The sequence below is a fragment of the Poecile atricapillus genome, chromosome 1, assembly GCF_030490865.1.
Source record: "Poecile atricapillus isolate bPoeAtr1 chromosome 1, bPoeAtr1.hap1, whole genome shotgun sequence".
Taxonomy (NCBI): Eukaryota; Metazoa; Chordata; class Aves; order Passeriformes; family Paridae; genus Poecile; species Poecile atricapillus.
In genome coordinates, this window is record NC_081249.1 from 93389909 (window position 1) to 93936756 (window position 546848).

At 40.3% G+C, this 546848-nt stretch overlaps 2 protein-coding genes across 27 annotated transcripts; both read left to right on the plus strand.

Moving 5' to 3' along the window:
- Nucleotides 1-6163: 6163 nt before the first annotated feature.
- Nucleotides 6164-480159, plus strand: ZBTB20 (zinc finger and BTB domain containing 20). Of its 26 annotated transcripts, XM_058829850.1 has the most exons (13): nucleotides 34734-34842; nucleotides 34939-34983; nucleotides 92961-93020; nucleotides 93121-93207; nucleotides 127154-127275; nucleotides 167955-168030; nucleotides 249938-250001; nucleotides 318465-318561; nucleotides 363947-364002; nucleotides 445436-445532; nucleotides 452988-453175; nucleotides 471918-473528; nucleotides 478655-480159. In XM_058829850.1, exons 12-13 carry the CDS (start codon nucleotides 471938-471940, stop codon nucleotides 479071-479073), a joined length of 2010 nt encoding a protein of 669 aa, XP_058685833.1. In that variant the 5' UTR covers nucleotides 34734-34842; nucleotides 34939-34983; nucleotides 92961-93020; nucleotides 93121-93207; nucleotides 127154-127275; nucleotides 167955-168030; nucleotides 249938-250001; nucleotides 318465-318561; nucleotides 363947-364002; nucleotides 445436-445532; nucleotides 452988-453175; nucleotides 471918-471937; the 3' UTR covers nucleotides 479074-480159. The 26 variants fall into 26 exon arrangements, with proteins under 26 accessions (XP_058685835.1, XP_058685824.1, XP_058685844.1 ...); XM_058829852.1 differs by lacking the exons at nucleotides 34734-34842; nucleotides 34939-34983 and adding an exon at nucleotides 6164-6248; XM_058829839.1 differs by lacking the exon at nucleotides 93121-93207.
- Nucleotides 480160-524866: 44707 nt separating this feature from the next.
- Nucleotides 524867-538989, plus strand: DRD3 (dopamine receptor D3). Its single transcript, XM_058829392.1, has 7 exons — nucleotides 524867-524968; nucleotides 527246-527537; nucleotides 532502-532614; nucleotides 533814-533956; nucleotides 534995-535191; nucleotides 536051-536381; nucleotides 537219-538989. The coding sequence occupies exons 2-7, from the start codon at nucleotides 527256-527258 to the stop codon at nucleotides 537413-537415; spliced, it is 1263 nt and encodes a 420-aa protein (XP_058685375.1). The 5' UTR covers nucleotides 524867-524968; nucleotides 527246-527255; the 3' UTR covers nucleotides 537416-538989.
- Nucleotides 538990-546848: the final 7859 nt, after the last annotated feature.

Sequence of the window (546848 nt, forward strand, 5' to 3'; positions counted from 1 at the left end):
GAACTAAAGCACAGCAGCCCTGAAAGGCAAGGTCTGAAAGTCTTTTCTAGATGGAAAGTGAGGCAGCAAAGGTGGGCTGTGCACAGTTCATTATTAGGTAGAAGTATATTTGGCAAGGGGTGAGATTTTTATCTTCTTGTTTTAACAGTGCTCTCTGCTGTGCCAGCAGTTGTAATGGTACAAAGGTATGTTATAGTGGTAAGATTTGCCCGATATGAGCATATTATTCTGATAAAGGTACGCAAATGCCAATATAGTCATGTTAATACTAAAGTTTGTATAGCTTTACTGAACTAAAGTTGAAGTGGTACAACCTTGGTATATAGATAAGGACTAAGTATCTTATCCAAATATATGGAGCAAGTAAATGACTGATCTGGGAATAGTTCACAACAGTCATTCTTCCCAAACTGCTTTTCAGACTGCCCAAAACTATTCTGTTCACATTTCTTCTCACCCAAGGGTAACATAAAGCATCATTGTTTGTCAAAATGTCATGATTTAAAAAGAGATGCCACCCTCTTATTTATAAAACCAAGTGAAACAAAACATTGGAAAGTATTTGTCTCCTGTCTGTCCTTCTTTCAGTGACACCTGTAATTTTTGTATGTGCTTCTAGAGGAGTCAGTTTAGTCGGGCTTGGCAAAATACAGATGTTTCTGTGGAATCACTTATAGTGATATTTTGGGTTGTTTGGGTTTTTTTTTTTAATGTATATTTACCAATGTAAATTTATGCAGAGACCAGCATACCCATCTGTCAAGTGAAAGTATGACAGTGGCTTAACAGTATATATATAACTACTTGTAATATGCTCATTATTGGAAATGGCTCTGAGAAATGGTCCCTGAGGAATTTCATGAAGCCTTGGATCTCAGGTTTCCTCTTCATGGAGGTGTGGGACTCAGCACACAGAGCCCTGCAATGGAGACAGCCGTAATAAGGAGGAATATGGTCTCCAAAGGGAGAAGGAAGCAAGGGCACATGGAACAAGGAAAGGCTTGGCAGAGCTACTGAATATGGTCATCCAAAAGTATAATGGGATGTGCAGTAAGACCAAATGAAAACGAAATGACCCTTTGGGGGAAGCAGTAGGGCAAATTCATCACTGCACCCCATGTGAAGGTTATGCTTTTGTTGTGCTGTTCTCCATTCGAGTTCCTTTATTTTCATGGCTCTGCATCCCTGTCTGAGCCACCACATACCTCACTTTTGTAGAAGTTCAGACAATGGACATTCCTGTTATCCTCTTCTGATCAGCCTTTGCAAGTTGTCTTCCCTGCATGTTATACCAAAACTTGTCTTCCTCGCTCCCCATGGAAAAGCTGTATGGGCAAGGTGGAATGGCCATGGAGCTATTCTATCCAAGGAGTATCATGAAGGAAGACCACAGAGCACTGGTCATGTGAGAGTCACTAGCGGCAGCTGGAACAGGCACAGATGGCTCTTCAGCTAACCCAGACCGAAAAATTTCAAGACAGTCATCAAACTCAAATTTCTTAAGCTCAGAATATTTTTTTTTTTCTTTCTGAACTTCATTTTTCTGTGGAAAAGCTCTGTTAATTCAGTATTTTGGGACAAAAATTAATTTTGAATTATCTGGATTTCCCTCGGGAAGGAAATTCTGCTTTTCTATGAGCTGGAAGTGATGTATCTTAAAATTCCCAGGCAACAATCTTATATTGGTATTTTTAATTCTGAAGACCATTCCCATGAGTTTCTAGTGTTTTTAAAGTAGGTCAAATTTTGAACACAAAAAAACCTTAAGAGTTATGCCCCTTTCATCTTTTCTTAGGAGCAATAAGCCTTTTTGGTATTATTGCTGGCTTAAATATTAAACAGGAAGCAAATTACATTTCCAGTCATTAAAGTACAATAGAACAGCTCTATTGTCTGAATCAGTGCAATATTAGGTCAGATTGTCACAAAATGCTCGAAAATGAAGTCATATTGAAAGAACGTAATAAATTAGACTTTTTATGCTTTCACTGTGAGTCCTGCCTGATGAGCGACTATTTCTTCATTCCTGCCAATTAAGGTAAGGCATTGATCCCCCAAAACTTGAATTCTGTAAACATCTATATGGAATTTGATATTCACATGTATGTAGCTACCACAAAAGTGCAACTTGAGTGTTGCTGTTTACAAGAGTCCAATCTTACTTCACCAATAAAGGCATTTTCTTGCAATTCTGTTGGTGTGAAAGGAATTGTTCCCTGTGTAATTTGAGCTCAGGCAGCACAAAGACGTGGATCTACAGAGTGGCCTTTTGTTATGGTGCTCTTCTAGTCAAACTCCTGCACACAAGAATGTAATGCTAGGACAGACCTGAAAGGTCTTGCAGGGACAAGCACAGACAACACTGGACAGGATCTGACACCTAGTGCCTGGTAGCCTCGCAGAGTGTTGTCCTGACTGTATTTGTAATCTTGGGTTTGCCATGAAACCCAACAACAAAGCTAAGCAGAAGCTGGCACATGCTGCTGCTTAGAGAGGTTGCTACCATGGAGCTGATTGGTGCTATCATGTCTTCAGGAGGAGCAGGAGCTTCTGGCTGTTGCTGAAAGCCCTGGGGAAGTTTGGGTTGTTTCTTGCAGATATTCTGTTCCCAGTGTTACAGTTCCCAGCCTGTCCCAGCAAGGCAGCATGCCACTTGGGATCTTCCTGCTTTGCTGCCTTGGTCAACTGTCCAGAGGGCAGTTGATCCCAATCTGTTGTGATTTTAAAAACCTCCACCATCAGGGATCTTATGGGCTCCAAAGACTAATACAGTGCTGAACCCACAGAAGTTTATTGCCAGAACTTTGTACTGTTCTCCTCATTCATTCTTCCCTTTTCTAGATGAAACAAATCTAGTTCCTTTGTTCTTCTTTGGTAGGCCATGTTTTCTAAGACCCTTTCCATTGCCACTTCAAAGATTTTAGTCTCTGATCTTTATAACCTCTTTTAAATGCAGTGTATGAAACCAAACACAGTATTTCAGCTGAGGCCTCCTTGGCACTGGGTACAGAAGAACTATTTCTCCCTGGGATTACTTCTGGTATGACTCTTGTGTTTGGATACCCTAGCATGAGACTTGCCTTCTTTTCCTTTGCTTTTTATTTCACTTGTGATTTAGCCTGACCTCTCTAGTCGTCTTAGGTCATCTTTTTGCCTCCTTAAGGAGGAAATTTGTTAACTATAGTTCTTCTATAATTGATTTATATTTCTGTATCATGCTAAGCAATTCTATTAAATAACAGGTGGCTGTTTGGATTGCTTTCTGAAACACAATTGGTTCTCATCACAGCTTCTGAGAGCTCTGTAATATATTTGAGCATGATTTCTAACCATAAATTTTAAAAGCGTGCTCGCTATCCTACAATTGTCAATGATGACATCAAAAAGAAGCAGACCCACATCACCACTGGAAATGCTGTTCCCTCTTGTGTGAGGCAATCACCGCTAACTTGCTGGGCATCACTGATACAACTGCAATTCCCACCAGAAACATGGTCTTACAAATCATGGTGGACAACAAATGATGTTCAAGGAGAAGAACCTCTTCTTCTGCATCTCTTTAAAATCAGTGCCTTGTCCCTCCATGGCATGCATCATAAATGTACATCTGAGTATTAAATCACTGCCACCTCCACGCGGTGTTACCTGGAGATACTAGCTGGGAGGTATCTGCTCTCTGATGGTCACATCATTTCTCACTCAGTGGAATAGCTCAGCTACAGGAGCCTTCAGCTCATTCTTGATACGTAGTTACAGACTGTGAAAGATTTATGTATATGAAGTGTGCTCAGTTTTACTGTCATGCGACATTGTTTTGACAGCCCAGATGAAGTTCCAGGTATGACATTATCAAACAGAATATGCCCTAGAGAAATTATTTTTCTGAGCATTTTATTTCACACTCTGTCTCATGTTAAAAATGCAGAACAGGCCAAAAGAAATGAGAAGGAAATTAAAGCTTTGATTCGGCACAGAACCTCAGCATACGCTTATGTTGAAGCAGCTATGCAGTCAAAATATGCCCGGGGTTAAAATCCTAGCGCTTCACTACAATGCTGACCTGAGTCTGATGGGGGTTTTTACCTTCTCCTAGTACCAGATTTAATTTGCTTACTCTCATTATATATATATTAAAAAAAAGTCCCTCCAATGCACAAACAGCTACATAGACTAAAAAAACAAAAACAAACAAACAAACAGTATCTTCTAATTGTTCTAATCAAGCAAAAGAGATGTAACCCATGTAAGTGGAATAAAAATATAAAGGTAATGCCTTATTCAGGGAGGTAATGGGGGAGGAAGAAAGATGGCCTTATCCACCAGTTCTGAAAGTGAATGTGCGAAGGGAGTGAGGGCTACTTCAAGAGAAACCCCTGAGAATGATGAAAGAAGCCAGGCCCTGTCCTCGTAAGGACCTCCCACAAACCCCAACTCAGAAACAGAAGTTTCTGAGGACAGGAGAGGACAGAAGAGCTTTCTCCAGACAGGTAGTGGAATCACCCACGATCACAGCAATGGGACACGTGGTTGTGCAGGAAGGACCATGACAAGGGATGCTTCCTGGAACACTGCTGACAAACTTTGACAGGGAAGATGGAGAAACCATCTGGAATGGGAGTGCTTCCCTGCATGGCTCCAAGGGACACATATAAACACTTGTGATAGGAAAGTGGGAAGAAACTAGGGAAAGGGAGGTAACTTTACATTGGGTGGTCCATGCAAACAGAAGAAAAGCAAACATAACCAATCTCTAGGATGAGGGAATTACAGAACTGTTATGCTGGATCACACAGGTATAGGCTGGCAGGAAAAAAGGCAAGTAGGAACCTCAGTGTTCTTCAAAGGAATGATAACCACTAAATCTCAACTAACCTAGAACACAGGAAGGAAGGATAGTAAGCGATTAATTTAGATAAAGCGTGAGTTTAATTTGACCAGAAACAGGAAGGAAGCACGCTGAAAGGGGAAGGTAGGTGAGATGGGCAGAGTTCCGAAAGAACAGCGTAAGCATCAAGGACTACAATCACAAACACCAGCAAAACCCAAAAAACCCTCAGAGATGTTGAGAACAGTTAAAAGCTCTGTAAATAGTGTAACGGTATAACAACAAAGGAAGGCCTGGGCCTTCTCTTTAATGGGAAAGGAGGGAGACTGACACGGCCCACTGCCCTCCGGTTCCCCCTGGAGGAACCAGCGCTCTTGGGGCTCAGAGAACGCTCATGGTGCCCCTCGCTCTGGCCCTGGCTGCAAACCCAACACCTACAAAGGACGCCTCTTCTGGAAGAACACCTGTCTGCTCTGCCTGAGCGGCTCTCTGCCCCACCCCTACGGGCAGAGGTCCCACAGCGCCCAGACGAGGGATCCCTGGGCCAGAGCAGGGATGAGAGAAGCGCTCCTGGGAAAACGCATTCCGCTCGCTGCCCGGGGTGGGCGCCTCACACAGGCTGCCCGGGGCGGGCGCGCTGCCGCGGCTCCTGCGTGCGAGGAAGGAAGCGATTCCGCGTCCCTTCCTCCCACCCCCGGGACACCCGTCCGCCCCCCCGTTCCCTGTTCTCTGGCCCCGGCCCCTCGGGACCCGCCGCCGGCTCCGGGCGGGGGCGGGGGCGCCGCCCCATTGGCCGAGCGCGGCCCCTCTGCCGCGCTCCCGTTGGCCCGCGCCGCAGCCGGCCCCGCCCCGCTGCCGCTCTCCCATTGGCCGCCCGCGCCGGCGGGGCCCCGCCCCGGCCCCGCCCCTCCGGGGTCATTTAAGTTTATGGAGGAAAATAAATAAATAAAGCGGGAAATAGAAATGCGTAGAAGGCGGGGGGGGGCGGGGCGGGGGGGAGCGCAACCTAACCTGCTGCCTGGCCCGCGGCTGCCAATCGGTACCCGAGAGCCGGCAGGACTGACACCTCCTCCCAGCCAGTCAGCGCTCCCGAGCGGCGAAGGCGGCCCCTAGCGTTCTAAAATTCGGCCAATGAGAGACGCCCACCCTTTGACCGACGTTTGCGCCTTCCAATAGAAGGGGCGCGTAGCGGACCGGCTTCGCCTATCCACAACTAGCCGTGAGTCGCGAGGAGGGGGGCTGGCTCCAACGGCGGCGGGAGGCGGGGCCGGACCCTGAGTGGCGGCGCTGCGAGCCAATGGGTGCAGGCCAGCGGGGCGGGGGGGCCGGGGGCCAATGAGGGGCCCGGGGAGGCGGCGGCGGCCGCCTCTGAAAGTGCCGCGAGCCGGCGGCGCCCAGCGCGGGGCAGGGGAAGATGAGAGAGGTACCGGCGCTTCCGGGGTCAGCGCGCGGCCGGGGGCGGAGCCTGGGTCTGCTCCGCCCACCGGGGGCGGGGCGGGCGGGTGAGGGGCGGTGGGGGGGGGCGAGGGGCTCCCGCGTCCCGGCGGGAATGGAGCGTTCGTATTCCGGGAGGGAGCGGAGCCGGGTTAGTCCTGGAGGGGTAACGGCTGAGTAGCCGCCGCCTCCCGCAGTTTTTTCATGGTCCCGAAAAAGTTCGGGAGCCGGCGGGGCCACTCCCCTGAGGTTGCGTGCGGCCGGAGAGGGAGACTTGGCACCGACATTCCCCCCGCTTGTCCCCCCCCCGCTCCGCTCCTCCTCCAGCCGCGCCGCTGGGAAAAGTTGGCGGCGCTTGTTTGTGAGCGAGGGTCGGGGAGGGAAGAGGTGCCCAAGAACCGTCTGGACACCATCCCCTGCGGTGTGTTCTGGGATGACCCCGCTCGAGCAGAGGTTGGAGCGGCTGACCCAGTGTGGGCCCTCCCAACCTTGCCTAGCCTGTGATTCAGTGGTTCTGAGAGGGCAGGTCGGGGTTATCCCCCGGGAGAAAGGCAGTGCCGGTGCCCGGGATACCCCGGGGGATGCGGGGTGAGAGCCGGCCTGGGGAGGAGCCGCTCGTCCTCTCGCATCGAAATGTTCAACAGCTGCCCGGGGCTTTTTTGGGGTTGGTTGGTTTTTGGTGCCGTCCCCGAGGGCTCACGAAGCAAATCAGTTCCGTGGTTCCCCGTTTTCCCTGCTTTCCCTGCTGAGGCTCTGGCAGCCTGGTCCCAGCCGAGCGCACCGCGCGTCCCACAGCGCTTCCAGAGCCATGGGTGCCTCGTCCTTCCCCTCAGCGCCGGGCTGTGCCCGGGGAACACGGTCGTGTGCCCAGCGTTCTGTGTCCCTGCCCCGGGGAGGGGGCTCGGCGTTTGTCAGTCGGAGCGCAGGAAAGAAATGGATTTGTGGGTTGAGAAGGAAGCGGGCTGCCGCTCTGCCCGTCGTGTTCCCGGACTTTGCCTCCTTTTGTAGCCGAGCAAGTCGGTGTTTCTCAGGTTAAAAGCCCTCCTGACAGCCTCGGAGACGTCTGTGCTCAATGGCAAATAGGAAATTGTGAGGAAGTAAGACTCACTGTCGAGTAAAGCAAACTAAAGTGCAAAGTCTGACGCACGGCTCTCTGAGCAGAGTAATTATTTAGGAGCAAAAAGTATCTCCGTAAAAGCTGTTATTGTCTACAGCTACTGGATCACTGTCCTGAAATCAGAGAGCCTTCCTGGGTCTTTCTGAATGCCTGGGATGTGCTCTCATATAGAAATGATGTCTTTGGAATTTACGGGGCTGAGATTGTAGAAATGCAGAACCATTTCTCATCTGTGAGTCTCGGGGTCTTGCTTTGCAAGAAAGGGTAACTCAAGACAGAAATAAATCCGTGATAGGAAAGTACTGTACCCTTCTCTTGCATACACAAAAACCCCTCAGAGGAAAGAGTTCTGCTCCGAGGATGCAATGAGGACACAGTATTAGAGCTGGCTGGGAGGATCCTTCCCTCCCCAGTGGAAAATGTGGTATTTGTGAAGTTGCAGTTTTCTGCAAGAAAGTTCCAGTTTTACTGAGGAAAAAAAAACTTACATTATTCTGACCGGAAAATTAAAGTGATGGTTCATGGCTACCTGCCTTGCAGACTTCTGTCAATTCTACTTTCTGCTTACAGGGAGAAAGCACAGTTAACAAAATCTTCCCCTTAGAGATTTCCACCTTTTTTTTTTTAATTTTTTCTTTGCCATTTTCCCCCCTTTAAATGAATTGCTTGGAATATTTATTCCACAAAGGACATGAAAGCTTTACTTCTTTCTCTGAAACACAACTAAATTTTTTTTTTTTTCATAGCACAAAAATTCCAGTATTTGGCCAGCCCAATTCAAAACTTCTGGAAACTTGGGACCAGATCTTTGGCTTGTACAAACTGGCTAGTTCCATTGTGTTTAGTCCACAGAGGATTTGGCCCTAGTTAATTAATGGTTCACCCGAGGTCATGCAGCGAGTTGATTTTTAAAGCTGGAGACTGAATTCAGAGCTGTTATTATTCAATCCTGTCATATATCTTGAAGTTTACTGCACAACATTATATTTTTCTTAGACAAGCTGGATTAATAAGAGGCAGAATCCACGAGGCTCTGATTGCAACTTTTCTTAAAAATCATGTTCTTAAAAAAATCTATTCAATCGTGATCTTACTAGAAAAGCGAGTAAATATGTTGTAATTAGTGCATAGGTGACACTGACTACCGAGGGAGAGAGAGGCCTGAAAAACTGCTTTTGTTATTTAAACCTTTCTTTCAAAGTACAAAAGCATTTGATTGGCACTTCACTGATTTAATAGTCCATTTGTAATGCAGGAAGAACATTACAGAAAATTTTAGCATTATTTTAAATGTCATCATTTAATCTGTAGGTGTTTTTTAAAAATCCTCATTTCTAGGAGAAGAAAACTTTCTGATAGCATGTGGAATCTGTGACTAGTCAGTTGTTAAAGATATGAATGCCTCGGGTCTTCCAAAACGAAATGGTTTATGAGTCTTAAAATGTATCCTGTTTGTTGTGTTAGCACAAAAGTAAAATACAAGAAAAATCCTTCTGGCTGAGGATTTAATGTTTGGTCTTACTGTGATGTAACATTAGGAACGGAACCTCAGCCCTCTGGTTTAAAATCAGGGTTACCAGCATTCATATTAAAAGGAAGAACTGTTCAGATCCTGTGCAGCAGCAGTGCCAGATGTATGAAATACCAGCTAGTCCATTTGAGCATCTGACTTTACAGAGGTGATCTTTCACCTGTACTTGCATAAAGATGCTTTGTGAAGGTCGACTTTTTTCTGTTTTACACGTGGAGAAGATACAAAGGCCAGAAATCCAAACAGACTGGCTGCACACACCCATTTCCCCCACTGTTGCTGATTTTTCAGGGGAAAATAAGATTTCATAAAGTTCATAAAGGCTTGTCTCTGCCTTCCAAATGTTTGAGGAGTGGCTTTGTTGCTAAAATTTTACATGCTGGAAAGACTCTGAATTAAACAGCACTGAAATGACTTCCCAATGTCAAAGAGCAGTCAGTGACAGAGTTTGAACAGACCTTCTGCCTCCCAGGCCACAGCTGCACCTATTGGCTTCATTGTCCCATCCCTCCTACGCACATGCATGCCTGGCATTGTTTTGGAAATACAGCAGAAACTTGATAATTCAAACTGATGACTCGTAGAGCCACTTGTGGAATTAATTTATTGGGTAAATTAATTACTAGATATGCAGGCAGATTTAAAAAAGAAAAAAAAAAAGTGTGTCATAGTGTATGGTATGTTCTGTTACCTCAGTGTGATTTATTGTTCACTGCATGAATTGAGTATCCTGGAAAATATTTTGTTAGAAATTTTGTAAGTAAAGTCTTAAATCTCAGCATGGTTCTGTTCTTGTTATGTAAATCTGTGAGGGGAATTGGGTTTTCAGCTCTTCAATGACGAGTTATAATTTGGGATTAGAAATTAATCCATAGCACCTATTTTGTGGCACAGGATTTATAGCATGCCTCAGAGGTTAAACCACAGCCTTAGTATACTGATCTGTGCTGCAGGCTTATTTGATTTCGGCAGGGCTGCCTGCCTAAGACAAATAGGATTTGATCCTTGCTGGGTAACCTTGGTCAAATTCCAGGCGGCCCTCAAGACTTACTATTTCCATCTTGGTATTAGAAAATAAGTGTGTTCTTTCTGTTTATTTTTCACAGGGCCTCGGTATTGTTCGGTATAGTTTGTCATGTGAGGCTGTAAATCCCTTCAAGCGAGGTGGAATTTTAGATTTGCAAACTGTTCCCAAATGATTGCATGTGTATCATGAAGGAAAAGGCAGTCCTCTAGCCAAGAATGGACAGAACTTACCGAGTTTAGCTCATTAAGATTCCAGAGTGACTGCAGATATTAATGTAGAAGATGCTATGGGGAAAAATAATTATTTTTAATTTGCTCAAAGTACCAAATTAATGTTAAGTAAGCAGAATTCATCTGTAATTGCCCAAGAAATCTTTCCAGCAGTTTAAGCTCTCTGAAGAGGTATTGCAGAGAGTGTGCACAAATCATTACATTATTGATAAACAAACAAAAAAATACAGTCTCAAATTGGCAGCTATTAGTAAATTTTGCTTGTTTGCCCTTACATAGGCATGCTGACCCTTGATCTTGGGTATCAAAGCAACCCAAGCAAGTCAAAATTCAGTTCTTTAATTTTCTTGAGCAGTATATTCACTGAGAAGAATCATTGAGCCTATCTGAAACAGAAGAAAATAGTTTCCATTGACCAGTTTTCACAACCAGAGATGGTTTTGGAAGGTCTGGTTTGCTTTGGGGAGTCCCGTGTGTGTGGCCTGAGTAGGGTGAACAGGAAAAAAACCAAAAAGATATTGGTGTGTAGATCATTTTGTGCTTACTGATATCAATGGGTCTCAGATCATACTCTAATTTTCCAAGATATTCATGAAATATGCCTCAAGGAATACCAGAATAAGACGTTTTGTTATCAAATTTTCGTGTAAGAGACAGTTCTGATTTTGACTCTTTAACAGCTTATTGAAAGAAATAATTATTCCTTCATCTTTCCTTATTCTTTTAATCCAATATGGGGTCTAACCCAGTTATTGCTTCTTATATTTTCTTGAGAGCATATTGAAAACTGAGTACTTCTTTACTGGTCTGGGTTCCTGGCATAAGACTCATGAAGCTCTCTGCCACAAATGGTATATTTGACTTCAGGGAAAAATTGCTCAGTCTTTGTTTCTTATCTGTACAACAGGAATAATACCATGTGCTGTCATCACAAATATTTGCAAAGGTATGTATGCGGAGAATTCCAAAATGCAGCCATCAGGGTTATAAATAATATCTAAAGTAATAATTTCAGATGGTAGGTGCCAATTTTTCCATTGGCTGTTTGGTTTGACAATAAATGCCAGTGTTAGTAGTTTTATAAACTTTGGTGTAGTTATTCTGGGTTTGCATCAGAAAACAGAAGGTGGCTTAGACATGAATTTCCTCTTTGAAATAACTGAAGTGACATCAGTGGAATTATACAGGAATGATTTTGGCATTGATACTGCTGAAAGACATAGTGCTCTCTGAGTGCTTTGGCCTCATACAAAGTGAGCTGTATTAGTACAGCAGTTCAAAGCTTCTTTGGAATTGTAGTCTCCTCTTTACCATCTGAAGTTTTCAAGTACTGCAGCTAGCAAGAACTGTTTCTGGAAGAATTTCTAGGATTCAAAACTGTGTGTCTTCCACCCAATAGTAATTGTGCACACGAATTACTTAATTTCCCATATGACTTTTAGCATATCCATTTGACTAAATCTTAAGAAAGAAGTTTTAAAACATTTTTGTAACAAACTCCAGTCAGGCATCTAGGCTGCTTTTCTTATACATAACACTTTCTATTTCCAGACACTGTAAATATTGGCCTTCAGAATAGCTTTGTGCAGTGTTTACTCACATCACTTTATGGAAGATGAAGAAAGCAGAAAATACCCACTGTTTCCAAAACTGGAGATAATTTTTAACTGCTTGTATTTTTGTATGCATCTTTTGAGACCCTGAGGCTTTATTTCCACCACCACTGGTTCTGTACGCTTCCCTCTCCCACCAGTGCTAGTTGTAAGTTGCAGTCATTAAGCACAACTACCTCAAGGTAGATATTGAACACTGTCAAACCTCATGTAGAAGTTACAGCTTTTAGGTGCAGCGAAACCAGGGCAAAGTTCTAGGGAACAGGGTAGAAGTGCCTGAAGTTTGGGCCTCTAGAAAAGCTGTCATTCTTCTCTATTTTTAAATGTACCAGAATGAAATTAGGGATTGGAATGGCAGGTGCTGCTGTTCTTCTGTTATAAGCAGCAATATCTGTTTTGTTAAGCAGTTTTCTGTTTCATAACTGTAAAGTAAATAAATAAAATCTTTGTGCTGTTTAGGTGGAGTTTAAATGTGGGGTCCAGATTGTCTCCAAAACAATTTGTAGGACTTCTCCCCCATTGTAGTGTATGAATAACACCCACTGAACTCAATGTGAGGGTTTTTTTATCGTGTGGCTGAAAAGAAGAGTCCCTATTTATAGCATTCAAACGTTGGCAGGTGCAAGACTGGTGAGAAATGTTAGTCTCACACATACAAACTAGTTGTTTAGGAGAGACTTGTACGTGGTGGGAGCTGCTCCTCGCTGGGCCGCTAGAATCAACAGCGTTGCTCAGTGGCTGTCTTCTTGTTGAGATCAATCAGCTTGCATTTCCAGGAGGGTGTGTAACGAAGAAGGGCCTGATGGTGCTGATTGCAGTAATATACTTAGCTATGGCAGCCTTAGCTATTATTTATAGAAGTGCTAATTATATCAATAGAAATAGCAATATTAATACTGTTAAGTGTCAGAATCCACGCTTGACAGCATGAACTAAACACAGCTACTGTGAAACAAAGCAGCCAGCTTGTCTCCCTTGTCAAACCACCAATATGCATTTCAGGAAGAGTACACACCCACCTTAATTGCTTGGGGTCTCACCATTTTTGCTCATCTTGTTATATCACTATCATTTCAAGCTGAAAAACTCACAAGACCGGCTGTTCCCATAAAGTGTAGACTGTATTCAAAGTCAGTCTGGAAAATTCAAACTGTGACTAAAAGTGTTACAGTGGATTCCAGTTTAAAGCTGTCATCCTACAATGCTGGAGACTGCAAGTGTCTTGAAGTTCAGAATCTGACCCAAACTTTTTTTTCTTTTTTTTTAGTCTGTATCCTACCACTACTTGTTTACAACATAGTTGGTGAGGACACACGTAGATTTCAGTACCCACAGTTACCTTCAGACTACGTTATAACCAGCCTTAATTGGCATCTTTTAAAGGGCAGAAATCATATTACCAAAAAATAAACAAAACTAAAAGAAAACAAGAGCATATTGAGACTTATTGTCTGGCTGCTTTTTTAACATTTAAAATATGCTTGATTTCCTGTCACAGCTCTTGTTACATCTGCCTACCTCTTGTGACAGTGTTTTAGACTGACTTCCCACAGGAGCTTACAAATCAAGCAGGTTAATGTCTTCATTAAAACTGAATAACAGTTTACTTTGGGAAAAAAACATATTAAATATTTCAGGATATTGAACACCAAACTACTATTAAGCTTTAACTAATGCATTTACTTTGCTGACACTTGCTCTCCGATGGGACATGTAGCTCAAGTTAATGTCACTCGAAGTGATGTTTAAGACTCCATGAGAAAGTGTTTCCAACCCCTTCTAGATGATTTTACTCTAATTCTATCACTCTGTACTTGAGAAAAAGTTTTAAATAAGTTATTTCAGCAACTTGCCATCCTTATTTTGGAAGTGTACTGGGTATAAATGTCTCCTTTAGAGTTTTAAATAATCCTTTCTGTGTCCTAGATACATGTGGTGCATTGTGTGGAGACAGTGAGCAGGCTGTTGGCCTCTGGACATATAAAGAATGTCCTTAGCTTGCTTTGCCTTTGGGAGGAAAATACAAGGATTGCTGCAAACAGAAAAGGTTTGGGTTTTGTCACCCATGACTGCGATCTACCTTAAGGCATGACTGATTTAGTGGATCAGGGAGATAGAAATGGAGGCACATGGCCAGTAGGTCAAGGTTTCTCAGCTGGCAAGTGGAGATACTCTGCGTGGGCTGCTGTTACTGCAGAGCTGTGGGCTTGTGTTGTTCTCACTCTCTGCAGAATCCAATGGCAGTGATGCCATGTGGGACACAGGAACATCCCATCAGTAATAGGAATGGGGTTTGTTTGGGTTTCTTTTGTTCATGTTGCACTGCAAATTCTGTTGGTGTAATTTGCTTTATCAGCTCTTTTGTTCTTGTTGGGATTTTTTTGACCTCTTCATTTGGCAATCCTACAGTTTACTTATCTATTATCAGAGCTATGTCAGACAGTGATGCGTCATTCTTTCTGGATCCGACTACAGCAGCATCCCAGTACATGATGCAATCAAACAACATTCCTCCATTGGCAGATTTAGACCAATCCTTTTCAAGTTTGTTAATGTATCCAGAATGAAAGCTGCTGTCAGTTTTACGCTGTAAGAATACTGATACTTTGTTGTAACCCTTCCCATCGTTGGTCTGTAATAATCCTGGAACTCTTCTGACATCCCTTTAAGCTCTGCAAACAGGTGATCTGTGAGTAAATCTCCCTGAGGAGTTACAAACTTTCTTGAATTATTTACATCTACTGTAGGAATTCTGTCTTGCATTGCATACTGGGCTGATTGCATAGATGATACAAACTGAGTGATGCAGAAAGAAATGGAGGATGTGCCTGGAACATAAAGATATGCCTTAGACTCATGAATATATTACATAAAAAACAATTCCTACTATAATGCTGCTGGCTTTTGCTGCATTAACTTCAGGGGAAAAAAAGGTCCACAAAACTTAGGATCTTGGTTATAGCCATAAAGAAATTGTTGAGAAAGATGAATGGCTTAGAGAATAATTTATGCAATAGGACAAAAATAAAGAGCCTGGTTTAACTACTAGTGGGTATCTGAAAGACGTCATTGCTCAGTGGTGATGTTCTGGAATATAATGAGCACTAGCCTCATCTCATTTGGCAAACATGGTAATTCCTGGTAGGACAGGAGATAATTAACAAGTGCACATGGAAAATGAATTGGGGTTTTTTGTGGTTTTTGTTTTTTTTTTTTTAATTTTAACTCATGGTCACAATGCATCTAAGTTCAGTAGAGTAGAAAAAAATAATTATTAGTTTTAGTAGAATAATTTTGCGGGGCACTCCACTTTTTGAATAAACAAATACAGATCAATATTTTCTTGAATTTACTGGTCATGCACATTTATTCAGTATATTGTCATTCACTCCCTTTAAGTAATTCCACATGTCACATTTTTGGGAATTTTACATATGTGGTTTGAAAGCAAAAATTGTTGTGCCTAATCCTGCCTTGCAAGATAAATAAGACAGGCCTGCTTTCGTTACCACAGTGGCTGAGTACTTCTCTCTTGTGGTACAAATACAAACTCAGGTTCATGATTTGCTTTCTGAAAGGCCTCGTGGACATTTATTAAGGCTTTGCATTTTATTCCAGTAAAACATAACATTTTGGTCAAAGGGTGTTTACTTAAATGGAACAATTCCAAAAAACCAAGGACTTGAGACGAGGAGGGTCAATAATTTCCCTTTTTCAGTGGTGGCTCATCTTGGTGCTGCTGGGAGACATTCACCCAGCCTTGCTGTCTGGCTCCAGTTCTGTTGCTATTCACTTGGGCTGATAATGTGTTGCTTTTTACCTAAGCATCACTGCTCCTGGACAGCACAGTAACCTGGACCTTATCTGATAAGCATGATAACTCCAGATTCCCAATTAGTATTGATGTTATTTGCATGTGTACATTCTAACAGGAACTGGGGAGTCCCAGAGGAGATCAGTGTCCCATCCACTGCTGCTGGGTGTTCTACATGCTGTAAAAGAGGTGCTGCCTCAGGAAGCTTTTAGTTCATTAAGCAAGTCAGGAGAGAGGTGAGGGGAACAAAATGTTAGAATTTCCACTGTTGTGGTTGCAGACCAAGACACAGAGAAAAATTAGATGATTATATTGGGATAATCCAGGGAAAGGAAATAAAGGTTTTCAGAGGCAACTAACTTCCACTAAAGCAAGTATGGGAGTGATGTGCCAACCTGCCATTTGTGCCTTTGAAAATTTCCCCAGGGAGTCTATTGTAGAGCCAAGCATTGAACTCTGATCTTCAGTCCCCCAGATTGTCTTCAGACAATCATTCCTTTCTGCTTTAAGTGTTTTTAATTGAAAAATACCATCTGAACAGTGTCTGTAAAGAATTACTTTTCCTCAGAACCTCCAAAAGAAAAGCAAAATGATGCGCTGCAGCAATAAATTAACCAGGGATCAAAATAAAAACCACAGTCTTGTTATGAAAACCAGAACTGGTGGGTAAATACTGTGAATTTATGACACCACTGGAAAAATAAATCCACTCTGGTAAATGTTAATACTTTTAGAACTAAAGATTTTTGGTTTAATTATTAAACTATTCAAAAATCTTCTAAGCAGACTTCACATGCAAAAGCTACAGAATGTTTAAAAAAACATACAGAAGTTCATCCCTTGCTTTTCTGCAGGCACTATTTATATCTATGTCGGTGTTCGTTTCAGAGAAGAGAATAAAACTGAAGTCCACATGACTCTGTTACTCTCCCCAAATAGCAGTTACACTTTCCCTTTTATATAGGGTTGTACATATATTCACTCACACTTTCTCATCACTTTGTTAGGGGGTAGACTCTTTTCCCGTTTTGCAGGTTGGGAAACACTGGCAGAACTCAAGGTTACACAAATACAGAGAAATCGTGAGAGTCAGATTACGCTGCTGGAGTGACCCATGTTCAGGCCACTCCAACACGTCCCCTAATAATATTTTACAAGCCTGAGCCATCTGTGTGTGATGAGATCAGAAGTAAGGAAGTCTGTAGTTGCCAAGAGAATTTTAGCAAGCAGAACTGTACAACTACAAAGAAATCCTACAGCATCAACCAAGGAAGCTCAGAGAAATATTCACACTGAGCTCTTTTTGACTCTTTTAATTGGAGACTGTTCTTGTTAAATTTTAAGGATTGGATCTTCCTGTTGTACACCTAATTGTTATTGACCATATTGTAAGCTTTGCATACATTATTAGGAGTCTCCAAAATGGCTAATCCCATATTTTGGAGAAGCAAAAAGCTACTGCTGCATCTCTCTGTGCACATGGAGCAGTAGTCAACCCCTACAGCTTGGCTGCATCCCAGTGGTTTAGTTTCCTTTCCCTCACAAAGACACACTCATACACAAGCTCAGAAGTATCCCAAAGAAGAGACACCCCCCAGGAATTCCCTGTATAATTCTGATCCATGGACTTCTTGCCATTTGTGGGCTTGACATCAGTGAGATGGGCTATTACTTATGTCTTCCTTCCTTTACTTTGTGTAAGATGAACTTTACAGAAACAAATAAATACAAAGTATAGGCCTTTCAAAAGCTCTCCGCATCAGTTTCACTCTTCTCCCTTTGAACACAACCGGGACTTGACTGGAAGTGGAATTAAGCCCACATTGAACATTTTCAACACTTGCAGTCACAGAAGAATTTATAATCCCTATGAAAGGGATTCTGAAGTTCTTCAAAGGATATCAATCTCAAGCTCTCAAGAATGGTTCTGATTCTGGAACAGAAAGTCCCTTGAGCTGCTTTCTTGGTTACCAAGGGTTAAGTTCAAATAGGCTTTCTCCCAGTTTGTTTTATTAGAAAATGGTATTTATTTGACTGTGGTATGCTACCTAAAATTGTTATAATTTGTTTCTTTATTTCCATAAACATTTCTCTGTTTGTTTTGGAAGAGTGGTTACTTAAGGAAAAAAAAAAAAACAAAACCAACAAAGTAAGCTTAAAAATATACTGCTTGTCTTCCATATCAAATTTTCTCTTGTAATCAGTGTATATAATTTTCCTATAGCACCAATCTAAACAAAAAAAGACAAACAAAAGAAAAGAGAGGGAAGAGAGACATTAAATTCTATTTTCAGGATGGCATATCAGACCACACGCACTTACAGGGTAGAATAGATTTATTATTTTGGGCAGTACAGTGGAACTTATGAGAAGCTTTCTTTTTTTATACAAAGTTAGTTCAGAGTAGATTAAAGTTTATTTCAAACTCAGCATATTTGACCTCAAGCATCATAAGAGTCATGTAGAATTGGCTCATGCTATTAAATTCCTACAGCGAACTCCATAATAATGATTAATTTCTTTCATAAACTCTCTTCATAATTAATACAGGTTTCATTGTGGGCACTGCTATTCTCATATTGATTATCTCTACAATTTAGATTGGACTCGTAAAATGATGTCTTTGTTTACTCTGATGGCCAGACATTTATTTTACTTGGATAACTCTCATCATTTGCAAACTGGACTGGGGATATTGCTATCATAGAAATTACAAATATTTCAGACCTATCCATGCAAGAGCAGGGATAATTTTTTGGCACCTGAGATTAGTAATACTTTGGTGTTTTTTGATGCTTCTCATCTGAGAATCTGAGTTCTTTATGAACAATTAATTAAGCTTTAAGACACCCTTCTGAAATAGGAAAGCATTAATAGCCTCCTGCATTGGATAAACTCATATTTAGAGATGTTGACTGACTTAGTTCAAGACACCTGTCAAGTTGTCTACATTCAAGTTGGATATAACCCCTATTTGCTGATTACCTGTCTTATCCTCCAGTTCTGAGTTTTTCTCACCTGGCATGACAATTTTTGATGTGGCATAGTTCCTTTTGGCACAACACACATTTTGAAAAATTATCATAGCTGGGTATGCTTTAGCTACTTGTACAAGTGTAGACCTTTCTTGTTGCTTGTTTCTTTTCAAAAATAATTTAATTTTATTTCTTAGAGTCTTTCATAGACTACAGTAAAATCAGTAGACTTCTAAAGACTCTAATAATCCCTTGTAAAAAAAGCCCTCAAAACATGACTTTCACATTTCAGACAGACTTCAGGAAAAGAAGCTTTAGGTGGAAAAGCAGAAAATAGTCAATGATGTTATGGAAAAGGTAAAGAGCCACAAACCAGATTTTGGAATATTACCCTTTGCACTCCATGCAATGTTGTGCAACAGGTGAGCCTTTCTCTTGGTCAGTCTTGTGTATGTTAACAATGTAAATCCACTTTATTTCAATATTAAAGGAAACCCTTCTCTTATAATTGAGAGATCTCAAGGATGGGACCAGTACATTTTGTTCAGTTCTGTTGTCCAGACTCTGGAGGGTCCCGAGCCCCATGGGAGCTGCTGAGCTCTCTTTGTTTTGTTAACTTCAGAGGGTGCTGGGGGGGAAGTTGCAGTGACTGGCAGAAGTTAGTCTTTGTAAAGCCTTGGAAACAAACAGGAATTCCATTTTTTGAGTTGAAGTCAGCCATCCTGCTGTTGCCAAACCTACAAGCAGAAGGAAATGTGGATGTAAAAAGCAGCACGTATATACATATTAATGCTTCCAGTACAACATCCCCCATGCCTGAGGACAGTAAGTGCAACTGAGGACATAGTGAGGTTTACAAGAGTACCTCACATGTTGAGATGCTTTATAGTCCCCCCTGTGAATAGCCTAGCGAAAACCATATGTGAAATATAAATATACTGGGACTTAAAAATGGAGCTGCATTCCAGCCTTTTAAGTTAATTTTGTAACATGCTGCATCTGAGGGCTTAATGTGTGTTGTATCCAATGCTAGCTGAATACTGCAGGGCTTAATAAATGCAGTGTGTACTGGAGACACCAGAGGGTCTGATGGAAGACGTGAGAGGAAGAGAAGATGGTGGCGGAAATAGCACATTTTAGTGAAAGAACAAATCCGGTTTGAACTAACTGCGTGCTTGCTTCCTTCAGTCCAAAGGCAACAATGAACTCCCGTTGTCATGCTGAGTCAGTTGGCAGTGACTCACTTTATCAGTCTCAAAACTGTCCAGCATTTCATCAGAACTGGATTACACAATGGGTTTTTCCTTTTCCCCCTTTTTTTTTCCCAATACACTTTTAGTATTAATAGGCCTGTAAATCATCTGATGTTAACATGTTTCCTCATTAACTTCTACTTTTTTAATTATAAGACTAATAATCATAGAACTTCCCAAAGAGGGAAGTACAGTAATCCCAACTTGACTTGAAATTCTCAAGGAAAAGCTTTCATAGTTATGTGATTCTCTCGGTTAAAAATAAGTTAAAGCCTTTTGTTGCTTTCCACAGGATATTGGCATAGCTAACATATGCTCACAATTGTTCAGCTGAGGTATGTGTTCTCTGTTGGGTGTGGAGAGAAAACTTGTATGTGGAAACAGCAGCCAATGTATCAAAGTTGAATTTTTCTCTCCAGAATTACTTTTTTTGGGTTTTTTTCTGCTAAAGCCTATTGGAGGAAACACTCAAATGCAGTATAGTATCCACTGAAACAGTGCACACAAATGGTGTGATGTATTTTATGGGTGCATTTATCCCTTGAACACAAAAAGACACATTACCTAAAATGCAAAGTGTGTGATTCTGCACTTAAAATCAAGAACATCTTCACAGTCTCTGTAGTTTGTGAAAAAAATTAGCTCTATGAGGCTTTATATCTAACTCTGCTTATTGTTGCTCTTCATTGGATTCTTTGATTTTAACACCTATGCTGTTACACAGTTTCAATGAAAGCAATATGAATAAACTAAAAATGTGTAAAAAGTGATGCTGAGTTGGCTGGACAGCAATGCATCTGCTCTACAATCCAGCATTTCTAAGTTCAGCCATCTTGTCTGCCCTAATTTAACATCTGTATTTTCCACCTGCATGATTAAATTAGCTGTATTCAATCAAATCCATTTTTTAATCACATATTGAAAGCAAAATATGTATCTTCAGTTTTTAATCTTAGAATGTTTGAGAATCCTGGAATATGTTCAATGCCTGTCCCAATGTTGACGTCTTATCCTGGGTTTAATCCCTTCCGTCTGTGTTTCGAATCCATCCTGGTGGCTATGAAATGGAAAGCTTCCAAGAGTCTTTGAATAATTTTTTAATTTTGTTCTTCAGTGGTTCTAGTTCTTTGTTGTTAATTAGATCAAACCACATTTCCACTGAGGCTGTAATGGTAGTGTCATCAGCCTGTAATCTGTCAAGTCCCTCTGAAACCTCCTTCAACTGCTTTTGTAAATTTAGTACCTCTCTGTAAAGTTCCTTGCAGAGAAAAATGTGTGCTATTTTTTGATCAAAGTCCTTCTTCTCAGTGCAAATTTCAAGACACTTGTTGATGCAAACACAGAATCACGTGCTCCTGAGAGGAACACTGAGTGTCTCTGGGAACCAGGGGCACTTTGTCTCTCAGGTTACCCTTTTTCACTCAAGTTATCCAGCCTGCTGGTGATAGCAGATTTGTCTTTGGGCTCTATAGGTACAGGTTTGGAAAAGTTTGGCTGTTCCTTTTTCACTTAGTGTGGCTGAAATACAGCACTGAGCAGCCATATATCAGAAGCAGAAGAAAGATTTTTAAACATTCTTGTTTCAAATTTTTTTTTTCTGTCTAACCAAATAGTAAAATCAGCTTTCGCATGCATTTCTTATTGCTGGATGGTATCTTTGGTAACTGCACCAATGCCTGTGGTTTCCATTTTTTAATATCAGCATACAAAGGCATACATTTCATTGTAAACTTGTGGTCATTAGGAGATCATTTGTCATGGTCAGATAGCCAACCTGCACTAATGCTGTTACTTTTTCTTTTATTATCTTCCTGTTTTTTCTGTTGGAGATTCTTGTAGTGGACAGCTGAATTTAAAAGTCTCTAAAATAAATGTTTCAATCATTGCTATCAAGTGCTCCTTTTGTATTCCGTTGAAGGCAATATCATTAAGACGAAATAAGGTTGCATCTTGTTAAGCAGAGCTTTTCTTTACAGCATAATCAACTGGTAAGCTTGTTTCTGGGTCTTCAAGACACAAAGGTGTCTAATGTTTAAGAGCATCTAGGAGGCTTGGAACACAGATTTAAATCATCATTACAGCTACATTTAATAATGATAATGACAGCATTAAAACATCTCACTTTCAGAATCATCAAACTCATCAGAGTCCTGCTTCAGTAGTTTCACTTAAAAGAACATCTCATCTTGAAGAGTCCACAAAAATGAATTATGTGCATTTTTTGAGTTGGATATGAAGTCATCCTAACTTTTTGAACAATTTTGACAATGCCTACACTATACTGTTAAGGAATTATGTTGAGATTTGTTACTTTGGTACATGCATATACTTATTGCTTTCTCCAACTTCTCTTGAAGTCAGATAAATGAATATTTTTATGTGTCTTAACCATTAAGCTTCAGTTTGTAATATTGGTATCTTTAATATTAACAGTAGAGCAAGAAGCCTGCAGTCTGGATTTAACAGTTAGGATGGAAAACCTGTGTGAGAGCCCTGGCTTTTGTTAGACTTGTTATAGACTACTCAGATTACTCAGTGGAAGTTACTTAATACAAGTATTGTATGTTCATGTTCAAAACTTGATTAGTTTATTACTTTCTTTTTAGCATCATTTGGAAAATTATTCCATCGACATCGAGCAGCATCTCTCTCACCAAGCCCTTAAAGTGCTTGACTTGAAAGAGTTTATGTTTTTTGCTGTCTTTTAAGAGAGACAGAACTCCTTTACTCGTGCCACTTTCCTGTTGAGTCTTAAAATGTTTAAATTTCTCATTTGCAGATAGAAAATAGAACCTGATTTTTTTCAAGGATCTCTTCTTCCTATTCTTTGTTATTTTCATGTAAACATTTCTAAGTGTCAGATCCTGAATAGTCAGCACTGGATTGTTTCTGTATCTGACATTGTAAATATAGGTAACATGACTCATGGACTCTTCGTCAAGCTATGTATAAGCAACCCCTACAGCAAAATGTAATAACATCTTCCCTAGGTCTATTGTGAGGGGCTGAGCAGGCCATCTTTGGTCAAATGTATTTCTGCTTTTGAAACACCTCTAGTTTTGTCTGTCAGGACTCTGTCTCAGCAATCACATCTGTGTGAGTTTTGGTTTGGTGTTTACATGGGCGAGCATGGGGAGCACCCCTCTAAAAGCCAGTGCAACTCAGACACTTTCAGTTGCAGAGAAAAGAAAAATATGCTAATTTACCAGTACCATACAATTTGTGCTGCTTTTGTTCATATTTATCATATTTAGTGGTTCTCAAAGGTTCATTGCCTTTTTTTTTGCCTCTGGGGATTTTTTTGTTTGTTTTTTCAGTCTCTCTCAGAGCTGCAAAGCAGTGTGCATCCGTGTGTCAGTAGTGTGCAAGGCCTGGTTGGGTGAGGTTTTGAACAACCTGGTCTAGTGACAGATGTCCCTGCCCAAGGCACGGGGGTAGAACTGGATGATCTTTAAGGCCCCTTCCAACCCAAACCATTCTATGATGCTATGATTACCCTTTCTGTGCAATCTTAGGTGTATTTTAAACGAAAATATGGCTTACAAGTAACTATTTGAACTGTTTATTGATGTTTTCTCAAAGATGGAAATGCATATACTGCTTTAAGAGTGAGAAGGACATATCGGGTACTGCAGGAAATTCCAAGAAGCTTACTGTGGGTTTAAAGTGTGACCACAGTGGGAGAAATGTGTGGAGTGGTAACTGTGTGGGATGATTGGCTCTTTATCCACCAAGTCCTTCCTTGTCCCCACAGGGATTGTCCTAGGCCCAGAGCTGTGCTTAGAAATTCCCAGGACTTGATCTAATCTTGAGTGCACGTGAGACAAGCGAGGACTGAAAGGCTGAGTTGGCAGGGAGGAGTTGGAAAATGAAGGTGCTAAGAGGAGCAGGGAAAAGGCTGCAACCTAGCCAAGGTATTTTACTTTTTTATGTAAAAAATATGGGGGTTTTATGTTACTTTGCATGTACTTTTTTAATTACATGCTGCAATCCACTACCCTTCCCACATGTGTGCAGATTTCCATGATAAGCCTAAAGACTGCTCTAGGAAATACTTTTTTAGCCCAAGTAGTATTGCCTAGGAATTTTTTTTTGAGCAGAAGGATTTCAGTTCAAAGTAAAACCTGTGATGTTAGGGGTGGTTATGGCTATTCCTAAAACACTTAAGTAATTTCTGGCCATTTAATTGTGACAATTGAGTAATTCATGGTACAATGTTTTACTTCCAGCTTTATGGTCTGCCTTTTTTCAAACTGCCACAGTTTTCAATCTGCTTCCTAGTCTTTAACCTAACTTCTTTTTAGCTGTTCGAAAACAAACCGGAAACATCTTCTTTTACTCTAGTAAGAAGGGGTTTTTTTTACTCCTTGAGGAGACTGAGATAACTTTATGCACTTTTCCCTTATTTTATTCCCCATTTTGCCTGTCTCGTTCCTTGATGGCTTTCATTCTTTGATCAATTCCACCAATTTTAATTGGAATTTTTTTCCTGTCTTCTCTTGTGATAAAAAGATATTTTCAAGTAATCTCTTTCTTTAGGCCCAGTGGTAAAAGGGCTGTCTTTGGGAATTTGGACATCTATTTTCCATTAAAATGGGTGGAATGATGTGTTAGTGTCTGGCAGGGATTTGAACACCTTTGAGCTATTGTGAAGCAAGTATTCTCATTCCTCTGAAAGTGAAGTCTTGTTGTAGATAGGGATGGTTAATCTTAAGCTTTGAGACCTGTGGATGGTGTTGTAACATGAATGTGGATAGAACCTGTAAGTCAGATTTTTGGGCTCCGTTTGTCTTGCACATAACTTTTCTCAGAGGAGTAGTCTGTAGTTATCCCAAAGAACTTCCAGCATCATTAAGTACCTAACACTAAAAATTCATAGCAATTGTTATATCCTGTTTGCTCCAGAAAATGGTGTAATTTATCACTTATCTTCATATTTTGAAACAGGGGTCAGACTGAGTTGACTTTTAGCAGTATGGGGAGCTGGTGCTTTTGTTCCCTGGTGGTTGACTTCTTGTGCTCCAAAATTACAGCTTTAATTTAGGATGTAAAAAGCTTGTAGCTTGCTTGACTGTGAGGTTCTAATTAAAGATTGCATTAGATGTGAGCTGACACTTGTTTGTTTCCAGTCAGTCTCCTAATACAAGAATTCTTGGCTGTGTCAAGCAGTGTTGACTCTGAAGACTATTGTCAGTCATTTAAATGTAGAAACTATTTACTGCTTTACTGTTTTTTTCTCAAGAAATAAAGCAGGAAAAAGAAGAGATAATCCTGTTATGTAGACCTTCAGCATTGTCACATTTTGATATTTGGAGCCCAGAGTACTGTTTATATTGAAACAGGAATTTGGGAGAGTAATGCCCCATAAATTATCTTCATTATAACCCTGTGGCTACCTCTCTCATACCTGTTTTAAAGATGCTTACATGAGCTGCACATGGCACCTACACAGGCAATCCCAGCTCTCGTGACTGAGAATAACTGTGCTGCACTAGGTAGCCATTAACAGCTTGCTCACAGTTTGCCCCCATAATCCCATATCTGAGAATCCCCAATGAATTTTTATGGTACATTGCAGCTTTACTCTGGGAATCCCTAGGAATTTCAGGCTGAAACTCATTTGCTTACTCAGTTGGATGGATCTGTGATGTATAGCTTGATATTTATGTGGGATTTCTATTAGACATGATTTTCTTCCCTTGCTTGGTGCCTGGCCCTCAGATGGTTTCCTGAAGCTGGTGAGAATAGCTCCTGAAGCTATTCCATTTAGCTGTAGTGGTAGTGCCATTGTTTTTGAAACAAAAAGTGTAAAGGTATACTCGCATTTATGGTTCTAATATCTGTGATGTTATCACAGTGTGCTAAAAAAAATGTTGATGGATTCTGAGACTGCAACAGAGACTACTTAAAGTCATATTTATATCCTGATTCTTACCAATATTTTGTTGGCTTCAGGACAACTCAACAAATGGAACACTAGGACAGCAAAGTACCAGTTAATATAAAGTTATCTTTATTCCAAATTCTGTTTATTTTGCTGAGTTTTTTTGTTGCATATTATCAAATGGTTTCACAATGTGACCTCTGACTTTGTAACAAAACAAATTAAATGTTAGTTAGTACTGATTAGTGCAATGTTAACATTGATTCTTTATTTACTCAAAAATCAGGAAATTAACGTTCCTCTGACAAACTTAATTATGCCTAATTGCACAGATATTACAAAGGGGATCTCTCATTATATAATCATAGATAATCCTGGTAGCAATACAAAATCTTACAGTTCTAGCTAATATTTGCAAAGAAAGTTATAGAAAAGGAGCCCTTTGACCATAAAATAGTACCTGACTTGGGCTCATTACAAAACCTGACTGAACAGTAGCATTGAAGTTGGTACACTTTGTTTCTATTATATCATTTTGAAAATATTATGTCACCTTGTTCTGTATGTTCTAGTTCTGTAATGAAAGGCCCTTTTGTTCAAACACAGGCAAAATAAAAGAGTTGTTTGTCTATAGGATACCAAAGCTCATTTCTGTCTGACTTACACCACCACTAACCTTGCTAGATCTTCCAATTTTTGACAGGTTTGATTGAGAGAAAGGTTCTTATCTCTGTTCTTGTGTAAAATAAGACCTGAGGCTTAATTTTCAGTCATTACAACTTTTTGCTTTTAATTTCTTTGGCTTTAAATAATAAACTCTCTCATCTATTCCTTTCAAAATGAACTTCAATTAATACTTCAGGAAAAGAAATGTACCTCTAAAAGTGTCCTTTAAAATAGCTGAGCAAACTGTGTTCACTTTATCAAAAAATATTCTCCTTTAGGCTAAAACTAAAGGACTAATTGGACCCAGTCTTGTTTTCCTAATAGAACTTAGCTTATATAAAGTTAAAGGAAAAAAAAAAAAAAAGAGACCAGAGCATTTCTTTTCTTTATTACATCTAGTGCATCTTGGTTCTTTATTCTTCAGAAACATCTTTGATTAAATGTTTCAAAGGTGAGGAATCCTGCCCACATACACACAAAAATAATCCTGAGGTGGTCTACACATAATCAAGGTTTGTGAACATGAAACTTTTATACCTAATGTTGGTGGCACTGCTGTTAGTAAAAAGGTTACATCCTTACTAGTGTTTCCTGTGTGTTTGATACAAGGCTCAGCAGTTAAGCTTGTTGTTGGAGTGGGCTTCTGAGGCTATCAAAGATAAATCCTTGCTTGATGTTTTACTCATTTCCATTGCTTTACTGAATGGTCTCACAATATTTAGTTAGCCCTTAAAGAGAATCAGGCACTTTTTTATAGTCACAGGTCAGAGCCACTTGGCCTAAATGTCCCCAAGTCCCTGGGCTTTATGTTTTCTGTTAACTGGCAGTGGGATTTTAGGGGCACATATCCAGAAACACTAAGCACAGGGACTGTGCGGGAATTTGGGCCAGCTGAAAACAGGTCATATGGTGAGATTTTGGGCTGAAATGCTTCTAAGTGAGAAACAAGCCTAAGAGGTTTTAGCAAAAGTCCAGCTTTTTCAGTAACTTAAAAATTCAGTTTGCCTGGTAAATGGATTAGTTTACCCTTGCCTAGAATACATGGAGAAAAATCTCATAGAGGAACTTTCTCACAAGGACTGAGTTTGAGGAAAATCCTGCATCCACTGAAGGGATGTCATGGTGAAGTATTAGACGAATAATAGCACATAGTCTTACTTCTTTCAAATAGTACAGCATTATTGTACATACTATGACTTTTTTTTGGTCATATATCCCTAGCTTTAAGAAAATACATAAAGAAATTTCTAGTTTTAAAAACTGCATTAAAAAGATTTTAAAATATTTCTTACCATATTTTAAGATACATAAGATTATTAATATTAAGATTAATATTCTTACAATATTTTAAGATAATTGCATAACTTTTAGAGCCTAGTGAAGAGTTTTTAGATGTCTGAAGTTTCAACACTGTTTGCCTCTATTTTGTAGAGGGGTTTTGTCCACCTCATGTATAGTCAATAAAAGAGTAAAAAATTCCATCATTATACATCTGATACACTTAAATTGCATTTTTGTTTTTATTTTTCCAGAAATGGCTATTCATTTGGGGGGCAGTATTCTCAGATGTGATATTCTAAACTAGGAGATAATTACCTCTTGAATGAGTAGCATCTTTGAAAATGCTGACATAAATATTTTCCAGGTAGAATGGATTCATGCTGATAGGCTTATGAAAATATTCAGTTGCACCCAGAGGGTAAAATAAAAGATTCCAAAATATAGCTAGTGATGTGTCTCACTTTTTTCCCCCAGCTAGATCAGATCTTCATTCATGATAAACTTAGTGCATCTCAACTGCTACAACAATCACTAGAGTCACAGAAGTTTGTGTTGCTTTGTTGGCTGTTTTCCCACTATATTCTACTATTTAAACAAGGTAAAAGTAGAAATGGTGGCCACCTTGAGCTACAAAATTTTCACTGTGGTTCATGTCTGAAATCATTATGACAGCAATCAATAGTCTGCATGCTCCTTAACTTTCTGTGGCAAAAATAGAAATATTTGATAGTCATCCTGGTTATCTGGTAGAAAAGAGTGATGACTGTGCCTCCTGATTTGTTTGTTACCAAAGCTCCTTTCATGTGATAAACCTACTTTTTACTATTTGTTGTTCAGTTTGGGATGGATTCAATGTGGATTTTCATAAGTAATTCATCAAATTTCTAGTCCTTAAGTGTTGGCTGAATTGCAACATGTCTCTATAATGGAATCAGAGGTTACCTTTGGGAACTGTATAGTTATATAATAGAGGGTGCACCATACAATGCAGTGGGCTTTGTAACAAGATCTGACTTCGTTGTAACTCCACAGCTTGCATGAGGGCCTAGCACCTTAGCTCAACAGCTAAATTGGTCACTAATGGCCTGCCCAGGCAAATAAAGGTAATATCCCAGCACCCCTGTAAGTGGAGAAGATGAACATATATGTACAGCCAAGGCTACACATAATGGCACCTTGTTAGTGGTTAAATAATTGCAACACAATCTACACATCCAGGACAGAAAGACAAAAACACATGGACATCCCAAGTTCATGTGCATGTATGTCTCAGGGATTTTTGTACAGTTTTGGTTTTTGAATTAGAAAGTTATATGTTGATTATGATACTGTCTTGTGGAGTTGATCAGGAGTCAGTCCCTGTAGGTGGTGATTAATATACACCACTGTTAATGAGTATAAAAGCAAGGGATTGGCCTTGCTGGGACAAAATTTGTTCTGTTGTGAGATCTCTCTCTAACCATTTACTGATGTAGCAGTAGCATTTACCCAACACAGTACTAGAGAAATGTATGACATGGGAGGATTGAGGATTATGCAACAGAAACACCATTTTGCAGCCTTAATGCAAGGTGGACCGGGGAACAGTCATTGTGCAAAGTGTTCCTCCACTGAAGTACAGGTAGTGTCATAACAAAGGAAAGTGGGTACTTGGTACACACTACTTGCACACAGATTTACACAAACCTGTTTAAACTGTTGGAGACATGTCAGATTTTCATCTTGTTTATTATTCAAGACATTCTGAGATTAAAAAAAACAAAAAAACAAAAAAAGAGAAAACAGTAGAGAAGCCAGTTCTGGTTCAGTAAGTGCATCCCAGTTGTGCCAATCAGCTGGACTGTCTGAGAGACAGTCATCCATAGACTCAGCATAGCCTGAACTTCTGATCAGGAAAAGCTAACATCCCAGTCTCACTTTCTGCTCTCCAACAGGGTGATTAACTTTTTCCTTTTATTTTTTTCCTCTATCTGTAAAATGAGAATGACAGTAGTTTTGTTGCCAAAGGAAGTAGTGAGATTTGATTTGCTTATGATTATGTGCACCTGAAATATGGTATGGTGGACCAAAGTTGCTCTATTAAAGGGAAGTATTACTTATCTGGAGGTCTGGCAGTAAGTACTGACTGCTGAGATGGAAGAACAATTGAGATTCTCTGCATATTGAAAGGCACCAGAAGTGCAATGTATTTCCCCTTTCCTGTCCTCAGCATCATCACCAGTAAATCTGCAGGAATAAAGAGCTTTGTGAGGTCTTTCTATGCTTTTCGTTGGCCCCTGCTGATGTAAATCAAACATACTGTCCTCCTGTTATCTTCAGGTTTAAAAAAACCTATTTTTAATCACTTCATACAGGTATCTAATTTGAATCAGCCTGCAACACTGCAGGACTCTTGAGCTTTTTTAATTGGCGTCTCTCTCATTACATTTGCACAAAGTTGCAGGGACACTGCAGGACACCAGTAGAGACATGTGAATCACCAATCCTGTTGGGCTGGCAACAAGATGGTGTGATACACCAGGGGAGCCTCAGAGACCCGTGTATGTGGTTAAGAGGACTGAGTGGAAGCAATCAAGTTCAGACATGTTGCTGTGACTGTTTCTAGGTCCTGCCTATACCATCGGAAACAGAATTGTGATGGAAACTTGCCTGGGATTTTTAACAGCAGTATGATGTTAAACCAGCCTGGTTTCTAGGAACAGTTCCTGGGATTCTGGTAATGCAGAGCTCCCTGAAGGTACTAATGGAAATGTCATAGGGCAAATACATGAAGTACATCAAAACCAGTCTTTTAGCCCATCACATGGATATGCAAGGTACCCAACCAGTTCATGGAGTCAGTCTCACTTAAATTCCTTAAGCATTTGAAAATCAACCCTTAGGTATCTGCTAAGAGTCTAATATTTTTTTTTCTGAAGGAAGTAACTCTTATCCTCAGACATGTTTATATGATGCCGTGACTCCTTTTCCAGTTTTGGCTGCCAACAAGATATGTCTAAACTTAGCATGTTGGTGCGCCTGGAGACATAAAATGGAGAGACTAGAGCAGTCTAGAATATGTTATTTGGCACTGAAGTATCTTCATTCCCTCTCCGTCCGTCATCCAGAATCTTGTCATTTGCAACAAAGTATTTCACGCTTCTGGTGGGTACTTTGGTCTTCTCTATTTTCCCAGTACTATTGACAACAGGGCTATGCAGGGCTATGTGGCAGAACTGGAGATGGGTGCTCTGGCTGCACCAAACACGACAATTTTTGACATACTGTCTTTCTGGTGCTAGTATATTTTTTATTCTTTTGGAGGCTTTGCTAGAGGAATTAGAGCTCTTTTGCATCCCTAATGACAATTGCTAGAAACCAACTCTGAACTAAGAAGACAAGTTTGTAGAAAAAAACAGGAGCATCATCTACAGGGTAGACCAGCATTGCTTGTCCTTGAATTCAGGATGGATAGTGCAGCCTTTTACTAAGCCAGCCGGGAGCCCTCTGTTCCAGCCTCTTTCTTGTGGGGTGACACCATGCATGGCCTAACCAAAGTTTGGTGTCTCTGCCATGAGAGATGTACGATCCTGACACATGACAAGGGCTTGCTTGTCTGTTCTCCTGCATAGCCAGGCACAGGCCAGCCTTGTGACTGCCATGCAGGCCCTCACTGTCACACAGCAGGTCTGTGTCCAGTCCTGTGACAGAGCTGAAAGCTGCCAGCAGCCACACATCTTCCTTCCTCTTCTTGCAAATCATCCCACTGCATTACCATTGACCTCCTCATATAATGGAGAGGAGGAATTGCAGACCCACAGGAGTGTGGTGTGGTGGTGAGCAGGCTTTCATTGAGCATTTTGAATCAAGCAAATGGGCAGTTTTATGTTGGCAAAACATTAAATCAGTATTCTCCATTCAAATTGCACCACTCAGGATTTTTTTAAAAATGGTTTAGATGGATTAAATGATTAATAAGACAACCCAGAATCGAGCCATTGATGGTTAGGATCTAAGTCTAAGAAAGACTCCCAGGCAAGGAACCAGTTGTACAAATCACATCTTGTGGGGTTTTTTTTTCATTCAGGTCAAACATGTATTTGGATTTTATAAAGATTATGGTTAATTTGATTAATTTCTCATTGAGGGCCAAAACTAGCTTAAGTTGGAATCTACTCCATATTTTCCTTCCAACAATCTTGAGGTTTGAAAGTGTTTGGTTTAGTTCTATAGTTCTGTGAGTACACAAACCCCATGTGACTTTGGAAGGGGTGGCTTTGTGTTCCAGTTCGGGTCTGGCCCTAAGCTTTGTTGTAAGTGAATGGAACTGGGCTCAGTTCTAGTGTTGTTACTGGGATTCAGACTTGCTCAAAACATGAGGAATTTTGGCCTGTTATCCTGGTTCAGATGCATATATGACATATCTAGAAAGTTAGAGAAAAGTTAAGGATCTAGGTGCCTCCCAACTTAGAAGGTTTTGGATCTGGATCAATTACAAATCTGAACATTTTTCAAACTTTAGTGTTTCTGACTCAGTGCTCAGATTTCAACCTGAATGTCTTACATTTGAAGGGTTCAAGTCTGTTTTTTTATCCAAAGTTGGTACATTTTAAATATCTCTTCAGATTTGTATGTGTAAGATTGGTAGGACAAAGGAATTAATATCAGTTTGGGATCAAATATTCCAGGCTGCTAAGAACTTCTCACATCTGATATCCTCATTTTGGTGTAGACCTGATTTTTAAATTTTAAATTCAGAGACTATTCCTATTATTTGAACTGAATATAAGGATATGAAAACTTGTGATTTTCATCCGCTGGCTTTGATACAAGTCCCCTTGACAAAGTATTTATATTTTTCCCATAATATTTGCCATCATAAAACTCTGAGAGATGCCAGGCTGAGATGGGAAGACTCTTCACATATTTACAGTACCATCTACTCATGGAACTACAGTTGAGTCTGTTTTACAGATGGAAAAACTGAGGCAGTGACTGCTCAATTGGTACTTACACAGCCAGATCAAGTTACCACAGTTAGAGGCAAAGTCTACAAATGCCCCTTCTGCTTTCCTGACCTTACATACCCTTCAATAAGGTGATTATGGTCATAAAGTCCAGAGAAGAAAATATGTAATATATATTTGGAGTAACTTGGAGAGCTGCCTCTACATGTGCTAGGTGTGTACGTAGCTAAATATTACAGGAGTTGAACTAAGTAGTCTATTAGAGCTTTTTACTCTTCATATTTTACTGTAAGGTAAGAGAGGCTGCATTTTGATGAAAAAACTAATGAAAATTAACCTTTTGAAATAAATTACTTAATCCTTCAGTATTTACTGTACATCTGGGTACAGTATATACAGTATACACCAGAATGTTTATAAGCGAAACACAAAAATGTGTACCATCTACCAGTGAAAAAAACTAATCAAATTCACCAGTCACCAGGTTAATATTATAAAGAATGTGTGAATCATGAATTTCCAGCCAGCCTGAGGGTACAAATCCATGAATCTAGGGAGTTTACCTGTCTGTTTTTGTCAGCAGGCTATCCCTTTTCCATCACTGCAATTTAGGCATATATTGCCTAATAATAAATGTGATAATAAAAATGTATTTTGGGAAGCAGGATGTTGTAATAGAGCTTTAGATCAAAAGTGAGATTCATTTTACTTAATTTAGCCAACTACAAGCTAGCTGCTTAGCCTAATCTAGTTGTGTAGGTTCCCTCTTTAGTGAGGAGACAGAGAAAGCTGGGATGAATTGCTTTTGGGAGGCGCCTGTCTCTCCACTGACAATAGAGGGAGCCTACACAACTGGCTTAGACAGGACACTTAACTTTTAGGTGGGTATGAGTAACTCCAGGAAAAGTCTGTTTTGCTTGAGGAGGACCTTAGAGTTCTCATCTGTTTTTCTACTGATTTACAGCATAACCCTGGGAATATCACAAAACTTTTTTTTTTTTTTTTTTTTTTTTTTTTTTTAGCTAGTATCTCCATCTAAAAAAATACCCTAGAAAGTTCATGGAGAACCCTTGCCAAGGATGAAATATAGGTGCAAAATGCTTTTCCCCTGGTCTTCCTACTTTGACGTGTCTGTAGTTGTCATTAAAATAAACAGAATTTTTGTGAAATAAACAACATAAGTTTACATGTGATGAGAAGCAGGGCTGAGTGAAAATTATTTTAGAAGAAGCATACATCTTCTTCAGATGTGACAGAATATTGTAAAAATAAAAATATAGTAACTGGTTACACGTATTGTTTCTCCTATCTTTGCTTCTCCTTCGCACCTTCTACCACGAGTCCATTCCCTCTCCCCCCCCCCCCCCCCCCGCAAAAATATATAAAGAGTGGGGAGAACATTCTTCAGATTAGACCTGTATTTTAAATAACCTTGGCCTGTTTGCAACTGGGAAAATGTTTTTTTTTACTTGAGAGATTTATTTCTGTCCTTGTAACACCATGTACTATATGCATTGCACCTGTTCAGACATAAGCACAGCGCATTATTATAGCTGTAGGGGTAGAAGCTTCCCAATATATATTTTTTGAAAGGAGGGAATGCTGGGGAGAATAGCCCTCTCTTTTCAATTGTTTACCGAGCAGTCTCTTAGGAAGACTTCTTCCTCATCAAGATCAATTTTCCCTGCTCCCCTATTGTCTGGGGAAACCTATCTTCAGGAGCGTCTTTCTTGAAAGATCTCATGACTTTAAAATCATCAGTGGGCTTTGTGTAGTCTGCCTGTCAAAAGAGATATGTTTACACCTTCCCTGCATGTGTTAGAGCTATAAGGTTACGGAGCAGAATGGCTGATACGTTTCGGCTCTTCATGCTAATATGCACCAAAAAATGTATTTATGATAATCATATGGACTGTCTGAAACAATGCATTCCAACATCCTGTAACATAAATAAGAAAGGTGGAGCCAGGCGGCACCGAAGTGTTTATTTGCCCGCAATCGTGCTCAGCCCCGTATACCTTTGCTAGGCTGCCTCAGCCTGGCAGTATTGAACCTGTTGCTGCATTAGCCGAGTTGTATTTTGCTAGCTCGGGGAAGGAGGGTTGTCTGCTGTCTGGTAGGAGGGCTTTGTCTGTGTGCGCCTTTCTCTCTCTCCCTCTCTCGCTCTCCCTGGCTCTCGCACTCTCGCTCGCTCTCGCTCGCTCTCTCTCGCTCGCTCTCCCTTTCCCGTCTCTGTGGTTTGTAAGGTAGGTTGCAGTGTGTGTATATACACAACATCAAGAGCAGGAAAATGGACTCATTAGGGAGGCAGGCAGTCATTACCACTCACACTGTACTTCCAGGGAGACAGCGACTATGAGGAGACAAACTGAGGACTGGGGAACAAGGTAGGCCAGTTAACTTTTATAAAACATAAAAGAATAAATCCTCTACTCTCCTTAAACCACCAGCAGTTCTTTATTCCTCCCCCCCCCCCCGCCGCCCCCCCTCTATTTTTAATTTAGAGATGTAAGTTTGCCAGACCTATTTGCTAGCTTAAAATTCGGAACATCTATAGAAGGCCTTACCCTCTACAAATGTATCCCCCCCCACCCCCGACTTATTTAAGGGTGTGCCCCCTTATGATTCACTTTAATTACTTTTTTTTTTTAATCATGAAGGAAACAAATACGTTTGTTTTCCAACACTAGTTCCAAGTAAATCAATATCTTTCACTCTTTTAAAACAGCTCTCCCCGTATGTTTGTGGGTCTCTCTGCTTTTTCTTTTCTGTTTATGCAGTTCCATCTGTCCGTCCATATATCATGTTCTCCTTATTTACTGCTAAATGGGGGTTTATTAGTATTTGCCAATGACTTTTAACTGTAATGCCGGTGACCAGGGTTAACGGTGACTCTCGTTCTTTGTTTTCTATATATATGCACACTGTAAGTTTAAAGTCCAGGCTTGGCATACAGTAAATAAAAGCAAAAAAAAGAGAAAGCAGGTTCCACTCTTCCTGACAGGATTTTTATTCAGAGATTTTGCTGTTTATCTGTTTCGGTGTGGGGGCAGAGGGGGTTAATTTTGGTTATTGTACATGTACTTTTTCCTCCTCGATATTTTTAACATCTATTTTTCATTATTAGTGTTTTTGCAGTTTCCTTTGCTAGGAAGAAAGGAGACGTATATTCTAACTTTTATGTTGCTGATCTAATGTAACATTATGGAGGCATCACTGGGTTAATAAGAATTCAAACTTTCTAAGAGGGAGTTTGTATCCTTGGCTGCCCCCCACCCTCCCACTTTATGCATGGTTATGCTTGTGTTTCCGTGTGTACTGACGGGGAAGGGAGGGGGGAAGGGAATAGATATTTTTTACAGTGGTGGCAAATTATGAAATCTATCGAGCCATTTTGTCCAGAAATAGTAACTATTTATTTACCATTTTTCATTCCACAAATATGCTGCTTATTTTTATTTTCAAACATTGAAGCTCTTCTCTGAATTGATTTTTTTTTTAAACTTCTTTTTTTTTTTCTTTTTTTTTTTTTTTTCTGGGGAGGGATTTGTGATGCATTTCATAGCCCATTTAGCATTGTCGAGTTTTTGGAGCCCAGATTTATTATGGGTTCTAAAGACTGCTTAAACTGATCCATTTGAAACGGTCTTTTTATCTGAGCTGTTGTCATTTCTGTTGGAGAGTAAAACTGCTACTCTGCTGGTAACAAAAAAAAAAAGAAAAAAGAAAAGGGATAGTGGAAGTGAGTTACATAAAATGTTCTGGAGAATCCTAAGTAATTATATAAAATGGACGCTGATCAGTGGAGATCTCTGAACAGTAACAATCACCTTTTTTAATAGAAAATTATTTATTTAATAGCAAGAGGCGGACTTCTTAAAAACATGCATTAGGCCTTCCTTTTAGCACAAAGAAGTCCATAATGCAATATTTCTAACCCACCTGAGACTGCCTAGGAGATTCTCCAAAACCTTCAAATCCTTTGAAATGTTTCTTAAAAATCCATTATTTTGCAGCCAGAAAGAACTTTTGCTGCCAACAGGTTTTTTTGCTGTTGTTTGGTGATTTTTTTTTTTAGCTGTCCTTTAACTTACGAGTCCCCATTTCTACAGAAGTGCCTCCTCACTGAACAAACTAAGTTAATTGAAATCCAAAGCAGCAGATCTATTCACTGGCACTACAACTACAGAAACCACTTGCTCCATTTTATTAGCAGCTTTTCCAGAACATGAGTGAAACTTTTCAAGGTTTTATATATCAGTGTGCCAAAATTTGGTGGCTCGTCTCTTAGCTGGGGAGTGACATTTATTGCTTACTAATTTTTTTTCCCCTCTCTATTTTTATTCAAACTTCTAAATTAATATTTTGTTGATAGACTTTAAATGTGTTTGTTGCTCTAAATGACCTGTTAACAGTAGCAAGGTATTTCCTCTTCTCCTAAAGTTTGAATGTCAGGCTTTGAAACTCAGATTGGTTAGAGAGGGAATGCTGAAGTTATGCCAAAAAAATGTAGGGCTCTCAGAGGTGGATCTGCTGATGCCTCTAGGTGGTGGTCAGCCTGGACTGAGGCAGCAGGAGAGCTCACAGCCATCCTCCTTGTGCACAGTGAGGGGTTTTCAGGTGCCTGTCATTTTCTCCTGCACCAGTGCAGGTGTATGTTCCTCAACAGCCCAGGTTTTTTGGACCTGTCCTCAGGTCCATGCATGTACTTTTAGCAAAAGCTCAGACTCATCTGAACATTTTTAAAAAACTTTAAAAATTACTCCAAGATACCTCTTGATTTTATGAAAACTCCAAGCAGAAGAATTCAAGCAGAGAAAGAGAGTCAGAGTAAGAGAAACCCTTTTCATTACTCGGTAAGATTTCTTTCTAATAGTAAAACTTTCTTCAGTAGGAGGATGTAATTTTCCTTGAACCCCAACTATATTCTATAGAAAAAAAATAAATAATAATAATAATAATAATCAAAAAACCCTTAGCTCTTTCAATAGCACAAAGTCCATTTGCAATCTGGATGCAGCAGCAAAGGGTAAAGTATGCCTAAGTAAACTTAAATCCAGCGTATGGTGATGTAGCTGGAACTCGGGGAATGCCAAAGCTGTTGGCCAGGGGCGTACGCTGGGTTTGGTGGCGCGGGGTGCTCCGGGTCCCCTGCCCGCAGCCTGGGCAGCTGTGCGGGGCAGGGCTGGCGCTGCTCCTTGGGTCACACTGTGCTTTATTTTAGTGTTGGAGCAGACAGTTATCTAACACACCCACATGAGGAAGTGCTCTGGAGCACTTATTTCATGCCTTGCCATGCCCTGTAGCTAGAGCAATTTTGGGCTGAATGGCGTGTGTATGTGCCGCTCTCACTCCTGGGAGACGAGAAGCAATGCTGTTGGGGTTTCTGTGTGTATGTTTCTGTGCTGGGGTTTTGTTGTTGTTGTTTTTTGGTTTGTTTTTTTTAAACAGGACCAAAAATGGGGATATAAGATAGTTAAATCCGAATACCAAACAAATACCAAGTCAAATTATTTTTAATAGTGGAGAATTTTACTTTTCTCTTAAAGGAGGAAAAAATATCTATCTTGTTTATTTTGATAAAGTCAGTTGTAGCAATTTCCTGAGTTGAATATATCATTATTATAAATATTACTCACAGTTTTCCTATTTTCACATTTTCTTCATAGGCTCAGCTTATTCATAAGGGAAAACAGCTGCAGAATATTAAAAAAAATTGTAATATTATTTTTATAAAACTTTGATGTAAATGGGGAATAGTGTCCCCTGCTAGAGAATTCTGTGGGATAGCTTACAAATCCCGTACAAGTGAGATTACTTAGATAAATTGTTATTTAAATCGTTTCAAGAAAACCTTGCTCATTTTTGCAGACCATATGAGGTTTTAAGCAGAATAATTTGAATATAAGTTCTGTTTAGAAATTGATGGCACGCTGTAGCCTTGTAGATTTCAGCTGGTTCCACTCCAGTCTGTTTTTATAGGACTTCTTTAAACTGTGATCTGTATGGTAAAGAGCTTTTGCTGAAAGAGATTCATAAAGGTTAATGGGAATTTAAAAACTGAAATTTAACTTCAAGTTACTTAGATTTTTATTTTTAACAAAACTTCTAGAAAATCCAAATCCTTTTATAAAAGTCTTTTTTCTTCTTTATTTTTTTCCTTTTTTTTTTTTTTTTTTTTTGTCCCCCTGAAACAATGCACTGGAAATTGTTACTGTTAAAGAATAACTTGTCCCCTCTGAAGGGTCTGACATTCTCACTGTGATGTAGAGGGAAAATGATGGCAAATCACGGTGAAATGGACTTCACTGTTCTTGTTAGTTTGGTCCAAGAAAATTTTAGAAAGCAAACAAACAGTATCAACTGTGAAAAATAACTTGGCTTTTTAATAATCTCTCTATGCCAGTTTTCTCTCGGTGAAAAGTAGTGTTTGACCATACACCAAATTTTGAGGTACTTTTGTAAGATCTGGACCGTTTTAACTTGAAGAGATTTTCATAGATGTATTAAACTCTCAGTGAGGAGTAAATAAAGGCAAATGCTTTTGTCTAGGTGGTTTTTCCTTTGATAGTGTTGATCATATTCTTGGTTAGTATTCATTATAAAAGTTAATATTTAGTTCTAACGGCACTGATCCAGTTCTCCTCTAATAGGAGCATTTCAGAATGACTACTGCTTATGTCTGTCATATTTTTTTATACTTTTGTACTTAATCCTCCAGCACCATGGTGTGCTCTGGCGGCATTTGGACTGCCCGGAACTGGCGGGGTTTCCGTTTGCAGTTGGGTTTTGTAAAATGGTCACCAGAGGCACAGGACCATGTGCCACCTCCTCTTCCATAGCTGCTGGGGCAGCCAGGGCTGCTGGTGCCACGTGGCAGGTTGCTACACATCCCTGAGGTTTACAAGAAGAAAGAAATTCAGCCTTTGCCATGTGCGGGGAAGAAAGGAAGACTGTGTCTTGAAGTAGATAGAATACAGGAATGGGAAATTGGTCTACTGGGATAAAGCTGTCCTTAAAGAAAAAGAAAACCACTGTTCTTCTGACTGCTGGCTGTTGGCTTTGGTGAACTGAGTGTGGAGGGTCCCAGGCTGTTTAAGGGGGCAGATGTTCACCTCCCAGAGAAGCGAGCCACTGGCTGAGTTGGCACTAGATGGCACTATGGAAGGAAAGGCCATGGACCATTCCAGAACAGCGGCTGAATTCCTTTCATGCCAAGAATGGCCTCATCCCGTCAGTGACAACCTGCCCCACCAGCCCCATGGAGGGTGGATTTGAAGCTTGTGCTGTACTTGCTGTTTTCAGTACTGCTCCTCAAGACAGTTCATGGCAGATAGCAACTAACACAAACTAGTCCTACCTAATCAAACACTGGCAGTGGCTGTAGGACTTCCTTCTTCAGTACCTCGTGGCATAGTTCTCTCCTTGTGCTTTCCTGCAGTGGGTGGACACAGATCACTAGGCAACATTTTATGTCCAGTTTCCACAAGTGTAAATGATGGTACCAAAGGTGAACCAGAACCCGTGGGGTCTTCCTGGATCTTTGACCTACTGTCAAACCAGGGGTTATGAAAGTCTGAATTAAAACCAGTTGGTAACAATAGCAAAGAAGAAAGGAAACCTCAACAGACAGTGCTTCCAACCCTCTGCAGAGCACCTGTGGGAAATCCTTCGCAGGACAAACATGGTGCCATTCTGTAAGTTAGTCCTGTAGATGACCTGTTAATGTTACACTTTCAGAGTGAATTTATCTTCAGGTTATGGTAGAGCTAAAAATGCAAGCAAGTACAGTGTGTCATTTGTTTTGGAGGTAAATACAGCATAGGAATTACTGATTTTCCTTTTTTTTTTTTTTTTTTTTCCTTCTCAACTGAAAAACAAGCTTTCTACTATCTTACTTCTAAGATCATCAATAGCTGTGTGATGAATCCCTTGAGGATACAAAAGTAGGACTAGGAAAGTTGTGTTGTGGACTTCAGAGTTGTCCTTTCAGCTGACTGAAAGTTAATTATTGATTTCTATTTCCTCCCTAGAGATCCATATGCCTTTCTTTCTGACTAGAAAGTTAGTGGTCACAGTGCAGGAATGTGAAAGTAATTGTCATGTGGCAGTACAAGGTTTCATGGGCAGGATGTCAGGAATGTGTAAGATGGAGGTTGACATGGGGAGAAAGTGAAGAAAGACAACTAGGTAAAAGCTTGTGTCCACTGTCATTTTATGTGGGTTGGATGAGGAGCCTGATATTCTCCATGGCTCTGGCTCTTAAACTCCCAGCAGTCTGAGAGCTAAGTGAGTCACAGGCATTAGTGACAGAGGAATGCTGAGAATAAAAACAAAACAACAACAAAAAACCCAACCAAAAAATCTCATTGTTTAGGCACAAACACAAGAAAACCATGTTTAATTGCTGATGTGCTCCCTCTGCTGGTTCTCTAAAACTAACAAATGCTATTCCCAGGAGACCGGGCCACACCCTCTGGGACACTGCCTGACAAAAATTATGCCAAATGAATGGCTTTGAGCTCTCTTGCAATGAGCCGTAGTAACAGGAAAAGAAGTCTTCTGATGAAGGGTGTTAAAGCCTTGGAGGCCAGGCATGACTGCTGAGAGGTCATGAAATGTTCAATCTGTAAATCAGCCTTTTTCCCCCCAGTCTTACATTTGATAGGTGTTCCTTTTCTTATGCTTTCCCAGAGTTTGTATTTTTTGTTTTGCTGTGGCTGCTTCTAGGATTTTTGCCATCTGAAGGGGTTTTATCAAATGTTCTCATTGATGCTTTTAGTCTCAATTTTAGTGTATGTAGTATCTGAAGAAGCCCTAATGTAGCTTAGGCTTTGGCAGCTTCCAATTCTTTCTGTCACTGTCAGTTAAATCTGCTTGTCAGCTTTATACTGTTGTGCCCACTTCATCCTGTCCTTTGGCTTGAATACCGGCTGTTTTTTCAGGATACTCTTGAACATCCTTCCTCGTTGTGATGAATCTGTATTTCTTTTCCAAACATAGACTGAATTGTTTAATATGTTCCCTACACAGCATATTTGCCCAGTAGATAAGTTTTTAAAATCCAGCATTTTGTGCTTTTATGCTATGAAAAAATGTCTTGAGTCCTGGGTAAGATTGAGTACTGGAGAGAAAAAAAAACCTGAAAAAAGCTGTATTAATTTCCACAGAAGATTTGGTACATGTGAAAGATTTCTGACATAGTAATTATTCAATAGAAGATTGACCCGTGTTTCCCATATTTTCCACCTATGTGGACTGTCATGAAAAAGAGCTTCATCTTGCAGCCATTGACACACCAGTGGGAATCAGCTGTGCAGAGCTGTTGCAGGACTGGGCTCAAGTTTTCTGTGTAGAGTAATGAAAAGTTTCCTTTCTTCAAGGCTCACGTTTCCCATCTAGGTGACTGCTTATTAAATCTTTATCCAGCAGGGACAATAAACCAAACAGCCTGGTGGGTAGCTAATTGTCTGGAGTGACTCAAGCCACGTATAAATCTCATTTGTACTCAGTACGTTGACTCTCTCTGGCCTCATCGCTCTCTCAAGAATTCATTCATTTTGAGACATCTAGAATGTAATGCAAAGAAAAGAATCCCTGGTCCTTCTATCTCAGTTTCTCGGAGGCTACTTGTAGACTGATGCTACCTTTAGTTCCCTTTCACAGGCCCTGCAGTTTGGGATCCCATCCTTTTGAAACATAAGTGCAGGGTACTGGCCCTTGTGTGGGCAGTCACAGCACTGAGACCTCATCACCCTCCTCTCACCAGGTCCCTGGATGGGAGGAATTGTGGCAGGGCTTGGCATCTCTGTGATAGCCTGCCATCCTGCTGTACCTGCTCTGGGGATAAATAGAGAGTACAGCGCCTGGGGCTACCAATCTGGCACCTTTTGCTGGTGCTAAACTAATACAAGTGATTAGGAGTGACATGAGTTCCCGGCGAAGGCCCAGCCTGCCCTGGCAGACCGTTTGAAGTCCCAGCCCTGTTTTGTAATTTCCAGCATTTCATGAAAATGCTGCTTTTATTTTCCTCTCCAAGCCATGGCCAAGTTTGGAAAGCTTCAAAGCTTGCTCTGATTGGATAGAAAAAGTGTTTTTAAGATGGTGACATATCCTAAATGAGCTGGTTCCGTCTGAGCTATACCAACCTTAAATCATTTATCCAGCAAGTCAGTCAGGCTCGTCTTGAAACATTTCACTGCTGTGAGAGGAGCTGCTCCTGAATGAGATTAAAAGCCAGTTCTGCTTTTGCAGTACAGTCAGCTATGCACAACTTTCTGTCGGACAAGAGAAAACTCAGTAATTTTTCCCTAGTGCTGGGCATTTCTGGGTTATCAAATTAAATTGCTTTTTATGCTAGTGTCTAGGTCCCTTTTCACAGGGGACTAGATCCCACTCCAAGCCTTTCTTAATACTTTGGTAGACAAACTTTTTTGTCCCCAGTATGTTTACAGGGATCTGAAATATTTTTGTCAGCACAAAGTCATCGTGCAGTATCAGAAATTTTAATCAGATTGCAGTGCAGTCACTACTGTATGCAAGGTACTGGTGAGGATACGCTGTGCATTAGGGAAGCAGGATCCACAGTTTGTTTCTAGTTTTCTCTGTTATTTTCAACCAGTCACTTTATTTCCTAGTGTCTCAGTTACCTGTCTTCAGGATAGAGATAGTGACCTTTATCAGTTTCTGAAAGCAGATAGGAGGGTGTTAGTTATAGCTGTACTAGCAAGTTTTATCCTTCCCTCTTGAGTTTGTGCCTTGTTATCACCCTGATTACTCTAATGGCTTTCCTTTAGCCTTCCCTTGAAGTTCTTGAATACTTGCGGTCTTTCTCTGGCATGTCAGGCTTGAACTGACACCTGAAGTCTGGGTTTGGCTTTTTATTGGGTTTTTGTTTTGTTTTTGGAAAGGTTTGTACCACATGGAGGTTAAGAGCTAATGTTTACTTAGGTAGCTTGGATGACAGCAAAACTGTTCTGCCCTGCTCATGCAGGCTGTATTATGTTGGATCTCACGTGAATTCAGCATGTGTTTTGAGCCATGTAATTTAGAGCATTCAGCCCAAGGTTGTCTTGACCAAACTCCTATTAATAATTGAGCTATCTCAGTTAAAACTGTCTCCATGCTGGAGTGAGAACCCTCTTGTCTAGATCACATCCATATCCAGCCCTGTAATAATTTATTCTGCTAGCAGAATTTATTTAATTTTCATTCCCTATCTTTTACAGGTAAAAAATGGTTGAAAGCAAAAAGGAAGTGAGCTAAAATGAGCTTTTCTGGAGTTTCTTGGTTGAAGTCTCCTTGTGCAGGAACCATGATTTAATAGACTGTAGGCTGTTTTAAAGAATTATTAGAATCTGGAGTAATGTTACTATGGAACATTGGCTTCAGTGTGGTAGAAGGATACAAATGGAGCATTTAGGAAGGAGGTTTGTGAAGAATGTGAGCAGCTAGAAGAAATAAAAGCTGAGACACAGGCAGGGGGCAGAGCTGTTCAAAGAAAACGAGGACAAAAAGCCTGAACTTCATGCAAAAAGAGGGGTTAACTTAGTCCCACTGGCAAGAGAGGGAGAAAATTTTAGCAGCAGAGTTCTGTATGAGTAGGACCAGAGAAGGGTGGGATGAGGCCACAGCCCTTTCCTTTTTCCTTATGAGCAGTGAGCTGGAATAATCATCATACAATAATCATCTTCAGAGGACTGTGCTTTTGGGATAAGTGGTTCCACGTGAAATTTAATGTCTGTGTATCTGTTAAAGTGTTTATGGGTCATATTTTGCCCTATGTTACATTCATATAAAAGTGGACCAATTCCATGAAATTTAGAAGACCCAACCTTGAACCAAGAGCTGAATTTAGCTTTGTATTTCTTCCTACTGGCTGCAGCTGGCATATGTCTGAAGCAGTAAAGATGATGCATGGTACTCCACAAGTGATTTGTGACCAGGAGATGGTTTTCTTTAGGACAATGCTGCTGCATTTGACCTCATTTCTGCTGGGTTAGATACTGTCTCCCTTGTGGCAGCATACATAGGTGTATTAATAAGATTCTTCACAGATCTCTCCTTGAAATCTCAGCTTATGGAGTGGATGAAAAGCCTTGCTTTTACGAGGTGTTGGTGATTATTCTCATAATGCTTAGGCAAAGGCAGCAAAGAATTTAGCATCCAAAATGATGCCTTTTTTTTCTCATCCGCAAAGGTTTAATTCTGAGACCCTGTGTGATTTCTTTTTGTTGTTGTTGTTGTTGTTTTGCTTTGCTTTGTTCTCATTAACCAAAAAAGTGAGGTGCCAGTTCTAACTAAGTCTTTCCCAGGCTTTTTTAGATAAAGGAGTTACACATGTCCTCCAAAACAAAGAATGGTTATCAGCTGAGTTCAGCAGGAGGAGGGAATGCTCACAAAAGGTTCTAGGACAGTTTAGTCATAGATAGCTGCTGATACGGATAAATAGCACTTTGCATTTCTGAAGAAACTTATTCAAATATCTTACAGTGTTTAATGAAAGTAGCTAATTTAGTTTTGCCTAATTTCAGTAGCTGAATCAACATTATTATTTCCATTTTTTAATCAGAAACAATCGAGGCACAGAGAGAAGAAGGAAGTGAGGCCTTTCTTTCTTCCTTCCTCAGTGTATTGTACATGCAGATGGGAGTTGGAAAAGTAAAGACCATGTTCCATGGACAAAGGAAGCTCAGATGATTCTTGGCTATGTTAAAGACTGTTAGGCTTCTTTTTGGTTGTTTTTGGCCTTTTTTTTTTTTTACACTACTGTGGTATCATAACACATATGCGACTTCTTTGCCATTAGAGTCTTATTTTTGCTTCCAAAATGAGATACAAAGAGTCTACAGTAACTGGATATTGAGGCCAAATAAATTTAATATACCAACATGTCAACAGAGTCTTTAACAGCAGAATTTTTAAAGAAAAAAACCTTTATGATCTTTTGTTTGCTTATTTTTTTATAATTACTCTCTTAATTGAATCAAAGTAACTTCATTTTTTTTTTTGTTTTCTCATGGGTGGACTTCTCTTTGCTGGATATATCCTGATAAGCTCCAGTGTTAGTTTTGTCCAAGAAGTAAATGTTCAAAAACTGGACCTCTCTGTCACGTCTTTTTGTACAGTAATAATCAAAGGGCAAAGTTATATCTGGCTGAAATACATACTGGTGTTGCTTGATCCATTAAATAGTCATCAAGAGAAGACAGGAGCTCCCTATCACATATAAAGACAAACGTGCCTTCAAACAGTTACGCTGTTCTGAACTTCTTGTGTGTGTGTCTGCTCTATGTGCAGTGGCTGTTAACGTCTGAGAACTGCAATGTGGAGAGAAGAAAACAGCCCCTAAGGGTTCTTAGGACACAGGCATTTAAAGAGGATTGTTACTTGTCTGTTTAAACTTGTCAGTGGGGACAAAGCCTATGGGAGCCTGCAAGTGCTGGATCTGGGCAGAGCACAGGTGTGTTGTTGCTGAGGCATCTCTCAGAGAATGAACAGTGGAAGGAACTGAGTTGTTTGTATACTCAACCTGAAAACTGTACAAGGAATAGCTGCATTTAACGTTTTGTTACTCGAGAATGAGATTCTCAAGATCTTGAGATCTCAGTTCTTGAAAACTTGCAAACAAGTTTTGGGTTTGTACCACTCTCTGATATTTTCTTCACTTCCCAAGAGCCAGTTTTAATGTCTGTTGATGCTTAGAAGACCAGATTGGAAGGACAGCAACAGAAAGTTTTATTAGCCAACACAATTAATACTTTCTCCCTTGAGAGCCAAATTCATCTAGTGTAGCATGTTTACAAAAGAAAAAGCTAGAATGCACAATAAGGTTTTGCCTTTATCAAAGATTTATGGACTCACCATCACTGGATGTATTTGTGAGACTATAACAAAGAACACTCCTCAGGCATGTCTCACATTTCAGGGGTTGAAGGGCAAATTGGATGAATGTCCCTCCTAAAAACTGGATGAACCAGCTTTTTCATATGCAATTTCCAATTTCGATAATCCCCAAGAAGCTTATAAGAGCCAGGATGGAGTCAGTAAAACCTTGTCTTATTAACCTCCAAAAGGACACAAAGGGGTTTGGATCTTGAGGCTGGTCGGGATGCCAAGTGCACCTCTTAAGTACTCTCATACTGTCTCAGCCTGCTGGAACTTTTGGCAGACGCAACACAGTAAGGTTCACAAAGTAGATGAATAGAGTTGATGGAGACCAGGTTTACTGGGATAATTCCCACCTCAAAAAGGCAAGTCAAGCTTCTTTGTACAGGAAAGGCAGCAAATATCTTTTCCCCCTACATCCCTAAGTAGAGGTAGGTCTTTCCCCTGTTCCCCTTTCACACATACATGACCTGTTTTTTAGATTGAATGGTCTCTCAGATTTATTCTGCTGATAAGCACTGGTCCTTTGAGAGATGCTCAAGTCAATTTTATTTGAGTCCTCTTAGTCTTTAGGATACTTGTGTCCACTTTACATGCAAAATTCAGACACAGGCATATTCTACAAAGGTTCCCTAGTGCACAGTTGCCTCTACATGCTGTTGTGGTAATAAAAACTGGCAGCTTTTCTCTGTCATTAAGCACCTCCAGTGTTATGCATTTACTTTAATGAATCAGTTTCTGGATTTGGTTTTTAACTTACTGGGGTACAACGTTTACCATATTTAATTATGATGTAGGTAGTCTTCAAAATGCCAAAGCAGTGCTTTATAGGACACACCATTTTTCCTTCTGAGTGCCATGAACCCTTATGTATCTTTATGAGTTTGGGGGAAAGATGAGTTAAAGAGTCAACGACTCTGCAGACATTAAGTCAGCAAATCTAGAGGGTACTTACTTCTTTGAACTCACATCTTTGTGTGGCCCTTCCTTGGTTTTTGATGGGGATCACTGATGTGTTTAGGGGGAAATTCTGCTTGGCTGTCCTTTTTTCCTAAGTTTCAATGTCCCTAAAGTTCACTGAGGTGGGAACACAGCAGAGAGTTTGGAATCTGAAATAATGACAGGCCATAGATTTCTCCAGACTTTCTAGGAAGCCTGAGAAAATGAGCTGAACTTCTGGGGGAATCTGTCTTACCCAGAACTGTTGAGGCTCCTTGCTTTGTCAGAGAGAATCTTGCTTCCTCTCAGAGGAAGTAATTCTGCATGATTTGAGAAAGGCTTTAATGGTCTATACTCTATTTTTTAGGAAATATGCAGGAAAAAGCCTACTTTGGCATAAAACTGTAAAGCTTCAAATCTTTATCGCTCTTTGTTTGTTTCATAAAGCTTTTACTTTCCTATATCCTTATTCTGAATGCCTGTATATTTAACCTCAACAAAAGCAGCGCAGTAAGCCGAGCAAATGGAGTGGCGTTCAATTTGCTTCCTTATTTTCTGCCTCAGCAGGTCAGGAACCCGCTCCTTGTGGCAGAAGGGGCCATATGCCATGGTTCCTGCTCTGCAGTGTGATCAGATCTGCTGTGTATGCAGTAAAACCGAGCTGGGCAGAATTTGGGCAAGGTGCACCAAAGCTCACCACTTTGTGTGCAAGACAGCTGTAATAATGCCCATGCTCAGGAGCTCCAGAGCTTCCTGAAATCACTGGATTTACTGAGAATGCATCATAATGGATTTGGATGTTTGGAGTGCACCCAGTATATCCCAAACATGCTTGACTGAATTCATGATAGTTTTCTCAGCAGCTATGCTGAGTTTGTATGGGAGTAGGTTCTTCTGGATAAGCAGCTTTAGGAGAAGGTCATGAGTGAGATAAGTACAAATCAAGGATCCTGAGTACAGTCTTAAGATACTGAATTTATTTATTTTTTTAATTCACTATTTTTAATGAGCTTAGTTATGGCATGTGCAAGAAGAGAAGATATGAAAAATGTAAATACTAGGATGTTTTGTGTCTGCTGTAGACTTTCATACTGATCTGAGCACTTCACCTCTGCTCTTCTGTTCCTTAGTGAACTAGAGTGATGAGAGAACCTTCTGCGTGCCTTGAAGTTTCATGAACAGCTTGTGAAATGCTCTGAAACCTTTAGGTAAAAAGGCTGGGGGTAACATAGTAATTATTGCCACATTTAACTTCTTTTGATCTGAGAGGAGTGAGCAGAAAATGCAAACACATATGTTACCATGAGAAATTAAGATATGTTCATTTAAAAAAACATTCCCAATAAAGAAACCATCTTGGTTTCAATAATTGCCTTCCTTATAGTGTTTTGCCTGATGATGTCATCAGTGAAAGAATATGCAAGTGGAAGAAAGGGTAGTAGGGCTGAAAGGCAAATCTTGACACTTCTAAACCTTGTGCCCTACTGATGTTAATGAAAGTTTTAATTTTAGTTCAGGGTTGCAGTTCTTTTCAGAGTTGCAGAAGATGAGCATAGATGGGTATTTGGGTAGAGGGGAAAATGACCAGCAAGTGTCCACCTGGGTTCTGCAAAGGACCCAGTTGAGAGGCTGATTCCCCAGTGATGGATAAACATGGCTTTGGCACGATGAGCGGTGCTGATGTTGTTTGTATCTTAACCCCTGGCAGAGAGAAGGGTTTAGGAGAATGAGATTTAGAAGTAGAATAGAGGTGAATCTAAATTAGATGGAAACAAAGGGTGAGGAAGAAGAGGAAGGTGCAATTCCATAGTGGTGCTTAGATTCCTGTGATTGTTCTGGAGTTTGTTGTGGAGCAGAGTATCACCAGTAGCACCACTGCATTTAGTGTGCTCAGTGTGAATAGAATCCTTAAACAGTTTTGTAAAGTGTCAGGGTTTTGCTTGCAAAGTCACTCTTATGGTGGCTCTTGCCTCTGCCATTTCTTTCCTTACCTTGTTGATGGGCTGAAGTTACTATTGCTTAGCCCAAATTCACATGTATGAATATGCTTTGTTTATCTGTCTCTGTCTGTCTCTCTGTGCGCCTGCTGCTTGTCTGCCTGCCAGTTTTTTCTTTGTCTCTATCACTTCATCACTGAACCCATCTGTGTAGAAAATGGGATATTTGGCTGTCTCCTATTTTTTTTTTCTTTTTTTTTTATTATTTTTGTCATTTTGTTCCCTCAGACTTACGAGGATGAAACTTGCACTCCTGGGGGTGCCAGGCATTTTCGATCTTGCATTTAGGAGGAGCCGTGATGCTTTTTGCGTCTGTTTGTCTGTCCATCTGTCTGCTGGTCTATAATAAGCTGTGCAGTGAGACAGCAGCTTACTATCTGTGTGTGTGAAATTAGCTAATTGGTGTTAGCAGCAATATTTTCACATGTTTTATAAGCAAAGTGCAGCAAGGTATATAAATGTAGATATGATCCAGAGACACACACACATACACACACGCGCGCGCGCGCACGCAAGCCTGTCGCTGCTCATGCATAGACGCTCAGAAGTAATTAATGTTAATAAGATTTTAATGTGCTTGTGAGATCATAATGAGGAGAAATGAATGCTCTGATTAGAAAAAGGTAACTGTGTGTGTGTTTTGGCTTAGAACAAGATTTCCCCTCTTTTTTATAAATCACAATTTCAGAACTTGTTTGTGATTGCATCAATCGGTTTTTATTTTCAAATTAGAGGTCTGTTTAGCCATTTGAATGATTATCCAAATCAATGGGTAAACCCCTGATCATAAGGAATCGTGTAGATTTTTTCTTCCCCTTAGAAAGCAAAGCTACTACATTACAGGGCTGGGCAGCCTCATCTTTCTAGCATTACATTTTTTCATGCTGCTTTTAAAGCCTCATCAGCAACTGCTCTCAGAGACAGTGCTCGTTTTTTACAAATAGAGATGTTTATCTATAGGTGTCTGCAGTGCATAATCAACCACTGAAACTATTGTGCCAAGGCACATTCCTGTTCATCAGTAATGATGAATCCTCAGAGTCCAGGTGATCACATGATACCTTGATTATATTTTGAAATAATTAGTTTAGGAAAGCAGAACTGTATTTATATATATTTTTTTTTATTATTATTATTATTTTTTCCCCTCTCATCAGTCTAAATAAGAGGGATGGGAAAGTGTTTGCATGAAATATTTTACAAGCTAGGATGTTTTTTCATCCTGGATGCTGTGTAGTCGCCAGACCCCAGGCTGGCTAAAATCCAGCTGGACACTAGGGGTCCTTCTCTCCAGCAAATCAATGAAAACATTGTCCAGAGGGCTTCACTTCCATTTGCATTCTTATTTTTGTTATTAATCCCTTTGGAATTGGGATTTTTTTTTTTTTTTAATTAACACTGAGAGGTTAGATACTTTGTTTTAAAAACATCTAGAATTGAAAATGCAGATTTGAACAGTCCATGTTCCAGTGCATCCCATGTTGCCTACTACCGACTGGACTCTGGTGGTGCCTGGTTTGAGTGGTATTTTAACGTGTTAGATCTATGATTGAATCCATGGAATATGGTTCATTTCCAGAAAGTGCTGGAGTACCGCAACAGCAGTTGTGATGAGAAATGTTAGAGCATGGTGATAAGATTGCAGTTTCCAAATTGTGCTGAACAAAAACCAGTGTCAGTAAATACAGCTTTGACAGGATTTGAAGTCTCTAAAGATGATGATGTTCGTTTATAATGAATGAATTTATTTTGGGGAAAGGAAACGGCAGGCATTACGTACATTTGTTTATTCCTCTGAACACTTCTTTCAGCTAGCTGCTGCACAGCCAGGCCTCTAACACTAGTTCATCATTCTGATAGCTCAGCCAGTGAACTTTTATGAGGTACCTTGGGATATTGTCTGCACAAGTGTGTGCACAAGTGTGCTGTGTGGGTCAAAGCAGCACTGAAACCTGCACATCCATGCAGTAAGGCCAAAACAAAGTATTCCCCAACTACTGCCACCATCCAGGTAAATTTTAATGACCCTGGATGGAAGAAGGACATCTTTATTTCTCCTAAGGGCTTGTAGTCTGAGAAGTGCTTTACATTTTGACCTAAATAAAATGGCAGTCTGAGTTCTCACAGTAAGGAAGCAACTAATTTGTTTTAAAACTAATCAATCCTTTCTATAGGTAATTTTATTAGAATATTTTGAGAAATATCAACCCCAGTGTAGGATTAGTAACAAACTGGATTAGTACTGAATTAATGGGATATGATTCATTTCCAGAGAGTGCTGAGGTGCCACAGCAGTGGTTGTGATGAGAAACAGTAGAACATGGTGACACGATTGCCATTTCCAAATCATGAGGAACAAAACCAGTATCAGTAGATTATGGCTTCAACACAATTTGAAGCCTCTGAAGAAGATGATGTGAGAGTTCAAATCCCACTTTGGAATTAGTGTCTGCCTGCATTATTTTCATTGCCTGTTTCTTTTTCTTTTTTGTGTATGTGTGAACATGCCAGTTTCCAAGAACTGACTTCCACAAAGTTGAAGACTGAGAGTAGAGGAGCAAGGTAATTATAAACTCCAAATCCAGTGAATTGTCACGTTGGAGTAGGAAGCAGCTGAGCAGTGCAAGGAAAATGTAAATTTGTGTTAAATTCCCTTTAAATTTGTGTGAGTTTTTCCTGTGTTCTAGAAGTAAAATGTTGAGGAAAACACTCAGTTTGGTGTTCCCAGCATTGGAGATGAAGTAGCCAAGCTCCCCTCAGCTGTGGGCTGAAAACTCCATAAGGCTTGGGGAACTCAGGAAAAGCTGAAGCAAATTGGTTAAGTGCATGAAGTTAGTATGCAAAAATGAGTTGTGCTGAGTCCTTGGGGGACTGCTTTAATTCAGGAGTAAATTAGTCTTAGACCAATCTAGTTTAACTGAATAAGGAGCTACAGGGAGCTTTGCTGTTGAATTAGAGCATCTACTCACAGCTTCAAGACAATTAAATGTGTGCACATTGGTGTCAAACCTTTAGTTGATTCACCTTAACATTCTCAATGTCCCCATGAAGGCTTGGTTTAGGAGATAGATAAACTGTCCCAAGCAATTAATTCTGTACTGGGGATCAAAAAACCCACCAGATTTTGATAGCTTGTTTGCTTTGAGGGAAATATCATAATGCCAAATATTGCACTGTTGTTGACAGAGAGGAACTGATTGCCCTCCTCTCCTTGGACACCATTGTTTTCCTGTGCAGTTCTTGAAGGGTCCACAGATAGTGAGGATGGCTTTGTTACAGTCAGTTTGTACGTAAAAAAATCCAATATAAAACATACAAAAGTTAAGAGATACTGTGTATTTGCAGTGAATTCTAGAATTATTACAAGAAAAGCAAGCGTATTCACAAGTTCTGTTTCTGCTTTACTTATATTTGAGTACTCCAGTGTAGTCCAAAGATGAGAAAGAGGGCTTTGGGATAGGTTTGTTTGGTTGTGATGGCAGAAAAGGGTATGGTGGGAGCATAGTAATGACAAGCTGCTTGGGAGAAACTCATTCTCTCTCAAAGAGGCCTATGCACAGTGTGAAAATAGGAGCTCATAATTGTATGTTGAGATTGTGCTCTGAAGAGTCTTTTAGAGTACATTTGCCAACCTTACTTGTATTACAGCTGTTTAATTTGACTTTGTTCCTAAGTACACATATAAGGTTAAAGCACTGTTAATTCATAAATTTCATTATTAGTGAATAATTGTGAGTTAGTTGATAAAATCTCCATGCTAAACAACATTGGATTCTCACAGTGAAAACCCTCTGCATAAGGATGGATTTTGAAAATATCTGTAGGTTCTAGTTCGATCAGGCTCGAACAGAAAATAAGTAATCAGCTTGAAAGCTTCATTGGAGGTAGTCCCCTGCTAGCATCAAAGACGGGGTGTTTGTTCAAGTATGCTAACTGCTCTGAGTTTTTTTCATATGAAAACATACGTCCTAAAACTGTCAAGACTTAAGCTCTGAAAGAACTAATTATCTCATTCTCCTTGCCCAATTCCATGTTTATGTTTCTAAATAAGTAGCCGCTTTTCTACCAAAGTTCTTAATGCCCAAAAGCACCTGCTGAAGCTTCTGGATGAAAAGAACTTCTACTGGTATATGCATTTAGAAGAGCAATTTTAGGTAATAGTTGTCCAGAAGGCTCTTTGGTCTAGTGAGCTTAGAAATTCCAGATAAATGGCATGACATTTCTGTCAAAAATGATGTTTTAAAAACTGTGTAATTACAAAGTGTGATATTTACATGGAAGTAACAAATATGGCTATTCTGTAGGAAGGCAGGATCTGTTAAATCAAGTTGTGTGCATGCTTTGGTCGCCTCAGCTTCTGAAAGTACCAAACACTTTTGAGGTAGGTAAGGAAAACATTCTCATGAACATGTCTGGAAAAGCTAGCCATGGAGGAAGTTCCTACCTTAGTCTGTCATGGCAAATTTGGCCAAGTCTTTGAACAATGTAGGTTTTCAACCAGTTTGAGTTCTGTTTGACTTAGTAATGGATATTCATACTTAGCCATATGAAAGAGATTTTTTTGTTTGTTTATGTTTAATAAGCTCTTCATCTCACTGTTAATTCACAGTAGATATTACGCAATCTACAGGTTTATTCACACATGAGAGGAAATGTCTTCATTCTTCTGAAGTTTTTTATGTGGATATTGGGAAAGCAGTTTGGATATTTGAGGTTTCAAGTAATGTAGAAGCAGACAGCACTGAGCAACTAGACAAAGTCAGAAATACGAATCATTATGATGTGGGTGTGCTTCCTGGTATTTCAGTTTTGTTATATTGTGGACGTGTGTCTTGTCATTAGCAGAATTTCAGTGGCTTTCAGTTTATATGTGTGCTTACTCCTACACTTATGCCTGTGTTTACTAGTAGTGCATTTGGAAAAAGTCTGAATGTATAAGAAGTATTTGAATAATGAGTTTGGATAATGGTTCCATTTCTTCAAAAAATGTTAAAACTTAATCTTGTTCTCATTCTCCAAACTGTTGTGCCACCACATTAGTAGGAACAGGCCTTTATGCCTATGCCTGTATTTGTTATTCAGAAAGAATTGGAAACTTCCTGTGTTCCCTGAGGCAATAGATACTATGTATTTACGTCTCTTTAAGACATGATTGTTACTTTATAGCTCCCTGTCAAGTTGTTGGACTTTAATAGATGAGGAGAGCCCGATTTGTGTTCTTTTATGTGAAGGCCTCTCAGATCTGCAGGGCACTGTGAGTTTTGGGACTAGCCCATAGGGTCACTCTCTGCATGACACTTCTCAGCCATGCTGTGTGCAGTCCATGGGTTGGCAAAAGCAGCACAGCAGCATCTCTTCTGCTCTGGTCTCCGTATTTGAGATGCATCAGACCACCCTGCTGGCCAGCTGTGTCTTCTGTGTGTGATCCTGGGAATCAGATACCATGGTGCTTAGCAGTATCTGCAGGGTTTTATGCCTCCAAGTGAAGGCCTGAGCTCAGGGAGATCTGTCTGCCAGCAGGCATTTTGTCTGGAGTGACAGCCCAGGTAACACGAGCTGCTGTGTGAAGTCTTACGCATTGGGACAGCTGAGATGCCTGTCTTCAAGGCAGGCAAAAAGCTATGAAGTCTGACTTGGGAAATCATTTCTCTGCAGTGTTGTTTCACGACATTTGCCACACACTGGAGCAATCCATTGAAACATTTGAGCCACTCAAACAGAAGATCCCAGCCCTGCTGCCAAAATTCTTATCTGACCACATGATAAACATTTTTCCTCAGGTATTTGCCCCGAACATCTGAAAAGTGCTTCAGGCAAGTAATGTGGCAGGTGGTAACTTGGTTCTCTTGGTGGTGGTAACCCAGCCTGCTCCGCCCCAGCAGCTGCTGCCAAAACACTGACCCTGGCAGGATCTGCACCTTCTCCTCAAGACAGGGGAGGAGACCCAAGGCAGTGGGGCAGGGGTCATGGGGAACAGCAGGGAGTGGGATAGGGGTAAGAGGAGGTTTAGAGGGGGTGAGGAAGGCAGGGAGGGAACGAAGCAGGGATCAGTGTCCTGGGATTAGCCATGGCAGAAGGGTGTGGACAGTGATTTGTGTACATAGCTGGTGTAAGTAGAATCTGCATTAGAAGGATGAGGAGGTGACAGGGTGAAGAGGTCTGTTCTGAAGGGAAAGAAGGAACAGTACAGACGTATCTCCACCTGGGCACATTTGGGGTTCATCACAGAATTGGGAGATCTCATTGCCAATGTGTCGGTATCAAGCAACTGCATTGTTTTTGGAAGAGTTTGAAAACATTGAAAGTGAATGGAGTTGAGGCCACTTACTGGATTTTCCACTCTCTCAATACAGTAGTACAGTCTTGATGAATCTGTTAACAAATTTGTCAAGTTTTTGTTAAAACACCAAAATACTCTGCCCTGGTGCAATTGATTTCCAGCACTCTACCTTTGCTGCTGCTTTCAAGGAGTTTCATACCTTTTGTTCATTTTTCTTTGCCTGATAGTGAGCAGATGACCAATTTTTTTTAATCTTTTGCTGCTACTTTGGTGAGACTTGTTGCTGGCATAAGGCTAGTGGAAAGGTCTAGCACATACTGGGTTCTGTTCCAAAGACTTTCTGTTAGTCTCTAGCACAGGGGTTTTTTGGTGGATGCTTCACATCTACTTTGAAAGCACAACCCATAATTTGTCTTCCTACATCCTGAAACTTGCTCAAATTGAATAGAGCTGAAATATTACTTCCTCTGTCCTTGGAGCTACATATCTCTATTTACAAACCATAAAAAAGATGATTGGCTCCTTGTTTGTCAAATATTGCTAATGTATATCAAGCTTATAATTCACAGGAACTCCAGATCCTTTTCTGAAAAACTTCAGCCTGCTCAGTTATTACCATTCTGTATTAGTGTCATTAATAATTTCTGCCCAGGTACATTACCTGTAGTCCTGTTGAATCTCATCCAGTGCCTCTTGAGGTTTCTTTTATTTGCCAAGGTAATTTTGAATTTTATTCAGCCACTCATTGCCCTCCTAGGTTCATTTTTCTACAGATCTAATAAAAATGTTTTCCATCATCTAGGTTATTAATAAAAACGTCAAATAAAACAAAACTTAGGGCAGAAACTCAGCTGATGCATTCTTGTATTTTGATAATTACTGCGTGGATTCTCTTATCCAAAATAGATCTGCTTCTGAGTGATACCATGGATATGCTTGTTTTGCTCCTAACTTGCATATAAAAATATATAAGATGTCAAAGGCCAAAATAAAGTCAAGGTACGTGACATTTGCTTTCTATGATATTTCTTTTCCTGTTGAGAAGGAAATTAGGCTGTTTTGGCATAATTTGTTCTTAAATCAGTGTTGAGTGTTACTCATCTTTTATACTTAGGTGCTTAAAAGCTGGTTTGATTCATTGTTCAGTAGTTTTTTCTGGGAATTAAGCTTAAATTCTGTGGTCTGGAATTTCCCCATTCTCCTTCTTTTTTCCTCCTCTCTTTGCATGGTAGGTACTAGATTTATTCTTTGAGTCTTTTGTTGTCTTCTACTAAGTCACAAAATCTCCTTCAGACAATTCTTTAAGGAGACCAGGATGAATTAATATAAAAATGCTTTGAAAAATATTTAACTTAGCATAGTACTCCCTAATTTGTTTGCCATTTCTTCTAGAGTAAGACCATACCCCTCTTCCCATGTATTAAGTTAGAGAAGACTTATCTGTATCTCTCTACTTTAAATTTTGAATGAATGGTGGTAAAAAAAGGTGTTAAGCGCTTCAGCCTACTCACATCATCTGTCAGTTGAACTTCCTCTACATTGATTAGCACAGCCACATTTTTCCTCATCTACCTAAATGTGCTAATAGAATGGTTTCTTGCTATTCTTGACATTCCTTGTTAATTTTGTGCTTTGAACCATTATGATTTTGTCTCTACATGTTTGTGTAATTTTAATACTTATATATTCTGATACCCTGTTTGCTTCAGGATTTTTTTCCTGTCTTGGTAGCAGTAAAGAGCTCATACTTCAGTGATGTTAAAACCCTGCTATTCTATTTCTTTCCTCTTTATTACGATAGCCTGTACTTTTATTATTACTATATTACAGTATTATTATTATTGTTGTTGTTATGTTTCATTATAAATTGTTGTTTATACTTAGCTGTTAGATTTTTTTCCCCACCTGCACCTTTTAGTCCCTGTTAAAAGATCTTCCAGTAGGTTGCAAAGTTAGTGCCCAGGAATCTTTTGTGAGAGGTGAGCATCCTCCTGTCTTTAACCACATTTCCCATGGTCAGATGAGTAAAAATCTCTCATTAGAGGTGCCAGTTGAATCCATGTGTGATGCAGTTATCTCTAGTCTTTGTGTCCTTGTCTGATCCCTGCCTCTGCTGTGAGACAATGAGAAACACTGATTCCTTCAGCCTTGCTTCTAGAAAATGGTAGTCACTTCTGAGCCTTGATATCCTTCAGGTGTTTTTTTGTAGATTTTTTTTTTTTCTTATTTTTCCTTATGGTCTCTTTGTTGTATCTTCTTCCTGTGTTGCCTCTCTGAATTGGAATGTACAGGAGAGTACCCTGAGCTCACTTAAAAGCCACTTAATTCCTTTGTAATCTGAATTTCCTGACCTAAAAGTGGTTTCTATTATCAATGTATTATATTTCTTTTCTTATATTTCTGATTTCCATTTTCTTTTTAACCTCCATTCTTTTCTTCTTTCAAATTATTTCCTTTCTCTTAGCTTGCACATTCCTTGTGGTAAGTGTTTGTGTCTTCTCATGTCAGCTATCTCTTAAGAGACTCACTCTTCTTCTCTCACTTTTCCTCAGACATAATTTTCTGAAAGTTTTTGGAAGTTTTGCAGATCAGTGCCATTGCAACCATATGGTTTCCTATAATTGTCCTCTAAAACTAAACTTTTTTGCCCGATGTCTGTCCCAGCTTTTTGTGAGTCTTCTCTATTGAGTAACTTTGTTCATGCTCATTTTCTGTTTCAGCCTGTTGTGAGCCAGATGAAAGTTGAATGCTCTTTCCCAGACTTTAGTCACTTAATAGCCACTTCAGAGCATTTGACCCCTACCTCTAAAGGCAGTGGCAGATTTCTGTCATCCTGAACCTGTCATGTTGCTACAAACATTCAGAGGCTTGTATGGAAGGAAATCTTCCATGCAAGCAGATATTCAGTAGTCCTTGATTTAGACCTTGGAAAGTTGGGAGGACATATGAATATGAGTCTGTAAGTTTTTCCTTTTTCTTCTTCTTCTTTTCTTTTTTTTTTTTTTTTTTTTTTTTTAATTGGTTAGTTGGTTCCTTGTTTTTTAATACCAAATAACTGGAAAATTACAGAGAAGATAATATTTAAAATGACTGCACAATCTGATTGCTTACTTTAATTCCTTTAGAGACCAGCTGTTATAAAGGATGTTTGGGTACAGGTTACTTAACTTTAGTCATCTTCAAGGAAAATGCAGTCGAGACAGCTATTTAGTCTCCTTCTGTTATCAGTGGAGAGGAGGAGAAATACCTCTAGAGAGCTATTCATCCTAAATATATTACAGTTTTAGGATGGGATTAATGGCTCTCTGGAGATGATTATGGTGGCTTTAGTAAGATATCTAACTTTTAGGAAGATAATACTTAGATTATATGCATCTTGGTCCCATGCCTGTTCAGATTTACCTGAAGAATATTTCTACAGTCCCAATATACAACACAGAAAGCTACCATGTTCTTTCTTATTTTGTGGATATTTTGTAAGCTTTGATTTTCCAGAGTTTGGAAGAGTTGTATTTACTTTAAAATATTTCCTTTTTAAAATGTTGCTTCGTCTCCTTACCTCTTTGATTTGTTAGTTTGATTTGTGGTGAAGAAACTGTTTGGAATCTTTGTTTCTTTGTCATCTCTTTTCTGTGGGTCCTATCTTTTGAGACTTCCCTTCAGCAATTTGCTCTTGAGTATTGCAGGTAAATACTGTTCCATGTCACCTTCCTCACAGATAACATGAAGATCAATTAAACACAGGTTTGATTACACTAAACTCTTGTCTCCAAGTTAATATTTTTAGGTGGATATTTGTATTTCAGAGTATTTCATGATGCAGCCACTAAAAATAAGTGATCCTGAACAACAGATTAGACATATTTGTTGATTTTTGGGGAAGAGCTAATGTCATTTTGGTGTTGCACAAGTTTCCCTCTTCATCTCTGTACAGCCGTAAGGTGTCCATGACACTATTATTCTGGCCACTCTGTTGCCAAAAACTTGTCAAGAATTCAGTGGAGAATTCAGAGAAGAGCAACAGAAGTTAAGAGGCTGAAGAGATTGAAATATGAGCAAAGATTACAAGATTTTAATATGTACAGTTTGGACTAAATGATGACTAAGACATATGATAACAATCTACAAGTATTTGAAGGGTGTAAAATATTAAGACAAAAAAGGAATTATTTTAAGATGTTCAAAGGGGTAAAACACTGCAAGGAAAAATTTCAGCATGAATCATGAAAAACTTCCTGAGACTTGCATGAGCTGAAGTCCTGGAGTGTGTTCTGCACAAAGGTGGTAAAAAGCCTTCAGTCTCACATAGATAGCCCAGAGATCACACACAAGAGCACACAAAAGCTCTCCAGTCTGGTGCCACCCATTTCCCAGAGCTGCCAAGACCAGGTGATGTTTCAGTGGTGGCTGTTGGACTCTGGGCAGGCAGGTTCACATGTATCCCAAGCTGGGCTATCCCAAGGGCTCCTGCAGGATCAGCTGCAGTGTGGAGGGTTCATTCTGGTGGCAGCAAGCTGCCCTCAGCTGCTGTCCGTATGGAAAGCCCTGTTTCCATCGTATGGCTGTACATGCACCCATCCATTTGATAAGCGTAGGCAGAATCAAGCTGTCACTAACAGAATATATGCAGAAGACTCAAGGAAATGTAATGAAGAATAGCATTTTGGAATATCCAGGCAAAGGATTAACATGACATGTTAGGTGTTTTCTTTTTCCTTTTATCCTCTTCTTTCATCTCTGTAAGTTGGTGCAATCACATTAAAAACTGTTTTTTCATAACTCAAGAGTCATCAACACATACTTATTCATTTTGATAAAGGGTGCAAATTTAGACTGTATGTTTAGGAGGTTTTAGTTAGGAGGTTCTAGTAAATTGTAGTGGACTAATTTAAGTCTAAAAATATTAAACTGTCATGACCACTGTATAATTGGGATGGCATTTTTGCTAAATAGGGACTTCTTTACTGTTTACAGCTGGTTTTGCACTTGTAACAGATACAGACAGAAGGAGCGAAGACTACAGTTCTTGCTCTCCCCTCTGCCCTCTGTTCCTCATTTTTATTTTCCTGTGTGCAAAACCATCCTGCGTGCCAGCTTGGGAAGCTGGCATCCCTCCTGTTAAGACCAAACTTGCTCCCTGTTGCAGTATAAATAGTGCTTGCTTCCAACTTCAGAGCAGTACCCAGCATTGCATGCATACTGTAGCTCACTGGGAAGCAATAGCTCTGTTAAAGGGTTTTCTGTGCATAGAATGGGTTTGTGTTTGTGGCTTTGAATTCACTGGACAACTGTGAGCAAACATCTGGGTACAGGCCCTTAAGCTTGTGTGATACTAGGTTACTGTAATATTTCGCTTCTGGAGTGGCTGAATAAAAGAAGGTCCTACTTCACAGGTATGTACAGAGAAAGCAAACCAAATGCCATTCTTTATAGTACTCCAGATAGCAATCTGGGAGCACGCCCAATTTCAGTAATTTTTAAACTTTAAGCTGCTGGAAGTGGAGGGGGGAATTGAACCAGGTGAACCAGATATGTTTTGAAATTTCCTCTAGTTTGCTAAACCGGGGATTTTGATTTCATAAAAGCACATTGTTCTGCTTTGCAGAAGTACCTGGGAAAAACAGGAGACTGTTTGGTAAGACAGAGGCCACAAGGGAAAGCTGTTGAGGAAAGGCTGAAGGGATGGGCCATTTTCAATTACAGAAGAGAATTGTTCCGGGAAACCACTACAGTCTTTGCTGACAGCACGTGAGGTTTCGCTGTGACCTATTTAGTCCTCCTGCTATTGAAAAATGTCTTCAAAAAAGTTACATGATAGAAAGCAATTGCTGTTTTCCTTAGGATCACTAGAACTGGTATCTTCCCTACTGAAAATGCTGGGCTGTCTGCTCTGGCCATATTCTAGGGAAGAGCCTCTCCATCCTTAGCTGTCTGGCACTTGTGACCACCTACAGTCTTAAACCTCAGGAATAAGAATTATTTTATCCTTTTGTCAGTTGTTTCATTTTCTGAGTGCGGATGATCTGCTTCTGCACCATCAGCCGTTGTTTAGCTTCAGCCTGGATGCACCAGAGCAACTGTTGCCGAGAGGGATGCTGAGTTTTGGGGTTATGCTGTGTTGCTACAGATCATGTCACCTCAGTGGGTAAACAGTCCAAAAATAAAACCAGCAAATGATACAAAAAGGAATCCAGTTATATTTTTATATCTCATTAAGTTTCGCTCCTCCTTCTCATTTTATTGGCAGAGATCAGGGGAGGGTACATCTCCATCGGAGAAGAGGTGAAAAGATTTGCAGTAGCTGTGTGGGTGAACACCTTTTATTTTTTTTCCTATGGGGATTAAGTAGGAAGGGATTTAGGATCTCCCACACCAGTCTCATTTGAGGAAATCCTTATTTTATCATGTTTAGAAAATAACTTCTGATTTAAGATTTGTTATTAGTAGCCTGCCTGAGGGTTCTTTATTTAGTTACTCGGCTCAAAGAGCTGCTGTCCCAAGCTGTCATTTAACAGAGGGGATTGCTTAATATTGCTGAGAGCCAAAGGTATAGGTGAGTGAGCTGTCTTTTGAACCCTGAACTTGCCCTGTGTGGTAGTGACAGATGAGCAGGGGTTGAAAAAAGGTGAGATTCCACCGGCAGGGGCTTTGGGGTTAACACGTGGTCTGTCCCCAGAGCTCTGCATGACCTTAATTTACATCTGCAGAATTTTAGCTACAAGAGCCTCTTCTCTTCTGTCCTCATGTTTCAGTGTTAGATTAATAACTAATCAATTAATAACTACTCAATAATATTATTTTTGAGGTGTCCCTGACTGCCTACTTTTCCATTCCAGGGGATAGATAGCTCAGATGTTGGCTGGATAATTTTGTAGGGACTCAACCTGCATATTCTATCCAAACACTTAGTGCACCTTAAGTCAAGAAAGGCAGTAGGAAAAAATACTGCATACCTTTGGGTTTAGTACACCTGGGCCCACTGAGCATTTTCTTACTTACCATGGGGGATTTGTTGTTGTTTTTCCCTAGCTTTGTGCTTCAGCATGCTCAGCACCTTTGTGGCTAATGGTTTTTCTGGAAGTGAATTATGTCTGTCAGGATAGCTAAGGCCCTATCTTGGATATGTTTCCGCATCATGTTTAGAGTTCTTTCTCAGATTATGGTCCAGCTAGCTTTTGGTGCTTTTAAGTTGGAATGGAGAACCTTTGCCTTAGGTTCATCTGTAGTAAATGTTTACCTCGGTGAGATTTTGATCTTGAAAACACTTTTTTTTCAGATAGTAACTATGGGTTTGATAGGAGTTATTATGACTCTCTTTATAACCATAATCCCGTGCTGTAAGAATTCTGTTTGTCTCATGTCCCCTACTTAGGATTCTTATGTAGTTATTTATACCATGCCTACTGGATCTGGGATGCATGTGGAAGGGCCATGACTCCACAGTCTGCATGGATCTGCAAACATGATGGTGCAGGGAAAATTGTATTTCATGAACTTTTTCATATATTCAGTATTAAGACATTGCTGAGATAACAAGCCTTGACAAGTAGAAGCATCAGCTTTTTTGTCTCATTTTCTTTAATACTCAAAGCACTGAACTTAAGCCCACTTGAACTCAGTAGCTAGAAGAAAACATGCAATTTCCCTAAAGTAATTTCTGTAAGTTGATATTGTAAGATGGCTGTGCAAAGGCCAAAAAATGAGGTATTCCCAGTGAAAGAGTTAATAAAACCCCCATAATTACAAAAATCCTTTGGTATGTAGAAGTTGTGACTATTTTTTCTCTGAAAACACCACTGTTTCTGTCACTTCACTACAGGTTTCTTTGTACAGTAGACAAAGAAACATAAGGAAAATAAAACACATTGCATCTGGGATTTAAAAAAAAAACTAGTATTTTCTTTGTTCCAGCTAATCTTTACTGTTAATTCTAAAAGTTAAATAGAATATTTTTCTAAAAGCTTAGTATGCAGTTCATGCATTTTCATGGAATGAAACTTAACTATTCACTGACTCACTCCCTGTTCATTTATAGCTAATATATGGCACTTTTATTGTGGTTTCTAAAGCATGGAGGTTATGTGAGTCAGATGCAATTTAGAATAGAGATTATCGTTAAATAATCAAAAACATCATCCAGTGTTCTCAAAATATGAAGTGCTTTCTAAAAAGACTTTTTTTTCAATAAATAAGGGAGAAGAAATGTTATGTAAACCTAAGTGTTTGGCAGACATCTGTTTACTTCCTCCACGGAGACAAGGAGTTTTAAGATTTTCTGAGCTCATGAGAAAGGCACATCCTTGAGTTCTTGCACCAAGGACATGATGGAAGTATTTTTCCTTGAAAATTTTCAATAAGAAGACATAAGGTTAGAGCTGGCATGAATGATAACTTTCTTGAAGAATTTAATCAAGGACATTATGGAGAATGTGGGCGTTTGGATCTCTCCTTCAAAAAGGGGGGAAAAATAAACAACCAAATACCCCTCTGCCTACCTTTTTTTTAAAAAAAAAAAAATTCTTTTTCCTTCTTAAGCTGATTCTTGTTCTTGCGAAGTTTTTCATTAATGATACAGTGTTAGTAAGGGCAATTGTTAGTTTTTTTGCTGTGACTTTGAAGTTCCTTTGTTGTGACAGCTGCTAGGCTGGCATTTCCTGGACATCAGTGGGACATGATGATAGCTTGCCTGCTTCCCTTCTTTCTGATGGATTTTCTCAGAAAGGATAGCAAACTGGCAGACTCAGATTCCTGTATGTTAAAAAGCAGACGTTGGATCGTAGTAGGCAAGAGTTGAGAGAAATACGGCGATGCAAAGAATTCTCTTCTGTTTTGTAACATAATCAGCAGTTTGATCTACAGGCAGAATCAAAAAGATCTCAGATTTAGGAAAACATTCATCCTCCTGCTTACATCCCCCCTCCTCCCCTCCCATCCCCAACCCCCTTGCTTTCTTTTTTAAGAGTTTAGTGCAGCAACAAGTGGTGCTGGCCTGTCAACCTGATGCCAGCCTAAGTAGAAGCCACGTTATAATAAATGCATATTTTCACTATCAAAAGATACCACACTGTTGGCTTAAAAAAATTCCAAACAGCCTTGCACAGAAGGCTTTTCAACAATATATTAAGCCTCATATTTTTCAATTACAACAGGGCTTTTTTTTTCCTCTGCTGATCTTTTTTTAATAACCCAAGGAGCAAATATGTCTTGGTTTTGAGCTTTAATCTGGAGCTTTGTGTACTCTGATGACCTCCTAATCACACTCTCCATGACATGTCAATCTGCTGCAATGGAAAGTGGGTGATTTGGGCTGTCATGAAAGTGTTGATATGCTCATATATCCTGTGCACTTAGGACAGAGGAGTTCAAACAAATGCATTAACCAAAGGAATGAAATGTTATGAGAACCCATAATTCAAATATTGTGTGTCCCTTTCCCAGTTCATGAGTGGTTCTGTATCTGTGTTGTGACTTTAAATGTGAACACCAGGTGTGAAGATTCCTGTGTATTTTTACTTAAGCAAAACCAAACACAAAATATTTCAGAGCTGATGCAGATGATGAAATGTAAAGATGTGTGATGTGTTTAGTAAATAGTCAGGGTGCATATGTCTAAACAAGGAAGGAGTTTGTAGAATGTGGTTTTAGTTTACAATGCTCTCCTTTCATAACTATATAACCATCTGCCTCTGGCATGTTCCTGAAAATCTGGTGAGCCTACATTTCAGTCTGTAACCTTCACTGCTACACTGGTGTTTCCTTTGCTGAGCTAGTGGGATCATCGGTATCTCACAAGCTGTCAACATCTGCAGTATTATTCTTCATAAAAACTAAAAGGTAGGAGTGACCTTTGTTGTCAAATGGAAACTGGTCTGGTGTGCAATTCGAGAGGCACGATGTGAATGTGAGTCTGAGGGTGAGGGTCTACTACCTTGTGTGCTGACAGGACTTCCCCTGTGGTCTGAGGTGTATTACCCAACTGTTCTGCCTGGGATTTCCCATCTGTAGTATGTAATATGTAATATGTAATATGTAGTATGTAATGTAGTATGTATGTAGTATGTAATGACACTTGCCTTCCTGGTGGAGGTTGTGTGTCACCATTAAACTGAAGACTGCCTAAGGGATCACTTTCACCTTCATAATCCAGGACCTTTTATGCTATTGTTTAGTGAGTAAGGCATAGATTTATGACTCTGTGGTATTACTGTTGTTTGAGGAAGGCATGGTCCAACATCTGAAATACACGTTTCTGGTCTTCCCTGAGAAACAGCATCATCATTTAAAACATTACTGAATCTTTCCTCTGAAATGTTTTACTCAGGTTTGTAATCAGCTGTTCCATTTCAGCAAGAGATTAAGAAATGTAGATTTCTGGGTCTGCATCTCAATTCATCCCTGGCTTGCTAGAAATCCTGAGCGAGTTAATTTGGCTGCCATGAACTGAATCTTGACAGATCTCCTTAGATCTGTCTATTGAATACTGTGGTGAAGAAAGCGGAAAACTTGCCCATGGATACAAACTTGAGGCCTTAAAATTGCTGTTCCACTTTTCCTGTCCATAAATTGGTTACAAGGGCGAAAAGAGAATAATGGTCTATATAGTGTTCTAATCATTTGCACACCTCAGTGAATATATAATGTGGCTTTAAGAATTATGAATGTTTATTTTTAATGCATGGTCTTGGACAAGGGGTTAAAAGATCAGAAAGGCTGAACCCAGGTTAGTGGTTCTTGTGGTTTTGTGGGCTTTTTGTTGCTGAGACTTTTTTTATTTTGTTGTGGGTTTGGGGTTATTGTGTTTGGTTTTGGTGGTGGGTTTTGTGAGTTTTTCTTTTTTTTTTTTTTTTAATTTTTTATTTTAGATGCTTTTTGAAGAAAAGAAACTTGAAGCTCCTTGTCTAGGCTGTTCTTGAGTTGTGGTGTAGATGCTTTGAGGGTATAAACCACAGAGGAAGTTGGGATAAAATAGCTACTTAAAAACAGATTAAGGGATTTACTTCAGTGCCTCTATGGGTTGTGATTTAAAGGGAGAAGGACCTAATTTTTCATATTACAGCTGGTTTTATTAGCTACAGGTTTTAACTTTTTGGAAAGATTCTCACATCTTTTTATCAGCCAATTTTGGGAGTTAATCCAGACCAGTCAACAGAACTGTATGTTGCACTTGATTTCTTGGTGATTTTGAAAGCTTTTCAGTGTCTAATCTGTCCAGTAAAACTCCCTAGTCTTTTGCCACAGATGGTATTGATCAGCAAGAATAACAGATAACTATACTTAAACTCCATTTTCCAGAGTAAAAAAAAAACCAACTTTGAAATTGGGGTGTGTAGGGAAGAAGGCATTACATAAACCAGTAAAAAACACAGAATGATGACTACAGATCAAAAGACTTGAAACTTCTACTTGTGGTTAGTTAATATTTTCTTTTTCCTGCAGAGTTATATTTGGGACAGGAGCTGAACTTTGTCTTCCAACTTGCTTTGCCAGTGTTGATCACAGCTTTGTCAGTCTTTGAGTTTGCTGGCACCCTTAGAATTTTACGACCACAGTACTCAATGAAGTATTTTTGTAGAGGTTCTTTACTGGAAACTGGTTTCTATGTGAGAGATAAATTGAGGATGGCATGACATTGGTCAGTTGAGATGGAAAGCTCAGTACTATTATCACTTTAGTAAGTGGAGGATTTTTCAGTAGTCCCAAAAGAACAAAATTATATGCTAGGCAGTTGATGTTTGCATTTGAAAGAGTTTTCTCATTGGTTCCTGTTCACTTATATCTGCCTATCCTGTATGAAAACCACCTTGAACCTCCTTAAATTTTCTTTCACAAAAGCTTTACTCTAGGAATTGGTCTCCATTTGTACACATTTATTTTGTCTTTTTCAAATGTCAGCTCGGTATTTCAATAGTAGATTCAATCATGCCTGAAGTTCTTACAATCCATTTTCAGTGGTGGATCATCCATTAGAAAAAAAATCCCTCTACATTTTTTTTTTCAAGCTTGATTTGTCTTGGGATCCAAAATACCCAAAGTCTCTTTCAAAAATGAGTTGTAATTGAAGTGTGAGGTTTCTGTGCTGGCCCATATGCATCCCTCCTGTTCATCTGTGTTTGGGCTACTTGTGCCTGGGAAAGAGAAAAGATAATTTGATTGATCCTGTGAGCACAGTTACTTTCTTTCCTCTTTGACATACTGCTATTTCTTAGACTAGCTGGAATGTTCTTTAGTGGGTTCCTGTGGAAGTCATTCAGTGGTAAAAATGTTTTCTTTCTTGGGAAATGTTTAATAAACATGAACAGAAATCCAACACAATCCAACCCCCAGTGGTTTCTCTCATAAAAGTTTTCCTTATTTCTTACATTTCATTGTACTTGCTTTTAACCAAAACCAGCTAGTTTTAAGTCTAAATTAAGGCCACATTAAGGTCTAACTTCAAATTTTGGTCTAGATTTGGAAATAGGAATGTCTGATGTTTAGAGAAATATATAATTTTTTGTGTGTGTGTAAATTAAATCCCACTTGATGGATTAAGTGGGGTTTTTTTAAGGTAAATGGGATAGTAATGGTGCTGGAAAACAAGTGGAAAGGACAAAAGCTTTGAATTCAGGCTGTAGTTCAGAAGCCTTAAAGTTTCTTTCTCACTTTAAACTTCTGGAAAGTTTTGGTTGAATATGAGACCTCAAAGTGCAAATAAGAAAATAAATGAAGAAATTTTTCAGGTTAAATCTTTTCAATCTGTTTTTCTCCATACTGCCTTCCAGCATCCTGTGTTTTCTCTTTGCATTCCATTCCCTAAAAGCTTCTTCTAGTTTCAGAAACTGTTTAAAAGCCCATTTTATAACTAGCATAATATTCAAAGGTCTCACAACTTTTGTGGCACTGAAACTATAGTATTCCCTTCACTGCATTTCTCCAAAAGTGAGGGAAAGGCACAGATGAGAAAAGTAGCTTCTGTGCATGTATCCTGTAGCTTTTGTCCAATACACCATAAATTTAATCCTAACCCACCCTTGGCTTTCAGCATGGGAAGGCTAGGCTGAAAACAAATAATTTCAGTCTTCAGTAATAGGGAGTGATATCCCTCTTACCCTCATATTTACTAACACAACTTTAACATGGTCGGTTTTACAATGCTGATGGAGAGGCAGAGCTGTTATTTTCATTTCTTAGATGAAGAATTGATGCATGGTGAGGTTGCCACTCGCCACAGCATTTGTGCAGAGCCTCTGGGTGAACCTGATGCTCCACAGCCTATGGCTGGTGCTCTGGAACATTGATCATCCTTTTATGACAAACTATTAGTACATACAACGTGTGCCAAGCCATTGTGGAGAGATCTATCACAGCCACTTAGGAAATCTTTTATACAGTTCTCTCACTCCTAGGGAAGAAAAAAGCATCTTAAGTCTCGTCTGCTTTGAAGTGAGGTTTCTGTGTTTATATGTTAAAACACAACCTGTTTGTGTTGTGCAACTTCAGAAAAGTTCCAATCTCAAAAAAGATTTTAACTTCAGAGGTCTGTTTGGCATCTTTACAGAATCCCTTTCAAGCATACACCTTCTTGAGTGAAAATACACCATGAACTCACTGTAAAAGGGAACAGACTGAGATTGAGAACAGTAATTTCCTCCCCAGGTGACACCTAGAGGGCAAGTTTGGGATATGGACAGGCATTGTTATTGGAAGCGCCTTATGTCTATGAAAGAAGAGGGGAAACTGAAACTTATCCTCTTACTATCTTTTATGAAATAACAATACTGGAAATCAGAAAGATTTTGCCAGCTGTGAGTGCAAAAGTCACAGCAGGATGCGTTTTACTGGAGGTCCATGGTCCTTGCATTGTCATTATCCTTCAAGGTGTGAGACAAACCAGGAATGTAAAGTGTGCGTGCTTGATTTTCTCCACCTACCCTTTGCATCCCAAGGCTTTTATTTTCAAGAAGTCAAAAAGAAATTGAGATTTCAACTGTATTGTTTAAAGACTAAATCAGAAACCTTGATCTCTGATTTGTTCTGCTATATCCCTCCGAAATGAATGTATGGTGAAAAAATTAGATCTGGTGGAAGTCTACTTGTGCAGTCGTCGTAAATTGGTGAAGGGTTGGCACTGCAACTTTGGAGCTTGAAGCGGGGCCTCATTCCAGCTCTCACTGCAGAAGTGAAAACTTCTAAATTGGCTTTAGTAGCATAGTGCCCAGTATAAACCTTTATGGTACTTCTGAGATGCCTAAAAGTTCTGGTGATGATTTGTTATGGCAGCTGGACCCCAACTGCTCCTACCATGTTACCTCTGCTTCAATCTCCCTGTGTTTACAAGGGTGCTAAAGAAATCTGGGCCAAGCCTGAGGTCTTCTGGGCCACCTGAAGGTCTGTTTGGATCTCTGTCCTCCATTGAGGTACCTTTCTTGTTTTAAAGAAAAGTATACTTACTTCCCTTCAAGTTTCATTAATTTTCCAGAGAAGCTCGGTAGCCAGAAAAAGGACTTGCAAGCAACTGTGTGCAAATACACTTTGAAAAAGTGATCTCCTCAGACAAACTGATACTTAATGATAATATATGGTAGTATTGCTGTTAGTGGAGCTTGAATTTGGTTTCAGTGGGGTTTTTACTGCTTGGGGTTTTTTTCCCAGTGTTTTTCCAGATCTTATTAATGATTCCCTGGGACCTATAGTATTCATAAACATACAAACAAAAAACACAAAGCAAACAAGCAAAAAAGAACCAAAACAAGCCCAAGAATAGTCAGCTGCCTTATGATCAAGTCTCACGTTACATGAGATGGGGACCAACCATTGTACAAGTTCTCATTTTATATAAGACAGCAAAGTCTCTTGAAACAAGGGAAGATTTCTGCTCTGGTCTAGAAAATGCTGAAGCAATGCTTTCAGTATTAAAGGAAAGCCAAGTTTCATAAAATGACTGTATTTTAAAACAAGATAGAGAATCACAGCTTCTACTATGCTGTCCATGAGTAGCAGAGTCAACATTCTTTAAAAAGCAAGATTGTAGTGAATAAGGACTTTTGTTTCCTCCAACACTAAGTTAGAAAGGCCTACTAAAAGAGAGAGCAAATAACTAAGCCCTTGAGCTAACACACTCTCCTTGAAGGGAGTCTATAGAGAACTGCAGTGAATTCAGCAGAGTGCAAGGTGTGAGGAGACAGAGCTGCTCACAAGACTGGGACCTCCTGACTTCATGGACAAGCTGTGAATCTTCTTATTACACAAGCTCTGAAGTGCTCATGCACTCAAAATTGAATAATGATTTCTCCTACTAGCATCTTTCAATTCTGTAACTTTTAACCATACTAGGTATAAAAACTTGCAGAGACATTTTTATTTTCCCAAGTGAAAGACCTTCTTTTACAAAATGTTTTCAATTATTTTAATCATCTACTTCTTAAATACCATTCTGCTTGTTAACATTCCTTGGGCTGAGAAAGTGGCAGTGCTGTTCTCTGATAGGGAATTTTCCCCAGTTCAGTATCTGTAGTGTACATCCACTGTCCTTCTGTCCTACCTGAAGTACACAGTAAGATTGTACTTCTTGTTGGATTTTTTGGTTTTGTTTGTGGCGATGGTCTTAGAGAAAGGTCTGTCAAGTAAGGTCCTTGAATGAAGCTGAAAGGCTGAGAAGTATTAATGAGTAATGATGGACATTTTCATGCTTCTGAACAGATCTGACTCTTACTCAATTTTCTTTTCATAATGACTACAAGCAAAGGCACAGTTAGACTTCTTCAGTGACATTTATTTGATCCTGCTTAAGTAGGGATTTTAAGAATTGTTCTTGAAGTCACTGTCTGTGCCAGAAGGGCATGAATTTAGACAGAGCAGTGAAATAATACAAAAATGTCCCCTGATCTTCGCGAAGTAGAATATAACCTGTCTGGGCACTGTTTGCTGATAATTGTCTTTTTAAAGTGTGTTCATAATCCATTCAAAAATACAGTTGAAAAGTTACTAGAATTGCACAGAGAAGTATTTAGACTTCAGGCAGTGGTAAAGTCAAGACTGGACATTTCATTGACAAGGGGAGACTTGCAGCTTAAAATCATCACTTTTCCTCCTCGCTGTTGTTAATTATGTGTAGTGCTTTTAAAGCTGAGTGCTGAAGAAAAGAATGTGTTACGTATGTTTGGTAGACCTTCAGGAGAGGCAGTCTGCCTCCTTGTTTTATGTATTTTACATCGTACATTGATGTCTCACACAGCAGTAGAAGAAAGAAAAAGCAATAAGAAAAGTGGTAAAATATTGATTGTTGAAGGAAAAAGTAAAGACATGCTCATAAAACTCTGAACATTCATAGAGCATCTCAGGAGGAGCATTAAAACCAAACCTCTGTCTAGCTAATTTCATAAAAAAGGAATAGATTTCACATGGGTGGTACATCAAATGGCTTTATGCCATGACTTATGTTGATGCTGCAGTGGCATGCACAATATCTTGTAATAGTGGAGGAGCGTATATTAGACTTACTATTTTCTGCACCTGCTAGATTTTTTTTTCATAGGTATTTGGCTTACCTTGGCTGACCCACACTTTTAAAAAAAGTTAACACCTTTGCATTCTCTCTCTTGGAAACAAAGTGGCATTTTTAATGAAAATACATTTATCTGCAACTAGCATTTTTTAGATTCAGAAAAAGGAAACCTTGAATTAAATATAAAATGCAGTGTAAATGGTCTACTGGTAAACTTTCTGCATCATGATTCAAAGTCTTTTAGCAGCTTTTTGAGGATTTGTTCCTTAGTTGTACCTGGTTATTCACATAGTTTTTGGTTACACTTCAGTATTTCATCAGTCTACAAAGCATCCATAGCAAGGGCAGAATTGTAGAAAGCCCTACAACATCTACCTTTGTGGGCATGGAGCATCTTGTGAGAAAACCAGGATGTGGGTGAGAAAGAGAAAAAATGCTGCTGCATATTCACTTTTGTTTGGGATTGAGATGCTCTTCTGAGTGGTTTCTTAGGAACTGTAATGAAGTCCTGGGATCTGTGCCCCTCATTCTAGCTCATATCTCTGTGGCCTGGGAAAATCTGGCCTCCCCATTCTAACACTGGCCTTTGGGAGCAAGCCAGCAGGAAGAAGAGCATTCAGCAAAAAGCTGCTGATTCAGCCTCCGAGACTGAGGTACCCAGCCCTGTGTGTGATGCATCCTCTCGCACATCACCTAACCAAAGAAAGGCAGGTGTGGGTCCTGTTTTGTTGAATCCCACAACCTAAGAGTTGCTGTGGCCATCATGAGCCAGGGCCCAGCCCTGCCTGCAGTGTCAGAGGGTCCTCCCTGGTGCTCAGCTCCCTTTCTCTGAGTGCTGGTGGAGGCATATCTTGTGTGTGCTTTGCCTCTGCAGGGCAGTCCTTCAGACAGCTTTCCTTTCCTAGCTGCCACCTCTGCTCGTTTCACCACTACCCCAAAGGCAAAGCCTTAGTTTAGTTACTTTTACTGAGTGGGTAGTTTATTATTACCTAGATTTTCTTTGTCTGAAGGTCTGCTATTCATTCTGGGTGGAGGTGTTTGGCTCCAGTCACATTTATCTGTCTGTGTCCACATTTCAAGGATTTCCATGGTATTGACATTTCCATTACAGGAATTTGAAGAATGTTCAATTATATACAGGCCATGAAACATATTTACTTTTTTTTCACTTTTTTTTTTTTTTCTAATGTCTGCCAACTGTTCTCTGCCAAACTTTAAACTAGGCTGCCATGGCTCTCAAGATTTTTTTTTTTTCATTTTTTTTTTAACGTATTTGCTATATTGTTGTATACACGTAGCGCACGCACAAATAAAAGCTCATACCATAGTATTAGAAGACAGGACCAGATTTTATCTGGAGGATTATTGTAGGCCTGTTTCTAATTTATATAATGTTTTTGTTAATAGCAATACCTCTTTTAAATGCCCAATAAAATACTGTAGCATTAATTTAAATAGAAATTTCAGTAATTTTAGATATCCCCCCATTATAACAGGTCAGGCTTTTAACAGATGTCTCAATAACTTTGCTATTAGCAGGAATATTTCATGAATTAAAATCAGGCCTCTTTGTCTCTGTCACTCGTTGAAATGACCTACATATTTGGCAGATGGAGAGGACTTGCTTGTGCATTAGTACTGCTGGGGTAGGGTTTTTTCAGCTGTGTATTTTTGGAGAAGAGAGGAGGATTTAACATAAGTTAACATAGTTTATTTTTTATTAATACCATACTTCAGTTGCTCTTTACAGAAAAATCATGTTAGGCACATCTTGCCTTTTAAGCATAGAAAACATCTAGGATATTTCTCCTGGGCACCAGACTCCTGTCTTAATGTAAACCTTTCAGGGAAGCAGTGGACAACTTTTTGCAAGCGTGTGGACTAATGGGGCTGGAGCAGAAGATGCAATAACTCAGCTGCTGCAGAGGTCCTAGAAGAAATCTCCTCTGGAGACCTGGGCACTTTCCAAGCCTTTCTGGGGTGTTGATTTTTGTGATTAAGTATTTTCATTCTCCTTCCTGGCATAGAGTGAGTTTTTAAGCAGTATGTGGAGGGTTTTGCCTAAAATGGCTCTCTGACATGTTGTTGTGCTGGCACATGATGCTGTTTCCTTTGAAGAATCAAAAAGGACCTCTTGAGCTGAGTGATGGCAGGAGAGCCTGAGTCCTGCTGTGAAGAGGCAAACTCTAGAGAGAGATTTAGTTGTAGATGTGGCCTGTTTATCTCCTGCAAAATCACTCTCTGGCGTCCTGTGCATTAGTGCAGGTAGAAATGATTTCTTATTATTTTTGCTGCAAGTTTGATTGAAATGTTACTAATTACATGAGCAAGTAGAAGAGCTGCACACATGAATGTGCTGCCAGAGCAGGCAATATATCCCACGGTCATTAATCAAGAGCTAAAAAACACATGGGATCAAGTGAAGTTACTTAAGGGATACATTTGACCCCCAATTTAGTTTATTCTAAAGGCCCAAGTCAAGGAATAATCCTAAATTTCTACAATTTTCATTGACATCAGAGAGAGCTGCAAGCTTTTACTATTTTTCAAATTAGAATATTTGCTGTCAAGTATATCAGTACTGTCTGATCCAATTTAAGGGCATTTAGCCAGCAAGTTCAGAAAACAGCAAAATTAGTGTTTAGAGCCATTAAAATGGTATTCTATTGCCAAGGAATCTCCCTGTTTGCAAGGAAATTTAACTTTTCCTGCCCAGTGAGAACAGCCTACAGGCCAGTTGGCAACCAGAAGTGCTTTACCAGTCATCTCTCAAACCTTAGGAATATTCCAGGAACTGAAGAGGCAAATCAGGAAAGGTGTTATGTTATCATAAACCTGTCATAACACAGTACCATTCCCCTGGCCTGGACTCCCTAGGACTCCAAGCTGGAATATCAGTGGAATTGGTTATCTGCTTACCATGGTGGTGATGATGATAGCAATGAACACCACCACAGTTTTTAGCTCTTAACTCAACTAGTTGCTTAGGAGAATATGAATAAATTCATACAAGGGACCTGGTTCCCCTTCTTGGAATTTTAGGTCTTTTTCTTACTTATTTGAGTAGAATCTTAGGTATTATCTGGAGTGAGATGGCCTCATACATTTAAACTCAAGTTGTACTGCTTTAAGGGGTTTCCAGGGCTATAGGAGCTGCCTTAATTCCACCTGGGCTGCTCTGTTACATGGTTTGCACCTGGGTGCTATCAGAAGAAAGTGGCTGAAAAGAAAGCATGCAGCTTTTCAAAGGTAACATCAATTCTTGAGGTGAAAACGGTAAATCACTGGGTTAATAATTATCTAGCTGGCTATTGTGCTGTCTCTGAAATGGGAAAGGAGGTTTCTGATTTATTAGAGGTTTTCCTGTAACAGAGTTGGAAACACAGCCCCACAGAATATCACTAGATGTTTATTATTTGTGTGTCTAAGCGTTGTCTTTTAACTCTTTTCCCATCTTGTATAAAGAATGGCTGTAAGGAGTGTGAAAAATACTTAGAGAGACAACAGGGGAAAGGATGTGGTACATCCTGCGCCCGTTAAAACTGTCAATTAGCACCATTTATCTTGAAATTTATCCAGCTTGGAACACAAAGAATGTACATCAGGGTTTGGGCCAGAGAGAAACATAGAAAATGATGGTATTTGTGGAGACACCAGCCAATGTGGGGGAAAGAGCAAAGGCACACAGGAATTCTAGGAAGAGCTGCATTTTGTGTGTGTGTGTGAAAATTTGATTATAAGATTATTCTTTCAACATAAACACAATTCTCTAAAGACTTATTAATGCTTCTGTAGCATAATGGAAAGACTCTAGTGCAGTCCTCTTTAATAGCTTTCTGGCTTGAACCCCAATACATAATGTTCTAGTAATAGTTTATGGGTGACTGCAATAAATTGGTAGCAAGTGTTTTCCATTTTTTGGCTCTTCTTATCTGTTCTGCTGGTGGAACATTTTGTTTTGAGATTATCGCAAAGGCAATTGATCTGCTTTGGATACGCGCTCTAGAATTTCGCGTCTTTTAAAATGTATGTATATATGAGCTTTTTCTCCCTGTCCTGAGATGTACTGTGTAAAGCTGGGGGCCACTTAAATGTTACAGGGGATCTGAGCTGTTGGTTAGACCCAGCAGGACTCCACCTACCCTAACTAATGTGCTGCAAGTACTGCCAAAAAGGCAGAGCTTTGCTCCCCCCTCCCGCTTCCCTTCCCGATACTTTCATTGTTCTAGTCTTTTCACGCAGCAGTGGAAAATTTGTTCCTGTCCATACAGGAATAAAGATCTTTCACACAGGTTCACTTTAGACCCAGGTGGCTTTTTGAAATAGAAAGAAACATGGAATATTTTACACTTAGTGGTTAGGGAAAAGAGCCACTTTTGATTAGAGATGGGCCTTATATGGTCACCTTTGATTTCTATTGGATTGGAGCTGAACTTAACTGTAATTACAGAGTGAAATTCCATGGCCTCTATTATGTAGGAGCTGTCCCTCTTGGTCTTCAAATCAATTAATTCGCAGCTCCAGATCATCTCTATAGCCAGGCTAATTGAAACAGCCTGCTTTCATCTCCATTCCCAAGACTAGAAGAAGAGTTGGGTAGCTGAACCCGGATTGGAAATGTCTAGCTGCTTTCTGTGTGTAAGAGGCCAGACAAAACCCACCAGCCTGATTGCCTCTGGATTCCAGTCCTCTGGATATAGTAAATAAAGTCAGAAGTACCAAGAGAGTAAACAAACATTATCCAGTGGATTTTGCCACTGAACATCCTGTGCTTGTTCCTGGCTCCATTTTATTTCTTTAAGCCTCTCTCATGCTGACTCTTTGTACAATCATCCAACATAGTTTGCAGATCAGGTTCAAAATGAAAATAGATACATTTCTCCAAGATAACATTAAACACATGTAAAATTAAAGGACAGCTGAGTGCTTCCTTCATTCCTTTAATCTTCTGCATGTACTGGAACATTTGTTTTATATAAAGGTTATATTGTAAAAATACTGGACTTGGGGCAAAAATCAGATCTTAAAGAATGTAAACTAAAGTCTGGAGATCACTAAGGCTTGGAGTGAATAGATACTCAAGAAATATTTAAAGTAACTGAATGTGGACTTTGCCCAGTTAAAGTATCCCAAATGACAGCAGGGGAGTCAGTTTGTCATGCAAAGCTGCAGACAGAGAGCTGGAGATGAACAGAAAGTACTGAAAATCTGGCCTTGAGACAATAAATGAAAGTGTTAAGTGGATGAGAGAGAGCATTGACAAAGGAAGTTAGAAATGGAGAAGTGCAAAATGAGGGTTGTCATACCAGAACCACTTCTAATGGTGTTTACATTGTCATAAGCCTAATAAATGTGGATATTTCTTCTCTGATGCATACTAGCAATATTATAAAAGCGTGTTATGGACTCACAGGAAGAGAAGAGCATCTGAATAAAAGGGTATGCAAGTTGGACTCTGACCACAGAGCCTTAGTGCTACTTCTGAGCAGTTCCCATCCTGCAGCTCTGCGCTGCTTTCACTGCCTGTTGTGAACATGGATCTCTTTTTCTTGTTGCTTACTTATTTAACCAAGTTATTAAGATAATGCTATCAATTACTTGGGAATGCTGCCTTAAATAATCTGATTTTCTCATTTTCCCAGGGAAAAAAACCCAGAGCCGTGTTCAGATACAACTCTGGGAATCTGTTGCATATTTCATTCATGTAGGATCTACAGTTTTCCATCTTTCATCTTTTGTAACAGAGGACAGCTTACAAGCACTGCTGCTAATGATGCCTAGGCTGGATCTTTATCTCCACAAACTGAAATCTGTCCCATTTCAACCTAAGAATTCTGGGCAGGGTTGTCCAGTAGGTAATTTCCCATTGTAAACATGGGAAACATGGTAACTGCAGTTACCATTTCAGAGCACTGAACTTCCTTTTCTTTTCTTAAACTTTTCTTAAAGTGTCTTTTATTAGTGCATCACAGAAATCATGCAAGAAGCAGTCAGATGTGTTATTAATTGTTATTGTTATTAATTTCCAGTTAATTTCCAATATTATTAATATGTGCAAAAGCAAATATACTACATGAAAAATTCAGAAACTAGATTTCTTGTATTTTCAATCATTTATATTATTAATACACCCTTAAAACAGATATGCAAGAACAGTCATGCAACTTGAAGACCTTGGATTACCCTCTTTTCTTGAAGAAAAGAAAGGTAATCCAAGAATAGTTAAACCCCATTTCCACAAAAAATCCTGGTTTTTTGTGCTTCTTTTTTTAATTAAGCAGATTGTTTATTTTTATTGAGGATCAGGTTTGCAAGTATATATTTAAAAAGCTACTCACATTACAGACAATCAGTAAGGTCTAGTCTAATAGATATTTAAATTAGCATAATATTTAAATTAGCAAAATTCAGAAATGTGATGATGTCGAGAATGAGCAATAACTAGCCCTGCAAGAAGACTCAGTGAGGTTTGGTTCAAATTATCTGCTCTGGCTTATAGAGAGCAACAATTTTCTTGATTTTGGGGTTTTTTTTTGTGATAGGTCAGAAACAGAGAACTTGGAGGAGAATGTTCTTTTCTTGATGTGTGTTCCTTTTACATTTAACTGTATTTCTCCACTGCATAAAGTGGACTACTTACAATGCCATGATGTGTTTGGAATAAACAGTAGAGTGCTATATTTCACTGTAAGTTCTGTCTATAGAAAGTGCAGGCTCTCAGATCAGCTGTTTACATTTTTCTGAAAAAGCTTCCATCTGTTACGTCAAACTTGTTAATATAGGTCCTCAGGATACAATAACATTAATGCTTTAAGTATCCAAATGAAATGTCAGGGTCCAGTTGCAGATACCAATTTCAAATGTGTCAGTGTCCTGAATCCACCTCTCTTTACTAACAGGCCATTTAATAATCCGTGTAAGTATCTATGGATGTCTAAGTATTCTGAGGTCTGTGGGGGTCCAGATGTACAAATGCAGTAACAGCAGCAAATCCTCACGAAAGCTTTTCCACCACGCTAGCATGACCACATAAAATTTGGCCTAATTTTATTTTTTTTTTTTTTTTTGGCTTTGCAGCTACAACCGTCAAGACCTATTTAGAGTAAAAATAGGCTTGGTAAGGGAAGTCTCCGAGCTTCATGTTGTTCCCAGTGAAGTCAACAGCAAAGTGATTGCATAAATATGGATATACCTTACTTGAATGTATATTTTGCCCCTTATTTTAAAAAAAAATGAAACCCCATAGACTTTACAATTTGTTTTGTTTCTTTCTTTTTGTTGTGGTTTGCATTCCTTCAATTTAAAACATAACCGAGTCCTTCATATTTTATTTCTTGTATGAGCTACTGTAATTTATTATTATAGTGGCCATTTGACTAGAATGAAGATGTGTGCCCTTCTTTTGATCCTTGTAAAGATGAAGGGTGAAATTTAAGTTTGTTATATTACCTTTCTTGTTTCTACTCTTTTGTATCCATGGTTTTTTAATTTACATTGCATTGTGAATGAAAACCCTTATCTTCTGTAATGTTTTTTTCCTGCCACTCAAATTTTGCATCAACACAAAGGGTTTGTTCTTCAGTTTGTGTTCAGTATTTGGTCACATTCATTATGAGGTGTATCTAGAATACACTGATCACATTCAGAAAATAACATTTCACACTGTGTTTTCCTTGATATCTTATTATTAAGGGCTGTTTTTTAGTGGATAGAAATCCATTCTATGCATAAAACTGCATTCAAATGAGGTTTACACATCTAATCATACCTGTTTTTATTCTGAAATGCTCAGTGATCAACAGTAATTTCAAGTACAATGGTTATAGATCATTAGAGTCATAAACACAACGGCATTGGTAAAACAGGACCATGCAGAGGGTTAATAGTACAATAATAATTAAAATAATCCTCTTCAGTTCTGTAATAACTTTGGCCATGTGCCTTCATCCAACCCCCAACACCACCCTCATGTACTCTTTAAAAAAATATTCACATTACAGCAATCTTGTGTAACAGATTAACATAACATATCTGGAACATTACTCAGATTTTTGGGCAATGGCAATCTGAACATGTTCATAAGTTTAGCTTTTTCTCTATAGCATCCTGCTGTTAACTCTTGACTTTTTCTAATTGAGCATGACTCTACGTAACTGGGAAGCACTGCCTGTGGTGTCACAGGGAGGGTTGTTGAAGTCTGAGCATTGGAGGGACTCTGCTGAACAGAAATGCTCCATGTTTTAAGGGGCTCATACAGGTAAACAATATTGTAAGGACTGAAATTTTACACTCATGTAGATTTGAATGGCCATGATACCTACCTGATGGATTATTTTAGTTGTGATACTGGATTACGCAGGTATGGATGCAAAGGTGGATATACAAGAGAGATGTTAAAAGGCAGGATTTTTTTTTTTTCTTTAAAACATAAGATGATGTAATGTCTCTGGGTTAGAAATAGAAATTTAATAATTTCTCACAAAAGACTGGAAGTTAGGAAACCTTTTATTTTCTTCTGTTCTTTATCTCACCCTGACTTGTTTTTCTGATAGCTTTTGCTCTCTTGTAAAGTAGGAATCCTGCCAGCGAGATTTGTGGTGGAAAGTGTTTGGGGCACCAGTTATTATTGTTGAAGTATGATACAGCCTTCAATTTAATGTCTCAATTTTTTTTTCTGTGACCAGACCTAAAAACAAAATAACTCTCTGCTATGAATGGGATTTAAAGTACAAGTCCCATTTATTCTTTGTAACAGATTTCATCTTGCCCATTGGCAAAATAATTGGCCTCTGTAAAGAATCAGTAAGTAAACAGCCAAGCAATTTTTGCTGGTACATATTGTAATTCCCATTTTAAAAATTACTTAATAAAGATTGTCTTTTAAATAAAAGCTATTTTGGTATATCAGAGGCATGTTGTACTAAACGAAAGGAGGAAAAAAAATACCTCTGTCATTTGAAAGAGACCATTTAGCCTCTGAACATATTTGCTCCATGCTAAATAATAGATGTTATTCTCAGAGAAATAGAAGATGTTCTATATAGTTCTATGGAAACTGTTTTGTTTTTTCTGGATCCTTCACCCACTCCATCCGCCTGCCCCCAAAACAACAAACAGATTTGGCTAGTATGTGTTGTAGGTAAATTTTAGGTGTGTCATATAAATTACTAATTTAATAAAGTTAATATTTAATTAAATTTTTAATCATTAACAAAAGGGGAAAGTTCAGAGTTGAGATATTCTTCTTCCTCCCCATAAAAATAAACATTAACAGTCAGTCTAATTCCTATGCATAATGGTGATTTGGAAAGTTAACTGTAGTAGATAGATGTGAAGATAATACTCTGAAAAGTCTTAAAATTACTTTCATACCCTTAAAAAAATTGTCCAAAAGTGTTATTGATAGGGTAGTACCTTCAGGAAGAATTATTAGTGTTAGCATTATCAGTATATGGATATAGGCATCATATCATCACTGAGAGCTCTTCCATTTGTTTTTTCGTCCTGTTACCTGGAGAAAGACTCACTGCTGATTCTCGGTAGGTATTTTTTGTTTAGCACAGCTCTGTTTGTAATGGGCAGGTCTAATGAATGCATTTTGCATGTATGGAAGAGGGTGGTAAGCTCTGCCATATAAGTTTATTCCTAGGAAAGGGCATTCCACTACTCTTGCTCTGGAAGATCCTTCTGCTCTGACAAATGAGCTAATCAAGTGCTGCTGTGCTTCCCAGTGGCAGGATCTGCAGCTCCTTCGCATCCCTCTGCCTCCTCTCCCCTAAGCTGGAAACACTGGGAGTTGATCTTTAGCTGCTGCTTTAAATGCTGATTATGCTCTGCTGATAAGAGATAACCATGGCTGTTAGCACCTTGCTTTCATTTTGAGCAGAGGAACCTGCTGAGGCTGGGAGGCAGGAGCATGGCACTGGTGTTCCCAGCACTGACTCCCTGGGAACTGCTCTGCTTGGGATGAGCCTGTAGGATTCAGGTCCATTCACCACACAGCACTACTTGTTTAAAAGCAAGACTTTAGTGCTTTTCCATGTACCTGACTCGGTGCTTTTTGCCAGGAACTGAAGAAAGAGAAGCTTGAATTTGCAAAGTCTGATTCTCATTCCCTTTAGAACTTTGAAAGTGACTGAGTGAAAGTGCTGGTATTTTTTCATGCGACTCCATTGGTACCCTGTGATTTCTTTAGAGAACTTCTTCCCAGGCTTTACTTGGCAAAAACACAGAAATACATTACTTAGCTTTCTATGCATAGAATGGAAGCTGTTAGTCAAAGTCATTCTTTTGTGGGAGAGGCAAGACAACGAATTTTTCGTTCCCAGTGTCTGTTTTAATGTTGGAGGAGGTATCACTCTAATTTTGTGTTAACCAGTTTTCATTTTGAGAGCTATTTGAAATGCTACTTCACAGTTACTTCAGAGCTTTAAGGTCCTATCATGCAGTGTAGTGCCAGATTTTTCTGATGTGTGCAGATCTGCAATAGAAAAGTCAAACGTTTTTGGATGCCTAAATCTGATCTTTCAGTTGACAGAGAAATCTATGCAGTTATTCCTAGTTTTTAAAAGTAGTTTCAGCCACATACAGATTAATTTTCACTGAGATTCAGAGGTATTTCCTTTTCTGAATAATAGGACTTGTGATCAAAGTTTGATAGCAGACTTTTATCACCTTTCTTATTAAAAAAAAAAAAATTAATTTTGACTCTCATGAGTTTCATTTGTTAGCATTATTTATAATGTGACAGCATCATGGATATTCCTTCTGGGCTTGCACTCTGGGCTTAGAGCAGCACAAATCTGAGCTAGATCTAGAGACTTCCAGCCATTTGTTTGGTTGCCAGTACCTCTGGAAATGTCTGAATCCCTGGCCACTAAGAAGCAGTGAGTTCTGTTTGTGTAATTTGTCAATACCCTCACAGGTCTGGCAGTGTGCACCTAGTGTTCCCCATGGGTGTGCTCACTAGTCAGCACATACAGACCTTGGCCCCTCACTGGCTTTTTGTTTCACAGGAAAAAGGGAAGAGAATAGGGAAGAGTAGTTTGTGATGGAATAGAGATCTGTAGCTCACTCAGCTAAATATGAGGCATTTAGTCTCTTTAGGCTAGGTGGAAGGAATAGGCAGAAGAGAGGGTGGCATTTCATTGGTGATTGACTTAGCTGGGTATCTGAGAAGAGAAGGAATTGCACTCTCAAGTTGCTCACCTTGTTCCAGTGGTGAAGGGAGCAGCCTAGGTCACAGTGTCTTTTAGATGGCCAAAGTTAGATGAGATGACTTTGCCCTAATGCCTTTATGTTTTTGTTTCACTACTTGCACAGCGAGGATAACCTAGTTCTATTTGGTTTTGCTTTAAAGTGCTTTGAGATGGTTGATGCTGGAGTTCTTCAAATCTGAACTAGCATGATGTTTGGAATTGCTCAGTTAATGGGGTAGATGTAATTCTGGGATTTTTTTGCTTTATATAAGTAATAGAGAGGAAGGAAGGCTTTGTTGTTAAAGCAGTGGAGTGTAACCTGAGATAAAAGTTCAACACTGTATTTTGTCACAGATTTCCTAAACAGCTCCAAACTGTGTGTCTCAACTCATCTGAAAAAGTTGTTCCTGCTCTTTCACCCTTTGGCTGGCTTGTCTGAAAAATTTTTTTCTAGTGACAACTGTGTTCCAGTCTGTGTCACTGGAGTGCCTAATACATCAATCTTGCTGTAATGTCCAAACTCTACTGCAATATAAAGTGTTTATTATCAGAAAGCATACTTTTGTATTATATGACCTGTTTCAGAATCTTTGTTTACTCTCCTTTAACGTAACAGCACAAAACCTTGAATAATCCATTGACCAGTATTAAATGAAAGAATGGTGCAAGTTTGAGAAAAATACAGATAGAAGTCATATATGTAGGTCCTATTTAAAAAATATCAAGTGGATTTCATGTTTTGAGGGGTATCACTTCAAGAAACAGATTTTACTATGGAAAATATTTGTACTAAAGCTTTCTTGATTTAAAAGCTCTGCTGTGTAATAAGCAGTGAGTTAAATGAATCTTAATGATTTTGGTAAGTTTGATCCACAACTATCCCTTCAGTTTTGCTGGTGAATTTTCAGCTAAAAGAGGAGATCCTTTTGGGCTGTTTTTTCAAATCCTAATCTGTACAAACTCTGTATTTGTCCTATAAGATATGATGCATTCTTGTAATGGAGATATCTGCTAGCTTACAATATAGCTCCCAACACAGTTTTAATTCAAATACTATATATTGACATTATCTCAGCTAAGGCTTTTACTAAATCAACTGTCCTCATGTCCTTAAAGCAGAATGAATGTTAGAACTAAAAATGTGCCACTGATCTGAACATCTCAGTCTTCATATTGATTAATATAATAGTTATTTTTGTAATATTATTAATTTTTAATTAGGCCCATTCTTGTTACTTGATTTCTATATACTGATTTTTATACATTAATCTTTATAAAAAATAAATATCTGTAATGAATGGTAGGAATGACTTGGAAAAAATAAGGGGAAGAATGATGTCAGGATCAAAGATGTTTTGTGGGTGTTATGTTTAGTACTGTTTCAAGTGTGTATTTTTGTTCTAATTCCCTCTATGTTTAGACTAGACAAACCTATTGCAGCATGAAGGAACTGTTTTGTGTCCAGAAGTCATTGCAAAGTGGCAAATATTGAATTTTTAATGTTCCCCACTGAATATAACTGGGGAAAGACACATTTTCTAAGAGGTTTTGTAGATTGTTTTGTTTTGTGGGTTTTTTTCCTAGAGGAAATGTGAATTAAATTTCTCTACTGTGAGGCATTTTAGGTATGCCATGTAAGTCTTACACATGTATTGGAGTAATATTGAAAAATCCAGTAAAGTACAAGAATAAAAAGAATGGAAAATAGGCTCAATTTTGTTTTGTTTTTGTTTTTAAAAATAAAAATGTTTTGAATGTCACTTGACAAACATCAACTGATGATAGTGGGAAAAGCTTTGGAACTGATATTTTGTCAGGGATTGTAATAAACAGTAAGAGTCCTTTGTAATAATACTGAAAATACTTTACCAGCAGAAAAAAAAAAAATGCTTTTGCTGTGATCATCTGTTTTTACACAAAAGAAATTTGATATTTACTGAAGTCTTAGCATCTGTCTTAGCAACCTCATTATGGAACGATTGATAGATATATTGACAAATTATGCAGCAGAAGAAATACAAAAAGCTAAAACTGATTACAAATAAGTTTTCTTGCTTTTTGATGACCTTTTGCTGCTTAGCTGGGGTATTGTGAGCTTCAGAGTCAACTGGAGACCACTTGTCTTGGGAGGTTATCATCCTTTCTTCACTCTGTTATATTCACCTGTCCATTGATAACAAAAAAATGTATTTCTGATAAATGTGAATGCTTCACTAGTTAGAGATCAAAAGCAAATGTAAGAATTGTACCAGGACTGCTTATGGGTTTTGTTATTATGTTTTGACATAGGACTGATTCATATCAGGCTAAAGGATTCTATGATTTTCCCTCTTCTGGCCTATAAAGATGCCTGAGCTTTGATTCACTTTGCAAATAGGAGTGCAAAAACCAGTATACTTTTCCTCCTCACTGAGGACTAAAGTCAAAATCTCCTTTTCAGTGGTGAAAAGGAGATTTTCTGAACTTCTGAACACTAATATAACCAAAACAGCTATAGCTATATAGCCAGATAACTGGAATCCCTGCTCAGATCTGCTCTTGAGCTCTGCAAGGAAAACTTGGATCTGCTTTGGCTGAGCAATTCTCCTTTGGTACCACCTGCTGCTCATATGCACTGGGCATCCTTCCCAGGGGCTTCCAGCTAGCATTGTGTAAGTACACACTGGAAAAGCTGCATAATTCATGAGGACATAGCTAACTTATCTGCCTCTTGAAAAATGTCCTGAAAGCACTTCCAAACTCAGAGAAAGATCCTACTTTGTCTTCTGGGTCTAGTAAAATACAAAAGGTTTTGGGAGGATTTGCTGTTTGTTTTGTTGCAATTGTTTCCATTGTGAGACTTCAGCAATTTTGAATGAAAGTCCTTTTACTTCAGCTGAGGAAGATTTGCAATCAAAAGTTAAAGAAGGGATGCTTCAAGGGCATTATGTGTATATCACTAATGCTGCATCTTTTGTCTACTGAAGTATTTGTAAGCTGGCCTTTAAGTCCATCAAAGATATATTTAAGTGTTTTCTCTGCATGCCTTCTACTTATCCTTATTTTCTGTAGCATTAGGTATACTCAGAAATACATGTATTACTTATACACTCTTCTCTATGTGTCAAACAGAATTTGTAAGTCGTTTATGTGAGCAGTACACAGTAAACCATTCTCATACAGTGTACTAAATATTAAATATACAGCATAATGTGCTAATAAAATGTTGCTAACATAAGTAGGCCACCTAAATTAGAGACTAAGCCAACTCTGTGATTAACTGTCTCATCTCCTGAATTGCATCCTTTGAAGGCTTTGGTAGGCAGAAAAAAAAAAAAAAAGAAAAAAAAAAAGAAAGTATAGTACATAAATATTGACAAAATTGTTAAGATCTAAAACCAGGGAAAAAAAGAACAAACTATGTTTGACCATTATAGCAATTAAGAGTAGATTAATAAATACGTTATCAGATATCACATTGTAAATATTTGTGTCAGTGCTGGGGGAATGTTAGTATGTGAGTTGGCATTGGAACAGGCTTGCCAGGAAACTGGTCACAGCATCAAGCCTGACAGAGTTCAAGAAAGATTTGGACAATGCTCTTGGGGACATGGTGTGACTTTTGGGGTGTATTGTGCAGGGCCAGGAGTTGGACTTCAATGTCCCTGTGTGTCCCTTCCAATGCAGCACATTCTGTGATTTTGTGAACATCATTAATCCAGGGCTTCAAAAGCAATATTACAGAATAATTTCTATGAAATGCTAGTTAAGAAAAGTTGTCTGAGATTTACAACCATGTTGCTGCCATGGTGATGATGATGATATTACCGTTCAGACAAAAAGTTGTGACTGTGTGATGGCCTGAGGTTAGTGAGGAGGAGATGGGTGTTGTTTTACACTACTGAATGCTGGGGACTTCAAAGGGTCTGTGCTAACTTCAGCAGGTAAAGAAATGTCACTTGTTTTATCCAGCAAGGAACTTTGAACTTCCCACATTTTCAGCATATCACCTGGGAAGGCTGTGTCACATCAGCACTGCGTTAGTCAGAACAATGTGTCAGGAGGGAGAACATAAAGATGGGCCCAGCTGGAGGTTCCACCCAGAACAGCATCTTGTCAGAACCTCAGGGGCCAGTGGTGATGACCTTTTTTCTTTTGTTTGTGGCACAGATGAGGTTGCTTCAGCTGGGCAGCTTTATTCAGTAAAGAAAAAGTGATTGTACTGAGGCTATTTTATTCTTTGTTGTAGAACTTCTGTCTGGAATTTTCACCAGGTTTTCCCTCTGAATCTGCCATCTTCCTAGCAGATGTACAGAAGCTGAGGAAGGTGTATATGCCTCACAGGAATCTTATTTTTGCTCAGCTGCAGTTCAGAAACAGCCATCCTATTCACTAGCAAACACGTGAATACAGGATCTTTACACTAAAACTCTTATTTCTGTATTATAAATTCCAGCATGGTTTGGTGAGAGGAAGTTTGGGGGTTAATAAGAAATGAATATTCTTCAAAACAACCCCACCTCCAAAAAAAAAAAAGTCCACAGCCTTATAAAATACCTGGTTTGTGTCCTAAAATAAAGCATGTATTTCATGCTCTAAAAGTCTGAGGTTTGTAGCTGAAAAAGATTAAGTAAATAATTCAGAATTTGTTATGTTTACTTGTTAATAATTAAGCAGGTTAGTCTGTGTACTTTTTATAGGCATTGAACTTTATTTATTTATTTTTATTTACTTGGCTCATGTTCTGATTTTTAAATTTGAAGAAGTTTCTGCCAAGGAAGAGATCATGAGAGAAAAGGCATCAAGGAGTTAAGTACTGCACAGAAAACAAAATCTGCAGGGACACATAATCTCTAGAGAGAATGGAGAATTGTCATCTCTCACTTCCCTTCTTCATTCCTCCAGAATAATCTCTAGTGTTTTGAGGGAATTAAATCTTAAAGGTGATAATGATTTTTCAAACAAAAGCAGCACCTTTGATTCCTACTTTGTGTTTTCAGTGACCAGAGACAGAGAGGTCTCTGTTACGAGGTGACATTTGGTTCATCTCAGTAGAAGGAAAGTTCCAGCCTTGTTCTGTTTCAGAAATAGCACAGAAATTTGAAGGGGAAGATCAGTAACAGACACATCATGTGTCCGCTTTCAGTTGTTTGAGTGAGTTACGGTCTGGGGAGATGCTGTGAACTGACAGATGTAAAGTCTGAAATCCTTGTCTTCTGAGGAGACCACAGGTGCTCTGTTGTTGCTGTCTGTGCTCTCCCAGCCACATTTGGAGCCATCCACTGAGAGACTGCATCCTCTGGCAGGCGATAGTTTATTCCAAGTGGCTCAGTCTGGGCACCTCTGCTTTCAGTGGTAATGAACAGGCTAATGGCTTCTCAGGCTCCTCTTGAATCTCAGTATCTGTCACTTGAGAAGAGAATGTGATGAGAAGCAAAATAATTCTGTGTTTTCTGTCCAGTAATTTTTGCTTGTTGTTTCACATAGTCTAGCCCTGAGCATAGATTGAAATAGAGAAAGAGAACAGGTTTGGATTTGGGTTTGGTTCCCCCCTCCTCCCCTGCCCACTGCTAATCACATTCCCTTCCTGCCTTAAGTAAGGCCACTGCCTAATATTTTTGAACGTTTGAACTGTTCCTTTGGTCTTGGCAGAATAAGATATCATTTGATATTTTCACTCACATTTTCCAAAGGGGAGACAAAGCACAGGCTAGTGTGAAAAGTCAGTTGAAGTGATCGGCATTAAAAGACAAAAGCTGCTGAAATGTGAGAGTGATCTTTGGACTGTATATTAAAAATCAAAGATTTTAAAAGACTGTTTATGTGAAAATTAATAGCCTGATTTTGTTGACAGTTGAAGTCTTCATCTGTTACCATGGCATGTTTTAATTCCCTGTCTGCGCTGGTATTTCCTTCTGAAGAAATGCACAGGCTCATTGCTAGTACCTCTGATATTAAAAATGCCATTTGCTGCTCATGTTCCAGGTGATGATTTCTGTTTAAGTAAACTTATGGTACATGAAGTGAAAGCATATCAACCTCGCAGACAGCATTACAGATGCTCCCTTTTCTCCATCATGTGACTGTTGCCTTCAAAGATCATTTTGTCCTGAGCCTAGACATTTAATCCAAGTCTTCCACAGAGATAAATATGGGCAAGCAATATTTTTCAAATAGGTTTGAGTAGTGCACAGGGAACTTAAATTGTTTCCTGAAAGAAAATTGTTTCATGTGTGAAGGATGTAACTGTAACAAGGTCGCTTCTGTAAACTTTTTCTCTACATGTATGAAGCTTCCTTTCCCACAAAAATGCCAAATCATGTCCAGTTCATTATCTTATACTTGCAGACCAGATCAGTAGTCAGCTTTGGGCAGGTTCTTTCAGAAATTCTTCAGACAATGTCTTTATCATGGAATTTAATGCTAGTCACTTGATGTGTTCTTTTTTTTATTCCCAGACAGACAAGCTTGACTCTTAAGAAAAGTTAACAGATATCTCAACCCTAGTTCTCAGTGGACCAAAGTCCATATCACAAAAACACATTACTGCAGTCAGTAAGATTTGCTCTATGGTTGTAAGTCCAGTGAAGGGTTGAACCAGCCACATAACCTGACCATTCAGCATGGTCCCTCAGCTCAAAGCTGAGAGGTAGTGGTGAGCCTGTGTGAGGCAATCTCTTCTCCTGCTAGAAATGCTGCCCTGAAAATGAGGGGATTTCAAGCTTTAAGTGTGGCAGATAAGACTTTTCCACAAACATTAAGTTCTCACACTTTTTTTTTTTATTTATTTTTTTTTAGAGCATTGTTGTGATGTGCTGTCCATTTTGCACAAGTTTCATGCCAGGTTGAATCTCAAAAGAGACCAAGAGATTTACGAGTATTCTCACAGTGAATCATGTCTGAGATTCTTTTTGGCTCCTATATTCTTAGCATTAGTAAACAGTGATTTCTTTCATTCACTTGCTGCTGGACTTAAGTTTGTATGTGTGATGACTGTGTTTGGAAGGAATTGAACTGGAGCAATGCTAATATAATTTATCTTACTCTTTGAATTGTGTTCATAAATGTAGGATCTTAAAAAGAGAAAATTTACCATCCTACAGTATTGCCTCCCCTTCCCCCCCCCCATAACCTTGAGAGAAAATGTAAATAAAAGTGACGCATTCTTTACATTTTCTTGAATGGAATGTATTTATTTCAGTTTCACTTAATCTGATGATAGGTCACTGAACAGTGTTTTTTTCATTAGTAGCAAATGTCAGAAGGTCATGCAGCTTATAAGGCATCAAGATAAGGAAATGAAAAAGTCTGTATAGTTCCTCTTGTTTGTATTTTCAGCAGTACAGGATGCTCTTGTTACTGTACAAGCAATTAGCATAATGGAAGAGGCATTTTTAATTTAGAAATGTTTAAGTTGTCCATTTCTGTATTTCTTAATTTTGTGGTAGATCTCATTCTGATTAGATATTTGAAAAGCAGAGTTAATAATTTTTTTTCATTTACTTTTCATTTTCATTCATTTACTTCATCCTGAAAAGCACATTTTTCTAGGAAATCACTGTGGCCTACCTCAAGCCTCTCAGAGGACTGAAAGACTTTTAGCTTTGAGCCCAGTAAGCCTCCAGTGAGCCTATGCTGTGCAGTATTCACCTCTGCTTAGTTCATGGAGTTAACTTTCATGTAAAAGTGAAAAAAACAAAGCGGTTTCCTGAATTGCATGCGGAGTTTTTCACTCCATTGATGTCATACAGATGCATCAGATTTTGAGGGCATTATTTTATATGATATAATTTGAATCACCAATAAGCTGTTGATCTAAATTAAACCACAAGGTTTAAACACAGAGGTTGGAATGGAAAACAAAGTGTATGGCCTGGAAACAGCTGTCTTGGTCCAACAAATTACCATCTCAAGTATAAGGCTTGATGAATTTAAACCATGTCTAAAAAACAGTTATAAAAACTGTGGCAGAAATGTTGCCTCTAATTAAATTCAGGCATTCAAATGTTTAGAAAGGATCAATTAATGATTGTGAAAATAAAGTAACTGTAAGAGTTATACAGACTTCTACAGCAGTTTCTGGCAAAAATTACAGCTGACAAGAGGGTAGCTTGTCATCATGAGTAGTTGTACAAATTTTCAAATTGCCAGTAGGCCAGAGAAGAGAAACAGACTTTTGACTTGGATTTAATCCTTTGCAGAGCATGAGGAGTCTAAGCACTGCTGGAGGTCTGACAGATCGATGGGTTTTAAAATAGAAAATTTTCTCTCACACCTTGTGATCATACTTTCCCATGCTCTTTCCATGCTTTTCAGCTGTTCCAGGTTCCCCAGTACCACCTTCTCTTACCGGACTCACTCAGCAGAGCCGTCTCTCTCTAGTGTGCCAGCAAGCACAGAGTGGTGCAGCTGGTAGATGAGGTAGACTTTAGGCAAACAGTACAATTTTGTACCCAATAGTGTCGCTTGAATCAAACATAACCTTGTGCAATCCATCCAGCAGCATTTAAAGGTCAAAACCCAACCCTCATTACTCAATATCTAGGCCTTCTGCTTTGCTTTATTCATTGTCTGTGCAGATGTGACAGACTGTTCCAGACCATCCTTGTGTAATGCTGGAAAGAGCTAACAGCCACTGTCCAGAGAGCCTCTCTCTATTCAGGCAACTGCAGGCTTTAGGAAAGCTGAAGCATTTGTTGCACAGCCTTAGATCAAGCAAAATAAAACTTCTTCCCTGAAAACAGTGGAAGCTCCCATCCAGCAGATGATGCTGAGTACACTCAGGACTGACCCACACAGCCTGGGGGATTATAATAGGAAAATTTCTTCAAATGCTGATGGATGCATCATTTGATTGTAATGACCACAGGTAGAAAGTACCCAGAAAACAAAAGGAGAATTACAAGATCTGAAAAGAAATTTTGAGCATGTTTCAGAGAAAGAAGCAGAACCATCCCTGTAGTAGCCGGGAGCCAGTGGAAAGTCAGGCTTGGAAACAATGAGCCTGAAAGCCTACTGGTGTTATATCTCCTTTACCTGGGAAAGCAACACGTTGTGTGCTTTCTTTCTAAATAAGTAAAGGTTCTCCACTTCTGAACATTTTAGTAGTTAACAGTATATGATACTAGGTCTGCTTTTGCTTCTTGGTTTCTGCAATGGACAGGTTTTCTGAACATTTTAGTCATTAAAGCCATTTATAAAATGCATTTGAATGACAAACAGAAGTGGCAAAACTTTGTTTGTTACACACGTTTGTTTTTATCCCTAAGAGGAATTAAACTACACTTAATGGGGAAAAAAAATATATTTACTTTTTTGAAGTATCGCTACATAATTATTTTGTGTCCAGCTGTATAACTTTCCTCTCTAAAGTATGTGCATAGCATGACATTTGAAATGCTAGTACAATTAGTTTGTTTGTCACCTGTGCACTACATGTGAATGTGTAGGACTTTGTTTTGTCTTCCTTCAGATAGCTGTATTTATATATATATGGCATTCCACCCACTTCCCCCACTGAATACCAGCTATTTGACTGTTATGGAAACTCAAGGTTTTTTGTGTGCAAATCCCTAAACATACTTACTTATTTTCTTTACAGCAGCATAAGAAAGAAGTGTTGAGAACTGCTCTTAACCCTTTTGGAGGCCGAAGTCAAAAGGTAAAACAAAATGCTAATGTTTCTGCTTCTGAAGGTGTTGTTATCATAATTGTTTGGAAATGCTGTTTCCTTATCACATCTGAACTGAGATTTCCCACAGGAGAAAAGCAGGGATACAGTAAGAGGAATCAAAACATTATTAGACCTCTTTAAGAGCCACCAGCATATCTGGGCATAAATTATACAGGTAAGTTTCAACTGGTAAACTGCAATTATCTGTTTTACTTAATATGAAAACATTGGTGTTGAGTGTCAATGGGAATTTCAGTAGGATTTAATATTGCTAAGGATTTAATGATTTTTGTCTCACTATTACTTGATAGTTTTTTATGATATATAAAGTTTTTTCAAATTACAGTAAAACAAATCCTGTAGCTCTTTTCTCAGGCAAGAGTCCCTCAATGGGAGTTTTGCCTGAGTGAGAACTGAATGAGGTCTAAATAATTAGCAATTAAAATATTCAGTTATTGTGCTATTGTATATAACAAAGCACTGGAGGTATTAAAAATTGCTAATCTCCTTCTTATTAAAATGTTAACTGCTAAACATAATACAGTTTTGCATTTCTATCATTCATTTTTGCAGTTCATTAGTAGAGGTGAAATGTTTGTGACAAATAGTCATTTGAACTTTTAAGGGATTGACTTTGTTTTCCTGGCATTTTAGTTAATATTTCCAACTGAGTTAATTTATAAGCAGAAGTTTTTGCGTGAGCCGTGGATTTTAGTAAAAAATCTGATCATGAGTAACTTCTCATATGCCATTCATGAGTATGTGCAGAAGAAAGCCAGTGGTAGGCTACTCCTCAGGAGGCAGGTTTGGGCAGCTTGGGTATCCCAATTTATATACATTTTGATCAGCAGCTCCTTGTAATGAACTCTCGTGATAGGTTAAGGGTTGTCCGTAGGGTTACCAGGCAATTGTCAGTGAGACACTGGCATGTGAACAGTTCAGCAACAGGCTGAGGAGCAAAGTTGTGCACCCCAGGCCTGTTAATTAGCACATCAGCCTATTATTACTGTGCTAGTTAATGTAAGGGCCAGACTGTGCTCTCACCCTGCTTCGCAGTGCAAAAGAATGAGTAAGATGCATCTCCTGTCTCCTCCTTCCCGTGGCAGCTGGGGAAGTGTGGGAAGGGAGAGTCATATTTGGTGATAGAGAAAAGAGTGGTAAGTGAAGGTGGTAACTGGTAGAGGAAGAAGATGAATTTATGAAAGGATTTGGTGACAGGTGAATTTCCCAGGGGAAAGCGACACCCTCAGTGCTATTTCTCCCATAGTCACTCCTTGAAGTAAATTTTGTTACATATTATGCCTAAAGTTGTTTTTTTTTCTGATCTTTTTGTAGAGACATTTATACCTAGGCATTTAATTGTGCCATATAACTGTTGGCAATTCAGGCTATGATTCTGCAAGGATTTACACATGTATTTCGCTTACATCATTATGAGTAATCCTGTTGAAATACGTGAGATTAATTGCAAGACATAAAGTTAGGCATGCATATTTGTCTTTGTAGTAAAAGAGGTGTAGTTTATTTATTTACTTTCAGGGTGGGAAATTATTTTTAAAAATACATAAATACATAATTCTGTAGCAATAAAAGAGGAGGTGGATGGTAGCAAAATAAGCTTTCTGTTTGTTCGCCAAAATCACATTTTTGTCAGGTTCTTAGCTGTAAAGTATGGGTAAGAATAGGCTGCTATCATTTTCCTTTTTACATGCACAGTTAAACCTACAGCTAGAATGAGATGATCATATGATTTATTATAGAGGAGTGAACAGGACAGAAATCAAACAGGAAGGCATGTGTACTTGTGTGGACTCTTGTTTATAATTTCATCAGATTGGTGCGCACCTCAGACATTTTATATAGTGATAAGATATGCAAATTATTCTGGAGCCAGCAGCGATATCTTCACCTGAATGTCAAAACTGGCAAAGATTTTTAAACCTAACCTCAATAACAACCTGTATTTTAAAGCAACTATTCCGAAGATATAGCTACCAACTACAGACAAGTAAGTGCAGAATTGTTTCCTGCTTTCCTTCATACCATTTCCCTTCCTCTTTTGTTTACCTCCATGGAGGAGCAAGGCTGCAGGCTTACCTGTAAATACTGGGTGTAACTATGGGCAACAGTGCAGAGGAGCTATAAAGCTGTGTGGAAGTTTGTGCAAAGCACAGGAATGCAGTTAGAAAATGGGGACTCCTATGGAATGAGACGTACCAGAGGAGATAGCTTATTTTTCTCCAGGTGCCTGTGTCACATCTTTGTATCTATGAAGGGATGAGTAGCACAAACTCTTCATTTTAGCAGCTTCCTCTGTCTTTGGTTGTAGTTTTCTTGCAGTTATGTACTTAAATCAGAATGTGGTGTAGTAGAAGCCTGTGGGTACAGTGGAACGTTTGGATGGTAGCTTTGCCATGAGATTGAGAACTGAAATTCCTCAAAGCTGTAGGTGTTCAGCTGCCGGGGTTTTGGTTTTGAGTGTAGATACAGTCATGAGAGAAAGGGTGTCACTGAATATGCAGCCTGGAATTTAAATGTTAGATGTGTTTATTTTTTGAATCCTTCTTCAAGTCAGTGTGCACTGACTGTAAAGTGATAATCCTGTGTATTTTCCCTAGAATCCTCCTCTTCTCTCTGTGGATGTGTGCACATAACTATGTCCAAAAGCTTCCATCTGAAGTTTTCCTAGGACTTTCTTGGCTTGTTTTCTTCTTGTTTTTAGTGTGTGTACCTAATTAACCAGAAAGCTGTCTGGACTGAGAACATCCAACAAAGGGTAACAACTGAAGTTCCTGATTAGAAAGATATGACCTATCCATAAAATGTAAGTCCTGTAATACATTCTCATGGATCTGGGTACTCTTTATGAAAAGGCCAAAATACCCAGATTTGTGCAGATTTGGGCCACTGCAGCAGAACATTTTGTTTACAACAACCAATTCTGGCACCTACTTTGGTGTTGTGGATACTTAACTCCTACCCACTCAAACGGAAGCACTTCAAAATAATTAAAGTAAATGAATTATCCACACACAGAACAAACCCTTTCAGAGAGAAAGGGAGTTTGTGTAGAGCAAGAATCTGGGGGTTTTTGTGCGATTTTTTCTAAAGCATTTATTTCAAGGTCTTCTTAAAGAAGAAGCCAATGCTTTTGTTGAAAAATAAAAAATAAACCTGAATTTTTGATAGTTATTTCTACCATGGCTGATGAAATTAAATCACTGAAAACTAGAAAAAAAGCAGATGAAATTTGTCTTTTCAAGCTGAAGTTCAGGCAGTAGTGTGTTGCCTCTCTGCAAAATGCTTACCAAGGTAGCACTGGAAGAAACACAGTGGGTGTTGTGGTATGTTCACTTTCAATGCACTGCTGTAAAAGACTGAAAGATTTAGAAGTATTTGAGGGAATTCCCTGATAGGCTGTAGGAGTTCTCCTGGTTTAGTCTTTCACCTGAATGGATGCACTTTAACCTTCTGCTGCAGTACCAGTGCCATGGTTGCAGCTACCAACATTGACACTTTGCCAGTTGACACAAGAATTGATCACTTACTGCTGTATAGGGAATAATTACCTAGGTCTGATACCAATAACCTTGTTAATCCTACCAAAACCTATGCATTCATATCTGATAACTGTTGATACTGGAATCTGTCGTGTTCTTTCAACATCAAGCTTCACAGGAAATCTCTGCTTCCATGCAGAAGTCCTCCTTACTTGTGGCTCCAGGAGGTAAAATTCAGCTTCTTTCTTATATTGACACTACATTTGCTAGGTTTTTTCACTGCTGAATTTAATTACAGGCATTCACCAACATTCCAGGGGTAAAGGGGACCAGCATTGCAGCCTGCACTGCTGTTTCTCTGCTTGTGATGAATGGTAGCCCACTGGGCTAGTTAACCATTACACTGACATTTTCCTGTTCCTTCATAGTTGGTTTATGCCCAGGAGACATGGGTTACCAGAGCCTAGCTGCAAACCCAAAGTTCAGTATTGTGTGTGCACGTGTGTTCATGTTTACCTGCATGCACATCTGTTGTGTTATCCAGCAGATATTCTAGTAAAATTAATAATGCCAGGCCAGTCTGCCTGGTTTTTCTATATAAAAGTTATAAGTCAGAGGTAATGTTTTACTCTCCCTCCTTTACTGTTTTTAATAATGAATGTGAAAGGATTGGCCTCTTAATTCACTGGTTTCCTCATTCAGTGCTGTAAGCATGGAGTTTCAGGATGCTAAAATTCTCTTTCTTAGAGCACATTTGAATCATGTGGCCTGTGATTCATGTTGATTTGCCAGGGGCCATGACCTGATACCTCCTCTATGAAAAAGATAACATCCTTCTTCACAGAGAGTGAAAAAGTTTTGGCAAGAAGTGTAAGTCAGGGAAGTTTTTTGAGATTCAGAACAAGACATTTAACCACCATGGCTTTTGATAAGATGTATGCCAGGGTCAAAACCAATAAGAAATTTTCAGTCATTCTCATTTTCTTCTTCATCTGAGCTGTAGATTATCTGGTAGTATCTGGATGATGTGACACAGGTGACACTTGCCACTTTTGCCACATGGGGCATAATTTGACTTTAAATTCTTTGTTCTGTACCAGTGACTCAGTTTACGTTCCTTGGAAAGAATAAATAGCAATTTTGCTGTCCAGATGTCACATTCAGGTGTCTGGACAGATTAAAGTAGTGATCTTTAATATCTCCAGTGTTTGTCTTGGGAAAGTTAATTTTCTTCAGTGGATTGCTTAGGACAGTGACATTTTTGCTTCTTCTCCTGGCCGATTTCTATTCCATTGTCTTTAAAACCCAAAAGAGACTTGGCTTCCCTGTTTTTCTGTAAAAGTAGAACACGGCATGACAAGGAACTAATTGTAAAAGAGAGGGCTAAATCCTCCATCTGGTGGTTCAAGATTTTTAACTTCAAATGTTATTGTGTCCTGCAAAGTTCAGGAGATACATCTTTCACTGAGTAATATGGTGAAATAATTTCTTCCTTTTCTTCTTCCCTCCCTCCCTCTCTCCTTCCTTCTCTTTATTTCTTTTCCTTTCTCTGTTTCTTTCTCTCCCCTCTCTGTGTTAATATCTCTCTCTTTCTCTACCTGTCCCCTCTTTGATTAGATGGACATCTGTTTTCCTTAGACCTGTATCAGACATTTGTGGGGGAACATTGTGATACTGCTGCTGAACGCCTTCCATGTGCCTTGTTCATTTTGTAAACCTTCCAGCCAAAGCCAACTTAAAGTTACATCATAGTTTGCTGAGCAGAGTTGCATTCCTACATAAGTTCCTGCATAATTAGGTGCTCTCAGCAATGTGGGTCATTAAAAGACCAACCCCTATCCGTCCTGTACCACCAATGAAATGGCAGACAACACAATGAGAGACAGCAAGAAGTCAGCAGCAGTAGGAGCTGGACCCCTGCTGTAGCAGCAGCACATTTTAGTGCCAAAAAGATGAGGCAGACCATTTTGACTCTGAAAAACAGCTTTGAGGCCATTTTGAGTCATTCCCTTTGGTTCTTTGGAATCAAACTTGTATCATTCTTACTGATATTAATAGGACTTGGGGGATTATACAAGTCTCTATGCCTTCCAAAGGCATATCTTTAGAATGGCAGAGAGAATTCATGAAAGTAGGCAGAGGCTCTTCTGAGAGAAAGGTTACTGAGAACTTGTATTTTTTCTGGTGAGAAGTCAATATTGAGAAAAGAAAAAAAAAAAAAAGGAAGCAAGAAATGTTGCTCCTTAGTCACTTACAGAGCATTTTAATCACGTAAGTTTTTATAAATCTCAATTGTGGCCATTTGCTGCAGAACTTTGATCTGAAACTTTTTGCTGCAGAACTTTGATCTGAAACTTTTTCCTTCCTCTGAATTAAAATATCTTTACAATTATGTTTATAGGCACATTTAGTTGTTTGGGGTTACTTTATGAGATGGGACTGCCCCAAGATCTCAGTACCTCTGTCTAAGTGTTCTCTTGTAAGTTATGTTTTAACAGTTTGATTGGTACATGACTAAAACACAATGTTCCAATCCCACCTGCCTGGCTGGGCTACAAACATGAGGTGCACTCTTTCCATATAAGCTTTAAGCTTCCTTGAGATTCCAGGGGCCACCAGACTGAATCAATCTTAGGTTATCTCCTCCATCAAGACTGGAGACTCTTATTACTTCAGAGGTCATCAAAAGAAATTGTCTTTCTCTTTGCCAAGGCAGCAGAGATTCATTCATTTAAGGGTTGCTGAACCTCTCCAGGTCTTGGGAAAAATATTTTTACCTAAGCAAACTCTTTATGTTTGAGAAACAGCTTTTCTTTGGTTATTTTGCAATTAGTTTAAAAATCTTCATCCTCCTACTATTCTTCATTATAACTGATGACTGAGCAGAGAGATACGTGAAGGAAACATTGCAGTGTGAAAAACCTAGTTATTACCCATACTGATCCAAATAAGCAAGCCTACCATCCTCTCAGGCTCTTCAGAAAAGTGTGGAACTTTTTTCCCAAGCACTTGTCTGGGGAGGAGAGCTGCACAGATTTTTGTAAAATTCTCACATCCATCTATCTCTCAGGGAGATCTGCTTCCTATAGCTTGGAGAGCTGCCTGTAGATTTTTGAGGAGACAGTTGCTCATGGATGTCCACTGAATATCTGTGGCCTGCAGGTGATCCTGTCATCTCTAACCCTAGGACCGTGCTTCAGTAAAATCAATTAACTTTCAGTTGCCCAAGCTTTGTTTATGTCACTACTGAAAGGCAGCAGCAGGTGAGAAGTAACTTGAATATGCCATCTCTTGGTGTTGACCAGTATTGAGTGCTGTTTTCATTCTCCAGTTAGAGTTTCTGTAATCTAGCCTTGAAATGATGAGTTCTTTAAATTTTACAGATCCTCAAAATCATTCTGTATTTTTTTAAGTCATTAAATTAAGCTAGATGCTGGACTCCATTTTCAAGAAGTGACATGACCTCTTCTGCTCTCTTCTTGGATACAAAATCTCATCAATTTTCTGAAGAATATATGTGCCTATAAATAATCTCTATCTCATAATGAAATCCATGTTTATCTGAATATTGATGTCTCCAATGGCAAAAGGAAGAATATATTGTCACTTTGAAAACAGGTATCTTTTCTTTCTTCTTATGTAGCTATTAACAGTTCTACATAGTAGTTAAACTTGTATTTATATTTTCCAATCACATTTTTGGGAACGTGGTGTTTAGAGGGAAAAACATCTGTTAGAAAATCACACTTCTCCTTTAGAAACCTTTTTCTTAACATCCAGTAATATGGGAGTTAGTTTGGCATATTATAAGAAAAATACATATAAGCCTCGAGTTTAAATTTTGAAACCTGTACAGTCAAAACTATGTACAGTTGATCTGGATATAGCTTGCAGAATTAGAGTTTAGCCTTTAAGTAAAATCTTACTTTACTTCTAGTTTGACAATCAAGTAATTGTAAAATGGGTGGGTTTTTTAAAAACGAAAAGCATGATTTAGCAGAAATTTTTCTTGCTTTTTTGATCAATTTTCTAACCAGAAATCTAACCAGATTTTTTCTTGAAGTCTTGCCAATGGCAAAAATGAGGGGGAATGTGTGGACTCATGGAGAGTACTCACTAGGGCAAAAAAAAAAAGAAAAAAAAAGAAGAAGAAAACCCCTAAGATATGTCTGAGGAAATGTCACATTTCTCTGATGTGAATGAAATGCAGAACTCGCTTCTTACTGCTTTGAAAAAATCAAATGAAGTAACCTCTCCATTTACAGAACAATTTTCTCTCTGTGTTTCACTTCCTTTTCTTATTGGAAATCAAACAGCTTTGTTTTTCAGCACTTCTGCAAACTTGGTCCCTTGTGCACACACACAAAACCCCCTAAATCTATGCATCCTTGGGAATCAAAGATTTTGGAAGGTACATTTTTCATAGGTACTTATAAATATGTATTAAAAAATTCCCATCGCATGAGTTCCTTAAGGGGATAATGCATGAAATCACAAAGGAAAATGTTATGGCAAAAAGTACTGAAGTAAACTCAAATTTAGATCTTCACATTAGGAGGACTGACTAAAATAACAGTATTGCATGGATGCTAAAAACAGCTGTTGAAGTAGAAATGGGTTTCAATCTGAGGCTTTGCTTTTGACCTCTTGTTAGTATGGAGTTCTATGACAACGCTGGTGTTATCTTCAGTTGCCTCTAGCATCTCTTCAGTTGTGGAGGATAATCTACTCATGAAATACATCTAGAACTCTTCATTCATTGGTACAACTTCAGGGCATTAATTCTTAACACAGCTTTCAGTAAGGTAAAAGATCACAGTAACTCCTACAGGAAATATTCAAGTGGATGATCCCTGAAAACCAGGAACAAATATTTTATTTTATTTTATTTTATTTTATTTTATTTTATTTTATTTTATTTTATTTTATTTTATTTTATTTTATTTTATTTTATTTTATTTTATTTTATTTTATTTTGTTTCATTTTATTTTGTTTCGTTTTGTTTTGTTTCGCTTTGTTTCGTTTTGTTTTATTTTATTTCATTTCATTTCATTATTTTATTTTATTTTAATTATTTTATTTTATTATTAAATTTTTATTTTATTATTTTACTTTATTTTCTTTTTTATTATTTTATTTTTAATTTAATTTTTATTTTATTATTTTACTTTATTTTCAGTTTTTATTAATTTATATTATTTTATTTTATTTTACTTTATTTTTTAAGAGGAGGGCTTTGAGGAATTATCTGTGGGCTTTTGGGGGGGTTTCAGCTTCTTTTCTAGTGCACTGCATCCACTAAATATGAGCTGGTAGAACTTTTTCTTTACACAAAGCTGTCATTGTTTTAAGGCCATTCTGCTCCCTCTGAATGAGTATTGTAACAGGTGCCTCACTTGCTTGGCTCTCCTGGAGAAGTTTTACAGATTAAAGCACCACAAGTACCCTGCACAGTGGCACTATTAACAGTGTGGAATGAGGTTGGGAGAAAAACTCATATAGAAGCTACACACCTAGGTGCAGTTAGTAAACAGAGATAGTTCCCCTCATTAAGCATAATTAAACCTAATATTGACTGTAAACTGTTACTTACCTTAAACTTCTCTGCAGACATTGTGGGAAAGGGATTAACTTAGCGGATAGGTACACTAATTACTACTTTCTTCACATTAAAGTTACCATCAGCAAGGCCTATATTCATAAATAAAACATAGTAGGGGATGAGAGACTGAGAAATATGTAAATTCATTTGCAGAAAAAAAAAGACCAAATTAAAAAAAGAAAGTTGAGTGATGCTACTGGAAGCAAAATGGCACTCTAGCTAATTACCATGAAAAGTATGATAAATCATGGACGTGTATCCATGACTTCTGACTGATAGAGCCTGCAGAGTGCAATCTCTCATGCGTAGCTGCCTCTGACTGATTTAAACCCCTACCACTATCAGGTTTGATGGGAAAGCACAGAAGTCTGTTATTTTTTTTTTTCCTTGGGTATTGTTGCTACCTCTTTCTCCTAGAAATGACTTGCAATTATTGTAAAAATACATTCTGATTTTTTGGCTGCAGAAGAATTGTTGTTTGATGCAATTGACAAACAAAGGCTCCAAAGATGGTCTACTTATGGTTTAATAGCTGCATTTTCAAATGCAATTGATCTGGTATATTGAGACGACTATAGAAATATAATAAAATGTCAAGGTAAGGGTTGCTTTCCCTTTGTTATTCTCATGGGAGACATCTTGAGTCCCACAGACAAGATTAAAAGTCAGAATCAGTTTAATTTATGAATTTCTATTTGTTTTCTGTAGAATTTTAGGTGAGTCACGTTGCTGCTCTGTGTTTCAGCTTTTTGATCTGTTTCCTCACAAAATTCATAGTTTTCTGCACTTAACAATTGCTGCAAGGGACTGCACACATTTAGGATTATTCAGATGAGAGGCTTGCAGGATGAGGCCATACTATGTGTTATTGTGTCAGTGCTGTTACTGCTTAATCCTGTAAATACGTTAAATTTGAATACATAATGATGATGTGATTGTTGTTTGTGGGGTATTTTCTATTTTTCTTGTATATCTGTCTGGAGTACTTTTTTTGGTTGAGCCATACCAGAATAAAAGTCCCTTAGTTGGACTAGCTCGCACCAGAATAATCTGAGGAGAGATTTTATCCTGAGTTTCCTAAGCACGGCATTGCCCAAGCCACAGGCATAGAAGAAGCTTGAGCACGCTAGTATTTAATGTGCAAGGTGGAAATCTACCATCACAGTGGTGTTCTTATTATGTGGATATTTTAACACAAAATTGTTATTGGCTTCTACTGAGTATTAGCCTTTAACTTTTTATAAAATGGACTTCAGTCTTTGTAATGCTCAAAGTACTGCATTTTGCCGAAAGAAGGGGAGGGAAATGTGAAGTTGTTAGGTGAACATCTGCAGATAGGTTCTAAGCAGTGAGTACCTTGTTTGTTTGTTAATTTGTTTAATTAATCTTTTTGGTTTCTCTTTTCTTCTAGAGATATTTACCCCTGAGATACTGATATGATGTATAGGTAGGAATGTGTAGTTCCCAGGTATGGGTATGATGCTTTAAGAAACAATGCTTAGTAATTAACACTGCTTTCCTTCTCTGGTAACCCTTACTCTTTGCAGCTTTCTGTGCAGTCAGCTGCAGTGTTTGTAGATGTTATCTTCATATGCTTTTTGCAGTTTCATTGAATTTTGACAGCACAGAATTTGAAGAAATATTTCAAAATTGTTTCAGAGCTGCAAATTGCTTTCAAAATTTATGTGGCTAAATTCTGCAGTGACATACACATCATAACAGGTAGTTAGCAAAGCAAAGAGATGTCCTCTGAGCAACAGTCCAAAATCATTGCTAGCTAGCGAAATCACAGGTTAAAGTAAGAACAATTTACTGGAGTAAATACAAATTTAAAGGCTAGTTTGTTCCAGCATTAGAAAGAAAAATACTTGCATGGCTTCTCTTGTTTAAGACTACACAACTGCAGCAAGGAGCTTTACCTGGGATTCAATTTGAGGAGCTATTTGTTGTGGCTGCTTCTTGAGAGAGATTTAGAGCAGCTCTGTCATGGGCTTGTTTTTTCTTGGTTCCCTTTCTTTTCAAAGGGAGGAAAAACGGGTCAATGTATAGAAAACAGAGAATTCGACTTGAGTCATGAGGCTGCACAGCCTGTAAATTTCTGTTTATGATCAAGGTGCTTGGCCAGACTTCTCCAGACTTACCAGCTAAATGTCATGAGGAGTCTGAATCACATTGTGTCTGTAACAGTGGACAGCCTAAATCCTGGGCAAGCATTCCAGCATTTGGCTATTAGTAACTTCTGCATGGTTTTTCTGATTAGAAATTGGAATTGGGTATATCAGCTTTATGGGGAAACATTGCAAACAAGTATTTTTGATAAACAATAAACATTAAGAAAACTCCATTACATAAGAAATGAGAATATTAACTCCAAGCACATTTATTGGGAGGAAATAAATTTTTCTACTTTGTATGTTAGTATTCTAAAACGAAACTGTGTTAATTCCTGTTTTTTGCCCAGCCAGCTGGTGTCCACTGGACACTTGAAGTCCAGTGGGCACAATACTCATTGATCTCTTTGATCTCTCATTCCCTCCAGTTCTTCTAAGAGCTCTTAAGCTTCTAGCAAAACAATTATCTAAGTAATAACAAATTTGAAACCCAGTCAACTTTGCAAAGCTTAGGCCAAACCCTGTGAATTCATACTGAGGCAAAATTTACACTGAAGTCAAAATTAGGAGCTTTGTCACTTGCAGGATTTCTATCAGGCATAAATTCGTACTTTCTTCCCCAGTGGTAAGGATGACTGAAAACCCTTACAGATTGTTATAAAATTTAGACACAGAAAGTCCTTTTTTGTTTTTTTTAATTAGGGCATATATTTTTATGAGCATTCTTTTGTGAAGGGAGTGTCTCATTTAAGTAATAATATTTCTTAGACAATAGTTGAATGAAGTATTTGAAGATTATCATTTTCATTTTCATCAGTAGCGGGACTATAGGATTCCATGACTGACTTAAGACAAAATGACTGAATATGGATATATTTCTGCCAAGTACAATATAGAAATGGAGGCCAAACTTTAAAAGATGGATGATGCTTTTCATATGAATTTAAGTCATATTCTTAATCAACTGGTTTAAATTTATTTGAGTTAGGGAAAATGTATCTGTTTTAAAAACTCTTCCATTTTCTACTGGGTATGTAATAGGTTTCAAGCCTTTATTCAGATACACTCAGGTCTGAGAGAAAGTCCATGATTTTTCTATCTGAAGTTGTTCCCAGTGGAATGCTTTCTAGAATGACAGTAGTAGAGCTTATGTCATTGTCCTCATATTGGAACCTAACAGCAAAAGTGTGTGTTGCTGAGGACACTTCACCAGCAGCTTGGCATTCTCCTAGTAGATACCAGTAGATTCAGTTACTTCTTTCAGCATGTTAAATACTAGTGTGTTTTGAAACCTGCAGTTCCTTGCCTTCTCCTGTTTCCTATTATTTTTCCTGTTTATTCTTATCCTTCCCCCATAAATTGTATTCTCTAATATCTCTTTCTCTATTTCTGTTTTTCAGTAGCTCTGCTCTTTTGTGGCTAAAGCCCTGAATTTAATTGTCCTTAGGCAAGTAGAACACCTCTTGAGGACAGCCGTGGGTTTATCTTCCCATGCTTTGGCCTTTGCTTGTTGTTGGGTAATTACATTACATCCATAGCAAACCCTCTGTATTTTGGGACATAGGCTTCAGCCAACCTAAGGCTGTTGATTATACATTTACCTTTAGAATGAATCTGCTCACTTCCAATCCCCGGTTTGGAAGCTTTTTAGGAATGTGCATGCTGCTTTAACATGCAAATTGTAATAAGTAGGTGGAGAATAAGATTTTTGTCTGATAGGTTAGTACCCATTTAAAGACAAAGATGGCAATATGCATGGTTAATGTTCAGTAAGATCTCAGTGTTGAGTGTCCAGGGGCTATGAAGTGCTTAAAAGAAAATAACTTGGGAGCTGAGGAGATAATTATATATTAGAAGAAATACTGGGAAGGGCAAAGAATGCAAATGAAGGCAGGCCAAGATAGATTCAATGCCACAGACTAACTCCCCATTTACTCCTCCCTCAAATACACAGACAATAACCCTCAATAACCTATGTGGGTTAGTGAACATTTTACTGCATCTAAAATGTTGATGCAAGTGATCATTGCTTCTACTGGATATCCAAGTGTTTGAGCCCACCCTGGTCCTTTGGAGTCCCAGCTTACACTTTTTTTTGTGTTGGGTAGAAAGCAATCAGAGAGGAAGGATTTCATTTGGGTGTTGCAATTTTCTGTTAAGGTTATTTCCTACTGCAGTGAAATGGCACATACGGACCTTTTACACAAGAGGTATAAACTATGAATGTCGGTCAGGTCATTGTAAGAGATAGTCCAAACTAGATGCAGTTGTCCATAATTAGTCCTGTGCTTCATTTCTCCCTTTTCCAAAACCAAAATACCCTGACCACCTTCTGTCTTACCAAACTGGAGACTTTCTGTGTCTGCATCTCTGATGTGTTGTTAGGCTGTAGCAGAATGCTTACAGATGAAAGTGTTCTTATCCCTCCTTCCCTTAGCATCTACTACTGGCAGTGGGACTTGGGTTGCTCAGTCAAATGATTTTTTGTCTGCTCCAGTTGACTGTTCTTCTGCATGTCAGATCCATTACATTTTTGATGCAGTGGATTATGGTGCTTTAAGGACACAGAGTAGTACTACATGCCCGTGAGTTAACAAAATTTAAGTATTTAAGTGACATGGGAAAATGAAAGGAGGCTTTTCCTGTGTTTGGAATTGCTAGTAGCTTTGCACCCATCAAACTGAGCATGGAATGACCAATTGACCCTTCCACTCTGTATGTTGACTGGTGACTATAAATGAGAAGTCTTTCCACCCCTGCCATGAGGTTATGAGACATGACTATGTAGTAATTAATGCCACCGTATCATTTTTTAACTGCTACAGAAATATAATATCAGATGCTCAGATGGCATCAATTGGCTTAGCTCCACTGAAGGCAACAAAATACGATGCCAACTTATACCAGCTGAGGATCTGGCCCACAGTTAAAAGGAAAAAAAGGACAGGCTGCCAATATGGCAGGGAACATATTGAGATGTATGGTAGTGACTTAATCAGTAAAAAGTTCTGCTTGAAGTGGTTGTCTCTTTTCACATTCACATTAGTCACTTAAGCTGGAGATATTTGAAGCTCTAGCACAGCCTCTGCGGGCACATTTGTGCTCTTGCACTCTGTTCCACCACCCTCTGTGCTCTTAAATATCTGAGAGCATCCCACATCACTCCTGTTCTAGCTGGCAATCTCTCTTCAGAGGTCTACACAGATTCTGGGCTGTATATATTTTTCAACATAATTTTAATTTGGATGACTGTGTTTTTTCCCTTTTGCCTATATTTATGGTGTTGCTTTCTTAATCACACCTAAAAATGGAAGGAATTTCATTGTAATTCTTATCTAGCTGTCCTGTTTGCGATCAAGTATTATGCTAATCTCGATAAGAATAAAAAAATCCAGCTTGCTGCCTTTGTATTCAACTATGTATGTCATTTTTTTACTTGGAGATAAGGTGACTGTACCTAATGTAATACCTGTAAATTTTTATCTGCTATAAATATGATTGAATAACTTGAAGGATAGAAATTCTGTTCTCTGTATTACAAAGTTAGTGAATGAATTACTTATTAAAGATGAAATGGCTGTAGAATCTCCTCAACTTTTTTCTCCCTTAGTAATACAACTATTGTAGCATTTGGTTTATAATGAGTGCTGTCTGTAAACCTGTGAGCCATCCCCAGTTCTGATATCTTGCTTGAGATTGTTGACAATGTTCAGAGAATATAACCTTAACAATGTCCAGAGAGGACAATCTTTTGGGCCTGGCAGTTTCCATGCTTGGTCCCATCTGTAATGTAGGTTATTCAAGAAACTCTGTGATCCAGTCTTGTAGTAAAAAATTGAGGAAGCACTTCTCTTCTGCACTGAAAGACCTGCCTTAAAAATGTAACAAACTGACTGGCAACTTGGAATTGGACCTACAATATTATTTATATTATTTGTATTATCCCAGCCACTTTGGGATCACACCCTACAAATACATATTTAAGCAGGATAAACTTTCAGAAGTAGAGGTATTTGGGTATCTAAAGCCTGCAAAGTTTGTTGAGTTTTAAACATGTAATGAATTTTCTATCCTGTGCTCTAAAAGTACAGAAAAATGAACTAATCATTAAAACCTCTCCAGATATAAAGCTCAGTTTTTAAAGCAGTTTCAAAGGATGCTTTGAATGACACTTACTCTTTTACGACAATATACTTTCCTGCACTTCAAAGAGTGAGTCTTGGTGGCATCTGTATCATGTAGGTGCTGAAAGGAGTGCTGGGGAGGCAGGACAAATGTTAACCTCTTTTTCTTTTAGCTTGCTGATTAATGTGGGTTTCAAGGAATCTAGTGTTACCTCAGCTGGAGGATTGTTGCCTGTCTTAGGAAAAAAATCCAGGACCCAGTCCATCACTTACTGAGGTCCTTGAAAATACTTGTATTTCAACCAACAGTTGGAAGTTTCAACTTAAAGCATGTAGTATCTTCAAATCCCATATGCTGATAATTGTAAACAGTACACATAAACTCTTGAGAATATTGTAAAGTACTTTTATAGGAAAGGTATGGGTTGTATTAAAATATTGCAACAAATGTTTAAAGCAATATTTATTCTTCTATTCTCAGTGGAGTTTTTTAGAAATTGCATGTGCTTTACAAGTTTCCAAATTATATGCATTTTTAAAAGAATCTTGTAGTGGTTTTACAAAGTATCATTGTCCAGATTTGATAGATGGGGAAACTGAAACATGGAACAGTTAAGTAATTTTCTCAAGGTTGTAGGATAATACATGACTAAAATAGGGATGGATTCTTTCTTGGCATTGAGTGTTTAATGCACTATTCTGCTGCTTCTCTGTGTTAAAGAATGCTACAGTACCTTTATGATACATTTTAAAAAGAAATGCAACTCGTGGTCTCATGTTTACAAATCTCTTTTAAAACCCTTTTCTTTAGCTAAACATCTTCATCTTCTATCCTGACCTCTCATCAAAATTAAATTTTCATACAGAAACCCCACAATAGAGCAGAAGACTGAATGTCATCTTTGACTTGCCCGGGATTAGAGTCAAAACCAGAGGGCAGAATCTAGCTAAGAAATACTGAGTTTAAATTCTTATAAATGTACTTTAATGCTTCAAGAATTGTTTCCTGTATATTGGACCAGAACAGAAGGTTAGTAGGAGATAGATGTCCCCAGTTATAAATAATTGTGACAACAACTAACAGTACAGTGCACTTGAAAGAACAGTTAAGTCTTGCTGCAAAATTCATCCTAACTACAAAAATGACAGCCTGCATGGTGCTGTGGATGGAGGGCAGCTTGTACTGCTATTCAGAATAATAATACTAGCTTGTATCTGCTGCGAATATCCCAGAGTTTTGTAAATATCTCCTAGAAAGTAATTCAATGTTTCTTGTTCTGGTATTATGTAAGAGTGCAAGAAGACATGGTTTGTGAGAAATTTGAAGTCAAGTTATAGTACTTCTGGGGCACAATGTATAATTTATATACTTTTAAAATTACAATAGCTTTTACCTTACAAGAACAGTGTTGATGCTACACTTTGTGGTCTGGCTGGCACCAGTGAAGGCTGTGGTTAATCCAGTTTCTTATTTTACAGAAGTCACTGCAGGAAAGGATACATTCTTTTTTCAGGCTTCTCAAAGCTTTGCTGAGGTGCACACACTTGATGTAATTTGAAGCAAAGTTTAACTTTACAGAAAGCATAGCGTAATCCTACAGTCGTGGCCAAGATAGTGAATCCTGGCCTGTTCCATAATGCCAAGGATCCTTACTTAGAGTTTAAAGAGATTTTATTGAATCACTGTTGCCATTAAACTTATTGCACACTTCTGTAGGGTGCTTTCTGTTCTTGCACAACCTAAGAAATGTCTTCACCTGCTACTAAGCCATTAGAAACAAATCTGAGCTGCATTTACATTTGTGTCCTTCCTAAATGCTCTCATCATTTTCATGCCAATGTTAACCTTAGGGAAGACACTCTCCAGTGAATGGAAGGACACAGTTTCCCCTGCCTCTGGAGGCTGTGTTATTATATACAGTGACAAGTAGCGTTATGTACATATATTCCTAGGGTTACACCTGTGGCCCTCCCAGCTGAATAGATCTGCATGTGGAACAATGGAATGAATAGGTGGTGTCGTTTCAGATTTTTCTCTTTTAGATGGGATATGTTCCTGTTGTAACCACCTCTTTATCAGAGGGTCATGTTTATCTGCCAAGTACTGGGATGTGCATTGAGTATTGTTAGTATGATTCCTGTCCCGTGTTCCAATAGGAACTTCTTACTTCCACATGGTGGAAGGTGCATAAAGGGGAGGTGCATAAAGGGGAATCCAAAGCTTGTCAGTATCTGTCAGCTGCAGATCTGGAAAACCTAAGAAATGCATCATCTCAGGCACAGCGAGGGAAAGATTTACCCTGCACTTAACACGGAGAAACATGAAGTAACTTGTATTGCTGTCTAAATACTTTGGAACTATTCAGATGAATAAAGCTGAAGTGGTAGCCAGTAAAATGCATTCTTGGACCTTCATTACTGTATAAACTGTCTGAAGTCTGTGCAGGTAGATATAGGTAAAAATAGGTTAAAAGCTTTATTAACACTGACTCTTTTTTTCCTGAAATAGTCTATCAACTCTAGAAGACAGTAGTTTTAGAAAAGCTGAGAAATTAGTCTGTGTTGAAAATTTCTGTAGTATTTATAGCCTTCTACTCTCCAGCCTCTTGCCTTTACTAGAATTATTCATAGTTTATCTCACTGAAAATAAACTTAAACCTTAGTTCATGAACTAGTCTTCTAGTAGAGCTAGAAGAACCTCCTACTCTCACTGTTGAGAACAGCTGTGCCAGTAGATAAGCAAACCTCAACCACATAGGCCTTTTTCTGCTGGGGGATGTTCAGCAGCAAATTAAAATTATTTGGGTTATTTAATGCCTTTCCCCCTACAGCCCCAAAACCATGTAGGATACTGTAACTGTTCTTCACTGGAGTAACTCTGATGATTAAGATACTTTATTCTTCACCACTAGGAGTTTCTGGGTCAGAAGAGCTAAGGTATGTGGTGTAAGCTAAGAAACTCGTTAAGGGGTAACGCTTCTGTCTCCTGGTTGTACAGATGTCATTGGATCACCAAACAACAGAAGCGTCACGACGAGTAATTCCAATTCAGGTTTAGATGACTACATTGAACTCTGTAATACTGGATGAGACACCTCTAGAATTTACAATATTCAGCTAGTACCTAGCCCATGGCAATACTATCCACAATAATTATATGCTACCGCCAGCTATCTGGAGGATCAGTTTAGGAAGAGAGCAGTTGCTTTGCCCAGGGAAATTTAGATTAGATGTAAAATTGGATTTTTCATAAGGCCTTGTTTTTACCTAGCTATGAATGTTTCCTTAGCACAAGTGAAAACTTTACACATTTTAGCTCAAACTGTACTCTACTAAGCCTCCCACATTTATACCCATCTTCTTGGCAGTCATCCCAAAATATGTTTGGGTTGAAGCATTACACATTACATTTGGTGAAGCTTTAGCATTCCCTGTTGCTCACATCAATCCTTATTTCTGTTTGCTCTTGTAATTTACAGTTAATGAAAATTCTAAGTTTACCTTTGTTTTTGTTGGCGTCTGTACAAGAGAACCCTTTAGCCTTTTCAGCCTCACATCCAAGCGAAAAGCTGGATCCAAAGGGGAAGGTAAAACCTATCTGAATGCTTTCAGTTTAGGCAGAAGCCCTTAGCATGCATGTCAGCATTGTAACATCACATTTCTGAAGGAACAGCAGAAGAGCCTTGCTCAAGGCTTGACCTGTGCCTGGGCTTGTGAGTGGGCTTGTAAGCAGCAGGTAGAGCAGCTCATCCTGCCATGAGAACGCCAGATCTCAGTGGCCATCTGGTTAATGGCCTTAACCAGTTCCTGCTCCCTTCCAATTCAGACAAGATTCTGCCTGAAATTAACAGGAGTTTTCCTGATTACCAGTGTGGGAACTGGCTAATAACAAACTCGTACTGATGACCTTAACACAGCGTAGGCAATATTGACAAAACAAAGCATTCTGGAGTTAGTGCCGTCGTTTCTAACGAGCCTGTTAAAAGTTGACTCACAGATTTTCAGTTCAGGAGATACAATTTCTGTTTACCTACGGTACCACCTATGCACTGAGCTGTGTATGTACAAGGTTATAATGTTAAGCAATGAGCTGTAGACAGATGGTACATGTAGAATTTCTGTACATACACACAATTAAATAATGTACGTGATTTGTATTATGCTTTTTAAGACACTTAATTTGAAAGACAGTTTTGTGCATTAAAAAATCCTATGCAGCTATCAAATTATTATAAAAATAAGCTTTAAAATACACCCTTTTCCATTTATTTTTGGTGCTCATTACGCATTCTGAATCATTGCTTGTTCAGAAATGTTACCTCTTAAATTAACAAAATATTTTGCAGGTGGGAAACACTGACAAATTTTTAAAAATGTGTAACCAGAATTATAATACGGTTGCATATTTCTGGGAAAAGCAGGTTTTATGAAGGCAAGCCTGACCAAACCTTCCTGCTTCTGTTTATAGTGCTATGTATAGCCTGTTTTTCACAGGTCATCAAAGTGTTGCATTATCAGTAGGAAGGAACTCTGATCGCATTTTGGAAGTTCATTTCCTGCTTTCTGGTTCTTTTTGTGTTGCTGTTGCAGAGGCTGTGCAGTCTGACATGGGAGAAAAGCACTGTTTGCACCTGTTTAAAATCTCCAGTGCTTTGTGTGGTTCCTGGGCAACAGGCAGGAATCCTGAAAAGCTAGGCTGCACTTGCTGAATTGTTGCTGGCAGCTGTGACTTTGAGAGAGCACATAGCAGCTCGTTAGCAGGTTGCTTGTGTTATGTGACATGCACCAAGCATGTCAAACTCTGAGCTGAGCTCCTGCCTTTGCTGCCTGCAGTCGAGGCTGGGTTGCCTGGGGTTGCAGACTTGGCCAAGGAAAGCATTAGAGGGATGTAAGGTGAGTTCCTCGTTGGTAAAGGGGCAGGGAGGTGAGGCAAGGAGGTGTGAATCGATGCTTTCTGATTAGAAAAGGTGAACGCTGGCACACAGGTTCTCTGCTCCAATGGGTGCTATTTTCCTCCAGCAATTTTGTTCTTTTGGAGTGTATTTGCAGTGGTGGAACATAGAAGTGCAGGGGATAAGATGAATTTGAGCGTGAAAGTGTACACGCAGACACATGCATACATTATGTGTGCATTACAGGGGGGAAATACAAGACGACTTCGTTGGATAATTTTAAATTTTATTATCAGCTTTGATTTCTGGGTCTTGTTTACTTTGAGGGATCAGGATCAAATCAATCCTTACAACCTTGATCTTGGCCTATTTAGGCAGCATCCAAGCAGCAGATGCAGTCAAACTGTTTGACTGGCAAATTCAGACCATTTCATCTTCATATCTACTCAGTTTGTGCCTCTTGGCTCAATAAAGCATCTCTTTGCTCTTGTAAAAGGAGTTAGTATGCGATAAATCTAGTTAAACCACAAAGCTACAGCATCCTTACAATCTGTTGAAATCTACATCATGAGATGGGAACAGATCTGCCATTGTCTTGGGATCTGTTTACATTCTATGCAGTTTTAACCAAGAAGGAGTGATCTATATACTGATCTCATTTCTGCAGCTCCAGAAAATCTCCTTTAGACACACAGTGCTAATATTGACAATGGAAGTCATTATCCCAAGATGAAGAAATAGCAGAAGGAAGTCTGGCTACTAAGGAAATTAGATACACTCAAGGAAAAAAAAAAGCTTATCAAGGACCACTTAATGAAAAGATTATGTAACAAAAATACATACATATATGCATGTATGACATATATAACCACTTGCTCAGAAAATGCATGGCCAGTAGTTTGCCAGCAGCTGGAAAGATTTAGTGCAAGGCAGCAAGACTTCTCATTTGTCCTGCTCACAGGTGCAGTGAATAAATGCCCTGGCTAGAGTCAGGGAAATGTTCTTCAGCCTGTCTGCTGATCTGCAAAGGGATGTGATGTGGACATGGTAGGTTTTCATTTGAACCATGCTCCTAATACATGCCTCAGTGCTTATCTGTTGTTGTTGTCTTCTTTATCTGAATATAGAAAGCATTAGTTGTCAGGTACTGAAGGTAAATGTGATAAAATTAATAGAAACTAGTGTATTACATAATCATGTACATTCAACATGAGTCCCTTGATTTATTTTGTGATCAGAGCTTTTTGTTTCCTCATCTAGAAAATTGTGATAATTGGTGTTTATCTCATATTGCTGTACTAAAGCAGTTATGTTGTAAACTTTCTTTTCATGGTCGTCCATGTGTTCTTCTGTTGTCATTTCCTTTTCTGCCTTAAACTTGGGTTATAACCTGTCTCTCCATAAATTCATCTTCTGACGTTCGTTTGGCTATCAAATCATCGAAGGGAATAAACTGAGACGTGTGTAGGTCTGTGTGCTGTTTTTGCTGTCTTCTGTCATGCAGGCAGGACTAAAAAAACTTGAAAGTTGACATCCCTTTAGCAGGAACTCTCAGTTTTCATTCAAGAGCAATATATCAGAGTATTATTCTTTAGGAAAGTATTTGTGGTCCCTTTGGTTGGCCTTGTTTAGCACTGTTCTTGATACCATCTCATCACTGCAGTGAGAAAATTGCAGGTTTCCTCCTTCTCTGCAGATAGTTTGGAAAATTCCTTTTAATATGGCTCCACTGTTTCTAAAATTAAAAAAAAAAATGAGATCTGTAGGACTCATTCTGTCAGTTTAGAACATGTTGTTAGCTGGCAATAACAACTGTGCTACACAGCACACACAAGTCAGGGGCTGGATGTTTATGAAGAACATGAGAATAGGTGTTGCATTTTCTTATCTACTGCTTCATTTTACATAAACTGTATAGTGCCAAAATCAACCACTCCAAAATAAAGTGCAGTAGAAAAATAGCATTCAAATGTTAAGGATATGACTTAAAGCTCTTGCAACCAAGTGCAATAAAGTTGAGAGACTTGTTCAGTTTATAAATCATACTGTTGTCTCAGGTATTCGAGCTGATGCAGTGGAAAGGACAGACCCCAAAAAAGATGATTATGTGAGATGCTACATGTAGGTGCAGTAAGATGAACACAGTAGCCTGAAATTCTAGTGGAAATACGTCTGAGAAGATTCTCTCTTTAATTTCTAACCTGTGACCACCATGTTTTAATTCATTCTATAAATTCCACCTGTGATTTAACATCCCTGGATTCTAACAGTCTGCAAAATAAAATGTCCCCTGTCTCTGAATGGCATCCTTGCTTTGTTGCTATAGATGATATCTGCATTCATATGCCATGACACATCTTTCACTGCTTCCTCATGAATAGAATTGTAGCAAGATGATGTGCTTCACTGGGAGCCTTGCTACGCAAGAACAGCGTGGATTGTTCAGGAAATACCAGACAATCTCCTCTTCCATAGGCTCCCTGGTGAGACTTTGGGGCTAGCAGATACATCTTGAACCAGTCAGGGTGGCAATAGACAAGTTGGAAGTGGCTGCATTGTAAGCTGAAGACAGAGGAGTTACAGTGACTTACTTCAGTCGCATCCGAATACAATTTTAAAGAGTGGAAGGGAAAGAAAGAAGTCTGTCTCTAGAGTTGTGAGCACAGGCAGAACCTCTCCTTTGACCCTGTAGTCTCTCATCTTGCTGAGTTTTGTTGTTGTTAGTGGTGGGTTTTTTGTTGTTTGTTTTGGAAGGGGAGCAAGGGAGAGCTTGTTTCCAACACTTCATTTTCCACATGTCTAGACACTGATACGTAAGTACACCTAAAAGGATAGTGTTCCTTCTTCTCTGGGGTTCCACCATTGCAGCAGGTAGTGAGTGATACCTGTTGTCATATTTGTGGTCCTCCAGTTTACTCAGAGCCTAGAAAAAGTCCACCTTGCTGCTTGGATACAATGCTAGCCATCTTTGACTTTTACCTTCTGGCATGTCAAGTGGAAGAAGAGGAAAAGGAAGAGAGGCCATAGAAACAGGAATGTAGAATCATTTAATAAAGCAACATCAATACATGATATAAAACTAAAAAATTAATTAGAAGATGAACTTTGCTTCCAAACTACACAGTCTTCTCATCCTGGGCTTCCCAAGTAGCCACCCTGTTCCATCACTGGGTTTCCTTGTCAGTGTTTCAGAGGACGTGCAGCACTAGATAGCATTGTTACCCCACTCTTCTTTGTGTATAGTTCACAGCTTGGCTATTCTGCCTGGTCACTGGTGGGTCATGTCTTCAAATAGTCCATCAGACATGCTTTAAAAGATAAAATAGTCTATTTCTCGGCACTGAAATTTCACTTCAGTTACAGAATGTGATTCTGTTACAGTGATACTGTCTGGGCTAAATTTACTGGTGTTTGCTGTGTTATCATTCTCCTGCTCCCTTTTGCCCCGCTACTGATCTGCATTGAAACTTCGTAACAAAAAGTTCTCTTAAGAAACCAGACCCTCAGAAAACAGATTTGCATGGGGTAATTCTCTTCTTCATTAGCTGAAGGTCACCTTGCCCAGTCTGTTTGTGGCTTCAGTTTGCTTTTTTTTCTCCAAGCTCAACTAAATTGACAATTATTTGGAGACAGTGAAGCTAATTGTCCTAATTAGTACAAGTGGACCTGGTTGGGGATAGAACTTGAGACCAGTCAGGTGTCATGGATAAAAAAACCTCCTCCATATGAGAGTAAGGTATTGAAATAGAGAAGTTGTGAGTACCTAAGGTAGTGATATTCCTGTGGTAACTCTTTAGGGGTTTTTTAGTTTGCTTTTAATTTCTGCTTGGATTGCTGTGTATTATGTTGAATGTATGGATTTTTGGATATGAGAGGCCACATCTGAGAGAGGGAGGTTGCCGTAAAGAAAAAGCTTCCTTTCAGATAAAGAGCAATGAGTGGTTACTCCAGCCTTGTAGCTTTTGTTGATCCTGAAATAGTGGTGCATTTCATGCTGTGTCAGAATGTGCGAGGTTCATCCAGCTGCTCTAGATGTATGGATTAGCCACCAAGTGAAGAAGTACAAGGGAGAGTGCAGGATGTTGTCGTGTTTCTGCTATGTTTTAATTCTGAAATGACAACTATGACAATGCTAACAAGGTGCATGAAGAGGTGTCTTTTTTAACAGGAGTTTTTCATAGAAATGGTTAAAAACCTTGGAAATCTTTGAAGGTGTAGTTTTTGTGTAAGGAGACGGCAGAATATTATGCTCATCTAACAAGCATCTATCATTTCATTGCTATTTACTCTGCTCCTTGATCATCCCTCTCCATTTCTCAGCTACCTTTATGTCGGTAGCTGTCACTGAAGACTTCCACTTGCTCCCTTGCATCTGACAAAGATTCTAAGCAGGGCAGATTCTGGTTGTTGACTTTGAGAATAGATTTTAGCCCAATTTACATAGATAAGATTTGGCGTGCTGTCCTATCCCAAGTGTCTGTTCAGTGAAAAACATGCAGCTATCTGTGCCTCTATCGTTTTGTTTGCCAGCAACCTGGCAAGAAAAACTCTTTTCAAGTCCTGACCTGGCTGATGGCTATTTGATGGCATAGAAAAAGAGGAAATAAATAGCAGTTGAAGTAATCCAAAACACATTAATTAGGTAAGGATTTAGACTAACATCCTGCATTTCCCTGTCATCTTCAAGAATGCCATTGAACTGTACTTCTAACCACCACACCTTTTCTGTACCTGTGGGCTAAAGGCTTTGCCCATGGGGAAAAGGACTTTCCCAACCCTGGCAATAACACAGTTAAAGGTATGGGAATAAGTCAGCCAGTGTTTGTTATGGTCCTGTAGCCACAAGACAATCCATCTTCCCCTTCATAAAAATCTGGCTGCTGTATTATTGTGCGTAACCCATGCTGATTCTAAAAGCAGTATGAATTGTATACATCTTGCACATCAGTTTCAGTGTCTTAAAAAATGAAGAGTTTTTTTCCTTTTTCCTCTTCCTTTGAAGTTTTAAAGCAGAACTTGCTGGTGACCCACTTTTGCTAACAGTTCTCTTAACTAACCCCTGTACTCACTTATACATTTTTTTTCTCTTCCACCCACTGTCTGTCTAGCCTGGTTTAAAATTTTTATATATGTACTTTTAAAAAATTGATTAGTTGGAGAGCTGCCCGTTCTTCTGCGCTGTATAATAAGGATTTAAAAACTGCACACTGAATTCTGTATAGTGTAATTAAAACTGACCCAGATTTGGACCTGAGAACACCAGGACTTAGCCAAACTTGCCATGAGCTGAGTTCTGATGGCAGATGGAAGCTAATGAGGACACACTACACTCCAGAATTTCCCAGCTGCTTGGCCCCTTTTTGTACAAACAAGGTTTGGAGTAAAGTCCCAATCCCAAGAGCATGTTCAAGCAAATGTACTGCACCCAGTGTTGTGGGAAACAAGGCAGTGCTGTCGGACTGCTTCGGGAAAATTTTGAGGCATTATTTCTAATGGGCTTTTACTGTGTATCCCAGTGTTATGAATATGCTATATTCCATCTTGTCCTAGTCTGAGTGTGATCATATGGTTCAGACCCTATATCAATACCCTCCTCCCATTTCAGTTGGGAGGCCTTCCACTTTAAATTAATGGAGTGTTAAGATCCCAAAGTACTGTGTCTCCCTTCTACCTGTGGTTCCCTTCAGTGGATTCAATGTCCTGGGACTATTCAGGCAGATGTAATTGAATCAGTTTGAAGCAGCTGTAGCTGGCATGTGGTCTCTCAGATTGCTAGCACCTGCTTGGTTGGGTTTTTTTGTTGTTTGTTACTCACTAGAGTGAAAATAGTGCCAAAACCAGCATTGGTCTTGGAGCTGATAAAGCACTCCAGCTCCTATATCCCTTTCCTCTTCTAGCCCAGCCACCTCATTACTGGTGCCTGCAATAATGTTGTTGGTAGTGAGCAGAAACAGGTTTATGCTTCTCCTCCAACAGCCTCCCTCCCCTTCAAGCCAGTGCACTGCCAACACTGACTCTCTTCTTCATAAGCAGCAAGACTTAATCGTGCTCAGGTGTGCAGAGCGTCTGTGCCCTCCTTAGAATTGGGCAGCCCATGGTTTGCTGTGTCTGGTGCAGGAAGCACCAAATTTATCTGCTGCTCTAACAGTCTCACTGCTGGCACGGTAAAGTTGCTGTTCTTTGTGTGTAGCAAATGACCAAGGAGTCCTGGGAGGTTCTGTTCAATACTTCTGCTCCCTTCCTCTGGTGTAGTACATAGATTTTGGTTACTGTGTTCCTACTACAGTCAAACTTTTAATATGGTAAGATTTCAGAAGGGACCGTGAGTCACTTGGTTCCCTCTCTGTATCGTGTGATTTATTGTAATCAAAGTTCAAATTAAACATGGTAGTGCGCTTGGCCAAATACAGTAACAACACACAGTGTGGTTTTCAATGTAGTATTACAAGATGGCATATTGCAATGTTAATTTTTCTAATATATCCCTCTGCTGACTTCCCTGTACTTCATGCCTAAAGTGCCTCCCTTTTTTTTTGTCCCTTCATGCCCCAGAGATAAAGGATGTGTCTGGATTTTTTTATTCCAGCCATTTTCATCTTTGGTATTAGTCCCACAATTCACTACTTGCTCTTCTGCTCTCTCTCTCACTCTCCCCCTTTTTTGGGTATTACCAACTTATTTCTAGGGTTGAGAGGGTCTTGTCCTCAGCTGATGTATGGGACTTGATTGGCTCCTGAAATAGCTTTAAAAATTTCTGTTTGAGGAAATTGGAAGTCAGTTCTACAGTGTTCCAGGTTCTGAAGCTGTTTCTTTCTCTTTTTTTTCTCTCCTTTTAATCTATATCTTGCATTTATACCACAATGTGAAATGTTTTGATTTGTCTATAGGTATTTGGGAGGTAGGCAAAGTCTCTCCTTCCATGGAATATTCCACCTCTGCTCCAGTACATGTGTTAATCCACAGCTCTCTGTGGTTTGTTGAGCTCAGGCATTTGAAGGGTATTACTGAAAGCAACTTCTCTGGGGTTCAAAATACAATTTCAATTCAGTGGAAGTTAAATGCCATTTTAAACATACAGAATTAATTTGGTTTGGGTTTTTTACAGTTTACAGGAGATATTTCTCTTTATTTATTAGTTTTTACAGTACAAAATACTCCTGGTTTTACCTTTTAATTTACACTGTGGGCTTAGATACCCTGATAAACTACCTTGTATAACTTGTAACTGTGAAAGTGGTACAGCTAAACATTTTAATAGTCGTCTGATGGCACTGCAAAAGAAAAAAGAAAAATGGCATTCCAATCAAGACAGAATTGTTTTTACTAATCCAGTAAGATTATGTCACTGCTTGATTTTTCTCTTGTCCTGTTGTGATTTGTAGTGTTTTGTTTGTTTGTGGACTTACTTTGTTTTCTTCCAGTCTACACTCTGTCTTTCCTACTCCCTTTTGGTTAGTCTCAAAATGTCTACCAATAAAAACATCCATTTGTAATGATGCCTTTTACTACTCCTTGTAGTCTGGAAGCATTGCAGCTGCAGATATCATCTACTGAATAAAATGTCAGCCACCAGTTCTAAGAGGCTACTAAGGCTTAAGAAATAGCCAAGGGCTGTGGCTCTCAGTTTTTAGAGATACTATTTTAAAACATTTTCGCTATAAGCCACACTTTCTGTGAATTAAATAAGGGAGAGTAAATATGGAATATTTTATCTTTTTCAGAGGTTTTGAGTACTTAGCATCCTTTGATGAGATCAGTAGGATTATGGAAGGGAAACTATTCTTGAGACCACACTGAATATAGCACCCATGGATATCTAAATAAATAGCAATAGCAAATTAGAAAATGTTGTTTGCATGCAAAAATACTTGGGGTGGGTGGGGGGGGGAAACAAGAAAAGAGTAAGTATGCAGGTGTCTATCTTAGGATTTCTTAGTGCCATTTGTAGCCATCCAGAACAAGAAAGCATCTGCCACTCTTATGGTTGTCTTGAAAATAAATATAGTTTTAGGTCAGCAGCAAGTGCTAGCTGATATATTTTATTTCTAGAATGCTTTTTTCCCATGTACTAAAGTTTACTTTAGAAATGCAGGCACTAAATAATTGTGAATTCTACACTAAGTACAAGAGGTAGTAGAGAACCAGCAGGATTTATGTTCTCAAGAAGTCTATCTGGCGTAAGCGCAAAGAAAAATATATGGATGTTCTTTTCAGTCTGCTAACATCCTGACGAGGAGCTGCAAATGAAGTGATGTTTATTGTGCTGAACCATGCTTTTTGTACATTTAATTTGAGACTGTACATCCCTTACTTGGATACAGATAACTGATCGATTTTATGTGAAGCATGCTAGCATTTTGTGCCTGTGGAGTACAGTGCTTTTCAAACTAAGATATATTAGCACAGGAGGGTGACAGAAAGGACAACAAAGGAACTTAATAAATTGATAATGAAGTGGGATTATAGAGGATTGAGCATGGATATTAGAACCATTTCAAACATACTTTTTAATCACTACCACTCTACTCTGATTCTGTCTAGTGGCACCACCCTGAAATGTATTGTTGAGTATTTGGTAAAAGACTACTTGACTTGACACTTCCTGGCAAGCATATCCACATCCTTGACAGGGGTCAAGAGGTTAAATGAGTGACAGGCAAGATTCTTCTGTTTGCCATGCAGTCAGCCTCTCTAGAAGAGCCATTACTTATTTAAGTTGACAAAAATATTTGGAAAACTTGCAGTACGGTGTCTCATCTACAAACAAATCTTTTACTGTCCAGCTTTGCCTTCCATCACTGCATCCTAAACATAAGATGTTAAGAAATCAGTGGCCAGTTTAACATTAAAGTGAACATCAAACAATACTGTATTGTACTTCTAACAAATAAAACCGTGTGAGTAAATCAAACTAATGTGAAGTACAGAGGAGGAGATGCTAACAAAAATGAAATGGGTTCTAAATCTGAGAGCATTTTCAAGAAGAAATCTCAACCCAATTCTTTCATGACGTTGACCAGGCAGTTTCTTGAAAGAAATGTATGAGCTGTCACATACATACTTAGAACATGTAACTCTTGTCCACTTCCCAAAGCTTCAGTTTTTGCTTTTCCCAAAATTCCACGCTTGACAACTGGACAGAAGGCTATGCTGAATTAAATTTTATTGTTCTGGTGTTCTCCATCCATTTGCAATGCACATAATCAGGAATTCAGCTATGTCCCAAGAAACCCGTTTAACCTAATGAGAGCAAATGGCAATGGGTGTTCCTTACCCGAGACAGCAGTGCCAACGTTTCTGCTTAATTGGGACATATTTGGCTGGTTTCAGTGCTTGAAGTGCTTTTTAAACAGGTGTTTAATGGGTGTGGGATTCTGAACTCTGCCCTTTTGATACAGCAGTTGCCAAATAAAGATTAACAGAAATAAAAAGATCTAATACAGAATAATAATTTTTGTCTTTGTATATTTATTCAGCATAATTTTTACTTTAAGTTGCAGGCGGGTGGGGAGGTGTTTCTTCTCATAATTGAGAAAGTCCATTAAATAGAACAACAGGATGTCTAGCAGGGTGTCCTAATTAAAATTACCCTGTAATTTGAACAAAACATTCATTTGTATGTAGCTAAGGTCGACCTAAACCCCATCTAAATCAGGAAAAATTATTATACTTTTTTTTTTTTCTGCTGAAAATGAAACTTAGCATTCTGCCAGCGAACAGCATGGTTCTGTTATTATACAGTATTCAAGAGTAAGGATTTTCTCTTCAGTGTTCAAAAAATAATGTTTTGAGTTAATTTAAAAGAGGTTTCTCTCCTACCTCTACCCTTTGATGGTATTCATTCATGGTTGCATTTCTGTGGTATTTGAAAGCAGAGACTATTTTGTTCTGTGCGTACTGTAAGCCCATCTGAAGCCTTTGGTTGTGGCCAGTGTACTGGTGAACTAATAAGCAACTGAGATAGCAGCTGCTTAGCAGGGCTGATTGGCTCGGGCTTGACTTTGCTCTCTGCGACTCCACAGTTTCTAACTGGCTTGGAGTGCAAGCTGGGTAATTTTGTTATCTCGGGGAGTGTGGGCCTGCATACATAATCCAGGCTGTCTACACAACTGAGGAGATGCTACGCGCCATGTAAAAATGACCTACTCGTGCTCTAGCTGTCATGCTTTAAAATGCTGCTGAGGCAAATTGTATTTAATACAACTTATCAAATCAAAGGGAACGCTTGAAAGAACTAACTTTAGAAATATTGGTTGCATTTAAAAAGAAACTTGCGGCATCTTTAACTTGACAGAGCTGCACAAACTGCAGCTTGTGGATGTTGCTTCCAGGACACAAGGTGCTGGAAGTTTAGTTATTTATTTATGCTCACTTTCTGGGCAGGTTAGGAATGGGGAGGGTTTTCAAAAATTCTCAAAACTGATCTGAATATGCTGCTGATGGATTCAAGCTGGACTTCTTCACCGTGGTTTGAGTGGAAAACACCCTTGTTCCTTTGGATAATACCACCCATATGTTCCAAAAGTGGAACTTGATAAATGCCAATACTTAATTTGGTACAATAGGAGTTCCCTTCCACTGAATTATTCTTCTGCTTAAACCACCTTTTACATTTTCATGTCTCAGTTTCAGTGGAGTATATAACAACAAAAGAAAGGAAAGGGAAAAATCTGATGAACGATTTGCTTAACCTACTTTAAGCTCCAAGAAGAATTGTTAAAAAGAAGATGAAATTTGAGGCTGGTGTTGTGGTAATACACTTTTCAACTGATCAAGAGCACTTGAATAGAAAGTATTCAAATGTTGGCATTATTTAAAATTTTAGATTCCTGTCGTTGTTTTAAAGACAGTCAAAACTGATGTGGGCATCTGTTGTAATGTGAAAAGAGTAAAATTAATTCAATCAAGCAGCTATTGGGCTAGGTATTTTATATGCATGTCTGCACATATATGTTATCATGTGGATATTTAAGTATGCATGCTTTCCAAAGGGCAGTTATTGTGCAGAGAAACTTACTCAGTGACACCACAGGAAGAATATATGCACAAATGGGTTGTTCTGGTAACTGTACCTTAAAGGCAGTTGAAGGAAAATGGGAATCTCCTGTTGGGAAACCACCCAAGCCTCTTGTCTAGGGGTTATGCAACTTGAACATGTATAGGTTTGTGTAACAACCTGCACAGCTGCCTTGGGTAGACAGAATAACTGCAACCATCTTGAGAGTGTATAGAAGACTGGAATGAAAAACAGTAGTAGTGTGGATGCCATTGGTTCAGACTCACATATGCTGGAAAGCATTGTTTCGTTATTGTTGAACAAAAAAAGTCACCAGTTCTTATCCCTGGTCTGCTGTCCTGCCCTTGAGGCCTGGTTGTAACTTGGCAATACAAATTCTAAGTGAGCACTGAAATGGTGGGTATGGGTTGTTGAGCTGATGAAAGCAGATGGAGACAGTTGTCTGCACTGATTCTTTTACTCAGTTAGTTTAATTTCCAAAGATGCTGAATCACCTGTGGGTGCTCACCAGCTAGTGAAGCTCTTCCTTAGTGACTTCTGAAGATATTGCGGGTGGTGGTGTCAGGTAATTCCTTACTACCAAAGGATCTCTCTTGTAGTATATAAAATATTCCAACTCCCTGGAGCAGGGAAGCAAAAGGAAAGGAACTTAAGTGTCTTCTGTATTTAGCTGAAATCCCATCCTGCACAACTGTTTGGACAGAGTGGCTTTAGAACTACTGAGGGGGTTACAAAGTTAGTTTCTAGTCAGGTCAGAATTGATGTTTCTTCTTTGGAAAGCAGCGAAAGAGACATGTAGTATGGTTGGTAACTGTAGAAATGTAAAGGAAAACTCCTGCTCTTTATCTCCAGGTGTATTTTCTGAAGTCCTTGAAATATTTTTCAGGAGCTTCACCATGTTCTGGTAGCAGTGGTTCTTAATCACAGGCTTTATCATTTGCCTTTGGCAAGAATGCTCAATTCTTTCCATTTGAATGTGGGACCTTGCCTTATTGCCTCAGGGAAGTGTTACTGTAGTGCACATCACTTGAGGCTAATTCAACCTGCCACTTGGAAAATGCCCTTGGTGCAGATTGTAGCAGTGCACCATTATCTCAAGCTAGTTTTCATCAGAGGCAGACTGCATCTGTTCTGTATGATCTGTGTTGCCCAACAGTTTAATTTAGGTTAGCATGAGGTGGGGTCTTTTTTTACCTATAAAGCTGTAATTGGTTTGGCTTCCAGCTGTGTGATAGGAGTCTTTCTCTTGTGTCATACCAAAGCAGCCCTAGACATCACAAGGTATAGGTCCACAGCAGCTTAAACTAATCTGTGTTGACGCTGCTCTGTTGCTGTTCCTCCACTTGAACAGTTCTGCTGCCTTCCTGGCTCTAAGCCCCAAGTTTCCTGCCTGGATCTTGAGCTGCAACGAGGGTTTGATGTGGCTAAAACCACCTGGGAAAGAACCCTTCATTCAGCTGAAAGCTCCCTGAACCAGGCACTTACACACTCCTGGCTCTAGGATGGACTTGGGGACGTGTGACAAGGAGAGGAAGGAGATGAGGGAAGGGTGGGATTGTGACAGCTCCAATTAAAATCAACTTACATCATAACACAGCCATGCTTCTGAGGTTCTGAAAATGATAACCAGTGGTTTCAGCAAGATACAGCTGTGAACATAGGATATGATAATCACGGGAGCTGTGGCTTTGGAATTTCCTTCCTCCACTGTTTTCTAATACATCACTTTGGTACACATTAGAAATGCTGAAGATCACACACCTCAACCTTTCCACCCTTAAAAAGGGAAAATGATATGAAGGCTTGATTAATTTCTTTTATGAGGTTTGGTTGCTGTATGTCGCTAGAAGCAGATCAGGCAGAGGGGGAAAAAAAGAAAACATTTTTGTAAGCAGTAGGGAATTTTCCCCTTTGAAAAAGAGCTAAAACTTCATTAACATTTCAGCCAGTTTTAAATTAAAATATGCATCTGAAAATAATCTATAATGTGTTTTGAGTGCCAGTGAGTCACATCAGGGCAGTATCAGCACAAGTTTCTTGTGTATACAGTTTGTGATGTGGCTCCTGTACCATCAGTCAGAGTGCTGCTGTGCCACTCATGCTGGTGTGAGAGTGCTCATGGAATTAACCCTTGGCCTGGCGCTGATCACATAAAGCCAGTGTGCCCCAGGCCACATGGCTGGCTGGGGCAAACTGAATGGAGCAGATGACTGCTGGGTCCTGAATTCTACATCTGTTTTGTGTGCAGGCTAACTTGGGCTAGTGCTTTTTACCAAGACTGGTCTTATTCCATTCCGCTGCAATAGGTCTGTTTACACCAGAAGGATTATTCTGATGTAAACAGACCGCATTATTTCTGTAGGACAGGACCTTTGAACATGCCACCAGAGTGATTGGGTCATCTTTCACCCATCCCTGCACCACTGAATGGTGATTACTTTTTCTACTGATACTTTAATCAGTAGATACGGATGATACTTTCTAATTTTTCTACCCCACTGAGCACAGGTCATTGAGTTTGATGTCAGGAAGAGCAGAGGTCAGGAGTGAAGCTAACAGCTTCGCTGTGCAGAGAGGTCTGCTCTGTATCCCTAGTTTTGCACATGTGAGAGGATATGTGCATCTGCAGCATTCAGCCTGAAATGTTTTCTTACTGCAAGGTTTTTATGTCAAATCTACATGGATTGGATTTGTAGCCGTCCTGAGCAGTTGGTACCCCAACTGCAGAGTCTTTGGAGAAAAATGCTTTGCTGAATGTATCATGCTTTTGGTAGGAATGTGTTGGAATTCCTAACAACTGTTTCTAAAAGGTTTTCCTTCATGCAAGGTCTTAAAAGATAATTTTCTCCTCTTTTTTTCCCCCTTTCTCCTCAGGGAAATAGAGGGCTTGACGCATTCTTTACATCCTGCATTTACTCTGACCACAGTCCCTCCCTGTTCTCACAAGCGGAGCTCAGCCCTGCTTCCCTTCCTGTTGATTCCCAGTCAGCTACATGGTAAGTTTTCATTATCTCTAGACTTGTTGCCACGAGGTAAAACCCTGGCAGACTCTCTCTAAAATCCATTAGCACTGGGCATTGAGGGCAGAGCACTTCATACCCATCAGAGATCGTTCAGTTGTATTCCAGGCTGACTGCAAGGAAGGGAAGATAGTATTGAATTAGCATTGGAGCTGAACTTCAGCATAGATTGTTATAGGAATAAAATATGAAGTAAAATATGTGACAGAATTAAATCCATCAGTTCTAATAAAAGAAACAGAAGAAAGCAAAGAAATATTGGACCCTTAAATCCCATTAACCAGGCCAGAGAGAGAATGCGTTAAAAGGAAGCTGCACTGTATCTTTTTTCATTGTTTGATGAAATAATCTTTTTCACCCTTTAAGTAGTGTGTTTAAAACTCCTAGTATTTCTGAAACAAAGAGAATATACAGCCACCGAGCTAGCTGGTTTTATACCTTCCTTTCTGAGTATTGTCCTTCAGTGCAATACAGAGCCATTTCTTTGTTCTCACAAGCTAGCAGTTAAATTGTATGTAAATGTATGCAAATTAGATGCTGTCTAATAAAGAGAGTCATTAGATGGAAGAAATATTTAGTTTAGGGGGAAAAAAGAGAAGAAAGCAGGTGTATTTTGCAATAGAAAAATGTAAGATTGCAAAAGCCCCTCAAACTTTGGGTGAAGGCTTTTTATAAAGCCATTAAAATATTTTCTAAAAGGCTTGCCCTCCTCTTGGTCCTATTTTCTCTGTGTTTTTTTTATGTATGTGCACTTCTGTATTCCTAAAACTCACTGGCTGTGCTATACATACAGACATGTAAGTATTGTATTCATAAGTATTTTATTTCTTTAAATCATGTAGCTACGAATTTACGCACATGTACCTTGTACTAGGGTGTGTTTTCTGCTTACTGAGTAGATAGAGGTGGAATTCATGTGGTAAATTTTATTTTCATAGATTGATTTATTCATCATATGCCCTGACTAGATACCTTTCCTCACTAAATCATCTTCCTCCATTTTATCAACCCTCTCTTCAACAATTTCAAAGCTTTATTTTTTTTTTTCCCCCATTTTATTTATTCGCCAGATCTCAGTGCCAGATGCATTTCCATTCTTTCACTTGCATTTTCTGCCAAGTTATCCCTTTTGAGGTATGGACCTGATTTAAGCCTCAAGCCACAGTGACCTTTCTAAACACAAAGTTGCAGCTTTACTGTCAGGTGTCATAACACTAAAATGCTCAAATGTGAAGCTTTGTGTCATCTGAAACTGCAGATTCCACACCTGTGGATGGAGCACTTGTATCCATCTAGGTTCTGAAAGATTTAAAATAGATGAACCTTATTTTCTTGCCACTTCTAAGGAGATTAAATTTGAGACCTTTCTCTCTCCACCTTTTGAATTTCTACTCCAGCTCTTTCATCACTTCTGTTTGAGTGGACCAGTATACAAAGGTGACGTGGCTTAATTATCTTGAAGTCTTTGTTGTATTTTGTTTCTGATGGTCAGTTAGCATGGTTTCAGGCAGAGACAATAACTGTATGTCAGCTTGCCTATTTTTTCTGTTGCAGTTTTGCAAGTCTGGAAGTCTAAAGATATATATGTACATGTGTATAAAATATATGTATATAAAAATAATGTTGTTTAAATATTTACATATAAAGCCAAAGGATTGGCTTCCTTCCCAGAATTACTGGAACTACCTTCCCCAGGAACATTTGGACTTGAGAAATCTCTACAGCAACACTTTTTTACTGAAACTAAACAACTTGTGAAGTGAGTAACTAGCTCTGCACCCTTTTTTGTTCATATGGGTTCTTTAGTTTAGGATGATGGAGAGATCGTTCTGCATGGGTGGTTTATTTCCAGCTAATTATGATAAGATAATCTCCTATTGCCATTTGCACCCCTCAGTTTCTCTTGGGCTTACTTTATGAGGGAGATCTTCGGAGTGAAACCTGGACAGAGTGGGAGTATTTTTGCCACAGTTGTAGGACAGGTCCATGCACTGTGCTGTATCTGAGCAGTGTGTGCAGCCTGGGCACTGCATCCCTTTCTGGAGAGCTAAAGAGCAGTCAGGCTGGTTACTCAGAACAAGCTGACCCACAGCTGCCCAGTGTCCCAGCCATCCTGGCTGAGCTGTCTGCAGAACAGCCATAACGTGTCTGCTACCCAGTGGGAAATGTAGGCAGGGTGATTGTAAGGACATGGTAGAGGTTTGGCAGTTTCAGGTACTCTGGAAGGCATAATAGAATGTGGTAAGGTGAAGATTGTGAGGATTGCAAAGGAAATCTGAGCTGTAATATAAGGATGCTAGAGAGAGGTGAGGTTGAAGTGTGGAGTAACATGGGTTATACTGATGGCTAGGAGGGATGAGGCCATGTTAGCAAGCAGAAAATGTTGATTTACTGACTCATTTGGAGCACCACTCTTCTAGGCCTTCTGGCCTTGAATTTCCAGGAGAATTGAGTCAATAATGATGCAGGCATTTAAAGTGGATGTTTACACAGTGTTTGCAATGTAGGTAGGTGTAGTTATGCACATTATTCAGATTTTGGGAGGTGGTGGTTAATCCTGAAACCCTAATTGGAAGATTTACACTGGACATGGGGACAGGCTGGCAAACAAAGTACCTTCTGTTTCTCACATTCTTGGTCAGGTTGCAGAAAATACATGTAGATGAGTGATATTCAAATGGGGAAGAATGATGTAGGCTTAGGGGCAGGGATTTGATTAATTCCATATTCCTTCCCATGCTTCCCGTGGTCTGGAATAGTTGTTCAGGGCAGGAGAGAATCCTTCTCTCTCTTTCTACTTTTTTTTGAGGATATGCATCTTGCTACCTTATCCATCTCAACAATAACAATAATACAGCTTTCCTACTCTTGAAGTACATTGCAAGCATATATATGCATTAAAAGATGTGAGACTTCTGTATTCTGTGATGATTAATCCAATAGCAGTACTGTGGACAGATATGGGAACCAAACCCCTGGTGCATCAGATCAGGCATCCATCCTGTTAATGTCTTCGGCTTCAGCAGCGGGAGGCACAAGAAACCCCAAGTTTTAATAGTCGATCAACTAATTTTTTTCACTAGTGATCTTGATAGTAAATGAGAATTTTTAAAGCTGTACTTCTCAGAAGCTTGTGCATCTTTAAAGAAATAGTTTTAAGAAATAAAATATGCCACACTAAACTAATCCTAGAGCTAACGAACAGGCATTGGGACTAGCAGCTTTTGCTATTACCTACTGCTTATTATTGTTATTATTATTATTTCTTTTTAATTATGCAAAGTGCTAATCAGTTTGATTATGCACAGTGCTAATCAGGTTAATTATGCAAAGTGCTAATCAGTTATTCTCAAAGCACACGAGGAGAGCAGAGGTGCTGGCAGTGAATGGTGGTTCTAGATGGGGGTAGTCACGGCAGTCATTCCTTATTAAAAGAGGAGTAGGTGAGATGATAGGGGTTTTTGTTTCCATTAAAAAGTAAATAAAAAAATAAAAAATAAGTAAAACCGTGAGGGGGATAGTTCTGGTGGGGTAATTCTTCTTTCACAGCAAGGCAGACTTTTTCCAAGTCAGCTCATGCTGTTGGATAATTTCTGTAGGAGTTTGAGTGCACTGATTTGGGCAAATTTATTGCAGGGGAGCCTTTTAATAGCAAGGGTACAAGGTGCACCCACTTAATAGGTCGGGGTGCATAACTAGAAAAATCACGAATTAAAGGAGTTTGGTCAATCTATCAGAGTCACCTTTTAAGCACTGGTAAGTGGGATAGTGGTAATGTAACATGGATGGCAGTTGTTCATGTGTTATTATGGCTGAAGATCCTGTATGCGCATACAAAATGTGCTTCTTTCAGTGTAGTGCCTTTAAAAGCTGTAGGAATGTAGGGTGCCTTATCAGTGGAACATATGTTAGGCTGTGTTTCTTCTTCTCCTTTAGCACTAAATTAAAAACTAGAATTTTGTATTCCCATGAAACAAGATCTGTTTTCACTAAGCTATGTTCTCCCGACAATTACAGGAGATTCAGTGTGTCTCTCTTACTATGCAGTGTCTAATATCTAACCAGTATTCCTTATTTGATTATGTTTCAGTATTGGTGTGGGATGCATAAGCATTACTTTTTTCAGTTAGTAATGGAGATGACATTCCCAGAGCAGAAAGCTGCTTGCTCATAAAAGTCCTGGGTAAAGGATCTTAAGAGAATTTTGAAGTCATTAAAACAAAAGACTGCTTCATATAAGGTCATCAGTACTAGAAGGTTACTGCACCAGCAATGCAAGAGAAATCTTCCTTGAAAAATTAAGCATTGAAGGTACTAACTTATGGGGAGTTATGATAAATTTTAAAGTGTATTTAGGGTAGGAAGTAAAGCAAAACATCACTAATATATGGCTTAAACCAGAGCCTGAAAATGAATAATATTATCTTCTTGGCTTTGTGACTACTCCACAAGACACTAATCCTTAAAACAAGTTTACTACCAAATATGTGGTCACAGATGTTCATCTATTGTTATAAAATCTTTCTGGTGTTAGAAATCTAGATAAATCAATGGTCCAGCATCAAGGCTAGTGCCTTAGATCTGGAGGAGGGGAGTATGTGATGCAAATAAACTTAAGTGAGAGGGGGAGACACCAGACACCAGTGTCCTGAGACTCTGCATGCTTTGCTGTTCGAGCATTCACATCTTTTAAAGTGGAAGTCAAATCCTGAGAAAACTCAGAAGTTTTCATTTTCCATTGGATATTTCCCTATAGTATCTAAAAGCTTCTGTAGAGTCAGAGAACTCTTGAAAGGCCAATATCATAAACTCCACACCGTAGTATTTGCATCTTCAAAACATACATCTACCTGAGACATAATCATAGCTTCTTTTGAATTTCACTATTTCAGATGGCTGTCCTTCTGAACTGGGGAACTAGAAAGGCAAAACTCACATTCTGCTCCTAATCCTACTGCTGTCTTTGTAACCCTGCTAAATTGCATTACCTTGCTCTGCCTTAGTTTATCTTGGTGGCAAAGTACGCTTAATGACACAGACCTAACACAGTGGAGGTGGTTTGTGAAGCAAGTATTGTTTGCAAAGTACTTTGATGTCTCTGAGCTAAAGAGATTATAGAAGTTATGTGTACTATGGGGACTTGTATTATTAAGAAGCATCACCAAATCTTGTGATGTTGTGTAAATTAGTGCAAGATGGCACCAAAATAGTTTGTATATTCCTGAAGAGTGAATAAATGGATGGAGAAAACTCAGTTGCCTTGACATGAAGCTAATGGGTGAGCAGCAAATGAGGAGACCCCAACAAGGAAATCTGTGCCTCCTGTGCTTGAAGAAGTGTGCCCTGAGTGAGCAGGGAAGTAATTTGCTTGTATGGCAGAAGGTCATTGCTTCGAAACTCCTTTTGCATTTTCTTGAGGACCTGGTGTTCAGAGGTGCAGGCTAACTGCTACTCAGCCCAGTAGGAGCTGAGTCTGCTCATTGGCATTCACACAACTGGAAGCTGGTGGAGAATTAATAATTACAAGATTTTAGATTTTCAGCTTGACCTTTTAAAGTTACTGACCTGCATTCAGGTTACAAATACACAGCAATTTTCTCTTGAGCTGCAAAGACTCTAAATGTTAAATCAGTAACTAAATCAGACTAGCAGCCCTTCTCCTCTGTGTTCTCTCGTGCCCATCTGCCATGAGAGGAGTAAAGGAACAAGAAAACTATCTAAACATATCCATATCTTACTGTGACACCAGTACTTGGAAGAAGCCTCACTGACATAAACTAACACAAAGTGACACATTGTTTAAAACGTTGTTTTGAATGTCTTCTGCCATTGATCTTCTTTAGGGGAGATAAATAAACACTGTGTGTGGCACAGCCAGACTGAGTATTTTTGCTCTTACAAATGTTTATACATTCTCTGGTGGTTGTTTGTAATGCTGTTTGTTGACTGTAAATTCCAGACCTGTATGTTTGTAATGTATACATTTACAGAAGCAGGGCAGTTTGGGGAGTGCAGTCAAGGTAGTGCATCTTATGAACACTATCAGGTTTGTTTTTATCCTCCTTCCAAAGTAGTGAATTTGTCTTTGTGCTGCCAGTGAAAGAGAGGGCTGTGGTGGCAGAATTTTAGTACAGCAGGACCTTCAGGTCCATGAGGAAAACCATATAGGATTTGTCTGGTAGGATGAAGTTACTTTAGCTTTTCATCTAATTAACCAATAACTCTATTGCGCTGTCAGTTCATTCAGTGGTGATAAGGATAATGTGTGTTTTCTCTCATGAAGAAGTGGCTGAGGTAGTTATAGATGACAAAATTTCTGTTGGCTGAGAACCCTCCTGCCCCTCTGTTCCTGTTTCACAGTCCTCTCCCCTGTCTGGGAAAAAAAAAATCTTCCCTTTCTCACTTATTGTTATTATCAGAATCTTAATTCCCTGGGCAGTGGGATTGTGTAGAAGATTTGTGGAATGATGCAGGCACTTTCTTCCATTAATCTGAATGAGCATAGCTGCCTGAACATAATGTACATGTAGGAAGAGTTCAGCTTAATCAGTCACCATTTCTCCTATTAGGAAGAATTTCCCTTGAACCCATGCTTCTGTTGTGTTTGTGTAAGTTAAAATTACATGTTTTGGATGTTCCAGCTTGCCTTGCACTTTCCTTTCTGCTCTCTCATGCACCTTATCTACATTTATTAGACACAGGTTTCTCTGCCTTGCAGTTACCATCACAGAAACCACTCTCATTTGAGTATAAGCTTTATTGACATGTAACAAATTTTAATTAGTTTTAGTAGATTTAAACAGAAGTTTTGTGAGAGCTGCTTCTGCCTCAGGTGGGCTGTTCATAAATCTGCCACTAGAAGAAAACATTTGCTTTTGCCCATGCTAAAATATTCTCATAACATCTAAGAGTTCTTGTGTCTTCATGGTTGGAATGAAATCAACTGAATGACCTTTGTGGCAGGGAAGTATTTTTTTATTCTACTCTATGCTTGTGCACCTCACCAGTCTGACAGTAGCTGTTCCATGAAAATAAGAAGGACTTACTGCAATTATGAGCTTCTTAATGAAGCCTCTCAAAAGGCAGAGGTCTGGTGGTCCTGCAGGTTGCCATACTGTTGATGGCCACAAAGTACTGATATGTTGGTATGTAGCAGATGCTCTTTTTGGCTGTTTGGAAATTCAGGGGATTAAATGCATAGGAAAAAAAAAAAAAAAGGAAATAATATTTCATTTACTTAGTCAAACCCGTGAACACTAGAAGTGAAGCTGACAGAACAACCTTAATTCAACTTCCTTGTGCTCTTCTAGTTTTTTTGTGATCTCATGCTGGTTTTGGTGGGAACCAGTCTACTCATGAAACACCTGTTGGGCTTGGTCTGTGGTGGAATAGAGATTCTTTGGTAAGAGGCTGTTTTCTTTAGTGCCAGTTGCCTTACTTACTGCAAACACTGGAAATTGTTTAGTATATGAGGCAGAACATAGCACAAAACAAAAGGGTGCTTTTGTTCTCAAGATTACGGTGAGAGCATGCATGTGCTTAAAGCAAAAAATGTGCTTGAATTGAGTTGCTTGTAAAACCAGACATCTTTAGGTGGGCTGCAAAACAAGCTAGTATTTCAGCTTTCTCTTACCAATTCACTTACTCCTCACTATTTCCGCCTTTTAAAACATTCTGTTTGCTTTCCTTTAAAGAAAAAAAATAAAGTCAATACCAGTAGTAACAGCCTACCTTGGTCTTGCATCCCTTTGCTGGTATGCGAAAGACTTTTTTTTTTCTTCTTACTCTCCCTATGAAATTGCAATTTCAAGAACTTTGACTTGCAGCTGGTAAGAAATACACTATGTTCCACATTTGTTCACTGACAAAAGTGCACACAACTCTTCCTGACACTTTGACAGTTTAGTGGGAGATGCTGCTCTGAGTAAAATGTGTCTGTCTGTAGCCAGGTCCGTTTTCTAAGCACTGGGAATTCAGCTGTTTTCTTGCGAATTCTTTTTTTCATATTTTATTACTACAGAGAGAATACAGAGAGTGCCTGTTTCTTTCTTTCTTTCTTTCTTTTTTTTTTCCTCCAGTTGACACAATCAGTATTATTTGAAGAAAAAAAATTGCACACAGAATGGGAAATAGGGTGGGAAAATGTAATAGGAACTGCAAATCTTTTCTGTCTTGTCTGAGTAAATGAGAGCTGATGAGAGATGCAGCACAATGAGGTCTAGGGAATGCTTGCTGAACTGGTACATAAAGATTGTTTCATTTTGGTTCATTTCATTTTACTGTATTGAATTTGAAAGGGAAAATTGCAGCGGACATGAAAGTTTGCTGTGGAAACACCTTCGGTTGCAGTACCCTTGACGTGACCCTGGGCAAACATGAAAAGGAACGTTAAATAAAGTAGTGTATGAATTGTTTAGGTGTGCTTCAGAAGCTACTTTTTGAAGAGTGCTCTTTCACAAAGAGCGTCCCTGCCTCTCAGGTTATTCTGCTTCTTCTGTTTTTAATCTCTTAAGGTGTCATTCTGGGTCGTCTTTTGGGTTTTTTGTAAGTTGGTAGTGGGGGGGAGAGTGAGTCAAAACCATAGTGATTTGTTAGACTATGTGGTAACATCATTTTTGAATGCCAGTTTTCAAGACTGGAAGGAGGTTATTTCTTCCCCCTTTTATGCCCACCCTAAAGGTTCTTCTCTCTTTTTTAAATGAGTATAACTTAGGGGAACTTGGTTCCAGGTGGGACACGTCTACAGCAATGCGCTCCTCAGCAGGCAATTCTACTTTTACCTTGTGTGTTACAAGCTGCAGCGCTTCTGTCCAGCAGCACTGACTGCACATTGTTTGCTGGAAGGAGCAGGTGTGACTCAGGTTAATCTGAAAATTGTTTTTCTTGCGCTGCCTTAGGCATTGTTAATTCTCAAAAAATGGGGAACACGGGATTTTTTATGCCTAGGTCAAAGTCAGTTGTGTGTATCTGTTGTGTGCATCATGAACAGCAAACACTGCTGTGTAAAAGCTCTGACAATGCAGACTGTAAGATTTGACACTCCTGCCAGAGCCATTACCCTTGGGAGAGATCTTTGATGATAAACATCCAAAAATTAAACTTTTTTTTTCTAACCTAAATATGTAAATTGTAATGTTCAGAAGTAAGATTCAGCATCCTTGTCATCAGAGTCCAGCTGGTGTGTTCTCATGGCAGGTTCGTGTCATGAGCAAATTTAAGGTTCTTCTGGAAAAGTTTTTACCTTCTGGAAACTTCTGTGAGGTAGGCATGCTTGGCAAACCTTTGCCTGGAAAGTATTATGCTTTGTACACACCTTCCCTAATCAAAGTCCCAGAGAGTGAAGAGGTGGGAGTAGCATTGGTGGGCACTGGAAGAGAAACTAAGGGGGGTGGTTTTACTTTTCTCCAAGCAAAGGGGTGATTTAATGGCATTGTGTAACATAGCTCTCCTGCTACTCTGAGGGTTAGGGAACGATTGGGTAGGTTATTTAATTCCTCCCCCCTCCGCCCCTGCCATTACCACTGCCTCTAAATGGAGACCTGCAAGTACAAGGGTACCCATAGGGATGTCAGTGTCTCTGGATGTGATTCATTCCAAGGAGCATCATTCAGTTCAGTATCTAAAATCTGGGTGTTGCTAAGTGCCATGGATTCATGATCCTAGTTCAAGCACAATCCACTTTTTTTTTCCATGGGTGTGGTTTTGGAAGTGAAAGGGTTCCTTGTTTGGTTTTTTGTTTGTTTGTTTGTTTTTTTCCTGATAAATATTCTCAGACAGGGAAATCTTGGATAACAGAAGAAGTGACAAAACCAAAATTCTTCTCGACCTAGGAGTGGATAGCTCATGGAAAAGGGAGAAGGTGTTCCCAGTGTCATGGGTACATGCCTACAGAGCATTAAGAAAAGGTCTAAGAATTTAAAAGCTGATTGAAATGCAGAGCATGTTGGGATATTTGGGGGATGGGGTAATGCAGACACTCTCTTCTGTAAATTTTTCTAGTCTTAGTCTTTATGCTGTGCAGTCTGACTAGCTATGCTATTTCATATACAATAGTAATTCAAGAAATACTCTTTTTAGCAGAATAAACAAATTTTTGCTGCTTGACATGTGAAATGTGTTGTGCTAGTAAATTCCACAGACAGCCTCTTTCCCCCCCCAGTATTGTTTTGTCTGATTATACAATCTTGAAAATTTAGAATTGACTGGTTTACAGTAAGAAGCATTAAGTAAATGCAATTTCCCTATTTTTAATAACAGAAGCTCAAATTTCATGTGAGATCACACCAGTACTCCTGTGTAATTAAGTTTATGGTTTTCTTATGCACTTCAAATGCCTGTGATGTGCAGTTAATAGTATTTTTCAGACAAGTATTAGGACACCTCAGCAGAGATGCCAATGTGGGATGGTGTCTAACAGCAGTGCAGACACCACAGAACAAAGGAAATTGCAAGACCCTGTTATAATTTGTCTAAAAATATGCATGACAGCAGAGCTCTTTTTTACCTGAGTTTAGAGAGTGATAAGGCTTTGAATTAGAGTGAAGCTTCATAAATGAATCAGGCATGAAACAAGATTTTCAAGCTTGGCTTTAAGTCCAGTGTCTATTGAGAGTGAAATATGGCTGGATATTAGATCTTCTGCAACTTGGATTTTGTGTAATGGCTGTACCCCAAGTCTATTTTCTGCTATACAGATTTTTACCATAAGCTGATATAAGACTACATAGGAAATTCTGAAGAAAAGCTTTGGATGAACTTCTCATCTGTGTACATATATACAGATACGTTTTTTGTTTGTTTGTTTGTTTGCTTGCTTGCTTGCTTAAAGGAATCATGATTTTTCAACACAAGAGCATTCTTTTTCTATTTCTAAGGAAAGAAAATAATACTGAAGATGACTAAGAATTCCAGAGAAGTGGGCTGGAATAAGTAAAACAAAATATTTCATTTAATTTAAACTGGTGGAGATTTTTTGTTTACTTCAAAGAAGTTTTGATTTTCAAATGTTTTGAAGATGAAGGCCAAAATTTTCATCTCATGAGGAGGAAGAATGTTTCTGACTTGGCTCCATCTGACATGCTTATTGAACACTGAAACTTAAAATTGTACTTAGGCTAGGATATAGAGCTGGATCTGTACATACAGTGTGTGTGACAACTCTGTAAATTAGAATAAGAACTTATTATTCCGGTATCTTGGACTGTCTGGGCCCAAGTCTGCAGCATCAAGATTTTGTGATTCTTGAGATTCAGCTTGGTTGTGAATAGAAGTGTTGGAAATGAGCCCCTGATTCCTTTCTGAAACAATTTCCTCTGAGACAATAGGACTGTCAGGCTTGCTGACAGTAATGGCAAAGTTCTCACATGTCAGTAAAGCCTCTCCTCCCTTGGAAAGCTGAGGAACAGCTTGCTTTATGTAAGTACTTAGGGACACAGCAAAGACCAGTAGGTGACATGTGGGCCATGTTCTCCGTCACCTTTCCAGCTCCTGAGCTAACTCCTTTGCAGTGTTGAGCTGTGGTGTGGGGACAGCAGATCTGGGAAGCCCCTGGCAGGTAGCCATAGAATAGCCCTTCCCTTATTTTATTAAAACAGCACATGTAAATGCTAACCAACTGTTTTGTTTTGCTCATGCAGATTTTTACCCATGCACATTTAGACTGCTGGTTTCCTTCATTATGCATAAAGAGGTTAGAATGTCCTTTTGAGCAGGAAATAATAGCAAGGATAGCTTAGCAGCATCACTCTTCATTCTGTTGGCTCCTTAATCAGACGAGAACCACGCAGACTTCAGCATGACTGGTGTGGCAGTGAGGACTACAGGGTTTGGCCCTACAGGTATTAACTTGTGTCAATGCTGTGGGGAGCTTTCTTTGTCTGATATCCACCTTTTAGGGGGACTGTTGGGGGCAGGAAGCAGCACAGTTGGGACAGGCAGTGGGAGTACCTGCTGTGGCTTCAACTGTCCACTGCTGGCTGGAAAATGCTAATTGACATTTGAGAACGTACTTTATATGAGAAAGTGATGAGTGAATGGAAATTAAAACAAAAGGGTTGAAAATAGAGCTGTAATCAATCTAGCCCTGTATCTCAATAAGCCAGGGGCAGTATTATTTCATAGTGAATTTGGGGCAGATATTGCAGCAAGTGACACAATAGCAGGGGGTCTTCCCCCCTACTCCCTCCTCCCCTTCCATTAAATCTACATTTGGAAGGTGGATGGTGCTGACTCATAAATTAAATTGGGGTAATACATACAGTGTATATATATTTCTGTCACTTTGTCTCAAATTAAACACGAACCTTCTCCCCTGACAAGATGATAGAAAAGTTAATTGCTCGCCCTGGCTTTAAATTGGAATTTGAATTTGCAAAATGCTAAAGGTTTATGAGATCTAAATCATGAGGAGCTTAAATTACATTCCTGTGATAAAATATTAATAAATCAATTAAAACATAAGCCGAGTATAATATTACTTTTTTTGTAGGAACCTTGAACACAATAATTCATTAGAGTGTGCAGTAACAATTATTGTATCTTTTTTAATTTTCTTTTTTATTAGTTTCTCTTTTTTTAAACTGGGGAAAAGGCAACATCAGATGGGAAAACACCACACAATGGTGGAATATTATCCTGGTACCAAATCTAGTCATCTCCTAGTAACGCTGCATGTACATACAAAAGCATCTGAACACCCTGAGCTCCACACATTGCACCATGGCTCCACTATAACAAGATTCACTCACTGAAAGCTGGGGGCTGTTTTTCCCCTTTTCACCACAGGGAACAAGGGCAGTAGCATGGGAAGAAGGGAAAAAACCTTACAGCTCCTGTTTTGTATTTTTTCTTCCCCAGCCTCTTTCCATGCCATTCTAGCATTTTTTTTTTTCCCTTCTCCCTTCTCTTTACTGGTACAAGATTGGTATGATTTCAGTGTTAAAACTATCAAAAAATTAGCAGATCTTTCTGTAAAATTGGCCTGAGTTTTGTGTTGGGGAAACTCAGGTTAGAATTGGATTTCATTGCTAGATTTTCAGTTATGTTTTGAACAACTCTCACAGCTCTAATCTTTACATAACCCATTTCTGTGTACTATATAAAGAGCACTTCAGGCACAGTGTGGAACTTAGTTATTATTTGAGGAAGGAGGTGTTATGCTAGCTCAGCATGCATTTCTTATATGCAAACATTAATACGCAAGGAATGCAATTATTACATATACCTGCACACCTCTAGTGCCTGTGAAGGTGCAGGTTCCTTTGTCAAGTGCTTTTTACCTTCTGTGAAATGACTGGACTGCATGTCTGATACAGCTATGCTTAGTAAAGGGTCTAATTGCTATTATTACATTATTTGTGTTTGAATTCTTGAAAGGTTATTTAGTACAAATTATGTGTTAGTGCCAGATTGGCAGCTCTGGTGGCTGAAGTCTGCTGTACACATCCATAGGTTAGGTCCCGTGGCTGAGTGTGCTCTGCCCACCCTTCCCTGCACCTCAGACTCATGCACAGCTGTTGCTCCTGGTGGCCTTGGAGGGTCTCCTTCAGACTCCCCTGGTTTTGCAATTTTGCAGCTCAGACCGTGGCTAGTGCAGATCGCCTGTGCCACAGCCAAGGGTTTTTGACTAAACTAGAGCATCTGAATAGAAGCCCCAGCCTGGTCCCCCTCTCTGGGGACGAGAGGGCTGTGTGGGAGGTGGCAGGGAAGGGGTGCGCAGCTGCTGCTCCTGCCTCTGCTGCGAGCAGCCTGCAGCCATCTCCCTCCAGCAGCACGGGGCAGCTGCCTTGGCCAGCTGAAAGCAGCCAGGGCCAGAGTCAGCTGGGCAAAACAGCAACAAGAGATCCAGGAGCAGGTGGTGGCTTGTGCTTCTAACCACCTGTCTGAGTAATGCTTTCCTGTGCTGCCCAGGAACTATGGCAGGCTCCAGTTTTCCCTGGATACGGGATCTCTCATGATGCTCGTGGCCCTCCTCATGGTGAGACCATAATGAGTTCATTGAAGGATGCAGCTTTACCATGCTCCTGGCTGTCCTAACCTGGGAGTGACCTCAACTTGAAATTAACCCTTGGTTTTCACAGGCATTTGGTGTCCCTCTGCCGATGAGACCAGGCAGGGTCTGTTGTAGTGATGCAGAATAAAATCAAACTTTGTGTTTCTAAGCACACGAACCATGTCAGTACTGCTAAGCTCCTCATCAATATTAAAGAGTCAGTTCTTAGTCTTTACATGCATTGTTTTTCATTTTCCCCATTTCATGAAGGGGGGGATGTGAGAAAAGTCACTTTCCACCAGGTCTCAGTGTCATGTAGCAAACCAGTGATGGCCACTCAAGTGACTGCATGTCTCCCAGCTGCCCTCCCTTGCACTGAACCTCACCAAAACTGGAGAAATGCCTATTCATCAGGAAGTAAATGATCATTGAGCTTGTTTTGTGCAGACTGAGAAGCAGCCATCAGATGCAATTAGCTTCTTGTGGCTACCAAAATGAGGTAGCATTTAAACAAACAAGCTAAAGCTGAAGGTTTCATATCACCAACATGGTCTGATCTTCCTTTGTTATGATTGCAATAGATTGTTAAGGATTGACCCAGTATTATTTATTCATGGCGCTTGATAATTACATTTACTCAATAGATTCCATACTTCACAATATCTGTTATAGAGTGTGACTGAATCTTTGTGCATTCCTGTAAATTTTTTAAATTGGATCAGTTGAAATTCATGTGTGTGTAGGGAGGTGTTCCAGAATTTTCTGTGTACAGGATAACTTCCAGCACAAGTGAAGAAAACTTTTAATACCAAATTATTTGTCAGTGTTGCCTTTTGTTGAATCATGGGAGTTACACTGGTGAAGGCATAGAATCATAGAATGGTAAGGGGTTGGAACGGACCTTAAAGATGGTCTAGTCCCAGACCCTTGCCTGCCATGGGCAGGGATACCTCCCATTAGACCAGGTTGCTCAAGGCCTTGTGCAACCTGACATTGAACCCTGACAGAGTTGGGCAATCCACAACCTCCCTGGGAACCTGTTCCAGTGCTTTCTCTGTGGCACACTGTCCTTGCTGGGAGTTGAAGTAGAATGTATGCACAAGAGCATTGTTGACTCATACCCAGCGTGAAGATGGAAGATTTTTTTTTAGTCATGGGTGACATCAGGTGCTTGAGGTGGTGAGCTGAGGCTACGTATGGGCTCATAAAAATGGAGAGGAGGACATGGACTGGCCAGTGCCAGTACAGGGAGTACTCTACCGCTTTGAGGACCATCCTGTCAAAATCTTTTCTTCCCTGTCCCACATGAGGACTGCCATCTCTTCTTCACTCTGCCCCAGGGGGTCAGCCAGAGGATGGATGGACGGACAGACGCTGCTGTAAGTGCCTGGTGGGGGCCCCGAGTTTTTCGCCGATGATGGTAAACACGATTTGGCTCCCATGCTCCTGTAATCAGGCTTACTCTCGCTGAAACAGGGATTGCTCTATTGCAGTGCCAGGCCTGTAGCAATACCAACTGTTAAATAATAAACAGGCCCTGGTTGTTGGCAGCAGCTCCCAGCCCCCCGCCCCCACCAACACGGAGTACCCGTTCCGTGGGTTTACCTGCCCGTCTGTGCGCTGGAGCGCGGAGCAGCGCCGTGGTCGGCGGAGGTGGAAGCAGCGCGGAGACATCAGTCTCTGTCTAATCTGCTTAGTTTATTATTCTCCAGGGACCTGGGGTGATACAGCGAGCATGCAGTGCTTTGGCAGCACTAACAATGGCTGGGCTGTCGTTCTAGATAATATTACAGACTTTTGCCTGATGCATGGGGTATTTTAGTCCTCTGCTCAGCTGCCCATTTCTTTACCTTTATTTCTTTTTTTTCTTGGAGGGGTGTGGTAGGTGGTGGGAGGGATGAGTTTCAAGTGAATTAAAAAATAAAGTAATGGGCTTAACTAGCTTGTTCTCCTGCTGCCAGAATGGTATTTATTGTTTTATTGCATTAATAAGTATTATCAAGCACTTTTCCAGTATTTTATTGTTAGAATGGATGCTGAAATGAAGAGCAATTTTTTAGTGAATGAAGGGACTTTATTATGGAAGTCGCTTCACCAATGGGGAAAAAATACAACAACAAATAAGCCTTCACTCTGATCTCCATTTTGGCCACTTCTGTAGTTTTAATTTGACTTTCGTATTACTGTGTACACTGTATGCATATGGAAAACAGTATATCCTGGTTTATGTAGAAGTAAAGCTCGAGTCTGGAGATCAGTTAGGAAAAATATTGTGATATTGTGAAGAAGAAGAGATTATACTGCAGAGTTAAAATGTAACTGCATGAATAGATGCAAGCGTACATATTAATTTCCCTTTCGTTCTCCAAACCTTGAGTGGAACACAAGCCAGAATTTTCACTTGGTGGGATAATGATTTTATCTTTTAAAACCCATATATGCAGTGAATTGTAAGCAAAGATTTTTTCCATTACATGCTGCTACAGAGTTCTCTTTTGGAGTCAGCTAAACTTTGCACAGTTTAGACCATTTTGGTCATCTGTGAGGGAAATCACTGAGCTGTGGGTTAGCCATGACATGGATGACACAAAAGATCTTTGTATTTTTAACAAGTGTTGTGCTGTAAAACACATGGTGTCTTCCAATGTTCTGGAGGGAATTCTGTCATAAAATTCCCTTTCAACTCTACTTGAAACTCCACCCTTTATCATAATTATGGCAGGTGCAAGTATAAGGAAGCAAATGTAATTAGTAATCAGACCTGTGAGTACTGCCCTGTCGCCAGCTTATTATTTCCTCTATGTAGCTTTGCTATTACAGATCCGAGAACCCTGTAAAGCCCTTGCATAATTAATGTTCAGTTTTTAAACCAAGAAACCCCAGATGGTGAGGTCTGGGGCTCACTGATGCTGTTTCCTCTAAAAATAGAGGGCGTTAATGTGAGTGTATCCATCCATTTTCAATAGGTGAGTCAAGTTAAATACTCCAGAACAAGGTGGGAAAACTTGAGTTTGTCTAAATCCTTGGGACAAATCTCATCACGTGGGGTTTCAGATCATCTAGATGATGTTAGGAGACATGAGCAGTCTTTGCTTCCCATGCCATTTGTTTTCCTAGCATACTTGAGCACTTCTGAAAATTCTTGTGTGTTTTTTTAATCATCCCTGAAGGCTTTGGCCTGAACAAGCATCTGGCATTTGACGCAGTCTGTGTTAAGATTGCAGTAATGACTTCTTCCCGTTTGTCATTTACTTGAGTAGATCTCTACAGACGGTCTTTTGATTTATTCTCAGTGGGAGCAAGTTGGAGTTCAGTGCTGCTGGGTGTCTTCAAAATATGGGAGAAGTACAGACAATGAACTTGTTGGTTAACATGTTCTTTCTGAAAGTTATAGAACTGACGTAGTTTTATACTTTTTTTTAACTTTATTTCATAAGAATGTTGAAGCGATGCCAACAGATAATTTTCAGGAGTCTCGAGCAGGGCAGCTACAGGTATGCAGGGAGAGGCAGTGCACTCAGGAGATTAATGAAGTGCCTTTGCAGCTGCTATTGTAGAAGCTGGAAACCTTGTTTCATTAAGCAGAAAAATAAACTACAGAAACAGAAGACTCCCTCTCCTTCTTTCTAAAAATGTTTCCTTTCTTAAAATGCACATTTTTAATCCAGTGGGAAGAGTCTTTTCTTACTGCTGACATACTCCTTAAATCATATTGTTTTCAGGCAGTAGGTAGAGTGTGTAGATGAGTGACATTTGCTTGTAACTGTAACTAAAACATAGTTTTAGTGACATCAAAAAAATGATTGCATTTATAAGCTGAACCATTTACAGCAGGTAGAAGGAAAATTCAAAGCTAGAGTTAGGAATGGAAAACATCTCTTATCATTTTGAGTGCTTGTAGCTGTGCCATCTTGGGGTGTGATTTATTTAGAGTTGGTGGTCAGTTCTTGGTCAAGAGAGTCACCAGGAATAACTGGAGGGACCCTTGGGAGCGATTCAGTAGGTGGTGCTGTTCCCTTGAAGCCAGCTCTGATGCTGTGCCCAGAAGGATATTTAGGTTGTTGTTTATTTCTTTGGCTCTAACTCTCAGGTAGGACTTCAAAATTAGCTATTTGCTGCCATAAAAAAAAATCTCATTAATCACCCCCCCCCCCCCCCTTTTTTTTTTCAGCTGTAGCAGTATTCTTAGACTATATGTGAACTTTCAGTAGCATGGGTGGTGGGAAATATTAGTAGAGGTTAAAAGATAATGGTTTCAGAGTCATCTCATTTATTCTTGAAACCTGAAGCTTGAAGCAAATTTCAGGATCTGTGAATTCCAGGAGTCATAACTGGAAAAACAACCCTATGGGAGCAAATGGGGGCATGGGATAATGGCTTTAAACTGAAAGAGGGCAGTTTTAGATTAGATACAAGGAAAAAAACTCTTCTGTGAGGGTGGTGAGGCACTGGAACAGGCTGTCCAGAGAAGCTGTGGATGTCCCATCCCTGGAAGTGTTCATGCCCTGGCTGTCTGGGGCTTGGAGCAACCTTCTCTAGTGGAAGGTGTCCCTGCCAATGGCAGGGAGCTGGAACTACATGATTTTTAAGGTCCCTTTCAATTTGGTTCTGTGATTCTGTGATTTCTTCTTAATGTACTGTGTGGGTAGCAGACCTGACTTGGCTTCCAGCACAAGGTGAAGTTGAATCCAGAAGCAGACCTAGACAGGACTCCAAACATTCCAGCTCTGGGAGTTGCTTGAATGTGAGCTCTCAGTGATGGCCTTCCACTGAGCTGTATTCTGGTAAAATACACTCAACTGGCTAACAAAGCAACACATATTTTTCAGAGGATATGAGCAGTGTCTTTCCAGGCTGTCTCCAGAAATCAGAATTCTTCTCAGAAATCTTCAGAAGCAGTGAAACCTTTCCACTGAGCTGGATTCATCTTTTGTGGGAGGACTGCTTGTTATGGTCACTCAGAAGGAAGAATGTTCTTTTTGACTCTGAAGGTCTTATGAAATATTATGTCAGAAATTTCTTTTTGTACAGTTTGAGGTCAGAAGGGTCATTCATATTTTGAACCCAGTTTTGCACAAACAGACTCTCTCCATCTTGAACCCATCAGGAGGTTAAAGCTCCTCCCTTCCATTGATAGTTTTGTTCCACTGGTCAATTCCCTTGCTGTTTAAAAATGTGAGATTTGTGTCTGCTTCAATTTGACTTTTCTTTCTTTCATTCTTGGCTTCACGTTCCAGACTTTGGTTCTTGTTACGCCTTTCTTCACCCAACTGAAGATCCCTTTAGAAAACAATGCAATAGAGAAAAGTTAAAATGCCTTTCCAAGCCTACCCACTACCTCCTGTTCATGCCTCCAGAGATTGCTTTGGCCTTCTTTGCCACATTGCACTGCTTGTTCATGTTCAGTTGTTTATTTGTTGTAATTTTTTTCAGAATCTCTGTTTTTCAGGGTGCAGCAGACCCCACCTGCAGCCATATCCCATCCTGTAATACATCACGCATTCCTTTTTCTTGAAGGCTTGCTCTACTAAAAAGTTTTATTTGAAAGAACAGAAGTTTTGAAAAACTTGATTCTCCCCATCCATTAATATCCTGTTCTCCTGATACTTCATCGGTCTTTGCATCACCTGGGAATTTTTATCAGCAGTGATTTTATAAGTCATTGATCAATATGTTGAACAATGTTGTTGCCATTACTACTTTTACCTGTATCTTCTCCAACCCACCTGTCTGAAGACCATTTAGCTTTCTGAGGATATTCCATTATTTAGCAGTTCAACACATGCTTTCATTGATGGAACTAGAATGTTCTGCAGTAGTCCCAAGTCAAATGCCTATAAAATTGTAAGAGTCTTAGCTCTAAGGCTTATAAAATACATATCCTTACCAAAGAATGAAATCTAGTTTGTTTGACAAGGTATTTTTTCCATAAAACTGTGTAAACTGGCATTAATCACTTTCCTACCTTTCAGTTCTTTATCAATAATTTCAGTCAGCATACATCAGTGCAGTTTTACTGGTGTCAATAGATTTGTACATTTTGCTCACTTACAGTGCTCCTAATGAGCGTGTATTACTAAATAAAGCAAAAAACAGATCAAAAGTCAGTGATAAGGATACTGCAATGTACTTGGGCACTTTTTTATTTGGTGAAGCAGTCTGTAACTTCGCTGTGTGGTTGTGGATAAAATGCACTGGTAAGTCCCAGCAGTCCCCATAGGCAGAGTGGACACTGGGGAAGGTCCCTAACTGGAATTTTAATCCATCAAAATGTTTATGGGATTTCTTACAAAAATTAGAAATGGATCTGAAATCTTCTATTATCTTGCATCCAGCATATGTATGTGCTTTGTGGGCAGTGAGACACTACTCCCAGAGTATTTTCTTGTTAATACTGAAGCTTTGGGTAAAACTTGGTTTTCCTGAACTTCACTAAGGGGATCTAGTGGGGAAATTCTCCAAACAGCACAGAGTTGTAGGTACTGCTGAGATGGCTGTGAAGCAGCTGTGTTGGTGTGGAAGCAGGAGGCTGATAACTCCTGGAAACAGATGGGTCTTCCTCTCCGATAGCTTGAGACATGATTTTCTTCCCTATTGGGTCTTGAGATGCTTTGTGCTTTAAACACCCTATTGTGTCTAATAAGCCTGAAATATTTACCATTTACATTGGCCTCCAGATGAAAAATGTTGAAAGTCTGTGCAATCAAGATTCCTGGACTACTGCATTTGACTGTCTAGTGTATACAAATCTTAAATATGTGGGTGAGAGTTTTATATAACAGTATTTGAATTTTGTGTAAAAGAAATCTGTGGATTTTATTTTTTTCTCGAGGGTGTGGAGACTTGGCCAAAATTGGGCTGGCATGGATGGCAAAAAAAAAAAAAAAAAAAGAATTTGAGTATACCAGAATGACCTACTTAAAAAAATTAAATTGGAAAAAAGAGTAATGGCTTGTAGCTATGGGATAATGGAATTTGGGACACTTCATCGTAATCTTGCTTTTAATTGACAACAGACATGTTTGTGCTTTATTGTGGAAGGACTTTGTGATCAGCATAACATTTCTGCATGAAACACTCCACTTTTTATGATACTAGTCAGAGAAAACAATCCAGGATTCCAATCTCCAGGTCCAGGATTTTCATTTAAATCCATTTTCATTGTATTCTGAGGGAGATTCACTCTGATTATTGAAAAACAAACCCCACCCAGTCTCCTTCTCCTTCAAAAAATCCTCACTTTTTTTTCTGAACATTGAAACTTCTTCCTGCTCAAAGGATGGCAAAGGATGGCTGGTGTTTCTGGAGAGCACTGTGTTAAAAATATTTAGTAGGGAATCCCTATTTCTGAATGGTACAAGGGATTGTTGTTTCTGATCTGACTCTGGGCATTACTGTGATAGAAATATTTTAATTGCCATGATGTATGGATTGTAGAAGTTGAAATGGAATGTAACTGATTTCTGTGTTCTAATGATAGATAAAATTCATAAGTCTCAAACCTACTCTTTTAGAGTAGACTTATTTTACTTAGTAGCCATATTCTGAAGCTTCATAAAAGCATTCTGCTTTCAAGCCTTTACAAGGAAGATCTAAGTGATAAACCAATTGAAATAGCATGTTTAACTCACTTTTTAACTGAGTTTTCTTACCCACAAATTTATTATCATTTTCTCATTCTTCTTGATGAAAAAGGCATTTTATGTCTTAGTTTATCTATACATTCAGTCCATAAACCCTTTCCTTAAAAGTTCTCAGTAGATATGGTGAGATACTATATGCCTTGGGGAGCCTGAATGATTTATTAAAATCCCACCCTTCATCCCCTTCCAAATATGACAGTCAGAATTCAAAGTGAGAATAATTACAGCTGTGCAGTTACAGCAGTTCTGAAAGACAGGGTAATATGAAGACTCCAGAGGAAATGTTAACAATTCTAATAGTTTTTCGTAAAAGACAGAGAGACACTGTCAAACCAGAGGTTTAAACAAAGAATAGGTTAAAATAAAAAAAAATTAAAAAAAATACTTAAAGGCCATCAAGAACTAGTCTAGCTGCGGAACAGATGATAAGCAAGCAAAAGCTTGTTGTCCAAAATACTGATATCTTGCTGGCAAAAAGAGACATGTCTGTTACTTGCCCAACTAGATAAGTCACAGGGGGACACAAGAATGAAATGAATCTCTTTCAATACCTCTCTCTGAAATACTAAATTAAGGTTAGTGGCTACATTTGACAAAGAAAAAGTGTTTCATCTGTGCTTCACAGAGTGAACTATTAGTATGACTGCAGCATTTAGACAAATTGAATGCCATGCTATTGTCCATCATTTTTTTATTCTCCTTTTTTATCCTAATTTTGAATAATTCATAGGAAAAATTATAACTTCGTAATGCCACAAACTCACAGCAGGCAAAACTAATTTTACATGATATGAAAACAGATTTTATTTATTTAAGAGTAATATTTAAAGAAAACAACAACTTTTTTGACACCAGCTGCTGGGAAATAAATAGAATATTTTATGACAGAAAAAAAAAACCCAAATGCGTTAAAAGCTGTTCCTGAGAGATGGATTAAAAAGTAAAACATAGACGTTGGGCAGATAAATTTAAACTTGGTGGTCACTGATGTAATTCTGTTCCTTTGGGGAGTGAAGGAGAGTTTCCTGGAGAAAAAGAAACTTCAAAGGAGTGTGGAGTGCTTAAGAACTTGTCTGAATAGCTGATCTCTGTTTCTGGGGGGGGGGGGGGGGGGGGGGGGGGGGGGGGGGGGGGGGGGGGGGGGGGGGGGGGGGGGGGGGGGGGGGGGGATGGGGGGGGGGGGGGGGGGGGGGGGGGGGGGGGGGGGGGGGGGGGGGGGGGGGGGGGGGGGGGGGACTGGGGGCAACTTGGGTAACAACTCTAAAGATCTTTTACATCCTCTAGACCAGATGGGGTTTTTTTCCCTCATGTCTGTTGCGTGAGAAGCAAGCCTCTTTTTTCTTATTTTTTTTTTCCCCCCTAGTTTTTCCGTATCTGACCTCAGCTCTTTAGCAGGAGGAAACTTTGAACCTACAGCTTTTTTGCTGCTGGTTTTTTGGTGTTTTATTTTTTGTTTTTAATTTCCCTCCTTCTTGGAGTGGCTTGATGAGTGCAGCAAGAAGGCAATCTGGAGGGATATTTATTTTATTTTTTTTATGAGGCCCTGCCCAAGAGTAGAAGGAGTGAGGGGGTCGATACCCAGTTCTGGTGTCTCAGGATAGGGAGGAGGAGGTGGAGAGCAGGAGGAAAGTTGCACAGTGTTTTAGCACAAGAGCAGTTGGAACAAATGCCATCAGTAATATAAATGTTGTGTACTGCATTTTCATGTAAAATTGTTTAACTTAAAAACTCTTAGTGACAGAGGGAATGTAAATCTGAGGCTGAGAGCCTGGGTCCCTAGCAGAAGTTTATTATTATGCCTGATAACAGCTGAATTCCAGCCTTTTCGCGTGCTATAAAATGGGGCAGTTTTGTCTATTATTGGCGCCGTGTGCACCACGCAGTGAAGGGTTTGTCGGCAGTTCAGCTGTAAGCCCCCATTTTCACGGGTTTATAACTCTACTGTTAAAAATTCACTCCAGGCTGGAACTTGGCACACGAGATGGAGTCTCTGCAAGTTACGCTGAAACTTAGGCTGTCCTCAGGCAGCTTCCTGACAGTGTTAAAAGACACAAGGGGTGTGTATGGCTCCTTTCAAAAGACAAGAGAGAGCAAGGACAAGTCCCACCATTTTGTGCCTTTGATTAAAAAATGTGGTTTTGGATTCTGCCTTGCTTAGAAGGGGCACCCTGATGCCCCTTGGCATTCTTGAACGTCTTAAATTTGGAAAGAATTTTATTCAAATTTTTATTTAATGTATCTGTTCTCTTCCACATTATTTTTACATGGAGAAAAATTGATCAAAGGCTTTGTATACATTTCCTTTAATGGGATTTAAATGCAGTGTTGTTTTGCTGTGCTTTAAGGTTTAAACATTGACTATTTCATTTTAACTAGCTGTCACTAGTTAGTATTTCTATAGAGCTTGGGTGATTTTAACAAGCCCTATGTATATGAAATATATTTTATTTAATGCTTCCAGTAATATTTTCCAAGAGATTAATTTCCAGACTATAATGCAGTTGTAACTGCTAAGTAGTTATAATGATGCAACGTTTGCTTTGACTCAGTCACCTGGTACAAGGCATGCTGTGACCTTGTGAAGAGAGCATAGTTTGGTGTATTTGTATACTCTCATTTATCAAGGTATGAGGGTCAACTCTTTTTTTTTTTGAAGGGGCTTTCACTTTTCAAAGTGGTCAGGTGCTTTCATGGTGTTGTCATCTTGAAAGCAATGCTAGTGGGATACTTTTGGTTTTGTGGCTGGTCATGGTGATCAGGGAGCACCTTCAGTGCTGCAGACCAGCAAGAACCCTTTAAGGAGAGGAAGCGAATGGAGGGAACTCTTCATGAGACTGTACAGATCTGTAAGTAGATAGGTCCAGCTGTGAAATCTGAAGCTGATCTTAGAAAATTAACCTTTTTGTACATCACAATCAAAAGTATGGGCAAAAAGTTCCAAGAGCAAAGATCTATTTGAACTGTACCAAGAGGCAAAGGGTAAAAAAAACAAAACGGTGGGCTAGAATTCAGTGTCTGACATATGGAAAGATGGTGCTTGCCTCGTTGTTCACTAATAAATATAAAATATGTATCTAAAAAAACCTGTCCATTCTTTGCAGATACAATTTTGTTTAGATTTTTTTCAGCATTTGATCCATTAAGTATCAAATTCTTGGCTTAGATCCATTGATTAAAGAAGAAGACTAAGAATTATATTGGCTCAGTGAAACAAATTCTCTTCTCTTACGCAGTCATAAACAAGAAATAATCCTGGATTCTTTTTGTACAAGTGACAGTATTCTGGATTTACTCTAGCTTATATCTAAAATCAAAAATTGGCCAGTTATCGAAAATTTGGGAGTTTCAGTTTGTGTTGTGAAATAGGAGTTGGTTGGCATTGACCTCCTCTAGCTGAGGTCATCTGGTCTGTCCGCCAAAATCCACGCTGCAAAAACATTTCCATGGTATTATCCATAATATGCACCATTCCTGAAGGATGACTCTTGTGCCTAACCTTGATTATCTCTGGAGAAAATAGTTAAATAGAGTCTTCTGGGATTTGCTACCAAATATTTAAACTTCTTATTGCATTGGAAATAGAAAATCCATGTAATGAATTGTAACTGGGAATGAATCTGAGAGGCATCTTCTGGAAGTAACTTTTTGCTAAACTTTATCTGTATTCGGACACTGTTTGCAGAGCAGGTGAAAGGTCTTGAGGTCAAGGGGGTGCATAAGTGATAGAGTTCTGTGGGATCAGTCTTGGAGGTCTCAGTCTAAAAAGCATCATTAACTCAGTGTTACCTTTCAGTGCCTTTCTAAAATCTTCATTTTAGACGAGAGGCCTGCGTGCAGAATTTAAGAGGCTTATTTTCTTATACAGAAATAATGCTGCTAAGCTGCTAGAAATCTCAGCAGCTTAATATAAATGTTCAAATAAAAAAGTTAGTATTTTAACTGTATAACCTTCAAATATAATTAATAATGAAATCCTAAGCAGGAGCCTAGGGGAAAGCATTAGGATTCTTTCTATTTGTGGAATAGGTGCAGGTCTCTAGTGTGCAGTTGAAAATAGGGACTAAATATGAGCTGATGATTTGGAAATCACTCATGTGTGCTGCTGAATGCAGTCACAGTTGGGATGTAAAGTAGAGCACAGGAGAAAATGAAAACAGAGGGACTTGAGCCACCAACTTCACTCTCAGATAAAATACCGAACTTGTGTACTAGATGGGGATATTCAGAAACATTTTTTTTTATTTCATTTGGCCTGAGGATTAAATTAATGTTATCCTGCTAGTGCAGGTGGTAGTATATTATTTTTTTTCTTCTTCATTCTTTTACCAGTCCTACACAATTATTATGGAGCTTAATTATGGGAAACAAAAATCACGGTAAGAGGGTGAGAGGGTGTGTCATGACTACCTGTGGGATGAGCCTGTTAAGATCTGTAGTACAGCAAGATGGTTTTCAGAAACACTGATTCCCAGAAAAAGATGTTGTCAAGTGTTAATCCACAGGTGTTGGTCATGTTCTAACTCAGGAAAGATGAAAAGAAGCTGTTCAGAAAATGAAGGGTGTTTGTTCTCCAGCGTGGTTGGAGTACATTGCTCTGTCTGTGCTTACACTTTTCAGAACCCATGCACCACTTCCATGCATGAAAGTTGCAGGGAAGGCCAGCAGTTTCCTCCGATGAAGTGCTTAAACTCTGCAGTATTGGGTGGAAACAAGAGATATGGGATTATGTGCCAGAATATTGGTCTCAGTAATGAAATTAGCAGAGAGGAAAACTGTCTGCAGGTACTTCAGTCACAAGGGATGACCACACAGTACTCTTGCAGAGTGCAAGTGGAAAAGGCAGAAGCCCTGAAAAGGACTGGTTGTTTCTTTTTCATTTCTACGTCTTTAGGCATCTTGAAGCACATGGTGTAGGTTTGATTAAGGTATAAATGTATTGTCAGGTTGGGGGTTGCTGCATTACAGTCCTTTGAGTCACATGATTAGGAAGGAAAAGGAAAGAAATACGGAAGTGGAAAATGAAGTTTGGTGTACACAGCAGTCAGCATTCACACATCGCTGTCACACTGTGTGACCTGAGGTATTGCAGTTATTTCCTATGTAGGTATCAGTTGCCATTTCACTGACAGCTTCTGGAAAAGTGATGGTATTGGCTAATGGAGCAATCATACTGCTTGTCAGAGAAGAAAAATTATTTTTAGACTTGTCTTTTATAACAACACCCTGAAATGGTTGATGATGCCTAAAAGAGGCAACACAGAAGTCAAACTGTTATTTCACATAGCCTGTTTTTCCAACAGAAATAAGCAAAAAAATCTCATAAAATGTGGAAAGGACACTACAGATTCATTCCCTGTCTACTGTTTTAGACCCCCACGCAAAACTTGGTAGCTTCCAGGGCTGCATTTCAATCCTGGGGCACCTCCTCTCCTGCTGACCATGTTGTATTCTACCCTGTGCATTCTCTTACAGTGGCTGCATCATTCGTCCTCCACTGCTTAGCAGCAGTTGCTCTTTGATGCAGGAGCTGTAGCCTAGATTTTTGTGACCATCTGTGATCTTTGCTAGAGAATCTCTCATCTATGCTGCCTTTTCCATGGGAAAAAATTGTTTATATTTATTATATAAATAATATATATAATAAATAATTATTTATATCCAGCCCATTGCTAAGCAATTCATTAATGCTTTCAGATTATGGTGAATCCTTCTCCCACCTCAAGGAACTGAAGTTTGTACTAACGAATGGCTGTTCAGCAACTTCAGATTGTTTATGTAGTCCTGAAGTCACTTATTTAACATTTCCCTTGCGATGGTCACATCTGAATGTGCCTTGCACTATTGATGCAGTTACATGATTTCTGAAGCCAGAAGCGGACTGATTTGAATTTCCAGGAAGAGAAATAATGTAGAAATTAATTTTTCCCCCTTACTTTGGAATCAGAAGGAAATTCTGGACATCTTAAGACACTAGTGGGTAAAGTTACTAGGTAGCCAAAAATATTAGGAGATTACTCTAATAACATATTTTTTATGCATAATGATGTTTCTTGGTGATATATGATCTTGGTTCTACCTCACAAAGGTAATGAGAAGACTGCTTCTCATAGGGTTCATTTTTATCAGGACTGTAGTAGTAGAGGTTGAAGTAGAGAAGAATACACTTCCAGTAATTTTCTAGAAACAGTTAGTTAGTTAGTTAGCACTGGAATTTAGATTTTCTATGGATTAGTGTTATGGTTGATTTACTTCTTGGCTAAGAAGGTGTGACCTCTCACTGAAGTATTTCCTGGGTTCTGAGGTGTTTATAATTCCAGTTCTGCGGTGCTTAAGGTATGAACCTGTACTGTTGGTTCTGTGGGGGAGGAAATTAATAGTGTCTCTCTCTACTCCTGCTTATTTCCTTATTTTTTTCAAATTTTATAAAGTTTATAGGAATCAGCCTTTTTATTCAGGCTGATAACCCTCTAGCAAATCTGGTTGAAATTGGTAAATTAAGAGTATTATTGAGAGGATGTGTTCGGGCAGCACAGTTCTAGCCTTATGGAAACCAACAGAAAAAACTGGTGTCCAGAGACGGGATATCTTTAGTTATTCCAGGCTCAACCAATGATTTGCTCTATGACCTTTGGCAAACCACTTGTCTCTTTATGCAGTAAGAAAATACTGATTGATTGAATTGATCTCTGCATGGGATGAGGGTAATTTTCAGATTTCTGACTGAGGATCTCAGGCTTCTTTATTGCCAAATACTGAGAAGGTAGAAGGTAGTGGTAAACAGGCTGTCAATATTATCTGAAGATATGCTGTCATTCACCTTGATAATGATTCATACTAAAAGATTTAGGCAGGTTCTGCTGTTTGAATAATGCAGGTGAAAATGTTTTTCTGATTCAAGGACAGTTTGGGTATGGACTGTGCAGCTTCAGGAAAGGAGATCCAAGATTATTTGTGGGATTGAAAGGTTTACTTGAACACTACCTTCCCATTAATAAAATATGCAAAAAATTAGGAAATATTTGTTTGACTCTTCCTGTACTATCTGTGACTTACTGAAACTTGCCATAAGAGAAACAGATTCCTTAAGTTTAAGTTGCTTGGTGGTTTTTTTCGGTCGTACACTGGCAAATCAGTGAAAAGTAAAGCATGAAGGCTTTTTTCATTCCTGTCACCTGTCTGTAATGTATGCTGGAGCCAGTCCCTCTCTTGTTTTCTTTTTGATTATGGGATGCAACCTGAGAGCCATGCAGTAAGAAGCTGGGTGTTGGCATCAGTTACAGCAAACAAGTATTTAGAAGACTGGTGGTAAGTCAAGCCAGTTTAAGGCTTAAAAGCAAACCTTTACTGGACTGGCATTCATTACCAATACATATAGCAAATAGTTCTTAATCATTATTAGCTATTACACTGCATATTCAAACACTTGGTTCTTAACAATCCCGTATTTATCCAAGCGTTGCTTAAGAACTTGCATCTAGAAAATTAACAAACAATATTTTAACCAGCTGGAAGAATAAAAATCACTCTTAACATCTTCAAGTTTAATGTTAGATATAATCATCCAGTGTTCTGCACCCACCAAACCAGAAGCTGTCCACAATACATTCCAATAAATAGCATTCAAACTGCATTGGGACTGGCTAAGAGAAAAGAAAAATAAGGGATTCCTTAAAATAAAATAATAGTTAAGGAAACTATGACAGCACTGTACTTGTAACCTGAACTGTGTGAATTTTAAGTTTTCTTTTATAAGGTATCTGATAAAATGAAAACATGAAATTTACATAAAACATTACAAAATTTGGGATTGCTACAAATCTTGTCCCTCAATCTACATCTTGTCCCTCAGAGATGCCTACAATGCTATGAGAAGAAAAGAACACCTGCATTTCTTTTATATGTGTATCTATCTATATGTGCATTAAAAAAAAAGCTTCCAAAGCAAAAGTGCAGAAGTTTCTTTACAATCTTCTTCTTCGCCCATCCTTACTTTACTTAGTCCTTTCAGACTCTTTTTTTAGAGAAAACAAAAAAAGGCACAGATTTCAATTTTTTGGGTTGCAAACTGTCTTTAAAGATCTTTTCCACTTCAATATTTCTGGTTTCTGGCTTTCAAACAATTGCCATTTTACCTGAAAGGGCAGCATGTTTACAGATTGTATGAGAACTTTCAAGAGTAACGCGTTTCCTGAACGTTTCTACTTTTAGCACAGTGATAGCTCAAAGCTAAGAACCCTTCCTAAATGAAACTGTACTTTTAGGAACTTAAAGATAGTGTCCTTTATTTTTTCCTGATATGGACACATCTTATTGTGAGACTCAGTTCTCCTCTTATTTGTAGATGTGAGGCTTCTCTCCCCTTCAGATTAGCTTGTGTAGTTTTCTATTCAGGAACTGACTGGTGTTGCTTCGGGTGCAAAGTTAAATCCTGAATGTGCTTTTAGCTGGTTTTGCAGGGCATTTGTTGTTTTGTATTTGTGGGGCATGGGGTGGTGCTGGTGAAGTTGTTTTCAGATGAAGTTCAGGAACTGGAAATAAGGTGGGCCAGTGCAGTTAGTGCACTGTCTCTTAGTGCAGTGACTAATTAGAGCTTTCTGCAGGCCATCAGCAAGAGTGTCACCAATGGAATGTGGACTGTCATCCTGCTTTCAGGGAAATGGTGGTAATGCACAACTTGTCAGAAGTCCTACAAATAGCCGTCTGGAACATTTCATTAGGATTTTAAGAACAACAAGGGCATGCAGATTTAATTGGCTAATATGTTTTTAAGTGGCTTTGGTACCATTTTATGTAAGCTGGAATTTTCTGCAGCCTTCAGAGCTAGGAAATAATTCTGTACACATTTATTGTGTAGTAGTTCCTTCTTTTGGACTTAATGTGGCTTAGAACTAAGAAAAATACAACTTTTCTCCTGTAATTCACATTAGAGATGTATTTATTTGTTTCTCTGAACATCAGTGCTATTCTGTACTGGTTACTGATTGCAGTATATTTAATGCAGACTTCCAGTCAATGAGGACAGAAAGGAGATCACTGACTACATAAAACCCTAGGCTGGTTTCAGTTATGGCTCAGGAAATGGAAGTTGCTTTCTTGCCCAAATATGAGGCCCAGTCAGTCAGAAAATATAGAGACATGAATGTCATAGGGCATTGTTAAAGAGTAAAAACTTCAGCTAAAAGAAAGAAATGCATGAGGGAGAGTTTTGTGTCAGATGGCTACAGCAGAAGATCTGGCAGCTGGACTTCAGTGTTCTGCTCCAGCATCTCCAGATCTGCTGGGGGAATAATGTATCTGTTGTTGGCATCACTGAATCTCTTAATGGAAAAGAATGCGTGTTGCTAAAGAATTTTGAGGAAAGGCTGAATTTGCTTGGAATTTTTAGCCCTGTTATTGTACCAACTGATCATAGGGACAGTTGACCAAACCTCCATTCACTTGACATTAAATAATATGGTATTTTATATAATGGTCCCTATTAGTACACACAGATGCATACGGAGAATTTATAGGTGACTCCTAGAATGTTGTTCTTTTTATTGTGAACTATTGCCCTAAATTTTGGCTTCTTATCGTATTTCATTCTTTTGCTTGCTCACATTTGAATAAACAGCCATCAGTCTTTAAAAAGGTAGCACAGAGTGGAATAGCAGTTGGTGTTTTGTATCCTGGCAGGCTTCATGTACTTCACAAGTGCTTTTACTGTGGAAGGTATGGGTTCAAATTTTGTTCCTTATGCATTGTTTAATGGGCCAGGGGGGGCAGCGCAGCATGAGATGGTGCTGGCCTGCATTAATTCAGAGAGTTCCTCAGCACATGCAGAGAAACGAAGCAGTTCCTCCCTAATCGACCCACTTCCTTTTTATAGTCATTAGTAGAGAAAATGCTTGAAGAGTGCTGAGTTCTTTCTGTGGGAGGTGCAGAGGAGGGAAAAAGAAGAGTTTTAGCTCTTCCATTCAAATTACAGGTGGGTTCATCTTTGGTAAATGTGGTAAATGAAGATGCATCTCAGTTATGACAACAAAGGTTCTGAAGGATCTGTCCTTTTAATTCTTTCAAGGTATATTTAAAAATTAAAATAATTAGTTGTATAATATGTAAATGATCCTTTTTTATTTATGAATATTATTTTCACTGTCTCAGCAATTGGGCCTGAAATATTTTTCTGGGCTTCATTGCAACATAAAGGCATTAGATCAAAAATGTTCCAAAATTCAGATTGGCTGGTATTTGCTTATATCACCATGACTGAATGTTACCAGTTTTAAAATGCTTTTTTTGTTGTTCAGGAAATTTTAAAACAGCTTTGATTTCAAACATGAAACTTGGCAAGTGACTGGTCCATAATGTGTTCTAATCACTTCTGGTATTTTGGAAAAGACTTGAAAAAGATTGAAATTGTTATTTTATTAGAAATTTAGTTACCATTTGCATATCTGAATTTCTCGTCTTCTTTACCTGAAATGCAATTAGCATATGGTTTTGTACACTTTGCCCAGTGTTAGTGTTAACACAATGGAACTTAATTTTGTGTTTTTTCTGTACATGGTTTTTTGTTAGAATTTTTTTGCTGCTAAAAAATTAGTTTTTTAATAACACTTAATTAACAGTTTTAATTCTGTAGTTTGGTTGACCACCAGGAGGATACATTTGATCTCATCTGTCTAAATATAGATTATGGAACAAGTTAAATACTCAACCTTTTTTTCCAGATAATAACATTCTGTTGTATGTTAGGTGTGTTTTGATTTTTTGTATGGCAAATGGAGCCCGAGTGAATTTTAGTCTTGGCACTTAGAGCAATTCTGTTGTTCCAGAAACCCTACAAACCTGAGCTCATACCATGTACTCCTCATCCTAAGTATCTGAATCAAACATAAATATTACCTAGATTTAAGTGTGTGCACTCCATATCTCAAGGTCCCTGGAATAGCTACAAATATAATTTGTATTGGACCAGGCCAACGGGATGCTGAGGTCTCTGAATCCAGTTCTGCAATGTATTTAGATATACTTTGTCTTCAGAAAATAGTAGCCATTCTTTTTAAAAAATCCATTTTAAACTTATCTAGTTATTATGCTGTTGCTTTATTACCTAGATTTTGCAGGATGTGGCTAACAGTATAAAAATCTTTTTAATGTTTTTACTAATATTGAAAGTAAATGGAAGATTGTTTTCTCCTTTTTTCTTCCAGATATTATTTCCTGTCCTGACACAGTGATCAGTTCAAATCATTGCTGATAAATTCTCTTTTTATTTTTCTGCATTGTTTCTGGGGAAAAAATTACAATAGAGCTTTGCCAAATCACAGTGCAGGAACTGAACTTCCCTGAACTTTTATATAGTTCCAGCTGGGTTTGAATTTCTCTTCTTGTAGGATGATGTCTAATTAAACAAGAATTACATATATGGACTTTATTGGGAGATATTTGAGAGCTTGCATCAATGTTACATTAAAAGTTTAAGCAGCAGATTTGCAGTACAGTCCAAAGGTCTCAAAGTTCTCTGGTATTAAATTTGAAAAGATTTCTGAGATGAATGAAATTGCAGGAGGTTGGTAGCATTGTCCCTGTAATATTGAATCTCAATAGCCTGTACAATAAGATATTGTTCAGTATCCTCCTTGGGCCTTGAGCTTAATATGGCAGTTACATAAACTCAAATAATATGAAACTTCTGGGCATGGTTTGTGCATGACATTGTGCAAGATGGAGCTGGTTTTGGGCTTCAGGTTAATGGCCTCCTGGCAAAAACATAAATAATGTGCTGAAGTAAAAGACTGCATTGATCTGTGCTTCTGCATATGGTGGAATGAAATCTGCGTAATCTGGAAGAGTCCTGATACCACTTGTGGCGCACCTGCTTGTATGAAATCCAAGCTTAGCCAGTAGTCGTGACTACGCTTTTTATTAATTTTATTTACTCTTAAAAGGTAGCATTCCTCTTCTTAAACATCAGAATCCCAAGTTCCTCCCAAGATAGACCTGTGGAGATAAGGCTTCTGCTTAGGATAGCATAACAGTGATGGACCTACTGTACATCTAAAGTCTGTTGGAGCCACAGGAGCCACACTTGAACTTGCTGCTCCAGAGACCTGAAGTGGATATTGCCACCTCTGATTCTTTCCCCTTCTCTGACATAAGACCCACAAAGTCATGCTTCTCTGCTAATACACTTCCCTCACTCTCTTTTGCTTGTGAAAGTAGTGTTGCACCATCATTCTATTCCCTTCTCTTGCCTGCAGCAAGGGGAAATGGAAGCTTTGCAGTGTGAACAAAGATTCTCACAGCGAAGACGGAGGGAAGCAGGTGCTGGTCAGGGAGAGGAGATGGGCTTAGGCTGCTGTGTGAGAGTAGAAGAAATACTGGAGATCTTGGGAGAAGATCAAAGCTCTCGAAACCATAGATAATGGATTTGATAGGCGATTGAGACATCAGGTACAGTCCCCTGATGTCACATGTCAAGACAATGACCATGGGCAATAACTCAAGAAGAAGAGTTGTGACAGCTTTCCTAAATTTTTTGCAGTTGAAAACCTGTAGCTTTCACTCACTTGCTCAGCTTTGCTGTCTCAAGAAAGAGGCATTAAAAGTTTTTTTGGCCTTATTCTTGAAGTGGGACAAGTAAGCAGAGCCTGTGGTGCTGGAGGTGCATTCTCCACACAAGGAAAGAGGAAGAAGCAGGTTATAGTGAAGGCTTCCTACCCTACATCCCAACATCCTGCTGATGTTGATGATTTTATCCTGGAAATAGTCAACTGCTACGTTTATTTGTTCAGCACTTAGGGATATCTAGACTTGCAAACAAAGGTTTATCACTTTGACCTTCTCTGCCATATGTCCCGTGAGATTTATGTGCATTGCCCCAGGGTTTTTCATTTCACCTAAGCTCATTACCTTTCATCCAGGATCTTGCCCTTTCACAGGTAAGGGTCAGACTGATTTTTTTTTGGGGCAGATCTGTGAAGGGAGAGGTAGTACCCATTAAACTTTTGAGGGTACAGTGTTTCTGTGGAGACAGCTCAATGTCATCTCCTGTACCAGGAATCAGCAACAAAATGGCTTTAGCTGTGCAGGGCAGTGGAAATTCAGGAACTACAACTAAAACAATACCCTATTTCCAAAGAAGAATTTAAGGGTGTCATATGTGATTACTCTAAAATTTTAATCATTAGTAATGATATTCTAAGAAAATAGGCCAGATGATTGTCTCTTACCACAGTGACTGAAATATATTACTTTATTTTGCTTTCCAAGGGAGCCAGTTTCACAACCGGACTGTACCAGTGCATAGCAACATGATGAAGTCAAGCAAACACAGTGAAAACCTTCTATTTCTGAGTTTGAAACAAAATTCTGTATTGGTTTTTGGTAACTTTTTTACATTTTAAGATATATGAAATACCATATTGTTCTGGCCTGTGCACATCTCCTTTATTTGGATTTTACAATTTGGATACGTTTCATATTTGATAAATTTCTTTTTTCTGAATTATCTGTTTTGGATGTTGTCAATATTTACATTCTTTTTCTCATCTTTAATGAATCTTTGTAGTGATGATAATCCTAGCACCTACTGCTCAGCATCAGAGGAGATTCTTCTTTCTATTCTTCTGTAATACCATTGATTAATAACTCATTGCTTCCTATCTGTCAGACAGTTTTTATCCACCTTATTGTAATAGTACTCAGACCATAATTCTCTAGTGCCTCTATGAGCTTCCTGTGTGGTACTGTGTCAAAGGCCTTGCTTAAATCCAAACAAATTATATCCACCACATTTCCTTTATCCGCCCAGTTTGTCACTGCACTGAAATACCCATCACAATGAAACATTTATTGATGTAAGTTTCTCTGTTAAACCAGAATAAATGTGAAGGTTCTGCTGTGATTATATGATAGAGCCTGCTTCTTAACAGGTATTATCATTTTATGCACTAAAGATAATATGAGCCATGGGAGATGATACCATTCAGCAGGAGTAGTGAGGCTGTGAAGATCAAAGCATTATGAACCTTGAAAAGAAGTGGGAGAAGCTTATTTGCTACAATACCATGTAAAGGGCATAAGTAAAGTCTTCAAGCTGTATTCCAATGATGCTCAGCAAATATCAGCTTCAGAGCTGCTTCACAGAAAAACTGTATCTTTAGAGAAAGAATTGTTTGGGCAAGGCCTCGTGAAAGCTGCATGCTGTCACTGTTCCTGTTCCTTGGGAACATAAACAGGATCTAGGGACAGCTTGTGCAAGAAAACAGTTGGAATAAGGAATATCATGGTTTTCAGCAGCCAACTTGATTACCATCATCGCCCCTGCGTAGGAGGAAAGCTTCAAGAGGTATTTAGAAGGATGCTGGGTCCCACCTAAGTATTACAGAACTACCCATTAAATTCTTAAACAGTAGAAGTCCAGGTCAGATCCTAAGTGTAGTTATAGAGACCAACTCTTCTGTGTGTTGAGAAGTTCAGCTTCTCATGTGCTTTCACAGCTGGGCTTCTCAAGTGCTTGTTACTTACTCTGTTAGCAATAGGGATAAATGAGGGGAGTGGACTGTGCTGTTAAGGGATCCAACACTTTAACAGGTTTGAGGGCCCTTGTGGTGAAATTGCATCCAGTACCTGTTTCCAGGTGACCATTAGAGTGGATTATGCACTGCAGCTTTTATACAGTTGATTGTGTCTAACTTTCTGAAACTGAGATTTCAAGGAGTCTTAGTCTTAGCCCAAAGTGAAGTTCTATCATACCTGAACAGAAATAGTTCAAATACTGTTGGGTAATGTGGGGTGTGTGTGAATTGTAGCCAAAAATACACCTTCTTCCTTATTAAAATGCTTTTTCAGCTGAAACAGCCATGGTTTGGAAATTAAAATTTGTAATGGATGTCATCTTCGCTGGGAAAGTAAACACAAATGATGAATGTCATGAGGAAGACAAAATCTCTGGGTGCTCATCTTTGCAGTGAACCAATAACAGATGGAGATTTACCATTTTGACAAAGAAACCTTCAATCTCCTGTTGTCCTGCAGTGGGAGGAACCCTTGATCTCAGCACAGTGCTATGGATTGTCCTCTGCTCCCATTCTGCCAAATTACAAAGCCCCCCAGGTTTCTGCCATCAGCAGCCCTGTGACTCTGGTTTGAGTCACAAATGGCTATGAGTTTGAAGGCAGAACTGGAAATAACCTAAATTCCTGCATATTTTTGAAAGTCTGGTAAGAGTTCCAATTCAAACATTTTGGGAGGATTTTTCAAGCACTAGCATTACTTTTTGCTTTATTTTTCTTTCTTTTTAATTCTGTCCAGTCAGGACAAGGGACTGGTGAAAAAAATAAAGCTGTTTATAGAGAACTAATACCAACTAAAGTGATTTCACCTAAAAAAAGCAGTAAAATAATGCTGTATCTATGTAATAAGATTTGCTCTTTTTTTTTTGTTACCCATTAACCTGAACAGAGCAGTGTACTGGTCTGTCTATACTGGTTCCAATTTCAGAGTTTGTGTATTTGTTGTTAGATGAGAAGCCTGTACAATTGACTTTCCTTTTTCATTTCTGTGACACAATTATTCTGGGCTATATCCTAAATAATTATTTAGATTCTGAAGTTAGATTGAGGTCTCTTATCTGGCCCATAAGTATTTTCGAATATTCTCTTGAAGGTAAAGGGCTTTGGTTTTTGTTTGTGTGTGTCCATTTCTCATCCAGTGCCCTCCCTCTCCCTCATTCTCTGGTTGTTGAAGACGAGCTCCTTAATATTATCAAGGAAGTTTTTTTTCTTAAGTAAGGACATCAGTATTTTACCTTCTTTGAATAGTTACTTGTGGCAGTGGCTTCAGTGTTGCTTTCCAGTTCAAGAAGTGAACTTGAAAAAGATCAATTGACTGAGGTTGTAATTTTTATATCTAAAAATTTCTAAAGATATCAAAAAGTGTATTACTGTATTCTCCTCTAGTCTTCCTTCTCCTTGTAACTAATCAGCTGTATATGACTCTAACTGACCTGCTCCAGCTTACTTAAGGTACTCAAGGAAAATCAAAGCCTTACAGATATGGAACTCCTTTATTGCTATGAGTTTGCAGAAGGCTGACTTCTTCTGAAATGTTTCTTGATAACAAATTACACTTTTTTTCCTTCTCTTTAATTTTTAGATTTAATTAATCTGATTCTTATCAAAGTGGTGAATTAGACCATAAACATGGGTCAGGCAAAATAGAGCCAGGGGTTCATGCCAGTTGTGGAATATTGCTAATGAACTTCAGTCATTGTAGAGTTGGTAGCTTTCCTCTCAAAGTTTCAGACTCTGCATAAGCTTGATGGCCAGAAGGACTTGTAAGAAATCATAGTGAAGCCTGTTTACCTTCTGATATTTTTTTTTTACAGCCTTTACTAAGAGGTAACACTTGCTCTGTTGTTAACACTTTACTCCCGTGCCTCATTCCTGACCTGCCATACTCCTCATTCTTGCGATTCCAGCTCTTGGGCTTCTCTCAAGCAGAAGTTCATTGACTCTTCTTGAGCCATGTCTCTTTCTTTCCACGAGGGGATTAGGGTGCCCCTTTCACTCAACAATCATGATCTCCTGCCCCACAAGCCTTGAGCATCCTCTCCTGTGCACAGGAAGGCAAGCTCTCACAGAGAGCTTTTTCCGATGCTCCGTTTCTTGTATTAGAAGAATCACAGCATGTGCTAATTATGTCTGCCTTGAGGAGAGGGACCACTTGATCTGCAGGCACTCTGCCCTCAGGCTAACTTACAGACTAATGCCAAATATTGTGTTCCCACCTTTCCCTTTCCAGTCAGAAGAACGTGGGCAAAGCACAAAAGACTTCAGGTTAAAACTTCTAGGAAGACACACTGAAGAGAAGTTGTCAGGATTGTGCCCAGCATGAGAAGGAGATGCTATGCCTTAGTGCTTTCACAGGAAAGGGCTATGTATTTCCTCATTCTCTACAAGAAAACAGGGATTTTGGACAAAATTTGCTGTGGTGAAGTCCATGCACCAATTTATTCCTATTTAGGTCATCGGAATAGGGCTTCAGTGGTGCAGTCTCTGTGCTGGCTCTCTACACAGGGATACATTTCACCCTCAGTGAATGCTCTTTGTTTTCTCAGTTGAGGTCAGTTTTTCCCTGCATTCATTAGAAGAAATAGCTTTGGATTTTAAATACTGCTGCCCCTCTCCTTCCCTGCCAGTAAGCCAGTGTTACAGTCCTGAAGATGTCAGAAACGGGGTAAATTTGCAAGGGGAAGAAAGTGAAAGAAATTGAAGTTCAGAGGCCGAAACTGTTATCACTAACGTGGCAGTTGTGTTGTTGCCTGCTGCTGATGGACTTACCAATTTTTTGCCTGGATTTCTTCACTGTTTGTCTACCTTATTAGATGTCAATCAGGAGAAAGAAGGAAAGTTGTTTGATATAAGGTTGTCTAAAGGAAGAGGAACACGTGTGTCAGATGGTTCCTTGAGGAAAAATTTCATCCAAGCCTGTAAAGGTTATCTTGTGGCAGCATCATCCTAGTGCCTCTATCAGGGGGCTCTTGTTCATTCAAATGCTCAAGAATTGTTTCTGATTCTTCCTGTGCTATCCCCTTCCATGCTTTCTGCTTTGCCTCCTGCTCTTCGATACCTCTGATCTTGACAGAGTGGAAAACTTAAATCTACAAATAAGTTTGTGAGCTCATTTTTGTTTGTGGCATTGGTGTGTGTATGAACATATTTGTGTGACACTGTATTGTCTGACACGGTGTGTTTTATTTTAAACATCCATGAGGATGGATTGAGAAGCCTCATATAACACTGACATCTGAGGAATTGGATTTTTACTTATGGAGAACAAAGTAAAATTAGACTTAGGAATTGCTCCCAGCCCGTGGTACATTTAAAAACAGTATTAGATTTGCATCCGGGATTTATTTGACCGTCTCTGTGAGTGTGCTGCTGGTGAGGAGAAATAGCTGTGACTTTGAATGGGGTAAATTAGGCAAGTTCTGCTGTCACCTTTTAAAAATAAAATTTAATGAAGTTTTGATTTGTTCCTTTAATGAGTCATTGGTACATTGTATGTCTGTGTATATTGCTGTATGGTTTGTTATTACGAGGCCAAATCCTGACAACTTATTGCAAAATTGTTTTAATTTATTATTAATATTTTTTTGTTTTTCTCATTTCTCCTGGTTTTGGAGCCTTTATAATTAGATATAATTAAAACCACAGGTTTTAAACTCCAGTCTAACATTTAAACTCATATTTATGGTACAACCCCTGGAGTTTTATTGTCATTCCAACTATTTCAATTGCATTTTGAAAAAAAAAATTATTTTTTTTGCATCTGTTCAAATGCTGTGTCTGCAGCCATCACTTCTTAATCATCTGTTTTGCACAGTAATGTGACATTTATTTTACATGATAAGAAACCGTGCAGTTTTATAGATGAGCTATTTCATATCCCTTAACAAAAGGTTGCAAGGGACCTTTTGCCTTGTACACTTCAAAAACGGCTTTCCTCTTTTTGAACTTGTCTTTCTCTGCTCCTCCATGCAACAGTCTGAAAGTGCTGCATGCTGTAGAACGAATTTGTAAAAAATGTTGTTGGCTGGCATTATGTAAAACCATATTTTCCCTTTTGGTGCGTATGTTCTGGTCCTAGTAATGTCCTTGTTTTGCTGAAATTAACATTTTTATCCTCATAGTCTTTGGTATGTGGTGGTGTTTTTCTGTCTTTTTTAATTGTGGGCTTTTTTTTTAATTAGTATAAGGTTGATTGTTAAAATTAAGTGGCAGAAGGCTTCTTTCCAAATTATTCAGAGATCTTTTGCTGAAGAAATATATTTTGCTACTCTCAATTGCCTTTTTCCCTTTTTCTTTCATTGCAAACTACTCTGGGAAGAGCTTCTTTTAACAAAAAAAAAAAGGCTACGCTTGACTGATAATGCATTGCTTTGGATGGTGAAACATTATGAAAGTTTAATTTTTAATTAAATCTGAAATACCAATTATAACTGAAAGAGATTTTAACCTGTTTCTTTTCAGACTGCCTGAAGTTACATTGTAGATGCTGAAATCACTGCACCTTAAAAACAAAAAGATTAAGCCACACTGCATTCCTGTAAGTAAAAGCTTTTCCGGTACCTTTTGTCCGTATTTTTCCTCTATATGCATCCAAAGTGTTAGCACAGTAGCTGGTCTTGGATAAAGGTCAGAGTCCCCTTGAATGGGATTTAGAAGTTCAAAGGGTGTTTTATTTAAAAATTAAAAAGGAACTTACATCTTGCAGATCTTTAATTTCAGAGCACTTAATAGATCATTCTTTCCTGCTTTGTTTTGAATAGTATTAGGAATACTGTGCATCTCTGTTTGTTGATTTACAGTTGCTGTCGCTTTGTCAGTGAGGATTTCTGCACGTTGGTGCAGAGATAACAGAAAGTAGCAGAAGATTCCTTATAGCACAAAACTCAGTTTATTCTCTTCTCATGATGTCGTAACAAATTCTTCTCCTTCGTATGAGAAAAAAACAAACAACTTTCTGATGACATCACAGGGGACTTCAGCTGCTTTAGGGTGCAGATGAAGGCAGAAATGCCCAATTCATCTCTGCTGTGACACAACAAAACAGTCAAAATAACATCTACATCTCAGCAAGAAAGGAATCTTTTTCTAAGAGCATAGTTACCATAAATGCAAGTTAGATTGCACATCACTCTGATCCACCCTTATTTAGAATCTGTTTATTGAATGCATTTGGGTTAATAATTAAGATTTGGAACTTCAGTGACTGAACAACAGGCATGCAAAAGAAGATTGGAAAATATAGCAGATTCAGATACTCTTAATCAAATGAAATAATATATGAAAAAAAATCCAGAAGCTTGTAGAAAGAAGGAAAAAGATCAATTTCAGTTGAACAGTGCAAAGCTGCGGAATATTACAAAGCAAAGTCAGTTTGTTTTCTTGTTTAAGATCAAAATGTGCATTCTGTAATGAAATCCAGAGACTTCTTCCAAAGTGGTACTTTTGTGCTTCAGTTTTAAAATATTTTAACTATTAGAGGGGATTTATCATGCCTTTACCACCACCCCCTTTTTTTAATATATTTTAATGTTTCATTGTAAACGAGCTGGAGGGTACAGTTTCACTGTGGGCAGCTGAAGCCTGCCCCTCCAGCGCACAGCGCCAAGCATGACTCAGACAGGCAGATTGTGCCATTCTGGCTCTACTCCACTGTGTTTTTACATTACTGGCAAGGGCCATGCCATTGTGTTGTTTAAATATTGTGTGTTAACTGCAGGCTGTGGCCAGTGAATGGTATTTAACATTTTCTGCTCTTCATTGCTGAATGTGAGCAGCTTCCTTGGCCACCAGAGGTTAACCTTTCAATTACACTGGTGAGCCAAGTTGAAAACTCTCATGGATTTGCTGGGTCCAGCAGCAATTTAAAGGGAGGTGTTCAGGGAAAAATAGGGGAGCTCTTCTGAATGTCTGAGTACCAAATTTCATGCTTGTCTTGCAATTTAGTGTGAACAACCAAAAAAATTTTTGTTGGAAAGCAGGAGTAATTCTCTTTCCAAAATGCAGCAGCAGTGTAAGAGGCAAGTTCTTTGAATCCTTAGGATCCAGATGGTCACTAAGTCCTGCATGGACAGCCCAAGACAAAATAAGAGTAGCAATTGGTGCTGGCTGGGATGAGCTTTTTTCCATTATATGAGACTCTAGATTTTAAAGAGGAAATAAATATACAAGTGTAAACCTCATGTTTAGGAAATATTTTTCGTTTCCTTTTTTTATCAAAAGTGTCAAGTGCATCCACACAGAGATGTTGAGCAGCTTTCTCAAGGTCCAAGAAAATCAGTGGTCAGACTGGGAATGGAGTGTGGGATCATGACTCCTAAGACTGTTCTGCCAAGGTCTTCTTTCCATACTGTGAAGGGCCACATTTTTAATCCTTGAGTTTCTTGTGCTAATAGCTTAAAAAACCACAAACAAACCAAAAAACTACAACAACAACAAAAAAAACACAAACCCTTCCACTTTTAAACTTGTAGCTGCTTCTAAGTTCTGTAGCCTTGGCATAGCCTGTCTCTGGAATACAAAAGAACAAGGTGAGGAAAGTTTTACATAAGCACATATATCCTGTAAAGTGAGGATGTTAGGATATGGTTCTTGCTATACCTTGTGTCCATGTAAATAGTTGCATGACACAATAAAAGTAGTGGCACTTTTTATAAAGGAAGGTATGCTTTAAGAATTTGTTTCCTGTATGTTTGCTGTAATCAGGTGTTTCTAATTGTGAGATCCTTAAAAAGGTGAACTTGCCATTTGGGCTTTCCTGTGTTAACCCAAAAACAGCAAAGAGAAAAGGAGAGCCATATCCTGGTAGTTTTGTAATTTATGTATTTAATTAAAGAGTGGAAACCTTGCTTAAGTGTAGGGGTGTCCCTAAAGTGAGTGATTAATATAAGATAAGCCAAATTCTGTCTAATAAAAAATTATTGGTACATGGCATTAGACATCACCTGAACATCTCTCAGACAGTTGCATGAGAAGTTCCACTTGCTGAATGTGGCACTGATATTCTCCTAATGCAAAAGGTCTGTGGGCTAGATTCTTGCTATGTTGGGTTCTCTGAACTAAAGTCATGTGGGTTGAAAGGCAAATAGATCTATTGAGTCAATGGGACTACTCAAATGCTTAACTTCAAGGAAAGTTAAAAGTTAGTACTTTGCCGTTTGCAACTAACCCCAAATAGGATTAAGTCAAAGATGAGGAGGTACCTCTACTCACACTCAGTGTCTGCATGAGTTTGGAATGAGACAATGACAGCACACATATTGTGTGTGGAAGAAAAAGATGTGCTTTCAAAGCAATAGTTTTAGCTACTTTTTCATGGCCTGAGGGCAATAAGTAGTATATGACATGTTATTTTTGTTAAAAAAGAGGTAGGTTTGTCAAACTTTCAGTTTTACAAGGCCTGATCTTATCAGTGACCAAGAGACCTGGTGTTCTAATCTTTATGGATACTGGATCAATGAGTGGCATTGGACAAGTCATTTAACCTCATTGTGCCTTGTTCAGCAGATCATTCTTTCAATCTTGTTCAAACTGATACAGCTCTGTAAACATTATTGCATTTGTGAATTTGTGTTTGCAGAGCTCTTAGGGGATAAATAGTAACCACTGTTATTATTAATAAGTATGTTGTGTAGACAAAACATGAGGGATGGCGATACAGCCACTCTTGGGGGTGATCTTTCACAACTTCCTTGTACCTTTGTTCAATCCCATCACTCAAAAGTAGCATGGCCAACTCCAATTTAGAGCAGTATTTCTCATGTCACTCTCCCCACTTTCGAGTGTTTTATTGTTCATGTTCTCTCTCTGTTTCTTTGCTACTTCCCTCCATGCTGAGTTAACCTTGCATACCAAACTTTATTCCTTTTTTTTTTTCCTTTTGCATTATACAGCAGAGGCATTTGTGTAACCTCCAAATTACAGAGAGCAAATTCATTTTGTCTAGTGATTGTTTGCTGATGATGCATGAAACAGACAGAAGACAGTTTGAATTTTCATAAGTTCAATTGAGCTTGCAGGCATAAGGAAAGGAAGAGGCAGAACCCAAGCCAATGTGACACAGTAAGCTGGCATCCCAAAGTGCAGGCTGCATGTGTAGCGTCAGGATGTCAGGGCTGGGAAGGCCTTCGTCCATCACAGCACTGCTTTTAGATGAAGGAATAGTTTTGAAGCAACAAACAAGCACTACATGCACTACCATGTTCTTTACAGTGCAAGAATCCTCACAATTCTTGATGGATTTGGGACCAGTCCTTTCCTCCTATAACTTGCTGTTTTAGCTAGAATTTCAGGTCTAAGGTGGGCTTTGAGTCCATTCCCAGTTGCTGGTCCTCTGACAAAATGTAGACTCTCATGAGTTAAAGTCCTTTTTTTTAATACAGATATTGGCTTGTAGAAGCTGTGTTGCAAATGTGAAGTGAGTATAGAAGTTCTTGCTTTGAACAAAGATCAATGTCTTGGGGCCAGCTATCCCTGAGGAATAGTGTTAGCACTAACCAAGAGAATTAATTTTGCCTTTTCCCCTTCCTTTTCCAAGGCATTAATCCAGAAACTCAGGGGGATAAATTCTGCCCTGATTTCTACCTGTGGAACCCCAGTGGAAATGTGGAGAGGTCAAAAATGTTTATCAAGGAAGAATTTGTCCTAGAGTTAGAATTGCAGAGAAAACAGAAACTGGTTGATTGTTATCTGGCCCAGGGGCAAGAGGATATGTAGGAGCCCTACCTGGCATTATATGCTTCTGAAAGTGCTGCTTTTTTTGTACCTTAAGGAGAATATATTAAAAAAAAAAAAATCTAGTGAGTGAAAATTTATAATCAAGAGCACAGTGATTAATTGTTCTTCATGTCCACTGGGAGAAAGACCTAAAGAAATCAGTTCAATGAGCAGTGAAAATTACCAAGTTAGATAATAGGAGCCATGTTGTGACTGTATGCATTGTAAAGTGCTGGAGCACACAACCTATAGGTACTATGGAAGCAGGGGAGATTTCTTTTTTAAGGAATGGCTTGAAAAACCACCTCCCAAAGTGTGCTGGAACTTCCCATAAGACAGATGACCAAGCTGGATGGGTTCTGTTACTCCCTGGCATCTCTCTGATTCAGTGTACCGTTTGGGAATGTTGGTATGTGGCGAGTACATTCCTGATTAATAAAGCCTAATGTTCCCAAAAGATCTCCAGGGTTCTCATTTTTCCATCCTCTCATAACTGAAAGCACACTGTGTCTTCAAAGATTTCACTGGGCTGCCAGCATTTTTCTTTGACCCTTCTTTTTTTAGAGAAGAACAGAGGAGGGAGTCGTATAGACGCAGAAAGACATTTTCAGTTGTGGTGAGTCTGCAGGGGTTTCTTTCCAGTCAGTGCACAAATACTGATTTGTTTCAGTTACTGGTTTTTAAAATTTGGATTAATGGAGACACTCCAGGTATTGCCTGATACAAGCTCCTCTGATAAAGAACATAGAGACAGTTGAAAGTTGCAAATAGGACTGATGATCAGAGCAAATATGTAATGAGGCTGGAGTAAAGCCTGCTACAAAAAGGTAAATGTCTCAGGAGATTAAGAGCTTTGTAATTGTCTCTCTTTTCTTATGATTGCCTCTGTTTTCTGAATTTTCATGCAAACATCCTAGAAAGATGCTTTCACTTAATGAAACTGCAAATCTCAAAATGCAGTTGGCCAAGAACTAAGAAAATTTTCTTAGTTCTCAGGTTGGTTTTAATCAATCTCATTCACAACTTAGCACAGAAAAGGAGTTGGGAATTATTTTTTATTAATTCTTTCGTGGGCTTGTCTTGTTTTTGTTTCTTACAAATGTTTAACGTTTTTTTGGGGGAGGTGGAGGAGTTTTGTAGGGCTTTGTTTGTTCGTATGTTATAGGTCTGGAGGTTAAGGATATCAGCCGTAGTGCACAAATAGGTAAAATCATGACTTTTTTCATAGATGACAGCTCTTGTTTTTGCAGAATAGTGGCCACAATAGATGGGGATCGGAAAATGGCTCTCTGGTGTGTGGTTGTTGCAGTATATAAAGGAGTATGGGCTGTGATTCACTCCTGTTAAAAAGGGATGGGAATACAAGCATTGATTCCCTGCATAGCACTGCTGTAGCAAGTTGTAGTAAAACACTTCAGCATTTCAGCACCTGAAGATGTTATGGTGAAAGTTTTTCACTCCATTTATCAAAGCATTTGCTACTCTGCTTCAAGATAAAATAAAGATTAAATATTATTGAGTGAGGAAGGTTATCTCAGACCAGAGATGTCATTAGATAAACTATGAAAGGAAAAAAAGTAACACGGACCTGGCCTTTTCCAAAGTTCTATTTTGTTCTATCTGAAATGAAATTGTTCAGCTAAACCAGTGTGTAATGGGAGGGACTCCAGAGAAAGGCATTGTGGTTACTCTATATTTACATCAGTGTCCCTGAGGACACTCTCGCTGAATCATTTCAGATTCCAGAATCTGATGTAGGGAAGTCTGATGAATGTGAGTTACCCAAATTTTCTGGTCTGTTTTCTTCACTAGGCTAAATTGTCTAGCTCTGAATTTTACTATAGAGGATCTCATTCTCTCTGCCTTCTTTCCTGTCATTGCCCCTGAAGTATATAGATAATAGATTAGGAAGAGATTTTAATCTGTTGTGCCAAAACTGGTCTGTTGTTTTTAACAGTTTCCACTGGCATGAAAGAGATCAGAATATTTGATTTATTTGTTTATTTTTAAATAATAACCAAAGAGAAGTATTTGTGCAAAATGTTTTGGTGTCAGCAATAACTGAAAGCATCTCTGAGTCAAAACCTGCATTAACAATTTTTTGAACCTGTTGCTTTCTTTGGCAGATTTTTTTTTCATCGTATTTCCTTAGAAATTTCATTCTAGTTCATGCAGTGTTCTTATTGAAATTTTGAATAGTTAAAATCTTTTGTAGAATGGAAGAGTGTTATCTCATTTCTTCCAAGATTTGCAGCAAGTAATCGAGAATCCTGTGACTCTTACCAGCAGAACCTTTTAGAGAAATAAGATGTATCTTTCTCAACAGCATTGATAGCAGTTGTGCACCAGATCACTGCATGTCCTCTCTGAATACAAACCAGATTAGATCATGATCATGCAGCCCCAGTCCGTTTAGGTGGGGTACAGTGGCACAGTTCCTATGTATAGATATTGTAAGATCAGACCATCAGTGGAAAAATGGGTGAATTCTCATCTCTTCCCAGTTCCTTTTTCCATTCATTAGGGTTTCAAGTGGAGAGGATAATCTGTTTTGTCATGTCTGTTGCCCTGTTTTAATACACGACTAACCTTCTTATGTCTGAGTGGCTGTCAGTTCCCCAGAACAAGTGATACTGAATTCCTGAAGCAAACAGCTCTAAAATGATCATCCTTTGGGGCGAATTTAGTGCCTTACTGACAGCTTTAGCCTGCATGTTGTTAGCAACCAGAGGGAAATTCCAGTGGTCAGGGCATCACAAAAGCCTGAGGAATGCAGAGAGGATGCTGAGGAACCCAGGAACAAGGTGACCAATAAGCTACAGAATTAAATTAGTCTACCAACTCAACTGGAAGTGTAGCATGATTAGAAGTGAAAAATCCCTGAGCCAATAGGAAAGGTTGCTATAGGTAGTGATGCTCATGGATGGCACCTGAACATAAAAGTTTTGATTCCTCATAACTGTTTCAATCCTGCAGGAAAGAATGGATAATGCTTTTTACATTTGTCAGGGCTTCAGTGCTGTTTAATTCGTCTTAGTGCCTCTTGGCCATGTGACTTCACTCCAGATCCCATTTGCAGTTTCTTCCTGTGTCAGAAATAGGTGTATTACTACTTCTCAGCTTCTTTGTGTGTGTGTGACTTAGAAAATACTGCTCTTTTACAGCTACATCTGCCCTTCCTCTGATCGTGCTTGCCGTTTAAAAACACATTTATCATGGCAAGCTCTTGTTCACTTTAGCAGTCTTTATTATGCACTGGTGTTCTTGTGCCTACGTGCTGATACTCATGGCTCCAGAACAGCACTGAAAAGAACATTCAGATGTTAGTGCAGCTCTAAATGTCTAGCAAATACTTAGTTTCCTCAGGATACCAGTCATGGTCACCTCAAGTGTTTTCCTGTCCTGTCCAGGGAATTGTCCTTTGGCAAGAGTTCAGGAAAATTCTTAGTGTAGGAAGGTAATGCCAGCTAATAGTTATGATTATAATCTATAACAAATATAAATACATACATTTTTGGACCGGTACTGAACCAAAGCTTTGCATTCAGATAGTCCCTGAACTTCTGTGATGCTCAAAGCATCATCCTCTTTTCATATGTAAATCTCAGACTATTGCAAAGATACGGAAATAGGTGGTGAGAGGACATGATGCTAGCAGGTCCAAAGCTGGATGCAGTAACATTTAGGTGCAGGACTCCAAGTGGAATTCAAACCCCAGAGTTAGGGGCTTTGTCCAGTACTTGGGATGTATTAAGGGCAAAGGGAAGCAACTGGTTGGATGGTGTTCAGCCTAGAGGCAACCAGAAGGAAGCTCTAGAGGCTAAAGACTTGGAGATTCTTCCAAGGATTTCTTACCAGCAAGATATTTTTCCTTACTGCAATCCATTCATGTCCTAGAGAATTCCAAATGTGCTAGGTACATTTTACCTTTTTATGAATGCATTTTCTCTCCCCTTATAGGATTTGCCTTTCATCAATATGAGATAGGCAGAAATTTCCTGTGCACTAGAATGGTGGAAAACAATTCTGATGTCCCTGCATTGTCAGACTGTCAGTGGCACAGTTTTCTATGTGATTGTCTTCATTATCACTTAATTATATTTAAAAGCATTTAATTTCTAAAAATCTCTTACACTATCTCTGTCATAATGTTTAGAATGTATCTATACCATATAGTAGATATTCTTTAAGCTCCTTATGCTTCTATTTCTTGTAAAAGAAATATACTGCATAACAAAATAGAATTTCTTTATTTAATGCTGAACTAATTCTCAAAGCTGTGTTGTGATTAATCCTGGGTGCACTGGTGGAAATTTAGAAAGGGTAGTAGGCTTTCCTCCCTGCTTTTTCTTTGTTGACATGGTAGGAAACCTGAATATCCATGTTATGAAACACGTCTCACTTCTGCTGCTGCCAGTACTTGATCCCACTGTCTGCATGGGATAGGACTTTGTGATTCCCCTCTGCTGCTTCCTAGAGCTGGCAACTCAGGCTTGTGGATATGGGAGAAATTCAGGGCTGAAGGTAAGCAATGTGACAAAGCCAGTGTTCTTTGTAGTGCCCAGAGAGGTTATGCAAACATAATTATCACCTGTGATCCCTGCCAGATCTCTGCACACCATTTCTGGATGAAGTGCCACCATTTCCTGATCACTTCTTTTACAGATAAAGAGGGAAATCTTGGCCCCAAAAAAGTCCCTGGGATTCTTCCACATTCCTTTCAGTGGAGACAGGAATCATTGCAAATATATATGCTTGAGCTGGGCCTTTATGTGGGTTGGGTTATGGTATGTCTGATGCATTTATGTATTCATCTTTTTCCTCCCCTCCAAAAGTCCTGCCCTAGGTGAGGGGCAGACACCAACTGCTCTGGCTGATGTCCTGCTGGTAATGCAGGACTCTCCTTAAGTGATGGAGAGGAAAAGGTTTTACCTTTTGGTAAAAGAAATACATCCTGCTGTCTTTAGAGAGCCTTTTTTTTTTTTATTCTTTTTTCTTGAAACAACAAGATTTATCCTGTTTTAATACCAAAGTGACAAAAATTTGTCACATGTGTGTTTGTGCCCAGTAGTGGTTAAATGAAGGTTTATTTTGGATTTATTCCTATTTTCAGATTTGGAGTTCTTTTGAGTAAGGCTATAAGACTATATTAGTTAAAAATTATTCCCTTCTCCAATTTTACCTAGCCCAGTTTTAATACTAAACAATTCTTCAGTTCGTGAAGTTGATGAGGAACTGGCAAATTTCATATACAGTTCAGACAAACCAGTTCTTCGCTGAACTGGAGCTGCCCAGTTGCTGCACTTGCTTGCCCTGAATCCAGGTGTAAAAGTCCCAGTCTCTGTCCCAGTTTGGCCTTTTTATTCCTCTGCATCACTAATACACAAGTGGAAACTCCTGCCCCGATCTTTCTCAGTGTTGAGAGCTTTCAGAACCCAGTCTCCATTTGTCCTGTGTTTCTTTAAATATAGTAAGAGATAATAGAGCCTGTTCTGCACTTTTAAAATCTCAATCTTCTTAATTTAAAGCTAGGTCAAATATTCTGTGTATTTGCAAGTGTAGCACAAATTCATGTAGCTAAATGGATAGCAGTGGGGGTGGTACTGCTGCCCTTTAAATAGGGACTCCGTTTACTTTAGTGGGATTTTCACCAGTTTCAGTGCTCAGAAAGTCAGGTTTTGTTTCCTTTCACCATTTTGTCAATGTATCACTATTGCTATAATTCCTCCTCTGTTCATTCTTAATGGCCACACCATTAGGACTCTTAGGTTCCAGTAAGACATTATTGGTGTGGAGGGCAAGAAATAGTAAGAAGCTTAAGAAGAAATCCTAGTGCAAATCTTACCAAACACAAATTATAGAAACAGGAATCATGGCATATAGTGGCTGCTCAGCGTACCAGTCCAAATTAAAATGTGCTCTCCTCTGTCCAATAGATCTAGACCAGGAGAGATGAAAAGAAAGTGTGTCCCCTCTTCTCCCAGCTCTCTCCAGTTTATAACTACAATCCCAATTATCTTGTCAAAGTGAAGTTTTTATGGGAAAAAGATAACATATCACCACAATAACTTCTGAACATAGCCCATGCCTCAGGACGTCGTGTAGCACAGAAGGTCTTATTTCACCTCTAGGTCCTTTACAAATAGAAATGCCTTGAACAATGAGCCAGTAAAATGTGAAATTAAACAGGGGCAAATGTACATTTATTTTATGTATAGTCACATTAATCAGACATATCATTTTTCTTTGGAAATGACTGTTTCAACAAAAGCAAAATTATAGCAATTAAAAGTGTAAGGAGGAAAAATAATAGTATTGATTTTGTTTTGTGTGGTTTTGTTATTCTTTGCTTAATTTTGTGATAAGTAAGTAGTAATGCATATCTTATTGCACGTCAATCTGTTTGTTAGACTGCAAAGATTTCAGAAAGGTGAAGGTTCAGTAAGAACTAAGCTAATGCCTGGTGACTTTTTTCTTTGCACGAAACACTGCTAGTTTTTCTACAGTGATGTGCAATAATGCAAATACAGAAATAGCAAAAAATGAAAGGGCTTACTTGGAAATTCTAATACACAGAACTTTCAAAACAAATTTATTTTTGGCTTTTTAATTATGTGGAAAGGTTCAGTATCACTTCTTTTTGAATCCTGACTTCAAAAGGAAATGAAAAGTCAAATTTTCTCCCTTTACTTATAGCTTTAAAATGCCTCAAAAGGCCTAGTAGCTCACTAGCAAAAATATCATAGAATCATTGACTGTCCTGCATTGGAAGGGACCCACAAGGATCATCATGTTCAACTCCTGACCCTGCACAGGACACCCCAAGAGTCATACCATGTGCCTGAGAGCATTGTTTAAATGCCTCTTGAGCTCTGCCAAGCTTGGTGTTGTGACCACTTCCCTGGAGAGCCTGTCCCAGGGCCCAGCCACCCTCTGGGTGAAGAACTTTCTCCTAATAATCCAACCTAAACCTCCCCTGACACAGCTTCAGGCCATTCCCTCAGGTCCTGTCACAGGTCAGCACGGAGAAGAGATCAGTACCTGTGCCTCCTCTTCCTCTCACAAGGAAGCTGTAACTGCAGTGGGGTCTGCCCTGAGCCTCCTCTTCTCCAAGCTGGACAGACCCAGTGACCTCAGTCTTCTCATACAGTTTTCCCTCAGGGCCCTGCACCATCTTCACACAGCCCTTCTTTGCACATTCTCAAATAGATTTATATTTTCCTTACATTGTGGCACCCAAAGCTGCCCCCAGCACTCGAGGTGAGGCTGCCCCAGCTCAGAGCAGAGCAGGACAATCCCCTCCCCTGCCCTGCTGTGATGCTGTGCCTGATGCCCCCAGGACAGGGTTGGCCCTCCTGGCTCCAGGGTGCTGCTGACTCAGATTCAACTTTCCATAAATCAGGAACCTCCCCTGAGACACAAGAAAAAAAGATCTGGGATCTGGAGCTTTTTGAAATTCTTGAGGGATGTTGTTCAGGGAAGTTGTGGATGCCCCATCCCTGGAAGTGTTTAAGACCAGGCTGGACAGGGCTTTGAGCAGCCTGCTTTAGTGGAAGGTAAACTTTCCACTCCTTCTCCTGGCAGGGGGGACAAGGTGGAACAATATAATCCTGAGGGTCACTTCCAACTGAAAACATTTCATAGGTTTGAAATTTCATTTCTGTGATTTATTAACTTCTGATGTTCTTTGTGATGCTACAAAGGGCATCTCTCTCTCCAATTTTCCACCATCATTCTTGTGTCTACGTACATCTAATTCTTTCTAATAGAAGAATTAGGGTGTCAACCTCTGTTTTTGCTGACAAAGGCTACTGTAATAGATAGTTGAGTATTTCTTGTCGATGCCAGGAGGAATGACTATTTTGTGGACAGATATTGTAGTAGACAGAAGTATTGATTGGATTTCATTGTAATAAACACTGCCAGATGTTATCTCAGTGTGTACTGTTTGCATTAGTAAATAAATAAATTCTCCAGAGCACAATTATTCCCTATAATGTTTTCTCAAAAGCTCACTTTTGTCTTACTATTGAGCTTCCTCTGCTTTCTGTGCAGCTTGAGAAACTAATTGGAACATGTGAAGCTAATTGTAAAATTCAAATCTTGCTGTAGGTTCACATACCATGTCAAGGCCAAATCTGGCATGTATAAGGCCATCTTCACTTGAGGTAATCTTTCTTCATCTGAGACTTTTTCCATCGAAAATAACTGGACAGGTTTTATTTACTGTTGGGTTATTCTCCATTCTGGTGAACATGTCATGGGGATGTCACAGTAAAGGTCTGTCTCCTCTGACTCTTGGTAAAGGCTCTCAGCTTGCAGGTGACTTGGAGAAGGTGATGGTCTGGTTCCAGCCCATGCGCTGCCACTGAAGGCGTTGGTTAAATTCCAGTGTTTGAAGCCCAACATGTCATCTATGAAGTTAAACCAGCTCTGAGTAAGAATCTGACCTTTCACAGAGACCAAGAATTCTAAGAGTCCAGATTGACAGATCAAAAGGATCAATCACATAAAATCAGTTTGAAAAGCACACCAGTGCACGGCACATCATCACAGTGCTCAGCATATCAGTGTGGGCCTTTGTGCAGCTCCTGCACCTGAGCTTGCCTAGTGCTACCTTTTTCCTCACAATAGACAAGGCACATTGAAGCACACTTAGATCTGAGTTCTCTCTGATTCCTGGTGCTTTCAGCTTTCCTGAAAACACTGAGCAAGTCTACAAGTGCTTTCCTGAAGTGTAGTCCATAAAACTCAGGTTAAATGAGAGCTGAAGTTGTCTAGTGCATATTCTGAAAATTATTTCATTTTATTTTCAATGAAGCCATACCTGTTCCCTGAAATAGTGGTTTCTTGCTTTGCTGGACTAATGCACCTCGTAATTTATGATTTTGAGTCATGCACTGACTTTCACTCAGACACAGGTTCCCTTGACAAGCTGGCTCATTCCGGAGCCTCCCCAAAACATACTCAAAACAGTTTAAAAGGTTTAGGAAGATGCAATGTGTATTTGAATTCTTTGCCCATGATTCAGCATTATTAACCTTACGACTCCTAAATTAAATCAACATTCTCTGTGTCACATCCTAAGTTTAAATTAATATAAAAGATGTGATTTTTTCCCCAAATTCTTAATAGTTTTGCTATTGTTTGTCTGCTTCTTCCAGTTTAGCAGCTGAATTTTTAACTGTATAAAGTCTGTCTGCTTAGGTGTATTTAGAATTTTTATACATTTTACTGGAACTTTATATAATAGAAGCTACTCCATGACACATGTGTATGTATTTACAGCTCTACTTTACAATCTGTAAGGCTACTCCTTCTCAAACATTTTATTTTGGACAAGGATCATCAAATCAGTACCTACTCTCTTTTTTTTTTTTTTCCTTTTTTTTTTTCTCATTTGTCAGTGTCTTACCTTTTCTTCTTGCCAAAAAAGGCATAGAAAAAAAAAATAATGAAGAACAAGGGAAGGAGAAAATGGGAGACCTTTCCACCAACTTTTCTTGACGTGTACATGAATACTTTCAGTAATGTCTGTGAAGACTTTGAGAATAACTACTTGCTCCCAAAATTCCCCATGTAAAATTAGCAATATTTGGCCATTTAAAAGGCAAGTAAAGCTCTTTTTCTCATTTCACGTCCCTTTGAATAGTCAAGTGCATGTCCAAGCTACAGCCACTGAAGAACAATTCCAAGTTGCATGCAAGCATGGTGTGTCAGCTGTGTATTTTTCCTGTTTCTAAGGAATAAAGATCACAAATATGGAATGAAACATAACAGAGAGGCACATGAGTGCAGATCCAAAGGTAGAATCTGCACTAGCTCCATTTCAGCACAGACAGTGGGAAAACTTAAATCTACTTGTGAGTCCTGAGATCTTTACCTCTCTCAGGTTTGCAAATGTATCTAAGGGAAGAAGCAGGAATAGCTCAGTCCCAAGTGATTTTAATGATTCATGCTCCCTAAAAGAAGGAGCCATGGGAAATATGCCTGAGCATCACTATTTTGTTTTATGCTATAGGATGTTTGTTTAGTGAAATGGCTTTGCTAATAGATTTGTTAATCAGTCTTGTCCCAAATAAAATAAAAAGTGCAACCTCCTTAGGTTCGGTCTTCTGCAAAATTAAATGCCTCATTTGTGTCTCTTATCTAGGCAGGAAAAATGGACCAGATAATGACCAAAGCCTCCAGTAGCTCTGAGGGTCTTTTGATTTTGAGGTATAAGGACTGCATGAGTTTGCTGCTTCTTCTTCAGGGCTTAGGATAAAAAACCTTTGCTGTATTCTCTCCTCCTGCCCTCCCTGTCTCTCAGCTCTCAAGTGATACAGGGACACAACATAAGACACCTCAGGTAAATGTTGCAACAACCAGCTGATGTGACTACAAGGGGGTATTTTCTGTCTGGTAGGTAGATATTCCTACAAATATCTATGTGGAGCGAAGTTTCCTTCACTCCACGTTTGTGTGGAACAAAATACCCTGCTTTTTGATGATTTTTTCCTAGGATAAGGTTGGAAGTTTGTCCCCAAACCCAGTTTGGTTTTTGGCATCTCCCTCATTACTGTGTGCAGTGATGCCACTTAATGCTCATTCAGGCAGCGGATTTGCGATTCTGGTTCTTGGCCTAAAGTGGATTGAGATTCATAAAAAATAATCTCAAATCACAAAGCCACCATGGGAGGCTTATAGCTTCTGTGACTATCTCACTTGGGCTAGATTTGAATCAGCAATCAGGAGGTGAATGGTTTTGTTCTTATCCCACTGCCAATTTCCTGAACTAACATAATCTGAGTGTGTGTCACAAAACTTTATTTTCCAATTGAATGCCTCCATCCTTTAAAAACAGGTTAAAAAATAAGAGACAAAATGTAAAGAAAATTTAACATCCAAAAAATACAGAACATTGCTCAGGACTTTAAAATATATGTAAACATCAGTTCCTGCCAAGTTAGTCATTACTAAGAGTTGTTAACACGGGGGATTGATTGAGAGAATGATTGTTGCTGTAGAATGATGATTTAATAAGAGAAAAATCTGATAGATTTGACATGCTACATAAAATGTGCAGAATGGTTATTCTTTGGTAAATTGCAACTTTCAGTTGTACCCTGTACAGATGTATTTGTTCTATGCCTTGCCACGTTCCCCTTTTTTTTTCCTGTTATTCTCTTTAATTGCTAGAAAGCATTGGTATTCACCATTGTTACACGTCACCCAGAAAAACAAACACACACCCCATTTTCCTTCCTCTTGTTGCCTTCTCTCACCCCTTTGCCTGGCCTGTACTCACCTCCTCTGGTGTTCAGTAGAGCACTGCAAAATGTCCTGCTCTCCATCTTTAGAAGGTATCTACCAGGAACTCGGCTTTATTTGCTCTTTGCTAGCACTGCCTTCACATGCACTGTTCTGGCTGATGATTATTTATCTGCTACTTAGTCCTAACAAAATGCTTAGTGCTTTATAAGCCAGAAAATGAAGGCTGTCTCAGCTTAAGGAAGTTGTACAGGACTAGAAGATGAAACAGCCCTTTTATTATTCCCATCTTTACTGACAGGCTGTACTCGGTCCTTCCATATTTCAGCAATAATTTATGAGAGGTTTGTTTGGTTTTTTGTTTGTTTTTAAATCTGAAATGACCAGTGCCTCTGTGAAAATCCTATTACTAGGGCTGTTGGTGTCTTTGGTCTTCTATAAAGCCTAGTGGTTCATGCAGGCCATGCCGAAATAATAGTGGTGATCACCTTAATCTGAGATGCTGCTGGGCCTTTTTTCTGCAGATAGGGGAGGCTGGTGTCAGAGGCTGGCCACAAATGGCCTTTGGCTTGCCTTGAGAAAATGCAGGGCTAGCCCTGGTGCTTGCACTCTGTGAATACGAATAATAATAATAATAATAATAATAAGGAATCCTAGAGTCTGATTCCAACAAATAAATTCCAGAACACCCTCTGCACTATATTGGTTGTGCCAAAGAGCGTAACGTAAAATGACTGAGAACAGCAGCAATTCAAAACAGCAGCACACAGTGGTGTAATTGGACCCTAAGCACATAAAAATAATGGTTTAAAGAAAGGAAAAAAAGGCAAAAATGGGACCATGGAGTGGTATCAGGGACAGTGTCATGAAACTGTGGTGAGATGCATGAGCCTAGTAGAAAGAAAAAGAAGGGGTGGGGGGTGAGTTACTTATGAATCAGTACAACTGTGCTTTGTTCTGCATGAGTGTTTTAATAGAGCAAGTGTAATATAAGGATCAGGTGGGCTCGTGGGAATGGAACAAAAGGTTTTGTAAAATTAAAGCAAAATAATTATAGCTCTAGGTGTAGAGTGAGCACACTCCAGCAGTTGATAGCAGGAACCTGCTCAGAATGGAGAAGGAAGGAGGGAGGAAGATGCAGTTGGCAAGGGTTTTCAGTTTGCTATTTTTTTTAATCCATGTATATGCATGCACATGTGCATACATACATACATGTGCACATATAGTGCAGATTCAAACATGTATGGTAACAAAGACTTGAAATCAGTGACAGTTTTATGCAGCTTTAGAAGTCACTGATAGACCCCCACAAAAAAATGCATTAAAATGAAAATTTAAGGAATAGTCTCAAATGAATTAATTAACAAAAAAAAAGGAGAAATACCAGCAGAACATTGCTTTCTGAAGGAATAAAGGACTAAAATCTAAAACAGAGACTGTCATACGACATGGGAGATGTTCTTGCTGTAAAAGCCCAGTGAGGTTTTTACAGTGAGTATGTGCAGAGTGCCCAGTATTCTAATAAAGCCAACTCAAACTCCCATAGTGAATGTGATCATGGGGGGTTCACAAGAAAGCTGTCAGCAATGCTTTGTATTACAGAAACTCCCATATTTGGGCAGAGCATTCTGCTGTGCTCTCCTGCAGAAAAAGCTGCTTCCCACCTGAATTTCAGAGTAGTTTGCAAGCAAGGTGAGAGCTTGGTTGATCACCAGGTGGCCTCCCTGTGTCTGTCTAGTTGTGTGTTTTTTCTTTACTGTGTGCCTGTACATATACCAAAGTGTACATGGATTCTGTATAAAAGTAGAAGACAAACCAAAAACCTGAAAGAGTCCTGAACCCATCATGCACTTTCTCTCTAAGTTGCTGATTGTCCTCAAAATGTAATTAAAGTGAAGATGTCCAGGATCCAGGAATGGAGAAAGCCTGTACTCATGTGTGCATTCTTCTCCTTCTGTCACATTTGTCTCACAGTGTTCAGAATGTGCTCCTATTCTTGGCAGTGACCTTCAAATAAATAAATTCTTTTTATTTGTAGATGGGCTGAAAGAGAAAGAAGTAGTGAATTTTAACACCAGCCCCACTGACTCCCCACTGCACCTCTGGGTTGGGATGAGTTTCCTTCCACTTATGAACTGCTGCATGGAATGTTATAAGAAATATGAGCAACCACCAGTGATAAAATGAACATAAAGTGAGAAACTGGTTTTGTTACAGCACTCAAATCACTTCCCATCCATGGTGGAAGGTGTCTGATGGGCAAGACCATTGCACCTCATTGTGGTGCAGTTTGTGGAAAGGAGGTTCCGTGTAGCCCACAAAGCTGTAGTTGCAGGCACAGCTAGTACAGATGGCTGGCGTGCAAGATAAGGTCTTGGCAAGGGAGGGGGACAATTAGCCTGCCTCCCACCACATTTCCCCTTATTCTGTAGTCAGATTTCCCTTATTCAGAGTTTGTTCAGGGTAATTGTTCACAGACAATATATTTTTGTGCTCACGGTGCAATCAGAGGCTGTTCTCACTTGAAGCAGAGCACATCTCTTAGGTAGCACTTTCTGCCAGAATGTGGAGGCTGAGATCAGAGTGAAGCTTTATGAGCTCCATTTGGTGCTTTTTACTTCCGTCTTGTTTCTCTCTCTGCAGGGGATGTGAAACTAGATTTGTCCTGTTTCCACAGCAGGGTTTTGGTTTATTTTGTTTTTCCAAAGCATTTCATTCGGTGGCGCAAATCCAGAGGAGAGTGTGTTGCCGAGATGGATTTGAATGTCAGACAGAAAGAGTTGTGTTTAATAAACTCTTTGTTGTAAACTATAGAAACTTGAGAGCAGGAGGCCCCTGTTTAATACAAACATTCTGTGCCTAAATTATCACTCTGAGTATTTGCTCTGAAATTTAAAGAGCTGTGAGACAAGGTAACTTTGCTAAAATGGATGTTTATGAGGTCTGAAGCTCCAATTTGAAATTCTTTGGTTCTGATTCTCCTCTCAAACTCTTTCCACCTTCTATCTGCATTTGTCTTTTTGACTTGGCTGCCTAATAGAAGTGAGTGGAATATAGGACTAGTTAAAATGAAATTAAAAAAAAAAAAAAAAACCCACCAAAAACAACATTAAAAGAAAAATAAACAGCAAAGTTTTATAGGCTTTTAGAGAAAAAAAAAAAAAAAGAGAAGAAGAAAAAAGTTGCTTTAATAATATGATGCAGTACTTGAAGATGATAGCTCCACATGCAAACAGCTGAACATGTAGTTCCCATTATGTATGCCACTACTGCTTATCTCCTCTTCTCCCCTGCCTTTGAAAACTCTTTTCTGTATCACAGCACAGGCTACCTATCTGTGTTGATCTCATTTTCAAGTGTTTTGTCAACATGAGCCTATTATGAAATTAAAGGTCAGTAAAAGGCCAGGCATTCATTGGGGTAAGCACTGCACACTGGCAAGGGAGGGGTCAAGAATGCCTCATCACATCCCAAGCTTTCAGATGTGCCTCGTGTACGTATTCCTGTTTGGGAACAGAGACACTGTAAAGCTTCAGTCGACCCCTCATTCACAGCAAGACACAATATGCCAGTATCTGTCACATTCCAAGTCCTTGAAATACTATTGAAGTCAGAGAATTCAAAGTCCCAGATTCTTGGCTTCTTTTGAGATCGCCTCATTTTCTTCCTTGCCATTCTAGTAAATCCGACATACATACATGCACATGCATACTTGTATAGACATACTGACATCTTTCCAGAGCATGAAATTCAAAAAAGGGAACAAAAGCATAGGTTTCTCCCCTTGTCCTGTCACTTTCTGACAAAAAAAAAACCAAAAAAACACCAAACTTCATAAGTTGTTTATATTCCAGCTTTATTTTCTTCCATTCACTCTTTGCCGGGAGCAAAGCATAAAGGATTAAGACAAGAGCAGCCCTGTGTATTTGTATATTATATTTACATATAATATACATTATTTAGGTAATAAAACCTGTTCTAAATTGTACTGAAAAAAAGGGTAGTGTTTCCACTTCTCAGAAAGAACTGATGCAGTGCTGCTCCCATTTCCCTGCTTTTCCTCCATCTATTTTGGAATTTGATGAGCAATAGCATATAGGCATCAGTAAAGTCTGCAATCCCTCCCTTTGCTCTTTTGTCTGATTATCCTTTTCCCAGTCTGTAGGAGAAAGAGTCTAATCTGGCTGGAGAATTTGCACCCTGATTTTCTCATACGGCACATGAAGTTTTTTAGATAACAGTAGGGACAATTTCTGGTCTTATTGAAGTTGTTGGCAGTTCTCCAGATGATTTGTTATAAGATTTGGCCTTGAAAAAAAGGATCAGTCACACTCATCTCCTTTTAATTCTGAACTAGAATGACCCATATCACTGCCCACTGATGGCTGCCTAGGATACTAGCAGTGAAATTTTGGAAAACGATCAAAAGTTCAAATATATGCAAGAATGCATGAAACCCACTGTCTAAGAGACCAGAGAGAATACAGTCTGCCACAGCAAAAAATGGGTTTAAAACGAAAAATAGAACCAAATAAAATGGGAAGCTTGATATGAAAGAGGTCTATGTCCATTTTATTATTTTTCTATATAATATCAATTTAGGATGAGGTCTGGAACAGTTCTCTCAACTTTTTTATGTGTTTTTCTGTTTTTTCTAAAATCTTTTCATTGCAGAGCACTAAAAATGCTGCAAAACAAAGTCTCTTTTCCAAGTTCCCTACAGTGAGCAACTTAAGAGCATTTAGTTTTAGCATGTATTAGGACTTCATGTCCTCAAAGAACAGATTCTGCCCCTTTGATCTCTAGATATAAAAATCACTGTTTCCCGGTGGTTACAGAAGATCACTGGGGCCCCAGAAAAATGCCATGAAGATGCAGAATGGGGACCTCACAGCTCCAGTCCATTTCCAACATTGCTATTGCTTCTTGTATATTTTCAAAAAAAATATTAGTGATCTCCAGTAATCCTCACTTCTGAAATTAATTTAAAACTACTTATATAACTTAGCAACATGCATTAGGGAAGGGAAAAAATATTTTTAAAGAAATAGTCATACTCTCTAACTTTATCATAATTTCTTTTATGTGCTTATGTGCAGGTAGTCTGCAAAATAAATTTGCAGGCATATAATTCTGTATGTCTGTATCCTATGCAGTGGCCCTTCCTGTGGGAAAGGACTTGAACTAAACCAATATTGAAATCCAACAGTTTTCCCTGTCTTTTGGAGGGAAGGAGAGATAGGGAGTCAAAATATAAGATTTCATTACAATACAGTTCTGTCTGCAGCTGAAGGCATTTCTCTAGCATGTTGCAATCTGGAGTTTTCCCTTTCAAAATTTCTTGTAGGAGGTGAATTTTCCGGTTGGTTTGACTCTGCTGTTAAAAAAGCCAAGATGAATTTTTTTATTTTTTTAATATTAAGTGAATAAAATATTAAGGGTATTTAAGCAAAGGAGAGTTTTAAATCTCATTGATTTTTTTTTTTTTTCTCAGTTCCTAACCTGGTAAACAAAGTGCTTGGATCCATCTTTGCAGAGAAAATTTAAAACCCTTATGCTGAAAGTGTAGTGTAAAAACACCAGTTTTCACTTCAGAGACAAAAACACTCTGATGACCTTCAAACCTCGTGTGTTAAACTTGCAAGGAAAAATCATGTTTTTCATTATTTCTGTTACCTCAAGGTTACTTCAGGGCTAAGGTTTCCTGTGAAGATCAAAAAAGAGTTTTTTTTCCTGTCTTGCACATCCTTACGTATGCCCAGATTATGCCCTCTGTGAAAAGACTAAACCGCAGACGCTGTGGCCTTGAAGCTGGAGGGAGGATTGCTTGGTGTTATTAAGGCTCTGATCAGCAGACCAGACCAAGATCCGGCTGCTCCTGTCTGGCTCAATAACCTTGGAAAAGTCAATAATGTACTTGTGCCTACATTCCCCAGCTGTAAAAAGGAAGGGGATGCTCTTTCCCTGCTGTAGAGGTACTTTAGAGGTAAAGCTGCTCTCTGAAACTGACGGTGAGTATGGAAAATGCGCGTGTGTTCCCAGCTCGCACCACAGTGACACGTTTTCTGGACAGCACATGGTCCTGCCGATCCCCCAGAACATAATCCATGCTTCCAGCAGGCCTCTCCACTCCTTCCCGAGCACACCTTGTCACCAGCTGCTTTGGGAAATGTCCACATCTCCTTCTCTATTGCCTGGGGCTCTTGGCACACAGGAGATTCTGCGTGCTCCTCTCACGCCGGGTGCTCCGCTCACCCTTGCAGGACAGTGAGCTTGCCCAGGCTGGCTCAGTTGGAGTTTCTGATAACCTTTGCAGAGTGAAAGTGGCTGTTTCAGAGCAGCACTGTGGAGCTGCTTCTGTGATATATCATCTGCAAACGCTAATGTCCCTGATACATTTCTTTTTAAATGTTTTGCTGTAACCTTGTTCGTGCAGGCTGATCATATGTGCCCCAGATACACACAGGAAGACAAAGTTTCCAGTTCCATCTGCTGCAGTCTAGAACGATTTTATCCACCATTCACTGGGGGAAAGCCATTCTGATTTAAATGGCACATAAGCTGTGCATTATTAGTCTGATAGGATAAAGTATTACAGGTTTTTTCCTCATGGGTTTTGTATTTGAACTGGATATAACTGTGCTGCATGAACTGTCAGTGGAGATGTATAAAACAAAACAAAAACCCAACCTGTGAAATAGCCAAGGCTGGAACTTTACATCAGTGATGTCTGCTTGTTAAATCTCCCCAGAATGATTCTTTCACTAAAATACCTGACCAACTCTTCTCCAGCAACTTTCAGCAGAGGTAGGCAGGAAAACCCATTACAAAAAAAAAAAAAAAAAAAATTAAAAAAAATAAAACATAAAAAAAAAAAAAAATGCAACTTCCTTGGAGCCACCACTGGAAATGAACAGTTAACAAATGCAACCTTTTCACTGATGCCCTAAATTCCTTTGTCACTTAGTAACAGCCTCTACAAACTACATCTCCACGCCTGACCTAAGTTACATCATATTGCCATGTTGTGGAATAATCTATTGTTGAATGTGTAAAGAAAATTGGTTATAAGATCCGTGATATTATAATGAATAATTGTAATTTTTTTTCTGAATAGACGACAAGGTTTATTTAGTGAAAATATCATGTCAGCGGAGAGAGCAAAATGAAAAATAAGTTCACGTGCTGTGCTTGCATTGAGAGACATGTCACTACGTACCTTCTTAGCTTCCTAACACTGCTAATGGGAATAGTGATAACCTTTATCTCCCCACTCAACTGCGGGAGACCTTGGTGTCTGTCAGGAGACAGCTTTCCACTGGAAAGCTTTCCACAGCGAGCTGCTTCTTACTAATCATCTTGTCAGTCCTCCCTAAGGCACCGCCGCCTTGGGGCAGGTTTGGGGCATGATCACGGCTTCCTAAATCGGCGGGATTTTAGTAGAAGTAGCTCAGGTTTGTATCATTGTTACTGTCCAGAAGCTTGTCTGTGGATTTCACTAGGAATTTACCTGGGAAAAAATGTATCATTGAGAAGCTGAATTTTAACTGTTCAGGACCAGCTGAACCCTTTACGGTACCAGGTTAGCATACCTAAATGTAGGCTTCATTTGCTTTTCTCTTTTCCTCAAAATTAATGATTTCTTGAAGTTTTTTTGTTTGGAGTTCTGCTTGCTTCATTTCTAAGTAGGTAAAGACGTTCATTTTTGTCTAACGTTGTGGTACACATTACATAGATAATTCTGAGACTTAATCCAGTGTGGAGGTGGGATGGAGATGGTAGCCAGGGAGCCTTTGTGACACAGAAACAAAAGCACTAAGTTGTTTCGAGAGAGATTTTCCCTGCTAGAAAAAGCACTGCAGAACGCCTGTCCAGCTTTGGGTAATAAAAGTACCTCTGAAAGTGAAAGCAAAAAGGTGCTGCAAGCAGGGGGGAAACAAACGCGAGGTTCCGACGGCAGAGTGGCCACGCAGTCGGGTTTGTGTCACCGGGGTTTGGGAGGGATTCCTGCCCGAAGAGGCGCCTTAGGACCGGGCCGCGCTCAGCCCTGCCGGGGCTCCGGGACACACCGGAGCGCCCGCTCCCGCTCCCGGGCCCGCTCCTGGGCGAGCGGCGAGCGCTGGGCTGGGCCGGGCCGGGCTGGGCTGGGCCGGGCCGGGCTGAACTGGGCCGAGCCGAGCAGGGCTGAGCTGAACTGGGCTGAGCTGGGCCGGGCTGGGCTGGGCCGAGCTGAGCGGAGCTGGGCTATCCTGCGCTGGGCTGGGCTGGCAGCCTCGGGGGAGCAGCGTGAAGGAAGGAAGGAAGGAAGCGGATCACAGGGTATGAAGTCTGAGAAGTGACAGCGTTTTGCACTGGAGGCAGCTGTGTGAGGTTACCTGAGGACAGTGTCTGGCTCTACTGGCTGATTGCTCAGAGCATTAAAAAAAAAAAAAAAAAAAAAAAAATCCAATTAAAGGGGGCACCTCCTAAACAAACCAGATATCCCTTTCACCATGCAGTCCCTGTTGAGAAGAGTATAATTTTACATTAACTGCACTGGATAAGTAAGAATTTGTTATGTTCTGACTTTATCCAGGAAATTCCCTTTTAACCCAATTGTCCCTATTAAGTGTGTCAGCTCTTCTTTCAAATGCTCTGCTCTGCAAAGGCAAATTAGTATATTAATGTGGAAGCACGTAATTTTAAGACAACAAAAAACTGGAAGCCCTTATCCGTTTTTTCAGAAAGAGTTATTTATTACAAAATATTACAACAAACGGCTTACTTACAGTTATTTATAAAAATTAAATTTATTTTTGTTCATGTTTATTTTTTACTTTCAAACCTTAACAGAAGAATTATACTTGCCACTTTCATTTTCTTTAATGCATTTTAATTTGGTTTGAGGTGATTTAAAGTTTCATTTTCAGATTCTCATCTAAATATTGAAAATCTAACCTGAAAGTACCTCCTAAGACCAATCTACTCTTCTTTGCCCTCTTCTTAAATTATGCATAATGTAAACTTGACAATAGCCAGGTTTAATTCTGAAACGCTTTATTTATGTCACTGTAATTCAAAGCCTAAGGGAAAACAGCTAATCTTATGTACAATTAGCATGTAGCTCTGCTTAGCTGAAGTTCAGTGTATTTCCCTCACAAGTGAGCATCAGGGAACAGGTCCACTGCTGTCTTCGTGAGACCTGTGTGAACTGTTGGCTGCTTCGAAGCACCCAGGATGAGCCCTGCCCAGGCTCTTGGAAATTCTCTTGATTCCAAGGCACTTGTGTAGGTAGGTATATTAGCCATGGGATATATCATTTATGCACTATTTTTGGAGCTGTCAGAGCAAAATCAGTTTTAGGGAAGAAGGGAGCAGTGCTCTTGAAGTGGCTTTTTCACCTTTTACATGCCGTTTGTTTCCCCATCTTATTTTGGATTTTGAGAGTGCTGTCTTTTATGGAGGAGATGATTAGTGCCCCAGAAAAAGGACCCTATGAGTCCTGCTGTTTGGTTGCTGTTTGACTGAGGTGTTTGGGGAGAAAAGTTTAATAGTTTTTAACATCAACTCACAATTGGTTTGGGCATATGGCACTGTAGGAGAGTGTGTACAATGTGTGTGCGTACACAGATGATTGAGTGGTTTCAGTATGTTTCTAACTTGTCTGCTTCTTAGCAGTAGATATGTAGGATATACATGACATAAATGCATTTTATTAGGGGTTGTTTGATGCCTCTGATGTAGTTTTATGCTCTGAACATGTTGTTTTGAAACGCTTATTTGTATGTGAGGAATTGTTAACACATTTTATCATACTATGGTGTGGATCTGTGGGAATTCCATGGTTTTCTACAGTATCACTGCATCGTATGAAATGCACACAGTCCTAAATGCAGTGAAGCTTTTATGGTGTGATGTTAATCTTCAGTTTGGGGCCCAAAAGTTGTTTTCACTCATGTAAGAAGTAGCCAGGCCCAAGGTGATTTGATTTTAACAGATGATGTATTTCTATCCTAAAATGGATTCAAGGGGATTCTTTATCATACTGCTCAATCCCAGGTGTGTAATTTTTTTCTTCTGCTCCCAATATGGGTGTTGCTGTTTTGTATTTCAGAACCTAGATTTTCATTTAGCAATTAATGTGCGTGATTCAAGTCACTCCTTCTGTATTTTATGAATTTTTTCCAAATATAGTGTTTCTCTGCCTACTGTTGATTGAGCAGAATGGGACTTGCCTACACAAAATTTCTTAGGAAATACGATTTGCACATCCAGATTTCTGACTACACCCACTCTCCCCATCATTGCAAGGTGTTAATCTAGTTGTATGATGGTGCTTGCACAGATGCATACATACATACCCTCTTTAAAAATAGGCTGTATGCCTAAATCCTTATGGGAGAGCTAGGTCTGTATGCTCACTGAATATTTAGCCCTTGTGGTTACTGCAACAGAGTTTTTGTGAAGACTCTCCCATATTTTTAGAAGATGCTTTTAGTAAGCAGTTTAATCTAAGTAACAACTGAGTTTTTTGCAGCAAACTTTAATTTAAAACTAATTTTAAAATTACACATATCCTTTTTAACAGAACTTTAGATTTGAGCAGTTCCTTTCCAGAAACCTACCCTGGAGAAAATGTTTTTAATCAGGTTAAAATGGAGGCAAGATAGAAAAAAAAATGTTTGCTGTGGCGTGACTGGAGCAGTGCTAATGAGCTCTGCTCTAATACATGAAGGAACATATGGCCCCCATCTGAATACAAACTGGACACAAAGCAGTAATTCAGCTGAGATGTCCTGAATATTGTAAACTGGGTGAATGTGGTTGAAGGTGTTTATAAATGGTGGCTGAATCCCACACACTGACTCACTGCCTTCTAATGTCCGGGGCTCAAGGTGCTATTTGTAAGAGTATAGAAAATGACCAGTAGAGGGAATTCTTAATTAATGCTAACAAAATAGCAAACTGAAGTGTTTTGCTATGAAGAAAAGACTTCTTGTGCTCATGACGCAGCAAGAGACGGATTATGGAGAGGGCGAGTTAGGAGAAGAAAAATCACAGGACAAGCAAATTGAGTATTTACTGGCAAATAATTGCTCTCTTAAGCTGTGGCTCTCTTCCTAAATTCTTGGCATTCCTGAGCACTAGAACCGTTTTCAAAAAATGCATCGTTACAGAGTAGATGTAAAAAAACTTCTCAAAGGCTGAGGGTGCAGACTCGTACAGGTAAGGATGTGTGCATTGCTGCCTATATTTCTTCTAAAGCTTTAGATTGCCGTCGTTTACAGGACTGCTACTTTTCTCTGTCTCCGATAGAACTGCTGTTTTGGTTTCACAGCTGTATTTCATCTGAAAGTTGGGGAAGTGAGGATAGTCTTTTAGGCAGGCTGCAGTGTTTGCTTTTCTGTCAGCACAGAGGTATCACCGGACAAGGAAACAGAACAAGCTGGGGAAAAGTATATGGCCTGGTTTTGTTTTGTTTCAATGGGTGCTGGCTTGCCTCTAAGTGAATGACTACACATCGGTTTGATGTGGGGTAGGAACTTACTGCCTGTATGTGCTTGTATTGCCACGCTGATTTCACTGGAGGAAGGCTTGTGAGATGCTACAGGGAAGGAACTTTTTGTAAGGGGCTCTTAGAGACTGCCTGAATCCCCAGGGCTTCCCTAGATGTGGCTCCCCAGGGAAATGAGGTGTTTGGGAACCCGCTGTTTCCTCCTGTCTACGGTTTGCCTACCTGTTTCCTACTCCTTTCCCTTCCAAATTTCACTGTTTTTAGCTAAGTTTAATGGGTGAGTTTCCAATATACCTGAGTTTCCACATTTTTTTTGTTTAAGTAGACAGCTGTTTAAAGGGAAAAAGTTCTTTTGAACCCAAAATTATACATCAGATACAAAACTCGTGACAGAAATCCATAACACTGGAGGCTCATTTGACTCTTCAGGAGCTGGCTCAAATTTATGGAGGATTTTATTTTTGTTTATTCTACATGCAAACTTTATTTTCTAATACTGAAAAAGGGCATGGAATATATAAGTGGTTAGGAATACTTTGTCTTTAAATATGACTCTTACTCACATTTTAATCATCAAATAAAACTGCAGCACTGCCATTTTTTATCAAACCTACAGAATGCTGTCCCTCATTTCTTCTCCCCACTTCATCATATGCATTAAAAGTAGTGGCTAAAACAATCTCACTTCTCATAAGTTAATGAGAATAGCACATATTCCTGAAGAGCAGACATGTTCCTTTGATTTTACAGGTTTACTGTGATTATACTGACCATGTTCAGCAGTGGTGAGCAAGCTGAACACTTGATTGATGGGGGCATATATGTGTTGGAGACACAGCTCTGGAAGTCCACAGAGAAAGCGTCACAGAACCCAGTATCAGATCCTTCAGGAAAAAATTGCCAAGTTCCCCGTAAAGAATAATGGTGCTTTAACTTTTAATACAGGGGTAATTTTTCATTAATTAAAATCGACTTATGTCTTTAAACACGGGCAGTTTTCAGTCCTCATAGTTTATTGTGCCATAATTGTGGATATTCTGTTTATTCAGTATTATGCTATCTATTATATTTATTATTAGTTATTATTAATAGTTATCTTCATTATTATAAAGGCCTTTCTTATTATTATTGCAATATTTAGTCCTTTTAAAACTGATAAAATGTTGATCCATCTGGGCTTTTGGGTACAGAGTACTGCAAGTTTATTACATAGCATGTGAATTAAAAGTAAAAGTCCTTTTATTGATTTTACTGTTCTGCCTTTTAGTGACTGTCCCCTCTTGTCTTGGGACATCAGATTAATCAGATTTACTTATTCTGTGTAGTTATATCACTTCCACTACATTCAGTCTTCTTTGTTTTCTTTGTCATTTTGACACTTTTTCATAGAAAAAGCTCTTGAGGGTTCTAATGAGTCTTTTGCTCTCTGAACCCTTTTTGTTTCTCCTCTGTCCTATTTGAGACGGGGTGATCAGCACTGACTGCAAAACCCAAAGTGATGGCATGACAGCAACTTATATAACCACATTATGGAAGTGTCAGATGTATTTCCTTTGGACACCCAGTTGTTCAGTGTGAGACCCTGAACAGCCCCACTAAATCCCTCCATTTCCTTTCCTGTGTTGGCTTCTGTGAACTCATCGAGCTATGGGGGATGGAAGCAGTGCAAATCATTTCTTTATTTCTGCTAATGGAAAGGCTAGCTACAGAATCCTATAGAGAGTGGGGATTTTTGAAGTCAGAAGAGGTATCTGTGGAGAAGTATCCTTGTACCTTGTGTGCAGCAAACTGGAAGGATTCCATAAGATAGCGATGGGCTGACATGGAAAGGAAGCACAGCTTGTTCTGTGGCTTCTAGACCATCTGCAAGTGACTTGCAAGAGATGAGAGGGTGCCAAATAAAAGCACAATTGTGATATAATGGAGGTATGAATCAGTCATTGGTCTGCTCATACTGGAAAAAGCATGCAAAGCCCGGGACTGTTCTCGAGTGGTACTAGGATACTTCATTCCATTGAAACCTGTTTCAAACCCTAACTCCAGACCAGCACTCACTTAAAAATGTCTGGGAAAAAAGCTTTTTTCACTTTAGATTGTCTAATCTTATCTTTTTATTTCTGCAGATATATAAAGGCATGTTATAGAAATATGTAATACAAAGTCCCTGGGTCACAGTAGAGCATATCAAGTCGACTTTTGCTGGAAGCAAGTGATTTTCATTCCTGTTCCTCTCCTCTCAGTTTACCCCCCGTCACTCCTTTAGCTCCTCTTCTTGCCTGTCCCTGCCTTCCACCAGAAATTTTCTTCTTTTTTCCTTAGTCAAAATTCTACCTGGCACAATATATTTTTCTAGTGTAAATGATCACTTTCAGCATTGAGGTGATAACACATACTTTATGCCTTCTTTGTTGCCCAAGAGAGAACAAATAGATTTTGAAAAGCAGATGGTTGACTAGAGAGCCCTAAGGTATCACAGAGCTAACAGGTGCAGCTCCCTATTCAGACTCTGAAAAGTGAAAAAATACTGTTTCCCAGACAAACCAGAAAAAAGAACAGGAAAAACAGCAAAAAGATGGACTTTAGAGTCCAAATACATATATATATATTTAATCATGTTTATGGTAGGTTGGGCAGGGACAGTGTTTGTTTGCTGGAAGAAACCATCCCTTGTGAAGAACAAGGCAAACTTCATGGCTAAAGCAGAGTGCTGCACTGAATTCCATCATGGCCATGGATGAGCTGAGTGATTTTCAAAACTCTTTTCATGTCTGTTTTCCACACAAAAACAGGACAGTAGCAGAGGCATAACTAATGTATCCTTCCACAGATCGTTGTGAACCCTGTATGGGAAAGGCTAAGGAAGGAAACGTGTATTGCAGTGTTGAAACATTAGATACTACATCAACTCAGCGTGGGTTTCCTGAAATACAGAGAATAAATTGTTGAATACCTTAAGCAAAACAACACATGTAGGTCATTAACAAAGAAAGAAAAATCATACCATCACTATTACCTGTTTCTAGTCACATCTGTGCTATTTTACACATTTTATATGGAGTAGACAACATTCCTGGTAAGCCTTCCAGTGGTGAAGGAGCTATGCCTGCACTTTTTCACTTCTGCAGCTATTGATAACTTCAGATGTAATTTATACTGGGTTTTGCTCACACTGCCATAAATCCTAATTCAGAATGAGAATGAGAATATCAATGCTTCATTATTAATAACATCATTAGGCCCTAATTTTGTGATCTTAAGCTTGAGCCATCCAACTGAAAATCCCTGGGGTGTGCTTACTGAATCTGTGCTGGGAGCACTTCATTGTTGTAGGTGCTCTTAAGCACATTTGGTCTTGGTATAACAGAGGACTGTGAAGTGGTGTCTAGAAGTCTGAGGAGTTATCCTTGCAAGAGCAAGTAACTTATACCAGTCGACAGAATAAGTTTTTTTTGCGTTGCCAGAGGTGGAAAAAACAGAGATGCTAACTTCTTGCCTTTTAATTTGAGTACTGGAGTACAGGTCTTCTATTTCAGAGCAAAATAAAGGAAAAGGAAATCAGGAGGATAAATAACCAGAATTTTAGCTAGATGCAAGAAACAAGGAAAGGGCATATAATGAGCATGGGTATTTTTGCCCAAGCATTAAATATTAACGTCTTTAAAATCTAGATTGCAAGGAAAGTGTTTCAGTGCGTTTAGTCCAATTAGAAAACAGATTCATAACCATAATCATATTTTAAAATTAATGAATATAGGAATAAGAAAGTAATATAGATCAATAATCTTATGTAAAAGTTTTTCTGGGAGTTATGGAATCTGGTGCATCATGCTCTCAATTTTTCCGTACAAACATTTTTCCGTTAGTCATCAGGTTGGAGCAAAGTTTATAAAAATTGGAAAAACAAGTCATGAGAGCTAAAACACATTTTGAAAAGTTAAAATGAAAAGATGAATAGGATGGAAAACTTCTTGAGGAGTTGGGAGAAAAGAAGGTAATAGGGAGATTTTTTTTTTTTTTTTTTGCTTTTGTTTAAAAGATGGGCTCATGCTGGAGAATTAAGTTGTAAGAATTCTGTAGCCAACTGTGAATATCTGTGATACTGTTAGAGGAAAGATTGCTTTCCTGCTCCTGGATTCAGGCAAATTGCCGTAGTTGTCCTGGTCCTTTTGTTCCACATAATTATCAGCTGAGTTGAAGGAGATCTCCCTACAGCTGTGAGTAGTAATGAGGCTTTAGCATTTCTTTGCACATCACTACTAGGATATGACCTCTCTCCCTAGAAGGCTCACCTTTTCATTATAAAGGTGTTACTTCTTTTCTGCGTGTTTAAAGCATCACTCAGGTGATACAATCCCTTCTCTCTGCAGATGTAGAAAATGCAAACAAACAGAAGTTCCAGAGAGCTTCTTTAACCTTGTATGTGAAAGGTGGTTAGGGATGGAGGTTTCAGATTATTGGGGCAGGAGTTTTGAAGGAGAGCAAAAGAATGGATACATTTAGGATTGTACTTAGCATATTGCATAAATGATGAGGAAATGCAGAGAAATGCCACAAACATCACATAGGGACATGTCAGATGTAGAATGACAGCTGCCATTCAAAACTCTGATGACATCTGAAACATAAATAAATGTAAGGCAGTGATGGCATCCTTTTGTGAAGGTATTTCCATGATGATGATCTTCCCCCTCACACCAGTTCACCTACTCTCCTGTGATGAATTGATGTGACATCATGAAATTCCAGGAAGAATAGAAATCAGACAAAATGGATGCTTCTAGAAAGGGCAGATTATCTTGTCATTTTAGAAATAAAGGAAGTTGTGGTGTGAGTCAGTCCTTAGAAAATGATGTTTGAAGTGAGATGTATAAAAGGTGCAGGGGTACAGAAGTAATGTGGAGAGGTGATACTGCATGGCAGATATACCTGGGATTTATGTGCTGGCAGGAGGACAGGTGTTGAGGGTAGGAAGGATTTTTAGATCAAGCTGAGTATCTCAAAGCAGCACTGGTTTTATGTGTGCAAATGATAGACAGTAGTGAAACAGAGTACAGCAGAATCCTAAGGCATGGGATGGTGAGTGGGAAAATCATAACGGGGATTTATGCTCTATTCAGCTATGGCTCAGATGATTTGGCTTTGCTTTTTCTTTTTCTCACACTTTTCCCAATTTATTTTGTATTATGTATCATGCCTGTAATTGTTTTCTCTTGTTGTTTCTCTCCTGACATGTTTAGTCCCACAACACAGTCTAGTCTTGATGTTTTCCTTCTCCTTCAAAGAGTCCCGAGAGAGAAGCGAGGAAGGTAGATGTATTTGACTTTGGAAAATGATTTGATGCCACTTGCAAAGGAAATAAAATATATCACAGGGGTCTGCTGCGGGGCGTGGAGTGAAAATATTACTTGTTTGTGACAAAGGATTGCCTTGAAGACTGCTTTGGCTTGATCAGTCTGAAACCCATGTTGCACTGTTTTTGTTACAAGGACTCTAATGTTCCTGTTTCTATTGTAAAAGGACTTAATCTGTTTTGAAATAAATCCAAGGCTCCCCAAATGTACTGTTTGCTTTCAGACCCAGCACATGAGCACTGTGCATCAGGGTCACATTGCAAAGGGCTCAGGAGAATATGCTTTCTCTGGATCGTGAGCCAGGTTAGCCAAGGAGTCTGCATCGGACAAGCCCCATGGCAGCAGAGGACTGCAAGGACTTGGAATGTGGGGAATCTTTGGGCAGCAGGGCTGTCCTGCAGTGCATGGCCATGGCTCCTCCCCAGCTCAGGGGCACCAGGGATCCTGCACACGTGGTGCTGTGCTGCACTGGGGATCTGCAGGGCTGTGGTAGGATGAGGAGATCCCAGTGTGACCGAGTGAAACCCAGTAGATCTGTATTTCCCATGGGACTCATCTGGTTTGCATGTTGAAGTCAGAGTAATATTTCTTTGATGCCCTCTTGCTTTCAGATCTGTAAGTCAGTGCTAATCATTCCTTCAGTGGATCTCAGACTGGGTATGTTCACTGGAGTTGATCATTACAGAGGCTTAGTACATTAATTCAATTCATTCTCAGCACACAGTGGCTCAAAATCCTCCCCAAACTCCCAGTGGCTTCCTATCCTGAAGGCATAGCTTTCTGACATACTTTTTTTTTCTTTCCCTAATCCTGAGATATCCCTAATATTTTCCATCTTCAATTCCCATTTTTCTAGTTTGCAGCAGAGAACTATTTCAGTGCATACCTGTGGAGCTCATTCCCAAGTTATCATTTTTATATTACTAGTTTTACCTAGTGTTAAAATACTGCTATGGTTCTAATGTGTAGAGTGAAAGAAAGTAAATTTACCCTCTGAAAGGGACAATACAGCCTCTAAATTTGTGGTAGGCATCTATGATGGTGTATCCCTGGTGATATGAAGTTCAAGGCTTTTATTTTTGTTTTTCTTTCTTTAGTGTGTTTCTCTATTTGCATCAACTGCTGATGCTTTTGCATTAGATTTTTTGTTCAGAAATCTTAATATTTTTTGTTGTTTTTTAGTTTCTATTCTTCTAATTCAGCTTTTAAAAGAAATTCTAAAAAAATTCTCATGTAAGATGAGCTCAAGCAAGCTGCTGCCAGCTGGTAATTTCTTTGTACTTTAAGTGGGCTTTGTATTTCTCATGGGCTAGCCATTGTGGCCTGAAAAACTTGATACACCAATCCATGAATCCAGAAGAATACAAGTAAAGATGACAGGGGTGTTTGCACTCCTAAGTTACCAATATGAGAAAATCCCTCATTTCTAGGAGACCACCCTCCTCCTCCTTTATCAGCTTAAAACTGTCTACTTTTAAGCAAGCTTGGCAGAAATGGAGAAGCTTCCCAATTCCTACAGGTTTTTCTAAAATCATAATTGAGGCAGAGGCAGAAATCACTCCTGCCTGCGAGAGAGGCTGCAGTGTGCACTCCAGAGCCCAATGTGAGGGGTGTCCTCCCAGCTGGGCCAGTCGTCTTTCCCAGACAGGTCTGGTGTTTCCTCCTCCCGAGCACTTGCTGGGTGCCAGCCCTTCAGTGTGGAAGAGGGAGCTGGAAGAGCTGTGAGTGTTGGCCAGGGTGAAGAGTGGAAGAGTGTGGGAGGAAGAGGTGGGAGAGGGTTGTCATAACTGGGAAGACTAGGGTTATCATGGCCAGGATGTCACAGAGGAAGAGAACCCAAATCTAAAGGAAACCAACTCACTGATGCTGTTACTTGTGGGATGACTTGCTTAATTCACATAACCTCTTGCCTGTCACCATCTGCAGAGCTACTTCAACAAAGAAACTCTGTTTTGAGATTAAAGAGGAGTTAGAGGGAAAAAGACACAAGCTCTGGTCTTCAGATAATACACATGAACTTGACAAACTGATTGTAATGTCTGTGTCTTGAATTCTTTATCACGGAGTGAAGAATTAAAATACGTGTGCTTCAGAGGGGAGCTTCATCCATTTGGAAATGATTTTTCTCCTTTAGGAGACAGATGCTTTACCTTTTCCATGAAAAGTTGTAAATGTTTCAGAAACAATTAATGAAGCTTCCTGACATCCTCTTGGGTGAGGAAATATGATTGCTGTGGGAAAACTGAGGCAAAAATCTGTCATGTGAATATTTTATTTTAATAGTTAATGAACAGAGAAAAAAGAAAGTATTACTGTAAAACACATGAGCAAGATTGTGGAAAACTTTGGCAGAGAAAGGTTCTGAGACAAATTCTGTCTTGATTGGAATCTCTTGAAGGTCAAAGTGTCTACCCAGTGTATAAGGCACGATTAAATTTGACTCATAGTGTAAATAAATCAGGAGACTTACTTCTTAGTATACCTAATTTCAAAATTTACATGCTGCATAAGGCAGCTTCCTAGAGCAGAAGTAAATATTTTGAAAAGTGACTACAGGAAAATACAAACTTCCTTTGGTTTCAGGACAGCAGTAGTACCATTACATTTTACATGAAAACTACCAGTCTCTTCAGTCAATGGCAAAAGAACTTCAGCAAAATGTACCACACCATCTCAAGACATTGGTGTTTGTGTACAAATTAACAATTTCTGTTTAAGGGTTTGGAGATTGGGACACAGAAGTGTAGCAGGCCACACAGCACATAAAATGGCAATTGAGGAAGAATAAAAACAGGTGCCCTAACCTTTTCCCCTCTGTTTTAGTCAGAAGATCCATAGTCCTTGGAAGCACACACATGTCCATAGACTTCAAGCTGATTTTTTTGCTTTCAGCCTCTGTGTAACCTCAGATGATCCAATTTTTTTGACTCTGTCATCCCAAAATCCAAATCATTCAATCAGTAATCCCAAGTAGTCTCCTTTCTTTACCATGGCAAGCCTCTCTTTTTTTAAATCTCGAGTAGATTTTAGACTAAATACACACGAAGCAACAGTTTGAACTGAATTTACTACATGTTACTGGCAGATTGTAATCTTAGGGATATGTGTGTACCAGTATGTATTGAAAAGATAACAATATCTGTGGCAATCTCTTTCCCCTCTTAGACATTTAGACTTTTATATCTGTACAGTTTGTAACTACATCTGTTAGTCAAGCATAATATAAATCAAGGAAAAACTAAAAGATTCACCTGATAGGAAATGAAAAATTTATGGTGAGAGAAGAAAACCACCCATAAGCATTGGGTACATACTGACACTCAATGATTATTTTAGATTTCTATTTGTTTGGCTGGTTTTGCCTCTTTTTTTTTTTTTTTTTTTTAAGGGTAATCTTCTCAAGAGTCAGTATTTACTTTATATTCATGGAAATCAATGAGTGGTTTACCATGCACTTTACATGAAACAGACCAGTACTCCACACTGTGAAAATCTCACCCCTAAATAAAGCCAGGTTCATATGAAAGAAAAGCGAACTAGCAAAAAAAACCAAAACCTGACAACAACTGAATAGCTGATACACACCTTTGCTTTTGTGTTCCTGAATATGATATGAAAAGACAGTGAACAGAAATGGACATTATTTCATATCCAGGGAGAGTTGGTGCTTTCCAGCACACTAGCCTTATTTACAAATTGCTTGGTTTTTAATTGTCTTGCAGCCCACCTCATCTGTGCACCCAGAGGATTTTCCTCTGGCCTTTTAAAATCCACAAGGTTGTTTGGAATACTAGACATGAACACCCTTCTCTTTCTACTTGCTTATGCAATTCTTAACTGGTAACACAGAAAGAAATAAAAGTTAATTCTGTGAGGTTCTTCTGGGAGAGGAAGGTTGGTGAGGGGAGCATTTGACTTCTGAAGTCAGAAATCACAGACTAATTACCCAGCAGTGTCACAAGTTTTGGGCTGCTCAGTTGCTCTCCCTGGAAAAAGGCAAAAGTCTCCAGGATAGCATTCTCCAATTCTTGAGTTGTCTAGATGCCATATGTGCCTGAGCCCTGATTATGCAGTGGGGTTAGTTATAATAACTGAGATTTATTCTGATTTTACTGTATTTCTGTATTCTAAAGTGTGTTAAATGGCCATAGTTTCTTCTGGCATTCAGAATCTGAATGGTCCCTTAGGTGGTAGAGAGGGGAAATTCACTGGTGGTGTTTATGAAAAATATGTGAACTGACCACTTGTGGCCACACTGGAGTCTGGATTCTCTAACTGTATCAAAACAAGGCATAAAATAGGGAGATTTGGTTACCAACTGGTCTTGAAGCATAAGAAATAGACATTTGCATTCTTTTGTCCCTGAGTGTAAATCAGGAGGGACAATCCCCACTTTGAATGCCATGCTTATTCTCAGCATGATGTGTATGGTGAAGAAGGCATTGAAGGAAAGCATTAAGGCTAGGATAACATCAAAGAAAATGCTTCAGTTTTTATTCTCTCTTCCACAGTGGATAAATTAAAACAGAATGAAACACCAGCAAACTTGAAAATAAAAGCAAATGTGTATGTGTGGACTATGACAGTTTATTTTGAAAATCAAAGTAAATTCTTCCCCCTTCCAAGCCATTTTTCTAGTGGCATAATTCTCTAACAACCTAATTGTCTACCTTGCTTTCTTTGATGTGCTTCCTTGAGTTCACTGGCCAGTCTATATGGTGGCTTTGAGATTTTTGATGTCCTCCTGTTTGGTTGGCTTTCAGAGCTGCACCAGGTAGCTCTGCTGATATTACATTGTGCTTGGAACAGGATGTAAAGGGATGTCTCTTTATTGCACCAACAGTCTCAGCAGGCATTGAAATAAAAAGTTCAAACACACCCCCACTCATAACATGTGCTGGTGACTATAGAAAAATGGGAAGTAGGAACTTTTTAGGAAGAAGGAGTCATAAGCAGACAGCCTCAGTCTACACCCTCCTTTGAATTAGAAATCACATGGCACAATGATTTCAGCCTTTTTATTAAAAAAAAAAAAGTGTCTCATCCTTTTCCCCCTCTGCCATGGTTTTGTGCTTTATTTTATTTTACAGTAATTACACCCTGTGTGGCAATATCCTGCCTAGCAGGTCAACATTGCTGCAGAATACAATCCCATGTTCCATCAAACCATTCCCACAGTCCAGACAGGGCTTCCTCCTGCCTCAGGACACACCAAGGCAGTCACAACAGTGAATTTCATTCAGCTGGAACTAAGAGACACTTTTACAATTTGACAAAAATAAATCCAGAGAGAAACTAAATGAGTTCTCGAGTAGCAGTCGAGGTAAAATATGTGTGCATGAAAGGGGAGTAGGAGTCAGATTCTATGTGTGTAACGCAGAAGCCAGTTGTAATCAACAGCTTACTTCTCCTGTGTTTGGTGAGGAAGCTTTAATTGTTTTTCCAGCTTTATGAGGGAAGGTGCCTTGTGATGCATTTCCCCCATGCATTCTGCCACGAGGGGTTTCCCATGTGTTATGTGGCAAGGGGGCTGAAGCAGGTGTTGTGCCATGGGATTCCTCTCTGTCTTGAGTGAGTTACTGATTCTATTTGGGTTTTGTGAGCTGAAAAGAGTAGGAAGGTTTCTGCCATAAACAACTTGTGAGAATTGTTGATACATTAGGGGACAAAGAACATTGATCTTAGTAATACATTTGTCTGAATAAGCACATCAGTACTTGGCACATTGTTATTAACACCTTTGTGCACTCCTTTTCTTCCTCAAAGACAATGTGCCTGCATACAAATAAACCTACATTTTCAACTTTTATGTCAGTACATGACTGTGGGGACAGAGGAGAGACATCCAGCTGTACAAATATACTAAATACGTCCTCCATTATTTGTGGCAAAATTAGTTTTTTAGACCCTACTGATTAGAACAAGACACATAGTTATTACTGAGGATATCAGCTGTAGGAAAGAAACACTGTCTCATCTTTATACCACATATCCCATTCTTTTGTCAGCTTACATTATAAATAAATAACAAAGCAATTTGACACATGCCCATTGATTAAAAATAAAAGTTGTCAGAGTGAGAGGAGAAAGACAAAAATATGAATTATTAATAACAATATTAAGCAATGCAAAAAAGATGCTTAACATGCAGGAAAGTCCCTGAAAAGTCACTTAGTGAAGGGGAAAGAAAGGACAGCCGTGAAGACCTTCCCTCTACTACTACTTTGTCTTTTCTTTGCTGCTTGGGCCCTTGGAGGTCGGGGTGACACGTAAAAGAGGATGATTCCATTAATTTGTGTAATCTTGTTTACCTCATCTCTGGTATTTCCAACATGTGCTGCCTGCAAACTCAGAAGTGTCACATAAGGAATTGTGTTGTGTCACGATTTGGTTTGGCCATTTTATATTACTGAGCAATCTTCCTGGCAGTGCCTTTGAATGACCAATTGGTAGCCCTGGCACATCATTTGGAGAAGCTAAGGTAATTTATACTCTCCCTAAATTTTGTGTATCACAAATACCTGTGATTTAATATGCAGATATTAAGGTATACAAAAATACTAGTAATAGTTTGTGTTCTGTACTTTGTAATGCTCCAAAGGATAAAACATAAACAGTACCCTAGTAGCTGGCATAATTATGCATTTATTTTCCCACCTTCTGTCGCTTATTTTGGTTGCAACTATTTAAATGCTTTCATTTATCAGACCAGTTTGAATGGCTGTTGGGTATATTGACCATCCTGGCAATACTTAATTTTCCATCTGTGAAGATCAGATCTTTTTTTTTTTTTTTTTTCACTGAAGAGGAAAGGAAGAAAAAGTACACTGGTGAAGAGAAAGAGAGACAATTGCAAAATTTTCACAAAAGCTGAAGAAAACTCCTTGGTGACAATCCTGTTTGCTGAACAGGATTGCCCTAAAGCAGGTACAGTGTGTGCTATCAGAGCAGAATAGCTAATCAGAAAGTTTTCCTGGTAGCAGCACAAGTCCTATTGTCACTGAAGTTGTGCTGTCTCTAGAGGGGTATTTCATATTAGACTTCCTCATGGCCAGTCTGAGTATTGTATTATTTGTAGCTGGGGAGATGACATCATCTTAAAAAAAACCAAAAACAACCTTCATGAACAGTAAGGCTCCTACCCTGTGCTTATGATGTTAATGTTTTGAATTAACAAACTGTTAATGAATTCACAACATGATCTCCCAATTACTGTGTGTTAATTCTGGAAAGCTGCTTTTTCTGCATCTTTGGTTCACATAAGAGCTAAGCACTTGTAGGTTCTATGGATTTCATGAAAATCCAGAAATGCTCAGAGCTTCTGAAAGCCAGGGTCAAAGGATCTTCTTGCTGGCATTTAGTTACCTGTGGTGCAGGTACCTCCATCCTCATTTGGGCTCCATATGCAGTCAGCTGAAGAATTTTAGGCACTTAGAGGCGTCATTTGGCCTGTCACAAAGAAAGGCATCTGAAATACTTCCTCATATAAGGGATCACTTCTGCTCATAGGTTGTAAAGTCTGAATGAAGACTGTAAGTAGTTCAAAAGTTATCTGAAATTCTTCTATGTATGTTGTCACAAGCTTAGAAACCAAAATGAGGGAGTTGACCTAAAGATGTTAGTCTTCACTTTTCTGTTTCTGTGTGTACAGTGGGAGCACTGTGCAGGTTTCCAGGTTATGAGAAAATGGACTTTTCTGGGTACATAATGGTAATGATTATGTACCTATGCAACTATGTATTAGGCCCTAAATGGTTTGCATTTGCATTTTATGAACTCTTTTCAGGTCCCACGTACATAATGTGTAAAGATTAGCACTGAGTGGGTATGTCTCAGCATGGGTACCTTACACTATTCCTGAATTTGGCTGTATATGAAATTATTGGTCTTAAATATTAATTGATGTAGCCTGACTCCCATTAGTACTTTTAATCTGCTGTATCTGATCCCCAAGGTTTTGGTGAACATTAATTTGTGCATTAAAAGACTGGATTTCAGTTAATTTCATTGGTTTGGAAAAGTCACACATACCAGTACTTGCTTGACAGAGCACAAGTGGAAGGGAACAGCTATTGGGACAGGACTGAGATGACAGAGAGGGAGACAGCTCCTCTTTGTCACATACCCAGAACTATAAGCTAAAGTCAGAAAAAAACATGTAAAGAGATGCTAGCATGTTATGCTACTCTGTGTTGGAACTTAAAGGCAATAATTTCTTAAATTGTTTTTGTCTATTTGTACCATATGTAGATTTATTCTAAAGTCTTGTACTAATGTCTGCAAGGAAATCTTTAGACAGTCAAATTTTTTTTCCTTTGAAAGGAGATTCTTAAGAAAGTGAGTACACTTTAAAATTCAACAAGGCAGGTTAAGACAGCCTTTGATAAGGAATTTTAAAAATCTGGGAGAAAGCACTTTAATAATACCATTATGGTACTTTTCATCAGCCTTACTGCACCCATGTGCAGTATTTCAGCTCTGTAAACTGAAGCTTATTTATGCTAAATGATTTGCCCAATATCTTATCATGGGTAAGTGGCAGGCCAGAAATGGAGCCCAGGAGTCCTAATTTGATTTCTTGTTGAATTCAGACACAGTATAATGCCCCTGAAAGAAAAACACTCAAGAATTCAACGGGAGCACTCTGCTTGAGGAGTCTCCCATTTCAATAAACGTGTGGTTATAGCATGTCTGTGCTCCACTGACCGAGGTCCCCGAGGCTGTTTTCAATCCAAACCCATGTCTCCTCTGTGGGTGCCCATTGCCCTACAGAGTGTTTCAGTGCTCTAAACCAAAAGTCTTGTTCGTAATGGCCATACTGGGGAAAATGCAGCCGTCGAAAAGTGCCACCACTGCCAGCACAAAAAGCGAGTACAGGTGAAGTAAAAAGAAACTGTAGAGCCATAAGAATATAGGCTGCAGTTTGAATGCTTCTACCAGTGTTGGGCTTCTTATTTTAGAGTAGTGAAGATGAGACAGCAGATGATATTATTTATCTTCAAATCCCTGTCTGATCATATTTACCATCTCTGTGAGATCTTGAATAAATATGGATAAGTCTCTGTGTTTTTAAATTCATATTTTGAAATTTGACAATGCATTGTGTGAGCTTTACAGGGAGGTATTCCTGGTTTTCAAGAGAAGCCTCTTCATGTCAGCTTGTCGTTTTGGTAGCTTTCACAGTGTGTGAAGAAGGAAGGTAAGAACTAGGGCAAATAATACCTTCTTCCTGCAGCATTTGGGCAAACATTTGAAATCACTGGGTTAAATCTGTTGGCTAGTGAAAGAGACTAGTGTAGACTCCGGATCTAGTCTGGAAAATTCAATCACATAATCTTGAAAGGAAAATTCAAGAGTCAGGGGAAATGCAGTCCAACACAATTTGTTCAGTCAGGACTTTGTGAATTCCTGTCAGGATTGATCTCAGTGTATTTATAAAACTTAAAAGGGATGTTCTTTCTTACAATTCCAAATTTTCCCTTGTTCAGAGGAAATTTTGCATACGTTAAAGCCAGTTTAATTTGTAGAGACAGAGTATGAATTTTCTCAACTATGACATGGAGGGCATAAAATGAAGTTTTGCAAGCAGCATTTTTCATTAATGTCTTTTTTATGTTTAGCCAGAGACAGAAGCAATCTGACTTTCTTACATTTTTGCCGAGGATAAGAAGTTCTGAAAGCAGTGAGTAGATGGGAAGGTAGCCATGCACTGGGTGCGCAGTAATGGCTCAAGCCTGGGTGTTTGTTACCACGTGAGATGCTGTAGGATACACCACTTGGTCTTCAGTTGCTTTTCCCAAAAGACATTTATCTCACGAGTGCTAAGTCCTGTCTGCTAGCCATGTCCAGATGTGATTAAGCCAAAGTGCTTTTCTGATGGCACTTCAAAGCTATATTTAAGCAATGTTTTGAGCCCTATGCCCTGAACTTTACATACTTGAAACCACATCTAGGGTATGATTTTTTGATGATAATCCTATCAGAGAGTGTTTTAGGACAAATCTTTTTAAAGCAGTTATTTGATGAAATGTTGCGCTCTGTTTAAATGGTATATAATATAAAGAATACTTGATTTTATTAATGTTGGTTTGATAACATCAGTTACCCTCTGGCAATTTAGGTGAGCCCATAGGCCAAAATTTTTATCTTTAAATGCTCTTTCTGCTTGTACCATGTAGTGGGGGTGTGATGGGCACTTAGGAATAATTAGCATTCAGTTGATACCTGACAATATAAAAGCTCCCTCAGCACATTTGAGGAGAATATGACTTGAGTGCCCAGACTGGCATGAGTTCATGCCCACTGATCATAGAAAAGTTTCTTGGAAGTGGAACTGTTTTGTTTAACCTCTGTATTAGTTGCAAGGCATATCAACAAAAGTAAAAAACTATTTAAATCCATATTACTGAAATCTGTGCAGGATACAAGAGGGAACTATTAAATATCTGCAGTTTGGTAAAATCTGAAGTACAAAGGAAAAATATGTACCATCTGAGTTACTCAGGGTGGATAGAGAACATATGTTTTAAACAGTTGGATTAAAATTCTAGATGGTGTATAGCGTGAGTTGATCATGTCCTAGTCTGTGGGCATTATTTTTTCTAAGCTGGGAACATAAGGTTATGTATCAACTAAGCAGATATGATCAGTCTGATCTGCCGTGTCTTCTTTTTGAAGACATAATCCTTATTAAAAGCAACACTGTGAAGTTTGAACCTTTTTCTTCCACTTCAGGCACAGATATTTTTCTGCAGCTATTTTTTTTACTGTAAAAATAAGAGTAATATCTTTAGCAAACTCTCTTCTCAGACCTTATTCTAGCAAAGCTCCCATTGACTTCAGTAAGTATATATGACTTCATAAGTAGAAGTCAAATCAAAAGTTAGCAAAGTGTTTCAGGATTATGAGCTCTATCTAGAGGGACTTGAAGTAATAAATTTATTTGGTGATAAAATCTGAGGAGCTCTTAAATATGGCCAGTTCTGTTTAAACCTTTTGCAGAAACCTATATTTTGTTGACAGTCATCACTGACAGGTTTTGTTTTCATGAAACTCCATCATAGAATTAAACTTAGAAATTAGCAGGGTAATTTTTTTTACTTTATTCTCAAATTTATTTTTAGTCTTCCACAATGGTCAGTCTCATTTGTTGCCTGTAAGCATAGCACAGGAGAGAGGGAATGTAAATCTGCCTAATAATCATGAGAGGAATAAGAAACTGTTATCTTGGCAAACTTGATGTAAATTTAGGAAGCTTTCAGTAAAGTTTATGATCTCCGCTTACTCCGACAGACTTATTTTGATTGTGCTAAGTACTTGGTGAATTTGGGGAAGCCATCATTTCTTGGTGTTATTAGTTGGTGATTTGTCTTCTCGGTTAAAGCTTGGTTTGGGAGATAGGAAAATGAGGATCAAATCTCCAGCTATCATCCAGGGTCATTAAGTGGACGCCAGCCAACTATTTCCAGTGCACAGGTGGTGGTAGCATTGATTAATTCATGATCTCAAAGTGCTTTGGTCTACTGGCATAAAAAGCAGAATAGAAGTGCAAAGTGTTATTAATGGAATGACTGCTTGACATACTTAATATATGATTTTAAATATCTTTTGAGGCGAGATACATTATGAGTGTGAGTGACTCGATTGAAAGTAGTTATGGTTATTTCTTTAATTGAGAAAAACAGATCCTTACTGAGTGCATCACAGTTTCAGCCCTCATGGTAACCTCCTGGTTAGGATTATGGGTCGATTTGGTTCATTTTACTAACATATGGTGTAAGAACTGGATGCTGGCAGCATCTTTAGAGTTTAGGGAACAAATGTAGTCAGTTTTTGTATTGATGGCTGGGAATTTCTTTTCCTCTCCTAACTAGTGTTATCCAAGCTTTCAGCTGTGATTTCATTTCAAAAAACATCATGCTGCAAGATGTGTATTTCTCCCTTTTCCAGGTGGAAGAAATTTGTAGTTGTTTAGGAACTCTGTAAAACATAACATTGATTCCGGTTATATTTACACTGGGACAAGTCTTACCCTGGTTTATGTTAATATGAAATTCACCACTCTGTTACCAAAGCCAGGATTTGACATATAAGAGTCCTTTCCTGTTTAGTGGGGAGCACTTGCTGATTGACCACTTCGTGAAGTCATGGATGCATTACACTATCCAGCTTTTCTCCAGAGCAACACTCAACTACAAGGCTCTTTTTGTGGAATTTCAGTGTTTACACATGATGTGAAAACCAGAAGGATGTGCACACCTAGATTAATGTTTCACTTTGCTGGCAGTGGTTGCAGTTTTACTGAAAGTGTCATAATAGCTGATGTTTTTCTTAAGGATTGTACTCTTGAAGTAAACAGATAATGTCAAGTTCTTTGTTTTTTGTTTATAAAATAAGTTTCTAGTCCTCATGATTGGAGGGAAGATACTGAATTTATGATCAAAGCATAATGCAAAGACTCAGAAATGAAAAAAAAAATATAAAGGCTGGTGCTTATTTGATTGTTTAATAATATTTTTAAAACTTTAGAATTTTCAGAGGAAAAATGAGGAAGTTCTGAGAGTCAGGAGGGAAACAGCATGATCTCAGGATCTGCAGTAGTTCATTTGCATTTTGTTTTCAGCTTGGTCTGAGGAATAGTTTGGTGGTCTGAACACTAGCTTTGAAATCCCTATACAAGTTGAATCTGTATCTACAGTATCAGCAGCAGGACTAAGAATAAAATTTACACCTTCACACCTCTATCAAGAACAAGTAGAACAGTGAGAATTTATTACATATTTAGCTAGCCATTTAAACAAAGATTACTGAGACTGTTCTGTCTGGTAGTACTTATCTGTGTCTTTATTAGCTGACCAAGAAATACACTGTTTGTCATTCATCTCTGTGATGCTTCTGTGCCTTTCCCTACTTGCTTGGCTAGATTGCCTCTTCTCTCCCTACCTCTAAGTGGTTGGGCAGGGAAAGTACTTACTAAAACAAATGTCCAAGGCATTTTTTTATATTCTGCTGGTTTAATTCCTTAAATTAGGATCATTGCTGTTAGTAAATGTTGAGTGCCCATACCCACTACTCATTAGAATAGATCTGGGAATTGCTGGGAGGAATTTTAAGTTCTTTATTGTGTGGGAATCAGACTGCATGATACTGAGGGTCTTCTATGACTCCAAGAGCTGTGAAATAGCTTTCAATACTTTAAATGAATGTTTATGAATAATTTGGCTTTTTTCTCTGTAAATTCCACTACAAAAATAACAATACCAAAAAAACTGCAGATAAAATACTTTGTTTGCCTAGAGAATTGTTTAGTTTGTTATTTAAATTGTATTATTACCCAGTACCCAAACAGAATTAGGGTCTGTCTCTAATAAATGTTTGGGTAGAAATTAAGAGATTGTCCCTGCTTTAGATCGACATAATCTACATCAGAGATTCATGCAAATAAGAGGAAACATTGCTATAGGCAAAATATCCAAGAATATCATGGCGATTATCCTTTTGTACAGATGGGCCAAGCAATTCTGAATTGTACAGAATGTGGTAGGCACAGGACTATTCTGAGGATGAAACAAAGCAGTCTAAATTGTGACTTTTTTTTGGAAGGCTAAAAATTTTAAAGAAACTATGCCGAGAATTGACTTAGAGATAGAATACTTTCGATTTTCAGCTTCTTTCCACAAAAAAATTCTTTCAGTTTTCAGTATTTGGCTTTCAAAAAATCCATTCAGCTGCAAATTAAATTTTTATTGATGTTTTCACAAATACTTTTTTTTTTTTTAATCAGCCTTTGTTAGGGAAAAGTTGGAACCTAGTAATAGTGGCCTGTAGGACATCAGTTTTTGTGACTGTTGTGGCTTGAAAACTTGTTGAAAGGAACCTAAAATTGTATATGACTTCCTAAAGGCAAATGCCAAACCACTCCCATATGCTTTTGGAATATGTTGGGATTCTTAGCAGGGTATTCTCCATAGAGTGTAATTCAAAACAACATTGCCCGCAAGAGATTTTAGATAGAGAGTATCTCCAGAATTTTAAGTCAGTGCCTAACTGTTTTATTGATGGGAGGGAGAAGTAGTGTTTTTCTTTGTCTTACCTTGGTTTTTCTGTTTCCTAAACAGAATGATTACTTGCAGAAGAAAATAAAAAGAGATAGCCATTGCTTTTCCCTGCCTTGCTTAGACTTGCAGAAATTCTCCTTCCTCTAGTGAGTAAATCAGGGCAGGTGCCAGGAGTGCTGCTTCCCTACCCAGCAGCATAAGGAAACTGGCTGTACTGAGAAAGTTTTCCCAGCTTTGTGTTTATTAGTCTTGTGAGGAGAAGCAGGAGCATTGAAAGCTTTTTGGAAATTTAAAGGGAAAAAAAAAAAAAGAAAAAAAGCATTAGCTGGCATTTTATGTTAGGGATTTTATACAATGCTGACAAAAAACCAAATTCTGAAGACTCTGTTTTCATCCATTAAATCCTTGGAGTGCCTTGAAAGCTTGAAACTTCTTTTGCTAGACCACTTCAGAGCAGCTAGAAAGCTATTGTATGTGAAATTTGTACGTCTTCGTTCCTGACAGTCAGGTGGGTTTTCCTGGACCCTGAATGATAAATTTAAAGGTATAGATAAAATTGTGAGTCTGTCCTCTAGACACAATGCAGTTTAAGGTGGGGGCAGGGTTATATGTTAGCAGGTCTTAAATGGAAATCTTTGTACTGCCACAGAAAGCCAAAGTACACTGAAATATTTAAATCAATCTCCAAGTAAAAATAAAATAAAGGAAATGGTGCAACTTGGCAAATAGATCTTGACCTCATGCTATTTTTACAAGTCAGACAGATGTGCAGTCGCCGATAAGCTGGTACCCAGGACGAGCTATCAAATCAGAAATCTGTGGAGTCACTCTTCAAATCCCAGCACTAATCGCAATGATAAAGAGCTACCTTTCGATTAATCCTGTCCTGGACTTTAGACGAAAGATACTGCAGTTTAATTACTGAGTGAAATCCACTTTGTCTGATCTGCCAGTCTGCACTGTAATGTCATAATATAATCAGCTTCACCCCTGTCTGAAGCTCTAGGGCTGTGAAGTCCAAGAACTTGTTTGATTGGAAGAAATAAAACGATGTTCAAACAACCACCAGCCACAGGGCTGTAATTACCAAAATCTTGTTTGCATCTGTCTGTCATTTTCACCATTGGTTTTTTATGACACGAAGAAGCAAGGAGAGATCATGGTGAATAAGAACAGCAACCTGACAGGTGACAAATCAAGACGTGGGATGGTTTTCTTGTAGAAAATAATCATTGTAAAATATTCAGGCTAATTAAACTGGGTCTCTTTCTTACATATTTCCCATCAGCTTCAGTGACACACGCTGGTTCAAGCAAAGCCAGCCATGGTACTGTCATTTCATAATTAAAACCTATAACTGATCTCAGAGTGCCTCCACCAGAGGTTCCAGCGCAGGGATGGAGTCGTGTGAGTGTGAGAAATTGTATTTCTACTCATGTGAGAGAGCCAGCAGGTCTGTCACAGTGGGAGATGTTTCCTCCCACCCCTCTTAGTAGATTTACCCATTATTTGGAGGGAGTGTATCCTCAGACAAAGAAAGAGGCCATGGCTTGCTGTAACACATTACTTAGCATGCTTTGCACAGGTGCATGCCTCACCCCCCACAGCTGTGGCAGCTCATTGCACCAGCTCACACTGAAGCAGTGGGAGAATTTAGGATGCTCTTGATCTTTTGATGTCAGGCCTTCTTCCCCTCCACCTCCTTTATTAAGAGTGCAACCAGGGAGCATTGATAGAATTTCTTTTTAATGTACCATGGAGAATATTGTTCTGGAAAAGCTCATTCTCATTACCTTTTCCTGGCTCATTTCACAGAGCTGACTGAACAGTAGTGACTTCCTCTCACCTCTGACCTCGGCAGAGCTGAATCGTTACCAAGAGGTGAAGAGATCCAAAGTTTTGAATTCATGTTTTGTTTAGTTATTTCTCTGGCCATGCTAGGCAGGTTGTGGTTGTGGTGTGGAACGAACAGCTGACAGAGCTTTCAGAAATGGTTTGTTCTCAAGTTATTGCTAGACATAGATGCTAATGGCCAGAAAAGGAAGCACACCTTTCATCTAGCTCCATCTTTTAGAGAGGGCACTCCTAACCTGTGGTTGGGTTAAGTGCGGTTGGATTTTCTGACATCTTTTCATTGCTTAGGTTTTCTTCCTCCAACCACCTCAAAATCTTCATTTATCTCAGATTATTTTCTTATCGTTTAGTTTTCTCTGTTCTTCCCTTTGCATCTTTGTCTTTTGGCCATTTCCACATGGATCTTCCTTTTTCTTCTTGCATGATACAGTCACTCAGCTCCTTACCATCTCAGTTGCACCTTGGATTCTCTATTCCACTCATCTAGAATGGAGTTCTTACACTGTCACTTTCTCCCAGCCCTTCTGCCCTAAAAGCACTCCCACTTTCCATTTGTTTTTATAGAATGAGCTGGTAGATCATTGTGAATTGAAACTAGAGCTTGACATTAATCCCCGTGCTGCTTCCTCATCACAGAATGGGCTCATTCAACACCTATAAGTGAGGGGGCCAAGCACAGGGTGGGATGAATGCTCTCTGGGTGTCCTGGAGCTGTAGCCTGTGGGCAGATTTCTGTGCACAGACCAGTTCTCTGTACTGCAAAATTAGAGCAGTGTCTTGGGGCAGAGACTGGGGGTGAGGATGGATATCAGACAGCAGTTGTTAGCAGTATGTGTCTGTGCCTTAAACTTGCAGTACATTTACTTTCTTCCTCTTCCTTTTGTAGCCTGTGGCTGACAGCAATGCCTGGCATTGCCTGTCAGCAGGGATGGCATGCAGGGTGTTTTGCAATGGAAATCTGGCTTTAAACCTAACTGGGTTTGTCACTACTGTTTTAACTTCTGAATGGTATTTAAACATTACAGTCTGGAGATTCTGTTCCAGCAGGATCTATCCGGAGGAGGCTGTCTAGAGAATCTCCTCTGAAGCAGCTCTGACCAGCAGCAATGGCCCTAACGCTTTATTTGCGTACTTTCATCCTCCATCTAATCCTTTCCTTTAGAAACAGAAATGTCGGAAGGAGGATGTGCACAGCGTCTTTTAAATCCCAAGAGTATTTTTCAGCATGAAGATGTCCATCTAGTTACATGGTCTTGCAACAACCACTGGTGTCTTGCTTCCCAGGGGAAAAGTATCAGGGAAACCTGAACAATAGTTGTATGGCCAGTTGCTACAGGCATTCTTTATTTTCCAAATTCGAGGATAAAGGAGGGCATAGGGCAGCATATAACAGTACCTAAGAAGAAAAGAAGAAATTAGTCTATATTGATCAAAATAAATTGTGTTAGTTTCTAAGAGGAAAAAGTTACATGCAGGTGGAGTACAAGTTCAGTGTGGGAATGCCTTGTTACAATACACAGTGGTGTGAAATCCCCATCTTTCTAAAGACCTCAGTTCATACTCAGGTGTTTGGTGTGCTTACAGACACAAAGATGGGGTGTCCTTAATGTAATGGCTCTCACCATTACATCACAGCTTTGATGTGGGGAGTTTTGTGCTCATGATGCTGTACTGCAGCCCAGCTACACCTCTGGGGCTTTCTGCATAGGTATGGCATGGGTTCTGGGGTAGCTTTATACTACTACCACATTCTTCAGACTGATACAGGAAGTTATCAGAAGACCCAACTCAAAATGTTCATAGCTGTATAGGTACCTTACCTTACCCTTACCCTTTTAGTCCCTTACCTGCTCTGGAAAAGTGAATTTCTCTTCTCTTATCATTCAGTGATATTTGTAGGTTCGTTGTCTTAGATACCACGGCATCGTCTGCAAAACTATGGTGCTGTTAGCCATAGTACTATGTGAATTAATGACTTTCGCTGTGCAAAATCAAAGCAGCAATGATGCATAGTTACAGAACATAGCAAAGCTAGGAGGAGACTAGGGGACAAAGAGGAACAGCAGGCAGAGGAGTGAGCTGATGAATGGAGAAGAAAAGCAGAAGACTCAAATCCCATCCTTCATCACCCATGATGCTGTCTGTTCATATTTACTCCTTGGCCCTCATACTGCTTGCTCACGCATAGTTTTGTGCCAATGCTCATATTAGGCCCACAGTTTAGGCTGAGCTCCACATGCACATGGCTCACAATGACACTTTCACAAGTACTTTGAAGTGTTATCAGCACATTCCTAGATCCCACATGGCACAACCAAAACCTGTTGGGAGTAAGACTTGTACATACTGGAAGCAGTTCCATTCAGGTGCATGAATCAAATCCAACTCATGGAGAATCAGGAGCAAGAGTGAATCTCAAGTCTGTTCCTCAGATGTGTACAAAGTACTGGAAAGTAACTATTTTCCTAATTGAAAATTATAGAATCGTAGAATCACTAAGGTTGGAAGACACCTCCAAGATAACGTCCAACCTTTGACTGACCACCACGTCAACTAGACCATGGCACTAAGTACCACATTCAGTCATTTCTTGAACATTTCCAGGGATGGTGACTCCACCGCTTACTTGGGCAGCCTGTTTCAATGCTTAGCCACCCTTTAAGTGAAGAAATTCTTCCTGATGTCCAATCTGAACCTGCCATGGCACAAGCTTGAGGCCATTTCCTCTTGTGTCACTTCTTGCATGGCAGAGGAGGGTGCCCACCACCTTGCTACAGCCTCCTTTCAGGTAGTTATAGAGAGCATTAAGGTGTTTCCTAAGCCTTCTTTGCTCCAGGAAAATTGCATCATGGTGCTGATGGGAACACTTCATCATATCTTCATTTCATCACCCTCTTTTCTATTTAGCAGAAAGACTTTGATGAAGAGAGATTTCTGGTCACTTTTGGTCTGAAGGTACTTCACCAGGTTATTTTTTTTTTTTCATACTGTTTGAGAATTTGAGACCTCATGTTTCTGTCCCAGTAAAGAAAATTCTTATCCACTGGTCAGCCTTAATTAAACTTACCCTCTCCCTAGCAGCAAGCCTGATGGCAGCTCACTCTTCTCTTTGTCTAAGCATGTCACTTCATGCACCAGAGAGAGGGATGCTGAGAATCCCAGGGAAGGAGGGGAGCCAGGTCTTCTGCTCAGCATAGAGAAGGTAAAGCATACCCCAGAACTGCACAGAGTGACTCCTCATCCATTTACTAATGAGCACCTTGCTGACATCAGCCAGCCGTGCGTGTCCATCAGCCTGGTCGCCCTGGCACTCATCAGAAGGCAGAGCTATGTTTGTATATTGCATGTGGGTCACGCTTACCCCACTTTGTAAATGGAAGTTCAAATGAAGCCCTCACCATTCTGCAAGAGTCAGAGGAGAGTTAATATTTTTGATCTCCAGTCCTGCCAGTGCTGTTAACAATGTTTTAAGGGCAGAAGGCTACTGCTAATTGTGATGTAACTTGAATGATTTCATCGCTTCACTCCTCTCACCCTACTGGGACATTCATCAACTCTTCCTGGTCACTGTTGACCTGGGATGCCAGAAATCTGGCAATCTCAAATCACAGCTTAGCCAACCTGGAGTTGATTTATTCACTCTGGTCCATTTCTGTAAATGTTGGGTTTTTTTCCTTTACCCGGCTGTATGCAGAATAATCTCATGCTTAGAATTGTGTGGAGAGTTCTGATTTTGTTGTGTTTTAGAATTGTTGCTTTTCCAACACAGTTACACTATATCATGTCAAGGGTGAGGAGAAACTTCATTTTAACATCTTGTTGCCAATCCCCCAATTTTTCCCTAAGCCCACTTGTCTCGTAAATCATAAAATACCCTCTTCGGAATAGGTATCAGTTGTAGACTCCTTCTCTCCTTTAGCATAAAGAGCAGTTGAGAAACCAGGGACAGCTTACTTGACTATTAGAGCCTCTGTTGAATTCATCCACAGGTCTAAAGAGATCAAAATTGTTTCAATTGAGAAATTGGAAAAATATCTGTTGCCAGTCTGAGGAGAAATCCCCTAAGCTTTCTCCTTCCTTGTCATGTATGGTTTCCCTTTGTCAGTTCACGTCCAAGGTCCCCGTTTTCATTTTTCTTAGGGATAGCAGGAGCTCTAGCAGTATCTATCTTTATAAAGTCTTCAATGAGAGAGCAAGAGACTGAGCAGGAGGGTGTGGGGAGAAGGGTAAAATACACTGGGTGAGTATCTGACCCTGGAGTACCTTCTGCTGTCTCTGAGAACCGCAACCTTATCGAGAAGCACATTTGTGGCTTCTGTGGCAAAGGATGACAACAAAAGCAACTTTGTCCACCACAATGACTGTTCAGAATTGAGGCCTGGATTTTAAAAGAAGTGCATTTGGAGCATAGATGTGGAAAGGACGAGAAGCACAAGCGTTGCTTATTGGGGACCCTGCAGACAGAAAATTATTGTGTTTCTAACGCTATTGATTTTTTGCAGCAGCTGATATTTCAATCTGAGTGCAGCATGTCTGAGAGTCTACGCACACTGTCAAGAAGAAATATGATAGTGTCTTAAAAGATTAATAATATCACTGGTCCTCAGGAGGCCTGTCTTAATTCACTGGCCTGTTCCTTGGCATGTACTGTAATTTATCTAGTCTGATTTGAATAGCAAATGGCAATCGGCTGCCATTAGGGAAATAGGCATCAGTCTTATTGATCCAGGATGGGCTGGATTTTATTTAAGGAGAGCTGCAAAATGTTATTAACTTCCGGATGAGAGGCTGAAGGTGGAAAATTTTTTGCAGTGTTCCAAGGTGGGGTGAATTACTCTGAATCCTAAAAATCCTGAAATAGATAGTGGGAGGGGGGTGGTCAACTGCTACCACTTTGTTTTCAAAGACACCAGTTATTTCCAGCACAACTGTTCTCTTTCCTGGGCTCTCTGTCTGTCCATGTCAATGACTCAGTTGTCTTTGTTGGAGGAAAGGGTACTAACATTTGAGGAGAAGGAAAAGGGATAGATGATCTTCCTGTTGGTTCAGATAAAGCTGGAATTGACTCTTCACTGTGACATATGAATTGTGGGTTTTACAGACCCTTCACTATGTTTCACAAGAGCTCTGCAGTTTAACCTCCTCATGGGGAATATGTAATCCTAGCTGATGTTCTGCTTTACATGTGTTTGGAATGGCCACGAGTGCTTCCTGGGGGGAGCAGCTGATGTGGCTAGAAGGGAGGTGATACTGCATTGGCTGTAAAGATCCTGTCCTGGATCCCTTTTCTTGCCAGTTCCTGCCAGCAGTCACCATGAAGGATAAAACGAGGTTTTGGAATAATATTTAGGTGCTCCAAATCCAGCTTTATTTTTCAGAGGACAATGTTGTTAAGTGTCATGCTGACCTATGGATGTGAGGAAGTCTGGTACAGTTTCAATCTCAACACTAATACAGAAATGAATTCTTATGGCAGTATTGTGAGTGTGAAAACTAAAGCTTTTTAATAAAGCTAATCATAAAGAAGTAAAATTGCAGCAAATACCTGGGGAAATTTCCAGTCTCATGGTGTGCCACTGTGGAATAACCTCCCCAGGGAGGAGGTGGGAGCCCAGTTATTTGGTACTCTCTAAAGTTAGACTAGATAGAGCATCAGGAAATATAGTGTAAGGAATACCCCAGCTCAGGTGGGAGGATGGACTAAATGATTAAATACCACAGGTCTCTCCAGCTTTAATCGCTGTAACTCTTTGAAACATCAGACTCTCCCAGCAGGAATCACTGAAAAGAAAGATCCAGGAGTGCTGTCTATTAAAAGCTTAGAGCTACTTCCTCTTCATCAGGAGACACTGTAAGGAGCAGGGGAGGAGTGTTGTATGTAGGGGGAGTTCAAAGCTCCCCTCCAGTCCCACTCTCTCTGGGAAGCCTGCTCCTCGGGGAGCAGTGTGGGAATGGTGGCTCTGGGGAGCTCCCAGGCTGTCCTGCACCAGGACACTGGGAGGACTGGGTTGGGGTTGCACTTTTAGGAGGTGGGAAGCATGCAGTGGAGAAAGGGATGGGAAAGGGAGGTGCCTCTGGTCAGTGTTGGCTTTTTACCTTTGAGAAGATTCTTGAGGCTCACAAGGAGATCTTACCGACATCTTTTTCCAACAATACTCACAATAAAGAGGAAGAAGTTTGGCAACGTTTCAGAGAAGTAGCTTCTTGTTTCTTGCATTCATTTGGTACCTAAAACATGGGGATAGAGAGCAAAGCTCTACAGGAAATGGCCATGCACAGAAGCAATAAAATAAACTGAAACTGACTTTGGGGCTTTTTTGAGCAGTGGTAATTGCTATACATTGTGATGTTTGCATAAGAAATTAGTTAATGTGTAAGAGAATGACATGTGATACATTTTATTTGCCTGATGACTGTAGTCTCTGAGTGAATGACTTATTAAGGTTAATAAAAAAAATTTGCTTGTGACTTGTAATAATTCGATTGCTAGAATTTAACGTTCCCTTATGCACAGTTGCCTAAAGGGGGGAAACTAAATTATACATACGTTCTAATGACCGACTGGCTATGCTTTTATTTATTTCTTAATAGCGGTTTGAGAACAAACAATGTGTTCTAAATTGTTGGTCTGTCTGTCTTTCTGCCTGCCTGGGCAGGAACGTTATGGCTTTCTTAATTCTCCTGTGTGATTTATCATCCCCAATTCATTGTTTTGCATAACTCTGCTCAAAATGAAGAAATGTCATTATTTTGCAGTGAAAAAGTTGTCATTTGCATAATGCCTGCCATTAATTATTGTGAGACTAATGCAGTTGTTGATATTTTTAGGGCACAGTGGTACATCCTGCACCTTGTATAATGTCATTCAGAAAACATGGGTAGTTAATAGATGCCACAACACTGCACAAATGCAAGAAAGGAGGAGAAGAAGAGGAAGGGCACATAATGGAACAGACTATGATCTTTATTTAGATTTTTATTTTCCTGAAATACGTGTTGAGAGATGACTATAAGCAGAAGCAAAGTCTAGGAAGCTGTGACACCCGAGAGAATGAGGAAATGAAGAATCAGAATGTTCCTTTCTACATATGTTAGTCAAGGTGGACCTAAATAAAACTCTCCCATGCTGATGTTCCCTGGAATTTGAGAAAACTCATGGCAGTAGTTAGTGACTGTTATCCCATAACTAGCAGTTCTTCCTCTCAAAAAAGTAATTTGTTATTTGTTTTAGTGGCTTATTTATTTGTACAATGGAGTTATTTTGTGATTCTTTTTCAAACATGTAAAGAGAAAAGGACAGCTTTCATGCTGGTTTCATGAAGGTTGTCACCTTCTGCCCTGTGGTAGTGGGGCAGTTTCTGAGCCTGTGGTTGTGATTGTATGCTAGTGGGAAGAAATTACTTCAGAAGACCATTAAACATCAACAGATCCTAAGGCTTTTGGTATCTGTACTAGAAAATAAGAAGCTCTATGTCCCTTTGCCATTCTATAGATCTACTATGTCCTTTCTCTGTTTGCTGATGTATCTTAAAATGCCGGAAGGAGAAAACATGGTCATTTACTCCTCAGATCCTGAGATTCACTGCCTCCAGAGGGATGTTGTTTTGTCTCCTGTTTTCTGCCATTAGAATTAAAACAACAACAAAGAAAATTAAACCACAAAAGTTCAAATAATGCTAAGAGTCTAACTGAAACCCGCAAAGGGCAGGAAATTCATCTCCTAACATTGCCAGGCTGTCCTCAGCTCACCCTATTGTCACAGAGAACTGAAAGTTGTTCCTACAGTGTGTCATCTTACAGACCACAAATGCTGCAATATGTAGGCACAATAGGAAACACAATAGAGGAACAGACACTGAGCTTTATTCTCAGTTTCTTGGATATGGTAGGTGTGAGACAGACCCTTAAGGTAGCAGAACATAAGGCTATTTTTTAATGTGTTTTCATGCACTTAGAACACGAATGCAGTATATAAAGAGTGTTTCATAAAGTTGTCATTCCTAGTTACAAACTATACCACAACTATAAATTGCAATTTTTAACATTACAGAAACAGTCCGTGTGTCAGTGGTTGATTTCTTACGTCCATACCACTGCCCCTACTTGAGACTTTTTAGAAAAATATAATTTTAAATACCTCATGCTGGCAAGAATCCTAGAGAATGCAAATCATACGGAGAAATCTCTGCATAAGATTGTAACAACAGAATGTCATAACTTTGCTCTTCGTTGTGCCAATGATCTGAATGCCTCCAAGGGCTTTGCAAATCTTGCAGCAATGTATCCTTTGGGACACTTTTCCTAATTCACAGGATTAGAGAGATGGTGTGGTAGGAAGGAGATCCCTGTCCATGGTATCCCACCCCCACTGGAGAGGTTTGTGCTACAGATGAGCTGCAGATGTAATGGAAGAGCAAGAATTCCCAGAGTGCTCTTTCTGTAAGATGAGTTCAGGAGATGCTCAGCACACCTTAGAATGAACAGATCTAAATTTCCTTCTGGACTTTGATACAGGCTCCCTGCATGGCCACACAAAAACTCACTTTGTTTCTCTCATAATTTTCATCAATGAGGAATTAAAATTATTCCAGACATCGGAGGGCACATTGGGAGGATTAATTCAACAAGATTGTTGAGATATTCAGATGTTATATTGATGAGTACCATAGAAAATGCAGAAACAAAACCCCATCTTATTTCATGCAAGACTTGGATGCCACGCAGTAAACAAAGCTTGGGGCCACACACTGAACAGAGAGGATAAAAAAAAAAAAGTATTTGAATTAGTCTCATTTCCTGGATGCTATCCATTATACAGAACACAAAATATACAATCATAACATGGAAGATTGTATTGTAACACTACAGCTGTTGTGACAGACTTCATTTTGATATTTTCATACTTTTGCGTGCTTTGCTCTGTGACCTGAATGTTTTTGCTTGGTTTTAAAAGGCATTTTTGAGCCTAACATGCACAATAGAGTAAGTGCAGCTCCCACAGAAATCACTCTGTAGTGTGAATGCTGAACAGCCATTAGAACCAAAGGGGGTATCATCACTGGTAATTTCATAAGTTTGGTGGTTTTCATCTCAGAAATGAATATCACCTATTAGAATCTCATCCCGTTAGGAAAATATGTTGTATCTCTATTTCACAAGTCTCCCAAAAGAATATCTTGTTCTTCAAGCATTTCTCTGTTTCGCTCTCAACATTTTGTCCTTAGCATACACTTTAACTATGGTTGTACCTGGGGAAGGATATTAATCAACATCCAGTATGTTGACAGTGCAGTAGTAAATCATCAGCTGCAGCCATAATCCATGTGCTCCATAAATTCATTTTGAAGCCAGAATCTCTGTGATCTATGTGTGAGCCATGTTGAAGCTTAGCTGCTGTCTGATACACATCAGATTGGTTCATTCTGCTCTTCGGAAATGTGCATTTCTTAGTGTGCAGTACTGTTTTCTGCTTTTGCATCATTGTGTTTAATAGCCCTGATGGAAAGGGCTGTTAAAGCCTAAGCTGTATTTTCTGATTTTGTCCGGTTGCTTTTTGAAACCATTTTTCCTTTTGGCATCGAAAGCATCCTGTGTCGATGAATTCCACAATTTAATTACAGACTGTGTGAAAACATACTTCCTTTTGTTTGCTTTAAACCTGGTGCTTGATAACTTCTTTGGATGCTTTCTAGAAATATGTAATGAGAAATAGGGAGCAATTATTAACAGTTCACCTTGTCCTTGTTTGTTATGATTTTATCAAGCTCCTTTATATTTCTCTCAATCATTTATTTTCCAGGGCAAAGAACCCAACTCTTTTTAATCTGTCCTTGCACAGAAGTTGTTTCATGCTTTGAACATCTTTCTGCCCTTTTCTGCATCTTTCTGGCTGCTTATTTCCTCTGTTGTCTTGAGAGTTAAAACCCACGTAGAGTGTTCAGTATGTGAGTCTACAATGGATTTTATTAGAATGCTGTCATTATGATTTTAGTTTTGTTTTCTAGCTCTTTCTTTATAATTCCCAAGGGGTTTTTTAAGGGTTTTTCTCCTCCTTTATCATCAATTCTGAATATTGAGCTGGTCCTTTCATAGGTATATTCACAAGGACTCCATGCTGTCTTTCTAGTGTAGGTATAGCTAAATTAAATGCCATTTTTTCATATGAATATTGAGGGTTTTTGTTTCTCCTATGTCATGATAACATTTTTTTTGGAAAATTTCTTCAGTGAGGGTTTTCATATTTTTTAATTTTTAGCAGCATATACTCGTTGCCTCCTTCTGAGAACTCTGTGGATTTGTGAATCTAAATTTTTGTCTGCAAAAATTCATGTTCTGTCTTCCCTTTTTTATCTACTCAAGTGTCTGTTATTATTTATTATAATTTCTACCAGTTTCTATGGCACAGACTATAGACCAAGTGATCTATGTGGATCTTCCTAAAGCCTTTTTTTACTATGGCCATTAAATCACTTTCTCCTCTTTTGTTGTGCAAGAGTTATTAGTAAAGATCTTTCATGACTGAATTTCTTTATAACAGTTTCTTTATAACTGTTAGATGGGAACCATTTATTCTTTCCATTGTACATTTTCTCAGATTTAACCTTCCAGAGAAGGGATTTAACTTGTAAACCTTTTAAAACTACTCTGTAGTGAACACAACTGCAAGGAATTTATTTGGGATTTTTGTGCTTTGAACACCCCTTTTGCACCTCATACAGATTTTATGTAAGGTGTCCAGAAAGATTATTTATGGCTTTAAGCAGTTGTTACTCAAGACTTTCATGGGCCTGCCTTATTCAGTATTTTCTTTTTTAAAAAGTCAACAAAATATACACTTGTTTCTGCATTCTGTGTTTCAATATAACTTCCTCTTTTTGAATGATGTCATTTTGCTTCTAGTAAATCCCTTCACTCGGCTTGCTTTAAAAATCCTGTTGTTTTTTTGTTTTCACATGTGGCTGTACATTTGTTTTGTGAGTTCTAAGTAGAAATTAATTACTGCAGGACAACTTTCAAAGTCCTTGCATTTAAAGGAACCATATTATGCATTTCTCCTGGAGATTTTTGCCCTCTTGCAAAGGATTTTCCATCTAAAGTGGCAACCAAATTATGACAGTTTACAACCCATCTTATTCAGGTAAGTCAGAACTGTTTAGCAATCTCTTTAGTACCTCAGGGTGTAATTTGCTGTGTCTGCCAGACAAACTGCTGAGATGTTCCTCAAAATGATTGAGGCAGACGACTGGGGGTCAGGATTATTACAACTCTTCTAAGGAAAGGCTTTCCTGTTACTTGTAAGAGACGTGAATCTCTGATAACGTATCTTCTACCAGTAGCATCTTAAAACATTTTACCCTTAGCTGCTTCTTTTTAATTTTCTTTTTTCTCTTCCTTATTTTAAATAGGATTTTCTTTCTGAAATTGTATATTGCTGTAGTGGATTTTGTTGTTATTTTTTCCGTCATATAGAGAACTGAATTTACTTGCATTGTGGTCATTATTACAAAGCGGTTCTTTAATATGCACATATTAAAGTAGGCTTAGTTATCGTAGCAGTAAAACAAAGTCGCTCCTTCTTCCTTAGGGTTTCTGCCTCTGAAGTCTTCCATTTTGCCTTTCACAGTCACTATCAGCATTTTAGTGGGATGGTCCATGGTACGATTCTAACAACATTCTTTTTAGGCATGGAATTAAAACCCATGGAGGTTTTTGTTACTTTTTAATTTTTACTTATTCCTTTTATTTATATATATTTTAATTTACGGCAACAATCCCTCATCTGTGCATTCTGCTCTGATTATTATTATGAAGTGCACCCTAGTATTGCAATGTACCACATCTTCAGCTGCTGAATTTGTCTTACATGGGTTGGGTTTTTTTGGGGTTTTCTGGGGGTTTTTTCCCCATAAATTTTGCGCTCAGTCCTTAGTTTTTATATTGAGGTGCGTATGCATTTGTCCTTACTGTTTAAGATACTCAGAGTGGCAAGCAGACTTGTTTTGACTGTTGAGGCAGATCTTTGCTATATTTGGTATCGTATTTTTATCAACTTAGTTCTTTTGGTACGGAGTTCTCATGATTTGACCCATAGTTGTTGCATTTTTCTGGTCTGTGTACAGTTCTGTACCTCTACCTTCAATATCTCTCAACATTTTTTAATCTGCTCCACCTTCTCTAGTTAGCATTTCTCCTAGATGTAGGATCCCTTACATCTAAAGGATTCTCAAGCTAAACTTCTCTTAAATAAACAGCAGCCTCCAAAAAGAGAAAGTTTAGTGTAATGTCTGAGTTGCTAGAATCCTATTCAGCCAGTCATTCATTCAAACCAATACACTTCTGGGATTAGAAATTTGTCAGATTGAGCTTACAAAGTAGTTTTGCTTTTATGTTATATATTGGCTGACACATTTCCGTGTCTTTTGGCTAGTCAAGACTCCTGCCTCCCACAGTCTTGGGGATGCCTCTACCCCGGAGGACCTACAAGACCTGGAAGCCCTCCCAGTAATAAAAAATATTTTAAATGGGTTTCAGAGTACATCAGAATCTCAATTATCTAAAGAACATGGGAAGAACACTGAATAGGGCTTGATAATCGCGTTTACCAGTAACCAGAATGCCCTGCATGCCCATGGATCTGTGGAAATAATTAGTAATAGAAGCAATTTACCATTTAATTAATAAATGACAAGGGGCAAAACCTTGTCTGGGTTCACTGAATTTGGATAATTGAGGCTCCACTGTATTTTAAAATCTGAAATATTAACCATTATTCTGTGTGCTTGAGATAATAATCATTTAAAAAGTGTGCACGTAACAGGACCAAAGCCTGGTTGTATTATTTCTATAAAGGAAGAATTTCATAATGTCCTACATGCAGAGCTTTGCTCTGCAAGAAAAGATGACTTTTTTCCTTAAAGTATCTGGACTCTGTGTCCTTAAATATATAGATCTGTGTCATCTTTGAATCTGTAACTACATTCAGGAGCCAGTGAGGAATTTCAGAGGGCAATGAATAACCTCTCACCACAATGAGTAAGAACTAGTGCTGCAGAACATCTTCATAGTGGTTCTTATCTCAGCTGCCCACAAAGGAATTTAAGATTGATGGAGATAACTTAAATTTTATAACGAAATAAGAAAGACTCTAGAATTGGTGCCTACCATAAATAGCCATTCAGAATATGCTGTAGGAAGTGGATTGTGGAAAGCTGGGATTGAAGACAGACATTCTTGGTTTATAGTATATTCCAGTGGACTTAACTGCCAAAAGCACTGGTTTGCTGCCACTTCAAGTCCTTGAAAAAAGAATTCCAGGCTTCTGCCTTCCTGAGTTTTGCATGTCTGTTGTGCCATCTCAGACATTTAATAGTTCCCACCTCTGGAATTGAAGCATTGTGAGTGAAGAAAGAGGACTGAGCCTGTAGAAGATGGCATCCTTAGTATCACTCCTAAGATGTCAAAAAGTGTGATTCCCTTCTATTTCTCTCAGTCATGTTGTTTTTTGCATTCCATCATTTTGTCCCCCAAATCTCCTCCATTCTGCCATGATTCTAAGGGATACTGCAAGAAAATTAGTGTGGTCATGAATGAAACTCTGCATTTAAATCTGAAAGCAGGGAGAATGGGAAAAGTCTAATGTCCTTCAGAAGGGCTGTCCACTGCTAGAAACCTGCTACTGGAAGCTATCTATTCCTGTGCCCAGGAGGCTGACTGTAAATTAGTTTAGTTTGTACTATCCTTTTCAAATACACAATAAACATCACAGAATAGGCATTCCTTGCAGAAGTGTAATTCCAGCCCCACACAGATGTTTTCATTCATAAGAAATCTGAGAAATTAACAATAAAACCATGCTATGAAGTTGTAGATGTCAGGGAGTTCTATCTGTTGCTTCTGAAGAAGAAAGTAAAATGGTTCATTTCAGTCAAGTTGGTGCTGTGCTCACATGAAGTGTCACAGAATTTGGTGTGTACAGTTTCTTTCTGCTCGAGGGATCCATTACCAGAAAAGTGGGGGCATTGCATCAGAAATGATGAGTTGACACTATTCATGGTGGTCAGGGAAGCTTGGTTATGCAATGAGCCACATCCTGCTCTCCTGACTCTCTGAGTAGCTCTGTTGAAGTCAATAGTAATTCCATCCATTAAAATCAGTGGAACTACTTGCATCAATAAGTAAGATTTGGCCCAAAGGTTGGTTGATATCAATGTTTTTAATCTCTCATTTTCATAAGTGCTAGGTTCATTCAAGCAGTTTAAAGTGAGGTGAATAAAGAACATTCTGTGCTTTGAATAGTTTGGCATCACACATGGACAGAGCATGTGATTAATACCATATTGTTGGCTTTGTTCTTTGCTTTTCAGTTGTGGCTGGCAATGTCCTTTTCATAATTGCTGGTATCCCCCGAGCCTATATAATCTCTCCAGATTTTCTTCAATGTCCTTAGATTTTTCCTGTACTCAATGTAATATGTTCCTGTATTCATTACCCTCCCATCAGAACTATAATGTGTTTCTGATGTGCTACTCTGACACGATCAGAGCTGACGTGGAGTGATGTGTTCACCTGACAATGTTTCCCAAACCAATACGTTGTCGGTATTTTCTTGAGTGTAACCATGGCACTCTTCTAGAGTTGTGCTTCTGGGAAAACCTGTGGAAGCACACTGGTTCAGTCAGTGGTGGTAGATAGGAAGTTGGGCTTGAATTTTAGACATTATAGTTCACGTGGCTGCCTAAAATAATAGAATTAGGGGATAAGAAATGAAGAAATGAAGTGAAAAATGGACAATCTTGTTCTCTTCATAGAACTACAAACGTTGAATACTTGGAGCCTGATACTCTTTATACTTTCTACTGAAACCAGTCAATATATGATATTACTGCTAAAACACAGCTATGATTTCTGCAGAAATATGAATGACAAATGGCATTGCTGAAGATTAAGCTCTAATGCCAATGCTGGTGAAATCTCTACCTTCATTTTTTATATTTTTAATTTTTTTTATATTTTTATAATTTTCAAGAAGTAACGCACACTGTGTTTATTTCCCTCCTGTAAACTTCCTGACAGTATCTAGCTTCCTAGATGGGCCTTTTTTGTCACCAGGAAATTTCTTTATAAAAAAAGACAGCAAAAACTGATAGTTGTCTGTGATATTTAGCATGTGTCAATAACTGAAAGCCTTACCACAATCAGAAAATATTCATTAATATGCCATGAAATTCTGCACCTCTCAAAAGAGAATTCCATTTTGTTGTGTTCTCACTGATACGACATTCAGGACAGGTTCTGCTTTCAATGAAATGTTAGGTCATTTGACTGATATGAAAGAACTTTTACTGATCTAACAGCAGAATGCATAATTTATGGTCACACAGGGGTAAAGGGGAAAAAATTTGTTACATAGATAACACCTGCATGTGTTCATAGTATTAATGCATTCACTGGTTAAGTTCCTTAATGAGATTCACATATTCCCCCTACATATATATTCCCTGGTGTTCCTTAGGGTGGAATTTTCTCCAAGGTTTTGAAAATCTGAATTCATACTCCCTACTGATGCTCTGGGAGTTTCTGGCCCATATGTCTCTGTGGGTACAATTTGCTCAGTTTTCCTGGATGCTTGAGGTATCTGCAGGTACTATGCAAGAGGGGGAGATAAGATTTGGATCATCAGCTGAGGGATGAGAAGGATGAATCCTTGTGAAAGCAGAAGACTGTTACTCAAGTCCTTGCACAATGAAGTATTCCATGTGTTTACAGCTACAGTAAATAGCCCCTTTGCAAGTTTTTTCTTGCATTGTTTATCCAGCTACACTTATATTGATGACACACTTAATAAACAATTCATAGAAGTTTATAGTTGATTTATCAGCATTCTAAGAACTATTTTAAGATGGATTGTAAGTATTACACGTTTTGTAAGCACATCGCAGATCTATCTGTAGGTTATTATAAACATCAATTGGCTTCTTCCATTCAGTCCTTTATAACAGCTAATAAGCATTTATTAAAGCCTTTATTAATAATTTTCTAAACGTTCAGAAGTGGCATTCATAAAAGTATGACCTATTGGCTGTGTAAGAAATCTGTATGTTCTGAGTGGAGAGTAAAAGATGGAGTCTAAATGCAAATTCTTCCTAAAACAGAATTGGACAATATCGATAAAAACTCTTTTTTAGTTAGGCTGCTAACTTAATGCTAATGTTAATGCTAATGTCCAAGCATTTCTTCTAATCAGTTTTTGTAAAGCGCTATCACATCTTTTAGCAATCACATCTGAAAAAATTCTCACTTGTAGATACTTACAGAAATCATAAGAAGGTAAATTAATTTTAATCCTGAGCAGCTGAAAATTCAGTAGGGTTGTGCTCTAGTAAAAGCTTTTAAAGATTGATATGCCTCAGAACACTGTCTTTTATAATTAAATCTTTTAGACTGGTAGAATGGCCAAAGGATTCTGTGCTATTATATTTACCATTTATTACTTTACCCTGTATTTCTGAGGAGATGAGAGCACTGGAGGTCAAGAGTAAGAGAGGAAACTGGCCTTTGCTAAACTTCTTTTCATTGCTTTGGCATTTTTGACTGGTTTTTATTCTTAAGAATATGTGTAGTTCTATATACATCCACTTGTGGCTCTCCAGATGTAGGTTTTCTGGTCATGGTGGTTGGTATTTGCCTGTCTTTTCTGGCTTTGAAATTTCAACTGAATGATTACCGCTGGTTCTCTTTTTGTGCGGTAATTGCTTGTCTCTAGTTCTTAGTTGTACCAAATAAAAAGAAATAATGGAAATACTTTAAACACTTTTAGGAATTGCATTGCTGCTTCATCTTTGCTTGTAAATCATTATTTATACATATATTTTATATAGTTTTATATATACTATATGGTTTTTATAGTATAGTTATATTTCTTGGAAACTGAATTTAGGGTAGCTGAGAACTTTCATATTAGTTTTAAGGATGTGAATCAGTTGAATCAGGTCTGTTCATTCACAGGTTGGTTTTGCAGAAGTGTCTATTAGCCTAGAAAAATGCATCTGGTTGAATGTGTATGGAGAATTGTTACTTTCTTCTTGGACATATTTACATCAGATGGATCAAAGAGTTTTCAGGCTTTGTGGAGACAGAATGAAGATCTGATCTCTAAAGCAAGATCATTCAGAGACAGGGAGATCTGATGGTGTACAGATGATGGTGACCTGAGTGTCTCTCAGTCCCCAGCACTTACCACAAACAAACTACATGGTGAAGGATGTGCCTTTGCTGCTACTGAAGGTATTATAAAAGCATACTGATATTTCTACCATCTGCTCTGTTAACCTGTACAGCCTGGAGTCAAGCTTCATGTTTCTCAGCAGGACCAAGTCAAATAAAGCCATACACAGGAAAATATTTTCATTTGTTTTGGTGTAGCTTCTAAATTCCTATCTGCAATGATTTTACAGAACCACTAAGGTCTAGTCTAATCCTTCAGCTCAAGGCAGCTTCACCTGCAGCACATTGCTGAGTGCCATGTTGAGTTATTTTTTGAGTATCTCCAAGGATGGAGGTCTCTGAGTAGCAATTCCAGTGTTTGAGTACCCTCAACACCTTTTTTTTTTTTTCATGTTTAAATAGAATTTTATATATTTACACTTGTTGCCATCCTCTCATCCTTCCATGGGAAAACATGGTCTTCTTTACTGGCCCACATCAGGTATTTGCTTCAGTTCCCCCTGAGCTTTCATGAAAACTTTCTGAGATAATTATCTACAAGAATCTTACTCAATAGCTTTTAGTGCTTACAGCAGGGAGTAGGATACTTTTCTTCCATTCGGTTAGGACACAAATAATTTGCAACAGTTCTGCAGAAAAGTTATGATGACCATTTTAAGTTAACAGTGGTAGGATTAAGATAGTCAGTGCCTTAAGTTTTTGTCAGGATATGTTGAGGTAATTCATTATTTTGGTCAAGATGATCTACAGAGTTAAATAACTTTTTATTTTCTTTTTGATTTCCTCTGTTTCTCAAGAAAGTTTTTCTGCTTTTTTCTAAGGAAAAATAAGGCTGTTTTCTGTGTTCAGGGAACCACAGAGTATGTAAGAGTTATAAAGAACCAGGAGCTCCTACCCTGTTTCCATCTTTAAGTGTTGCTGGCCATGTGAAAAGCTTCTACTGCATAAAGAGATTATGAGGGTGCCAAGTTGCACCTGTGTATCTGAGGCTTAAGACTTCATTTGTTAAAAAACAGCATTGATCAGTCCTTCCTGATGAGGTTTCTGCCCCTTCTATGCAGAGTGGCTAAACAGACTTGGTTGCTTTACAGTGTCCATGTTATTCTTTGAATTTGTCTCACTGAACTCATTGAAAGAATTCTCTTCTATAATTTCTCATTAGTGTTTGTTGATAAATTGAACAAATATTTTCTTCTAATGTATAAATGCTTACTGTTGGTCCTTGAAATTCTGACTCAAAAAATTAGTGCATGGCCCATGTAATTTATTTACTTTTAAACTGACATATTTTGAGCAGTTTCAACTTTTTTAAGATTATTCAGGAATGTGAACATTGGAATGGACAGCTGGTCTTTAGCATTTTGTCTTAGAAGGTCTCAGACATGTACTCAGGCCCAATATGTGCATAGATTTTAGCTAATATAATTGCTCTGTTTGAAAGGATTGATATTTTTACTAAAGTAATTAAATCAGATCAACTTCATGCATGTATATGATTATCTTAATGTAATATCGAGTTATAAATCCATAGAGTTGCATCAGTATAAAATTGCATAAGTCCTTTTTTGAGGGAAAGGAATAAATAATAGGGCTTAAATTTGTATATTTTAATTTATTTGGAAATAAAGTGCTATTTTAATTTCAATTTTAACATATGATCAAAGCTTCTCCAAGTAATAATATAGTGTGTTTAAGATCCTGGCTATCAGTCATTAAATCTAATGGAAGGGTTCCTAATGAGGGATAGATGTATATCATATGCTAAGTTCATTTAAGCAATGTAAGATGTCTTAGACATTTGTCCTAGCCTATATTTTTCAGTGCAATGTATATATACAGAGAGAAGGTTTCTTGAACTCCAGTAATATTCACTCTCTTTGTCATAAGAAAGGAGAGAGTTTGCATTAAACAGGTTCCTTTTATGTTCTACCTACAAAATTTCAAAGAATGCTGAACAAATGAGGTAGGAGTTTGTACATTTGTGCATCAAAGAAGTACTTGAATACTTTCTTATACATATAAAGGTATATTGTAGTGCACCCTCAAAGAAAAACTATATTCTATAATCAATCTGCCTCTGCGTGAATAATTAAATAATGTTTTCCAATTTAGAAATGCTCTTAAACACACTAAAACTTTAAAATACCCTGCTGAGAAAAAAATAATGGACTAGTTGCTAAATGGTCACTGCTAAAGATATCATAAATGTGGAGCCATTACAGTAATTCACAAACTGACATTTTTAGTAGTATGTTAGTATTTTCAAACCAGATCCTACCAGACTGATGGTGTTAGCAGGTTAGCAGGAGCTAACCAAAAATCCTTCTCTTTTCTTTCAAATTGGTATTTTATTTGTAGATGGCAAAACAGCAAAATGTTTCGAGTGGATCCCCTATTATTAAGTTGAGCTGAGCAGTTATAAAAACAGTAAGTTAAGATGATGCAATCACATTTTTTTTAAATTTTGAGGTGACTGTATCATCCATGAGGGTAAGGATAACTTTAACAGTGAGGACAGCATGAACAGAGTTTTGTTCAGTAGCTGCAGTTCAGTGTAATGATTGAAAAATGGGAATATGAAGACTAAAAGGAATTAAATGAAGAAAATCTGTGTGAAAAATATATATATTGTATTTAAATACCGTCTTATCTGTAGATTTTCTGAAAACCCTTTCAAATGGACCATTAAATACTGGATAAGCATAAAGCTACTACAGGAGCTTTTCTTCAGTGTGATCAATTGAATGAAAGAATTATCCAAAAGTCTTTGATTTTGTAGTAATATTTCTGGTTTAGTTATTCAACCTGATCTTGACATAAAAAGTCTTCTTAAGGGCTGGGGTTTTTTTCTGATTTGGAGTTACAGAACTTATTTGGGGTTTTTAAACACATCCTCCTGATAATTTGTTTTTTCATTAAGTTACTAGTTAATGTACTTACTACCTGGTTTTCAGAGGAGACTGGATTTTTAGAATTTAGTATAGTTTTTTTGGTCCTGTAAGATGCCAGGATGTGTTGTTTGACCCTATTTGAAGTTTTGCAGGATTTAGAAAGGATTATGGGTCTTCTTCAGCTACCCTTGATACCCAGAGGGTTCTTCGAATCTTTCTTTAGCCTATATACACAGTAGTTTTTAGCTTAGGGGCTCCTGCCCCTTTCAGAAGAGTCCAGAGGTCATGTATTAAATGAGCATTTCATTTCACTGCCTTATGAACAATTGGGAAGCCAAAATGCAGCTTCTGCAATGATGGAGACAGAAAGAAATCCCCAGTGAAATCTTGGCTGTCTTTGCTCTTATATTGTGGAAACTCCTCCTCCTTGGAGATGGTAGGATGTGAATTAATCAAGTGTTGAATTAAGGTTGTCCAACAGAAACATGCTATGATCTATCTAGATAACTAGCCTGATGGAAGCTTTATCACATTATGGTAACACAGAGATCTTTACTGCCACATACTCCACTTCCATCATCTCCCCTGGCAGCTCTCATTGTCTTAACAGAAGCCTCCCCAGCAGCCAAAAAAGTTGAGGTGAGATATAGCTCCAGTCCAAAATAATGGGACAGAATACCTGCAACTCCATCTGGTGATATGGGGAAGTGTGGCATGGTGGTTTCTCCTCATTGTGAAGATGAATATCTCCATTTATTCCCTGTTAATTTGGGAAAATTAAGATTATTTTTAAGGCCTAAGGAAAGTTTGGTCTTAAAATTGCCAGATTGACCTGGATCTGAGGTTATACCTTCTTCCTCCCCTCTAGGGAATGCTCTCCTGATCTGGCATAGGGTGGCCTAACTCTTGCCTTTTAATGACTAGCCTGAGGGAAGCTGTTAGTGGTACCAACAGGGAATCCATCTCCTGACAGGATGGCAGTGATTTCACAACTGTGCCAACTATGCTTACATGGAAAAAAAAAAAAAAACTCCCAGCAAAATAACAGCATAAAATGCTACTGCCTGCAAAGCTACAACAGTAGAGTAATGTAAAGGAAACTAATTGTATACAATCCTCTTGACTAGGCAGCCTGCTGAATAATAAACCTTCCCAAAGCCAGCAAGGCATATTCATGCAATAGCTGATGATTTTCTTTGTGCATGCCTTAGTTTATATTGTGTACACTGCATATGTTTATATTTATACAAATGTTGCTGCGGCACAGAAGCCTGCTGTAAGCACCCATATTCGGGGTATGCCCGTATGTGTGTTTATATGTGTCTGTATATTTGTGTGCATGCACACATGTGTATGTATATATGTCTGTGTGTACGAGAAGCAGATGCACTGTAGGCAGATAAAGCAGATAAATATAGATTCAGATAGAAGCAAAAGCCTATAAATATAGACACTATATAGAGTGAAGGCAGGCAGATCAGCACAGTTTCGCTATTACTTGCCTTCTGTATAATAAAAGAGTAGCTGACACTGACTAAGGGGATGACACTGTCGCCTCTCAGCAAACAAAATAAAAAGGTAAGAAAACTTCCTTCCAATACGAGCAGCAATTGTGACAGAAGATTTACTTTATCTAATAATTTGCTTAATACAAGTCATTGTGTACTTTCTTCTGAAGTCAAAGCATAGCATTTGTAATTTTACCTTAAAATAAGTCTATAAAATAAAAATCCTGGCCCACAGTCTGAAAAAGTGCTGCCTCTAGTTTCTATTTTACAATAAGCCTTGCACACTGTGCTTTTCAACTTTCTGCTTCTGCTATACAACAAATCTTTGTTTCAGGTCCTACAGTCTCTCCAGATGAACTTGGGTGGTAGAGTATTGAGGAAAGCATTTAAGTGCAAAATTAACTTTCAGAAATAATGTTGAGTGTGTGCACATATATGTGTGTCTTAGCCTTGTGTTTGTAAATCTCTGATGCTTGTTTAAACTCTCATCTTTGTCTCTGTTGTAGCAATATCCATAGCTGTAATATAGGTAGTTAAAATCAGAAAAGCCTTAACCTTACTAGAGATAAAGAAAACTTTACAGCTATTCAGAGGAGGATGAAAAGTCGATTTTTTCTTAGTCTATAGCTTTTTGATGAGGTTGTTCAGATAAATCAAGGCTGCTGAAAAATGCCCGAAACTTGTCACTCTTGTGGTTTTTTTTGTTTTTGTTTTTTTTTTTATAATACAGGTAGTGTTGAGGAGTTTACAGCAAGAGGCTGGCAGCTAGGAGTTTGGCATTCTGTTCCAGCTTGACCACTTGCTTACAGAGAGGTCTTGCACAAATTATTTCAAATCTGTGAACTTATTTTCCCATTTGTGAGTAGAATTAATAGTAAATATGTCACAGAGTTGGGTAATTGAATAATACCTTGTTTGATTAATCGGTGTCGTGATTCCAGTGGAACTGCTCACAGGGCAGGATGTTCACAAGAGTCTTTTTGTTCAAAGTGCTCTGATAGTCCTGAGTAAGAATGAAAGGATAACAGTAGGAAATACCGCTGATATTTTGTGTTACAAACAATTCACTTCTTTTTAATTTACTTCTTTTCAAAATATGCCATTAGCTGATGAGTATTGTCAAGTTTCAGTATTCTGAGGAACTTGCAGCAAAGCCGAAGAAAGGCAAACACCAGCATGTGTATATTCATATTCAGACCAGCCATACTTAGTATGACAGAACCAAAGACAGAAAATTAAAATGTCAAGTGGTGAAAGGCTTACTGTGGTCTTTAGCTCATGTAACGCAGGTTTTCCTAAAGTATCTAGTCTAAAATGATTTTTCTCTGCAGATAGAAAAGGCAGCTCAGAATATCTGAGTTTTGCTCCTGAACAAATTACTTGGTTTGGTGCGAGCCATTTTTCACTCAGCTTGCTTATTTTGTTACTTGAAAAACTCTTCCAGGTATATTTTAACATACTCAGTTACCACGGTTTCCTATCACCTAGGTGCTTCCTGAAAATTTGATTTTCGAGCCATGTTAAGTGTTCTGTAAAGGTGCCTGTTTTTACTGTATCTATTGAGATACTTGAACTAAAGAGGAGTTTGAAGTCATGTGTGCATGAACAATGAGAAGCTGTGGGAAATGCCTAATGGTTAGGGGAGATGTTGTCACTTCCTCTTGTAAAGCTCTATGAAACAAGGAGCTGCAGACTTGGTTCAGTGGTGGCTTGGGCAGGAGCAGCTCCAGCCTCTGGGCTGGAGGACGCTCTCAGCTCTGGGCACAGCTCTCACACCTCACCATGCCCTCTGCACTTCAGGGATGCCTCAGGATTGTCATCTACCCATTGCCTGAATATCCTTGAGTTATTCAGGCTCCCTCAGGATGAAACCTGTGTGTTTTAGGAGTGGTGTTTGAGAGGAATAAAGTGATTTAATGTGATAAATTACAGTACTTCAAAAATTAACTGGCCTGTCCTGGAAATTCTTCTGAATCCCTCCTAGTCTTTTCTCATGGTTGCTGCACAGTATAAGAAGTCACACTTGCTTCAAAACAAGATGTTGCTTTTAGGGAGCAAAACAGATACTAAGGTTTGTTGGATAAGGATTATACTGATCCAACAATTACTTTAGAAATACGGTCTTGTCAGAATCTCATAGGGAATATCTGGAAGGAAAGTTATGCAATCCCAAAAAGCATTTACTGTGAATTCAGAATTTTGTTTTCTGCTTCCTCTCCCTAATTCTGATAAATTAGCAATTACTTACCAGATTAAATTATAACATTAGATTTCTTATGCAGCAGGGGAAATATAAGTTAAAAAAAAGAAATTACTCTTGATCGAAAGCCCCTCGTGTTGATTTCAGTCTGGATCAGATCTTTGCAGCTGAGTTATAATCTTGAAAACTGATGTTTATTATGGAAACACTGACATAACCTCTATTATTTTGGTTCTGGCAGACATGGCAAAAATATCCAGAGACAATTTTTTCTGAGTTCCTTGCTTGTCTCCTTGGACATTGCTTTCTGAGTCTTTGCCAATTTTACTGCCATTCATTTTGACTAAAACCGTCTTGGAAATACATCAGTCTGTAGGAACCATTAGGAAATAACACCATTACACATGTTTAATAGGTTAGCTGAGGGGTGGGGAAAGTTTAGCAACTTCTGCTGTGTCATGGTCATTCCAAAACAGTGGAGTCCAAAAGGTTCATGTGAAAGAGAAGTCGGCAGGAGAAAAGTAAAGGTAAATTGCCAAGAAAAGCATACTTGTGAATTACTTTTGTTGCAAGTAAAGTCATGTTGCACAAGGTCTACAAAGGTATATTGATTCTTTAACTAGCAGGAACAGTTGGCAAGCATCCCTAGTATATTTAGGTTTTGTCTCTATCATTTTAATATTTTTTTTATTATTCAATTTGCCATTAAAAGCCCATGGCAACCTAGCACTGTGCTTATGTCCTCCTACAGTCATTAAAAAGACAGAATCTGTTTTGAGAAACATTAAGCTTACATGCAAAATCATGAAATCCTGGAGTAATAACTTGTTTATAACCTTAGTTTCTCCCTTATGATAGTCTTTAATTAGAAGTCACATTGTTTTTCTGCAAATACACAGCTATAGAATCTTTGATACATGCAAAAGGCATCTGCTATTAATGTGTTTCACTAATCAAAACCCAAAAAATCCATCCAAACCAGCTGTCTAACATAGAGAAAAATAACGTTACTTTGTAGTTATGTTCTCTTGTAGGGAGAACATCTTTCAGAGACATTAAAGAATGTAATATACAATTAGATTCAAATACAAGGGTTTTTAGCACACACATAGGGGTTCTTTTAGGATTTTCTGACCTAAATGTGTATCCAAGATGGTATTTATAAAAGGTCTGGTAGAATTTTATAGGTATGTGGAATTTTAAAAAAATTAAGTATTTTCATCACAGTAAAAAGCTTTTTCTTGAAACAAATCTAGCCACTATTGACTTTATGAGCCCGTTCAAATTTTCTGTTGTCTTCTGTGCTTTTTCTGTAGATAGTTTAAGGTCCTTTTTCCCTTTCTCTTAAATCTCTGGATGTTTTTTTCCAATTCTGTATGTGCAAAACAGATGAACTTTTGTTTATTCAAGTTTTCGTGAAATTTAAGATTCAGTAAACATTAGGAACAGAAAATTTACGTAGTGAGGTTTCCAACATTTTTGACTGATTGAAGGCAAGGGGATTATAATGGAAACTTTATTCAGCTTTGCTTGATAGCCTTCAAGAACAGAATATACCAGATCTGAACTCCCTTATTTGTATCCTCATATTTTTGGGTGGATCAGATCTCTGAATCTGATATGTACAGTATGTTAGAATCTGACATGCTAACACGGGCTTAAAAATAGGTGTACTCTGGACAAAGATAAAGCAAACACAGCAGCATTGGTGCTTTCCTTACCAATATCTGAGCTTGGCTTCCCTTAGCTGTTATTTCTTTAGTCTCTTTCTGTATCTATTTATATAACATCCTGTAAAGCATTTTATGCTTGTAAGCTGCATCCCATAGGATGAGAATATACCAAACATCCAGATTAAGACTATAAATGGTGCTGAAAAACATGTTCTTATCTTGTCAGAAGAGTGCAGGTTTTTGTTGTTTGATGTGCTGGTCCTGTGGTACAGCCTTAATGAAACACTCACCTTGCATAGCATCACTCAAAGGTGCTTGTGGAGCATCGTTTCTAGTGGCTGCATGGCAGGGAAGTAGAGTTTGCCTTCTGGGTCTCATTTCTTCCCCCCAGCATTCCCCATGTGAGCAAAGGAAACATGCCTGAGCATGTTTTGGGTTGGCCCCATCTGTATTAGTAAGTGCTTAATTCAGGTTGCATGACTAGGTCCTGTTTAATGAAGACCTTACTCTTTTCCTTTCAGGGTCAGTTTCATTTTAAGACAAATCAGACTAGTTAGGCTGCACGTGACTTTTTGTGTAAAACTTCTCTGTTTCAATGCAATTCCAGTTATGTGCAAACAAAATGAATAAGCATGTGAAAGACAGTGAATGAATGTTTTCTTTTCCTAACAGTCTGACAGAGATCCTGACTGCATGCTGGCTGATAGTACCATATTTAATGTTAGTAGATGTGGACCTGGGTAAGAGGAAAAAAAAAAACAAACAAAAAACAGAATAGTCAGAAACATTGCATATCTGTATAATTTCCTTAAAATAGGGTTTGCCTTTTTTATAACATGGAGTTTTTTGTTTGCTCACTGTACTATTTTAGGACCTGCAAAAATGTCTGATGTCAGATCTGTGAAAAAAAACCATGTTGTCCATTAAACACAATTTGAAGAAGGTAATCTGGGGAGCTTGTGTCTTCCAGTAAAGATAGTGCAAAAGAAGTTTTAAGAGAATTGATACTTGATTTTTTTCATTATTTTGTATTTTTTTTCTTAATCAGCACACTCAGTTTCATTTCCAGTATGAGGCTCAGTGTCTGCTGTGGCTTGTAATAAACTTCTTTTCAGTCTTCAGTCTTTCAGCATCCTTTAAAGTATGTTAACATGCTTTGGAATCCCTCAGACTTTTTTAGAGAAATCCCCCACCCAATAAATGAGTGGATGCCGCAGAGTCCAGTGTTGTGCCAGCCTGGCGGTGCTCCCTTGCTTTGTAGGACCTAGGGTCAAGTGGGAGCAGGCAGAATCTGCACAGCCATGTCTCACCTTGGAGGCAAAGGATTCAGCAATGTGATGGGCATTCACCAGTGTGGATGAGACAATTCCCCCTACTGACTCAAAATTATTCTCATTAATGAGCTAGGGGCCTGTCTGTCTAAACTGAGGACTCTGGGAGTGTGGAAAAGAGAGAAAAACATGAATATTTTGGCAGGCTTAATAAGTGAACAAAATAGGTTGAACTTCCCTTGTTTCCTGTCTCTAATTCTCATATTTCCACATCACCCAATCATCTCAAAAAATCCAAGGCTTTGTATTGTGTACTATGCATAGTATATACAATTTCTGTGCTCCTGCAAACCTAAAGTAGGTCCTAAAGAAATTAGTAAAAGGCTCATGTATAGTATTATTAAAAAAAAATAATTCTGTTTGTAACCTTAATGGACCCTCATGGTCAGTAAGAGCTTGCTAGGCATCTTGATACCTGGCACAAGAAGTGTCACAATGGCACTAATTGGTAGGTTTTTGTAGTTTCTAATAGGATTTGGGCATGGGTGTGTGGGAGGGAAACCTTACTTTTGGACAGAGGGGTTTGTGAGTTTTGTTAATCATCCGCTCTTCTACCAAAGGGCATGAAAACAAAAAAGGTTGGGAAAACTGCATTTAGTTCAGAAAGGCACAGTTCTGTTTTTACATGCTTTGCTTCCCTCTCTCCTTGGCACAAGCCTTAAATGCACGGCCATGTCACCTCTGTGTCTCCCTGCTCAGTGTGAGGAGTAGTGTAAATCAATAGTAAATGCTCGCCGCCCACTCCGTGCTCGGTTACGCAATAGCACATACCGTGTACACAGAGACAAAAAGGGAAAAAGCACACACAGGCTTTACATTCAAAAGCTCTTGCATAATTTTGCTTTCCTACAGCCAAAAAAAAAAAAAAAAAAAAAAAAAAAGAAAAAGGAAATAACAGATGGGGAGACTTGCAGGGTTTTTTTTTTCCCTTTTCTCAGACTGTACAGAGGCGAGCTTGTTTAACATCCATGGTCACTTCTAATTGCCCCGTGCTGCAGATAAGCAAGGCAGGCTTGCTTATGCTTGAAAATAAGACTTTTTTCCATCTTCCATGATGTGGTGCACTTCTCAGGTAATACCAGACAATCTGTTATGAAGTGTTTAAGGCTGAATTGGTTATTTGTTTTGTTGTAATGAAAAAAGGAAAAGAAACACCTCACTTCAACTATTCGATACATGTTGCAAAGTGAAAGAGGGACGAGAAGTAAGTGAAGTTGGATTGAATTCTCTGTTGTTAGTTTGAGGTTTGTTTATTTTTTTTTTTAATCTTTTTTCCTTTCTGAAAAGCAAAATATCTCTCAATGTAATATTTATGTAAAAAGCCAGTTATGTAACTCTCGCCTGCCTTTCGCTTTTGTTACCTCTCTGGACTGTACAGCTCTACTGTTTTTCCTGACGACAGATTGTATTAAAACCTGCAAATCCTGATGAAAGGAAAGAACGACTGGGTGCCCACAGCACAGACTTTAATTTTGAGCCTTTTTAAGGGCTTCAGGCTGCAAGACAATGGATCTATTTAAGATCTGGTTTTGGCTGGAGGAATTCTTATTGAGTATTTTCTTGTCACAGTGTGCTCTGGAACATCCCCGGCTTCTGCACAGTGTTTCTGCCTCTCTCCTCCTCTATCTTCTACCCCGCCCTCCAACTTTTGGATGTATACAATGAAAGCTTTTTCCCTTTTCTCTCCTGACCTTAATGCAAGTGTCAGGTCAGTCTCTGTGTAACAGCAGCAAGTGCAGGAAAACAGTGAAATTTTAGGTTGTGCTGAACTTTATTCATTTCTGTTTTAAGTGATTGAGGTCCATAAAGATACAGATATTCTTCTAATTAGAATTGGTTGGGATATTTTAATTTACTTCTGTCAAATGCAAGAAAAAGTACATAGAGCCCTGCTAAATTTTTTTTTTTTTTTTTTTTTTAAGAGAAAAAAGAAAATGAGGCATTTTAGGCTTAAGAAAGGGAAGAAATGGGTCGGTAAAAAAGAAAACTTAATAAATTTTTTTTCTGTTCATACTACAGGAGGAAATTGTTCCTGTAGCTATTGCAACCAATTTATTCCTAGTTGTATCCTCTGAGGATCTGACCTGTTTGTGGTTGCGAGCATTGTGCCAGGTTTTGTTTTCTTTTGGCCTTTACAAATCGTTCTTGTCTGCGTGCACATTCTTGGACAGATTCTTCCCCAGTGTAATGCCACTAATTCTGCTGATACGATGTCAGGAGTCTATTAGGTCAATTATGAAGTTATAGGGCTCAATCCTCAGTTATTTTAAAGTGTTTTTCTGGCATTAGAAAAGAGCTGTAAAATGAGTCTCCATGTGAATTATGCCCACTTCAGGCATAATAGAAAAAATATTTGAAGCTGACATCATTCAACAGTGATCCCCGAGACAAACTTTAAATGAAACAGGGTTTTGTGAAAACAGGAAGTAGAATATTTTAAGCTCTGTATGTATGTTTTAAGCAGCGTAAGTATATTTCTCCAAACTGCTGGGGAGTACACATATATTAACAAATGTATTGGAACACCTGGATTCTGAAACCAGCCCTTGCTTTGGCTCTGGGCAATGAAAACATCTTCCTCCATTTGTGTCTCAGTAAAGAATCACTTAGGGATTATACTGGCAGATACTGTTTTATTGTGCCCTTCAGATATATTCTAAACTTATTTCATTAATGTTTATAAAATCAATTCAGATACATAGGAAGAAGGCATTGAAATAATTTGTAGAGGTTAAAAAATTATTTAAATTTCAGGCCAGTGTTGCCACACAGGCCAAACTGTGGACACTAACAATATATAAGATTTAATAACCCTATATAATGTAATGATAATATATAAATGAAAGTAACCTTTAATCAGATGATTAAATTCTGGAAGACTACCCTGTAGGAATTATAGGATCTGAAAACCTATGTAATTGTAAGGTGTGGCTGAATCAGAATATCAATAGCAGTTTATAACATAGTTGGATGCAGTGGAGGAGAGTAACCTCTTTAAAATCCCTTATCCTGGTATCCCTCATAGCTGTCAGCCCTTTATGAAATGCTCGGAAGATGTAAATGGTGTAACTTTACAGAGAACATGCTCAGTAATGAGTCCAGTGTTTGACTTAATCAAAAGAGTAATCATTTGTCTTTGAGTGAAAATTACTTTCTGCTTGTCTTTTCAGAGTCTCAGTCTGTAAGTTTTTTGTCGGCACTGATTGCAATGGGAGACTTATTTGGAATAGGTGTACAAAACCCGATAACTTTTAATGGCAGACAAGCAATTTCCCCTCTTAAAGGCATCTGCCTGCTTTTCAGTTGCTGAGACATTTCTCTGCGTGTCACTAGGTTACCCCTAACTTCCCAGGTCTTCAGTCCCCAGCTTTGCTTTGTCTGCTTGGGTGGACTACCACCAAGGCACTAACCTTCCTTAATGGTCAAACAAACCTTTAATTATTTCCTGAGTATTTTCTAATTTAAAAAGGGGAAAAGCCCTTGTACATGCCTGCTGCTAAAACTCTGGTTATATATGCACGGTTGAACAGCAACCAGAACGAGGGAATTTTGTGTGTTCTGCAGAATGGAAATCTAATTTTAATTTATGGAGGAGAGGGTGATTTGACTTGACCAGATGCTAGACATGCAACCTGTGAAACTTCTGTCTGCCTAAATTCATAGGCAAAATAGGCAAAAGGGATGGTTTGAACAGTTTCTGAAATGAGATGTTAATATTCAGTTTTAATGAATAAGTCTTCACTTCACAACTTAAAAAGACTCTGCTATTTTATTTTTAAACATAAGCTGTTTGAGTCCTGTCTCTGTGAAGATCTGTGCCTTAGTTTTCTTAAATTCAAGTTTGTTATTTTAGAGAAAAGGTTAAATATGAGCCCTAAAGATTTAAAAACAGCAACAAAAATGAAAAGAGCTCTACATTAATTTTTATTTTAAAATTTCATTATTTCTCTTCCCTGAGACATACTTGGGGTTGGGTATATTTGAAAAATAGCTAGCTAAATTATTTTGCTGTTTCCAGCAATGTGCTGAATTAGCTATGGTAGGCTTTTTATTTAGCAATTATTCTGCAAGGTTTCCTCCCTCCCTCCTCTTCTCCCTCCCTTCCTCAGAACAGTCATTTTTGCAACTCTCACACTTTGGTTGAAGTTCATGACAATTTTGTGTCCTTCACTATCAGTAATTCATTGCTAGCGCTTTCAGTAGTATCCTTGTCTTTTTGCCTCGCAGGAGTCCCTAGGAAGTGCTGCAGGAAGCAATTTTTTTTGAGTAATTGTAACAAAAGTATCAGGCCTAGCTGCACTGAACGTTCCTGCAGTCCTCCTTTCCAAAGCTATGACCTGCTGCAATCGCAGCAAACAGCGGCTGGCTCGTTCCTCCGGGACAGAACCTGTGCGTTCTTGCCTTGCTGTGTGTGCAGGTGGGCCGTGCCACCCGCAGGGAAGGGTCGCTGAAGTCCAGCGGTGCAGAGGAGTTGTGGGCACGTGTGCAGGGCCTCCAGCAGGCTCAGCACCTGGATGCTCCTTGCTTTTGTTCCTCTGTGCCGTGGTTAATGTTTTCGTGTTGTCACTAAATGAAGCAAGGGCTCTGTTTGGACCGAGTGCGTCCATCAGGGAGCCCCACGAGAGGATGCTCCGTGCTGTCAGAACCCCTGTGGGGAAGGAGAGCATCCAAAGGAGAGCATCCTCGTTTGTTCATGGATTTGTTCCCTGGATGTCTGGTCTAGTCACTGCCAGCTACTGAATGCTCATGGCTGGGGTGGGAAGGACGTTGAAGCTCTTTTCACCTTCTTGATGCAGAGGCTTAAAAACAACTCTTTAAGAAGTGACCTTTAATATCTGTAGTAGAAGAGAGCAGGGAGCTGGACTTGATGATCCAGAAAGTGTGCTTCAGGGTAAAATCTTGTAAAAAACCTGGCTATTTCAGTTAGTTCAGTTTCTGTGGGGACTCGATTTGAGGTATTACTTCATAATTTCAACTGAAGAAACCTCTGACTTGTGTGACTTCTTGTACATGTGATGAAACTCACCCCTTTAGGGAAGTTCAGAGACAAGATACAAAGAGAGTTTGTCTGTGTAAGCAGCTGAGAGGAGTGCTCGTTCCCGAGTTTGTGCTGATTTATATGTGAATGGTTGCAGCAGAATAGATGGACTTGCTATTTTGACTGTACTGTGAACAAGAGAAAAATACACTCACTTGATAATGTTTTAAATCAAAATAAATAGTGACACACTTCTTCATGGAAGAACTGTGAAAAAATATTAACAGAAAACAGTGCAGAAAGCATCTGAAGCCACCTTTGTCCGTAGTTTCCACTATGTATATTTCTTAAACTGTTTTTCTTTTCACATTTTTTTATTAAATATCCTGGTTGCCATCGGCCCCTTACACTGCTGGAAAAAAAAAAAATGACAAAGTTTCAATCCCGTCTTCTAGGTCCCATCTAAATATACATTCCTGAATAAAACGTGTCAGTCGCCACTGAGGCTGGAAATGGCCTGTTCTGCTTTGAGGAAGGGGGAGGCAGATCACTAATGGTTGCTCAGGCTGTCATGGTTCTAAGAATCAGCTGTTTTTTCTTTATACTGCAAAGATTAAACAAAGAATGTTAAACATTTCCCAATTTAGCATTTATAATGGAAAGCGGCTGTAGGGCCACAGCTTGCTGCTGCAAGGGCAGGCGTTCATATGAGGAGTCGCTTAAAAAGGCTTTTATTTTCTTTGAAGGCCTATCCATTCTCCCAGCCCGGCCGCTGTGCTTTGCAATCAGGTGGAGGCAGCTTTAAATTTTTACTTTCATTTAAGTAGGAGCTAATTTACGTTTGGAAATGAAAGTTAAAGCATCTCAGCCATCTGCAAAGTGGAGGAGGAGGCAGTGGGTTTCTTTAACTTTTCAAATCTCTACAATCCTTTTTCACACCAACAGGCAAGCAAAAATTATCTTTCAGAGCTCCTATTAGTAATAATATGTAGTACTAATGATCTAATTTCTTAGCTTCGGGTCTTTATCTTCGTTTCTAAGATATATCTGTTGGTTAAGTTCAGTTGCCTTTATATTTGCATCCAGCTCAGGAGTTCAGAAATAAAAAGTTGTAGTCTTGAGTGCAGCAAAATCACATTTTTTGACCTCTGGACAGCACAACTTTCTCTGTAGCATTTCATTAGGGATTAAGTGGAGCACTGTGACTTTCTGTTTGTCTTAGTAAAGGGAAAGGAAGCTAAAGGGTGACTGGTAAATAAAAAGAAAAAAAAAAGGAGGAGTGACATTTTCATAAACTGCCATTATATGTACTTTTATCATGTCTGTTTATCACCCTTTCTTTATTTTTCAGTTTTACCTGAATCATTCATAGTGGAGACAAATAAATTGTTCAGTCTTTCTTAGTTAAGAATTACAGTGTTACGCTAATGTGTATTTTTTTTCCTGTCAGAATGAAATAAGTGTTAATACAGTTAGTTGGGTTTTATTAACAGAGCAGCTAAAAATGTCCTTTGCCTGCCTCTCCATTGGCTAGTTTTCAGAAATTCAGTAGTCTTCTGTCTTCTCATAGGGACAAGAGCTAAACTTCTTACATGATTAAACCATTTTTCAGAAAAAAATATTTCTGGTTTCTCGTATAAACTGTAAGCACTGTAAAGAAATCAGATATCCATTTTCTGCCTGCATGTAGATTTTGTCTAAACAAAATAGCCTTGTACTCAGCTGTCACAAACATTTGTGTATTATTTAGATGTCTACATGAGTAATTTCATTTGCCTCCTTCAGTGTCTTAAATATGTTTGTAGATGCTTGCCCACCTTTTTGTTTCTTAAGGCAAGCTTTTTACAATTTTGGTTTTTTTTATAACTAAGTTTTAGTATAAAAATATTTCAATCTTCTTGTGATTACATTTCTTACAGAATGGTGGAATTTTTGGACTGTGCATCTGTTTAGGCACGTGGAGAAAGACAAGACTGAGATCATGTAAGTCATGAAACTGAGAGTGAATAATCCATACTTTGTTCTTTCATCATTTTTAAAATTTATACCCAGATGCAAGTAATAAACCAAAAAGAGGAAAAATAAAAAAAAAACCCAAACTAGTTAGCTTTTATTTTTAAAGTGATTAATGAAAAGCAAAGTTCAAATGAGGCCACAAATCCTGGTGGTACACAATGGGTTGATTTATTTTGTAAATAGACCATGGATAATTAACCATAAAACAAAACTTTTTTTTTTTTTCTTTTTCTTTTTTTTTTTTTTTTGAAAATTGCATAATGACACTGGTTTCTTTTAGTTGCTGTGAGTTACACAGAGGGAAAACGGCTTATTCACAACTGGTTGCAACTAGTTACAGCCAAGAAAAGAAAAATCCCAGAGCAAAGAGAGGAAAAAGGCTGTTAAAATCCTACTGCACTTGCAGTTTCATAGTAAGGCATTTGCTAATGGCTACAGACTGAGAAAAGCAAGAGTAGATATTTACATCCTCTGATGGTGCTTGTCGTGTTAGCCCATGTTTTGGCTCAAAACTCACAAGAAAAAGACAGCCCCTGCAGCTGGCCTTGTAGTCCACAATTTTGTATTGACTTCTAAATAGAATTATTTATGCTTTGTTGCAAGTTTCCACTACATGTCTTACTACTCTGACACTGAGGGAAGAGTCTTCTGGATAGTCATAGTCTGACTTGCTGCCAAGTCCTCTCGTGAGCCAGAGAGTGATGCTAGTTTTTCAGATATGTGATATGAGAAAACTGTCTGCCCAACATCCCCAAAATTTGTCTCTTCATAAGCCACAGTCATCTGTGGAAGGGATCTCTGATGCCCAAGAAGGAGAAGGTCCAATTTGTTGTGAAAGTACATTCACTACTAATTAAAACTACCAGCTGGGATTACAGCCCTGGAGACTGTAAATAAAGTGGAGCATGAGATGTTCAGATGATAATATGGCCACTTTTGTGGTGGTTTGTTTTAGTTGACAGTACTTAATTTGTTCATCTCATGCCAGTTTATGAGAGTGAAGAGAAGGATCATGTAGGTAACAGTCAATATGCAAGAGGTTGGAATTGCCACACAGCAACTGAATATATGGACAACTTAGCTTGCTGTCACATGCCAGGTGTGCCTTAAAATGCTTTTGACTGTATGTGTAAGACCTGCAATTCACACAAAGCTAAAGTCTGTGCTCATGTAACCTGCTGGTGCAGCTGTGCTGTGTTTCACAGATGGTGACTCTTAGGGACTCGCAAAAAGCCGTCCTCATTCCAAACAATAGCCTGGGTAGGCAGAGGTAGTGGGTAAAAGTGATTATCACGGTATTGTTTTAGCTGTGTTGACTCAGTGTGTTGTGTTACAGCAGCGTTACAGACTGGTGTTTGTAAGGGTTCTCTATCCGACACTGATTTGTGGGCATGTGGTTTCTTCTGTGAATTTGGAGAATTTCTCTGTCAGAATGTACTGCGAGACTGAGGAGAGGAGAAGCAGATGATCAACATTAGACCATCACCTCTACCTGCTTGAGCTTAATGCGGATAACTGGGAATAAGGATTCCGTGTTTTTAATCTTGACCCCAGTTACAAGGCAGGATCTCAGATCAGTGCTTTAAACCCCTAACTAGGGAACTGATGAGTTCCCTCTGTGTTACTGACACTGGTAACTACAACACATGGGCTGCCACTTGTAATCTGCTTTTAGGCCAAAGAGTCAAGTTAAAATAGCACTTAGTTTGAGCAAGAGGCTTCTGTTGTGGGTGGGAGTCGTGCTGGGGGCAACATTAGCATTGTACTTACAAACAGCAGTGAAGTAAAGACAAGACCCCAAAAATAAGTTAACTCTCCAAGGCTCAATACAGTCTTTGGCTTCTCTACAGGTTCTCTTGGAAGGGAAACCAGCCAAGGTCCACTGTGGTAGTGCTAAAAGGATGAGCCTGGCCCATGGCATCTCCCTTGAAACTGCTTTTTGTCAGGCTTGTGCTTCTGGGAAGCGTGGCAATGTATGGAATCTGCTACATACTGTTTATGAGTTAGAACTTGATTTTATTGACTAACAGTCCTTGTATCTTGTGACAGTCTTTTTCTGTGCTTTGCATCATGCCAAAGAGACAGGGGAGTGGTGTTGGCATGTCTTTGTATGAATAGGTCTGTCATTAAATATTTGAAATAGAAACATCTGAAATAGATCTTGCCTGAGAAGAACAATGGGATAACTAGAGAAATCCAGTTTTCTCCAAATTTGCTTTTGGGGCTGGGAGTTTTAAGCAAACAGAATTAGAAAAAAAAAAAAAAAAAAAAAAGAAAAAAAAGAAGAGCAGGTTAGTGCATGGGCTTAAAAACAACAAACCCAGGGAGGCATGAAAAGAGACACAAGGAAAGTTAGAAGAGTGGAGGGATGCTTAGCAGAGGGAGGGGTTTTCTTGTTTGTTTGTTTTAGTAACTAAGATCAACTAAGGGAGAGGGAAGCTGCTGGTAAAAGGATTGAAGGTCCTTTGTTCATAAGAGGCACTGTCTTGTAAAGGGAACCTTTTTAACTTGATGTGGATCTAAGCCTGAGGACCACTGACTGCTGGTGAGGATGCTGAGGCATGGACATGCATTTGGGTATTTCTTGTTTCCTCTGGTCTCTAAATCCGTATTTTTATTTTGTGCAGGTTGAGGATTCAGTCAGTCCTCTTCCTCAGGCAATTCCTCTGAAATCTTACTGTTAGGAAAGGGTTACAGGCAGCCTTTGCTGCAGGCACACACAAGATGAAGGGTAGGGTTTTCAACTCCTTTCAGATTGTGGAAAGTGTCAGCACATGGGTCCAGTATGCAGAGCACAAATTCAACAGCCTGCTTGGTGTGCGGCAGGAAAAGCTCTGTTAGAGGTAATTGTAGTTCAGGCTTTTGAACAAGCCTTTGTATTTCTCTCCTGTGCTAATAACCTATGAAGTGAGGATATGCAAGCCAAATTCCTTTTATTTTAGCCACTCTTACCTCCTCCCAGGTACCTCTCCCCATATCTAATACCTAAAAAACTCCACAAACTAGGTAATCCTGACAGTTTCCCCCAAGATTTTGCCCATCTCAGCCTTGCAAAGTGTGGCATCTGATGTTGTAGTAGGCAGGTTCAAGTTCTGGTAAAAAATGCTTTCATGGGGAGCTAAGCAGTACAGCTGCTTGAATACTTCTCCAAGCACTGCATTCAGAAATTCACTTTATAAGAAACATAAATTTTTTGGTTCTTAGTGAGATCCTGACCATGTTACAAAAACCCCTCACCAAATGGCATGGGAGACAATCACTTCCCATAAGCATCTCAGTGCTGAAACAGCCAGGGATGACTGAGAATGATGTGCTGTCGTGGTTAAAGGCCTAGCTGTGCTTCAGCTCTCCTTCTGGTCTTCAGAAATGAACAGTTTCGTGCGTTGGCACTCTTACTGCTACCTGATCTGGGTGAAAGCCCTCAGTTCTTCCCTGTTCAGGCCAAGATTTGTCTTATAGTTTCAGTCAAGCTTCACATGACTTCATGGTATTTTGCATTTTAGTAATTTGCAAATGTATGAGCAGTGATCAAGAGCTTTCTTAGGAGGTGAAGCAAACAGTTAAAGGAATTTTAGATGTTAAATATCTTACTAATCACAACTGCTCTTACATTTTTGTCCTGGTTAAGTTTGAGGTTAAAGGGCAGAGCAGAAACAACTGACATTGCCGTCATTTCTCCTCACTTCAGATCCTTCTGTAGGAGTAGGACTGTCTGTGACTCTCATTCTGCTGCTTTATCCTGCTCAGAACTGGTTCTGATACTTCCCTGAATGGCAGCAGTAACTAATGGTACTTGACCCAGCAAGATGTGTGTTAGTTGTTCCATAACTGGCTGTTTGAAAAAGCCTCATACCTTTCACACATTGGTAAGCTCCACCAGTTCTTGGACAAGAACAGCATATCAGCTGGATTCTTAATAATAATTAGATTGTCACTGATATATTGGTAGTATTACAGAGGTATCACAAGCTTCTGAGGCTCACTAAAGCACACTGAAGGTCGGGACTACAAGCACTATAAAATACATACTTGTATTCTCTTTGTATGAAAATACTGGTTCATTTTTTTAAAAAAATCATCCATGATTCTTATTTGTTTTTTCTATTCATATTTCCAGATAAAGCTTTTCAGCATTTGTGGAACAGAAATGCATTTGTTTCAAACTTTTATTTCAAAAATGTATTTTATGTTCTAATATAAAATTTAAATCAAAACTGAGAGTAGCAATCAAAACAAAATTATTTTGTCAAAACAACATTCAATTGATTGAAATGATTTTTTATTTTTGTTTCATGGGTAACTTTGCAATGCAGCGTTTAATTCAACTGTGAAACAAAAGCAAATTTCAAAGTCTAGCTATCCTGTGAAGCAAAAATATTGGGTTGTGATTGGGCTTTTCTAGGTGGTGCTTAAGGGAGTGCTTCCTCAGAATTCAACTGAATCTTTTTAATTAAAAAGAAAAAAAATTTGAAGTGTGAGGACCCTCCCCCAGCACAAGTGGAAGGAGGCCTCAAGCTGTGCTGGGGGAGGTTCAAGTTGGACCTCAAGATTTGTTTCACTGAAAAAGTTGTAAGGCTTTGAAGTGGGCTGCCCAGTGAAGTGGTGGAGCCACCATCCCTGGAAGCATTCAAGAAGTGACTGGATGTGGCACTTAATGCTGTGGTTTGGTTAACATGAGGGTGTTTGATCCTTGGATTCAAGGATCTTGGAGGTCTTTTCCCACCTAAATAATTCTATGACCCTTAGACTATTCTGAAATCTTCCTGTATTGATGTTATTATTGGACTTTCTATCTCTGTAACTGTTGATCAGAATCCATCTCTCTAACTGTATATAGATCCAACCTGGAAATGTATTCTGTGTTTCTGCTCAGCAAAGAAGCTGAGAAGGAAGGCTGGGAAGCCTTTGATACTGTTTCAGCTCTCCTGACTTCCATCTCTGTGAGCTGGTTATGAATCAAATTCTGAGTGCCCATCTGAGTCAAGCTGCTTTCAAAGGAAGCAAACAGCTGAAGGTAATGACAGTGTGAGTGTAAAGCCTATACAGTTAATATTAGTGTATTCACTTTATTTGTTGCTTCCTAGATTTGATTTAAAAGGGACCTTCCCTTAGAAGAACACATTCTGGTTATTGCTTTACATCTTTCCTTGTCTTGTAAAACACCCCATAACACATTATCTCTTTTTCTTTCTCATGTAAAAGCTGTATACTTAATCAGTGAAATTCTTCTGGCAGCAGTCTTCTCAAGGGCCACAATGTGGTAGATACCTTGGAGACATTTTACTTTATAGATTACTTCTTTGTCTAAGTTTAAATTCTTCAGGATTGGCCTGAATCTGTTTCAGTGAGAGAACTCCACAGAAGAAAAACAGGAATATAAGGAGGGTATGTTAGACTAATAGGGAAAGGGTGAAGATTGAAAGCCCAGAACATAATTAAGAATTGTTCTCTTGCTGGAAAATGTAAAGCATCTGACTTTGTCTGAACAGTGTGATGATGATCCTTACTTTTTGAAGAACTGAGCTACTTAACCCACTCATGTTACCTTGGTTATTCAGGTCTGTCTGCCTTGAGCTTGGATAGATACAAGGATCTCATATTCCTTGAGAGTATCAGCACTGAAACTTCTGTAGGTTTGGGATAGATCAGTGAATGTCTGATCACCCGTTCATTCAGTGGAAGTTGTGGTCTGAAAACTTTGGAGCTCTCACTCCCATTGGAGATAAACAGAGGGTGACAAAGTAATACCAATTGAATTTTTTTTCCATTCATTTGACCACCTAGCCTATTGTTTCTGTTTTTCAAACCAGAAAAGGGGTATTTTGTGATACAGAAAAGCTGCTTTAAGTAAATTTATATTGGGGCAATAGTGCAATAGTATTGTTGGTTCAGTATTTCTCTGTAAACAGGCTGATGACAAGAAAGACAGAGATATTCTTTGTCCAACAGCTATCTCCTGCTTCACTAGCATTTTTTTACATGATTAGTCATGTAACCTACTATATCAGTATAAATTAAATTTAGTCTTAAGTAGACTGATTTAATCTGAAGAATATATTTTGCACCAGTCTTGGACATGAAGGGTTGGGATAGTAATGTATTTAGGCCTTAAAAAGTACAAAAATAAAAGCTCCCGCACCTGAGAGCTGATTAAATAAATAAATAAAACCGTTTATGTTGTGGACATGCTCACAATTGTTCCTTCATGCCGGTGGAGCAGTGCACATCACAAAGATAATAATATAAGCAGTAAAATACCCCAAGCAAACAGAAAGCATCTGTAGGTCTTGCCTAACTGGCTGGTATTATTGGGATGGTTGTTTTTAGCTGACCATGCTATTAATGCTTTGTAAATGTATATGTGCGTGCTGAGGGTTGGTCAGGAATTGAGCTGCGTTTGTAATGGTTCTGTTCAATTGCTGCATTGTGCCTGGATGCCCGCAGATATGTAAGAGCACAGGAAAGGTACTCAAGAAACTATTAGACCATGTAGGAGCTGGTCTACCAACCCTAGTCACAGGAAAATGTAATGGGCCATAAACAGATGTAAAGGAACATTTGGAAAGATGTTTGGAGAAGTCCTGGCATGTAGCTCATGAAGTGTTTGTTAGCTGATGCCCCCACATTTCTTGTAGAAAACAGATTAAGTTCCCCTGGAACATGTATTGAGCCTCATCTAAGCTCTCTCCTTGGCTTCAGCAGGCTGGGGATCAAGGTCATGTTGAATTCTCAGTTCACACTGCTGGATGCAGTCAGAACCCACCACTCTTGCTCAAGCTATTGCAGCCTGTGCTGCCTTCAGCCCTAAATCAACACTGGCAGTACAGTTCTCCTGGCTGCAAATACAGAAGTTAGGAAATGTCTGATGTTAACTTGGTTTTAAGTGTTACTTGATGGAATCACCTCTGGGACTATGAGTTTGGGGAACCCTGAGATCTCCTGATCTTTTTGTTCAGTCTTTCCTTATAGAGATGAATGGGCCATTTTTCTGGCAAATGGCAATTTTAAGCATAATTCCAAAAGGGTTCTTAATAGGAAGATTTTAGCAACATGTAATGAAGCCCCACTAAGAAGGTATGCTCCCTTTCAAGAATCAACACTCCTCAGGTCAAGAAGTCAGAGACTTTCCCAAAAGTTTACTTGGGCAAAAGAAATGAGTTTATCCCACTGGCTCCGAAAAAGCTATTAGCAGTACACATCCATAGAATTGACTTCCTGACTGTGTGCATTTAGGTTAGTTCTGGATTCCCTTTTCAGACTCAACTGTTTAATAGGGATAATGGCAGCAGCTTCAGAAATTGCTGATTCCTGTCTCAGGCATGACAAATTTCACAGTACATTCTTTAATTCCTATTTCTATAGTAGTTTGTAAAGCATCTTCACTTACAGGTTTTTAATATTCAGTGAGAAATAAATTTGGGAATAGGGTTCTTCAGGTAAGGGGTCTGTTGCAGAAGTGTATAAGTCCCTTGGTCATTGCATTGTACAAAAGCTTCAGATTTTTGCAACTGAAACTTCTGAAAGGTTCATATAAATATGAGATTGCTGTACTTATGAGAAAATCTTGATATCATCTTGCTGTTATGTGAGGCATTTAAGAAATCCTGAAATATCTTTAAAGATGAAACAATGGGAAGCTGCTTACCTCATGACATAATAAGGCAAAATAAGGTCATGAAAAAAGTCGTGGTTGCAGCTCCAGCAACAGAGCTGAATGAGTTATTTGTAAGAAATAATTTATTTGCCAAATACAGCTTTTCTTGTCCCATCAAATATACACAAGTTGATCAGTCTCTTTGATTCAGGAATCGTTGGAATTTATTCGATGACTGCTTTCAAAACTTAGATTCTATGGACTCTCTGTAAAGGGAGTTGAAAGAAGGCTGGCTGTGGTTTTAATACTATTTGCAAAAGCCTATTTTGTAATTTTCCTCTCTGGCATCCATCTTATACATTTGCATTACATGATGCCAGGTGTTTAGGAGTCTATAGTTTTGATGAAAGGGGGTAACAAGGTCAGTTTTCATACAAGAGTTAATGTTCATACAGCACGAGTTAATGTTTAGCAGACAGGAGGTTTCACACAGGTTTCTGAATCCTCACACATCTTTCATATTACATTTATTTTATTAACCCTTTGACTGAAGTGGTAAACAATAAATGGAAAAAGCAGGTCATGATGTTGCATCGATCAAGTGAGGAATGGGGTGTGATTATTTCATGAGTGCACTGATTCAGAAGCTCAGGGTGAAGCTCGATGCTTCTTTTCTCTGCACGCAAGGGCAGAAACATCTCATAAGTAGTTGCTGGTGTGCTGCATTCATGAAAGGAGCATAACATTCACTTTCCAGCCACCAGAGAGTAAAGAAAAGACAGAGAGCTGCAGACATCTGTTACTTTGTTTGCTTACCTACCCCTGTTCCTGGAGGTTTTGAAGTAGGATTTGAAAAGTGCATGTGACAGTCATTGTTTCTGGCCATACTTTACAACGACCTACTGACTTTAAAGTGCCAAAATTTGGACCTGCATTATTTATCCAGTGGTACACGCAGGGTACTATCAGTGAAAAGGCTGGGAACAAAATTCAGTTCCTAGTTTCCTGCCTATTATTTAGTACATATCTGATTTTAAATCTATTTTCTGCATACCCTTGTGTGCATATTCGTTGGCACATGTGCTTCTTGCCATTATGGGGCAGATCCCATAGATTTTCTGCGTCATTAGTACAGAGAGCCAGTCATTTAAAAAAAAAAAAAAAAGCTTATTTGCCTGAGCCGTTAAGATTTTTTCTCACAGTTCTGCCTGTGGCGCCTGTCACTAGCAGTCAAATAAGGACAATTTTACCATTCTCTCCTGCTGCTCTAATTTTTTTTTTCAGTGCCAGTACATGTATTTGTTATTCTTTATAACTCCCTTTGAAGTTGGGAATCCAAGGGGAATCTAAAACCGACCAGATGTTTCTGCTGCTGGAGACACAGAAGACAGCAAGGATTAAGTTTAACTGAAACTTAGTTCTCTAAAAAACCCCATTACAGTGAGAATTCTTCTTCAGTTAGTTTTATTTATTATTTATATTTGCACTTGCCATCCTGGGTAGGTGATACCTCAAGTCATGTGGCCTGGGAGAAAAATGGATGATTTATCCAAGTAAATAGTGTATCAGCAGCTGCCTGCGTTGATTTCCCTTATGGGGTTTCAGTTCCATTACACTGCATATTTCCCACCCACACTCTTTATACAGTATTTCATGTTGGGGAAAATCATTCCCATCTCTGTAACTTCAGAGAACAGATATGTGGAACCATCCAGGGAGAGGGCAGTGCAACTCCTGTGTGCGTGGGGAGGGGTGACATACTTAAGAAGGTACTGGCCAGAAAACAGCACGAGATTTTTAACTCCTTCTCCTGTCACGGATGAAAGATGAGAGAAAGGAATAAAAGCTGACATGGGAGACTGGGTATGAGAAAGAAGGGTTGTGCTAACCTCTTTAAAGTGAGGGCAGCAGTCATCTCTCAGGTGGGAAAGGACAGAAGAAATGTTTTTGTTTACTTCTGAGTTCAGGTGAGATGTTTTTGAAGCTGAAAGACAAGAAAAAACAAGAGAAAAAGTTTTAAAACAGTCTGTGATATGAAATATCACAATAATCCCATGCAGTATCCATCTCCAAATTAAGCAGTGGGCAATCCTGCTGGCCTGCTTCTGCAGTCATGAGAAATAACCCACGAGAGAAAGGAGTGCATGTTGAGGCCTCATGGAGGTCCAAATGGGAAGGCAGAAACAGAACAATACCTTGGTCTCTCTTTACCTTGGGCATGGCTTAAGATAAAGTTTGGGTCCGCTTTCAGATTTTAAACACCTCAGGTGTCTGGAGTACTGGTTACCGAGTTACCTCATCTAAGTCGGTGGGATTGCCTGTCCCTGTGCCCATCTGTCACATCCATACTATTGAGTATGCTGATACCGTTCAGCTGAGTCGGAAAGAACTGGAAAGAAGATTTGTTTTCTACAGAATGGGTATCTAAGGGGAGAAGAAAAACTCAGAGTAGTTCCCCTGCTGAGGGAAAAACAAGAAGAACTTCTCAGCTAAGCATGTTTGGCAGAGGACAGTTGGCTGGCCAGCACAGGCTGTCTTCTGCTCACTGAGAACATTATCTTTGTTCTGGGAGAGAAGACCAAACACAATTGTACTCGTCTTGTCTGCTGCTCACAGGCTCTGATTGCAAATCTGTAGGAAGACAGACTTTATCAGTATCTATTTCATGTCTGAGCTGGTTTGGTTTTTTTGAAGTCCGGCCCTCTTTTGTGTTGATAAGTTAAGGTACATCTCTGGCAGATAGCGTTTTCCCTTTCCTCTCTGCTGTGGGATTCCAGCAGCTCTTCCCTGATTTTTCTCTGTATGGATTCACTTGATTGTTTCACACCAAATCTCGCTGCTTCTCAAGTGTTGATGTCACAGCAACCGTAATTGAGAAATAGTATCAGACTCTGCCTAAGTTACTCTTTTAATTGGCCAGATGGATCACTAACACCTTCACCGAGGCACTGTCCTCCATCATTAGCTGTTGGAGTTGCTGCCTAATATTGCAAGGCCCTGCACACCACCCTAATTTGTTTTTAAACAGGAAAATCAAAAGCCTGGTAATTGTATAGAGCCTCCCAATAAACACCAGGTAAAATGCCTGCACTGTAACAAGCTCTCTTCAGAACAGCAAAAGAGAGTGGAGAAAATTATTTGCTAGTGCCTATACTTACTTAAAGCTGCTTTTCTGTTTTCAAAATATAAAAAGAAATGAGGTCCTGGAAACACTGGGTGATTTGGGATGTTCTGTAAGGTTTTGAGGAAAGATAAAAAGGAAAAAGTAATCACACGTTTTTCATTTTATATTTTTAGGACTTGAATTTCTCAGCTTTGTATTAAAGGGAAACAGGTTAAAATCAGAGAATTCTGGACTTATGTATTTTCTCTTCTTTATTTTTTTGTCAAGGCATCAAGGCAGATGGTATGAAAAGCATTTATATTGGTCTCTCTGCTGACAGAGCTTAACCTAATAATCCAGGACTTGGAACTGGGTGCTTCGATAAAAACACTTTCTGAGAGATTTTTCCATTCAAACCACCAGGAGAAGTTTTTTAATTGACAACATCAAAAATTAGTATCCTGCCAGGACTACATTTCTTTGCACCTTATTACTCAGAACAAAACATTAATATGTTCTCATTCTGAGCATGAGAGTTTTCAATAAATTTTTCCTTAATTAGACCAAAGATGAAGTGGAATGGTTTACCACAGGATTGTGAGAGTGAAATGAGGAAAAGCCCAGTTCCACATGTAATGTGCTGACCCTGGCTGATGTGTAGGGTCCCACCAAAGCTACTCTATCACTCCCCTCCTCACCTGGACAGGAGGGAGAAAATACTACTCTTGGGTCACGATAAGGACAGGCAGAGATCACTCAACATTTACTATTACAGGCAAAACAAACTCTACTTGGGGAAAATTAATATAATTTATTACAAGTCAAATCAAAGTAGGATAATGAGAGATAAAACCAAATCTTAAAAGCACCTTCTCCCCACCCCTCATTTCTTCTTGAGTTTCTCTTCACTCCTGATTTTCTCTAACCCTTCCCTGCAGTGACACAGGGGGAAGGGGAATGTGGGCTGAGGTCAGATTATCAAAGTTGTCTCTGCCAGTCCTTCCTCCTTGGAGGGAGGACTCCTCACTCTTTCCCTACTCTTGGAGTCCTTGCCATGGGAGACAGTCCTCCATGAACTTCTCCAAGGTGAGTCCTTCCCACAAGGTACAGTTCCTTACGAGCTGCTCCAGCATGGGTGCCTTCCACTGGATGCAGTCGCCTCAGGAGCTGGCTGCTCCAGTGTGGATCTCCCACAGGGTCACGAGTCCTGCCAGCAAACCTGCTTCAGAGTGGACTTCTCTCTCCCTGGGGTCACAGGTCATGCCAGGAGCCTGCTCCAGGGTAGGCCTCCCAAGGGGATGTAGTCTTCTTCAGGAATCCCCTTGCACTGCTGTGGTGTCTTCCATGGGCTGCAGGTGGATCTTTTTTCCACCATGGACCACCATGGGCTGCGGAGGCACATTGTGCCTCACCATGGTCTACACCAGGGTCTGCAGGGGAATCACTGCTCCAATGCCTGGAGTACCTACTGCCCCTCCTTCTCCACTCACCTTGACACCTGCAAAGCTGTTTCTCTCACGTATTCTAGCTCCTTTCTGCTGCTGCTGCTCTGCAGTTTTTTATCCCCCTTTTCAAGCACATTGTCCCAGAGGAGCTGTCAGTCACTGATGGGCTCAGCCTTGGCCAGTGGTGAGTTCATCTTGGAGCCGTCTGGCCCTGGATCTCTTGGATGTAGGGGAAGCTTCTGGCAGATTCTCAAAGAAGCCATCCCTATAGCCCCCCGTGCTACCAAAGCCTTGCCACGCAAGCCCAATATCCGTATCAGTTATTTCTTTGTCCTTGTTTAAGCACTTGATTCTCTTCTGGTGATTGTTCTCTTCTCCTGTTTTTGATGGTGTGTTAGATATTTTGAAATTTACAGACTTAACTTCAGTCTTTGAAATTCAGAAATCTCAGCTCTGAAAAATTAAACTGTGATTCTGAGTTCCCCTTAATTGTGAGCACCTTGACATACAGAAAAGGCAGTATTCCCCTTTGTTCAGTTATAGTCTGACCTTCATCCTATAACCCAGCTTTAATGGGGAAACCTATAAGACTGAAGCCAATGGATAAGAAGATAACATGGTCCAAACATACAGTTTGAAGCTCTGAACTGTGCAGCCCCCACCTGCATTTTTAGATTTTTGTATGTGTGTGTTCTTGAAACATTGCATTTGAAATATATACAGGAAACTAAGCTTAGCTGGAAGACTGCAATTTGTAAACATTTTCCCATGTATGTTTTGATAGAATGGTATGGGGGCATAGGGCAAGGCTGTGGATTTAAAATATATTTTTATACTTTTGTAACACAATCCATAGTCCATTTTAGACTTAGTTCTGATTAAACAAAGGTTTTCAGATGTGCCATGGAAGTGAGCAAATAGTGAAACAGGTTCCTCGGTATTGTAACACCAACACTCCAAAGCAGACTGACCAAGTGGGAGGTTACACCCTACTTTGTTAGGTCAGATTGTGATGTTTTTCCAGCTGCCCTAAAGTGTCTTGAAACATAATTTAGTGTCATTTTCAGTTGTCTTTTTCCATATAGGAGCACTGCAGGCAAGAGTGTGCAGTGGAAAGGGCCAATTCTGCCAACAGCAGCTGCCAAGGACATGGCTTACCTATTGTCAGTAACATACTGTCTTATACAGACAAACAGGAATCTCTCTTTTATCTCTTGCAGTCTTGAGTATTAGAGTATATAGGCAATGAGTCCAAACCAACCAGGGAGCCAGAGGGTAAACTGCACATCTGACTGTGAGAGTCATCATCAGGCCAAGTACTCCATCAGGCCAGTTGGAAAAACATCTTGTTACTGAGAGGTAGGGCTGGATTTATGTTGTGCCCAGCCTGCTCAGTTAGAGAGGGAGGATTAGATAGCCCATAATATAGCTGTGATACTCTAGAGCACCAATGGGTTACAAGTCCTTCTGCTGTGCTCAGAGTAGCACATGTGTGAATAGGGTAAAGACTTGGATGCAGCCCCAGTACCCCCAAACTGTCTGAGTTACTCCAACAAAGTAGCATAGACCTCTATGGAGCACATTCTCTGCCAATTTGTATGCATTTGTGTTCTCTTGGTCTTGGAAAACATTATGCCTCCTGTTCTCAAACAGTGTTCCTATTTCCGTCATGGTTTAACAGCTGCCTTGCAGTTGTGGTCTTTAGATCTACCTTTCTTAGATCTCCAGTTGCCCCATGGCCTCTTTCATCTTCCTTTCCCAGGGTCCTGGACAGATTCTGAGCTCCCTGCTAGCTTGCTGTTGCTTTGTATCTGCCCTCAGATTGCGGGTGCTGGTGTTCTGACAGTCTACCCAAATCCTTCGTTGCTCAGAGGAAATAATAACTCTCATTCAGCTGCTTTCTTAGCATTTATTGTGACATCTGAAGACAAATGCAAACTCATCTCTAGAATCATTATTCTCTTTGAAGAACAACGGATTGTCAGGGGAGACATTTTTTTGTGTGGATTCACTTAGAAGTTCTGTCCCCCAGTGTGGTTCTCCAGCTGCCCCTGTCATATCCTCCGTTGTTGTTTATCCAACTTTTAATAATTTCCTTTTCATGCTAGAAAAGGCCACATAATTTTCTCTCTGTGTGTGCATGTATTTGTATCTACTTCATGTTTTTTCATTTCTTTCAATTCATAACATACAAAATGTATAGGAAAAGGCATTCATTGTACTAAATACATTTATTATTTATGCATGGTTTATATTTTTTGGCCTAAATTTCATTGAGTGCCTAAGGATATTGTGCACCTCCAGTTAGTCATTAAGGTATTTCTTAATCATCTCTTATCATGACTAATTTTTGGAAGAGACACACTGATTTGTGAAAAGGGTACACCTCCTTCTGTGTAGAAACAAATGGAGGGGACCCTTGTTGGGATTACTAGGAAAGGTAGAGACTATGAACATTGTTCTGTGTAATCAGAAGGAGGAATGTCACTTAATACATTGCCAACCACACTGCTCACACTGAGTATCAGCTATTTATTTATGTTTTCTGGATCACTAAAGCTGCTTTGAGGTACCAGTGTAATACTTGAATGGTTTTGGTTAAATTCTTTTGGTTTCAAGTCATCTCTCTTTCTGATGAGAGATCAGGCCTGGTCTGGAACCAGTTAGAGGTGGTAGCTTAATTTGCTCTATTAACATAAGCTTTCACCTAAAAGTGTTGAGATCAGCACAAGGCTTGCCTTTACAGGAGCATGCGTGGACATGAGGGTGGAAAATTTCACAAAGAAACTGTCATTCAGGTTCTCTGGGTAGAGTAGGAATGTAGTATATTCCACTTCCAATAGCAATGGCACTTTACCTTGTAGCAAAAGGAACAGAAGGAAGCAGCAGAGAGAGTGTCCCTCCAGTCATGACTTTGGTTTTGATAGTTTAAGCATTGGATAGCATTAAAAAAAAAATTACAAAAAAAAAAAATTACAAATAATCAGGTACGACATCCCTGGTTGTGGCAGAGGACAGGGATAAAGAGAGGAAATTTTTTGGCATCTTTTTTTCATTCTGTGTCCCTAAAAAAAACCCCAAACCATATAACATGTGCTTAAGAGGAAATCTGAACACCATATCAGCCTGAAACACCTTAGTCCTGGGCTCTCCAATACTTTGGCAGAGGACCTGAGGACGCAGCATGTTCTGCCTCCCAGGGAGAGTGGGATAGAGGCAGTGGACATCCAGGGCAGCGCAGTGGCTTTCCAATAAAGCTAGATAGATACCAAGGTTGAATTGATCTGAAGGTGGAAATTGTGAATCTGAGGTGAAAATGGTTCCCCATACTGGGATCTGTTGTGTGAGCGCCAGATCTCTGCCTGGCTGTGAGTTACTGCACAGCTTTTCATTCTCTGTTTTGTTTAAAATTTACCCCAAAGTGTTTGTAGTGTAATAGTGATTTTTCTTTCTTGCATTAACACAAGTGTAAGCTGTGTATTGGATTTATAAAATAAGGATTTTACAGGCATGAAGCACATCCATCTGTGTTACATAAACATAGATACGTTTTGATTTCTTTTTCCTTTTCTTCCCATGTTTATGCTGCACAAAGAACTTATTAAACCAGATGCAGTTATGGCATTTTTGGCTTTAATCTGCACAAGATTTTTAAACCTTTTCTCACATTATAACATATTTAACTGCTGCTTTAATGGCAAAGAGGAATTCTGTGGCTGCGAGCAGAGGAATATGAAAGCGGCTGTATATGTACAGTGGCTTTCCTGTGAGAGGAATATGAGAATATTCACTGACAGAGGAACTATGGGCAACAATTATCCCAAGCTGTGTCTTTGACAATGCTGTCAGATTTTCCACTTCCATGAGCACAGCTGGGCATGTGGTGCCAGGGTGAGAAATTCCACAGTGGCTGGAGGCAGAGTGCATTGGGTGCTGGCCTGGCTGGCAGTGTTGGAAGTCAGGAGTTGGAGCTGGAAAGAAAAGAAGGATGACTTTCTACAGCTTTGAGACAGTAAGGGGAAAAAAAAAGCCCCAAACCACCATTTTGGAATGTAAGGAGAGAGTCTTTGAAAGATGGCCCTTTCCAGACTTCTGTGCCTCAGAGGCTGGGTTTGATCTTGAGATTCAGGTTCTTATGCCTGCACTGTCTTCTAAGACATTTGCTCCTCTACCTCCTACTAAAGATTAGTTCTTGTGCAAGTTTGCAGCTTACTTACTTATCTGTTGAAAGCTTTGGAGGTTTGTTTATTTATTGAATTTTCCGTATCACTGGTACTTTGCCTAGGGTTTTTGTGGTTTGGGTTTGTTGTTGTGGTGTTTGGGGCTTTTTGGGGGAAAGGGTAGTTTGATGTTGTTGGGGTTTTTTTGTAATCTAAGTATTTTCCCAGTGTTAGGTAACTGAATGTGGAAACTCTGAAAGATAAAGAAGTGATGCAGGTCTTATCCTGGTGGGCACTGAAGTCTGAGGAGTGTTTGGATGCAGTTTCAGCCACACCTGGTTTTGTTTGGGTCAGTCAAGTATATTGTATCTCTGACTTACACCAGTGTAATAGCTAGACTTTCAGATGATCGAGTTGGTTGCATCCAGAAAGGCAAGGAATTTAGGAAGTTCTGAACTTCAGCAAGAGAGGAGACAGCAAATTCCTCATTTTCTAGTGCTCCAAGTACTAGGGATTGTTTCTCTTGTATACATCCCGTTTTATAGCCTGTTGCTTGAAACTGAAAATTGGATCACCGTACGTTATACTTTCTGTTTTGAGCATTACGTGCTGTTCTTCATAACTTTTGGGATTTCTGATTTAGAATGGTTTACTGAATACTTGAGTTTGATAATCTTTGGGACTCTATCTAAAAGATTACCTTCTTAAATTATCATATAGATTGCTTGCTATGTCAGATTGCCTTGACTTTTAGCTACTGTTTTGCCTTAGTGTTTGGAAGGAATGGTCTCTTTTCTCATTCTTTATATAAGTTGTTTCATAGATCTGTTCCCTGGCCTAACTTTTTAATGTTTTCTAATTTCTCTGTTGAAAACTTGAGAATGCTGGGTAATTCCCTAATCAGGCAGACAGTTGAAATAATGGACCCCAAAATGTAGGCTGTTAATTATTTTTCAGTGCAACAGTAGTGAATACAGTGTGACAATGGAGCTTTTTGGTAACAAGTGAAATAATTCTGGACATACTGAAGACTAGAGTGATTAGCAGTTAAATAACACCACGCTTCTGAGGATAGCAAAGCACTTCATAGCATTTAATGAAGGAGGCTTTCCTTACATACCCAAAGGATGTACTCCGCCGTCTCTAACTCTGCTCAGAGGGAAGAGAGGAAACTGGTTCAGGGAGAGGTGAGGGACAAGGCAAAATTGTAGTTAGTGGTTGTACTGTCTGATGATAGTAAAACATAGACCAAAAGACTCCATTTTAGTCCTTTGCATGAGCCCTAGAGGGACCCATTCCCAGCAGGGCATTTCTGCAGCAGCTACTGCCTTAAAGGGCTTGGCACAACCTGTCAGAATGGTGGCTGGGGGGAAAAAGGCCTTCTGCAGATTCATGCCATGGCTAAAGAGGGAAGGGAGAATATAAACATTTTGTAAAACCCTAAGTGGATAGCTGGGTATGGACACAGAGGCTGGAGGAATACAAGAGGAAGGAAGAAAGTAAATGAGCCGGTGAGTATCTGATGGGGGAGAATTAGTGCGTGTGTGAGCCCAAGAATGGGCAAAGGAGAGAGAGGTGTTGAATACAATCATACTTGCTTTCAGCTACTCAAACTCAGAATCTCATCTGGTTTCCTGTGTAATCAGCACTGAAAATCCAAGTATTTTGTTGCTAGTGCTCGGCTCTGAAAAACTGAGTTCTCTCCCTGTATTTTGCAACACCTTTGAACTGGACGCATGTAATGAATATCACCATGTTGTGGCCTACCAGAATTATTTTAGGGTTATGGTCAACTTGAATTTGTTAGCCCTTATGTGGAAAGGGTTGAGGCCATTGGCTCATGGTTGCTCTGGCTAATCATTTTAGCAGTTTAAGAGTAGAAACTGAGCATCTTCTCTTTGTGCTCAGACAGTCCATGAGGAAAGGATATCAGACCCCAGAGTCAGTCTTAAATTCCTTTATAAATAGCTACAGCTGGTTTGCTGTGACGTTTTTCCTCAGTAATTACAGTAAATATGAACTTTAAGTTGTATCAATTCTTAATGTGTTGGGTTTTTCTTTTTACTTTGGCTTCAGCAGTATTTTTAAATCCATAAACTAAGGATTGTTTCTAAATTCTAGGAGAAACCTCCCTAAGCACAGAAATAAAGGACTAAATTTGCTTTCTGGGCATTGACATAGCCTTAAAGCAAGCAAAGTGGGCCTGAAGGATGATAGCTGTGCTTGACTCTTAGGACTGATTTTGGTGTATTAGACAAGCTCCCTTTTCAATTCAATATTCTGGTCTTATGAATAGCCAGGGAGGAAGGCAGAATATATATATATATATATATATGTATGTGTGTGTGTGTGTGTGTGTGTGTGTGTGTGTGACATTTAAAAATTGTCTTATTTAAAGAAATACCATTGTGTTACAATTTATTCACTGCTGAAGCATACATAGAGCTGAAAAAGGTCTGTGCTGATTAATGAGACAATTATACACATTAATACCAGATTTATCAGACCTCATACTTTTAAGACAACAACATAAAGACACAAATACAATTTTGAAAAGCATTATCCTATCTGTTGTCCCTGGCTGGCTTCTCTGAGATGTACATAATGATGGCTGGACTTCACAGCACTAAAGCACTGTCACTTAAAACAAGTCACACACATTATTAATTAGGAAAACGAAACACCAATAACCTGAAAGACTTAACCAAACCCATGAAGCAACTTTCTGGTTGCCAGAATATACAGGAATGCCACTGTTCAGACCCATGCTGTGGGTTCTAAGCTATTATGTCCTGGATCCTGAATAGATGCAACATGAAAAGTTTGTCTTTGGGATCCATATTTTGTAGCAGCCTGGATACACTCTCCTGCCCTTTTTGAAAACTATCACTCTCATGCAGTTGTATCTGACCCTGACATAAAATGCTGCTAAAGTAAAATAACGAAAGTTTTAGCAGAGGTTATCAGAGGTTTTGCTATGAGCAAACGAACATACACTGAAGTCCCACTACTGCAACCAGCCAGTAAAAGGGTACCTCTGAAAGTTCACATATTTACTGCATAAAACACTTTTTCAGGCAGAAAAATGTCTCTTTAATTATTCCTGTCATAGAAGGTGGTCCTTGGCCTAGTTTCATATTGTCTCTGCAATGTGAAATGTGCTAGTCTTGAGCATGTAGCATTTGCAGCTGAGTTTGAAGGCAGTCTCATTTAAGCTCAAGAAGCCTAGGGTTTCTCATTTCAGGGAGCCTTGTGCATAACAGTGTTGTGTTTAGTTGTGACTATCAGGTTGTACCACCATTCTTCAGGGCTGGCTTTAGCACACCCCCATGGCTCCTCACTGGTGCTTGAGAGGCCTTTTGGCTGTATGTTTTTATTATTTCTGTTTTTTCTAGTCTTACTGCAGTTTTCTTTTTAAACAGTAGACAGAGCTGACTTGTGCTGTTGACTCCATGACCTGCTTCTCATTTCAACCCCCACCTGTTTAAAAAGTTTAGTAGTTGGCAGAATGTCTTCTGGGAGTGATGTCCGAGCAAGGGACCATTGAAAAGCAAAATGAAATATAAAACTTCTTTTGTGTGAGGAGCTCTGGATCTGCAAGTGAACACCTGCTCTTCTGATCACTGAAGCTAGGGAACGGAAGAAAGAGGAGGAATCTCTTGAGAAGAAAAAAATGGCCTACTGGAAGTATTAGCATATTTAGTATATGCTGTATTAGTATTGGCTGTATTAGCAAATAAGAGTAAAAGTGAAAAATAGCTTTTTTTTTGGTGGTGTTCTTCATATGAAATACATTGAAATGTCAGGAAGAACCTAAGCCGTTGAGTGAGGAATGAATGGTGCAGGCTCTGGAATTTTGTTTTGGCTTTATCATCAACTCACTGTGTGACTTTGATGCCATGTCTTAGTTTTACCCTGTATTAAGTGAAGCCTGGAAAAATAGGCAGTGTGGTTTTTGATGTTACACATTCTTTATATAGATTCCCAGGGACCCTGCAGTGCTTTAGTGACTGTCCTCCTATTACAGCAGTGCCACATAGACTTCAACAACTTAGAGTTGAGCTGAACTCTGACAGGTAGAAACTTCATTACGCTAACTTTCCCCACAGCTAGCTTCTTCCATCAAAAAGCAAGCCTTGCTTTAAGCCTTGGTGAAGCAACAGCAGATTTCTGGTTATCTGAAGAGGCTCAAATGTAGTGGAATGAATTTATCAGTGATGTTTTCCCTCACAGCAAACAGATTTGTGCTCTCCCATAATTAAGCACTAAAGAAATAGTACTTGTCACCTTCCCTTTAGAGAAAGTGAAAATAACCAGCATACAATGTTAGGCAGTTTTCTCCAAAAATAAAGTTTTATTGTTGAATCCTTGCAAGTCTTATATTAACAAAAACATATGTTTTATTTTCTTGGATGTTAATACAGTTTTTTGTTTGCATATAAATGTTCTTGTGGAGTGTTTATACCACTCTGAAGGAAGAACATTGTTCACACATGAAAATCTGTAAATGAAACCAACTTAAAACAAAAGTAAAGCTAGCACATCTGTTTTAATATCTCAGAGAGTAAACCAGATGTGTATATATATAATATATACATGCTAGTAGTAGATGTTAAATTAGATTTTAAGAATTTGTTCCAGCTTAATAGCCTAAAATGTTATTAGTAACACAGATAAGGAAATTACTTAATGAAAAATATATGATTTTTAACCTGACAGTGTCCCTCTTAATTAAGTTATGAGATCCTTAGATGAATGATGTTATAACAGTGCAGTGTGTAGCTTCTATTATTTATAAGACAATGCCAAAGAGCTAGCTCAAACCGATTAAAGCAAGGAAAATCTCATTGAAACTTGCCATTCTGAACAAGTGAATGCTGAATCTTTCTAGAGAATTCATGCAGCTTTAGCATCTCAAACATAGTACCCAGCTAGATCTTTCTGATGCAGGAATTGCACATTGGGGGAAAATAATGATAATAATACTAAATTAATAAAAATCAAGATCTTGGCAGGTTTTGAAATGTGGGGAAAAAAAAAATCCTCCAAGTATTTCAGTTGTGGTGATGGATATTTAAGTTGGCAATCTGGGTATCCTCACCGACCCTACAGCCCTACCAGTGCAGCGAGCTGTGCTGAGGCGTGCGAGCGCTGTGAGCTGCGGGCGGCCGCAGGGCTGAGCAGGGCTGAGCAGGGCTGAGCAGGGAGGATGCTGTGTGATGCACAGCAGGGCTGTGCTGGCACTGGGCACCGCTGAATCATCTCCGTCCCTCTTGCTGCGAGGACCGGGGAGGCCAAGATCAGCAGCTCACCCAGGTGCCAGCTGCAAGGCCAGCCCAGCCCAGCTGAGCAGTAAAACAGCAGGATCCTTGAGAGAGTTTGTGATCTCCAACTTGCAAATTGCTTTTGGAGGTCCCCTACCTCATGTCTTTCTTTGTCTGTGGAATGTGTTTTATGGTTTTCACTGCATAGAAATTAGGGATGGTGCCTGGCTCTGAAGTCAGGAAGGCTGGTTGCTCTTGATGTAAGAGTTTTTGAAAGGAGAAATATTGTTTTTGTTGGTGGCTAACTTATCATTAGTGTTTTGGTTTTTTTACCTCTGCCCTGTTATTTTATCAATTAGGTACTTTAGAAAATAAATTATCTACAATTTAAGAAAATAAGAAATCTAAAATCCCAGAGATATTGAAATCAATCATAAATATTTTCTTTCTGGATCGCTGATTTTATCCTAAATATCAAAATCATTGAAGTGTGATTGATTAAAAACTCTTACTTTCTCTTTCCTGTTCCTATCAGTCTTGAAGGCTGTAAAAATCATAAATTATGAGGAATTTCAATCAAACTGAATGCAGCATGAGCAAGTTATAGAGGAGAACTTGTAACATACTTGCAACTTTTTTCCTAGCCTGACTTCAGAAAAATCCTTAGCAAATAATGAAGTGGTTAATTTTAAAGGCTAGATTCTGCGAATATTGTTGAAGCAGTCAAAATATGAAATTGCTAAGCAGATCTTTAAGAAAATACGTCTAATATCTTAACATGATTATAATTTTAAGCTAGTTTTCCATAGTAGTTCAAGCTCTAACCCCTAGAACGGGTAGACTATAACCATGTCTTATACTGATCATGCTTGGCGTGGAAAATGAACGTATGCAAGGCTTAGATTAACCATGCACCACAGATGTATTCAATGAGCCTGTTTCCTGTTTTGCTTTATAAGCCCCCCCAATCCAATCCTTTAGAGACATTTTTATCTGCTAATAAGCATAATTGCAGTCATTCCTGCTGTCATTTATAAAATTATAAGACATTTATTTAGTCAGTTGTGGTGCTTAAGGCTGTTGAGTTTCCCTGACCAGAATTGAGGCTCTGCTGGCAAATGTTTCTCTAAAACTTCAGTGGTACACCTGGTCTCCTGGTTCTCTCTCCAACAGATCATTAGTCTGTGATGAGCCATTTACCCCGTAGAGGTTTGTACCAGAGACACAAAAAGTTCTGGTTCTCACCTCTTTCTGCTTTTATACCATTTGTGGTTGCATAGAGATGATCCAGTTTTCCCCCGAGTCTTGCAGATTGTGGATATAGACCATAAAGCCTGGAAGCTTTCAGCATTGTACATCTCTGTGAGCAGGAATGCAGATCCAAGGGGGTTCAAGCAGAGAAATGAGGTGTGTGATGTCTTGCAGATTGGGTGGGACCATTTCAGAGGAGTGAAAATCTGCTGAGGCGGCTGCCATAATTAATTTTTTTTTTACCTTCTGCCATATTTTTAAACTGCAGACAATGAAAACAATTTGATAGATTCACACGGAGACTAGAATTTCTGTATTTATTCTGATGTTACATACAAAGTGACTGTCAGGCTCAGTTCCTTATTTCAAGAGTTGATCATATCTTTTTAAATCAATAGGAATTTTGCCATTGGCTTCAATTTGAATTATTGAAAGGACTTTTGTTTTGAGGGAAGATATCTAAAAGTGTCAGAACAAGCACATCTGTTAGCCAGACATCACTTCAAAATCCTGAATTTAGTAGAAAGTTTTAAAGGCTTTGTGGGAAATAATGGACTGCTTCAGAGAACTGCGGATTATTCAGATTAATCATCTAGACAGAAGTTTGTGAGTTTAGGAACTCTTCAGTATAGAAATGCTGGAATCATGAGCTAGATGTTATGGTACATCACTTGGTTCTACTAAAAAGGTATATCATCCTTTTAACTTGTGAAATCCTACTGTCTAAAGGTATGTCAAAGTAAAATAGTTCAGGCAGGGGCAGCATCAGCAAAAACTGTGACTGTTACTAATTTCATCCTCACTGGTATTTGTTCCATGCAATTGCTGTTTATTCTTCCAAATTCACAGTATAGATGATTTTATTTTTTTGTTGTTGTTTATGCACATGAATAGACAAGCTCATGAAATGGTCTCAAGCAGCAAATGGCTTTGGAAGTCAGACAAAGTGAACTAATCTCTAGTTTATAAATGTATGGGGATGCTGAAAGAACAAATGCTTCAGCAAGCAACTTTAAAGAGGAATTGGGATGTGGAGTTTCTGAAGGAAAGGAATTGGAGGTGACAGAGCACAATACAGTCTGAGCACAATGACACACTGAGTAGAGAAATTTAATTACATAAAGAGGGATAATAGATGAATCAACTAGAAAAACAGACACCAGAGAGAGCAGGGAGAAAAGAAAAAGAAAAGAACCATCTGACCATAGGAAAACAAAATAGAGAACTTTGCAGTATCTTACTAGCCAGCCTGTGAAATCAAAGAGAGTATATGAAATTTTTAAAAACCCATTTGTTTCTTAGACAGCCAGGGAAAGGACACTGAAAGGGAAGAAGGGACTCTGCCCTCATTTGGCTCAGACTGCTTCAAAGGTCTGCCCGGTGTGATAAACAGAGCAAACCCCTTTGTGATCTCTGGATGAAAGTCACGATAGTAAGTCAAAAAAATCCTTCAGAGGCCAAGTCCAGCAATCCTCAGCCCTGATTCAGGCAAAAATGCCATTGTTTCACACGAGTATCTGGAAAACAGAGGATACAGGGGCACTGAGCCAACTGTTTTTTGGTTTTGGGGGGATTTTTTCTTTCTTTTCTCCTTTATTTTTTTTTTTTTTAATTTATTACAGAGGAAAAAAAAAATTAACAGCTTTTCAGCACGGAGAAAACTGTGAGAAAGGGCAGGGGCCACCCACTTCTGGTGCCATGTCAAGGCTGAGCAGATCCTCCACTACTTTCTTTCTCCCCGCCCCCAATCTGCTTTATGCTTTGCATCATTCATTTGCAAGAACTGGTCTCCTTTCAGACCAAAAGGAGAACTTTGCAGAAAGTTATGGGCAAACAGTCTGAATGGAAACTGCTCTGCAAACTTAATTATAGCATTTGCAGTTCAATGCAAACTAGTAGCAAAGCAGTGGGAACAACTGGGCGTTCAGCAGAGAGAGGCCAGGTATAAATGCTTTGATAGTTAGATGGATCCGAATTTGAATTAGACACCATTTTAGCATCTTAAAAGAAACAGTCTCACCTCTGGTTCAGGATGTATCCTTTTTTTCTCTCTCTCTCTCTTTTTCCCCCTCTGTGTGTACAATAAAATCGTAGTCAAAGCAAAGCAAGCAGCTCTGGTTCTCCTAAGGGGCTTGGTTGAAATCAGTGAAGAGTCTTGGTGATCTATTGTTCTTAAAAGTCTTCACACCAAGTCACTTCCTCAGCATCTTCTTGCAGCTCAGGGTAGAATTCCACCTCAGGTTTCAGTGCTCTTTTACCCAGGCACAATTCCAAAAACTTTAGAAGAGTTGCTTTTGACTTACAGCCTTATAACAAAGATCAGAATCTGGGCTTCAATAAGGACCTCAACATTTGGCCACAGTCCCATGAAGGCCTTTTTTAATTTATTTATTTATTAAAATGGACAATTGCGTCGACTTTAATAACCCTTACCTCAAAGTTCACTTGAAAGAAAACTAATAAGACTTTTTATTGAGAGAAGAAAAAAAAAAAAAAAAAGTTTAGCTATGGTCAGCCAGGGTGGGAAATTCCATTGTGGCTGCAAGCCCATGGCAGGTAGAGTGGAATTTAATGAAGGAAACTGCTGTGTTTTTGTGTCTTTCTGTATGTTTTTCCTTTAAAACCAAGAGCTGGGCAGGCTTCCCATTTGACCTGATGTGACCCAAGCAAATTGCTTCTTATATAAAAACAACTGCAGACTTGGAGAATGTGAAAATGCACTGTATCCTTTTTCCAACTCAGGGAAAATGAAAGCCTGAGAAACAGGACGGCCCTGTCAATACTCGTTGAGCAAAACTATCACTCAAGCCCTATAAAGAGAGATTAGAACAGGCTTCCTTATGCCAGAGGGATTCATTATAAGTTAGATCTCTTTAGGTATTTTTTTTTTTTCTTAAGCAGACACTTACCGTCAGTGAGAGAAAAATCCATTTTTCAGAATTTTTTATTTTTTTTTTTTTTTTTTGTGAAGGGAGGAGGAAAAGAAACTCTTGTAAAGGAGGAGAAAGGGGGAGCGAGGGGAAGAAAAAGGCTTTAACTAATGCACCCAAACGAAAAGAAATAAAATGATAATTGTTAAAATTTGGGCAAAAAGCCCAACTTTTAGCCTTTGCTGTATCTTGGGAGAGCACAGGCGCAGGGATTCAGGGTGTGTCTACTGATATTGTATTCAGATGTGTTGCCTTGGCATGTGTACTGACGGATTTATTTAAAAAACAAAGCAAAAAAAAAAAGGCATTGTGTGCTCGTGAAATGACTTCATAAAATCCTTCCCTTTATGAATTATTTTGATCACAGGGCTTGTTGTTTAAATTTCTAAAGTACTGTGCTTTTTTTTTTTTAATTGCCTTCTTTTCAGAACTGTCTGTTCTCAAGTTGGCACCTTCCGCATAGCAGCATGCAGAGATTAAAGGAGAGGGGAGGGAGGGGAGGTGTGGAGGCTTTCATCAGACCAAGGGGGTGACGTGGTGCATAAGCAAACTCACATCTTCTGTTGGTCACCCCTGAAAGGAATCCTGAGCTCTGAGCCACTCTTCTCCCTCACAGGCATGTCTAATCTGCATCACCCACTCCAAGGAGACACGAGCAAACACTTGGACCGTCACATGCTGCCATGTTAGAGGAGACAGAATAGACTTTTGTTTGCTCCGTCTTACTTAAAATGGAGGTGAACAGCTTCCTACACAGGAAAGCGAGATATGGTAATACTTTCCAGGTTCAGTGAGGCCTATTTTTCCAAAACACAGGTTTTGCTTGTGCTCCATGGGTTTTTCACTGTTGCTGGAGGTTTTTTCCTGCCATGGCTCTGTAGTGCAGATGAGAAACACCATGAGCACTCGCAGCATTGCACACTAAAGGGGCACCGTGTAGAGGGAAATTCCTGATTGTTTTGTTCCAGATATGGTGTTTAGGATCTGCAAAGTCTGTGTTAGTTACTTCCACAAGATCAACGTTCACTATCATCATCATCATCATCATCATCATCATCATCATCATCATCATCATCCAGATCCTGTATTTATCTAGAAGTTATAATGGAATTTTCAGATGAGGCATGAAACGTACGGTTCAGGAGAGCAAGAGTTCACTTGAAACGTCTTCTTTATATTTCCTGGGGGACATTCACAAGATCCTTATTATATTTTGTGTTACCTGATAGAGTCTGATGTAACACAGTACTTGTGACAGCCTGCCCAGGACTATTGCTGCTTATGTAAAGGAGGAGGTCACAACAGTACTGACCTGAAAAGGGCTCTGAGCTTTTTCTTGCAAGGTCGTATTTATAGCATTAGGATTTCCAAAGAAAGGTGGTATTTCTGCCCAGAATGCTGGTGTTTTTAAAAGGAGATACCCTGATTTATGGGCCTGGCACTGATTTGAGGTTAGAGTTTAGAGATTTATGTTACATGTATTGATTTTTTTGGGTCTCTTCTCATTGCCCTGTCTGCTGAGCAAACAGATAACAGCTGCTCATTGAAATGGGTAAGGAGACAGCAAACAGTGATTCAGGGTTCTAGACTGTGTCAAAAAAGATGCTGATTCCCATGGAAGCAAAGGATCCTTGTTTGGTTGACTAGATGCAGTTTGAGAGGTTTGTCTCTATTTTTAATGTAAGACCAGTTGTTCCCCTGGATATCCAGCCCCCTGAGCCAGAAGACACGGGTGGTGAGCAGAATGAAGCCCCATAATCCAAGGAGAAATGTAGTTAGCCACCTACTACACCACTCAGACACATACCAGTCTGTGGGGCCAGGTGAAATCCACTCAAGCCTACTGAGTGGAAGTACTGGATGAAGTGCTGAGCCACTTTCCATCCTGGGTCATCATCCTGTCTGAGAGTGGTTCAGCATTGGAATGGGCTGCCCAGGGAAGTGGTGGAGTCACCATCCCTGGATGTATTCAAGAGACATGTGTATTTGACACTGAGGGACATGGTTTAGAGGTGGGCTTGGCTGTTCTTGGTTAACAGTTGGACTCAGTGATCTTTAGAGTCTTTTCCAGCCTAAATGATTCTCTGATTTTTTTGCTGCATGGAAGTTTTCTACAGGGTGGCATAGCTTCCAGGTCCTGGTAGTCTTGTTTTTAACTGTGTACAGGAAAGTTCCAAGGAGACAAATAGTGGAAACCTTATTATCTTATTCTAGAGAATTTGCTTCATAGTTTAGAGACACTTTGTTCCCAGAAACTCTTTTCCATAGCCTAATAGATCATTCTGCTATAGAGAAATGCATAGAGAAGTACATAGAAATTTTCTGTTTACTTCAGGTCTTTCCCCTTCGCATATAAGGCATCATTCTCATCTCCAGACCTGCACTTTGTGTGGCAGGAGATGTCATTCAACAAACTTTCCTTGATAGCAGCTCTTTTTGTCCCTTAGCCAGGAGGATGTATTAGCTTTGACAGTATGAAGTTTATGTAAGACTATACAGAGCACAATGTGCTTTTTTACTTCCTGTATGTAAACACTAGAACCCCTTCATGCATATTCCATGACAGACTAGAGACCATGTCATCTAACATTTCAGTGTATATATGTATAAATCAATGTATATAATTAATATATTTATTCAGTGTATAAATATTCTATATTCATCTGGTAGCAGCTGAATTATTTTTTAAAAATATTATTTTCTGTAATTGCTTTTTTTTGATCCACTGTCCACACAAGTGTTTTCCAGCCTGGACTGTTTCTGTGGTATCTAATGGGAAGTGCAGTGTAGAAATCAACAAAATGTTGTGACATTTTTACTGTGCAGCTTTGGAGAGGATGCCTACTTTAAGGACTTGTTGGGACATAAAATAATTTCTCTGTGTTATACCTTTTCTTAAAGAAAATGAAATAAGTAATGAACACTGGTTTTAGGTTAGTCTTAATGTTACTTATGGCTGTTTAGCACTACATAATTTCAGCAGCAGAATACAGTGCCTGTCCTGTCAAATCAGTCCTTTTGTATCATTTTACTGGACAAAGCATTTGGCAGAGTAGGAGAATGGTTTAGGTGCATGGGTGTCTTCCTGAGATTTAAAACTGGAGCACGGTGGGGTGTCTGCATTTTTGACAATGGACTTTAGAACTCACTTTAGTTCCAGCAGGAGGCCTAAGGAAATTGCTAAAAAGAGGTCAAAGTGCATTTGGCAGGTCGTGGAAGAACTCCTTTTGCGTGTCAGTTCTCTCAGTTTGGGTGGACTGTCACAGAACCATGTCGTAATATGTCATCTGTTTTTTGAGTTAGATAAATTCTCAGCAGCTTTCTTTAGCCCATACTCTTATAGATCTCAGGGGGGATTTTGACCAAGAAACAAGAAAGTAGTGCTTCAGGATTTCAGTAGATTTTTATGTTTCTGGTCTTGACCATGTGTATGACCAGATTTCTGAGTGAAAGGCAGGATAAAATGAAGATGTTGCTAAGTGAAAAGCAGATGAAGGAATTTCTGGTTTAAAAATACAAATTAAAGTACCAGCAGGAGATTTGCAGTCTGTTTAGAGTATTTCTAATTTGTACAAGCCTGTGTGGACCTATTTCTTTCTCATTTAATGGCACACCCAGAACTTTCATTGGCTTCAGTGCAATTATTGTTACAGCTCCAAAAGCTTTCCCAAGAAGTCTGTACCAAAAAACATTTATCTAAGTGGGAATGCTTCCAGTGACACCTGTATGCCCTGGCCTGGCCTGTACATGTAGGCACCTCTAAGCTGAGTACTATGGAAAATAGTCCATGGTCTTGTTTAAAAAGGATGTAAAACAAAACAGATGTTCTGATCAATAGTACCTCGTTTTTCTTTTTCTTTTCTTTTTTTTTTTTAATGTAAAAAGTAGTAACAACATGAAAAGCTACCAGTAAGAATTATAAAAAATTCTATGATGGGCACTGCAATTTGCAATTTGTAATGGCTCAGAAAGATTTGTTTTTTCTGGAATTTGAGCCTGTCACTGATTTTGAGATGTCTCAGTTCTACTGGGAACTGCATTTGTAAATATTGAAATATTTACCTTACATATGCATTTTGTGTTACATATATTTGTTATATTTTCAGAGCAGTGACAGAAATATAAATCCTAGCATTAGTACTTTGAATTTTGTTAGGTTTGTCTACCTGAAAAAATTTGAATGGAACTTATAAACTCTTGTGGATACTTCTGTTTCTTATTTAAGTGTGTGACTAGTCCTGTAGGACTAAAAATTCAGGGGAATAACTAACCTGCTGTAAGCTAAGTATATGACTGCATGTTTTCATAATCAGAGGTTTAATTTTTTTTTAAGAAACTGCACAGGAATTTTATCATCTGCTTCAAAAAAAACAGGACTCCTTTTGCAATAAGAAACAAGAGCATTACTAACCTAAAGTATAGAGGGAGAAAACTTAGACTGTTGAAATTGAGAAACAGGCTGAAATGAGGAAACTGTATTTATCCAGTTTGGAATCTGGCAAGTGCACTTGAAATACTTTTATTTTTCTTTCTTTCTTATTCATAGAGTTGCAGGATTTGAGTTAGGTCTAAAGTCAAAATAAATATGATGTCTCACTCGAGAAGAACTCTACCTCCTTTATTTAAGAATTTGTATAAAGCATTCAATGAGGTTGAGTAGTATTTTATTTGGTTAAATTAGGGTTTGAGGTTTGTAAAGTTTAAACTTACTCCCCTTTTGAGAATGATTTAAGACAGGAATGCTATAATCATCTAGTTATATGAGGCTAGAGCAGGTGCTGGGGATGGAAAAATGTTTTTTTTTCTCCTTCCATCTGTTCTCTGAACAACTACTTAATTCTTCTTGCAGGAATCTGTTAAAAGCTTTTCATAAGGTTTCCCTGTAGGTAGACAATTCACTGCAGAACCCCATAGGCAGTGCCTTTGGATGTACTGGGAGTAACTCGTGCACAGACTCATCCTTCTTTTCCAGGTGGAATGAGGAAAACGGGAAAGCGCTTAGGGATCCTGTCTGTATCTCTCTTTTGAGTGCAGCAGAGATTGAACAAATGGAAGAGTAGCTTCATGATCCATTTCTGCCAGTGGGAATAACATTACTTTCTGTTGTATTTTAAAACAATGAATGGAATTGGGTTGCTTTCCCTCCTGTGTGAATGTGTCAGTTATTCCAGTTTTGGTTTTTTTGAATATTCAAACCAATAATAAACAAAAGTGAAACTACCTTGAAGATGTTTAACTTGTTACAGTTTCTGCTTCTGAATCAAGGCAACTTGAGTTTATCAGGCTAGATGCCCTGTAGCTGGGCAAATAAGTTGTCCTGCAGTCCTTAATTCTTTGTCTTTGTGACAGGGGTTCCTAGATGTCTGAGCTTTGAATTTTTTTTTAAAACTCAGGGTCATTTTCTCTTCTTAGTGCAGATTTCTTCACAGTACTTCTGCTAATATTAATGGGATTCAGACATAAATCCTTTCTGTAGCTACAGAGGAAGGGATCCCAAATGCTTTAGTCTTCCCATCTGTATACTGAGAATGCCATCAGATGAGAAGGTAAAAAAGAGTACCAGTTTACAGCAGAAAAGTATTAGAGGAATTCCCCCAACACACACCTCCCCTGCAGGAAAACAGAAGCGTGTGTGTACAGGAAAAGTCTGACAAGTTTGGTGTGAGCTGGGATTAAAACTTCCTCCAAGCTCTGAATTTCAGAAATTCAGCCTTTGGGTCTAACCCATTGCAATTTTCATAGCTGACAGGGTCAAAGTTGCAGCTAAGGGTAGAAATCCTTCCTGCTTAATTCTGAAAATCTGAAAGTCAGAATTTTAGATTTTTCTCTAAAATAAATGAAGAGAAATTGGCCCTTCCAGGGTGAATTATTCCCTTCCTTTGATAGTCCTGTAATGATATAACAGATTTCTCTTTACAGGTTCTTGTCTACATGAAGATTTTACAGGTAGCTTAAATAAGGGGTTGAACACTACCCAACATTGTCACACTTGGCTGTGGTCAGAAAAATAGCAGGTTTTTTTTTATTTCTAATTTGAGCATTCCTCTTGGGTCTCCCCTGAGATGACACTGCTTGACATGGACACAGGTTTTAATGTAGGGTAATCTTCCATATTTCTGGACTGTTTTAATTTTTTTGTTTGTTTCTCTCTATTTCCAAATGCCCTGTTATCTCAGCTAAATCACTGGAAGGAAGGAGAATATTCTGGGAAGGTATGATAAGAGGCTTGCTCTTGTTATATACATTTTCTTCTAGATGATTATTCTTGACCTCCACTGGAGAGGGAGGACTGGGCTAAATGAAGCACCCCATAAATTCCCATGTTATTCAGGAGAATTTATGCATGTACACAAATACAAGCACATACATATGTCAAGCCTTTCAGTCTCCTAAGTGCTGCGGATAATTATTTCCATTCCTTTTCTAATAAATAAATAAATAGAAACAGAGACTTTTTCTATCGCATGGGTGGCAGAAACATATGAATCAAGAACTCAAAGCCTCTTCTTTCATGTTCAGGTCATAGTTCAGTTTCTCTTACCTACACACACACACCCTTCCTGCTTGGAACATTGTCCTGCCAGGAGGTGAAAAAGGGTAGTTCTCTCATAGAAATCCTGGGTGGGTTCCTGTGACCACTCTGTGGGACTAGACTGCTCTAAGACCTGTTAAGACACTGATGTGAGAGGAAGGCACGTAATTGCCAGTCTTCCTGCACAGGAGCAGGAGTGCCACTTTTCAACTTTCCAGTTATTTGCAAGTTGAGCCTACTCATGCAGCAAGTCCCAAAGATGCAGTTCTGCCACCATGCCAGTGGATTGTTCATTAGTCACCTTATATCGTGTGTACATGCTCAAACACGTGTAGATGTAGCACGTTCATAGTTTATGTATAAATATATGGAAGTATTTAGTGTACCTAGATGCACCCAAGGAAAGCTTTGCATTTTAGCAACTTCAAGTCAAATGACCTGGTAGTGAAGGCTCGAAGGTAATGTGAATACTCAGAGCAGTCCTCCTTTCTTCTCTGTAAAAGGACCATGCATGTTACATATATCCATCTTGCAAATTGGTTCTTTCTAAACACTTTTGAATAATAGGATCAGGACTGTATTTTTCTTACAGAAGTGTGGGTGATCCAAGCAGTTATTTCTGTAATAATGAAAGCATGTTTCAGATACAAGAAAATTTTCTGGGGTTTTTTTGTGGCCTTGAGTAGATTACAATGGCCCTTTACCACTGTTTTTCCATTTCAGCCATTGTGAGTCTTGAATAACTAACATTTGGAAGCGTTTTTGCAAATGAAAGCTGGTTATGAAAATGCACGGATAGAAAAGCAAACAGTATGATCCTAGATGAGTGTTTTCCAAAGGCATTCTGATGAACTTCCCCTGAAACTTAGCTCTGTGTATGTGAGCTTCAAAAAGCAGAGACAATGTCTGTAGTATTACATTTAGTTTTATTCATTAAAGAAATGTTTGAAATGCATTATTCTGTTTAGTCCAGCAAGGAGCCCCGAGTTAACTGATGTGTTATGGGCTGCTCCATGGCACAAAAGCATAACAAGAGAAAATACTCTCTTTTCCTTTCCCAGTTTTTGCATTGTGACCTGACATTTATGCATATTGCATAAAGCAAGTTCTGAGTACTACAGCTTCACTGACTTGAGGCTGACAAACATTTTTTTTTTCCCCTTTTACTTGCTTTTTGTCATTTTCTGGTAAGTTCAACATACTGCATGTCTCCAGACAGCACAGAAAGGACTGGTTATAGACTTTGCATGAGGCTGCACTAAATTTTGTTCATGTCCAGCTTTTCAGTACAAAAATAATGTGTACCTGACTTCAACCAAAATGCTTGTGCCTGCCTGGTCATATTGTCTACAGAGCCAAATAATCTGAAGTATGCATGCCTTGATAGACTAAGCATCCAACAAAAGCTTCCTTAAAATGAGTCATATCTTTGATTCAACAGTCACATTAGTTGAAATTAATCAGTCTTCCTGTTACTGGCACTGGGAAATTTAAGACGAAAAGCAAAAGAATTGCTGCAACAAAACAATGCCATCCATTGTAAGGCAGTGCCAGCCAGGGGTACCAGGCAGCAACCAGCCAGGCCAAATCAGCACTTATTTATTAATTCCAGGAATGTCTCAAATATTTGAGGGCAGTTTCCAGACAGAGCAGGGATGGCAGAGGGTTCTGGCATTTCAGTTTGTCAAGGCATCATGGGTCTCCTGTTGGGAAGTGTTCACATTAGGGCACTCATTTCATTACACTTGCAGTAATTGTCCTTTGCACTGTTCTAGCAGGAGTGGCAAAAAAACTGCATGGACAAATAAAGCAAGCAGCACTTCTTTTAGCATCCCATCAGGAGGCCAAGTTCGTTTTCTTATTCTTTTTCCATTTTTGAAACTTAATTTTACATCAAGCAAGAGGTCAAAATTCAAGCACAATAGTTCAGATGTGCTCACTTTAAAAGTATGTATGATAGTTACTATGTCTTTGGTCATTTTTAGGCATAAAGGGAATGTGTCTTTATATTTCCTTACTCTCTTGCTGTCCTACTGCTGCCTTCTCTATATTTGCATTGCAGATTTATTTGATCTTTTGAAAGTACCTCCAGTCAGTGTACAGGCACCTATTCCTTCAAGTGTTCCTCTCCCTCTTTTACCTCTTCTTAACTGACAATTATTCCCCCAGTCCAGGTCTAGTTCTCATTTCCTTGGTCTCTCTCTAACCATTTTTTTCCCTTCTGTTTTCACAATTCAAAGACACTTCTTGCCTTATGGATTGAATGCAGACTTAGCCAAGTGAAAGTCTGTGGCTTGGAGGTAAAACAGTGCTACTTGGCAAACTGCTTGAGCCATAGATCTATAAATTTATCAAAGATGATTCCATGGACAAGTGTTTCCTTCTGACCTCTGGATTTGTATCCACACTTTTGCATGAGCACTATTCTAGATTTCTTTGTACAAAAAAGATACATACACATCAGTCAGTCCCAACCTTGGCAGCATAAATTCACACAGAAAAAAAATAATTTGATCTTAAGAGCTGTAAAATGCAAGGAGAAAAACACCTTTGAAAAACTTTTAAAATCTGTTTTATAGATTATTATTCTGCACTCGTAATATGAGCATGATGCAGAAGTTCATTAAGCAATGCAGCTAATACCTGAAATGAACTTTTGGACTTGTTTGGCTTTTGTTTTTCCTCATCCAGCAATCGAATCCAGTACCAAACTTATATCCTGCATTTCTGTCACCATGCATTTTCCAATTCTGCTTCTGCTCCATCCTGTTTACTCACTTCTCTCAGCTTTTTTCCGTAATTTGTCACTATAGGTCTAGCGTGTTTCCAGGAGACGCAGCTCTCAATTTCTTTAAGGCTTTTTGCTTTTATATAAGTGATATTCTTTTTTGTTGTCCACTTCTCGTGTATTCAGCCTGGTGTTAGGCCAAACCCACTGTTCTTCAGAACTGAATGAGTGGTGCTCACTGTGGCCCACTTGGCTGCTGAGAAATGGCTTCTTACTTAATTTTTCTCCACCAAAGGCTGATGGAATCTGTGGAGTTCCTGGGCATGCACCCTGCTCCAAGAATTGGTTAAGGATGACTGTTTCCCACTTCACACTAGCCTGGTCTTGTTTGCAATACATCTCCATTCCAACCATGAAGTTCAAAATAAGGTTAAGATTACAGCTTCCCCCGCAGCAGTGCCAAGCCAGATACCCGAGAGAAGCAGGGCTTCCTTCAAGCTCACAAACCGACTGGTGATCAGAGCAATGAAGGTTCACTGGGGTCAGTCCACAGAGGGAAGGGGAATGGATGCAGGGTGGCTGTAGAGCAAGCTGAGCATGGTGATTACAGTCTGACATGGAAAATTGTCCCAGGAAAAACTGTTTAAAACAGGGAGCAACTATAGCTTAGGGACGGGTGGGGGAATCAGTGGACATTCTTCATCAGTGGACTGTAGCCTCAGTAAAATGTAGGGACTCTTTCTGAATGGATGTTTAGGTCTTGGCCTGGGCAGGCTGTCTTCTTCCCTGTTTTTTAATGTATTCACCAAATGTGTGAGAAATTAAAACTGCACAATGAGCAGCATTTCCTCCCTGCAAACTTGCAGTGCACCAGCTATGAGAGGAAATGTGTTCCTGGGGATATGCATCTTTTATACTCTTTTCTGACTAGCACTGTATCATTACATCTTCAGTGGATAAAGGTATGTATCTTTAATATACATATATACATATATATATATATATATATAGTCATGCACATATATATCATTCCAGTAAATAGTTGTGGAAAAGAGGGAAAATAGCTATAAAAACAAGCATTCTGAACAACAAACAAGCTTAGTGTACAACTAGAGGAAACTTTGAAGAAACAGGCCTTCATGAAGGAATAACATTGTTGGAACCATATGTTTTCCATGTACCAGGAGACTGTTTTAATAGCTTACAAATGTATTTAGCCACAGAAATTCTAAAATTAGTGAGTGTTTTAAAGGGCTAAAGATTGACACAAGTCATTCCAGTTAGTGAAGGACTTCTTTTCATCCACATCCAGTGAATAAACTTATATGACTGAGCAGATGTTTGTGGGGGACTGGTTTTCTGTGGCTGCTAATCAGAGTTGTACAAAACTTTGCTGCTAACTTGTAGTATTCGTTTCAGGCATTGTGTCTTGTGGGAAATATGGTGGCCTAGACCACAAGTAACTCAAGTTCTGTCCCTGCTCTGCTGCTGCTATGGTCTAGAACAAGGTGTTTCTCCACACTGTTGTGGTTTTGCCCTCATAAAATAGGAAGATGCTTTGTAAACTACTTTGAGAACTGAAAGATACTGACTGTGAGCTTTGCCAGTCTTTTCTCTCACAGTTTGTTTGAGTTTAGTAGCCTAAAGTGAAACTCAGGTGAGTGTTCAGGGCCTCCAAGGATTGAAGTTGTACAAACCCTTGTATACAGCATGTTTTCGCTTTAACAGCTCCAGGGTTACTCCGAGCCGGGCTCCCCATCGTTAACAGGGCTTGTGAACCTCAGGAAATCCTTCATCGTCTGATCTGAATTATGAATTGGCAAGGAAATCAACATCTTCTGAGCAGCAGAGGTTTTATGAGGCTGTGCAACACTGTCTCCACAAAAGCTTAGTTCTGTTTCAGCAGTGCTCAGACACCAGCTCTGCTCTCTTGCACAGCCTGTGCATTCTGTTCTTCATCCTTAGATGAACTTCATCCCAGATGGCTTCATCTTTGATTGGCTCTGTACTGTGTATGACCACAACTGAGGCATGTGTACTGATGTTACCATGTTCTGTGATATCACACACCTCTGCTGAGCTGCAGGCTGGTCTGGGTTCCTGCCTCCATGGTACCATGCTCTCAAATGAAACAGAGGTTTCCTCTTTCAGTCCAGCTGGGCATCTTCCTCATCATGACAGCTCTTGTCACTATGGTTTGAGACACTTAGAAAACTAAGTCACAGAGTTAACTGACAGTGTCAGTCATTGAACAGTGTTCAAGCATGCTTTCCTGTTAGTTCTGTAGTGGCTCTCTATGCTCACTTGACAGGTTTTCATCCCAATGGCTCTTCTACAGGATTTCAAGTCTGTAAGGAACTCGTCTCTATTCTATAAACACATTGGTAGGAGTAAGCTTAAAAAAAAAAGATGTACCTAGAAGAAAGGAGGAAAGGGGGCTTGGTCCTCAACAGGTCTGGTACTTTATCAGAAATCTGGACAGGATTTCCATCTTTTTCCTCCCCAGGGTGATAATGCAGTAATGCAAAAAAAACTGAAACCAGAAAAATCTTACTAGGTTTTCCTCATTACAGGAAATCCTATTCAGATCTTTTATTTAAATAATGGACAAAATGTACATAAGAAAAGGAGCGATATTAGCTCCTTTCCTGAAGTATTCCTTTCATGCTCTGTCAAAAATGGTCACATGCTAAACATTGAACAAAAAAATTTGAAATGTTAAAGGAATAAAACTCTTCAGGGAATAAATTATTTTTACAACTGGCCAATATAAAATAATACAGTACAAGTCTCTTAAAGTAGTAATTGATAAAGGAATAAAACTGCTAAAAGAGTATATTTTTCATTCGCTGGAGCTAACTGTATAATAGCACTCAGCTGTATTTAATCTCTGGGGGCCTACGGAACAGGCACAAAAATGAACGTAACCTAAAATCGACGAGTGATCTTTCATGAGATCTGTGGTACCTGCTGCCTGCTGGCAACAGCCATGTTACTGCAGCAAGCCTACTCACTCAGCCCCACAGTACTTTGCCTTTCAGAGCCTTTTTTTATCTGTATGTTAAGTAGGTAATTCCCAAGACATCCCTATGTAGTGAAAAAGAATGACTCTTCCAACCTGACACTCGGGGAAACTGAGATAGAGGGAGGATAAAGCCTTTGCCTGGGGTCAGACTGGTTTGTTCTGCCATGTAATATGGCTGTAATGGGCCTCAGTCCTTCCACAGAATGCTGATTGAAAACACGCTAGGATAAAAATTTGAAATTGTGCTTTCACTGGATACTGCAGAGCAGGATTTCAGCTGTGCTGGACCCAGGTCCTTCAGCTTCCTACAGTGCACTCTTGAATCCCAGTATAGAAATCAAGTACCAGTTTTATATTAGTGTCTGGTTGATTAAAGAATTCTTACATTATATTGATGTTATATTGGTATTATATTTACATTATATGTGAGTGGGCTTCAAAGGCTGACCTCACATGGGCAAAAAGAGAGCATCCCAAGGGGGAGAAAATTCCCCCCACAGTGTGGCCATCATGTGATTCTTGTTTGCCTTTGAAACAGGTCTGTCCCATGAATTTCTTAGATTTTCTTTGAGGAAAAGAAGATAAATTTTTCATTAGGTAAACACATGCAGAGATTCTTGGCTGAGGAAAATGGAGAGAGAGCGGAAACTTGGAAGAATGCATACAAATGGCATTTCATTTATCCTTCTGCTGTCTTGGTGGGTCTAAGAGAGGCCAAGTGATTTCTAGCTTGTACAGGCTTCACCCAAGTGACTCTCTCTCCCCAGAGTCTCTTCCTCTTTTTCCATCCACTGCTCAGACTGTCTGTCCCAGCAGAACTGCTTCATTCTTCTTGAGATTGGTCACACTGAAACAACTGAATAGAATTAGAGTTTTTAACTGTCTGTCAACTAGTTTGGGTTTGCTGGTGCTTCTCCCCCTTCACCCATGAGCTCATTTTCCATTAATTTAATCAGAAGACCAAGGGCTTTTATCTAAATAGTCTTAAATTTGGGGTGAATCCTTCTTTATGTTAAAGTTATGAAACTAGTTTCTTCTCATAGCACTTCCTTATAAAGCTATTGACCCAACTGTATGAAATTTTAATGACATTTGAAATTTAGAAATGTTCTTATATTTTTATAGGATTTCTGGGTTTTGGTTCCCTAAAAAAGGAAATAACTGACTTTCTTATTTCTTACAATGTTTACTTTGTTTAGTTGTAGTGGAGAATATGCCAGAAACTTTGATGAGTGGGTAAAAATAATAGAAGATAAATGTGCCTTTTTAAAGTTCTACCCCATGTGCCCTTGTTTCATATTGCCTAGTCTGTTTATTGTAAACAGACTGTATCAATTCAGAATTAGTAGCATGCTTTTATCTATAAAACAGAGATAGTTTCCCTTTATAATCCACAGAACAGTAACAAATTTCTCTCACTAATTATTTTAGGATAGAAATTGTTATTCTTTGAGACCTGATGGGTGAAATAAAAAAAAATAAATTCTAAAAAAGGCAACTAGAAGAAAGAAAGTCTCTCTTTCAGTCTTTTTCTTAATGGTGGTTTTAAGCATATAGAAAGAAGTGAGGAGAGTGAGAACAAGAATAAATTGTAGTATTCCTAACTTACCAAATAATGCATTTTGTTTCTGCCTCGCTTCAAAATGGCCCAAAAGAATGCTGTTTAAACTTGGCTTATTTTGTAGATACCCTTGAGAGTGTGCTAATAAACGAAGTGCCAAACAAGTTAGTTCCGTAGTTTCAAAGTGGTACATAGATAACATATGTAGACAGAATATCACTTGTGCCTGAACCTCACTGTTTTTCTGTTGAGCTCTGTCTCCATTCTCATGGAAACCAACCACTGATTGACAGTAATGCTGTGAACTTCCACTTATTAGCTAATGCTGACTTTTCTTGAAAATAGGAGCTGAGTGTAGCATTATGGAATATTCATGGAACAAAATTCCAGAGAGAGAGGTCTCGGGGTCAGGAGGAGGGAGGGAATGAGAGACAGATGCCAGATTGCCTGTAGAGAGTCCAAGCATGTGTTTTTGTTTGTAGCAATGATGCACATGCCTTTTGCGGGTGCAATTATTGCTTTTGCCTTTGAAAGTTTTACCATAAATCTGTTTCTCAATCTCCCTTCATTTTTGACCCAAATTAACCTCTCCTCTATACAGTTCTGTTACTTAACCGCAGTTTAGCTTGGGAATATCCATGCACCACCATGTTCTAGGTGTTCTTCCCTGAATTTTAGAGATCACTCTGAATTCAAATCTGGTTTTGATCAGATTTTATTCATTAGTCTTTCTGTCTTCTCATGATCTTCATGCACTGGATTTTATCCTTCACTGAGTCATTGCAATGAACAACACCGCATGAGTGAAAAAAATAATTTGCCCTTTATTTTTGGTCTCTGCCTACCATGCAGCTTTAAGCAAAGGCATATGATCTGTAAGCAGATGAAAACTGAGACCTAAAGTATTTGAATATCCATTTAACATATCGTGACACTTTCCTTTTAATCTATCAAATTCTTAAAAATCTGAATTCTCTTGTTCTAGCAATAAGCTTGTCTTACTTGAGTGACACTTCAGGTCTAATGAAGCTGACTGCAGGTGACTCACAGCTAACTGTGCAACAGATGTGGGGTGAAAGCTTTTAGCAGCCATGCACTTCCAAGTGGGAATTCCCTGCCTGTAGTATCTGTGACATTGATACTGTGCTATTTTCCCATGTCAGACTCAGGCTTTATTGTGGACCTGACAGGTTCAAAGTCACAGAATCTACTTCTTGTCGTAAAGCGTTTCAGAGAGGAGGCATTTAATAGTGTATTAGCATTTGTTAGTTTTATTTAGGAAGTGGAGAAAAAATCGCATCTCAGTATTCTTGTACTCCTGGGGAGCTTTCAACCTTCAGTGAATTTCCTAACCCAGCCCTCATCCCTAGGCTGGGGTGCTGACAAACGTGCTGCAGCTTACCAGGCGAAGAGATTGCAGTTCAATTCAGCTGCCAGTTGTGCCATATCTGGCTGAACAGAATATGTACTGGTTTGAAATGTTGTTAAAATTACCATAAAAAAGCTAAGTATCAGAATATAGATTCACAGCATATTTGTGTGCACAGTCAGGAATTTTCCATCACCTCGTCTTCTGGAGAGAGGAGCTTTCGGTAGCTTGTTAGCTTGTTTTTGGGACATAAAGCGTCCTGCCTGCGAGTCTCCCCAGATGCTTTGGGGAAGTTTCTCCTTTGGTATGTCCTGCAGGACTGATGCTGGGAGAAAAAGAGCCGTGCAACAGCTCACAAGCGTGAGCCTTGAGGTGCTGGGGAAGTCAAGGAGGGGCAGATGGGTTGGCTGGTGTGCTGCCCACAGTGGTCTGAAGTAACTGTAGCTGCATCAGTTCTGTCACAGCTGAGTGGTAGACTTCATCCCACATGAGAGGCACCCAACCTAATAGGGTTGGTCATTTGGGGTAGCTGTTGAGTGTGGATGCCCCCTGTCCTAAAGGGACCATGAGGTTAGTGGATTCCAGCCAAGAGCTCTCTGTGATTCTATTTATCAAGAAAGCCATGCTTTTGAGCCAGAGGCGTGTATCCGGGCCCTCAGAAGTAATTTAAATGCATATATATGTATTTTTATTTTATTTTATATAGGGCAAAGTTGCCTAAAGCCTGTTTATTAGTTAATAACCCCCTCCAGGTTACCGTCTCTAATCTTGTAATGAAATTGAGTTAATAAATCCAAGATATTATTAAATAAAGTAAGTATTTAATATTGCTTGTCCTCTTTGAATCCAAGTTGCAATACAACAGAATTTCATTTTATAAATAACACCTTTCGTGCTAGCACCACAGGGCATGATTCAAAAGAATCTAAATAGAACATGAATGCTGTAATCAAATGCAGACCCCAGGAAGGCAGATTAAAAAGGCATGTTGCTGGTTAGCACAGCAGACAGGGTAAGTATAGCAGGTCACAGCAGAAAAGCTAGTTACAAAAACAAGGGCACAATCAAATGAAAATTGTTTGCTTGCCCACTCCAAACCATGACTGACTGCTTCTGTGTCCATGACCTATTTTTTTTAAATAAAGGAAGATTTTGAGAGGTTGTTACATTTTAATTGCTTTGTACTAAACAAGAAAACAACAACAACAAAAAAAAAAATTCTCAACTCTGTGTTTGCATGTGGAGGACAGTAGGAAAATATCTATTTATAGGTGGAGACACTACAGCTGGAGAAGACTTTTCCACTAGGTTTATTTCATCTCTGTTTATCTCATCTGTTTGCACCCACTGCCAAAGGCTGTGTGTCTCTTGCTATATAGAGGAACACAGAGCAGGGGGAAAAGCTGCAGGGCACTGCCCTGCAGCTTGCCTTGCAGAGAAGGGCTATACTTGCATCCTGCAAGTGTTCAGTGCTGAGGCAGGGCTGGCAGGGGCAAAGCAAACGGGTCTCCAAAGCCCACGAAGCCCAGGATCCAGATGCAGCCCTACCCTGGTACGATCCCCCTGCAGCGCTGCCTGGCTCTCCTGGCCGCGCTGTCTTCCTGTCTTTCCTCCTTGAGGGTGGCACAAAGGTGGAGCAGAGGTTAATGGAGCAAAAAGCAGAATTAACCTCCACGTGCTTATCTGCAGCTGCTCCCAAGGTCTGGCTGTAGCATGGCCTTTCTCTAAGCACCGAGCTTTAGCTCGTGGAGGGATGCACGGAGGGAAGAAAAGTCAGGGTCTCCAAGCATTCTCCTTCCTCTGCTGGGGTTCTTCTCTCTTTGCTGAGATGGGGAAAGCATCACCCTTTCTGAGGTTTGTTCTCTCTATACTGATACAAGGCAGGCAGAAAAACCCTGAGGGGTTATTGTGTTTAGCCCTGCATTCTCCGTGTGTGCATATGAACAATTGCTGCAAAATGCATTTGCTCTTCTAGTTCAAGGACTAACAGCCAAGACAAGGGGAAGAACTAGAACTCTGATGATTTTATTTATATGTACAGACATACATCCACAAATGCATACATTTATATTTGTGTGTCTAACATAGTTACAAATATTTTAAAATATTACATAGAAAAAGCTTGTGTTATAACTAGGTACCACCTCCAAGACTCACAATTGTTTCCATGTAGGAAATAAAGAAATTCCCAAGAAAAAGGAAAATCAGTACAGTTGCCTCACTGAGCTACTTAAAGAATGGAAGTGTTTTGATAGGCAGCCTATTAATTTAGTTAAACAGGTAGACTCAAACCAGCCTAACGCAAATAATGAGTCTCAAAAACTAGTCTGTAAAAAGTGTAGTGAAAAGAAAAAAAAATTAACCTTCCAGAGTGGTCTGCTGTACTCAAGGTAAATGAAATATTTAGTGGTGGCAGCAGCAAAAAAATGAAATATGACATCTTGCATCCCAAGTTATTAGTGACCTGTTAAAAGACAGGCTGAAAAGTGCCTTTACCAAATTAAAACTTTGAAAAAGGGCACAAATGGGAAATGTCAAAATAAAAAATCTGAGGAAAATGATTGTCCTCCTGGCTCTTATTATTTTGCAGTTCTGAGGCTGTGGCCACTGTTAATGCTAGTGAAGCAAGAATGGCACAATTCGGTCTCCTGAAGTCTGTAATGGAAGTAGTCTGCACTGACAAGCAGACAGTTGGAATTTGCTGAGATTTTGATCACAATTGCGTGATCTGTTCACTGCATGTTTTTTTGTTTAGTCTAATTTTCAGAAACTTCATAGGCTTTTTATTTTTATTTTTTTTCAGAGAAGATTTCATTTGGTTATCTGTTCCCTGTGTTTACAGTACAGCCGTCCTTAATGCTTAATGATTCTAAATAATAACAATGCCAGAGTGCTTAATTTAATGTCTGCTATTGATCTCTGGACTGTTTAGCAAATGCCTTACTAAACACAGAGGGCCATGTACCACCCCCACTTCCATCTATGTAAATCTCCTAAAGCCAGCAAAGTTATTGGGAACCTAAGGTCAGCTGATCAGCCTCCTAATTGTGTTTCCTGCTTAGAAATGTTAAAGGTTTTCCTCATCACAGACAGGAATTATTATTTCAAATTCTGTTCCATTATTCTTTGTGTGCCTCTCTGCTCTCTGAGCACTCGGCTCTCTGGACATCTCTCACTAATAAGGTTTCACTTGCAAGAGCTCACATTTGTCTCAGCTTTCTTCAGTATTTCTGGCAATGCTGGTAAACATAAAGGTAGTGAGAAAAGCTAATGCTGAGCTGATTTGTAAATGAGCAAAGAATTTCTTAGTGAGGTCAGTTCAGCTGGCAGCTTCTCTCTGTCACCCAGCACCCTTCCAGCATAAAGACCTCTCTGGTATTGGCTCATGTGAGCTGAATGGTCAGATTTACAGTTTTCCAGTTAATCTGGTGAGTTCAATGAGTCTCCCATCCTTCCCACAGCTCTCCCAGTGCTGTGTCAGTGGTGTCACTTCTACTGCTCTGTCTTAAGAAATCTCTTGGAAATGCCTCCTTCTTTTATTTTATTAAGATCACCTTGGTATTGTAGAACTACAAGTGCTTTAAAAGTCTCTTCTCCTAAAGATCTGAGCCTAAAGAAGCTGTGATTTACTATAAATTTTGCATTAAAGGCTCTTGGCTTTTATTTTCAGCCATACTTCAATGTTAAGCTTGTCTCTGCCTTACCCACCTGCGCTGTAGACTGTTGCTAGCAAAACCTATGACAGCATTACTTTGCCAGCAAGAACACACAGATGTAAAACTAATTAGTTTAAAAAACATGTTTTCATTTGTGTCTTGTGACTACAGTGGTCCTCAAGAATTCAACAGATTAGGAATTTTTTTGAGACTTGGTAAGCTGAATTTTGGGGTGGGCACTGCATTCTTTCAGGACTGCATCTCTGTCTCAGATGGTGAAGTACCCTAGAACAGAATTGCCATTTGAGATTGCCAAGCCATTTTCAGTTATCTCATGGTCTTTCAGTCTTTTGTCCCACTTCTCATCTCAAGTAGATCCTCACCTGCTGTACTCTGCTTTCCCAGTCATGACCCAAAACCCAGCACTGCCAAGCTCAGTTCCCATCAGCAATCTCTCATCTTTTACTTCTGTGCACGTGAGGCAGGTTTAATAAGCTTGCTAATAATGACTTGTAGCATACTGGTTTCTCGTAGACTCGGGCCATCCCCCATTCTAGGTCTCCAAATGTGCTTGATAAATTATTTGAATTACTCTTTCAATTGCCATCTGTAGTTCCTCATAAAGAGACTGCTATTTGCCGTGCGTTGTGCCAAATCACGCAATAGTTTTTTTGCAAAGCCAGGGACTGTACTGAAATCACCAAACTCGTGTCACTTGTGAGCTGCAGTACAATAACATGTTAGCTTTAAGTAGGTTACAGTTGCAGTCTTGCGAGATGAGAATGAAGACCTCGGAACTCTGACCCGTAAATCTCAAAAATTGTGGGGAGGTATAAGAGAAGAGAATTTCATGTACCTCAAGTTTTTTAATACATACATAAAATTACTTTTATAAATATGAACCATAAAATGCATAAAATGTCAGTATTATGCATAAATAAACATTGAAACATAAGCATACAGATCTACACTCACACATACATATGTTGTGACCTTCTCGTCCTTCCCCTTGCCTTGAACTTCCTCCTTGAACGTGTCCTAGCGGTGGAGTGATGATCATCAGATCTAAAGATTTCTAAAGAAATTTAGTGCTGCGTGAAACCTTGGAATAGTGACGTCTGTTGAATTTGGACAGTTTTGTTTGTCTACTGGGAAATCGCATGAACTTCCCAATATTTTTTTTTTTTTCAAGTTTGCATTGCCCTCCTCCTCCCCACCCAAGGGAGGGTAGCTTCAGGAGAAATGGCTGCTTTCTTGCTTTCTGGTGTGGTGTAAAGTTTTCCGTCGAGAGACAATAATGTACATTCCTCTGGCAGGACGGGATGGATTTTTTTGTTTCTCTTGCTGTTGTTTATTTATAAGACATTTCCTCTTGCTTAGTGGAAGTTTGATCGTAAGAGGCTCCAGTGATTTTCCTTCCCACCTCTCCCCTCCCTAATTTCTCTGCCTCGGCACTCGCTCTGGAACAGAGCGAACTCAAAAAGCCCATCGGCGCAGGGCGCGCTTCGCAGCCAAGCCCTGCCACTCTCCAGAGACTGTGAGGTGATTCTCCTTCGTCACTGCTTGGACCAGGAACCACAGCCCTGGTGAGTGGTGAGCTCCCAGAATTTGATGTGTCAAGGCTTCTATTCTCGGGGCCGCCGCGGCGAAGCAGGAAATAAAGGGGTTTTTTTGTTGTTGTTGTGTTTTCCCTTTTTTTTTTTTATTTAAAAAAAAAAAAAAAAAAATGAGACCAGAATCGGCGACCAGCACAGAAGGAATAGGGAGCTCGGAGCGCAGCGGCTGCCGAGCGAAGCGCGGGGAGCCCGGCGGAGCGGGGGCTGCTGTGCCGCCCCGGTGTCCCCCCGGTGTCCCCCCGGTGTCCCCCCGATGTCCCCCCGGCCACCCGCGGGGGTCAGGCCGGGCAGCGGCGGGGGCGGGACGGGCGGTGCGGCCGGGGGGACACGGGGCGGGGGAGTGGAGGCGGGGGGGGAATGTTAATCCTTCGCTTGGAGTTTCTGTCTGGCAAGTTTTCATGCCTCTGTGTTCTGAGCATTTACATTATGCTCTGAATACCTGATTGCCCAGCCAAGCAGAAAAGAAACTCTACAGTGGATGCATAGTAAAAGAAAATGCTACTGTGGAAGCCACCTCTGGGAATAGGAAGAACTAGTTGGTTTATAGGCTGCTGGTCCATTTGAGGGAGCGGGAAAGGTTGGATTTTTTTATTTTTTTATTATTTTTTTTCCTCTTTTTTAACTCTCTCGCTTCCCTTCTATTCTCTTTGTGTCTGTATGGGGAACTGGGAATCAGGAAAAAAAATGTACTTTGTAGAACTTCATATACAATATCTTGGATGCCAAAGAACTGAGTGTCTCAGCCAACATCAAGGTACTTAGAATTATTTTCAGCTGTTGGATAGGGAAGACAAGGCGTAGAAAGCTGCAATGATTTGCTCACGGCTGCATGGGAAAGGCAGCAAAAAAGAAGTAGGATGAGGGATGAGCACCTCTAGCTCCAGGCCCAGATTGTCTCCTTTTGTTCTCTCCTGCCCCACTGAACATATCACTTCTGTTAATATTTTTCTGCTGTAATGCTTAAGAAGGCCAGGGCAATGCGTGGGCTGTTCCATTTGTCCTTCATCATCTTCCATATTATCTGACTTGAAGAAATGAATCATTTCTTGACTAACATTTTCTACTTCTACCAAAGTAGGCATATAAGAAACAGAGGGTAGCAGTCAAAATATTTGTATTTTGAGTTACTACCCTGTCCTTTGAAACATGTCTCTGGCAAAAGACCAAGATCTTTAATGGAACCAACATATCTCACACAGGGTATTAACTAGGCAGCATTCTTCTCACCCTTCCCTTGCTTTTGAGTAGCATTTATTCAGCAGGTGTTTCAACAACAAGCTTGTCTCTGAGATACCCAGGAAGGCAGCCCCTCTTTGAATACTGCTGGTCATTTTGATATACAGAGAACTCCAGTCACCTTTTCCCTGGTTTCATGCCCATTCTAAGTCCTAAGAACTGTTTGTACAGGCTGGTGGTGAGCAGTCCTCCACTGAAGTTGTCAGAGGCTTTGACACTGACTTCAGAACTGAGCTCAGTGTCAAGTCGTGTCCAACCTGTATTCAGGTACTCGCTATTTCTTATAACCAGTAAGTTAATTCATGTAGGATTTGATGGCTTTACTCCCCGGCAATTTTATGCATATATTTCTGTTGGTTTCAATCCATGTGGTGTTGTCAGTGCCTCCCCATGCTTCAGTTTCAGCCCAAAGTTTTACTAAGCCTGAAAACTTCAAGTGGAAGACACACAGAATCTCAGAGTTCTATCTGGTTTTGCATTAGAACCATAAAGAATTGTGAACTCCTCTTTTTTAATGCACAAACCCCCAAAGTTAACTGCAGGCGTTTTTCAGCACTGAGCAGCAAGGGTTAGCTGTTTCTCTTCATTCCCTGGTGCTGCAGACCTCTCTCTGAACTTAAACTAAATCACCAGCTCTCAACAAAACCCGCAATTAAGTTGGCTGATCCCTTCAGTAAAGAGTATTACATACACATAGAAATAACCTTTACATACATCAAAGCCTCAATCCAAATGGTCCCAGCTTTTGACTAAATTGATGTTAAGATCCCAACTTGGCTGTTGCATCACCTTTCTGCAGTGTACTCAAAGCAGCTGACAGATCAGAACATCCCAAACTTTCAGGCAGTTCACATCACAGATAGAAACATAATGGATTTTTTTCTCTTCTCTGAATGGGCTATACTGAACGCCCACACACACTTTTGGGTCTGATCTTTGAAGCTTATCTCTGATTTACTTTCTCCCTCCAGGCAGTGTAAGTCTGAAAGACATAAGTACTTCTGAAATGGAAAGTTCTCAAAGCACAGTGCTAAATGTCTGAAACTTCAAACTTCTGCCTGTATAACACTTGTTCTCTGGATATACTGAAGTCAAGGGCTGTCACTCTGGCATCTTTCACTAAGAAGGAAAAACAATGTTTAATCTCTTTTTTAAGAGTCTCTGTGTTGCTCCAAACATCTCCATGTTTAAATTATTTCATTTATTTATTTATTCTCCCAAGTCTCTCTGGTAGCAGAGGAACTTATCTTTGCTGGTACTTATTTATAGCAATGTGGAAAAATTAATCAGTCTTTCTTATTATGGTATAAGCTGCTTATTGACGGTAGGCCAAGGTTATAATAGTTTGTCTATAGTCTAAAATCATTAGGGTGAAAATCTGCAATTTCAAATCTTATTCTAACCCTCTGTTTTAACACTTTAGGATGGCAAGGTGATAAATTGTCTCATTAGTAGTAGCTTCTTTTTCTACTGCACAATAGTTTATTGTAGGTGCTTAAAAAAAAAAGGAAATTAATATTTATGGTCATTCTTTTATACATTCACTGATTGGTTCTAGCAGTAGCCATTTTAGTTACAGCATCCCTTCCAACTAGTAATCTCAAAGTGCTCTGCATGCACTGCCAAGTTAAACCTCCTTCTTTTAGCCATAGATAAAGTGGGAAAGTTATCTTTCTTTGCCTGATGCAAGCAAGGAGAAAATGGTATTCCTTCCCTCATGTTCAAACCACCAGTTTATGCTATTGGGGAAGAGAATATATATTTATGTAGTAGAATGAGAACTACTGTTTTCTGCACAACAATTGTTTGACGTGATATGCTTGTTGTTCTGTGAGTGTTAACTGCATCAGACAAGAACAAAGCACAGAAAAAGATGTAATGATAAAGGTAGGCAGATTCATAGGTACTGGGATGCTTCAGAAGTACAAGAATTTAAGCAGTATCCAGAGACAATTTTTGCAATAAAAGTACATAAAAGCAACTGCCTTGTTTTGAGTACATTTCCCGTTTTAAGGTATTCTCAGTTTGTTTTCTTATTTTATACTGTAAGCCTCTCTTTTCCAAAAGTTGAACAACAGCTTGTTTTCCTGGGTAACAACATTGAAACAGTACTAATTTGCTTTCCTGTAATTTCTTCCTGTAAAAGAAAAGAAAGTGAAACTTGATTTTGAATTAAGTCATATGACAAGGAAAGTTAGGAAAGTAAAAGGGATTGCAAGTTACTGAGGTAAAGCAGCCACTAACCACAGATATCTAATTATCAGCTGCAGTCAGTCCTCACCTCAAGGATAAAGAATCAGCAAGGTTTATGAATGGTAAGATGAAGAGGTTTTCTTCCTGTCCTGGGCTGAGAAGGGGAATGTATGGGTAACATAATGAGAATGGAGAGAAATGGAAAAGGCTTTAGGATACCCAAATCTGTATCCCAGATGCATCATTATGATCTTTGCCTCTGTCTGTTTCTCAGTTACCCATCTGAAAAGTGGAATTTTTTTCCTGCTCTCACAGGGTTACTGATCAGCTTTAGCCTGGCTCCAGCATGCTTAAAAAATAAAAGCGCCTGTAAATACAGCATGTAGATCCCCCCCATCGCTGCCTTGCTTGTTTTTCCATCTTTGCAAGCTTCAAGTTCCTGGAACCGAGGCGAGTTCCAGAGCTAGCATGGGTCTGTGCTGCTGGCAAAACAAAGCAGGTGCAAATTACGGTGGAAATGAAATAGCTGGTGCTTTGAGGCGGTGGAGTGCCCAGTTCACCTCAGGGTATATGTCTGCGTTCACAAAACATGACTGTCACGCATACCCTGATTCATTAGAAGCGTTATCCGGCAAACAAGAAGCCTAATCATATTTTAGTGGGAACATTCTTATGATAAACTCTGCTTTAGTGAAACTCTGCGTACAGTGCAATTTCTTCTGGCCGTGTATATTACACAGTGAAGAAAAGCTACCCCGCTGCGTATCAGAAGGCTGTAATTTCATTTAGGGGTTCTATTGACATCATAAACTGCAAGAGCAGAGCTCAAGTGGCTATTTAAGTCATAGGAACTTCAGAGTAAAATTACTGCCTGGCAGCAACTGGCCCTCCCCACACGGGCCCCCATGTACGCACTTCATGTTTTCATCCCTCTGCCTATAAATAATAAATCTCTTCAGTGGCTTCAGAAGAGAGCATTTCCAAAACACTGGCGTTATCTGCCACCCTCTCTGTCAGCGGCGCGTTCCCGGCAGGGTGGGCAGGGAAGGAGAGACAGCCCCAAGCCAAGGTGGAGATGCCCGGGGAGAGCTGGTGCTGCACCCCAGCTCCACGGGCAGCCAGAGGTGAGCACCCCCGTGCCTGCTGGCCAGGCTGTTGGTTGCCATCAGAGCTGACATAGCTGACCCTTCCCATTCCAAAACTGTAGATACCCACCCTGGCAGGTGTGAGGATAAATGCTCTGTGCCACCTGCGATCCACAAGGCTACAGCACATCTCCTGTTTATTCCCTGCTGGAATTGCTGCCCGCAGCCCCGGGGCAGCACTGCTGCTGGGGGAGCAGGAGAGGGGATGGGTGAGGGGAGAGGGCTTGGCACTGCCCCAGGCAGGCTGGGAGAGCAGGGCTGACCTTCCCCGTGGTGGGACCTGCTGCACCTGAGTGAGTAAAAAAAATCCCCCTTTTCTATTTTAGCGTTTAAATAATGCGCGGGCAGCAGTCGCGTTGACAGAAGTTTGTATATTTCATCCATATGGACTTATCTCAAGAGAAGAGTGAAGCCAGGGAGCATTTGCTTTTTATCAGGAAAGCAAGGTTAACCATTCATTAGAGCTTGTCAAGAAACCTCAAATTTTAAGCCAGGCACTGGAAAAAAACTTGCAGTAGGACAATGAATAAGTTTTGTGTGCAGATACCCAGCATAGGCATTTTAGTTCATCTGTCTGAAAATCAATGCATCTCAAGTTCACGTAAATGTTTAATTTCCCTTGTCCTCATCTTTTTTTCCAGGTAGTAGGAAATAACTATTTTTTGTACTCACTTTTTTCAAGACCTCGGGGTACCAGATAGCTGTTAAATTACCAGTGGGAACAGGATTAATATTTATGTATTTTCTCTGAACTGGTTTGGCCCTTCTTACATTTCATTTAACAGAATGATGGTTTACAATGTTAAATTATAAAAAGTGTTCTGTTATAATATTAGTATTTCCATTTTTTATAAAGGAAACTTTATTTTGCTGTTGAACCTAGCTTTTTTGCTGGAAAAGCAATTAAATCATTGCCTCTACTTCTTAAATGTCACCATCTTGTGATTCCTGAGACCATGGTATAGCTTAAGGGAAACAGGAGCTTTGAAATTAAATAAACAAGGTTTATACAGTTATCAGACATGGCAGTCTGCAGTAGCAGGGCAGACTTTCTGCTCTGGAGGTAAGCTGTTCACACTTGCGTTTCGACTGACTTTGAGCACTAGTGAGTCTGGACAGGCAGCTGTCCTGGAGAATACGCTTTCTGTGTTCTCCATGAGTCTGCAAGAGCAGTTTATACATTGTTTGCACATGTTGCAAACAAAAGTGAATTTTGGACTCCATGTTGCTGGCTCTGGGGATATGGTTGCAGGTGTCAGTAGTATCTGTGCTCTTTCTGCTGCGGTCCTGAGAAGCTCTAGCCAGGTCTTTTTGTGCCATTCCTCACCCCCTTCCCTTTGCTTTAGGGACTTCTGAAACTTGTTATGACTAAAGTTACTATGCTGGCTGTGTGCATGCTCCAAGTAAAAAAAAAAAAAAAAAGAAGTCCACAAACTGTGGATAACAGCAGATCCCACAGTACAGTGAAATCAAAATAGGATGTTGTATGCCAAGACACAAAGTTCTCATGGTCCTTATCTCTGTATGAAATAACTGGAAGTGGTTACAGTTTCCTTCATTTAGTATGACTGAATGTATTGAGGGCTGAGTATCTTCAGTGAGATATGAACTGCCTGATGGCATGCATCCTAATTTCAGGACGTGATGTCCTGGCATGAAGATAGAGTAGCCTATTGTCCCACTGAGTCTTGAGTGCCTGAAATCTAAAGCTATGTTACTGTGTTGGTATCTGTCCAACAAAGATGTGTGTTCTACTTGTACCATGTGGAAAAATGAATAAAATATCTAAAGTTAAAAAACAATTCATAAACACCATATGCACATACATACTGCATGCACAACTTCTCTTTGAAAATATTACAATGGGACACCCTTCCAGATTCTGGTTGTAAAAGACTGTAACAATTTCTTCTACAGGTTTTTAGTCAAAAAATACTGCAACAGTCTGTTTTCTTTCAAATCAGCGAAAGTATAGTAGAATAGAAACTGTTCTTTAAAATGAAATATTGATCTGTCTGTCTAACATACAGTTCTTCTAAAGCTGCCACCCTCTCAACTTGTAGGTGCCAAAAACTAATTCACACTTGGGGATACTGAGGCAGAAACTGGTGAGGTGACTAATCTAACACTGTGTCCTCATGGAGCCCATCTGGCTCTGAGCTGCCTGCCATAGCTGCTGTGATTAACTCTCCAGAAGGGCTGCTGTAGCCTGTGTGTGGTGTGTGACTGGAGGGCTCTGCAGGTCCCCAGTGATCTTGTGGGCTGCAACTCATTGTCAGGACCCAGAGCCTCTCAGAGCAATGATACCTGGCCCTAGGGCAGAGCTGGGGCTGGTGTCAGCTCTGAAGCACCAAACTTACTGTTGCAGATATCTTCTGGGGAAGGCATAATCGTTTCTGATGAATGTCTGGCTCAACAAAAAAAACACCAACAAAAAACAACAAAAGAACCCAAACAAAAAACCACAAAGAGAGGCTTGAGTGCTCTTCTAGTCCCATCTCCCGTTTGCTATAGAGCAAGACCATCATTTGTTTTGCTGGCATACTGCTGCAGTGTCTTTGTAAAACTGGAGAGAAGCTGTGGCACTAGGTTAGAAATTAGATAGATGACACTGCTGCAGCAGGGAAAGAGCAGAAAATATCTGACATGCTTTTTCTTCCCAAACCTAACATCTGCACGAGGGTTTAATATTAGATGGGATCACTAAGGAAAATTGTGGTTGGCAAATTTTACTTTTTAATGACTTAAAATGACCTGTGATGTATTAGGCTCAGCAGTTTCACTCTGTAGCATGACTTCATTGTGAGATTTCCTGCTTCCAATAGAATAAGGGGTGCTGATGGTATCACTTATCCCTATTGCTGCTTTCAGTGTGTGGTACCCTGCCATGCAGCTACAGCTGCTTTTATTTTAAAAATATTAGTAGTCTAATATTATGTCAGTGGGACTTGCTGCTCCATAAAATGACTGCTCTGTAGAGCAAAGATACAAGTACAAGGGCAAGCTGAGTCATTGGCTGTATTTTGATGTTTTCACATACTTTTGTGGGGAAAAGATGTATACTTGACAGGAGGAAGGCTAATTCTTCTCTGTCAGTCAGTGCAAGGCAGAAGGTTTAGTGAGATCAGATGGGCTTGAATGAATTTTGTAATTCTGAACGTATCTAGGAAATAGAACTGAATGATGTATAGAGAACTTCTCTGTCAGTGTGGAAAATTAGAGATTTGAACAAGATGAGTTTAATACTGAAATGAAATGAGAAGAAGTTTGTGATTAATAGGGCCTGGCAGAGACAGCATGCTTATATATAATTTTGGAGACTTAGGAAATGATCCTTGGGTAGATGTGGGTCTGAGGGTTTAAGAGGAAAGGGGAAGAGTGGGCCCACAGGAATCAGAGTTGTTTCATCTCTTTTCAGTGAAAGACCTAAAAGTTTACCATAGCAGGCATAAAATGGAAGAGGTAAATCTTCCATTTCAGAAATGCAGAGCATATTTTAAAATACTTTAAAAGGTTGAAAAGATAAATTAGGAATGAAGTATGTGTTGAGTTGAAACAGGATTTTGGTTTAGCTCATCTTTATTCCTGTTTCTGAAGCAACTACCATCAGTTGTTTCAGGGCAAGATGTTTTCCTTCTGGATACTTTCCTTCCAACTGAGCAGTACTGAATTCTGGACATGGAGGCTAGGTTTTCTTACCATTGTGACAATAACCCTGTATCCTGAGAAATCACTTTGTTACAGTCATTTATAAATGGCAAGACAAAATTTGCCTTGTCTTACATGACTATTGATGCAGCTCATAATCATTAAAATTACTCATTGGCCTGTGAGGAAAACATAAAGAAAATTATTTTGTGGAAACTAACAGAAAAGGGTAAGATTCACAGCTCACTCATCTTCATTCTAGGCAAACAATTAGCTGTTTTATTATATTCTAAGGGACTTTAGAAATTTGGGTTGTATTCGCCTCCCAGGACATGGTGAGGTTCTATATATTTTACCTTGTACACTCCTATTTTGAAATTTTCCTTCAGAGTGAGAATTATTTCTCCTGTGAACACCTTTATATTTCTTCCCTGTGTAAGAGAAAAGCCATGTTCCCATACTGGTGTTTTCTGACTTACAATTATCCATGTAAAGTCAGCAAACATGGAATAATTACTTCTAATGCAGACTTTGCAATAAGCAGGTTTTATTAGAAATGGGGAAAGTGCAACTCTGGTCTTTGCGTATCTTTCTGCAGAGTCTCATCCTAGTGCACTTTCCTTTAGGTGGCACTCCCACATTAACTTCTGTGTGACCCGAACAGCTGTTTGTGATCTATCATCTGTCTCCTGAAATATGATGGAAAGACTTCGAAATTATATTAATTGTGGTGTCCACATCCTCTCTTCATTAAAAGTTGAAAATTGCTGCTCAAATATTTCATAATCAAAAATTAATCCCAGTCTACCTGTTCCAAATCATATATTACGCCCTCTGGGAATGAATCCCAAATCCCCATTACAATTTGGATGCTCTCTCCTCTGGGTATTGATTACAAATTCTGGTTATTGTTCACATACTTTGTCATAGGGGGAATTAATCTCAAGTTCCTATCTACTGTTCTGGGACTGAAAGCTATCTATAATTAAGATTTTTCTATTAAATGGATATTGACAATGAGCTTTTTCGTCTACATTTTTGGGGTTATCTTCTGGCAAGGAAACTCCGTCTGAGCTCATGGAGAGATTCTTCATGCTGAGTATTCTGACCACTGATTTTCATGCCACTGGGGTGCAGACATTTTGCAGGAGCCACTGGCATAACTGGACTGTTCTCCAATGTTGATGTTGGGTAAGGAGAGGCAAACATTTTCACAAGGGCTCAGCAGAGTGGAGAAATAAACAGATGAATAAAACCAGAAGAGTTGCATCAGAAATGTAGAGAAAGATGCAAGCATGCAATTGTGAAGTGCTCTACAATTGCAAACCAGTTGCCTTGCAAAATCATAACAATCTTAGATATGTAGAAGGGAGGAATAATTTGCTCTCCTTTTCAGCAGTGGATAGAATAAGAATGAAAATACTGTGGTGTAAGGTAGCAGGATAAATATACCAGAGAAACAATGTATTTTTGATAGGTGAATCTGTGTTCCATCTGATTAGTTTCAGCAACTTTGACTACAAAACTAACTGATGTTATTTCCACATAGATTCAGTTATTTTCCATAGAGTGATGCAAAGCACATACTGAAAAATAAGTCTTCAGTTCCATAGTTGTGTCTATCCCTGTTTCTTCAGGGGCAGAAAATTGGATCAGAACAGTCCTGTTTTTCAGGGAATCTGGAATCCGGACCTAGGTTTTGGTGTTTCAGACCCACCACTGCTGCTAATAGACATGGTGTTTCCAGTGGCAACAGTTGTCTCATGCATTCTTTCACACTTTAGAAAAGATCCCCGTTTCCTTTTTTCCCTCTCTTCTTTAGCAGTGGGCAGCCCTGCAACCTTTTGATCATACCGACTTTGTTCGTTACATGACTGAACTCAGCTATGCCAAACATCCTTTTAGAAAGTTTGACATTTGTGCCATTTGAAAAAAGGGAGGGAGAGAGGAGGAGAGAGGGGGAAGAATGAATCCTGGCGGCTTCCTCCTGCCCTTTTGATTAAGAGTGCAGTAAGTCAGCTGAAGAGGTGGGACTTTTAACAAGGAGGGGGGGGTGCAAGCTGGTTGTGATCTGTGATGTATGCACAGGCACGCACATGGAGGAAAGGAAAGAACAAGAAGACAGACAATCAGAAATTACTACTAGAAATTAACTAATTGATGGAAAGTTCATGGTGGCAATCAAAGAGACAAGATGAGACAAAGGAAGATAGCCTGTGGCACTATCCTAAACTTGGTGAGGGAGGTTGAACTTAGGGACTTCCAAGGTATCCTTAAGACCTAATTCTGTAGCACATTTATTCCTATTCATTACTTAGCAATTGCTATTTTCTGTGCATATTATATTCTACTTTTTTCTGTTCTACAATAAATTTTGTGCAGTCATTAATACTTCCAGTTCTTCTAAATTTTTGCCCACTTCTGTTATCCCAGTCTTCAAGATGGTGCAGAGTTTATGGAATTGTAACAACTGTTCGTATGTTGGCATGCAAAGGGAACAGTGACAGGGCTTATTGTGGATTCTAATGTTTGCAAAAGAAGGCAGGGCTTTGCATAAGTTCATAGCAACTTCATAGCTTGGGCACTTGGGCCTCTTTGTGTGCTTCAGGCATCATCCCAACTAAAGCTCAACTTCAGTCTTCAAACTGCTAGTCTTCTGCTAAGGTACATGAAGGCTTTTTTAAAAGGGAAATGCTGAAGCTTTTTTACGTCTTCCCTCAGTTTAATCAGTGCTAGCCTTTGCTGAAGATGTGATACTGGACTGAGTGAAATGCTGGGTTAGTGTTTCATGATAGTTCTTCAATTACTATTTTTAAAAAAGGGAGGGAAGGAAAGGAGAAAGGAAAAGGGCTGTATGAGGAGAAATAACAGGCCAGAATAGGCAGTAACGTTAGACAGGTTCTTTAAAGTCCCAAAGAAACAGTACCAACTGTTTTAAAGTTTGCAATGATGTGTAAAGTAGTTCTCTGTGTGAAAATCGATATTGATTTTCTTCTGCTTTGTTTGTGTAGAAATTGTTCTCAGAATAGAAAGGATTTGACATTCTTCCTTCTCCTGTGCTTACTAAGTCATTTGTGTCTTCCCCTCCGACACACACATGTGCTCTGTCTTCTCCCTGGCTGTTGGCAAAGGATGGCTACTTGCAGCTTCATCCAGATCATTTGTAGAGCTGCAGTTAATGGGTAATGGTGTTGGAGACCCTGCTGCAACACTGGTGGTCATGGGATCTGTGGTGGAAGGACCTGCTTTGGGTGGTGACAAGAGTGAATAACACCAATGGCTGTCATAGTCCCTGATGCAGTTAATTGCCAGACGTGCCAACCAACAGAAGTGTACTGGCTTTGGAAAACCAAAGACTCCTCTGTCGTGAGGAGCTGGAGGTTGCCATCACAGTCCTTGCAGTTGTTTCCACTTGGCTTCACACACAAAAAGACAGCTTTGTTTTTCGATTTATTATTTTTTCTCCCTTTGGCAAAGGTTGCCACAAGTAATCTGACTGGTAAGATGATGGGAAAACAAGCACCTCTTGATCACTGCACATGTTAGTTCCTGTTCTTATGGTAAGATTCTATAGATGCTGTGGTGAGCAAAGCCTTGTGTGGCCAGAGAGAGAGGGAACTTAGGAGAACAGTTTTCAGTGAAAAATATGGACTTTTCTGCAGCAATAATCATAGAACCATATAATGGTTTGAAGGGATTTTTAGATCACTTAATTCCAGCACTTCTGCCATGGGCAGGGACACCTTCTACTGGACTAGGCTGCTCAAAACCCTATTCAGCCTGGTTTTGAATGCTTTCAGGGATGGACTGTCCACAACATCTCTGGGCAAACCTGTGCCACTGCCTTAGCAGCCTCATCACAGAGAATTCTTCCTCATATCCAACTTAAATCTATGTTCTTTCAGTTTAAGGCTGTTACCTTTTGCCCTATTAGTTTATGTCCTTGTAAAAAGTTCCTCACCATCTCTTTTGTCAGCCCCTTTTAGGTACCAGAAGGCTGCTCTGAGGTCTCCACAGAGACCTTCCTCTTCTCTGGGCTGAACCACCCCAGCTCTCTCAGTCTGGCATCACAGAAGTGCTCCAGCCCTCTGAGCATCTTCAAGGCCCTCCTCCTGACACAAACCAACAGACTGGAAGACCACAGAGTCTTGCTGCTTGGCTTTCCTTAGAGCACTCCCTCTGCTTGTCAGGGTGATGTCAGCTTCCCCAGATTTTCCTGCAGCAGGCCTGGCTGTTGTGGTGGCACCAGTTTCCATTTCCCAGTCACTGGTGTCAGACAGCTGTGCTTCTGAGGGGGAAGGAGGCAGCCAGCGAGGGGCTGGGTGTGTTGGTGCTCACCCCACTTGCTGTCATTTCATTGAAGACAAATCCTATAGGATAGCCCAGGGGCAGTGGGGGCAGTAGAACCTTGCAGGAATCCTTAACTGTACTAAAGAGGAAAGAGGGAGAAAATGGCTCATAGAGCCCCACCTACAAGTGGCTTTGTGCAGGGGGACTCATTGAAGCTGTATTTTTAACACGGTTGGGTATAAATGACCCATTTTTACCTCTGCATACATCATCTGCATCATCCCTTCACTTCCTTCCTCTTTAAGTGATGTGTTATGCATAGATTTGTCATTTACACTCCAACTGCATTTTGCATTATTACATTTTAATGATATTTGAAGTTCTTGCATACATATTTGAGTTCCTGATATAAATGAAAAAAGAGAAATAATCAGCATACTTGGTTTATCTGATGGCATAAAAATGTTCTATCATAACTTTGCCAATTTGTTGAGTAAGATCAAGCACAAGATCAAATATAAGAGAGGATCCAAGTACATCTGTCTATCTCAATGTCTCTAAAGTTAGGGTTGTTTAAAGTCAACAGCTGAATTGTGCACTTTCACACCATGTATACCTCAGATAAAAAAATATTTACCAACTCTCTGTCCCTTAAGCTTTGTAACTTGTGGTTTAGGTTAAAATTAAACAGAGGTCTGAGTGGTCCTTGACTCTCGCTGGTTTTTTGTAAATGAACATCTCGCATATTGGCTTTGTTTGAGGATGCTCTGCGTGATCCAGAGGGTCTAACCTCCTCCATCCCGTATCTCATGCCGACTTACAATCTGTTATAATCTATTAGGAATCTTGAGGCTTGAGGGCAGAATTTTGTGTAGGGATAAAAGATGCTTTCATGTTGGTGCTACAGGATATCATTTTTTTTCCCCCTTTCTTTTAAATTCTTTCTCTCATTCTCCATTTCATGAAAATTCATTAATCTGTGACATTTAAAGACTCTGTCTGAGAGGTGTCTGGAGCAGCGGCCGGCTGCATACATCAATAGTTTCTCAGAGTCTGGCACTCTGTCAATATTTGGGGGCCTCAGTAACAGCACTTAAATGCACTGCCTGCCAGCCGTCATGCTCTTAGCGTGTCTGTAAGAGTCTGAATGAGGGGATATTAGCACGACGAGTCCTTTCACAACTGGCAACACTTTAGAGACAAACTGCTTGGTAGGTATCTCTCCTCTTCCCTCCCCTCCTGTTTTCTGGCATGTCTGCTTTGTTTATCTGATGTGATTTATGTATTTACACACAAATATGCATCCTGTGAGGAGGCATCGTAAATCCTGAGGCTAGAGGTGGTATTATGGCATTATCTGTATAACAATAGAAATGGGCTGAAGCTGGATTTGGACCCAGAACCAGATTAAGGTTGGGTTGACTTCTGGGCCAGTTGAGTCAGGAACAGAGTTTTGTTTGGATTTCATGGTGCCAAAATCTTTTGAGTTCAGTTCCAAATAATGAGGATCTTGGACTAAAATATTACAGGAAGTGCTACTGTGGCAGTATTTCAACCAGCTCCAAACCAGAAGTGGAAAACAAGCCATTTCAAGACTTGGGTTCTATTCAAATCAAAACTGTTACAGCAGGTTCAGAATCCAGACCTTCTGTTCCTTTTTTAATCCTATCCCACTGCATAAATTGGATTCACAGCTGAATATTACTCTGGATTATCCATGAAACCTCCCTTTTCAGAGTTAAGAAAACCAGGGAAGCAAAATGCAACATTTTACTTGTTTCTCTGGTGGAACGGAAAGTACAGTAAAATAAAATTTCAATGCGCAGATGTTTATTGATATCCTCCTTCTCCCTTTTGTTTGGTTGGAACAGTATGGCTAGAGAGCAATCTCTGAATTTCATGATACAGCCATGTTTATTTTCTCTTTACTCATTGTGCTTTACCTCTTGCTTATTATGTTGCTGGATACGGCTCTGAGACCAGGTTGTCTAGAGAAGTGAAAGGCCACAGCATCTGGAAGTTTGCAGTGGCTATTGAGAGCTGAATTGTGGACAGAAATCAAGCCATGAAACTCTGTCTGAGTCTTTCAGTTTCTAAGTCTCCTTAGAATACTATTTTTTCAACCTATTTTATGCCATATAAATCAGAGGGAGATGTAGGGATGGAGGCAAAGTAAGCCCCCCATTATGAGCATTTTCCTGACTGAATTTTGGGACCAAATTCTTAGACAAATATATCTGAATCAGAAGCTCTCTGAAACCACTCCCTTATCGTTCCTACTTTGCAAGTCTAGTAACACCAGCCAGTTCTCCTTAGCTGTGACCTCCAGCACATCCTTCAGTGCAAGCTTGAGTTGACACCTTCTTCATCCTCTTCCAGTAATGTTTAAAAACCTTTTTTCCAACAAACTTCCACTAGTAGCACCTGCAAAAATTTGTCACGATAACAAAATAGACAAAATTATTGTGTTAGAGCTACCTTGCAAGAGTAAGTTGGCAACAAAAATAGCGACCTACCATTTCTCCATCATTTCTTTGCTTGTTTTAGCACTCTGCTAAACAAATCTGCTGCCTTTATCCTGATTTTTCAGGATACTTACTCCAACTACAGCTGCATCTGATCTTCATTTTCCTGTTTGTGTCCCAGAGCACCTGCATTTACAGAGTATTTTGTCACCTGTTGGAAAAAAAGGAAAACCCTGTGAAAGTTTACAAATGTCTCTGCAGAGGCAGTGAGTAACAAGGGATGCATTTATCCCTGCTTCAGGCCGAGCAGCAGTGAGAAAAGAAACAGACTCAAGGCTTCTGCGAATGCTGGAGATGCATCTGGCTAGATGGCAGCAATGGCCAATAAGTACAGTCAATCGACAGGGAGGATGGTTTATATTTAATGATAATAATTGCTGCTTTAGCATGGTGTGGGGGGCATGTGTGTGCTGAGGGGAATGGCAAGTGCTGCCCTTGGGCAGAGCAGGACTGCCATAGTGCAGAAAGCCCGGCCAGCTTGGGCTGTTCCCTCTTGCAGCCCCTCGCAGCAGCCAGGGCTGAGGTGCAGCCTCAGGGCTGGGAAATGGCACTGGGGTCTCCTAGGGCTGAGCAGCAGCCCCAGGGATGGAGAAAACTTGCATGAGTTTAAAGCTGTCGTGGGACTCCAGGACACTGGGGGCACCCGTGATCAGGCCCCTACAGTAGGAATTATCGTCCCGTGTGCTCCCCAGCTCCTTCCTTCACAGTCTGCACTTTGCACTGCCTTTCACAGTCTCAGCAGAGGAACACACGAGCTTAGTGGAACCCACGCACCTTTTGTACCCAGGGAGTACATCTCAAGACATAATGGGGCACATTTGAATTCTGTCCCCAGTGTTTTAAAAACGTGACTGACTTTATTGTCAGTGACAGCCACGTATGCTCTGAGAAAACTCCCCACCCCCGGCCCTGAGTGCTCTATGTGGAAGTTGAGGAGTTCATAGTTTTGCAGTCCTTTCTATTTCTGTGGTGTTTATTTTCCAACGAGCTCCAGTTGTCTTTCAACTAGGTAAGCTGGCCTTGTGAGATGCATGGGGTCCCCAAAAGAGAGGCAGGCACACCTCTTCCCTGCAGTCCCACAGGCTGTTTTCACCTCTCTGCAGATACCGAACTTGCATTTCCCATTCTTGCTGGTGACAACTGTGTGCCTAAAGCCCTGCACAGGGAATTTGAAGGTTGCCTGTGAGGTTTTCCACTTTTTCCAGCTCTTTCAATCCAGCTAGTCTTCTCTGGAGGGAGGAGAGGATTTGTCCCAAAATAATGGGGGTACAAAAGTGCTGAGGGGATCTTGGGTTTCAGGCTTCATTCATTACATGTCCCTGTTGGTTCCTGGTAACTGTAAACGAGATGCTTTCTTCGAGTGCTGAAATTGATGAAGCAGAAAAAATCCAGGCTTGCTGTCCGTTCATATTTTACATCTATTAATAAGTAATTAATTAAAAAAGAAGCTGATGTTCCCATGATGGGCTGCTAAATATATGCAAGTGAAACTATTGGCATTAAAAAGAGATTTGACTGCAATTGAGGAGTTATTTATATTTTAGTAAATCATATAGGCCCCAGTTGAGATGAGCAGTCTGTTGTTTTAGGCACTGCACAGACCCGCTGCAGGAAGTGCATGTAACCCCAACAAGCTGTGTGCAGAGAGACAACCATAAAGAAATTAAATAATAACTCACCTTGGGTACAAAGACAGAGCCTGAATAAAGAAGGGAATGCAGATCCCCTGCTTCCCTGTTCTTTCATTAAGTCAAGAGCTGGTTGACTCACAATTCAGCCCTTAGATTTAAATGTGGGTAAAACTGTTGAATAAAATTTTTCACTTGCTGAAAGCTGCTCACCTCATGGGTGATATGGGTTCACCAAAATTATGCAAAAAGAAAAAAATAATAATAAACTAAGAAGAAAATTAAAAGTTTTGGACAGCCAGAAGATTTTGTTTTGATATTTCTAAACAAGGTTTCTGGTTTTGTTTTGATATTTCTAAACAAGGTTTCTGGTTTTGTTTTGAGACTTAGTCAATTTTAATCAAAATATATTGAACACAAACTAAAAGCTAACCCATTTCATTAAAAACATAGGTGATTTTTGTTAGGTTTTTTTTTTTTTTTCCTTTCCATGTTCTCAGTTTGGTCAGCTAGCCAAATAAATCAGTTATTTGCACAACTGTGGTTCTAATTAGAATGCTGGGCCCTGGGGACTTGGGCTATATATTTCAATACAGTACATATTTATAATAGCAAGTACCCTGCGTGGTACTCCATATATAATAATAGCAAGCAGTCAAGTGCACTGGGGAGATGGGGGCACTAGGGAAGACCCAGTGCCTTTTAGCTCTTCAGATTTTTACTTTCAGTGGTAGTTACATTATGGAGGGCATTGCTTACAAGATAAAATTTGCATTTATTTGAGCAACTCACAAATGGGATTCACTGTAAAGCTATCATTAAAGGGAAATAATGCAGAAGAAGGAACAAAGGATACATTCTCAGCCAAGGCTGACGTGTAGACACTTTAAGAGACCCTTGATGCCATAGGAAAAATGCTGTCTTCTCACTCTACCATGACCTCCCAAAATCCTGAAAACCAAGCAGTTAGGTGTAAGGGCTGCTCACAGAGTGCTGTGACTGTTCAGCTGTATTTTTGTCTATTTGCAGTTTCTGCCTTGCAAACAGTGCAGTCATTTCTGTGATCATTCCTGTCTAGAAGCAGTTTCCTCTGTTCCAGTTCAAAGCTGCAGAGCCCATTTTCTGTGAATTACTTCCAAGAAGGAAGACTCTGGCATGAGGTATTCCTGATGTGCTTTTTGCTTGTGTGTTGCCACTCTACACCAGGTAGCTGGTAGGAACTGAAGGAGTCACTTGAAGTTTGGCTGTATGTTACTCTTCCTCATCTTGTTCAATTTTATTCAGCCTTATAACCACATTGGGGACACTCTAATAGGAGAGGGTGAGGTGTTTTCTTCCCAGCACAGACTGTGTTGTATTCATCCTGCTCCTTTCTCGCAGTAGGGCCCACAGCCTGAGCTCTGGCACCCAGGGCACTCTGCCACCCTGTGTGCAGTGCCTCATGCTGTGATTTGGCAGTGGTGATTTCTCTGCAGTGTGCAGGGCCAATGCTGCTTTTGGTGCTGCTCCAGTCCCAGCTGGAGGGCTCAGGTGTACTTCTCATATGATCTTCATGTAATGAGACCGACTTCTTCCTATGAACCTGTAGTGGGTGTGTGGGGAAGGAATATGCCTTAGAATTGCTAGGCCTTGACTGCCAAGTCAAAATTTACAGAAGGTACAGAATTTTCTGAGTTGGGAGGGACCCACAAGGATCACTGAGTCCAGCTTTTAAGTGAATGGCCCACACAGGGATTAAACCCACAAGCCAGGTTTTATTAGCAATATGCTCTAACCAGCTGAGCTAATCTCAGGGTCAAGTCCCTGAAGATTAGGATCTGGCCTTCTAGTGGAGAATTCTTTGGGTTTCTCTTGCCTTGACTGAAGAATTGTCCCTGTACAATGTCTTGATCTGATAGTTTAGCTGCAGAATGACACTCAACTAGGGAGCCATGGGTAAAATCTAAGAGAGGAGACTTGGCCAAGCCCTCCCTGGCTCCCCACAGGTATGCTTTGATGAGGTTAGCTTTATGCAGTCTTTTGGAAACTTCTTCTGACATCTGTGAGGGCTTCATATTACTTTGTCCTTACCTTAGAAATCTGGGGCATTATGGGACAAAACAAGGGTCTGCTCCAAGCTGGCAGATTTCATTCTCCATTACCTCCCAGCTGCCCCATTTAATACTATCTGATGGTGAATAAAGCACTGAAACAGGTTGTCAAGAGACGTGGTGGGTGCCCCATCCCTAGAAGTATTCAAGGTCAGGTTGGACAGCTCTGAGCAAGCTGATCTGGTTGAAGAGAGAGGTCCCTGCTCATTGCAGGAGGGTTGGACTAGATGACCTCTAAAGGTTCCTTCCAACTGAGACTATTCTGTGATTCTGATTCTCTGGTAGGTACCACGGGATTCAAGATAAGTGAGAATGTGGTAGGAAAAAAAAAGGTAGATAAGATGGGTGGGACTGGAAACTTGACATGGGAAGCTGAAAGCAGGTTGCAGTATACAGGAGGGTGGGCAGACATTTTTCCTGAGTATGTATCACAGAATCATGCATAAAGGGATCTGCTTCCACTAGTCTTTCTTTGTTCAGGAATTCTGCTGTTGGATTCCAGTGGTCCTAGCACTCAACCCAAACATTCCCATGAGAAAGAAACACGGGTCCTTCTGCTGATGCTGCCAGTGCCCTAGGGTAGAAAACTGGAGAAGTGAATTTTTTATTTCTGGTTGTTGCTGTTCTCTTTGTGCACTTACTGCTACAGTACCAAGCAAACGTTTGTCTAGACCAGGGCTCAGGGTTACTTATTATCCTCATAATCCATTTCCTTTTGCCAACAGCAGTGGCTTATGTGGCTAAGTCAGAAGGGAATGCTCCCATCACAGGCAGCCTCTTTTCTATGATCTTCATTAAGCTTTGGGCCATTAACTCAAGATGCGTGATTATTTTGTTTGTTCGAACAGCAAGACAAGCAGAGTCTCCTCCGAGTGTTTCTTTCAAGCAAACCAGCATGACTGAAAACTGGGAGCTTGCCAGAAAACGTTACGTGAAATAGTAGTGGCAGGTTCATCTTAGTGTGGGCGGAGAGGGAGCGATGTACCCTCTCTTTTACTACTTCAAACATGCAGTGTCCATATGCCATAGTTGAGTTGGTTTATGGATGGAGTATGAAGGATACTACTCCATCTCCTCCATGCAAACACTGTGTGAGTGCTGTGGAATATAGAATCATAGGGATACGAGTATCAGCTGTTGCTGCAGTCCAAACACACAGCATCAATATTCAGTATGCTATAGACAGTACCGTTTTCCTCCTTTATATTTAGTGTTAGTACACAGAGCCAAATACTAAAAGGGGGGTGGGTGGGTCACATGATGAAATTAATACCATTAATTATTTAGAAACAATCAAAGGAAATACAAGACATCTGGCTTTAAGCCCAAACAACTCATGGCACTGCTGTTGCCTTGTAACCTCATCAGCTCTCAGTCCAGTCATCTCTCTTCTTTCATTATGAACACAGGAGATGCTTCTCCCTACCCCCCCCTCCCCCACCCCTCTTTCCTGCCTTACTTCTGGCAGCTTGAAACATAGATCACAAGACTGAACTATATAGTTTGCTGATTTTGTGTATAAACCCTGATAAGTTCTGTGGTGAAAAGGCATCCCCCTACATCCCCATGCAATACAGTAGTGTTTGATTAGCAGTGTGTGGAGCAGCCATAGGTCACCTTTTTCTCCTCATCTTGATATTGGGGAGTAGCTGCTGTAGGAGGAAAAGGCAGTGTTGCTGCTGTAGTGCTAAAAGTCGTCAAGCACACGTGTTGCAGTAGGCTGTGCACAACATACAGTGAGAGACGGTTCCTGCCCTGGAGAAGGGAGGGACTACGCAGGCAAAAAACTGGAGCAGAACAAACATCGCAGCAAATGGAGGAGTTGTGCCCATGATTTTGCAAGAGGACTGAGGCAGGCCCAGTCCACTGGCCTTGGCATTCACCTCCCCCTGGCTGAGGCTAGTGGCCTTATCCTTGGTAGCTGTTGCCAGACGTTTTTCCATCAGAATGATTTTTCAGTGGAAATTCTTTTACTTGAAATGAAATTTTTCTTGGGGAATAACTGTTTTACACAAGAAAGTCAAATAAATATTTGCCAACTGCTGGTTCTTAAAGACTCATTATTTCTTCCCCCCCCCCCCCCCCCCTTTATCCAGGTAGTTGAAGAAAAAATTCTGGTTATCTGAGAGGTGTATTTTTCTGGGAAGACTTTCTCATGAGGAAAAAAGACCCACTTCACTGATTATTGCAGCTCAAGAATAGAACATTTTGGGGTCCCTTTCCCTCAAGTGGTTATATCATCATGATAAGATAGTTCCATTTTCTCTTCAGCTCAGTCTTGCTTAGTATAGATTATTTAATACAGTTTAATTCTGAGGTTCTCATCTGTCATAGGCAAATTAGTATATACAACTTCCTGAATGATTTTATTGGGGCAAAGCAAAGTTCTTGCTGGTCATTCTACTCTTCAGTGCATTGGTGAATGTGGGCCCATTTTGATGACTCAAATTGTATTGAAGTCATTCTCATTACATCTTTGTCTGTGGAGAAGCACTGGCTTTCATTTTCTTGCTTTTAATCTGAAAAGCATGGTTTCACTGACTGTTCTCTTAATGGTTGTTGAGAGTTGCTTTGAAGAACTCTTATTTTATGAAAAGGCTCTGAGACTTCTGTCACAGTAAGCATCTCCTGACAGTCTTTTACCTACTCTTGACTACTATTTTGAAGATGCACATTCCCAATTATCTGTGAAAAAGTATTGAAATATGCTCTCTTGGTTCTGGGAAGCTTGCTTTAGACTACTGTTCTCTATTATTTGTAGTATTCCATAGCCTTCTCTTGTCCTCAGGAAACGATGGCATCAGTTGAACATATTGGGTGTGATTTTGTGAAGTATGCAGTTACCCTCATTCGGTTCCTTCTGCATTCAATGTGTGTTAACACTGCCTTCAACAAAGGCAGAGTTAGGCCTAGGCAGAAGGCTTTAAAAACTGAAAAATGAAACCCACCTCTTGCACCCTGGGCTATTTGCAGGCAAGAACATATGTTATGAGTGCTTCTGCTGCTTTTCACGGTGTTTGTTAAAGGTGCTTAGACTTTCCTCTGAGTATTGGAGTAGTTAATTCTGATGCTATGATAGATTAGTTTCTTTTATGTTGCCCTTTTTAGTTTATAATGTAAAGGTATTTTATCTCCTGTAACTAAATGTAAACAAAAATTCTAATAAACAAAAAACCAAACAAACAAACAAAAGAAAAATCAAACAACAAACAACAAACAAAAACAAACAAACCACAACCACTTATATTAAGCTATTCCAAGGTTTTGTTTATTTGTGTCCTTATACTTAAGCCAGTACATTTTATTTTGTTTTCCTCAGACGTAGTCATTAAGTACAGTTTCTTATTTTCATAAAACTTACCGTTTTATTTTCCTTTTTTCTTCTCTCCCTTTTCTTTTCCCTTTCCTGACATCTGCATTGCGTGTTGATGTCAAGAGCAGCAGTGGTTGGCAGTTTTCCTCAACTTCGCAAGAGAGAGATTTGGTTGGAATGAAACCTTGCTCTGCGTACAGCCTGCTTGAGATGCAGCATTGAAAGGTATAATCTCATTTTCTGTCTTGAAACCAGAGATGAAAACCACAAACAGGTAGAAATCTTGGTGCCAAACCACCTGTTGAGTCACAGCCGAAAAGCCTTTGGCAGTACTTTCCTCGCTGTATCCAGTTGGAACGGTTACATGGCTGATTCCCACAATATCTGTCTGTACCTGTGAGTTTGGTAAAGAGGCTAATTCATTGGAGAAGACTGGGATTGAAATTCAGTTAGAGTTAGCATGGCAAAGAATCTTCTGCTATTAGTCCTGCTTTTTGCCCGGAGTAGCATACATCACTCGTATAACTCAGTTCAGCATTGAAAATACCAATCCTGCAGTCACATGCTGTGTATTAGAGAGAAAAATGAGATTTGTTGAAACAGCTTTGTGTGGAGTCCAGATCTGCAATAGCATGATATCCTAGAGGTCAGAATTGAGGTGACTGGATGAAACTGTGAAGACAAAAGTTGTGAAATACCCTGCCGGCAGCATCAGTACTTCATCTTTTGAGGGTATTACAATTCAGAAAATCACTTGAAATCAAGTTAAAATGCTATCCTTGGACTACTGCACATATGCTCCCTGTGACATTACACATTACAGAAACAGCCACTGTGTGTTAATATGGCATTACAATTTTGGACTCCACCCACAAAAATTAATAACATTCTTCAAATAAGAGTGATGTAGGATGCTGACACATTTAAGCCCATATGTTCTTGGACTTGTGTCCTCCCGTGCATGAGAGAATTAGAAATCCCAGAATTTTTCTCATTTCCTGTAAAGCCATGCTGGTAAAGTAGTAGAATGTAAGTGATGGCAGGCTGGCAGGGTTTGGAGCATGGATAGCTGAACAGTAGAGCCATATTTTATACCTTTGCATGCTCTTGTGTGTTCTATTCTGTTAGTGGTACTAGTTAACTTCCATTGATTTGCACAAGCATAATTTAGAACAGATTTGGGCCATGCTATTTATATTGGTGCAGATTGCTTCATGTTTGTGAAGCAGTTATTTCCTGTGGATCTGTAGCATTGTCCAGTGTTGCAAAATGCTTTCATATGTATATATGACTGGTTAAAACATGAAATGTGTTTTGAAGCAACATGACAAAGAGCAGTAAAATCTGGACAGTAACTGAGCTTTACTTGGCTGACCATATAAGGTCCAATTAATGCAGTTACTGTGCTCTGAAGTCCCTCCAAGGCTGAATAAGACATGCTGTGGCCTTGTAAAAGATGCAGTTTTTCCCTGAATTTTCTAAAGATTTCTGTTACAGATGCTACAATGACATGAGGACAGTGTAATCTGTATCTTTAGTAGCAGTAACAATGCAGAGTGTGAAGTATATCCCCAAAATCTGAAGGTGTGAATGCTAACCCATCAGCGAGCTGTGTGAGAATTCTATAGAGTAAAACCTAATTCTGTGCTGAAGAGGAACACTGTGAACACCCAGCATAAAACAGAAGATGTTCTGTTCTCTACTGCACTATCTTGAGCCAAACTTGGGATCTAAAAGCCAAGCGAGGTTCTTTCATCACCAGTCATAAGGATGCTGTAAGTCAGATTGTCCCCTCAGGCTATATTTTGACAATGTAGTAAATCGAGCTTTGGGAACTTTCTACCAGATCGAGAACTCTGTCACCTCAAAATGCAAAGCACGGATCCATTATAAATTCTCTGATGCAGTTTTAAAAATATATTTTGATGTGTTGACTTCTACCAGCAAGCTCTGTGCCTTATCTGATACCTTTTGTTCCTTGCTGCGAGCGTTAACGCATGTAAGGGCTGGCAGAAATGGCATCTCGTGCCCTCACATGATCCAGGTGAAGTCTGTACTGTGGAGTTACCCATTAGTGCAGTCTGTTAAAGTTTCAGTGATAAAGCACCATCAGCTCAGTTACTTCCCTGCATTTTGTTGTCTTTCTATTCTTCCCTTAGTCCTGGAAGGTGGCACAGGCATCAGGAAGTACAAAACTTGATTTATGTTACAAATGGAATCAGAAAATGTCTTGGATTTTGTGTATGTGAACCAACAGTTCCGATCCAGTGAACTGTGTTGAGAAGAGTGAAAAAAACTAAGTGCTGTTTCTTGCACAAAATGAAGTCAGGGCACTACAGGAAAAATAAATGGCCAAATTTCTTTTTGCCTAAACTCTAGAGAAACTAATGAACAGGCAAAACCAGAGTTTTGATTTGAGGATGAGTTTGGCCAGCATTAAAATTTGTCCAAAATTCTTATTGTTTTCTTCTGCCTTCCTCTCTTTTGCTTTTCTCTGTTGTGTGATGAATGTATCATGTCCACGTCTTGTGACTGTGGCTTTGTGTTTAAAGCCACATTAGCACAATGAATGTCTTTACTAAATTGTATTTCAGAATTCTTCCAGGAGTCTGCAGTTTGAAAAGGCAGAGCTGCTTGCAAAATCTTCAGTTTCAGAAATGTTCTGTATTTGAATGTATATGGGTTTCCTTGACCTTTGTATGCCAAAATGATTCTCAGTCTGAGGATCTTGGTCTCCTGGAACGAAGAAAAGGGGAAGAGGAGGGAAGAACTTCATAGTGAGATTTTTTACACTGCTGTGTTTGCAACTTACTGTTTCCTGGAGTTTTTGAGAAGTTTTCAATTTGTTTTTCTTCCCTCTCTAACCTAATTAATTTTCAGGGATATCCCCAGGGTTGTAATTTATAAGACAAATGAATTACATTAGAAGCTACTGTCATGGTATAGACCCCCTTGTTTAGGGTAAATTTAGCATGTTTCTGTCTTCTTTCCGTCTATAAATACTGATCTACCAGTGTCAGTCTGTTTTCTTTATTTGTCGGAAAATTTTGTTGTCAGTGTTGAAAATAGTAAAAACATGGAAATTCGAAAGGAGAAATATTGCTGTAATTCAGCTGTGGCTAGCAAAAACCTTCTGAAGTGGCATTAGTAGAGAGGTAGCGCTCTTTGCTTTGACTTTTTTGTCTTTAAAAGTAGTTTTTTTGTAGAGAAGAGTCAAATAACAGCTAGCATACAAGTGAACAGTTTTCCTCTTACTGTAAAATAAAAACATTCACCCTCGAGAAGGAATTTTTAGGAAGGAAAAGCACATACCAGTTGCATTGCTCTGTTCAGGACTGCCCCAACTGCAGTGTTTGTGTTGGTGAAGCTGCTTGACCTTTTGAAGCCCGTGGATCCTTGTACTATCTTTTTTTAATATCCATGCAGCCTACTGACTTCAGCAAGATAGTGCACACATTAAAACATTTACCTTGGGTTTCTAGTGCTGTGCATTCTTTCCTGAAAGATTAAGGAGACACAAGGGATAATTGCTGCTCCTGGTAAAAGCAGTAGGCGTTTTGAGAGCAGGAGCAAGTTTGCTGTAAATTCAGGCCAAAATACAAGTTTGGAATTTATTTGGATTCCAAAATTTTCCAGTAGTATTGCAGCTAGGTTGTTATTCCTGAGGTTGGGTAGTGAGACTGACTTTTGTTTTTACAGAGAATGATACGCAGAAAATAGCTTAAAAGGGGATAAAACAAAGTGTGGTGCATCTTTAGCAACTTTTGATTAGATGGAATAATCCAAGGAAGAGAATTTTCTTTGTAAAACCATAGTAAACATAGCAAAACATCCCAACATAAATTCAGCAGTGTCCAAGCCAATGTGTAAACTGCAGCTTACAGTGCTCCAGTGCCTCTGCCTGGCATGGGCTTTCTGACCCCACCATGGCCAGGTTCCAGCTGCTCACCCCCACCCTGAGCAGGATTTGGGAATCATCTTTCGGTAAGTGTGAGGAACTGCCTGGGAAATTTGCCTCAGGAGATGATAGCAGGGAAAGGGTGTTGTGCAGGGAGCGTATTTTGAAACACTGGATGCACTTTTTTTAGTTTTCTATTTCCATCCTGTGTTCCCTGCTTTTCTAAAGGAATCCTAAGTAATTTCAAAACAGAATTACTTCACCAGCAGTTGTGTGGCCCTCGTGAATATAGCAAAGCCTGACACTCCCTGTCTCGGTTTTTCTTAAGGTGCTTAGCAGTCTTACGGCATTTTAAAAATCTTCTTTCTGTGTCCAGATAGCATTGTCTTTACTTAAAGATAAGGTTGAGATGCAAATATAAAACATTTATTATAGGTCTGCAATAACTCTGCCTTTTTTTTCCTTTTCGAGATGCTAAATTATTTTCTTTTCCTTAAAGAAATTATAGCAAACACAGTGCTATCCCACAGTCCCCAGCTTCAGTTTTAAAATGGATCAAGTTTAGGTTCTGACATAATTGGCAGAGTACCATCATTTTTCTACCCCTCCCTCAATCTGGGCCATAATTGTGGATATCCTGTGGACTGCAGCCCAGAGACTGCCAGTGCTGAGAGCATACGGAAGGGAAGAGATGATGGCAATAGCTCTGTAGCTTGACCTGACATTTGCATTGTTTCTCAGTCGCTCAGTGGGATGAGGGGAGCAGAGGGTTTGGCATGAACTGTAAGACACTGGCCATGATTTGGAGGAGCAGTCTCCCCTGCCTGGCTCAGATCCTCAGATGCTATTAGTAGGTGCTGTTTGCACTTCAAAAAATATAATACAAAGAAGGGGCATTTTAAATAAGGAGAAAGAAAGCAAATAGATAGAGAAAGTCGTACTCTACGTAATTCCACTGCTTGCAATGAAGTTTCACTGGGGATAGATATTGACCCCATAAAATCCCTGGGTCACAGACAGCCTTATGACAGACCCTGATAGCTTTGTGAAGACAGATTATGTCAAGCCCTCAAATTTGGAAACATAGCAATTCCTCTGTAGTAAGATTGCAAATGAACACCCATTTGGAGATTGCCAACATTATCACAGTTTGTCAGGGTGATCTCACAGCCCACAAAGCGCCGTAAGAGATTGCTTTACAAGTTCTGAAAGATTAGAGCGTTGAAGTATGTGACACTGGAATGATGCTTTGATGCCTGGCTTTGTCAGTCAGCCAGACAAATAAATAATATCCAGTGTTTTTATTAGTGTAAAGCATAACAGGTAATAAAAATGTATGGAGACACACTTTCTTGTTGCAGCTATGGGGAGCACAGAAATGTAGGCTAAGAGAAAATGGGATGTGCGAATGTCAAATCCCTCAAACAGGCAATTGAGTGTCTGTGTGGGTCAGTAACTTATTGCTATTTCAGCAGGTACTAGTTCAAAGCATTAGAATTATTACATGGCTAAATGAAACAGCAGAAATATTTGGCAGTTTTGGATTTTGGTCATCTAGAGAAGCACAAAAACATATATACTTGTAAAATAAGGGTGGAGTGTTAAGGGCCTGGGCTGCAGAAGCCGTGGGTTCCTCTCATGAGTTTTGAGAGAGAGAGCAAGGTAGGTGTGCACGTAGGAAGTGGCATGGAATTAAACAGCAGGAGAGTGTAAAATCCAGCCTATCTTTACAGCCTGGAATTGTGGAAAAGCTTTTGGGTAACATGGCAGGCTCATATTTTTATTAAGCGTTTCAGATCTCTTAAAACTTAAGAGATCAATGTGAGAACAGTCTACAAGCATGAAATTGGTGTTTGGGACTTTGTATAACAACTGAACTTTATGGGCTACCCTTTTCCAGATTCTTTCTGCATTCAACGCAGATTTCCATAAAGGATGCCTGGTCTGAAAACCGTTTGTGGAGCCTCAGATGACAACTACTTGCGCTCATAAACAGTTCCAAACAAGGCAAATTTGTTAATCTTTGTGCTTTGATACAAAACATCAGTGTGTTTTTGTATATATCAGTGTTCCACCAAGGATGGGACATGGACCTGATTTATGTCAATTTACAACTTTTAAATTTTTTGGAGCAGAAAGTATAAAATGTACATTTGTTACACTCCTTCATTCTTAGAGAGCCACAAAATTGCAGTAATGTCAGATCAGCTACAAGCTCCTGCAGCTCTGATCCACCTGTAGTTAGAGGACAATCATCTGCATTTGTCTCCCACCTGTAGAGCAACTCAGTTTGTCCTTGTCCCTGGAGAGCTTTTGCCCCTGTTTCTCCATCTATAAGGGCAGCAGAGTACTTACAGGTACCCAGGTATTAGTTAATGATTGCTTACACAAACCTGGAGAAGCTTGGGTGAAAGACCTGGTGTAAGGGCACAGAATTATTATGACTATTATTAGCTGAATTCCTAAACCTAGACAATGTATTTGCACATGTAAGTAATTATGATGCACTTCAAGGCATTCTGTTTGTAATGCTTTGTAATGCTTTGCTCTCCATTTCCTACAAATCAAATTACTCAGGGATAGATTTGATTTCCACATCATTTTGAAAATATTTTCTTTTTCTTTTTTTAATTTCCTTTGTATTAATTTTTTTCAAAGTTCAAAACACAACCAACTGTGACTAAATGCATAAACCCAAACAAAAACCCCCTAAAGTATAACAAAATTAAAGACAGCCTAAGATGATATGCAGCAAACAATGTAAATCATACCTAACAAACGTGGTTGTAATAATATACCTTATCCATGTCTGATCCACTAATAACAAATACTTATTCAGAGAACAAATAACTCATTCTTCTTCTCAGAGAGAGAGAGAGAGGCAAGACCCAAATTTAAATTATATCTTACAGTCTAAACAAATATGAAAAACCTTCCAAATCTTCTTATAGAAATCCCAACAATCTTGTGCTTTCTTGGTATCTGTTGGGAATAAGGAGATTGGGAGGAGGGGAAAGAAAGGCCAGCTTTTACTGGAAATGTGTGTCCTGATCCTGTAGCTATTCCATGAGAATTCCTTGGTGCCTTCTGTTGAAAGGTTTCTCTTGCGGGTACTGGATTCAAACCAAAACCTGAAAGCACAGCCTAGAGTTATTTTCAATAATTTGGGTTTTTCTCCTCCCTTATAAGAAGTTTCTTCAGAGTGTTGGGTTAACAGATTACAAGCAAATTCTGGTCAGTTTATATAGTTTGTTACAAGAATAAAGACTGTTATTAGAAATTAATGAATGCTTTCCTTTCTCCTTCATGTCAAAATGGGCTTTTGACATTTTCACGTTTTTGTTTTTTGGTTACATAAACAATTCCTGTTTGCTTAACCGAGTAGCGTCATCCTCCCTGTCCTACGCTGTGGGTGTGGCACCATCTTCCCCAGGCCCTGGTCACTTCCCTGTCGCAGATTCAGTCAGGTTTGGTTTAGCTCTGGGCCACGAGTTGCCACCAGTGGTAATTGGCACAGCTGCTTCCCAAAGTGGGAAAAGGCAGGTGTTCATGTGTCTTTCAAGCCATGGCACACCTTACCTGCCACACAGCACATGTGTTGTTTGTGACCAGGTCCTGGCTCAGCTGGCTGCAGTGCCAGCTTTGCCACTTGCCCCATCAGTGTGCAAGGAGCTCTGGCCTCTCTGCCTGCTGGCAAGAACTCATGCCTAATGATGTTTAAAGAAGTATTTTCCCTCTCATGCTAGACTTTGGGGTAGAAAACAGTTGTCTGTCGCATGTCTCTACTGTTGCCTTCATTGCACCTCATGGTCCTCACTCCTCCTCTGTGGGCTGCGGTTCTTGGGAGGAGAAGAAGTTCAGTCCTTTGCCTGTCTGTGCTGGTGAAGTCGTTGCCTTGCAGGGGCTCTGTGCTGGGAGGTGTAGCAGGGTGTCTCTGTATGTCTTTTGATTTTGCCTTGAGGCCTCTTGTCATTCAGCAGCATCTCCCAACTCTTTGCTTCTCTCGCACTGTCCCCACATGTCCCTTTAGCTGCTAAACCTTTGGGTCTACCCAAAAGGCCCCTGTACCTCCCCTTGCCTGGGGTGGTCCTGCAGGGCTGTTCTCTTTGCCTGAGAGGTTATCGTCATGAATTTTGCAGTTTCCAGGTGATGCTTCTAGTCACTATGTCTGCTTGAAGTTTAAAAGGTGCTGTTGGCATCCAGGCTGCCTCTTGCAAAGACCCAGTGTCTAATACACCCAGGTAACACGTGCATATCAGAAACAAATGGGAGGTGAGCAGGATCACTAGAGTGATGTAAGGAAGCACTTTTAGAGCCTCTCTAAAATATGGTATTTGGCATCATGAACTTCAGTTTAAGTTCTATCAACAGCAATTTGCACTTAAAACCTAGGCCATAGAAATTGCTTATCATGGCTGAGAAACTAAAAAACGTGAAAAATGCCTTAAAAATGTGAGCCAAGCATAGCTGCTACAGTGTCATGTCCCAGTGTACTGTCACTTAAACTGTTTTGTTGGGTTTTTTTATTGAGGAATACCCAATTCCACAATCATAGCTTCCAGCAAAGATGTTTTCTTTCTGGACCAAAAATACGAATCTTCTTAGCTGGAATGTAAAATGTAAGAGAGAAGTGACTGTACTGGCTACAGAAACAGAGATCCCAGTTTCAGATAGAGACCAATCCCTTAGCAGTGGGCTAACAGCATCCACCTCTTTTTGAGTACCAGAGAGAAAATCTTAATGCACTTCTGTGTATTCTCTTTGAGATACCTATTAAATGTCAGATACTAGGCCTTTTTCCCTATACATCTGTATAAAGTCCTGCCAGGGGAAAGAGGGGTTTGGGAAGAGGGAAGGTTTATAGAAGGTTTATAGAACATGTTCTGAGGGGCTGTGCAGGGCAAATTGACTTCTGTGGTGCATGGGCTTAGGAGGAAAATAGGGTAACAAGAGAATAAAAAAAAAAGAGAAATGAATGTGTAGGCAGAACCTCAAAGGTCAAAATTAGATTATATTCTTTCTTTTCATAGTAAAGTTACATGCTTTATGAGGCAATGTCCTAGGCATTTAGCCTCTAATATTTTCATAAGAATACATTCCTATTTTCAAAGAGATAAAGAGCCCAGAACATAGTTTAGGGATTGGAGAGAAGGTATATCAGTTACATATGAGTAACTGTTCCTTGTACTGAAATGAAAACTAAATTTTTGATACTGCTGTTATTCTTTGATTGAGAGACATGAAGCTATTGAATTAAGCTTCTAGTGCTGGTCCTTTAGGTCAGCTCTGCTTTAGTCAAGTTGGCCAAACTATCATAGAAAATTCTGAATTTAACCTTATAACCTCTTGTTTCTAGCACTGCAGCCCATCATGGCACTGCTCTGTAGCACAAAAACTACTCAAAGTATTGTTCAGAACTTGAACTGGTGGTGTGCTTGTCCAGAGCTGCACTTTGGAACCTTCAGTTAGTCTTTCCAGGTCATGATAGTAATTTAAATGTCTCTTGAGATCTTGTGGTCTTGTCATGTGTTTGCATATCTCTCAACCTGTCCATGATTATGGTTGTTAAAATGGTTTTGAATTTTAAACTTGTTGAATCTTTCTTTAAAAGTTCCATTCATTTAGTCAGTGTGGAGATGGTGCCTCTGCCAGAGCCCTCCATGGGTTTCCATTTGTGTCTGCTTTCTGGATTCTCACAGGGAAGAGGTGGCATGAGATTTCTTCAAGGAGGCTGCATGCATTTGCAGTAGATACATCTCCTGTCGCACAGTGATAATGTGGAACAATTAAGGTTGCATTTATTCTGCAAGAACTCAGCTGTAACCCCCACTAGCAGATGATCAGGGTCCATGTAAGTAGGAAGGGTTTGCTTATTTGTTGGAAGACTGTGGTGAGGTCTTAAGGTACAAAACCACCTCTACATCACAGCCCAAATTAGTGCATTGTCCCCAGAGGGTGGCAATAGCAGATGTTTGTGAATGGCAGGACCAAGGCTCCAGTATGATCAGGAAAATCATTCTCAGTGGAAATTTCACTTCATGGTGCTGAAGGGAAGTGAAGCACCATTTATCGACACAACTGAGGAGTTTTACACTCTGTTGTGTTATGGATAGAGAAGAACAGTAAAACAGCTTCTACTTGGCATGTTATCAGTGCAACCACCAGTTAGAGGGAATTCAGTCATGCACAATGCCTGCAGCCTGCACAGCAGGGAAAGTAAACTTCTGTAATACACAGCATAGTTATCAAGCTCTCTGCATGCACATCTAATCTGTGTGACTGTTTCCTGGGTTGTGGTCTAGTGTGAGTACAGGTATACACTGTATATGTATTCCCATAGTGGTGCCAGTGGACACCAAGAATAGACATACAAAATCTTGGGAACAAGCAGGCACATGTTCTTCATCTCTCCATGCAGTCACCATGTATCAAAAGCACAGACAGACAATACATCATATGTGAGGGCAAAAAAAACCAGACTGCACCCCATGCAGCCATCACACCTTGAAAATAGACATAAAATGTGAAGTCAATATGAATACACAGCTCCTAACAGTCTAATAGAATAGATCACACCACAGCCAGGTACATCTGTTCTCAGCACTAACCATTATCATTAGCTTAAAACACTTAAAATCACTGAGCTTCTTCAGGTCTGGGGACAGATTATAGCAGGAAGAATCTGCTAAATAGATTTAGCTATGTTGCAGGCAGGGACCTTGACTACATTAAAACGATACATTTTGCATCTCAAAGGCTGTAGGCTGTTTTTAGAGGAACAGTCTGAATGAAGAATGACACTAACACTGGATAGCAATTTCTTTATCACTGTGTAAATACGGAGCTTGAAACCCTTGGACAAACAGCTGTGCCAAACTGGAAAACAATTTGCCTGTGAAAAATCAGGCTTGCAATGTATGGCAAGTCATCAGCCATCCTATGCTCTTGTCAGACTTCTGTGTAGGCTGGAAAGAGTGAACTGTGACTGGACTTCAGACTGTGTGGCTGACAGAAAGAATCAAATCTCTCTTCTGTAGGAAAAGAAACAAAAGAAATAGCATATTTCTCCCTCTCTCTCTGTGTTCACATGCTGGTATCTGACTGCTGTGAAATGTGAGATATGGGTTCTTGCAGAGACTGTCAAGTCATGAAAGCTTAGAGGAGCTTTCAGAAGCAAACAAACAAAAAAAGCAGTTTGATATACATGCAGCAGTGACTACTAAGGTGGTGTGCTGCTTCTTGTTTAGGCCTTGCTCTGAAGGAGCTGATGAAGAAGGTATGTGACTGGTTGGTTCTTCAAAAGAAGTGAAAGTGGAGATAGGGTATAATAACCATGATAGAAATAAATCTATGAAATACTATTTTTGACAATGAAAAATGTCTGGAAGATGCTAAAGTGGGAAAAAAAAAAACAAACATGTATTTTTTGCACATTCGCTAAGAACAGGTCCAAAGGAATAGGTAAAGGTTTAGCCAGTATTCTTATACTTGTCAGGAAATTGTTTGAACTTTATGAATGGCCATGAAGGACTAATAGCTCTGCCAGAACTTCAGTGTATGGTTCCATATATCTTCACCTAGAGTAGGAATTCTTCATGAGCACTCCACCTATTAAGAGAAAAAGCACAAGAAAGTACACATAGAAGGCCATCCTGGTTTTTAATCAAGCTCACTCTTTTTTGTATCTTAACAGAGAGTTGAGATCCCATCTTCCACACTGTCATCCTTTCCATATCTCCCTCCATTCTGTCTCATGGCACAAATTTCTGAGGCATTAAGGCTGACAGGAGTTCTGCACTTCCCCACAGCAGAACAGGCTGGGTGTCTGGAAGCCCCTTCCCTATTTTGATAAGGTGAAGTGGCTTTGTTTTCACCGCAGTTTGTTAAGCTCTTTTTCCTGTGTCTGAAAGGCCACATAATAATTCCTTTGCAAGGTCCTGAGAATGCTTCCTGGGGAGGGAATTCTTGCCTTTGGGGTACTGACATAACCTGCACACCATGTGTGGAGGTCCCCAGAAAACTGCAGTAAACAGCCAGACTTCTCTGGCACAATCTTTCTCTCCATGCTAAAGGACAATCTGCCACTTGCTTGGGAGGCAGTCTGAACCCATGCAATTACATCCCTGAGGAACTGGTGCTTAATGTATACTTTACCACCCCCTACTTCCCACGGGAAGTGTATTTCTTTTATCATGTCTTTTTAAATATAAATAAAGAGCATCAAGCACATTAAAAAAGCCCCTACCAAAACAGAAAATAACATTGCACCCAGTTCTGTCTCTGGAGAAAAGCAGGAGTAATTCATGGTAGTTACATTGCATGGCACACTCAAAGCAATGTCTGGATGATGCTCTGGTGGCAGGGCCATGGTCGGGGAATCAGGACCAGAGTAGGACAGGTGATTACCCTGGCAGCTGGGGAGGACAGCTCATGATAGGAAATAACCCGTGGTATATGCCTGTTCAGTCAGCCCCAGAATGGGGATAGGTAGGATATAGTCTTTATAAGAAAAAACAACTAATAAAGTTGCCAAGAACAGATATTTTATAATCTGTGCTAAATCTCTGCTGGAAAACATGAACAGCAATGAAACTGAGAAGACACTAAAAGAAATTCGGGGCAAAGTGCCAGACGCCCAGACGGAAGCAGAATGTGGACCAAAAAGCTTGCGACAATTGGGTAATTATGGTTTATGAATTTCAGCTTTAATCTGTAGTTCAGTGAGTCCTGATTAAATATCTGTTAAACACAATTAAAGTTTGTTTTTGTATTTCACCGTCTTGATCAGAATAATTAGAGACTGCGTGTTTCATGTCAAAAGTAGCAAGAGGAATTTTAGTGAATGAACATCGTTTTTAAAAGCCATTTGTAGCACCAGCTGTTGGCATTATTTTATATTTTAGTGTTATCAGCATAAAGATGGGTCCTCTCAATGCTGAATGCTTTCCAGCGGGGCTAAGATTCCGGGAAAGGCGTGATACAGTCAGAACTGTGCCGGGCCATGGGGCTACGTGGAGAGCCCGGGCTGGGACTCTCTTGCTACAACGTGAGACTGTGCACTTAAGCGGTGGAGGGTGAGAAGTGCTGTGAACAGGTCATGTAGCGCCCAGCCTGCGCTTCTGTGCCAAAGATGTTTGAGATAGCAAGTACGATGAGTGATAGGAAGGATCATTGGAGAGGGCACGGATCTGATGAGCTGCATTTGGATTCTCTCATCACAGTGTCTTTATCGGAAGCTCCGCGTGTCCCAAGGGTTAGGTGTTAGAGTGTTAGCCCAGAATGATAATTGTGGCAGCGTTGTGAGTGCTCTTGGGAAGGAACCCTTCAAGTGCGTGGTGGTGCCTTAGCAAAGGCAACAGGCTGCAGTGATGGCCCTATGCAGTTACTGAAAAGGATGGGTTTGCCCATGCCAGCTGCTGCCAGGACTTTGTGTGTTTGTCTTCCTCAGAAGCAATTCTGTTTAACTGAGAGGGGATAAAGTCTACTAAGTTGTTCCTCAGAAAAATAGGAAATAAACATTGTGGAGGAAAAGCAGGATGGTTTCAAATGAAGGGGACGTACACTGAGATACAAAGCTCCATCTACAGAAGCTGGATTTTTTTTCAAGAACCTGAAATGTATCTGAATGTCACCTGAATGTAGTTAGGGTGTATAAATAAATCCGGGGGTGGGGGGAGTGTGCACGGGTATATGGCTGACCTGGTTTTACCCTTCATCTGTCTCTTTATTCCAGCAAAAATGACTCTTCAGTCACAGTTAGTGTGATGCCTGAGGAGGGGGAATAAATCTCAAATATCGTAAGCTAAAAATTGAAAATACCTACTAAAGAGGCTTGAAAGACAGTGCCAGTTTCTCCTCTTGAGAATGTGTTTTGCTGCTCTATTGTTTAGTTTACTTCAAATTACATGGTTCCTTTGGCCTCCACAGTTTCAACATCTTTGCTGAGTGTCAAAAGAAGGAGAAATGCGAGTGTCCTGTGTGGAGGAGACAGTCTTCAAGCACAGGACTGAGACCACAGTCCTACTGAGTAGTCATCCATTAGTAACAGCTCTCAGTCACCAGTGGCTGTGTGGAGGGTCTGTGTGGCTCATTATCATCCTGCAGAACAACTTCATTAATGATTCAGCAGGAGACTTGCTCAAAAAGCACAACTCAAAACTCAAGAAAGGTATTCGCTTATCTATAGCTTCTTTTGGGTTTTTTTTAAGCACTGATCAGTTTCTTTGTACTGTTTCACCTACCTTTCCAGCTAAGAGGGGAAAAATAGTGCTAGAGAAAACAGAATTTCTAAATTAGCCTTCCAATAAAACTATAGATCTATTAATTCCTAAGCGAAATCAAGGTTAATGGTGAAAGAGTTGAACAGAACTTAAAAATCAAAGATACTTTGGAAGGCAACATCAAAGGCATATCAAAATATGGTGGTCTTTTTATAAGCTGCAAGCCCTGAAGAGATGGTGCCCCTAATAGAGCTGAGGGAGAACGGATCAAAGCGATGATCACATGAGTCTTTAAAGTAGAAAGAATATGTGGAGTGCATCTATGAAGAGACAGGTTTTGGATGAAACTTGCATTGCACTGGGATCATTTATCACGTCTTGAAGCTCGGGTACAGTACAAATGATCAGATTTCACCAGGGAAGGAGGTAAAGGGTATTCAATTCAGAAAAGGAAAACTCAGACCAAGTTTCTATCTGTGGAATAACAATATCCATGTTTAAATGTGTGTATATTTGCATATATGTATGTAAACAAATGCCTTTTTAAAGCGTATATTTTATGCATATTAGCCATACCCACTTTCTTCAGGATGAATATATTCTGGTGAAACAAAACACATCAGTGGTATTTGGTCGAGTGTATGTTTTTTTTTATTTTTACTACACAAAGTTACAGGGGGAGAAGAAACAGAGTTAGAGCTTTTCTGTTATCTTCTGTTGCATTTCTGAATTACTCTGATTTTCCCTTGGAACCAGCTGCTTAAGTATATCTCATCAAATGGCTGAGCTTGTCCAAATCCACTACCCTTATGTCTGAGATTAAAAAAAAAAAACAGGGCAGTGTGTAGGTCTTAATACAAGTTGCTTTATATGGGGGTGGGGAAATGGAAATACTGATTTGTAATTCAGTGTGTGTAGGCCTTTCACAAAGTGTATACAAGCCCAGTGTTAAAAAAAAAAGGAGCTATTTGTTCTTTTGGCAAAGGTGTGCGTAGTTCTTCCACAGAGTTTTATACTATGCCTGAGGGTCATTTCTCTTTTAAAGAAGCACTGACAGCTGTGATGAATGGCATTACCTGGGAAGAGGGAATATCTAGATGTTTAAACAGATCAAGTTTCCTCTTATAGAACAGTAAACATTAGGTCACAGATCTGACTGTTCTACTTTCATGGACAACCAGGATCAATTCTATGCTACTTAAATGTGAACTGGAAAGGCTTAAGTGCAGCTGCATGCTGACATTAACAGAGGAGGGTAGTTCACAACCTGTGTACATTGTCACAGCTATCCTTTTCCATGAAGTCATGGATGAATGCCATGTGCCCATGTTGAGTTGCCTCCTTGTCAGCAGGCGAGATTGCCCGTCCATCACTATTATCTACAACGAGGCTCATTACCTGCCAGCCAGTAAACATCTCACTCTTGCCATCTGCAGTGAATTACAAAGTGACTGGAAGAATCAGGATCAGTTTGCCTTGCAGAATGATTGTCAAGTTCATTTTCATCTTTGGAAGCCCTTTGGAAATGGGAAAGATGGTGACTGGGATGGGGAAAAAGATGATGTCCATTACCCTCAGCCGTGCAAGCTGACTGATGCTGTTCTTTACATGCCTTGAAATTTTCACAGCTTGCAAGTGAAATAATTTCTTTTATTCTTGACTGGCTGTATCATTTGTGATAAATGGTGGTGCCATTTTCACATGAGTGGACAATGTGTTCTCTCATTCAGGAAAGATTTTTTTTTAATAAAAACATTAATTGTACTCAGTACAAAGACATCTCCCATTGACAAAGTTCATGTCCAGCCCATCAGTGATGCATTCAGAGAGGAGGATAGAGTATTATAGCAATTTTTGCTGTTAGCATTTTCTCAGTCAGTAGGGGTTTTTTAAAGCTTCCAGGTAGCTTGACAATGATTGTAAACCTTGATGTTACTGCATGGGCTTACAGTGAATTTCAAGTATCTGCCTTAGGGAAGACAGAATCTATTTCATATGGCTGTTAAAGGAAAACATTAAATAAGGAGGGTAGATCAAGAATCTGTCAATAATCCTTGGTATAGGGTCTGTTGGTAATGTACAGGTAGATTAGATGTCCTGCTGTTCATAGTGGGAAGGCAGACTACCAGGAGTGTTTGTAAGCAAAAGCCTTTCTAATGGCTCTTCCCTTTGGCTTTCAGGACACATCAGGTTAGTGCAGAATCTGCCCCTGGGCTTGGGTGTCTGTCCTTTTTCTTTGGCCTCTTTCTCTCAGCAAAATGCAGAGTTAAAAAAAAAAAAAAAAAAGGAAAAGAAAAATAGAGTGATATGTGTTTGGTATGTCAGCCAATGGCCACATGTGCAGTGAGGAAATTTTCTCTGAGAGCTCCCAAAGCTCATAATCATTGTGCAAGACATAATTATACTCTTTAGAAATCCAGATCGGTCCACAGTAAGGGGAGGATGGGAGGGAATGTTACAGACGGATATTAACAAGTGTATGTGTCTCCTTTCTGCAACAATTTTGGTCTTAAGTGCACTTGGCTAAATTCTCATTCTCCCCCGGGAGGGTTACTGGAGGGATTTCCAGGCTTTTCTGTCTGCCTGCAGCAGGCTCATGGGGAGCAAACACGCTGACTACCATTCTTTGCACCTGCTTCAGAGAGGGGCAGCGTACATTCCCAGATGCTTGCCTCAGGGTGCCAGCAGGAATGGGGGAATAAGAGGAGGTTGGCACTGCTCTTCAACAGACAGTCATCCCCCTTGGGAGTCTGGAGATGCCAGTGGGCACGATGCACCCAGGACTTTTGAGCTGAGCAAGTGCTGATGACAGTGTTATACCTGATCCCAGTCAGATAAATAAAGAGGTTCAGAGAAGAAAGCTCTCCTGAATCCTTTCTTCCCTCTCGTAATGTTTCAGGAATAGCTGGTATTTAGCTCTCTCTGTAAGAGAAGAGCCCAGTGCTCTTTTTTAGAGAGCAAACTCAAGTTATACTGGAGAGCAACCCCGATTTCTGACTAGGTTTAACCATTTGCTTATCTGAACTAATCATTGTTTTTAGGCTTTGTTCCTTTTTTGTTTCATTTTTGGCTTGATCCTTTGAATTTCAAACATCATTTGCTAAAAGAAACAATTTCCTGAACATTGATTTTGCCTGTAAAACAAGGATTCAGAATGGTCTGCCATCCCAATTTTTGGTGACACCCAGACATCTGACTGACTAGGCATATTTCTTAATTCTTAAATTTGCTATATTTTGAAACTGGAACAAATGCTTATAATAAAGCAAATTAACAATACTAAAGTAAATGAACAATACTTTCTGAACCCGTGAAGTGAATGGAAATTTTGCCTTGGGCAAATAATGTCTGGAGCTTCACAAACACCCTCAGTTCATACAGAGAATAAATAGATTGCAGTTATTTCTGTAGAATGCAGGGATGATCTGGTACCTAGAACCAGACAGTGGATTGCTGGATGATGGACAGTGTAGCCTCTCTGGATCATACCTTGATATTCAGGATGAGAGATAAATGTCAGCCCTTACAGCAAGGTTTTGTGTGTTGCATTTGGCAACACATGCATACTGTTGTCACTTTTCCCATCTCCAGGAACTCTGCAATGGAGGGATCTAATTATTGGATGCCAGATTATCAAAAGCATTTAGATGTTTAAAGATGTCACTGATTGCCTGAAGGTAACTTTCAAGAGTACATTAGCAGGTTAGGGTCGTTCCTTTGGCACTGGGTGCCTTTTAAAATTCTGGTCGCTGCCTGCTGTTACCTTTGATTATAAAAACTTTTCTAAAGATCTTTGTGGCCACCTCCAAGGCTTGCCAGCTCGCCCACCCAAGTTGTGAGTGCCCTCTAGGCTGCTCCTGTATGAAGCACGCAAGGGTGTGATATGGCCTACTTCTTTCAAAGTACCAAGAAGCACAAAACTATTGAGAAGAGGGCATAAATAAGAGGGAACTAGAAAAATGTGAAATTTGAACCGTCTTTGCAGAGAGTAGAGAAAGGCTGTACAATGAGCATTGCACTGAGAGCCACAGTGTTGTCATTGTGCTGTGCTTGCTGAGCAGGGGTGAGACAGGTCTGAAGGATGGCAGCCTTGCTGTGGGCTTCACATTCACACTGAAATACTGAGCAGACAAATCAGCTGCAATGTGAACTTGAGCCATTCAACAGTCAGCATAGCTTGGCTTGATAAACAGCCTCTCAGAAGAAGATACCTACGTCACCAGTCCAGGCAGGGAGAAAAGCTCTCCTTTATGCTGTGTTTTGACTATTACGTGCTTCCAAATGGTACATTTAGTGACACTGATAGAGAAAAGATGGCTCTAAGTATCAAGCAAGAAGGAAATGATAGAACACCAAGCTGTTGAAATAGCATATCGACTAGCCAAAAGAATGTCTGGCCACATTTTTAGATGTTGTAAAATCAGTATGATTATTTAGATCTTAGTTGAAACATGCTAAGTTATACTTGCAAAATATCCAGCCCTTTGTGATAATTCATGAAAATAAGAGCTTTATCCCTGTGTGTTCCTGTATTTCTGTAGGGGTGTTGATGTTCTAAAATTTCAAACACAGGTTTTTAAACCAAATCCAATGGAAATATAACACCTTGTAATAGGTCTCTTTCTTTGGGGTTTTTGAATTGTAAAGTATCTTTAAAAAATCCTGAGACAAACCTGAATCTAAAAATTGCAAAGCCATAGATAGCCTTACTCTAGTGACTGAAGCAAAAATACAGTGGTTTTTCCAGCAAAGTAGCTCTGTCAAATAGTAATAGAATACTTGCAGTTATGCAAGGAGGAATTCAATACGCTTAATATTTTGCAGGAATTTGGGAGTTTTCATAATTTGGAAAGTGTTTTGGAAGTGCTTTTGATGGCATGCTATAAGAAACAGTGAAAAGATGAAATAACATACCATGATTTCACATACATCTTTTTTATTTACTGGTATTTTTCAGAAGGACCACATAAGAAATGTTTGGTTAATAGAAAAACTCCCACCAAGTTCACTGTGCCTTAAATCAGATTAATGGCAATTCAGAACTCCTAAAAATAGCAAGAAATAGGTTTTGGGAACCTTTTAATTGAAAAAGTACATTTGCAACATAAGCATTGAATTGCATTTCTTCCTAGACTTTGACAGAGTTAGTTTAGTTCTCTGACAACTGCCAATACACATTTTTCAGAGATGAAGGTGGTGTTCTATACAAAGTGTATGGCAGAATGAATTACAGAATGAGACATTTGTGGGATTTTATCTGGTAAAACACCTGCAGAAGGCTGCTTACATGTAGGATTTGACTGAACCAGAGCTTTACTATTTAAGTAACTGTGGCACTGTTTGCTAGTGCAACACTCGTTAAGGCAATTGTGGTTTATATTGTTATGTACTTTCTTCCCTTTTTCTGCAATATAAATTCAGAAGAATGGTCTAAAGAAATGGATGGACCATCTGATGGATGGTCCAGCATCCTTAACAGCATCTTGCTTGGAAAGGTTGAAATAATACAAGGGCTCCACCATCTTTTCCTCATTTGAATTCTCCCTTGACTTCCCTACCTGGAAGGTATAAATATCAGCTGTGAAATGGAGTTCTAGTTCCTTTTCACTCACAATTTCACAAGCTGAGCAACTTGTTCTAGTTTATCACAGTTGGGAATTTGTTTGATTTTGTTAGTTTATTTTGGTGGAGAAGTTTATAACATCCAGGCAGTTGAGGAATAAACAACACCTCTCTCAGTTGCCAAATCCTCCTCGAATGACGCTTTAGTATGTGGAGAACGACATTTTAATTGAAGTACCACATTCCACAGCTGAACCAAAAAAGGTCACACTGAGGTATGGATGTGGCTGGATTTCAAGGCAGAATCAATGGTTGTATTGAAGATTTTCTTGTAATTTTCCATCTACCTATCTTGAATCCAAGTGATGTAAGATTAGCTTTTCCCCCAGTATTTCTACACTGTATTTTTCAAGAAGGATTGGTAGAGGAAAATTTTGGTGGTATCTCGATGGCACTAGGGGATGCACACCTTCTGGTTATTTACAGTGGAGGTTGAAGTCCAACTTAAAATAATTTTACCCTTTTGTTAGGGATTTTTGAGACTGCATGGGCAGGTATATAAATGGGCACTTGTGAGTGTGTCATAAGATGATAAAGTTGTTGGAAAGCAGTACCTGAGTCTTGTCTGTCTGCAGTTCTAGAGCACAAGAGTGTGATGTGTACACATAATCTTACTGCAGATACCCAAGATGATCAAGACAGGATTTAGGTTTGAGGGTTGCCACAGAGGAAGATGCATCTGGAAAGAGTATGTGGATACTTGTGCAGATCAGTACTGTTTGAGCACAGGAAGCTGTGGAAGAGAAAGAAGATATGGTCTTGTCCGTGTTTCAGCTAGACATAAGCAGGGCAGGGAGTTCTAATATGTGATCTTTGATGCATCATTAATGCTTGCAAGCTTTGGAGACAACTGCTGTTAATAAATGAGGAGAGGTTTTCCTTCATTTCAGAATGTAGCAATCTTGCGTTTGGGTCCTGAGGTCCTTCACCGAGTCTTGCACTGAGATGAATTCTTTGGAAGACAGGATCATCTCCATTTGACATTTACTCACTCAGTTACCTTCCTGCATTTTGTGCAGGCCACATTAGACTTTTCATATTTTATTTGTTCTTGCCAGACCACATTTATTCATTAGCTGTATTTATTGTAGTTATGGTTGAGACAGCACTTTTATTGCAAGCCCCCTATCTTTGGTGGTTTATAACTTTCTGAAACAATTACCTTTTTGGCTGAAATTTCTCAAGCTTGTTCTAAGCTCAGAGGTGAATAATGTTTCAGTAAGGTTGAAAAAAATCCATTAAGCCATTTATGAGGACTAGACGTTCCAATAAACGCAGGCGCATTTATTTTTTGATGACCTACTTATTCCAATAAAGTACATTATTATTCTGTTTTCTACTGATTTAAATTACGTTGTCTTTTAAAAGAGAATGAGGACATTTTATACCAGATTTTTAGTCGGGCTTCAAGCAAGGTTTGTTCACATATTTTGTGCAGCAAGCACACTTGTTTGCTGCACTAAGCTCACAAGCAGGACTGTTTATGCGTGCAAAAGCTTTTGGAGTTCAGCACATTGTTCTCTGCAGGAAAACAACAGCTCGGTCCCTTGTGGTTCTGGTGGATAGCTGGCACTGCATATGCGAGTCTGACTACACAGTGCAAGGGTAGATAGACAAAATGAGGCCGTCTTTTGAATATAGGTCTTTAGTTGTGCAATGATGCTAACTCAGTGTGAAGATTCAGATATTGCTTGTGCAACAGTACACTGAATATACTTCTGCTGTCTTGCAGGCATGGGATACAATTTTTCATCATGCTGTCCCGGACAATGTGCAGTAATTTGACAAGTGATAAAGTCTTGTGCAATTGAAAAGGCAGTGGTTTTTTTCTCCTTTTCTCTTTTTTTTCATTGAACTTCTGCATAGACAATGCAATTAAATTTAACTATGCTTTGTCTCATGTCTACAATGCGCCTTTTAGTACACATGTAACGCTTTGTGTGTTGCATACATTGTGAGGAAGTTCCAATGTGCACACTGATGTAGCATGAAAATATAGCAGCCTTTACTTCCTAAAGGAAAGGTATCATAAGTTAATGCCAGTGTAACTGAGAGCAGAATTTGGCCCAGTATGATTAAATGTGCTGATGAACTTTGATGCTAAACTCCATGACCTTTGCACAATTAAAATCTCAACTTTAACATTGCATTAGCCTAGGTTTTCGTTTAATTACACATATTTGGTTGAAAGCTTCAAAAATGTTAATATTTTAAGTCTCTTCTCATGTTTGTAATTGAACTTTTTTGTGTGATTGTTTTCTGCAGTAATCAAAAGGACATTAGCATGGACAGGAAATGAATCTGGAACTCTAGAGATTAATATTAATCTGCTAATGTCCTGTCCTGATGTTCTCAGGAATCCTTTCTTCTCTAGCACATTATGGTACTTTAGTAATCAGCAATTAGGGTAAGGTTTTCTCAGGCCTGAACTATGTCCTCATATGTCTCTCACTTTCTGATTGCTGTGGGAATGGTGATTCTGTCCCCCACGGAGTCAGAGCAGAACACAATGTTTCTTCTCCACGAGCCATACTGCTTAGGCAAGTGCAGGGCTGGAGGCTTAGCACATCATCAGGACTGAGATTTGAGAGCTAGTTAGGGGAGTTTAACCTCAGGTTATATTGCTGTATGGGATTTGCCACGCTTCCATGATTGGAAATACTTACCTTGATCCTTGAGCTAACTCTGCAAAGAGCCATGGGCTCAGTAGCAGAGCTTTGGGAAGCACAGACTCAGCTGGCCCTGACCCACAGCAGCACATCACAGCCTGGGCCTTGCTGAAATCTGCATCAGGAGGCAAAGTCTCATCTTCTGATTGTGTGCTTCAGACAAGACTTTTTTGCAGACCCAGTCTGGTAGTGTTAGGCAAAAGGTCAGAGTGACTGTGCAACCTCTGCTCATTTATCACCTCCTGCAAGGGACATTGTTGTCCCAGCCTACAGACACATTGATGCCACTGCAGAAGTCATTGCAGACCTTGGACTTCAGTAGACTTCGCTAATAGCACTTAGGTTTAGGTTTATATGTGTAGCATTTCAGCAGCAGGTCCTGTAAGCCTCAGAATTTCCTCCCTGTTATTTCCTCCACTTGACACTCCCAAGATGGTCTGAAACTTGCAGCTCCGTGGCATGTAGGAAATACAGACCTGTCTCCAAGTATCCCACTCTCATTTGCATAACAAAGCTGAAGGGATTTTTGTTTCTTTTAGCATGTGCACAGAACGAGAGGTGAACAGAGAGAATTCATTTTCAGGTTTTCAGAGCACCGTAGGATTCTGTGGGTTGGTTCAGGGGAGGGAGGGTTGGTGTGTGTTTTCTTCCTTTTCTGGCATAAGTGCCCCTGGTTTTGCTCCAAAAAATTAATTGATAGTCCATTACAAACTTCCTACATTTGTTCTGACTTCTAGTTTTATTTCGAATTTGTATTGTGCAATTCCATCTGAATAAAAAACCCTCTAGAAGGTGCAATATTGGGATGCAATATTGACTTGACTGTAGCAGATCATTCAAATTTTTTTTCCCCTAAACGAAATTTCATTGAAATTGTTGTATTTTCAGTGCCTCACTTTTGATAAATCGGCATCTTCCAATGGCCATATGTTCTATTGGAAAAATCTCAAGTCATCCTAGTTGTATGCACCCAGATGATACTCAGTTTCATGGTATGTTCCGTCGTATGGTATGTGGTGCAGAGAAAGGAAAACAAGAAAGTGATAGTGGAAATGACACTGAGGCCTGTGCTTGCACTTCAGAATAAGCAGATTGGAGTCCAAGCACTGCTTAAAGCTTCAAGTTCAGTAATTTTTGTTTTGGTTTAGGATACAGAATAATTTCCATTTATCTCAAGTTAGGTTGTTCCCTTTATAGCCTGTTTATTCCAGTAAAAAACGCCTATATAATCTGAACATTTTACTGGCCAGAAACTTATTAGTGTTTTTGCATGATATTCAGGTAATTGAGCTTCCACTCTTCTTAGCAGATGAAGTGGATGATAAAGTTGGTTTCTATTCCTAGGAAATAGGAATCAAAATAACCGTTGCAAACCTCAGGTTAATTTTTCTGTGCCACCATTTCCCACCTGTACATACATCTCTCTAATTTATAAAGTATACTTTAAAAATAATTCTTGCCAAAATGGCGAAGTGTGAACTATACAAGTACCCAAAAAGGTGAAGAGAATGAGCTCAGAGTCTGGGGCCATTTGCGGGGGAGGGAGGGAGGGAGGGAGGGAGGGAGGGAGGGAGGGAGGGAGGGAGGGAGGGAGGGAGGGAGGGAGGGAGGGAGGGAGGGAGGGAGGGAGGGAGGGAGGGAGGGAGGGAGGGAGGGAGGGAGGGAGGGAGGGAGGGAGGGAGGGAGGGAGGGAGGGGAGGGGGATAAGAACGGGCAGATTTCTCTGGCTGTACAGTTTCTGCTATGGTTAAAACTATATGGTTTTAACTAGGGTTAAAAGGGGAGAGATTCACTTCAGGTGGACTGAAAAGCCAAGTATATTTTGGCTCATGAGTGCAGACAGCTTGCACTGGTGTGGTAAGGAAACTTACCTGCCCAATCTCTATCCCAGCTCTACAAACATCTGACATTGTTTTGAAGCAACAACCCCTGAACTGTACCAGTGTTTTACCAAACATTTTCAAGAAAACCATAACCACTTGTGATTTGTTTTATTACCTTGAATTTTGAGCGATAGCACTTCAAAATCCGCTTCGTGAGCGTTTCAGGCAGCATTGTAGCAGTGGTGCATAGAGCTGCTGGGTGGCAGCAACATTTGACACCCCAATGCCTAGGACTGATTCTAAGTCATAACAATTCTTTTTGCTCTAGCATTGAGGTCAGGTGCATCCTCCATCTGTGCTCCATCTGCTCAGCAAGAATGCTGATCTGGTGTTCTGTACCTATTGCAGTATATCTGTCTTGCTAGTAGATATAAAAAGGATAGAAGGCCCTGAGGAGATCCACAATGTATAAGTATTTTTAAAGGTCTGGCTGCAAACATTTAAACTCTAATGGCCAGCAGAAGAGCTGCAGAAAACAGTATTTCTTTAAGCTCCCTTTAGAGCCCTTCTCTTCTCTGGTTTTCCTTTTCCAAAGGGTTCCTGGTTCTCAGAAATATGAACAGAAGATGCAAGAAAGCTCACTCGAAGCACAACCTTTGTGCTAAAACTCTCAATATCTCAGATACTGACTGTCTTAGGGTTGATGGAACTTGGGTCTTCTACCCTCTTTGAACTGTGTTGCAGGGATCCAGGTCCTTTTCTTGTGACAGTCACATATTGTCATTTTAAAACAACAGTTTATTTTACAATTGAATTTATTCCCTAGTGACAAAGGAAAACTGAGGTAGAAAATTACTAAATCAAACAATAGAGTGAGTATCAAAGCAGAGAATGAAATCCCACATTTAATGCTGGCTTCTTGAAATCCAAGGCAAACTGGAATGCCTGCTGACTGATGGGACTCTCTTTTCTGAAGATAGCTCCAGATTCTTCCTCTGTTTTCTGTCCATTTCACCTTTGTTTGAGTACTTACATCTTAAATTCAGGCAGTTTGGTTTTGCTAAGTATCCAAAATGGTAGGAATTCGTTTGAATATTTTTATTTTCAATAATGGACTATAAGTTATTTAAGAACTGTGTTGAACAGGATATTTTTTGTCCCGTAGCATCATAGGTCCAGCAAAATGCATTGTGTGTCTAAACAAAGTTTCCAAAAGTTCATTATATCTATTTAGTAATAAAGAGCTCAGAAATTCCATCAGCATTTTTAAAGTCTAAAGAAGATTCAGAGTCCAAATATGCAACACTTCCCAGAAGAAAATGCCTATTGCCTTTGTTGTTCCCTCCCAAGCTGGCATGGTTAAAGGATTAGTTACTCAGCAGTGTTCTGGGTAAAAGATCAGGCTGGTTTGCATTTTTTTGTAAGGCAGTTCACCCTTCCCCATGACAGAAAAGGACAGTTGTATTTATACTGACAAGAGCAGTAAATCAGAATTGGAATAGATGTTGGCACTGGCTCTTAATCATTCCTGGGTCTTGGGATCAGGTATGGCTTGCATTTGTAGCGCAACTCTAAAAGGCCACAGAGCACTTTCCAAAAACTGAACAATGCACATGTCCATTTTCAGTGGGTTCAGCTATAGCAGGCTGCAGCCCACTGCTCAAACATCTGTTGAAGGAATGGGCCCATTAAAAGAACACAGCATAGCTGTAGTGTTGTGGTGCATTTTAATTGTCTCCTGCTATACTTTTTCATACATTTTCAGCCCTTTGGAAAACCAAGTTCTCCTCCAGCTGGTCAGAAGTGTTCACACAAACTTACTTGCCCTGGGATTCAGTATGAGTCACCCTGATTTCAGAGAATACTGCCCAGGTGTTCATGTTTCTTGGCAGTTTGTTCTAAACAGGTCTTGCATAATCTCAGTTTTCTGTAAGGTGCAGGAGTGTGGGGAGTTTGGGGTTTGTCAGGGTGTTGGCATGTTGGAGGGTTTAAAAGATCTCTTTGCACTGTTGCCCATCACTGACCTGTCAGGCCAGTGGTGCCAGGTAGCTGTGGCAGGCTAACTGCCCTGGAGTAGCTATCACCACAGGGCTGGTGGAATTTTGTAATAGTGCTGCAAAGCCTCACTAGCCCCTGGACCACCCTTCCTTCTCTACTTCTTTTTAAAGAGGTGGTGGTAAGTAAAGGCTTGAACATCCTATTGGAAGCCATCACAGAGTTTTCAGAAGCATTTACAGAGTCACAGCTTTCCCATATCTGCAAATACCAATATGAGAAAGGAAAAGATATCACATTGATATTGATCAAATTTTATTTTTTTTTTATTTTTACATTACCCCAGCTGGAAATTACTCATTTTCCTAACACAGCCTTGGTCTTCTACCCAGAAAGACACTTCTACACATGCAGAAAAGGTGAGAGAGCTGTAAAAATAAACTTTTGGTTTATTTTTATTATTTCATTTATTAAGCAAAAGTGTTCATTTTTTACTAAAATTTTGAAGATCCAAATATGCATTATTCTTTCCATATCATTATGATAAGGTGCTGAGCACTCACACCTTACTTGGAAGCAGGTAAAAACCAAAAGCATTAGGACCTTCTAAAATCAGTCATCTAAGACCTTTTAAACAAAAGTCATCCTCTACTTACACAACACAGAAGATTTCATACAAGTGTACAACTGGAAGTGAAAACAAAGATGTCTTTCAGTCTCTTGTCTTGCTGATATTTTGTTGTATAGTATAGTTCAAATGTCCATCTTCTTTTGGTACTGAACAAAGCCCAGGGGTGCTTTATCTGAAGCACAGTGTTTATAGGTTAAGGAAGTAAATAACGACTTACCAAAGCAAGTGGTTCCTGCTGTGGAAGACCATGAGAATGGGTTGATTTAGCATGGGTATTTTGTTTCACTGCTGCTTCACCTAGGGATTCCCACTCTGGTTGAAGGGTTTGCTCATGATCAGTGCCCAGACTCACCTGGTACAACTCCTCCCTTTGGGGGGATGATGATGAAGGCATATCATAGGATCATTGAAGTTGGAAAAGACCTCCAAGATCATCAAGTCCAACCTTAATATCACTTGGTAATTTCTAGGTTAAAGCTATGGGCACAAAGCAATACTGAAACTCATATTAGACCTTCCTCAGCCTGAGCTGATGACCACTTACTGTTGGGACCTTCCAGGAATCTCTTGATCCAGACTTTTCTTATGGAGAAATGAGACTGAAAACATCATGTCCTTTGCATGCACCTGGCAGCAAGTGGCAGTGGTTCTGTGCTGCTGGGAGGGACAGGCTCCCTGGAACCTGGACCTTCAGTGTCACTCATGAAGGAGCCTTAATCCAATCAAGGAATCTAAAGAAAAGTGCTGCATGTGCCTGTATAAACAGTCTGAAAATCCCATTGTAATGAGACATTTCTGAGGTGATTTCTGAACTCCTTCGTCCCAGTCAGGTGAATTCTCCCTATGTTACACCCATGCTCTTCACGGAAGGCGGTGGAGTAGAGAATGCATCACTGGCTGTTTCTTAGGCCTTGTAGTTGCAGAAGTGTGACTGGAAGAAACATCTGCAGATGTCTGGGTTGCACAGGAGTTAACAGAGAGAGTGATTTAGGCCACCAAATGTGGATATTTTATTGTAGCCCTATTGTAACTTTTCATGTATTTTATATCTTCTAGTGACGGCGCAATCCTGGTACTTGCCTTCTGGCTATGATTTATTTTTCCTGTTAAGTCATTGTTCATCATTATGAGCTGATATTATTTTTCTGTGTAAATTTAACAGAGAAGCATTCTTGAACTTGAACACATTTTTAATTTATAAAAAGCAGCAGAACTCCCTTTGCTCCCCTATGATTATGATACTGAGCAATTATAACTCTTTACCCTTTGGTCTTCACAGCATTCTTGTCAGATTAGTACAGAGAGAGGCTTAAATCAGGACACTGCCCCTGAACCCCCTCACAAACTGGGGGCTTTGAAGGGCTTTTCAAGCCTGGATCCAGACACAATCTTGTCTGAACACTGAAAAGCAAGCACAGAAATGTTCCAGGGAAGCAAGGCTTTGCACTCATTGATGCAGATGCAATTTTGTTGTTATTGCTAACGTTGAAATCCTAAAGGAACAAAATTTAGCTGGGGAATCTGTTGAAGGGGAAAGAAAGAGGCCTGCTAGTAGTTGACCTTGGCAGATGTCAGATGAAGGAATGCAAACGACTCTTAGGAAGACTTGGAAGGTCACTTGGGCAGTCTGAGAGAGGGTAAGCAGGCCTTCCTGGCCACCCAAAATTTGGCATGAAGAGAGAAGCAGGTGCACCTCTGAGTAGATCAGAGGGTGTTCCACTTGGCTTTTGGAGAATTTCAAAGGGACAGGTACAAGGCAGGTCTCACATCTCAATTCTTCACAGAGGGAAGGTCACAGAAGCTGTGTAACTGTTGTTGCATGGAGTTGGAGTATCAGGATAGTTTTCAGGGGGAAAGAAGAAGTTTAGTGCTTGAAGCAGGGAGTCCTTGCTTGACAGGATGAAAACTCCAGTTTTGTCTTTTCAGTTGCTATGCAAGAGGCTGAGTAATCCTTTCTCTTACCATTTAAGGTTAATTAAAGCAAAACCTGGTATTTCTTCGGTGAAAAGAACTATCTGAAAGATGGATTATATACACAAGTATTTAATTGTCATTCACATTTTTCTGTTCATGCTGTTCATTAACAGTGTTTTGCTTACCACTCAGTTCATCTCTGCCCTGGTTTACAGTGTACATTTTTCTGCCAACCCCAAAAGCTCCCTAACCTTTGTTACTTCTTGTTTGAGCATCTTCATGGATTTGTATTTTACTTCTCATTCACCTCTTTCCCTTTTCTCTCCCTTTGTATCTATCTACATGTAAGTTCAAAATTTCATTATGGGTAAGGAAGCCCATTTGTATTTGACCCAAATGTTGAGGTCCACTGAAACAGGACAGGGGGAGAATCTCAATTGGAGTGAGTCATCATTCTTGGCTCCTTGAAAGCTGGAACCAACTTCAAAGGAGTCTCAACTTGGGGGCAGTTGCACAGATGAATCCCAAACCTTTTTACGTCCTTCTCTTTCTTTCCTCCTCTTCTCTCCTCATGTAGTCCAGCCAGATTTGGCAATTTCAGTTAAGCACGTCTGTGCAGATTTTTAAAATCCATTACATAAGTTTGTTAGCTTAAGACTCTCTTCTTCGACATATGAGCCTAAAATGGCTTTGATTTAAAAATGGAACTTGGCAGGGAATTTGTTCATATGGTAAGATGTTTTTTTCTTAGTTTGGTTTCATTTATAATATGTTTTAATCATTTTTGGTGTTTTCAAAACAAATGGTGAAATATGGGTTTTTTTCTTCTATTTCTGGCTACCCTCCTCTGAAAGGCCTTACTTCTCTCTGTGTGTTTAATTTGGTGCTTGAAAAAGCCTTTTTAGACAGAGGCTGCAAAATGTAGACTTTACATGCCTGTGAGGAGGGAAAATTCAGACATAGATGCTTCTGACCAGAACTGTGGCTCTCAGGGATCTTCTCTAATAGCAAGCAGAAAGGTCATTAAGTGGGTCTCAGAGTATGTACAAATACAGAAAATAAGTGGAATACAAGGAAAAGAAAGGAGGGAAACAAGGCAGGACAGCACTGTTTCTGTATTCATGATCAATGCATCATGATTATCTGAGCAATTATAATTTAAAGGAATTATTTTTTCCCAGTCTGAGGTGCTGCAAAGCAGATTGCCACTAACAAAACTCTTTCTTCTAGCTCCTAGAACAGGTGAGATATGCATTCCCTGATTGGGCCAAATATCCCAAGTTTTCTGTATATTTTTACAGAAGTTTTTCTTTGTGATCTTCTTAGTACATACAGTAACCCATAGATGAGATTTTTGCCCTTTAGCAGGTGGTTCAGACCATGCATCCTGTCAACATCTGTGCAACAGAATTGGGTCCTAATTTTTCAAATTATCTTGTTTCGTGTGCACAGATCCCAACTTTGCCAGGGACAGGAAAGCAGGATACAAGTTAAAGTTCTGTTCAGTCTTGGAACCTCAGAGCATTTGAAAGAAATGCAAGGCTGACCACATGGTCTGCCAGTTGCACCTGCCTATGTAGGAGACCTCAACTTGTGTTTATGGCCAGACTGGCTGAAACAAAATACATGTTGCTTTTGCAAAGGATAATAAATCCAAAGAGCAGCCCTTTTTTGAAAAGGGACAGGCCCTAGGGAAAAAAAAAGCAATCTCCTCTACTCATCCTTTATGGAAAACCCAGCTGCCATTGCTGACAATTTAGGATGAGAAAGAGGAAGACTCTCCATGGCTAAAGCAAAGGAAGGGAGCATCCACTACAGAAACTGTGGTAAAGGGGAAAAATTTGCAGGTACACTTCATCCTGGTTAAGGCTGATGTATGAGGGAGAGGGAAGGATCTTTCAGGCTCAGAGATGGGCTTTAGAAGACCAGCCAGAAAAAAGAACACACAAAAACAAGAAAGCAGAAGGCGTGGGTGGTTATGGGGATTAGTACTGACATATGGAGCCTATCAGCTTGAAGTTTCATGTTTAAATCTGACCTGGGTCAATCATGCCCCAAAGTCATTACTGTTGAACAGCTGTTGGGTGGCCTCTGTGAAATGACTTAGGGGTTTGAGCCCAGTTTCTAGTGGCAGGTGTCCACATTACACAAAACCCATCTGTATTAATTACCTCCCTATATCTGGCAATCTCACCAGAAAGACCAAGTACTAAAGGTTCATAACAGAGACTGAGCTATCCCATTTTATCTTGGGTGGCCCTTCAATGAAGGGGCTGAAGAACTTTGGAAAAATATCATAGGAGAAGACAGCACATTCCCTGCACTGTGGTTCAAGCCAGATCCACCAATTTTCAGTCCCCTCAGACCTGCAGATTTCACTGGTGCTGCGTTTACTCTTGAAGTCAGCAGAAAGTATTTCATAACTGGCAGCTTGCACGATGTTGAATATACATCATTTGGTTTCTACTTTCGGATCATAATAATATAAACAGGAAAACTACATTTTGAATTCATTAAGTTCTTCCTCCGCTGTTTATAAAAGATAAAAACTTCTCCTTTTTTTTTTTTTTCCTAAGGATTGATTGGTGTCATGTACATATTCGTTCACTTCTGTTTATGCAAGATAATAAGAGTATTAACATGGAGGTGGAATAATGGTGTTTATAGTTCCATCACCACTGTTTATATAAGATAAAAACAGTTTAAAAACCAGAAAAAAGAAAAATAGTGAGAGAACATTTGCTGTTACATACATATATTATTTTTTCCCACTTCTATTTGTAAAGAATGTAAAAGAAAAAAAAAAAGTGTTGCAAGTTGAAGAAGAGTTGATTCTGTTTATAATATTTCTGTGCTGTTTACCTAAGATAAATTAATTTAGAATTGATGTAATGAGCAGCTTGGAAGAAGAGAATTGGGGTGAAAGAGGAACTGGTGGGGTTAAGTCTGATACTCTTAGTACCTTGTAATCCTTTCCTTTATTAAGAAACATGAAAGATGCATACCGAATCTTTCTAGTGGGAATTCGATACCACCGGTGAGGCTGGGGACACACGGTGCTGCCATGCCAGCCAATGCAGCAGCTACCAGAGGGCTTGGAGGCTTTCTCTGGTGAGAGAGCTCTCAGAACAGAAAGGATGCTACAATAGCCTGAAAAGATCTCATGAACGTTAAACCCCTCGGTATCATTGTCCATGGACTTAGTCCAATAATTGTGTGTCTGTATGACTCTGTTTTGTTCTGCAGCTTTGAAGTCTAATCCTAATTCCTTCAGGGAGAAAGGCTTGTAAAATGTCTGCATTTCAGAGAGACAGGGAAATACTACCTTTGATGCAAGCCCTATTGTTGGTCCCGCTCAGTCCTTCTGATTCACCCCTGCTCCTACCCGGTGCACGGGCGTATTGACAGATGAGGGAAGCTGGCAGATGTGCATATTTCCTTGGGATGAGGCTGATGCTCTGGTTCTCATTGTAAACCAGAAAGGCCACTTATACCTAATAAAAGGACGACTGTGTGAACATTAATGCATGCACAGGCAAAAAGTCCAGGAGTATTCGCTTACTTTTCCAAATGAGTTTGCTCCAGCTCCCCTCGCACCCTTTGTGTGTTTGCTTTGGCCAAACATTCAAGCAGGCAAGCTTGAAAAATCAGGGGTTCGTACACTTTCAGGTAGGGAACTGTCAGCTCACTTTCGTACTCACCCTGTAAGTGGTAAGTGCTGTGAGAGATGGATTTTTGCACATGCTTCTCACCTCCCTTGTGCAGGTAAAGGAATCAGCCCAGGAGCTGGCTTGACCTTCTCCAAGTGGTGATGGACTAGCTTAAGGAAAAATAGTGAGAGAAAATCGAACTGCATCCCTAACCAGGAAACTATAGAGAATCAGTAAATCTAGAATTGCATCAAAAATGCTCTTTGTCTTCTAAAACAATTCAGCATCTTTTATAATTTCATAGTAGCATTTTTTCCCTCTCTAATCCTGAGTGGACCTAACTCACAACAATGTCTTCCTCTCTTCTTCCCAATTCTTACTTTAACTGTCTTTATAAAACAGACCATTTAAACACACGCATAAGTCCATTTCTGTTAAATGGTTCCTGAAGTAAAGGTTGAATTTTAATTATATCCTTGAATTCCATTTCATTCACACACTTGAATTTAAGCATGAGCTTGAGTATGTGGTTTGAGGGCTCGAGGTTTAACATTAATGCTGTCAGGATGCAAAACAATGCTGTGCACCAGTGGTCCGTTGCATTGCTTGATGCCACCTATGCACCCCTGTTCCAAATGTCAAGTACATGAAGTAGATTGTGTGTGCTTAGTGAGCAGCATTGTCCAAGGTAGACAAAAAATAGGTTTTATTGGGAAAAAAATTGCCATCTACAGTTGGACCTTCCAAAGGCAGATAAGGGTATGAATTTGCCAGGTAAATGAATCCTTGAAAATTTCTCTCTACTAATTGCCAGCCCTTACTTCCCTTAGTGCTGACATGGATGCAAAAAGAAAGGATAGATCTTTCAGCAAGCTGAGAAAGGGTTTAAAGGAACTTCAATCAGAAAGTTTTGTTTTTCAGATGAATATATATTGTCGTGGGTACAAAATGACATTTCCTGAAGTGAAGGCCATTCTCATCCCTATCCAGAGCATTCCAACATACAGTAATATGTGTCTTAATTATGGTGTATCTGTGTCTAAAAAAGGCTCAGAAATGTCACTTTTCAGAGTTGTATAATCAAGTTGCTCCACCTTGCTATTAGGCATGAATGGCAGTCAGTGCTCCAGGGAAGCCTGAAATTGAAAGAGCAGCAGGTGGGGAGCAGTGGGTCAGGATGGGTATACATTTAGGAGAGCTGTGTGGGGAGTCCAGAAGTAGAATAGCGGGAAGTGCTGTAAATTGGATTGAACACGTTGCTAGTGGACAGGGTGAAAGATTATACAGCATTTGTCTGTGTGACCATAATGAGCTTTTTTCCCATAAAAGATTTGGGGAGAAAGTACTGTGTATGAATAGGGTCCCTTTAAGAAGCACTTTTAAAAGAGCTCATTTCGATTCCAATCATGTATATGCCCCAGCAAGACTGTAGCCAGATGCTTGTAGATCTGAAGAAAACAGCCCAACCCTTTTCTTATCATCTACCGGAGATGACAGACTTTAAAAACTCAATGGCACTTTCGATAACTTCTAACAAGAACTGGGACTTGCCTGGCTCCATTTGTCTGGTCAAGGCTGTATTTCTGCAATTTATCCCATGGAGATTTTCAGCAGAACCTTACACTTAGTGTCTAAATTAATGATATTCCTTCCTTTTTGCCATGACAAAAACCACTCTGCACTATATACATTATGCTAAAGTTTTTGTCATGGACACAATCTGTAAAAGCTTTTTCAGCTTCATCATTTTGACAAGCTGATTCCATTAAACCCTTCCCAGTGATCATGTTTGTATGGCGCACATGGGGGAGGTTGTTTGCTCACATGGTTTTCCCTTCTTTGAAGCTAGGAAACAGTGGTCATCTCTCAGGTTACATGTTATGTCTTATCACTGACCTGTCCCCAGGAAAATGTACTTTGAGGGAACACAGACATTTTCTGTGTAGCTTCCCTAGTGAATGAGTCTTCTCTGGGGTGTAGTCCTTAACTTTTCTTTAAGGCTTTTTTAGGATAGAGATATGTCTTAGCTCTTAAAGTGTGTAGGTTGGTCTGTTGATATGTTTGCATTAAAAAGCTCTGAACACATAAGATGTTTTTCAGTATTTTTTACTGTTCCACTTGCACTGAAATGGAAATAGTTGAGTGCTTTGAATAACAAAACTCTCTAGTTTCTCTCAAATACATGGTTTACTCAAAATCCTTCAGTGAAGGCTCACCACATGGTGATACCTCTGCCTGATACCTTGCACTATTGGAGGTTTTAAAGGGGTCTGGACAAACACCGGTAGTTCTGATCCTGCCATACTGGCAAGTGCTAGATGCTGTTGATTAAAGCTGGAGCTGATAAATGATAGAGCTGATAAAGAAAGAAAAGGATGCTTTATTTTAAAATTCATTCACAGCATACTTTTTAAATGAGTTATTTTAATATCAGTTTTTTGGCAATAAGGAAACTTAGGATTTTGTGGCTAAAGCAGATAGGAGACTGGAGGGGAATCAGATCCCACAAAACCTGTGTTTGTCATGAAGGAATGTTTTTTGTCTGCCTTTGCTAAAAATGAACATGGTGCAGAGCTACTTCTTTATTTCAGTCTCAGTAAAGCCAATAGAACATTTTATGCCAACCTCAGTGATGGGCACAGCCACCAGACTTTCTGGGATAATTGTCAGTGCAGAATAGCATTGCCTACAGCCTGCTTTAGCATAAACCCAAAATCTATCTCAGTAGGTTTCCAAGGGCATTGAAGCATCTCAGATTAATTAATTCATTTATCTGTGCCACAAAGAAAAAGGAAATGTTTAAGTGGTGCTTTTTTTTTCTTTTTTTTTTTCTTTTTTTTTTTTTTTTGCAACTACTAATAACTTCACCTTCCTTCCTTGTCCAGGGCGTTTCCACAGACATATTTCTCAAGCTGACAGATTTCTGATCCCCCAGACTGAATAGCTGTATATCTCAGCTTTCCGTCTTACATGAACTTTATCTCCCTCATTTAAAATAGAAAAAGTGCTGTCTACATGAAGAGACCATTATCCTGGTTGGGTTGTTAAAGTTACCGTAATGCTGACTTTATTTTCATGTAACAGTTCTGAACAAAATGTTTCCTTTGAAAGGTCTCAGACCTCTATCCTCCCAGCTCCTAATCACAGTAATATCCAACCTCAAGGAGTCATTAGTGAAGACTCAAACAATATCCTGTAACAAGTCAGCTATGGAGAAATTGGCATAGTTTATCTCTCTGATGCATGTTCATATGAAAATAATGGGTTGCAAAATAAAGGTAGCATTGCTCGCATGCTATACAGTATCCATTGGATCCGAGCCTTTCCTCCCTCTAACTCTGCAGTCACTTATGAGGTAGGGTCCATTTACAGGAAGCTAGTTCACTGTACTTACATTCTTAAACTAGCTCACCTATAAACCTCTGTTTGGTCATGGTAAGCTGTTGCATTTTTAGATAACTGGGAAAATGGTATAATGATTATAGTCAAATCCAGCCCTTAAAGAGGGGTTTACATTTCTGGACTGAATGGATGCAGTGAACTGTTAACTGAGTTTGGATGAGTTCTTGGAGTTGTTTGGTTTTAGTTTCATTTTTTTTTGAAATGGACACTTAGCTTTGCAGGAAAACTGATAAGTAGCGTAAACTATGTCTCACCACTAAGAGATTGTAAAATCTTGGTGTCTGCTGTTTGGTTTGGGCTTCAGCAGTCAAAGGGATTTTCTTCACAGAAAGAAGCATACAGGTGTCTTTTCAGGTTTCAGTGAATATTTTTCTTCTCATTTGATGTGGTTGTAAACTGGGCATCAAAAGATGTGATTTCATTTCATAGTTCTGCCTTAGTATTGATCAGCTTCAAGATCAGTTTAGCTTTCCCTTCTTTCCTTTTTTCATTCCATAAATTATGAATAAGGAGAATTGTCCCTATAAAGCAAAAGGTGATGCTCCACTCATTGGGGTTTGTTTGGGGTTTTTTTACAAATAAAGCTCCTGAGATCGACTCCACAACCTTAAGTCACATTAGTCATAAGTCTCATAGATATGGATAAGCTGTACTGTGTTAGGAAAAATGGGGAAGCTTGGAAAAGCTGAGAAGTGATTCAGAGTTTCACCAAAAATATCCCACAATTCAGTTTGATGTATTATTTCTTCTTGTTGACTGGGTCAGCAAATGAAATTACCTGGCTGAGATAGCCAGATATGTTTTGGTTGGTCAGGAGAGGAAGTTCAGGACTGGAACAAGAATGTCAATTCTAAGCTAAGTCCTACTAGAGAAGGTGCTAGGTACTTGCAGTGTGACTTCTTTTGTATTATGTCTGACTTTTCCCTTCAATTACATCTTGCAATAATTTGATTCAATTGGTTACCCTGTCTCTTCCTCTGTCTATATTATCAAATGGATACTCCAGTTAAGAGAGAAAAGCTGATGAAAAATTCCATCTGAGCTGCTCTGCTGTTGCACAGCTTAAACTCCCTGCAGCATCACCTTGATGGTGAGGGTCAGGGAGGAAGGCATATCAAAGTTAAACTGATAAAACAAGGTTTCAGGAAGGGAGATGGTTTGAATATATTGGCAGTAAAACTTAGAATTAGGAACAGGTTCCTATAAAACAACATCATGTTTGATGATAAGAGGGATCAGATTCTGTGGTAAGAGACTGCATTCTTGACACTTCAGCCACTCATCCCCATATAAAAGAGCAGTGAAAAGTTTGTTTGCTGTGAAACTGTTTTCAGGGCACACATCACAGAAGTAACAGCATGCTGCAGAAGACACTGCTCTCCTACCAAATGTGAAATGGAGAGTATTGTTCCCAGCAGCCATTTTAGTGGAGCTTTGTAAGGTAGTTTGATTTATTTTAGTAGGCATAAAGTGAGGAGAAACAGATGAAAGATAAATTCCGAAGTATTGATGATGTCCTTGTAGGAAAAAAACAGTTGGTTTTCCTTCTGGAAAACTCGGAAGAAAACATACTTAACCTGTCTTTGTAGATGCCTGGGGCTTAACACTGCATACAGAGGTACAGCTGCATGACCCTGGTGACTTCAGTGTGTCTGCAGGGGTTTAAAGGCAAGTGAAATCTTTCTGTAATGCTTTTAGTCTTGTTCCAAGCATTGTGTACTCTCCCAAGAACACAGCTCGTGTTCGAAGCAGTACAGATTTTTAAAAATTGAGCACAAGCCGTATGCTCTCTTATCTTTCAAGGATTTGCTGCTCTTGTCTATGGTATCTGTCAGGTTAAGATATTCCTGTAGGTCTTCATAGAGTCAGGTTGTGGTTTCTTTATGGATAGGTGGTCAAGAAAACATCCTGACAGTTTCTTTAAATGATTGTGGCAGTGGATCTGACATGCTCACACTTTCCCATAATGATCTTGCTGCCACTTTGCTCCTGATTAACAAACACCCTCATAGTCAACTCCTAAACCATGCAGCTCTCACCAAAGAGAGCAAGCTGGATTTTTGAAGTTCAGTGTAACCCCAGCCTGGGGCTTGCCAGAACTCTGCTCATTCCCTTTGTGCCCCATCAGCCATGGATGATGCAGACCCCCACATCCCTGCAGAGCCCTCCAGTCCCCTTGCAGCTCAGGCTTAGCAGTGTTCCCCACTCCAGCCCAACCTTTTCTCCAGATATTGCAGTACTTGTACACTCAGCCAGTGCCCTTTAGTTCTGCTCTGCAGTGCCATCAGGGGAAAGTGATATATCAGAGTACTTATGTCCCAAATTGAATGTTAGTCAGATGTTAAAATGAAAGAAATATTATGGAGAGTCAGCACGTCTCACTGTGGAAATAAATTACGTAGAGTGTCATGGCTCTTGGGACCACATATGATCCAAAGACACCATTTAGAGAAGTGATCACAACACCACTGGATTTATCAGTTCATGATGGAGGAACATTAATACCCAGAAAGCAAATAATCATTAGCAATAGAAAGCTCCCAACCAGTAACTTAAACTCATTTTTAAGGGTCACTTCCTCACATTAGTAGCCTATTTGTATGTATCACTAGATTTTATAGCAATTATCTCCTTATTAATAGTAACTTCACTAATTGCTATTATTAATAAAGATGCATTTAGTTCCTAGTACCTTACTTTCTCAATTTAACATTTTGGTTACTCAAGTGCCATCTGCCTAAATAATTTAGTATTATTTGATTTTATTCTCTCATGCTGTGCAGTCCAGTTTTGGAACCGCAGAATTCAGGATATGTACTTGAGAGGGTGTAGGGAGCGGGGACCATACACTAGGACTGCAAATCTCCAAGCGGGGAAGCAAAGATGCTTCACTGCTTATCCACCTTGCAATAAGGAAAATATGACTTGATGTGGCTGTGGTGTAACACAACAGATCCAACCTCTGAGCTGCCACTTCAACCACACTCCCTCAGAACAGAAAATTCACCTACAGGTATAATCAGAGCCGAGACATAGTTTTGAAGGTCCGATCCTGAAAGGCAGCCAGAACCTTTAGGTATACATCCCTGTATTTGGTAGATATGTTTTCTGTTTTCTTCTGTTCAAGGTTTCAACACTGAGTTCTAAGTGCCAGGAGAAACCAAACCAAAATATTTTATAAAATGGAAATGCCCAAATTGCTTCTGGACCATAAAGAGAACTCATCTGGTCCACCACCAACTTCTCTTTTCTCTCTTTTGCAAGAGTGAACAGGGAGCAGGCTGTGTGCTGGGTGGAAACAACGCAGTCTCAACACAGCCATTATTTTTCCAGCACCATCTTTGCTCGATGGTCTCTTGATGGGAGCACACACAGCCACACAGTGAGGGAGAAGGGGATCAGGATTCTGGGAAAGATCACAGACAGGAGCAGGCAGCAGCTGCCACCAGAGCAGTGAAGCTGACAAGTGAAGAATATATTTAACCTTTCTTTTTCCTCACTTTTTCTAGCTTTGCCCTCACCCTGAGCCCCTTAAAGCAACGGCTGCTGAAGCTGTAATGTGTTGTTACTTCCAGAGAACTCTCCTGCTCTTCTTTTAAATATGTTTTCCGCCAAGATGCTTTGTATAGAGACTTTTCTTGACTGAAGTTCTTCTTAGGGAGCAAGAGACCTCCAATGGATGTTAATTAGAGTTCGGTTTGCAGATGCAAGAGATTACTGTTTTTATTTCATCAGTCTCATTGTTTTCACTGAGAACAGCTGTTAGAACTTACTTTGGGCTGAGTTACCTGTGGAATGAGTCAGCTTGATGTCTTTTTGAATTAGCTTACATATAGATGAAAGTCCAAATTTCAATTAGATTAATTTCTTTTGTTTTATCAAAACATATTATCCAGCCTTCCTGGCAAGCAGAGTGTGCTGAAAAATCTATTCCATCAAGATTTGTCTTTTGTGTTTTCTAGTCGTGGGTCTGTGAAGTTTTCTGGTTTATAAAAGCATTTTTGTGTGTGTGAATGTGTAATGCTCATTTAAAGTCTACTTTTCCCAGTACATATTTCTCTATATGAAAAAGACAGACGTAAAATTTTAACTAGTTTTAATTACAAGAGAAAATTTAAAAGTCTCCTTTTACTTCACTTAATGGCCCAAATTTAACAATGATATTAAATACATTCTTGACATTAAATACATTAGTGAAAGAAAATGTAAGCTTGAGCTGTATCATAGTTCCTTTACAGTATGTGTTAATGTAGACTTAAATTAAGACAAATTTGAGAGAGGAAACAGTCAATTACCTTTTCTATTATCTTTGGTGGACTATATCTTCTAAACAAACTGTGTCTTTAGAAAATGAGTGATGGAAATATTATCAATAAGTTTTGATTCAAAATTGTTGTCAAGTCATCACTGCATTCTTTACAGAACCACAGTTTGGCTGTTTGTTTCATTAAAAAGAGCATATGCAGCTGTAGTTAAGTAGATTTTTTTAAAAATTCTTTCATAATACATAATGAAAATACATATACGTGCAGCAACACATACAGACATGTTATTTCTTATGTACACAGAAGAACTTCTTGTTCTTTCCTAAAGATCATTTCTTCCTAAAGATCATTTTATTTTGATTCTCCAGCATTGCAGACTAAGGGTTTATACATGGCCATATAACTGGCTCTCAAGCTGTATTTGCAGTGCTCTCTCCCATAGGATCTTTCTCCCTCCCTGCAACAAGCTGTCAGATGTAAAACCATCTCCTCAGTTCATCCCTTTCCAAGCACTAGCTCAACTGAGTGATGTTCATTTCTTGTCTTATTAAACAGAGTAGCCAGCCCTTCTCCTCAGTCTTGTGTGAATGAAAGAGTCCATGAGGACAAAGGCTGGACTGTGGAGCTTCCTCTTCTGATAGGACAGAGAGGTGAAGATGCAAAGGAAGGAAAGGAATGTGCCCTGTTAGCCGTTTGCAAAGACTTACTGGATTTCAAAAGGAGCAGGATTGGGCCTGTGCACGGGTCAGGATCTGCTGAACTGCTTTTTCTCCGATGTGCCTTTTGGACCATGTCTGTGCTGTGACACGCTGCATGAGTGGGTGTCATTATCAGTCCCCAAGCAGACACCATTGTGCAGTGAAGCCTGTTAATCCAGGTCACTGAAATTCCAGATATTTTGGCTGCTAAAGGAGGTGGTCACTTCAAGTAGCATGACCACAGGGAGAAAAAATATTAAAAAAACCAGGAGAACTTGAAGGTCATTTTCCTCTGTACATTGCCACATTGTTTTTCCTGATGTGGCCCTTACCTCGCGTGTGATATCTGTGGCTAAGGTGTTGTCATATTTCTGGTATGCTAACATAACATTTGACTGCCTTCCTCCTCATTCTTGTAATTAACTCCTAATATTAAAGCAGTTTCCATCTCTGGATTCCTCAGCAAGCTGATTGAAAGGCGATTTAATTGCACAGCATTGCCAAGAAACATGTTAGGTGATTGCTGGCTGTAGTAACAAGTAATGTGAAGGTAATAGAAGATATCACAGGGACTAAGATTTTGCTGGCCATTAGCAGAGGTGACTTCAAAAAGCAGATGATAATTAGTATAGATTTCACTGAACCGAGTTTCCATCTGCTGCTAGTCACCAGATTTTGAGCTGCTCTCCTATTAAAGATTTGCATGTATGTTCCTGGATTCTCGATGGAAAGGACACTTAGGGGAAAGGGGTATAAATCAGCAAATAACTGTGTAACCTGCAGAAATATAAATCTATGTAGATTAATCCGTGTTTCCTAAATTGCATACTAGATTGTAATTCAATCAAAGGGTAGGGGTCGTGTGACGTTTATGAACATTTATGGATGGTATAAGCACTCAGATTAAATGTCAAACCTGGTATTCAGTTCAGAAACACGTATTATTGTTATTCATTAATATATAAAAACAACAATTATATCCACTAAAATCCTCAATTTAATATTGCTGTAATCTGTCTCTGCTGTGTCAGAGATGCAGCGCAGTCTCTTTGCCCCCCTCAGATCATTTAAAGGGCTCTGCTGAATTTCAGCCCAGTCTGCTCTTTCCCCCCAGCATGGCACTGGCTCCATTTGGCCCCCTCTGAACTGAGGAATTCTCTAGTAAATGATACTTTTTATCTTCCACTGGGATTAAATTTTAGTTTTCATACTGAGCAGATGCACCCAGAAGGGGAGGAGAGGAAAAACTCTGGATCTTAGATCCAATTCACCAAGTATATTATGCATGATAAAGCTGTGCCCATCCCTGGTTCCATATCAGTAAAGGGTGAAAATGCTTTGAGGCAAGAACAGTCATTTTAGGATTATCTAAATTTGTTGTCAGTCCTTCAAGCCTGCTTCTTCCCAGTCTGTGGCTAAAGGACTAGCATTGCTCACCTTGGTGTAGTGCATTACATCAGAGAGATCCTAAATCACTTTGCAAAAATGGAGCAGAATCACTGTCCCAATTTACTGCTAAGAAAGCACTTGAAGCAGGTTAACTGAAGCCACTTAGCAAATAAACTGTAAGACGCAACTGAACATCAATTGCAGAAATTACTTTGGCACCTAAGATGTCAGTGTTGTTGGAAGGAAGCAATGTTTAAGCTAACAAAGGTAATAGGTTTCATCATGGTTTAGAGGCAAAATTTTACTGACTTCCAATGGACTTCAGCATGAATGCCTTAGTCACTTTTGAAAATCGTAGTTAGCATCATAAATCTATTATCTGCTTATATAATGTAACTCATACCACTGGTTTTCACCGTCTTAACTTCCCATAAATAGAAATTCTTCAGTGTTTAGGAACTTCATTCTCATTAAATTTGGGGGGACTAGATTTCTAAATAGCCTTAACATGTAGACCTTACTCATCTCTGTGTCTTTGTGATTTAAATAGAATTTATTTATGTAGCAAAGAAAGAGAAAAGGAGAAAAATCTGACCACAATGAAGGAAGGACAGGTTTAAGATTAGCCCTTGGCTATTCTGTTCAATGGCCAAAACATCTTCCAAATAATACTGATTAATTAACACTAGGAATTCAATATAAAGAAAAGGATCAGTGGATTCCATTTGTCCATTCCCCCAAACAGAGCCATAGTGGGTTGAAAACAAGCGACATAAAGAGACAAGTAACTATTCTGTTTTTAACATAGAGACATGGGGAAACTGGCCAGCTTGCTTCAACTTCATTTTCTTAAGCTGTTATATAATAATATATCTTGAAGAAATCTACTGTGTTAATCTAATGTAATTAGGTTAAATGTCTCTAGTGACCAACAGTGCCATATGATAAGAAGTTTCACCCCAGCATTTTAATGGTTTGGGTTCTGCTCATGGTTTCAATTAAGTCAGCATGATTGCACAGGGCAGTGAGAACAGGATTTGGCCCATTTCTCTCCTGCATACGTGTTCTGCACTTATCTAACCTGGAATGAATCATAGCTTCCTCAGACACATCTTGTTTTTCCAGTACTTTACAGGGAAAGTTTTGTTTTCATATATTTTCTTTTGAACAAAACTGGTAATCAAGTGTCCAGACCAATTGCAATTATTTTAAAAAGCACGGTGTTTCAGTTCTGGTGATTTTGCCAGATTCTAGTTTGCAGCTTCTAGTATATTGTGCCTGTCTATAATCACAATACAGTTTTAATTAGACAGGACAATCTTTTACACTTCTTAAAGCAAATTTGTTGGTAATGTTGGTGTAAGTCATTAGTCAGCACCTCCAGAATCTCAGGCCATAATTTGTAGAATTCTTTGGCATATGTGTTGTCAAAATTGCTCTATGCTTTCCCTTAAGAGACCTTGTTTTATGTTGCTTATAACAGAGCCAAACTCTAACCTCAGCCTAAAATTTTCCATTCTGTGTTTTATTTTCTTTTCCCCAAACTGGATGCCTCCCACTTTTTTTTTACTTTTTTTCACTTTTTTTTTCATTTTTTATTTCCTTTTTTTTTTCAACACTGGGACTCCAAGGCATATTCTTTGGCTCAGACCCCTTGTCACAGGTTCTTCCCTGGTTTGCAGCTCACTGTCCATCTGCCCAAAACTCTGAAAGAAATACTACTCTACCAGCTACCAGCCCCTAACAGTGCTTCACCGTCATCTGTTACAGATGAGTCCATAGACTTCCGTGGTTAAGTCTTCAGGAAAAATGTAAGAGGAAAATAAGGGTTATGTGCTTAGGAAAGGAGATTTTTCTCCACCAGGAGAATTTCCCTGTTACAGTTCATTAGAATAATGGATTCTTGAAAGCAAGATAGTGACCTTGTCTCTGCCAGCTTGATCTTGCCCTTCCTTTCATTTTATGTCATTTCAGCTTTTCAGTCTGGGCAGAATCCATCCTGTCTTCTGTCTCATGCAAATCTTCCTTACATGTGGGAGCAGTCAGCTCCTTTAAAGAGAAATTTGCTGTTAAAAGGGCCTCTGTGGGTGACCTGTCCAAAAGATGCTGTTAGCATCTTGTTTCCTGTCCTGACAGTTTTTAGGATTGTCTCTGCTGTATTTCCTCCACCTCCCTTGCAAACCAAGCACTGGATTTGTACACATGCTTTCTCTCACACTCTCCTCTACCAGGACCATTATTCCCACAAATAGTAGCTACAACTCTGAACAGATTTTCTGCCTGCCTTCCCTCTCTCTCTCTCTCTCTCCTGTGACAGCTCCTCTCTTTCCCTTCACTCTCTTAACTCAGGTTTATATTTCTGTGAGGTTTTTTAATTGCTTTGAGGAATGACAGAGCTAATCTCACCCTGTAACTAGACAGGAAGCAGAAGTTGAGGGCCATGTCTTAAGTACTGGAGTATGCCACATGGATCCCATGGTCGTTTTGTGCTGTGCTCCTGCTCCCCCGATAACAATCTTCTGGAGAGCACTGTCTGGCCTGACTACCCAAATTTTTTTCAGCTTGGCAAAGGGAAGGGGAGACAGGACTGATTTGTAGCTTTGAACATTTGGGGAGCATCTGCCTTTGTTTTCTGTGTCCAACAGGAGTGTGTCTTCTTGTTACATTTCAGAGCATCAGGCTTTGATTAATTTTGTTTATTGCTTCATCCCAGGTTATTATGTTTTGGAAATAAATATGGAAATAAATATGTTGGCAATAAAGCTTAGACTCACCATAGTAGACCTGCAGTCTACCAGAAGTTTGCAAACCTTTAGCCATTCCACTTTCATGCAGTCATTTTTTTTCTTAGGGGTCTCAGGGTAACAAATCAATCAAGTCCAAAAGATACTGTGTTGACAGAAGGAACTAAGACAACACAATTTTTCTGTGCAGCTATCAGCTGTAATGTAAGCATTCTCAGCCCTAATAATAAGCCTAACCCCTCTTCTGTGAAGGTCAGGATGAAGAAGGCGAGTTCTGTTTCAGAGTCCTGTATCATCTGGCATGACTGCTAAGAAGGATGCCGTTCAAATCTGGCAGTGTTCTTGTGATAAGAGCATTTGTCCATAGGAGCCACAAGCCTATTTCACGGAGCCTGTTGAACAGCCACCAGAGGATATTTAGTCTCTGCTGGCCTGGAATGATCCCAGGACTGAAAAGCTTCTCAGCCACTACCAGTTTTCTCAGCTACATAGTTCTGGGGTCAGGTAGTTTCAAATCATTCAAGATCTATGTTGTTTGTGAGTTTAAAAGGGTTTTTTTTTCCCTCTCCTGTGGGAATTGCCACCATCTGCAAGTCTCCTTGATCCCTGTTTTATATTATTACATTGGTATCATTTAGTGTGTTTATTAACAATTTGATATCCTTTTTTCTTTCTCTCTTTTCTCCTCAGATCACTCACAATCAGTTTGTGGCCTTTCTCTGGAGGAACCTTTCCTTGTCTCTTGTGTAAGTATTTATAACATTTTATACTTTTCTTTGATATAAGTTGTGCCTTTTCTTCAAGTTCCATCAAAGTCAGCCTGGGGCCTCTGTTACTTCCCATGGCCACAGGACTCAATACTGAATTTTTATTCTAATGCAGTCCAAGATTTCAATGTAGTGTCACTTTATGGGACTCAGATTTTAGTTCAGTGACATTGTATGATTGACTGATTGATCTGGAATTTATGTGTGCATTTCTGGATAACAATATGGAAGATTTCTGTTTATATGTGGGGGTATGCATGTTCTGATGGACATAATGCAAGTGCAGAAAACAGTCAACTAGCATTGCAACCTGTCCATGCTGAAGTTTGACCCTGTGGTGTGGGACCCTTCCTTACCTAGTCCTGGCTGCTCTCTGAGCTGCTCTTCTTATCTGAGTAGATTAAATGTGTTGTATTCTCATTGACATCCAGCAGTATCAGGATTAAAAATCTGTCAGCAATTTCTTTGGAAGGTGTTATGCAGGATTCTTTTCTCACCTAGTCACATTCATTTGAGTTTGGTTGCTGGTTTGTAGGTTGGTGATTTGCTGACCTTTTTAACTGAAGAAAATACTATGTTTATCCAGATAATTGTGTTTTCAAGACCCAGAACAGGAAGAATTAATTTTTTTCACAGTTTAAGTTTTGTTCTTTTTCTTTTTGTGGGGGGAATAAGGGATGGAGCCTTTGGGAGTGTTTGTTTGTTATCATTTGAGTTTTAATTTTGTCAGGTTCTGACACACGATGGTTTTGCGCATTTGGAACAAAAACTCACATTTTTCTGGGATTCCTTCATACATATTGGCAGTGAAATCTGTGCTTTCGAAACAATGACTCTTCTTGTTGAAATATAAAGGGAAATATAGCACTACCACTTCATAATATTTACTATAGTTAAGTAAAGACAGACCAAAGTTTTCCAAATGTCCACCAGCATTTTAAGCCACTGTTTTGGGATGTCCAAGCTGAAGCTATTTAGTGAATGCCAAAAATAATGAGGACTTTTAAATTTAGGTTTAGAACTCCATGTCCAAATATACCTGGACTTTGTGTTGCTTCATATCTCCACTTTGCAATTTAAATTCATGCTTCCTACCTGTTCAGAGAGAAAAGTAGGTGACTGTTAAAGTGTTGCCTGGAATTTAAAAAAAAACCCATCACAGTAAGAGAAATAACTCTTTCATATTAGGAGAGGAATTAGGGAGAGGAATTAAACCTGCAAATCTGTAAATTTATGTTCAAGTTGTGTTTTGATTGTTGGAATTTCTTTAAAGGGATGCAAAAATGTAAATGGGCGTCCGTAATTTTTTCAAGGTGCTTGCTGAAACCATAAAAGAGCTTTCTTTTCCCAATACTAGACCTAAAATATGTGCCTTTAACATTTAAAGTTGACCCACTACTTTTGCAGTGCAGAAGGAAATGGCATGGTGCCTTCTTCCCCACCCTGTGGGCAAAAAGATGAGATTTGCTGCAGTGGCTGCAAAATGTGGTATGACAATGCTAGCTCCCAAGGAGAAGACGCATTTGAGTTGACCTATTATGCCTATGGTGTCCCCATATTTCTTTCCCTCTCCTTTGCGTTTCATTATAAGGTGTCCCAAATCTGTAATTTACAACATGCTGCTCCAGTTTTGCTCTGATATATTTGCTACAAATAAGTAGGAGCCTATGCATGTCCATAGCTGCCTGTGGCGGTGTCAGGCCTGCGAGATGAGGGGAGCAGAGGCGCCCACAGAATGCAGCATGGCTTATGTCTAACGTGACATTTATTTGACTCAGAAAGGCAATTGATTAAAGGCCCATCGGACCTTTGCCATCATGTATTATGTATTTATCCAGCAGGAGCAGTTTATAACAGCCCCTGACAAATCCTATTACTTTTGTTGCAGAAGTTCATAATATCGATAAAAAGCATTAATGATACTCAGGGATGGGAAGCGTTAACATCGCTTCTGTTAACGCTTCCCACAGCAGCGGCAAAACCATTTATGTCTCTGGCAGACACCATGTGCCTTCAACATTTGCACAAAGGCACCAGTTTAGCATTGTTCTACTTCTGCAGGGCAAGGCAGTTAGGTGGAAACAGCAAGCTGGCTTCATGATAAGTAGGTAGGTATGTGGAAACCTGAAGCTGAAATCCCTCTTCGACAGTGCTTTGCTGTGTGCCCATGCGTTTGTTGTTTTCCATCTGTCTGCATTTGTTTCTTGACATGTAGGATTAGAATCACATGTTCTCTTGCTTCTTTAAGTCAGGCTTATTCCACAACTAAGAAGGGCTTCTTGGTGCTCCTCCATTCCTAAATGAGCAAGCTCCATAGGAGCCCTACTATATTTCAGGCATGTCTTGTTCTGTACTGGCTCTTCCCTTTCTCTGTGGAAGGCAGGTCCTTCAGGCCATAGATAGTCTTGGTTCTTTTTGGTAACAGAAAAAGTGTAAATGGGACATTTTTACACTAGAAGCTGTTAATGGTACCTGACAAGCATGTTTCTGATCTAGATAACTGATTTGTTCTGCCCTCTATCTCAGTGTCTGGCACTGGGCTCTCTTTTCATATCCCTTCCCACAACTTCCTGATGAATCAGTCTTCATCCTTCTCCCAGATGTTACACACATGTCTACCTAATTATATGGCATCAGGGCTTTGGAGGTGGAAGGATTTCATAGATCTCTGCCTCAAACTGTATTCCCACTTAAGAGGAATACAGTTAATCTCTGCTCCCCTGCAATGTGCTCAGGACTTTGAGAGACACAGGTTCTTTGTCAAAATCATTCTTTTCATGGAAGAGGTCTTCTGTAGCAGTATCGACATTACTAAGGTGCTTTACAAAAGGAGAGATAGCTACACTAGGATAAATAGTTATAGCAGGACACTTCCTTAACTTCCAGAGAACTACCTGTTCAGATGAAGCCCATAAAATATTGAAAAGTTATCTGCTGTTGGCGTTGGTAAGTGCAAATCAGAAGTGCACCAAAGTCATCCAGATATGAGGAAGTCGCAGGACACGTTAACCTAATTCCATGGATATCTGTCTGTCTTGTTTAAATAGATTTCTGATGTGACCAGGTTGTACTGAGCTCCAGCATCATTCCTGAGCACTGATTCTAATTCTTGTTACTTGACATCCTAGTTTTAAAAAATGAAAGAAAAGAAAGAAAAAAATAAAAGTAAAAAAAAAAAAAAAAAAGAAGGAAAAAAGTGCAAAAAGTGTCGTTTATTCCTCAGCTTCATGAAGATGTATTTGGTCAAGTAATGATGACCTAAGGGAAGCTGAGAGGCATCTTACTGATCTCATCATAGTTATGAGAACCATCCATCATATGGTCAGTGATTTGTATGTCAAAAGACACCCAGCAGTATTCCAGCCTGCCAGTAGCCAGTTTCTGAGAATCCTTACTGACTTTATCAGACGTGATGATGCCCAAATAGTCTTTGATATCTATGTATGTGTCCCCACTTTGGTACTTGTTCACCACCAAACTGTCATCTGTTGCCACTCTGAACCATTATCATGAAATAACAACAAACTGGCCCCCTCTGAATCCCTTTCTGGTTCTGTGCTTAGTGTTGTTTTGCAGATGAGGAACAACAGCAGTGATTGCTACATCAGGAACAGGGAGGAGGCATCTTTTCTCTTCTCAGGTTTCTGAAGAAGCTCTCCCTTACTTGAGAAAAGGATAATAACCTCCAGGTCAAGCTTATTCATGAATCAGAAATGAACATTTGCAAAATGCCAAAAAAGTCTACATGTAATAAGCCTTATGTTTACAACAGCTTTCAAGAGTTAGCATTTTTCAAGAATTATCATAATTAATGTAATAAATAGGCATGCAAATTATCCAGAAGAATCAGTTGATCTGCTTCTGAAAATAAGGAGGTTTAGGAAGTGAATGGTCACCTAAACAGCAATCTGAGACAGGAAAGGAATATTCTTTGCTCAGCTATTATGTGTCTCCTGAAGGAAGGGAATGTTCCAAAAAAGAAAACAACACGGGCAGACGCAAATGAGAGAAATGGTGAAACAGCCTCAAAATGGCAGCCAAGCTGAAATTCTACTCTGGTGTGTTCATAGAAATGAAACCGTATAACTGAGAGTACACCTTGGGATGAATGTTCTTGAGCAATGCCACAATTTTAAGATGTATTCTTTATCTGAAGATGTAGCCATCAAATAAACAAATAAAATATCAAATAAACTTAACAAATAGACTTGCATGGAAAAAAACCCCTCATTATTTAAAACAAATCTGTCAAAGTTCACAGGTTTGTTTTAAAGCATCTGACATAAATACAGACCAGATATCCAGAAAACTCAGGATGTAGCCACATTTACAAAAAGGGGAAAAATTTGGACCCATTTTTTCATTCAAGCATTAGTTTAAGTGTTGACATTCAAATTGTTTAGTAAGTAATAAAGTCTGCACGTAGCTGTGAAGTTGATGTGTGGATTACAATAGAGGCGTGTGTGCAACCTGCCTTCTAATTGCAATACCTACAATATATCCACTGGTGCTGGATGAGATTGAACTCAAGATTGGCCAGCATGACAGCTGAAAATGTCACACCTTTCTGCCATTATGCATACTAGCAATCTCTTTGTTCTGAGTTATTTTTCCTTTACTTAGTGTAATATAATGTATTGAGTGTTAGCTTTTTTTTGAAATATTGCAGAGTACAACAGAAGAAAAAAAATTACTTTAACTAGACAGTTGTAAGAGCATAATATTTTAGGTTTAACTAGAAAAAAGGAGGAGACAGAGAGAAAATGGAGTTGTTCAATGCACTTTTACCCCACACTGGCATAATTTAATATATTTGGATGGAAAAGACCACCTTTCCAAAGCAGTAGCAGCATTTCCTACAGCAGTTTTAATGTCAACCATCAAAATATTAAGACAGACCAGTTTGTTAGGTCAAAATCACTGTTCAAAATGGTAACAACTAGAGTGTGGCAGAGTTTATCAGAATATTCCCTTTGTAGTTACGGTAAATTATCTTCCAGCTTTGGCAAGCACATTGCTCTTCTACAGCTGTATCACCAAATGTCTTTTTCTTTTCTGGGCTTTATTGTGAGTCCTCCTGGTGCAGAAATCCTCTTTGGTGCATCCTGCTTTAGCATCATGTTGTGTATCTGCCTCCATCAAATATATTCACCAGATATAGGGTAAAAATGGTACCAAGAACATTTTGTGCTGGAGGAGTGGTTGTTATAAAACACAACATCCAGAAATAGGATGTTTCCCAAAAGTCACCTTTTGATCAAGACATTGTAAATATGTCTTTTGAAGCTGGCACCAAGACATGAATACTCAGGGAGGTCCACATCCCTGCCCACATGCCCATGTTCATGCTGAATGTCCTCTGTGCAAGACACCACAATGGAAAATGAGCTTGTAAGAGGATTTCCTCCATCTCCTTCTCCTCTCCACCACTCCCACTTAAAAAAGAAGCAAATCATCTGCCATGTATCTCGTCTGTGTGCCATTACACAGGTGCACATGTCAAAACACATGTGAGTAGTCTTCAGACCACACTTCCTGAAGGCTGTTTTGCCTTTTGATGGGAATGGGAACTCTTAGACATAAAAGATCACAGTATATTGAGAAATAATGATTCTTTCCTCTGAAGTTCTTGTTCACTGCTGAAGCTTTCCATCATTTTGGATAATATCGTGCTGCATATGCTTCACAAATTCAGCCCCCCAGCTAATATTTTCATTTCATGTGTTTGCATGCCCAAAATATTAGATTTTTGCGCACCACCGAAAGCAAATGCTTTTAGATCTGAATAGATCTTGCTCTCTCTCTCTCTCATTCCACCTTACTGAGTTTTAAGTTTAATAGAATAGCTGTATCAGTTTTCTGAATGATGTTTGCTAATGTTTTAGCTTCTTAAGCATACTCTAAACAGCTTGAATTTTCAAGGACAAAATTGAAATCCCAACTTCAAATAGCATGCAATTTAGAAGTATTCGTGCCTCACCCAATCACCAAAGTAAGGATCAGTTGCAACATTTGGATCTGGGTGTGTATTTAAATTTCATATTTGTCTGTGTTCATTTATCCTGGATGTCTGAAAAGAGATTAATTGCTTTTCAATTTTTGCAGTAAATCCACTTCTACATAAAAGACAAAAAATAATGTGTAACATTCTGGATGCTCTGCAATATGCACTGGAGGTTGTGAAGGAGAACTACTATATGTGATCAGCATATAACCAGCTCTGAAGAATTAAGTTTTTCTGACAATGTTTTTCATTTTTTGCATTTAATTTTTTTTTTGCATTTTGGGGTTTAGGGCAAATTTCTTGCGTCAATGTCTGTGCATGCTTAACATGGTCCCATCATGACATTAAATACTTAAATTCTGCCACAGAAGGCTAAATGCAGCTTCTCTTCCAGTAATCTTTAATGGAAAGGTAGCAATTCTAGTCATTCAAATACCTACAGACTGAGACATGCCTCAGGGAAGATTGTCAAAAATCCTGTTTTTTCTTGTTGAAAACAGTTTGGCAGATCTTTTGTTGTGGAGCCTGCAATTTAATCTCTCGTTGGTACCATGACTTCTGTGGCAATGTCTTCACCTTCCATCCTGGCTTGTGCCACTCTGCTAGTGGGCAGTCCTGTTTTTCCTATTGCAGGAATGTACAAAGTGTCCTAGCCTGACTGGACTTAGAGAATCATGTAGTGTGTTCCGGGAGAACCAATGTTTTTGTAAGTGCTTCTGATCACCAGGCATTGCTCCTCCACATCTTGTTCCAGCAGCATTTTCTGGGGATGCAGGGTTCAGCATTCAAAGGCATTCAGCAAGATTTTGTAGATGAATGGGCATCCTGTTCTGGGAATAAGAATATTTTAAAAGCACAAAACTGAATTAGATATTTAATTAAACTGTACAAGCGAGGTGTTGAGAGAGTTGTAGCATCTCTGAACATTCCAAAGGATGGAGACAGAGAAATTACACTTGAACATTACAGGTAGATGAGAACTAAATATTGTTAATGAGCAACTTATTGGTGTTGATTGATCCTTTAATAGCTGTTAAGCATTTCCCCACTTTTTCCTAATCTATGCCCCCTCCCCTTGAGGGGCCTTACAAATAAATGTTAGCTGCTCCACCCAAATCTTACCAGATAGAAAAAGCTATTTTATTTAACTAAGCAATTGTGGAAAAATAGCCTTCACCTTGCCCAATAATTCTTTCTTCACCACTTCTTCATCTCCCCTTCAGGTAAGCAGTTGCCCACCTTACAGTCCTTTTGCAAATCTTGATCTAAACTCATAATTTCCCTTGTGATACTGTATCAAATGCTCTACTGATAAATTAAATTTACTGCATTTCCTTTGTCTGGATAATCAGTTATCTTATCAAAGAAAGTTATCAGGTTTGTCTACTGCAAACTACCTTTGGCAAACTCATGTTTTGTTTCATCCCGTTTTCCATTTACCTACATGTCTTTTCCATTATTTTTTCCTTCAACATTTGCTGCACTCATGCTATTGAAGCTCCTGATGTTACATCAACATCAAACAGGTGTAAGTGAGATCAGAATCAGTTTCAATACGCTGTAGTACAGCCTTGCATAAGCCTATTCATTCTCTTGACTGCAAAAATCTAAGTTCTCATCTGGCAGACAAGTAAAACATCATTTTTTATTTTTCATTGTCATTACAGCAAAGGGCAGGTGGGCTGATTTTGAGCCTTGGCTGGTGAATGTTTGCAATGATGTGCAAAAGGGTTTCTAGAGATAGAATCAGAGACATCTACCTGCACATTAGAGTGCTTGGGCACTTGCATTAGAAAAACCTTAATGTATGTATCAGTAATGAAAATCTTAATTAAGAACGCTGCATCATTGTCCATGAACACTCTTTCTTTCTCTGTGTGTGAAGCTCTTTGTGTATTTCAGCATCTACCTGGTCTAGACAGACAGAGCCCTCAAAGAATGTGTCTGGCAGATCTCTTGATTATTAACAACTAGCAAATGGCAAACTCTTCTTCTTTTGTCTCAGCACTGAAACTCAGAATACTGGAGCATACAGCGTAACTTGGAGTTTATTTGGACTTTTTCTGTGGCTTTTTCCACTTCATTGTTATACTGGTGGGTTTCAAAATCCAGTAGCATTGATTAGAACTGAGTGATGTAACTTAGAGCTGCCAAAATGTGCACAGACACCTATTTACCCAATAGAATATCTTCTCCTTTAGCAGCAGCACACTTGCCTGGACCATGTTCTGTATGCACGAAAAAGTACACAAATGGATGTGACTGTGATGTTAATCTCCCTAAACTCAGGAAATTTAGAGTGAAGGCTCCCAGAGCAACCTTGCCTCTTCCCCTTGCTTACTCTAGGGTCTCTTAGTGATCCCTTGGCTTTCCAAGGCAGACAGTACAGAGAGGAGACAGGGCAACAGAGAGGAGCTGCTTGAGGCTTTTTCCCTGTAATTGTATTCCAGCGGCGTTTGTTTGCTGAGCACCATTTGTGCGTTTGATGTGGTTTGAAACACATTCAGGAAACCTCTCCAAGTAGTGGACATACAATTGATTTATAGGTGTAATGGTAGAAGCACAAATAGTGTAAGGTGAGGAAGAGTGTACGCACTCACACACACATTTGCCAGGGTTGTATCTTTTGCTTCCAGATGAGTCAGGCTGTCTTCTCAGATTCACTGTTACGTCACTGACATTGGTGGCTTCTGTGGACTCACACCTGCATGGTAGGAGGATATGTCCCAGGAAAGGCAGGAGCAGGAGATACTGCTATTTACTTTGAATAAGAAACAACTCTAGAGTCTCTTCTTGTCTATACAAATCATCACAGTTGAGACCCATATAAAAACCTACACATGCAGTGACTTTATTTTTTCGTCTTTAGAAAGAATTCCTCCAGTCTGACAGAAGAGTTCATGCTGACGCCAGTAGCTCGTGCAAGGCACAAAAGCTGCATATGCCTTTATATTGTCATATGAAAAAACAGTTCTGAGAGTGAAACCCATGTAATCCAATAATCCCTCAGACTACAGCTGCTGTTTCAGCCATTATTATTATTCTCAGAACCAACACTTACTTTCCTAAGACATCAGAACCTGAAATATTCCAGATTAAATGAAGAGGGATCGAAAGATGATTAGTGGACTGGAGCATCCCTCTTATGTGGAAAGGCTGAGGGAGCTGGGCCTGTTCAGCCTTGGGAAGAGGCGGCTGAGGGGGAATCTTGTAAAGGTGTAAAACAACAGCAGTGTGTCCTTGTGGCCAGGAAGAATAAGATCCTGGGATGCATCAGGAAGGGAGTTGCCAGCAGGTCAAGGGAGGTGATCCTGCCCCTCTGCTCAGCCCTAGTGAGGCACATCTGCAGTGCTCTGTCCAGCTCTGGGCTCCTTAGTACAGGAGGGATATGGAATCCTGGAGCCAGTGCAGCAGAGAATGACAAAGATGATTAGGGGGCTGGAGCATCCCTCTTAGGAAAGGCTGAGGGAGCTGGGCTGGTTCAACCTCCAGAAGCGATGACTGAGAGGGGATCTCATCAATGTCTGTCAGTATCTGAAGGGAGGGTGTCAGGGGATGGAGCCAGGCTTTGCTGGGTGGTGCTGAGCAAGAGGCAACGGGCAGAAATTGAAGGCACAGAAGTTCCACCTGAACATGAGGAAGAAATTCTTTATTTGCAGGTGACTGAGCACTGGGACAGGTTGTCCAGAGAGGTAGTGTCTCCCTCACTGGAGATATTCCAACCCCATCTAGACCCAACCCTGTGCCATGTGCTCTGGGATGACCCTGCATGAGCAGGGAGGCTGGACGAGGTGACCCATTGTGGCCCCTTCCAACCTACCCAGTCTGTGATTCTGTGAAATGGCTGATTCTGCACGGCTTGGTATCAAGTCAGTGCATTTTTATCTAGGCAGAATATAAGTGAGGAATCACCTCCAGTCTGATTTGATGCCTTTCTATACCAAAATGCAAACATGCAGTAATTAAAACTGTCCCCTAGTCTTCCTGCTACAGCCAAGTCACAGATTGCAAGAAAAGTATCTTTTCCTTTTTTTTTTTTTTTTTTCATTTTTCACTGGTCATTTACACAATTGGCTGTCTACAGTTAAAAAAGTGTAGCTCAGTTTCTGGAAGAATATTTAGGAAAATAAAGATATTTTAATATGGTAAAAACCTTGTTATTTCAAAACCAAATGGTTTCAAACATGTCGGTGCTGCTGCTTCTCTTTCAGGACTATGTACGTGTCAAGTTTGATGTTTTAAAACAAAGCTGTGTTATAATTATACAAGCATGTTTGAGAAAAAAAGGCTTATGGAAAACTTAACAGCTGGAAACTGTTTTATACATACTTGGATGACTCAAAAGCAGCTGAATGGGTTTTTGCAAAACTTTACCAAAAATGACATTTCTGGATTGAGACAAGGCATGAGAAATAGCAGCTGAAAAGGTAACAGTTTCACAAAGGTATGAGCAAATATAGACAGAGATTATTTAATTCATCAATTTCCACTGTACAGTCATTAATGTAATGCTATAAAAATAAAAGGATTCATATTTATATAGTTTTTAAAGGATTTCAAAGATCTGTACTAGACTTTAAGGAACTAAGCTTTGTGGCTGAGCGCTAATCAAATATTAATATTTATATTTCATTGGAATACCTCATATTCAAACAGGAAAACAAAGACATAGAGAAAGGTAGAGGGTTTGCCAGAGTCTGTACATAAAGAGTAGACCACATTTAGCACCCGTGCCTTCGGATTGCTCAGCTTGGCACTGTGGGAGCGCACTTGGCATCAGGGAGCTCCTGGCTTCTCTCTCCCTGTGACTCCCGCTTCAGGCACACCCAGCTTGTAGGTGAAGAGCCTCTCTCACACACATGGGCTGGGCTCAGGTACCCAGCTCCCTTCTTTCTGTCTCCACACTTCATTCCCAAAGGCAACATCTGCCAAATTTTGGCTACTGTGATTGTGAAGCTTGACTGCATTCAAGTATCACCCCCATTTCAAGTGTGCATACACTCCTCCTTCTCCCCCTGTTTTTGAGGACCGTCAAGGTGAGAGAGCTGTCACCAGAAACCTCTTCTGGGGTCTTTTCCAGTGCATGGTTCAGTCTATAACTCTTTAACAATCACTTTACTGTTTGAAACCTCAGTCACTGAATAAATATGATTTTACTGCTGCTTAGTTTGGATGTTGAACTGTATTGGAGGAAACTGCTCTACTTTCATACTGAATTTTTTTTCAGGGTGGTGTGTGTGAAAAATAACACAAATAGGAGTGTTTTTGGATGGTCACACTGAGCAGTCAGCAAGAAGAAAAGTGCAGTATGGTGAAGGGAAATCTGTTTGTAGTAAAAGCAATATGGGCTTGTGGTTTGCTGGCAGGACCAAGAACATGAACTGTCCACTTTATCCCCAGATGTAAAACTCCCTTCTGTTGGTGGAGAAATCACTTGATGTCCTGTTGTTGCACCTCAATTTTATCTTCATGGTGTCAACCATGACCCAGCTCAACAGAATACCATTCCTCTTGTAGTTCGGGTATTAGCAGAGGTTTTGTAGACATGCTTTTCTAACCTAACAAGCCCACTCCTTGTCAATGTTAAGAGTGTCATTGTCTTCCTTTCCCAATTAAACAGGCTTTTATGGCTTTCACTTTTTTAGTTTGGCAGAATCACCAGTTCTGGGAGCAAAGATTCACTGCTGCCTTGTGCATTATGCAGATTTCCAGTAGCAACCTCAGATTAAGAATTTGGTATTGATATTTTCAGTGGGACATAATTTCATTTTCTCAGCACAGCTGATCTGAGCTCCTTGAGAAATGGTAATCATGAGACATTGCAATCTTTGCAGGCACATTTGCAGTAGCCCTAGATCTGGTTAGATTTAATGTTTGCATCTAAACTATGAATTTGCATGAGGAAAAACTTGAGTTTACCAGGTAGGAGCACCTAACTCCACAGATTCTCTTGGCAAAAGCAGGTGTCATCAGTCTTTTCTCAGTTTTTCAAAGGTTTTGGCTGTGTGCCCTGTATATTGACCATTTTGCTCGCAAAGGGCCTCAGTTTTGTTTTCCCTTTATCATTTCCACTTTGAGCTGTCTAGTGTTGCAGTGGCTCTCACAAGAAGCTGTCCTTGTACTCCTGCCAAAACCAGAATTACAGCCTAAGTCAGCCTTTAACTGGGCATTAAAGGGAAATGGCACTCTTCTCATTTTGCGAGCAGTATCACTTCCTCAGCTCCACAAATAATCATCTGATCCAAAACTTTTCCATTATTGTGTTTAAGGGTTTTGAGACTCTTACACCTAAAAAAATTCAAATGCTCAGCAGTGTTGTTATGCGTGTTGCTCCTTCGTGTATGTGAATATCCTAAGCACCAGGAAGTGCCAGGTTCAGGGATCTTTTTGTCAGAACTCATCAGTTCTTGCTTTCTAAATCATCTTTTAGATTGTATGAATTTTAAATATTTGTTGGCTAAAGGACAATGTGTTGAGATAATTGCATAGAAAAAAGACAAGAACTACGAAAAGGCAGAAGACAGCAAGTTGGGTAGTGTGTTGAAGATAAATCCTTTCCTAGAGAAAAAGTTACATCCTGTAATGCCCAGGTCAGTTGGATATAACAGCATTGCAGGCTGACAAATTCTCTGCTTTCCTGCTAACTATTATGAACAGAACTTAAAAAAAAAAAAACCAAACAACAACAACAACAATAAAAAACCCAGAACATTAATTACAATTACATTTCAACTATGATTGAAGTAGGAGAAACAAACCTAGTAAACAGTGTTAGAAAGTATTTCCCATTATAGTCCATACAAGAACTGGCATAATTTAAATAGCATGGGTGCATATGGGATGCATTTAGGAAGCATCAGAAACTTCACAGCATTCTCTTTGCTCCCACTCCACTCCATCAGGTTTTTGTTCTTCAGCTCAGCTGCCTTTGCAGGACTGCATCTTAAGGTGTAGCCAGTTTTGGCTGAAAATTTTCAGACTGTCACTGAAAAAAAAAAAAAAGTATCAGGAAAACACAATTAAAAGTTTCATTTCTCTTGCTTAATTGAAACAGCAAAACAGGTTTGGCTGTTCTGGTGTGAGAGGCAAAGCAGAAAGTACAGCCCCTCTATTCAAAATAAAATTATTATTTTACAGCCCACTTTGCACAGGTGGGCCAAGGAGGCAGGCACGACAGGTTGTGAGAGAAAGAGGCTGCAAGGAGAAACAATGCAATCTCTAACACATCTTAAGCAACAGTCTGACCCTTTGATACTATATATGTCCAAAGTTTTGTTGAACTGGCACAGCAAGGTTGTGCTACCCATGTTTGCGTGGTCCACCTGCATGTATGTGCTATTTGTGAATTTGTGAACCTTCCCCTCAGCCCATTTACAGTTTGCCCAGGGATTTAGCAGAGTTTTGCAATCTTTCTCCAGAAGTCTGGCTCGTCAGATGTAACATTAAATGAAATTGGTTTGTATTGCAACAGGATTGGTGGGAGGATCAAAGGCTTGGTGTAAAATAAAAGGAGGTTTTTGGGTTCTGTGTGCTGAAATGTTTCTATTTCCCTTATTTTTTTATTAGTGTATATTAAGCAATTGAATTCTCCACTAGTAAGCAAAAAAATTCTACCGAAGCAGTTATTAAAGAAAGCCTCTTCAGTTACTGTGACAAGGGCTTAGTGTTACAGCTATAAAGGGTCTTAGAAACTGTGTTCTTTTAAGGCTGATCAAAGTTTAGTTTTAAAATCAGGGATGTGCACCTAGACAACATAATATATCTGATAATTCTGGTTTAGTCTGAAGAGCCTAGGGTCAGCTAGAAATTTGGCAGATTGTCTCTCAGGTCAGGAAGTTGTTCTGGTTTACAAATTTAAAAGCCAAATTCTGTTTTAGTATTTTCTTAAATGTCAAAACAACCCTCTGACCTTGAAAATTACTTTTTCTGTATACTTTTGGGGCTTTTAAGTAAAACCCAGGCCTTTTTCTTAGTGAAATATGGTCGCCTGTTAGTCATCAAATCTGAGAATTTAGAGAAGGGAGGCGGACATTAACTCATCTTTTCTTTCCCTTTGCCAATGCAAGAATGGGCTTCATTCACATCAATGGCAACTGGAGGGAAAAAGACGTGCTAACCTTTAACTGTGCTTCCAGTTTATTTCCATAATGTACACTGTGGCTTTTCCAAGGATGAGTCCTCTGCCTGCAGCCTTTCAGACCTCATAACAATAATAAAAGAGAGGACAAGTTTCTCTGCTCTCTTTCAGAACTTAGCCTCCAATGCCTTGATTTTGGTTTGTCCCCACCTAAGCACTGCTGGAAGGTAAAGGCCATATTTATTGCAGCTGGCCAATTGCACATTTCTGTAACCCAAACTGGTCATTCCTAACCCTCAATAATATGATTTGTTGAACTTAAATATGACATTTGAGCAGCCCATTTAGTTTATGTATCTCCAGTATTCTCCTTTTCGGAAAGTAATTTTTCCACTTCTGAAATTTTGATGAAAACTGAAAATATGCCCTTCCTTCATCCCTTCTCCATCCACCTCTTCTTCTCTTGAATTTCCTTTTGGAAAGGAGGTATCTGTGTGGTGCCCGTTTCCAGCAGAGCAGAAGGAGCCTGCCCTTCTCGCTGTGAATGAGAAATGGCATGGTAGGGAGCAGCCTGTAGCCCTTCTCTCTCCCCTGAAAGTGGAGCATAACTCATCCTCAGATGCTGCTGCTCTGTGCACAACTGACTTCAGATCTTTCTGGTTCTGATATCATGAACCCCAAAACTTCTTATGGTGTGAGCGCTGGGCCTCTTCTGCCTCAATTATATCTAATTGTATCTAATGTTAAGGCATTCTCCAAGATTTTCTGCCCAAGGATTTGCAATTACTAAATGATTGTTAATGACTTAGCTTTCCCTGGATTTCTGTGAAGTATGGAGGTAATATTAACTGTAGGGGAAACTGAGGCATGGAAGGAATCTGGATTTAATAGAATACCTAAGCACATTGAGTTAAGGATCATCTCAAGAGATTTGCTGAGAAGTTGTTTGCTGAAAAACATAAATAACTGCATTGTCTTTATAGAAATCAATTAATTAGGTACCACTCTAAAATAGAGATGGAGAAATCAAAGCATAGCATTTTCTTAAGGTCAAGCAACCTGAGAGTTTATGCTCACAGAGTTAAGAAGCTTTCTTTTCTTAGTCTTTTGGGTTACATTCCTTCCTTTCTCCATGTAGCTGACCATTTGAAAGATTGAACAAGGCTTTTTGGAGAAGGGATTAAATTTTGAGGTGTTGGTTGTAATGTTCCAAGGTGATGGTTATTCAGCCAATTTGTGATGTAGTATTATGAATTATTAAGTAGATTGAAACGTTTAAAAATAATATCTGCTCAATGATATGCCAACTTAATGTAGAACAAACACCTGCTACTGATCTGTAGTTAAATTATTTAATCTAGAACTAATCTACTGTTCAAACCAGTTTTGAAAATGGAATAGTTCTATCGCTGAAAATAATTAATTGTTCAAACCCATAGGGCTAAATCCAGCAGTGACCTAGATGATAGCAGAGAATTATACATTGGACATCAGTGTGTGGGAAAGTAAGTAACAAAATAATATGTGTTGCCCTGGTTCTCTCTTATCCTGGCCAGAATCACACACTTTTGTTGGTAGGGTTCTCTGCTGGTGCTGGCTTTGTCCCCTAGTTCCTCCCTCCAGCATTTGAGTTCCAACACTTTTATGATTATTTCACAGGGAAAGTTGGTAGAAGTTTATGTTTTCTTTGCCCTGCATCCATTTACACCCATTCTGTGACCTGGCACAGGGTGTGGGCCCTGGCTGGTCCTGTGGAAGAGTTTGGCTCGGAAGGGCTGATCCCACATCTGGCGAGGGGAGACTTCTGTCAGAGCACTCCTGGTGACATCACTGAAATTGCTGCTGATGCATCCTGATGTGAAGATGAGCAGATCTCAGGCCAGTAGCCCTCACTGATGAAGTGTTTCCAGCATCCCATTTCAGGAAAAATACCAAGCTCCTTTGATGAAGGGGGGAAAAAACCCAACAAAACGTGTTTTTTCTCTCTATCTCCAAACAGCTCCACAGAACAACATGGGGGGAAGGAGAATAGCAAATATTCAATGGGAAGTTTTGTCTCCATTTTTTCCTTCTTTGAGAAAAAAATTCCACACAAAAATCAAAACAAAATGGAGCCCTGGAGCCCCACCTGCTGACTTGAGGGAACAGAGAGAGGGACGGAAAGATGCCTGGTAGTGTGCCAAGCATTCAGCACTGGGCTTGTAGCACTGTGATGTGGCACTTGAAGCTCTAGGGGCCTGGAGCCAGCAATACAAATGCAACAAGAACTCTCATGAAAACGAGCCTCTTAACAGCGTGTGGAGCTGGTCTGTGATGGCCTCAGGAAATCCCCCTGGCTAGACAGGGCCTTTTTATCCACTACATTGCTCTGACTCAAAGAGAAATCTCACGTAGCTTCCTCGACCAGAAACTGAACATGCATACTGTCTGCAGCGTGGGGCTTTGGAATTTCCCGATTTTCAGGTAGTTATTCACCTCCTGCCGCTCTGAAGAAGTCTGTCCTGCCTTTCTTTGTTGTCTCATCGCATGTAGGGCCCGGTGCTGCAAGCACAAGGTGTGTCCTCAGCCATCAGGCTTTGCGCTGTCCTTCCTTTGTGGTCAGACCCTCTGCTGATGGACACTGGCCTAGGGCCACTGGTTGGAGCTGGGATTTTCACTCCTTGGACATTTGGTGCTTTAAAGCCCTGAGAACTACTTTTAATAACACCACAACTGGCAACACTTGTTTGCAGGCCATCTACAAGCAAATGCTTGCGTATTAATTACAACAAAGAGCAAATCTACTTGACATTTGATTTTGTTTTTCTTGTTTCCTTGCAAGCTTGAAAATGAGCTGCTTTTGCCAAAGGAAAAAAAAAAACCAAAATGCATTTCACGCCTTTTTTTTTTTTTTTAACTTGAAATAGGCCCCTTGAAAAAACTGACATGTTAAACACCAGCAAGAAAATGATTATTTGGACATATGGCTCCTCTTCCTGAACTTTGCAGAGAGGTTAGATAACGCTCTTTCACATCTTAAAAGACTAGACTGCTGCTACATTACTAACATATTCTTATGTAATAATCTGGCACTGATGGTACTTGATCCAGTCCCAGACATGTAAGACTGATTTATGGTTCGGTCAGTTATGAGGGATTTTGTTTTCTCACAGATTATCTTCTAATTTGTTAGGTTTTTCATTGCAGTGTCCAGAAGTAGAATATAGCAAAGAATGGAATGGAATGGAATGGAATGGAATGGAATGGAATGGAATGGAATGGAATGGAATGGAATAGAATAGAATAGAATAGAATAGAATAGAATAGAATAGAATAGAATAGAATAGAATAGAATAGAATAGAATAGAATAGAATAGAATAGAATAGAATAGAATAGAATAGAATAGAATAGAATAGAATAGAATAGAATAGAATAGAATAGAATAGAATCATGCACAGAAACATATTGTGGCTCTGTCATTCAGCAGGGTTTTGCATAGTACAGATTCTTTCTATTAAACACTGCATGATTAATACAAAACTAAAACTAAATTTTAAAATCTAACTCTTAAATTAAGACTCATTAAATTAAACTCATCTGAACCTATCCATTTACTTTTCAGAGTAGGCTGTTTAATAAAGTGAAAAATCCGTGAGAATTAAATAAATTTGTCAAACCATCTAAGATAGTGAAATATCACAAAAGATTGTCATTGCCCTTGACACAACAGATGTTTGGTCTGGAGGTACTTGCAGAATGCAGAGTCATGTAGGTGAGCTGTCCAGAAAACAGCAGTGTCCCACAATGAAAATGTTTGCAATTTTGGAGTATGAGAATGAAACTTTATGAAACTTTTTCATAAAGAAACCAGCTTTTAAAAGACTAGGACCAAGACCCCTCCAGTGGGTGAGGAAGCATGGGGGACCCCTTCATTTTGAGCTAGAGTTTCTATCCTCAACCCAAGAAACTTCCCTGATAATATTTTCCTTGAAAATTATGTTTACCATAATTTGCTTCATGTTCAGTGACAGAGTTCTGACATGGAAAATTGTGGATTCACAGAATCCTGGAATATTAAAAATCAGAAAGAACCTCCTTAAGTCATCTGGGTCCAACTGTCACCCTGCCCAAAGTAGAGCCGGTGGGGATGAGGTTACTTTTTTAACCAGCTTGTTCATCTACGCATGTATGTATGTGTCTTTCTCTATACCAATTTTAGAAGTACTTCTATCCTACTGTACATTTTTTTCAATAACTTTCTGAAACTTGAGATTTTCACAATGATTTTAGGTACTCTTACTGATAAACAGAAACTCTTGATCAGAAGCTGTCCTGCACAAGAATTAATGTGCAGCCATGGTACCCGACTCTTGCTGAGCCTGGTTCCTTCCTTTCATTGCAAGACCACTTTGTTTAGTGACAATGAATTGTAGGGGCTTAAATATCTCATCTGAGTAATAAAATAATGCTGTTACCAAGGACTAGCATTGACTATTCTTAGACTGAACTCTGTTCCTGCACAGAGAGGGGACCCCAGTTCTGCTACCCTGCATTAATTGCTGCCGTTTATTGCACATGGGATGTTCTACTGGATGGAGCAGTGGTCTAATCTGATGTGGCAGCTCCTACATTTTTATCTTGTAAGTGCTTTACTTACATGAATTAATTCTGAAAACACTCTTGTGACGTTAGTCATTGTTATGATTCCCATTTTAGAGACCCTGTGTCTAATTCTTAATTACACTAATTCTTCCTTATGCTGGTGAGGTTCCGGATCTGTGAAAGGGTCTCCCAACTGAGGGAGATGGATTGCAGAAATGTCAATGGCAAAATGAGAGTTCATTGCCCTCTAGCAATTCTCCGTTTCTCTGAGGTTGGAGAGAAATATTGGAAGACAAGTATAAAAGTGGTTCTGTTGATTTGTACTAAGGGCTAAACAGGAGTTGCATAGCTCAAGCCTGAAAGAGGTGTTATATTAGCCAAAATTAAATTATTGAAATTGTTGACACTTCTTTCAGTGTGGCCATAGTCTCATCAAAAGAAAGGGAAAACCACCTCTGCTGGCCCTTCTTTTTCTTCAATCAGGATACATTATCAGAGAATTGCCATCCTACCTCCCCAAAAAAACCTCAAAAACAGAACAATAACCCTAGGAGAGGCAGTGAGCGTGAGAGGGGGAAAAAGAGACAGGCTTTCCCAGGACTTAATAGCAAGCCATTTTAAAAGTAGTCATTATGTGCTGTAACCAGAAGGACCTTCTGTCTTTCTGTATGATAAAACTACCAGTGAGATGTATTGCAAGATAATTAGGAGCAAACAGGCAGGAAAAATGAGTGATGTGCTACTGTTCATTTCCCGAGCCAGTCGTGTTCCAGTCACTGTGCAAGCTGCAGCTCTGTCTGTGGAGAGAGTGGAGGTAGAAATCAACCCTATCTGTGTCTTCCTCCCTCATGGCTTCACCCAGTGGAAGAACATGATGGACAATTATATCTGCTGCAGGAAAGAGTCAGAACTCTACACCCTCCTCTGGATTTTTGGCTTTCCACTCTATTTATATCCAAGTCTAAGAGATGAAGTGGTATGTGCAGATAGAGACCCTTTTGCAGCTGTCCCTGAAACAAAACTAACGGTTGGACAGAGAAAACAAAAGGCCTCAGTGGGGTTATTTTGGTGGCAATCTCATGTTTTTGGCATGCTGTGGCTGTACAGCTCCCCAGACTGCAAGCAATGTTGTTGTTCTTACAAAGGTTTTGTCTAGAATGAGGAATATGACAATAATTACAATTTTTCCTCACCGTTGAGCCTATGGAAAAGCCTCCTGAAACAAGGCATCTTTAGATAAGAAAGGCTGGAAGCAGAGGCACAATACCTGTCACCTCCAAATGCAGGAAATAAGATTTGTGACTGTGTGACAGCACCAAAGTTAGCAAGAGGGATATGTAGCGTGTTTCCCGTCAGCATTTAGAACAGAAGTGGGGCAGGCGTCCGCTTTAAAGTTGTTCAAATCAGAATTATAATTGTCTACCCATGAAGGTATGAGAGAAAATTAAACCTCCTGACATCCTGAGATACTTATGCTTCTTTCAAAAATCATAGAGTAAAATATAATAGAACGGAGCAGAATGGTCTGGATATAAAACACTGTGGTGTTTAAAATAATTTTATTTTGAAGCAGAGCTGCAATTGGTAACAGTAGCATGGATCATGATAGAAGGTAGAGAGTTAATGTTTTCAAGTCTTTAAAAATCTTTGGGAGCCTTCATGATAAACTTCCTTATAAATGTACAGAAAACATTTTACCTGCAAAAACCATGTCCTCATTGATCTGCGTTTTTAACCAGTGATCAGATTTCCTTAATTTTTTGTAAAATTACACTTTCAAAATGTTACTTTTTGACCAGACTCAGCTGAGGAGGGAGAAAAGCAAGAGTCCTTCCCTTGTCTTCTCAACCAGATGTTTTATGGAGTTCCCCTAGGTTGCACTGTTGCTTTTCCAGTGAAGGCAAGGGGATTGAACTAGTGCCCAGGAGGGTATGGCTCACTTTTCAGCACATCATCCTGTGGTGGTAGTGCACTAAAACAAAAGAACAAATGTCTCTCATAGACCAGTTTGCAGTATTTTCTTTTTTTTTAAAAAAAGAGAGACTCTTCCACAAAATAGGCCATTTTATTTGGATTGTCTAGGAGAGTAAAAATATGGATTTTTTCCTTTACATTTCACTATTGTCAACAAATCTCTGAAAGGAATTGCCTTGGGAACTGAGAACTGCCCACTGTAGGTAGAAGGTGCTTTAGGAACCAATCCTGGACATTTGATATATTTGGAGCAGGAGGAGGGAGGGGGGAAGTGAGGGGTGGGGAGGGCTGATTCTGGTAATCAGTGCAGTAAGGAACAAGCTTGCTTGTTTTGCCCCAGAAAATCAAATGTCATGTATGACAGAAATGACCTAGATGCAAGGCATGATACCTTTTTCCCTTTAGCATGCAAAGGTACCTACTGAACACAGTGATGCAAGTTAGGAAGGATGCTTTCCCAAAAGATAAGCAAGGAGTTGATTTCTGTAACAAGTGGACTTCCCAGTCTCTTTCTCTAATTTCTTATGTACTGAATAATAACCGTGTATTCACCCTCTCCAACCTGCTGTGCTGGTTTACATCTCTGAACAAAAAGCACAGACTCACAGCTGTTTATGAAGACAAGCCAATAAATCTAGAGGAATATATTTATACAACTCATCCTGAGATTACATAGTTAAATACCATTTTTTCAAATAGACAGAGCTCCTTCTTTGCAAAGGAACCAAGTTCCTCTCTGTGCCACCCAGATCTGTTGATTTTCCATTAATGTCAGCTCTTGTCAACTGTACTGAGTGCTACAAGTTGCGTTGCAGAATACTTTATATACATTAAAGGAGTAAGTACTCTGCCATTTCCATGTCCTGCTTTTGGCTGGCATTAAGTGATACGTGTAGAAGTCAGAAAGTGAGGAGCAGTTCTGGTGGCTTTTCCTTTCTTAAGTCCTGCCTTTTGCCAATGGCAAATCTAGGTATAGTTCTCATAAAGACCTCTTCCAATTCTGTAGCAAAATATCGAGTGTCACACACATGAGTCTGAAAACTTGTTGCAGCACTGATTGCCTTTTCCATAGAAAACAGAAAACTTTATTCAACTGATCAGACAGGCTGAGCTTTGCTATCACTTCCTTGGCTAAATCTCCCTGATACACACAATAATATAAATGAGGGAAGAGCAAGCAAGAGGGTACCATGCAAAGCTAGAGATCATCATCATATATCTGAGTTAAAATCTGTGATAAAAATCCCAGGAGGGGAGGGTGATGTACATTTTCTGGAGCTCCTCCTGGCCTTTTGCATTTATTTAGACTACAAGTCAGCTCTTGGATGATATTCAGGTAGAAAGCAGGAGGTCCTTGACTTCTTTAGCTTTCAGTAGAAGGGGACCAGCTGAGAGCAAGACTTAACAGTAGTGATTTCTGCATTAGGCACTATAGGAGATTTGGGGATCTCCGTATCAGGAACACATGCTAATAAAATATGTGCCACATAGTAAAAACTCACCTGGGTGAAATGCTGCTCCTTCTGATATCAATGGAAATTTCCTTTTGACCAGGGGTTGCTATGGCAGCAAGCAGTGGAAATGAGAACAAGGACATTTTGATATGTCTACACTGTGGATTGCAAATTATGATACCCGAGTTAGTTTTAAGCAGTCTTGCAAGGAGTGGTCTAGTTAAGGCAGTCTGAAACACCACGTGGCCTAATTTTCCATGCTAAGCACTTTGCTTTCCTCTGTGCTCAGGGTATATTCATGCCTGGGATAGAGCAGAGGGGAAGAGCTATTTGAGGAAATGCCTCTTCTGGGGCAATGGGATGAGGAACAGACTGTGACAAGTAGTAGTGTAGGGAGGGAAAAATAACATGAGAGGAAGTAAGCTACAAAACAAGAGAAGCAGTAGTCCGTGGAGTCAACTGAATGGAAGCAAATCCAACAGCGACAGAAGATGTGCAGGTTTGGGGAGCCAGGGTCCACAGAGTCTCTTCCCGTGGCAGTGTGCTTTGCTCTCTTCCTTGAAGATCAGCTTAGGGCTCCTGTCTCTCAGCAATTTCTTTGTCAGGAAGGCACTGTCAAATCACTGAATGAAGTGTCTTCCCAGTCTTCCAGTGGTTGATCCCCTTGTCAGCGCCGTTTTAGCCGAGCTGCTGCTGGCGCTGCCGGCTGAAGTGGTGGAGTCCTGTATTACAGCTCCACAGGTGCTAACCCACCCCAGCCTCCACAGCAACGTGCAACAGCTTCTAAGTTGACTTTCAAAGAAAACCCTGAGAAATGATACTGAAAATGCATTACTGTAATGTTAATGTTACTAAGTCAAACACTTAAAAGTTAGGAAATGCCACAGCTGATGTCTGTGCAACCTTAGGGAGGGCCCCGTGTGCCATTACTGTAGCTTGTAATTACATGACTGCTCACTGTTTCTTCACTGTATCCCTGCATAAGGTGGTCAGGTCCTCTGCATATTTTATTAGAAATGTAGCCCAGAGCTGTTTTGCACACTGTTGGATTGTTACTTTGGTACTGACCCAGGGAAAAGACTTGTCTGTGTCACTGCGCTCTACAAAATCTCATCTGAAAAGAATTTGAGGCTTTTGATGGTGCTGTATTTCTCTGAAATCTCCTTTTCTGTTTTTCATGACATCTTACCTTCCATAATATTCCAAATGTGAAAAATTCATATTTTGGAGAGGCTGAGGAGAGAACTCCTAAACGACCTCATTAGGCCCAATGTCCCAATTGCTTCTGCAGTGTTCTCCCCTTTCCTATTGACTGTTTAGGTCTTGTGTAAACGGTTCTGAGTCAACGGGCCCCAGCTGGGCTGGTAGGCAGAAGGGACACATGTAGTATTTTACAAGGTGGAAAAGGGTGGGAACCCACCTTTTCCCATAGCAGAAGTTGATAGAAGGAATTAATGATATTGACATCTCCCATCAGCTCTCCAGTAAAAGCAAAACACATAAAAGCTGGTGCCAGATTTTTCTGGAGACCTATGTTTAAAAAATTATAAAATTAATAGAGAGACATTGATAGAACCTCTGTCTTTTGTTTCCTCCTTCCTTAAGCTTTTGTACCCAAAATACAGAGTTGGGGGAGAATCCCAGCACCCCCTCTGCATTGAGAGTCCTTTCTCTACTTTCTTCCCATGTTTCAGAGTGGCACTGGCAGGTTAGTCATGCCCATTTAAAAGTTTATATACAGCAGATGTTCACGGAGCTGATCAGGAATTATGGATTTGCTGTTGTAGCTGCAGCCCTGTACAAAATACAGAAAATGTATTAAAACACAGAGACTATACCTGCCTTGTGCAATAAATTCAGACACCTCCCTTGGTGCTGTTTGCTCAGGAGGGAACATCTGAGCCCCTGATGAGGAGACATTCAGTGTCCCAAAACCCAAAGCAGGTCCCTTGCACCTGACAAGGGAAAGTTCTGGCAGGGCAGGGGTGTGATGTCCAGGGGCTGAACATGCTGACAGCTCTCTCTCAGAGCAGGGTGTTATCTGCTGCCTTCCTTCTCAGGAGGAGAGGCAGACTGGCCCACACCTCTTTAGAAGCAGACTTTGCATGAGTGTCATAAATCTCTGCCTTGCCTGCTACGGAGCGCTGCCACTGCACTGGGTATCACCAGGAACCATCCATTTGAACGGTACTTCATTTTGCAGCCCAGGGTAGAAGAAATAGATTACTTTGCCACCTATTCAGGGAGATAATTTCTCCACCTCCTTGGTGCCTGAGACTTGTCTTACCCCACTAGCCAGCACTGCCTTTTCGCAGCATCTCCGTCTGTACCCTGTCGGTGCTCGATTTGTCTGTGTTTGTGCAGACATGCATGGCAAGGATGTGCTCCTGGAGCTTGTGTAGTTCCAGAATCATAACATTCCACTGATCCATCAGGAAAATTCGACTGAAGGGCAGCATGGTCTTGCTTTATGAGAGCCAAGGTAACAGGCAAACCTGCGCTCCCTTCCCCACCCCGCAGGACAGGTAGTCTTTGAAGACTGCGGGAAGGTGCAGGTGTTTATTTCGGCAAAAATTGCAGTGATGTGTAAAAAGGAGAGGGAAGGGATCTCCCAGCTTTTTGGAGATGGCCTCTGTATTATGCCTTTTGAATCTTACTTTTTGTTTGGTGGTAAGTTTTAATAGTTATCCTTTGAGGATTTTCCCTGCGAGCTTATCTGAATACACCAACAGTCTTTTTTGTAATATTCGCATTTCCCCTTTGGTTCAGCCGAGCCCACTGACAGATCATTCAAATTCAATTGTTTTATGTCTAAGCCGAACAGCTAATTAAAGTAGGGATGATTAACCTGACTGGCAGTGTCGCTCTCTCTCCCTCGCTCTCTCGCTCCCTCCCTCCCTCCCTCCCTCCTGTTCCAATCAGTCTTTTTCTCACACTCTCCCTCTCTCTCTCCCTCTCTCTCTCTCTCTCTCTCTCTCTGTCTTTTGCTCTACTGTGTGTGTGTGTGTGTGTGTTTTTTTTCCTCTCTCCTAAACGTGGTCTGCTTGCTGATGGCAGAATGGCACTCGGAGATTTGTGCATTGTGTCTGGTTTCCTACGGGCAGGCTGACCCAGTGCCTCTAGGGACTTATCAATAGACCACTCAGAAGAGACAGAGACAGGAGAAAGGAGGAGGGGTGGGGGGGGAGAGAAAGAGAGAGGGAGAAAGAGAGAGAGAGAGAGAGAGAATCAATATCAAGAATAGAAGGAGCTCCGAAGCCATTTTTTTTTTTTTTAAAGAAGTATCAGGACTTGGGAAGAGGGTGACAAAGAAGGTTTTTCAAAGAGGCAGTGGAGGAGGTTCTAATAAATTTGGAAGGAAACAGTTCCCTGTCTTGGGAAAAAAGGAGAACTCCTGGCTGATTAGCATTCACACCAGGTATGAGATGTTCCCTACCCCTTATCACTGTCGCAACCGAGATGGAAAAGAGCGCTTTCCAACCCCCCCCTATTTTTTTTTTGGTTGTTTGTTTTTTGTTTATTTTCTTCCCTTCTTCCCCCCCCCCCCCCCCCCCCCAGCCGTCTCTGCTCTTTAAGTAGATGGAGCGAGCGTTTATTTTGGTTCGTTGCTCGGTGGTGGCAGGGGGAGTGCGAGCTGTGGGCATTTGTGTGCTGGGAGCAGGGAGAATGGAAGCAGGGCAGCGGGGAGGGGGCGGCTGGGAGAAGAGCCGGGAGTGTGTTACTGTGTCTCCTCTTTGTGCACCCCTGGGGGGGGTTACCCAAGTTCATTTCCAGCAGGTGGATTTAGACAGGGAGTTACTTAACGCTTGACCGCCAGTTTTGAAAAAAAGGGAAAAACGGGGGGGAAAAAAAAAAAAAAAAAAAAGGACCTGCTTCCTATGTCTATTAAAGGAAGCTCCAATTTTTTTCCCTCTCTCTCCTCTCTCTCTCTTTCCTCTCTTCCTAACCAGACAGCGGGAGGGTTTCTGGCTCCTCGCCAGCCCAAAAGCCTCTAAGTGTTTTGCACTTGTTTCAGGGAGCCCGGGGATTTTTTTCAGCATTTTCACTAGAGAACAAAGAGTTCTTTACAAAGGAAGGGGGAGAGCGAGCTTAACGCCTGAGATATGTTTTTCTATTTTTATTAGGGATTTTTTTTCCCCCTCCTAAAAAGAAAGAGAGAGAAGCAAAGCACAGAATGTGTGGCAGCAACAAAATAGATTGAAAGGAAATGCAGTTCCCTTACCTCCAAATTATAATTTGGAATTAATAAGAACAGGAATGGAAGGGGGACAAGAAGAAGTGAGTTTGGTATGTCGTTCTTTTCTCCCTTTTTTTTTTAACTCTGTCTTTAAATTCCAATTGCTGTTTTGCCAACTTACCTAGCTTCTTTTTTTTTTTTTTTTTTTTTTTTTTTTTTTTGGCATAAAAGTTATGCTGCAAACAGTTTCTGTTTATTTAAAAAAACAACCAACAAATTTTTACCGGGGGAAAAAAAAAAAAGAGGGAAGTGGGGTGGTTTCGGTAAGAAAGAAGCAAATTAGTGGGAAGAGAAATCTTTCACTTTCTGTCACTTAGAAAAAAAGTTGGTAATGGCTTGTTGAAGCTAGGATCCTAAAATACAGATGGGGCACTAACGTCTGTGTCCACGGACCCAGCTTTTCCCTGACCATCTGTCTAAAAGTCACCTCTCATTGGCAGCTCAAATGATTAGTCGGAGCTCACGGATTTTTTTTTGTTTATTTGTTTGTTTGCTTGTTTCTTCTGTTCGGTGGGACCTTCTTTTAAATGGCTCCATTTCACCTTCTGAGTTTAGCTCTTCAGTCAAGCCCCAGACTGAGGGTTTCAGGATAGACTTTCTTGCACTGTAGATTTTTTGTTTTTCTGAATGTGTTTCTTATAGATACACTCTTTGTCTATTTGTACGTGAAAAAGGCACATGAAATATAGAACGGAATAGCGCATCACATTTAAAGAGATGTTTGATTTGAATTTTATTGCATATAGTGTATAACACCACAGGATATCTTCTCTACAGCATCTCCTGTCCAGGGGTTAGGATGTTTGAGAATATATACTGTTGCAAATTCAGTAGCTTAAGGAACTGCATTCTTTATCCAAATTCTGCCTTCCTTCCTATATTGATCTGTATTTTCCTGGCTTTGACAAATTGCCAATCTAAGAACAGCATCATATAGCAGAGGTACAGAAAACAAGAGAGGAAACTGTATGTTATATCCCCCCTAAAAATCAGCAGCAGACAATACACAAAACTAGATCAAATTATTGCAGAGTTACGATGACTGTTTTCTGGCTGCACCACTGCTACAATACCTTGATTTTTATTTTCATGCTGCAGGCTTTGCTCAGAAGAGGTTGTCTCTTACAGCTTCGTAGCTACCGCATATGTGTTCTAACAGTTTTTAAGCAACACCTATGCATTGTGTAAATGTACATGGGGAATTAGTCCATCTACATGTCCTCATATGACAAGGGGGAGAAAAAAAACCATCCTTGGGCTCTGCTTGCACCACTTTAGAAATCCCAGTACCCTACAGTGGCAAAACATCCTGCAGCATACAGCCTGTCCCTTGCAGAAGTGCAGGGAAACTGCCCGTGACAAGTGAAACCACCAGGTAAAACACAGTTTTGTTTTCATACCAGAATCTAGACTGGGGGCTTTCACTTGCACAGCTTCATTAGCTGGGACTCTTCCCTCTCCAAAGCTGTGGTGGGCACAGCTCTCCCAGCAGAAGTTGGGGAATCATCACGGGCTGAAATCTCCTGCTCTGAGTACAGGTTCCTTTGCTGCAGGTAACCCAGGTGTTCTGTCTTTCCATGGGCAACAGCAAGAGTAGTGCCAAGCTAAAAGTACTTAGCAGGCTCCCCAGTTTAATGTGGAATCCTTGGCTGAGAGGGATGGACCACCATAACAAATAGAAAAACTTTTGGCAAATTTGCCAAAAAAAAGTCTTTCTTTCACTTAAAATCCTTGCTTTCCTCATTCCTCCAGAGAGTTTTCCCAACTCCTGATGTTTTTCATGGTCTCAGTATTTTCTGTGACTTTCTTCTCTTGCTCTCTCTGAAAAAGAAAAAAAAAAAAAAAATCACAGGAAAAGTAAGCAAAAGAGAGCAGAAAGGGGAGTTGGCCTTTGAAGTTTTCCATAGGATAAGCAGTCTCATTTTTTTTCTGCCTGAATATTTTGTCTTCTCACCCAGTCTGACCTCTCTGTCCCTTCTTTATGTTTTTTAAATCTAAGATGTTTTTCATGAGAATTTTGTACTGCAACCGTGGAGATGGTGATATAAGAGAGACGTCAGAATAGAGATGAAACCTAGATTTAGCCCCCTCAATCTCAAGTAGAAGGCATCTTCCAGGGGCTGTCAATGCATCCAGAAGTAGGGAGAAAGACGATAGCTGTCTTTTGGGGACTCCGTGGACCTGACCTGAGAGTAACACATTCACAGTACAGGAGAAAAGAGAGAGAGGGGAAAAAAAAATTTAAAAAGGGGGAAAGAAAAGCTCTTTGAGCAGTAACACACTGGCTCTTTCTTCCTGCAGGCAATCCGCTCCAGCTCCTGGCGACGTGTCCTGCACTATCAGATATCATATGACTCTTTATTTGGACTCCCGTTAGCAGTATGGGCCTGTTAGGAGGCTGTTTGTTTTCTTTTCCTTTCATTTCCTTCTCCTTAGTTCCCCCCTATTTTATGTGTGCCTGTGTGAGCGTATCCCCTTTATAATCTCTTTTTTTGTGCTGAAGCTTTATAGAAAAGAAAAAAAAAAAAAACTTAATCATTTCCCGGGGTTGTTTTTAATCCTCTGCCAAAATTGAAGTTCATTGTCGAGTTGTAAAAATAAATAACACCTTTCGGCTTTATTTCTCTCTTCTGCTTCTTCCTGTGCCCTTCCTGGCACTTCTTGGTGTGTCCATATATACTGGTACGTGTCTCCCTGTCTCCCCTGCCTGAGTAGGTGAAGTTGGGATACACCTGTGTCAGTCTGAGGAGGAGCACAGAGCTGCCTGCTGCCGCTCCTGCCGCTCCGTGCCGTTCCTTTCACTTTCATAAACTTCCCTCTCTTTATATGTTTATTTCATTTGGGCACCTTCTCCACACCGAGTTTGAAAAGCTGTCAGACAGCAATCCCTATGCTGGGCTTTTCTGCATTTAGGTGAGCAAATGGGGGAAGTTAAGGCTGTAAGAAAATGAAACGTTGTGCTGAAGGAAGAGAGGATGAAGTGCGAGTTAGAAATTAGACACGCTTTGTGTACGCCGCCCATAAAAGTTTTCTGCACCAGAACTCCGGTGCCTAATAATAGGATGGGGGGAGCCAGACAGTAGCTAACAATTGGAGGTGTGTAGCAAAGTAGCCTTATGGCAGCAGCATTTCTGATACTGAGTCACATTTTAGTTAAGGGAGATGATATTTTTCCCTGTTTGTGCTGTCTTTAGTATTACATTATTTAGACAAACGCCGCTGCAAAACTTTTCTCTCTGAAAATGCTAAGTCACGTCAACAGAAACACTGAATTGAAATCAAATTTACTAAATCGTTGCAAGGACAAAGGTCTGTCTTTCCAAAAGAGGTAATGTTTTGTTTTGATACCTTCCTTTGCAATGTTTTAATTTCTCTTTGTGAACTAAGGATTTCTGTTGAGAATTGTTAAGAACTGATTTTTAAAGGTGGGGAGAAAGGAAAATCCTTCAAACCTTCCAAAATGAGAGGTTTTGAAGGGAGGAGATTTAAGTTTCATCAGAGGGATTTAAAGTGTTCAGGTTTTTGTTCGTTTGCTTCAGTTTTTTACAACCTGAATCGCAATATACTTTATTAAGCAAACCAGTAAATGAGCTTTTTACACAACTTTGCTCCCTCTGTAATTATTACTGTATTTTTATGGAGCTCGGTGCTTTATTTGTCCGAATTTGGTAAGATCAGCAAAGCCAAAATCCTGTTTGCACTGTAGAGACACAAAGGAGTTACTGATACTTTCAGAGGTAGGTGCTTTGGCCAGCCAGTCCTTCTACCAAGTTGTGCTGTTCAGCAGTGACTGTGTGCGGGCCGATGGCCACGCTCCGGGGGAAAGTATGGATGGATTTTGGTGTGTGATTTATACACATTTTGGGCTGATATTCCTATTAACACAGCTGAAGAACTGTAAGCTTTAGCCTTTCCTCTCCAGTGTATACTTAGGCCAGTGTACAAAAGCAATCTTGTAAGTGAGGCAAATACAGACCAGAGGTTTTTTTGTTAAGAATCCAGAAACAACTGCATTTCAGCTGTACTGTAGGTGTGTAAATTGAGGTTGTCCTGCTAGTTTGGTGATGTTTCTTACTTCTCATCTAAGACACCTTCCCACTGAAATCAGTGCAGGTTTTCCTGAGAAAAGGTAATGAAAAACAAAACTAGAAGATCAGGATTTAGGGTGGTCTTGAATCAGTGTTGGAAACCAGAAACCCCGGAGTGTATGCTTGCACAGCGTCCCTCTGGAGCCTGCAGGGTGCTCTTGCTTTAGTGGAGGTGCTAGAGCTGAGTTGAGATGACTCCTGCAGTGTGAAACTTCGTCTGGATATGCCTCCAGTTCCTCCAGATAAATACCAGTGTCTACCTTGCTCTCAACAGCACATCATTTCTTTTTATTTAGTTTTTGCCAGTTGTCGCAATGAGGAGTAAGAGACTCTTTGACCAGAGACGTTTCCAGGCTTCTTTCCTTTTCTCTTTTCCTTGACCAACTTAAAACCAGCTTTACTCTAACGTTTCATGCTTAGGCATGTTCATGCTCCTGAGGAAGCAATTACAGACTTTGTTGGAAGAAATCTGGTTTTGGAGTAAGTGTTGCGAATGTTTAAGAACTGTGTGCTCTGCATGCACAGTACGTGATGTTCCCTGGTACTCTACGCGTGTTCCAGTGCTCTGAGCAGTCCTAGCTGTGGGTATTGTATTTATTTGTCAGCTCATTCTGGTAGTCGCCCATGAATTTAGTTGACTTGACAATCAGGAAACAGCTCCACGATAAAGCTGGAGTTTGAGAGCAATGTAAGTGGGAATTAAAAGGCTCCTTTCAAGTTTTTGGCCATTTCAGTGGATTGTTGCTCAGCATCTTTATTTATAGGAAAAAAAACCCAACATGCTCTTCAGACTTCTTCAACATCATCTCCGCAGAGTAGATTCTTTCATTTCAAAGATGTTATAAGCTCAAAGAATTATAAAAGACGTATTTAGCTGCCTCACAAAATAAATATAGCAAAGAGGTGCAGAGAGCTGAAAGCCAAGTGCTGCAGCTAATGCCTGAGAGTGGTGCTCTGGGCTGGGCAGAGAAGGACAGGCTCGCCGCTGCTGAAGTTTTGTTAGCATAACTTGGATTTGGTGGAATTGCACCAAAGTTGTGTTTTGACTTGGCTTAACTTCACTGCTTTCATCTGACTTTTTTTCTAAGCCAGCCCAATCCAGATCTGTTCAGTGCTCGGGAGGGTGATAGCCAAGGGACAAAACAGCTTGTCTAACACATGTCTCTTTAGTGCACCAGTGTGTGGCTTGTGAGGCCTCAGACTGGATCACCACTGTCAAGAGAAATGTGTTTTCCTACAGCGTAATAAGTTGTCCTGCTGCTTTCAGATGTCAGAGATCCCCAGTTCACCACTTGGTGAAAAGGTCTGCTCTCAGAAGAGGTTTCCCTTCCATTTAACATTTCATTAGTGCATGCAAGTCATGTAAATGTGATCTGGCCAGTAGGAGCAACAAATTCTGGTTTATTTTTGCCAGGATATATGTATTTATTCTATGTCTGTACTAATGTTATGGTGAGATGGTATTTCAACCTAAACACCAATTTCATTGGCTTACCGCTAAAAAATGAGCTGAGTTGAAATGTCAAGTAGTTGTTCCAAGCTCAGAGGTGAAGCTTATATTGTTTTGGAAAGTATGAGGAAAGTCATGGTTACTTTTCTTCTTTTTTCTTTTTTAATGTGTTGGGCAGCCACACTAAGACAGGAGCATTTTCTGATTAACTAATTACTGAAACCCATTAATTTTTCCATTCTCATTCTATTTTTAATTTTTCTTACTTCTTCAATACAAAATGAAAATTATAAAGAGCTAATTTCCTTAAACTAATTAGACTTACAATTTTAATCTCGCAAAACCCAGGAAATTCCAAGCGATGTTTTTTTGTAACTCTGCCATGTTGCACATGCCTCTCTCCTCTTTGAAACCCTTGTCTTGGCCTTCAAAAAATCCTGGGAAAACACTCAACACTTGCCTGAGCCAGCCTTCTTGGTCCAAACTCTCCTGAACTTCTGGCACTGCTAGGCATCCAGATCCAGATTTTGTGATTTGAGCTCATCACTTTTGAAAATAACAACATGGAATTTCCAGACATTTCTTTGTAAGAAATTAAGGGTTTAAAACAAACAAAAAAAATTAATATTTAGAGTGAGTCTGTTTCCACTGAAGCCAGCACAAGCAGAATCCACATCCTCTGGCTAAAATTTCTCATGGCACTTTCCAAAACTTGATTTTTGCTCAGATGGCCTTTTCAGTTTTGACCATCTGGAGAGCAGTTAAGTTAGTTACATAGAATATTCTTTAGTCAGTCCTCAGAATAGGTCTCCTAAAACTCTTTGACCTGTTAATCTCAACTACATATCCTATCAAGCCAGCGTGAGAAATAATTTTTGTTCCGTCCTCCCAGAGAAAAGGCTTTAGTGATAATTTATTTGGCTGGAGCATCAGGAAATACCAGTGAAATCTCTTTGTAACGAAGATGCCAGAGTCTTCTTCAGTGAGATCAAGTGTTCTAGATAGATAGATATATAGGTAGATAATCTTGTTTTTTCTTGTTGAAACATATCTCCAAATTTTCAGAAGCCACAGAAAGTTATCAGTGCCGCAATAACCTTGTACAGCTGGACACTGTTAAGCAGAGTGGATGAGGGAGACATCCCTGCAAATGAAAAAAGCCATCAAGTTGGGTTCAAGCTTTATTTTGTGCCATTGCATGCACACTGCTGAAGCACCAGGGTGTACCCTACAAGGAGCCTTCCTCTCTGTAATCATTTTTAACATCCTGATCCAATTCTTTAACTTCTATTTTCATTAAATTCGCAGCAAAGTTTTCTCTGTCTGACAAGCATGGCAATAATGGACCCTAATTAGTCTCTACTGCTCATACAGATAAAACTTCCATCCCTCATAAACAACAAAAATAACAACAACAACATCAAAATAACATATATAGTAGAAAGTTAAGGGGAACATTGATTTTTCAGCCTATTCATTTTGTATTATGCTCATGTCAGACACCGTAAGAGTTTTCTGGTGCTTGCTTTGGAGAACCTTTGTAAAATTCTGTAGACCTGCACCAAGCAAAGTCAGAGAGTGAGAAGCAATCTTGTTTCTGATCAAAATGAATTAATGTGCCAACTAATGATGACAGAAGCCTGGAGAGCTCTAGGTGCTCCTTTTTATCAGAGATATAAAAATAGAGATTCAGACTGCTGCTAAAGATTGCATAATGTCCTGGCTAAATTTCAATGAAGGCAATAGTATTTGGCCTCCTTGAATTCCCTCTGAAGTGTCAGTTGTGCAGGGCAGTATTCAGTTCCAGACCTGAACCACACCATAAGGGTTTGGAGCACAGTTAAGCAGCTGCCACCTCCCACTCTTAGGATGGCTGTATTAGCTCAGCTCAAAGTAACCACTTTGCAATTTGATCAATGACTGACTCAGCAATGACAACAAACAACACCTCTCTTCCATACCTTCATTTGTCTAAAATGCTTATTTTAAAATTTGACAGCTTGGATCTCTTCCCCTCAGTGGTCTGGTGATATTTGTAAGAACTATCTCTATTTTGCAGATGAGGAAACTGAGGCACAGAAATGTTTGAGTGACTTTTCTAAATGCACACAGCAAATCAATAGCAGAGCCAAGAGAACAACTTGAGAATCCTGGTTCTCAGTCTCATGCTCTAAGCACTAGGAAACACTACCCCTCTGAATGTAAGTTATTGTTATTAAGATGTGGTTTATCTTTCATGTGAGTCGCCATCTGTTATATTGCCTACTTGCTATTAGTTACGAAAGCTATTCAAATTTTAAACTGTTTTGCATTCTCACAGCTACTTAAGCCCACAGTAGACTTTTTGACAACAGTAACAGTGCTTCTCATGTGAAAGAACTGGACAAATATTAACTCGTGTTTTTTCAGTAAATTTTTGCAATGCCATAAACCCACAGTTTAGACTGAATTTAAACAGACCTTGAAAAATCCATGTATTCAATGCTGATTGGTTCCATATCCGTCAGTTGTACTTCAGTTTTGACACGACTGTATATTCTCATAGATATGATTAAGAACATAAATATCCAAATGGTAATGTAATGTAAATTGAGTCATTGATAACTTTATGTGTCTTGGGCCTAACAGCTCTGTGGCTGCTACAGTCCTTTGAACATGTGGTTGGAGAAATGTATTCATCTTGGTCTCTTAGTGATGCTTCTGGGGACCTCAGTGAGCCAAGGAGAACTAGGCAGGTGTATGGAGGCAGTCTGGAAAAGTCCTGAGCAGGAGCTGGGGCAGGGACTGGGGCTGTAAAATGAGAAAAGGCTTTTGAAAAGTAGAAGGGGCTCAGTTTTTCTGTCAGTGTACAGGTGGGTGCTCAGGGAATTACATCCATTTAGATCCTCACAGTTGCCATTTTTAAAGGAGCTGTGAAGCCCAGGCTTGAGAAAGGGTAACCCCTGCAAACAGGTAGCAATAGTCTTGTAGATGAAGAGTGAAAGAATCATCCCAAACTCTCCAGTGTCTGCCGGTGTCGTTCTAATTGGGAACGGCAGGAAGAACGACACGGACTCTCAAGGGAGTCAGAACAGGAGAGAATCTCTAGTTTATTGTTACAGCCATGTTATATAGACTAGTTCATCGAAAGTACAGAAAGGAAACTCTTATTGGTTAGTAAAGTACTACATTACCATCATTGGTCAGTGGGGTTCATCACCCCCTGACCTTCTCCTGCAAGGAAAACACGGGAACAGACAAACAGCACCTGCAGGCTGTTTTGTGTCTTTGAGGATTGTTTTGAATCCTCCCATGAAATTCCCAGGCTAGCTTCTCAGGCAGGGCTGGCAGGCCATGGGGCCTGCAGCTTGCTCTAAAGCTAGCCTCCACATGCCGGCAGGTGGAACAACAGGGACACTGCCAGGAAAGGTCCGAGACAGACTGAACACTGATGCCTTTTGAGCTCTGAAGATGGTCTAGCAGAAAAGGCACTTCCAATAGTTCTAACTATTTACTTTTATGAGATAAAGCCTACTGAATTTCTGAAAGCACTTTTGTTCTGCTGAGCTAGAATATATCTTTCAAGAAAAGAGATAATCCTAAAGTCTTTAAGTCATCAGAATATGTGGTTATCAGGAAAGACCACATATTTAAGACAATCATTCTGAAGATTTTAAAGTTTGTTCTACTTGTTTTGAGTCTAAATTTGACTTAACCTCAGCTATGCTTTTGTCTGATGTATTAAGGAGCCCTCTACTGTCAGAAATCTTCTCCCCATGCTTGGTATTAGTTAACTTTGCTGGTCTGGTTAACTGGTGGTAAATTTTTGACACCCAGAATAAAGTTAGAGGGAATGAGGAGGTGAATAATGGAATTTGAAGTGAGAGGTGAGGAGTTACTGGTGGCAGAAGAGATGGTTGAATAGAGAAGAGAAACAGTATGCAATGAGGGTGGGTTTCTTTTTCTACTTGAATTTATAAGGCAGAAATGAAAGAAATATGTGGCTGAAGTCAAAGATCTAGTTATAAAGAGGGAAAGAGATGGGAACAAAAGAGAAAAGGTCTTGAGAATAGACACAGAAATTAATATGAAAAGAGAAACATTGTAAAGCTATTAAAGACAGGAAAAAGAAACAAATTTAGTCTACAGCTGTCAATAAGGTAAAAAAAAAATGGTGAAATATCAGAGTATGTTAAGAATGTAACAAAAAGTAGCAATAATTCACCTTGGATTAGGGTTTCTCAAGCAGCGGGTACTTTCCCATCTCACCAGAGGCCAGCGGGCTTAGCTCATTATGGCATTGAAAATGCACTACTTAATCTGAAGGTTAGAGAGGGGTTGGTACAGTTTTGAAAGGTCTGAACACATTCAAACTTTGTGAAAAAGACTGGCCAAATTTTCTGCCCAAGGCCTCTCTGTGCTCAGGATTAAAACTCCAGTGTTCAGGGCATAACGAAAGGGGGGCCTAATTAGGCGAGAGAAAGCTCTTCTGACACACATAGCTTTTGCTTTTTTTTTTGCTTTTTTTTTTTTTTCCCCTACCAACAAAGGAACAAAGAATAGGGTAAAACTTTATTACGGTAAGTGTACTGTTAGCTTTCTCCAGTTGTTTCTCTTCCAGCCCTCTCTGGAGCAACACCTCTCTTTGCTCTGGTGGCTGAGACATCAGGACATGGACTCGTTCCTCACTCACTGCCCACTCATGGTGCAGCCTGGAACAGGTCACTTAGCCCCTGGCTTCAAATTACTCCAACCAACTCTAAAACCAGCTGCTGGTTTCCTGTCTCAGGGGCAGCTGAGAAGATGGCATCAGCATGGCCTGTGAAATGCTTACCAAAGAATTAAGTGCAATTGGAAGGGTTGCCTCTGGATTTCACACGGTTCAGTATGAAGAATTCTTGCATCTTCAAATATTGTAGCATTTCTCTCATTTCCTACTTCACCTGTGAAATATCTCTGGTAATGCTCATTATTGAGTGTAAGTGTAATGAGGATTTCATGCTTGGAAGATATTATTGTTTCCCTCTTAAAACTTTATAAAATCCTCTGGCCAGGATAAAAGTCTGGTTAGTTTTTATTAAGAAAGAAAAAATATTTTTCTGAAGGTCATTGGTTTGCTTGTAAAAATACAAAACTGGTCCTAACCAATCTGGCAAAATAGAGTAAGAGAAATAATAATTTCAAAGTTGCCATTGCAGATGAAGCATTGAAATGAGGCCAGTCTGTATCATTCAGACTCACTTTTAGGACAGTAACATGCTTTTAAAAAGATTTAAAAAAATAAAAGCCAGAGTGGTTTTGTGTAGCTGACTAGTTTCCGATGTGAACAAAGTGCATGGAAGGAAACACCATGACACTCACTGCTTGCAAGAAACACATATCTGGATATTCTTGTTGATGGATGGATTACTGAGTGTCGTATTCCAAATTCTTTTTTAAAAAGGCTATCCTGTTGCATCTATGCAAGCAAAGAAGAAATATTCAAAAGGACAAAAAAACCAAAAACTGTTAGAAACATGAAAGTCCTTTCTAAAGCCATTTCTCCCTGTCACTGGTATGAGAAGAATTTTCATTCTCTTTAGGGCTATTTAAAATATACTTTGGGGCTGAAATAACAGAGAAGACAATCCAGTGCATTCTCAGCTCTGAAACCACAATCAGTTACAGATCTGTGTTGCCACATCGCATCCAGTGAGATAGCTTACTGGAAGAATTGGTCAAAAAAACCTCGATATTGATTGGGGGAAAAAAAAAAAGAAAAGTAAAAGAAATTCAAATGTTCTCTTTTTCCTTCCTCTCATTATTTTCTCAAAGGAGAAAAAAAAGCAAAACACTGTTTTTTATCATTTAATTAAATTAAATCCCCATTTTTCAGTGATTTTGCTTTCAGTGAATTTTAATTCTTGTTTTTTACATGAGATGAAATACCAGGAAACTGGGCATGCAGTTAATTTTTTCATTAATTTTTTTTTTGTTTGTTTTTAATCTGGCATGAAAGATTATTCTCTCAGTTTCTGCTGCCCTCCTGTCTTTCCTTTCCATATTCATGCACACTCCTGGCTGACTCTGTATGGCACTTTAACTGTTCACTCATTAGAGAGAGCAAGTGGTGGTTCCATAACTTCATTGATTTGAGATCATGGTAGGGACAACTCTGGATTCTGGAAATGATACAAATTCTTGAAGATACTCCTTGTAAAGCAAATAAGGAATATGATAGCATCTCTTCTAACCAGGATGAATATCACTGCAGTCAGGAGTAGGTGTCACAAGCTGTATGGGTACATCAGGCATCTGACACGAGAACACTTGTGTTCATAAGGTTTCTGTCATTTACCCAATGCACAATTTCTGACTTAGCTGTTTTGGCTTGTTTTCCACATCAGGACAACTTGGCACAGGCGATAAACCTGAATTTCTGACATTTTTCTGACAGACAACTTGAGGAGTTATCTGTACGTATGGCACCAGTATTTGAGGTTGTTCCTGTTGGAAAGCAAACATCACCAATTTGGTCAGTGCTAACATTTATCTCCATGTTGAAAGCATGGGGTTTTTTCCAAAACATTAAGTAATGCTGAAATTAGGATGCTCTGTAATGATGGAATTAAACCCCATAATTTTAGAATAGATGTTGATATGGCATTGTTGTCCACCTGTAGCATCTCTCCTATTAAGCTGAGTGAAATGCCAGTAGTATTAAGGAGGAAAGCTTAAGTGGGTGTTATTGACCAGATGGATGCAGCTGTTCTGTTACATTCCCACCATTTTGCATTTGGGCTTTTTGTTTTCAGTCTCTGCCTGTCAGTCATTACATGAATTACCACTGAAAGACTCCTTCCCTACTGCAGGATCTATAGTCATGGATCCACAAGTCTGCAGGAGTGACTGTGCTGTTTAGTTCTGTCTTCTCTAGTGTTTTGACTCTCCAGGTAGGGTTCTGCAGATTGGCATCACAGTTTTCTCTGCTTCCAAGAAGAGCCAGACAAAAGTCAGGCAGAAATTTGTCCCAGTAGGATTAGAGGAAGCCTTGAGTGATTTGACCCAGTCAACAACTGTCAGGAAGCATTGCCGCTTGAGGAAAAGTAAATGCCTCATTATTGCTGCTAGACAGATGCACCTCCATAAAACACCTGGAAGTGGTCCACAGACCACAGACAGAACGTCACTGAGGTTGATTTTTTTTTAAATGGGGAGAGATAGCAGACCTTGTATTTTTAGACATAAATTGTTCATCAGCTGGAGTGAGGAAGTAATCTATCACAGTTGAGTCTCATGCAGAAACCAAACATGTTATAAGGTGATGTCCCTGTCATCAGAGGGTGACCACGGGAGGGGGAAGGACATCAGACTGCCTGGGCCATCATCACTCTGAGCTCGCAGGGCACATGTTACTTGTGGTGAGGCTGAAAGTGAGTGAGGTAACCACAGAGTAAGCTGCTAATGATGTGGATTGTGGGAAGCACTACTGATAGGAAGCAGACAGTTGGATTGATTAGGGCAGCCCCAGGGACTAGTTGTTTTTCTTTCACCATCCTGGAGTGAAGTTAAACCTGCTACTGGTAGTAATGAAGAATAGCTAATACAGATCAGACTCTGCCAAAGTAACAACAGTGGCATCAGGAGCAGAAAGTTTTGCAGATTTGTCTGTGTGTGCACTTGCTACTGGTGTTCCTGGTGGGTGGCTGAATCATCCTGATGGCATTCAACAGGAACCAGCTGCTGAGAATATTAAAATGCAAGCATTTATTCCTCTAGAGAGACAGTAGCATCTGCAAAGTTTTCCTGTCTTGATAGTACAGATAATCCCGTGGAGTATTCTCTAGTAGTTTTTAACTCTCAATTCATTTATACATGTATTTTAAAGCTGTAAGTGCTTTGTGTCTGCACAGAAAGTAGAACCTAGTCTTAGATCTGAGGCCACAAGTGTCCTAGGTGGGTAGTTTGCAGCCCTGTGCTCAGGCTGAGGCACTTTACATGGGCAAAAAGAAGCCAGGCTTTGCCTCCTTCTCCCCCTGCCACCTTTTTTCTTCACCCTCCTCTTGTCAGGAAGAACTGCCTTGGAGGCTGGTATTTCAAAGAGAAAGAATCCTTGGCTACAATTCTGTAACTTCCATATCTGGGTAAGCTCTTGAAATTTATATTAGCAACAATTGTAAGAAATAATGAAAAATGTGAAAAAGCAATTAAATGGTCTGATAGAGTAGGATGTTCAACACACCCCTTATTGTTTGTATTTATTGTTCCCAGAGAGGAACATGTTACTTCTCAAGCCGGTAAGCAACACTCCCCAGCCCTAAACTGCTTAGGGATACCTGTGGAAAGGAAACTGGGCCCCAGCAGCTTTAAGTAACCCATCAAAACCAGGGAGCACTCAGCACCCATCAGAGGCTGGCCTTTAGTCCAATGTGGTCCTAACAACAAAGGTCATAATCATAACAAGTGAGGGAAGAGAAAAATAAGATAGTAGCAACAGTGGGGAAAAAGATGGTAATTTCTTCTTTTAAATCTTTGCTTAGCTCTGCATATCTCTTCTGCTTTCCTTAGAATATGTTCTCATGCAAATAGTGTGTGATTTCACATACTAACAGTGGTTACAGGATGGGAAAGGCAGAGATTCTGCCCGTGGCATATGATATGAGTAAAGGTTCAGGATTGTTTTATGGAGAAAGAGAAACTGAGTTCTTTTGCGGTGTGGCTGCTCTGTTGGCACAGAGAGAAGAAGCGAGCTGTAGGCAGCCAGAGCTGTGTAGCAAAAGAAAGGGTAAGGTTTATGATTTTATTTTAAAAGAAGCATAACTTGGTGCAATCACAGTAGCATTTTATTAAGGTATTTTATCCATATCTAAATAGCCTTGTGTAAAATGCCTGCCTAATACCTCATGGCTGTGAATAGTTTGGCTGTTCTTCTAAGCCGGAATATTAGTACATGGTGTTAAAAGAACAAACTCGCCCAAGGCAGGCAAACCTCCACTCCTGCTTCCACCTTTTGTCATTTCTAGTCATCCTCAGAGCCTGTCAGGGAGCGTCAACAAGTCAGGGTTTTGACAGGAACTTACAGACACAAGAGGGACCACAAACACCACTCTACAAAGTTTATTGATAGCCTCTCTCATGATGTGACAGGCCAAGGAAAGCTGTTGCAGGAGAGGTGACAGCAACGGCAGCACTTTATAGCCCTTCCTGATTTCAGCTTCTCCTTGGAAAGAGCTGTTGAAACCTCTTAACGGTGTTAGACATATAGTTTAATCTCAGTAAGACATCACAGTGATGATGCATACATCAAAGACTCTGTTGTGTTTTCCCCTTTTTATGTGAGTTATGTTTGCTCATTTGTTTAAAAAAAAAATAGCATAATGATTTCAATTTTAAGAGGCTTAAGCCCAAAGCTTTGGAAAGTCTTAACAAAGAATGATTTAATGAACTGGCTATTGTGTTTATTGTTGTGCTCAGCTACTTAAGTATGTCATAGGCTCTGCAATACAAACAATTAATGGTCAAGCTTCGGAGCTCAAGTGCTACGGTCTTCTGCCTTCAGAAAAGGAGTAGCAGCATTTGTTTGAGGTCTGTTCCCACTTAAGCAGTAGTGCAATAAAAATCCAGTGGATTTAGACTAAATGCCTTGGGGTTGGATTTGTTGTTTGTTTGTTGGTACAACACAATAAAGTAGAACTTAATCCTGAATAAGAGCAGCACTGGAAAATTTCAGGAACGTACTGAATAATACTTAAATATTTTCATCCCAGCATTTCCTCTAAGGACACATCTCTCTTTAAAAAGTCATAGGGAAGAAAAGACTCTTGAGCTTTGTCTTGAATAATGCTGTGGGTGTTTGTGAAGTTTGCACTGAGAAGATCATGTCCACCAAATTTAGGAATGGTTGGTCTGCATTGCATATCCTGCTGTTAGACCATAGGGCATCATACAGCTCGTAATGCAGCTCAGCTGACAGTATGATGTTGGTACCCATCCTGAAAGCCACACAGGATGTATCCCAAAAAATCCTGGGGACTTTGGTTCTCCAGTGAAATACAGGCTATGAATAATCTTTTTAAGTGGTCAAATCACTTTTTTTTTTTTTTTCTGAAAATACTTTTGCTCTTCACTTTTACGATTTCTATCATGTCAGCTAACTATGGTTCTAAGGAAGATTAAGTATCATTTTAATGCTGCTGTATTTTGTCATAGGTATTTCACATCTTCTATTTTCACTGCTTCTCTTCACTTTGTATTTATCATTGCAAAATGATAATGAGAAGGTGGGGGTTAAAGAAAGTAATGAATTTTTAGACCTGTTTATTTTCCTCAAACAGCATGATCCTCTAGGGCAATACCCCCCCACCTAGTCTAAGAAGGCAGCAAAGAGGCATTTGGACACAAATTCAGCCACTAAGAATGAAGTCAAAGCCCAGAGCTGTCATAAAAAAATTCCATCCGGGGAAGAAAGGAAAGGCTGAGGCTGCCAGTGGAGCAACTGAGTATCTACAGAGCTATGACTTGGTTTTCCCTTTGCCATCCCATGGCTGAAATCAAGCTATATCTCTGAGTTATTTACCTCTCTGGCCACTGGAAAATGGCAAACCTAAAAGTCCCATCACTGCTGTCCATGTCGCAAGAACTTCCCCTTTTTCATCTCTTAATACTGGCACATCTGAGTAGCAAACTACACTAACTCTGTCATAAATATTATAACAATGGTTACTGCTGCATTATATTTTACTAGGAATGCTTTTCCTAGTAAATTTGGATCAGGCCCTCAACCATTCTCCAGCCCAGTCCCATCAATGAATGCTTCCCCTGACAGCTGCCTGTACAGACAGCCCTGTACTGTGGTAAATAAATGTGCTATCAGCATAAGGTGTCCATACCAACTCCCCTCTTCATCTCTCGTCAATTTACATTCAATTCTTTGACTCAAACTACCTTACTCACAAAACTCCGTCTCTTAGCTTTTTATTCTTCAGCTCTGTCTCTGTGGGTGAAAGGAATAAACAGCAGCTGCTGGGACCCAGTGGCTGAAACAGTTGAGAGTTCATATTTCTTCAGAGAGAGAATCTGTGAAGATTTTTGCTCCAATCTTTTTTTTTTTTTTTTTTTTTTTTTTTTTTCCCTCTTGAAGATTTTGAAAGAGTGCCACACGTGTGTGCTCTGACATGGTAACTTTCCTTTGCCACCTGAAACAGTAGTTGTTCATACTGACATTTCTAAGAGAAAACGTGAATTCAGCAAGTATACTGGGGCCACCAAAGAAGGGTTGCTGTAGCCTGTAGACTTTCTTGCAGCTTGTTGACATAATCAGGATTTTCTTAAACTTCCTGGATAGTTTAAGCCCAGAGACAACTACTCACATAGGGTTTTATAGCATCTTTTCAAATAACATTAATAAGGTATCCTATCCTTCCATTGTATTTTGTGGGAGAAAAAGACAAAGATGTGGCTGGAAGAAGGGTACTTCTCTTTAATTTATGGAGCTACATTGTCTTTATGCCTTAGAAAAATAGAACATTTTCTTGCATTTTAAGAGGGGTGAAAATAAAGGGTGAAAATAAACACTTTATACCCTTAAGCTCATATTTCAAAAGTGACTTCTAAAATTCTGGGTAATATGTTTAGAAATGTGGAACTCTGGAGCAAGTGTATTTTTATTCTAGGCCCATGGGGAGTTTTATTTCAAATCATCTCTTTATCCAAAACCTGGTTGCAGTAAGTATCTGAAAATTAGCATATGAGATTGTGAAAGTCTGGCAAGACTCTACACAAGGCAAATGGGGGTGGATACCAGAGACCAGAACACAATACTGTGTTCTTCATTAGAGATTTTGGGGAAATCTGAGTGAGCCTTCCCCAAGGTTTAGCAGAGAGCTAAAGAATCTAGGGGACACGCAGAATAGCTTTTGGCTTCTTGAGGTCTGTGATGTTGAAATACACACAACACTATGAAGAATGAAGAACAAGTTAAAGATAATGTTTCTCCTCCCATAATTTATCTGAAAAAGCCACCTTTGTACAGTAATTTCTCCATTAGCTTTCAGTTCCAGCTACAAGCTACAGGGATAGACATTCATTCAAAGATGATGAAGCCTTCATTATTTTTAGAAATTTCATCACAGCACATTTACTTGTACACTGCAAAGTATTTTCACAATTTAAACCTAAGGAGTTGTCAAAATAAATGAACAAAGTATGCTCTGTCACGCTTTATCCTTTATTTACTTATATTTTGTATTGTCTGTTGACTTGTTTGTTAATTTGAAAAATTCAGTTGTTTGTGATAGGTCAGCATCCTCACTGTTCCCCTTGAATCAGCGAGATCGTATTCTCTTCCTGACTAGCAATGCTCCTCACAGCGAACACATTCGCCGAGACAGTTCTGTTTGGGCTGGAAGAACCATGGCCACCTCAATTAATCCAAAGGATTATTCCATGACAGATTATCCTAAATGAAAGTTTTCCCAAACCACTTCCTTTCTGAAAGGTCACATCACTTCTGTGCGACTCGGAGTCAAGCCACGTTTCAGCGCTTGCAGGAGGAGGAATTCCAAAGGGAAGGGACGGAGGTGGCAGAACTGGGTGCCATGTGGTAGGCATGTCAGCAGAGGGAACGGCATGCCACACACCTGCTTGGGGCTCTGCTGTGCCACAAGTTAACATTTTGATGAGCAATTTCCATTCTGTTGTTTTCTCTCAACACATGGGGTTCAAAAAACAGTTAAAAGAAAACTGTACCCATTTGCTCATCTCAGAAGCCTGTGATTTCAGAAGAGTCTGCCAGATTAATTTTCACATATAGAGTATTTCAGAGTTGAAACACACAGAGGACTGCAGTTTATCTTTTGAAATTGTAGTGCAATGGCCAAAGAATAGGTATGCGTTGCTCAAACTTCATAGAATAACACCAACTGATGGTTTATAATTGTTAAAAAACAAAAAATCTATTGCCATAATTCACAACCTTCAGAGATTTCTCAAGTCCATGTAATAATCATGAATACTTGCCTCTCTAGGATGAGGTTTTTCACCAGCTACATAAAAAAAAAAAAATTAAAGGCATGCAACAATCATTTTGCTGCCTGCACATCTGTAAAGAACCTGCTTTCTATAATAACTGTACTTGAACTAGTTTTCCTTTAAACCTGCACTTGGATGATAGAATAAAATATATTGGTTTGCTATGTTAAAACATCTCATTTTTGTCTATACTATCTCCATAAAATCCTGTTGGGCTGGGGCAGACAGAAAGGCAGGGAGGAAAATTGTCTGCAGGATTTCATTGGCATTGCTAGAGAAAGGATGCAGGTTTCAGAGAGCACTCTTACCCAGACTTTTTAGTTTAGTCAGGAATAGGCTAGACCTTTGCTAATTTACCCTGAGCAGTAGTTTTCATGCAGTTGAGGAAAGAATTAGACATGTATTTCCTGGTTAAACCTCTAATCTGATATTCATATAGCCAATTTGGTTGTAAATTTTGACTACTGAAAATTTTCTGGCTTGCGGTAGGCCTGTATCTGTGTTATTGGAAGACAGAAGAGATTCTCTCACTTTAATCTGATGCTTATCTCCATCCTCCTTAAGGCAGGAGAAAAGCCAAGGGATTTAGCATCTTCCTTGTTTTCTTGCAACCTACTGAGATTAACTATGGTTAGAAGCTCTTCTTGATGCATTTTGTAGCAGGAATGTCCATGCTGCTAGATACCTTTTGTTGCTGAAGTCTGAAGCATTCAATTATTCAATAACCCCTTGTTGTCTTCCGGGAGAGTATCAGCTTGTAAAAAGTGACATGATCAACACAAAAGTCATCCTCTGACATGCCCTTGCACCCACAGATCTTGTTCATGCACTCGCAGATAGACCTGTTTTGTGGGTTTCTCAGAAACCTTTTATAGAGTTCATTTCACTGGTCCCTTTCAAGGGGTCCATTTGATTATGTACCAGCAAAAAGAGATGGTATTTGAGAATGGTTGATATGCTCACAATTTTTGTAAGCAGAGACCTTGATGAGTTCCTCCACAGTCAGTCTCCTTGGGCTAAAATTTCAACCTATTACATGGGGATTTAGCCACTCATTTCCCATAAACATCAATGAGAGTCATGTGGCTAAATCCCTGTGCAACACATTGAGAATGTATTCCCTTATGGTTAAACTCATTTTGATGCAGATGCTTTCTTCTGCAGGAAACAAGCGAAACGTAGAAGACATTTATTTCTTTCATTTGTCTGCCCCAGATATCCAAACTCCCAAATTACCTTCTCTTCTGTGTAGGTACCAAAATGTCTCACAGGATTTGCTGAATATGTGTGTGACACCAAGTTAGAGGCCAAGCTTCAAGACATTAGGACAATGGATGCTAATTGGTATTTATTACCTACTCATGTGCCGGGAGAATTGGACAGATGACAGGCTGTCCCTTCACCCATGAGAATGAGATTTTTCATTTCTCTCAGTCCTCCATCACCTGCTGTATCACATATTAAAGGAGAGCCCACATGCTGTTTTTAACTAGTGGTCTTTGACAACGAGCTGCAGTGTAGGATCATTGCTTGGCTCTTGGTTGATGTGTGCTTTGTTATACTCTCCCACAAGGATCAGGGATCTGCCATGAACACTATACAGGGACTCTACTAACTTCCTTAGTCAGGAAGAGGGTCTTTTAGACTAATTATTGGAGAGAGGGGAAATGAAAGGCTATCAGGATGTAGGCACAAATGTGAATATAGCATTTCAAAATCACTGGGCATGATTTCCAGTAATGGCATATGTGTGTTAAGATGCAATTTTGTGCCTGGAAAGAATTGTGTTCGTTATAAATGGCAGGTGCTTTTAAAGCATTTAAATATTGCATTTTCTATTTCCACCTGCACACCAGGTAACTGAGTATTAATATGCTACTAGTTGAGCCCATGATTCATTGCAGGTGCAGTGCTTGGGAAATCAAGGATTGCATTGAGGTCCTGATGAAAATCATGCCCTCAGGCACATCTGAGCTCCATTTTGATCAACAAGCCAAAAATAAGACTTTTATTTCAATTACAGTTCGTCTGATTTTGAACTTAATGATGCAACTTGAAGTCTATTGGCTTAGCTCCTGAGACCCAGGAAGGAGGATGTCTGGGACCTTGCCTATTCAGTGGAATAGAGGTTCCCATTAAATTCACTCTGATCTCATTACATGTCTTTTATTTGGTCAGAAGCTCTATTTTTGCTCTTCCTGGCCTTATTGAATCTGTTGTTGATTCATTGTGCAGACTTGGTATTAATGAAAAAGACTGCCTCACTCAGGTCTCTCTGGAGGGTGAGATTTTCCATAGCCCTGTGTCTGTAGCACGCGTTGGAAGCACAGACTCTGATGGGTTGCCTTGTGAAACTAGATTCGAGCAGAGCTTTATTAATAGGCTGATGAGATGTATCAGCCTGGCGAGGCTGCCTGCCTCCATAATGAGCGAGGGCTGTATTTTACTTCACTTAACGAAGAGAAAAATCCTCAGCAATGCTTTTTCTGTACCCCTGCTATCCCGGCTCCACATTCCACTTTCAAAGACCTCTTTAAAGGTCTCTATTATTCCAGCTGCCTTTAGGTGTCACTCGAAGCTTTGGGTTCCTCCTGTTCATCCGTCCCTTTGTGTGCTGAGCCCTGCCCTGCCATTCACCTGCCCCAGCAGCTTGGGGGTCCCCTGGTCCTCAGCGACTGCTTCCCTCGCTTTGTGGTTGCATTGCTTGTCCACATGAGTTGCACAACATTAGGTTGAATGAAAATGAAAGTAATTCATTTTGGTAGCTTTTCTCATTTCCAGCAAAGCTGGATGTCAGAGGCTGCACCTGCATTATTGAATTGGAAACTGCCACAGGAGAGGATGGTTGTCCAGCAATATGTTGTAGGCTGAGGAGCTGCTTTCTTAGCTTGTGTGAGTGTGGAAGGGCTGACTTCTGTCCTGCTTTGTCAGCCATTGCCAAGGTGTCCTAGCTTCTTTTGCTACTAAATTTCAGGAAATATTAATCTGGTCTTTTCTGTTTCAAGATGGATCCGAACATTTTTGAGTGGGCCAAATTCTTTCTTGGCCTTCTGACGAAGCTTAGGTCGCTCATATGGTAAATCATTAATTTGGAGACTATATTCCGCCTTTGCTGGGAGTTAAGAGTGGTGTTCTAATAGCTTCCTTCCATCTGGAACAGTCATAAACCAGATGGATAAGGGATTGGCACCACTTATTTTGAGTCTTTACCCAATTCACCCTGTGTGAAGGGACCTTGCAATATTTCCCAGACAATTGTTGCATGTATCCAGAATCACAAGTGAAAAATACCAGGATCATATGTGTAGGCTGCCTCTTGGGGAAAGGTTTGAAGGGGTGAGCAATGAAAAATATACCTTTCTTTAGCAGTGTTATACTGGAGTCCATGATTAGGAACCATATGTAAGATTTTTTGTATCTAGGTATTATTTGAAAACTTAGTAATCTAGTTTGAATTCCAAAGTTTATAGCATCTTGGGTTAAGCCATTTCAATGCAGAATTTGTGTCTGATATAGAATGAGAAGAGATAGGTTTTCAAGGATATTGTGTACAAAGATGCTGGCATCTTCTCTTACCAGATACATTGTCCTCATCTGTGTTTTCATGCAGATGAATTCATCACGCTTCATTTCAGTACATTCTTTTAATACGATTTAGTAAGAATGAAAATATTGCCAGAAACTAGAAGTTGTACCTTTATTTATTTATTTATTTTGTTAAATTAGAAATATTATTGTTTTCATTAGCAAATGGCTGGAAGGAAGAAGTCAAGTGGTTGTGCAAATAGCATTTATAATGGAGAGTGTTTTCATTTATGATATGCCTTTAAAGAACTGCTCTTTGGCCCAGGCCACACTGCAGTGTTTAAGAATTGCTTTAAGAACACTTCTGGTGTTGCTGAATACCAGAACAGATTCATAAGGGTAGCCTATTTTATTTTGTCTCAAAGAAAAGAAAGGAAGGAAAGAAAGATAATACAAGGAAGACCATAAAATTCAGGTTACAAAATTGTTCACAAAGGTTCACAAAGACTTCTTAGCAGAGACATGGTATTGCAAAGTGCAAGAAGGAAAGCAGGAAGGTGAGTGTGCCTAAATGCATAAATGTGAAAGAGGTTGTTCAAGTCAAAAAAGCACTTTTCACTAAGCACAAGTCCAGGACAAGGAGATCCATAAGGAAGGTTTATAAATCTCCGATAAAAGTTACAGAGAAAAGGGTGCAACAGTGGTTGGAAAAGCAAAGAGCAAACACATAAAAATAAAAGACTCTGTACTTTAACTGGAGTTTGAGAGGGACTAAATGGGGACATTATCAAAGAAAAGAAGAAGGATATAAGGACAGGAATATTGAGGCATTGCAAGGAATTTATTTTTGTTTGTCATCAGTGTTTGTATTGAAGACTTTTATGATTTTCAGCCAATTAAGAGCCTTCGTAGACACCTTCCACAGAGGGTGTAGTGGCATATTGTCTAGGATCATGTTGTGTATGAATCTTAGAGCATGCAGGGAACTGGGATGAGTGGTGTTGGTGCTCCTAACAAAAAAAATTTAAAAATATAATAATAATTCAAACAAACCAAATAACACAATCTATTCTGAAAGTTGAAGAAACAAGGAGTTTCAAAAATTGCTCAATTACTTAGAAAGACAAAGCGGTTGTCTTATTAATTAATTTGGCAAACCTTGTTTCAGTAGTTTATAAATTGTTTACCATTAGAGTTAAAGCCATAAACAATTTTTTGTAGGCTGGTTAGTCTTTAATGACTCTTTCCACTTGGCTGGAAGAATCTGTCCATGCCTGAGTGCCTCAATGCCTAATGCCTCCTGTGCTGAACAGCCCATCCCTCTGGTCCCAGGTGCCATCTCTGTGGATGGGCACCTTTTGAAGCAGTAAATGCCAGGAGGTTCTGTCGCTTCCTGCTACCAGCTCAATGCTGGTCTGTGAAGCAGTAATTGGCAGGCAATGTTGTGTATTGCTTCCAGGATCCATTTCCCAGGATATCCATGAGGATAGAAGAGATGGGGCAAATGTTATCACTACAGAAGTTAAAAATTCATTCCAGTCTGTCTTTATGGTTTCATGATAAGGAGTGTATTAGAAGAGCCAGTTCCTTTTAGCAGTTTCTCCCTGAAATGTGCTGGAATGAGAAGTGTTCAGATGAAATCCTTTGTGCTAGCACCTCTCTCTCTTCATCTTCTGCCATTCCCAAATTGCAAATTTGTCTCAAGAAAGATTCTAAATTGAGGTAGTGGGTCAAGAAATGTGTCTCTTAGAGCAACTCATTACAAAACACTTAAAATACAGCTGTGCCTCTTGTTATAAAATCAAATTAAACTGAACTATAAAAAAAATTATAAGAGAACAAAAGCACCAAGGTAATAAGTAGAAACATATTGGCATTCAACATTAGCTCACCTGACCCTCATAATATGGAAATACCCAAATTAATCAGTTATTGGAAAACTGAAGACAAGAGCACAACTTGTTAACAGCAGTAGTCCAGTTTCCCTATCGCCATGTTTGTAGTACAAATCAGGGAGTAAAATTTAGACTTGCACCTAGCTTTTGCTGCTAACTTTTTAAATTTGTGCTGGATGAAGGCCAGACACTGCTCAAACCAACAGGGACCAACAGGAAATGAAAAGCTTTTCTCTCTTAAAGTGCCACAGATACAGAAGTTGCACATCCAGTACCGTGGTAATCAACTTCCTGAATCAACATAGGCTGTTTTCCTTATTTATTTCAATCAGTATCAAAGTTACAAAGTTAATCTGGTAACAGTCTTGCCTTTTGCCATTTTGCTTCAATTTATCTCCAAGTCATCCCTTTGCTAGAAACTAGAAAAATTGCTAACAAAAGGCCAGTTTCAGTGATGTCAGGCAGAGTACCAAAATAAAAAAATCTTCTGAGGATTAGGCTCTCAGTGTTCACACCAGCTGGAAATAGGTTGGGATCCCATTCAAATGTCAGATGGTGGTGGCAACTAGTGCTGCTTGATTCTGAAACCTGACATCTTCTGCCCTGCCCATTTTAGAGGCAATTCTGTGGCCCCACAGCACAGCTTTCAGGGCTAGTGTCTTGTTCCAGCACCAGTTCCAGATGATGATCCACAAAAAAAGGCACTTTTCTTTGTCTTCAGCACAAAGGAACAGCACAGAAACACAGTCTTGCAGAATGACATCTTTAGTTATGAGGAACAAAAGGCTGAGCTGGGAAGGTCATTGTTTTGTCTTTTCTTGCTTATGCTTGCCTGATTTCTAACTTTAGAATTAATATAGAAAATATCTCCTTTGCTCGTCTGTTTTCTGTGACTATTTGTATTATCTGTAAAGAATTGTTAATGCCTTACAAATTGTTTTCATTGCTCACCATGATGATTGGTATGTTGGAAATAGGGATCTTAAAATATGGATTACTGATGTGATCAATTTCCCCAGCTGCAACCTTTCTAGATAATCTCTAATACAACAGGCTTTAAAAAATACAGCATGTGATAACAGGTGCTGCTTATTTGCTCCCTAGCAGAGCTATGAAGAACTCTGTATTTTCACTTTGCAAACCTTGGCAAAGATATAATACTGTATATGCCAATTTTTTAAAAATGATGGAATTTTGCTTTCATGCCCAGGATTAAAACTGCCTAAGATACCACCAATAGAAAACTTGACAGTGGGGGGAATACCCCAGGAGCTTTGTATGCTATTTTTTGATAGATAGACTATAGACATTAACAGATATTATTGCAGCAGGAAAAAGAGTTCTCTGGACTTTCTGCTCTGAGAACTACAAAAAATAAGAATCTGACATTAAATAGGACAATAAAAATACCTTTCCAAACTGTATCCTGATTTGACAAATCTCAACTGAAAGTAAATGAGATAACTCAAATGCCAATACCCTGACAAAAATGGAGGAGAGATGTTAGAATGAAAAAATGTCTAATCTCAGTTAGTAATTGCTCTTTCTAGTTTTAAAAAATTGAAAAGACGATTTAGTAAACCCTGGATCATTCACTGCTAGCTTACTTAATAGATCGACATAGAAGTTTTCCAAATTTCTCTCAGTTTTACAAAACGCCCGTTCATCTTTGCGACCTGGAATGAAACTGTTTACAGCTCTAAGTAGAAAGTTCAAATCAATTCTTGTCCATTAGAGTTAGGCATAACTGATGAAATATCCCCAGAGGAGTACTGTAAATGTATCAAGATGTCCTCCCCCATTACAGAAATGGGGAGGCATGGTGAATTACTTACCTTCTCTCTTACACTTAATGTCTCTGAAATGCTGCCAGGCAGAAAAGGCTTATCTTGTCTCACTGGGTCTAAGAGAGGTCTATTCTGTAATCTGGGATACAGGGGAGGAAAAAAAAGGTAGAAGTACTGAGGGCAGACCCATATTAGGCTTTATTCCCAGACAGGACCAAAAAAAAAAAAAAAAAAAAAAAAAAAACAAAAAAAAATAGGAGAAAAGCTACTGAATAACCAACAGTGGATTCAAAATACATGCAGGAAATATCTGATCCAAAAATCAGTACTAGGGAGTTTTTAATAATGTAACTGAAATTTTTGTGCAGTGAGCTATATAATAAATTCACTCATTAAAATATACACTGAAATAGCATTGGGGCAGAACATACAAACAATAGAAACCAAGAAAACCATGCTTAAGGATGTCTCCAAATGCCAAGGCACAGTGTGCATGGTATTGCAAGTAGCTAGCATTCACAATTTCTCTCCATCAGGAAAAGAGCCTTCAGCCTACTTTTCACTTGATATGAATTTGGCTCTAGGATTGTACTTGAAGTTGTAAAGAAATATGGGAAGTCTAGGTTCTTGCATCAGGAGGCCTTTTTGTATAAGGTGTTTGCTGGGGGTGTAATGAAGTTCGTGGCTGCCAGGCACACTTCACATTTTATGACACCTGACTGAAATGTTCCCAGTCTGCTCTTGCTGCTGACAAACGTGAGTGCTCAGTTATGGGGTCAGAGTGGTCTCAGCTGCATGAGACAGATGCCTTCTGCCACCAAGCAGAAGACAGCAGAGCAGAGGGGAAAACACAAGGCAGTGAGACCTCTCAAGGACTGAATGGCAAAGAGAGAAAAGGAGACACAGAAGTGGGAATAGCCATGCTCCAGACTGGTCTGTGAAATTATCCAATAATCTTGATGTAGACAAAGAGTTCAGGTTTATGAAAGACTCAATAAATATCCTGTGCCCTCTGAGCATTCAGATGGAAATCAGAAATACACAATTCAATAGGAAGAGGTGTGCATCTCCCCTTAACAGCCCCAGAAAATGCTGCCATAACTAACTGTATGCTGCCTACAGAGAAACTAGACTTGCTTTGCATGGTGCATGAAATTTTAAGCAATTCAATGAAGCAAAGGGAGAAGATTGGGTCAGAAGTTTAAAAATCCCTTGTGTGGTTTTTCTGGCTCCTGGGACTTGTAACACAGCAACTTCTACTGATCTCAGTTACAACAAATGGATGCAAAAGGAAAAGCAAAAGTGGAACAGGAATAATGGAAGTCAACTATGAGGAAAAAAAGTAGTATTCAAAGCAAAATATTTATTAAGTTAAAGCACAGGACAAAATCTAATGAGAAATGGAAAAGCTTCAAGGTTCAATTTAATTATGGGGGATGGCAGGAGGAAAAAGGTCTTCAGGGTCTTAAATCACAAAGTGGACAGTGAAACTATTCCAAGAGTTAAATCACTGGCTTGGAATTGTAAAGCCTGATTTTCAGATTTTTGTTTGTTACTTTCTTCTGTAAGCCTGGCAAGCAACATCATCTCTAAGCCTTAGTTTCTAGCCTGGAAGTTAGGAATGTCTGCACTTCAGTAACCTACAGGGACTTGTATGAGACAAAATATTTTGAACATCATGTCTCAAAAAAGGTCTTCATGAAGGTGAAGATGATGCTTCAGCTGTATGGTTCACATAAGTATCTAGAGAAGAAAGAAATATTGAGAATGCACATTACAAATGAGACCTAACTTGAGAGCAGTGGAATGTAGATTTGGTTGTACAAAATGCTCTTCCATCATAAGTGAATGATGATAAGGTGTATGGTGATGTCCAGCTCTCCTCCCGATCTCCAGAATAGTTTTCAAAAGATCTGCCTCATATCAGAATGCATTAAACACACAACTGACTGCTGGAATCTAATGGATATTGAGGCACAAGCAAAATTCCATTGATGTCAGTAGCATATGATCTCAGCACTGCTCATAATCAGAAGAAATCATTGTTGACAGGTTGGACTTTATGTTTTATATTTTCGTCCCTAATTTTCCTTCCAAGCCATAGTGTCTAAGACAGCTGCTATTGAGAATACCCATCAATGCATTAGTGGCACAAGGAAAGGGTCTGATCACTCTGTATAACTATAAAGAAACAGGTTTCATTTATGATGGAGGTAGTGGGGTTCCTTCATTCCCAGCAGAAACACTCCTGACTCCTCTGTCCAAAGCATCAGAGCCAGCTGTCTCTGCCCACCCCTCCCATACCCACTCTGGGCAGCGTTTTCCCCACGAGCTGCTCTTTTTCATCCTGCTGAGGTCTTTGGGGGAAAACAGCTCTTTGAAATGCTCAGGGAGCATAGCACAAATGGGCCCAAAGGCTGCTTCTTACAAGGCCAAGGAATAATCATTTAAACTCCCTGCACTCCAAGATGTATTTCCCTGCAGACACTGCTGTCACATACTGCTGTATACATCTTTTCTCTGGGAAGAGAGAGCTGTATATTGCTTTCAACCAATCGCCACTTCTCTCCAAATCCTTCAGGATGGAGAAGCATCAAGGACCTGAACTGGGATTGCCAGAAAACAATAAAATGCAGCCACAGGTTACACTGAGTGATTAGTAGGAAGGCTTCTGTTCTCACTGCTGTGATGTACCTAGAGACTGACATCTGGCATAACATGTTTAGATTTCCAGGAAAATTTTCCTGGAAAGTAAGGTCTCTGATCAGTTAGTAATGTAAGTCTTCCCATATTAGTGTCAGAAAGCCTTAATACCACTCTATTTTACTCTCTAACTCATGACATGCAATTCTTTGTGAAGTAAAACCATTTGCAAAAATACCAAGTCCCTTATTTCACCTATTTATATTTTGAGTCTTTAATCTTAGGCCTGGCAAGACACCACAAAATGGCATCTGTGCATACTTGTCCTGATTGTATTCTATTCTGCCATATTTCTCTCCTAATGAACATTTTCAAAATGTTCAGGTGAAGATTTTTGTGGTTATGAGTACTTATGCATCATTTGGAATCTGTCCTCCTGCTTGAAAAGTTTGTCATTCAGTTTAAAACAGGAAGCATATGACTTAGATGACAAGACTCATGGTATAAATAACAAATGGTAAAAGAAGAATCCTTCATACATTGCCAAAGGGATATATACCATTTATCCAGACTGCTCAGCTCATGGAACTGAACAAAAACATTGCTTGAAAAATAAAGACTAGGCTACCAAAAATAAAAAGGGAGTAAATTTTTCCATTCTGAATCACTTGTACAGTCAACTCTACTAATCCTTCCTGACCAGCCTTGGAGATAGGGAACAGCTGTAAACATATGTCAGAATAATTGCATATATGGCTTTTCTGTACATAGCATTGCTATAAATAGCATTCCTGATCTCTCAGGACCTTACAAGCCACCTTTAACCCTGTTCTGCATATCCTCGTTGAAAATCAAAGGAATTGTATTGCTTCAATGAAGAATTCTTTTATTTCTTTTCATCATGAATTGCAAAATTCACACCTTGTATTTGTCATTGCTCCAGGAATCAAAACAGCCATTAAGGAACTCTGCACCATTTTAGTTTGTGGCCTGTGCTATTGGTAAGATATAAATAAGGAAAGAAAGAAGAAAAATTAATTAGGGAGCAGGAGAAGAGGTTGTTTTCCTTGTAAGCATTAAAAAACTTGAGACATTAGAAATGGTACTGTGGAGGAGAGGCTTGTGAGCAAAGGCAGAAGAATCACTACCTGCTGGAGCTCTCTTAGGGAGAATGCTGCAGTAGGAATGGCAGACATAGTCACGGTAAGACACGCATTGTTTTGCTGATCTGAGCTTGGGATAACATACTCTCCATTTCCAAGTGGTGCTGCTCAGCCCACATAAAAGAGGATGCAGGGAGAAGTTTTGGAGTCCTTTAATGGAGTATACATACATACATATATAACAGAAAAGTGCTTTAGGTAAGCTTTGGGCATAGTGGGTCTCTCTTCTGCAAGTACAGGAGTAATTGACCTTATCCCTTCATCTTCAACCAAATTCTTCAGATATCACAAAATAAACATGACAAAGCTCAGGGAGTGCTCAGTGACTGTCAAATGCTCACAAGTTAAATTTGTGAGTGGATGTGTAATTACGTATACAAACATGCCTGTAAATATATATATGTAAAAATTAAATAGTTGTTTGCACATATGCATGCATAAGTGTGTGTAACTGTTGAGGTTTGGTGGGCATGTATGTAGACATATATATGTTATATATGTTAAATATGTGAGATATATTCATATAGTCACTAATTTCAGTCTAGTAACAGGGTCAAAAATAAGCATGGCATATCTGATTAAGAGCATGTCACTGGTCTCTTTTCCAAGGCAGTGACACTGACCTTCTTCCAATGCAAAATAGAAATTGCATATGAGACAGAATTTTGGATAAAGACTGGACCTTAGGTTTCTGTGGTTCTAATGAAGAATATTATATCTGTAACAGAGGAAAAACCTGTTTCCTTGTCTGGGAAGAAGCAGTTGTTTGAAAGTGCTTAGGCTGGAGAATTGTTTATCTAATTTTTGGGGGAAGCCTTAGCCAGCAGGAGATGCTAATGTAGGACATTCAAATTACTCCTGTGAAAAATTAATTTCAAATTCATGTAAATGATTCTTTATAGGGGCTATTTCTTTTACATACATGACATATGGTGCTTCCTGAAGCTTGGTCTTGTTAAGAGCCGAAATTATCTGACTGAGAAGGGTGGTGGATTTATAGATTTCATTCTAGAAGTTTGGAGCATTGGAAGCCATTAAACAAAAATCCTGAAAGCCGCAGATCACCTTGGAGTAGCTGCAAACAACTTATTTCTGGGGAAAACAGTAATAGTGGATGCCAGAAGCCACAGGTATTCAAGGACACCTGTCCTTCATCCTTTGGGCCTTGAAGCAGATGAATTCTTACTGAGATCATGATGTAACGTAAGTTCTTGTTCATGTATTTCATCCAAACCTGCTCTAATCCACTGTGCTCCCTGTAGCCCTTGGAGATCACCTTCACTAGAAGGAGGAGTTGAGGGAGCTATAGTATTTGGAGCTTTGTGATGGGTGTGAAAAGCCCCTTTCTGGGTGTTTGGAGGGTAGACTTGTTGTATCCATGGGTCATCTCCGTGCTGTTATAAATAGGCTGCTGTAAACAAGAGGACAAATTACTCTGACTTGTTCCAGACAGACATGCAGTACGTGCAGCTCAGCAGGCAGCTTTCTGAGTCACTGTATGCAAATGAAGCCTCCCGTGAGACTTTGCGATAAAATAGAAGAAAGCTTCTTGTTATTTCAGTAATCATGAGCCACTGAGCCAAGTAAACTAAGGCTGCCCATAGAGCCACCCTTAACCTGAGGGAAGGACTATCTGTGGCTCCTGCTTTCTCTTCCATCACTAAAGGCACTGGAATTCCCAGGAGTCACTGGACCATCTTGATTTTGTCAACTTTTGTGTTTGGTTTGACTAGAAAATGACCTCTTAAAAATGAGCCTATCCTGTGCAGTCAAAGGAAAACTTGATCACTTTTGAGTCAGAGTCACAGTCCAGACTGGCTGCTGTGGTGCTTTTCTTTCTTCATTACCTAGCTACCAGAACCCACTTGATGCTTAAACAGCCATTGAAAACAGTGCATGATGTCTTGGCTCTGAGCAAGGAACAGTCAGAAGAGTCTGAATAGGCTGATCAGCACCAATAAAGAGCTCCAATCTGACTAAGTAGATATAGGAACAAGATTTTTCTATAAATCCAAGATACACCCATGCAGGATAGATGTGCTCATGGAGAGAGCTCGATATGTGAAATTGCAGGAATCATTTGAGAAAATGTTTGCACAGATAAATGTAATGAATTTCCTTTTCTCTCCTTTTGCTTTGTCATATTTCCCATCCATACAAAGCCACAGTTTATCTTTCTGTCCTCAGCAACAAGGAAGCTGCCAGGCACAAATTGAAGAGCCCACACTAGTACAGAACGGAGCGAAACATTCTCCATCATCTGTACAGATCTGACCAGCCTGTATTTAAGTTTTCTCTCTGTGCAGGCACAAATGCAATTAGGAAACCTGTGATTTCTCCTGAGCCTTGCCAGTCTGACAGCTTGGGAGAAGGAAGTGAGGAGAATGCAGGGAGTCACTGGGCTAACAGTGATCAGCAGCCACACTCAAAATGTCTGTTCAATCAAGGAGGGTGTACTGGGAACCAAGGTCTTGCTTTACTCCACAAACTGCAGCATCTCGGCACTTGGAGGCACCGTGCTTATTGTCAATCAGTCTGTGACAGCCAGCACTGCCTCCACAAGCATTTAATTCCCCCTCCCGCCTATTCTGGAGTGGTAGGAGATGAAGGTGATAGGAAACCAGGGTTAATGAAAGGTGAGGGTGTCAGACAAGAGAGTTAGCCTCCTAAATGCAAGACAAAGGTAAACACACAAATCAGAGCCCAGGTACTCATGGAACATTGATGATGCCAGGAGAGGTAAGTAGGAGAAACAGAAAAAAGATGTATACTACAGAGTCTTGCAAACTATATAGGTGAAAGTGGAGAACAACTGGCAGTATAAGGGACTGACTAGAAATGGGTAAAGAGAGACTCAAAAAGACAGATAAAGAAGCAGGCAGAAAGGAAAGTGTGGAAGAAGAAGAAACACAGTGGAATTGATGGGTATCATTTATACTGCATCCTCTCATGGGATTCTGTGCCCAAAAAAATAGAGGTGATGGGGTCTTTGAAACCTTCAAAAGAGATTAAACACACAATTTACATTAAAATAAAATGAGGTTTGTTAGTGTAAACAACAAGCTGGTCTTAGAAATTCTCTGTATTCATAGCAGCATACAGTAACATCAGCATGAGCTGCATGATGTAGAGCCCTGCAAATCAAAGTTAGCATGGGCCCCAAACTCTTCATTAAACTCTGATGCATGTACTATGCAATGTCAGTGCATAGCAAGAGGTTGGGCTTTTTTTCTCAAAAACATGTATGTGTTTGTTCCCTACATGCTGTAGATAAGTTTACACAGATGAAATTGCCACAGATTACTCATTCTAACACTTTGGATAAGTTGCCAATGACTTTACAGTATTCATACCAAGGAAACACTGTATGTTCTGAACACATACATGCTGCATTCCTGTCCTGAATTTCACCACAGATTTGCTTTCAAAGTTGCATCTATGCCATTCCTTGAGACTTAAACTAGAAAGAAGTTCTGATACATTTCTTAAGAAATTGTGATATAAAATTCTTTTCTGGAGGAAGCAAAGGGCTGCATGTAAGAAAATAGGCCCATAACTTCCACAAGTGAAATTCTTATAAGAGAAGTGGCAAATGGAGTCAGCTCAGCTCCCACTTAGCAGGAAGTTTCACTAAAGCTGAAAAGTAGCATCTGGTAAGACATTTCTCTAAAGCCCCCTAACCTGTTAACAGGAATAGGAAAAGCTTTAAAGTGACTTTAAAGAGTTTTATTCAGTATATTGCACATAGCAAGTACCACAGCCACATAAGAATACTGAACTGGTATGGCTTTGCCTCTTGTAGATGAATCCCAAACCAACTGATCCTTTGAGGCTTTACATGGTATGGTATTTTCCTTTCATTTTACACTGGTGTCTAAAATTGCACATTATAGCAAGTGGTGAAGAATATGGGGGTCCTAATGATTATTTGGATTAATAAGGATTAACGTCCTAAAGACTGCAGTGGCCCCTCAGGCTGAAGCCTCCTGCTCAAAGGTTCAAAGGACAAGGGAATACAATGATAATTATACTCTTCTGAAATAGAAGGTTTATTGTGTACAGCCAGGGCAGATGCTCACTTAGCTGTAACTGAGCTGCTAAAACAAAAGCTGTGTTTACCTGCTGCTGTTCAGTAGATTTGAAGTCTGACAGATCTGTTTGCTGCAATGTGAGAGGAGCCATGAGCATGCTTTAGGTTTAATGGCACACTTCTTGATGAGTCCTGAAATACTGCTCTGAGAGGTGAAGAGGAGGTGAAAATACTCTTCCCTCAGTCAGAAACCATCCCTAGACCATAAAATACACTTTGGTTGGGAAAAGGTGTATCACAAGGGTGTCAAAAGAAAGTACAAGGGTCAAAAAAGAACCATGGACAAAATCTGTCAGATTTAACAGAACATTAATTCAAGCTGCTAGGCTTTAAACCAAGCTTTTCTTTAACTGATTTTGTGGGAATGTAAACTGAAGCCCAGCTGATGAATCTTGGCAACTATTTTTGTATTAGTTTTTGTAAATGTAAATAATAAAAGGATGTTCAGTAAAAGACAACCTTTAAATTAGCCCTATTTAGAACCAGTTGCTTTTCTAATATATAGCACATTCCATTAGCATTGTTGAGATGACTTCATGCATACCCTGGGGCAAGTTTTAGCCCCAAATGTTCTATAATTAAATGCTAGTGTCTCGAGTAAACTCAAGATTTGGATAACTTACTTAAAGCTGCTAGCATTTAAATGGCCATGACTACTGGGGCCTTGATGTTAATGCCCCATTATCCCTCTGCTCTGGGAGTCTAGTTTGCCTGCTTTAACATCTGTTGCACCAGCAGTGGGTGCACCTACACTGGCAGTATACAGTCAGGTACACAGGGGAGGGTCTGTAGATCTCTGCAGAAGGGACTGTTCTATCAGAACCACAGTTTGTACTGGGGGGAGCCATGCTCATTTCTTCTGCCTAAAAAATCATCTTTAGGTATCATATCCAGCCAAGCTCAGTAGGAGCTAACATTTTTTAAAATGTCCTAGACTCCCATTTGAATCCACCAGCATCTTTTATTTCAGCAGGAGCTGAGTCAGACATAAAATAGAGATTAGGTTTCTAACACCTAATACATTCTGAGCCAGGAAAAAGAAAAAAAAATTGCACCTTTTGAATGTCAAGATACCTTTATTTTGAAATTAGGATCTACTTGCATTTTTAACTGTCTTTTATTGCTCTGGTCTCAGAAATCTTAGACTTGTCAGAGATGTAGATGCCTTCTGAATATAGAAGCATGGTGTTGTTTGCATTAGTATTTGGGAGGTATCGTAACAAGATCTTTCTTATTGTGGATCCTACTATGATTATCTCTGTGGGGGATGGTTTGAAAACTTCAGCTCCTATACACAGCATGTGCTTGCTTGCATAGAATTTAGTATTTTAGCGCTCTCTGGATTACACTGACTTCTAGGTCATTCTCAGGCATAATCTCAGAGATACTTTTCAACCTTTGAGGGGTTCTATGGGGTTTGTTTGCTTTCTGAACAGCTGAATTAGCCTGATTTGCTCTGCCATGGATTCTCTTTTATGCCTTGTATCACTGGTTACAGTGGTGCACCCTTCCATGGGGAAAGTCCAGTATTGTTTTACTGGGGGGAAGAGCCCTATCAATTTTCCTAGGCTTGGATGGAAAGCTATGTAAACTGAGGAGAGGAGAGCCAAGATTGTTTCTGTGAGCTGAGAGGCCTTTTCTTAAGGTTGGTATGAGGCAAAGTCAGACTGTTCTTTGTATATGATTTTAGCCAACATTTGCATACACACATGAAACTTCTAGGTAGGCTTATTTTATAAATCTTAGTAAATTTTAACAATCCCTTTACACATAAAGAAAGTTGTCATAAGTATTGTCAAAGTGATAAAAATCACACCACTTTAGGCAGTTTGAGTTGCTAGTGACTGCAATGTTATGCTTGGTGTTTAGAAAAGCTCTCAGCTGTCAGTCATATCAGCAGTACACATAGGGGTAGGAGTGCTGGTTTGGACAGGCTGAAGGTAATTAAAAGATCCCCTCGATAAGGACTCACAGGATGAACTCTAAAATTAGCTTGCACTTGGGGGAGTGAGCAACGTTGTTTCTTCCTCATATTTAAGTGTTTTCCTAGCCAGAATGGGTGTCAGAAGTGTCTGTCAGCTGCTAGGAAGGTCCTCTGTGACATACATGGGGCTGGCCCTCTGCAAGCTGGGGTAAGCCATGAATTACTACATGAATTGTGTAAATGTAGAGGTCAGGTTATCCATGTGCATCAGCTGGAAAATAAGCACCCAGCCAGCAGCCACCTTTGTCACAAGATTCCTTGGTACCAGGAAGACACATGGTGGGCTTTGTCTTCTGTCAGACTCAGCAGGAATTCCTTCTGTTCTTTAAAAGAACTTATATTTGGCTCTGCAGATGGACAGGCTATCATTAGTTAGCAGGGACCTGCAGAAAGCTAATAAAGAGCACAGGCTGTGGTTGGTCAATACATGGACTTCAGAGAGAAAATCAGTTGAATAAATTTCCCTCTTTGGCTTCTCAGATTTGTCAACATATTGCACAACTCTCCCACTCAACACAGATGTTTGTAGAGTCCAGCTAGAGAGACCACCAATCTTTCTATAAATCATGAATTTTTTCAGGGATTGGGGAGTAATTTTTTGCAGTGGCCCAGGGAGTAATGAGAATACCTTATCTGATATTGCTTCTCTAATCACTATTTCATTGGACCTCCAGCCTTGGGGCATGATTTGCAATGTAATCAGTTTACCATTTTGTGCAGGAAGCACCATTGCTGGTACAACCAGTTAAACTTCTTCACAGATGTATCTTAATGGTGAATTTAGAGTTGGGCCACTGAAGGCAGAGCAAGGGGAAAATTTTCTGGATGTCTTGACCAGTGAGGAAGGTTAGCAGAAGTATAACTCAGAAGCCTATATGATCTTTCTATAGTGTCACCTGAAACTTTGTGAGATGTTCTCCCTTCACACTGCAGAAGGAACCAACAGTCAGAAGTGCTGTACTCGTAAGACCTCAGGCTGAGTGAAGTATCAGGAAGGTGCTGCCTTGTCAGGGCTACATGGCAGCATAAAATCTGAAGTAGCCCCTCCTATGTAAGGCCACAGGAGAATTAAATCACTTAATGTCTCTTGTTCAAAGAAGGCTGTCTTTTTTCCCCTTGCTTCCAAAAAATACAAAACCAGACACCACACAAATGAAGATACCACTAAGCTAATTTTCTCTTTGATAACATGACTGCTGCAAAGGCAGGCTTTGTTCTTCTTGATGAAAACTGTCAATAAAAAGTTTATTTCTTTGTCTCTAATTTCTCTTTGCTTCTCCTATAAAGACCCATAAGGTCTTTACTTTCCAGTTTAAAAAACTTAGGATTATTTCCAGTGCAGGCTAAAATCAGTCAGGATCTGATTTATTTTATGTAGTAACTTTGATGTCTCAGGTTTAGCCAGTGGTTTTCCTGTCTGCACTCCTTGCTGCTGGGGAGATTATGGATAGGAAGTGACAGCAATGTTTCATCTCACTGTGTCCAGACACTTGCACTCTCTTCACTGCCACCCCCTGCATGTCTTTGTCATACTTTTTGTCCGTGTGTGCAGTTTTTTTCAGTGTTTCAATACTCAGGTAAGTGGAGTGTTATTTTTTTCTTTTATAGGCTTATATCCATGGTTCAGTAGTATGGAAGAGTGCAAGACTCTGTCTGTCTGTCGTTCACTTTCTTAGGATACTTCCTAGAGAGAGACAAACTCCCTTCTTGCACACTCATGTTTCTGGATTTGTGACACAAGCATTTAACCTTTCCATAGCCTACTCATGATTCACATATGCTTTAAAGTCATTTCCCCAGCTCCATTCTCACATCTTGTTGCCTGATCCATATATAATGCTCTCTTTTTATGCAACGGATTATCCACAGTGTGTGGCTATTCCTCTTTGAGAACCTGATGCTAAAAGCCATTTCCTCTACCTCGTAGGTTTTAGCCCTTGCCGTTTCACTTCTTTCTTCATATACAACTCTGCCTAATTCACAGGCTTATCCAATGAACATGAATTGTCTCCTTCTGGTTAATCATCTTCTAACCTACCAAAGTGTGTTTCATGGGTTTCCATATTTTTATGGATGGTTTTTAGACCAGAAAAACATAGTCATCATCATCAAACTGGAAAAACAATCAAGACCTGCACAGCCCATCTCCCCAGGGCCAATGAAGGATTTGTGCTTTGCATGTCTAGTGTTTTGTCTAGGTCAGTTTTAAATACACAGTCAAACTTCCTTAAGGAGACTACTTTTCAGATTTATAATATTTGCTCCTTGGAATTTCAGCTCTACATTACTGGTCTTAATTTCATCCATATACTTTCATATTATTAGCTACCCTCTTTTCTTTTTTTTTTTTTTTTTTTTTTGTCATTGGCACCTTTCAATTATATGCAGCTTGTTTTCATGCCTTTGCCCTCATCTGATAGTCACTGGCATGTAACCAGGCTATTGCAGATGTAGCTCTTAATTTCTTTCCCTAATAGCTCAGTCTTTCCACCACGCTGGTTGCTTATGAGGCTCTTCTCTGAACTGTCTCCAATCACTCTGATGAGGAGGTGCCCAGAAACAAATGTCACATTCCAGGTACTTTCACCTCAGAGCAGAGACAGAGAGACAATTGCTGTATCTTGCTGTTATGTGATGTGATTACTTAGCTTTCAATGGTGATGATTTGTCTTGACTTTTCTCTGTGTGTTCAGTCTAGACTGTGGCCATTGTCTGTGGTTCTTTAAAAGATTCTCTTTAGAAGCCTCCAGGCCTGTTCTATTGATCTGAATTGTTCATTTTCTACTCAGGCTCCTTCAACCCCTTTCCTCCCTCTTTTTCCTCAAGTGTAGCTGTCACAAAGCTCAGTATAATCCTCTCAGGGTTGGTGTGTTTAAAATACTTCAGTTAACACTTCAGCTCCACCTGCTTTTGGAGCCAATACGGTGAGGCCAGGATTTTTGAGGCTACTTGCTCCAATGTGTAGGAAATACTGGCACTCACCTTTAGCTAACTAAGCCTATCCAAGCATTCTTTGAAAATGTTCATGCCAGTAACAAATCTTCATGAGACTAGGTTTTAAAGCAACATGCACACTCAGTGTGGGCACTTCCCAGTCTTTGGCTGACTTGAGCCTAAATATTTCATTTTTGATGTTTATCTATACAGCTGTATAGAAAGAACCAAAAAAGAAATGCCATGTTGAGATACTCTGGAATTTTTGAAGGTGTTCGTATTCCAGTACAAATTTTGCTTTGGCACTTCCTTTTAAAAGAACGAATGTCAGGTTAAAGTAAACAAATAAAATGCAGCTTCTTAAAATGCATGAAATGTAAAAGGCAAGGCTTCATTTCTCTCCAGTGCTCTTCACCAGGTAAACCTACTTTGTCCACATATCAGTTGCATATTTTGATCCCTGTTATGCTTACAAACATGGGGGTGTTTTTTTGTTATCATGTTGCTCATTCCTTAAATATTTACTCTTGACATGCATATATGCAGATATAAAACAAAAAACTTTTGCATTTTCATAGGCCAAGAGTGCTTTGGATACATGTCTAGCTTTGGAACCCCCTGTACAGCAGCACTACTTGTGACCTTTGTGCTCACTGCAGTGTCCTGACCTCTGTGCTAATTGTAGCTTGGTATTGAAAAGACAGAATTTATGTCCTTGCTAGTGAAGCCTGTTCAGGATAAGATAAGAAAAAGATGCATACCTCTCCACTGTCTGCTGACTTTGATACTGCAAGATAAGAAAAATACACAGAATACAGTGGAAGGCACCATGAGCTGTAAACAAGCTGCTATAAATATAATTGTGTTGAAATGCATATTGAGTTCTGTCTGTCCTATAGCTGAACATGGCTGTGCTGGTCCTTTTGGGCTGGTAACATATCACTGCTTAGGGCTTTTAGTGGATATATTCCTAATCAGTGAATTGATTTGGGCACTTCTACTTCTTGAATTCTTTCTTAACTCTTACTAGAGACAGAATTTGCAACAAACATTAGTGAATATATTTGATTCTGCAGGTCTGACTTGTGGCATCTTGGTGATTTCTGTTTGTCATTTATCTAAGTAAAAAGGGTTTGGAAAAGTTGTATCAAAGTTGTATCAAATCAGACTAATTTTTTAGGTTTTATAATTCTCTTCATTTTAGCTTTCTTCCCTTCCCTTCCCTTCCCTTCCCTTCCCTTCCCTTCCCTTCCCTTCCCTTCCCTTCCCTTCCCTTCCCTTCCCTTCCCTTCCCTTCCCTTCCCTTCCCTTCCCTTCCCTTCCCTTCCCTTCCCTTCCCTTCCCTTCCCTTCCCTTCCCTTCCCTTCCCTTCCCTTCCCTTCCCTTCCCTTCCCTTCCCTTCCCTTCCCTTCCCTTCCCTTCCCTTCCCTTCCCTTCCCTTCCCTTCCCTTCCCTTCCCTTCCCTTCCCTTCCCTTCCCTTCCCTTCCCTTCCCTTCCCTTCCTCCCTCTCTTTCTCATACATAGTTTCTTCTATCAAGGCCTATTCCACTATATCTACTACCACAAAACTCAAAAATTTTAGAAAGACAGGCTTATTTTAAAGACAAGCAAAACAGGTAGGTGTCTGTGGTAGTGGATTGGTGGGAAAGAGAGACCAAAATGGTTGGTCCCCAAAGTCTTAGAGAAATGTGGTTTCTTGCCTGAACTGCTGTGTGAAGAGTCTGTGAGAACAGACAACTCTCTGAGTAGTCATAACTTCTCTCTTCCCATCAGGCCAACAGTGTGGTGTTATCTCGCAGGGAATGGGCACATTTAAACAACACTGCAAGGCTGCAGCCAGACAGGGCTCCCTCTCACCATTTACATGATTATGTTTGCAGGGGAAGCTTCTGTTCCCATTTGTGCTTCTTTGGAAATAAAATGCAAAAAATGACCTTATCTGTTCTCTTCCTGCAATTTGAGGAGGTGGTTGAGTTGTGGAATTTCTTTTTCAAGTCTTCCTCAAATCTTCACATTCCTTTTTGTCTTTCCTGCCATTTAATAGTTTCTACATAAAAAAACTTAGAGTGTTTGCTCAACACCCATGAATTAAGATGCATGTGAAGTTGATCTATTATTATCTTGATTGGTCTTACAAAGAAGCTGAAGCACAGAGTACTGAAATATCTTTCTCAAGGCCAAGCATAGATTCCCCAGAAGAGGTGTAAGTAGGACCCAGATTTCCTGATTCTTAATGCTGTTCTTTAAAATAAATAGAATTCCCTTTTGACTTGTGAGAATGTTCTTTGATGGTGGCAGCAGACATATTCATATTTGTAAAATTTTTCTTTTCCTTTTTGATCTCATATTGTATTACTATTATTATTAATAATAATAGCAATTATTATTATTATTAATAATAATAATAATAATAATAATAACATCATCATCATCATTGCCAGCTCTTAACCATTTATGTTTGCATTTTGGCATTCACAAGTTTTCCATCAAATTGGTGGAACCATCACTTGCTGAACTTCTAAATAGCATTGAAATTGAGGAGATTGAATTGAGGCTGCTTTGACTTTTCTTTTTTAACTTTATTTTTTTCACTTTTAATAAAGGAAAATCAAACTGATATGTTCCACATTTACACCTCTACCATCTTTTACTTGATATGATTGATGGCTCTGTTTCTTACTACTCCTTTTCTATTATCACGTGTATCCATTTGCAGTGAAATACCCATCTATCTTCACTGTTGTATTTTCACACTGCAGTCAAAAACCTCATTGCCTCTCAGGCACCAATTGCAAACCCTTTTCTGTTCCATCCTTTCCTGGAGATTTGTGTGGCAGCTCAGTCTAGCTGCAGACTAAAACCTTTGCCTCTTTTTTCCTTACTCATGCCATGAAGTCATAGCTGTCTGCAATATCACAGTGGGCTGCCCTGGGAAGTCTCATGATACCTGAAGGAGAGGATTATAGCTAGGTTAACAAAGCAGTGGCAGGACTGGAATGATAAAGGTGTTTATCATACCATAAAGCATCTTGGTAATTAGAAATTTAAGCACAGACGTTTCCTGTTTTTTGAGGGAAAGCTGGAATTTTATCTGCTTTTCTCTCATGCTTCATCAAGGAAGTTCACATTTATAAAGCAAGAGGAATGAAGCTGCACTTTGTTTTTCTGTAAGAGGGAAGGGAAAAACGTGCAGGCAGGCTAGGTCTATAACATTGATTTGTAACCAACAAAGGAAATGTCTACTTATGAGACACAAATCAATGTAACCAGACTGTGAAAGTGCAAACAGAGATGTGAGAAAATTATTTGATCGTTAGTCTTCCTTTTGAAAAGACAGAGGGCCAAATTCTGCTCTCATTTATGAGGATGTAACTTCCATGAAAACCAGAGGCGACTTGCCAATACAATTATGAACAAAATTTTATATGGTGTCCTTCTGATGGATGGAGATGTAAGGCATTAGAGTCAGGAAGGGGGCTAGGCAGGAAAGGAAGAAAGCTGTAGTAAAGAGGATGTGAACCAGGTTTTGCTGTTAATGAACTGTAGATACAGAAAACATATTGATGTTCCCTCCCATGCAGAGGTGACCTGTATGAACTGTGCACCTCCTTAATTCAGCTGAAATCTTAAAACAGTTTTCATTAACCTGAGAATTTGTTGCCACAGGCTGAGATATTTTCTTGGAGACAGACTTGTCTCCTGAGAATTATCTAATCTTGCAGATTCTAGACTACAGGGTTCATTATCTAGGAAAACCCTGTATTAACAATAAAACCACTGTATTTTGAAGGTAGGAAGAAAATTTGGTGGTCTGTCCTTTTGGCCCATGGAAAGCAATAGATACTGATTTGGAAGTGAACCCCTTTATTCAGGGCTAGCCTTTACAAAGACAGTGTGCTTCCCAAGTGGGGGATTTTTTCTCCCCTGGACCTGTTTGCATCCCCAGATTTACCCCCAGATTTAGTATGACAGAATTGGTTGTTTCCACGCAAAATCGGTTTCTGAAGCTGTAGGTTGACTGCAGAGTGGATCTCGGTCATAAAACCATATCAAAACCACTGTAGCTGTGTAACAGAAAATGTTGATCTAGGATAAATTCACACACTGATTTGAATGTTTTCAGAACAAATGGAATTATCTTTATGTGGCAGGCTGGATGTCAGATCAGGTGTCACCTGTCTGCACCACTGTGACTTCAGGCTAGATTAGGTATCGCCTGCTCTCCTGCAGCAACACAAACTCCTGCTAATTTAACAGTAATGTGATCCTGTGCCCGTGCCCAAACCAGGTCAGATCTACACTGACGACTGAGCTGAGTCTGTTCATTAGTGAGGAAACTCATCTCGACTTCAGTTTCAGAAACACCCCCAAGTGGAGGCAAACTACCTCCTTTAGCTGCACACCCTGTTTCACTCGAGGCTACAGCCCCTCTTCAGCAGTTCCCTGCTTTTGCACAGGTACTGGGATTTTCCCATATGACTCTGTCCAATTCCATTAGTGCAGTCACTGGAAAGAGAAAGGCCAACACATACATACATGCACAGTTTTAAAGGCTTGGGACTCATTTAGAGAGGTAGATATTTTTATTCTGGTTAAACTGCTCTTAATTCCTGGGGATATTGTTTTATTTATGCCACAATACAAGATTAAATCAGGCCATGGCTTCCCAACAGACAAACAAAGTAAGTCTAAACAAATTATATTTTTGAAAGCTTTTGGGATAAGAGTAATTTTGAATCTAAAATGCATTAAAGTGACATTAAATAACAACAAAAAGCTTACATTCATTACAAATTATACTCCTTTTTACAGAAGGAAGCGCAACAAGTTCCATCATTTTACTTTGTAAACTGAAAAATATCTGGTTTTTTGATTTTTCTGAACTACTCCTGGCCTTTTGAGATGGAGACAAAACTCTCCCTGGCTCTTGCCCCCAACTCTCACATGTGGTGAATATTTCCCTGTGAGTGCTCTTTGTGTTGTGATATCTTGAAATAAGTGTCTTTCTGTCTCTTACATAATACATGTTGTCATCTGGAGTGAGGCACAGTTGTGCATATTTAGCTGGTTTGCTTTGTAATGCGTCATTACAAGTGACCGAAAACATGGTACAGGAAGTTGTTTGTGTGCTTTTTTTTTTCATTGCTTATGCAACTCCCAAGCAGAAAATGTTCTTGAGAGCAGATGGTACAGAAAAGTCAATTGCAAGTTCCATTTTCCAGATGCATAGATGTTTCATGTCTTCTTGAAGCCAGTTCAGATGGCTTTGGAAACCTGAGTCTAACTTTTGTTTAACCCTTTACTGGGTCATGAGTTAAATCATTTCCTACAGGAGTTTCAGTCCTAATAAAAATAGCCTGACTGCACAAGATCCATTGTGTTCTCAGATGCTTAGCTGGAATCTGGGGCATAGTGTTAAAATCAGCAATTAAAATATTAATACTGGTCTTCTAGTGAAAATGCTGCAAGTTCAGCAACTGATGCATGTTCTGTGGTTTCCATTCATTTCTCTCTTTCAACTTTCCAAAGAATACATTGTAACACAGAGGGGCCAATATCTGAATTTCTTACTGCTTGACAAAAGGATTACTAGATAGTGAAGGCAAATTAATTTGACTTCCTACAGAGAAGGTAAGAACTTCTTACCCTAGGGCAGTAACACAGTCAGCTCATGACTGCATGCTACTGATAAACTACAGTTTACAACTCAGTAGGTTTCTTGTTTGATTTGGCTTTTTTCACTTGCTTGGGTCTTTGGACTTTTCACTGTAGTCTTACTGCTGCTGAACTGTAGGCTTTTATTTGATAACAAATTAAAGTATCAGTCCAATTTTTTTCCCTGTTGCACCCACAGAAATCTGTGGGAGATCATATGCGTATTGTTGACTAATTTAGTGGGAGGGCATCCATGAAAGTCGGCCTGACCAGTGCATTTTTTGATCAGACCAGTCACTTTGTGAATTCAAACACAGTCTAGGTTTAGAGTTCAGGTCTGACTTTACTATAAGGTGATCTGTAGATCCAGGGATTCATAAGAAGTAAGATACTTGATCCCGTAATAACAGTACTAAATTGTCTGTTGTTGTCCACAGATCCCAAGAAAACAGAAAGTAGGATTTCTCCAAAGCTACTGCCCAGCATGCAGTATGGCATGCCTTGGTCAGAGGCAGGCATAGAACCAGAGTCTGAACATCTGATTTACTAAGTTTTGATGTTTTCAAGTACTCTCAACAAACTTTCAACAAAAGATTATCTGAGCTAAGAAAGATAACAGATTTAGAAATAAAAGCTAAAGGAGAACATTTTTTATTATGTCACCACCTAAGATTTTAGCTGTTTCTTCACACATGTGTTCTATTCACGCAGTGTGAAAAGATGAACCTAAACTGAACTCTCAAAGCTGAACAAATTCAGAAGTGAAACTGGTTTTCCAAATACGTGGCTCCAAGACATCTCTTATAATGAGAGAATACAGAGGTTTGGGATGACCGAAATCTGGCCCTTATGTTGCTAATAGCATATAATTCAAGTTTAGATGCCCAGAAATGGTGACTGATTACAAGAGAGATCAGAAGGAACTGGTTTCTTTGGCAAACCTTGTGAAATAGTCTAGAACCACTCCATTTGCAAACAGGCTCCCGAGGGAAGTGATCCCAACATCAATTCCGTCAGAGTTCAAGAAGTGTCTGGACAGTGTTCAGTTATATGATTTAGTTGTAGGTGGTCATGCAAGGATGACCTCCTACTGAATGGCGGTTCTGAATCCTGTGACACCATAGTAATCTTCAGAAACTCCTTCCTTCTGTACACCACTCATGGATTACGAAAAGAATAATATTTTCAATTTATAGAGAAGTTTCATCTGAAGACCTCATCATTGATTTGCAGCATTATCTATTAACCTTGCAGTAATGAGGAGTTGCATATTGTAATTTACTTTTCCAAGGGGGAAACTGGGAGATCTAAAAACAAGGGTTTGTCAGAACTATGAGAAGTACTTTATTAAAATGTGGGCCCTCCCTAAGAGCCAGAAGGAGAGCTAACACCTAGAAAGACTCAAGCTTTCAGGACTGCATCCAACCATAGCCTTCACCATTCAATGTTCTCTTAAAACCAAACAAAGCTGTTGGGGTTTTTTTTCACTCCTTGCTGCTTGGGCTGAGAAGCAAATTGCACATTCCAGACTGGCTTCTCAAGGCAATAAGTGAAAATGGCATTTTAAAATAATAGTTGCCATGTCCTGCAGCTCAGAACTGTCATACTGCATGTGAAAAGCTCACTCCTTCCCAGAAACGAGGTGTAGAAAGTAATAGCTGTATGTGTGTGTGCGTGCATGTGGATGTGTCTGGGTCTGGGACACAGAATCCCTACCTGGGAATGGCTTGCTATTATTAGACATGCAGTTACCAGGGGTTATGTAAGACAATTGGAGCTCTGTTTTTTAACGGAGATGTGATTCATGCTACTTGTAGTAACAGTAGCCACCTCCAAACGAGACAGAAAGCAGACACAGACAAAAGGCTGAAGAAATCAATGCTGGCTGAACACAGCCATCCTCCTGATACCTTCTGCTTGCAAACAGACTTCAGGTTATCATCTGTGGAGGTTGATGCTAATTCCAAAGAGTTCTGGAGTTACTGAGCCGGTGCATCTGTATTGGCGGTGTTTGCAGGGCGTGGCTGAGGCAGCAGGAGCTGTGAGGGGTGACAGCATTGGGCACACTTTGCCATGTTCCCAGCAATGTCTCTAGTGTTCTGCAGGAGGCTGAGGGAGCTGTGAGCAGAACTAGCACTCCTACTCTATTTTCTCAGTTACTCCTGCTGGGAAAGACTGGAACCAAAACAACTTTTGGCTCCTCTGCAGTTAACACTTCTACAGACATTTTTATAGTAATGTGGAGGGAGTCGAGACCTGGAGTAGCTTTGAACTTCTGCCAGTGCTCTTCATTAGAGCAAATTGTGAAATCTGATTGAACTAGAATAGCTCTAAGCTCCCCTACAGCTAAGATTCCTGATCCATCTCCTATGGTACTTCTTGCTGGTTGTGGCAGAAATCAGAATATCTGCAAGCGCCCTGATAATTTTGTTCATCTGGGCCATTTTCTTATAAGATTTTCTGTCACAAAATAGCAGGAGTAAGGTAGCTGCCAGATTGTCTGTAGTCAAAAACTCAATCACCTCCTCACAGAATTTCCTTCCTGATAAGAAAAAATGTTGGGTTCAGACACCGGTGGAGTGCTTATTTACAATGTCACTTTCCAAAAATAAAAGGTGGGGAAGTTGCTATCAGGTCCACTCAAGTCACTGCCATTCCCTACCATGCCTCCTCTTGGAAGATGGTGGATCTCCTGTAAAATTTCATTTCAGCATCATCTAAACCATTCTGCATAGTAACTTCTGCTGTCAAGGAAGAAGATGCTGAAGATTTGCAAATGGTCTTTTTAGCACTCAGGAGACAGCCCTCCTACGTTAGCAGAACTTATCCAACAACAGAGCCAACTGCCTTCAGTTTCATTCAAAAAAGTTTTGAAATGGCCAAAGAAGAGGCCTCTAAGAGCCACAGAAGAGAGCTGAATACTGAATTACAATAAATCCCAAGAGTATAATTTGCTAATACTGAAGTAAGAATAACAATTATTGCTGTTATTTACCTTAATGCATCATGCTGCATATACTACACAGAAATCACTTCAGCTACTATTAATGTTAGTAATCATTCTCCATCAGCCATACCATGTACAGTTTTAAGAGAATAGTGAAAAATAACTCAGAGTGCCTTAAAATTGGCATTGTAGTCATATCCTGACTCTGTGTTTTCCTGGCACAGGGTGTTTAAAACCCAGATCTGAATAACGCAGCTGGCACTGACATCTCTACATTTCAGGCACACTTAAGAAAAATCCTGGTTTGATGCAGATGATACATAACTTTAAAAAGCAAATAATTATCACAAATATACATCACACCTCAGGACACACTGCTGTCAGTGACTTGACATTTCAAATGATGAGTTTCACAAATGCGCATAACCATCAGATTTGATTGAACAATGTTTTAGAATAATTCACATGCTCATCTAGAACTTTTTTCATTGTGTTTTGGCACTGAAGCATGAAACAGGAAATCTACAGTGGTTTTCTCTTTGCTTGTGAGGAAGCAAGCGCTTTGATCAGTTCTACGTACTCCAAGGCTGTAGTCAGTTATTCCTCAATGGATAATGAAACTAAAGCCCAGAGTGACTCGGTTTCTCTGTGGATCCCGTGTGATATTTTATATATAGTTTTTGACATAAATCAAACAAGCTTTCATTTGTACAGTTTGAGGCCAGAGGCAGCAAACACACAGGAAGAATGGTATGGGAAAACACGTTTGTGGTGCTTTTTACCTAGTCTCTTCACTGTGTTGGTTACAGACTCTTTAATGAATGACTGGCAAGGGAAATGTTCAGAGATGTAGATAGTCATCCAAAACAACAACAAAAAATTTAAAACAATTTTAATTTTTTCATAACTGACGGTAACACAGTCGTTTAGCTCAGCATACAGGCAGTGGTGGTAAAAATGTTAAAACTTAAGGAAAAGATTACTTGTCTTTGCCCCTCAGAATCCATGCAAATGTGATTTTTAATATAAATCTTCCTCTACCAAAGGCAGATAAAAATTGTGCAAGCATTTTCATCTCTTTATAAAACAAGTCACATAATGAAAGCTCAGGGAGAGGAAGGAATTCTATCAAGAAGATGCTAAGGTTTTTTTGGGGGCAAGGAGGGTGTTCATATTTTCTGTTTATGTTTGATAACCTGGCTCTTAGTGCTTCAGAAAACCAGATGTATCAGTGAAACTTTTATTTCTTAGTTTGGCTTGAAGGGGGTAGTCCTGTGACAAATGGATCAAATCTATTGAAATTTATAGCTGAAATTTATTCCACTGTCCTACATGGAATTAAATACATTTAATTAATGTAAACAGTATCTCATAATTTCCACAAGCATCAAGCCATAAAAAAACAGTATTTAATTACTTTTATCATTTACCATTTTGTATCATGTTCCATATTCATGAAAGGATACTTCTGACTTGTGATCGAGATCATCTTTCAGCATAAGAACCACAAGCTTGATGCATCAGGTGCTGTGCCATTGTGACCAGGAAGGACTGGGGTATGGCAGAACCAGTGTTAATGGTGTAAATCTTGATTAAATTGTTATGAGCTGAGACTACACAGTCCCTGCACCTGGGTGAAAATACACTGGCTGTCTGAAAACCTGGTTACTGAAACAGGGAGATCTGTTCTTTGAGAACACTCAGTACTTTCTGCAATTCATCAGCATCTATGGGACGAAAGGGTTTCAGGGTTTATGCCAAAGTATTTGCAAGGACAGTATTTAATGAAATTAAAGCAACGTGTAGGGGAGGAGGAAGAAACTCAGCTCGTTTTCTTCGTATGCTTTCATTGTTTTTATTCTTCCTGAAAAATAATGTCCTTTCAGATTTCATTTGACATCTCCATGATGTTGAACAGATTCGGAGAAATCACCAATATTTTGACAGGGTTCCTTGGCAATGAAATGTTCATGAAGCTCATCTGTCATGAGCTAATCTGGCTCATCTAGCCAAAGCAGTAGCTTAGGCGGATATATTACTGTAACAATTTAATTTCTACACATTTTCTTCGTCTCTGGTGATTGCAGTGATGGCAATTCACATTTCAGTTTCAGAAACATTGGTACTAATTGCAGCACAACTGTACCTTTAGTTTTCTGAGAATCCTGTTGAAGGTAGCAAGGCGGTGTCATCTTGTCTGAGTGCTGCCTTCTTGTTAACAAGACAGTATTCTGATTGCACTGGCCATCTTGAGTGTCCATGGCTTCAAAACCTGAACCTCTCACTTGCTCCCCTCCCACAAACCTTTTGAGTTTCATGCCATAGCGCTGATGCCTTGTAACTACAGCATCAGCACATAAATGCCTGAGGCTGTTTATGCCCTCAAACTGCTTCTATTAATACTAAGTATCTGTAGAAAAGTAGCACTCAAGATTCAACAAGGCTCGCAGTATACAAGCACTACCCACAAATCAGTCTGTTCCCAGGAAAGGTTATGTAGGTGCAGTTCCACTGAGCACGGATGATTTACTCCATATTCCACACCAACATCAATAAAATTAGGAGTTTATCTGTTTGCCTCAGTCTCACCCCACTTTAATGAACTGCTTTGAAAATTATGTGGTTTCACTCAGCATTCAGAACAACTATGAAGGCTCCATAGTAGGAATACACAAAATTCCATGTTTTATACCCAGAAATGTTTTTCCAGAATAAGATAATTTTAAAATAATGGTCATGTATATAACTCTACATACATTCATAAATATCTGGTTACTTATATGTATATGTCTATGTATTCATATAATACTGTTTCTTCTTGTTACCACATGTGAAAAGTGGTCTGACACACTGCCATGGTTCAGTCTGGCATCAGATTTTTGTATTCATTTAAACCATTAGATGAATGTTACATTAGGGCTTTTGGTGACTTGCTCCTGCTCTGATTAGGCCTACCAACTACTGCCATTTGGTTTCCTCTTCCAAGTAGCAGTTATCTTCATTTCAAATCAGGTGTGCAAAGTCCAAACAGTTGCTTCATTGCCAAGCATGGTTTTATCCTGCTCCGCCCCCTGTGAGGAGCAGCCAAGAGAGCAGCACACGTTCTGCTTGGGCACCTGCTATACCTGCAGGGGTGGAATTTACACACCCAACACACTAAGCATGATGAGATCTTCATTAGTGGAAAACAGGCAGCACTCAGAGTTAGATCTTAAATGAGAGAGAATGTTCTGGGCTGAGGCCTTTTACCACTGCCCCAGGTAGGAGGGGATTCAGCTTTGGAAGTGGAAAGTCAGAAGAAGAGTTATCTTTTTGATCTCTTGAAACTCTTAGGCATGGCTAGCTGTTACACTGAGAGTACTGATTGCAAATAGAAAGAAATATCAGAAGACTCAACTGGCAAAAAGGAGACCTCAAAAATGCCTATTCCAAGTGCCAAAATCAAACTTAAGAATTGCAGCTTAAGAGCAGTGAAATTCTATAGTATCAGATAAAAGGCAATTAAGAAGGGAAAAAGAAACAGATGCAGATAAGTAATAGAACTTGTGGAACAAAAAGTTGCAACATAATGTAGACTTTCCTACAAACTACACTGCTATTCTGCATTTCAGTAAGTACCTCTGGGACTTCAGGGAGAGATTTTTTTTTTCTCAAGTGCTATTGCAAACACGGCCCTGTGGGAAATCGGCCTTTACCAGGCTAAAGCAGTCCAGCCTCTTTAAACAGTCTTTCTGTAAATGTCTAATCCATTAACAAATTAATTTCTGATTTTTAGGCCATACTGATAGTGGACATACAACATTCCCAGTAGAATACAAAAATGAGCCATTTCCACTTGGAAATGAAGCCTTGACTACTGAGAAAAATCCATGCTTATGGCCTTCTCATAACATGTCCTGTGTTGCTAAATTTTTGTCAGCTTTTTGGCGCAAGTTCTGGCCTCTGCTGGAACGGTGGCCTTTATATCTTCAGTCTATCTTCATCTCTGAGACACTGGGGTTAAATATCTACCTATAGGTAGCCAATGGCCTAACCTTGTTCATACAGTGTAAATGCCATAGCCAGTCCTAGTCAGACAATGTACTTTCTCCTTACCAAGAAACAGTAAAATAGATCTGGAATAACCCACTCCGTGCAGAAAGCCGATCCTTGAATCCTGTTTGTTGATGGCTAACACTGCTTTTTTCATCTTCTCCTTGTTGTGGCTTTAAGAATTTAATCCAAAATGCTACTCCCAGAGAGAAAAAGTGACCAAAAAGAATTTAATTTAGCCTAGACAGTCCAGTCTGAAAATATAACTATGAAAGCATCAATTAAAGCCCAACCCACCTGACTCAAGAGAGCTGTAAAATATGTGGATTAAGATCAAACATGCTAACTTCCAAGGCACTAGTGAGTTACTTCCCATTGCCTCATGATAGACAGCACTGTTCCAGCACAGCAAATACGAGTAATCAGAAATGAGCTCACAAGAAGCTCATCTTTTATTTTTTTCATTACTAGGCATCAGAAGGAAGCATTCTGACGATATCAGGGAAAATATTATTGCCGCAATAAAATTAATAGCAATTAACTAAAAACTTGAGTCTGCTTTACCAGGAATCACTAAAAAAAGTAACAGAATATTGTTGTACCAGGTCTCAAGCAAAGAGAATGAGCTATTTTGCTGATATTCCCTTGCTGATCAGACATAGGAGTGCCCCTAACAAACAGGGAATACTGAATGTGATTGATGGTGTCTCTGAGCTGACAGAAGTACATCCAGGAGGAGAGACAGAAATATCCTGCAGGGAACTAATCTAGAAAAAGACAGTTTCAGGACCAAAGTAAGCTGATGTTTATAATATTTAAGTAATCTGTACAGGAAATATGATGGTGTGTTGTGTAAAGAGCAGAGTCAGGCCAATGCTTGCTTCTGTGTGTTTTAGGTAATACAATATGACAGACCACATCAGATCAGTGGTGCTGATTAATGAACAGCCCTGGAAAGGTAGCTAACAAGAGATGAAAGGGTCAAGACACAAATTTCAGGAGGGAGAAGGAGGATCAGTGCCTCAGAATACAGAGTTATGGTCCAGGAGCCCATTAATCATCAGCATTATTATGTAAAGCACCACATCTTCTCCCAACTTTATGCCCACTGCAATTGCACTGAAGTCAGTATAAAACTGACCTAAAGTGTACATCTTAAATCACAATCTGTAGTACATCACTACTCTCATAAAAGGGACCTTCCCTAATAAAAACACTGATACAATTAATGTTCCTCACACCCTCTAAATTACCAGATAAAACTTGGAAAGAGCAAGGTGGAATAAAAGTGAGCATATATAAAATGCCCAAGTTACTATCATTAGTGGGAATATTTAAGTAATAAAGTCTGCATTTCTGGAATGCATTCATGCAGAAAATTTATCCTCCAAAATCTTAATTAAGCACACAGTACCCCATGGAACAGAAATACAATGCTTTCCTTTTCTGGATAGAAGAGCCCAGGTAGACCAGGAGAGAAGTTACTTAACCCGGTGTCACACATTCTATTCCTCTGTTGTCCTGCTTGTCTCTCTTTCTGCCCAATCTTCTTATGATTGTAGATCCTTTTCCTCTAATTTTTCCAAAGCTAAATTAAGTCTTTTACAAAAACTTGGGGTATTTCATGCTCTGTTGCAATCCCAATGTCTTAAGAACTACCATCAGCTTTGTTGAGTTTATGTACTTAAAAAGTGCCTAACAACTGCTGAGGATCTCAGTGCTTTATGCTCATCACTCTGGAGGAAAAAGAGATACCTTCCCAGGCAATAGCAAAAAACGTGGAGAAAAATGAAGATATTTTAAGTATTGCCTTTCACAGAGATTTTTGAGCCCAGATTTTGTAGAAGACTTCCAACAGCCCATCTCTAACAACTTGTCTGCCTGACCCTTGATGTGAAGCCAGATTGAGTGCTAGGCAGTGCTACAAGAGAGAGCCACTTGGATTGGGATCCCAGAGATTGGAAGAGCAATAATGACACAAAAAGAGAGGTGACAAAATATGCAGGATTAGTACATGCAGTTCTTAGCCTTCTCTTGTGTGAAATTAGGAGTGAACTGAGCAGGAGTTCTGCTGAAGTAAAGACTAAAGACCCAATCCTGTGATTTTTCTGCTTCTAGTACAAGTTGAAAATGCACATTATCTGAAGTAGGTAGTCTTTAAGGCACCTGGGATTTATGCCTTAAAAAGGTGAGCAATAGTCAGATGAAAGACAGACTGATGTGTGCAAAGTGGATACAAGAAGCAAGGTCAGTGTTAACAGAACAGGTGGGGCATATATGGAGGTGGGAAGGAGAGCTTGAAAGTAAGCCATGCTGAGTGTTAGCAAGGACTTAAATCTGCAGACTCCTTGGGTGTTACTGCACTTTCGAAATTTAATCCTTGGTTCTGGTCAAAAGTGTCACTATTATATGTAATTCTTTCAGACTAACTTGATGTGTGTGGTTCTTCCCAAGCCCTGGTGAAACTCAGAGGCTCAGGCTAAGTTGTAGATTTTGTGTGTGTTTGAATTTACTTAATTTGCAATTCGAAGCAGACTCCAAGAGGGGAGATCCTAAAAAAACTGGAATCAAAGAAAATGTTTGCTTGAGCCCGTGTAAAATGTAGTTGCCAGGTTTCATTTAGCCTGTTGAAATCAGAATTTAGTATATATCCCAGTCACTAAGAAACATCATCATTGCAAAATGTGTGAATTGAACATAAAACAGAATGTATATTTTGTGAAGTACATTATTACAGTGCCATCTAAAATCCTTCATTGTGTCTGTTGGTGCTCACTGGAGTGTTCCTGCTGCACAAACAGTGGGGGTTTTTTATGCTGCATTTTCAGACATAAATTCCAACTTGCACAGCAACATTAGCTACCTGTGAAATAACAATTACATCTCTTACCATTTTTCATTTACCTTCTTGATTTCTTTGATAAAACAAATATTTGCCTTTCTGGTCTGCTCAGAGTAGGCACGATCATTTTTTTCATGGAAGTGGCACCAGTGGCTTTATTGTGGACAGGACTGAATATGCTGATGTCTCAAGAGTTCTTTGCATAAACGAAGTGAGCAGGATTTAATTCTGCCCCTGGATGCTCCCAAAATACCCACAGGGAGCCACCAAAGGATAATAAGTAGTTAACAAAGGAGGAGTTCTCTTAGTCTAGAAAGATATTCAAGTCCCCCCAAAAACGTAGATCTGGATGGTGAAATCACCATCTAATAAATATTAGAGCTGAGGTTTTTCTGTGAATCCCTTTCCATCACAGTCCATTGGTTCCAACTATCTCTTTAGCTCAGAAGATTCAGAGATAAAACTGCTGCTGAGCTGAATCTTTCACGCAAGGCTGGCAATAAGTTACTTCCCTGGTGTCCCTGCAGTAGACCAGGTGGCTGAGAGAAAAGTGGGGTTTCTGCTTTAAAATGAGCCATGCTTTCTGTGATGTGAAGACAGCAAAAGACATAAAGGAGGATCTTTTCCTTCCTTTTCCTGCCTTTCTGTCCTGAGGACGTGTTTTTTGCTGCTCAGAACAGGACTGGCCTTGTTGTTCGGATGAGATGCACTTGAGTGCCAAGTTTGTGCTAGCTCTCCGTCAGCGCTCCGTGCTTATGCCATGGGAGTGATTGGAGTGAGTGACTTCTCAGAAGGAATCCTGATGATAGCACTTTGGTAGTAATCCTCCCTCTCCTTGCTTCACCAGATGAGGTTGAAGGAGCAGACTGGGGTAACTGGTGACTGATTGTGGTCATTTGCAGCCAGGGCTGAAGGGTTGAAGGGGGAATTCAGCACTACCAGGCTGCAGCCAGCTGTACTCACAGCACAGAATGCCAGCTAGAGTTGTAGCAAGTTTTCTTGCTCTCAGTAAATAATTATTATTTCCCCCTGACCTTTCCTTTTGATTCTTCCTGGTACAGACACAGCCTCTCTCTGTTCCCTGCCCCAATGAACGTCTGCACTAGGTCCAAGGCTTGGAGTAATTTACCTGAAGAGTGATACCATTTGGAAACCACTGTAAGTATATTTTATCTCTTATAAAAGACTTCTTGTTCAGCAAAAAAAAAGACATCTTACAAAAACACAAACAAACTGCAGCACCTGTGAGCCTTACTGATGAGGGTAAACTAAGTTTTGCTTTTGAAATTTGCAAGGAAATATGTGGGCAAAAAGTATGTCAGTAAAAAACTGTTAAATATTTAAGTCATAGCCTCACAGCATAGTTCAGCAATGGCTGGTTTGATCTGCTTGTATCTTTTAGTTTGGCAGGTTCTCCCTACTTATTGCTCTAGTTTGTGCTGTTCTAGTTGGTTCATCCATATTTGTCTTTGCAGTGTTTATCTTCCTTTTTATTCTTATTACTTTTTAATGAGACACCTTTCCTCTCGTTGGTGTTTCAGGCAATACAGATGGAATCCACTGCAACTTCTTAAAGGTTTACACTGCTCTTTCTAGGCCTTGAGACATGACTTAAGGCCATTATGATTTGGTAGATTTGGCTGGATTACATAGGTAAAGTTGCCTGAGAGAATTCTGACTTTGCATTGTAGTTTTATTATGCTCTGAAATGACCATTTGTCTAATATTTGTACTTTTCCTTTTGATTCTTTTGATCAGTTCTCAGGAATTGTCAGTAGTGTCACAGTGTTAGCATAGCTGAGATGTTCTGATGTTACAAGTCAGGCAAGCTCTGTAGTCAGGACCCAACTCTCATGAGACTTGTGGTTTAGATGGAATAAAGGGACAAATTTTGGCCATATAAACCCTACTTCAGGCCTGAAAAGGACCCAGCAAATTTCAATCTTACTTTAACTTAATCTCTGAGTTTAATTTAATTATGTTAATCAGTCTCCTGTAAGGGATTTTGGAGTTTATTTTACTTTTCTGTGTTGATTAAATTTTCCAGGCTTTTATTTCACTAGAACATTGGGTCTCTCTTGTCAATTCTCTGTGCCTCCCATTCTTGCTTTGCAGTGTTCCACTGGGATTTCTCTTTCATATTACATTTTATGGCGATGTTTTCAGGAGTTTGTGTTTTCCATTGTATGACACAAACTTGCAATCAGAGATTTTAAACAAACTGCCAGTCATGTAGCTGCAACAGCGTGAAGATCAATGTGGCTGCAAAATCATCAGAGAAGCTGTGTGAATATTCAGGCAGTCAGGCTGTGCAGGACTTTTAACTAGTGAAGCAACACTTCTGGCAGGAAAACTGTGATGGCTCAGGTGGTTTAAAGTGAACTTGTCTTGGGAAGCTTTACCCTCAGCTCTGGCTTTCAGTGTGCCCTGAATTTTGAGGTGAGGTCTCTGGGCAGATTTCAGTGGGTTTTTGTTGTTCTTTCAGGCCTATTTTTTTTATATTCAGTGATTGTACTCATCTCTCTCTCTCTTTACTTTGTCAGTTTCTAAATATGTATTGTCAATGTCATGTCTGGAAGAGACACAACACTGGCAGTGATAAGCACTGATATCAGGAGCTGTGTTAGTCGCACACAGGCAGGGGAAGAATGTGCAGCAGAACACTCAGGAAAAATATTGCTTAAAATCAGACGTGAACTATTTTCACACTCTTATTTTTAGGATCTGAAAAGCTGAAGTTTTGGGGTTTTTTTCCAATTATATACAGCCTCTGAATTACTAAGGTTACAAACACACTGTGCACCAGTGAGTTAAGTGCAGTGCTTTGACACTACAGGCATCTCTGACCTGAGGGCACTTACTATAAGGTGATGCCATAGATGTGAAGAGGCAAAATAATGCCTGGAACATGGGTGGGCAGACTCAGCCAGCAGCAGCACTTACAACAACATCAGCAACCCTGTGGCATGTTCCCTCTGTGCTGTTTAATATGCGACAAACAAAGGTCTGGTTGGTGACCCAGCCCTCCCTGTATTCAGAGGCTGAAAACTGCCTCATTATTGTTCATTATGTAGTATTATTCTCATGCAGTCACATTATCATGGCTTCCCCTGAGAGCCAGGATGCTACTGTGGGCTCTGCACAGCTACACTGGTTCCTATACCTGAGCTAATTTGTTCAGTGCTAACCTGATGTCTCTGCAGGACAGAGAGCTATTCCCCTTGCAAGGGAAGGTTCAAGCATCAGTTATAGCTGCTGTGTGAGAAGTACAACATACACTGCCTATTTTTGACAGGGACCTGGTTTGCTGGCCCCGCTGTGAGAACGTGTTAACTCATCCAGGGGAAATTCATTCCAAACTCAAGTACTGGTTGGAAGGGAGGTACATGCAAAGAAATCAACTGTGGAGAGCAAGTGGAGGATTGAGGGAGAGAAAGTTGTATGCAAGAGTGGCAGCAAGAAAGGGGAAGTGTGGCAGGGGTTTTAAAGGCATTCCAAAGCTCAGAGGTAGTAATTAGTTTCTAGATAGCTTTGAGGTTAGGACATCCAAAATATTACCCATTCTGCCTTCAAATGAAATAGAAATGAGCCAATTCTAGTTTACAGCTAGTGCCCAGATCTTTGCAGCCGCTGCATTATTTTGAGTTGCCCACCATTTGTGATCTTGTGTGATAGTGTGGTGTTAAGGTACATGAGAAGGAGCAAATGCCTCAGTGCAATGAGGATGCTGACAAAAAACAGAAATAAAATGATGGCAGTGATTGTACATTTTGCTTTACACATGAAGTACTGGCAAGTACTGATACTGTTCGGTTCAGGGATGACAGTGGAGGCAGTTTGCCTACTGTTAGGTACTGGAGAGCATACAATGAGGAAAGAAGATAATATATTTTAAGCAGTGTAAACTAACATAATGAAAAATAACACAATATAAGGGAATTATGAAAGTGAGTATCAACAAAAGGAAAGTATGTAGACATAGGATAGAAAATTTAAAGCAACAGAGTAGGTAGGATGTTTAGAAATAAACTGGATAAATCTCTTGTAAATCAGTAGCAAATATAAATTCTGCAGGGACCCTCTCGACTTCGAAAGTCAGTATCTTTTCTGTTGCCAGATTCTGGGATTCTATGCATCAAGTCCATGTACAAAAGTGCCATCTCCTTCCTGTATTGCCCTTCTGCCATTCTTCACAAGGGGCAAGGATGATGATGGCCCTCTGATAATGTTAAGAATGACTTCAGTATTGGAAAGGACTTGTAATACACCACAGTTATGTGTGGAGAAGGAGATAACCCGAGATCAGAACGGAGTCTCTTGCTCCAAGAGCACATTCCCAAGTTTTTTTGCATTCCAAACATGGCAATTATTGCCCTTACTAACAAGTAAATAGCAAACAGCTCTTTTCCAAGATTAATATGTAGGGAAGAACATAGTCAAAAGAACTAAAGCAGCAAGGTAGTCTGACCCTTACTACTGAAATAATCACATAGGATTGCCAATCAATGAAGTCCAGAGATGGAACATAAACAGTTGTAAGCTGGGAAGGTTCCACAAACAGTATTTATTACTTGTTTCATTCTTGCTCCTAGCCTTGTTCTTTCAGGGTTTTTGACACAGCTATAACAATTCACAGTTTTCCAAAGTTAGTGTGCCATTTTAACCTTCTGGAACATGAAGATCTATTAGAGAGCTTGCTGATGGAAGTGTTCATAGAAGTAGTGTGCAATCAGAAAAAAAAAATTAGGTTGGAAGGGTCCTCTGGAGGTCTCTAGTCCAATTCCCTGCTCAGAGTGGAGCTGACTTCCATGCTGGATTAGGTTATTCAGGGCCTTGTTCAATTAAGTTTGGAAAATCTCCAAGGATGGAGATGCCACAACCTGATTGAGTACTTAACAACTCTCCCTGTAAAGGCTTACAGCAATAAGATAGCAATACAAGTAGACTATGTAAGAGAATGTAAGAATATTTAATTAGAATATATAGGTGAAGATCATGGCAGTAAGAGCTTTCTGTATGGGTGATAAGGTAGAACAAAAAAATAGCAATATACTTACAGTAACAGCAGGAATGCTGTGGCTTTGCCTTTGCTGGCAACTGTAGTTGGACACTGCAGACTGGAGAACTTTGTTTGGGTTTCTTCGTAGGTAGTTTTGATCACAGTGTCCCCGGATTTTTCTTTTCTGAAAAGCTTTCTTTAGATCCTTGGCTGACTTTGCTGATTACTTACCTTCCCTCCTGTGGAAGCCTGCATTCTTTCAGGTGGTAGAGACATGCAGCCCATGTGTGAACAGAGCTGAAATGAACTGCTGTGGAGAGATACCGTCTCCAGTGCCAGTCAGCACCACTGCTATATTCTTACCATCCTAGTGAGCAAAAGTCACCAAGCTGCAGGACTACAGTGTGGAAAAGTGATGACACAAGAATATCTTGATAAAACAGTGTCAGCCTTAGGAGCAAAGTAGAAAATATATGGGTTTGGATAGGAAGAAGCAGGGGATGCTTTGCACATCATCCTTGGTGTCACTACCTGTTGCTGTAGTATTTTTTAACCTGTCCCTCTAATGAGTTTTGAAGGCCTGGGAGGCACAGGCAGGATCAGCCACAGGATTAAACATGAGTCAGTGCTTGGTTTAACAACAGAACTATGGCTGTGCTAGTTGACTGACAAGTCTTGTTTACTCAGACTAAGCCCCCACTCTGCAAATAACAGCAGTCTTCTGAGCAGGGTAGGCAGCTTTGTGTGTGGATAGACCTGGAGTCAGAGGCTGTATTCCAAGCATGTAACTTGGGCTGACTCTGAGCTGAAAACAGACCTTAAATACAGCAGTTCAGCTCCCAGGTACAAGGAATTTCATTGCCCTGTGCATCCAGAGTCCAAGCCTACGTACAGCCTTTGCTCCCTGGCCCAAAAAGTCTTTCTATCAGAAAGCTGTTTGGGTAGCAATGCTTGTAAAAACCCACTGGTTTATGCACAGATTTCCTGCAGTCCCCAGTGCATGCTGGTTGCACGTGGGAATGTCCACGGATCTGGAAATGAGGTGTGTGGAGGTGTGCCAGAGTTTGTTTGGATCATGCCGAAGATCCATGCGGACTGTTACAAACAAAACATATGCAGTCCGTGTACTTTAAAATACAAGTGCCCACATAAAAGCTATCGTTTACGGCAGCCATACCATCTGCCCATCCCGTGGCGTGGAGATTTCTAGTCGCGGTAATCCGAAACGCACCAGGGCTGCCAGAAGCAGCGGGGTTATCAGTGCGGTCCCCTCGCTGGCCGAGGTTCACCCGCAGGGCTCAGCTCCCCGCCTGCTGCCACCGGGCGCCTCTTGTGCCCCTCGGCCGGCCCAGGGCATCCCTTCCATGCCCACCACCTCCTGGAGGGGGCTTTACGGGAGGAAGGCTGGCGAGATGACTTGTTTTCTTTCTTTCTGGCCCGTTTAAGCTACATTTTCATTCTAGCTGCAGTTGTTCTTCTCCGCGCTGCTCCTGGGGCCGGGCCGGGCCGTGCGGTGCTGTCTCCCGGCGGCGGCCGCAGGCAATGGCAGCGGGTCGGGCCCTGCCCCCGGCCGGGCGTGCCGCCCTTATGTAAGGCCTTTATGTAAGCGGCCGGCCCGCTGTGCCCTGCTCGCCCCCCGCGGGAACGGCGCTCTCCGCGCTGTGCCGTGGCCGATAGAATGGCGAGGCCGGCGCGGCCCTCAGGCCCCGGCGCGGCCGGGACGCGGGAGGGCAGAGGCGCGCGGGGAGAAGCGGCTCCTGCCCTGGCGCTCCGTGAGGAGAGTCCCGGCCTGTCGGAAGGGCTCGGGAGGCAGGACGTGCTCCCGGGGTGCCCCGGCGCTGCTCGGATGTTGGCAGGGGATAACCGAGATGGCTTCAGCCTGCTCGGTTCCTGCTGCTCTCCAGCGAGAGTGACCACGGTTCTCCCCCCGGCGAGCGGCGGCAGCAGCCGATGTTTGCCGGGGGCCCCAGCCGCATCCTGGGCCAGGGCAGCACTGTCCCTCCGGAGGCTGCATCCTGTGAGAAATCAGGCTGTGATTCGTGTCAATCGAATAGCGCCCACCTATGTATGTGTGTCTGCGGGCAATGCGGACAGAGACCGTGGGATTAATTATAAAGAAGAGTTTTAAGAATCAGCTAAAGTAAGGCATGGAAGTAGGGTTTAACAAGGTAACTATGTAACAGCAAACTTTTGGAAAACAATTTGTTTTAACAACAAAATTGTAATTACTTGCAAGTAATTAATATAAGCTTTAAACTACCTTGTAATATAAGTTTCAAACTATCCTTTGTACAAGCTATAAATTGTTTTTTTTTGAGTATGGAAGAATTTGTAATCATTTAAAAAGGGGAAGTAGGACTAACATGAGCTGAGAGGCTCTACAAGGGGATTTTGAAACATGCTGACTTTGGGTTTTGTAATAACTGAAGAAGAGGCCCTATGAAGATATTTTTTAGACATGCTAGCTTTAGGTTGTGAAATGATTGAAAGAAGGCTTGCAAAATGTATGCTGACAAACAGAATATATATGCTTGCTTAAACAAACTGTATAACCAAAATAATGCTAGTGGAAAAAAGGTATTTTAAAAGAAGAACAGGAGGCTGGAGAGATATCAGAAGACCATCTCAGACCACCTGCCCAACAGATCTTCAAAAACCACAACTGCTGATTATGAAGAAAAGCAAGTAGAAAATAACTGAAAATTTGAGGAAGTGAAGTGCCTGGAATGGTATTAGAGACTACCGTTCCAAGACCTGAATTGGCGTTGCTTGGGGCAGAGACCCCTGCGCATCCAGTGCTGTCATTGCTCACCCTTTTATCGAACAAATTCATAAATTGGCTATATTGCTTGATGTATTGGCAAGTCTAGCTTTTCATTTATAAGAGAGGGACAGTGGCATGGGTGCTCGCTGCCCTGTTCGGAGTGCTCATTGTGTAATTCAAAATTTGCTACTTTGCCTGGTGCCTCACCTTCTCCGGCCATGAAATTAAGGTGGTGACTGACTACCTGCTTGATGTACCACTGAGGCTTAATTCCTTAGAGGTCCTGGATGGAGGGAGGTGCTGAGAGCTCATGTGCTCATAGAGAGTTGTTTCAGGTTCCAAGTCTTAATGCTTTACTTAGATGATCTCTGCATCTCAAAATTGCCTCAGTGCTTTTCCCTACAAAGCAGCTCTCTGCACTGATTGGTTTTGAACTGGAAGCTTGCATATTTGTTTGCTTTTCAGACAATTCCATTATATTTCTGTATAACTCTGTCTATTCAGAATGCTACAGCCTTGGTTAATATTTGTCAAACGGCGCTCTGACTGTCTAAACTACTGGGACGAGTTTCATTTTATATGTCATCAGTAGGGGCAGAATAAGGAGCTTCGTGCTTGGCCTATTTGCTGTAACACAGTCTCAGGGTCATTGCATCAGAGTCAAAACAAGGAGCAGCTTGTTTCCAAACAAGTATGGAGGAAAGTCTTCTCTGCCTCCTTCCCTGTAAGGGAAAAGAGAGGCGAGAGGGGGGTGGTGGTGGGGGAAGAAAGTTATCTTTAACAGATTCTAAAAATGCCTTTTCCCAAATATGCAGTCAGTCTCTTCAAAGGTCTCTTTGTTTATTTTCAGGAAGAAACCCAAGACAGCTGAAAACCAGAAGGCGTCTGAGGAGAATGAGATTACTCAGACGGGTGCATGCAGCGCCAAGCCGGGCCTTCCCCGCCTGAACCTTGAAGCTGTTCCTTCTCTGAGCCCGGCCCTCATCCACTCTCCACATTCACCAACAAACCTGCACGCACACACAGGGTCATCTGATTGTGAGTACACCAACATGCTGCTGGGGTTCTTGAAAACACCTCCCTTACTGTGCACCAGCTTTTCCAGTTGGATGCTCTTCCCATAATGTCATAAGCAGGACCTCCCCAGGGCTTACCTTTTGCCTTCTTTCCGAATTACATCTAAAGCAGAACATTTTTGTGTCAAGGTTGTGATAATGCAATCAGCCAGAGAAAGCTGAGAGTGTGTTGTTAGGTCAGGTTGCTGCTTATTACAAATTAAAAAGGGAAGACCCCTCAAGCATGTCCCTGTCCAGCTAGAACTGTTGCTTCTCTCTAGGTAGTCACATGCTTCTCATTACCCAACCGTATCTCCTGACTGGGGAGTTTCAGCCTGTGCTGAAAACAAGTGTCTGGCTTTGAGGCCCAGGACTGTAAAGTTTCCACAAAGAAAGGGGAGTGTTTTGTGGAGCAGATCAGTCTGTGAGAGTCTGGAAAAATCTTTGTAGACCTATGCGGTTGTACCAGCTTTAAAGCCCTTGTTTTCAGGGCATTCACTGTCAGATTACTCAGCATGGGTTAACTGACCTTTAGAAAATGTTCTTCTCCATTTTTGCCAAAAAATACAAAAATAAGGGAGGGAATTATTACAATTGGATTTTGGAAAGTCATCTTACCTTGCCGGCTCTTCAAAACATCGGCATTTCACAGAGGTCCTTGCCTGGAAGTTTCTTGGGCAAAAATGTGCAGGATAATGTGAATCTCATCACTTACTAGTTTTAGAATACATAGTTTACCTCTTCTGCGGTGGTTTAGGATGTTGTAAAATTTACAAGAGGAGGGAAAAAGGAGAAGGATGATGACACCAGGTTTCAACAGCTCAGAAGTCAACCAGACTTTGCAAAAGCCTATAAAAAAAAAATCAGGGCATGACAATAAAAAAACAGATTAAAAAGTATGTGTATCCTTTTCTTTTTTAATTTAAAAATTCTGCCTCAGGGCCAGGCTTGGAAGCAGTCAGGTTATAGGGATCATCACTATCAAAATCACTTTAGCTGCAATTCATTCCTGTTGGCTTCTGACTTTATTCATTATGAGCTTCTGCTAGAGATCTTGATTTTAATAGAGCTGGTAAACATTGGGGAGACTTTCCTAAATCTCACCTGATGATTTGGGGAGAAGAAAGAGGTGTGAAACAATTGAGCAGCAGGCAGCATGCAATTTAGTATATACAAGAATTCTCTTCAAATTGGAAATGTCAGGCTCTTTGTTAAAACCGGGGTGCAGTTTTGTCTTGTAATGTTTTCTGAAAACAAAAAGCTTGTGAAAAGATGCAAAAAATGAGAAGAACAACAAGAAAAAAATAATCCTTATTTTCAAACAAAGAATCCCTTTATCCCATTCACAAAGATGAAAGAGTTCATTAGTAAATGGGATTTGAAACCTCACACTGATTTTTTTTGACAGTACAAATGGAAACCCATGAAAGCAACCTTAGGACAGAGGCCAGCAGGGATTGTAGGGAACTTGGAGAATGAACTCCTGCTTTTGCTTTCTGAGGTGGCCAAGTTCAGGGTGAGGAATATTGGCAGAGGGCAGCAGGGGAAGGTGGAGCTTGCAGCTCTTTATGCTCTACCTGTTCAGTGCAGTGTCTTTTAGACCCCTAAGTTTTTAATGTCCCCAAGTCACCTTCCATTTGATGTCAAAAGCCTTTTCCAACCCAAACAATTGTATTATTCTATAAATAGGAATAAACTGCCATCCCAGGTTAGATGCTCCTTTCACACTGAAAGTGTGGGGGATTTTTCTCAGAAAATGGGTTTAATAGTAATTTCAGCATTGACACTGTCCTATTTTGTGAATTGTTGAAATTTAGTTCCCAAAATATAGCTAGAGTCCTGCAAAAATTCAGGAAATGGTAAGACCTGCCTTGGTATTGATCTCTGTTAGCTGATTCCATGTACTTTGAAACCAATAGAAAATCTCACAGTTTTTTATGATGGGTTATGACCTTTATCAGGCTGTATTTGTTATGGGTGGTATGCATAAAATTAGTGTTTGGCATGCCCTTGCAAAACAGCAAGAACCCACATGAACTAAAATGAGGCATGATGAGTATTTACTGCATATTTACTGTAGCTTTCTACCGTGTTTTGTGGTATTCTTTTTTAATATTGCCTCAATCCTTAGTGCTGGAATATGTTCAAGGACATAAAAGATTGATTTTTGTGGCTCCCAACATTAAAAATGGGTTTCCCTGCAGTTACAAATACTTTTGCCATGCCTCTGATGTGCCCTGTCTTTTGGATTGATTATTTTCCCTCTAGAATCTCTTTCTATGTCCCTTTCATCCCTTCCTCTCAGAGCTACATTGCCACATCTTTCTTCCTCTCAACTTTTGGACCCATGGTGATGCTTTTCTTCTTTGGGCCAGCAAGCCTTTCTGTCCTTCCCCCTACCTGTAGGCAGCACAATATTGCTTTTCCTCCCTTTCCCAGAGCATACTACTGCCTGTACCCCCACAGCTGGGCAGATACTTCATTTTCAAAGGACATTCTTCACTCTGCTGGGGAGTTTTCTAGTGGATGGCAAATCATACAAAAATACTTAAAAACTAGAGTTAGACAGGAAGTTTGGGAGGAATTTTCTCTGAAAATACCAGAAACACCCAGAAAGAGTCAGCATGGTAGGGTATATCAATTCTTGGGAAAATGCACAGATGTACAGATGGTTTCATAAGGCCTCGGTCAAGTATCTGGGGAAAAAAAGGCTTGGATTTTATGGACCACCTATTCAAATCAGTTTGAAATTTTCACTGACCATTTTGCATGCATAGTCACTAGCGCTTGGCAGAAAACACCACCACATATTTACTATTATGAGAAATGTTCAGAAGCCAATCTACTTTAAAATATCAGGGTGCTTTTGGAATGATTCAGATCAAATTTTTTTTCCAAGCATGGGAAATAAAAACTCTGTGATAGCCATCTGCTCCTCAGCTGTAAAAGGCAGAGGTGAAGAAAGCCTAAAGCAATAGCCTGAATGCCAGTCTTACTGATATGAATGCTTAGCAAAAAAGAAAAAACCTGGATAAAGTCATATGTGATGCACAACATAATTTAGGGTTTCATTCTGTAGCATAGTATGTTCTACATGCTACTTCTAGTGACACTTATTCCAAATGAAATTGCATTATTCTTCAAATTTGCAGGACTGGGTCCTAGATTTCTGGGTTTGAACACTGTGTTTCCAGCACAGATGAATCCTTGAAGCTAAATCCAGAACACAGGATGCACTGTGTTCCTGTCCCATCTCTTTTAGTCTTGGGAAATGCTGACTCATGCAATACAATTGGAGAAACAAGTCAGAGGAAGAGGTGCTTCCTGAGGTAACTGTTTTCATGGAGGGCCTAGCATATAAAAAACACTTTGAGTTAATTTGGAATTAAGTGATAGAGTGAGCTGATAGACTGCTGAGTTATACCTCTAGCTACTCAGCTGTCACAAACAGATCTATCTGCTTACCCAGAAGAAAGGTGCTCGTGCCAGGACAAGCACAGGTTCTGGAAAGGTTATAAAAAAGCAAAGGAAAGCAATGAGATTTCTGCTACTTGCATTTTTTTCACATATTTCCTTGCTTGTGGATAGAGAATACGTAAAGTGCATAATGAGGTTGTAGTTCAAAGGCTGAACAGCCTCAGGTAAAATTTCTAAAGATTTCAGTGAGTGGAAGAAGGTCATCAGGACCTGGCTGTATTTAAACTGGTTTGGTCTGCATAGGCCACTTATTTCAGGAGCCTTTCAGAAAGCATCTATAACTGTATATGTTTTGCAAGTGCCAAGAGATAAGATCACTTTGGCAGAAACTTTCACGAGTTCTCAAAGATACAATCAGACAAAAACTTCATTCAGGCTCTGATGTATGCATCTTAACAGATGTGTCCAAACTCAAAGGAATCCCACGGGAACAGTGCAACTGAATCTCTTTGTCTCTATTGATAGTTAAAAGAGTTATTCTTAGACATTGGATGGTCCATCTGTGAAGGAATTTGTTCCAGACAAGACAAAAGCAACATCTTTGCAAAGAGTTTCCATGGGACTGAGGCAGGTTGGACAATCACTGGAAAAACTTCTGAAGTAGTATTTATGATTTTAGAGAACACAGAATTCTTGCAGAGACCTGAGATTCTGGTAAGGAATGAGTTGAGAAGAAAAATAAGGCATGAATATTTTTTTTAAAAAAATCCGTTAAACAATCATTAGCAGGTTGTCGAAATAAAGAAGGACTTTATAAAGTTATGTTTTAGCAAAGGACTGGGGAGGTTTTTTTGCATTAAATAGAATGCACTTTATAAACACTGTCAGTGATAGACCACATCTGAACTCTTTGCCCCTACATGTTCAAGTACCATGACTGACTTGGTCTAATTCCAGCATTTTTCAGCTTTCACAGGGCAAGAGCTTTGAAGCAGAGTATTTGCTTTTTTTTCTTTTAAGTGATGATTTTTGTAGCTTCTTAGCCTTCCAACATGACAGGGAAAGACAGAGTAGGAGCCTCACAAGATTCCTGAACTCCACAGAGCATTGAGAGTGAATATGGAAACTCTGGGGTTTTATTTTCTTGAGCAGCTAGAGGGACCCACCATTCCCTTCCCATGAATCTGACAGTTTGATTTGCCTGGGGCAAAGATCTGAAGGTGGTTTGGCCTCATCTTTACCTTTCACATTTCCTGTGTTTCTCTTCGAGATTCTGTGGCAGGAAGAGAATGGTTACATGCCCTGATGGTCTTCCCCCTCTCCCTGGAAATTTGTGGCTGTGATTCCCTAGGAACTGCTCTGGAGCTTTCAAATAGTCTTCACTTTCAGTGAGGACAAGGAGCACCCTGATTCTATCAGCTTCCTTGTTTAGAGAGTCAGGCAGTATGTCAATAGTAATTTCAGCTGTATTTTTGCTAATCTATGTATGGCATGTCTTAGCTAATGCTGAGTATTTTTAGATTGTTTTTGGTGATCTAAGAAATGATGTATGTTTAGATATCTATTTTAGATGATATAATAATAATTATACAGGCCTTTTCTGTAGAAAGCTAAACTGAAAGCGAGGATATCCATAGTTCTCAAATACTGATGTCACAAGATTTAATTTTACTTTCATCTTGCAGAACATTTGAAATTTTGTTTAGTAACGGCTTCTCTTTTTAGTAGTTGTAAGTGATTTCTATGTCCCGTGCACTTGTATTTTTGTTTGTAAAATTATCAAAGAAATATCAGTCAGGAATAACTTGTGGTTTTATAGAAGCAGATGTGTGTTGCTTGAATTGTGTAGAGACAAAAGGAGGTGCAAGTAGAGGTATGCAAAACTATAAGCTGAACTCATCCTGCCTCTTGAAAAAGCCATCACAATACACTGAAGAACTGGCAGTGAAAATTGTACTAGTGGTGGGAACTGGTCTCTGTATTCTAATCAGTGCTAAAACTAAGTGAGTTTTGTCAGGTTGGTCTCTTGGGCTTTTCGTCTCTTGAGAAATAACTAATAGCATATGGTACTTCAGTTACAGAGTCAGTGAGTATGTTTTCAGAAGCAACTGTGGAGCCCAACTTTCACTGATGCATAAATCACTTATATTTGTAACACATGGATGCCTTTAAAAATTTGTCAAATTATCCTAAATGTTGGTTCTGTTATTTGATGCCCCTGTAATACTGTCTTGGTGTTAGGTTGTGGTGTTCAGTGCTTTTCTCACTGCTCTTCCATTTAGAGAACCATCACTGATAACATGCATAGTCTCAGCTTTGGTTTAAAACTGCCATGCATGCTCCTAACTCCCATGATTTCAGGGGACATCTTGAAGATATTTCTACAGTGTATCTATCCTTTCTAAATATCAGGGAAAAGGTTTAAGACTTACTGCTCTTTACAGTTCCATGGCTTCCATTCTTGAGGTGACTTGAGTTGGTAATGCTGTAGTGTTTCTCTTTGTAAGTCATGCTGCAGCCAGTGAGAGACACTCTAACTGTCCATTAAGATGTCTGCAGTCTGTTTCTGAGTTTACGGTGTTGTGTCTTCAGATTCAGTCCCCTCCAAGACTTTAATTACTGTTCTTTATGTTTATAGTCTTCAGTAAATCCTTCTTTTGAATATATTTCAGCTGCTTCACTCATGAAATGAGTGATTGATTAATATATACAAATACCTATCACTATTCCATGAATCAAGATGTTCTAGTACTTTTTTTCAATATTTGGGATTTTGTTTGTTTTTTTGTGTGGGGTTTGCATTTGGTTCAGTTAGAGGTTTTTTATAAGTCTACAGAACAGTGCTTTCCTCTTCCAGCCTTGAGCTGGCTTACGTTCTTCCATCACACTCCATCTTGAAAATGAACCAATAATGTCAATTCCATGGTAGAGTTTCTGTAACCTCCTTGATTACCTTCACTGCTTTCATAAATAGTAGTCTTGTTAACACACTGACACTACTACTTGTCTGCCTAATCTATCAATCCACATAGTCTGCAGCACTTCACAGATACCAATCATTGTTCTGTTAACTTTCTCTGTCTGATATGTTTAAATAATGTTTTATTACAGTATTTGTCTTTATGCTTTTAGTGAGTTTTTCTTTAAATTTCCTCTTTGCCCTACCTAATCTTTGTTTTACATCTAGTCTGCTACAGTTTATGCTCAGTTCTATTAATGTCACTTGGGCATGATTTCCATGTTTGGAAGAATAAATTTTCAGCTTTAATAACTCTTATACCTTGTTATTTAACCATTGTAGCATTTTCAACTTCCTCATTTTTCTTTTGTTGTCCTTGGATATGCATATGGACTCTATTAAAGTATTATTAAGGCCACCTCCCTGCTGTTCTTACGGATTTTACTTCCTTATCTTTTCCTTTCAGACCCTTTCTGACTAACTTCCTCTTCTTTTTTTCCTTTCAATAGTTGTTCTTCTCAAAGTTGCACATACCAAAACTGTCACTTTGCGATCTGCTTGAGGGATGTCAAACATAATCATGCCAATCATTGTTATTTCATGCTTTAACCATACATGCTACTGCTGTCATCTCCTCTGTCTTAATTGGGTGAGAAGAGCAAACCAAATGTGCCATTTCCCTAACATGGTTTTCAGAGGAATACTTCAGTGTTTGACAGGTGACTCTTGCTTGAAGAAAGCAGCTGCATCTCCATTTGCTTTTGTCCTGCTGTGGGTTGTTAAAATGCTGTGCAGCTCAGTGGTTACATCTCTCATGGTTAGTCCCCTCTGTGCTGTAGGGAGACACCTTCTATGCAATGAGAAACATTGGCTGGTGTAGTACTGGTCTGGTTTGTTGCAGCTACACAACTCCAGAGTTACAGGTGTAAAAACATACTTGCCCACCTGCTCCTTTTGACCACTGTGATCTGTTTAGCATTGGAGCTTTTTGTTCTTTTCCTCTAAGCTTCCATAGTCACTTTCTACTCCTCTGTTTACCTGTGGTGGAGTAGCCATGTAATCTTTGTGCTGTGATCCCCCTCAGTAACTTCTGAACAAGGTATGGCCAAACCAGTATTCAAATTAGAGAAAACCAAAACAATTCTTTCATTGTTCTCCACTGAACAAAGGGAGCTCTTTCATTTGAACCTTTTTTTGAACTGAAGCCTTATCATGGTAGTGGGAGAGAACCTGAAACATAAAACCAAGGGCTTGTTTAATACCACCTACTAATGTTTATAAAGTGTGCTAGGAGGTGTTGCGGGGTAAAATCATGTTCACAAGAAATGTGGTGTTTGATCTACTCCATGGGTGAGAGTCAGTTGTAAGCCATCAGAATGTCACTAAACTTCATTTGCATCAGGCTGTTTTCCTGGCATTCCGGTGCGTGGAGACCACTGCGGCGTGTTCTGGCTGGCACTGTGCATTTGAATTCCCGAGGACACCAAGTGCTGTTGTTTCTAGAGGGGATGCTATTGTGCCATCTCTTCATTTATATTTTCTGTGGCTGTTTTCATTGTCCATGGAGTCATTCACAGGCTAACATAACATGAGATCCAGTCTTATGTACCTACCACTCAGGAAATAGAGTACAATAAGAATTCAAGAAACTGTCACTGCAAATACCTCCTTGAGGAATTAACTGCACCTATGAAAGAGAGATAAACAAATCCTAGAACCCCTACTCATCTCAGCTTTGTTGTGTTAAACACTGAAAGGATCTCTGCCGGCTGGGATGTGCAGTACATACTCTGTATCCATCTGTGACATGTAGTGAAACGCTGCTTCTTGAAAGCCCACGAGAGGGAAGTAGTATAAATTAAGAGTAATCTCACAGCAGCTATTTCTGCATTCTTAACATTCTTAACCAGTGAAAATGTAAGTGTAGCAATATTGTGCATCTATTAAAAATCTTGAAAGGCTCTTTATAACTAGATGATAGGAGTGATAACGTGTAATTTATTGATGTTACACAGATAGAGGAAAAACCCACAAAGTAGCAATTTTTGTGTGAAAAGGGGTATGATACAGGAAATAAAAACAGAGAAAGGGACTTCTCATAGTTTCATGCCTATGTGGGCAACCATGTCAGTTTTAACAAGAATACCTTGTTCTTTGATCCTATGCTACATTTCAAAACAGGGCATATTTCCTGTATTCAAAAGTAAAACTCCCAGATGCTATCTCTGGTGGTTTTGGATGAGTAGGGGGTAGAATGTGCCGGAAGGCAGACCTGAGAAATAACTCCCATGCACCACATTAGTATCACCTGTTGGTGTCTGAATGCTTGTGAGTACGTGTAATTCCAGGGCCTTTTCCCCAGCGAGTGGGGGGAAGCATTGGAACTGACAATGTACATTTAATGCTAGAGTTCCATCTGATTGTATCAAACCACCAAGGAATGCTGTGTTCTTGATTGTTGCCTTGATTTATTAAGTTTAAAGTGTTCTGCCATACGTTTCTATTCCTATCAAAGCTAAGTAGGTGATTTTGGAAATAAGTCTGTTCCCAGAGATTGCAGAGGTCTTACTGAGGACAGAAACATTTCCTGTTCAGTATTGTAGACATGAGCGTGTTCTGTTTCCCACTGATATTTAAATCTGAATTATAAGCAGGCCTGAACATTTGTCCCATAAACTCAAAATAAAGAAGCCACAGTCCGAAACAGGATGAATATGTGTCTCACGATATTTCTAAGTTGAAATATTCACCAAAGCACCCAGTTGTACTAGTTAACAATTACCCTTTCACTAGTAGATAAAGAAGACAAATGGAAAAAATAACCAAATAAGATCTAGCATTTTCATGTGATAGCTTTCCTCTACTCAGGGCTGAGACAGAGGCACTGGATGAGAGAAAAGAATGTTTTCTCAGCCTTGAGGACTGCCATTTACAATTTTTCAACCAGTCCTTGTTTCTCCCATCAACAATAATTTTGTGACCAGAACATCCTACACTGAAAGACTTTTCTCTGGAATCTTGGAGGAAATAAGCAGTGCTCTTCCACAGGCTCTCCCACAAAACTCAACCATAACTGACAGCACCCTTTTCCTAACAGACTGCTACACAGACTCTCTGTAGAGGATTCTAGTTTGAATGGAAACCTTCTAAACAGGTAATTACCTTAAGAGGTTTTAATCTATATTTTCCTTTTAACCAAAGCCCACAAGCTTTCAGGCTTACTGTATTTAACCACAAAACAGTTGATTAGCTTTTTCTCCTTGTCTTACTGCCTGGGGGAACAACTAACAATGCAGAGCAAACATGAAGGAGTTCATGGAATAGCAGTTGTCTCTTTTGGAGACATGTTTTAATGTATTTGCACCTATTAACCTTCTAATTTATTCCTTCTCCAGACACCCCTCCCACCTCCAACCCCAGGCCCTTCTCCTCCCTAAACAAGGTTTCTGAGAGAGGATATAAGTTTATACAGACCTCCACAGCAAGACAATCAAAATCAATCCTTATCCACTTTTGTTATGGTGTTTCAGTCTGAAACACACTATTAGGATTTAAACAAAAGCCTTTAAAGCAGGTGGAGGTATTCTTAAGGACTAGACTAATCTTTTAATCAGGACCATAGAATAGCAAAACAAATCACTTTATTTGTCTACATTTTCCAAAGATTTTTTTTTTCCCAAAAAGCATCCCCCTAATCTATTTTTGAGTAGGGAGTGCTCACACCAGCCTTGCTGGCCCATCTCCCCCTTTCACTGCTCACTGACTCTCTCGCTGTGAGTCCACCAGTGAAACATGCACTCCAAGTAACAGCACCTGGCACTGCGAAGGAAGACGAGTAATAGATGTACCTAGATTTTTAAAGAGCCGAAGTGCCTTAAACTTACAGCCAGTTAAAACAGTTGGACTATTCTGGGGCTTGGCAGGATCATGCATGAGCTCTCTGGGAACAAGAGAGTGCCGTGGAAACAGATTTCATGTAAAACATGAAAATGTTCCCTGCTGAAGAGGGGATGAGCACAGCATCATTTCTCTTCCTAGGAAAGGGTGCCATCATGTGGAGACGTTGTTTTCTCTGTTTCCAGGTTTAAGAGGGCAGTTGTGAAGTTTTTTCCCTTTACATTTTAGAGAAGTGCATTAAAATGCTATTTGGCAAATTTACATTTCACTAGCATAAATAGATTACAACTGACTGGGGCACAAGAATTAACACCCTTGAAGTGATATGGCCACAGCCTGTTGAAATCCCTGTTAATTTGGCTGTGATGACAGCTCCAGGGCTGCTTCTGTAATGTCATATATGTTGCTTGGAGGTGGTGTAGATACCCACAGAAGTATCCCGAATCAATGCAGTTCATTTCTGTGCTATGGAGATACAGTGGCATGGCTGTAGATAGTCAGCAGACAAGGTCTGAGTGAGGAACTGAGATAATCCAAGTCTGTATATGTGTGCCACTGTTTAACGTGGAGGTATATTTGACTGGACCCCAAATATGTGCCTGGGAATAAAAAAAGGTTTTTGCCTATGCACCTTTGAAGTGTCTTTGGAATTTCTAAAACAGCAAGTATACAAATTGGATTGAAAGTGGGAAAAGTAAATATCCTGGCTCAAAATGTAATATTTCTCAATTAACTTAAAAATAACTTTAATTAACGTAAAAATAGCTGAGTGTGCTGTAACACTGACTTTGGTCACTACACTGGTATGAATTGGAGCCAGTTTTCACCTGGTGTTTTACAATTGTAAGTATTATGCTGACCATAAAGAGGAATGGAAGAATTAAGGCATTAGAGTACTTTGAGAAGAAAACTAGGTTTTTTGTAAGCCTGGAGAATAAAATTTGAAGTGACTTGTGGGATTAATTCTTGATACTTCTGTAGTATTCTCTGTCCAAGGATACAAAACAGTCTATAACAATTCCTTGAGGCAGGCAGTCCTGCAGTATTACCAAAGCATGATGCTGTCCCTGTCCTAGGTGTGGAGCAAGCTGAGGCACAGACGTTACCACCTGTGGTTTTTAGAGCAAATAGGATTAGTTCCAACGGGCACCTCCTGAGGTGTGTCAGGCAAACCCCAGGAAGGTAATTCTCTGCCTGCCCCCCAGGCCTGGAGGCTGAAATAGAGGCTTTTGTGCTTGACACTGGGGATTTATATCCACTGGTTATAGAAGCCATTTTATGTACAGAACATAAAATGTTTTATCTAAAATGGGTATCTCATAATTCGGTAAATGCTAAAAAGGACAGGGTAGTTAACTGAATAAATCATCCATAGGAAATTTGCTGATCATTCTCTAGTCTGCAGAAAAAGTCTCCTGAAAAAAAGTTTAAACAAACTCTTTCTTATTTGCCATCTTCTTGGTGTGTTTTCTCCTTGGAGGATAAGGTTGTGTTTGTGTGTGCATGCATTTCTGCCTTTCAAACAAATATAGTTATTAGCTACAAAATTTAGAGAGGTTTGACAGCTTTCAGAACGCAGTGATTCTTTCTTCCATAGAGTGTATTACTGACACATTAATAGATGTTGTGCTGGTAAAAATACAGTACTTCCTGTTAAATGTAGACTGCTACATATTTTGATTCTAACAACAATCTGGTAGGGTTAGGGCAATTTGTGTAGTGTCATCTGGTGTTTGTTTTGGATAGATATTATAGAAGGAGATACTGATTCTCAAGATGTTCAAGCAGATGATTGGGTGAAAACTCCAGCAAACCTTTAAAGCAACAGAAAGCAAGGGCTACTCCTGGTCAGATCTCCCGCTGAGGATACAAATGTTCTTCTGTGTTCCTGAAACTCCATAGAAGCTTTTCCTCTTCAGGCCCCTGTTTAGAATGAGGCCAAATATTCAGAAGCATCAGTCTGAGCAGGCGTGGCTGATTTGCTTTCTGCAGCATCTTTGAGATGCACTAAGAAGTCACACATTGCCAGGTTTTCAGCATTTGAATTCTGGTCACTTCCTTGAGTGGAAGAAATGTTACTCCACTAAATTGGTCCCAGAGAGTTGAAAGCTGATGCAGGACTAATGTTGTGTATGAAAACACTAGATAGGAATTTTTGCTCTGTTAATCCAGTTTTATAGTAACTAGCTTGATAACAGCAGAAAATAAACCTTTATCAGTTGGGATAAATCAGGTCATTGAAGCTGAAGAAAGCACCCACGGTTGTTACGGTGCAAAATTTGGAATACAAGACACTAAAGTATGGAAATGAGAACTTCCTATGGAAATTGTGAGCCTATAGTAGCTTTCACATGTTATGATGGACGTGGTGTATTTTGACTGAACTGTTGTGTTTATGAAAGAGTTGAGAACTTCATTCCCACAGGAGGATTCTTTACTCACGTACATCTTTCTTCAGGAAGATCTGTTTTCATAACAGGGCTTTGCTTGGGGTTATTTATTCTGTGAGGTCTTTAAAGAGTATCATAGGTATTGATATACAGGCAACTCCTTCATTCACCTCCTTCAGCTAGAGTACTTTATCTATGTTTGGGCTGCATTTTAAGTGAAAGAAAGACAAGCTGGAAAGAAGATGGAAGAAGATAAGGAGGAGAATACCTATAACCAATGAGGATGACTTTGAGACATCTTTGTCTCAAAGATAACTCAAAGACAAACTTTGAGTTTGTATTTTATAGAAAAGACAGGTCTAAAGAAAAAAAGTGAGGCACATTCCAGTCTATGAGGGAGTGCTGTAAAGAGGAAAATGGTTAATAGCTCTCCCTGTTTGTTAGAGGAAAGGGTTGAGTAATCCATTTCAAAAAGTTAAATACTAAGAAATCTCTCTTGCTAGAAAGATAATAGACTGTCTGTCTGGAGAGGGAGGGAAAATCCACAGTGCTGTTTTTGCAAACATGGTAGAGAAATTTCTGAAGAAATAGTGTAGGTAAATTATTCCCACATGAGGAAAAATAGTATGTCTGAAGAACATAATGCATCCATTCGATACAAACAGGAGGCCATCCAAGAGTTGGTGTGAGACCAAGTATTAAAGATTTCCAAAACCACACATGGTAGAGGAAGAGAGTAAGGACTAGATGATACTGCTTGTCTCCAGCAGCAGAAGTTTATTAGGTTTGTTGTGCTCCCAGGAACTAGTGGCTGAATTACTGATACACAGAAAAGCAATTCCAGAAGCAGGAAGACCACCTACCAAGCCTAACTTCTACATCTTTGTCCTAGCCCGGGGTGTTCTCCCAGCTAGGGAAACACTTGTGATTTTGATAATAAGAATATAAAGACACCATATTCTGTATGAGGTACAATGTCTCCAGCTTTACCACTGTCTCTCAAAGTGTGCATTCTTCACAATGCAAGGCTTGGGAATGTTGTCAGGAAGACAAACTAGGCAAAAATATCAAGCTAGTTGATTTTGTCTAAGTGAGACATCAGTGAGGTGTTCTGCCAGACAATTTTCTAAATTCTCCTGCAGAAGATTGAGGCAAAAACTCATACTGTATCTGTCTCAGCAAGCCCACCAGTTCTCAAGGATATAGAACAATAATTCTCTATTCCCATTAAGTATGAAAGCAAGACACAACCTTTGGGTTTCACTCTGCTAGTCATTCCTGTGAAAGAATACACAGTAAGTTACCAAAAAATCTTGGATTCCAGTATCCTAGGCAGTTTTGCTTCAGGTGAATGCTGTGCTGAGGTGCTGAGCTACTGCTGAGTTGCAGTAACTGTGATGGGTTCATCACCACTGTGTTTCTAGAAATGGTAGTCATTACTGTGCAATGAGCTTTGAGATACTGTGATTTTAAAAGACACTAGAGAAAATCAAATTCTCTGATATCCTTCAGTTATGAGCATTTAGACTTTCAGCAATTGGCTTTGCAGAAAGGGACATCTAGTGGCTGTACAGAAAGAAACCTTGCAAAACTCATTTATGAGTGTACAACGTAGCCATTTGTGTATGGCCTGCAGTGTTCAATATTCTGCACGTCTTTTTGGTTCTCCTACATCATGTGTTCTCTGGGGGTAATTTTTATGGTTTTGACAAACAAAAAAATCACCATTTCGAGCCATAACTTTCTAGTTTTATGTAGGTCTATGTATAATAACTCTGGCAAATAGAAAACTGCCTCGAGACATGCTTGATCTGCCTCACTGCTGCACTTCCACATTTCTATAGCATCTTCCAGGAGTCCACTGCCTGCTGTTTCCTTCTGCCATTGCCTTCCCTTTTGGTACTGTACTTGGAGAGCTTGTCATTGTTATTGTCATGGTAAAATCTACTTTCTTTTGAATGCCCATAGCATAAAAGTCAGCAGGAGGGGTGGATGAGATTCAGGGAAACACTAATCTAAGCATTCAGTCATGTATTACACAACAAAAGTTTTTTCCTTTCCCATCCATGTTGTGCTCCTTCTTACTAGTTGAGGATGAATTCCATGCATGTTTCTGTGAATAGCCTGACAGTTTAATCGGTACATTTGCATAAGGGCAAATGAAGCTTTTTTCAAAGTTGCACAGTAATATGTTTCACCTTTATACCATGCCAGCTTCAAATTGTATCCCAGGAGGATTTCAAATGTGCATAATCTGTGCAGTTGTCTGGGCTTTTTCCCTTTCTTTTTTTTCTGCCTTTTTTTTTTTTTTTTTTAAACTGGCAAATGCCTATTCATTGCCCATCTGGGTAAGAATGGCCTTTGCATTTTCACACCCATTCTTTCCTATATGGTTTGTGAATACCCCTCCAATCAGAACTTTCTTCACAGAAAGGGGACAAAACCATTTTACAGGAGTTTCTCAGAATAAGTCCATTGGGATCTCTACATCATGTTTACTGGACAAAAAAAAAGGGAGTACTTAACAAAGACCACTTGAATTTCACAGAAAGTTTCCCACTGTCTCGAGTTTAAAAGAGTGGCAGGCCTGAGAAGAGCCCTAGACAGGAGTCTTTTTCCTGAGCTGGGCATTCTGTGCACTGACGAGTAGGTGAGTGTGCGTGTGTGCAGCTGGGCCTTGTGAGGAGTTGACACACTGTTCTGGCTTGTCCAAGGCTCTAGGAGTGTTTGTCAGAACTGGCATTTACTTAGAATCAAAACTGCATTGGCAAGTCCATGTTTTGTAGGCAACATCACCTTTGGGCTTTCAGCTTAGAACAGCATAAAGTAGGGGTCAACCACAAAACAGATCTGGACCCGGTTTCCCGCAGAGAGGAAAAGGATCTGTTGGACAGAAGGTTTTCCTACAGACCAGTCTCTGGAATTTGTTGAAACTGCTCTTTATACTGGTGTGGCTTGTGTAGTAGTGTTTCTGACACTTAGGCAACTTACTTGGTTGCCTGGACTTTGGATAGATATAGTTTACAGTGTTGAATGTCAAGGAAGGTGGCCTGGAAAAATAATCTTCAAAATCTGTATTAGCTTTTTTTTTTTTACCATTTATTGTGTATCTCTTCCAACCACCCTTCTTCTTTTATCCTCAAGCAGTAAATTTCAGTTGCTTCTCATCTGAAGTGGTAGATGTTCCAACAGTGAGAGGATCTTTTTAAGGGCAACAAAAAGTGACTCTGTTGGCTTTCAGACCAGCTCCTACACCACAAGGAGCATCCTATATCAGTTCCTACAGGAGAGCTATTCAAATCACTTATATATGCATACTATCCACTTCTTTGTAGCCAGGATCAACTTCAACTGACTGTTTTCATTACGTTAGTTAAGAACTAAATACACTGTGGCTACACAACTCTTGATTCCCACAGCCAGGACCTGAGAAGGGCTGTTGAAACTTATTGATGAACCTTGCCTTTCCTCCTTTCTATACATGATTTGTGGGTAAGTGGCAGCATTCACTTTCCCAGGAAGTGTTCCAGTCTTGTGATGCATATCACAGCTTTCTGGAAAGGAGCTGTCCTAAGGATGCATTTTTCAGAGTTCTGCTCGGAAAATTAGTTTTATCTGCCAAGGAGCATAGTAACGAAGTAGAATATTCTACATTTTGCATGTTCAAGGTAGGATTTTTGGATTATTGGGTTAGACTGCTGCACACTTCTTCTTATTATCAAATATCTTATTTGACAAAGCTGAACATAAAGATGCGTTTCTATGAAAGTGAGTCCTAGGAGCAAAACTGGTAGTCACTGATACTACTCAAAGATAGATGGAGATAAATGGGTAGCTGTACAGTCACTTGCTATGACCTACAGTAAGTCTTGCGAAGAGGTGTCACCTATTTATCAATAATTTTCCACCCTTCTATTGTCCCACCAGTATGAAGCTTTTGCCAAGGATTCTGACTTTGTGTGTAAATACATTTTGGATTCTTGTATGATCTAACATGTTTGACAGGGAAGCATCTGGAACTGCTCTGGAGGCCTCTGGAGAATTATTCTATCAGGAAAGAGGAAGAAATACATTTCTTCTGTACATTATTTTGTGTAATGGTTGCAGTGCCCTTGAAGGAAAGTCTCCCAGTTTCTAAAATGTTTTTCTAGTCCTATGGTCAGTCCCATCAGAGAAAGAAGCTCAGGTTTCCTGGCTAAGCTGATGAATAAGACAGATGTGTTTCACAACCTCCATCATGGTGTTAGTGATTGTTAGTTCCTTGTTTCTGCTATGTGAGCATTCCCTCAGTGTGCTAATCACACATGGAAATTAGTAACCTTCTGGTACAGGTTGGTTTACATCTGTTAACATGAGACTTCTTCAGATAGCTTGGCCCCATTGTGATTTCTGCTTCCTGACCTTTGTGCTTCCCTTTAATCATCAGCTACTTCAGAGAATTAAAATAACCACTTGTGTCCAAGGTGGTTTCTCTCTGAACCACCAGAACAGAGGGTGCTTGAGATGTTGGTAGTGAATAAATGGGAAGAAGAATGCAGAGCAGGGAGGATGCCATATTTGCCTGCAAATTGCAGTGAGTAGTGTTCTACTGCCTGTGGGTGAGATGTAAAGCACTCCTTAGAGTGGAAGCAGAGAGATGTTGCTGGGCTAAAAGGCATGTGTATGGCTTTCAGCTGCTTTCAGTGCTATTTATTTGATCTGTACATTTGTTAGACAGTGAAAATAAGCTATTTTAATTTACTCACACTTACCAACTTCTATTTTTGGATGCTCGCACAATACCAAGTTATTGTAGCAAGAATGGTTAGATCTTTAGTGGGAATATTCAAGACAAAATGCCTGTAATACTAGGGGTGATTTAGCATTACTTTACCTGATTTTCTAGAAATTAAGGTGATGCATGTACTAAAAATGCGTAAAGAAAAAATTATTGTGTTTTATTTGTTTACCATTCAAGGGGCAGTTGATTCTTCATAATTATAAGGTGAAACCATAGTTTCTGCCTGTCAAAATCTAAATAGATGAGAATTTGGTAAAGAACAGGGAAGGAAATGGGAAACCAAAGCTTTGAAAGCAAAGCAAGCAAGATAAAGATAGGGAACAGCGGATTGGGAGATTGAGAAATTTCTTTTCAGTCACTTGTAAATTTTGAAGACTATGTTGGCTTTGTATCCAAATTGGTTAGATGCTTTTCTAAGCTGTTCCCTATTTAGATTATTCAGCCAAACTAAGACAAAAATCTTTCTTGGAGTAAATGTCTGTAATTTTCCAGTTTCTGTCAAGTAAATAACAGCAGGAGAACATTTGTTTTTATATGATGGTGTTCTGGTGCAAGTCAGAACTTGGGATATGCTAAAAATGAAGGGGACAGCTCATGTTAACTTTTTGCTTTGGGTTCTTTCAGAGAACTGTTTGTCACTATTGGGTAGCAAATGTTCTAAACCGCAACCCCAGACAAAACTCTGTGTGGGATTTTAGGAACATTTTACAGCCTAAATCTTGAACCAGATTTGGATTTTACAAAGTGACTGCCAGTTTTTTTTTTTTATATGAGTAACTGTACTGTGAAACACAGGATCTAAATTCCTTAAAATACCAATCTAGATTGAAATCATATTTTCATGTATACTCTTTGCATTAACAACTTAGTGTCATTACAGATTCTGATCTCTTCTGGCATAGGTCCAATCCAAAGCTTAAAATCCAGCTTTAATCCATGTGCTCAGTGTTTACAATTGGCTGGCTCTAAGCTTTTTAAAGCGAGATGAACTGATAGGAAGTCCAAGACCCTGGAGTTTGATTGGAATTTAGGTCCAGCTACACCTGTCTTCATTTGGTTTTGTCCAAGAATTCAGGACCTGAGCTTCTGGAAACGTGTAGTGAAGTTTACTTGTAGCCTTACAAAAATGATGTGTTCTTACCAATGCCTCTGCCTGTGTATTGTCCAGTTTTGTTCACACAGTCGGAAGTTACCTTTGCCAGTGCTCTCACTGTGGCCCTGCAGAGGACAAGACTGATTCTGTTCTTTTTTTTGTTTGCTTTTGTCACCTGCTTTGCTCCAGGTAACATCAGTTGCAAGGGGATGACAGAGCGCATTCATAGCATCAACCTTCACAACTTCAGCAATTCTGTGCTCGAGACCCTCAACGAGCAGCGCAACCGTGGCCACTTCTGTGACGTGACGGTCCGCATCCACGGGAGCATGCTGCGCGCCCACCGCTGCGTGCTGGCGGCTGGCAGCCCCTTCTTTCAGGACAAGCTGCTGCTGGGCTACAGTGACATCGAGATCCCCTCAGTGGTGTCGGTCCAGTCTGTGCAAAAGCTCATTGACTTCATGTACAGCGGGGTGCTGCGGGTCTCACAGTCAGAGGCCCTCCAAATCCTCACAGCCGCCAGCATCCTGCAGATCAAGACTGTGATTGATGAGTGCACAAGGATTGTCTCACAAAATGTGGGAGATGTCTACCCGGTGATTCAGGATTCTGGCCAAGAGACACCCAGGGGAACACCTGAATCAGGCACCTCGGGGCAGAGCACCGACACAGAGTCTGGCTACCTGCAGAGCCATTCACAGCACAGTGTGGACAGGATCTATTCAGCCCTCTATGCCTGTTCCATGCAAAATGGCAGTGGGGAGCGCTCCTTTTACAGTGGAGCTGTGGTCAGCCACCATGAGACAGCCCTGGGACTCCCCAGGGACCATCACATAGAAGACCCCAGCTGGATTACCCGGATCCATGAACGGTCACAACAGATGGAGCGGTACCTCTCCACCACTCCAGAGACCACACACTGCCGGAAGCAACCCCGCCCTGTCCGAATTCAAACCCTGATGGGCAACATCCATATTAAACAGGAGATGGAGGATGACTATGACTACTACGGCCAACAGAGGGTGCAGATCCTTGAGCGCAATGAGTCTGAGGAATGCACTGAGGACACTGACCAAGCAGAAGGCACTGAGAGCGAGCCCAAAGGGGAGAGTTTTGACTCAGGTGTCAGTTCCTCCATTGGCACTGAGCCTGATTCCATGGAGCAGCAGTTTATGGCTGGTCTGGGCCGGGATGGACAGCAAGAACCTTCTCAAACAGATCAAAATGATGTCCCTGCTGATGGCACTCAGCCGCAGCAGCAGCAGCAGCAACATGTAGATGCCAACTCTTCCTCACCAGAGAGAAGCAATGACGTTGAAATGGACAGCAAAGTGCTCACAGTCAATAACAGCACCGAAAAGGGGGCTTTGCAGCCTTCTGTCAACACATCTGTTGCCCAACCATTGCCAACCACACAGATCTACTTACGCCAGACAGAAACCCTCACCAGCAATCTGAGGATGCCACTGACTTTGACCAGCAACACTCAGGTCATTGGCACAGCTGGCAACACCTACCTGCCTGCCCTTTTCACCACGCAGTCTGCTGGCAGTGGCCCTAAGCCCTTTCTCTTCAGCCTGCCCCAGCCTTTAGCTGGCCAACAGACACAGTTTGTGACAGTGTCCCAGCCTGGCCTGTCAACCTTTACTGCCCAGCTGCCAGCCCCACAGCCCTTGGCCCCGTCTGCGGGCCACAGCACAGCGGGTGGGCAAGGCGAAAAAAAGCCTTACGAGTGCACTCTCTGTAACAAGACTTTCACCGCCAAACAGAACTACGTCAAGCACATGTTTGTACACACAGGTAAGAGAACTTCCCTTTGGCTTGCATATGGAGCCACAGAAAGTCCTTCACAACCGTGGGCTTAGATTCTGTCTGCCAACCTACTAGCCCCCAGCACAAACACAAGGGAGGGCTTATCCAGGGAGCTGGTGTCACTGAACACTTCCTGGCCTTACTGCACTAAAGTTGAGTCTCTGCAGAAACATACAGATCCCAAATAGGGGCCTGACTGTGCATGGTGCAGAAACAAGCTCATTTCACTTGGAGTAAAATGTGTCTTGCATCCATCCAAGGAAATGGTGAGCGTTCATTGTACCCTGCAAGCTGACCGGGCAACACTAAGTGGAAGAGAGGAAACTTACAGGTCATAAGAAAAATTGCATCTACTAAGAAAGGGCATCCCCCTGTAGGTTTTACAGCTGTGGGTGAGTTAAGCTCAAGTAGTGGTGAGGCAAATTCATTACTGGTGGAGCTGCAGCAGTAGGTCCAGGCTGGGATGTTACACACACTGCCACACATTTTCTAGATCTCACTACTATAAGAAAGTAAATCTGGAGTTTTGTCAGAAAGTCTTTCTTGACTGAAGCTGATTGCTGTAATCCCTTGTCTCTTAGTAAGTCAGAGGTATTGCTAGCTGTGAGTACAGAAACACAGAGTTCAATGAAAAAATAGTTAAAGAATATATGTGGAGCACAATGGAACAGAACATCAGCACCAGCACCTTTCTGTTTAAAACTGCAGCTGCTTTAATACATGGTTTATGGTCTATTGAGATAACATAGGTAACCATATTTACTATGGAGCCAGAAGTGCCTTTTCTAGCTTTGCCAAGTTATGAGACTTCAAAACAAGAATATGTATGTATTTTATATGGAGGAGTTATCATGGGTTCAGGACTGTTTTGCTTGCTTTAGCCCTTGGCTCTTTCTGCTATTGGAGAGAAATTTTTGTTTAGGGATAGAATAAATACTTCTTTCACCAAGCAGAGGCTTTGTTAACATCCAATCTTAAAATAAATGCTGAGTTTGTGATACAGGGAGGAGAACCTTGAAAAATTGCCCAAAGTATGGGAGCAATGTATATGTAAACTTTTTAACTTCAATTTACCTGTATTTATCACTTAAATGAAAAACTCCTGTAAATATCTATGGCAGACATGTAGATAAACAAAAAGATCAACTTCTCAGTACTGGTACAAAATGTATAATTGCAAGGAACAAGAGTCCTGAATTACCTTTGTGTCTGCTTATGTTCTCTATCATTCTGTTGTGAATAAGTAGCTAAAATTCTACACAGACAGTGTTGGTCTTCAGAAAAATATCCCCTTCAAAAGACAGTCAAATATATCTGCTTGTATCTTTGTTCTAAAAGCTAAAAAGGCTTTTTTACAAATAACTTCACTGTTCTCAGGTACTTTATTTCCCTCACCACTGCACTTCAGTTTTGGAGTCAGATAAAGAATAGTTCTGGAATACCTAGTCTAAAACATTCTTAGCTACTACAAATAATAGCAACCAAGAAAATTGGTAGGAATCTTGAATCATGAATTAATATTTTATTTATGTGGGTCTGAGAATGCCCTAAAAAATGAACTGTGGTAGCAAGGAAAGATTTGGGTAGATAAATCATTTCAAAATTCATTTAGGAGCTAACTGGCTCCTGGGAGAATAATTTCACCTTAAGCAACAGAGAGCTAGGCTTCAGAAAACCCTCCTGAAAATAATCTTTATCTGTGCAGCATCAGAGAAAGTATTTCTGCTACCTTATCTAGTGTTGGACAGGGTCATCACAAAAAAAAGGGAGGACAGCTGTTCCACTGTCAGGGTGACTTTTCCTTAGCCCTGTTAAAAGAAGCCAGGCAAAGTGGCTCTAGAAAAGATCCACAGAAAAATTGAGACATTTGGGAGATGCAAATGTTTGGATTAATCTTTCTGTGTGGAGGGCTCATAAGAGAAGTCACAGAAGAGTCTAATCATAAACTAGAATTCATAAACTTAATCATAAACTTAAAGGCCTCTATATCTCTGTATGTTTTTATGTTTCTGAAAACTACAGTCTGATGTAGCTTTCCATGCAACAGAAACCAACCTCCTTTTCTTCTTTCACACAGGTGCAAACATATTAGAGATTGCTATTTTCCCATGTTCCATGTAGACTCACTTTAATATATCCCACAGTATTGTGGAAATACAGTGCTGGAGTGTATGGAGTGTCTGCACTTTATAAGGCATATATCACACACCTTTTCTACATATCACACTGTGATTAATACTGGATTAAAAGCTGCAAAACACATGCTGAAGGGGTCAAAGCAGAGCACCAACACTGCTGCCTCCACACCTTTCTAATCTGGTGACAGGATGGTGATGGGATGAGGGAAAGTCAATTGAGGAGTGGCTGAGGTCACTTGGCTTGTTCAGCCTGGAGGAGATTGAGGGGAGACCTCATAGTGACCTACAGCTTCCTTATGAGGGAAGTGCAGGGGCAGGAACTGACCTCTTCTCTCTGGTGACCAGTGATAGGACACAACAGAATGGCATGAACATGTCTCAGATTTAGATTAGGTATTGAGAAAAGGTTCTTCACCCTTGGGCTGGGGTTGTTGGGCGCTGGAATAGGTTCCCTAGGGAATTGGTTACAGCACCAAACCTGGCAGTGTTTGAGAAGCTCTTGGACAATGGTCTTGGGATCATGGTTAGGGTTAGGGTTAGGTGATTCTTGGGGTGGTGCTGTGCAAGACCAGGAGACAGACTTTGATGATTCTTGGGAGTCCCTTCTGACTCAGGATTCTGTGATTCCATGACCTCAGTGTCAGCACCAAGTATCCATTATGATTAGGGTTCAAAGAGCCACAGAGCCTACATCACCAGGAGCACAGGGGCTGGAAAAAGGGACCATGGCCAGGCACTGATGTTGCTTCTTCCCTCTTCCAACTCAGCATATACTATGATTCTATTATTCTAATCATCCCATATTGCTGTCTAATAACAGCCAGATACAAAATAAAGAAGCAAAAGGAAGAACGTGCACATTTAATTCACTGAGGAAAGAGTTTTCTCTGACTTGAAAATGAAGAGTCACGGGAATAAAGAATCTACAGTGCTCACTTAGGAAGCACAAAAATTTGCATACAAAAAAGAAAAGCTAAAGTTTTTCAATTCTTTGGAGAGGAGAAATCCCAGGAAGGCTTTGAAGCTGAGATTTAAAGCCACAACCCAGTGTATCTTAGAAACATAATCAGGCAAATTAAGGTGTTCTTACAGCACAATCTTAACAGGGTCTAGAGTGGAGGTGACCAACTTACTCCAAACTCTGGGACATATATTGCCCAAGGCAAAAATGAGCTCTGTAAATACAATCAGTCTCTTATAAGTTAATCAGACGTTATTCTAACTGACACACTATCATTTTCCACTTCACGTGTCAAGCACATTGGCCCGTCTACACACAACACAGCCCTGTGTGTGGCAAAGCCGTCAGGAAAAGTAAGGCTTTAGTGTTTTGAGCAAGTGTCTTTCACCAAGTGTGGACACTCTTCACAAGTACCAGGGAAGAACAGCAAGTGGATTTCATTCATGGATGTCACCATCATACATGCAAACCATGAAATAAAAAGAAACAGCGACTTGGGGAGATAAAAAAGTAGGTCTTTCACGTCTAATCCATTTTAATTATCTCCTCTTAAAATTGAGTATAAGTAGCATATGGTAATCTCTCTATACAATGAGTGAATTATATATTACCACAGGCATGTCTTGGTCCCTGAAGATTGACTCTTCAGGATTTAAAACAGTGCCAAATAGACTGTAAAAAAAGGGAAGCAGGATGTCTGTGGAGAAAAAAAAAAAAAAAAAGAGGGGAAATTGCAGAATAACCACAGGAAAATTATTTTCTCAGTCAGTGAAACAGAGGATCATTTTGATTCTTACAGAGCTATGGTGCCATCTCTATTCCTGACAGCTTTGGGGGTGACGAATTCCACACATGAAATATACCACAAGTAATTCAGAAAGCAAATTAAAAAGTAGGTTTTGATGGGGCATTCAGGGTTGTTGTCTACATTACCAGTGTGGCAGCATATCATGAAAACATTGCTTGATACTGTGAAACATGAGACTGTGCCTTATCTTTCAGAACTCTGAGCATGAGGAGGATTTAAGAGAAGTCTGAAAAAAACAGTATATGTGCTTAGCTAAGTATTTTTCCCAGATTATCCTTGTACTCACTGGTTTGTCTGAACATGATCAGAGTTCAATTATATGAGTTTCTGTAGCAGGTTTTACAACAGTCCTGGGCACACAAGGCAATGTGGAAGATTACATAAGGGTTTTATATCTCTAGTTTACCTCATAAGGTGTTTTATTTAACAGGCAGTCAAATCATTCAAGTTTCCTGTGTCTTACACTGGAGTTTATCTGTTAGCATGGTGCTGGCTGGCCTAGGCAGTTCTGTGTCCTGAGGTTCCCTTTTCCACTACTCTTTATACATGCTTCAGCTATGACATTTGACCAGAAAAGGGAGCAACAAATGTAAACCTCTTACAAAGTGTTGGATTCCTCTGACAATTTTTATTGCTCCTTGCCTGAGAAATTGAAAGCAATTTGACTGAAATGAGTCTGGCCCAGGTCAGCTGTCTGGTAATCACTTATTTGTCCCTTTTTTTATTGCAAGCTGTTAAGGAAATGGAAGCTCTGAAAGGTGAAGTAGCGTGGCTGAGACCTTCCTGTCTAGAAATGAGCATGAGGAGCAAGGCAGGAGCACAAGCAGGAGAGGCTGTGCTGTTGAAACTGGGTGTAGCTGCCAGGACCTTTTAACTCTAGTCCTGTCTTTGTCAGTGCATACCTACTATGTGAACTTGAAGAAATCACCTGAACTCCTTTATACTGTATGTGGATAGGGAATTCCTACAGCCCCCTTTCTAAAGCATTTTGAAACCTCTGGTTGCAAAAGATGTTGTGTGTCAAAACACATTGATTAACAGACCTAGCCAGAGCTAACTTCATTAGCCAGAGCACCTATCCAAAGACCCCCATGAGACTTACCATTAGTTTGTTGCAAAGAGTTCTACCAAACTGGTTTAATTTTATAATTTATTTTTTTTGTCTGTTTCTCTCTGTCTCTGTGTCTCTCTCATTGGTAACGGGCAGGTGAGAAACCACACCAATGCAGCATCTGTTGGCGCTCCTTCTCTTTAAAGGATTACCTAATCAAACACATGGTGACACACACTGGCGTGAGGGCCTACCAGTGCAGTATCTGCAACAAGCGCTTCACCCAGAAGAGCTCCCTTAATGTGCACATGCGTCTCCACCGCGGGGAGAAGTCCTACGAGTGCTACATCTGCAAGAAGAAGTTCTCCCACAAGACCTTGCTGGAGAGGCATGTGGCTCTGCACAGTGCCACCAACGGCACGCCTGGAGCCACCGGCACCGGCGCGAGGGCTGTCCCCGCCGGCGTGGTGGCCTGCACGGAGGGGACCACGTACGTCTGCTCTGTCTGTCCAGCTAAGTTTGACCAAATCGAGCATTTCAACGACCACATGAGGATGCATGTGTCAGACGGATAAGTAGAATCTCTCTCTCTCTCTTTGTTATGAACAACAAAAATAGAAACAACAAAAAAAGCTATGGCACTAGAATTTAAGAAATTATTTTTGTTTCATTTTTACCTTTATTTTCCTCCTTTTTTTGGGTTCATTTTGTTTTGTTGGTTTTTGTACTACATGAAGAACTGTTTTTTGCCTGCTGGTACATTACATTTCCGGAGGCTGGGTGAATAATAATTTTCCCAGCCTCCCTCGGATGGTGGCCTTAAGGCCAGGTAGTGCTTCATGAGCTCCACTGGTTGGATCTCTAGCTACTGGCCTCTAAATACAACCCTTCTTTACTACAAAAAGCAAACAACAAAAAAAAAAAATCCACAAAAAAAATTAAAAAAAAAAAGACAGAAAAATAATAAAAAAAAAATCTTTTTTCTCACTTGTGAAGAGCACTACAAATAAAGAAACAAAACAAAATATATTACAAATCTACAAGGCCTACTGTCATTATAAGTACACCGCTTGCAGTGTTTCAATGGACATGATTCACATTGCTGACCGCTTTTGGACTTCACAGTATCCAGTTAGAACTGTGGAATATTTTGCTTCTGGTTGAGCAGCAACCAGAGGAAACAAGGCCCTGCTGGTTTCCACCACGTGTCTGCTTTCTCACATACACGCATCCACAAACACACAAAAAGGGCTGAGGGGAATGCGAGGCAGTGTGGCTTGGATAGTGTGGAGTCCCCGCAGGGTGAGGAAAAAGAATCAGAGGTTCCTCACCTGGATTCTGCTTCATCCCACGCTGTCTGGCGCACCCTCCCCGCTGCTTTTCTCGTACCACCACCACCACCTTATAGCAGAAACCAAGAAGATTCAGACAACGAGCAACGGTGGCTTCTTTGTAATTTATTCAGTGTCTTCGCTGAGCACAGGGCCTCAGCACAATCAAGAGGGACTTTCACAGAAGGCAAAGAGAAACACAGAGGAAAATCAAAGATATCAGAGGTTGCAACCTATGGATCTAGGTACAAGAGAAGGGTTAGTTCCCACAATCTTTGCAAAAAAAAAAAAAACAAAAAAGTTGCATCAGGATTTATTCTTGTGGAAGAAAGAGGAATAAAGGGTGGGAGGGGAGGGGAATAATAATTAAAAAAAAAAAGAGTTGTTGGGACTTTTTTAATTCAAAATTTTATAGAGGGGCAAAAGTGACGTTTACCAGATAGAATGCTGATTTTTTTAATATATTTACAACAGTATTTGTGTAAAAAAACAAAAAAAGTGAGATTGTTAAAAGTAATTTTTCTTTGTTTTCTTTTTTGTTTTGCATACACTGCCACTAATATCTTCTCTTTTATTATATATATGAATATATATAAAAATATATATTTTATTTTAAATTGAGACTGTTAAGGTTAGCTAACCTGCTTCCAGATAGAGGGGGGGAGGGGAGATGATCTTGATTTTTATTTTAAAAAAGAGGAAGGATGTTTTCTTAATTTTCTTTTCTAGTATTATTCTCTCTGTTTTCTAATGGAATCAAGAATTACCTGGGTCGATGAGGGGCTCTGTGAAGTCATCTGTGAGATTATCTACTAGTGTTTGTGCATCCTGCAGTATCATTTGAACTGCTACTTTGGGTTTTTTTTTTTTAATTACATGGTTCTCTTTTTGGCTCTTACCAAGCTTCTGTTGTTTCTTTTTTGGTTCCATCTCAGAATTTATTTCTGCTGAAGGACGTTTCCTTTTGAGAAAGAGATTTTTCTAGCAATGTTCCCTTGGTTTTGGGGATGATATAAACTGTAGTCTTTCTTCTTTGGAAAAGTAATGAAAGTTTTGGAAATATGTAATAACTAGGATTTCCCTTCTTTTTGGTCACTGGACAAGAATTAATCTGCTGTATTGTTCTCTCATCCCTGCCTTGCTCGCTAGAGAGCTTCCATATTTGTGTGGGAATCTGATCCTGCCCCCAATAATTTGTGCTGATGCCAAAACAACTTAAAACGTTACCATTGCAAGTAATCTTCCCTTCACTTGCAAAAAGTCTGATTGAAGGGCCACATCCCACATTCTCTGCATAGACAAAAGCTATGAAAGGAATGTAGGATCGGTGTGAAAGATTGATTCCTGACCTGCATATATATGTTGGTGTTTTGTATTTTGTTTTATGGTGTTTGGACTGGTGTTCTCCCTAGTTGTCTTCTGTGTATCTGTGTAAGAATTTTTCCCCCCAAAGCCAACTCCCAAAGTACATGGGTCCTTAGTTCAGTTGGATCAGTGTTTGGCACTATCTTTGTCTTGCTTGAAATCCATGTGAGGACTTACACCAACTGCACTCTGGACTTCATATTTTAGGCAGAGAAGAAGCACCTAACAAAAATATGCAAAAAGAAAAAAAAAGAAAAATTGCTAGTTTAGCTTTTACTTGTGTCTATATTTAAATTAAGCTTTCTTAAGTTTACAAAACCTTTTGCTTGTGAACACTGAGCATTTCACGAGACATTCTTTTATGCTGGACAACTTTCTGAGTATTGACTTGGTAGATCTCCATATACAATTTTGCATGTTCTTTACACCTGCGGCTTCTCTATCGCATCTGTGATTCAGTACAGGTAACTTCATATGTTCTATGCCTGTTCCATCACCATTTGTTTGGGGGAAAAAAACCTGACAGGTGGTTCAGTCTAAGAATCTTTCTGTACCCTGCAAGGTATTGTTCAGCACATCCTAAATGCTGAAGCCCAGATTCTTGGCTGCAATATGCAGAATAGAGAGACTTTGAGGTGAGTGCCAGAGCAATTGAGTCTTTTATATGGTAACATCTTTGTTACCAGCTTGTTTGGGTAGTTCAAGGGGCTGAAGAAAGAGCACGAGTTAGTTAACAAATATTGTTCTAATAACCACACTGGTAAAAGCAATGCTGGCATGTAAATCAAGACTTGAAAAGACAAAGCCCAAAACACAGAGAGGAGAACTGATATCTGCCATTTAGACACACTAAATCTATACAGAAAATAAAGGTTCTGGAGACTAGGGTGCAGAAGAAAATGAGGAAGGTGAACCTAGACAAAAGGATGGAGGCTTTTTCTCTGGGGAAAGGAGGGTTTTTTCTGAGATCTTTAGTATTGAAGAATATTCTCCCATATGAGGAACTAGTGAAGAATTTTACCCAGCTTACAAATATGTAGCTGCTCATTTGTCATCTGAGGTCTGGGGAAAAGCTGTTTAATTTGCCATTTTAAACCTGGTGAAGATGTAGCATATTCTGGAATCTACTTCTGATACCAGAAGAGATATGCCAGTAAACAGGAAATAAGAATCAGGGTCTACATCCACCAAAATCCAAATACTGTCCAAATTTTAATCCTTCAGTTTTCATCCTTCCCTAAATCAAAGTATTATCTTTGAAATGCAAATTTTTATAAGGTCTAATAAATTGAGTGTGAAATAAAGATAAGTTGTGAATGAATGAATGAATGAATGAATGAATGAATGAATGAATGAATGATGCCAATTAAAAATAAAAAAAACCCCATAGTTCTTAAAGTAAAGCTAAGGCATGCTAGATTAAATTCTAAAACACTTGACAAAGAATTTAGGTTTAGGTCTTCACAAATGACTGTGATATAAACTGATTTTGTTGGACTTCCAGACTTGATCTTGTAAAACGTGGGGCAACTTGCAGCATTACTGCAAATGTAGCTGAAAGTGCTTGTCAGGTTACTCTGAATTTAGAAGCTCAAACATAGTCCCCTTTATCTTTTAAAATGTTAGCTTCTCTTTGGCAATTCTTCCTCCCATCTTTGAAATACTTATTTGCTACTTGGAAACATTTATAATATCTGAATATTACAGGTATATTCAAGCTTCATATATTGCTACAATATGCCTTTGCAAAAAGAACAGCAGTCACAGTGATCTGGAAACTGCTGCTGCCAATGTTTGAGGAAATCTATCTCAGTATTCTTGAAAGGCTTCCTTAAAAACACCTGATGAAATGATACAGAGGAGAAAATGCAGACTGTAGTACACACCCTTTTGTTGAAGCATGCAATATCCTGCATTCCTTAAGCCTGATTCTCACTTACCCTAAAGCTCTCTTTATTTTGCTTTGGTAATGGAAAAGGGCATTAAATAGAACATAAATTCAAGCTTACAAGTCAAGGCCTCTCTGCAAGGCAAAAGTGCAATAAAGGAAGCCTTAGAGTGAATGAGAAGTGCCTTCTCTTACTAGTGCTGAGGCTGGTGAAATGAATTGGAAATGTAGGACTGGCCAGAGCAGATCTCTCTTATGGTCCGTCTTGCGCAGTACTGCGTCTTTGCCGTGTAGCAAGTTAGAGGTGATTTGAATGAAGGTGAAAAACCTGTGTTGCATTATTACAAAGCAGTAAGCCTAAGGGAGATTTATTATATAATTCTCATTAACTATTTCTACATATAAAATACATATAAATACAAATAAAATATGTATTTGCCTGTAACCTAAAGACATACACAATAATTTATGGCTTTACCTTTTTATCCCAAATAAAAATTATGTATTCTGGCAGATAATTCTCATTGTCCTTAAAAGATTTAGCTTATTCATTTTTAGGTGGCCTCCACACTGTCCTGTGGAAATGAGTTCTTCTGGTTAATTACCACATTTTTGAAATTATTCCCTTTCAAGTTTATTTTGTTGTTCATTGAAACATCTTTATTCTTGTATTATATGAAATCACAAATCAGAGAACCAAAATTTAACCTCTGTTGCCCATTTTGCTGAGGTCTGCCTTTCTCTGGGAAGCTGAATCCACAAGGAATGCAGGACCACAAGCTCAGTGTCTGCTGATTATCAAGGAGAGGACAGCTCCTGAACGTGTCCATGTGTGTGTCTGGGGCATGTGCATTAGCAAGGTTCTCCTACAGTGATCTCTTGCAGGGTACTGGCAGGTACAACTCATAAATAATGGGAACCTAGCAGCACAGTAACCAGTCTGTAAATTGTAATACGATATTTCAGTCTGGTCCCTCCTCTCAGAAAACCCATATTAATAGTTTCTCTTAAGGGAAATAGGTGTAGGTGTTTTGCAGGAACTGCTCAGAGGACACTTTCTCAACATCCACCATGCTTCTACCAGACCCACTTCTGGCCCATGCTGTTACCTTCAAAAACAGCTCAAGTTCCCAGCAAGGTAACAGGAGAGAGTGGCATTTAATTGACTTTCCAAGTGAATGAGACTTCCCTTTGCTCTAAGATCAAAGAGCCCAAGTGGAATCTGTTTTTCTTCTTTCAATTTCTTTTTCATCCAAAGGAGAGTTGAGTAATAGCCCACATACCATCAGCACCCCACTTATCAACCCTACTGACTGAGTTCAGTCAACCTTGAGCTACTTGATTAATGCTGGATCACTCACATGCTGGAGGAACTCTTGCCTTTAATGACTATTATCCCAACATTTCCTGTCTCCCTTAGTAATGAAAACAAGTCCCATAGGGAGAAAGTACAAGACATACTCTTTTGCAGGGCTGTTGAGTCCAGTCCAAATCAGAAGCACACAAACCATTTCAAACATAATCAGACTTTCAGTATGCCTAGATCTATGACCCTCCTGATAGTCCTGTGCTAAGGAAACCCTCCAGCTCTCACTGCTGAAAATGACTTGCCGCTCAAAAGATAAAAATAGCATCAGCCTGGAAAAGAGAAGGGTCAAGGTAGGCTGTCCAGAATCTGACAAGAAAGCTTGAGAGGGACTTTCCACAAGGGCATGTAGTGATAGGACTGTGGGGAATGGCCTTCAGTGTAGGTTTAGATTGGATAATAGCAAGAAATTCTTTAAGGGTGATGAGATACTGAAACAGGTTGCCCAGCAAAGGTGTGGGCTGTAGGTGTTCAAGATCAGGTTGGAAGGGGCTCTGCGTAACATGGTCTAGTGGAAGGTCCTCTGCACATTGGAGGGGGGTTGGAACTAGATGATCTTTAAAGACCTTTACAACCCAAACCATTCTATAATTCTATGATAATATCAAATTAGCACATAGTGGTTGTTCTGCCAAAAAAGAATAAGCCTTGATAATCAACCCTTTCAATTCAGCATCCAGGCCCTCTGAGCCACTGGAATAAACATGATAGTAAAGGGTCAGCAGGTAGCCTACTGAAGCAGTATCTAATTGGCCTGAAGCAAAATAGCTCCTTTTCTCATTCCCTGATTTGTTTTCATACTGGCTGTGAAAATTTGTGAAGTAGGTATAAAGTGATGAGAACTTGGCTCAGCGAGGTTTTGAGCTTCCTCTTCTCCCAAAAGGTTTGTCTTTATCTGACCCCCAAACAATCAGAATATTGCTGAAAAAAAAGGCTTATGAGGGAGACTACAGATAATACATGAAGTCTGGAATCTTGAGTTTGTAAATGCAATGAACACCTTTCCCAGTGCTTGACAGTCCTAATGACAGAAACTAAATGCTGATAGAAAGGCCTTGCAGAGGGGCAGGTACTGAAAATGCCAAGTGTCTACAGTGTGGCCAGTAAGACAGGCAAGTGTATGGCGGTGGCCTGAGGCTGGATACATGTCCACAGGGGCTGATTCTGGCCATGCCAAGTCAGCATCCTTGCTGTTCACCTTATTTGTCATGCAAGAAGTAATAAGCTTTCAGCTAGCTTCCTTTAAAGCTACTCAGTGATCCAGTTCATTTCAGCCAGAGCAAAGAAGTCCCCATATTTTCACAGATCACTAAGCTGGGAAATACAGAGACTTTTAGGTATGTGCATATTCTTCAAACAGACAAAACAAAAATGTGGGTTATGCCTTCTCTAGCATAAAACAGAGAAATTTGGTCCACAAGAGACACAACCTGTTTGAAAAACAGGAATACTTAACTCTCTTAGACCTACTGTTAGAAGGCAACACAAGGGGGAATTTTTGTTTTGTTTTTCTAAGGCATATGTAAATGAGAAACAAAATGTGCTAGGTATTAGTGTATATCCATCTAATTATTCCCAATGCTGATAACTAATCAATTATATTAGTGCCTCTAAGAATAGAGAAAATATTATGCATTCATTGTTGCTATTACTGCTCCCCCTCTGCTATAGATCAGGAGTACCTAAGGTGGAAAGAGCAGAGTTACACAAATGCAAAATTTTGGTGAACAAAACAAATTATTTCCCAGTGTAGGTGTGCCAGTATCTGGACAAATATCCTTTCTGAGTTAGAGAAAATATCTAACAGTATATCTAACAGGATACTGTTAGATAATTTTAATTTTAAAATTAGGTTTCTAATGAAAAAAATGCAAAGTTGAATATTAATAGATATTTTTTCACTATATATTTAGCAATGTTGCTGATCTTTTTGTATTTTAACCTCTGCAGTAGTGTTTGACTCACAGGCTTTAAGAGAGTCCAAGTATAGGAGAAATAGAGATCACTGATGTACTGTGAGTAAGATTAAAAAGTAAATTGAATCCATAATGTGCTTTAATTCACTATTCATGCTGCAACTGGTTACTCAACTAAAGAGTTTCTAGGTTTATTTTAAAATAAAAGGACTCAAATATATTCTGTACATCATTCTAGAAAAGTAAGTCATGGTTTTTAGATGCCATTTTCCCCTAGAAATTTTCATTAATAGCTTTTAAAATTAAAGAGGCCAGTTCAAGATAAGCAGAACTCTGCTGCTATAACACAATTCTTTATGTTACATATGATCATAGTTTCCACTACCACACCTACGTGAACTTCACTGACTTTCCCCAAAGTCAGTGAACTGAGATTTTTGTGCACAGCCACATATACCCAAAGAAACTCTCCCTATTCCCCATAGGAAGAATGTAGCACTGAGGTAAGCAAACCAATCATAGAACCATAGAATTGTTGATGTTGGAAAAGGCTTCTGAGATTATCGAGTCCAATCATTAACCCAGCTCTGCTAAGCCCATCACTCAACCACATCCCCAAGTGCCACATCCACACATGTTTTGAACACTTCCAGGGCAGTAATTCCACCACTTCCCTGGGCAGCCTGTCCCAATTTTGCCTCCCTTTTAGCCAAGAAATTTTTCCTAATATCTAATCTAACCTTGCCGTGGTACAACTTATGACCATATCCTCTCATCCTGTGACTTGTTACATGGGAGAAGAGACTGATCCCCACCTGGATACAACTCCTTTCAGGTAGTTTTAGAGAGCAATGAGGTTCCTCTTCAACCCCGTTTTCCAGATCCCTCTGTGTAGCCTTCTAAATACTTTGTTAATTTGTCCTTAACTATTTTTCAAAAAATAAAGAACATTAAGGTACTTTCTTGAGAAGTAAATACACTACAGTCTTGAATACACTACAGCCTCATAGACAATTGCTTTAAAACAGAAATACATCTGAGCAGTATGAAGTGTGCTTATGTTTGGTATCTGTAGCAAAGGTTAATGTAAAATGTTCCCTTCTTACAAAATATGTTATGTTTTCCTCTTTGAAAGGGTAGGGAAGAAGGAACATTAGTGAGGCATAGTGGTCTCTTCATATTGGATGGTGCTTTTCTGCTGATTCTTACCTTCAGTTAGAAGGTAAGCTCCAAAGTTACAGTTACACTCTTACAAAGTGATCTACTTTTGATTAGTTGGTTGGTATCAGCTCCTTGTAAAACACTGGAGGATAAACGCTCTTCCTAAATCAAATTAATAATATGGGGGTAAGGCTATGTGATTTGACTCCAGCCTCTCCAATGCCAGAGAAATCTGTGAGAGAAAATCCAGTGAAAAGCTACTTTCAAGGGACAAATTCTATTCTGAATTTCTATCAGTGCAACCTGTATTGGCACTTTTGCGATTGCATGCATGTCACTGCAGATAAATATAGCCCCTTTGAATAGTTTAGCTGTGATTCCTTTTAAGAAAGGCATATTCTAAAAATACCCTTTTGCTGCAGCAATACCATTACACAAACAAAAGAACTACCAATATCCCATCACATGTGAGAATGTCTACCCTCTTCAGCCCATAGGGACATTCTTGTTTTCACTCCTCATGCAAACTTTATTAGCACTTGAGCTCTCTTTGAGCTGTGAAATTTCTTTCACAGCCATGCAGCTGCACTCCAAGCATCCCTCATAAATGCTCTGTCATATTTGGCTTAGGTATTACAGTACCCCATATGCTTTCATGAGCTCCCCATTGGAGCCCTTCCTGCTGGAAAATCTGGTAGCAGTGTAAAAAAGCCCTGCTTGCTTTAGGTATTTTCCAGACAGAACTGCAGACTTCTACAGTGTTCAGTCTTCCTACTGTTGACTTGTTGGTGGTTTTTTTGCCAAGTTCACAGTGGCACTTGAGGAACACACAGAGCTCAGTTAGGTACTTACTGTTGTGCTCAACTGTCTGATTCTGCAATGTTCTGTTCCTAGAAAACAGGCATATATCTTTCTGGGATCTTTTTCCTACAAAATGGACAGATATCTTTCTGAGATCTATATGTTAAATAGGAACCTTTTCTATTTCACTTCACTTCTTCTCTTTTTGCCACCTGGATATTGCCATATTCTTCATTCAACCATATAAAACCCCCTAGAAGTTCAGCCCTCATGTTGAATATATCATGTTGATTAGAGAGGATCATCACATTCAAGAAACAGGACTGCATTCACCCAACTGCCCAACTTTCTTTTAATTTTTCCCATTTAGTCCTTTACTTTCATTTGTCACATAAGCTGTCGGTATCTATGGGATCTTTGAGTAAAATCAAATTATGTCACGTGTGTGTGTGTGTGTGTGTGTGTGTGTTTATGCAGTTGTATGTCTGAGTGTGGATGTGGATGTGTGCATGTGCAGGGAGAGCCAGTTATCTCTTCCTGGCTTTACAGACAGGCTGCTAATTGAGTGTGTGGACATGCATGGTTTAGATGCAGGGAAGGCTTTAGATGAAACAAGGATTACAGCATAAACTGTAATTTATTGGTTTATGATTAATAATTAATTAATAATTGGTGCATGACTCTAATGAAAAGCAAAGTACACTACTCATATACTATATATGCACACTTAATGTTCATAAGAAGTATTCTCTTAGCCAGATACTCTTAGTTGGATGTTTGCCCAAATTAGATGTTTGCCCTCATTGAAAATGTGACACCCAAACTTGGTCCAGGATGTTTTTGTGATTACCCATTCTGAAGGGAAGGCTGAAGTGTGCCTCCCGGAGCCTTATGTGGTCTTTCAGCCACAAAATAAATGAAATAGTCCATCTCTGCAGGCTTCACTAGCAGAGAGAGGCATCCATGGGGGATGACAGCCCTGGAACAATACTGTTGAGTTCACTCATTCATTTCCATTGAATTTCAACATGTTTACCTGACAAAGGAATAAAATCCAAGCAAAATAACCTGCCTGTTAGCTCCCTTAAAAAGAACAGTAAAAAATTATCAAGTGTTTAAATAGTTAGCAGCACAATATATTGATAGGCTCTAAAATATTCCAGGTCTGGAACCTCTCTTTTCCAAAGCACCATGTCAAACAGCTCTTTCCCCACCTCATGTACTCTGAAACTTGTTGATTGAGTAATCCATTCCAAACGTGCAGTCACTAGTAAGTAACAAGTAACATTCTCTCCCTTTGCCTAAGTCTTTTCAGGATCATGGTTAGTGTGTCTAGAAGATCAATAGATATTCAGGAGAAGAAATCAGTCATTAAGATTATTCAGTACGTAATCCATGAGAGCTGCAGGATTTCTAGAACTCATTTTGCACCCATTTAGTTATTGGGATGAATACGTTTAACTACAGCTGCCTATTTTGGTATCATGCTAGCCCTGAAAGCAGCATTTTATTCTTCTAAGTCTTTTGCATGACATGGGGATTTTCCTCGTTGCAGAAAGGGTAATTAAAGTGGGATACCTTTTTTCTTTCATTTTCAGTCATAAAAATGTGAGTAAATATTCTTCTTCTTACATTGGTGGCATATCCCTTCCCCTTCTGAATAAGAAAATAATGCAACAGTTTTGGCTGGTTGATTTTCAGGTGAGATTTTTATTTTGGTTTGGGGTTTTCCTTTGGTTAAATGTACATTGTCTCTCTATAGTCAAAATGTCTGTGACTGTAACAGTATGTATTTCTTTTACTGGAGAAAATAGACTTTTGGTTTTTGTTAACAGAACTAGTGACTTTGTGGAAAATGACAAGTTGCTATTTAGATCTGCTTAGTTAAGTACAGTACACTACAATACAGTATTTCTGAAAGCTAGAACATACAGTACACAATATATATAGCAATTCTATATCAATATATATACGTAATATAATCATTTAACTTTTGCATCTGCCTACAATCATAGAAAAATAATTTTTCACGTGTATCATTCACAACCCAATCAACTGCTGCAGCTATTTGAAGCATTTACCAATAATTATTACAGCTCTATTGTGCTTTTTCATGTTATTGGCTTCTTTATTGTCTTTACAAGCATTTTTTCAGGCTTTTTTTAAAATCTCTATATAGTAAGATGTAGAAAAGTAATTTTTTTAAAGAAAAGGTAAAACAGTATTAGGCTCTTCAAAAAATTAGAGATTGTTCCCTTCTGCCCTTTCATATCAGAAGAACAATTAATCAAGACAAATAAGGTTATCTATTAGCTCTCTTCTAAGATGTCCTGTTATTTCATTTGTAAAAGTGTATGTCAGACTTTTCCTCTTCCATTCCTAGCCTTTGAGAAAGATGCCAAAAGTGGTCTTTCACTCCTTCCAAATCCTGTTTTTTTAAAGTTTTAATATTTCCTAAAATTATCCTCTGCACTAGGGTGGGGTAGAATAAACATTGTTCTCTGTATAGTTACACAGAATGTGGCCAGGAATTGAATAAGAAATACCTCCATCCACAACTATTAATATATTCCAATTGGATCCTTACTTATCCACTTGATCACCCTATTTTAAAATGAAAACGAACTCTGAAAGTTTTAGTTTCAGTTCATAAGTTTTTCTAGGTGAATATTCCCTTTACCATCTTCAGCAACAATCCATTCCTGTTGGTTTTGAATTTTGGATCAGTCCCACTGGACTTTAATTGTCACCACCGAACTGCTGAAAAAGATGTCACTAGGGATATGTCAACATCTAGATCCAAATAGCCCAGGAACAGCTGATTGACACCCAAGCCTCATGACTTTGGGTGTCCTTTCTGTATTCTCACCTTGCAACAGATGGCCCAGGCAGCAAGCCTTGGTTCAGAATTAGTAAGAGTGCAAACTTATGAGAGCATGGAAATTTATGTTTGCTTTTCTAATTCAGGTACATCTAATTCAGTTGACCTTCATTCCTTTGGTGGATAACATATCACTCCTAAATGAAAATGTGCAAAATCAAGTGGATGAAGGTTGTGGAGGAGGTATTAATTTTGTCTCATTTCTATCTAACTGTGAAGACTGGAAGAAATGAGAGATGGTCACATCAATTACAAACTATTTTCACTGAGAACTAGCAAATCTGTGTCACTGCAAATCAATAGAGTTATTCTGGAGTAAGAAGAGAGGGAAAGAGTTACCTATGCCACAGCTTGGGATTTTAAAATGAGAACTTCAAGAATGGGAATTAATATGTGCCGGAGTTCTTAACAGTCTCCTGTCATCTGCCATTTGCATGTACATGGAGGCCACTACCACATTCTTTTTCTTTCTATTTGCAGTTTAAAAGTTATGGTCTTCCAGCAGTCATTTCTAAGTCTGGCTTTTCTTTACTCTGTGTATACCCATTTGTAAGGGAAGGGGGAGACTATCCTCTCAATATTAGTTACACAGGTAACAAAACTAGATTATTACATGAAGGATGGGCTTTGTCCCATTAAGCCAAACAGGTGCCATTTCTCAAATTAATTCCAGTTAGCTGCTGCAACAGAGTGCTGATTCAGTGGTCCACATTTTCTGACCATGCTCTTTGCCTTTTCCTTTAACTGAATGCTGAATCATACATATTTTTGTAGAGAGTGTTCTCACTTGACTGAGAATACCAGATCATTTAAATGGCTGCATACCCATTCCACACTTGCCCTGCTAATCCTTTGTAAGGTTCAGTAATTCATTTAGCATAAATACTAGTTTTAGTGTTTCTTGATTTAATTTCTTTGTTGCCTTTTATTTTTCCTAATGCTTTTTTAAACACCTCAATTCATTTTGCATGTTATACAGTTTACAGTTTATATTTTTAGGCTAAGAAGTGGTTTTACAAACAGGATGGTACCAAACAGGTAGATTATCCACACTAGAGATTGTACTTTTAGAACGCAGTGTGTACAGATACAATTGCCTAAGGGAAAGTGAAACTAACAAAATAATCAGCTGGTGAACACTATTTTAACATATCTTCTACATAAAAGACAGTCAGTCATTTGTGATTCCAGAAATCTTGCTTTTTTTTGAACATGTATCCTTTCTTTTTCATCCTCTGAAGAAATACTGATCTCGAAAATTGTGATGTTCTAAGAAACGCATTTCATATGTGCATATTTTCTGCTTTTCTAAGGAGAGAGAAAACAGGAGGTGATATCAATTTTACAGTTCTGTAGATTCTTGCATTGGCAGCTTTCCTTGAATGATATAAACATCAAGGGAAGACTGGCCAAACATTAGCTTTATTTTAGTATATGGTTTTCATTATTACTCTCATTTTCCATCTCCTCGTTGACCAAGTAGACTTCCAGGGCTAATGCAAGCAATGGTCTCATGTTTCTGTGGTCAGCAGCATTTATATTCAGCTCCTTTTTGCACTTCTTTTCTGTTTTGTGCAGCTTTTGAGGAACACAACAGTTGAAGTAGGTAACACTGTCACCACGAGAGGGAGAACCTTGTACTAAGACAATGTTGCTCTGTGCTACTGTGCTGGGACAGAAAGGGATTTTAAAGCTCTTTGCTGCAAGGTTAAATAAGACGGGAGTCCCTCACTTTGGGGGTGCTTGCACCAAAGACAGGGGGCCTCCCAGGAGAGGGGGATGCTTGAACTCCATACAAGGGACTTGCTTTTCACCTGTGCCACTTAGAGGAAAAGACTGAATCTCCAATATCTGCTGCTGCTTTTTTTTTTTTTTTTTTTGTTAATGTGTAAATAACTTGTAAACAATTTATAGTTCCTATTTATTGGTGAAAGAAGAAGTGTTGCCACGTTTATTGGAGTCAGAGCTACTTCTTCACAGATATCTTCAACAAGCTTCATTGTCCTTCGGGGTGTCCTGTTTCCTTTGTTCTAATGCCAGGATGTAGCTTGGACTGCTGTGAAACTCATAGGAGTCCTTTAAATCTGGAATTTATTCCCAATTTCATATATCCTGAACAATAAGTTCCCTAGATCCTTGCTCCAAAGTTCATGTTCAAAGAAATTCTTAGAATGAGTTGAATTGGAAAATTACTGGTTTCCCATTCACTCCATCCATAATTAGCTTTTGTTTGTCAAACATAATATAAAAAGGACGCTTAGTTCAGGCAGGACATACTGCATGACTTTGCTTGTCAGCATCAGTGAGGTCCATGCTTAATCCTGAAAACTGATTGGACCAATACTCTGTGGGCCAAATTCTGCAGGCAGTACCCACATGCCCTTTTGTTGACTTGAGTCCAATTTCTCTGACAGAGGAAGCATATATAGTCCTACAGGAAGCTATAATCCTAAAAAAATAGTTTCATATGCATTATTTAAGATGCCACAGGACTGTTCCCCAAATTTTAACCTGTTTCTCCCCAAAGTTTTTACTCCTCATAAAACTGACTCAAGATTTGATTTCACTCCACCAGGAAGATTTTGTGTTAAGGGCTATGTGATTACAGTCTCTCCTTGCTGGGAGATTTCATTCAAAAAAGTCCTACAGAACATGGTAGTTGCTTCCCTTTATACAAGGCTTAGAACTTGCTTTGTTCAGAGAGTCCTAAATAGCTTTGAGTCTTTCTTTGGGTTTGATTGGTGATTGTATGTTTATCTTAATTAATTAAATAGTGAGCCACAACAGTTAGTGTAGACAGATGATTCATAGCAATCCCTTTTCCCTAATTTACATCCTTGATGAGTCGCTTTTCTATTGCCAGGACAGTGTAAAAGCGTTTGGGTGTTGGATATTTGGAGTTGATTCCAGGGCTTCTGACTTCTTTACCCAGAATTACTCTGGCCATACCTTTTCTGTTATGGTAGTCACATATTCATGTGGGTAAAATAAAGTTGTTTCTTTATAATATCTGACTACATAACTGCAAATTCAGACTATACATCAAACTTTTTGGTGGACTTTTTAAAAGTGCTACTGCATTGGGTGTGCAGGAGAATAGATAGCGTGAACAGTATTTCATCAAAAAAGTAGGACCCCCTTGAAGTACATACAGCTGATCAGCAAAAAAATTCATTGCTGCTGATTATAGTGGCTAAATTGAAGTTTGTAGACTTTACAGAAGAGCTGGCAAGTGTTACTTGTTTTGTGTCTCATGTATGCTCAGGCATGGGATGCACCACTGTAGCTCTGCACCCAGAGATATGGGTTTAGGTGCTGTCCCTTTGCCCATGCCTAGTGATTCCATTATGTGCTCTTTCTTTTTCATTACAGGCTCACTGGTGAAGATAAACAGCAAAAGTCCTTGCAGTCTGGCATTTTTCTGGTTTAGAGGCAGATACTCAGGATCCCTGCACCCCTATTTAGATTCTTTCTTGTAGGTTCTTTCCTTGTTTCTGTGCACGTGGATGAAACAGTGCACCTGCCTGGAGGGAAGGACACGGTATCTTTGTAAGAGAAAGAAAAATGAGAAAATTGCTTTTTGGTTGTTATTTGGTTTATCTGTTGGTATTTGCTTTTGTTTACATTCTGGGGTAGGCTGCCATTTTCAGCAAGGGACTGGGAGGGAAGAGGCAGAAGGTTAAGAGGAAGCATGTGCCTGAGCCCAAATGAAGCAGCATGCAGTACTGTTCTATATACTGAGCAATTATAATTACATTAGTAGAGCAGCAGCAGCATTGCCCTGATGTGTTCCATTTTTCAGACATTTACTTTTCTTGCTCCTCCTTCCCTGTTATGGCCTCCTACACTGTTTTAGTGGTTCCCCACACTCCTTTCCAGTAGCTACAAGAGTTTGATGGAGGCTCTTGTGGCTGTCCAAATTGAAGTTATAACCTCCAAGCTGGTGAATACTCCAAAGTCTTTGTTGTGCTTTCCCAAGCGATATCTTAATGAGTGGCAAGCCCTGGCAGATGTTTTATTTTGTTAAAAGAGACAGATAAGCTAGGGGAGGTATGATCTTATTGGGATTCAGTAACCTGCTTGCCTTTGTAATTAGTGAGCTTTATTTTGTTTTCCTTTTAAGTTTTCATTTTGAGGTACCTGAGAGCTTATATGCCTGTCATTGAAATTCCTGCTTTTCACACCATAGTCCTAGATGGGCAGTGAAAAAAATACTTTATATCTCCAAGTATTTGCAGGATGGAGTGGGGAACTGTTCACGCATGTATGTACCTACGTGAGCAGGAGAAAACTGAAGTTAGTGTTGATCTGTCCAATTGTTTTAGGGTGGCCACAGAGAGCTGCCATTTTGAAAAGCTGATTGCACTACAGAACCTTAGCTTGGGCACTGTTAAAATAGGGATTGTATATTTGGAACAGGGAAGCTTTTTAGTTGTTTTTTTTTATCCACACACATGCCCTTTGCAAGGCGTACCCTTGCAAAGTTTGCATCAGACGACTTTGTGTAAAACCACTACTGACCTTTTTTTGCTGTATTCATTTAGTTTTCTCTTCTTTCTGCAGCCCCCAAACAATGGCTTGTCTTCTTTCTGATTTCTGTAATTTGAATTTGTTTTTGATAAATGTCCTATCTGTTAATGAGATCTCCACATCAGCTGGGAGGAGAGAAAACAAGGCATATGAAAGTGTGGCTGGGAGACTGCAAATCCCCCTTTGCTTAGGGGCATTCATATACTTTTACTGAGAGCTGATTTCTTGGGGGCTGGGTGGGATGGGGAGGGAGTTTGTGCTTTTTTGGTCTGGATAAGGCTTTTTATTTTTGCACTAAGTATGACTGCACTGCACTGCATTGCACTACTGAAATGTATTTACATGTGGTGGGATTGAAAGGGGCCAATTAAGCAGGAAGGGAGAAGAGAAAGGGATAGGCACAGAAAACAGGATGTACCATAAACCTGACCAGGTTGAAAGAGAAGTGAGGTCACCTTAATTTTAAGCAACTAGTCAGACACTGAGACAGCTGTATTGGATACCTTCTGTTAAAATAAATAAGTAAAGCACTATAATAGAAACTGAAGAGGCATCAGAAGTTTCTGGGTGCTACAGATCTTTTTTCCCCTTTTTGTAGAGAGTGTTCTTCAGGGCTGTGAGGAAGTTAAGAGAACTGCTCATTCTGTAAACCAGCATAAGGCTTCACCACAAAGACACAAATTCCCAGTTCCAATGTCAAAACTGGCATTGTTGGATAGAATCTCTTCCAGAGGTTTGACTATGATTAGCATCCCTTCAGTAAAAGCAGGATCTCTCAGCTCAAGAAATGAAGTCACAAAGCAGACTTTACCAAAGGGGAAGGTCACTGAAATAAAGCACGTCTTTCCGAGGCTGTTATGGGAACAGTGCAATAAACAGTCATCCTGAACACTCAATTACAGGTGTTCCAGTCAAGCCTTTGGGGTAGAGGAAGCAGGAGGGGCATTTGGGCAAAAAAAGGGTGGTGTGGAATTCAGTATATACAGAAATATTCCTGCTTAGGCAAAGGTGCTGTCTAGCATTTTCAGTTCTTCTCTCTGATTTCTCTCCTTTAACAGATAGTCTAGCATTTTGAAGGCTTTCAGCTGGAACCAAATGGAATCCTGAGCTGGAAAGTATTTTTACAGTCAAGATGCATGTTGACCTATGCCTTGGTCATTAATTTTGTAACAAGTAAACTATGAGAAAAACTAAAACAGTAGCAATGTGCAGCAAGATCCATCTCTGCTGTAGCTCTTTGTGATCTGTTAACTCTCAAAAGTTTGTGTTGAATCTCATCAGTAAGACTATAATTGCAACTTTAGCCAGATGGTAAAGCAGGATCCTGAAAAATATTCAGTAGAGAAACTGGGAGAAGAATGTAAAACATGAGTGCATCCGCTTTGGTCCTGTAGTGGAGAGATCACCTGTCTAATGTACCACAGGATTTCATGGTCAAAAAAAGGGGAGGTACTTACCCAATTGCTAAGAAAAGGCTAGAGCAATTGGGGGACTAGAAATCTATTTATGCCCAGAATTTTGGCTTATATTTGAAACTAAGGTATTTTGGCTTCATTAGTACCAAGACATGGGTAGTACAGACCTTTCAGAGAGTGCACAATGCAAAGCAGATTGCTGCTGCTCAGTCTCTTGGGCTGCCTCATTTGACAAAAGTGTCAAGAACTAGAGAAGGAGTGGTATGCAAGAGGCAGGTGTTGGATGGGATGGAACAAGTCTGGAACCAGGAGAGACTTTGGAGTTAAGGATGTGTTGTTCTGGTGAGCTTTGAGATTTCCACTCTTAGATTCCAGCCATCCTGGCTTGAAAGGACTGGAAGAGAAGAACTGGAGATACGCCCTGATGTACTGTTAGATTAACTACTGAATGACTCTTCCCTTGAAAACAAGCAGGACAGTAGAACAAGAAGCCTGTTTCTTTGTCATCTGCAGGAACCCTCTAAGATGAAAACCACTGGAAAGTCAACTTCCAGTAGTGAGTCAGTGGATTCCCAACAAAAGCACAGTTCATTTGAGAGCCAGCATAATACAGAGGCAGGAGAGCACCTTTATTTTGTAAAGTGGCATTTGCTTCCACAGCTACAGAGCTGTGATATGGGAGGAAATGAAGTCTGTCTGCTGAAGTTAATTCATGTAATGAGCCAATACTCCTGTTTTTTGCTTAGGTGAGTTTTTCTTTGTTTCCTTGTTTAAGGCAGCTGCATATATTGCTACTGTCAGAGTGGATTTGCATTGTCAAAGAGGAGTAGTGGACTGCTCCAGAAAAAAAAGTGAAGCTGAGGGTTTACTGAGCCTGCTGTGTCCAGAGTGCCTTTCCTGCTGTGGTAAAATAAAGAACTTCTGTAGGTTGAGCTGATCCGGCTGACTGATTGCTGCATATTCCTCCCTTGTGGTGTGACCTGATGGCAACCGTATTTGGACAAGGAGAGGAACACTGCATGTTTGCAATGCTGTGATAAGATGCCATTTGCACTAGTTTTTTAAAAGTACTGCAACCTGAAAAAGTGGGCTTTGAGCCATGCTCCAAATCCAGGTTTGAGTTCAGCCTGTTCAAACCTGATTCCAGCTGACTCAGTTTCAACAGAACTGTCTAGTCCATGTAACCAGGAACCAAACCATTTCTTAGAAGCCAAATTCCTTGTTTGCACTTGGTTATAGTGCTCAACCACACCAGTTCCTGGGCATAAGTGTGATTGTATAGTTTCAATGGCTTTTAAATAAGTTGTTCCTTTTTGCATGGTCAGTTTGAAACTAGTTATCTGGAACTACATTTAAATATAGCACAAATTCTTTTTTTCAGCATGGTACTATAGCCCCATGTAGACAGTGCTTGACTGAGAAACCAAGGATAACTTGAGGTTTATTTTAAGAAGCCAAAACGTATGTTGCTGACTAGAGATGCCGCATAATGCCCTATTTTTTTCTCCAGATGGAGAAACACTAACTTCCATAATTCTCCTCCATTTGTCATCCTGCTTCATTGTTGCACCTTTTCTCCTGAACGAAAATCCCTTTGGCCAGTGGGCTAGATCCAAAACAGAACTTCCCTGTACTGTTTGATCATCTTGTTTCTGTATGTTCCTTTCCTCAACATTGACAAGCACTACTGAGGATCAGCTTGATTTTTGCTGGGACTGTGGCATAGTTACAGTTCAAGAAAATGCGAGTGATATTTTCAGCATTATAGTAATTTCAGAGCTTACCCTTGAGGAAAATGTTCTTCTTTCAGGAGTTCCACAGAAAAAAATACCAGAATTCACTATGGAGCTTCAGTCACGGTGCTGTAGCCAAGTTTGTAGGGAATGCATTTCTAGTGGCTGGTGATGCTGACATTTACAAAGGCAGTTCCAAAGCAGCGGAGAACGTATGCTTTCTCATCCCTGCTATGAGCTGAGAGAATTTATACTAATGGAATTAGGGTAACCTGTCAGTGTTCGTCACTTTTCCCCTAATGGAAGAGGTTAAGCAACTGTCACATCACCTTAGACAGTCTAAGTTCTCTTCAGAACTGCTTCCCAATGACCTGCCAGCCAGATGCCCTCTCTCACTGATCCCGGTATCCCCGTGGCTGAGGATTTGTCACATCAGCCAAGGTGACCAAAAGATACACTTGGCCTCAGCTAGGAGCATTTTACCTTTTCTTTTCCTTTTGGCTTTCCATCGGACCAAGTGTGCATTTAGTGGTGAAGTCATGTCAGGTTAGCTGTAGCTCCAGATGACAGGAATGGCAAAGCCACATGGCAACTGAGCTACTGTTGTCCTCAAGGACATTGGTAAAGGTGAAAGACCAGGCTCTGGTTGGTGGTGTAGTTGTAAACCTAGAGCTTCTGCTGCTTGCCCCTCCAAACTTGTTTTGGTCAGCTATGCTGTTGCCCTTGAATATGCTTTGTGTGTGAAAAACTGAATGCAGTTGTTCTGTTGTCTGTCTTCTTTCTTCTGCATCATGGATGTGGCACCAACTTAACTCTCACAACGAGCTTGAGTTTTGTTTTGCTGTTGTTATTAACATGTAATTCTACTGTAGACCAAAAAATATGAAAAGGAAAAAAATTCAGTTTCAAGACATAAAAGACCAGTGAGTGAAAGGTGAAAAATTTAGGAAGTGAAGGTGTGAGAGAAGCAGTGGTTAACTGTGTTAAGTTAGAAATCTCAGAATAGCCTTACGTATTTCTTAACCAATGCTTACCAATCATCCAGTAGTGGGGTTAGATAGCTTTCTTGGCTCATTCGTACCTGTATCCTAATATATATATATATTTTTTATTTTTGTTTCTTTGGTATTGCTGTTGCACATCATGTTGTCTTTTATAATGCCTGATTTTTATTGTATTGTACTTTATCGGTCTGTTTTGGTTTTGTTTCCTTTTGAAGGATGGGAAAAGTAATGTTTCCTTTTTGTTTTGAATTTTTGAAAAAAAAATGCACTGGAAGTAAACACAAACACATTTTGCCATTTGAAAAAAGGAAAACACACAGCCACGCAGTGGAAAAGGCTAAGAAAAAGCTCCCCTCTTCCTTCTTGTTATGGAAGCATCCTTTAAAAGATATGCTAGAAAGAAAACAATCTCAAACAGAAGAAGAGAGAAGCCTTTTTGATTCTAGCTCTGCCATCTGGAGTATTCTAGCACAGTATTCTGCAGGGTTGGGCTTCTACACGGCCTACAGGCATAAAATCCAGAACCACATGGGGCAAATTCATCCCTGGTGCAAGCAGATGTTATTGCAATGAAGTCAAAGGAGGTACACAGAGGATGGATTTAGCCACATGCGTGCAAGATACAGCTGCCTTCCCCATAGTACCCAACTCCCCACTGCTAGAGTTTTTTGCTGTCAAAACAGTTGGTCTTTTGGCTGTGTTAATCGCATAATATCCCTTGAACATTGTTCAAGGTAGGCAAAACACTTTCCCACTGATTAAATCAGTTCTGGATGCACCTTGGTGTGACACTTTTTGCCTACCAGCTTTCAGCTGTTACCCACTCCCAGCCGTGAACTGATGCGATCTATCTCTGGCTTGTCTTTGCCAGAAAAATGGACTTGACTATTAAGCATACTAAAACTTTTGCATATTTAACTACTATGATCCAGAAATGGCCCTTGCACTTTTAAGGCATATGGAAACATCCTCTCTGTCTTTCAAAATGGAAGGAGTTCTTTGCAAGCGAAATGCCACGTGCACGCACACACCCTCGTGCGGTCCCTGGGCTCCTGACCCCAAATTCTTTCCTAGACCTTTCTGTGCCCGGCAGTGTCCTGTCTCCATAGTGCCTGGTCATTTGAGAACAGCAGGGCAGAGACTCATGTTGAGATGAATGCAAAAAGCATACATTTTAAAAGACAGATGATTTTCCTGTTATGCCAGCATCTTCGAATCCCCATATCAGCTGATGGGTTTCCCTAACCTGACGACTTTCAATCAGTTGTTGGAACTTTGGCTTTCTCTGTTTTGTTTTCTAAGGAGGGAATGTGGGGTGGGGAGAATAATGAGGTGTTGTTTGTAACTTCACAGTCCTGATAGTTGGTTTTTATCTTCCATATTTTATGCAAAAACAGACATTATAAGTCAATAAATAATTGTGCCCTAGGTTGAAAGTTAAGTGTTCAGGAAAGGAAAAACAATGGTTGGCATTTTTCTACATTTTTGTGAAGACTCTTTTGGAAAGGAAGGGTACATATTTTTGTTGTGTAGTATTTTCTATTTTTGAATGCATTTTCTTGGTACAAGACTGTTTTGTGGAATTTTTTTTCTTTTTGGTGAACACATTATTTAAAAAAAAAAAAAAAAGAAAAGAAAGAAAAAACTAATTGAAAAGTTTGCCCTTAAGGATATGCTGCAGTTTTGAGGTTTAACATTAAAAAAAACATTCAAGGCGCGTGTTAAAAGTTGGGGAATTGTATTGTTGGGAGTTTTTTTGTAATTGTTACAAGAAGAAGTTTGTAGCCACTGCTGTTTATTTTGTTTCAGATGAGTAAGTAAAGGGATTGTTCTTGTGTTATTCTTTTTTTAAAAAAAAAAGTTATTTATGAAATGTCACAAACACTGGACTGTGAGTTTGTAGGGAAGCATTTTACCACCCTGTGTCTTCATAGAGCTGTTGGTGATCCTACTTCTCATTGCTCTGCCTTATGATCTCCTGAGCAAATTTGGAGGGGATGGCAGGAGGGGGAGAGAGAAACTGAATGCCTTTTTGACTCAGAGACTTGGGGGAAAATTAGGAAACAGTGTTTTGCAATTCTAAAGCTGGACCATCAGCTCTACTCCTTCTCCCATCTACCAGAGGAATAAGAAAGGCTTGCAGTCACTGGAGGAGACAAAAAACTTATGGTACCTGGATGTGGCAGTGTGCAAGGGGAAAGTGGCTGAGAGATGTGATGCTCATAATGGCCTCTGTAAATGACATCTGTTTCTCAGTCAACAACTCCCCTAGTTTAGTGCCCTCATCCTGCCAGAGGCTTTTGTGAAAAACTCACTAACCTCACTGAAACCATGAGGTTGGTTTGCATTTTCCATCACTGGACAAGCCTTCTTGAGCATCCCAGCAATGGGAGTGACCAGTGGGGAGCACTACTCATTTTGATCACTGGTCTGGATTTGAGGAGGAGTAGAGGCTGAGGGTGACCAAAGAGGTGTGCCATGTTCTCAGTGTTTGAAGAACAGGCTTAAAAGACTAAAGCAGTGCTCCAAGTATTCATGGGAGTGGAGAAAAGAGAAAGAGGAAGACACCAACAGCCATAACAGAAACTGGAGATATGTAACTGGGCTACATTTGAGACCAACCAGACTCTTTTCCTTCCTGGACAATAATGCAGCCAAATCTTGAGACTGTCAAGCAGACAGAAAGCTGAATGTGGCCTTCATTTCTCCTGCCTTTCCTTTTTATTGTCCCGCTTCCTTTGCCCTGAGATTTCTTCTCAGTGAGCACCTGCTCCACTGAGCACTTTTTTGCCCTCCACCTAAACTGCCCTTGCTTTCAAAATGTGGGTTCAGTCAGGACTGAGTAAAATCATGTGCCTTCTTTTTCCCCTTTTGTAATTATACCAGCCTCCTCCCCTTCCCCAACTTACACATGTGAGAGACAATAGGAGGAGGCTCTTTAGAAGTGCTACTTGTCTATAGGTATCCAGCAAAACAGTAAGGTGGTGGTGAGAGGAAGGGGAGCTGGGAGATACTATGAGCTCCTTTCCCTTTCCACACGTAGCAGGTCTTCCCAGGGAGACACCCTCCACCACCACCTCCTCAGACGCTCCTCTGTCCTACAGTGCAGCCGTAGTGAGCATGTGGTGGCTCTTCTCTCCCATTTCAATCCTAGCTTTGTGAAGCACTCACTCAATTTCAATTCATGCCGTTTTCAAGCAGTCACATTGACAAGATAAATTCAGTTTGTGGCCTTATCAAGATGACTTAAACCACTAAAAGAAAAAAAAGGCAACTCATTTCCCTCCCAAGGTTTGTGTCACTTATAAAAACCCAGTCCATAGCAGTTTAGACTCCTTTAATCTCAGTCCATTTTGATGATGGTGGCTAAAGTGACTAGCCTAGAACTTAAATGCTGGACTGTCTGGTCTCACGTTTTCTTTGCTATTACCCTTACTGTCTGCTTGCTTTTCTCATTTTCAACTATACTCTACTTAATGAGGCAGCCCTAGCCTTTGGTGAAGGGTGAGAACAGCCAGTGGGATCCTGGCACAGGGAAGGTAGTTCATGGACATTTTAGCAACAGAAGGATATACTAGCTGCCAATGCACATTATGATGGGCTGACTGCAGCATTGTTAGGGCAAATAAACCTCACCCAGTTACTGGAACATCACTTGTTGCCACATCAGAACCATGGAGAGAAACAAGCACGTTGGCACAATGGAAAAGCAGCTCGCAATCCACAGCTGCCCATGGGCAAAGACAGGGACCCAACTGCCACACAGCTTCTCTGCACACTTGCCCACTGCACAGTGTCCCTGAGGAGCCAAATTTGCTGGAGAAGCTTTTCTGATTGTAATTATCAGTGCAAAGCAGCCCCTGGATCATGTCTGTCTGTCCGGCAGGCAAAGACAAGGGTGGGCGCCCACCTGTGCTGTTTCCCTGCAGAGCAGGAAGCTCCATGCAGGCTTTCCTGGAGCTTGCCCTTCCAGAAATCCACCTGTAAAACCTGTAGCACCTGGGTGGTGGAATGAAAAACCCCTCAATTGCTTCCATAAATGATCCAGTAAATGTAAACATTGTGGATGGGGTGTTTGAAGTTTATTTTTTAGGCTTGGCTCTAAAGCCAGAGAGGAGCAGCATGGGAATGGTGCCATTATTCCCCCTCTCCCAGTTAACAAGTCTGCATGTGTGCACATGCATACAAGAGAAAGTGTGCATTCCTACCCATCTTTGGTGCTGATGGACTTAAAACATTTGTCCAAAGCCCACTTTTGACACATTTAAAGAACATAAGAATAGACATCACATGCAATATCTCCCCCTGGAAAAGGGAAGGAGGGGGAGGAGGCCAGTGTGGGCAGTTGGGATTGTTAGGGTTGGATTATTTTGCATCTTTTGTAAAACTGTAATTTTAACAGTGCCTTATTCCTAATTGATGCTGGCACTTGGGACACACACACACGATAAAAGACAGAACTAGGGAGAGTCAGATGGGTACATCCATAAGACAGAGGTCATTAATCATCATAAAGGAAGCTGTATTGGGAATGACACAGCTGTGTCAGAATTGGAAACAGTTCAAATATTCAACCTCTAAAGCAATTTCCCTTCCACCACCTCCTGCCTTCCCTCCTTGCCAATGGTGCTGCCCAAGAATAGCTGCCTACACCGAGGCCTGTCACTGCCCCATTTGCTTTTGGCATTGTCAAGTCCAAGGAGTTTAGCATGGTCATGCTTTCCACTGCAATCATGTTTTCCATGGGGTATGTGAATGCCAGTTATTTTGCTTTAAATGCACTTTAAAAAAAAAGAAATCAAATCAAAGCTCCAGACTGTTTCAAATACATAGGGGAAGACAGTGCATATTGTTTGAACCCAGTTGACTTTATCTCCAGTTCCAATGTACTCCATGCAGTGTGTATGTATAGAACAATGTGTATGCATACAAACACACATGTCAACCTTAAATATCAGCAGACTAACCTTTCTCCTTAAGCTCATGAAACCAGATGCTACACAAACACAGCAGCAGCAGAGGAATTACGGTTGGGCTCTTGAAACAGATCACAAAACATAAAAACAACTACTTGGTCCTTTCTGTACGTTCAATAATTACAGAAGGAATTGGGTTGTAACCGGAATAAAAAGGAACGGTGCTAAATGAATGAATGGGCAAAAAAAAAGAAAGAAAAACAAAAACTCAGCCCAATAACACAGTTAGACTTTTATGCTAATTTACACATTGGGTTGGTTTGTTACTTTTTTTTGGTTTATACGAAAATAAATTGCATCTAAACTAATCTACCACAAAGATAACAAACAAAAAACAACAAAGCAAGCAAACAAAAATGCATCCTGCCCTGAGGAAGCGCTTATTTATGGAGGATGTCAGAAATCTCAAAACTCTCGGCCTTGCTCTCACGTACCACATACTCAATCAGTCCTTTTTTTAAAATGTCTGAAACTGAAAAAAAAAAAAAAAAGAAAGAAAAAAAAAAAAGAAAAAAAAAACTTTTTGAAGCACCTTATGTGGCTTCCCATTCCAGGAGTGGGAGCTGCCTTTTTTTCTTTGAGCACCTTACTGATGTGTTAATGCTATCTGCTGTCTTTTTGTTCCCCTTGGGCCGAGTGGCTGCTGTGAGCACGGGCAGGGCCATGCGGAGAACGCTGCACGGGCACATCCATCCACATTCCCATTCCTCGTGGTGCTGGCTGAGACCCAGATGGGAGTTTCCCAGTTGGTCTTTGCTCTGTGGCGTGGATGGGAGCTAAATGGTGGAGGGGAGAGCGCACGCTCTTGTGTGCGGATGTAAAAAGTAAAAATTGGACATTTTCTTCTTGGGGCCAAAGGAATTCCCAGCAGTCAATAGATGCCGAGTGAATGGGAAACCACACCCAGGCCTAAATCCTAAAGTCTTTGTGCAGGCAGGCAGTGGTGATGACCACGGGCATTGTCCTGCCAAGGTGGAGGCTGGAGGATTTGGCCGCAGCTGGCAGAGGTCCCCGCGCAGGACATGGATCTCTGCCCGTGTGATGAGACAGCCGCCCACCCGCACAGCCCTGCACGCACCGCTGTGCGCACACACACACCCCACAGCTGTACAGGCATCTCTCCAGAAACATGGTTTGTGATGATGTGAAGAGCAGGTCGAAAGTTTTGAGGGGTTAAGTTCCTTTTTTTTCTCTCATTATACTCTGTAAATGGTATGTCAGTTATCAAAAACAAGCAAATAGAAAATTCTTAAAAAAAAAAAAAAACCTTGCATACGCCTTTTCTATCAAGTGCTTTAAAATATAGAATAAATACACACATCCTGCCAGTTTTTTCTTACAGTGAGAGTATCCTTACCTGCCATTTAATATTAGCCTCGTATTTTTCTCACGTATATTTACCTGTGACTTGTATTTGTTATTTAAAACAGGAAAAAAAAATAAAAAAAGAAAATTAACTGTAGCGCTTCATTATACTATATTATTATTATTATTATTGTGACATTTTGGAATACTGTGAAGTTTTATCTCTTGCATATACTTTATACGGAAGTATTACGCCTTAAAAAAATACGGAAATAAATTTTACAAGGTTTCTGTTTTGTGTGGAAGAGTAATTGATGTTGCTAAGAATGATGTTTGTTTTTTTTTTTTTGTTTTTTTTTTTAATGTTACCAGCACTTTTTTTGTAAGTTTCACTTTCTGAGGTATTGTACAAGTTCACACTGTTTGTGAAGTTTGAATATGAAGGAATAATTAAAAAAAAAAAAAAAAGACAAAAGAACGTGGCAGGTGTCTTTGTGTGTTTCTTTGTCTGTGGAGAACATGGAAGGTGGATGGCCAGTGTCCTGTGGACCTCTCTTAGCTCTGATGGGGCATGACAGGAGTCCTGCTGGCACCTGTCTGCAGTGTCAGCCACAAACACTGCCGTGTTGGGATCATTGTGAGGGCTGAACATCAGCAGGATTTAATTTTGGGCCCACATACCTGACAGTCTGGGGTGCTGGCATCCGAGATACTGCTCAAAGATAAAATTAGAGGCTTCCCATTCTTCTGATTTTGAGCAGCCCTGCATCAAGTCTGTTAAAGCAGGACATTGTACTTGCTCAGCCCTTGCCAGCCCCCTCAATACCACAAATGTATTCTGCTGGTCAATTCAGGCCCTGAAAGCGCTAAGTGCTCCTTGGGGGCAGTGGGATCCACACTCACTTTAAGGGGTCTCACGTGTCCTGGATTTCCACTTCTCAACAATGACTAATCCTCAGTCTTCCAGTTTTCAATATTTTTCTTTCCTCTGTCATTGCAACCTGTGAATTTAAAAAAAGTTACAGCAAAAGTGATGTGTGATATGAAAACCAGGGCACAGACACTGCCAAGCTTGGGCTGCTGAGGCTGAGAATTAGTACTGTTGCACAAAGCAGAGCTGAAAATGCAGCTGAGCACCTGCTCACTTCCCAAACACTGCTCCCACTTAATCAAAACCATGGTGGGTCCAGAAAAGCCTCTAATTTTGTTTCCAGGTCATATACTACAAACAGTTAGGTTTACTTTAGGATAATCAGCTTTGTGCTTGGAGCAGAGTGGGACCCCTGAGAGGGGACCACAGTACCCTCTCTTAGCTCTTTCTTCCTGTGAAGATTAGGACTAAATTTGGCCTTTTGTTTCCTGCTGCATGCATGGCATGCAAAACAATGATCCTCTTCATTTTCCATAATGGATGAAGGACAACTATCCAAACAGTCCTCTGACCCAGGAGTGTTAGAAGGGAAAGGACCCTCCCTGATGGGAGAAACCATGTTGGATAAACTGCTCCATGAACAGCTACAAGGGTAGTTTCAGCATGGAACTAAAATGCTGTTTGTCTCCCCTCTAGCAGAAATGCCAAGTTATCACACATCTAACTTCTCAAACCTCCCTCTGAGTCATGAGGACAAACGTGCAGAAATCAGCTCTGGATGCTGAGGTTTGCTGGGCCACAAGCCACGGCCTTCCCAGGCATGTCCCCTGTGTGTCCCTGGCAGTGGCCAGCCTGGGTGGGCTGAGACATCAAGAACCCGGGCTTGGTCCCACCTGAGCTCTTAGCTGAGAGACCTTGCTGTCACCTTCATTTGTGACAGACCTGGGAGGAGCCAGAGAGGTTCAAGTACGACACTGCCAAGAGCAACAGGGTTGATCTCACATTCACACACTGTCCTCTCTCAGCCTCACCTTCCACCCTCTTCACCAAACCAGCCCATTTTTGTTGCAGTGTTCCCACTACTGACCAGAGCTTCAGTGAGTTTGGGAGATGGGCTGGTATGACCACACCAAGGATCTTGCTGTCTTAGGAGGAGGTTTGGGATGGGAACTCAGTGGAGGAGCAAGGAGGAAATGGAACAGAGGTGATGTGGGATGTATCCCTATACCAACCCCATTGACTGGAGTGCTCCTTAGTGGTGTCACACACAGTGGATGAGGGAGAAGCTCCTACAGGAAACCTGTCACCACTCAAGGAAGAAATAAAATCTCCAAGACTGTACCCTCACATTTGGTCTGTGGGGGTGAGGTTGCTCCCCTGGGGGGTGGCTTCTCTGTGGGACAGGGTCAATGCAGCTGTATGGTATTCCAGCACACTTAGACACACAAGATAAGCCTAAAATGAGAATCTTGGCATGAGCCTCTCATCAGAATCACACCTGTAGTAGATGGGAGTGGGAAAACTGGGAAAATAGAGCCTAGAAATAGGCTTCTGGGGAGCCTGTGTCCTCAGTAAACACTTAGAAGGATGTAGGACATCTCACATGGACACTTTTGGGCGTGCACATGCAGACATACATTTCTACCATCACAGAGAGGTTTCCCCAGGGGACCCTGAATCCTGGCCTCAGCTCAGCCCTCTTGGGGACTTGGACCTCAAGATTATATCTGAAGATGCAGTTGAACACAGAAGCACAACAATAGGGTTGATTCAATACCCTTTTTCAGAGTTGCTAAGGTCAGAAACTTCTGTCCAGGAGACAATTGTTTTAGTTTGAAATGCTCAACCAGGAGCCTGCTGGCAGGGCTATGCTCCAGCTGCTTGCCAAGAGCTGGGATGGCAAAGTGCCACCCCAGGGAGAGCAGCCATGACCTGGGTGTGTTCAGCCAGGGTCTGGGCTGGTTCCTTGGCCCAGCCTGGGGTGCTGGGTGTGCACCTGTTTTCCCCCAGCATGGTAAGAGCCATGTGACTGCATGGTCTCCTCACCTCACCGTGCACTTCACTCAGTCAGGCAGGTGGTAAGTATTAGTGAGGCCTATATTCTTGAGTTATTTCATGATTATAATAATCACAGATGGGCTGGACCATGGCCAGAGCTCTCCCTTACCTGCTGGAATGAAACAGCAGCCTGAATCTACCAGCAGTGCATGTACTCCCTCTCCAGACAAGATTGTCAAAGGAAGTACAGGATTGCTTTCCCAAGCTAAACACGGTCCCAAGAGTGCTCCTTGCAGACCTTTCCCCCAAGCCTCAGGCTCCTTGCAGCCATGGAACTGGGCAGTGGATGTTATGTGCAATGGTAGCCTCCATTCTTGAAACCTCAGCTTGACAGCACAAGCCACGTGCAGGCTGCTCCATGTTGCTGTATGGCCAGAGGCACAACAGGAGGGATGGATGGCTCAGCAAGTTGAAATGCAAGGGCTGTACACCCAGCCATGTGATAAAGCAGGGGCCATGACAAAGAATCCCCTCCAGAGTCACCATAAGCAGCCAAGAGCCTTTCCCAGCCCACCAGCAGGGAGGTGAAGCTGCACTGCCAGCTGGCAGAGAGGGCTGAGCTCTGTCGAGATCGGTCTTAAGTTGCTGATGTTGGGTTTTTTTTCCTAAAGACCCTTCACTGCAAGAGTCAATAGCTAAATTGCCCACGCAGGAAAAAAGATTAATCCTGTTAATGCACAATTGTTTACAACATTAAGAAAGAAATGCAAGATCCATACCTGGAGATTTGTGGCTCACTGCTCAGGCTACAGCACCACTCCCAAATTAGGATTTTCAGGAATGCATATTTAAAGCTTCACACTTGCATATCTCAGAGTATGGAAAACGGAACATAATTTTTTTTAAAGAAGAACGAGAAACTCAAAGTTTTTTTGGGCCAACATTCTCACAGAACTAGAAATGCCTCCTTGTGCCAAAACAAGAATGAATAATACCATAGGAAAATGTGAAAAGTTCAAGTAATTTTTATCAAACCTGCAACTTTTTGTAAGTGCTGCTAAAAAAATAAATTAAGTTACAGTCAAATTTTGTTAAAAATAGCTTGTTTTTTTCAGAAGGGCTGCAGTCCTAATGTTCCCACCGGATACCCATGGGATGCAGAACAGTTGCAAACAGTAACTCTGATTTCTGGAGCCCACACAGATTTATGAAGTGCAACAAGGTCAGGTCCATGGAGACAATCTGTGACTCTACCATAGCTCTGTTTCAAAGGAGGCAAAACATCTACACAGCTCCCCAGAGCTGAGCTCCAGCCCCTTTTGAAAGAGGGATGTAGCTGATTTGCTTTGCTTGTCATTGCTTTCCTGCCATTTTCCTTGGCTGACCAATTCACCGGTGGCTCTGTGCTCTGAAACCCAAGGCTGAAGCACAGTAGGATAATGAGATAACATTTCACCAAAGGAATAAAATACGTGATTCCCTTCGGGAAACACAGGAGGATGCCATTACACAACTGTATGGAGAGAGACCAAATACTGCCAGCAGTGCTCCCACTGCACATCTTTTTGAGGATCAGACATATTCCCTGTGGCCCTGGTGAAGTGGGGTTGACTATAGGTTGGCATAGGTGCTTGCTTTCGTAATGATCATTATCCTCATCAATGACAGCTCTGTGACTCTCATACAAACACTGTGCAAGGTATCCTGCAGACCAAGTCATTATATAAGAAGGGAGGGAGGGAGGACATAAATATCATTAATGCAAGGAATTAAAAGTATCCATAGAAACTCAGCTGTACCAAAAAAGCTCTCTGGGCCTTACAAACTAGCAGAGAAGGGGCTCCTCACCCACATCCACCCCACTATGGTCTTCAAACTCAAACATGGGTGCAGAAAAAATATTCAGCTCACATGGCCACATGTGCTATTAGAAAACTGTAGGCAACAACATTTTAGCACTTCTTTCACCCAGGGACTGTCCTTGTAGCACAGCACTGATGAACCTCTCTCCAAAGCATGACTGAGCCTTTCCCCAGTTTTAAATTCCCTGGCTGTTTCACAGGGATTTCATGCCAGACTTTTCTGCCCAAGCCACAAGAAATGCATGATAACAGCACTGGCAGTATTGCTGACCACAGTCCCATCTCTCTCATCTTGTCTCATTAAAATAAGCAAGCAAAGAAGAATCCTGCTATTCAGACAAATTCTATTTTCCATATAGCCACATTGTCCATCATCAATTAGCCTGATGAATGAGGCAGAGCCAGCTGTCTGGAAAAGCCTAAAAACAAAGCAATCAAAGGAAAGAAAGAAAACAAACAAACAATCAAACAACAGGAGCCAAACTTCCCCAGACAACAGCACAACCCTCCTTTTTTTTCTTGCATAATTTTGAGGGCTTGTAGCATTAAGGGACGGACTGAGTGACAAAAGCGAGTTTCCCCCACTGCAGATGAATGGCAGCATTTCAGACAAACCCCAGGATTTCTCATTCCCTGTCTGAACCCCAGGAAAGCCATCATAACCCAGCACCCTCCCTGGACCAGCATGAAGGTGCTGGTCAGTACACACCAGCACAGCCCCCTTGGCAGGAGCAGCCAGGCCACTACCACCAAGCCATGAAAGCAACAAGGAATAGCTCTCACAACTCCCACTCCAGCAGACATGGCTATCACAGAGAGAATTTAGGAAATTATTTTAACATCTATTCTCTGAAATAAGCATAAACAAGCATGCCACCGACCTGCAGTCAGCTGCATCTGTCTGCAAATGCATTTCTAGTCCCCAGTTTAGCAGTTCCAGGGAGGGAGACAACCCCTCCTGTATCCCCTGTGGTGGAAATAAGCCATAAGGAGACCACTCTGATGTTTTACTGGGGAAGGAAGCGTGGAGAAGAATCTGCAAGCTCATGGCTTTAATGATGATGAGGGGAAGAAAGACTCCCAGCCCAACAGATCCTCATGCTCTGAAATTCATGACCTGCCACCCCATGTCACAAAGCTCTGGGTTTTGTGGCACCTCTGTGCCCACCCCAGCTCCCAGCAGAGAGCAGCTCTGCAGCCCATAGGAGTTCAGTCTGCCCCAGGGATTTGGGCAGCAGTTGCTTTGCCTTTGCCTAAGTCCTGGCCTTAAGCAAGCTGGCAAGGCGCCTCTAAAGTTTGCAGCTTCTTGTGTTTTTGTGGGTCTTGAAATTCCCTCAAAGCTTTACAGAAGAAATCTGTTAGCTCGTCTCTGCTAAGTCAGTCTCACAGCTGAGCCCTGAACACTTGTGGCAGCCCTGCCCAAGGCCTGTGCATTGAAGCCTGGAAAGGCTTGCTCCAGGCTGCCCAAGGGCAGCTTTACCAAACTTTCAGAGAGTGACCACCACCTTGGAGGATGGGCTTGCCAGCTGGGAGTTCTCCAGCATCAGTCAAATTATATTTTTTCTTCACTCCAGTTCTCAGTCTATATCTCTGATGCATTCACCCCCTCATGCTGCCAAACAAGCTCCAGGACAGGAGCTTCAGCAAAGCATTGACAGGGGCTCCTTTGGTCCTGACAGCAAATGCAGCTTGTGCTGCTCTCACCTTTCACCACCTCCTTCCCCAGTCTTAACAGAGCACCAAAACTTCACATGCTCTTAATTTTCCTGCTCTTAATTTTTTATCTCTTGCCTGCACAAGCTCCTTTTAAAGCCAGACAATCTTGCCTCCAAGGGGATTTATAATCCAGCACACTGAGGTCAATAGCTTGACTTCAGAGCTGCTTTTGGCTTCCAGGACACTCCATGGCCTTCACAAGCTGTGGTGTGACAGCTCAGGGCTGAGGTCTCCAAGTGCCCCTTGGCTCAGAACTGCATTAGCAACCTGAGCTGACCATAAATACAGGCTGCTGAGTTTAAGATCTCATGCACGAAAGGAACTTGAAGGCATTTAAATCCTGTTTCCTCTCCATGCTTCCCCTGGGTTTTAGATGACACCTACCTGAATCCATATATTTTCCAACACACTCCTTTTCATCAGACCTTTCTTTGGTCCATTTTCAATCTGTTTACATGGCTTTTTGGAAGATATTTTAGTGACTCCGTTTCATCACAGTGCCCAGGCTTATTTGGGTTTATGTCTTTGGACAGTCTCCAGAGGACTTCATTCAAGCGACTTAATTAGTAGCCATTAATAAAGTGTATAAACAGCTGCTTAGGAGAAAATCAGATCATAAGCCCAAGTATTTTAACAAGGCCATTAGTCTGCAATTATATGTGAGACAGAAAAATGTTATAAAACCATCCTGCACCAGCTTGGGGTGATATTTGAATAAATACCAAAGAAATTTAGGTGCTGGCATCCTCCTAAGTTCCTGGCATTGATGGTGGTACTGCAGAGCTGCTGCTCTTCTTGGTGCCCTCTGCACCTTCTCTCTCTTGAGTGTCTGGAGTTAGGATGTCTGCAGGGACCCAAGGGTGGCAAGCACATGTTTGTCAGCTCATGCATGGCTCATAAGCCATGGACCCTGTGAAGGCTGATCTTGAAAGCATTCCTCTATGGAATATGACTGAGCATGTTCTGGAGAGGACCCTTTGGGAAAAGCCACCAAGAAACACCTCTCTTTTTGCACCTACTCTTGAACTATCCTCCAGCCAAAACAGCTATAGACTTATCTGGCCAGCCTATGGGAGTGATCTTCGTTTGATGTGCACTGTTGAACTCAGAGCTTTAATTCCCCAGAAGCCCACCTGATGTAGGTGCTGGTCAGAGCTCTGGTGAGAGTCAGCAGCTTTCTCTTCCCACAAAAAACCCAACAGGGCAGCAGCAAAGTGCCATGAGTTCATGGGGTAAGCTCCATCTTGAGCCAACTGGTGTGGCAAAGTCCAGCCTCCCATCCAGCCCCATCCCAGACAGGACCAAAGCACCAGCACCTCTTCCTGACTGCAACAGGAATGGGTCAGCAGCTGCTGCATGGCAGCTTAATCCCATTCTCCCCTTTGGAGGAGCCTCTCCTGAACCTAATATATCTTTGTTATCTCTATCAACTACGTCTCCGGTGGTGAATTCTTTAAAGTGCTGTCTCTCCTTTTCTGTCATCACAAATCCATGTCAGCAAATGACAGGAGACCACCCCTCACTCCTGTGCATCACAGCATGTATTTCCTTTACTGCAAATGTCCTTAGCACTTGAAATAATTTCAACTTTTCCTCTAATATGTTGACATACTTTCAGAATCTGTAGGTTAGCATACAGAGAGCAAGAACTTCTATGGAGATATTTAGTATCCCAAGGAAGGCTTAGACAAGAAATTAATTACTGAGATTGGCCCACAATGACAAGCACTGACCCACTGAGACACAAGCAGCTGTCAAAAAGGCTGAGCAAGAGCAGTTTAGTTCACTCCAGCCCCTCCCAGAATGAAGACCAGTCTTGCACAGCACTGCAATAAACTCTGAACATTTAGAAGTTTCATAGACTTTTGTTTTACTGCAGGAGCAGCTCATGTGAAACTTCCATTGTGGGGGGAAAAAATGGAAAAAAAAAAAACAAAACACCCCCCCCCACCCAAAAAAAAGAAAAAAAACAACACCCAAAAAATTGATGATACAGGCAGGCTTCTTCTGGCATAGAGTTGGGACCTAGCTGACCCCTGGTGTAACAGTCCCAGGCTGAGCTGCAGGACACCCCATGGCCTCCCAGCCCAGCTGTGCCCCAGGTCTCTGCACAGCTGCAGAGAGATGGTGGGACAGCTGTGTCACTGCTGTGAAGCAGCTCTGACCCCTCCCAGAAGGCACCCTGGAACAAGCTCAGACACAGACACCTCTAATGAGGGACTGAGAAGATTAATGTTCTGCATTGAAAGAGAAAAGGTTAGAAAAACAACTAGTCCTCTCACTGCATTTGGTGTCTTGCCTGACTTTTTGGGATATATTTATAGTTAATCAATGTTGGAGCTTTTTTTCTGAGTATCTGAAAGTCTTCTTCCTTTGACTAACACATTCACCCAAATAAATGCAAAGCTCCTCCATGCAAACACACTGTAGCTAGTCCACATCTTGCTTGGAACTGTAACATAAGCACAAGGCAATGGGGTAGGTACTGAGAAGCATTAATATCATTTTGTGTCTCTCCTATGCCAAAGGCAAAAACACACAGAACTAGCATTTTTTCATTCCTTATTTCTGCCTTTTGGAGTGAAAATGTAATCACCCCACTCCAGAGCAAGAATTGAAATTGGACATGGGGCTTGAGCTTGGGGAACTAGATGATCTTTAAGGTTCCTTCCAACTATTCTATGATTTTATGACTGCCTGGGAGAGCTGGCTGATCTGCAGACCCCTGGAGAGAGCCAAGTGGACAAGCCTGTCCACTGAGCAGCACCTGAAATGCTCTTCAGACCCTTCATGTTACAGAGGGGGCTGGTTCTGAAAGCACCAGAAAAGCCTGAGGTTATGGCTAGGTTAACATCTCTGAGGTGATATCCACCAGAGACCACCCACAGGGAATGTTTGTGAGTAGCCAGATGCATTATGGCACGTGCTGGTTTGGACTGGGGTACCCTTCATTGTCTTCACAGGGGCTGGTACGGAACTGAGCTGTGCATTTGTGCAGGAAGCAGTGTTGCTGAGACTGGATGTTTAAGTTATTGCTGAGCAGCCCTTATAGAGAGTTGAGGCCTTTCCTGCCTCCCACACTGCCCCAGCAGTGAGAGGGTTGGGAGGGGACACAGCTGGGAGAGCTGACCCCAAGTGACCACAGGGTTATTCCAGACCACGTTGCCTCATGCTCAGCATAAAGGCAGGGGAAGAAGGAGGAAGGGGAGCCATTAGGAGTCATGGTCTTCATCTTCCTAAAACATGTGATGGATCCCTGTTTTCCTGGGGATTACTTAACACCTGCCTGGCTATGGGAAGTGGTGAATTAATTCCTTGTTTTATGCTTTTCTTGCACATGCAGCATTTGTTTTACCTGTTAAACTGTCTTTATCTCAACCCATGGATTCTCTTGCTGATTTTTCTTCTGATTCTTTCCCTGTTCCACTGGAGGGAAGAGAGTGAATTGGCTGTGTGGGGTTCAGTTTAGGCTGGGGTTGAACCACAACACAGCAGTGAAAAAAGACCCCTAACCACAGTCCAGTGACGACCTCTTGAGAGCTCTGCATACAGGGCCAATTCCTGAGAAAGCCTCTCCTCAAGGATATTCAGTGGCATTAATCTTCCCTCATAAGAAGACAGTGAAATTAAAAGGGAAACACTCAGCACTGACAAAGATTGTATTTTAAACACCATCATTATCCTGTGTGAGTCACTGCCACACCGTTATCATTGCTACCAAGACGTTAGATATCGATTTTTAAAAAAAGAACTCATGGTGTTTATATGAGTCAGAAGACTGTACACAGCTGTGTTAGACAGGAAAACCAGTGCAGGATACCTCTTTCTTTCCCTGGGGCATTGGCCATGAGCAGAATTAGGAACCTCTTCTGTGATTCTGCATTTTCTGAGTTGCCCCTCTGAACCACAGGAGTGCTCACCGTGCTCCCATCCAAAGGCTTTGCTCTAGGACAGCTGCCAGGATGCAGCAGAGGCTGTTCTGGGAGCACAGCCTTTGTGTGGGGCCAGGCTGTCCATGGGCTGTGGGGCAGGGCAGCTCAGACCCTCCCAGCAGTCCAGGTTTGCAGCTTTGTCCAGCACCAGCAGGACCAGGCAGAGGCGCTGCTCCAAGAGGGAATGGGGAGATGCTGCTCCAGAGCCACCCACTGCTGTGGGACACAATCCAGCCTTGCCACTGGCAGGAGGGATAAAGACAGGAGGTTGTATCAAACACCACAAGGCACCTGCAACATGGAAAATTTATTTTCAAATACATTTCCAGAGGCATTGTGCATCCGTTCTCACTCTGAGCAGCAACACCTTGTCCCCTCACATCCTAGAGACAGGGCCATGGGCTGTCATCACTGCTCTGTGCCCTGTGCCATCGCCCCATGAGCCCTATGACAGCCTCCTGGGCCCCCCATCTCCCTTGCCACCAGCAGGAACAAAGTCTCTGACACTCCAGCTGCAGTCTTCCCATGCTGTAGGTCTTGCCTGCATACTGGGAAATAGGTTCCTCTTACTCTAGGTATGCCCAGTGCCCAGCTCAGGATGTGCTCATCTCAGCTGACTCTCCTGGATGCTGAAATAATCCAAGTGATCTGTCCTGCTACTGGACAGGAGCTCAGCAGGGCCCACAGACCTTCAGGGCTGGTCAGAGCACTCAGTCCCCAAACCTGCTCATGAGCTGTTACCTGTATGTGCAACCTCAGCTCTGGGTTGGGACACATCAGACTAACCTCTACCTGCGCAGAGGAGGGCTCCTCCTGCAGAAATTCCTTGTCAAATTTTGAATATGAGCTCTAAATCACAGGAGATTTCAAATTTAAGGGGCAGGGTTTCAACAAAGGCATTTTGCTCCCCTGTGTTCTAGTTCCAGTTTAGCACTTCTGAAAGTGTTCAGCAGGAATCAGGCTACTGGCATGGAAAGTTGCTATGTGCAGCATAATTAAAAGGAGCGAAGGAGGTCATACCTTCTGCACTGGTGTTGGGCAAACAATCAGTAAGTGTTGCTGCAGGAGGAGGACAGTGAAAGTATTACAAGCTTTCAGGTGTTTGAAAGAATATCTGTTGTTCATCAAATCTAGCAAGGCAGATGCTCTGGGCTCTTGGATTTTGGGCATTTTCCAGGGTGAGACATTCCCTCACAAAACCCCTTTGCTTCTCTTCACCAGCCACTAGCCACAAGGAACCATTCCATGGCTTCAAGGAGCTGTGGTGGCCCAGCTACCTTGGCAGCACAGCCCTGGGCCCACAGTACTCACTCCACAGCTAAGTCCTGGGAGAAAATGGCCCCAGAGTTGAAAATAACTGCACACAGGAATTTCTAATTTCTGGCTTCCAGAGACTTGGCTTAATAGAAATAAATAAATTAGCCTGGAGCTACATAATATTTGTGCCACTGTGAGTGCACTGCAGATGACTCTGATGAAGCTGTTGTTTGCTTCTTCTGGAGAAAGCACTTAGTGTGAGATTTTAAAATCTGAGCAGCATGCAAATGGCAGTGAAACGGGAAGATGCTGTTCTGAGCAACACCTTACACTGCTACGTGTCTTCTAGTGCACTCCAGGGATGCAGGGGAGAAAACCAGGGAGGCAGCAGCAGTTCTCTACATTTTCTGTCCCAGCAGACAGCCCAGAATAGAGGTTGGCATTGAAAAGTTCACAAGAAACCATAGGTAAAGCAAAGTTCACTGAGGCAAGTAGATGAGTAAGACTCAGGGCAGGTACTTGATGTGGGGGGTGAAGGAGAGAAAGGGGAGGTCTGGAGGAGGTAAGACTTCAAGGCAGACAGAAAGCAGAGAGACTTCAGTTCACAGCCAAGGAAATGCATAAATGCTGCATCCACCCCAACAATTTTCACTTGATATCGCTTCATAGCGTGTCTGTATATAGCAGCTGAAGCACCTCTGAAAGCTGTAATGAAAAGTACCAGAATGCAGCCTAATTTCTTGGCTCACTGTTGGGGCTATAATTTTGTCAGTCTTGCCTCAGCTCAGCGTTCCAGTGCTTTTAAGTAAAAATGGTTGAGACGTTTTTAGCTTCATTGCTCTTTGAAGGAAACCTGACTCGTGCAATTGAACCATCTCAGTTCTACTGTAGGAAAAAACTTTGACCCCAGTGACCCAAGTCTGACAGGGGGAGTAGCAGCAAACCTAAAGAGATCACATTTCTCCAAGCCCCATGCAAACCAGCAGCACGAGAAAGAAAAAGGCAGAAGCCCAGGCTCCTGGAACAACAATTTCTGAAAAAAAGTGGAAATGGAATCTTCTGTCATTCTTAAAATAGAAACTAAGTCTTCTGGAGTGTTCCTGCACTACTCATGGGTCATGCCTCCAGGCTAGAAAGTCAAAATATGGCAGAGGCAACACTCCTGAGTGAAACTTAAGTGCTTGGTGTATGTTGTGGGATACACAGGCATCTCAGTCAGAGGCAATTAGGACTGTCCAAGTCCATTTGGGAAGCTTTGGGTCTCCCCAGTGAGCATCCTCCCCAGGGACACTGATGTCTGCTGCTCAGTCACACCGCAGCTGGAAAAGGACAGGTGCCCAGGGCCACTGGTGAGAACAGTCTGTGGGGTGACAACGCTGCTGCACACAAAGTGAGAGGTAACTCGGGGTGGACACTGGGCCAGAGGCCAGTGAGTGACAGGAGGGAGCCACCAACACCCTCTTCAACTCACCTGCATGCACGTGTGTGCATACAGCCTCCTGCCTCAGACAGAAACAGAGGATTAAAGATGCCTGCTAGCTGTGAGATGAGCCAATTCCTGTCACCAGCTGTGAGAACACACCTGAGCCAGACAGCCAGGTTGGAGCAGGAATCCCAAATGTACAATAAAAAGCATCAGTACTGATGATGCAAGGACCACAAAAGCCCTTCGGGATAGAGGTGGTGGGAGGGAAGAAGAGGGGCACAGACACCACAGAAAGGGCTGCCTGCAGCAGACTGTTGCTAAGGAGGGATCCTGTTTGCTGAGCATCCTCAGGCTGAGGCGGTGGGGAGAAATGGGAGAAGGGCAGGCACTGGCTTGGGAAGATAATAGAGTGTTAGCATTTGGGTTTGGCTCATAGAACCCCTCCTCTTGTTCAAATTGAGCAGCTGTTCCCTCAACCAGCCTTGCCTCCAGGGCGCTTTGCTCCCTTCCAGTAGTGCAGAGCTGTCCAGTGCAGAAGGAGAAGAACACCCCCATCCCTGCCCCCCGTGGCAGGCACTGAGCCATAACCAGTCTTTCTGAGATTCAGGGCCACTTTTGAAAACTGATGCCCTTTTTCTTACATGGATGTTTTTCTTCTCTTATCTCCTGAAACTCCTCCACCTGGATCAGCCCCTTGGACTCCCTGTGAGTGGTGCAGTGTGAAGACTGTGGGGAGACACCACAAGGTGAGGTATGGCAGTATGTTCCTCTGGCCCCCTCCACAGCCCTTCCTCTATCAGGCACCCCTGCAGAAGTCACCTTCCTCACTTTAAAACCCCCAGCTCCTCTCCTCATGAGCAGCACCAATACTGATGCAAAAGAAAACTGTGGCAGGATCCATCCTTCCGGTGACACGCTGCAAAACTTGTGTTCTAACATGACCAAAATTTAATTAAAGCAAAACAGGATCAAAACAGGAATTTTAGAGAGAAATTTGGCAGGATGCTGGCTTTATCCTATCAGCCTGCTTTATGGGATACAGTGCCTGAAGTCACAATTCTGCCAAATAGAGAGAGCTCCTCTAGACCAGATTATGCCTGAGGTAAAGCAGAAGGAGGACTTGGACCTGAAAGTCCCGGTCTAATACCTAACCAGCAGATGAGAGAGTTGTTATGCTACCACCCACCCTTGGAGTCAGAATGTTCTGATGTATAAAATCCATTGCAGATGTGATTTGCATGGCAAAAATTCCCTGCGGACTAAGCTCACATCTCTGTGGGTTGTGCAGGTCTGGGATGCGCCACCTCTTTCCATACTGCTGGAAGAGGGGACAGGGAAGGTAAAGGCTGGGCAGAAGGAAATCAATATCAGCAGGATCTGAATCTCACGTGAATCTTATCTGACATGAGCTGTGGTAGCTTCTCCAAGGAGTCTGTACTGATTCTGCAATCACAGATGCACACATTGCTGTGCACAGATTATCCTGAAGCTGACCGAGTTCCATTTTGGCCACCACTGTGAAAACAAGTGAGTTTTGTAAAAAATTTAAAGCTACCGAGGCCAAGCAGGCATATCCTGCTTAGATGGCATGGGTATGAATTAAAGTTTTGTTGGAAGTTTGCAGGTTGTGCTAGCCAGAAAAGTTCTGTTTACTTCATATCCAGCAGGCAAGGTTATCTTCATGTCAGTGGAGGATAACTCAGCTTGGGAAGAGTACCTAGGAGGCATGTAGTCCAGCATCCTGCTCCAAACAGGGTCAGTCATGAGGTCAAATTAGGGCTTGAGGCCTATTGAAAAACCCCATGGATACAGATTATTTTAACAACACTGTCACGAGGGCACCCTGGCTTGCAGGTAGCAGGACGGAAGATTTATTCCACCTGAGTGGCACATTTCAGACACTGCACCTCAAAAACTGGCTGTAGTGACAGCAACTGTGGCGTGAAAGCACAGTAAATACCATTTCCAAACAATCCTTTAAGCCACAGGAGTGGAGGGCACAGCAACCTAGCCAGACATGGCAAAGTGAAGAGTGAGGAGCTTGGGAATCAGCTGCAGTAGGGAAGGACAAACAGATTTTGGAACTGGACAGGATGCTGAGACAGTGGCTGGAAACCAAAGGAAGAAACATGAGCACAGGCTGGAGAGATGCATGAGGGAACATCAAGACTGAGAGGGGGGTGTGATATTAAAGAGGGAAAACCAGTGTTTATCCAAGTTATTCGAAATTTTTACCAAAGAGGTGGAGGACACAGGACTGAAAAGAAGAATTAAGGAGTTGATATTGGAGGTGAGGGCAAAGAAACAGGCTGGGAATGAACCAGGTTTGGGAACTATGGCACCTCTCCCCTTTCTGCACATGGGCAGAAACCCTGTGAAGGAGTGGGAAAACCAGGAGTTTGATCAATGCCTATTGGCATATTCTTTTGTTTTGAGGTTCTAACAACTTACCGCTGACCTGTTGTTTCTCTGCCTTGCCCCAGTGAGAGATACCATGTTGTGACAACCAAGGCCTGCAACATGTCCAATGTGTAACAAGGGCAAATATACACCACACAGTTAATTTTGAGGTAAGAAGGGGAGGATTTTATGAGACATTGCACTAACCACTCTATTAAAGAAGTTGTACTGTTAATAAAACGCACTGCAAATATCACAATCTAGATTGCTTATGCAATTTTAATTCAGCCTTGGCTCTGTGTGTGGTGCAATCTATTCTAAATTAAATGATCACACGGATTATTATCTTGCTCCACAAGACCTCTGCTGCAAAGCAAACACAAGAAAGTTATTAAGACCCTTCCCCAAAGAGCTTCCAGTCTTGGGAAAACCAGACAAGGGGGTGTGAAGGGAGCCATTCCAGGAAGGAGGTGGGGAGGGAGTACTTAGGATAATGAGCTTCAATAAAGCAGAAGCATTTACAACTAGATTATTTTTGGAGAATTACATTTGGACAAGAGAAGCTTCCATGATCACCCTATAGAAGCTTTCCAGTGCCTAAAGGGGCCCACAAGGAAGAGGGAGACAGACTTTTTACAAGGGCACATAGTGACAGGGCAAGGAGGAATGGCTTTACACTGAAAGAGGGTAGGTTTAGATTAGATATTAGGAAGATATTGTAAGGGTAGTGAGGCACTGGAACAGGTTGCCCAGAAAAGCTGTGGATGACCCATCCCTAGAAGTATTCAAGGCCAGATTGGAACTAGGTGATTTTTAAGGTCTCTCCAACCCAAACCAGTCTATGATTCTGTGAGTCTATGATTTTTTTTATTTTTTTTTTCCTGGAGTCAGAGTAATACTAAGAAATGAGACAAAAATAATTAAAAGCAAGAAACAAGTTTCACAAGGGAGACACAACCAGGGGATCCACTGACGCACAAGGCAAGGCAAAGGGAAAGTTCCAGCACTGTAAGATAAAAATACAAAGCAAAACAATGGTGATTTTGTGGTTATAGCAGTTCACTCCCCTTGCTGCATCTCCCTTATCTTTGAGGAGGGCCAGGCAGTGTCTCTTTATTGATCTGTGGTTAGCTGCTACATGGAACAGCTGGCAGCAGCAAAGCCTGTTGCTGTCGTGCCTTGTGGCCCCATCACCCTGGAGCCAGTGTGAGCACCTTGCCAGCCACAGTCCTCTGGCAACTGCCCACAAACAAACTGCATTTAAAAACTGCTAAAAGGAAGTTAAAATGCCTCTATCTCTCTGCCAGCCCTCCTGAGAGGAGTCATGCTCACCGGGCATCCACACCCGGCCTGTGACTCGCACAGCCCTCGCTAGTCAGGACAAGCATCATGGTGTGCACTTTTCCCTCCAGCTTTAACCACAAAAGTGCAGGTGTGTTGGACTCTTTCCAAGCTCACAGCTAAAAAGCCTCTGCTGGACATGGGAAGGAGGGCTTTTGCCCTTCCTTGACTGCCTCAGGCACAGTTAGCGAGTGCATTTCCCCAAGAGAGAGCAGTATGGTTCAGACGAGGGCAGAAGTTCGACTGTGCAAATCTAATGTAAGTGTGGTAAATGTAGTCCATGTTTGGGGGCTCCCAAGGGAACAAAGGGGCTGAAGAGCCCTTCACAGGTCATTTGGTCTTATAGCCTGGCAGCTATATCCTCCAGCAGGACACAAATGTGTCACCCTAGGGACTGGGCAGTGGCTCATTACTCCTCCAGTGCCATCCACAGAGCTGCCATGGGGCAGCCACAGCCTGGATTAAAGGCAGTGGTGCTGATTAGTCCCATCAAGTCCTGTAGGGGCACTTTCACCTTCCCCAGCCAGGCTAAAGATGGTACTCACCCCTTACACCTGATGGGGATGAGGGCTTTCTACAGCACCTCTCCCTCCTACCACTGTCACCCTCAAAGAGATTGGCAAAGCTACAGGCAGGAGAGATGATCCAGGCAGCCCAAGTCCAAACACATACTTCTGAAGTAAATTCTTAAAAATAGGTAGATAAGCCCTGCTCCCCACAGGATCTCCTCTTTCCCTTGCCCACATGTGGCCACCCTGACCTGCAGGTACATAAAGAGGAAGGACACTTTGTCTCCTCCTGGTAGAGCCACAAGTCATACCTGCAGCAAAGGGAAACCTCAGCCCTGCTGCTGAGCTTCCTGCACCTTCCTGACAGCTCCTTGCGAGCCCCATTTGCTGTGCCAGAGTGTGTGGTGGGCACAACCCAATCTCCAGAGAGAGAAGATCCACTGGCATCACAGTGACTACAGTCTGAGGAGAGCTGTGCCTCAGAGACTTGACCTCAGACCTCAAGGGAAGCCACATGGCAGAGATATGCCAGGGTCAGTAGCTGTGCCATGGCCATTTGTGCTGTGCCTACTGGCAGTGGCCCCTGGAGAAGGATGCTTCCCAATATTAGTCTTCTTTCCAGCCTCCTCCCGGCTTATCTTCCTCTCGGGTTTAAGGCAGTTTATCTAAAGATTTTTATTTTTTTAAAACCTCCCCTTCGTAAAATAATCTCTGCTTTGATAATTTTTTTCAACTATTTGTTTTGTTGTTTGGGTTATTTTTTTTTTTAAATGACAACTTTCTATCTGCTGGGCAAGCAACTCCGGCCGAGGCATCTCCCTGCGCTCGCCCGCAGCACCGGCGCCCCAGGCTCCCTTGGCTCCCAGCTCCCCTGGATTCCCGGGCTCCCTTGGCTCCCAGCTCCCCTGGATTCCCGGGCTCCCTTGGCTCCCAGCTCCCCTGGATTCCCGGGCTCCCTCGGCTCCCAGCTCCCCTGGATTCCCGGGCTCCCTCGGCTCCCAGCTCCCCTGGATTCCCGGGCTCCCCGGGCTCCCAGCTCCCCTGGATTCCCGGGCTCCCTCGGCTCCCAGCTCCCCTGGATTCCCGGGCTCCCTCGGCTCCCAGCTCCCCTGGATTGCCGGGCTCCCTTGGTTCCCAGCTCCCCTGGATTCCCGGGCTCCCAACGCCCCGCTTCGCCTCCCGACAGGAGCAGGTCCATCCCTCAGCAAAGCACGCCCTTGCTGCGGACCCCGGCTCCAGAATTCGCCCAGACGCCTTCGGCTGCGTCCCCTGAGGAGAAGGACAACCTCTGGAACCCCCTGGCCGAGCACGGCGGGGTCCCGGGGCAGGGGGCGGGCGGGAGGAGGTGGCCAGCCCGGTCCCGCCCCGCGGCTCCGCGCCGGGCACGGCGGCGGGAGGGAGCGGGTCGGGCCGGGAGTCAACGGGACCGGGGACCAGGAGCGGGACCGAGCTGTGCTCGGCGGCGGCACGGCCCGACGGGCCGGGGGTAAGTCCTGACTGCTGCCTCCCGCTCCCCTCCCGCCCGGTGCCGGCAGTCCCTTCTCCCGCAGCCCCCCGCCTCCCTCCGTGCCCGGGTTCCCCCCGGCAGGGCCGGGGCACACGGCAGCCGGGCCGGGCAGCGCGGGGAGGGGAGCGGATCCCGCCGCCCCTCGGGTGCGGGAGCGGAGCGGTGGCCGCGGCTGGAGACGAACACAAAGCCACCGCCACGCCGGGACCCTGCGCTCCGACCCCGAACCCTTCCCCGCACCTGGACCTGCCATGCGGGCCGGGACAGGCGCCCCGACCCATCCTAAACGGAGATCCACTGGAGGAGCGTCCTTCCCCCCACCCTTTCCCCTCCCTCTGCTCTTCCCCGCGGCTGAGACACTTGTCCCCATAGCACTTTGTCACCCCGTTACCAGGTGGGTGTCCTGCCACCCCTCTGTGAGGGTGTCCAGGTACGCTGGTACGTGCCTGCATTGGCAGCGCCCTGGCCGGAGTGAGCAGGACTGGGGAGGAGGGGGGGTTAGGGGGATGGAGAACAGTCCAGGGATGAGGGACCTGGCAGGGCTGGGAGGGATCGTGGTAGGGAAGACCGACTTTGGGATGAGAGTAGAAGGTAGTGCTCATGGATATAAGGAACAGAAGATAAGACAGGAAACCCACAGCCGAGTGATGTATTGGGATGTCTTATGCCTTCTGGTTATATATATTATGGGTAATGTTTTGTTCATTCCCTGTTCTGGCCTTGCTTATCACCTAGGCAGCTGCTTTTTCCAGCACTACAGAACCAGCCTTTCCTGGCTCCAGACAGCACAGCATTCCCAGACTGGGAACTGTGTCCATGCAAGGGACACAGTAAAATAAATCCTGTCTTTGGGTGGCTGCAGCACAACTATTTTATGAACAGTCCTGGACTCAGCAGCGGCACTCATGCTACAAGAGATCTTCATGACCCAGTGGAAACTTAACTTCTTTGTCATGGTCAGGCAGAAGAAAGCTAGAGGAGACAAGCACAAGTCGTAAGAGATTGTTTCACCCCTGTTCTGAGGGACCTATGTTCACAGGACATGGGGAAGTTCAGTTTCCATCTCATTCAACCCTTGTCCTCGCCCAGCTACAAAATATCAGAGGAGAGTGGCGCCAGTTTTAAGGATGAGTACATCCCAAGGGGCTGGAGCAATTTATTACCTATTGCACAGCTACTCTTCCAGGAGTATAGCTGTGCAGCATCTGTGCATCACAGATGCTGCTGTTCAAGGGGTGAGGTGAAACAGAGTAATATTTATACCACTGGCATTGCAGTGTTTTGTCCTTGCTGTTCGTACACCTGTCATACCTGATGATGAGTTCAGCAACAGGAGCAGTAGCAAAGGAAAAGAAGATACAAGCCATTAAATGTCATGGAACAGCCTCGGTACAGCAGCTTTCATATTTGTGGAAAAAAAATCCTCCTCTTAAATCAAGGAAGGGTAGGTTACTGAGAGCAGACTTGAATCTATTGTAAGAAAAAGAAACCCAGAGCACCCTGCAAGCATCTTTCCATTATTTCATCCCAAACATCAAGCTGGTTTGCTTTCCAGCACAGGAGGCACATCTTCTGGCCAGGCATGGAAAACACAGAGCACAGTATGGATGGAATGGGAACACACCAGCAGTCAACCCTTTACAAGGCAGGCAGGGCTTGGGACATGCTGCAGGAAAGGAGGAATTCTGGAGGTGGTGCTTGCTGCCAGGCAGACAGGGATCAAGAGGATCTGCCAGGCTGCCAAGCACTCGAGTGTGTGAAGTTACTGAAGACATTCCTTGATGAGAGAAGGAAGAGGATACTTCCCAGAAGAAAAGATAAAAGTTCCAAATTTTGGCCAAGCCCTAGTATGTTTGGGTAACTGTGTTGGGTCTTCCTCATCATTTCAAATTTTTGTCTTGGAGGCTGCACTCTTTCCCAGCTGACTTGTACTGTGGCGTGACTTTGGTGCATCTCAGAACCATTTCCCCCTTTCCAAACTGCTGTATTGGTTGCTAAGATCCACCTTTCACATGCACACAGGAGGTGAAATCTTGCATTCCTTGATTCCCTTGGTTTAGATTCAATGAAAAACAGAAGAAGCCGAGCAAATATTTAAGCAAAGCTCTGCCCATATATGAGCAGAAAAAAGACCTCTCTGATTGGGAGAATTCATAAGGAAAGTATAAAAATCATACCAGTACCCAAAGGAGGTACTGTTCTCCACAGTTATTGCAGAGCTTTGATTTTCACTCCTCTGTTTCTTTCTCTTTGCAGTGGCAGCCCCATGGCTCTCTTCACCAGAGCCAGCAGCCATCCTAACACAACAGACCCCGTTCCCTGTGGGGCAAACAGCACCGCAGAGCCTGAGCTGCCCCATTCGCACTCCTACTACGCCCTCTGCTACTGCATCTTGATTCTGGCCATCATCTTTGGGAACGTGCTGGTCTGCTTGGCTGTGCTGAGGGAACGCACCTTGCAAACCACCACCAACTACCTCGTGGTGAGCCTGGCAGTGGCAGATTTGCTGGTGGCTACGTTGGTGATGCCATGGATGGTGTACCTGGAGGTGAGTACCTCTCAGGAATGATTAGCAGAATTTCACCACATCACTGCATGCTTGGTCATGTTCCTAATGAGGGCAGTAGCAACATTTATTCTGATCTGTGTGGAACGGCCCTGGAGCTGTCCTGCAGGCTGTGTACTGCTTGGGTGTGCTGCATGGAATGATTAAATAAAAAAGGAATAAGTGTGGGGGGAGGAAGCCATCCCAGCGAGATAGAATTAGACTCTTCAGTTTGATTGCAACTAAAAAATATTATTAAAAGTCAAGCTTTATTTCGGACTGGAATAGTCTATCAGCTCAAGTGCATTCCAATCCTTAATGAAATCACATTATGCTTTGCTTTAGAAAATACTTGGCACTCAGCCTTGCTGTGGGCAGGGTGGGACTGAGGCACATCTGCAGAGCAGCCTCTGCCCCATGCAATGCCTTAGTCATGATTTGTGAGCACAACAGTAGGTCCATTTCCTAGTTGTGTTTGTAGACCCCTTCAACACTAATTTCTGTCTGTGGAGCTTGAATAATCAAAGCAGCTGATGCAAGAGTCATCCAAACAACAGAGAAAAGAACTCATACACATCCCAAACCTGAACTCCCAATCCTGGCATTGCACAGCACTTCCTATGGAACTGGGCTGTCAGACTCCAGCAAGACTGAGATTTAAAAAACAGTCCAAAAAGCCCCAAAGTTTTTTTCAGTATTTGCTGCTGTTTATGGATCAGCGAGGCCATCAATGAAGCAGAAATGGCATCATGCTTCAATACACCATGAGCCTTGAAATTGCCAAAAAATCATTCAGTCCCTAAAACTGTGTAGAATACCTACTCATCTACTGAAGGTTTGCCAAACCAGACTTCAGAACTGGCCCTTATTTATGGAGAAGCTTAAGGTGGATGAATGCCTCAGATTTAAATTCCGCTTCTGAAGTTTGTGCTTTACACTTCATTTTTAGAGTCATCAGTGGCCATGAAATGTGTTATTTTATCAATCATGCAGACAAGAACTGTCTCTTTCTGGGAAATCTTTTGGGAAGGCTGTGACAGAGCAGCAACAGGAACATTTTATAATCTCAAAATCCTCATCTCCACTTAAGGAGGTTTCTGGCACAGAAGTGCTAATCAGCAGTGTGTCTAGCAATCTTCTGGGGGCCACCATGTAGGTGTGACACACCAATACTGCTGCCCTCTTCTTTACTGATCCCTGGTGCTATGGCTGCTGCAGCAGCTCACCAAGGTTTCCAAGACAGTGGCAGCAGGGTGTCCTGCCTGAATTCCTTCCTGGAATTTGAGGGAATTAAACACCATCATGCTTTGCAGTCATTGCATAGAGGAGGACATGCGGCAGCATGGCTGGGAACACCCTCCTCAATCTTCTCACAATGTCCAGTTCTACCTCCAAAGGGGAAGAAAGCTTCAGGAGAAGGTTGTCACTGAGGTCCAATCTGCTGAGACCGTGTGGGAGTCTCCTCATCTTGTCTCTCACATGGGAGCAGTGAGACCTAAGCTGCTGTGTGAGCTCAGGAGCTGCACTGGACTGGTGTCAGAGGGAGGACAGAGATGAGTTCCTGCAGCTCAGCAGTCCTGACCACGAGTGCTCTTTGCACTGCCACCATGCAAACCCAGGAGCAGCCATCTCACAGCTGCAGGAGCCAGCAGCAGCCCCAAGCATCAGCTCTCAAACACAAAACTCCTCAGGGAGCCTGCTCAGATGCACTTTCATGCAGGCTTTCATGCCTGCCATGGCCTGATGCAACTTGGTTTCCTACTTTCCTATTCATGTGCTTCTCAGTGTGGCATCCCCATTCCTATCTGAATTGTGGAGATTCTGTTGCTTATTTCAAGAATTCAGGAGAGTGATGGAGATGCATAAGTTAAAAAAAATAATCATTGCACATTCATAAACTGGAAAGCTTCCTATAGAGTTTGGAAGTTAAAAATAATAACACCACAATTTTTTAGATAAAGCAGAGTGGTCGTTAAGGAAGATTAGGTGAAAACCTGATCTGAATAGTCTATAGGGATCTTTAGCATTGTGTTTGATAGGGCCAGGATATCACCCTGGACACTCTTCTACTGCATAATCACCGAGTGGTAATGAGAGATTGTATCAGCTCACCTCTCTGCAGTTGCTCTCATCAGCTGTAAGAGAATAATGTTTGACCATCCACCTCGCCCAGACAGATGTGAGGATTCATTCAATTAATACCTGGGATATCCTTTGAGATTCCTGGACAAAAAGCACCAGAGGGATAAAGAAGAGGTACCCTGCTAGCACTTGAAAACCAGAAATGCAGACTAGCAGGTTCTAGCGGCTGTAGCAAAGATGATTAGAACAGGGCAATAAAAGGAAGAGCAGAAATAGAATTTTTAAAATTCTGTACAAAGCATATAAAAAAAGGCTTTTCTTCACTGTTAAATTATGGGATAAATTCTGGGTTTGTATACCCCACAGGTAAATATTAACTACTTCAGCAGCTCCAGCAGAGCTACTCTCCATTTTGAGAGTGTCAAGTGAGAATGGGTTTTAAGCCCAAACATTTTGATCTGTCAAGTATCCTCTTACACCAGCTACAGTCCAGTATGCAGGTGGTGTGATCTGATAGCATCATCCTGAGAGGGCTCACTTCTGAGCCTTCCCCACCAGCACCTTCTTCAGTTTTTATGGTTCACATTCTTGAGCTCAGCATTTCAGTGTGTTCAGGACCTCAGTTAAGTAATTTAACTCCCTCAGTTAAGTGCTTGTTCATCTGCTGGGTTAGCAGCAGCTGCCTTTCATGTGAACATCTGCCTCTGGCTTGGTGAAATATTCTTCAGACTCCACAGCTCACACAGAAACTGCATTGCCTTTTGCCTCAAACTGCAGACACATCCCTTACTGGGTCCCATTGCTAAGGCTTCTAGCATTTTTATTTTTTTTTTTTTAATATATCTTGAGGTGGTCAAGCAGATCTCAAACTATGAAACTAAAGTAAAACCAGTGTAGTGTTTCTCTGGAAGCTGAACCTACCTGTTAAGGTCCCTAATCTCAGATGGACAGCCTTCAGTTTGCATGTCTTGTAGCTTACCTAACTGTGCAGAAAAGCTCAATGGTTTTGACTTCTTTTTCCCCTTTACATACTTTTTTATAAGAAAACAATGGAGCACTACCATTCTCAAGAGAACTGGAGAAGAAAGCACAGTTCCCTTCTGCATTCTGCAAGCTAATTCCCATTTCCCTTCCCTGAATTAATTCAGGGTCAGAGGGTCTAATGGAAGACTGCCTCATTCAATACCTGATTTCTGAAATGTAGCAGCTGGGTCCAGCAGAGAACACCCTAAAGACACAGCTCACCTCAGCAAGTTTCAGTGCCCATGTGTGGGAATGCTGCCACTATGAAAACAATTTAAATTTCTCAGGATTATTTCTTAAACAATTCTCACAGAGTGCATTTTGTATTTAGGATGCAGGGGGCTGCATCCTTCCAAGGCACCAACACTCACAGGGTTGAGCCACTGCCTGAGAAGCCAAGCTTACTTGTGGCACCCTCTTCAGTCTGGGCTGGGGTGGGCATTTTTGAATGGATTTTGAAAAACTCCAAGGATAGATCCTGCACAGACTTACTAAGCAACTGGCTCCACTGTCCAATGCCCCTGTAGTCAGAAAAGTAACCTTCATAACCAGTTTGTACCTTTCTTCCAGCTCATTCCTGTTGCTTCTTGTCCTCCCACCGCACCACTGCTGTGAGAAACCCGGGTCCATCTTCTTAGCAGCTTGCCTTCAACCTTTTCAATAACCTCCCACTAGGCACTAGAGGGCTGTTATTCTCCCACCCCTCAAATCCATCTTTTTTCCAGACTGAAAAAGTCCTGCTCCCTTAGCTGGTCCTCACAGGATTGTTTTGGTGGCTCTCCACTGGACTCACTCCTGTTTATCAATGTTTTTCCTCTACTGATGCCTCAAAAGCAGGTGCAGTATTCCAGATGTTGTCTAAATGTAAGCAGAGAGACCAGGAAAGAGTGGCAGTTTCTGACAGCTTCCCAGGATCCAGCTGAAACTGCCAGATCTACAGGGCTGAAGGCTAAAATCCAGGCTCCCTCCCAAGCATGGACTGTCCCCCTTTTTTCTCTCCTACTCCCCCATCCAGCACAGCACTGGGTTTGTTTGCAGCTGAACAAGGAGGCAGCCTGCCCTCCATCTCCTACAAGCAATGGGAATGGAGGCAGACCACCTCCCTCAGAATCAGGCTGTCATCCCAACCCCAAGGCGAGCAGGGCCACACAGTGTTTGGAGCATGCTTGTCAATCCAAAAGATCCTTGTCAAGAACTTGGTGGCTGCTCCAAAACCCACTTTTCTCCAAAGCTAAGACTGCCTGTGGCTGAGCTTTCACAACCACACACTTCAGATGAAAAATTCAAAACAAGCAGAACAGCTTGGTAGCAACTCAAGCCCCTTTATCTGAATAGCCTGTGAGTTCTCACTCAGATCTAATAATCAAAATCTGTAACTGAGATAAGAAGTCAAATAAGGTTTTTGAGAAGGCTTAGTCTCAGATCTCAGTTTCATACATAAATGCAAAAACTTGCAGCACTTTTCCAGCTCGCTGCCTGTAAGAGCACTCTGGCAGCTAAGCTGAGAAAGACTTACAGCCCTTAGATTTTCTCAGATAATCATTAATCAGAGGATAAATACAGTATCAAACTTAAATCAATTTATCATGCTAGGCCTTGAGAGGAGAGATAGCTGCTGTTTCTTCTCCCTGCCTCCATTTGCAAGAGCAAATAAAGGATTGAAATGAAAGTGAGGCTCCTTCTCCACGACCTACTGCTGTGTTATCTTGCACACAACACAGGTGCCTCAGTTTCCCTCTGCCCATCACTGTGGACATGAACTCTTCCAGCTGCTGAGATACTTGGAGGAGAGCAGCTCCTTACACGTAACTTGTCAGGACCTGGTGCAGAGCAAGGCTGACAGTTTTGTGTTGCTGGTGCAGGTGACCGGAGGGGTCTGGACATTCAGCCGTATCTGTTGCGATATCTTTGTCACCATGGATGTGATGATGTGCACAGCCAGCATTCTGAACCTCTGTGCCATCAGTATTGACAGGTGAGACACAACAGCATCCAGGGGGACGGTCTGGGTATGGGGGTCAGCCCTGTGCCCCAGTGGGGCAGGGACAAAGAAGTGGGGTGAGCACAGACAGCATCGGTGTCTTCAGAACAGCAAACCCCTGGAGGTCTGTCCCTGCCACTACTGTTGTCAATGTGGCTCTGCTCACGTTCTGCAAGAAGAGGTCTGCACTGGAGGGCAGGGAGACACAAGCAATAAAACATCCCAGTAGGTGGTTAACCACATCCTCGAGATTTTTAAAGGCAGGAACCACAATTGGTCATCCAGCTCCCACCAAGTGTCAAAGAGGGTTTCTCCTTCTGGAGATCTCACTCATGAAGCTTTATTAAACCAAATCCTGGCATATACACAGGGAGAGATGAAGATTATTGCTGTGTAATATTGAGCTTTGCTTTGGTTTTCTGCATTTTAAAACTGAGCCTATTTTAAGCAATGCTGAGGGCTGGGAGCCAAGACCTTGGCACATGTGATCCTACTGGGACCAAGGAGTGGGAGAAGGGAAAAATACTGCGTGCTCTACCTTTGTAAAGTGTAGTTCAAGGATAATAATGCAATGCAGCTCTCAATGCTGCGTTGGTCCGGTGTTCCTCCATGGGAATCTGTATCCCCATGTCAGTTTGGCTCTGTCTGCAAGGAGCAGCCCCCAGGCTCTCCTAAAGATGAGACTCCTGTGCTTTCCAAATCTGTGCCCTGCTGAGCTGCATCTCCTGGGGCACCCCAGCAACTGAAGGTCCTTGACACCTGCCCCTGGGCGAGTCAGGCTAATGCCAGACCAGGCAGCTGAGACGAGTTCAGTAGTTTGTGCTTACTCCAGAGAGTGCTCTTGCACAGCAGTGCCCATGTAACTTTAGGGGCTTGAAGGTTAGGGATTTCTGGGAGTTTCTTGATCCATCTGGTAGCCCAAACCCTGTAGCTTCACATGTTGTGAGTTCTGCTGAGCGTTTCTCTGCACTGCTGCCAACTAACTGTGATTTCCTCTCTTCCGCCCCTCAATGCCCCACTTACCATTTCTACAAATTGCTGATCCCATCATCTGGTTTTCTCTACTTTCCTCTTCTCTTCACCACATTCACCATCATGTTCCCTGTGCTGCTTTCACTGCTCCTCTTGAAAACCTCCTCCTTTCCCTCCCTCCTGCCTCCATCTCCTCTTCCCGGAGCTGGTTTGGTCTGCAGATACACCGCAGTGGTGAAACCAGTTCAGTACCAGTACAGCACTGGGCAGAGCTCCTGCAGGAGGGTCTCCCTCATGATTGTGATAGTCTGGATGCTGGCCTTTGCAGTGTCATGCCCTCTCCTCTTTGGCTTCAATACTACAGGTAGGTGATATCCTGAACATTAGCACACAGGAGGGGTTGGCAGTGGAGCTGCCCTGTGTATGGCCAGCTCATTTAACATGGGTCCTGCGGATTTGCCAAGTTACAGGAAATTTTAAGGAACTTGAAAGCACACTATGAAGGGAGAGAAAAATCCCCATGTGCTCTTATCTATAAACTTGCCATTTGCTCATGCAGACACTGACTATTGCTCTAAAGGGCAAACCTGCCTGCTCTACTGCCAAATCAATGCCCATCAAGGTGTCCAGGTCTTCAGATTCCCATCAAACAATCTCCGTGAGCACACAGAGCAAAATGTGCAGCACATAGAGCACACACACACCAGACTTAACGGCGTCTTGCCAATATCAACAGGTTCAGAAGCACAGTTTTGACTGATACAGAGCACATTTCTAAACAGCAAGGATTGCATTTGCTTGTTAGAAACCTTCCTATCCCACTGGCTGTCTGCTTCCTTAACTAATCCCTTGAGGAGGGCAGGGAATTTAGCCTCCACCTTGGAAGCAGGTTGGTCTTTTTCCTTTTCCTCAGCTAGGGCAACACAGTCTCCCTGGAGGCAGAGGAGCAAGGGAGCCTTCCTTCCCACTGAGTCATAGGCAGAAGCCTCTGCTCCCCCTCCATCCTCTGCAGTGCTTGAGGCAGGAAAGGGATGGGAGTGGGAAATTCTGCTGCCCCCCTCTGCCTGGTTCAGACAGATAGGGGTGAATGCACACTCTGCATCTAGACAGCTCAGAGGCTGTCAAAGGAATGGGAGAAAGGGTGGGAATAGACACGAGAGAAGAGAACAGAGCTGTTGGCCAGAAAAGCAGGCAGATGATGCTGGCTAATGCTAGATGGCCCTGTGTTGGGTTCATTTTAAGCATCACTTAGGTAATGGGGTAAGCCAGAGCATAATCTGCACTCCTTGGACTGCTTTTGCCCCCAGCCACCTTTTGTCTCACTTTGCCAACACACCAGAGCCTCCTTGTACTAAACTGAATCAGCTCAGCCACTCCTCTCTCTCTCTCTTCTCCTCCCCAGGGGATCCCAGTGTCTGTTCCATATCCAACCCTAGTTTCGTCATCTACTCCTCTTTGGTGTCCTTCTACCTCCCCTTCATGGTGACCCTGCTGCTCTATGTCCGGATTTACCTCGTGCTCAGACAGAGGCAAAAGAAGCGAACCCTCACCCGGCAGGGCAGCCAGAGCGCCAGCACCAAACCGTGTTATGCACACCAAGTAAGCCACACAAACCCAGTAGGAGCTGTCAAAAAGGACAGGAATGCATCATCTCCTCTTCTCAAAGGGTTAAAACACAACCAGAAAGCATAAGGAAGGACATGACATGTTTTCATCCCATCCCTCGCTCATACACCATGATATTTGAGGCACAGAAGCTGCAGTTAAATCCTTTTCAGACCTCTAGAATTATATTCCTGTGTATCTCTGCTCTCTAGAAGTGGCAGGTAGATAAGAGCACAGCCTACTTCAATATTTCCTCAGAGCAGGGTTTTCTCAGCCATGCATAAGTCTGGGTAATTTCTTCATTTATTGATTTTAATGTCTTCATTTATTGATTTTTGCTCTATGAAGCTTCATTCTCAGGGCTTCACAGGCTTTAGCCTCTGTTATTAAAATATAAAACCCTCTTCATGTGACAGACTTAAGAGGTCAAAATACTCGTGGTGCATGCAACATTTGTTCCACTGACCTTTCTAGATGAAATATCTGCAACCATGGGAACCAACACAACAGCTTGAAAGGAATTACCTGGTCATGCATATCCACTCCTTTTACCCATTTTTGTACAGCGAGGCTACATTAAAAGGGTGGGGATGCTGAGGGGAGCAGGGCCAACACAAAAATACAGGTGAGAGGTTAGCAGAGCGGGTAGTTCTGCTCTTACTGTTCTCGTGCTTCTCCTTGGTGGGATGGAGGCAAAGAGCTGCCAACTGCTGCTTCACCCCCAGGTCAGCCCAGAGGACGTGGTGTAATGTAAGAGGCAAGTGAGGCTAAGGATAACTCCAACTTCATCATCCTCTGGCCCAATGAGCAGTTTGGATGGTTTCCAGTTCCTCTGTGGCATCCTCTTTTGCAGGAACACATGGAGAGGAGAGCTTTGCCAAACAGATGCCAAGGCACGTTTTCCCCCTGTCTCTCGCTCAAATGCACAGGCCAGGAGATGTCTACAAAAAGGAGGTTGCTGACTGTCTTCAGCCTGCAGCGGTACCGAAGCTTCTGCCACGAGGCATCCCTCACCAAGGCACCAGAGACTACCCAAAACAGCAGAAGGAGCACGAAGCCAGCAGTGGAGGTACGGAGGCTCAGCAATGGTAGAACCATCAGCAGCTTGAGGCTGGCACAGCAGCAGCCCCGACTGATCCAGCTGCGGGAGAGGAAGGCTACACAGATGCTGGCAATTGTCCTGGGTGAGTGAGAGCAATTCTGCCTGTGGGTGCAAGGGGTGATGGTTTGGGACTTGCAGGAAAACAGAATAGCCTCATACAATATTGAGATTTTTTTTTAAATGCAAGCTGGGCCTTGGCTTCAGCTGTTGTGGCTTCACAACTCAGGAGAGAGAGTAGTGGGACATTTAGGGATCTAGAATAATGCTTCCAAATGTTGAGAGCTATGTTAGTGTTCTATTTACTGTGTTTTGTTACCCTTCTGTTTAAAATCAGTGGCCAACAAGCCCTACCAGAGGGAGCAACAGCCAATACCTTTGCTTTTCCTTTTCCTTTGCTTTACTGTTACAAGGCTGGAACAATCTTTAGTTTCCATACATGCAGAAGCTCTTAGATCTGATTACAGAAGGGAAAACTGAGGCAAGGAGCCGCAGAGGAACCAGTTGATACAGCTGGGTAGAGAAGCCAGGAGACTGCTGTCCCTGTCACCTGCTGTGGTCACCAGATTCACTGTTCCCCCCCATTAACTCAGTAGTAGCACAGAAATAACAGCAACCCTCATCCTGACTGATTAAAGCCAGCTTTCTGGCTGAAGCTTTCCCTCAAAGTTGTGGCCACTTACTTTTGTCTGTCATCAGGCCACTTCTGAAGCCTTATCCATTCACAAAGCTGGTCCCAAGGAGTCCGAGATTTTGCCAAATCCCTCTGTGTTAGGAATGAACATGGCCTTTTGTTTGTGAAATACAGGAATATCATGGAAATAACGAGGGGGTGGAGGGAGAGGCCACCAGTACAGGCCCCTTTCCAAATAGTTGCTGCCTGAAACTTGCAGATTGTTTTCTGCTTCTCTCTTAAACCCAGGGACATTCATAGTCTGCTGGCTGCCCTTCTTCTTGATTCACATCCTCAATGCCCATTGCCCATCCTGCCACGTGCCTCCAGGGCTTTACAGTGCCAGCACCTGGCTCGGATACGTCAACAGCGCCCTCAACCCCATCATCTACACAACTTTCAACACTGACTTCCGCAGAGCCTTCCTCAAGATCCTCTGCTGCTGACTGTGGGGCCACACCGGGCTGCACAGGTCTGCAGCAGCCCCCTGGGAGGAGAAAAAGACGGGGACAAGCCAGTGAGTCCCTCAGCGCTGGGCACAGCCCTGGGTGAGCAGCAGATCATCCGTCACAGAGCATCACTCCTGGGAGCTGACAGGCTTGCAGGGTGCACACAACCCAAAGGCAGCTGGCATCCCTCATCTCAGCTGCCTACATGCTGGAAATGCATTTGCCCTCCCACAGCTGGAACCTGAGCCTGCAGAAGGCACTCAGCTCATGCACAGCAGTCCTAGTAAGAGGACAGAACTTGACCTCTTTGATAAAGATCCTGATCTCTTCAGTCAGGAGCCAAGAGTGAAAATTGGACTAGGAAACTTAGAAAAGGAGCACTGATGGAGAAATAACAGCTTTCCTGTTGTTTCCATCAAAAGGTTTGCCGGTAAAACTGGGTAAGTCTAAGTTTCTAAAGAAAATTGCCCTAGTTGGAAATGAAATCTTCCCTTGTGCTGCCAGCTTGTATTTTACTGCTCCTTGCAAGGTAGAGAGGTGGCTGCCCTGCCTCTGGTAGGTCAGCTCACATGAGAAGTGTAACACTACCCCAGGGTCCCCTCTCCTCCTGACCCAAGGACCAGTGATAGATTGGCCACTACTTAACTACCACACACCCCAATGATCTCCTGGGGCCACTAAGGCAACAAGGCTCTTGATAGCTGCCATAGAGTCAAACCTCTTTTGTCAGCTGGTTGCATGCACCATCTCAAAACTTGTTCATGATCTTTTTGGAACCAATATTCACCTGTACTCCTTGCCTGACAGCAGCACTGCTAGATTTAGGGTTTGTACCACCTGGCTGCTGCAATAACTCTGGTTACAGCCCATACCCGGGGGAGAGCTGTTTCATAACATTCCTCCCAGTAAGAAGGGACATTTGCCTTGGGATCAGCCCCAGGACTCTCCCTGACTCTCCATGCCAGTACTCCTGTCATCATATATGGCATCTGTGTATCCCAGCATCCAGGAGCTGGCCAAATTACAGCCCTGCCACCGTCTCCTTTCCCAGCAGTATTCTACAAAGCCATCTCCAGTAGTTCCTGGATGAAAAAAACCACACAAGTCCTGATGTACCCTAAGCTGGTCTCATGTCAGGGCACTGTAATGCTCTTCCCCTCATATAGACAAACCTGGCATGGCCAGAGAGCCTCAACATGGTTCTCTCATTTTGCCCCCTTGCTGTACTGGATCAGAGGCTTCAGCTCTCACTCCCAGGACTTGGCTTAGCTGTGCTGTCAGCCATTCTCGTTTGATAGCTTTGGGCATAACTCTGTGTGCTGCTCCTGCCTGTGTCCATGCCACAGCTTCTCCATCTGGAAAGAGCTTCCTTTCTTTCCTAATATGAAACCAAAATTGTTGTCCTCTGTCTCCAGAGCACATGGTAGAGCTCTAGATGCTGCTTTGGTTTGTCTGGGTTTTGGGAGGAGGATCTTGTGGAGAGCATGTGTCATTTGCCTGGGCAGATGCCCTCCATACTGCATTGTAACTGCCTTAAACCAATAAAACACAAGTGTAATTGGAAGTTTTGATATCTTTGTGGTGAATGTGCCTCCTTCCATAAGTCTTTTGTCACCTGTAGCCCTCTTAACACTTTCCCGTAAAAAATTATCATCCACCTGGACACTCACAAGAAGTCTTTATTATTACTTGCAACTGGGAAAGAAATCAAAGGCTGCTGTAAGCACTTCCAGCAGATGAATTCTGGAAATATGCTCAATTAGTTTCCCAGCTATGCCAGGCAGACATGCAGTAGTGTTACTCCATCTGCTCAAAGATGCTGGATAGCACGGGAGGCACTCAGCACACAGGATGGTGGAGGTATGAATCGAGTGAACCAACCTGTGAATGGATTGCCACTCAAGGAACTCTCATTAAGATGCTTCATAACAGAGACCACCAGTCCAGTTGCTTTTGTATAACAATTGTCAGAAAGGAGGAAATGAAAAGAAAGATCTTTTAAAGGATGAATAGGTTCATTTCAAGACCTGGCCTAGCATCTCTCAGGGGTCAGTTTGATCGTGCTTGAATCTGAACTGGTTCTTCAAGGAGTGATTCCCAAGATGATTCAGGATAGAGGTAAGAACAGGAGGTGTGACAGAAGACTAAGCAGCATTTTGGTGTCCACACAGCTATAAGGGATGGGGAAAATTATGTATCTAAACATATGGTCCTTTCTTTACTGAGATCTGAACTACCAGATCACAAAACTGATTAGGGACAAAAAAACCAAAAAAAACCCAAACCACAAAACCCTCGCACAATTACAAAATCTCAACTCTGAACTAAAACAATCTCTGTCTCCCCCTCCCTCAAGTGCTGCTTGAGCACCATGCCCAGTTTTACTCTGTCAATACAAACATAGGTGACCCCATAGGAAATACCAAGGGACAGAAGCAATCAAAAGTGCAAGCAGGTGATGCCCCTCCACCCTCTCCAGGAAGACAGAGAGATTGCTGAGGGTCCCCAAAACACACCCCCGCTCATTATTTACAGCAGAGTAATCTGCATTCCCCTTTCCCAACTGCTCAATATCTCCTACGACCCTTAATTTTCTACATTTTCCTCCTTGGCTTTTTGTTTTCCCTGACTCCACAACTGGCTGGAGAGGTGAGCTGTGACACTGTGCTCTGCATTCTGTGGGGATTCATTTACATGCTGATATTCACATTCGAAGAGCCTTTGGGTAATGCAGAAGCCTCTCCTCGTGCAGAGAGGAGAAGGGAGCTCAGGGACAGCCACAGGGCTGGGTGGGTGTGCAGGTGCAGCACGGGGCCCTGCAGCCTGTGCCCACCTCCACCCTGCCCCAGCAGGCAGCTGGAATGGGACACCTCAGGTCCCCTGTGCTGGAAGATGTTTGTAAATGAGTGGAGAGGGCAGCCAGGAAGCTTCTCCACCGTAGCTGAGGAGTGTTAAGACCTTTTGGAGATGAAGGAGAGCTGGCAACACACATTGGGAAGATCAGTTTCCCCCCCCTCAAGTACAAGGCAGCCATCCAAGTACTGCCTGTCTAGACACATTTACAGCACGCCTCAGAAATGGACTGAAAGCACCATTTATCCCCTGCATCCACCATCTCCCAGCTCACAGAGCCATAGGCTCAGCTGCAGGAACCCAGATGAATGAGCCACTGAGCCCACACGTCCCACAGTTTGCTATTCCAAGTGTACCTGGGGCTCCCCATCTGTGACAGATGTGCCACGTGTTGTATGGGTTAAACTTCAGGTCTGGGAAGGAAAACAGCTTACCCAAGTTACTAAAATCCTAAATGGTATCAGGTATTGAGCAGAAGCCATCCAGAGCTGAAACCAAAAGCTCTTATTTTGAGTTTTACACTGTAGAATAGAAAAAAAGAAACCATAAGAACACTCTACCTTGTCAGAGGCAGCAACAGGCACAACAGGCACCAGATCATGCAAGAATCTTTAAGCAGAGGAGCACAAAGGTCTGTGGGGCAGAAGATAAAACAATCTTCTATGAGAAAAATGCTGATTTCTGGAAAGGCAAGGAAGTTATGGAGGAGGTGGGTTTCACCTGCCATCACAGACCAATGCTCTGCAGGTGACACTGCTCAGTGAATATTCTGCAGGTACCTTGCAGCAGCTGTTGGACATGTCGTTTTAACAATCCCAGCTGCAGCCAGATATTAAAATCCGCACTTGCCAACTACAAGGATGAAGCAAAGCCTTGCAGAAAAACATCACTTCCCCAGGTAACCATCCTTAGGGACTGGCCTGGCCAGACACTCAGCTGAGCTCAGCTGGACCCCACTGTGGGGCTAAGCACAGGGAGCTTCCCCCTTGGGAAGAGGATGGAATACTCCTGCAGTCTCCCTCTCTGAGGGGGATTGGAGTGACGGGGGTTCTCTGTTCCTAGCTGGGGCCAGCACAACCTGCTCAGGATGGCAGCTCCCCTGGAGGACAGAGCTTGGCTGCAGCTTATTGCTGTTCCTGATGTGATTTTTTGTGAAGAATGTCTAATCAATGCCAGTATTTCAAGGAAGGATCAACAGCCTGCAGGCTGCTGATATGGGAACACTCAGAAAACTACAAATAGGAATTGTGGACAACCCAGAGGACACCGGTAGCAATCTGATTAGTTTCAGCTAAGTGTGTGATGGTTTGCTCACAAAGTGACAGACCCTGGCAGCCTTCAGCCTGCAAACACACCTGGCTGTGAGGTGTCTCATCTGACAAGAATGGGCTCATCATTTCTTTCTCTGACCAATGCAAGTAACCCAAATCTGTATGAGCTTTTGAATGAGCCACTGAAGTGAGTTTTTCCTTATCTATTGGTAATAATGAATTAGCAGTAACATAACAATGTCATCTCCTGGCAGTATTTTGCCACCTGACCTGCTGCCTTATGAGCAAAGGAAGGCTCACAAGACTGTAGGAATTTCAAGGTGAGAGGGATTCAAAACTGTACTCCTTCAAAGTCAGCATCAGCTGCTATGTACCTCTTGCTGAATGACATGAATGTAGAAGATGCATCCCAGACCAATGCTGCCTTTCAATCTCAAAAGCCACTGATCCAGTTATTGTCTGTTACTCCCCAGTTAGTCAATTAGCAGTGACCTTTCTTGTTAAGCCTTCCTGGCATCACTCATGCCACCTTTCCTTGGTTCCTTACTGCCTCAAATATCAGACCAGGAGCCCACCAGCTCTGATGCCAACCACACCTTTCTACAACAAGGATACATTTTCTCCCAGGCCTAGGCCAGGAATTCTCCTGAGCTTCCTTTGTGATTCTGGAAGTGAATGTCTTCCTGCCAGACAGTGGTCTCATCTCATCCCTGAATGCCTCTGGAAATGTGAGGCAAAGAAAACCCCTGGGGCCAAAGAAAAAAACGAACATAATTAAAAATTAATTTCAGTATAATGATTTAAGCTTTGTATCTTTGGTGATGTGGGGAAGACCTTTCTGCCTTGCTGCCCTAGGGACTCTTGTCAGTTTTAATAAGTTTTACCACACAGCTGTGAGCATGGCAAATTGAACAGCCTAAATAAAGACCACTTTTCACTGGACAGAAGCACAAATACTGAGGGAATCACATTTCTTTCTTTGTCACAGCAGAAGGGCTGTGGTGCAGGTGGACTGCTCACCTTGCTGTGCCTCAGCTGAGAGGCAGCAGCACTTCTGTCTTTCTGTGGTGGTCAGGTCAAGGCATGTGAGCAGATGGTTGATGCTACAGGACTGCCTTGAATATTTGTGATGGCACTGGCTGTGGGCAGTGGGGGAGCCAGGTACCAGGGTTGAGTCCAGCACTAAGTACCCCCGTCAGCCTCAGCTCTGAAGGCTTCCAGCATTACTCTGTGGCCTTCTGCCTTTTTTGCAGCCATTGCTGAATTCCCTGAACCACAACAGAGCGCTTCTTCCTCCTCAAGATTCATGCAGAACAAGGAATGGAAAAAGGCACGTGCCAGGGGCTTCTGCAACATCTTCTTGATGTTGGCAGTGCTACCCATGGACATACTGCACAGCTCCCACTCTTTTTTGCTGGCCTTGCCAAATCCTTATCATCCTGTTTTCTTACGTTCCTTCCTCCCAGACTCTCCATCTCCTGTTCCCTTTCTTGAAGAGGCTGCATCTCTTTAAAGGCTTTGGCTGCCTGCCAGTCTGTTCTCTCTCATCCTGGTTCCCTCAGCTTTGTCTGAGGAAAGCACTGGCTTTCCTAAGGGCTGGTTTCTTCAGCTGTTTTTCAGCACATAGTACCACTGAAGTTGACATTACTTTGTAGTTCTTTGTACTTTGTAGTACTTTGAACCATACTTTGGTTCCATTCTGGCCCAGGAAGGGCAGTATAAAAAAGCTCAAGACAGATTAGTAGACTTAGTTGACTTCCAGCAAGATGCTGGCTGCATCAGTACTTCCCCTGACTACCTCATCAAAAGGCAAACCAGATGTTTTCCTGTGTAAGGAGAGAGCAGTGAGCACAAAGCATTGCTACAAAGCACCATTGTGTCATGTGTTGCAACACATCCACCATCTCAGAAAGGCAGCCAGCTCAAGAGCACAAGGTGTCACACACGGAGCACAGGAAGGGGTCCAGGTACTCTGGCCAAGTTGGAACATTTGGAACAACTCCTTTCTTTGTCTAAGTCTGTGCTGGGCAGTTACATATAAGGGCCATGGTTTTTAGATCTTTTCATGATCAGCACCCTGCAGATCAATCGACTCTGCAGGTACAGGTAGTAAGATACACCTTGTGCTGCAGAGCCTCTGGCATGAACCACTGCCATTGCCTTTCCCGGTGCATTGGCCACTCCCTTGAGCCAGAAAATGTACTTTACTGTATTTTACACAGTAGCAGGAGGATAGAGAAGACAGAAAGCTGGTTAATCCTGAGCTGTCTGGCAGATCCAAATGCCTTTATTTATAATTACTTTACCTTTGGTCCTCACGAAACAGATTCAGATTTTCAGGCTTCAGAAGTTTGAAATAATCCTGGTTAACCACATAACCCCTTCTCATCCAAAACTGCTTCCCAAAGAGCTCTGCAAGATATTCAGACACACAAATAGCTGTGAACAGAGCAGGCTTTCTCCAAAGATCTTGTAATGGTGGGGAGTAAGCAAGGCCAGGAGCTGGAGGAGCTGTGTCAGAAGCATAACAGAGCATTCCACTGTGCTGCACCTTCACCTGACCAATGTAATTAAAACATACAGACAACAGATGTAGGCTTAACCAGGCAGTCCATCACCACCTCATTGTGAGGCAGGAAAGGTGTTGCTTTTCCAAGTCAGTATGTTCCCAGAGAGGAGACTGTGTACTTTGACAGACGCCGTTCACGTTGGCAACATCAACAGGGAAGCAAGAACATTTTGCTGCATCATTTTTGTGCCAGCACCAACTTTGCCAGCCTAGATCCAACTTCTCAAAAGGCTTAAAATTCATTCTCTTTTTGTCTGAAAAGTCCTGTCGTGCCTATAGAATGTGCATAAGAAAGGATGGTAACATGTGCTTGAACATCTTTGATAGTCTGAAGGAGAGCTGCACTAGCAGAAGAGAGATGAGGTCCCCAGTGAATTATGCAGATCACTCCAGAGTACTACAAATAATGATGATGGCCTGCACCATCATCTATTTCATGTATGTCTTCCACATCACAGAGGAAACAGCTCTGAAATTACTGAGAAAGGTTTAAACGTTTTATTGAACCCTTTGTCTGCCACCTCAGGTTATGAATCAAAAACCAACAGGGTTTGGGATGAAAAAAAAAAAAAAATGAGCTACTCAATGCTTAAAAGCACCTCTGAAACACACCTGGAACTAATTTTTCTATGCATAAAAATCCCATAATCTGAAAACCTCTGGACCTTAGAGATGTGGAAATAAATTGAACACCCTGCTGGAACATTTCCAGTCTTGGGCAGGTCCTGTGATCCTGCAGAGCCACAGAGGAGCAGACCTAGAAACTGTCAGACAAGGCTGGATGTACACTGTGTGGGTCTTGGACACTGTGTCCTAGTGATTTACAGGCTGGGGTGGATAAACAGAGGGAGGGGGGTGGGAAATTACAAGCCTGAAGAAAAGGAGAAAACTTTTTTGTCATAAGCCAATTTGGTTTTTTTCCTTAATACTTTTCAAAGCATACCTTTGAAACTGCTAAAGAGTCTGCAACATTAAAATAGCTCTGGAAGGAGGAAGTTACTGTGCAGAATACTGATGAAGTGGTCAGAAAGGCACAGGACTTACCACGAGGCCCTGCCAGTTATTCTCATCAGTGTGAAAGATTTTTTATTAAGGGGAAGATTACACTAAAAGTTGTTAAGGAAAAGATATTCAAGGGTCTAATGCTTTTGTAACACACCATCTCTTTTGTATTCTGCTCTGCTCTTTTATATTCTGCCCTTTGGGGATGGATGGCAGTCAAGGATGTTTTTGCAGTCTTCTGTGCTTAGTAAAGTTAATTTAGCACACACATTTTTCCACTCCTAATTAATTTCAATTTTCACTTCTCCATGGAAAGTTTAGCTTTCTTCATGCAGTTTTCATCCCCATATTAGGGCAAGAATTCTGTTTTTGAAAGAAATTAGATCTCTGCCTGGAAATAAAAACCTTTCTAAGTTAGCATGAAAAATGTTGCTGATTTTTTTACAGTGTGAACTAAGAGGACTGACATGTTGAGAAGTTGTATTTATACAACACATTATGATGGTTTCAGGGTTAGTGATGTTTGTAACTGTGTTTATTAGATACTGAATGATGTAACTGGTCAAACTCTGCCCAGTATAAAATGGTTTACTTTGTGCAGCCATGGTACACATGTGCACACACATAAAAGCTAAGCAGAGAACTCTAACAGGAAAGCCTAATGGGTAGGACTGGAAAAAATACCTCACAGCAGTACAGAAGGACTGGAAAGCCAGAATAAGAGAAGGGTTATTGAGAATAGCATGTTATTGGCACTTGGCCTAGCAGGCCACTAAGATGCCAGTACAGCTACGTTTATCTCCTGAGGACATCCAGGCTGGGAGATAAAGAAAAATTAATAAATCCAAATGATTCACAGAGGTGGGGCAAGATGGAGAGACTGACTGGTCACAAGCAGCCCCCAAAAGGTACAAAAATGGCACTTCCAAAACTACTAGTAAGGTCACCAAGCTAAGAAGCATGCAGGAAATGTGAGGAGGACACAAGCACCAGCACCCCTTGTCCTCTGTGTCATCACAGAGCATCCCTGGCTGACCTGTTGGACACAAGCTTCATGGTGCCCCAGCGCTGGGCAGACTCAGGCACTTTGGTGATTCAGTATGTGGATACAGGAGTGACAGTGAATGAGAAGTTTCAAAACCTGTCCCCTCCCAAAAGCTTTTGCACAGGTACTTGCAACATTGTCGAAACAGGCACTGCAGAAAGGAGCATTGCAAGGTCCCATGCACTACCACTGCATTCCTCTTGAAAGAAGGATAAACCATTTTTGTTCCTTTAGAATTCCTGCCCTTTAAGTTAGTTGATCTTCTACCTCGCCCTCTATACCCAGGACACCATCTCCAAGTTTCCCAGCGCCGCATCAATTTTAACAACCACAAAGTACTGCTTGGAGGGCAATAATTCTGTATTTTATGTCGTTTCTGTGGCTGAATCATACTCTGTAATATTTTTGAAGACAACACTAGAGCAGTATTTGCACCATTTCTTTAGGGTCCTGCGGAACAGAAGTGTAGTTGGTGAAACAGTGAATAAGACTGGAATGGTAAAAAGGACTATGACAACCTTGTGTAGTTGCACGAAGAGACAAGGAAACTAAAAACCCCTTATACTCTATGGCAAAGTCATTCTGATGGGAGGTATTAAAATCTTAAAGCATTGCAGAAATTGTGAAGAGCAAACTACAGATTAATCCTTAATGGCTTTAAGGCCATTAAGTGTAGCATTTTTTCAAGCT

Bases quoted from the DNA above. Each gene is read 5' to 3' on its own strand.
- ZBTB20 (XM_058829852.1), top strand. From the start codon at position 471,938: ATGACAGAGCGCATTCATAGCATCAACCTTCACAACTTCAGCAATTCT. The intron at 473,529-478,654 runs GTAAGAGAACTT...GGTAACGGGCAG, and splicing joins GCACATGTTTGTACACACAG to GTGAGAAACCACACCAATGC.
- DRD3 (XM_058829392.1), top strand. From the start codon at position 527,256: ATGGCTCTCTTCACCAGAGCCAGCAGCCATCCTAACACAACAGACCCC. The intron at 527,538-532,501 runs GTGAGTACCTCT...TTGCTGGTGCAG, and splicing joins CATGGATGGTGTACCTGGAG to GTGACCGGAGGGGTCTGGAC. The intron at 533,957-534,994 runs GTAGGTGATATC...TCTCCTCCCCAG, and splicing joins CTTTGGCTTCAATACTACAG to GGGATCCCAGTGTCTGTTCC.